The 407,214-nt window shown below is 38.6% G+C and overlaps 8 protein-coding genes across 17 annotated transcripts; 6 read left to right on the forward strand and 2 right to left on the reverse strand.

The window, feature by feature from the left end:
• Positions 1-16,481: 16,481 nt before the first annotated feature.
• On the forward strand, positions 16,482-283,804 carry DAAM (disheveled-associated activator of morphogenesis-like protein). Of its 6 annotated transcripts, none has more exons than XM_067781299.1 (13): positions 70,134-70,219; positions 87,048-87,217; positions 264,474-265,064; positions 277,051-277,596; positions 277,666-277,863; positions 277,921-278,142; positions 278,211-278,388; positions 278,458-279,141; positions 279,205-279,410; positions 279,474-279,610; positions 279,705-279,866; positions 279,932-280,095; positions 282,479-283,804. In XM_067781299.1, the coding sequence occupies exons 2-13, from the start codon at positions 87,170-87,172 to the stop codon at positions 283,342-283,344; spliced, it is 4,002 nt and encodes a 1,333-aa protein (XP_067637400.1). In that variant the 5' UTR covers positions 70,134-70,219; positions 87,048-87,169; the 3' UTR covers positions 283,345-283,804. The 6 variants fall into 6 exon arrangements, with proteins under 6 accessions (XP_067637404.1, XP_067637400.1, XP_067637401.1 ...); XM_067781300.1 differs by having other exon boundaries at positions 70,154-70,252; XM_067781298.1 differs by lacking the exon at positions 70,134-70,219 and adding an exon at positions 86,332-86,947 and having other exon boundaries at positions 87,117-87,217.
• Positions 283,805-289,507: 5,703 nt separating this feature from the next.
• On the forward strand, positions 289,508-291,341 carry DNaseII (deoxyribonuclease II). Its single transcript, XM_067778774.1, has 3 exons — positions 289,508-289,805; positions 290,065-290,778; positions 290,845-291,341. The coding sequence occupies exons 1-3, from the start codon at positions 289,693-289,695 to the stop codon at positions 291,188-291,190; spliced, it is 1,173 nt and encodes a 390-aa protein (XP_067634875.1). The 5' UTR covers positions 289,508-289,692; the 3' UTR covers positions 291,191-291,341.
• A 1,791-nt stretch (positions 291,342-293,132) lies between these two features.
• LOC137247842 (ESF1 homolog) lies at positions 293,133-295,736 on the reverse strand. The gene is made up of 2 exons (XM_067778775.1): positions 294,753-295,736; positions 293,133-294,697 (listed from the first exon to the last, which is right to left on the reverse strand). Exons 1-2 carry the CDS (start codon positions 295,653-295,655, stop codon positions 293,213-293,215), a joined length of 2,388 nt encoding a protein of 795 aa, XP_067634876.1. The 5' UTR covers positions 295,656-295,736; the 3' UTR covers positions 293,133-293,212.
• Positions 295,737-299,369: 3,633 nt separating this feature from the next.
• On the forward strand, positions 299,370-340,188 carry MTPAP (mitochondrial poly(A) polymerase). The gene is made up of 4 exons (XM_067781304.1): positions 299,370-299,610; positions 299,666-300,524; positions 338,945-339,404; positions 339,465-340,188. The coding sequence occupies exons 1-4, from the start codon at positions 299,496-299,498 to the stop codon at positions 339,861-339,863; spliced, it is 1,833 nt and encodes a 610-aa protein (XP_067637405.1). The 5' UTR covers positions 299,370-299,495; the 3' UTR covers positions 339,864-340,188.
• On the reverse strand, positions 311,655-333,699 carry Tsp2A (tetraspanin 2A). 5 transcript variants are annotated; one of them, XM_067781309.1, is made up of 2 exons: positions 333,568-333,699; positions 311,655-312,776 (listed from the first exon to the last, which is right to left on the reverse strand). In XM_067781309.1, the coding sequence occupies exon 2, from the start codon at positions 312,712-312,714 to the stop codon at positions 311,986-311,988; it is 729 nt and encodes a 242-aa protein (XP_067637410.1). In that variant the 5' UTR covers positions 312,715-312,776; positions 333,568-333,699; the 3' UTR covers positions 311,655-311,985. The 5 variants fall into 5 exon arrangements, with proteins under 5 accessions (XP_067637410.1, XP_067637413.1, XP_067637411.1 ...); XM_067781312.1 differs by having other exon boundaries at positions 333,627-333,647; XM_067781310.1 differs by lacking the exon at positions 333,568-333,699 and adding an exon at positions 319,537-319,614.
• A 13,457-nt stretch (positions 340,189-353,645) lies between the features above and the next one.
• LOC137249629 (uncharacterized) lies at positions 353,646-355,350 on the forward strand. The gene is made up of 4 exons (XM_067781307.1): positions 353,646-353,781; positions 353,858-353,959; positions 354,033-354,191; positions 354,505-355,350. Exons 1-4 carry the CDS (start codon positions 353,716-353,718, stop codon positions 354,934-354,936), a joined length of 759 nt encoding a protein of 252 aa, XP_067637408.1. The 5' UTR covers positions 353,646-353,715; the 3' UTR covers positions 354,937-355,350.
• Positions 355,351-358,834: 3,484 nt separating this feature from the next.
• Positions 358,835-377,373, forward strand: LOC137249628 (leucine-rich repeat neuronal protein 3-like). The gene is made up of 7 exons (XM_067781305.1): positions 358,835-358,853; positions 358,917-359,064; positions 361,015-361,557; positions 375,839-376,026; positions 376,263-376,357; positions 376,416-376,528; positions 376,820-377,373. The coding sequence occupies exons 2-7, from the start codon at positions 358,924-358,926 to the stop codon at positions 377,267-377,269; spliced, it is 1,530 nt and encodes a 509-aa protein (XP_067637406.1). The 5' UTR covers positions 358,835-358,853; positions 358,917-358,923; the 3' UTR covers positions 377,270-377,373.
• A 7,825-nt stretch (positions 377,374-385,198) lies between these two features.
• On the forward strand, positions 385,199-398,487 carry LOC137249631 (phospholipase A2 inhibitor-like). Its single transcript, XM_067781313.1, has 8 exons — positions 385,199-385,329; positions 388,875-389,037; positions 389,361-389,903; positions 393,004-393,191; positions 393,472-393,566; positions 393,625-393,737; positions 397,953-398,217; positions 398,302-398,487. Coding segments are annotated over exons 1-8 (1,467 nt in total). The 5' UTR covers positions 385,199-385,327; the 3' UTR covers positions 398,400-398,487.
• The last annotated feature ends 8,727 nt before the right edge of the window (positions 398,488-407,214 follow it).

Genomic DNA, 407,214 nt, shown 5'->3' on the forward strand with positions numbered 1-407,214 from the left:
TCGGTACATTCCGTGACATGAGTGCTGAAGGTTGATACCTTTTCAGCTACAGGGCCGCTTAATATCCATCCGAATATTGTGTGTTTGGCAAGTAATGTTCCACTCACATTTCGTAGGAGCCCTTCGGTGAGGATTTGCGGGGTGATATCGCTGAAGATTACCACATCGATTTTCGATGGTATCGAATACTGTGGATCGGCTAACGGTAAATGGGACAGTTCTTCGAGATCGATGCTTGAAACTCTGACTGTGGGCAAGAACTTCGTTAGTTTCGGCAAAATTATTGCTTGTGCGTCTATCATTTGGGTTAAGTCTGCCGAACAGAATGTTATTTGGCAGACTTTATTAGCATTCTTCACAACCGTTCCACCCATTCCAGATATCTGGTGGAGAGACTCTTTTGTAGGTAGACCAAGAAGCTTTTGTATACGGGATGATACAAAAATTTTTTGTGAACCTTGGTCTATTAGGGCACGAATTTTATGAAATTCGCCAGCATAGTATATTGATACTACTGCTGTTGGTAGTAGGGTGGTTCCATGATTACTCGAGAAGAGTGTAGAAACCGGGTTTTTGTTTTGAGACTGCTGGGAGGAGGTGGCTCTTGCGGCGGCTTTCGATGTTGAGGGTCGCTCGTCGTCCGTTCTCCTAGGGGTGCCGGCTTGGGCATTTTGAGCTTTGGGGTTTGGTTGTGATTGTTGGGGTTTGGGCTGCAAATGCAGTAGTGAATGATGACGTTTTTGGCAATAAACGCACGTGAAACTACTTTTAAATTCGTTCTTGGGGTGTGACGTAGACAAACAGTTTTCGCAATAACTATTTTCTCTCACAAATTTGATTCGGTCTGATACCGATAAATTTCTAAACCTAACGCAAGATTTGACTGCGTGGTATTGGTTGCATAATCTACACGAAGCCGTTTTATTGAACTCGGGTGTGATATGCATGGGTTTTATTATTATTGGGTTGGGTAGAGTTTTGATTCACCGTTTGTGGTGTAAAACTCGAAAATTGTGGTTTCGCCTTGCCTGGTCTATAGGTACTTATTCTCTCTACTACCTCGTATCTGCTGGTCAAAAATTTATTGATATCATCCCAAAGTGAGAGTTCTTTTCGGGAGCTGAGGGATTGTTCCCATAGTGAAAGTCTTTCACTTGGCAGCTTGGATGAGCAGAGGTAAACGAGGGTTGGGTCCCAGTCCGTTGTTGGGATTCCTTGGGTGTTAAGGGTTGACATGCAGTTGTTGATTGTTGTCTGCATCTTCTGTATTTGTTCTCCGTTTTCTGCGATTATTGTGGGTAGGTTGAACAGCGTCTTCAATTGGTTGTCGACGAGTATCCTTTTGTTCTCGTACCTAGATCTGAGCCCTTCCCAGGCAAGCTCGAAATTATCATCGCTCAGTGGGTATTGCTTTACAATAAGTCCTGCTTGACTTTTCGTTTTCAGGCGTAGGTGGTATAATTTTTGAGCGGGTGATAATTTAGGGTGGTTTTTATAGACTGCCGTGAACATATCTCTGAAAGATGGCCAGTCTTCGTATCCACCATGGAAGACTTCGGTGTCACATGCTGGTACTTTCAAATAACAACCATTTGAGTTTGAGTCATTTATTGGGTGGGCGGGTATTTGTTGTTGAATGGTGCTAGCAGTGTTGAAAGTTTATAAGGCTTCCATAATTTCAGATTTGCATGTTTGAAAAGTTTCCATGCATTTAGCGAATTTTTGCTCAACCGAGCCGCTAACATCTGTGTAATTATCTGAGAAACTTACTTCCCGATGGGACGCTAGCACCTTTGCCATATTTTATCAAGGTCTTCTAATTTGACTTTACTCTTGACATACACTCTTGGGAGGGTGACCATCTTGAGCAGTAAACCTCTAATTGGTTACCGTCATATACGAATTCCTGCAGGCATTGGTCTGCAGTGGTCAATTTATGGGTTTCGTTGGTTTTTGGCATTATAATTTAATGTAATTTACTAAGAAATGGGAGCTTTTATTAAGCTGTGAAAATCGAAAAAAGTTTTGTCAAAAGGGCAAAAAAAAAAAAATTTTGAAACCAGCCTAATGTACGCTTGGTTTTTAATTATACATATGTACTTGTCTCAGCGCTTCTGAGCACAAGTAATATGGGTATATATTACGTATGTATGTATTTACATATATGGGTAAAATATATTTGCCGGTAAACTGTGGTGTACCAACAATACCTTTTGTTGCCGTGCCAATGCACTTGATCTATTGTTAACAAAGTAAAATGTATGCAAATATGTGATCGATGATCTTCTTTGTTGCTTCCTTCTATTATGTAGTTACATATGGTCATGCAATTACTTTGTTGAGGGTGGGTTTTTGGCTTATGCAAAAAGATATACAAGTGCGTGTGGGTATTATGGGTGCATATAATTGTAGGTTTGTATGCAAAATTAATCTTGGGTGCACCGGTAAAATAAACTATAGGAAAAGTGACAAAAATTTGGCAAAGTTTGTTGCTATGGGTTTTTTGTAAAATATATTTTATGTAATTTATGTATATATGGGTAAATTGGGCAGCGGTGAATTTCACGCTGGAAAAATATATATATAGCTCGTGGATGATTGCCGAACTAAGTGGGTATATACATATATTACATATATACGTATATACTTTTATAATGAAGTATTTAGCGCAACGAACTTTTTGGGTATATAGAACCGGGCAATGGGTTTCCCGTTGGTACGGGAATGTAAATTTATTTATTTAAAAAATTATATGGGTTTTGGAGGGACTGTACCTTTTGGTATCAGTGGGTAGGCAAATGAAATATTTTGCCCTTTAGGCTTTGTAATGTTGGTATATTACCAGGGTCCAAATCTTTAGATCGGAGGGTCTAAAATTGAGGGATTTTTAAAATTTCGGGTCCGTACTTATGACGGAGGGAATATATATATGGATATATAATGGGTACCGAGAATTCTTACTCAGGCATTTTTTCTATGTGACCTGTGTGTTACTTGTGGGTTTTTTGTGTTGTCCTTTAGCCTCTGTTGTATTGTGTTGTTCCTCCTGTTTTGATGCTTTCCTTGTTGTGTTGTAATGTTGATGTTGTATATGTATTTGTGTATATTTCTGGGTTTTTTTGTTTTTTATTAAACACTTTTATTTTAATTATTATTTTTTTCTTTTTATAAATTAAATATTTTTCACAAAATTTTTATGTATAATTTTCACTGTATAAATATTTAGCACAATTTTTATTTTCCTTTTCTTCCTTCCCTTTTTTTTCGTATTTCAAATTTTGTGTTTGATTTGTATGTAAAATTTTTTTAATTTTTGATTTCTCAATTTATAATAATTTTTTTTTCACACCTTAATGTTCTGTTTTTTTTTTTTTTTTTTGTACACCTAAATGTATATACATATGTTTAAATACATCTGCTTTAACACTTTGTTGTTTGTTTGTTTTTATTGAATTTAGCACTTTTTTAGTTTTTTATGTCCGTGCCGAAACGCGTTTTTATGTAAAATTGTTTTTTATATTTGTTTGTTTTTTTTTTTTTATTCTTTTATCTTTTTCTTTTTTGGTCGCTGGCCTTTTTAACAACAAAGGACCATGTATAATTTTCGCTAGCACTCTTCAATAAAAAAGCGGAACGCGCTAGTTTTAAGTTTTGATTATTAGTGTATTATTGTACTCCGTTTTTTTTGAATTCACAACTCACAAATTTCAAGATGTAAAATAAAAAAAGTAAATTTAAATAAACAACTGCGCGACGGCGGGCGGGAGAAAATACGGCTAGCGATTGCGGTTCGGACGTTGCGTTTGTGCGGGTAGTTTATGGTAAACTAAAAAAATTGAGAGTGAGCGCGGTGGTGGTTGGCAAGCCACAGCTGAGCTGCACTGCCTGCGCTTGGCCGCACTGGCCGGGTGTTGCCAGACGGAGGGGGCGGACTTAGTCCGAAAACTCGATCATGTCTTCAACACTCTTTTAGCTGCCCCAGTGGCTGTTGTTGTTGCTGTAACCGCAAAAAACACTTACCTAATTAGTTATTTGGCGCTTAACCATCTAAACGGTGATGGTCGTCCAACAAGGCTTCTACGCTCTGCCAACTGGCGCCAATTGGTCACACAAAGGGAGTTTAAATCGTTTTCCACCTGGTCCTTCCAGTGAAGTGGTGGCCGCCTTTTGCTCTGCTTCAATAGGCGGGTACCGATAAAAATACTTTCTTAGCCGGAGCGTCATCTTTCATTCGCATAACATGACCTAGCCAGCGTAGCCGCTGCGTTTAAATTCGCCGGATTATGTTTATGTATGCGTAAAGTTCGTAATGCTCAATATTAAATCGGCTTCGGTACTCGCCATAGCCAATGCGTAGAGGTCCATATATCTTTCGAAGAACTTTTCTCTCGAACACGCCCAGAGCCACTTTATCTGATGTTGTCATGGTCCATGCTTCTGTACCATATAGTAGAGCATGATTTTCGTTTGGCGAGAGAGGAATTTACTCTTCAATTGCCTACCTAGTCCAAAGTAACATTTATTGGCAAGAGTGATTTTCCGCTGAATTTCAGAGCTGATATTGTTGTTAGTATTAATGCTGGTTCGTAAATAAACGAAGTATTTTACTATTCCAAAATTATTGCTGTCAACAATAGCGTGGTTTTCAAGGCGCATATGCGCTGACTCTTTGCTCGATGACAGCAGGTACTTCGTTTTGTCCTCCTTCACCACCAAACTCATCTTTACCGCTTCTTTTTTTATGTCGCGGGTGGTCAGGCTGATGTTACCATTACCATCAGCATATGTCAGTAATGGAATGTGTGCAGTTCTTATTCGGTTATGAATCTGGTACAATCTGATACTAGCACCTAGGGCTATCACGGCGGCTGGCTCGGGAATGATATTTTTTGATTCTTCGCACCTTTGAATTTGTGGATTTCAGTCGCCTTCTACGACAGGCATTCCTACTGCAATAATACTATATATTTAGTAACCCGTTCGGTCGAGACCCTATCAGACTGGATTATCTGTACTTGTTGATTTTTTTAGCAGAAAGAGGCAATAAGCATGAAAATATAACCTTATCTTGTCTTAGAGCGTGGGTCACCAAAAATTGGAAGTGATTGCCCTTTCAATATTACGATATTTTAATATGGAACTGAAACCATTTGGCAACCTGCAGAAATTCGATGTGTTAAACAGAGGTAAGAAAACCCGTTGCGTGTGTGTAAGGTGTTTATGTAAGCGTCATTGATAAGCGCCTTTCAGCATTTTAAAGCTTGTTGATTACGCACAGTCAATTGTGGAAGTGGTTCCTACTCGGGCGCTACCTCTCAGGAGGATTTTGTAAGACTCTACCTCATGCAGCCAATCTTGAGTAAAGACTTAGACTTCTCAAAGGCTCACGTTGCAGTCAACGAAGTATTTGTGAGTACAAAAAATAAATAAATAAAAGCGACAATCTCCGAAGAGATTTTAGGCCGAGCTTCTCTTCCAATTTCCGTCGTGCTCGTTTTTTATTTTTTCCTACAAATTGGCTGGACGGGACCTACTTGGATGTTGCTTTGCCCGGGGTGTGAACCCAGAGCATTCGGTGTGGTAGGCGGAGCACACTACCATCACACCACGGTGGCCGCCATTTGTGAGTATACCAAATCAAAAAGTCAACCAAAAGTTCAAGGAAGATTAACGCTTCAAAAATATTGGAACAAAGAGACATGAATGTTAGAGGCGTTGGTTCCCAATGCGGAAAATTGAAATGATGGTTGGTGTTACGTCGGGGCAATTACATGCCAGTATATAAGTAAATTGCATATGTAGGGGTTGATTCGGAATAAGTAAAAGTTTAACCTATTTTAGTATGCTGACCTAAATTGTGCTTGAATGACGTGCATTCTTCTACTTCCTGCTTCTCTCAGCAGGGGTACGTCCATTGCCTCCGTACCTACGAAGCCATCCCACCATTGAAATAAGCTGGTTATAATCTATAACAGCAACCATCGGTTGTTTGGAAATCGATCAACCGATTCGTCATCTGCGCTAATCCGTCGATTCTTCATATACGACTCGCCGGATATCGATCCCATCAACCACCGGTTGCTTGGGAACAAATCCACCGATTCCTCGTCGCCGCCACCAATCGCTTATCGAACCATCTAAACCCCTCTATTAGTCGATAGGACACTAGTCCGCTGAAAAACCCAGGCACCATTAACTGATTACACCAGTAGCAGCCGTAATGTGTCCATCAAACAATATACCGTTCACCCGTTTTCTGCCGCCTGTCCACCAATTAAACTGGCAGGCGGCTGCTGTCCTGCGATCTTACAACGTTTACAACTAGATATAATTCTCCGCCACGGTGTGTGTGTGTGTGTATGCCTGAGCCAAATACCATCAACAAAATTACGTGTATTGATTTAGAATGGAAGTAGGTGCCTGCTTAACTCTGGATTGGCTGACTGATACCCCAGCCTTCGGCGAAAGCCACCTTACATCAGATGAGGCTGAGGTCCTGTTCATGCCTTTTTGGTTCACACGGTTGAATTCTTGTATTCCAAATTTCTTCATAGTTCTTGCGGAGATGTGTGATATCCCTGGCAGGAACTGGTTCCAGGTTTCTTAAAACTGAAAATAAACTTGAACTCTACCCAGCAGTGTTAATGGTAGTTATTTGTGGAAATGGCTTCCTTTTTGGGCGTCTCAGGCAGTGTTGATGCTGGTCGTTATTTTGTTTATCTGCGGCCACCATGGTGTGGTGGTAGCGTGCCCCCCCTGCCACACCGAGGATCCTGAGTTCACACGCCGGGCAAAGCAACATTAAAATTTTAGAAACAAATTTTTTCAATTAGAAGAAAATGTTTCTAAGCCGTGTCGCCCACAGCAGTGTTTGGCAAGCAATAATTTCGGCCTAAAATCGCTTCGTAGGTTATTCGCACCTTACGTCTGCATTCCTGCTCGGGTGCCGCCTTGAGGTTAATGGTGGTTGTGATCTACGTAAAATCACTCTCGGAAAAGGATTCCTGCTCGGCCGTCATTTGTAAGGTGGATTTTGTTGAAAGTGCAATAGGGATTCATTAATCGTAGTTTAAGTGCTTAGTCCTCTTAAAGACTTTTTAAGTAGAAGTCAACCAAATACTGTTTCTGTGTAGTGTTGATGCCAGAAGTTATTTTTCTATAATCACTGCGTCCCTGCTCTTGCGGTGCGGTTATGTTAATGCTAGTTGTTAGTTTGTTGGGAAATGAGCTCCTGCTCCGACATTACTTGCTATGTGTATTTTGGTGAAAGCTGAAACACCGCTTAATTTATCTTAGTTCAAGTACTTGGTCCTCTTGAAGACACTTCATAAGTTGAAGTATACCTATTATCTTGTTCCGTAATGCAGATAACCCTTTATCTTACTCACCCTATACAAAAGTTTTTACAAGGTTGCCATAATATCGACATGATTCGGTTCATGTATTTGAATTAGCTTCAATTTTTCATTTTTGTTTTTAGATCAGAATATCGGTTATCAAAAATGAAACCAATTGAAATGGTTCTGCTTCGGTCTCAATCTCCTTGCTTGGTCAAAAGCTACTTTCATGTGACCAAACTATATATACTAAAAGTACTTGGTATAGAAATAAAAATGTTATCTTTATTACTAATTGCTATGATGCGACATAGTTTAGTGCAGAGGGTACGGGGACGTAGCATGAGACGTCACGTTGTCACTACACCCGCTGGCTGTCACCTTTTCTCACCACACTTATTCTTCCCCTTGCTAATTTTGCATTTAAATAGCATAAAAATACATATTCGTTGCATAGCAAATTTGAAGAAAGTTTGTAACAACAACAACAACAAGCCATTTCACCCACCAAACATTTCTCAATCTGCCCAAACAATCAGCAGCAACAAAGTTGAATGACTCAACGCTCGTTTTTAGTAATAGACACCAAACTCAAATGCTTAATATTGTTAGTACCTTCACGCTTTAAATGCAGCGCTTGTCGGCTGTTTAGATAAAGTGAAACAACAACAAAATCGGAAATCACATCATTAAGTTGCTACATCAATTGTTGGCATAACTTTTCAAACATTTGCTTATAAGAACTGCTCATGTTGTTGTATGGTGCATCTTTTCACCTCTAAAAGAAGTAGACTTTCTACCAATCAAATGCTCATCAAATACTCACACCGTAATGCGTTTCATCGCTTACCTTACTTTACCCATCATTTTGATAATTTCTCTGTGTCATCAATGACTGAATGCATTGCTTTCGTTTTCTTCCTCTTCTATTTTTTCTGTTGCTAGCTCTACTTCTTTAGTGTTGACCTCGACCGTTAGCTGCATAATGATTACATTGTATGTGTCTTTTGGTATTTCTTATTGTTGTTGTTGACATTTATATGCCTTGTCCATTGTTAGTGTGGGGCGTGTATTGAGTTTGGTATATAAGCATTTCAGATTTCACACTCATACATTCGTGCATTCGTATAATTCTCATTAATAGACCTTTTCATCGGACACTGACAGTGATTGATAGCTGCAAAATATTTTTTGCACTTTTCTACATTTTGTTTTACACTTTCAGTCGAGCTATGCGGGTATTGCGTTCATTTTTATACTCAGTTGAGCAGAGCTCACAGAGTATATTAAGTTTGATTGGATAACGGTTGGTTGTACATATATAAAGGAATCGAGATAGATATAAACTTCCATATATCAAAATAATCAGGATCAAAAAAAAATTTGATTGAGCCATGTCCGTCCGTCAGTCCGTCCGTCCGCCCGTTAACACGATAACTTTAGTAAATTTTGAGGTATCTTGATGAAATTTGGTATGTCGGTTCCTGAGCACTCATCTCAGATCGGTATTTAAAATGAACGATATCGGACTATAACCACGCCCACTTTTTCGATATCGAAAATTTCGAAAAACCGAAAAAGTGCGAAAATTCATTACAAAAGACAGATAAAGCGACGAAACTTGGTAGATGAGTTGAACTTATGACGCAGAATAGAAAATTAGTAAAATTTTGGACAATGGGCGTGGCACCGCCCACTTTTAAAAGAAGGTAATTTAAAATTTTGCAAGCTGTAATTTGGCAGTCGTTGAAGATATCATGATGAAATTTCGCAGGAACGTTACTCCTATTACCATATGTACGCTTAATAAAAATTAGCAAAATCGGAGAAGGACCACGCCCACTTTAAAAAAAAATTTTTTTAAGTAAAATTTTAACAAAAAATTTAATATCTTTACAGTATATAAGTAAATTATGTCAACATTAAACTCCAATAATGATATGGTGCAACAAAATACAAAAATAAAAGAAAATTTCAAAATGGGAGTGGCTCCGCCCTTTTTCATTTAATTTGTCTAGGATACTTTTAACGCCATAAGTCGAACTAAAATTAACCAATCCTTTTGAAATTTGGTAGGGGCATAGATTTTATGACGTTAACTGTTTTCTGTGAAAATGGGCGAAATCGGTTGATGCCACACAGTCATCAGTCTGTCCTTCCGCATGGCCGTTAACACGATAACTTGAGCAAAAATCGACATAGCTTTAATGAACTTAGTTCACGTGCTTACTTGAACTCATTTTATCTTGGTATGAAAAATGAACGAAATCCGACTATGACCACGCCCACTTTTTTGATATCGAAAATTACGAAAAATGAAAAAAATGCCATAATTCTATAAAAAATACGAAAAAAGGGATGAAACATGGTAAGGTAATTGGATTGTTTTATTGACGCGAAATATAACTTTAGAAAAAACTTTATAAAATAGTTGTGACACCTACCATATTAAGTAGAAGAAAATGAAAAAGTTCTGCAGGGCGAAATAAAAAACCCTTAAAATCTTGGCAGGTATTACATATATAAATAAATTAGCGGTATCCAACAGATGATGTTCTGGGTCACCCTGGTCCACATTTTGGTCGATATCTGGAAAACGCCTTCACGTATACAACCACCGCCACTCCCTTTTAAAACTCTCATTAATACATATCGTACAAACTCATTCTAGAGTCACCCCTGGTCCACCTTTATGGCGATATCTCGAAAAGGCGTTCACCTATAGAACTAAGCACCACGCCCTTTTAAAATACTCATTAACACCTTTCATTTGATACCCATATTGTACAAACATATTCTAAAGTCACCCCTGGTCCACCTTTATGGCGATATCTCGAAACCGCGTCCACCTATGGAACTAAGGATTACTCCCTTTTAAAATACTCATTAACACCTTTCATTTGATACCCATATCGTACAAACGCATTCTAGAGTCATCCCTGGTCCACGTTATGGCGATATCTCGAAAATACGACCACCTGTACAACAACCACCACTCCCTTTTAAAACCCTCATTAATACCTTTAATTTGATACCCATATCGTACAAACGCATTCTAGAGTCATCCCTGGTCCACCTTTATGGCGATATTTCGAAACGGCGTCCACCTATAGAATTAAAGCCCACTCCCTTTTAAAATACTCATTAACACCATTCGTTTGATGCCCATATTGTACAAACAATTTCTAGGGTCACCCCTGCTCCACCTTTGTGGCGATATCTCGAAACGGCGTCCATCTATGGAACTAAGGATTACTCCCTTTTAAAATACTCATTAATACCTTTCATTTGATACACATGTCATACAAACACATTCCAGGGGTTTCCTCGGTTCATTTTCCTACATGGTTATTTTCCCTTATGTTGTCACCATAGCTCTCAACTGAGTATGTAATGTTCGGTTACACCCGAACTTAACCTTCCTTACTTGTTATTGTTATAAATCCGCTTCTCTCTTCTTTGTATGTGTTTATACTTAGCATAAAGAAGCCTCGGTGATTGTGGGTAATACCGCTGTACAAGGAACCCTGGGGGATTCTAACTTCATCTTTTTTGTCTTACTCGATGTATTAAAAAATATTTCATAACCTTCCGTCTCTCCCTAAGCATACCACTCTATCTCTCCTTTTGCCTCTCCCTTACATTCTACACTCCCTTCATCTCCCTTAGCCAGCGTTGACAGATTGACGAAGCCGTCGTCATTTTGACGATTTTCAACTAGAATGACGCTTGAACGGTTTTGTAATGAAAAATTACGATTTAAGCCTGCTTTCTATGTAAGATTTATTTTAAATATTCAAACACCACGAAATATATCCAATAATGTTGATTGTAGATAGGCACTACAGTAATAAATATTGAAGTGATCAACTTAGTTCGTGAAAACGGAGTTGTGATGATATCATTGCCTCCGCATTCCACTCATAAAATGCAACCGCTAGACAGAGCATTCATGAGCCCATTCAAGACTTATTACAGTAACGAACTAAACCGTTTTATGAGAGAAAAGTTACTAAATTCGATTTAGTTGGTCTCTTTCCCCAAGCGTATTATAAGGTTCAGACTGGCCAGGTTGCAGTTAACGGTTTCAGATGTACTGGTATATACCCATTCGATCGAAATATTTTTACTGATGCAGACTATATTGCTGAAAATGATATTTATGAGCACGTAACTGCCGAAAACTCTGAAGTTTCCGAGCAAAATAATGCAACTTCGGAGACTGGACGTACTCTTACTTCACCGACATCTTATACAAATCGAGTGACTTCTCCAGAACCTGTGGCATTAACCAGTAAAGGAGTCGTTTCACCATGGCAGATTAGCATTGCCAAAGAATAGAAAGCCAGTTGCTACCGGAAGAGGAAGAAAGTCAAAAGCGACAGTTTTAACAAAATCACCATATAAGAATCAGTTGGAAGAATGCATTCGGAGGATCCGGGAAAAAGTGAAGCCAAAAATTAAAAAAGAAAAGGAACCTTTAAAAATGTGAAGAATTAAGCGTCGTCTACGCAGAATTGAACCAAGAGGATTTTATTGAAATGCCTCCAGACGGAGCAATTTGCTCCTTTTGCGAAAAGTTATGGAAGAACGAAAGAAATATATCGGAATGGAGTGTTTGTTTACAGTGCGATACGGTTTGGGCTCATAACATCTGCATTCCCAAAAAATATCCAATTTTTATTTACGAGACTTGCACAAATTGAAGTTTTTAAGCAATTTGATATTTCCAATAACTTGTTCGTTTTTAATATCAACGAGCTAAGGAGGCATTTTATTTTATCTTTTGAGAAGTTATTTATCTTTTATTAATAAAATTGGTAAATTTTAAAAGAAGTTATTTAATATTTTCTTTAGTAAAACTGATCTGGTTATTATTCGGGTTAGATGGTATATTATACCAAATTGGCCAACGTTTGCGCACCATGTTACCCGCCAATTTTTGGGCAATCTGCATTTCGGGCTCACCCGAATTTCGTCTTATAAATTGTAAACTGTTGGTGTTATACAACTTTTGATAAAGTACGCTATAGGTGATATTTCACAAAACAAAATGTGACGAAAAAGAGGTGAATTGGACTTTTGGTTAGGCCAAAATTACCCAAAACTAAACGCTATACCACAAATGCGGGAGCTCCTCTATTTTGAAGACATTTCTAAGGTTCCTCCAGAAGTTTTTTGGAAAACTACTTCTATTATCAAAAGAGCTGATAATTTATGTGAATTGGTTGCAGATCTAATGTGCTTGCCACACGCTTCAGCAAATGTAGAACGAATTCTTTATGAAATGAATTTAAACAAAACGAAAATCCGAAACCGTCTGGAATCTGATAAATTAAAAGGAATATTGCTAGCGCAAGATTATTTTAAATTTAATAACTTTTCCTGTCATAATATTGAACCGCAAATAAATATGCTAAAAAATGAACGTGAAAATTTGTAGCTAAGAAACTAAAATGAAATAGGAGGTTCGATTCGAGCTCAAAGAAAAACAATGATAATAATTGTTAAGATGACTGAAAACAAGTACCTTTTGTATGTAATACGAAATTTACCTTTTATTTATTTACAAAATAAAACGAAATGAATTGAAAATGATTTTATATGTTGTATGTGGCAACAAAAAATAACAATCAAAGACAATTTTCAGAAAAGCGCTTTTAATGTTAATATTGTTGAATGAAATCCGGCGATCTCATTTTGGTTTCCGGCGAATACAATCGTACGTCCCCTGGAAATAACCCAACTTCGTCCTAACTCAACTTTGGTTGTTGCCATAGATATGACGACTTTTGACGATTTTTTGGCCGGCGTCTGGCAACGCTGCCCTTAGAATACCTTTCTGCTCCCTCTTATCCCGCTTTCCCTATCTCTCTCGCCTTTACCAATTTTTCTCTCTAAGGCCATCCCGTCCTTCTACCTCTCTGTCCGATCTGGATGCCTTAGCCTCTTTTTCCCTTTCCGCTCTGGGAACAAAAGTGTACCAAACATTTATAGTAACAATAATAACAACTTTTAGCTGTATACCTCGGTTGTGACCTGTGCCGAGCTTCTCTTCCAATTTCAGTCGTCTTTCTCTTATATTTCCTACAAATTAGTAGGACATTGGCAGCACATTTAATGCAAAAACCGACCGCAATGTAGATGAAAGTCCTGACATAAACACACTCGAATGTTTGTCAAACTGCTTCCGAGGTGCGATCCCATTTGTGATTTTCCTTTCCGTCCGTCTCCTGTTCATATCGGTTTTTCTTTTCTTTTCCGTTTTCTTTCTTCTCCATTTGCTTTCCCCCGTCCCCTCTCCTTTCCTGAACTTTCCGTGATATCAGTGAATTAATATAGTTGGTGGACGTGACTTATCGTCTTTGGTGAATTTATCGTTTCGTGAATGCGCTCGCAACTTCTCAACCCATAGCAGGAAAAAATGCATTGTGTAGATTAATGTTTTTGACAGTATTTTGCAGATAATTTTGAAACAATTTTGAGAAGACATCAGAGCTTAGCTACGGATTATTTTGGAGAAAATTTAGAGGCTACTTCAGGACTATTTCGTGAATATCTACCCATTATCTCGAGATCATTCACGTTATAATTTTACTGTTTCCTCGGGATCGTTCCGAGACTTTCTTGTGATTATTTATTCTATACGGGATCATCTCTCCCCAAATATGATAAAATTTGCGTCGTGCTCACTTTTAATTTTTCCTACAAATTGGCCGGACGGGGCCTACTTGCTTTATGACGACTCCGAACGGCATCTGCGAGGCAGATTAGTTTTCACTGAGAGCTTTTCATGGCAGAAATACACTCGGAGTGCTTGCCAAACATTGCCGAGGGACGACTCCGCTTGGAAAAATTGTCTTCTAATTGAAAAACCTTATTTCTAAAATTTTGATGTTGCTTTGCCCGGGGTGTGAACCCAGAGCATTCGGTGTGCTAGGCGGAGCACGCTACCATCGCACCACGGTGGCTGCCATGTTTGAAAATTTCGGCCTTAAACAACAGCACAAAATTTAGATATTTAATTTAACCAAATTTTGTGTTTGATTTTTGTTGCGCTAACGGAGCCGCGGTAAAAGCGGATATACATATAGATTGCTCTTTAATGTACATAATATTATGTCTTAACAAAACTAAGCTACTTAGAAATTGCTTGCTTAGTGATGCTGATGTCAATTATAAACACTAAAGCACTATCATTATTACATGAGACAGGCTAGGCTGGGTTGAAGTGGCAGTGCGAGAGCACACTTAGACAAGAGACATTAGACCTCTTTTCAGGGCCGCCGAGAGAAAATCCGGGCACGGGGGCAAAAAAATACGGGCCCCCAAACTAAAGTGAACCAAATATCAACATCAAAATTACCATATTTTACATATTTATATGCATACATGTATATCGCTGTATAAGAATTTGCATCATCTCAATTTCTGCTGCAACAGAAAACGAATTCAACTTTATGCTACAAAGCGGACGCCAAAAACCAACAACACCTTATGCGGGGTGCAGACACGTTAAGAGATTTATAAAATTTTTTGAAAATTAAATTGATTAAAAGTGTGGTTTGTTTACTTTCTGTAAGCAAAAAGTTTGGATAGCATTTTGAGATTCCCGGGCCTCTCCAAAGCCCGGGCCCGGGGGTAATAACCTCCCAAGCCCCCCCCCCCCCTCTCGTCGGGCCTGCCTCTATTCCCTACATTCTTCGAGCCACTTTGAGGACCTGACAAGGCTACCTAGTCGTCATGCTCCACAACCTGGAGCAGATTATCTAGAAATGGAGCTCCCAGAAATTGCTGCCGTGTGTCACTTGCAGATGAGGTGAATCACCGTATTCTCCTTTTTATCCTCCTTGCAACTCCGGCAGCAACGACGACATTTCTGCATTCCTCCCTCTAAGGCAGTGTCCACTTAGTACTCCTAAAAATATGAACTTTTTTTTACCCATACAGTATGTTAATATGACACGATCTTCTTGGATCCTTTTTATGCCAGATTTCCCTCGATGTCCGATACCCCGGTATTTCTAGCCGTCTTTCGACGGTTTGACGGTGGATGTGCTCTCTTGGTATAAGCATGCATGTTGTAGACCTAAGCGTTCTTGGGCAGTAAAAATCTGCATGGTCGTATCCTGCCTAGAGGAGTCGTCTGCAATTCAGTTTCTATCGATGTCCCCGTGGTTCGGGACCCATGTGAAGTGTACACGATTTTGTTGAGTCATCTATTGAAGATATTTGCGACAGTTTAGTGTTAGTTCACTGAACGAGTGAGAGCCAAGAGATTTGTTACAAGCCTGGCTATCACCCAAAATTGACATTGCGTTGCCGATATTGTGCGTCCCTGTCCTAACTGCAGCTTTTATGATGGCTGATTCATCTGCCTGAAGGGCACTACAGTGCTCGGGTAGTCTCAAGAAGAGTTGGCGATCTGGAACCCTTGAGTAGAATCATTTCTACCGCTTAGCTTAGAACTGTCGGTGTATATAAAAATGCTGCCGTCAAGAGCAAACCGACTCCGCCGAATGATCTCTACTGGGCATGTTTACCATGCTATTGCCTTGAAGGTTTCATGTGGTCATACTGAATCTTTCCCGAGATGTTCGGGCTTGTACCTTATTGGTGCTTGTTACTGGAACGTACCGGTTCTGCATACGGCAAAGGACCATCAACATCGGTAACACTCCCCAAAGTCTTCGGGGAGTGTGTTTATCGCTACAACAACAAAAACATGGTCAATTTAGATTACATTTCACAGATCATCATCACTGACCTGAGTCTGAACTTCTATAGTTGCTAAAAAACGTAAATGATTCGATTTGTGTGGCTAAAATTTTGCTGACTTCAACAGCTTTCATATTTGATGAATCGATTTAGTTACCTTTAGGAGAATAGATGGCTATTAGAAGCTACCCATTCATGTCATACGTTAAGTTATATAATAACTCTGTGCACTTACAATTGTTTAATAAATAAATTTTTTATTAAAATTATTCTTAATTGAAATCTTATTTTATTTTATCTTTCAGAAATTTATAAAACGGCAACGCGAAAATAGAGAACTGTGTGAATAAACAAAATTTTACTTAACCGAAAGAAGTTGGTATAAAAAGCTCAATATTTTAGTTTTAGGAAAAAATTAAGGCCAAAGAACTGCACTGATTATATATATTATTAAAAAACAAAATCGTACAATTAAAAAAAAAAAAAACAAATTGAGTGGTGCATTAACATTTACTTATTTGATTTACTACGAAGAACAGCGCAGCAAAGAGCAAAACAAGCAGAAATTACCTAAAACTACAAACAAACAGGTGGGTGATAATCCTCTTTAAAGCATTTTTAGCTAATATTTATGTGTAATATTCGAAAAATTAATACGCTTTTTGATTAATGGTATAAGCTGACTCATTACGAGCAGAGTAATTTGCTGTCTTTAACATTTGTTATGGATTAATAATAAATCTTAAACCATTTCCGTTTTGTTAATGAATTGATATGCATTTGAATATATTTCACGTTGGAGTTATATATACTGACAATTACATGTGTATTTAGATATAAATATTTCTATAAGTGTGGGAAGTTTTATGATTTTAATTAGTAAACTGTATTTAAATCAGGGACCAATTTTAAAAGGCTTATATTAGCTTCACATGTATGTATGATTGTTTGTAACTCTCTAGACTAGGCGCGCAAAGGAGAGCTACACCCATCTAGCGGCAATCATTGAAGTTAAATAACTCGGTACAAAACGAGTTGTGCTTAATAGCGGTGACACGAGCCTCTTTACTAAGGTGCTATTAACATCAAATATCGAAGGTGATTGTAGATACCAAAATGGCATCCCGTGGACATCCATAACATTTGTTCTTGCCTATCATGCATTCTTTTACTTTTTCGGACTTTGTTTATTGCCTTTTTGTTGCTATTTCTTCATTCACCATTTAGGTACATACTAATTCTATATGCTTTTTAATCCTAATTGTGTAGAATATTTTTAGGCGCCCTCTTAAGTAAAGCTTGGATTTTTGTAATAATGCTTTTATTAGCAGTACTTCCGCTGTTCACTATTTTATCAATATTATCATCTGTATTTAATTAGCGAGACATGCTCATATTGCTTTATAGAATTGTAAATTACTAAGGTATTAAACGCGCCTAAAAATATTCCACACAGTTAGGATTAAAAAGCATATAGAGTAAGTATGTACCTAAATGGTGATTAATATGATAGCAACAAAAAGGTAATAGAGACCAATTGCAAAGCGAGCAGTGGCGCAATCATATGGCTGAGTGGTTAAAGGCATCTGCCTTTACACTGGTATGAATGTTGGAGATTTCGAGTTCAATACTCAGCTCCCCAAAAGCTAGCTGATGAAGAAGTGAAATTCAGAAACATGTCCTAGTAACCATCGCCCTTTGTAAACTTTGCAATTTTTCTCAAATATCAATAACAACAAGTAAGGAAGGCTAAGTTCGGGTGTAACCGAACATGACATACTCAGTTGAGAGCTATGGAGACAAAATAAGGAAAATCAATCTGGGGTAACCCTGGAATGTGGTTGTATAACATGTGTATCAAATGGAAGGTATTAAAGAGTATTTTAAGAGAGAATAGGCCATAGTTCTATGGATGAACGCCATTTAGGGATATCGCCATAAAGGTAGACCAGGGCTGACTCTAGAATTTGTTTGTACGATATGGGTATCAAATGAAAGGTGTTACTGAGCATTTTAAGAGGGAGTGGGCCTTAGGTCTATCGGTGGACGCCTTTTCGAGATGTCCCCATTAAGGTGGACCAGGGGTGATTCTATAATGTGTTTGTACGATATGGGTATCAAATGAAAGCTGTTAATGAGTATTTTGAAAAGGAGTGATCCTTAGTTCCATAGGTGGACGCCGTTTCGAGATATCGCCATAAAGGTGGACCAGGGGTGTCTCTAGAATGTGTTTGTACGATATGGGAATCAAATGAAAGGTGTTACTGAACATTTTAAGAGGGAGTGGGCATTAGGTCTATAGGTGGACGCCTTTTCGAGATATCGCCATTAGGGTGGGCCAGGGGTGACTCTAGAATGTTTGTACGGTATGGGTATCAAACGAAAGGTGTTACTGAGCATTTTAAGAGGGAGTGGGCATGAGGTCTATAGGTGGACGCCTTTTCGAGATATCGTCATTAGGGTGGGCCAGGGGTTACTCTAGAATGTGTTTGTACGATATGTGCATCAAACGAAAGGTGTTACTGAGCATTTTAAGAGGGAGTGGGCATTAGGTCTATAGGTGGACGCCCTTTCGAGATATCGCCATTAGGGTGGGCCAGGGGTGACTCTAGAATGTTTGTACGATATGGGTATCAAACGAAAGGTGTTACTGAGCATTTTAAGAGGGAGTGGGCATTAGGTCTATAGGTGGACGCCTTTTCGAGATATCGCCATTAGGGTGGGCCAGGGGTGTCTCTAGAATGTGTTTGTACGATATGGGTATCAAATGAAAGGTGGTAAGGAGTATTTTAAAAGGGAGTAATCCTTAGTTCTATAGGTGGACGCCTTTTCGAGATATCGCCATAAAGGTGGACCAAGGGTGACTCTAGAATGTTTGTACGATATGGGTATCAAACGAAAGGTGTTGCTGAGCATTTTCAGAGGGAGTGGGCATTAGGTCTATAGGTGGACGCCTTTTCGAGATATCGCCATTAGGGTGGGCCAGGGTGACTCTAGAATGTGTTTGTACGATATGGGTATCAAATGAAAGGTGGTAATGAGTATTTTAAAAGGGAGTAATCCTTAGTTCTATAGGTGGACGCCTTTTCGAGATATCGCCATAAAGCTGGACCAAGGGTGACTCTAGAATGTTTGTACGGTATGGGTATCAAACGAAAGGTGTTACTGAGCATTTTAAGAGGGAGTGGGCATTAGGTCTATAGGTGGACGCCTTTTCGAGATATCGCCATTAGGGTGGGCCAGGGTAACTCTAGAATGTGTTTGTACGATATGGGTATCAAATGAAAGGTGGTAATGAGTATTTCAAAAGGGAGTAATCCTTAGTTCTATAGGTGGACGCCTTTTCGAGATATCGCCATTAGGGTGGGCCAGGTGTGACTCTAGAATGTTTGTACGATATGGGTATCAAACGAAAGGTGTTACTGAGCATTTTAAGAGGGAGTGGGCATTAGGTCTATAGGTGGACGCCTTTTCGAGATATTGCCATTAGGGTGGGCCAGGGGTGACTCTAGAATGTTTGTACGATATGGGTATCAAACGAAAGGTGTTACTGAGCATTTTAAGAGGGAGTGGACATTAGGTCTATAGGTGGACGCCTTTTCGAGATATCGCCATTAGGGTGGGCCAGGGGTTACTCTAGAATGTTTGTACGATATGGGTATCAAACGAAAGGTGTTACTGAGCATTTTAAGAGAGAGGGGGCATTAGTTCTATAGGTGGACGCCTTTTCGAGATATCGCCATTAGGGTGGGACAGGGTGACTCTAGAATGTGTTTGTACGATATGGATATCAAATTAAAGGTATTAATGAGGGTTTTAAAAGCGAGTGGCCCTTAGATGTATATGTGAAGGCGTTCTCGTGATATCCACCAAAATGTGGACCAGGTGATCCAGAAAATCATCTGTCGGGTACTGCTAATTTATTTATATATGCAATACCACTAACAGTATTCCTGCCAAGATTCCAAGGGCTGTTGATTTCGCCTTGTAGAACTTTTTCATTTTCTTCTACTTAATATGGTAGGTGTCACACCCATTTTACAAAGATTTTTCCAAAGTTATATTTTGCGTCAACAAACCAATCCAGTTACCATGTTTCATCCCTTTTTTCGTATTTGGTATAGAATTATGGCATTTTTTTCATTTTTCGTAATTTTCGATATCGATAAAGTGGGCGTGGTTATGGTCAGATTTCGCCCATTTTTAATACCAAGAAAAAGTGAGCTCAGGTAAGTACGTGGGCTAAGTTTAGTAAAGATATATCGGATTTTGCTCAAGTTATTGTGTTAATGGCCGAGCGGAAGGACAGACGGTGGACTGTGTATAAAAACTGGGCGTGGCTTCCACAGATTTCGCCCATTTTCACAGAGAACAGTTACCGTCATAGAATCTATGCTCCTACCAAATTTGAGAAGGATTGGTAAATTTTTGTTCGACTTATGGCAATAAAAGTATTCTAGACAAACTAAATGAAAATGGGCGGATTTTTGAAATTTCCTTTTCGCCCATTTTGAAATTTTCTTTTATTTTTGTATTTTGTTGCATCATATCATTACTGGAGTTGAATTTTGACTTAATTTACTTATATACAGTAAAGATATTAAATTTTTTGTTAAAATTTGAATTTAAAAAAATTTTTTTTTAAAAAGTGGGCGTGTTCTTAATCCAATTTTGCTAATTTTTATTTAGCACATATAGAGTAATAGTAGTAACGTTCCTGCCAAATTTCATCATGATATCTTCAACGACTGCCAAATTACAGCTTGCAAAACTTTTAAATTACCTTCTTGTAAAAGTGGGCGGGGCCACGCCCATTGTCCAAAATCTTACTAATTTTCTATTCTGCGTCATAACGTCAACCCATCTACCAAGTTTCGTCGCTTTATCTGTCTTTTGTAATGAGTTATCGCACTTTTTCGGTTTTTCGAAATTTTCGATATCGAAAAAGTGGGCGTGGTTATAGTCCGATATCGTTCATTTTAAATAGCGATCTGAGATGAGTGCTCAGGAACCTGCATACCAAATTTCATCAAGATACCTCAAAATTTACTCAAGTTATCGTGTTAACGGACGGACGGACGGACGGACGGACATGGATCAATCAAATTTTTTTTCGATCCTGATTATTTTGATATATGGAAGTCTATATCTATCTCGATTCCTTTATATATGTACAACCAACCGTTATCCAATCAAACTTAATATACTCTGTGAGCTCTGCTCAACTGAGTATAAAAACAATTGTGTAAAGCAAATTGAGCATGTCTCGCTAATTAAATACAGAAAAATCCACAAATGAAAGTAAAATCCGGACTTTTATTTTTAAGAACAGAATAAAAGTCCGTCCCTATAACTATGAAACGACTCATCCAAATGAAACGAGTTTTTACCAATAGATTTGTCTAAAAGTCTAGACTTGAAACCTATTCGGCCATTTGAAAGTTTTTTTAGTAATACCACAAATGTGGTATAGAAAAGCTTAAACCAACTCTCATTGTACTATACTTATACTTTTACTTTTTATTTGTTTTTTCGCCATAAAATTTGAGATTGCCTTGAAATTTGATACACCGATTTCAGTTAAAACAAAATGGATTCTATAAGATAAAAACATCGTCTTATTTGGATGAGCTGTTTCAAAGTTATGTGGCCGGGCTTTTATTCTGTCCTTAAAAATAAAAGTCCGGATCTAACTTTTATTTTCGCACTTTTGAAATAAAGATCCATATATTGATACTTTCTTTCGGACTAAAAAATTTAAAGTCCGAAAATAATTTTCTCTGAAAGACTTTAATAACAAAAGGAATAACAGTTCGGGTACTTGATTTAAATAATAATTATAAACACAAAATAAATTAGTAGTAGTTATATATCTTTTGAACAATCCTCTAATGGGAATTATATGATTAATATAATTTTTTTTGGGTGTTTAATTATTTTTCTTCTAATCCTAATCCATAGCTATTTAATACAAGAATATTATATTGTTACGAATATTAGCAACACTAAGGGGTACTGTCATCTCTAAGCCGAGGCTAAGAGTAACTTGTATGCACATCCATAAATCAATCATTATGTATCTACATAAACGAATCAATCATTATGTCTACACATATGTACGTACAAGCAGCGGAGAAGAGATGCACAAACACATGCAGATATCTTATCTGAGATGCTCCCAAAAGTATGCAATTGTAATAGTGGAAGTGTCGCTCACAAATACACGCGCATATGAGAAGCTATACACGTGCATCTGTAGTTATAATTACGTGGCAGTAACTAAGTAAATTCTGGAAGCGCCTAGAAGATGCAACGAGGAAATCACAGAGTATAAAAGCAGCAACAGTAGAAGCGCGAGAGTCAGTTTGGTTTAAGCAAGCTGTCAGTTGCGAAGTATAAGTGTTGAATTACTTACTTACTTACTTAATTGGCGCTTAACCGTCTAAACGGTTATGGCCGTCCAACAAGGCGCGCCAGTCGCTCCTTCGCTCCGCCAACCGGCGCAAATTGGTCACACCAAGGGAGTTTAAATCGTTTTCCACTTGGTCCTTCCAACGCAGTGGGGCCGCCCTCTACCTCTGCTTCCATAGGCGGGTTCCGATATAAACACTTTCTTGGCCGGAGCATCATCTTTCATTCGCATAACATGGCCTAGCCAGCGCAGCCGCTGCGTTTTAATTCGCTGGACTATGTTGATGTCTGCGTATAGCTCGTATAGCTCATCATTAAATCTTCTTCGGTACTCGCCATCGCCAACGCGTAGAGGTCCATAAATCTTTCGAAGAAATTTTCTCTCGAACACTCCCAAAGCCGCTTCATCTGCTGTTGTCATGGTCCATGCTTCTGCCCCATATAGCAGGACGGGTACGATAAGTGACTTGTAGAGTATGATTTCCGTTCGCCGAGAGAGGACTTTACTTTTCAATTGCCTACCTAGTCCAAAGTAGCATTTATTGGCAAGATTGATTCTTCGCTGGATTTCAGTGCTGATGTTGTTGCTAGTGTTGATGCTGGTTCTCAAATAAACGAAGTCTCTTACTATTTCAAAATTATGGCTGCCAACAGTAGCGTGGTTGCCAAGGCGCATATGCGCTGACTCTTTGCTCGATGACAGCAGGTACTTCGTTTTGTCCTCATTCACCATCAAACCCATCTTTACCGCTTCTTTTTCCAGTTTGGAGTAAGCAGAACTAACAGCGCGGGTATTTAGGCCGATGATATCAATGTCATCAGCATATGCCATTAATTGCACGCTTTTATAGTATATTGTTCCAGTGCGGTTAAGTTCTGCAGCTAGTATAATTTTCTCCAGCATCAAATTAAAGAAATCGCACGATAGGGGGTCACCATGTCTGAAACCTCGTTTAGTTTCGAACGGCTCGGAGAGGTCCTTCCCAATTCTGACTGAGCTGATGGTGTTGCTCAACGTCATTTTGCAGAGCCGTATAAGTTTTGCGGGGAAACCAAATTCAGACATAGCGGCATATAGGCAGCTCCTTTTCGTGCTGTCGAAGGCGGCTTTAAAGTCGACGAAGAGATGATGTGTGTCGATTCTCTTTTCACGATTTTTTTCAAAGATTTGGCGCATTGTGAAAATCTGGTCGATGGTAGATTTACCAGGTATGAAGCCGCACTGATAAGGTCCAATCAGCCGGTTCACGGTGGGCTTCAATCTTTCGCACAATACACTTGAGAGGACCTTATATGCGATATTAAGAAGGCTGATTCCACGATAGTTGGTGGATTTTGCAGTATCCCCCTTCTTATGGACTGGGCAAAGAACACTTAGATTCCAACCGTCGGGCATGCTTTCGTCCGCCCATATTTTGCTAAGAAGCTGCTGCATGCGCCTTACCAACTCCTCCCCGCCGAACTTGAATAGCTCAATCTGGTTATTGCTATTCTAACTTCGTCATAATCGGGCGGGGGGACATATGTTCCATCATCATCGATTGCGGGATCGGGTTCTTTATCTCTGCGCGGTGAATTGCTGCCTCCATTTAGGAGAGCAGAGAAGTGTTCCCTCCATAATCTAAGCACTCTCTGGACATCAGTTACAAGGTCGCCGTTTTCATTCCTACAGGAGTTTGAATAGTTGTTGAATAGTGGAGTTATTTATTAAACAGTTTAGTGAATCGAACGTTAGTAGAAGGTTGCAAATAAGAGGATTTGCAGTAAATTATTACAATATTATTTTCATTAAAAACGAGTATATAAACAAGCATCCGCGTTTTTTAATATCTCGGACAATCTTGCAAGTATAGCACTTACTGGGGGATGTGGTATGCGAATTACTCCAGTCGTAGCAGTCATATAGAGAAATAAGAAAACAAAATAGCAAGTCTAATAGGAACTTAAACAAGTAAGGGGCAACTGTCTGCGGCTGTGCCGAAGTGATCATACCTTTCTTGCATAGAGCTGAACAATGATGTATTAAAAAATTCATAAAATCTGATATAAATTATATATACGACCGATCTTAACATTTTTTTTTTTCGGATAGCAATGTATGCTATATATTTAAACATCCGGTGAAATTACAAGCTTCTAGTTATTAAAACCGGCCACCGTGGTGTGATGGTAGCGTGCTCCGCCTGCCACACCGTATGCCCTGGGTTCACACCCCGGGCAAAGCAACATCAAAATTTTAGAAATAAGGTTTTTCAATTAGAAGAAAATTTTTCTAAGCGGGGTCGCCCCTCGGCAGTGTTTGGCAAGCGCTCCGGGTGTATTTCTGCCATGAAAAGCTCTCAGTGAAAACTCATCTGCCTTGCAGATGCCGTTCGGAGTCGGCATAAAACATGTAGGTCCCGTCCGGCCAATTTGTAGGGAAAAGCAAGAGGAGCACGACGCAAATTGGAAGAGAAGCTCGGCCTTAGATCTCTTCGGAGGTTATCGCGCCTTACATTTTTTTTTTTTTTAGTTATTAAAATGAGGAATAAATGACAAAAGCCCTCCTTTCAAAAAATAGAGTTGTATTTTCGATATATGCTATAGTGGTCCGTTCGGGGCGGTTCGCAAGGTGATCAGTTGAACACCAAAATATACCAGCTCACTAAATTTCATCAAGATATCTCAAAAATTTAAAAAAGACAGACGACAGATGGACAGACGGACGGACGGACAGACGCGCATAACTTAATCAACTTAGCTGTTCATCCTGATCATTCAGTATACTTGTTGGTGGGTTCATCTCTTCACTTTTAAGGCCTTGCAATTTTGAGATTCGTGAAAAAAATATACCAAATCAATTTCATGAAAGGTATAAAAATTACCACTTTCTAAGAGTGACGGGTGAGATACGACATCGCCTATGTAAGTGGATGATTTCCTTTCCACTTTTAGACAAATTAGTCAAATCTTTTCAAAATTGTCTGCACCATATTGCAAATAAATTAGCTTCCAATTTGAATAAAGTGGCTTACTTATTTCACAAAGTAAAAACAGAAGCTCATTTTATCGTGTGACGGGTGAGAAAAGTTGCATTGGAAGCACATACTATGTGAAGAGACTTCAACTGCCTGCTTAACTGTATACACATAGTTTATTTCTGATAAATTAATTAAAATATGATCATTTAAATACAGTTGTTTTATGCGGGGTGTCAATTATGACGGAATTACCCTTATAATGCTTTATTCCCAACGTCCGGAATCGTTGCAGTGAAAAAAGCAGCAAGGTTGGAGAGCAAGAGTTATCATTGCCGTATGCGACTTATGGTCATTGTTTGATTCTCCTCAAAAAAAGTCTTATTATCGTTTGGAATTTCCTAGCAACACATTAGCCGTGTTTTTTTAACAGTCGTATACGTTTACGTTTGCGCGTGAAAAAAAAACGCTTATCCTCGCTTAGGTAATGCTTAGTAGACCCATCTAGCGGCAGTGGCTAAACAACTAGCTACAGCACAGAGTGTACCGAAAAGCGGAGACACAACCCTCTGTGGTATGTCTGTGTATAACATATAGCTGAATCAGTTGCGATGAATTATGGATACACACCATTTTTAGAGGCGAAACATAGAATTAGTGTTGAGGTGAAACATAGACATATATTTCAGTTACATCTGAGTATAACGCGTATTAAAAATTAGTAGTACTAATTTTATGCGCAGCAATTTCAGAGGCGTATTTAAAGTTTGACGCTTAGCAATCCATATAAAGTTTAAGCGTAAACTTATATGCGTGCAAAAATGCGGCTATTATCGCGAAATGCGCCGAACTGTTGTCTTCGTTTGGGTGGTATATGTCTGTTTAATCCTCGAGAAGCATCATATGTCTCACAGTGTCGAAGGTCTTCAAGCTAAACCTCACTAATATTCATATTTTTATGAAATTTGTATCTTCTAAAATCAAATAGATCTTTGGGTTATCAGTACTTCGATAAAAGGTTTTATTTAAGGACGAAAAAAGATAAAGTCTTTAGCTATGGAGGAATAAAACAAAATTCGGATCATTTGACACTAGATTAGAAGCAAACACAACAAAACGATCCCTATGCCCTTAATAAACAACTACTCAGCAATTAAACCAGCAGCAACCATCCTTCTAGCTCAGACGCTGAACGTCTTCAAGCAAAAAAAATAAAAAAATTGTAATTACCGTGCTTTTTTACATGTATATACATCTACATTTGCGGTTAAAAAATGTTTTGAGACCCATCTAGCGGCAGTTATTGAAGACTTGTGGCAGTGGTTAAATAACTAGCTACAAAGTGTGTTGTGCTTAATAGCGGAGACGCGCACCTCTGTTGTTTAAAGTGTATAACCTATAACCTTAATCGGTTGCGATGAATCGTTTACGCACACTTATCAGTCATAGAATTGGAGAATAGTGTAGACATAAAATGGAGAGACACATTGCAGTTGTAACTGAGTATAATGCATATTGAAATTTAACGGTACTAAGTTTCTGCGTAACAATTTCATAAGTGTTGATAAAGTTACACACTTAGCAGCCCATATAAAGTTTAGGTGTATATGTATATAAAAGTAAAAAATATACACAGCTGCTATGTAAAAGAGCTTATGTAATGTCTTTGAGATCCTTTATGTTTGAAAGTTCTGTAAAGTAATAGTTTGATCATCTCTTCTCTAGATAAACTCTTCGGAATATTATTACCGAGTTAACCCTGGTTATTCTGATTAAACACTTAACTATCGCATTCAGTATGCGGGAGTGCATGATGCGTACTAGCTCTTTACAAGCTCTTTTAATATTTTACGACCTGCTTTTGGTTTCCTTAAGGCATTCGAACTATTTTTAGGTCGAGCAAATATTTTCTATACAAAAAAGTGTATACTTTGATTAAGGCATAAAATGCCTGCTTCAGCAGTTTTATTTCCTTTTGTTTGCTTGTTTTGAATGAATTCGTTGTGCTAGTTAGCAATTCCACTTTGTTGAGAGATATTCCCTTAGAAAACGTGATCAACACTATTTGAGTGATAAAAATAATACTTTGATCTTCAAAAGCTGGTGAGATGCTGGTTTGTAGCAAATACTTAGAAACGCGCATACGTTTTTAGTCATTTTGAGATCTTTAGTAAAAGGAAAGAACAAAAGAGGTAAATCAATTGAAATTAATACATTGTCGCCGCAAGTGGCAAACAACAACGAAACTGAGTAAGAAACATTTGCTTGTTTTTATAAATTTTATTTTTTATTTTTTATTTTTTATTTTATTTTATATTTTACTACTTTTACAATAAGTTGCTTTTTTGTTTAGCCGCAAATCTTTGTGGAGAGTTCTTAAGTCATTTACCTTTGAGGTAGTCCGCAAACTTACAGAATACATTGAACCCCATTAAAGTGCATCTTTGTGAGCAAATAACAGAAAAAACAGGGTAAATATCTTTTAGATTCCAGTTGAGCAGCTCTAATTGAAACGTCAAATACGCTGTCCTGAACAATAAAGGATAGGATTCCCGGCACTTGTTGGCAAAGTTAGGAAAATAAACTTTCCTTATAACAGACTAATACTACTAGCATTAAGATTTTTCACTGCTGACGTTTCTTTTTAATGCTGTCTGCCCAGCTTTTTGTTCACCCCCTTGATGATCCAACTAGTACTACATGCCATGCAATTAGGAACATAAACATCTTAATTGAGTCAAATTTAAATTTTCCTTTCTATCGATTCAGGTGAAAAAACCTAAGCTATTGTAACGAATTTTGAGTCATTTCGATTATTTTGCAACTTCTGCTAACGTTTGAATCGCTAAACTGTAGAATAAATAACTCCAAGACTCAGTATTGCAAAATGGTCTTTATTTAGACTACTTTGGGAGTAGTACTTCACAATAACAATTATACTTCACTACGAGCGTGTTTAAATCAAACTAAATACTGATTCCTCAGACTGCGCTGCTTTTATACTCTAGGTTACCTCGTTTGCCCATTTATTATGAGGTCTAGACCCTTCACGAACATGGCTTCTAGAACAGTTGCATCTCATGCTTGGTTATTTAGTTATATACATGTATATCTGTAGTTTATGCTTTTCTTCTAGCCATATGCGTGTGTATGTGGAGTAAGAACTTTTGCTCTTAGCTGCCGGCTACATATGTGACCCGGTCTATGAAAAGGTGGCTTATGACTCAAAAGAAAAAGCTATTAACAGCTGTTTCTCGCCATTTCTTTTTTGAGTCATAAGCCACATTTTCATAGACCGGGTCACATATATTATGTGAAATAATCTCTCTGCTACAAGCTGCTGGTTATGTATATGGAATATTCTTCGTTGCCTTGTACATAAGTGTGACTGCTTTCTTTAATGTGTACATGTACATAAGTGTGGCTGCTTGCTGTTTTCGTGTTGTGATTATTTGCTAACAGCATAGTGATGCCAATATTCGCTACGCTATATTATTAGAGTTTATCATAGGTGGTTGCGAATTACGAGCACATGCGAAGGCGAATGAAGGCAATGGCAGAAAAATATTCAATGCTTAACTTGTTTGAACTCTAACTTTGGTCAGAAAAAGTCTTCTCACTTTTTCCGTTGTCCATGCTAGGAAGCACAATGGTGGAGGTGCTTTCACGGCACAATTAAATCGGAAATTGACTCGACCCGAATTTTAACTTCCAAACTTCAAAGGTACGAGGACTCAGGTATTGTCCTCAGTATACTCTTGTCGTTTTTCTAGCCGTAAAACACACTCCCCGAAATGATTTGGGAGTGCTGCATTCTAACTGCGGGAATATTATAATCCACTTAAGCTGAAAAGGTATCAGTATTCTCAGGTAGTTCCATTTTGAAATTGAAAAGATGGTTGGCGTCGGGTGGAGGCACATTACATATCGGATGCAGTTTTTTGTATTGAACACTCTCTCCCCCCACTCTAGATTCTGGACTTCTACGCTTGTTCGGCTTTTCATTTCTCTCCGTTGTGGAAAGTATTTCACCATCTTTATGCAAATCATGTTCAGTGGTCATAAGGACACTTCTTTTGATATTTCCGTATGCGTTGTGTCTTCTGCGGTGGCCGCATCTAGATTAAACTTGTACCTCTTCCCTCTTGCAATGCCTAGGAAAGCGATTATTAATTTTCACTGCATTAAGGATAGTCCGCGAAGGTTTTGTGGAATTTTATGGATGATGATGGTGCAGATATTTTCATTTACTTTATTAGTCTATGATTTCATTAATCTTACAGACTATATTGACATTCAAAAATTTTAAATGCTAATAAATTTATTTTATACATAATAAGAGTAAAGTTTAGAGCTAAAAGACGCTCTTGGGAGTACGAGGTTAAGCTCAAGGCTAAAAAAGATCCTGTTGTATTAATTGAGGGTCCTATAGATAGGATCAAAATTATGATAATTAGCTCCGAATACTTCCACATGAAACGGATATTGGGCACGAAGGATCCTGCCCGGGAAATTGAAGCCAATTTGAGGCAACTCAACCACATATAAGATCATTCACAAACAGCAGAGACTGTATAGAATATCTGGCCGCAAGCGACTTCATGTTTATGAGGGCACAGCGGGCGCGGTAAGAAGGTAATGGTTCTAAAAAATTAAGCGGTTGGAGTGCGAATCGATGAAACATTTCTGTATTCTTTCCAGTCTTTGAGAATGAGAGGAATAAATTGGGTTCCAAATTATGGAAGCATATTCCAGATTTGAGGGAACTAGGTAGGTAGGTTGAACTGGCCGGTCCATGAGGACCTCACATAGGCTGATTGAGTCCGTAGTGTTACCAGAAGTTTGTTATAATGACCAAACTGATAAACCCCATCAAAAACCAGGACCTATGTTATAAAATAACTCCGTCCTCTTGGCAAACACTAGAAGCTTCCTAGGGCTTAAACCACTTGCTGCTTCTAGATCTGACAGCTTTATCACTCCTAATAGCTGGAGTCTTAGCCTGGCAAGTACAGGGCATGAGCACAGAACGTGCTCGATCGTTTCCTCCTCCAACCCGCACTTCCTACATCTGCTATCACTGACGAATCCTAATTTAAAGGCATGTGACGCCAGAAGGCAGTGTCCAGTCAGAATACCCGTCATGAGTCTACAGTCCTCTCTTTTTAATGATAGAAGCAACTGTGTTAGTCTAAGGTTGTAAGACCTACACATAATCTTCGACACTTTACAGCCCCGCGCTTGAACCAACGCCATTCCCGCTTGGTCGATCATGTGCACCTCTCGTATTCGCTTAATCTCGCCCAATCTAATTGGGACATCTACGGAGCAAGCTTCAAGGGATGCGCCCTTTTTAGCTAGTTCGTCTGCTTTTTCATTCCCATCTATTCCCATATGCCCTGGGACCCAATATAGATGTATGCTTCTCCCTGTCCCGATTCTCTCCAAAGACTGTTTACACTCTAACACGCATTTAGATGCTGTGCTATGCGAGATTATTGCCTTAATTGCTGCTTGACTGTCAATATAAAAGTTAACACGGTTGCAGCTTAAGCTATTCTCTTCCAGGGTTTCTACTGCTTTGGTTACGGCTAATATTTCCGCTTGAAAAACGTTACAGAAATCCGGCAGCCTGTGGGATCTGCTTATTTCCGGATCAGCGCAGTATACCGCAGACCCTACTCCTTCCCCTACTTTGGAACCATCGGTGTACACATGTATCGCCTCGTCCGCCATTTGCGCACCCTTGCGCCAACCGTCCACCTCTATTGTGGCCTTAAGATCTCCCTCGAAGCGCAGATAGGGAATCATGTAGTCTGTTCGTCTTGTGATTGATGACGCTATACTACTATGGCCATATGGTCGGCGCTCAAGCTGCCCCGAAGCACCGAGCCTGGTTGCGGTCGTTAACGCTTTGTTCTTTGCTACCAGGTCTACAGGTGGGATGTGCAGAATGGCATACAGTGCAGCCGTCGGGGTTGTTTTCAGGGCTCCCGTAATGCTAAGCATCGATAGTCTGCATACCCCCTCTAATTTTTTGAGGTATGTTGTTTTTGGTGTGGCTTTCCACCAAACATGAACTCCATAGTACAGAATAGGGCTTACAATCGCTGTAAAAACCCAATGAGAAAGAGAGGGCGATAGGCCCCACGTACACCCCAGCATTCTTTTACATGCATAGAGTGCCGTATAGGCCTTCTTGACCCTCTCTTCCACGTTGAGCTTCCATGACAGCTTACTGTCTAGGATGATTCTTAGATATTTTGTGCAAGGTTTCTCCTGTAAGGTCACCCCTCCTAACTTGGGCCCGGCCCAATTTGGGACCTTGTACCTCTTTGTAAACAAGACCGTATCCGTCTTCTCCGCATTGACTTTCAACCCGACATTAGATGCCCAGGTATGAATATCCCGAAGCGCCCGATCCATCAAAGAACTAATCGTTGGAAGGCACTTTCCACTTATGACAATTGCAACGTCATCTGCGTAAGCCGTTAGTTTTACGGGTTCCTCATCGAATTGCCTGAGCAGTTGGTTGATGACCAGCGTCCACAGCAGAGGTGATAGCACCCCTCCCTGCGGCGTGCCCCTGTCAACTGATTTTGTGGCCTCGTACAATCCCCATTGTGATGTAATCTTTCTGCAATTTAACATGCAGCCGATCCATCTGATTAAGGCAGGATGTACTTTAATGTAATTAAGACCATAATTGCCCATTTTGCAACATTATTGAAAGCCCCGGCAATGTCCAAGAAGGCTCCTAGAGCATACTCCTTATATTCCAGGGATTTCTCTATGCTTATTACCACCCTATGGAATGCGGTGTCTACCGACTTGCCTTTGGTGTACGCATGCTGTGTTGTGGAGAGCAGCTTTTCATCCACGTTGGACTTTATGTACACATCTATCAGCCTCTCAAAGGTTTTGAGTAGAAATGATGTTAAGCTTGTGGGTCTACAGTCTTTGGGATACACGTGACTGATCTTCCCCGCCTTTGGTAGAAAGGCTACACGAGCAGTTCTCCAAGAGTGCGGTACATTATTCAGTCTTATGCACCCATCGAATATTATTTTAAGCCATTCCACGACCGCCCTACTTGAGACTTATAGCATGGCCGGGAATATACCATCTGGGCCCGGCGATTTAAACTTAGAAAACGTCTTCACTGCCCGCTCGATCTTGGTATCGGTCACCAAGCCCGGCACTGCTAGCTCCGTAATCGAAGTGTGAGTGATGTATCGAGAAGCACCTCAAGGGATTCCTCACTATTACGTGACCATTCCCCGTTCTCTTTCTTTATTAGTCCCTGGACTATGTTTCCCTTTGCTAGGACTTTTTTCAACCGTGCTGTTTCCCTGGAGCACTCTATGTCCGTACAGAAACTTTTCCATGGGTTTCTCTTCGCCCTGGTAATTTCACGCTTGTAGATCCTCAGTAGATCCCTGTACTCGTCCCGACATGCTTCGCTTTCCGCGGTCTTTGCGAGCTTAAACATTTCTTTTACCTGTCTTCTTAGAAGACTCAGCTCATTGCTCCACCATGGCGGCTTTGCTTTTCCTCTGAATCTTCTTAGAGGGCAAGCTTTGTTATACGCAGTCATAAGCGTCCTTGTTAGGAATTCATTCGACTCCTCCAGTTCCTCTACATTAGCAACCTCTTTGGGTTGTCCCAGTTTTGTTTCTACATGTTTCTGGAATTTAGTCCAGTTCACTGACCTAGGGTCTCTAAAGGCTCCTCCCTTCTCTACCCTCTTTAGGGGGATGCTGAAGCTGATATACGCATGGTCGGAGAAGGATGGTCTATCAAGAACCATCCAATCATATCTTGATATATCATGCTCGGAGCTCAATGTTATATCCAGAACATTGCTGGATGTTGGACCAATGTATGTAGGGACATTTCCCCTGTTGGCTATCTGCAAATTGGTTTGCAGGATGTAACAAAACAGAGATTCGCCTCTCTCGTTCATATCTGCTCCTCCCCACGCATTGTGGTGCGCATTTGCATCTGCGCCTATGTCCAACCGCCCTTTGCGCCCTTCCTTCTGTACTAGCCTTTTGCACTCCATCGGTGGAACCTCCGCAGCATGGGCCATATAGCAGGATGCCAGTATAAATGCCTGCTTATTCTTTTGCTCAACGGCTACCGCTACGAGATCCTCAGTGGTGTAATTAGGCAGCATATATGAATGCACCTGTTTCCTTACCATTACTACAGCTCGCACCCGTCCTTCCATTTGCGCGTAGTAAACGCCAAACCCGCGCGAGTTACATATATGTACATGTCTATACTTGTGTTATGTTTACTTTGAACAGAATCATACTTATAATTATAATTAGTTATATATGTCTACCTAAGATTTTCATGTTTAAACAAAAATGTAAAAAAGTATTTTTTAAAAAATATATCATATAATTGATATTCAGACAACTCATACAAAATATATAAAATTTGAATTTTTACAAGAAATCCTGAAGGATAATTAAAATTATTAGAACCTATAACTTATTTAAATTAATAAGTTGTTTGGCGCAGTCGGACTCGAACGTTTGTTTTACATTCATATACTGAATCAGCATATAAAAGTACCTGAAGGAGCTGAAGACATACATATATGCATGCAAAAAATCGGCAGAACGAATTTGATAAAAATCGGAGGAATTTAAACATGGAAGATTTAGAAGCCTTAGCCCAAAGGATCGCGGAGTTAGAAGGTACAATTAATCAGCCAGCAGTAATTGTACAACAACAGCAACATTTGCTACAGCAGCAGCAAAACCAACATCAAATTTTACAGCAACAACATATGCAAGTGACTGATAGCTTCAACATGCAACCAAAAGATTTAATAGAACAGTTTAGACGGTTAAAACCATTGGATGAAAATCACAATCCAATTGCTTTCATCAAATCTGTAGATGCCACTTTTAATTTATCAAAACATAACTTACAAATACAAGAATATGGACTTCAAATTATAACAAATGAAAAGATAATCGGAAATATAGCGAAACTCATTGGAGAACTAGATGGCTTAAGTTGGGAAGAAATTAAAAGAAATATTATGAAGCAATTTCAACCTAAGAAAACTTATGCAGACATTTTTAATTATTGCAGGTCTGTATTGGTAAACGATTTAGAAGAGCTATTTAAAATCTTTGAAAAAGCCAAATTTGAAATTAATGAATTATATTTATTTGATGAAACAAAGCCTAGTTTGAATAGGCCTGAAAATGTAGATAGAGATTTAGTTCACATTTTGTTAGAGAAAATTGATGGTTTAGTACGAATTCATATTGATCAAAGTGATTCACTGAATAGTATTATTGTTAAATATAGTAGATTAAAATTATTAAATGATAAAAGAGCAATTGACTTTAAACATAAGAAAAGCCATACAAAATCATATCAAAATAACAGTTTACAAAACAAAAACAATAAAATAGTAGAGTCTTATAAAAATTTGGAATGTGAACAAATGATAAATTTATTGCCTAATTCGAAGCCATCTTCTCAAAATATTTATCCATATAAAAACTTTCATTATAATCCGTCACAACATACTAAGAAAAATTATACTAAACAATTTAGCAATGGTAATCATTCAAACCAAACACGTTTTTCACATATGGATGTAGATAATAATCACAACCATCAGAGGATGGAAATAGATAACTTACAAGAATGTATTAGTGGTGAAGAAGTAAATTTTTTAACACAGCCTCAAAATTTAAACTACCCATAGTTATTATTTCAATAGGTAAAGAAAAAATTAGGTGCCTAATTGACACAGGTTCAGATACCAGTATTATAAAACCCAATATTTTACTTGGAAATTATATAACTGAATTAATACATCCACCGTTAAAGTTTAAAACTTTGAATGGTTTTATAGAAGTTGTTGAAAAAATTGTTACTCCAATTCCAAGCGAATTTAATTCAACTGGTACTCTTTCATGGAAAGTAATAAATTTCTGTAATGAAAATTATGATGCTATTATAGGTCAAAATTTTCTCCGAGCATTTAGAGCTAAAGTTGACATGGAAGATAAAAGTCTTAACATTTTTGGTAATAAACTTTTTTTCATTCAAAATTTGTTTCCTTTTGCATATGACAATATATGTAACCTTGATGGTATTAACATTAATAATGACAACATTTTTGATCGGATTAATTTAAGTAATTTAAATGCTGAAGAAACTATCCTTCTTAAAAATTTGCTACGTGAGTTTGTTGATATTTTTTATAAAGAAGGCGATGCACTAACTGCAACAAAAAATATTTTTCATGAAATTATGACGAGCGGAGATGCACCATTATACTCCAAAATGTATCGATATCCTCAAATACATGAGGAAGAAATTAATAGACAAATAACGGAAATGTTGCAACAAAATATTATTCAACCAAGCAATTCTCCATATAATAGTCCTCTTTGGATTGTTCCAAAAAAATTAGATAATTCTGGAAAGAAAAAATGGAGAATTGTCATTGACTATAGGCTACTTAACAAATACACAATCGATGATAAATATCCGATTCCTAATCTGAATAGCATATTAGATAAGTTGGGTAGAGCTCAGTATTTTACTACTTTAGATTTGGCTAAAGGATTTCATCAAATTGAAGTGAAAGAAGAAGATAGGAAAAAAACAGCGTTTTCAACTCCTAGTGGGCATTACGAATTTATTAGAATGCCGTTTGGACTGAAAAATGCCCCTTCAACCTTTCAAAGATTAATGAACTCCTTTTCCCGCGAATATATTAATAAAATATGCGTAATATATATGGACGACATTCTAATTTTTAGTACATCATTAAAGGAACATATACAAAATTTAAAAACAATTTTCACTACTTTACGAAAAGCTAACTTAAAAATTCAAGTTGATAAATGTGATTTTTTAAGAAAAGAAACTCAATTTCTTGGACATATACTTACTCCTAAAGGTGTAAAGCCGAATCCAGAAAAAATAAAAATTATTCAAAATCTAAAACTTCCAAAAACTTCTAAGCAAATTAAATCTTTTCTCGGAGTAACTGGGTATTATAGGAAGTTTATACGGGATTATGCGAAAATAGCCGGACCAATGTTATACTATTTAAAAAAAGGTAGAAAAGTTAATCAAAACGATCCAAATTTTATTGCTTCATTTCATAAAATGAAAGATATAATAACCAATGCTCCCATATTAAGGTTTCCAAATTTTAGCAAACGATTTAAAATTGTAACAGATGCTAGTAATTTTGCTATTGGCGCTGCCCTTATCCAAGATGGACATCCAATAGCATATGCTACAAGAACGCTTAATAATCATGAGATAAATTATGCTACAATAGAAAAGGAATTGCTTGCCGTAGTTTGGGCTGTAAAATATTTTCGTCCATACATTTATGGTCGTGAATTTGATTTACTCTCTGATCATCAACCACTAAAGTGGATCCAAAAAAAATTTACTGGCAAAGATTTAAATCCTAGATTACAAAGGTGGTTAGTGGAGTTAGGAGAATATGATGCTAAAATTGAATATATAAAAGGTAGTGAAAATAAGCTTGCAGACTTTTTAAGTCGTGTGAATAGCAATACTAATAAAATAAATATAGGCTCAATTCATGAATTTGATCAAGTAAGTGTCAATGATTCTTTGGAGGTTCAAACAATACACTCTCAGGAGGAAGAATTTAATGATAATTTTACAATTTTAGACACTGTTGTAAATCGATTCAAAACACAAATTATTTTACAGAGGAATAAGCAAACAGAAGTTGAGAATGTTTTTGGAAATAAGAGAGTTTTTGTTGATAAAAATGATATTAAGAAGAGAAACATTATAGACATTGTTAGAAGAAATATTTCAAAAGGCAAGGTAGGCATTTATTCGGAACTTCCTGATAATGAATTTAATAAAATGCAAAATCAATTGAAAGAATATTTTACCACTGATGCACTAAAATTTTTTAAATGCTCGTATTTTGCTAAAGACATAGAAAGTGAAGATGAACTCAATAAACAAATTTCGCTATTACACAAATTTGAAACCGGTCATGTTGGTATAATACCAACTTATGAAGGAATAAAACATAGAATTTATAATCCACGATTGAAAATTTATATACATAGAACAATTAATAATTGTGCAATTTGTACCTCAGGAAAATATGATCGCAATCCAATTAAAAATAAATTTAAATTTACTGAAACACCTTCTAATATCAATGAAATTGTACATGTTGATACATATGTTAATTCAAAGCATTCTTTTATAATTTTTATAGACAAGTTTTCCAAACATGCGGTTGCATTTTATTTATCTGATAGAAACAGCCAAACAATCGTAGATAAATTAAGAGAATATTTATCGATAAAGGGACAAGTAAAGAAATTTGTTTTTGACAATGAGCTCAATTCCTCAAATGTTAAAGAATTTTTAAAATCAGAAAATATAGAATTTCATTTTTCAAAACCCCATAGTCATACAGGGAATTCAGATGTAGAAAGACTCAATAACACTATAACTGAGAAAATAAGAGTCTTAAATTTGGAACAAAGACTACCAATAACAGCACAAATGAGTAAAGCAATTCAAATGTATAATAATACTTTTCATAGTACCATAAAATGTACTCCATTTGAGGTACAAAATCACAGAGTGAATTATGGTTTGATAAGAAATTGCAGTCAAAAAGCAAAAGATAGGTATATTAAACACAGAAACCAAAATAGGGAGGATTATATAGAAAATCGAGAAGAGGGTTTTGTTAAAAATTATAAAAGCCTCAGACATAAAGAAGAACCAAAATTTATAAAGAAAAGGCTACATAACGTTCACACCATTAACATAAAAAGACCATTGAAATATTGTGAAAATTAATTACTTGTTATTTTGTACTGTTATTTTGAAATTTTTATCGAAAGTAACTAATCGATTATCACATAACATGAAATAAAATATGATCGCGAAATTCTTTCAATTTGTTTTAATATTGTTTCTCATATACCTATATTTAACTTTAATTTATATAAAATGTTATTAAATTGTTAAAACCCTATAATTTTTGAATTCAGGAGTATTCAAAATACTATGAGTGGAGGAGTTACATATATGTACATGTCTATACTTGTGTTATGTTTACTTTGAACAGAATCATACTTATAATTATAATTAGTTATATATGTCTACCTAAGATTTTCATGTTTAAACAAAAATGTAAAAAAGTATTTTTTAAAAAATACATCATATAATTGATATTCAGACAACTCATACAAAATATATAAAATTTGAATTTTTACAAGAAATCCTGAAGGATAATTAAAATTATTAGAACCTATAACTTATTTAAATTAATAAGTTGTTTCGCGCGCTAAGTCCAGAAACCTTTCCTCCCGATGAGAGCCACGGCTCCTGGATCAGCGCCACGTCAAACCAACCCTCCTCAAGGGTTAGGAGGAGTTCGCTCCACGCCACTTTACTGTGTTGGAGGTTTATCTGTAGGACTTGCAGCACCATTGGGCTGTTTGTCCCCCTCCAGCACCTTCCTCTTAACGTCGTCGTCCTCCACTTGCCCTTTTGGTTTAGAGTATTCGAGGCCCCGTTTAGCCTCTCGTGACTGTTGTGCCGGGTGTTCCTCTGTGCGAGTCACAGCACCATTTAGCGGTTGGTCCTCTTCTAGCACGTTCGTGGTGACGCCGGGGACCTCCACCTGTCTTTTTTTCCTTAGGCTTTTGAGGTCCTTTTCGACTTCGCCCACCTCTAGCGTGTTATGGTTTTTATCCTCTGGACTTCTTTTCCTGAGTCGCATGTAAATTTTGCCAGTGCCAAAGGACATTTTGCCAAGCTGCGTGTACAAAATATCCTCCGCCTGCTTGTTCATTTGGAAGATGTAGAACTGACCATCCTCGGTAGGCCGAGATACAGTAAGTACCTTCCAATCCTGTGTCGGTATGTTCGGATTCTGATTCTGCAGAAGTCGCAGTGTATCCCCCGACTTCATCACGCATGGTATCCATACCTTAACTTTTGGTACCGTGGGGATTTGCGCTTTATCCACCACCTCAAACCGCGCGTTCGTGCCTTGCTTTTGGAGGTTTGGAACCACTTCCTCCAGCCACCGCAAGCTCGCGATGTTGTCGCACACTATCATCTTCACACCACTATACCATCCCCCCGAATCAAAGGTTGGAAGGGGCTTACTTGGTTGTTCCCGCATCATCTTAAACATTAAGCTAATAAGCTCCCTTTCCACAGATCTCCACCTTTCAGTAGTCATTTGTCCGAGAGGACTGCTACGATCAACCAGCGCCACAGTCAGTGACTGCTTTGCCACATCACTCATCTTCTCGGGAAAAGCAGGAGTCTTAGTGTTATCTCCCTTTGGCACCTCCGAGAAAGCCGGAGTCTTAGCGTTAACTCCCTTTAGCGCTTACGATAAAGCCGGAGTCTTAGCGTTATCTCCCTTTGGCCTATCTCCTACTTCCGTAATTGGAACTTCCCTCTGACTCGCAGCTTTCGAGGTAGTTGCTACCTCTCTATTGGAGCCCATCTGTCTTACAGCTTTGGGCCTACTTGTCTTGTCTATGCGACTGTCCTGCCTCGCGGCTCTAGGACTGGGTCCTTTCTGCCTCTTGAAAGCAGGCTTGTCGCCTTCCGCCGAACGTTGCCTCTTCATTCTGCTATTCGACGCTTCTTCCTCCTCATACCGGTTGCAGAACCGATGGTTTCTCGTAGCAAACCTTTTGAACTACCTTAGACCTGCTTCTACCTCTTCATGGGTCCATTCCAAGCGCTCGATCTCCACTTCTGTTGGGTCGACCACTGCTCCCAAGCATTGTACAATTCTTAGTGCTGCACGGTACTGCGAGAGAGCTCTTTTACTTCCTCTGCTCCGTACCCTTCTCCACTCTTCTACTCCGTTTTCATTTGTGTGCTTCTCCAACACGGAGTTACTTGAATCAGCACTACTCCCGCTCCCCGAGTCCGACGCATTGCTTAATTCGTATTTGTCGTCCTTGGATTGCGACTCCTCTTACATCGTCCTCCTCTTTACATCGTCCTTATTACAATCAGGTAATGAGTCGTTCATCTTGTTCGTACGACCACCTGCCCGACAAGGCGGGCTCAGCGGTCCGGTATTATATACGGGGAAAGAATCGTCCGCCACAGCAGCGCCCCTTACTGTGGTAAGGCCATTAATACTTCCCGAGGTGGCCCGGTATCGGGAAGGCTCCGTTCGAATACAGCCGAATTTATCCCCTGGCTGCAAATCGTCCAATAGGCACGGTCCGCATAACACCCTGGATTAGGGGGTTGGCAGTTCTTGGTCACCGACATCCCGCCGCCCTCCTATGAGGCGAAACGGCGTAGATGTCAGTCCTAAACAGCTCCGCCTCATAGTCGGGCGCTATGGAGTTCGGCTAAGCCCTCACACCAACGACAAGGTGCCTACCCTAGTGAGGGAAAGGGAACTAAGTATTATATAAAATTTTTCTGGTGTATGGTAAATCGGGTACGTTTCGAAAAATACGAGACTGTGAAGGACTTCGCCAACTTGGAAACCAGCATAAACAGAAAAAACAATATCAGCTTAGAAATCCAATTAAGAATAACTGTTGCGTACAAGTGTTTGAGAGAAAAGTTCTACGGAATATTTATAGTTCTGTCCGTGATGTCATCGGCGAGTTTCGAAGAAGATATAACAATAACCTGTATAAATAAGCTTGAGGCAAATACGAAGATAGTGCAGCGAAAAAAAAATCCAAGGGCAATGCGAGTGCAGCAAAGAAAGTCAGTCGTCGGCTAACGCGAAACAGAGTTAGCTGGCATGTTTTGTTACGAAACGGCCAAGTGCGCTAATTTGGAGTTTAAGCGCGTAACCATGGTGGAAACGCTTACCACGTCACACCCTCCAGGTCATGCTTTGGTGATGAACTTGTGGTCGCAAAGGGATGGCTGCTAAATAAGAAGATTTGAACATCGCTCGTTAGCATCTCAAAGGCTGCTATCAATTGCGTCTCGAAGCACTTCGTTACACAGTACAGGCTCTTGCACTAATTGTACACGACTGCTGATAGAAAGAAATAAACACCTCATATTGAAAATGTTGGGTGATAATTATTTGGCCACTTTGTATAAAGGTGTTCTCAAAACATTATCTTCACCAAATTTTTACTTTTTATACTCAGCTGAGCAGAACTCACAGAGTATATTAATTTTTTTCGCATAACGGTACCCCGTTACGGCATAAACTAATCGAGATAGATATAGACTTCTATATATCAAAATGATCTGGGCGAAAAAAGAAATTAATTTAGCAATGTCCGTCCGTCCGTTCGTAAACACGATAACTTGAGTAAATTTTGAGGTATATTAATCAAATTTGGTTTGTAAGTTTCTGGGCACTTATCTCAGATCGCTATTTAAAATGAACGAAATCGGACTATAACCACGCCCACTTTTTCGATATCGAAAATTTCGAGAAACAGAAAAAGTGCGATAATTCATTACCAAAGACGGATAAAGCAATGAAACTTGGTAGGTGGGTTGACCTTATGACGCAAAATAGAAAATTAGTAAAATTTTGGACAATGGGCGTGGCACCGCCCACTTTTAAAAAAAGGTAATTTAAAAGTTTTGCAAGTTGTAATTTGGCAGTCGTTGAAGATATCATGATATAATTTGGTAGGCGCGTTACTCCTATTACTATATGTGTGCTAAATAAAAATTAGCGAAATCGGATGATGAACACGCCCACTTTTAAAAAAAAATTTTTTTAAAGTCAAATTTTAACAAAAAATTTTATATTTTTATATATTGGTTTCCGATCGGTTTGATTGATTTTCATATATTTTTGTTAAGCTTTTCCGATCTATTCTGAACTAGTGCAAATAAAACAATTTATTTCACCTTACAGCTCGACGTTTCGCCAAATTTCCTTGGCTTCTTCTGGAGCAATTCTGTATTTATTAACAATAAAAACACAAAAACAACAACATTAATTTGAAATTATCACAATTACACATATTAACATTTAACATTGATTTATAAGTTTTCAAATTTTCACTTACATTTGAATTACGGCATTAAATTAAAGAAATAAAACATAATTACAAGAAAAAAGATTTAAAAATATGGAAGATTAAAAATATAAAATAAAAAATAAAACGATACCATCTACTGTGGTACACTTGGCATACTAAAAGTAAAATGTTATAAACATAATATGTAAGTGGCAGCGATACCATCTGTGTCCTCTTTCTTATTCATAGTCTTTTCCCTATTTTGCAAAATTCGTAGGCTTTCCAAGGTGTATCGTTTTTTCTCTCTAGCTTCTTTGTCTATTATTTTCGTGTTTTCGAAGTCAGCGACGTGGTTGTGTGTTATTACGTGTTGTGAGAGAGCTGTATTTTGTTTTTCTTTCCTAATATCAGCTTCATGTTCAGCTAATCGTGTACCCAAAGCGCGCTTAGTTGTTCCTATATAAACTTTGTTGCATTTTTCTTCGTTATTCCCTTTGCATTCTATTTTGTAAACCACATTGCTTTGTTGTTCTCTGTTTATAGGGGTTTTTGTTTTTGTAAAGCATCTTGATAATGTATGGTTGGATTTGTAAGCTATTTTGATGTTCTGTTGTTTAATTACATCTTGTGTTAAATTTTCTGTTAGCCTGGGAATATGAGTGACACTGTGATATTGTTTCGTTTCATTGTTTGTTGTTGTTGCTAGTGATTGGTTTTGTTGAATTTGATTTAATTTTTGTTCTATAAGGTCAGATATAAGGTAGTCAGGATAATTATTTCTTTTAAGCGTCATTTGTATTTTCTTTATGTTGTCGTCATGAAATTGCTGATGGCTTATAGTCAAGATTTTGTGTATGAGGTTTTTGGCGGTGTTAATTTTATATTTTCGTGGTTGTGATGAAAAAAAGTTTATTAGGCGCCCAGACGCTGTTGGCTTAGAGTACCAGTCTAATATTAAGTTATTGTTTGTTTTATGTATGCGGGCATCTAGAAAAGGTATGCTGTTGTTTTTTTTCATTTCCATCTTGAATTGTAGTCTGTTATGGTATTGGTTCAGCGTTTTAAGTATGATATTTGCATCATCTCTTTGGATAATGGCAAATATGTCGTCCACATACTTTACAATGAACTTAATGCCTTTCTGCTGCTTTTTGAGCTCCGAGTATGTGCTATTTAAAAGATCATCCATTATTATATCCGTGATCGTGGAGGAAAGGGGGTTACCCATCGGCATTCCAAAAGACTGACTGTATATATTATTGTTGCATATAAAATAATTGTTGTCCTTTAAGCAAAACTCTAAAATACTTTGAAATTTATTCCTCGGTATGTTGGTATTGTTTTGAATCGTGTCCCATTTTTTCATGATTATTTTTATAGCTAGGTTCGTCGGTATGTTGGTAAAGAGGGAGATAACATCAAAGGATACCAAAACATCTTCATGGCTAATGATCGTATCTTTCAATCTCTCTTTTAATTCAAATACATTTTTGATATTGTACTCCTCTGAAATTAAAGTTTTTAAGATTTTTCCTACATGCTTGGATAAGTTGTAGCATGGGACATTAATGGAGGACGCTATAGGACGCAAGGGAAAATCGGGTTTATGTATTTTCGGTAGCCCGTACAGTCTTGGAGCGGTTGCCGTTGAGCTGGATAATTGTTGCTTCTCTCTTTGTGTTATGTATTTTCCTTTATAAAGCTCATCAACAATATTGTTGTTTTTCCTTTGTAATGTATTTGTTGGATCGACTCGAATAACTTTGTATGTGTTCTTGTCGCCTAGTACTTCGTCAATCTTTTGAGTGTAATCTGTCTTATATAAAACGACTGTTTTGTAACCTTTGTCCGCATCAGTTACAATTATATCTTCTTCGTGTGACTTTAAAAAGGATTTAGTTTTGTTGTAGGCTTCTATAATAAATTTTTCGGCGGAATTGTGTTTTATGTGCCTCTTAAATTGTTGAATTTTGTAGCTTAGTTTGTTTCTGGCTACTTCTTTGTCATTTTCGTTCTCCATTCCTTGAATTATTTGTTCAACCTCTGCTATTAAATGTATTGGTGAAAAGTTCTTTCGTGTTGTTGGTAGTGTAAATTTTTTGCCAAGTGAGAGAAGCCACATTACCTCTTCGGGAAAGTCAATATTCGTTTTGTTGACGAACCATTCGTTGTTTGTTTCGATGTTGAGTCGACGTATTTGTTCGTGTTTTAGCCTTTCTGTTTTGGACTTAATAGTTTTCCCTTTCTCTCTTCCTATCTTTTGACTTAAGAAATTCTGTTCACTGATGAATAATAATGGATGATCTTTTAAATAGCACATACTCAAAGCTCAAAAAGCAGCAGAAAGGCATTAAGTTCATTGTAAAGTATGTGGACGACATATTTGCCATTATCCAAAGAAATGATGCAAATATCATACTTAAAACGCTGAACCAATACCATAACAGACTACAATTCAAGATGGAAAAAACAACAGCATACCTTTTCTAGATGCCCGCATACATAAAACAAACAATAACTTAATATTAGACTGGTACTCTAAGCCAACAGCGTCTGGGCGCCTAATAAACTTTTTTTCATCACAACCATGAAAATATAAAATTAACACCGCCAAAAACCTCATACACAAAATCTTGACTATAAGCCATCAGCAATTTCATGACGACAACATAAAGAAAATACAAATGACGCTTAAAAGAAATAATTATCCTGACTACCTTATATCTGACCTTATAGAACAAAAATTAAATCAAATTCAACAAAACCAATCACTAGCAACAACAACAAACAATGAAACGAAACAATATCACAGTATCACTCATATTCCCAGGCTAACAGAAAATTTAACACAAGATGTAATTAAACAACAGAACATCAAAATAGCTTACAAATCCAACCATACATTATCAAGATGCTTTACAAAAACAAAAACCCCTATAAACAGAGAACAACAAAGCAATGTGGTTTACAAAATAGAATGCAAAGGGAATAACGAAGAAAAATGCAACAAAGTTTATATAGGAACAACTAAGCGCGCTTTGGGTACACGATTAGCTGAACATGAAGCTGATATTAGGAAACAAAAACAAAATACAGCTCTCTCACAACACGTAATAACACACAGCCACGTCGCTGACTTCGAAAACACGAAAATAATAGACAAAGAAGCTAGAGAGAAAAAACGATACACCTTGGAAAGCCTACGAATTTTGCAAAATAGGGAAAAGACTATGAATAAGAAAGAGGATACAGATGGTATCGCTGCCACTTACATATTTTGTTTATAACATTTTACTTTTAGTATGACAAGTGTACCACAGTAGATGGTATCGTTTTATTTTTTATCTTATATTTTTAATCTTCCATATTTTTTAATCTTTTTTCTTGTAATTATGTTTTATTTCTTTAATTTAATGCCGTAATTCAAATGTAAGTGAAAATTTGAAAACTTATAAATCAATGTTAAATGTTAATATGTGTAATTGTGATAATTTCAAATTAGTGTTGTTGTTTTTGTGTTTTTATTGTTAATAAATACAGAATTGCTCCAGAAGAAGCCAAGAAAATTTGGCGAAACGTCGAGCTGTAAGGTGAAATAAATTGTTTTATTTGCACTAGTTCAGAATAGATCGGAAAAGCTTAACAAAAATATATGAAAAAATTTTATATTTTTACAGTATAGAAGTAAATTATGTCAACATTCGACTCCAGTAATGATATGGTGCAACAAAATACAAAGATAAAAGAAAATTTCAAAATGGGCGTAACTCCGCCCTTTTTCATTTAATTCGTCTAGAATACTTTTAATGCCATATGTCACTGATGCTCCTTGCAAGTAAAAAATATATGTTTACTAGTTTTAAAATGAACATTTAATTTATAAGTCTTGAACGTGTTACACTTTGTTGGCGTCCAGTATTTAACTGAACTTATAAGTTACAAAGAAAAGTTAACAACGAATAAATTGAACGAGTGAAATAGAAGAACATAAAGAAATATGATAAATATTCAGCAATACGAAATACAAGAAATAAAGAAATAAGGCAAATATTCAGCAATACGCAGGGTTGCGTTTGTTAATACGATAATGGAGCAGTTACATTCCACCCCTCCGTGAATCCATGGGGATTCACAGTGCTAAAGCGGCTAGCTTATAGGTCGGTCTTCGCAGGATACTGTGGCTTGTTCGCACCGTGGCGCTCCTCACCTGACCATCTTTTGCGGTAATGACTTCGGTTATGCGGCCTGTTTGCCACTGACTTCTTGGGAGCTGTAAGTAACACACCAAAACCAACTGGCCTACCTCCAATGGTCGAACTTCTTCACGCCATTTTTGCCGAAGGAGCAATTGGGGCAAATATTCGGATATCCACCGTTTCCAGAAACGGTTCTTTAAGTTTTGTGCTATACGCCACTGTTTACGTAAATAGACATTCTCCTCACTGGGAGCTGGGGTCTGTGTCGAATTCAGGCCACCTAATAAAAAATGATTTGGTGTCAATTGTTCAGGGTTGTCGGGCGTCACTGGGATGTCTGTCAACGGACAACTGTTTATTATATTTTCAGCTTCGACAAGCACGCTTCGCAATGTCTCGACTCGTGGTGCTTCGTCTTTGAGAACTCTTTGTAATATGCGCTTAACACATTGCACCAGACGCTCCCAGCATCCACCAGCGGCAGGATGACCTGGGCAGTTGAAAACCCATTCAATTCTATTTTTAGCGGCCTCCTGTTGTATTGCGTCGAAATCAAAGATTTGCTGATCCTTTTCCAGTACCCTTTGGGCCCCAATAAAGTTGGTGCCGTTGTCGCTTCTCAAACGAATGGGCACGCCCCTACGGTTAACAAAGTTTCTCATACATATAATGAAGGCATCGGTTGATAAGTCCTCAGCGATTTCTATATGGACAGCTCGTATTGTCAGGCAAGTAAATAGCGCTACCCAGCGTTTTTCGCGACGTCGGCCGGTGGCGACAAGGAATGGCCCACAATAATCTACACCCGCATATGTAAATGGGCGTACATAGGGCGTAAGGCGGTCCGGTGGCAATTGACCCATCCGCGGCACAATAGGTTTAGCGCTACTTTTAATACACACAGGACAGTTTCTTTTAACAGTTTTCAATAGATGACGGGACCGGGGTATCCAGAAGTGCTGTCTCATTTCGTTGATTATAAGTTGATCGTTATGATGATGCCGTTTTGTATGGTAGTAGTCCATTACTAAATTCGAGAGGGCGTGACCATTCGGCAGTATAATGGGGTGCCGAGCTGAGTATGGAAGACAGTAAGCTGCATCGATTCTGCCGTTCACCCGTAGGATACCCTTTTCATCGAGCTTCGGGGTAAGCTGGTATAGTGCGCTAGACTTCGGCACAGATTGGTTATTTTGTAGAGCGTAGATCTCTTTATAAAAAACTTCATGTTGGACCTGTTGGCACAGGTAGATTTCGGCCTCAGTCAGTTCCTCTGTTGTAAGTTCTCCGCGTCTGCTCTGTTTAGCCTTTACATTATCAACAAAATGTTTAACCCAGGCAATAACTCTCAACAGTCTCAAATATGACGAAAACTTGCTAATTTCCACAATGTGCTTTACCTTGTTGGCTGTGACCAGCAAACATTTGTGCGTTTCTTCTTTGATGCAGTGCTCGGAATGCATGTGCAAGGGTTCCTCCGGCCACATGTCTTCGCTGACATGTAGGAACTCGGGACCTTTTACCCACGGTGAATTTGATTGGAGTATGGGTGGCGACTTTATTTTTGTTGCGGCATCGGCTACGTTTATTGCCGATGGTATCCACCGCCACTGTGAGGGTGCGGTGTTGTTTAGTATCTCTGCAATACGATTGGCGACAAACTGTTTGAAATTTCGCGTGGTAGAACGAATCCATAGTAATACGGTTTTAGAGTCACTCCAAAACGTTATACTGTCCATTTTTCGCTCAAGACATTCTTCTATGGAACTCTTTAAACGGCTACCCATCACAGCGGCTTGCAGTTCTAATCATGGAACGGATATTTCTCGTTTGGGGGCGCACCGCGATTTTCCAGACAAAAATGCGACGCCGATACTGTCATCTTGCTTGATTCTTAAATATGCCACTACAGCATAAGCTGTGTCGCTTGCATCTACGAAGATGTGTAACTGTATTTCGCCTGCCGTTGAGTAGCGGGGTGAGAGGCATCTGGGCACCGCGAACTGTCCACGTTCTGAAAAGATGACCACCATATTGCCCACTGCTTGTTAAGCTCCGCTGGTAAAGGATCGTCCCATTCAATGCTTTGTTTCCAAGTAGCTTGGATAATTATCTTGACGGTAATGGTAACGTTAGCCAGAATGCCAAACGGATCATAGATAGACATAGCGATGACAAGTAGTTCTCGTTTGGTTGGACCACGTACACAATTGATAACGTCTCGACATATTTTGTAGAACCTAAAATGAAATTCCAAAACATCGTTATTGCTGTTCCAATACATACCAAGAATTTTGTCGGTCTGTGATTGGTCCATATTGACGACATTTGATTTGGCTATGGTGTGTCCATTTAACTGTTGTTGCAGTTGCTTGTAGAGTTCAGTGATGCATTTTCCACAACAGCAGCTGCATCAAATACGATGCGCATCTTATTCGGCTTGTTGGGGTTTATTACACCGAAATGAGGTAAATACCAAGTCGTAGATGTATGGTGCTGTGCTTCACGCATTGTTAACAGGTGTGCATATCCCTTATCGATATACTTTGTTATTTCTGCTTTGTAGGTGGCGGCATAGCTGGTATCCTTCATCATTTTGTTTTCGACACTTATTAATCTTCGCTTGGCCATATCATAGCTGAGGGGCAGTTGGATATGGTCCTCGCGCCAAAGCAATCCTATCTCATAACGATTCCCAAGATATCTGGTGGTTTCTTCTAGAATGCGCCTGGAACGCCTGATTTCATTTGACTCCAAAGTCGCGTTTAAATGCTTGACACCAAAGTTTTCGACACTGAAATAGTCCGCGACAAGCTGATGTAATTGATTTTCTCTGACAGACTGGCGCACATGGAGCACCTTGGCTGTACTCACTGATCCTACTGGTCCGTACACCAGCCAACCCAATTTGGTGGCCACTGCGATAGGCTGGTCCGGTGCGGCGTCAATCGTATCATTAGGTGTACATAGAAAGCTGTTATCAAGACCTATCAACAATGACGGCTGCGCGTTTTCATAATCTGCTACACATGAATGTACCAAATGTTCATGCGCATCTTTGCGAAACGACTGCGTCGGCAGATCGAGGTGTTTTACTGTTCGTACATTCTTAAGATGATACGATGCTGAATCTAAACCACGAATTTTTAGATTGACCATGCGTGACTTCTCGGTAGTTTGTTTTTCGTTGTACCACTGTAATGTGAGTGGTGCGATGCATCCTCGAACACCTAAGACGTTGGCAATATTTTCCTCCAAAAGTGTGACTGATGACCCTTCATCCATCACTGCGTAGATTTTAACACTTGCCTTCGGTCCATTAACAATGACTGGAAGGACTTTGAATAGGCATGCAGTGTTCTTATTTATTGACGTATTTAAAATATGTGCGTTTTCTTGTGGTGTGGAAACATTCGATTTAGCTGCAGCCGGTACTGACTCTGCATTATGGAGCAGCTCGTTGTGCATACTTAGACAAGAATCAATGCCACATACCCTTTTAAATTGGCAGTTACTTACATTATGGCCAGCTGTGAGGCAAGAAAAACAAAGGGAGCGTTGTTTAACGAACTCCCATCTTTTAAATACCGACAATGTTTTAAATTCACCACAATTTTCTAGCTGATGCTCTTGATTGCATTTAACACAGGTCGTTATGGCTTTGGACTCACCTGATTCGGAAGTGTACAACATTCGACGTGATGTGCTAGGGCCAGAATTTGACTGACGGGACGTAGACTGGTGTGACGTCCTTTGTTTTGTTAGCGATCCATGCTGGCGCCACGACGTTGTGCTAACCGGAGGCTGAAGGGCTGTATAAATTGACGGCATCAGACTAACAACTTTCGCCAATTCACTTAACCAATCAGAAAAAACTTGAAGATTAGGATGTGATATATTCAGGATGTGACGACTCCACTCGAACTGCTTCGAGGGTGGCATCTTAAGGACGAGTAACTCCAATAGCATAGGTCTCATTAAATGATGATGGCCATTGGAAGACTTTTAAAACGCCACTATATTGCGTACCTTATTTGAAAAGTCAACTATTTGTTCAATATTTCTTTCATTTATAACTGGGCACTGTTATATCTTTTGCATCTGTACACGTAACAGTAACTCAGGAAGTCCGAAATTAAATTCCAGCTCATCTAAAACACGTGACACCTCGTCTGGAAAAATTAGCAGTGACGAAACCTTTTGCTTGGCATTTCCACTCAGCGCTTTCTGCAATCGTATCAAATTTTGCTTGTTATTGTAGCCGAACTCTCTGGTGGTGTCAATGTAACTCGCTTTAAATAATGGCCAGTCTTCCGGATCACCACTGAAAGTAGGCAGGGGATAGAGTTTAGCAGCTGCATTTTCCACGTATGTCATCGTTCCTCGATATTGCTCAGCTCCTGGCTGATACATCTGTGGTTGTGCGGCCTGCAAGGTAGGCAGCGATGGTAAATATTGGCTCGGTGGCGGTGTGTTCCCAAGGTTCACAGGAACATTAGGCATGGATCCTAGATATGGCAATGGTTGGTTATAGGCAACTTGTGTTACTGGTGAAACACCGGCGACGGTTGTGGCGATAGGAGAGGGAGAAATAATTAGCGAATTTGCTGTGCCTAAAGTTGTTTGGTATGGCATATATTCTGATGATTGTTTGGTAGTCGTTGCGGAGTACTTGCAATGCGGAATGGTAGATACGCTGGTTGAATAAACAACGGTGGTAGAGTTCAGCGCTAAATTGTTTAAAACATTTGCGGATGATGTAAATGTTATGGCCGATGAACCAGCTGGAAGATTAGCTGCGGCGGCATTATCTCTTTCCATTTGCAATCGCTCGTTGTCACGACGTAGTTCGCTAACTGACTCCTGCAGGGAATTTATGGTGGCTAACAACGCTGTCAATTCTTGTTGTGAAATTTGTGCTGATGCGTTTTCTCCGGTGGTATTATTCATTTCAACCATTGTTCTGTTTAAATTCTCGTCTTCCTCCGAATTTTCTGCCGAATTTCCATCGGTATTTTAATTTTCTTTTGATTTGTTTCTTGTCATCATTTACACGAAATTTTATGACGCAAAATGAACTTCTTTGTTGCAATTGTTTGTTCAAATGAAAATAAACTGGCGAGTATTCGATGGGGCAAATGTTGACGGTTGATTTGATTTTCAGCAACAAATGTTGACGAGTTATGTATCTATTGCAACCAACTACAACAAAGAGACTTATTTTCTGTTATGCTACAATATGAAATGGCGACGGTTGCTATGTTGACTGCGACGTTTTGAATTAAGGCAGCCTGGGTGCTGCGAAGTGACGACAAATATTTAGAACGCTGACTGCGTGTGCGAATTTGGGCAATATTTCAATTTATTGTCACAATGGACAAGTTAATTTGGACGCAAAGTGTAAACTTATGTCACTGATGCTACTGGCAAGTAAAAAATATATGTTTACTAGTTTTAAAATGAACATTTAATTTATAAGTCTTGAACGTGTTACACTTTGTTGGCGTCCAGTATTTAACTGAACTTATAAGTTACAAAGAAAAGTTAACAACGAATAAATTGAACGAGTGAAATAGAAGAACATAAAGAAATATGATAAATATTCAGCAATACGAAATACAAGAAATAAAGAAATAAGGCAAATATTCAGCAATACGCAGGGTTGCGTTTGTTAATACGATAATGGAGCAGTTACACCATAAGTCGAACAAAAATTTACCAATCCTTGTCAAATTTGGTAGGGACATAGATTCCATGACGATAACTGTTTTCTGTGAAAATGGGCGAAATCGGTTGAAGCCACTCCCAGTTTTTATACACAATCGACCGTCTGTCTTTTCGCTCGGCCGTTAACACGATAACTTGAGCAAAAATCTATATATCTTTACTAAACTTAGTTCACGTACTTATCTGAACTCACTTTATCTTGGTATTAAAAATAGACGAAATCCGACTATGACCACGCCCACTTTTTCGATATCGAAAATTTCGAAAAATTATTTCGCATGAAGCAAAATATAACTTTAGAAAAAAACTTTGTAAAATGGGTGTAACACCTGCCATATTAAGTAGAAGAAAATGAAGAAGTTCTGCAGGGCGAAATCAAAAGCCCTCGGAATCATGGCAGGAATACTGTTCGTGGTATTACATATATAAATAAATTAGCGGTACCCGACAGATGATATTCTGGGTCACCCTGGTCCACATTTTGGTCGATATCTCGAAAACGCCTTCACATATACAACTAAGGGCCACTCCGTTTTAAAACCCTCACTAATGCCTTTAAATTGATACCCATATCGTACAAAGACATTCCAGCGTTACCCTGGGTTCATTTTCTTACATGGTGATTTTCCCTTATTTTGTCTCCAAATCTCTCAGCTACACTCGAACTTAGCCTTCCTTACTTGTTTTTCATACTTTTTTTTACATTCCCTAACAACTGCTTTCATAGTAAATGTAAGGGACACATAAAAGCTGGGTAATAAAATGTGCCAAATTTGGCTTAGTGCGCTTAATAAAAGCAACAACAACAAATGCACGACTCAAAGTGAGTAATTAACAACGCTAATATGCTTTTGGAGAATTGCACTTGCTTTTAAGTATTTCCTTTTGTTTTTATTTTCACTTACGAGTTTTTTTTCCAGTTTTTATTAGTACTTATAAAATAGCGTTTTGTTGCTATTGTTGTTGTTGCTGCTTTGGCTTAGTTATCAGCCAAACAAATTTCAGCACTTTTCTATTTGAATTTGAATTTTACATTGTTTTTTTTGATCATCGCTTTGTTGCGGCTTGTCTTTTTAGGTCGCACGAAAATCGATTCGCTGCTGGAGCAAAAGAATTCCAAGAGCTTGCCGCACATTTCAATTTACCCAAACATTATTTTTTTTTTTTCACATTTATTGCAAGTAAAATGAAAATTTAAAATTTTGGTTCCTGTCGGTTGATCTGATTAAGCGGTTGATTAGTATTTTGTGGAATTCGTTTTAACATTCATATTTACATAGAAAAAAATGTATAGTATTTGTGTTTGAACATTTGAGAAGTACATTTTCTTCATCACGTTAAATTACCAATACAACCAAACCGCCACACCGGCAGTATGCAGCGACACACCTTTGCCTTTGCCTGTGTTGGACTTAATATCTCTCATTGACTAAACAAACAATTTTCACGTCAATAGACTTTTCCAGTTACACTTACTTAGTCAAGTCCGCCATACAGACCAATTATTCAACCATGCCACTTTTATGTATGTTTCTGACTCGCAACCATCTTTAATTAAACCCTCAAACCCACTTTTCTATTAGCCGCAAGTTTAAGTTGGTTACTCGCTGCAGCGTCTTCCAAGCGGAAGTTGCTGCGGTTAAGAATGCGGTGGATGAAATTCTATCCAGTGCTACTACGGTCAGGGAATTTAGCATCTACTCTGATAGACAAGCGCCTATCAAGACCTTGCGATTCAACTAGTGTGCGATCGAGGGTGATCTAAGAAGGCCTGACTACGCTTGCGATTGCATCGAATTATGTTATGATTGAGTTTATCTGGGTTCCGGATCATAGCCAAATCACGCGCAACTGTTAAACGGATCTATTAGCCCACATGGGTATAATTAAACCGTATAAGGATGACTGTGGGGATTTCGAGATTACGCTGCCTACCTGTCGTCTACTACTGCATAAATTGGCCTCGAGTCAACTCAGCAAACGTTGAGCGGACACTACCTCTTGCAAGGTAGCAAGGTCCTTCTGGCCGAAAATGGATGGCAGAAGGTCTGCGGAAACGATCGGGTTCACTGAGACTCAGCTATCAATGATCATTGAGGTTATGACAGGGCACTATCTAATCACAAACCATGCGGTACGTCTCAATATACTGGAAACTCCATCCTTTTGCAGTTATATGGAAGATGATGATTTGTCACTTTATGATTGATCTCCCAGCTTTTCCCAAAACTGGGTAAAAGTATTTCGGTCTCGACTCACTTGGATCTCCGGAGAATTTATTCAAGTTTGAGATAAGTCTCACCAGAAATTATATCGTTGCTACGCGACGATTCTCTAAGTACATCCATAGCCATGTCACCGTTATTTTATGCGTTATCACAACGGACCTTCATGCTGTCCGAGTGAGCTTCCCTACAAGTGCAGCTACCACTCACCTAACCTAACCTGTCTATGAATAGGCTCGGCAGAATGAGTTGTAATGCAGCACTGGTTAATCTCTTTCACAACTCCATCTCATACTCCGTCTCCCTCTCTGCCCCGCTCTCTCCTTCTGACTCTCCCTCCTCCTCACACTCCCCTCATCATTCTCCTCTGCCTTTCTCTATATATCTCCATATCACTTTTCGTCCCCCTCTCAATCCCTCTATTCTCTTTTCTATTTATCTTCCTCTATCCCCCTTTTTCTATTACACTGTCTCTCTATCTCTCTTGCTTTATCTTTCTCTATATCTCTGTCTCTCTCTTCCCATCTTCATCTCTCTCTCTCTCCTTCTTCCTCTCTTTCTCATCCCCTAACTGTTGTTGTTGTTGTTGTAGCGAAGGCCCTGGGGAGTGTTATCGACGTTGATGGTCCTTTTTCGGATGTAGACCCGGTACGTTCCGGTAACAAGCACCATTAAGGCGCCAGCCCGACCATCTTGGGAACTATTTAGTATGACCACATGCAACTTTCAAGGTCATACCGTCCTCCCACCCCCTAGATCCATGAGAAACTTGGAGTCGCAATGCTGTTAAAGTAAGAGCATTCGCTACGAGTAAGTGAGGTTGACAATTGGGTTGGAGAAGCTATATTTTGCGCTGGCAACACCTTGAAAGGGTTGCGCTGCACAACCCCTTAAATCAATTTGGTATTTTAGTCGTCTCTTACGACAGGCATACCTGCCGCGGGTATATTCTAAGCCCCCTAACCCGCTGGGGGTAACACCCCCTATCTTCTCCTCCGGTTCCCTTTTCCATTTACTTCTATTCTCACCGCCTCACTCCCCTTCTGCCTCCCTCCCGCTTTTCAACCTCGATCTACCTCTTTTTCCCCTCGCTTTCTTTCAACCTTTCTCTACCTTTCATATTACACGTATCTAGGCCTAGCACTGGGACTGTCTGATAGGATTAAGTATATAAAGTAAATGATTTGCAGATAACTTTCACTAAAGTCAAAGTAGAGGAAAGAGCTGGTAAAGCTTCGGTTGCCCTTTTCACCTGCCAGAGTAATGGCAGAGGTAGGGAAGGGCCTTGGCAAGTGCTTGCCAAAGCGGCACCAACTAAGTATAGCCCCTCCATTAGACTTGAAATTATCGCTTCCCGTTCATGACATGCTCATTTTTAACATACCCTAAGTTGTCAACGCAACGCCTCCTCTTTCCACGTCACTGGAAAAATGTAAAACTAAATTTTGGTAAGAATATTTCATTTCATAGCACGCCTATCTTGATACCGTATGAAGAGCACAGTATCACTTGATATCTATGATTTTAATCGGTGTGTGTGATAAATCATGCACTGATATGATCTCATTTACTTTTCCATCACTTTATGACATCATATGATGTCAATGGAAATTGATTCCAATATGATGTGATGTGCTATGAAATAGTCTGATGCTAAGTTATCTGCTGTGATGTGTTTTAGTTTCATATGATTTCGTCTATATAATGTGCAGTGATACGATAAGGTATGCCATTGTAATGATTATATAAGAAAACTTAATGGAATTTGATTAGACTGCATTTGAAAATACATCACTTGATCACATGCATGCGATCATTTGACATTAATAGTATTCAAATTGCATCTCTTGGTGGCATTACGCGATGCGGAATCAACTGATGCTAATTTTAGTTGGATGATGTCATATAAACACAAAATTTGTTCACAAAAAAAAAAAAAAACGGAACGTGTAGGACTTCAACTCTAACTAAGTAAAGGAGTAATGCTTGAAGTTCGATTACATACGAACCAGAACGTAGTATCCTAACGGTCACAATATCACGTATATACAAATATTAAAACTATCACACTTAAAAGTCACTTGTTTAATTACTTCGATTTTCTTTGAAGCCACCAGCATCGCTTGGTTAAAACCCCAACAAAAATAAATATTTTATTAGTTTTACATATATATACAAACAAATATCTGTTTAAGTATAGACTAATAAAGTTTTTTACGACTTTCTTAAGAGCTTTCAATGGTAAATTTAGATTAATTTGATGTGCCCTTTGCTATTAGCGCGGTTCTTGTGAAGGACCTACAGAAAGCGTTTAACTTTAGTAATAAGCACTTTTATTACTTTTATTACGATAATTTAAATTTGTTTAATTTTTATGTGGTTGTAAACACGTTAATTTCATGCATTAAGCGATATAAGATGTATTGTATGAAAGGATGATCCTCGTAGGGCTAGGTGTATAGACTTTATACATAAATTATATTGATATTAAACATGCCGCGAGTGGTGCTAAACAGAATAAGTGGCTGAGCTGTGATTCTTTAACAGCAAAAGATTGTACCCTCCTCTCTTCAGATGAATTGTGGTTTTAATCGAGAACCCCACCACAGAACAGTACTCGTAGCGCTAGACGCATGAAAAGCTTTTGATACAGTAAATCACGGCACTTCACTGCAAAACTTAGCAGTGTACACTCTTCCTTCTATCCTCAGTAGATGGACTGCAAATTGTCTAGACCGCAGGTATCGGCGCAATTTAGGAACGTAACATCTAAACCCAGAGGAATTAAACAAGTGATTGCTGGTTTGCTGGTCCCCAATCGTCATGTCAATTATATTGGGGATACGCTTCTTCGTAAGTCTGATGATCCCCCATTTTTACTATTGCCATCTGAAGATCGTGATAAGCTATACTTATTTTTTAGTACTGCGTATAAAATGGTTTAGTTTAAACTGTGCCAGCTCGCAGCACCGCGCTGTTATGACGGTAAAAGCAATATCTGGCATGTTCATTCGAAGAAGACTGTCGTAAGTAACATTCCGGAGATCGGGGCTACTCCGTCGGATATCTTCACTTTTGTTTGGCCTGGGTGCTTGGGTACGTTACATGCTGGTCTCTCTAGTAGTCCCTCAGAATATCTAATAGTTATTGAGGTACCCTGAAATGACGTTCGAATGTCTGAAATATGTCGTCCTACCTGGTTGAGTTGAAATCATTCTTGAGCACCAGCATGACCAGCAGGACTGCCGGTTATGTTCGATGGCAAGCAGTCTCGGCTTTCTCGGCTGCGTTTATCACTTCTGCAATGACGTATATTTTGGTGTTACCTCTTTAGAAGCCATATTATCGGTGAGATAGCCCTCCACCATCCTTTATTGCTCTTGTAAGGCATTGCTGTAGAAGGCTCTCCATTATTTTTAACTGCAGTGTTTTGCATACATAGTTGGCGGAAAGATGATAGGGAATTATAGTCTCTTTTGTGCTTCAGAATAAGCACTAGCCGTGCTGTCTTCAATCTGATGGGGAAACTTATTCCTTAGAGATATGGGATGAACATGTGCAAAAAACGTTCTGAGCAGATATTTGCAGCTAACTCATCTGACTCCAACGGTATTCCGTTGGGTGCTGGGATTTTTCTAAGTTCCCTGCTGTGCAGGGTAATTTTCAGCTCTTCTTCTTGAGGTGTTTTTCATTGACGTGTCCATCCTCTCTGGGTGGTTTTGTAGGAAGGAGAACGTCCACAATGTGTTTCGCGTTTCCCTCATCCATCATCTGGTTCGTTGGATGAAATTTTTTAAATTATTATGCAATATCCTCTCCCCTAAGGATTTTGATCCATTTTCTCGCAAAGCGCTTTAACATCATCTAGGTTTGCTTTGCTTGATGGTAACGCCGAGAATTTTCTTCTCTTTTTTCTACGCATCCGACTTTTCGAGAACCTCAGACCTGCCACGCGTGCGATTTGCTAGCCTTCGCATCCTCCGCGGCGTATTTTCAGCAGCTTTGCGTTTTCGATGCCCTTTCAATACACTTGCTTCTTTCCATTCCATGTTCCTCTCCGTGGTATAGAAACATCGAAAGCGTGACGCAGACATCGCATTGTATATTCAACTATCTCATCCGCCGCGTTGGTAGTGTTGATTATCAATCGATCATCCTCCAGTAATGATGAGTTAAACACGACAGCGTTGACCTTGTATACATCCCCTGTCAATGTTTTGCCTGACCCGTTCGATATTTGCCTCTGACCGGGATGGTTATAAAGAAAAATGGTGTAAGTGTGATCACTGCCAGTGAAGTCCTCAATGACTCGCCATTCAGCAGCGGTTGGCAGCAGGCTTTTTTGAAACTTAGATTTAATCCGCGATCGAGATCCCAAAGCCCGGCCGTTACCTTCTTCTTCTATTAGCATTATTTGCTTATATAATTAGCAAAATGTATTACTTTTTTAAACTTATTTTACATGTCGTAACAAACTTACATCTATTTAGTGATGCACCTTTGTCATGAACACCGATAGCTTGTCATTTTACTTATTTAAGGGTCAAATCTGTGGCAAATATTTGATATTTAAACAAAGACACTAACAAATACATACAAGTACTACTCAAATCAAGTAAAGCTTGATGCTTATAAGCAGTGATTTTCTATTATGTTTAGCTAAACTTTTATAATAAATAGCACTTAGTAAGGTGTGCGTGCTGTCAACATATTTTTGTTGGTATTTTTGGGAGCGCCTTAACAACCAAGTTCGACGCTTAAGTCTTTTGTATTATTTTAAAGCATTTGTTTTGGGGTGTAGAAATTATTGTAAATTTTAGCTCGTTCAGTTACCAAAAGTAAGCGTAAACGTTAAATTTAGTTAAAAGGTAATAAGTAAAACTAAAAAACAAAACTGACAACAACAACCATTTTTTCTTGCAAGTCATATGTAAAATTTGATTCGTAACAACAACAAATCATACGTGTAAGTACAACATTACAATAGCAGCTGAAATAAATAATCAGAGCATAAAACAAAAACAAATGAAACGTTAACAATCAAGCAGCGTTATACACCAGCAACAACAAACACAGCAAAAGCACTGCTGTTTTGAAGAAATCAAATTTGGCCTATGAGCAAGCAATGAATTTGCATAAAATGTATAGCAGTAGCTGTGGTGAGATTTTTATCAGTAATTTGACTAATGTATACTTTTAATTTTTTTTTTTTTTTGTCAATGTTAATTGCATTTTCAGGCCACTGACAAGCACTTAGTGCATTTTCCTATGAATAATTCCTCAAGGTTGTAGACTTTATTATACCCAGCTGTAGTTTTGCACATACTTTGATTGGATAACGGTTGGTAGACTTCCATATATAAAATATATTTTGATTAGTCCATGTCCGTTCGTCCGACTGTCCGTCTGTCCGCCCGTTAACACGATAACTTAAGCAAATATTGAGATATCATCCAAATTCGGTAGTTTTGCACATACTTTGATTGGATAACAGTTGGTAGACTTCCATATATAAAATATATATATATATATATATATATATATATGTCCGTTCGTCCGACTGTCCGTCTGTCCGCCCGTTAACACGATAACTTAAGCAAATATTGAGATATCATCCAAATTCGGTATATTGGACGCAGAATACATTGGTATTGGCTTATTTGGACCCAGAATAGATTTGTATTGAAAATGAGCGAAATGGTACGATAACCACGCCCACTTTTCTATATCGAAGGTTTAGAAAAATGGAAAAAATTAGATAATTTAAAAACGAATACCGCTTAGCTAATGAAATTTGGTAGGTACATTATTTTTATAACGAAAAACATAAATTTCAACAAATTTTGGAATTGGGCGTGGCACCACCCACATTTAGAAGTTGGAAATTTAACAAGCCGTAAATCAAGAGTTGTTAAAGATATTACATTGAAATTAAGCAGCGACACTATCCTTGTCAAATTTTATAGACTGAGTGAAATAATAAAAATTGGTTAAAAGCCACGCCAACTTTTTCTAAAGGTCTAACCTTAACAAAGTTTGCAATAACTCTATGGTATTTAACTACATTTTACTGATATTCTACGTCAGTAGTGGTATCGTTGATGACTGCATTGAAATCCTTATTGACCTGGGAGCCAAAAACAAGATTTTGGACATGAAGGTAATGAACATGCATATTACCTAGCAAAGTAGGGTGCCACAGCAGCATTCTATGGTCCAGAGCCCTTTTGTGGACTCACAAATGCACTCACCAGGGAAACCATAAGTAACTGGGAAACAAAACAGTTAAGACGTCACTGGCTTGATTTTCCATTGCCAAGAAAGCCAAACTGGTCATACTTCCGGCAACGAAAGTATCAGCCAAACTCATTAATCTAAGCAGGGAGGGCCTACGAACTCTCACTGGGTACTATACGGGACAATGTGGTTTATGATATCAACTCTGTAAGTTAAATCTATCCGATACTCAAATTTGTCATTTCTGTGAGCTGGCGGATGGAACGCCGGTTCACACAATGAGCAGCTCAGGCGATTCAGGTGGTGTGACACTTAATCCCTACGTGATATGGAGTAAAAAGCCTGAAGAGGTACTTAGATACATCAAAAGCCTCTACATAGAAAATTAGGCTTAAAGGTCATGCACAATTGATCTGCACAAAAATCGCAGTGCTTCCAGGCCTAATAATAACAGTCGTTGAGCTAAGAACAAAAATTAAACAAATTTTGAAAACAGACGTCACACGCCCTTTGTTTTACTCCTTCCAGAATAATTTTAATACCATAAATTGAACACAAATCTCCCAATCCAAACGAAATTCGGCAATAAGCATTTTTTTATAGCTATAACTGATAAACTGCATATTTACCCGTTCAAGTTCATTAGTGCTAGTAACTGTATTCTTTTTGCTCCCTTTGGAATCAGAATAAGTTCAGAATAGAACCATATATATATTTTGGCGAATATTAGCATCACTATGATGTTAGTAAATAATCACAACAAAAAAAGCAAGCAGCCACACCTTTGTACAAGGCAACAAGGAATATTCCACACACAGCAGCTCGAATCGAAGAGATTATTTCACTTACACATAAGATAAGAGCGAAGAAGAAGGAGACACAATCGCGTTATCATCAACTGAGAGCAGAAGTTGTTGCTCACACATACACACGCATATAGCTAAATAACCAGGTATGAGACACACCGCTTCCCAAGGCAGTCGGTTCTATGTACCGGAGCGACTCGGGATTTTTCCCGACCACGGACTGTCATTTCAGTGTAACCCCATTTAATTTGTTGCGTCCCTCCCACGAATTGTCATCCTCCCAGCAGCTCCTTGCAGCAGGACTGCTCCATATTCTCTTGCTCCGGGAAGGTATCGAATCCAATCCGGGTCCGTCTCCTGACCCCGGTCCTGAGAAATGGTTTTGCTGCATCTGCCGGAAAAGGATATTTTTAGGACGGTCATACTCTGTTCAGTGTGTCTCGTGTAAGGGATGGTTGCATCGGAAAGGTTGTTCTGGGCTTGATCCCAAAACCCGACGTCCACGTAACTTTTATAAATCTTTTGTGGCTCCTTGCTGTTCACGCCCAAGGGCGTCCCGTAGTCTACGTCTAAGCGCCCCCACTACCTTCCAGCAGCCCCGCTGCTCAGCAAGCCACAACAAGTACCCGCTGCTGCTCGCGCCCCACGGCGCCAACAACTCAAACAGCTGCTACCACTCATAACTACAATCTTCGTAGTAGAGTCGGAAGCAATGCTGAGCTACAGCCCCTGCCCCCGTCTTCTCCCCCCCCCCCCCCCTCTTTTCCAGCAGCAATCGTGTAGGTCAGGGAAACAGACTCTTAGTCCCTACCTCCGTTTGCACCGTTTGCCAGCACAGAATATATATGTTTGCGACATCCGCCCAATGCAGCCCCTACCTTGGGTGGTGCCACTTTCCTAGATGTTCTGGTCTCCGCGACGGCAACCCCCCGACGGGTTTCATCGCGCCATGTTGCCAGGTCGCAAACCCAAATCATCCGGGTACCCCAATGCTTGTCCAAGGACGCCCAGTCCCAGGGCCACAACAGCAATTGCGTCCTGGCCTTCCTCAACCCAGGCGTAGTCACCCGTCACTTACCCCCAGAGTGGCGACGTCTCCCCCCATGCACTTTAGAATTCTGCAGTTAAACTCTAATGGACTAACTGGGAAGATTACGGAGATATTCAATTTCATGAAGCTGCACAACATCCGCATTGCTGCGATTCAAGAGACTAAACCCACAGCACGATCTGCATTGCAGACCTTCTCTGGGCATAATGTCCACAGAAAAGATCGCGAGAGCGGAAATGGAGGCGGCCTCGCGTTTATAATATACCACTCTGTGCAATATCACATATTTGATCCTGATCTATGGCATTCAAATTTGCGGGCGGACAGTAGGGGTGAGATGTTGGCGGATCAAATAGAAGAAACGACGTGCTGCACAATAAACGGAGACGCCCCCACACGTATGATAGTAAGCTGTCACAGTTCGCCAGATATCTCAATCGTGAGCGCAGAACTCGTAAACTGCGTCAACTGGCAGCCGATGGTATCATTGGCATCCGACCACTTGCCTATACTTGTTTCGCTCGAGCGTACCGCCGACTTCATCGTCACCGAAAAACGCACTTTCATAAACTTTAAAAAAGGAAAGTGGGAAGAATATAAATCTTTTACAGACAACCTCTTTGCTGCCCTCCCTATCCCGACTGATGCCCCCCAAGGGGAGCGTGCCTTCCGCAAGGTCATTGAATCCGCCTCGGCACGTTACATCCCGCCGGGAGAATTCCCGAAATCCGGCCCCAGTTCCCGGCGGAGGCCGCAAACTTAGCGAGAGAACGTGACCTTATAAGGCAGCTTGATCCAGACGACCCCCAAATAAGGGATATAAACCAACGCATCAGATTGCTTGTGGATGAACACAAGCAGGCAAAATGCGAGAAGCACCTAAGAGGTTGTAACCTCTCTACCGGTGTGGGTAAACTTTGGTCCACCGTAAAGTCCCTATCGAATGCGACTGAGCACAAAGATAAAGTTTCCATCGCCTTTGGCGACAAAGTGCTGTCGGATGCGAAAAAAATGCGCGAGCGCTTTCTGCCGACAATATATAATGCATTCTATGGTCGACAAAGATAGACGGAGGGCCAACAGACACGCACATAAACACAAATTCAGCGCGTCACCAATCACCATCACCGCTAAAGAGGTTGAGGAAGCCATTGGTCGCGCTAAACCATCCAAAGCAGTGGGCCCAGACGGCACAGCCATGTCGATGCTTAAAAGCCTAGGGAAAGAGGGTTTCAAATATTTAGCGCAGGTCTTCAACCTGTCTCTTTCCACCTTTGTCATACCCGAGAAATGGAAAATGGCCAAGGTGGTCCCGCTACTAAAACCTGGTAAACCAGCTAACATAGGAGAGTCGTATCGTCCGATATCTCTCCTATCGCCAGTAGCAAAGACGCTCGAAGCCATTTTGCTCCCTTATTTCCAAGCAAATTTGCAGCTAGCCTCCCATCAGCATGGCTTCAGAAAACTCCATAGCACTACCTCCGCGCTAAATGCCATTGGCACCCAGATAAATTGCGGTTTAAATCAAAACCCCCACCATAGAACAGTACTCGTAGCACTAGACCTATCAAAAGCTTTTGATACGGTCAACCATGGCTCGTTACTGCAAGACCTGGAAGGGTCTACCCTTCCCCCATATCTTAAAAGGTGGACCGCAAATTATCTGGGTGGTCGGCAGGCATCGGTGCTATTTAGAAACGAAACATCAAAGCCAAGGAGAATTAAACAAGGGGTGCCACAGGGTGGTATCCTATCCCCACTTTTGTTTAATTTCTACATATCTAGGCTACCTTCACCACCGGAAGGAGTCACAATCGTTTCCTACGCCGATGACTGCACAGTAATGGCCACAGGCCCATGCCCACAGATCGATGAGCTATGCAATAAAATAAACGGCTACCTCCCTGATCTCTCCAGTTTTTTCGCCTCGCGAAACCTGGCATTATAACCGACTAAATCTTCCGCGACCTTATTTATAACATGGACGTCCCAAATGTCGACCATTTTGAACATCCACGTCGATGGCTCTACGCTACCGACTGTCCTACACCCCAAAATCTTGGATGTGACGTTTGATCAGGATCTACATTTTGGTGAGCACGCAGCCGCAATTGTTCCGAGAATTCAGATCCGTAACAAAATCCTCTAATCCCTTGCTGGCAGTACCTGGGGAAAAGATAAAGAAACGCTCATGACTACATACAAAGCAATTAGCCAGCCGATTACGTGCTACGCGTCACCCATATGGTCGCCAAGCCTAAAAATTACCCACTGGAAGAAGCTACAGGCCTGCCAAAATACTGCTCTCAGAATTGCCACGGGCTGTCTTCTTATGTCCCCAGAACACCATCTGCATAATGAGGCGAGAATACTCCCCATCAGGGAAAGAAACGAGATGCTGACCAAACAGTTCCTGTTGAATACCCAGAAACCTGGGCATCCCAACAGACATCTGATTGACGAGCCAGCACCGCCTAGGGGCTTAAGGAGTCATCTCCGTAAGCATTTTGAGGAAATACGGCACCTGAGAACCCAGCCGTATGAAGCGAAAAAACAGAAGCAGGTCCTTGGTGAACTCCACAAACAGGCGTCGGACCTTTATGCCGGGAATTGCCCGGTGAATCCAGTACTCAAAGTAAAGTATCCAAAACTTGCGGAAGAGGAACGCATACTCCCCAGGGAAACGCGTGTCACTCTGGCTCAACTTCGTTCTGGATACTGTAACAGGTTAAACTCTTACCTATCCAGAATCAACCCCGACATACAAAATGTATGCCCCACTTGCAATGTGTCCCCACATGACACCAACCATCTCTTTAATTGTAATGTGGAACCAACGCCTCTAACACCCTTTTCCCTATGGTCCACCTCTGTTGAAACAGCAAGTTTCCTTGGACTCCCGTTAGAGGATATTGATGACAGTTTGTGATGTTGTTGTTGTTGTTGTTGTTGTAGCGATTAGGTTACTCCCCGAAGGCTTTGGGGAGTGTTATCGATGTGATGGTCCTTTGTCGGATACAGATCCGATACGCTCCGGTAACACAGCACCATTAAGGTGCTGGCCCGACCATCTCGGGAACGATTTATATGGCCACATTGAACCTTCAGGCCATCCCTCCCTCCCCACCCCCAAGTTCCATGAGGAGCTTGGGGTCGCCAGAGCCTCGTCTGTTAGTGAAACGGGAATCGCCGCTCGAAGGTGAGGTTGACAATTGGGTTGGAGAAGCTATATATTGCGCTACACAACCCCTTGAATCCCGACAGTTTGTGATCGGTCGCGTCTGTTAGGTGGGGCGAAGCACTGCTACAACAACAACAACAGACGCAACTGTTCCAGAAGGCATGTTCGTGAAATGTCTAGACCGTAGAAGATATATACGAACGAGGCAACAGAGAGTATGAAAGTAGCGCATGCTGAGGAATAACGAATCAGTTTGATTTAAACGCGCTATTAGTGAAGTGTATTTGTGATTGTCAAGTACTACTCCCAAAGTAATCTAAATGTGGGCCATTTTGCAACACTGTATATTGGAGTTATTTATTCGGCAGTTCAGCGATTCGAACGTTAGCACAACAACAATAGCATTTTAAGTGCGTAGCTGGGTATATAATATTCGGTTTCACCCGAACTTAGACTTTCTTACTTGTTTTTTATTTAAAATTTTTTTATTTTAATTTTTACGCAATTTGGTTATTCCCAAAACAAATGAACTTTACTCAATTTTAAATTTTGCAAATATGTGATATGATGTATTGCTATGAAAAAAATTACAATGACCCCTGTTTTGAAATGAAAAGGACGGCATATTAACAAATACCTAGCACAAGGTAGCAAAGATATTGAAAAGTCCTCACTTCGTTATAACTCTGCCTTACCAATTATAGTGAGTAAATGGTGGATCATTTGTGTAGTAATATAGAAGTTTTAGAAAAGTGGACAGTGGCACGCCCTCCCCTGTTGTAAAAATGTTTCGTTTTTGAGTCGCTGTCATTCCAAAACTAGGCCAACAAAATGTGGTACCTTGATAACTTAGATTGAGGTATAATAAATTGTGAATAAGTGAGTAGTTTCACACCGCCCTCCCCCCTCATTCTTCCTTCAGAGACAATTTCGAGCCTGTCCCAAAATTTTTTAAGGATTATTTCGGAACCAAATAAGGTAGGTTTCGTCGAAGGCTGCGGAAGCATTCAGTTAATCAAGATGGACAGCGTCCAACTGCGGGTGTAATCAGAGGACAGGCGGCAGAATACTTAAGCGGTGTTTCGGTTGATAGTAAATGGATTTGCAGTGGATTAGTGTCCTACCGACCCGTAGAGGGGGTTACAAAGGTTGAGCATTGATGTCATGGGGTACGATGACCTCACCCGAAAAAGCGGTGGATCCGAGGAGTCGTGTATGATGCATCGGTAGATTTGTGGCAACCGGTGGTTAGGTGAAATCGATACCCGGCGAGTCGTTTATGACGAATTGGTGGATTGGTGGGTGTCGGTGGAAATGATTGGCAGGTGGGCGATGCACACAGCAAGCGGGGGTTAGTGAAATCGATGTCACGGGAGTCGCAGCTGACGAATCGGTGGATTAGTGTATTGATTTTCGAGCAATCGAATGTTGGTAAAGTCAAAGTCCGCAAAGTGCACGGCTAATTACTGATGTGATGGTAGCGTGCTTCGCCTACCACACCGAAGATCCTGGGTACGCGCCCCGAGCAAATCAACATCCAAATTTTAGAAACAAGTTTTTTCAATTAAAATAAAATGTTTCTAAGCATTGTGGCACCTGGGCAGTGTTTTGCAAGCACCCCAGTGTATTTCTGCGATGAAAAGCTGTCCGTGAAACTTATCTGCCTTGAAGATGCCATTCGCAGTCGGCATAAAACATGTAGGTCCCGTCGCCCCAGTTTGTAGGAAAAATTAAAAAGGAGAACGATGCAAATCGGAAAAGAAGCTCAGCAACTTCATGCCAAATCTCCCGACACACAAAAATTTGTAGGCAACCAAAGTCATGTTCGAATCAAAATTTGCGCTTTCGATGGCCCTATCAAATCTAATTTTTTTCTACATAAATATAAAGAACTAAATAATTAATATAGAGCGGCAAACGACTCACACAATAAAGAATTAAAATTGAAACACCTTATAGTCATTTATATATACACGACTATAAGGTGTTTCAATTTTAATTCTTTATAAATATAAAGAAGTCGAAATAAACATTTTGAGAAGTATGCGCACTCGCCATGTATGCCAAGGAATCATATCGCAACCGATTCGTTATTGTCACAAAACAAGTTTAGAATTGCTTTTAGTAAATTAAAGTATCACCGGATCGTTTTGATATATTTTTCGAAATTATCTCAAGACCTTTAGTTCCAGCAATTCCTGTGTTTCGGCAGACAGGCGAAGTGATTATAAAAACACAAATCTCATCCCTAACCATGCAAAGAAACAGGAACAAATTGAACACCCCTCAGTCTCGCCAATCAACCCATCGTGATTTATACTTGCATTTGGTATATTTGGGGATAATTGTTGAGTGTTTGCAAAGCGCAATCGGGCCCACCTTTTCATCTAAAAAAAAGTTATCCCCTTCGACCTTCGAGCCTAAAAGCAAACATCCAGACATCACAACATTCAAGTATTCAAACTTTCACTTAATTAATCAAACTTTGGAAAGATTTTCATCTAAACAAAGTATGCAGTTTTCGGGACCATTCGAGACTAGTGTTCGACTATCTTTGGATCAATTTAAGACTTACTTTGGACTTTTTGGGTAATTTACTGGCTATACCAGATCAAAATGTAAATATTTCGGAAATTCCTTGCAAAATTATAATTAGCCCAAAACTGCAGTTTAAGCTTTAGAAAAAATAATTTATTGCCTTATTGATTAAGCAGATGATAGTGCTTACAAATAAAAGAAAAAAGACAAATTTTTTGAATAAAAATACATAAGTTAAAAATAAAGTGCGCAAATTATATTCATAAAATAAATTCTTGTTTGCAGTGCATATACCTAACATTCAGTATAAGTGAATAAAACCAATTTGCTTTGTTCAAATCAAGTACATCTACCAGCTGTTAACAGTGGTGGCTAAACTGAGGCGACACAATAAATCAGTTAGCAAAACACCGAAAAACAAATGCTCTCAATAACTACTTCATGCAATCATAAGCAGTTACCAACAGATAAAAAAAAAATAGTATAAACGAAAGACTTAGGCGAGCAACTCGATTTTACCCAATAAACATCAAAGTAATTGCTAATGCAGCAAATGCAGAGCTAAAAGTTGTCTTTAGTGCTGTTGAAAAAATCAAATCTAAACTTAATATTCTCTCTCTATTACGCTCTGTCTACAATCGCATTTCAAGCGCTTCTCTCTCTCTCTCTCTGCCTTCTTTGTACAAATAATCAAAACATAAAATACACTAAATAGCTGTAGTTTATGCGGCATGGTAAAACACCTGTCTTTGCATAATTTGCTATTTGTTTTGTCACTTCGTTTCAATGCTCAACAAACCTCCCACTTCTTGCTTTTCGCATCATTTCTACGGCTGCCGCCAACAACTCGTCACACTCACGACTTGCGGTGACTTTGTTCGTAAGACTTCTTCAAGTTTATTACGTGAAGTTGCACTTCTTGTTGTTGCAGTGCATATACCTAACATTCAGTATAAGTGAATAAAACCAATTTGCTTTGTTCAAATCAAGTACATCTACCAGCTGTTAACAGTGGTGGCTAAACTGAGGCGACACAATAAATCAGTTAGCAAAACACCGAAAAACAAATGCTCTCAATAACTACTTCATGCAATCATAAGCAGTTACCAACAGATAAAAAAAAAATAGTATAAACGAAAGACTTAGGCGAGCAACTCGATTTTACCCAATAAACATCAAAGTAATTGCTAATGCAGCAAATGCAGAGCTAAAAGTTGTCTTTAGTGCTGTTGAAAAAATCAAATCTAAACTTAATATTCTCTCTCTATTACGCTCTGTCTACAATCGCATTTCAAGCGCTTCTCTCTCTCTCTCTCTGCCTTCTTTGTACAAATAATCAAAACATAAAATACACTAAATAGCTGTAGTTTATGCGGCATGGTAAAACACCTGTCTTTGCATAATTTGCTATTTGTTTTGTCACTTCGTTTCAATGCTCAACAAACCTCCCACTTCTTGCTTTTCGCATCATTTCTACGGCTGCCGCCAACAACTCGTCACACTCACGACTTGCGGTGACTTTGTTCGTAAGACTTCTTCAAGTTTATTACGTGAAGTTGCACTTCTTGTTGTTGCTGCATTTGTTTTTTTTTTCTTGTGATTGTTTCGCTTGTGTGCTTTTGCTGTCTTTTAAAGCTTGCACTTTTGCTTTTGAACTTTTATTTACATTATTATTATTATTGCCTTTGCTATCTCTTGGCCAAGTTAAAGCCATCGCTGGCCACTTCAAACGATTTGCAGACGTTAAGTAAGCCGGACACTTTTTTATGTTACGCGGTCGGTTAAGTTGATTTCGTTGCGTGTAAAATAAACGCGATTTTAAAGTGAGAATACAAGATTTGTGCAATTATATACTTGTGTGTATATTGAAAAAAAAAAACTAACGCTGAGTTTTATATAAGTTTGGAAAAGGCAATTTTTTGGTGTTGTTTAAATTTCCATTTTTAAGTAACTTTTAAAGTTTTTTTTTGAAAATAATGAAAAATATTTACAATTAAAACCAAATTGTGAAGTTTTTTTAATCATAAATAAAAATAAATATATAACAAAAATGGTGCATAGCCAAAGAAACATAAGTGACAGTTAAAAAATATCGAAAACAAGAAAGTAACCAACATCTAAAATTTGAGAAAACATTTTAGATCTTGAAAGATTTTATCTGTGAAAGCGATCAGAAACGTATAAAGCATTCTTAAATTTTAAAGAAAAAAAAAAGAATTTTCAATAAAATATTTTAAAAAAGGAACTTTTTTTTAAATTAGCCTGAAATACCTTCAATAAATTCGGTCCTTTTTGTAAAATCTTTCGAAAAAAACAACTTTGAATGAAATCTTCAAAATAAAATAAAATTGAAAAAAATATTTATTCAAAATGCCAATTAGTCAATACTTGTTTGGTTGAATATTCAAAGATTAATCATAATTATAACAACAACAAAAATGATAAAGCTTAGAGATATAAATACACAAAGAGTATAGAAATCATTTAATCGATTTTGTGAAAAAAGTAGTCTTTAATGAAATTAAAAACTAAAATAAAAACTTATACAGTGAATCATATATTGCAATTAATCAAAACTTTTTAACGTAAATAATGAAGAGTTAATCATAATCGTTACACATAAGTGATCAATTTCCCGTTAAATCTCAATTTGATTAATCGATTTGTTATTCGATTATTCAGTATACTGAGTAATCTGACTAAATTTAATCGTATATAAATAAAACTCTAAATAACTCTGAATGCATTCGCGAAAGAAATAAACAACTTATACAATTAAAATAATTTTTATTTTACTTAGCTATCAATGACCTGATTTATCAATATTTCGGATTAAATAAAAATGTGTGTTCACCAAATACTTAAAATTTGTTTTTAAGCTCTTTATGAAGAGTTTCATTTTTCAACAGCACTAAAATAAAATTGAAAAGAATATTTATTCAAAATGCCGATTAGTCAACACTAGTTGGGTTGAATAATCAAAGATTAATGATAATAATCAAAGATTAATAATAATTATAAAAAAAAAAACAAAAATGTTTAATTTCGCGATTGCTCACTACAATTAATCAAATAAATTACATACACGAATCCTTAGAGATCTAAATACACAAAGTGTATAGAACTCAAATAATCGATTTTGTGAAAAATGTAATCTTTAATAAATTTACAATACTAAAATAAATACTTAAACAATTAATAGTATGTTTCAATTAATCAAAACTGTTTAACTTAGATAATGATGGATTGACCATAATCGTTACACTTATGTGATCAATTTTCCATTAATTTTCAATTTGATTAAACGATTTGTAATTCGCTTATTCAGTATACTGAGTAATCTGACTAATAAGGGGCTAAATTTAATCGTTTATAAATAAAACTCTAAGTAACTTTGAATGTATTCTCGAAAGAAGAGAAACACTTAATACAATTAAAATAATATTTATTTGACTCAGTTATCAATGACTTGATTTATCAATATTTCGGACTAAATTAGATTTGTGTACATCAAATACTCAAAATTTGTTTTAAGCTCTTTATGAAAAAGTACATCTTTTAAAACCGTCGCCCAATATTTGCTTACAATGGATTTTCCCAAAAAGATGGGCTCAGGTCCTTGTCCACCCTCTACTTAAATTAAGATGCCAGGCAGAGACTTTTGTACAACGAAAATTTACATATGACAATCAATTAGTTGGAGTATGACGGGATTCAATCGCGGCTAAGTTTTTAAGTTATTTTTACTAGCCCGAAACTTAGAGCACAAATGCGAACATTGTGATGCTACCCACCCACACACTGCTTACTGTTTCAGCTATGCATCAAATCACTTCAAAGTTTAAGATTCTTTCGCAGGATCAATGAGAGATTAGTAATCTAGAGTTGCTAACCATCTTTTGCTGGGAAGCGGGTATTGACATGACATATGCTGAAAACGTTTCTCCTTCTCAATACATCAGCAGCGGAGACTGTTTATATATGAACTGATGTCTGCTGTCGGCGTAAATGTGTATCACACAATGTGCAGGAACAACCTTTATTAGTTACATAATCACTGACTTATGGGGGGTCAAAAGAAAAAGTACAGCGGCAAAACAGCCTCGGAAGTTTCGCACGTGGGAAATATCTGAACAAAGAATATTTGGCTTGCTTTTAGTGTTCACATCCGCTTGAAGCTTACGAGTTCCCGAAGGCCCTGGGGAGTGTTATCGATATTGAAGGTCCTTTGCTGGATGCAGATCCGGTACGTTCCGGTAACAAGCGCAATTAAAGTACTAGCCCTACCATCTCTGGAAGGATTTGGTAAAACCACATGAAACCTTCTATGCCATAACGCCCTCCCACCTAGATCCATGAGGAACTTGGGATCGGCAGAGCCTCGGGTGTTAAAGAAAGGATTCGCCAAGTTGGTGAGGTTGACAATTGGGTTGAAGAGACTATATACTACGCGGGAAATCCTCTCAAAGGGTTGCGCTATACAATCCCTTGAATTAATTTGGTATTTTAGTCGCCTCTTACGACATGCCTACCTGCCGCGGGTATATTCTGAGCCCCCTAACCAGCTGGGGTTAAAATTGTTATCCTCATGTTGCACTCTTAAACATTACGTATTGCAGGGTAGCAAGATCTTTCTGGCCGAAAGTGGATGGCAGGAGGTCTGCTGAAATAATTGGGTTCACTAAGGCTCACCTATCAATGGTCATTGGGATTTTGACAGGGCACTGTCCCATAGGTATCCATGCGGTACGTCTCAGTATATTGAAAACTCCATCCTGCTGCAGCTGTATGGAGGATAGCTAGAAATTTTTCGGTCGAGGTGCATTTGGCAGTCGTTAGCCATATCTTGCACCCTTCGACCGATAGTTCGACGCGACAAACATATTTGGTTGTATTTGTGAATATGTTCTTTCGACAAAGTGTCAACTGCTTCCAAAATACAAGATTTTATAAAGTCCCCATCTGAAAAGGGATGATTACCCATAATCATTTTTTGGATAATAGCATAGCTTACACGAGTTGCTCCAAATCCATCAACAGCAATCTATTGAAAATAAAATGTAGCAAGCAATGTAGTAACAAATTTCCAAATCACGTAATTGGACGCGTTTCCGATGCGCAATAGTTGGGCAAGCCGTTGACTCAGCTGGAAGGTCAGTTGAGTGACAAAACTTTGGAGTTCAGCTAACTGATGACAAATGATCACCAATTTGACGTAAAGCTCCAACTATTTTTTAAAATGCACTACAGTCCGCTTCCGTGATCACTTATCAGCTGAGTCAACCTTTGCGCTTCGAAACGCGTTCACTAATGACCGCACCTCTTGAGCACTGTTTTCTTCATCAGAAGTTAGTTGCTGAAATAATTCTAATCGTGCTTCGTCTGAATACTTATCACATTCACTATGAAATTTTTGATAATGCCTTCTAATATTAAAAACTTTGCAAACTACATGCTTCTTGCAAAGTAGACATTGAGATTCACCACCACTATGTTGACACATATATTTTATAGTCCAATCCTTATTAAAACTGCCTGACTTTCTTCTTAAAGAACTTACACTTATTTCACATTCCAAAGACATTTTCAAAATACAATAAAGCGAATAAACTACGAAACATGTACTTAATAAAAATTTGATGCACGAATTACAGTTTTTGAACACCGTTATAATATATATAAGCATCATCAACAACACGGCTCATCTTGCTTAATACATATTTAACATTTACCAAGCTATGCGGAAAATAGAGCTGCCACCGCTTTTATTATGTTCAAATATTAAGCGTTTTAGGACAAACTAGCCTTTACCGGCGGCTTCGCTCGCACTAAAGGCCACAAATATGTAATGTCGCTTTTGTGATTCACAACTCGAACTGAATTTTTAGTTGTAATTTTAAAAGTTCCTTTATGATTCAAATCATAAACAAAGCAAGTGTTAAAATTGGAAAAATGGTCGCCGTAAATTAAATACACATGCAACACATGCTCCAACAATTTTTATGTATGTGAGCTGAAGAAATTTGAAAATTCCTCCATAATTTGAAATTTATAAATGAAAGCAGTTATGTTTATAATAAAACTGGTAAAATTAGTCGTTGTTTATGCGATTGGTACCTTTTTTATTTGTAAACTGATACATTTCTTTCTAGGCTCACGGCAACACTGCCAACAAATCTGAAAAGGGTTTCGTTTTCCCACGATTGTATAAGAAACGTGCATTAGTACGTTTTTCTACTACTACTTCCTCTAATGCTAATACTTTAAAAATACTTTTTAAGTACTTTTATGGATACATTGCAAAATGAATCGGCTTGCATATAATTAAATGTTTGTGAAGGCGAAATGAATGTCAATAATGCGCTGTTTAACATAAAGTCGACTTCAGTCTATGGTTATTCCGTTTTTCGTATTTCTTGCCAAAAAATGTATGTTTTTGTTTTCGTACTATTGCAACACAGTTTGGGAGTTGGTTTTCGAGGTTGAGAGAGAATATTTTCATTTCAGTTTTTTAGTGTTTCCGCAACTTTCTTGCGATGAATATCGTTTGAGGCGAAGCGTGCGATATTTCCAATGTATTTTGTTACTCCCCTAACATCCCAAACACACAAACGTCTCACCTAGCACTCGCTGGCACTGAAACTGATTTAGGAGCCGAAAATAGGCCCATCCCTGGTTTAGGCCATTTATTGTTCTTGTCGAAAATTGGTCGGATATGGTCGAAAGTGGTATCGACAGATGCGCATCACTGCCAGTTATAAGCAACTAATTGCGAAATTTAACTCTTTCTAACTGTTAAAAAGTTATTTAAACAAGTAAGGAAGGTTAAGTTCGGGTGTAACCGAACATTACATACTCAGTTGAGAGCTATGGTGACAACATAAGGGAAAATAACCATGTAGGAAAATGAACCGAGGGAAACCCTGGAATGTGTTTGTATGACATGTGTATCAAATGAAATTCATTAAAGAGTATGTTATGAGGGAGTGGGCCATAGTTCTATAGGTGGACGTCATTTAGGGATATAGCCATAAAGGTGGATCAGGGTTGACTCTAGAATGCGTTTGTACGATATGGGTATCAAATGAAAGGTATTAATGAGTATTTTAAAAGGGCGTGGACCTAAGTTCTATAGATGGACGCCTTTTCGAGATATCGCCGTAAAGATGGACCAGGGGTGACTCTAGAATGCGTTTGTACGATATGGGTATCAAATGAAAGGTGTTAATGAGCATTTTAAAAGGGAGTAATCCTTAGTTCCATAGGTGGACGCCGTTTCGAGATATCGCCATAAAGGTGGACCAGGGGTGACCCTAGAATTTGTTTGCACAATATGGGCATCAAACGAAAGGTGTTAATGAGTATTTTAAAAGGGAGCGGGCCTTAGTTCTATAGGTGGACGCCGTTTCGAGATATCGCCATAAAGGTGGGCCAGGGGTGACTCTAGAATTCGTTTGTGCAATATGGGTATCAAACGAAAGGAGTTAATGAGTATTTTAAGAGGGAGTGGGCCTTAGTTCTATAGGTGGACGCATTTTCAAGGTATCGCAATAAAGGTGGACCAGGGGTGACTCTAGACTTTGTTTGTACGATATGGGTATCAAATGAAAGGTGTTAATGAGTATTTTTAAAAGGGAGTGGGCCTTCGTTTTATAGGTGTTCGCCTTTTCGAGATATCGCCATAAAGGTGGACCAGGGGTGACTTTAGAATTTGTTTGTATGATATGGGTATCAAATGAAAGGTGCTAATGATTATTTTAAAAGGGCGTGGGGCTTAGTTCTATAGGTGAACCCCTTTTCGAGATATCGCCATAAAGGTGGACCAGAGGTGACTCTAGAATTCGTTTGTGCAATATGGGTATCAAACGAAAGGAGTTAATGAGTATTTTAAGAGGGAGTGGGCCTTAGTTCTATAGGTGGACGCCTTTTCGACATATCGCCATAAAGATGGACCAGGTGTGACTCTAGAATGCGTTTGTACGATATGGGTATCAAATGAAAGGTGTTAATGAGTATTTTGAAAGGGAGTAATCCTTAGTTCCATAGGTGGACGCCGTTTCGAGATATCGCCATAAAGGTGGGCCAGGGGTAACTCTAGAATTCGTTTGTGCAATATGGGTATCAAACGAAAGGAGTTAATGAGTATTTTAAGAGGGAGTGGGCCTTAGTTCTATAGGTGGACGCATTTTCAAGGTATCGCAATAAAGGTGGACCAGGGGTGACTCTAGACTTTGTTTGTACGATATGGGTATCAAATTAAAGGTATTAATGAGAGTTTTAAAAGGGAGTGGTGTGAAGGCGTTTTCCAGAAATCGACCAAAATGTGGACCAGGGTGACCCAGAACATCATCTGTTGGATACCGCTAATTTATTTATATATGTAATACCTGCCAAGATTTTAAGGGTTTTTTATTTCGCCCTGCAGAACTTTTTCATTTTCTTCTACTTAATATGGTAGGTGTTACAACCATTTTATAAAGTTTTTTCTAAAGTTATATTTCGCGTCAATAAAACAATCCAATTACCTTACAATATTTCATCCCTTTTTTCGTATTTGGTATAGAATTATGGCATTTTTTTCATTTTTCGTAATTTTCGATATCGAAAAAGTGGGCGTGGTCATAGTCGGATTTTGTTCATTTTTCATACCAAGATAAAGTGAGTTCAGATAAGTACGTGAACTGAGTTTAGTAAAGATATATCGATTTTTGCTCAAGTTATCGTGTTAACGGCCATGCGGAAGGACAGACGGAAGACTGTGTATAAAAACTGGGCGTGACATCAACCGATTTCGCCCATTTTCATAGAAAACAGTTAACGCCATAAAATCTATGCCCCTACCAAATTTGAAAAGGATTGGTTAATTTTTGTTCGACTTATGGCGTTAAAAGTATCCTAGACAAATTAAATGAAAAAGGGCGGATCCACGCCCATTTTTAAATTTTCTTTTATTTTTGTATTTTGTTGCACCATATCATTACTGGAGTTGAATCTTGACATAATTTACTTATATACTGTAAAGATATTAAATTTTTTGTTAAAATTTTACTTTAAAAAAAAAAATTTTTTTTAAAGTGGGCGTGGTCCTTCTCCGATTTTGCTAATTTTTATTAAGCGTACATATAGTAATAAGAGTAACGTTTCTGCCAAATTTCATCATGATATCTTCAACGACTGCCAAATTACAGCTTGCAAAAGTTTTAAATTACCTTCTTTTAAAAGTGGGCGGTGCCACGCCCATTGTCCAAAATTTTAATAATTTTCTATTTTGCGTCATAAGTTCAACTCATCTACCAAGTTTCGTCGCTTTATCGGTCTTTTGTAATAAATTATCTCACTTTTTCGGTTTTTCGAAATTTTCGATATCGAAAAAGTGGGCGTGGTTATAGTCCGATATCGTTCATTTTAAATAGCGATCTGAGATGAGTGCTCAGGAACCTACATACCAAATTTCATCAAGATACCTCAAAATTTACTCAAGTTATCGTGTTAACGGACGGACGGACGGACGGACGGACGGACATGGCTCAATCAAATTTTTTTTCGATCCTGATTATTTTGATATATTGAAGTATATACCTATCTCTATTCCTTTATATATGTACAACCAACCGTTATCCAATCAAACTTAATATACTCCGTGAGCTCTGCTCAACTGAGTATAAAAAACAAGCCTTTTCGATGTCAGCTTAACACGGACTTTGCATCGCCCGATTTACCAAGTTATTAAAACAAAACACTAAAAGTTATATAATAAATTTATATGCTCACTTTGCATATTTTTTTTGTCAAAAAATTAATAATGAACAATGAATTCAAATAAAATGACCCACGCCGAACATGTTTTCAAATTGTCCTCAAATTGTTAAAAAAAGCAAAATACCCAAAAAAGTTGCCGATTTAAAAAAAATGAGGTGGAATCACCAAATCACTTTATGCTTGATTGCCCAGCTTTTGCCAGAACTAGGCGAAAGTATTTCGGTCGCGACTCACTTGGATCTCCCGAGGAGCTATCCAAGGTTGAGATCGGGAACATTCGGAACTTTATCGTTGCTGCCCAGCGATTCTATAAGTAGAGTAGTTAAATCTACGTCACCGTTATTTTAGTTTATTATATGTGGTATCACAACGGACCTTCATATTGCCCAAGTGAGCTTCCCCTATCAGGGAAGCTACCACCCAACCTAACCTAACCTGCACTATTAAATTCTATCTTTGGAACAAGACCAGCTAGCGTTCTACAACATAGCCAAATTTGTAGGTAATTGTAGCAATTTTCCCATTCAAAGGAAAATATTATGCGTAAGGAACACATAAAGTTACGGCACAGTAGAGAAGAACGAACCGGGTTACAATATTTTCCGAAAAGGAAACGCCGTAAGATAGAAGCTACATTCTCACTTGTAAACTTTCTCATTTCAGTTAACTGTTTTTCTCGTATAAATTTACAATTTAAATATTTTTAGATTTTAATTTTGAGTACTGTTAAGCCTTTGACTTAAAAAGGCTGTTTTTTTTGCTAGCTCTCTTGATTTCCAATTTTTTACAATTTTTTTTTTTTACCTTTTTTTCTCTTACACTCTTTTCTTATTTTCATTTATATGAACCGGTGTTGCACTTTCCCACTTTCCAACTATCGTCTGCGCATCGATAATCGCCAATAACAACAACAATTAAGCTAAAAAGTCAAACACTGAGTGGCAAGCTTAGCTTTGCGCTGAATGCTTAAGCGTTGAAATCGCATATCAAATGCTGACCGTTGCGTATTACCATATTACATAGCAAAGCTCAAATAAAAATAAGAAACAGCAAGAAAAAACTCGAAACATTTAAAGAAACAAATTTCCCTACATAAAGCTCAATGACAGTTCGGCGACCGTCTAATGTGCGTAGCAACGACGCTGATGGAGTTGGATGTTGGCGCCACATACCAGATATTTCATTCATGGTTTTTTTGTTTGTTTCTTTTCTTCTACTCGTTGCTGCGCAATTTAACACAATTTATCATGTTATTTTTCCCATCAAGATTTATCAGTTCAATTGAATCTCGTTGAAAGACATAAACGTAACAAACATGTGAAATTCATGCGTTAAAATTATTTCCGAGAAGGTGGAGCATTGCATAAATAACAATTTGTACGTGCTTTGGAGCTAAAATGGAACAAATAAACATTTTTTTTGAATATTAATTTAAGAGAAATTTAACATTGATATCAAAAACTAAAACCAAACTTTTATATATAACAAATGAGAAAATTTTTTAAATTTTAGAAAAAAGTTAAAGTATAATTTCATTAATATTTTAAAAGCGCTAAAATTTAAAGAAATTGCTCAAAAATTTACATAATTTAAAAAATAAGTATTTTCAAATAAAACCAACTAACAGAAACCCTATATCAAGAGCAAAAAAAAAAAATATTTAAAATATGAATCAAAAATATGTAATTTTTGAAAATTAAAATTTAATTAAACACTTTAATAAAGGAAAGTTTGAAAAATATGCAACGATTATTTGAAATATTCAAGATTTATTACTTTGCTGATTATAAAATATTTAATTTTTTTTGAGGATATTATTTGAAATTTTTTTAAAGAATTTTTTTTTTTTTAATTTAATAATTTGGGAAAAAATTTAAACAACGTGACATCAATACGGACAAGGCCACAGCTGTTTCGATTATACAATGTAAATCTCTTCAAAGCCTTTTCTCCCGGGAGTGGGATTTGAACCCGCACTCCTACGATGGTTGAAGTGTTACAAACGTATTCAGCCACGTCATGCCTTAGTTGTTGTAAGCCTTATCCCAATTGCCTTCTTTGCATATTTTCTTTATTCATAGTCCATACTTCGTATGACATAATATGTTTAAGTTATGTGTTGGTAAGGCGGTTTGAGAGAAACTTGGTGTTGTTGTTTTAGTTATATTTATAGAACTACATCGAACTAACACCAATGTTGTCTATTTGTACGAGTTTTTAAGCGGGGATTACCCTCTAACCATCGTAGGACCATCATCGTAGGAGTGCGGGTTCATATCCCACTCCCGGGAGAAAAGGCTTTGAAGAGATTGACAAGGTATAATCGAAAAAGCTGTCGCCTTGTCCGTCCTGATGTCACGTTTTTTAAATTTTGAATATTTTTATTTTTAGTTAAACTTTATAAAAAGAAATCAAAGAGCAGCAAACAATATAAGCGAAATGCGGGTATACTTTTCGATCAGAAAAATATCTAAAAAAACAATTTTTTTCTTTAATAGAATAAAATTGTTTAAATTTTCTTTAAAGTTTTTCAAAGAATAAAATTTCTGTTATATGCATTAAACAAAAGGAATTTTTAAAAATAAAAATTATAATTAAATTTTTATTTTTTGATCGCGGGTTCGAATCGAGCTCAAGGCCTAACAATAAATTTTTATCATTATTATTGTTATGATAAATTTTTTCTTAATTGAAAAAATTTTTAAATTAGAATAGAAGAAAGAAAAAATTTAAACAACTACCAAAGCTCGTTGTATAGATCCATTTCGGGAACTGCTAAATTCCTTCATCGGCAACGTTTAGGCTCCGCTGCTATAACCATTCAGCCACCACAGCGGTTTTTTGTTTGTCTTCATTAATCCTACTTCTATTCTGGTTCGTGCCAATTGATATTCACAACACTGCGACATCTGTTGCAGAATGGCTGTGAAAATTGGACTTGTTTGTTGGCAATGCTGCCATAGTGTCATATTTTATTGACACTTTTTTCCCCGTGCTCTGGGATGTATTAACAATTTTTGTTGTTATATCGGCCTACTGATTTTAAGATCGCGGGTTCGAATCGGGCTCAAGGCCTAACAATAATTTTTTATCATTATTATTGTTATGATAAATTTTTTCTTAATTGAAAAAATTTTTAAATTAGAATAGAAGAAAGAAAAAATTTAAACAACTGCCAAAGCTCGTTGTATAGATCCATTTCGGGAACTGCTAAATTCCTTCATCGGCAACGTTTAGGCTCCACTGCTATAACCATTCAGCCACCACAGCGGTTTTTTGTTTGTCTTCATTAATCCTACTTCTATTCTGGTTCGTGCCAATTGATATTCACAACACTGCGACATCTGTTGCAGAATGGCTGTGAAAATTGGACTTGTTTGTTGGCAATGCTGCCATAGTATCATATTTTATTGACACTTTTTTCCCCGTGCTATGGGATGTATTAACAATTTTTGTTGTTATATCGGCCTACTGATTTTAAGATCGCGGGTTCGAATCGAGCTCAAGGCCTAACAATAATTTTTTATCATTATTATTGTTATGATAAATTTTTTCTTAATTGAAAAATTTTTTAAATTAGAATAGAAGAAAGAAAACATTTAAACAACTGCCAAAGCTCGTTGTATAGATCCATTTCGGGAACTGCTAAATTCCTTCATCGGCAACGTTTAGGCTCCGCTGCTATAACCATTCAGCCACCACAGCGGTTTTTTGTTTGTCTTCATTAATCCTACTTCTATTCTGGTTCGTGCCAATTGATATTCACAACACTGCGACATCTGTTGCAGAATGGCTGTGAAAATTGGGCTTGTTTGTTGGCAATGCTGCCGTAGTGTCATATTTAGCAGTTCCCGAAATGTATCTATACAACGAGCTTTGGCAGTTGTTTAAATTTTTTCTTTCTTCTATTCTAATTTAAAAATTTTTTCAATTAAGAAAAAATTTATCATAACAATAATAATGATAAAAAATTATTATTAGGCCTTGAGCTCGATTCGAACCCGCGATCTTAAAATCAGTAGGCCGATATAACAACAAAAATTGTTAATACATCCCAGAGCACGGGGAAAAAAGTGTCAATAAAATATGACACTATGGCAGCATTGCCAACAAACAAGTCCAATTTTCACAGCCATTCTGCAACAGATGTCGCAGTGTTGTGAATATCAATTGGCACGAACCAGAATAGAAGTAGGATTAATGAAGACAAACAAAAAACCGCTGTGGTGGCTGAATGGTTATAGCAGCGGAGCCTAAACGTTGCCGATGAAGGAATTTAGCAGTTCCCGAAATGGATCTATACAACGAGCTTTGGCAGTTGTTTAAATTTTTTCTTTCTTCTATTCTAATTTAAAATTTTTTTCAATTAAGAAAAAATTTATCATAACAATAATAATGATAAAAAATTATTGTTAGGCCTTGAGCTCGATTCGAACCCGCGATCTTAAAATCAGTGGGCCGATATAACAACAAAAATTGTTTTTATTTTTTGTTTTTTAAATTTATAAATAAAGGAAAAATATGCAACAATTATTTCAAAAAAACATTACATAGATTGCGCTTTGTTACTTTGCTGATTATAAAACATTTTTTATAATTTTTTTTTTTACTTAAAAAACTTCTCATATATGCATCAAAAATATGTAATTTTAAAAAATTTCAATTCAAAATATTGGTATGATTGTATATTAGAAAAAATTATACAAAACAAACCAATTACGAAAAAAAAATTTTTCGTTGGGGTTTAAAAAATGTTTTACTTATTATTTAATTTTTTTTTATAAAAAAATTTCTAATATTTGCGTCAAAAAGTATATAATTTTTTAAAATTAAAATTTGAATTCAAAATAATTTTTTTTTTAACTTGTAAACAAAAAAAATTTTAAGAACATGCAATAAGTATTTGAAAAAATTAATAAGATTTTGCTTTGTTACTTTGCAAACTATAAAATATTAAGTTTTTTTTTTGCTTAAGATGATATTATATGTTTTTTTCCTTATATAAAATATTTTTTCTAATTTTTAAAATTTTTTAGTAATAGAATGTCTGATGTATGCATTAAAACTGTATTATTTTTAAAAAGGAAAATTTCAATAGTTAAGTTTTCTTATTTTTAAAAATATGCACTGATTTAAAAAAAAAAACAACAAAATTTTGCTTTGTAACTTTACTGGCTGTAAAAAATATGAACAGTTTATAAATTATAAATTTGAGTGTATTACGTTGAAATTTTTCACTCTTTTCATTGAAATTTTACACTCTTTTGATTAAAAATAACATATAACAATCAAAATAAAATAAAATACAATAAAATAAAATTTTGAATTTTTAATAACATAGAAAAGCATAAAACATTGGTTTTGTGAATTATTAAAAAATATTAAGAAAACCACAAATATTTTTTACCCTTCTATTCTAATTTATTTTTTTTCCAATTAAGAAAAAAGATATCATAAAATAGTAATGTCGAAAAATTATTGCTGGGGCCTTGAGCTCGATTCTCCATTTGTTATAAATAAACAAAAGTATCAGCAGAAAATACATTTGAACTTGATAAAAAAGTTTACATCAAATTTTTTTTAAAATAATGTGCAAATAAAAAGATGATTAAAAAATTTTAAGGACCACCTTTTTGTAAATGGACAAAAAAATAGAAGGCAATTTTTCCTTTAATACAGACATAGTCTTGTTGAATTCTGACTAAAAACTTTAACAATAGCTCTTATAAAAGAATTTTGGGATTTAAAACTACAAAGGTGCAGCGCAATCTTTCAATTTAAGGCAAACCATGTATTTGGGATTAACTAATTGATTATTTAAAATTTAAACACGCACTCTACCTTTATAATTTTAAATCCCAAAATTCTTTTATAAGAGCTATTGTTAAAGTTTTTAGTCAAAATTCAACAAGACTATGTCTGTATTAAAGGAAAAATTGCCTTCTATTTTTTGGTCCATTTATAGAAAGGTAGTCCTTAACATTTTTTTATCATCTTTTTATTTTAAATTTTTTAGTACTGCCTACAAAAAGGCAATTGCAACTTTGATTACTAATTTAAGTAATTCCTAAGTGAAAATTCTTGTCGTTATTTATTTGTTCAAAATAGCAATATTTAAGAGAATTAGTGGAATTTTCGCTGACAACACTGGCGAAAACAACAGAATTCCACATCGCATCATAACAAGAGAATTCCACCTCGTTTGTCAGCTACTTAATTTGAACAGCTGAAAATCGTGGTGAAATTCGCATACGCCTTAAAGTATGCAAGGACGTGCATTGAGTTGGGCCTTCAACGAGGTGGAATTCTACAACGCCTGCAACACTCAGGAGGCTAGCCATGAAGGTATGGCCTAATCTTCTAAACACTTCGACTTGTGCGTTACGTACTTCAAATTTTTTGATCAAACATTACGCTGTCACCGAGCTTTAAACTATGTTTCAGGTTTCAAGTCTCTAGATATCCAGGAAGTTAGTTAAAAATCGATCGCACGATTCCCAATTTAAAACTAGCTTTCTCCATATCTCGATCCATGCGCCAGCTAGCGGAAGTTTTTTGATAAAATATTGCATTGTCACCAGGTTCTGACTTACGGCTCAAGTTTCATATCTCTAGCTCACCGGCAAGTTACTCAACATGAAAGGGACTTAATATAATAAAGGTAATAAAATAATTAAATTTTTTTAAGCTTACCTTAAGTGATAAGGAAATACTAAAAGGTAATAAATAAGCAGTTGAAATATATAGATTTAAAATTCAAATTAGAAGCAGATATTTAAAAAACTAAAAACTTTCCTAAAATTAAAAACAAAAAATTCGTTGGAAATTTAATTTTGAATATCCATAATTTAATATAATGACGGAAATCAACAACAAAGGAAATAAAAAATAATAATTTTAAAAAATAAAAAAACCAAATAAAATTTCGAAAATTTTAGTACTGATTTTTGGTATTGTAACGAATTTACTTGCAAATCCTCTTATTTGCCCTTCTGCTAAGTTCGAATCACTAAACTGTTGAATAAATAACTCCAATATTGAATAATGGAAAAATAGCCTTTATTAAAGTACTTCACATTAACACTTATACTTTGCAACGAATAGCTTGCTTAATAACCAAACTGATTGATAGCTCAAATGAAAACTGACTTTCAAAATAATACTGCTATGGCTCGCTAGATAGCGTCTTAATCGAAACTGCTTGATAGCTCAAATCAAACTGAATTCCAGCGCCTCTACATTTGCTGCCTTTTATACTCTCTGATTTCAACGTTCACATCTTCTAGGCGCTTCCATTTCCAGAATCTACTAGATGTCATCAGCTCTCAAACTTCTCAGCTGTAACTACAATTGCACGATTTTATAGCTTCTCTCGTTGCATACTTGCAGGAGTATCTCAGATATATGCATGTGTTTGTGCATTGATTCTCCGCTGCTCGTATACGTACATAGTACATATGTGTAGACGCAATTATGGTTTTGTTTATGTAGATACATAATGATTGATCTATGGATGTGCATGATACCATTGTTTAGCATCGGCTTAGAGATAGCAGCACCCCTTAGTTTTGCTAATATTCGTAACAGTATGAATATGGATAGCCAAAAAAGAAAACAAATAAGTAAGAAATGTGCAACAACAACAACGTTTAAGCATCGAAATAAAAAATTTTAAACATTTATTCTTGCAATTTTTTCGATCAGTTCAAATTAAGATTTATATGAATTATTTCAGGCTTGGCTGATCCTAATAATAATTCATATAAATTTTAAATATTTATTTTCTAAAAAAAAACTTGTAAAGTTATATAAATAAAAACTCAACTGCCATTAAAGAAAAAAATATTAACTAAAATTAAAAAGAAACAACAAAACTCTGTAAATCTATAAATTAACAGGAACTAAAAAATATTAAATTTAATATTTAAGAAATAAAGAAAAACCAAAATAAAAAGAACAGAAGTCTTAACTACAGTATGTACAAGTAACCTAAAAAATTAAAAAAAAAAATGTAGCTTAAAAGTAAAATTTATTTTATGAAACAAACACAAAAATAAAAATATAAAAATAGATATCATGGAAGTAAAACAATAAATTTAAATATTATGTTAATATTTATTACTTTTGTTTTTTTGTAATTTTAAATTTTTTAAAAAGAGTAAAACCTTTTAAAAAAAATTTAAACAAAAAAATCGATACACGTTACAAAATGCAAACAAAATTTACCAAAACTTTTAAAAATTGCATCTTATAAAATTGAACAAACAAAAATTAAAATGAACTTGAAGACTAACAAAAACAAAATACTTTTCAACCAATTAACTTAACAAAACACTCAACAAGTCTACGTAAATAACAGCTCATCAATCAACACTACAACAACAAAATGAATAATTTAAATAAAACTTGCTGCACAATATATCTATTTAAATATAAATAAACAAAACCCACAAAGGTGTATAAGAAAGGTCTAAAGTGTATTGCTACAAATAAATAAAACTTCACGGGCTCATTTCGCACGACCTCTGAACTGACCAACTCAAAAGTGATTCAGGCGCAAGTGGCCCGTAAAATTAATTCAACGTAACGAGTCTGTACAATGCATTGTTGTTGTTTGATTTATTTCGCGAGCATTAACTGATTTAAGTTGCGTGATTCCGATTTTTTTTAATTTTTTTGGACTTCGGTTGAACCAAAAAAGCAAACAAATAAAAATAGAAACTTTCAAAATTGTGTTACAAAAACAATTTTTTTTTAAATTCAACACAAATTAACGTTGATTTAGAAAAAAAAGTTATATAAAAATATCTGTTTATGTTAATTTTTTTTTTCGTAAATTTTTACTTTTCGTCTACATTTTTTTGTGTGTTTTCGGCATGAATTTGTCTTCAGTACAATTTTTTTGAGAATTTTTGGACACGTTTTTTTGAATGACTTTCAGACATCAGTCGATATAGATAGAGACCACAAAATCTACAAAAGCGACGCAAGCGAAAATTTTGCTCACATGAAAAATGTGTTCCAAAAATCAAATGAGCGTTCTCATGGAGAAATTGAATACGGTAAGTGAGAGAGATTTTAATTTTGTTACTTTGTGTGTGTTATGTTACATTGTGTTAAAATATTTTTTGGTTATTCATGTTAATTAGGGTCTGTTATGTTACATAAAGCAATGTGTCGTGATTTTATACTTTATGTTATGCTATGCTATGTTATGCTATTGCTATTATATGTTACGCTATGTTATATAATGTTATACCATGTTGTGTTATGTCGTGATATGCCGTTTAATGCTACGATTTGTTATAAAATACTTTTTTATGTCAAGTCGTGGTTAATGTACTTCAATATTCAATGACTTTCGATTATGTTTTATTATATTATGGTATGTTACGCAACGTTAAGCTATGTTGAAGGGCCAAATGCCATGTTATGCTGTGTTTTGTTAAGTAAGAAACGATCATTTTTAAATGTATGTGCATATGTATACTAAGTGGCAATTTCAAAGTGAACTTAAAGTTGAAAGGGAGCAAAGTTTGTCTTCGGAGTCAGGAGTTTTAGCAGTCGCAGTATACTCCTTTTATTTCCTTTCTGATATTAATTAAGTGGCATTAAGGTACAACATTTGAACAGATATCTTTAGAACTATTTCCGGCTATTTCAGAAGTACTCAAGCAAAGGGACTTCAAGTATCCTCTGGAAACTTTATTATAAAAAGTGATGGTCTGGTAAAACTCCTTCCATAACTTTAGAGAAATATTATTCGCAGGAATATTAATGGCAATCCAGAAAACTTCTCATTGCCAGCTTGAATAGGACATGACAAGCGCGCTAACCTCAAATCTGATGATTGTGGCCTTTTGTTCCTGCATGTAATGGGGCTTAGAATATACCCGCAGTAGCGAAACACATCATTATAGGCTCTGAATTAGGAACCCTACCAAATTAACAGGCGACAGTGTAAGAGATCGCGATCTAAAAGTGCCCACACTCTTTCAGCGGAAGATACCGATGCCCGGCTGGTTTATCTACTCGTGTTGTTATGTAGAAAACATCATGGGCAGGACACTGCTGAAGGACCATAAGCCCTTGTGACGTCTGCTACATTTGCAATATGGCAGAGGCATAATTAGGCTGCCAGGTGCTGGATTTGTAACGTTTATTTGTGCATACACAACAGAATATAATGTGGGCGACAAGAAAAACGAAGGATGCCTGCTCCGTCATGCTTGATGATTTTAACGCCAAGATGGACAAGGCCGAGATCTATGGTCGCACAGTCGAAAAATTCAGCCTCTACGATGTCACCCACCAACAAGCTGACGCTAATTGACTTCGGCTGGCTTCGTAAATGCATATTGCAAAGCATAAGCTGCGATTTATTGCGCAACCTTTGCAAAGCAAAAATGTTTTGTATCACTGCTTTCCATCACAAATGCATGAAAAAATGTATCATGCACAAAAATGACAACCGATGCGCATGAAAAAGAGTTGCCATGCAAAAACGAACACATCATCAATAAACAAAGCTGTGTTGAAAATGAGCATTATGCTTTATCATACTGCATTGTAATATGCATTTAAGAAATCAGCCTTCGTCTCGTCCAGAAATCAGGTCATCTGCAGTACCAGTTTCCAGCATAAAAAGAAACATCAAGGTACTGGAGTCTCGTATGGTCGAAGAACAGGAAACCAAATTGATCACCCCGTGATCAATGGATGGAATCGCTCCAACATTCTGTGCCTCCACGAGGTCCAGATATCTACTCTGGCCAATAATTTTTTGCTATCTAAATAGCCGAGTAGTGGGAGCAAATTTCTCTCCCGCTACATATTACCGCTGCTCACACCATTGGTTTCCAACGAGCCCGCAAAACATCTGGTACGATGAGGAATGCATTCGGGCATAATCATGGTGCGAAGAAGGAAGGAAGAACCCTTAACCGAGAGGAAAACCGTGAGGCAGATTGACATCAGAACGCGGAGTTTCAAATGCTGGCTGAAAGATTAAGGAAGTTTTTATGACCGGCAGAAATGATAGTAGCGACCTGGTAACTGTCCGACAGATTGTGATTGTGCAGGAGTTGTATAGGGAGCACTTCTCCTCATTGCTCTCTATCAATAAAAAAAGGCGAATGTCAGACCCTTCTTCATCTTCCTGTAGCGGTAAGGAGACTCACAGAAGTTTTTGGGGTGATGTATCGATGTTAGTAGTACTTTTCCGGGTATTGATCCGGTAAGATCCCGAAAATGGCACCGTTCGAGTACTAGCGCGATGCGAAAATCGTATCAACGATCTCATATGACCACGTTGGAACTTCTAGGTCATAAAACCTTTCCTTCCGCTAGAACCTCGCCTGTTTCGTAAACGGGATTCACCGAATCGCTTACGATGGGAAACACGTTCCAGAATTCGACTGGACGAGTGTAATATAGTAGGACGAGCATAGGCCCTCAAAGTGGAATTAAGGCATGCTCTTCCCAATGCACAAGACTAGAAATCACGCAAATCGCCCTATTTGCATTGGAATCAGCCTGCTTGATATCGCATGAAAGCTTCTGTCTAATATAATATGTGAAGATATGAAAGACTTGTCGTTCGCCTGATTGGGCGATATCAGTACACCTTTGAGACCGCATGTATCGATTACGCATCATATTCACACAACAGACCAAATCCTGAAGAAGTGGAGAACAAATACGCACCATCAATTTTCGACTTCAAACCAGTTGTGGCAGCGCGTTCTCTACTCACATCTTGGCAGCCACGTCACTGTTAAAAGAATATCCACATATTCGATTTTGTGGCGCCCGACACTGTGCGTGCGTTTAATTGATAAAAATAAAATTATTACTGCAGCAAAGACATGCCATTCGGATGAATTAAGATGATCCAGCACTGAAAGTGTTAAATACCGAAGGGCTTCAGTGAGGAAGGTAGCATAAGAAACCCCTCTTCCCTCCTCTGGCCTTGCTAAGATCATATAGAGGGCGAGTGGTGTTTTAAACTCTAGAATAATAGCGCAAACAGAGATTTTGTGGTTAAGGGCTACTTCAGATAATTGAACTTGAGAGAAAAGTTCTTCGAAAGATTTTCGGCGATGCCGACTACCAAAGAAGATGAGCTGTACGAGCTTTACGCAGACATCAACATAGTCCATCGCCGCGTTGGCTAGCCCATTCTATGCGAATAAAAGACGACGCTCCAGCTAAGAAAGCATTTTATGGTAACCCAATAATGGAGGCAGAGAAAGTGGGCGGCGCCTATTCCGCTGGTAAGACCAGGTAGAAAACGAGTTTAACTCCGTTCGTGTGACTAAATTTGCGCCAGTTGGTAGAGCGAAGAAGCCATCGTCGGGCCTCGTTGAACGGCCGTATGCGTTTAAATGCTTAAGCGCCAATTAAGTAAGTAAGTAAGCCTGTCCATATCTCTATCTTGTGCCTTTAAATCTGACCTGTACCGTTTTGTAGGTCAATCCACAAAGATCAAGCTTACCACCTCAAGTGTAAACTGCTTTTCAACATATATGCCTCCTCTAAATCGAGTGATCTTAAATAAGTTTTGACTCTACAAACTGCTTCAGTTAGTCAGTGCTCAATATCGCACACTCTCTCTTTAACCAAAAACTGTAAAAATGTAAGATATTGAAGGAAATGCTTTGCATGAACGAAGCAGCATGCACCGGAAATTAACAAACACATAAAATCAGAGGGCCTTCTGACGCTTTTTCCATTACCCAATTCAAAACAATTTAAATCACATAAAAATGTCTATGGCATTAACACCAACAACAACCACCGAATTTCACTCTTTCCTCTTGTCACGGCGATTTAAATACAAAAACCTTGGTGCGCATGCGCTCTTTGGTGTCATTGCGTGTCTTCTTTTAGTGCTGTTTGTACCACACAAAATTGCAACAACCAAAATTATTAAAACGCATTAATACCATTTCACTTTCATTTTATAAATCTTAATAAAAACAAACACACATACTTAAATATGTCTTTATGTATTAGGTGGTTGTTGTGCCATTAAAGTCTAATTAGTGAAATACCAATTTTTAGTAAAGCTTGGTTAGCAAACAATAAAAACCAACAAAAATGCATAAATTATAATTTGAGAATTGAGATAATTTAAAAATTAAATAAATTAGCAACTAAATATCAACATGCAACAAAACATGCATATGTTAGTATGTATCTATGCACATGGTTAGGTTAGGTTATGGTGGCCGCCGGTATGAGCACCAGTGCACTTGGGCCCAAAAAGGTCCCATTTTGATACCACGTGGATCTCCCCCCTACTCAAAACACGTCGATTGAGCAAATGTCAGGAAATTCTTAGGTTTCAACTTAGCCAGATCACAAAGATCGTCAAAGAAGGGAGATTCTAGAGATTTCTTCCTCTTGCGCCAAAACGCGCGAAAATCGCACAGAAAATGCTTGACTGTTTCCTATCTCCTGCAGTAATCATTATAGGGAGCACCCAGCCGTTTTTTCATGCTTCCCGATTGCTATTTGGCCGGTTATACGTCCAAAACACCAGACATATATCCCCCCTTCCAAGAACAAGGAGACTTCTTATGTGTCTCGTGTCACTTTCAGACAACACGAGCTTAGTGTGGTAGCAGGATTCGAGATTGCTCCATCTCATACCTGCATCCCTTAACATTATCCCTTTCAAAGTGAGCTTACAGATAGCGAGCGGCATGCTCAATCCCTTGCAGGACGACGAAAACGTAACGGATGCGCCCCTCTTGCATGTTCGTTAGCCATCGCATTGCCTGGTATATCCGAGTGTCCATGCACCCATACCAGACTGAGGGAAGCTTGCGCAGCGATCTCGTTTAGAAATTTGCGGCACTTCTCTACTGTCCTGGCCTTACATGTGGCCGATCCAAGCACTTTTAGTGCAGTCTGACTGTCAGAATGAATACAGATTTGATTATAGCCGTGAATAACATTTCTCAGGTGATCAACGGCCTCATTTACAGCAACCACCTCCGCCTGAAAGACGCTGCAATGATGGGGTAGGCTAAAGGATAGATTCCACCCTATTTGAGTTGCAAAGACCCCGCTGCCCACCTTTTTATCCAGTTTGGAGCCGTCAGTATATATCTGCCACCTATCGCTCAGGTCCGGCGGCTCCTTCAACCAATAATCCTTATCCGGGATAACAACCTCGTACTCCATATCGAAAATTAAAATCGGAGCGCAATAGTCCGACGAAGGTGAATCCAGATTCTTAAGGATGGCTGCATGTCCATCCACATTGTTTCTCCAGCCGGATAACTCTCGCAGCCGTAGAGCAAAAAAGGCCGCATATTGCTTGGCCATTAAATCTATTGGGAACACATTATACAAATAGTATCCAGCGGCTCCGCAAGGGTGGTGCGCAGGGCATCCTCCACGCAGACTAGAGCACTCCTTTGTACCTTCTGAAATACCCGTAGGTTTGATTTAGTATCTAAGCTCATCCACCAGACCAATACCCCGTATAAGAAGATGGGTCTAACCACTGCAGTGCAGAGGCACAGGATAATATTCGGTGATAGCCCCTCTCTTCGCGCAACAGCTCCCCTACAGCTGTACAGTGCCACCGTTGCTTTTTTCGCACCCTCCAGGATAGTTTCATATCCAAAATTACTCCAAGGTATTTGGCAGAGTCCCTCAGTGTAAGGGTCGTATCTGCTAGCACCGGAAGCTGCAACGCAGGTATCTTATATTTCCTAGTGAACAGAACTAGTTCAGTTTTGGCTGAATTGACCGATAGATCTTTACTCCTGGTCCAGTCCTACACCAGTCTCAGCTTAGTTTGCATTTGATCGCATAGTGTCTGCGGAAATTTCTCGCTAACTAACAGCGCAAGGCCATCTGCATATGCGATTACTTTGGTGCATCAGTCCATCTTAAGAAGAACCAAGAGCTCATTAAGTGTGGCAACCCATAGAAGTGAAAAAAGCACCCCACCCTGCGGGGTGCCTCTCCGTATGTGTTTGACCACCGTTGAACCAACCAAGTCGGTATGAACCTTCTCAGCAATAACTACTGAACAAGTTTCACAGTGAAACTTTCACTAGCCCCGAATCGGCCCCAAGCCGATTAGTTCATCAGTTATCGCAGAGGGCGTAACGTTGTTGAAAGCTCCCTCAATGTCGAGAAAACATATAAGTGTGAAGTCCTTGTACGCCAAAGGATTTCTCGATCTGGGAGACAACTGCATGCAAGGCCGTTACCGTGGACTACCTTTTCATATATGCATGCTGGGATGTCGATAACTTTCTCTCCAAGGACTCCCTTTGTGCAGAAATCCTTAATCTCTCCAGTGTCTTCAGCTGAAAGGATGTCAGACAAATCGATATGTTTTTAGTATAAAGGTAACCCTTGAATTGTTCCAGTCCCGTGGAATATGGGCAAGGGCCCAATTCTTTTGAAGATGTTATACAACCACAAAGAACTCAGCTCGATTGAGAGCAAAGAGAATTTGAATCGTTTTCCACCTGGTCTTTCCAGCGGAGTGTATCCTGGCCTCTTTCTGTGCTTCCTTAAGCGGTCTCCGATAAAAATACTTTCATAGCCGGACTCTCAGCATTCATTCGCATAACATCTCCTAGCCAACGAAACTGCTGCGTTTTAATTGGCTTGTCCATGTTGGTTTCTGCATAAAGATCGTATAGCTCATCCTTAAATCTTCTTCCTTACTCGCAGGCAAGAATTCTCGCTGGATCTTCGCTGGATTTCTAGACGCACGTCAAATAAACGCAGTCCTTTCCTATTTCGAAATTACGACTGCCGACAGTGACGTGGTTGCCAGGGCACAAATGCGCTGACTTGAAGACAGCAGGTACATCGTTTTGTCCCCATTCACCTTCAAACTGATCTTTTCCGAAACTTTTTCGAGTTTGGAATAGGCAGAACTTACGGCGCGGTTATTAAGACGGATAACTTCAAGGTCGTTCCAGAGCTCTGCAGCTAGTATAATATTCTACACCATTAAATGGCCAAACTCGCACAACAGGGCGTCGCCCTGTCTAAAACCTCATTTAGTTTCGAAAGGCGCGGAGAGGCCCTACTCAATTCTGACTAAACTGGTGGTGTTGCTCAAACGTCCTTTTGTTCAGTCGACAAAGTGGCTCATAGGAAGTTCCACCTCGTACTGTCGAAGGCGCCTTTAAAATCGACGAAGAGTGCGGTGGGTGTGTGCCGATATTTTTCCTACCGGCTTTTCCCAACATATGGCGCATAGTGAAAATCAAGTCGATGGTTGACTACCGGGTCTGTAGACGCACTTACAGAGTCCAATTAGCCGATTCACAGTGGGCTTCCGTGGTCGCTGGAAACCAAATATTTTCCTCGTCGGCAGTACAAAGTGCTTTAAAAATATACTTCCACTGCTTCTGCATTTAATCGGATGGACTTTTGCTCTCAGAAATTATTGTCCACTTGCAGAATCATTAGCAGTCTGTTGCAATAGCAGCCTTTCGACGTCTAACTTTCCTTGTGTTTTTTGTTCCTCGCATTTAGCCACGCAGAGATGGCGCATATTTTGTCTGTAACGAGATTTTCATCTGAGTAGATACGTACATCTTAAGCACTGAAGGTATTCCGTCCATCTTATCACAGCGTGGTCGATCTGGTTAATGTATTTCGGTCAGATAACTGCAATGTAGCTTGATGTATATATTTATGATTGCACTAGCGAAGTCGATCAGCCTTAGTCCATTAGGGCAGGTCTCGTCGTGGAGGTTTAACTTTCCGACCGTGGCACCAAGTCACCTTCTTTGCCTACCCCGGCATAGGAGTCGCTTTGCGACTTTTATATCATGGCGGGGCAGCACTCTTATGTGCCTTCCATGCGCTCTTAGAATGCGCTCTTACACAATTTTGATTTTATGCGGATAGCGGAGAGACGTTCGTCCACATGCTTGATAGTACTTGGCAACGAGGTCTCCCTCCCACCTGTTTAACCTGTTACAGTATCTTGATCGAAGTTGAGCTAGCGTTGCGCATTCCATAGAGAGAATACGTTTCTTTTCTGCTAGTTTTGGGTTTTTTCTTTAAGTACTGGATTCCCCGGGCAGTTCCTGGAAAAGAGGTCCAATGCCTGTTTGTTGATATCACTGAACACCTGCTTGTGCTTTACCTGATTTGTAGTCATCCAAGGCCGTGATATTTTTTTATACTCAGTTGAGCAGAGCTCACAGAGTATATTAAGTTTGATTGGATAACGGTTGGTTGTACATATGTAAAGGAATCGAGATAGATATAGACTTCCATATATCAAAATAATCATCTCAGATCGCTATTTAAAATGAACGATATCGAAAATTTCTAAAAACCGAAAAAGTGCGATAATTCATTACAAAAGACCGATACAGCGACGAAACTTGGTAGATGAGTTGAACTTATGACGCAGAATAGAAAATTAGTAAAATTTTGTACAATGGGCGTGGCACCGCCCACTTTTAAAAGAAGGTAATTTAAAACTTTTGCAAGCTGTAATTTGGCAGTCGTTGAAGATATCATGATGAAATTTGGCAGAAACGTTACTCTTATTACTATATGTACGCTTAATAAAAATTAGCAAAATCGGAGAAGGACCACGCCCACTTTTAAAAAAAAATTTTTTTAAAGTTAAATTTTAACAAAAAATTTAATATCTTTACAGTATATAAGTAAATTATGTCAACATTCAACTCCAGTTATGATATGGTGCAAAAAAATACAAAAATAAAAGAAAATTTCAAAATGGGCGTGGCTCCTCCCTTTTTCATTTAATTTGTCTAAGATACTTTTAACGCCATAAGTCGAACAAAAATTAACCAATCCTTTTGAAATTTGTTTTCTGTGAAAATGGGCGAAATCGGTTGATGCCACGGCCAGTTTTTATACACAGTCGTCCGTATGTCCTTCCGCATGGCCGTTAACACGATAACTTGAGCAAAAATCGACATATCTTTAATGAACTTAGTTCACGTGCTTACTTGAACGCACTTTATCTTAGTATGAAAAATGAACGAAATCCGACTATGACCACGCCCACTTTTTCGATATCGAAAATTACGAAAAATGAAAAAAATGCCATAATTCTATACCAAATACGAAAAAAGGGATTAAACATGGTAAGGTAATTGGATTGTTTTATTGACGCGAAATATAACTTTAGAAAAAACTTTATAAAATGGTTGTGACACCTACCATATTAAGTAGATGAAAATGAAAAAGTTCTGCAGGGCGAAATAAAAAACACTTAAAATCTTGGCAGGTATTACATATATAAATAAATTAGCGGTATCCAGCAGATGATGTTCTGGTCAACCTGGTCCACATTTTGGTCGATATCTGGAAAACGCCTTCACCTATACAACGACCACCACTCCCTTTTAAAACCCTCATTAATACCTTTAATTTGATACCCATATCGTACAAACACATTCTAGAGTCACCCCTGGTCCACCTTTATGGCGATATTTCGAAACGGCATCCACCTATAGAACTAAGGCCCACTCCCTTTTAAAATACTCATTAACACCATTCGTTTGATGCCCATATTGTACAAACAAATTCTAGGGTCGCCCCTGGTCCACCTTTGTGGCGATATCTCGAAACGGCGTCCACCTATGGAACTAAGGATTACTCCCTTTTAAAATACTCATTAACACCTTTCATTTGATACCCATATCGTACAAACGCATTCTAGAGTCACCCCTGGTCCACCTTTATGGCGATATCTCGAAAAGGCGACCACCTATACAACAACCACCACTCCCTTTTAAAACCCTCATTAATACCTTTAATTTGATACCCATATCGTACAAACGCTTTCTAGAGTCAACCCTGAACCACCTTTATGGCTATATCCCTAAATGGCGTCCACCTATAGAACTATGGCCCACTCCCTCATAAAATACTTTTTAATACCTTTCATTTGATACACATGTCATACAAGCACATTCCAGGGTTTCCCTCTGTTCATTTTCCTACATGGTTATTTTCCCTTATGCTGTCACCATAGCTCTCAACTGAGTATGTAATGTTCGGTTACACCCGAACTTAACCTTCCTTACTTGTTTTTTATAATTTTTAAGAAAATTATTCCTGTCACCAAGGAAAAAACTAGTTTTAATTTTTAAGGAATAGGGAAGGATACCCATGGCGAAATATCCCATACCCTTTTCCTTATTTGAATGCCTATTTTCCTCGATTTTAGGAAATGTACATACCACATTTTTGTGTTTATTAGCAGCCATTCGACGCGCTCATAAAATTAATAAAATCTCTTAAAAAAAATTAAAATTATTTTCACTTCCAAAATAATGACCATAAAATTTGACTCGCCCATATTTTCACTTTGTTGCAAATTTCTAATACAAAAAATTAAGTTTCCATTAAACAGCAACATTTCGAGAGACTAATATTTTTGATTGGTTGTTGATTTTTTGTTTTTCTTTCTTTCCTCCGCATTCACGCATTATCATTTATGTTGTTTATAGAAAGTAAACGGTATAATTGTTGCGTGCACCTGCTTTGTATTTATTATTTGTCCATGATATAAATTTTGTATGGGAAATGAGTACGTGCTTGCCATATTTTAGAAAAACATAAAAAAGAAACTGCGTAAATTAGCAATAATTTGAAATTCAATTCTTGCTTTCAAGCGAAAATAAAAACTTTAAAATCAATGTTGTGATTTGCCACTGAGAGGTGTTTAAATCTACGGGACGAAGAAAAATAAAAATAAAAATAAAGAAGCAAATAAGAAACAAATTTTGGTTTAGTGGGTTAAGAATGCTATGAATACTAATTTCTATGCTTAACTTAATACCCGTCACTCGTACCGATGATGGAAAGTGTTTACATATTGTACCGAATTTTGGGAAATATCCTAATTATTTTGCAGCTTGTGTTAACGTTCGAATCTCTCAACTGTCGAATATTCAGTATAACAAAACTTTCTTAATTTAGCTCACTTTGAGAGTAGTACTTCAAAATTACAATTATCGCGCACTTCACTAAAGCGTGTAAAATCAAACTGATTAATTATCGTTTGCAACGCGCTGATTTTATACTCTCAGTTAGCCTCGTTCACCCATTTCTCCCAAGGTCTAGACTTTTCACGAACATGCCTTCTGAAACAGTTGTATCTAATAATTGCTTATTTAACTATATGCGTGTGTATGTATGAGTAACAACTTCTGCTCTTATGCTGATGATAACGTGATGTGTGATTGTTGCTCTTTCTTCTTCTCTCTTATCTGCTGACTACATAAGTCTATGTGAAATAATCACTCTGCTTCAAACTGCTGGTTATGTGTGTTTGTGGCTGCTTGCTTTAATGTGTACATGTACATAATTGTGGCTGCTTGCTTTAATGATGTTATGGATTTATTTAGTAGTAGTATAGTGATGCATAGAACTGCTAATACTCGCCACATTATTTAAAGTGCGCCAAATAGTGATTGGGGTGTTAGAGGCGTTGGTCCCACATTACAAATAAAGAGATGGTTGGTGTCATGTGGGACACATTGCAAGCGGGGCATACATTTTGTATATCGGGGTTGATTCTGGATAGGTAAGAGTTTAACCTGTTACAGTATCCACAACAAAGTTGAGCTAGAGTGACTCGCGTTTCCCTGGGGAGTATGCGTTCCTCTTCCGCAAGTTTTGGGTACTGTGCTTTGAGTAATGGATTCACCGGGCAATTCCCGGCATAAAGGTCCGACGCCTCTTTGTGGAGTTCACCAAGGACCTGCTTGTGTTTTTTTTCTTCATACGGCTGAGTTCTCAGGTGCCGTATTTCCTCAAAATGCTTGCGGAGATGGCTCCTTAACGCTTTCCAAGGGCGTCGGTTCCATATACCTGAGCGACTCGGGATTTTTCCCGACCAAGGACTGCCATTTCAGTGTGTGGATCCTTATTCTAACGTTATGATACCTGAAATGAGCTTACCTGCTTGCTTCATTGAGGTTTGGACGTTTAAGGGGAATGTAGGAATTAATAAAATGAGCATGGTCACAAAATTATCCCAAAAATAATGCCGATATTGTCTCGAAACTAACCCATAGTGGTTTTGAAATGTCACCAAACACAGTGCCCCGAAGTAGTGCAGACACAGCCCTAAACGTTGCCCAAATAGCCACAAAATGATCTTAAAATAGTACTGAAATAACCACAAAAACAAACTGTAAACTATTCCGAATCTGTCTCGAAATTGTCCCGATAACAGTACCGAAATTATTCGGGGATAGTCCCAAAGTAGCACCGAAATATCCCGAAGTCTTCGCAAAATTAATCTCGAAACGATGCAGAGACAGTCCCAAAATAACTCCGAAATAATCTAAAGTATACCCGAAAACCGGCCGCCGAGGTGTAATGCTAGCGAGCTCCGCCTACCACACCGAAGATCTTGGGTTTAGTTCCCGGGAAAAGCAACATCAAAAATTTAGAAACAACGTTTTTCCGATTAGAAAGTGATTTGGCAAACACTCCAGCGTATTTCTGCCAAGAAAATCTTCTCAGCGAAAACCCATCATGCCATTCAGAGTTGACGTAAAACATGTAGGACACACATTTTGTAGGAAAAATTAAAGGAGCAGACCGCAAATTGGAAGAGAAGATCGGCCTAAAATCTCTGCGAAAGTTATCGCACCTTGTACTTATATTTTATTTTAGAGCCGAAAAAGATCTTGGAACAGTGCGGAATTAATCAAGGATTGATTCCAAACTGATCCCCTAGCGGTCCGATGATGACATGGAGAAAGTTACAAAAAAGTTCCGAAGTTATCCCAAAATTATTTGTGAAAGGGTCGCGAAAAATCACAAAATAATCCGGATAAAGTCCCAAAAACAATCCCAAAATGTTCCAATGATTGCTCCGCATTGATCCCGAAAAACGAAAAATGTATCCCAATAAAACTTTTGAATTAGTACATAAATTACTCCAGGCTTTTTCCGAAATAGTCCCGTGTTTGTCCCAAAAAAAAAACGAAAAATCAAAATAACCGGGAAATGATCTATCGTCCGAAAATCACCGTGATCTGAAACTGAAACCAAACCCGGTGTTGTGTCACTACGGTTTTGAAATGATGTGGTTATATTCACAAAATAGTCCCCAATTAGCTCTCAGATGGTTGTTGTAGTTGTTGTTGTTGTATTAACGATAAAGGCACCGAAGGTTTTGGGAAGTGTTTTCGATGTTGATGATCCTTTGCTGGATACATATCCGGTACACTCCGGTAACGAAGCACCATAAAGGTACTAGCCCCACATCCCTCAGATGGTCACAAAATGATTCGAAGATACTCTGAAAAAGGTTCCAAAATAATTTCGAATATAATTACAATTTTATCCAGAGCTAAATTGATAAATTAGTCTGCAAATAATACAAAATAACTCTAAAAACAATTGATTTCCAAATACACCCGAAGTAATCCCAAAAACAATACCGAAGTAGTGCTATTGTAGTCCCCCAAATATATTCATAAAACGACCCGGAGATGGTCCCAAAATAAATCCAAATTAGTCTTAATTGATCCCGAAAAAAGTTTCTGACTTGTCCTTAAGTTATTCGGAGATAGCCCGAAACTATACCGTAAATATTTCAATTGGACCTCTATGTGATCCCAAAAGACTTCCTCCGCGAAGTGTTGTCCCTCCTGCAAAGAGTTCCAGTAAGAGTGCTACGTGATCGTTTACCTAAATAAAGCTGCAGTGAAGCTCAGTGAGAGGGTCGTCTTCCTACTTACTTATCCAAAAATCTGTAATCCTATATCTACATATATATATTGTAAGGACTTTACTGCAAATCCTCTTATTTGCAACCTTCTGCTAAGTTCGAATCACTAAACTGTTGAATAAAATAACTCCATTTTTCAATAATGCAAAATGGCCCCTATTAAAGTTCTTCACAATAACACTACTATTGCTCGACAGATGGAATGCTTAAATCAAACTGATTGTCGCGCCTCTACTGTTGCCGCCTTTTATACTCTGGGATCTCCTCGTTGCATCTTCTAGGCGCTTCCAGAATTTACTTAGTTCCTGCTATATAATTTAAACCTACAGATGTACGTGTATAGCTCTCATATGCGCGCGTATTTGTGAGCGACACTTCCACAATTATAATTACATACTTTTGGGGGCATATCAGATAAGATATCTGCATGTGTTTGTGCGTTGCTTCTCCGCTGCGTGTAGGTAAATATGTGTAGACATAATGATTGAATTATTGATGTGCATACAAGTCACTGCTTAGCATCGGCTTAGAGATGATAGTATCCCTTAGTGCTGCTAATATTCGTTACAATGTATATGAGTCAAATATCATTTGTTCCCCAAAAGGGAAACAAAATTTACAAAACTGATCAGGCCTCAGATGAACTTAGTAGATCTTTCTAGGCTAGTGGCTACAAATAATCTAAGCTTTACCGAAATCCGTGTAGTCGTTCTGATGTGATTAAGCCTTAAACATGTTTAGAGAAGTGTTAAAAAATGTATACGTATTCTTCTTGGACTAAATCAATTAGTCGCGCTGATCCTCTTCTCAATGAAAATTCCAACAAGATCGTTTCTCTTAAAGCAGCCAATACAGTGTTGTATGAACTATTTAGTTTTCTAGTTACTCGTTTGAGGCATGCAGTTTTGCAGTTCGTTTCATATATACCAGCTTTTAAAATATTTTCATCCAATTTTAAAAATGTCATGTACCCAACCTCAAAAGTGGGGTCGTTATAAAGATTCCATTCCTTTCAGGGTTCCTGTACACTTTAAAGCTCCATAGCATAAGTACAAGTAAAAGACCTCTCGAGAGGAAAAACTAAAGAAAATTTGCTCGTCACATCTTTCTTTATGTATGATTCAAGCCATAGTCGGAGTTGAGAAAAGTTGTAATGACTCTCAATGTATTCCATGCGGTAGATTTGCAGTTATACCGGTGAGGCGCATGGTGTGTATCACACAGAAAGTGTAATCATGATTTACATGAGCCTTGCGGAGATATGAATATAGTGTTGCGAATTAAACAAACTTATTTCTTTATTTGGGAACAGAAATGTGGCTCACTGATTTGGGAGAGACTGGTGAAATAAGCTCAGATCTCTCTTGGTGATTGCAAAAGAAAAAAAATGTCTAAGAATTTGAGCGCCAATTAATGATGGTGGTCTTACAAACAACAGAAAAAGCAAGCAGCTACACTTATGTACAAGGCTACGAAGAATATTCCACACACATAACCAGCAGTTCGAAGCGAAGAGACTATTTCACGTACACGTATGTATGTAGTCAAAAGATAGGAGCGAAGAAGAAGGAGAAACAATCAAACATCACGCTATCACCAGCTAAGAGTAGAGGTTGTTACTCACACACACACGCGCATATAGCTAAATAACCAAGTATGAGATACAACTGTTCCAGAAGGCATGCTCGTGAAAAGTTCAGACTTTAGGAGAAATATGCGAACGAGGCAACAGAGAGTATAAAAGCAGCGCAAGTAGAGGAATAATGAATAAGTTTGATTTGAATACGCTAGTAGTGAAGTATAATTGTAATTGTAAAGTACTACTCCCAAAGTAGGCCATTTTGGAATACTGAATATTGGAGTTATTTATTCGGCAGTTCAGTGAACGTTAACAGATCGTGTATAATTATCAGGAATTCTCAGAATTCGTTACAATAGTTCACCATCGTATGGGGTTAGTGTTAACCCTTGAAATTACAGCCCTTGGTCGGGAAAAATCTCGAGTCGCTCCGATTCATAGAACCGGCTGCCTTGGGAAGCGTCGCTATGTCCGGCTTATTCGTCGCTTAACTACTTTTGATGTTTACGCGTAGATCTCCATAAATCTTCGGAAGAAGTTTGCCCTTTCACAATCATCTGCGCACAGGCTTCTTACAATTGGCAGGTCGAATTTTATTTGTCACTTTCCGTTTTTACGATTGAAGATGCCCGTACAAATCATTAACATGCCAACCTAATATAAACGCACGCAAGTCTTACTTACTTACTTACTTACTTAGTTGGCGCTTAACCGTCTAAACGGTTATGGCCGTCCAACAAGGCGCGCCAGTCGCTCCTTCGCTCCGCCAACCGGCGCCAATTGGTCACATCAAGGGAGTTTAAATCGTTTTCCACCTGGCCCTTCCAACGGAGTGGGGGCCGCCCTCTACCTCTGCTTCCATAGGCGGGTTCCGATAGAAACACTTCCTTGGCCGGAGCATCATCTTTCATTCGCATAACATGGCCTAGCCAGCGCAGCCGCTGCGTTTTAATTCGCTGGACTATGTTGATGTCTGCGTATAGCTCGTACAGCTCATCATTAAATCTTCTACGGTACTCGCCATCGCCAACGCGTAGAGGTCCATAAATCTTTCGAAGAACTTTTCTCTCGAACACTCCCAAAGCCGCTTCATCTGCTGGTGTCATGGTCCATGCTTCTGCTCCATATAGCAGGACGGGTACGATAAGTGACTTGTAGAGTATGATTTTACTTCGCCGAGATAGGACTTTACTTTTCAATTGCCTACCTAGTCCAAAGTAGCATTTATTGCCAAAATTGATTATTCGCTGGATTTCAGTGCTGATGTTGTTGCTAGTGTTGATGCTGGTTCCCAAATAAACGAAGTCTCTTACTATTTCAAAATTATGGCTGCCAACAGTAGCGTGGTTGCCAAGGGGCGTATGCGCTGACTCTTTGCTCGATTACAGCAGGTACTTCGTTTTGTCCTCATTCACCATCAAACCCATCTTTACCGCTTCTTTTTCCAGTTTGGAGTAAGCAGAACTAACAGCGGGGGTGTTTAGGCCGATGATATCAATGTCATCAGCATATGCCAGTAATTGCACGCTTTTATAGTATATTGTTCCAGTGCGGTTAAGTTCTGCAGCTAGTATAATTTTCTCCAGGATCAAATTAAAGAAATCGCACGATAGGATGTCACCCTGTCTGAAACCTCGTTTAGTTTCGAACGGCTCGGAGAGGCCCTTCCCAATTCTGACTGAGCTGATGGTGTTGCTCAACGTCATTTAACACAACCGTATAAGTTTTGCGGGGAAACCAAATTCAGACATAGCGGCATATAGGCAGCTGCTTTTCGTGCTGTCGAAGGCGGCTTTAAAGTCGACGAAGAGGTGATGTGTGCCGATTCTCTTTTCACGGTTTTTTTTTTTAATATTTGGCGCATTGTGAAAATCTGGTCGATGGTAGATTTACCAGGTCTGAAGTCGCACTAATAAGGTCCAATCAGCCGGTTCACAGTGGGTTTCAATCTTTCGCACAATACACTTGAAAGGATCTTATATGCGATATTAAGAAGGATGATTCCACGATAGTTGGTGCATTTTGCAGTATCCCCCTTCTTGTGGACTGGGCAAAGAACAGTTATATTCTAACCGTCGGGCATGCACCCGTCCGCCCATATTTTGCTAAGAAGCTGCTGCATGCACCTTACCGACTCCTCGCCAACGTACTTGAATAGCTCCGCAGGCAATCCATCAGCGCCCACGGCCTTGTTGTTTTTCAATCTGGTTATTGCTATTCTAACTTCGTCATAATCGGGCGGGGGACATATATTCCATCATCATCGATTGCAGGATCGGGTTCTTCATCTCTGCGCGGTGAATTGCTGCCTCCATTTGGGAAAGCAGAGAAGTGTTCCCTCCATAATCTAAGCACCCCTGGACACCAGTTATAAGGTCGCCGTTTTCGTTCCTACAGGAGTTTGCCTCGGTCCTAAAACCTTCCGTCTGTCGCTGTGTTTTTTGGTAAAATTTTCGGGCGTTTTTCCTGGTGGCCAGCAGCTCAAGCTCCTTGCACTCATGCCTTTCTGCTGCTGCTTTTTTCTTCCTGAAAAGGCGTCTCGCTTCCCTTTTCAACTCACGATAGCGTTCACACACTCCTCTTGTCGCGCTCGCTTTTAACGACCTCTCTGAAGTTGGCAAGACAACTTTTACGTGGAAAAAAATTACCTATTGAGAAAATTACCGTGAATTTGCCGTAATTTAGCCGTGAAACAAAAAAATTTGCCGTGGCCATATTTTAGAAAATACAGGGTGGCACGCTAACTTCACGTGAAGTTAGCGTGCCACCCTCAGAAAACCACCTTAGAGGCCAGCTAGGAAGATAATTCTTGCACACGAATTTGCCGTAAATTTGCCGTAGATAAGTGGCATATATAATTTCGAAAAAAAAAAATTTTACTTTTTTTTATGGTGCACCGCCAACTTCACGTGAAGTTAGCGTGCCACTTTTCGAAAACCACCTTAGACACCAGTTAGGAAAATAATTCTTGCACGTGAATTTGCCGTAAATTTGCCGTGAATTATCCGTGAAACAAAAAAATTTGCCGCGGCCATGTTTTAGAAAATACAGGGTGGCACGCTAACTTCACGTGAAGTTGGCGGTGCACCATAAAAAAAATTTGAAATTTTTTTTTTCGAATTTATGAAATATGCCATTTATCTACGGCAAATTTACGGCAAATTTGTGTGCAGGAATTATTTTCCTAGCTGGCCACTAAGATGGTTTTCTGAGGGTGGCACGCTAACTTCACGTGAAGTTGGCGGTGCACTATAAAAAAAATTTGAAATTTCTTTTTTCGAATTTATAAAATATGCCACTTATCTACGGCAAATTTACGGCAAATTCGTGTGCAAGAATTATTTTCCTAGCTGGCCTCTAAGGTGGTTTTCTGAGGGTGGCACGCTAACTTCACGTGAAGTTGGCGTGCCACCCTGTATTTTCTAAAACATGGCCGCGGCAAATTTTTTTGTTTCACCGATAATTCACGGCAAATTTACGGCAAATTCACGTGCAAGAATTATTTTCCTAACTGGTGTCTAAGGTGGTTTTCGAAAAGTGGCACGCTAACTTCACGTGAAGTTGGCGGTGCACCATAAAAAAAAGTTAAATTTTTTTTTTTCGAAATTATATAATATGCCACTTATCTACGGCAAATTTACGGCAAATTCGTGTGCAAGAATTATCTTCCTAGCTGGCCTCTAAGGTGGTTTTCTGAGGGTGTCACGCTAACTTCACGTGAAGTTGGCGTGCCACCCTGTATTTTCTAAAATATGGCCACGGCAAATTTTTTTGTTTCACGGCTAAATTACGGCAAATTCACGGCAATTTTCCCAATAGGTAATTTTTTTACACGTAAAAGTTGTCTTGCCAACTTCAGAGAGGTCTTTTAACGTAGCCCTGTAGGCAGCGTCTTTTTTTCGGTTGCAACGCGACATTCTTTATCGTACCAGTTGTTTTTTCGTGGCCGCCGGTAACCAATTTTTTCCTCGGCGGCAGTACGAAGTGCTTTGGATATATGCTTCCAATGCTACTGTATTCCTTCAGGATGAGTTGTGTTCTCAGATAGCAGGTGTGAGAATCGAGTTGCGAAATCATTGGCAGTCTGTTGTGATTGAAGCTTTTCGACGTCTAGCTTTCCTTGTTTTTTTTGTTCCTTGGTTTTAGCCGCGCTGAGGCGGGTGCGTATTTTGGCTGCAACGATATAATGGTCCGAGTCGATGTTAGGTCCTCGGATCGTGCGCACATCTAAAACACTGGAGGCGTGTCGTCCGTCTATCACAACGTGATCGATCTGATTGCGAGCATTTCGATCAGGAGACAGCCATGTAGCACGCAAGTCATTTTCTCTCAAAAGTGTCTCATGCACATACAACTTGTATGAGAGCAACCCAAATTGAATTTTCTGCGTGAAAACCTAACTCGATTTCCAATTTTTGTTCTGGCTGACATTTAGATTTGACGTTTGCACACATGCTTTACATTGTTGCAATGCATGCTTATTTGGGTTAGGGCAAAAAACGCCGGTTATTTGCGTGCGCTAAAAAACGCAGTGCGGCTTTATTAGGTTGGCATGTAAGCCTGGCAATTTGCGATCTGTGTTCGGAGAGTTGATTCCACTTGCTCGTTTCTCGGCATCATACCCCTGTGCGCCTAAAGTAGGACATCACTACTATGAGTTGAAGAGTTTTTTTGTCCAAATTCTCTTTGGTAGGCCTCATTATAAGTTCAAATTTCTTATGAAACCAAATTACATAAAATGTGAGTGCAGGAAACTTTGTCTACAATCATAAACTTCTTAATTAATCCACACTTAGCAAAGTAAGTGTACACTAAACAAATTGCGCCAATTTTAAATGAGGAAAACGTCAAATCAACAAGCGCTTACAACTTGGCCTAGTGCTCGAGTTACGCGAACCTGTCAGCGTGCCACAAAGTCATGCAAACACTAAGCAAAATATTTAATGCACATATAAGAAATTACACAAAAATTTTGTTAAAAAAAATTTTGCTAAAGTTACAACTAAAACTCAAAAGCAAAATATGCAAATTTTGTGGCAAGTAATTTACCGGCAGCAACAATAACAGTAACAAGAGTTTCAACGCATAAAAGTTTTGAGTCGACAGCCTTTGAATTCAAAATATTTTCACGCTACATTGAACATATGTCAAAAAAGCTTAACACAAGTTACATGCTTACAAATATTTACATATGCAAACATATAGAGAAACAAAATTTAAAACACGAAAGCACGGAGAAAAGCAAGTAGATATTAATTTGTTTGTTGTTGTTGCTGCTTTAATTTTTGTGGGCTTACATGAGACGCAAATTATTTCCTCTTCCTGCTTTAGTAGCGACGGCAATGTGAATACGTACTAGCGGCAAGAAATCCGGTTCTGCAAAAGCAGCAGTAGTAGAAATAACAACAACAACAATACAAATAACAACAACACTACAGCTATAAATGCTATTAATATCGCATTGTGCTGCCGCTAATCATTATTGAATATGAACCGCAAGTGCTTTAGCTTTAATGCGTAATAACATCAACAATAACAACATACAGCATTTGTGGTATGCAGCGCTTCAATACCCCAAACTCACTAGATTTGTCTTTCATATCATTCAAAAAAAAAAAAAATATATATATATTTTTCTCATTACAAAATTTTTATTTATTTAAAATTATTTTTTTCTTCGTTGTCAGCGTTAACTTTATTACCACCATCTCGTTGAATTTCCCGCTTAAGCAAGTTATCATTTATGCTTGATGGCATGCCTTTCATTTGAAAATGATTGCATAATTAAAAATCTGCCAGCTTAACGTGCGCGGGGATTTACATTTGCTTGATTATTTTTCTCATTTTTAGAATGTCGGTTTTGTGCATGGAAATTCTTTCGTTAATCTCGCTTGTTATCTGTTGTTATCTGCAATTACGGTTATAATAATTTTTGCTCTTATCTTATGCTTCTTGTAATAGCTATGCAGCATTTTTTCCTGTTGTAAAGTGATATTCGACCTGAAGTACATACAAATCGAGTTCGTTGCTAAAGTCTTTTGTTGTTACTCAACAACATCGGTATTAGCGGCATTCTGTTTGCATAAACGAAAAGCTGAAGTTATTTGTGATTGAGATTATAATAAACTAAATAATAAAACAGTATTTTAGAAAGATTTAGCTAATGAAAATTAATAATAATATTATTATTATTATCCATTGATGCGCTGTGACCTTTATTTATATCTATTTTGGTTAATATTCCAGCCTCTGACTGCATGTGGGAGACTTTAAGATGTTTAAGACATCTTAAGGCTTTTTACAACATATCACGGGGGATTATGGGTGATGCCAGCTACATGGGAGAGTATCTGCCTTGCCAGTGCGAACCGTTCGCAGATAATGTGATCTTTCATCCTCCAGCTCACGAAAGCGACAGATTTGTGTATCGAATAGATTAAACTGACTATGGTGATATCGTAGACTACAGGGTCTCGTTTGGTATCCATGAGAGCTCATATGTACTGTTTGCTTAGATTAATGAATTTGGCATAAACTCTCGTTGCTTTTGATGCACATAATATGTGTCTTTGTAAGTCCACATAAGGGCTCTTGACCATAGAATGCGGCTACTACACACTGCTTAACTAGGTTCATTAATTTCATGTCGCTGATACCCAGAAACCTATCCTAAAAAGCCTTGTTTTTGGCTCCCAGATCATTTAGGACTCCATGGTATTACAGATATAAATAAATTAGCGGTGCCCGACAGATGATGTTCTGGGTCACCCTGGTCCACGTTTTGGTCGATATCTCGAAAACGCCTTCACATATATACACTACCACCACTCCCTTTTAACACCCTCAATAATACCTTTCATTTGATACCCATATCTTACAAACAAATTCACCACTGGTCCACCTTTATGGCGATATCTCGAAAAGTCGCCCATCTCTAGAACTGAGCCCACTCCCTTTTAAAATACTCATTAACACCTTTCGTTTGGTACCCTTATTGTACAAAGGCATTCTAGAGTCACCCTTGGCCCACCTTTATGGCGATATTTCGAAAAGGCGTCCATCTATAGAACTAAGGCCCACTCCCTTTTAAAATACTCATTAACACCCTTCATTTAATACCCATATCGTACAAAATGCGGTCGCACCCGTGGAATACACCGAGAGGGGACGTGGAAACGAAGCGAGCTACATACGCAAACACAAAGCTGACATTTGCTGAAACGGTATCACATGCATTGACTCAGGAAACGGCCTCACTATTGAGTAAATCAGAATACAAAGCTCATCGTGTGGAAGTGGAAAGACCAGATTGGGTAGACACAATTTTGAAAGCACTGAAGGGATCACAGCAGAAAAATGCCGGAGCTATTAAATGTTTCAAGTGCGGCAACCCAGATCATTTGCACGACATTGCAGCACCGGAGTCAATAGCTCCAACAATGTGGGTGGCCGTAAACGCAGAGCTGAAGGAGATGAGCAAATCTCCAAGTCCACTCAATCGTTAAACTAAAGCGAGTCAGCAGCAAGGGGCGACAGCTAGCTCCCTCAATTGAATGCCCCATAATCTCTATCTCACAAATTGGAAGAAGGTCAAACAATCTTACTGTAGGAGGACATGTGGATGGAAAGGAACGTTTACTAACTGTAGATACGGGTGCATCCCATTCCATTATTCGAGCAGATTTAGTCAACAAGAAGATAAGACCATTGCATGGAGCAAGATTGCGTACAGCCACTGGAGAAGACAGCACGGTTCTAGGAGAAGTATCATGTGAAGTCGCAATCGGGAACGTCACGGTAGTACACAATTTTATAGTGGCAGAGATTGTTGATGAAATCATAATTGGAGTGGACTTCTTAATCGACCAGGGCATCAAGATCGACATGCAAAGCAAGATGATGCGATATAAGAACATGGATGTACCACTTAATTTCGGCTACAAGAGAGGCTACAGCAGTAAACGAGTGCTGGTGGAAGAGAGTCAGCAAATATGATGGAGACAAACAAATTGTGGGTTGTCGAAGCAGCAAATAGATCACCATTGAATATACTTGTAGGAAAAACCCTGGCTATGACAAAACAAGATGAACATATTCCGGTAAGAGTACTCAATGAGTTCAAGTCACCACTCAAACTGACTAAAGGAGCTATTTTGGGAAGATGCCAAGAGGCTGAAGTAGTTATTAACTGTGAACAGCTCCAGGAACACGTTTCATCTAGTAATACTGATCTTTCAAATTACATCACGGCATGGACGCAAGGGCTAAAGGATGCCTATCAGAGTAAGGCAAAACAACTGCTCCTAAAGTACGCGAACATATTTGACCAGGATGGTTCCAAACCAGGCCGCACCAATGTTGTGAAACATCAAATTGACACTGGAGATGCGAGGCCGATCCGTCAAGCTCCACGTAGTGTTCCACTGGCGAGGCGGGAAGTTGTGAGTCAAATCATACAAGAAATGAGCGACAGCGGCGTCATCGAACCATCAGCTAGTCCATGGAGCTCACCGGTAGTACTTGTAAAGAAGAAGGATGGAAAAATGAGGTTTTGCGTGGACTACCGGAAGTTAAATGCCGTAACGTCAGCCCTACCTTTATGGCGATATCCCTAAATGGAGTCCACCCATAGAACTATGGCCTCTCCCCTCTTAAAATACTCTTTAATACCTTCCATTTGATACACATGTCATACAGACACATTCCAGGGTTACCCTAGGTTCATTTTCCTACATGGTGATTTTCCCTTCTTTTGTCTCCATAGCTCTCAGCTGAGTATGTAATGTTCGGTTACACCCGAACTTAGCCTTCCTTACTTGTTTGTAAATATTTTCCTGATAAAGGATATGCGCATTTACAACAGACGTCATTAAAAGCTTGAAGGAAACTTTACGCCACCATTTTGATGATTTTTTTTTTTTATACTCAGTTGAGCAGAGCTCACAGAGTATATTAAGTTTGATTGGATAACGGTTGGTTGTACATATATAAAGGAATCGAGATAGATATAGACTTCCATATATCAAAATAATCAGGATCGAAAAAAAATTTGATTGAGCCATGTCCGTCCGTCCGTCCGTCCGTCCGTCCATTAACACGATAACTTGAGTAAATTTTGAGGTATCTTGATGAAATTTGGTATGTAGGTTCCTGAGCGCTCATCTCAGATCGCTGTTTAAAATGAACGATATCGGACTATAACCACGCCCACTTTTTCGATATCGAAAATTTCGAAAAACCGAAAAAGTGCGATAATTCATTACAAAAGACCGATAAAGCGACGAAGCTTGGTAGATGAGTTGAACTTATGACGCAAAATAGAAAATTAGTAAAATTTGGGACAATGGGCGTGGCACCGCCCACTTTTAAAAGAAGGTAATTTAAAACTTTTGCGAGCTGTAATTTGGCAGTCGTTGAAGATATCATGATGAAATTTGGCAGGAACGTTACTCTTATTACTATATGTACACTTAATAAAAATTAGCAAAATCGGAGAAGGACCACGCCCACTTTTAAAAAAATTTTTTTTTTAAAGTAAAATTTTAACAAAAAATTTAATATCTTTACAGTATATAAGTAAATTATGTCAAGATTCAACTCCAGTAATGATATGGTGCAACCAAATACAAAAATAAAAGAAAATTTAAAAATGGGTGTGGCTCCGCCCTTTTTCATTTAATTTGTCTAGGATACTTTTAACGCCATAAGTCGAACAAAAATTAACCAATCCTTTTGGTAGGGGCATAGATTTTATGGCGTTAACTGTTTTCTGTGAAAATGGGCGAAATCGGTTGATGTCACGCCCAGTTTTTATACACAGTCGTCCGTCTGTCCTTCCGCATGGCCGTTAACACGATAACTTGAGCAAAAATCAATATATCTTTACTAAACTCAGTTCACGTACTTATCTGAACTCACTTTATTTTGGTATGAAAAATGAACGAAATCCGACTATGACCACGCCCACTTTTTCGATATCGAAAATTACGAAAAATGAAAAAAATGCCATAATTCTATACCAGATACGAAAAAAGGGATGAAATATTGTAAGGTAATTGGATTGTTTTATTGACGCGAAATATAACTTTAGAAAAAACTTTATAAAATGGTTGTGACACCTACCATATTAAGTAGAAGAAAATGAAAAAGTTCTGCAAGGCGAAATAAAAAACCCTTAAAATCTTGGCAGGTATTACATATATAAATAAATTAGCGGTATCCAACAGATGATGTTCTGGGTCACCCTGGTCCACATTTTGGTCGACATCTGGAAAACGCCTTCACATATACAACTACCACCACTCCCTTTTAAAACTCTAATTAATACCTTCAATTTGATACCCATATCGTACAAACTCCTTCTAGAGTCACCCCTGGTCTACCTTTATGGCGATATTTCGAAAAGGCGAACACCTATAAAACGAAGGCCCACTCCCTTTTAAAAATACTCATTAACACCTTTCATTTGATACCCATATCGTACAAACAAAGTCTAGAGTCACCCCTGGTCCAGAAAGGCCCACTCCCTCTTAAAATACTCATTAACTCCTTTCGTTTGATGCCCCTATTGTGCAAACAAATTCTAGGGTCACCCCTGGTCCACCTTTATGGCGATATCTCGAAACGGCGTCCACCTATGGAACTAAGGATTACTCCCTTTTAAAATGCTCATTAACACCTTTCATTTGATACCCATATCGTACAAACGCATTCTAGAGTCACCCCTGGTCCATCTTTACGGCGATATCTCGAAAAGGCGTCCATCTATAGAACTTAGGTCCACGCCCTTTTAAAATACTCATTAATACCTTTCATTTGATACCCATATCGTACAAACGCATTCTAGAGTCAACCCTGATCCACCTTTATGGATATATCCCTAAATGGCGTCCACCTATAGAACTATGGCCCACTCCCTCATAAAATACTCTTTAATGCCTTTCATTTGATACACATGTCATACAAACACATTCCAGGGTTTCCCTCGGTTCATTTTCCTACATGGTTATTTTCCCTTATGTTGTCACCATAGCTCTCAACTGAGTATGTAATGTTCGGTTACGCCCGAACTTAACCTTCCTTACTTGTTATCCTAAGTCTTAACTTTTTGGTCAGATATTTCCACTCCACCCATGCTCTGATTATAGGAAGCTAAGGCTTCAGGACAGTTGATGGATATTCTGGATTTATATTTTTGCGTTCGTAAAACGGTGAGTGTTGTAGGCTTATGATAGATAGTCATGACAATAACTTCTCGTGAGTCTTGCCATTATACCTGCTTCACTAATACGAAATATAGATTTGCCTTTCTCCAAAGGGTCAGTGATTACAGGCAAGTTTTTCCGGTTCTGGATATATGTCCCGAAGTAAGCAAATTGTAATGTTTTCGACAGATCGTATGAGGTGAAAAATCTGTCAAAAACCAGAACCGTGAATAGATTCCGCACAGTTTCGCACAATTTGGTAACGACTCTCAACCCAAAGTTCCAGATTGGGCTGGGTTGTTTCCTCTAACAGCGCAAATGTTAAAATCGTAAGTGTAACCACTTTTAGAGTCACATCTTTGCCAATACCATGTTTAATAGGCTTCAGCAGAAGACACTGCTTTAGTGAAGATCGTCCCTTGAATTTAGCGATCGATTCATCAATGCTCTGATGTGTACTATCGCTCTGGGCTCTTATTAAAGTACACTTCAAGCAATTGAAAATTTCCTCTATATAATACAGTTTAGATGTCGTTTCCGGTTGCTTACGAAAATTTTAATATAGTTTTGACATTAAATTTTGATAGCAATTTCCTGCAATCGCTTTTTTTATATACTCGTTACCCATGGACTCGTTTTGAGATCAGTAATCAGAAATCTCTGGAAGTTTATTATAGCCCATGATAAGCGAAATTCCTAACAAAATCTTAATATCTTATGCATCAGTTGGGTGTATATTACGGTCTCCTTTTGCTTCTATGAGGGCCAACCATTCAATTGTACATTGAACAATAAAAATAAACAAGGATTCAGGAAATATATATTTAAATACTTTGAGCTCAGTAGAATTTCTTGAAATTCAAACTAATATAATGGGTTTAATCTCTTCAGTAATGGAAAATAATACTGCTGGTAGATTGGAACGCTCATTGGACGGCATTGACGAACAATGAATATTGCCTTCATCTGGGTTAGAACCTTGTATACTGGAATTCTCATTCGAGGGCATTGAGCATCATCTGAGTTTTCGTCAGGGTTGCTCGATATTTGATGTTTGATTCTTCAACGAAATCTGGAGCACTAAAATCGCCAAGCTCAGTGTCGCTGGTATTTAGCAAAGCAACAACTTCATCTTTCGTCAAAATACCACCATTCCTTTTTCTACAATTTTAAAAAGCACTCAAATTAATAAAAGTTCTTTGTAACATAATTGTACGCCAAATGGATAATATGTCCCCTAAACCATGTAACCAATGTATCCTAAACCATACCAATAGGATATATCATAAAAAAACACACTTAGAAGAACATATTTGTAACACATTGTTGCTTACTCACTTGAATCTTATTTAGGACACTTATATGCTTTCACAAAAGAAATTTCAGGTCTTTACTACACCTAGCTTATTGACCTAGTATATCGACTCACTTTTCAGTAGCAGGTGCACATTCTACAATACTCGATGTCAAAAAATAACTGCAAAAATGTAAGGACTCAATATACAAAACTAAAACAGCTGGTTATGACAAGAAAATACTAATAAGGACCATCCAATATAAAAGTATCTTATCAAATATCAACAAAAATCAGCTGTTCTATCAATCAACTAAAACTTACAGCTTGCGCTGTCATCTAGCGCATGATAGCAACTGCCAGCAATACAGTGCAATTATTCACAATAGTGCCACAGTACAAAGAGATTTCTTTGTGTGCTCACAATTGTTTATTTTTAACAAATTATTTTAACAAAATATAGGTAAATAAAAGCTCTACGACCCAAATTGCCTAAAGCTCGCTAATAGCCTGAATCTCCATCTTTACAACCAAAACTTTATTTATAGATATGGATTCCAAACAAGAGCGAAAAAGGGGCCTGTACATAAAAACCAGCAATTAGAAATAATATATATTGTGACGAATATTAACATCACTAGTTAATACTTACATCCCTAAGGTTATTAAATAAAGGCACAACAACATTAAAGCAAGCTACATAAACACATTAATTAGCACTTACACATGTACATACAAGGTAGCAGAGATATACTCACCATCAACCGAAGTAGTACTCACATATACACACGCATATGGCTATGCGAGAGACTATAAACTACAAATATACATGTACATATATGGCTGGTAACCAGGCAAGAAGTTCGCGAAGTTACCAGACCTTAGGAGAAATGGGTGAACAAGGCAACAGAGTATAAAAATAGCCAAAGCTGAGTATACAGTAATCAGTTTGATTTAAGCACGCTATCAGTTGCGAAGTGAAGTTTACCTGCGAAGTACCTCAAAGTAGTCTAATAAAGACCATTTTGTAATACATAATATGGGAGTGTTTTATTCAACAGTTTAGCGATACGAACGTGAGCAGAAGATTAATAAGCGGAATTTCAGAAAATTCGTTACAACATGATGGGATGTACCCTTATTCAAATATAGTGCAAATTGAATTTTAGTAGATTTTTAAAATTTTAATGGAATGCATGATCCCCATAGTAGTCAAAGGTTAAAGGTACAATTAAGCTTATACTATACACTATTTTATGTTTAATTAAAAAAAGCTCTAGTTTGTGTCAATAATTTAATATTTTTTTTTCTTCTTCTTCTATTTTTAGGTATGTGAATACTTTTAAATACTAATATACATTTTGTGAAAAGCGTAAGTACACTTATAATATACTCGAAACTAATAAAAATGTGATAATCAAACTTAAAAGGCCATGATCTGAATCAACTTGGCTTCATCTGATGAAAGCTCAATATTGAGGCGCTCTGGTCATGAGGCTCCTATACAAAATATCTACCTAAAGTAGAAAGAATCCTGGTATAAGGAAAGTATAAAAGATGCATTTGGAACTTGGCCTATTCTTTATAAAACTTTTCTCAATGAATGCTATTTCAAACAATTAATCGGTTTTTTGGACAGTCGAGTGCTCGCTTCAGCAGGCATCTCTTTGTGGTTGAACAATACCGACACAAATCGGTTACCTCTTTAGTCAGTGAGAATTATTTTACAGCATTTTTTTACAACAATTCATGCCTGTTGCATTTACTAAACTTAAGAGGGCTGCAAATAGTAAAAAAAATAACAATACAAATACTCTTCTATGTCCTAAGTACATTTTATTGTATTGTAAGCAAACGAGTTCGTGTCTTCAGTCTTCCGTTTAGTTTTGCGTTTCCTCTTCTTTCTGCTGGTCAAACAACAATTTTATTTGCCATTTATAGCGCGCATGGCATTTTAACGGTATTTGACATAAGAATGCCTACATAGTAGTCACATATCACTACCATTCATTTCTAACGTTTCCGCAAAAGCGGCAAAGTACAATAAAATACAAAATGCATTGATTCAACAACATACAAAGTTAAAAAAACCAGAATGCAATAAAGCACAAAAGCACGCTGACCAACACATTTGTAAACACAACAAAAAATGCATATAAAACAAATGTATTTGGCAGCGTGTGACTTCATTGCACGAATGCGCTTTAACCTACATTTTCTATATTTTTCTAGCCGGCACGAGAGCGCAGTGAATCTGATAGCTTGTAGCCAAATAAGTGGGCGTTTGGAATAAAAAAATTGAAAATAAAAAAGTATGCTTTTGCTTGTTGTATGGTAATGAATCAAGTAAGCGTAGTACGAATATGGTTAGGAAAGAATAACAATTCACGGAGAGAAATTCTAATTGAAGTTGAGGTCATATCCGTCAAGGTGGTTTGCACCCATTAGAACGATTTTTTTGCTAACCATTTTTCAATTTCAAGAACAAACCGCATAAGCGACAATGAAGGTGGCACAAAAAACTATGTTATAAGGTGAGATTGAAGGTGGCATCCATTCAATCCAGGTTCAAGTGAGGACCCCAGGGACCAGCACTGAACAAAAAAACTCGATATTCATGTTTCATATGGAATATACACACATAGAAACGCGTCGCTGTAATGGGAATGCAGCTGCTTTCCGCACAAAGATGGTGAAGAACATAAGAATTTGGTTCTCTGGATCACTTAGGATGCACGTGGGGCCTATCACCCAAACTCGCTCATTAAGTATTTACGGCAATTGCCAAATACATACATTACTATGGGGATTCTTATTTGGTGGATAGCTGCATAGAAAATATGAACACCAAAAAACTTGAGGGGGTATTCAGTTTATCAGTGACTAGCATAACACGGGAGACCTAATAGCTATACCGACAGTAGCTTTCCATGGTATTCTACACATGCCGCCTGCAGACCTAATGGCCAAAAATATTGCGTTAGCAACTGCAACAAGGCTTAAGGTCTCGGCTAAGCCGAAGTACAGGCCATATGATAATAGCAGTATAGTGCCATCTAATGTCGTTCTAACGAAACATATGTTCCCATGCATGAGCTTCGAAAGAGATCTTGGAGCCACTATTGAGACGTAGTGTTGGTGATAATGTGCAGAAATGGCAGAACATGCTATACATTTGTATATCTATAGTTCTAAATTAACGAGTCGCGTCTGCTGTTTTCTGTGTCGACCCAGAAAAATCCTACAAGCTGCGAGATTACTGTAGCGTCGGAAATTACAGCTTTGAAGAAATCAGCAGATATTCTGGAGGAAGCGTGCTTAAGCTGGCAGTCGCGGAAATATATATATTGATAGTCAGGCGGCGTTTAAGGCAATAATATCACACACTACTTCATCAAGAAGTGTGATAGAATGCAAAGAAGCATTGGACAAACTTCACTCAGGCTGGAACATATATACATATGTACTGGGTTCCTGATCATAAAGATATTGATGGTAACAAAAACACCGTTGAGTTGGCAAAAGAGTGTGCAGCACACGCTGAATCGACAGTAAACGTTCCAATACGTTTGGAAGAAGATAAAACAAAACAGAAGCTGCATATGATCCATCAGGCAGTAAAAGCGTGGACAGAAGCGCGGGGCTACACAATTTCAAAGATCATGTACAAGTCCTACGATATAAGACTCACAAAGTGGCTCGTATCTATGAAGAGAGAAGCCTTAAGGCTCACGATGAGCATACTAACTGAACGCCTCTGTTACATGCTCATAGGTTATGCCTTGTCAGTAACAGCAGATGTAGGAAGTGCCAACTCGAGACAGCAAATAAGCCAGGTGATACAACACTTCTAATATTAGTCAAGAAGATAGAGTTATTCTATAACATAAGTCCTCGCACCTGATTGGGGCTCTTAAGTTTGATCGTCAAAGGAATTCTGGTAACATTTCGAACACGTTCAATCTATGCGAGGTCTTTGTTGACAAGCCAGTTCAATCTAATCTAACCTATACTTTAACATTGTCTAGAAAAATACGAAGTAGATCTGAAAGGCATTAAGCTTGAGATGTGCTAAAAGATGCAAACACTATGGAAGTGTTTATCTACTGTCCTAAATCTTGTTCTACCGAAGCCTTACAGCATCTTTGTTGGAAAAAGGTATAAAAACTTTACTTACGTAACACTCACATAACAGTTGCAAACGTTAACATACATTTCGTTGCACTGGTCAAACGAGCCAGAACACAATCACCAGCCAGCCAGCATCATCAGCCAAGTCAAGCAATCAAGCGAAACAATTGGCGCTAAATTCACTAGAGGACAACAAACCGGTAACAAGAAATAGCGCCAAATAAGCTAAGAAGCAACATTGTCATTTGATTACGCACACGTACACACACATATATATACATAGGCATGCAAACTTATATTGGCGTATTACATAGCAAATGACTTGTTTGCATTCTTTGACCAAGTTCCGCAACAGACTGCCACACCGCACTACACGCTTCTTGTTCTTCTTATGCTACTGCTTCTTCTTCTTTTGCGTCATCAACAACTTTTTCAACATAGTGTTTATTTTGTAGCTTAAATGAGGTTATATAAGCGGGTGCAACATTTGTTGTTGCAACTTGTTGCAGTTTATAATATTTTGGTGCAATGCTTTGTTCGAACTGGTTCTGTATGAGCTGTGAAATTTTGCTGAAAACGTAATACCAAAAATAAAAAAATTAAATAAAATGCAAAAATTATTTAGAATTTCATTACGTAAAGTGTGTCTTGTAACTGTCAGTCTTGTCTTACGCAAGCATGCTCATTTGCAATTTTTAACAAATTTTATGAGCTGTGTTGAGCCTTTGACCCGCTTTATCTATTTATCAATTAAGGTAATTACGAAATAAATTTATTTGATTACATTTTGTTGTGCATTATTATTTGGATTGCCTTCAAATTAATTTCCGCCATCAACATTAAAGTAGCACACTTGTTTCGGTTCTTTAATCTGTGATTTGTCGCAGCTGTCGGTTGTTTCTTTCCAAATTTTTTGTTGCTGCCTTCGGCCTTATGCAGATTTATTGCATTTGGCATTCAAAGTTAGCAATTAGTTGTTTTTGTGTTTCTTTTGTTAACTTTACTTCAGCAATCAGTGGTAATTTGATGCGTAAATTTTAATTTTTTTTAATGCAGCGGCGTAATGGCATTGCTGTATGTAATCGCATACTGATTTGATTAAGCAAGTTTGTTGCCTAAGTCTTTTGTTATATGAAAGATCACGGTTGTGTTGGGTAGAACTGGCCGCTCAGTTAAGACCTCATATTGCCGTGAATGTGCCCCTAGTGTTACCAGAATTTGTTTGAGAACCAAACGGAAGAACCCCAATCAAATGCCAGAATTTATATTACAGAATAACTCTGTCCTCTTGGCATATACGAGAAGTTTTTAGGCCCTAGCTTAATTGCTGCCTTGGAATCTGGCAACTCTGGCCTCTTTAATAGCATGAGCTTGCAAGCGCGGCATGCGAACACTGCACGTGCTTAACCGTTTCTTCCGGCAGCTCGCAGTTCCTACATTTGCTGTTACTGAGGAGGCCCAACTTATAAGCATGTGGCGCCAGAAGGCAGTGTCCACATGATCTTAGATTCCTGCTTTATGAATAATATGCAACTCCTGTCTCCTTTGATTTACACCAAACGTATTTGGACGTCTATCGTTGATTCAGTGAGTGTTGCACCTTATTTTTCCAACTCATTAATCTTTTCGTTACCTTCTATCTCCTAATGACCGGGTATCCAGTATAGATGTATGGTATGGCCTGTGCGAAGTTTTTGCAATGCTTCTTTGCATTCCATGATAATTCCTGATGAAGTACTGTGTGATAATATTGCTTTTATCGCCGACTGCCTATCAATTTATATATTGTCGCTCCTGCAGCTTAAGCGCGCTTCCTCCAGAATTTGTGCTGTTTCTTCGGCTATCATTTTCGCCTAAAAGTTAGTGCAGTAATATGGCAGCCTACTTACTTCTGGATCGACACAGTAAGCAGCAGACCCGACCACTTCCGTTTGGAAGTATTGTTTTGAAGAAGAATTTAGCCAACTTCTTTAAGTAAAAGAATACATTATTTTTATTCACATTAGCTGATCAGCGTTGGAAATTAAGTTATTTGGTAAATTTTTTTCCATATGGAACTCATTTCCAGGATCAATAGTTCAGCAAATAAAATTTTCGGCTATATAAAACCAGACCAATAAGTTGAGGCAAAACAGAAAAAAAAAACAGCTCTCTGATTCAACGGTGTTCCGAAAGGCACTTCCTTAAATCGGCTACCACTTCCCACATAAAAGAGAACAACGAACTTGTGTTGGATACTCAGAAACCTTGATTGAAGCGGCCCCACTTCCCAGGGGCTTAAGGAGTCATCTTCGGTAATACTATATAAAAATCTGACGCTCAAGAACTGAGCTGCTTGATCCTGATGAGCATAAAGACGCCTTCGGTCGCATCCATGATGAGTCGCCGCAGGTTTATGCTGAAAATTGTTAACTGTTGTGACCCCATTTTAAATGTCAATTACCAAAAACTCCCAGTTGCGGAAAGTAGCCCCACATGAAGATGCGCGTAACTCTTGCGCGACTTCGATATTGATACTGCAATATGTTAAATTCTTACATTTCCAGAATCAACCCCAATATACCCAATTACTTTGTGGAACCAGTGCCTCTTACAACCATATCTCTGTTAAAACTTCAAGTTTCCTTGGACTCCCATAAGAGGATATTGATGACAATTTGTGAGTGATAACTTCTATTGGATGGGGCGAAGCACTGTTACAACAACACCAAAAACAAGAGCTACCACCTTGTGACATACTATGACCAACTATGACCTGTCACATCGTCCTTCAGATTAATGCAGTACTTTCCAAGTGAACGCCGGCCACAGTGGAGACCGCTCCGCCTACCACACCGAAGATTCTTGGTTTCATTCAGGGCCATAGCAAAATAAAAAAATTAGAAACAAGTTTTTTCCTAAAGTCTTTCAAAGCTGGGTCGCCCCCTCGGCAGTGATTTGGTTAACACTCCGAAAGTATTTCTCATCTGATGCCGTTTGGAGTAGGAATGGAACACGTAGGTTCCGTTCATCCAGTTTGTAGGAAAATTTAAAAGAAGTAACACAAATTGTTTGGGAAACTCGGCTTAGATCTTCTCGAATGCTATTTACACCTGTGAAATGCGATAACATGCCTTCAAAATTTTAAGAAAATACACATAAATTTGAGGATGAAGTAAACCTGAATGCATATGTGATATGAAATGCAGGTTTGTATGTACATATATAAAACGCACAAGCAATCCAAAGAGCCCTTTATATACCCAGCTGTGTTTTTACACAGGTTATTATAACTTTGATTAGATAAGGTTTGGTTGTACAGGTATAAAGGAATCGAGATAGATATAGACTTCCGTATATAAAAATCATCAATATCGAAAAAAAATTTGATTAAGCCATGTCCGTCCATCCGCCCGTCTGTCCGTCCGTTAACACGATAACTTGAGCAAATATTGAGATATTCACCAAGTTCGATATACGTGCTTATCTGGACCCAGGATAGATTGGTATTGAAAATAAGCGCAATCTTACGATAACCACGCCCACTTTTTCGATATCGAAAATTTAGAAATATGGAAAAAATGGGATAATTCAAAAACCAAACCCACTAATCTAATGAAATTTGGATTGTTTTATGACGCAAAACATATATTCCAAAAAAATTTGGAATATGGGCGTGGCACCACTTACATTTAGAAGAAAAAAAATTTGAAAGTTTAACAAGCCATAAATCAAAAACCCTTAAAGATATTAAATTGAAATTTGACAGAGCCACTGTCTTTGCCAAATTATATATACTCAGTGCAAGCGAGGAAAAACGGTTAAAGACCACGCCCACTTTTCCTAAAGGTCTCTACTTAACAAAGTTTACAATAACTCCATGGTATTTAACTACATTTGACTGATATTCTGCCACAGTCGTGATACGGCTGAGCTAAGAACAAAACTTAAACAAATTTTGAAAATATCGTGACACGCCTTACCCAACGGCCTGAGAGCATCCACCTGGGCATATAATGCTCAATTTCGCCCGAACTTAAGCTTCCTTACTTGTTATGTTCAATGTGTTATCGACTACAATTTCAAGCCACTAATGGGTGGCATTCTTCATCACACCATTTCAGGTTTTTTTTTGTCATTGCATTTTACTAATTTGTTTTTGCTTTTAAATCACAGTGCGTGATCAAATTGTATGCAGAGCGTTAAAATTTCAATTAGAAATGGCGTTAGAGTGATTAAGTTTTACATTTTTAGTATAATTAATCTTACTAATAACAAATAACTCGCGGCGTCCAATTTAAGTTGCAATGGAATTTCCATTTATCGTTCACACAAAAAATTAAAATTTTTCTCATAACTTAAATATTACAAATTAATATTTTGTTGTACTTAAAAGTATGACACAACATTTTTATGTTAATCAATTAGTTGAAATGCATTTTTGGGGTTTTCAACTTTTAGTTTTTTTTTTTTTAGTTTTGAAGCAAAATAAATGCTTTGAAGCATATTTCGCAATGTTAAAATGTATAAAATCGTTAATAATTTACATAACAATGCGAAAGTACGCGTTTGGTGAAGTGTTGTGAAATAGTTAGTAATATATTAATCAATAAAAATTTCGTTTGAAAATATTTGAATGGTATATGTAAAATGTTTGCCCTTAAGCTTGGCATTAATTAGTGCCTCTACTAATGGAAATATGAGCTTATTTATTTGAAGCTTTTACTGAATAGTTATAACATACAAGTTTGGAACTTAAAAATTATGAACAAAAAAATATTATTTGAAGCAACCGAAAAAAAAAACTCCATCAGTTAAGAGTACAAAGTAGCTCACATTTCGTCTATACTCTAAGGAACGCTCTCTCTTGAGTGCCTGTAACAATACGCAAGCACAATCAAAGCACCATGTGTACCAGTGGCCGGCACGCCATAGCTCAATTGAGCCAGACTTGCCTTCAGCGTTGACAGATTGATGACGACGATTTTCAATTATAATGACGCTTGGACGATTTTTTAATGAAACATGACGATTTAATCCTGAGATTTATTTTAAATATTCAAACACCAAGAAATTAAATATATTTAAAATTGAGGTACAAGCTTTATTGAACTTGTATACTAGACTGGGTCGATGTATTGACCGATATCGCGCCATCGATCTTTCGATAGGATTTGGGCTCAGGAAAAAAAGTTCCACTACGCATACCCAAAAAAAATCATTTTCGAGCCTGCGAAATTTCATTTTTTTTTTTTTTTACTTTTTTCGACATTGATTTTTAAGGTTGTTTTCTTGACCTACTAAAAAAATTCATTTGATTGTAAAATTTTCATGCATACCCTGTCCGACCCAAATATGTCCGCTAAAAACCATATCGGTTAACTTTCGTCCATACAAATTGACCCACCGTAATGTGTATCTTATACTAACTTTTAGCTTTTGCTGCAGACGGAGCCAAGAATATGATCGGCTCGAAGCACTCAGTCGCGCATTCAGAAATTCCTAACTTAATTACTTCTTAAATGTATATGTCATTCTTTGGAACTTTGCTTTTCGTATGCCTGCTTAAAGCTACCCCAGCAGTGTAGAAGCATTTGTGCGCAATGTGTATAATTGGGTTTCCAATAGTTCTAAGAGAAGCACCTGCTCAATTTGAAAATAGAATTGCGCTATTGGAATTGCAGCCAAAAAAGATCCTACATCCATGTCAAACTCGCTGGCTATCCTTAGAGGCAGTAGTGTACAGAGTATTAGAACTTTATGTTAATGTTGACAAAATAGACAGTGCAAAAACCATTCTACATAACTTGGATGATATGAATGAAATTTATCTCTCCATCCTGAAGGGTAGCCTTCAAAATATTAATAAAGTTAATAAAATTTTCCAGAGTGAGTGGCTTCAAGTGCATAATATTTATTCAGAAATAAAAACACTTTATTTAAGTATATTGTATAACTTTGTAAAATCGGAATGTATTACATTAGACAACATAGAAACTATTGATTATAAAAACATTTCGAATATATTGCAAAGTGATCAGATTCATATAGGAGTTTATGCGATGGATAAGCTTATCGCCTCTAACATTTCCGAGCACGAAGAAGTCAAATTTAAACAAGATTGTATTATTTTTTATATTGAATTGTGTGATCAAATGAGAAAGCGATTTGATTTTAATAATGTTGTTCTACAAAACTTAAGTTTCGGGGATCCCAAAGAAAATAAAAAAAAAAAAAAACTTAATTCTTTGCATATGGTCTTGCAAGATTTTTCTCACACAATCGATCAGAAAATTGTGCAGGATATTTATAGCGATTATAGGGAATTAAAGTTTTTAGAATTTAAGTCATATTTTGAAGATATTTCTAAGGTTCCTCCAGAAGTTTTTTGGAAAACCATTTCTACTATCAAAAGAGCTGACTCTACACACTCTTCCTATAATTTATGTGCATTCGTTGCAGATCTAATGTGCTTGTCACACTCATCAGCGAATGTAGAACGAATTTTTTCTAAAATAAATTTAAACAAAACAAAAATCCGAAACCGTCTGGAAACTGATACATTAAAAGGAAGCCCAAGATTATTTCAAATTGAATAACTTTTCCTGTCATAATATTGAACCACACATAAATATGCTAAAAAAATGAACGTGAAAATGTATAACTAAGAAACTAAAATGACATGCGAGGTTCGATTCGAGCTCAAAGAAAAAAAGAAAAATAATTGTTAAAATGACCGAAAACAAGTACCTTTTGTATGTAATACAAAATTTACCTTTTAAGACGATTTTGTTATTTATAAAATAAAATGAAATTAATTAAAAACGATTGTATATGTTGTATCTGGCAACACAAAATGACAATCAAAGACAATTTTCAGAAAAGAGCTTTTAAAGTTAACATTGTTGAATGAAATCCACCGATTACATTTTGGTTTCCGGCGAATACAATCGTACGCCCCCTGGTAATAACCCAACTTCCTTTTAACTCAAGTTTGGTTGTTATTGGTTGTTGCCATAGATATGACGATTTTTGACGATTTTTTGGGTAGCGTCTGACCATTTGGGAAAAATATATATGGCAACGCTGCTTGCCTCACACATATTCTTACTCTCGATCGTCAGTCGTTACCCAATATGCACAAGTACAACTTTTTTCCAACCTTTGAGAAATATGTAGTTCTCAAATGGAAATCCAACTTTTACAGCAATTGGAGATCAAATCGTTTTTCCAAAGTTTGTTTTCAAATTGAGTGCTCTTGGAGGTCAATTTGAGGTATTACTTAAAATTTTTTCAGATGGTAACGCGTTAATTCATTTATGTGTGTGACAACGCTGGCGATCATCTGTCAAAAGATTAGGTAGCAGTGATAGCAGTGAAACTGAAAAAGTTAATTAATTGATATATTTCGGGGAAGTATCCAATTTTAATATTGTAGGTATTTAATTAATTTAATATACATATGTGCAACTATTAAAAAGCATAGAAGCAAGGAAATTAAAAGTGAGGTAAGGCAGGTGGTGGCTTTGCTGTCGGAGTGCTCGCCAACAATTGGAAGTTTGCCAATGGAGCCTTCCACGTCAACTGCTGCATACAATCCTCCTTTGGAAAACTTTTCGAGTGAAGAAACTTCCTCGAAAAGCGATTCAGAAGAGATTGCTGATGATTTGCCCAACCTAAATATTGAGTTAGCTAGTTGGGCAGTAGAAGTCAATATTACAAATGCAGCTGCCAATAGCCTTTTAAATATATTGGGTAAGCGCATATGTGAGCTTCCAAAAGATGTGAGAACTTTGAAATTTATAAACTATTTTATTTATATATTCTCTCTACTGTATACTTCGTACTCTCTTTTTTCTGTCGGTTGTTGAACTCCAAACTATAGTTTGTGGGAATTCCTTACGCTTCATAAAAATGGTGTGGCGAAAAGTGATGAGCGATGAAGCTGCCAAGCACTTCACTTGGAAGGGCACGTGCAATAAGAAAGCTTTAAGAGTGCTCAGTGCATTATTACATGTCCATTATTATTTTAATTTATAATTGAAATCTTTTTATTTCTGAGGCTTACAATCAAAAATTTGCCCCCTCTCCCGATGAGAACTATGAAAGGACTAATATGTTCTTCTTTCATCAAGCCAACAATCGCCTGGTGAAAAAATGCAATACAGCAAGAAAGAGAATACTACTGAAGTTAAATAAAAATAAGATATTGATTTATTGCATTAATTTAATGATTCTAAAATAATCATTAAAAATTTGAACTAATTGTAATTCATTAATTAGATTCTTACAAAATTTTAAAATTTCTTTGCGCCAAAGCTGTGATATTTTTGTTCGTGCTCAAAGCACCGAGAAAAATAGAAAAATGTGAAAAAAGTGGAGATCTACCGAAGAAATTCTGAGATAACTGAGGTTATCTACGCGAAAAACGGATTTCCTCCACTTTTGAGATCTTGTACAGGGTACAACAATTTTTGGTGATTTCTCTCTCTGCTTTGAGCACGAAAAAAAATATCTCAGCGTTGGTGCAAAGAATTTTTAAAATTTTGTAAGAATCTAATTAATTAATTACAATTACTTTAAATTTTTAAATACTTTTAATTTATTTTTAAATATGTAAAATGAATTACTATCTATTTTAATGTATGTTTATTCTATTAAACTGAAACCAAATTTATGTACAACGCTGTTATTTTTATTCAATTGGGATGGAAAATTTAATTCTAGAAGAGTTTTCTGTTTCACTTGAATCTAATTGGAGATTGATGTTGGAGTTCAAATTTATATCAAAGAATTCCTCAAGTGGAGAACTGAAATTATTTACGTATAAAAAATGTGCCGTATTGTTTGAGAATGGGTTGGTTCTCCAATGGAGGTACAATGGATATTAAACATTGGAATGTGGAAAACGAGTTGGATTTCCATTTGACCTCAAAGCAATTTCCAACAAAAATGTTTATTGGGTAGCGAGACAGCAACGAATAAACACTGCGTACGCCTGTCGCACAAATGTTAAGATTCCCTGTGAGAAATTTGAGGATGCGGAGCCGCAAAGGCAAGATGACCTCCTCATATGTATGTACCTCAACTTCCATACATATTTTGGTTTTTGCCCTTTTGGATATGTTATATTTAATAACTTTCCCATGTATTGCATGGTTGATTATTTTTTTATTTTTTTAATAAAGGTGTAACAATCTTACTCTGAACTCCTTTATTTTCTGAGCCAAGAATTTGAATTTATGCACTGGAAAAAATTTCTTTAGAATGTTTAAACTAACTTAGTGAAGAAGTAAAAAATTTGTCATTAATGTATCTTGTAATGTATTTTTTTAAGTCAGCCACATATTTTTTAAACATTTTGTATTTCCCTGGTTGCGAAAAATATATGTACATGTTTTTGCGATATTCGCCGTATTGAACCGCTTTGGCTAACCAAATTTCGAGTGCATTTGCATGTAAAAATATTGGTTACCCTTCAAAGCGAGTGAAACTTTATGAATTGAGGGACTTGGGAATATTTTCAAATATTTCTGAATCAAAAATGAAATTTTCCACAATTTTTGGTATAACTGTTGTTAATAGATGCACATTGCATTTTAACTTTAATTTCCTACTAGGATGCTCGTGCTGTAGCTCTCACTAATACACTTACACTTGCATTTTTTCCGACCACTGGTATGTACTCACAAAAGCATATCACATATGTATATGTAGCATTATGAGGGTGTGATTGGCCAAACTGAGGTATGCACAGTCAATCAAGATTCGAGTGAAGTTCACACAATCCCGACCTAAATAAATATATAGAACAATTATGTATTGATTTTGAATACACACATAACCCCAGTGGCTAGAAAGAGATAGGGTAGGAGAGCGGCTTGTCTTAAGTAATGTCAGCGAGCAAGTTACGTTTTAAGGATGGTGACGGTTCTCTACGGACAGAGATAGGGTACTAGCCAATGATGGCTTTCATCAGAAGGTGATGGCGTTAATATTGGTAATGCACGGTTAAAAATTTTAGTTTATTTTCTAAACCTAGCAAAGTTTGCTGGTGATTTTATGCTTTTTCATACAACTTTTAAAGCACTACCTAGTTTAAAGCAATTTTTAAGAAATTTTGATTTTAATTTTACTTCTGACTTTTGAAAAATATAATTTTCGATGAAAAGTTTAAAATTAAAACCAAACAAGTTTTGAATACCATATCCCGCTTTTAAACATTCTTTGTCTCTATTATAAACTATTAGAACATAAAACTAATTTTTTTATATATTTGGGTTTAAATTTAAGCCCAGGAGTTTGAAGAATGTACTGAAATTTAAACCAAACTTTATTATTAATATTATAAATACCATATGAGCTCCTTTCATTTTAAAATTTCTAACGTCTGCATTTAAAACTAAAATAAGTTTAATAATATATGTATACCAAACAGTTTAAGATTTCAACCAAAATTTTCAACCCTGTGAACACGCTCCAAAAGAGGGTATTAACGACGTTGGCTCTCACCAAAGAGTCATGACACTGGTTTTAGTAACGTTGGCACTCGGAGAGTTACCTCCCATTAGAGAGTGATTACGATGGTTTTAGTAATGGTTACGTTCGGAGAGAATATTAACCAAGTTGGCTCTCACTCGAAGCTGATTATGGTGGCATTAGAAATGGTGGTCAACATCAGAGAAAATACAGCGGTAGTGGTCTAGACTGAGGGCTAGGCTATCCAAAGATCGAGGAAGACGAAAAGCTGTCGTTAGCAAAATGAACTACTGGCAATCCATACAAGACCAACTTCATGTAGCTCGATGGTTCCATACGGGTAGTAGGAGGACCGGTCTTAAGCCAATAGCAAAGTGGTAAACAGCCCCCCTTACCTGTGCGAAAAGCTCGCGCTTTCGTCTCCTCCAAAGACACCGGTTGACCGAAAACAACGTTGGTAAACAACCACCGCCCATTTAAGAGAGCTGTAAAATCAATACATTGGCTCTAGCAATCTACCAGGTTAGTAGGAGAGTCCGCCCCGTCACAGGCATTGAGATGTATTCTCCTCTCACCTCAAAAGGATGACATAAGATCAACGATCATAACAATAATTGACCTTATGATTATCAGCCCGTGGGTTGGGGGGCTTAGAATATACCCGCGGTAGGTATGCCTGTCGTAAGAGGTGACATCGGGGAGTGTCCTTATCCCTACAATTACAACAACAAGAACCACCTTTTGACCAATACAAATGGTCACAATGTCAAATTTTATATAGTTGCACATTAATATTATTGCCATTCTACTTTTATGAAATGGTCATAAAGTCAACTTATATTTTTCAAGTGATGATTAGGTAAATTATGTTATGCTACGCACCTCCTTGTATTGAAATTCTAACAACTCATAAATTTACGGTACCTTTGAAATTGACGTTGTGACCATTGGAAGTGGACATAAAATCACTTGATATTATGGTCGTTGACCTTATGTCACCCATGCGATTTATTGCTGCAGCTGGAGAAAATTTGGATTAAAAATTGACGTTCGCTAATAACAGCTTAGAATCTTAAGTGTTCTTAGCTTTATTCTCCTTATTACGATTCTATCACAGCATTAAATTTTAATTTAGTCATACGATCAGGAATCGTTCATCTCTTTTTGCGCACAATAAGTTTTATTTTACTTTTGCTCATAGCAAAACTTGTGACTCTTGCCAAATAGGGTAAGTTGGAGAAGTTTTCCTAATCGTGAGATCGCTTAGATGCCCCGCAAATAAACTTCTGATAGCTGATTACTATCAATAACATAGCAGAACCCGTATGGGGTCTTGCGATCCATTATTGAAAACATGTTTTTATATCCAAATAGCTCTTAAATGGTGAATCGGATTAGAACATATTTGTATTAGGAATAGTACGCACACATAAGATCGACAATTTATAATAGATTAAGCTCTTACCAATCCAGTATCATCCCCGATATACATAGCGTAAGTCCTGCTTGCTATGTGTTCCCACACAGCACCAACCATCTTTTAAATTGCAAAGAGGAACCAACGCCTCTAACACCCCTCTCAATCTGGGCAAGTTGCCTTGAACTTTCGTTAGAAGATAGTAATTACACTTTGTGAGTGGTCTCACCCAATGGATGGGGCGAAGAATAGCTACAACAACAAAAACAACAGTTTCGTCTTAACCGTTTGAGTGAAAATAGTTTTCGATACAGGCCGAGTACTTCCCTTTTGGAAAACTCAATAATTCATAAATTTTTGAACATAGTTTAAACTATCAATTTCCAGTTTTTTTTTCTCGAAAACTCTTAACAAAAGCAACTAAATCAAATAAAGTACAAACAAAGCGGATGTGGAGTATAATGATTCACTGACCACGAAAAGCCCACATAAATTGCAATTAGTAATTACCAATTATTATGAACTCAGCGAACTACACAATTCACTACTTCACTCAAAACGACTTGACTGCGTTGATATTTACGCGTATTCAATACCACGTAATGCAAGCAATAGAAAACTCTTCAACGCGCAGTTCACCTCAACTAATAAAGCAACAACATTCAATGCAAAACGTACATTATTGTTGTTGCGTTGAGTGTGCGAAGCCAGATTCGAAGCTTGTTTAAGTTGGATGGTCTGCTAAGCGGCTTAGAATCTTTACTTAAAGTAGCACCGCAGGAAAAAAATTCAGCCACCACACCCTGCTCTTTTCAACTCGCATTAGCCGCAGCGGAAACGGGGGTCTCCATGGCTATGTTTAGCTTTGAAATCTTCTTAAGCCGCAGCCGCAGAGTGAATTTGTAGCAACTAATTGGCGGTTACGTGAATTTTAACAGTTCTAAGCTGACGTTGCTAACGTTGAAATGTTTCATACAAATGGAAGATAAAAGCGCGTTAATTACTATTTATTTTCACTTTAAGTTATGTGGAAAGGCAGCAATTTGTCCGTTTTGGTTAAGTCATGGCAGGCTTCCTGGTTAAAATCTTCATTCAATTAAAAGTACTTATTAATATTTTAGTGAAAAGAAAAAAAATTCAATATAATACAAAAAAATCATAAATTAACCTTAAATTAACTTTATTATGTACATGAGTAGGAAAGAGTCGTGATGTTGGATGTGTAAACGAACATGACTCGTCTCGTCTGTCATCGCACACTTGCATTTAAATAGTGAAACTCATACGAACCATATGATCCTTGTACCCTTCTAGGTGTATAGTTCACTTTTTCTTTACATTCTTACATTACCTATTGACTTGACTTGACTGAACTTGACTTGGCTTGGCTAGGTTTGCTTTAACTGGATTTCACTCGACTTGATATGACTTGTCTTGACTTGACCTGATTTCACTTGATTTGACTTAACTAGCTTAGACTTGATTTGACTTGACTAGATTTGACTTGACTTGGCTGGATATGTTTTGATTTGACTCGACTTGACTTGCCATGACTTGACTTAACTAGATTTGACTTTACTTGATTTGACTTAAATTGATTTTACTTGCTTCAACTTGACTTGATTTGACTAGACTTGACTTCACTTGAATCGTCTTGGCTAGATTGATTTGACTTGACTTGGCTGGACTTATTTTGATTTGACTCGACTTGACTTGACATAACTTGACTTAACTAGATTTGTCTTTATTTGATTTGACTTAATTTGATTTTACTTGCTTTAAGTTGACTTGATTTGACTAGAATAGACTTCACTTGAATGGACTTGGCTAGATTTGACTTGAATTGATTTTACTTGACTAGATTTAACTTGACTTGACTTGATTTGACTTGACTTGACATGACTTGACTTAACTAAATTTGATTTGACTTGACTAGATTTGAATTTATTTGATTTGACTCGACTTGATTCGATTTGACTTGATTAGATTTGATTTGATTTGACTTGACGTGACTTGATTTGACTTTTTAAATTTTTTATTTTTTTTTAGTTTCGTGGAAAGAGGAAATACTTTATGCATAGACCGGGATGTATTAATCCTCCCTTGTGTTGATCGCGTCCCATATGTCGCATTGGCAGGTCATGTTATTGATAGCATTGCCCGGGCACAGGTTGCCTCTTATGCCATTCTTCGCCGTTTGGTGAAGAAGTACAGACAGTTCGGGGTCTCAATTTTTACCAATTTTGTAGATATATTTGCGATGTAACTGTCCGGTTAGAAGATGAGTTGGAAAAAATTCGAACTCTGAGTGTGGTCGCTTCAACTATGGGTTCAAATAAGGAACTAGTTCCCTGGTTCTCTCTCCTGCCCAGCTGTTTTTCCACTATTTTTGTCGATATATAATCGATTCTTTTCGCGCTTGTATAGCAACAGCAGCTCTACTCGCTTTCGATCTGCTTTCGTATATTGTCAGGACAGCTTCTGCCAAGTACGTGAGGTAAGGCGACGCTATTCGCAGTGCCCATCTGCGTTGGATCGGGGTGAGGGCCACTTGGTGCTCTCAGTACTTCGTTGCGTGCGCCCAGATTTATGCACCGTATAAAAGTGTAGAATCTCACCAGCTTAAACAGTTTTGCTTGCCAGTAATCCATTCAAATACGCTATTCTATGGGCAGCCCTTTTGCAAGCTCCTCGTGAGTTTTCCGAAAAGGTGAGCTTCCATCTAGCTTCTCCTTCAGATATTTCGTTGAATTTGTTGTTTCTTTTTGCTGGGCCCCAACCGCCATATAAATGATAAGTGCGATACGCTGCTCTGGCCAGCTGAAGACCATAATCAACCATCCATCTATTTACACAGCACATGACCTGGTTTAGTTTTAGCTGTGCCAGACAGTGATGCCATCGAATTGAGAAAAGAAAACCCACGAAATTGGATTCATTTACCTATTTTTCCCCTTATTCTAGTGAGAACACCCTCACTTTTACCCACCAAGATAAATGATCCCTATTATATATGGATATGTAAAAAAATAATTGAAATAAAAATGGAAAATTTAGTGAATAGGCAAATATTTATTTATTTGTAACTTAGAACAAATTTTTTCACATAAACTGAGATTTTTTGTATTTGGGTTTATAAAGTTGTACATGTTTTTTCGTTACCTCAAAATTTATACAATTGATATTTCTTGAAACAAAAGAAGTTCTTATCTTTACTATGATGTTTAATGTTAACGGTCCCAACCTATTTCTTTATTTACATTTAACATCTGTAGTAATAGAAAATTCCCTCTCTGTATCGGCATTTGAATGAGGCAAACCTAATACAATATTAATGATTTTTTTTAAGTTTGGAAATTCATATTTATTGTTACAATTTCTATATTCCAAAATTTCATGCCACACCCAATCAATTGGAAGATTTCTCAAGTAATCATTTTTTGTTTCATCACTGAATAATACTGCAATGTTTTTATACTCAAGACAGGCCGAATCGGCAGAATCAAGTTTGAGTTTTTTTAGAACAGAAGATATTTTAGTATTCAAACTTTTTTTAACATCAAAAAATCAAAACTTTCAATAAAGGTTTTACCATTTTTTAATAGCTGTGTCCGCGCCTAGTACCGAATCCTAGGCTACTCCGCCTGATATCTTCGCCATTTTTTGACCGTTGGTGGTTTCGTACGTTAGCTGCGGACCTCTAAAATGGTCCTTCGGAATTACTTACCTGACATGAATTGACTTATGTTGCCGCATCATCTTGAGCTATTTAGCAGCAGCACAAAATAGGTTCATTAGTTCTCATTGTAGCTTCTGTCACTAGAGATCTGTGACTCCGATTATTTAAAAACGCAATTGCGGACGTTACACAGAGGTTATCGGTACGATATTCTGTGATCTTTAGGTCGCTGTGACATAATCAACAGTACAAATTTTAGGTTGAAGGATCCCACCTCGCGCACGTACATGTACTTCAATAACTTTCGAATATAAGCGGGCGCTCTTGTAATTCTACTAAAGTTTCTGTATATTACACCATCAACTGACACGTCATTTTCTAGACGCCGCATATTGTGCTTCCAGATATTTCCCAGCGTTAGGCGCCATTGTTGCTCCGTACGTAAGTTTTTGAAAATACAAACTTTAGGCGTTTCAAAAAATATTTAGCCCATGGATCACGAGGAAATAGAATATAATAAAATAACAAGTAAGGAAGGCTAAGTTCGGGTGTAACCGAACATTACAAACTCAGTTGAGAGCTGTGGAGACAAAGTAAGGGAAAATCACCATGTTGTAAAAAGAACCTAGGGTAACCCTGGAATGTGTTTGTATGACATGGGTATCAAATGGAAGATATTAAAGAGTATTTTAAAAGGGAGTGGACCTAAGCTCTATAGGTGGACGCCTTTTCGAGATATAGCCATAAAGGTGGACCAGGGGTGACTCTAGAATTTATTTTGTACGATATGGGTATCAAATGAAAGGTATTAATGAGTATTTTAAAAGGGCGTGGGCCTAAGTTCTTAAGATGGACACCTTTTCGAGATATCGCCATAAAGATGGACCAGGGGTGACTCTAGAATTTGTTTGTACGATATGGGTATCAAGTGAAAGGTGTTAATGAGTATTTTAAAAGGGAGTGGGCCTTAGTTCTATAGGTGGATGCCTTTTCGAGATATCGCCATAAACGTGGACCAGGGGTGACTCTAGAATGTGTTTGTCTGATATGGGTATCAAATTAAAGGTATTAATGAGGGTTTTAAAAGGGAGTAGCCCTTAGTTGTATATGTGAAGGCGTTTTCGAGATATCGACCAAAATTTGGATCAGGGTGATCCAGAACATCATCTGTCGGGTACCGCTAATTTATTTATATATGTAATACCACGACCAGTATTCCTTCCAAGATTCCAAGGGCTTTTGATATAATTTACTTATATACTGTAAAGATATTAACTTTTCTTTTAAAATTTGAATTAAAAAAAAATTTTTTTTAAAAAGTGGGCGTGGTCGTTCTCCGATAATTTTTATTAAGAAGACATATAGTAATAAGAGTAACGTTCCTGCCGAATTTCATCATGATATCTTCAACAACTGCCAAATTACAGCTTGCAAAACTTCTAAATTACCTTCATTTAAAAGTGGGCGGTGCCACGCCCATTGTCCAAAATTTTACTAGTTTTCTATTCTGCGTCATAAGGTCAACTCACCTACCAAGTTTCATCGCATAATCCGTATTTGGTAATGAATTATCGCACTTTTTCGATTTTTCGAAATTTTCGATATCGAAAAAGTGCGCGTGGTTATTGTCCGATATCGTTCATTTTAAACAGCGATCTGAGATGAGTGCCCAGGAACCTACATACCAAATTCCATCAAGATACCTCAAAATTTACTCAAGTTATCGTGTTAATGGACAGACGGACGGACGGACATGGCTCAATCGAATTTTTTTTCGATATTGATGATTTTGATATATGGAAGTCTATATCTATTTCGATTCCTTTATACCTGTACAACCAACCGTTATCCAATCAAAGTTAATATACTTTGTGAGCTCTGCTCAACTGAGTATAAAATTAGGAAAGGCGCGATATACCTCCGAAGAAAGTTAAGGCCGAGCTTCTCTATCTCCTTTTAAATTTCCCAAAATATGTGCTTTACGCCGACTTCAAAAGGCATCTGCAATCAGATGGGTTTTCACTGACAAGCTTTTTATAAATTTACATTTTTGATGATGTTTTGCCCGGGAGTGGACCTCGAGATCCTCGGTGTGGTAAGCGGAGCACGCTACCACCACACTACGGCGGCTGCCACTTGAATATATATATAAATAAAAAGTGGTAAATTAGCCGCTGGCACCCACGTAAACCTCCATCAGTCATGATCTTAGCCGGCTGCCATTTTAATTGACAATTTTAAAGCAATTTACTATTTTTTATAAATTATGCTTTTGCTCATAAAATTGCCTTTTAAGACAAGTTTGCATAGCAATTTCCGTTTTTTTCTTTCTTTTTTTTGATGTTCCATTACTCATTTACGTGTTTTTTTTTTTCAAGGGTGTTGCTTCCGCTTATTTGTTGCAAACAACGCAACTTGTACAAACAGTTTAATAACTTTTCCATAAAGTGTGGTTAAAATCTGCATGATTATGCCGGAAGAGAGCACAAGTATGAATATTGGCAAATGTAATATCCCATATTTGTGTGAGGTGCCAGAACCGGGTGCCCGATAATATGTGTTCCTAGGGATGAAGCTAATACGAATGCTGTAGTGCTCTCTGTAACTTAGTCTATATCCCATATCTGAAGACTAATTACAGCCGAGGTAGCTGTTACCCTCCCAACAATGGCCAGAACCTGGCTATTACAATCAGAGACATTCGGTGTACACTTTTCACTCCAGTCATGCAGCCAGCGCGCGTCCCTAGCCTCAATTGTTTGCCAATGTCTCAGCAGCAACCGTTCAAGGCGATCGAGGCCTTATTAGTTACGTTCTCCGTATTGTATCTATGAGAGCCTGCTATAAAGTATAATGCCAAGGTACTTAACTCTATCAGACAGTATCAGCGAATCTTCGCCCATTAAGGGTGATCAGTACATAGTAATCTCGTACCTCCCAATAAATAGGTACAGTATAGCTTTTTTAGGCAATTACAGCTAATCTTCGGAGTACAAACGAATTAGCTACCATACCCAGGTATCTCTAAAAAAGGTCCCGCAGGGTGTCCGGTAATCTCCCCCTGACTTTCGAAGTATTGGAGTAGTTCTTTCACGACCTAGTTTGTATGCGCGAAACCTTTTTAACAGGGACGAGAATAGGCTAATCGATATAAAATTCGTGGAAGAGATGTCAGAGGCCTAGACATTCAGAATGAAATTGACTTTGAACAGGACTTGGGAGCATAAGCTGACTTCAAGCAGTTGGCGTAGATAGCAGGCAGCCAGTTGCAAGTAATCCCCAAAAATCTGTGCAGCTTCGAAGGAACTATGCCGTCAGCTCATCGAGACTTATAAAAAAGTTGCTAGCCCATACAATTTAATATTCTCTTCAAGGAGATGAATAGCTTTTTGGCCAAAAAACGCCGACGGTGAGGGCACGAACTCTTGTTAAGTCAGGACATTGACATATCGAGCCTTTGCAGCTTCGCTCAGACAGAATCAACAGCCATAAAAGATCTTGCTCGATGGCTACTATCTCATTCAATCAAATCTCTTTAAGGCAGGTTGCAATAGATAGCAGGCTGCCGCTAAACGTACTAGCGGATCTGTGTACCACAATATGGATGTGGATCCCGGATCACATTGATTTATCTAGAAACTATTCTGCTGATGAGCTTGCGAGGAAAGTCACTGAATAGGCCGAGCTAGTTCTGTTAAAGCACATCTTCCCCCTCTTGCCACGTTAATACACGTTGTAAAGTCTATACAGAGAAAAAGAATTTCAGATAGATACTACGGGATGTATCCACAAAACTGGCCGCGCATTAATGAGAACCGAACTAGGTTCTTTATCATGTCAATTGTCTATTCCTAGGTCCATTAATCGTGATATTAACGGGATACTGCCTGATATGAGTACTCGGCGAACGCATGGGGAAACCAACGAATGACTGCTGAAAAAGCTGTAGAGATGAGGAGGAGATAGAAATTGTTAAATATTTCCTCTGTAACTAACCGACCGACTCTAGCCAGAACATGCATGAGATATTTGAACCGAACTTAATCGACCTTTTAGCGAAACTTGAATCAGATGAAATTGAAGACAACATGAGCTACATTAGATTTACGAATTAGTTAAACTTTTTACATATATAAAGGAGGGCATCAGCTCATCCAGTGATACTACAATCAGCCACCTGGCCTTACTGTACTCCACTGCCTTCCGGCCAACATAACCCAACCTAACCTAACCTTAAGCATGTAAATTCTGAGTGGGTTGTATACAGAAATGTTTGATACTATAAAGGAGTCTTCTACTGTCACTCTATTTTCGTATGAATAGCTCAAGTCATTGGTATATCAAAATGTTCTTTACTTACAACACTACTATGGTGGCAGAGCTTCACAATTGAAATTATTCGCGTACTTCACTTACACCGTTTTTTATCAAACTGATCCCCTCAAACACGGAGGGATATGTGAAAAATTTTAGACTCAGAAAAATTATCATATTCTTCTTATGACTCCGATATGATGAAAAATTTGAGCCTAATTCAAGGGATATTCAGCAAAGACATCAACCTCAGAACAGATATTCATAATTTATTTTGGAAAAACTCCGTCCGCGGCTGATATGTCGAGCCATCGTATGCCTTCGATTATCACTATCGGCATGCCACACCTTTTAGGCATTCCATTCCAAATTTACTCCCCAACAAGGCTTCTCAATATGCTACCCCACATGCGTCAAAAATCCGTCCTGAACGTTTCTATCCTAATCCCTTCTATAATGCATACAAATTATCCGAAACGAGTGATACTAGAAGCAAATCATGATCGGTTTATGAGCGTAAATAAAAAAGAGTCTAAACAGACTTCTAATTCAGAAGGTTGATCCTTCTCCTATTCATACTCTGATCGTACTCCTATTTAGGCAGGAAATAAGGCTCATATCGGTAAAACCACTTATTTCGGGCTCTTAAACGAGTCCATAATGATTGTAAACACTCCGCCTAAGGCATCTTTTATAAACCCTTTTTGACTCCGAATGTTTGCTGGGATTAACCATCACTGCGCCGCTTTTATACTATCAGTTGCTTCGTATGCCTATATCTCCCAGGCTCTAAACTTTTGGCGTATAGTCTTCTCCTTAGTTGGTTATTTACTTCTCTTATCTGGATGCATCTCATATTCGCTGTGCTCCTTGTTGCGGTGTACATATGTATGTGTATTAGGTTGGATGTGCTCTTTGTTGCAGTGTGTAATATCGTCTGCGCTCTTTGTTGAGCTGTACATGTGTGTGTAATGTCGTATTCTCTCTTAATTGATGTGTTTATGTGTGCGTAGCTTTTTCTTATCTCATCTGCCTACATTGTGTTGTGACGGTGCAGCATTTATTTACTACCGTCATAGTAACCTCTGGAAACTGCTAATGCTCACAACAATATATACGCATGATTAGAGGGGAGATTGCGTTTTACACTATAAAGCTCAAAGCATAGATCCTTTCTTTTCGGTGGTGTAGTTCTGTTTTCTTTGGTTACTAATATTTGCAGAACTTTTTTTTAATTCCTTTCTTTCCACAATACATGTGTAAGTAAATTTCAATGATCAGTAATGAATAAAAGATTTTATTACAACATTCGAAACGAATGCAGAGTAAATAAACTTCATAATTTATTGGCAGCACACGTTAATATGGATATTTCAAAATTTTTGTTAATTTTTTTTACATTTCTTGTTTTTGTTTTGTGTTCATATCAAATTGTAACTCATTTCAGCTAAAAAAATCGAATTGCATTAGCTCCGTGGTGCAGAGCACTGGCAGAGCTTCGAAAGCAAACGAAACTTTTTGTGTAGTAGTATGTGTTTACATGGATAATTTTTGAGCACAGAATTCACGCATGAAATGTTCACAGCTTGAAGTACAAGCTAAAACTGATTGACTGCTTGATTTATTGAATATCTGTCGGTGCGCTCTACAAAGCTCTTGAGTGCACCACTGCACTAGCTCCATGCTAATTGGTCGCGCCGATTGATGTGCTGCAATGATACGATTTCACTGCGATTTTGTCTACAGCATGAAGTCAAGGTTGACTGCTTATAAACCCGTTAAATTTTTGGGTATTTAATTGTTTGAAACTTTATATGTGTTTGAATATTTTATTGCACAATTGCAACTCGTACAGAATAGCAAGAAATGTAATATTTTAGAGTGATAAGTATGAGCGTTAGCATATCATACATGGATGTTGATACGATTTCACTTGCTTGTCATGAGTTTTTTTTTTTTTTTTTTTTGTAATTTCATGACTCCTCGCAGACATTTTGTAATTTGTAAATGAAGAACTGGTTCTATAAGTTACATGTGATTGGATTTGTCACAAGCGTAGCGATTGCAATATTGACATTTTCATTTGTAATAAGAACTTGTTTACAGAATATTTAATTAGTATATGGGTTTGGTAGGATTATGTCATGCATTGAGTTCTTATGGTTGATTTATGTATTGATTTAAATGTTTCCACGAATATTTCCTTAATCACAGTTAGTCACATGCCGAACGTTACAAAGTATTTTTTTAAATTTAAGCACTGTTTTTTTAAGTATTGCAAAACTATCTCTAAGTTTCCACTTCGCATCCTATGAAATTATTTAGCTGAAGAAAAACTTATTTCAGACTCATTTTTAAATGTTTGCCATGTTGGAAACAAGGCCGAGTATTCAGGGCTCTTATAGCGCATGCACTTTTTGCTGTAACCAGCTTTACAAATCCTTTGTTAATAATTTTTCGGCAAGGCTGGTTAGGTAAGGTTGAACTGGCCGTTCAATGAGGGCCTCAAAGAGACTGCAAGCAAACTTTTGATGCATAGTGTTACCAGAAGTTTGCTTAACGACTAAACTGAAAAGCTCCAACAGAAACAAGGTCCTATGAAACTTGCTACTTCTGGGTTTGATAGCAGTCTCACACCTAATAGATGGAGTCTTAGCTTGAGAAGCACAGGGCACGAGTACAACCCACACTTCCTACATCTGCCTACATTGGCAAGGTCTAATTTAAAAGCATTTAATACCAAATGACAGTGTCTAATCAGACTACCCATCATGAGCTCACAGTCCCCTATTTTCAATGATAAGAGCTCCGGCATTATTTAAAAAGATTCCGAAGGCGTATTGCTTATATTCCAAGGCTTTCTAAATGTCTATGCAGTGCCGTGTCTACCGACTTGTCTTTGATGTACGCATATTGTGTTTTTCAGAACAGGATTTCATCCATGTTGCACTTTATAGACGCATTTAACATCCTCTCCAATGTTTTGAATAGAAATTATGTTAAGCTAATGGGTATGTAGTATTTGGGATACATATGACGAATGTGCCTAGCCTTTCGTAGGAAAACAGCACTATCTTCTTTTTAGACTGGGTAAGAGCCAAATTATTTTGGAACGATTTTTTTATCAACCCTTGTCAATTTTGTTTTGCATACAGCCCGCCCTGCTCGGGCGCCATATGAAGTGTTTACTTTTATGTAGAATTGTTAGTTGCAAACACAAAAAATCATTTGGCTCCTACAGTGTTGCTGCTTGCTGGTGCTTTCCACAATCGATTGTAGAAGCGTGTACCTGCTCGGGCGCCACATGCAATACTTATTTTTTATACAGAATTTTGAACACAAAATGCACTCGCTACTCGACATATTCTGTATACCGAGTGGAAATTTTATAATCTCTTAACTTATTTTGTATATTTAATAAAAATGACGGCATTCACCTGCACACAATTTTAGATCCTGATAATTTGCTAGAATTGGACATTCGCAGAGAAAACTACTGGTAATGTTTTTGTATGGCTTTCACCCAACGCTAAATGAAATATCGCTACTGAAAAGTAAAATATTTATGCGATTAAGTGAAAGCCTTGAAGTTGTAAGAGTTAAGTTTGGAGCTTACGGTTTATCGAATTTGTGCGAGAAGTAATTCCTCGCAAGATTCTCGCACTCAATTTAATCGCTGCATTGCAGTGTTTTATAGCGCTCTTGCGCTCGCGAAGTTCTCACTTCCTTTTCAGAAGAAATCTTAAGCTCTACTTAGGTTTGGTTATTAAAGGTTAAATTGCCAAGTAGTCAATCCACTGTCACAACAGGTATGTAACCTGCAAAGAACAATTTCCAATACTTTAGTTGACGTTGAGGGAAAGAATCCGAACATTTAACCACGTTGCAATATTTCTATTACGATCGGCCAATACTTGCCTTATTCAGTGCAGAATCTAGCATCAATTAGGAGTAACTCTGAATAAATTCTAGATCTAACTCACAAAATTGCAATTAATTATAACTAACATTTTCACGCCACTTCAGTTTAATTAATCTTTTATTAACGAGTATTAAATCCATTTTATTTTTTGCAATTCTTTGGTGGATATTATATTGCTCTGAAATATCTGAAGTATGTAATAAAATATGTTTACATACATACATATCCACACGGCCATAAAAAAAAAGAACAAAAAAACTTGAATTCATTAACGAATTCCATTGAGTTATAAAAACAAATATTTGTCGCTGACTGCTTACGAAGTCTGAGAAAAAAAACGTGTTTGGAAAAAAGTGAACGGGTAATAAAACTGCTTAACAAAAACAATAAGTAGGGATTTTTTATGTGAACAAGTTAAATAATTTATTGGATACCATTAAAAAATGCGGATAATGTGAGCCGCTCTTAATGGGTAATGAAAAAAAACCAGGATTACAAATTGAACGACACTTGCTATTTAAAGAATTGTCCATACTTAATGACTGTAAGCTTTTTTCACTTTAACCCTTTCGATCCGAAGAGCCTCTGAGGTGAACAGAACTTGTTAAATGTGTACAATCGTAACAATGGGCAAAGTAAAAGCATTTTCTCACATCAAGGTGAAATTCGGGTAAAAAGGGCCGGTAGATGGGGCTGCGACGCATACGTCCCGTCAGTATTTTTGTATGGCACTTATTTGAGCTGTTTAGTATTTTATGATCGCTTACCTGAAATATAATTGCATTTGGTTTTTATAAGAAAATTAACTTTATTTCAATTTCAATGAATAATTTCGGTAATGAATAAAAGAAAAATTAATAGAGAATCAATACAGTATAAAAAGGGGGTTTTTATTTATGATAAGGTGCGAAGCAATCCTTGCAGAGAGGAATTTCGCATACTTCGCATATCATCTTGGTTCTCCTCTTCGTATTTTGTACCGCACAGCCTGTGCAACACCTTCGCTAAAGAATTGGAATTGTTAGGTAACCTGCGGCTAGCTTCCTTTTACTCCCAGACATGGCACATCAACGAACAGCTGCTCTCTCCTTCCCTTCAGCTATCATATTTTACGCCAGAACTAACATGAATTCTATGAGTGGGTTTTGTCTCCATCCAAGTTGAGAACTGATTACCCAACAATTGCCAACTGACATCATGAATAATCGGTAAAAGATTTGTTTTGACGAATAGTGTCTCACAGATGGCAAATGATTATATGATATAATAATTATGCAACCAATTACGATTTTTTCCTATATAGGTAAGCTTTATATTTTTGTTCCTTGCTTTGGAGTTTCGCAGAATCTCAAAGTTATCCCTACTTCCGTCTGAAAAATCGACATCCTCACTAGATGACTCCAACATATTAGCAATTTCATCTTAATCAAGCTAAGCCCATTTTAGTCACTTAATTTCCAGGTTAGGAATCCTCAAACATATACCGGTGCATATAGTTCCCGTTCGGATGGAAAGAGTTAAAAGAGCAGGCTCTTTGAGCACATAAATCAGTTACAACATGGTTAGGTAAACTAATAACTAACATCGACAAAAAACTACGAATCTACTATTTCACCTCTTTATTCGGACAAACTGTACGGCAGGAGCTTTTTCGAATGCGTAATCGCGTCCTCCGCGGTGTGATGGTAGCGTGCTCCACCTACCACTCCGAAGATCCTGGGTTCACGACCGGGCAAAGCAACATCAAAATTTTAGAAACAAGTTTTTTCAATTAGAAGAATATTTTTCTAAGCGGGATCGCCCCTCGGCAGTATTTGGCAAGCACTCCGAGTGTATTTCTACCATGAAAAGCTCTCAGTGAAAACTCATCTGCCTTGCAGTTGCCGTTCGTAGTCGGCATAAAACATGTAGGAAAAATTAAAAAAGAGCACGACGCAAATTGGAAGAGAAGTTCGGCCTTAAATCTCTTCGAAGGTTATAGCGCCTTTCATTTATTTTTTATTTATAATCGTCAAAAAAAAAACCTCGTAATAAGTATGTTGAACTATGATGACGCCCATAAGTAAACTCACTGCGGATTTTTGTAGTTTAGTAAACGAAGCTCTGAAAATTCTTTTCAAAACATGGCTATAACAACCAAAGAAATCACAATCTACCGGTTTATTCACAGCAAGCTCGTTGCCCTATGTGTGTATTCTACGATTTTTCTCAGGAACCAGTGGTAGTGGTGCGGAATTGTTGGACTCGTTCTCATTTATTGTGGAACCCATTATTTCACTTCTTTCACTAAATAGTGGCAATGAGACGCGCTTTTAAAGCCAGCGAGTTTCGGCAGCACTACACGTTATCCGATTTCATCAGGTTCGATTTTAATGCCTTCAAGAGAGCCAGGCCATCAACGAAGATCATTGTATTGGTCGTTGAGACTGTGCTATCCCCAAGAAGTCAAGCTTTTCTCTTTATTAGAAAAACATCCACCTAGAAAATATTCCATAAACTAGGAAGTGAACTTTACTTTAACTTTGACCGACCATTATATACTCAACTGTAAGTTTGTGGCGAACAATTCATTTAGCTAAAGTTTTTTGAACCAAGTATTGTCAAAATTTAGGGTGATTATTAAGCGCTTTGGTCCATTTTTACAAGACATATTTTCCGGTATAAGAAAGATGCATGTACTGACTGTTTTGCATGATACGTTGTCAATCTTATCAATTTCTGCGCACAGTACTGGTATTCGACTCTCCTGCACTAGCATTCGTTTACTGGCATATCCATGTTCTTTTGTTAAATAACCCTGCATTGCATGTTGATCTTGATGCCCTAGTCTATTAAGAAGTCTACTCCAACAAGTAAGGAAGGTTAAGTTCGGGTGTAACCGAACATTACATACTCAGTTGAGAGCTATGGTGACAACATAAGGGAAAAAAACCATGTAGGAAAATGAACCGAGGGAAACCCTGGAATGTGTTTGTATGACATGCGTATCAAAGTGCGAGCGTCAAGCTTTGAAGTTGTGTTTTGATTTTCTACTGTGCCTTATTTTGTCTTAAATCAATAAATTTGTTTGTTTAAATAATTATTGTGCTAAAAATAAGTGTAAACACATTGTGTACTGCATTGGCAATTTTAAAGTTCTGCTTTTCTTTACTAAAATAAATTGTATCTTAAAAATAATTAATAAAGTGTGTATATCCATACATACATACATATTTGCCGAGTCACTTTGCATATTTGTTGTTGCATTTGATTGGCATTTATATATTTTCAGTTTTCAATTGTTATTTGCTCGTGCACATTTACTTCATTTTCTTTTCACTGCCACAGCTGTTTGCATTGTGTGTTGTTAAGCGTCAGTTAATAGCGATCTTAAACAGCTCATACAGTGATCTTCGAACTGCTCAAACAGTGATTCTCTTACTGTGATCTCCAAACTATTTTCACTGCCTCCGTCTGTTTAATCAATTTTACTTTAACTTATAATGTCTTGCAATTTTGTTAACTGCCAATTGAAAGGTGATACCGAGCGTTTCGTGTCGTGCTGGCTTTGTGATGAGCTTGCTCATATGAAGTGCGCTAGTTTAACAGCAAGGGTGTGTGATGCGATCAACGATAACAAGGGTGTGCGTTGGTCGTGCTTGAAATGCAGATCCACGGAAGTGGATCTTTTTAAGTTTTTCAAACATACCCGAAACGCATTCTCCGAAATCGGTAAGGAACTTTCTACATTAGGGGATAAATTCAAGTATTATGAAAACTTGTTTAAAACTTTCAAATGTATTACCGATTCAGCTGCTAATGCTAACTGCGACAGTCGTGACAGCAAACGAAAACGAACTGATGTCTCGGCTGGCGTATTGACCCTAGACCCCGTTCAAAACATCCAGAACCCAATCGTTCCTACACCTAGCACGATAGAATTAATAAACTTAGCATCTCCAAGTCCTCTTACAGTAGAGCCTTCAACATCAAAGGCACCTCCAACAAAACTAGCAGCTAGAAAAAATACTGAACCTGCAAACCGTTCTCGGGCGACTGAGCCTGGAACTAGGAAGTTGGTTGTAGTCCCTCCTAAAAAATCGATATTCGTGTCAAGATTCGAGAGGGATACTACTGAGGAGGATCTGAAATCGTATATCTTCTCAAAAAGGAAAACCCATGACGTAACAATTCGGAAATTTAATTTTAGTTATGAAAGAAACGTATCTTCCTTTAGATTAGATGTACCTATTGACCATTTTGACACTATCTTGAGTAACGATTTTTGGCCCTCTGGGGCACTTGTGCGGGAATTTGAATATAGGCGGAATAAGAGTGTTCCAAACTTAGCAAAGATCCCTGTTAATAACACTGAGTCAAAAAACTGAACGAAAAATCTGCTTTAGATATACTTTACCAAAATGTTAGAGGCTTAAACACCAAGTTAACAGAACTGTTTTTAAAATCATTTAACTCAATCTACGATATAATTGCTTTAACCGAAACCTGGCTGAAACCTGATGTTTTTAACTCAGAGATCCTCTGTAATGACTACCAGATATATCGAAATAACCGCCTGAACAGGGTTGGGGGTGGGGTTCTGCTTGCTGTACACTCTTCAATACCATCTGAAGAGATTTGCGTAACCGCCACCGATACAACTGAGTTCTTGTGCATACGCACACAACTAGCAAATATCCACATTTATTTGGCCATCTGTTATATCCCGCCATCTTCTGAACTGTCCGTTTATATGCATCACATTTCCTTGCTAAGAACTGTTAATTCGATGCTAAAGCCTTCCGATTCCATTATTGTCTTGGGTGACTTCAATATGCCACACATATCATGGTGCATCTCTGACTTTAATATCGTACCAGTTTCGTCAAAGTCTTCCAACAATGAATTTCTAGACGGAATGTCTGAGCTGTGCCTTCAACAAATCAACATCCAATCGAATAAATTCGGAAGAGTGTTAGATTTAGCCTTTGTGGATGATGAATTTATGAACCTGAAGATGCTTACCACCCTTCCCTCAAAATAGTTTACGAAGTTGTAAAGTATGCTTGTAACAGCGGAAATAAACGATACAACTCCAGTTGTCGCTTCGACTTTGCGAAGGCCAATTTTAAAAAATTAAATCGTGATCTATCTCGAATAGTGTGGCCAATATTTAATGCTGATGTGGAGCAAAGCGTTTCTCACTTTTACAATACCATTTACTGTCTTTTTGAAGTTGTTCAAAAAGACGGGTTTACATAACCATTACTTACAGTACTCGATTCTACGCTGCAAGTATTTTCAATTGAACAAAAAGTGTTACAAAGCTTATCTTTGTAAAATGAAAAGAAATATAACTTGCAACCCGAAGGCATTTTACGGATTCGTAAACTATAAACGCAGGGTGAAAGGGTTTCCATCATCCATGAAATTCCAAGATAATATTTCCAGCGATGATCAAGAGATCGCCGACTTCTTTGCGGAATTTTTCAAATCAAATTACTCTATTGAGACCAACGTTTCACCGAATGAATACCCATACCATATTGATTCATGTTATTCAATCAGAGCTCCATTTATATCTTCAGAAGATGTATTATCTTATTTAAAAACTTTAAAAGTATCATATTCATACGGCCCCGACAGGATCCCGACACACTTTCTTAAAAAATGTGCTGCAAACATCTATCAGCCGCTAACAGATTTATTTAATTTATCTTTAATTTATGGCGTTTTCCCAACAATATGGAAGGAATCTTTTCTTATTCCGCTTCATAAAAATGGAAGCAGGTCTTCAATAGAAAACTACCGGGGCATAGCAAAGTTATCCGCTATCCCAAAGTTATTTGAGGCTATTGTTACCTACCACCTAACATTCTCTATTTCCCCCATAATTGCAAGCTCGTAGCATGGGTTCTGTAAGGGCCAATCACCTATCACCAATTTACTAGAATTTACCACCCACGTTTCTAATGGATTTAGAAAAGGCCTTCACACTGATGTAATTTACACCGATTTCAGTAAAGCTTTCGACAAAGTATCACACCCATTACTTATTCATAAGCTCAGTCAACTCGGTTTTCAACCCCGTCTTATATGTTGGATTTCTTCGTATCTTGGTTATCGTACGCAAAAAGTAATCTTTAAAAATACACTTTCTGGGGTCATCAATGTTTCTTCTGGTGTTCCTCAGGGCAGCCATCTTGGTCCGATTCTGTTCTTGTTGTTCATAAACGATATATCTGGTACAATTAAATACTCAAAAATCTTGATGTACGCAGACGATGTAAAACTTTTCAATTCATGTGCCTCGGTTGAGGAACATTCCTTGCTTCAAATGGATTTAAATCACTTGGTTACCTGGTGCAATGTAAATTATATGCCGCTCAATCACAAAAAATGTAAATTCATGTGTTTTTCTCGGAGAGTTTCGCCACCAGCTTCATATACAATTAACAACTATAGTCTAGAAACTGTAAATAATTTTATTGACTTGGGAGTCATGATGGATTCCAAACTTAGTTTCAATCTTCATATTAATGCTACAGTGAATAAAGGCAAAGGTGTTTTTGCATTTGTTAAACGGTGGTCAAAAGAATTTAACGACCCTTACATAACCAAAGCACTTTTTACAACATTAGTTAGGCCAATATTAGAATACGGCTCGATAATTTGGAATCCGCGTTATCAAGTCCATGCAGACAGTCTCGAATCAATACAAAAACAATTTTTACTATTTGCCTTAAGAAATTTCCAATGGGACTCTTTAACTAATCTTCCACCTTATACTAATCAATTAAAGCTTATCAATCTTCCAACTCTTGCTAGTCGAAGGGAAATGCTTGGTGTAAAATTTATGACAAAACTTTTAAATGGATCAATTTCGAGCCCATTCCTTTTGAATGAAGTGAACTTTTGCGTTCCCTCTCGGACATCGAGACACTTCAAACCTCTTCTGCTGAAACAATGTAGAACGAATTTCGAACAAAATAAACCTTTTCGGCGTTTATGCCAAGATTATAACTCTCACTCAAACACATTTGATAGCTCGGACTCCCTTTTTTCTATAAAAAAGATTGTTCTCACCTCTCTAAATTAATGTATAATACGTTTGCTTCTGTTCTCTTTAAGTATTACGCTTGGCTGATGAAATTTCTTCTGTAGCTGAGCAGTCTCAGATCGTGACGCTTGACAAACCGCTGCCCATCAAAGACTCGGCAAAATAAAAAAAAAAAAAACAAAAAGTTATTATATATATATATATAAATCGATCGCGTGAACAGGATTAGCCTGGTTTCATTGGGCCACTTGAGGGCAGCGTGCTGCCACAACGTCCAAAAAAAAAAAAAAAAAAAAAAAAAAAATGAAAGGCATTAAAGAGTATTTTATGAGGGAGTGGGCCATAGTTCTATAGGTGGACGCCATTTAGGGATATAGCCATAAAGGTGGATCAGGGTTGACTCTAGAATGCGTTTGTACGATATGGGTATCAAATGAAAGGTGTTAATGATTATTTTAAAAGGGCGTTATCCTTAGTTCCATAGGTGGACGCCTTTTCGAGATATCGCCATAAAGGTGGACCAGGGGTGACCCTAGAATTTGTTTGTACAATATGGGCATCAAACGAATGGTGTTAATGAGTATTTTAAAAGGCAGTGGGCCTTAGTTCTATAGGTGGATGCCGTTTCGAAATATCGCCATAAAAGTGGACCAGGGGTGACTCCAGAATGCGTTTGTACGATATGGGTATCAAATGAAAGGTGTTAATGAGTATTTTAAAAGGGAGTAATCCTTAGTTCCATAGGTGGACGCCGTTTCGAGATATCGCCATAAAGGTGGGCCAGGGGTGACCCTAGAATTTGTTTGTACAATATGGGCATCAAAAGAATGGTGTTAATGAGTATTTTAAAAGGCAGTGGGCCTTAGTTCTATAAGTGGATGCCGTTTCGAAATATCGCCATAAAAGTGGACCAGGGGTGACTCTAGAATGTGTTTGTATGATATGGGTATCAAATTAAAGGTATTAATGAGGGTTTTAAAAGGGAGTGGTGGTTGTTGTATAGGTGGACGCCTTTTCGAGTTATCGCCATAAAGGTGGACCAGGGGTGACCCTAGAATTTGTTTGTACAATATGGGCATCAAAAGAATGGTGTTAATGAGCATTTTAAAAGGCAGTGGGCCTTAGTTCTATAGGTGGATGCCGTTTCGAAATATCGCCATAAAAGTGGACCAGGGGTGACTCTAGAATGTGTTTGTACGATATGGGTATCAAATTAAAGGTATTAATGAGGGTTTTAAAAGGGAGTGGTGGTTGTTGTATAGGTGGACGCCTTTTCGAGTTATCGCCATAAAGGTGGACCAGGGGTGACCCTAGAATTTGTTTGTACAATATGGGCATCAAAAGAATGGTGTTAATGAGTATTTTAAAAGGCAGTGGGCCTTAGTTCTATAGGTGGATGCCGTTTCGAAATATCGCCATAAAAGTGGACCAGGGGTGACTCTAGAATGTGTTTGTACAATATGGGCATCAAAAGAATGGTGTTAATGAGTATTTTAAAAGGCAGTGGGCCTTAGTTCTATAGGTGGATGCCGTTTCGAAATATCGCCATAAAAGTGGACCAGGGGTGACTCTAGAATGTGTTTGTACGATATGGGTATCAAATTAAAGGTATTAATGAGGGTTTTAAAAGGGAGTGGTGGTTGTTGTATAGGTGGACGCCTTTTCGAGTTATCGCCATAAAGGTGGACCAGGGGTGACCCTAGAATTTGTTTGTACAATATGGGCATCAAAAGAATGGTGTTAATGAGCATTTTAAAAGGCAGTGGGCCTTAGTTCTATAGGTGGATGCCGTTTCGAAATATCGCCATAAAAGTGGACCAGGGGTGACTCTAGAATGTGTTTGTACGATATGGGTATCAAATTAAAGGTATTAATGAGGGTTTTAAAAGGGAGTGGTGGTTGTTGTATAGGTGGACGCCTTTTCGAGTTATCGCCATAAAGGTGGACCAGGGGTGACCCTAGAATTTGTTTGTACAATATGGGCATCAAAAGAATGGTGTTAATGAGTATTTTAAAAGGCAGTGGGCCTTAGTTCTATAGGTGGATGCCGTTTCGAAATATCGCCATAAAAGTGGACCAGGGGTGACTCTAGAATGTGTTTGTACGATATGGGTATCAAATTAAAGGTATTAATGAGGGTTTTAAAAGGGAGTGGTGGTTGTTGTATAGGTGGACGCCTTTTCGAGTTATCGCCATAAAGGTGGACCAGGGGTGACCCTAGAATTTGTTTGTACAATATGGGCATCAAAAGAATGGTGTTAATGAGTATTTTAAAAGGGAGTGGACCCTAGTTTTATAGGTGGACGCCGTTTCGAAATATCGCCACAAAGGTGGACCAGGGGTGACTCTAGAATGTGTTTGTACGATATGGGTATCAAATTAAAGGTATTAATGAGGGTTTTAAAAGGGAGTGGTGGTTGTTGTATAGGTGGTCGCATTTTCGAGATATCGCCATAAAGGTGGACCAGGGGTGACCCTAGAATTTTTTTGTACAATATGGGTATCAAAAGAAAGGTGTTAATGAGTATTTTAAAAGGGAGTAATCCTTAGTTCCATAGGTGGACGCCGTTTCGAGATATCGCCATAAAGGTGGAGCAGGGGTGACTCTAGAATTTGTTTGTACAATATGGGTAACAAAAGAAAGGAGTTAATGAGTATTTTAAAAGGGAGTGGGCCTTAGTTCTATAGGTGGACGCCGTTTCGAAATATCGCCACAAAGGTGGACCAGGGGTGACTCTAGAATGTGTTTGTACGATATGGGTATCAAATTAAAGGTATTAATGAGGGTTTTAAAAGGGAGTGGTGGTTGTTGTATAGGTGGTCGCATTTTCGAGATATCGCCATAAAGGTGGACCAGGGGTGACCCTAGAATTTTTTTGTACAATATGGGTATCAAAAGAAAGGTGTTAATGAGTTTTTTTAAAAGGGATTAATCCTTAGTTCCATAGGTGGACGCCGTTTCGAGATATCGCCATAAAGGTGGGCCAGGGGTGACTCTAGAATTCGTTTGTGCAATATGGGTATCAAACGAAAGGAGTTAATGAGTATTTTAAAAGGGAGTGGTGGTTGTTGTATAGGTGGTCGCATTTTCGAGATATCGCCATAAAGGTGGACCAGGGGTGACCCTAGAATTTTTTTGTACAATATGGGTATCAAAAGAAAGGTGTTAATGAGTTTTTTAAAAGGGATTAATCCTTAGTTCCATAGGTGGACGCCGTTTCGAGATATCGCCATAAAGGTGGGCCAGGAGTGACTCTAGAATTCGTTTGTGCAATATGGGTATCAAATGAAAGGTGTTAATGAGTATTTTTAAAAGGGGGTGGGCCTTCGTTCTATAGGTATTCGCCTTTTCGAGATATCGCCATAAAGGTGGACCAGGGGTGACTTTAGAATATGTTTGTACGATATGGGTATCAAATGAATAGTGTTAATGAGTATTTTAAAAGGGCGTGAGGCTTAGTTCTATAGGTGGACGCCTTTTCGAGATATCGCCATAAAGGTGGACCAGGGGTGACTCCAGAATGAGTTTGTACGATATGGGTATCAAATTAAAGGCATTAATGAGAGTTTTAAAAGGGAGTGGTGGTAGTTGTATATGTGAAGGCGTTTTCCAGATATCGACCAAAATGTGGACCAGGGTGACCCAGAACATTATCTGTTGGATACCGCTAATTTATTTATATATGTAATACCTGCCAAGATTTTAAGGGTTTTTTATTTCGCCCTGCAGAACTTTTTCATTTTCTTCTACATAATATGGTAGGTGTCACAACTATTTTATAAAGTTTTTTCTAAAGTTATATTTCGCGTCAATAAAACAATCCAATTACTTTACCATGTTTCACCCCTTTTTTCGTATTTGGTATAGAATTATGGCATTTTTTTCATTTTTCGTAATTTTCGATATCGAAAAAGTGGGCGTGGTCATAGTCGGATTTCGTTCATTTTTCATACCAAGATAAAGTGAGTTCAAGTAAGCACGTGAACTAAGTTCATTAAAGATATGTCGATTTTTGCTCAAGTTATCGTGTTAACGGCCATGCGGAAGGACAGACTGATGACTGTGTATAAAAACTGGCCGTGGCATCAACCGATTTCGCCCATTTTCACACAGTTAACGTCATAAAATCTATGCCCCTACCAAATTTCAAAAGGATTGGTTAATTTTTGTTCGACTTATGGCGTTAAAAGTATCCTAGACAAATTAAATGAAAAAGGGCGGAGCCACGCCCATTTTGAAATTTTCTTTTATTTTTGTATTTTGTTACACCACATCATTACTGGAGTTGAATGTTGACATAATTTACTTATATACTGTAAAGATATTAAATTTTTTGTTAAAATTTTACTTTAAAAACATTTTTTTTTAAAGAGGGCGTGGTCCTTCTCCGATTTTGCTAATTTTTATTAAGCGTACATATAGTAATAGGAGTAACGTTCCTGCCAAATTTCATCATGATATCTTCAACGACTGCCAAATTACAGCTTGCAAAAGTTTTAAATTACCTTCATTTAAAAGTGGGCGGTGCCACACCCATTGTCCAAAATTTTACTAATTTTCTATTCTGCGTCATAAGTTTAACTCATCTACCAAGTTTCGTCGCTTTATCTGTCTTTTGTAATGAATTATCGCACTTTTTCGGTTTTTCGAAATTTTCGATATCGAAAAAGTGGGCGTGGTTATAGTCCGATATCGTTCATTTTAAATAGCGATCTGAGATGAGTGCCCAGGAACCTACATACGAAATTCCATCAAGATACCTCAAAATTTACTCAAGTTATCGTGTTAACGGACAGACGGACGGACGGGCATGGCTCAATCGAATTTTTTTCGATATTGATGATTTTGATATATGGAAGTCTATATCTATCTCGATTCCTTTATATATGTACAACCAACCGTTATCCAATCAAACTTAATATACTCTGTGAGCTCTGCTCAACTGAGTATAAAAATGTCTTCATCAACAACAATCTCTGCAACTTTACATATCACTTCTTTTAGGCCATACTGCTGCTAAAAAAAACAGGAATCGCCGCGTGTAGGTGAGGCTGACAATCGTGTTGGGGAAGCCATAAATTGCGCTGGCATCCCTTGAAAGGGGTGCTCTATGCAACGACAGGCATACCTTCAGCGGATATATTCTAAGCCTTGCTTAGGCTTGTTATTTCACAGTCAAAGGATTTTTTTGGTTTCTTGTCGGAATGTAATCGACGGGTTACAGATTAGTCATCGACTTTATGTTGAAGCTTTATCGATATCTGTTTCATAACAAACCGAGAAAAACTGGTAGAACTCCAATAACAAATCGATAGTTTTTCCATAAAAATCCGATAGCCCTTCCATTAAGGATCGAAAATTTTTTGATAGCGCATCGATAAGAAATCGATGTCTTTTTTGGAACAAATCCAAACTTGTGCGATTACAAATCGATAATTTTGCGGTTGTGATTCTAAGACGCCGATAACAAAAACACGTAACACGTCGATGACTTTTTGATAGATAATCGACGACTTATATATACCTAATCGATAACTTTTAAAAACAAAAAATCTGTAAGATATTGACGAATCGCCGAATAAAAATTTGTAAAACTGCGATAACTAACCGACAAGTTTTCGATAACAAATTGATAACATATTGACAAATTTTCGATAAATAATTGACAGCTTATTGATAGTAAGCCGATAACAAATCAATATCAATTCGATAATCTTTGCTATTCATGGGAAGTTTATAACACTTCAATAGCAAATCGATAATTCCATACAGCACGTCGATAACACACCAATAACAAACCGATAACTCGTCGATAAGAAATAAGTAAAAAGCCCATAATATCCCGTTGATAACAAACCGTGGCTCATTAAAAACGAAACATTAAAGCGTTGATAACAATTGAATAACACATTTTTACTTTTCTACTAACTTCAAGAAGATATTCTACTTAGCAAATCGATAACTTAACGCGTCTGAAATCGAACGCAATGCGTAACTCATGCAAACTAACTTCCCTGTAGGGAAATTCTCTAGTTAAAAACTGAGGCGCTTCTAGTATAGGCCTAAGCTAGGAGGGTAAACCTGAACGAGAAACCTTTTACAAAATATTTAGGAATCCTTCTAGACAGTATGTTGTCGTGGAAGCTGAACGTGGAGGAGAGAGAAGAAGGCCTCGACGGCAGTTTATGCATGTAAAAAATGCTGGGATGTACTTAGGATTTATCGCCCCCTATCTCTCATAGGATATTTACAGCGTTTGTAAAGCCAATCATATACGACAGAGTCCTTGTTTGGTGGACAGAGTTACGAGAACGGAGTTATTTTTTAACAGAGGTTCTGGGTTGTTGTGGTTGTTGTAGCGATTAGGTTACTCCCCGAAGGCTTTGGGGAGTGTTATCGTTGTGATGGTCCTTTGTCGGATACAGATCCCATACGCTCCGGTAACACAGCACCATTAAGGTGCTGGCCCGACCATCTCGGGAACGATTTATATGGCCACATTAAACCTTCAGGCCATCCATCCATCCCCACCCCCAAGTTCCATGAGGAGCTTGGGGTCGCCAGAGCCTCGTCTGTTAGTGAAACGGGATTCGCCGCTCGAAGGTGAGGTTGACAATTGGGTTGGAGAAGCTATATATTGCGCTGCACAACCCCTTGAATCCCAGAGGTTCTGGGTCTTTCAGTTTGGTTGTTAAATAAACTACTGGAAACACTACGGACTCATTAAGTATATTTGAGGTACTCACCGAATTCAACCGGGCAGCTCAATCTAACCTAACCTATTGGCTTCCATTTAGTGTTTGTTTATGTTATTCTATTGAATTGTTCCTGAGCTTCAATTATTTTTGTAAAGAAAATTCATAATGCATATATACAGACAGCTGTTTAGACAAGTGTATCTGAAGATATGATTAAGATGTACAAAAACAACAATAAGTTAAAGAAAATAAAATGAATCAACAGACATAAAGTAATCGGTAAGTCAGAGGTATCTCAGCACACAAAACAAAAGTACAACAACAAATATACTTAAAAGCATATTTCCCATCTAAATATGAGAGTAAAATTGTTTTTGTTATTAGGTAATGAACTTCGAAGCAAGATAGATATGGACAAATGTATCTGTGTATGTGTGTGCATGTAGGCAAACAGCAGCGTTTGACGAAAACAGCTGATAAAAATGTTTGACTTTATTTAAATTGAAAAAAAGAACAGATTTTGTACGAATATCAAAGTTTAGTAGAAATATTTGCAAGGGTGTGTGTGTCTTTTAGTGTGCATCTGGAATGCATTGTTTTTTTTTCCTCATTTAGTGTTTATATATGAAGCAGTATATTAGCGCTAGCTTATTTGAGTTAGTGAAAAAACTTTCTGCTGCTGCTTTAGAAAAAGCAGTTAAGATGCAAACGCGCATTTGAGTGGTTTATTTAAAAATTAAAAAAAAGGTGCTTGACCATTACTCTTTCATACATAGTTTTTGGTTTAAAAAATCTTTTATGAGTTAAGTGTAGGATTTTCAAAGCGCTTAAAACAAAATGATACAGTGATTGAGGTAAATTCGGAGATTGCATTTAACGGTTAACCAGAAAAAGTAATTCGGTTTATCACGAATGACAACCGATATTCAAAAACTAAAAAAGGTTTTCTTAGTGAGGTAGGTTTTTTCGAGTTTTTTCGGTCGTTCTCAGTGATTAATTTTAATTTTCGAATGTTTTCTCACTATCAGTGATTTATCGCTTAAGGTCTTTTAAAAGTGTTATTTTGTTTTGCGACCAAAATAGGTGTCGGTAATGGTATATCTCTCGTCTGCTCTGTTAGAATTTAACATAATGTAAATTCAGCATAAGAGTCTGCAAATAATTGTTATTCCTCAAAATTTATATCAGCAAAACTATACTACGTCCCGATCATATATTTTTCAGCTCATGCGGAGAGTATATCCCGGACCAATTTTAGATAATTTCTGGACTGTTCGCGAGTAATTTTGGGATCATTACGAGACTTTTTTGTAGTAATGTTGGGATCCTTCTGGAATGATTTTGATTTCGCTTCGGTATAGTTTAAGATACTATTTCGATATCAATAATGTGATATGTCAGGGAAAATTTCGTTATTATTTGCACGATTAGTTGGGAATCATTGCGGGACTATTTTGAGATTTTTATGGAATCAACTTGTGATCATTATGGAGCCATTTTTAAACAATTTTGAGACTACTACGTACCGATCATATAGTTGTCAGGTCATGCTAGGCTGTTCGGAGTTAATTTTGGGACCATTCCGAGATTTCGCGGTGGTAATATTGGGATGATTTTAGTACTTTTTGGGAATAATTTACAGGGTTCGGAAAAATTCATTTATGAGTACGAAAAACTATCGGTTGTTATTCTTATCGGATTATCGAGGAGTTAACGGCTTGTTATCAATAAAAATTGTTCTCGAGTAGTTGTCGGTATATTATCGGTGAAGTGGCGACTGCTATCGATTTGTTACGAATTCCACTCTGAATCGATATATTTTCTATAAAAAATCAATATTTTTTCGTCAAGAAATCTATTTTTTTTTTCGTTAAAAAATCGATAACTTTTCGATAACAAATCAATTTGGCGTGTAGTTAATCGATAACTTTTCAATATTTTTAGGGTAACTAAACGACATATTTTCGATAACTTTTTGATAGCAAATGGATCAAAATTCAAAAACTTTCGCGATAACAAATCGATATTTTTTCGATGATAAACCCATAAAAGAATAAACAAAATAGTGGAAATTTTTTCTCAAAAAAATTCATAACTATTCGCTAACAAGCAGGTAACTCATCGATAACAAATTCGATAAATAGCTGACTCGTCTTTTACTTGCTCATAAGCAGTCGATAACAATCCGATAACTCATCGTTCTTATTATTCTCTTTCCATTAATTTCGTACTATATCACAGGCATGTTATTCTTTACAGCAATACTGCAGGCAAACATATCTAATATATAAAATTCTTCTGTCACGGTTTTAGAGGCTGAACTCCTCCGAAACGGCTGAACCGATTCTCATGAAATTTTGTGAGCATATTGGGTAGGTCTGAGAATCGGCCAACGTCTACCTTTTTTTCGCTAAAGATCAAAACGTGGACCCGGGTACCCCTAGAATGTGTTTATACAATATGGATATCAAATGAAAGCTGTTGATGAGTGCTATAGTACAGGATACTTTTCATACAACCGGGAGGCTAGGGTCTCGAGATATAGCCCAAAACGTGGACCCGGGTACCCCTAGAATGTGTTTATACAATATGGATATCAAATGAAAGCTGTTGATGAGTGCTATAGTACAGGCTAATTTTCATACAACTGCGAGGCTAGGGTCTCGAGATATAGCCCAAAACGTGGACCCGGGTACCCCTAGAATGTGCTTATACAATATGGATATCAAATGAAAGCTGTTGATGAGTGCTATAGTACAGGATAATTTTTATACCCCTGGGTGACTAGGGTCTGGAGATATAAGCCAAACGTGGGCCCGTGAACGCCTAGACAATGTTTTTACATTGTGGGTATCAAATTGAAGCTGTTGATGTATGCTTTAGTACGGGGTAGTATTCATACCTATTGGTGACTAGGGTCTCGAGATATAGGCCAAAACGTGGATCAGGGTAACACCTGGATGTGTTTTTACATTATGGGTATCAAATTGAAGCTGTTGATGTGCGCTTTAGTACAGAGTAAGTTTTATGCCGCTGGGAGGCTAGGGTCTCGAAATGTAGGCCAAAACGTGGACCCGGATACACCTAGAATGTGTTTTTACATTATGGGTATCAAATTGAAGCTGTTGATATATGCTTTAGTACAGAGTAAGTTTTACGCCGCTGGGTGACTACGGTCTCGAGATATAGGCCAAAACATGGACCCGGATACACCTATAATGTGTTTTTATATTATGGATATCAAATTGAAGCTGTTGATGTGTGCTATAATACAGAGTAATTTCTACACTACTGTGTGAGTAGGGTCTCGGGATATAGCCCAAAACATGGACCCCGATACCCCTAGAATATGTGTGTGTTATGGATATCAAATGAAAGCTGTTGCTGAGAGCTCTAAATTTCATTGTGATATTCGATTTAGTCGCATCAACCTGGCAAAACTGATAAATATGCATGCGAAGCCGAAATAAAGACAAGAATTAATAATACCCACATACCTATTTACATACGTCCTATTCAATTTGCCTGGAATTTCATATATAAATTTGCCTATATTAGTATTTACGATGCTTTTTTCCGGGAAGTATACCACAGACGGACTGGGACTAGGATTAGGACTAGGACTGGGACTGAGACTCGGAGTGGGACTGGGGCTGACACTCGGAATGGGACTGGAACAAAATATATACCACCCGCTGGGACTGGTAATAAGAGATGAAGAAGAAGGAGAAAAACTTGAGAGAAGAGAAAAGAGAGAAGGAGACTGAGAAAGAGATAGAATGAGACGAAGATGGAGGTGAAGCGAAAAACCGCGGAGGGAGGAGTGAATAAAAAGGTTAGGAAAAAGTTTAGAGGGGTAGGGCAGAGTTAGACGGAAAAAGCTTATTAAAATGTATGCAGACAGGCCCAATTTCGGGCAGAACAACGTCTGCCGGGTCTGCTAGTACATATGTACATCTTAACGCAATGAGATTTACATATTTTCGGCAATCGGTTTTACTCGTTCACTGACCATTCCTGAAAATATCAATTCGGTAACAGTTATTTGCGATCTCTCAAAAAATGAATATGTGAAACGAAAAATGTTATTCAAAATATTCATTTGTTATAAAAACAATCAAAGTCATAAACTATGGCCTAAATTTGTCTAGGCTGCCTGCAAAAGTCTGCGGAAATTATTTTAATCGATAGTTTAAACTTTTCAATCATTATTTTCTTTAAAATTAATTATTTTGTTCTTGATCTTGATATGAAAATCCACTGCTTATAGACTTGGATAACGGCGAACCACAAACATGCTCACAGTGTGATATAGACTGCATGTAGAGCTAAAAATCTATTAGTTTGAACAGATAATTACCTTCCCTAATTAATTGTTTTTAGTGCGAATGGGAAAAAAGTCAGCATTTTGTTGGTGTTATAAAAGTGTTTTACCTCATCCAATAGGTGCGATCACTCATCATTGTCCTCTAACGGGAGTCAACGGAAAATTGCAGTTGCAAAAGTGTTGGACCAAAAAGTTATGGGTGTTAGAGGTGTTAGTTGCAAATTGCAATTGCAAAGATGGTTGGTGTCATGTGGGGACACGTTACAAGCATGATATGCATTGAATATTTTGGGGTTGATGTTGGGTGTTTAACCCATTACAATATCTAGATTGAAACTGCGCCAGAGTGACACGCATCCTCCTGGTGAGATAGCGTTATTGATTCGTTATCGAGAATATATCGATTTATAATCGGAATTTTATGAAATTTTTCATCAACGTAATATCGATTTTAAACGAAAACTTGTCGACTTATTATCGGAATGTTACCAATTTTTTATCAACGCGCGATTTTTTATAAAATGTTCGGGTATTTTCGGAAAGGCTATGGATATCTTTACGAAAAATTATCGATTTACTATGCGCATGTTATTTTTGTTAACAGCGTGTTATTAATTTGTCATCGAAAAATTACCGACTTATTTTTTAAAAGTTATCGCTTTGTTAAAGAAAATTAATCGATTTACTAACGAAAAATAATTGAGTATTTAGCGAGAATCTATCGAAATGTCATTAAAAAGTTAACGATTTGTTTTCGAAAAGTTATCGATTTGTTAGCGGAGTATTTCTAATTTGTGATTATGATTATGCTATTTTGTTATCGAAAAAATATCGATTTTTACTGAAAAGTTGTTGAAAAGTTACCGGCATGTAGCGGATTTGTTATCAACAACTAATCGGTTTGTTATGAAACAAATCAGAACAAAGTAATAGCTCAACGATAACTTCGCTTTCGTTAATAAGCGGATGATAAAACAATAACTTTTTGGTACCTTTTTCGAAAAGGCTCTAAACTTGTTACATAAGCGACAAACATCATAACATTAGTTGATCCATTGAGAGTCCTAAAGTCAGCATATATGGAAGGTATGCCGATATTCAAAAGAAGAGGTTTCAAAAAGTCCACCGGTAATGGTTATAGTTCAAGATCTGTACGTTATTTAAGTCTCTTATATTGCAAGGAAGATTCCCCGCGGTGGACTCTGTAAGCGCGAGGCGCTTTGCAATCTTAGCTATGATACCGTTGAGTGTCGTTCGTACAAACTTTCCTGGAAAGCAAGCTTGCTGACAATTGTAGAGCAGCTTTGTATGGAGTTTATATCTTATATGTATATCTTTTAGCTCCTTCAAATTTTCTAGAAGTAAGGAAATGGGGTTATCTAACTGAAGTTTTTATCTCCTTGTGTAGAAGGCATGCAATCAAGCTATGTAAATCGAAGTTATCAGGAATCTCAGTTTGTCAAGTGTGTTTCCAGATGATGTCATGCAAATCATATTGAATCGTTGGCTAACTGCGATGAAAGTCAGATACAATGGAGTGTCAGAACTTCTAACATTTCGATTTGCCACTTCCTTTGCAATTTTTTTCTAAAAAAGCCAAGTACAAAATGGAATGCTTAGAATCTCTTCACTGCACATGATCAACTTCATGCACGGACCTTAAGCAAAAATACTTATTCTATATATTCTCAATTTTTCTTGAACAAAATGTATCATCTGGCAAACAAAATTGTCACATAGCTTAAGGTTGCTTAATGGCCATCAGACAGAGAGAAAATACGCAAAATATTTTTGTATGCAAATATGACAATCAAACGGTAAAAAACAAACAGTGGAGAAAGCAGATAATAATAGATAATGAAGCTTATCTAGAAATCTGTGAGCGTGCTAACACAGATTGAACTTTCTTGCAAAGTCGCAGGTGAGCAAAGCAAAAGAAATTCGTTTTAAGAGAGAGATATAAATTTAGAAATTAGAACACAAATTAGTAAAATAAAGATGATGCATATATGTATTGAGAAAAAAGCGCTAGTGCCTAGTACTCATGAATATCAATCAGCGGTGGAAATTAAACCACAATAGAGGTTAATCTTCCAGAAAAAAATTATTTCGAGAATTGCTATGAGAACTTCGTCGACATCTGATCGGTAAAAGCAGATAGCGAATTATTATCGTCGCTTTATCGATTTGTTAACGGCTTGTTGTCGCCGAGTCATCGGCTTCTTATCAACATGCTATCGACATTTTACAGATGCGTCATCGCTTTTATATAGCAGTTATAACATAACAAACCAATAAGTAATCGAATACATATCGATAACAAGCCGATAACATATTTTCCATAAAAATCTATAACTTTTTGATGATAGAACGATAAGTTTTCGATAATTTATTGATATTTTTTCAATAAAAAATAATTTACTTTTTGATATTTCGATAACCTTTCAACTTGTTTATAAAATAAATTAAACTTTTCAATCACAAATAAATAAATTTTTAATAAACTATCGATAATTTTTCGATAATTAATCGATAATTTTCAAGAATATATCTATAACTTCGAAAATAGTCGGAAAATTTATAATAAGAAATAGGTAACTTTTCGATAGCAAGTTTATAACTCCTTGATAAATAATCTATAATTTTTTGATGATAGATCGACACATTTTCGATAATTTATCGGTACTTTTTCGATACAAAATAATCAACTTTTTGATAATATTTCGATAACTTTTCGATTGTAAGTCTGTAACTTTTTTATAAAATAAATATAACTTGTCGATCACAAATCCACAAATTTTAATAAAATATCGATAATTTTTCGATAAATAATCGATAATTTTCAAGAATATATCAATAACTTTGTGAAAATAATCAATAAATTTATAATAAGAAATCGGTAACTTTTCGATAACAAATTTATAAATTTTTAATAGCAAATAGATAATTTCTTGATAGCGTATCGATATCTTTTCGATAAATATTGGACATTTTTTCTATAACGAATCTATAACTCGTTGATAAAAAATCGATAACTCATGTTGTTGTTGGTGTTGAAGCGAAAAAAACACTTTCGTGGATATAGATCCGGTACGTTTTGGTAACAAGCACCATTAACATACAAGCCTGACCATCTCGAGAACGATTTAATATGACCACATTGAAACTTCTATGCTATCTCGCCCCCTACCCGCTACTATTACGAGGAGCTTGGGTTCATCAGAGCCTTGGCTGATAAAGAAACAGGATTCGAAACGGGTAGGTGTGGTTGACAATTGAGTTGGAGAAACTATAAATTGTGCTGACAACCCCTTGAACGAGTTGCGCTACACAACCCCTTAAATAATCTAGGTATTTTAGTCGCCTCTTACGACAGGCATGCCTGCCGTGGTTATATTCTGAGCCCCCTAGCCCGCTGGGGGCATAACTCAGCGTCAGCCTTTGTTATCAATAGCTAATTTCTGGTTATCTACTTAGTTAGCGCTTAACCGTTTTAACGGATTTGGTAGAAGTCCATAAATCTTTTGAAGAACTTTTCGCTCTTAATGCAAAATTATTATTAAGTAAAAAGGCCCTGTCTAGTGACCTTGACAGTCCAACATATGCTTGAAATGTAGTTTAAAATGATGCATTTATAACTTGACTTAATTACTTTTAACATGGGAATTTAGTATGAACTTGCAGCCTTAACCTCTGCTTAGCTAACCTACTTTCTACTTTTCCGATTTTATACCCAAAATCAATGTTTAGCAAATTCAGGGTGAATAAATTTTATTTTTTTGTATATTCATATTTGTATATATGTATGTGCTTGTTTATTTACTCGCCAGTATGTGTGATTGCTTAAATTCAATAATCTAAAATATTTTCAAAGTCAAGTCCAAGACTTTCCAAATTCAATTTATATAATTTCGAAACACAAATTATATTGTATCAACTCTGTACTTATGCCACTCATACGAACTTTATCACCAACACGTACAAATATGCATTTACACACATACACATGCATAAGCATCTATTACTGCAGCTAATTTTCTGCTTAAATATTTCCACAAAAAATTTTATTTGATGGAAATTTTTCCACCACATAATTTTATGAATATTTTCCATAACTACAATAAATTACCATGGCTAAGTGAAAGCACTTAACCCTTAACTGACCAAAATTGCACGTAGGTTACATACCTAGGTGCGACAACGTGTTGACGTACGAGAGTGAATGGATAAAAACGGCAACAGCTTTTTTATTCAACAACCTTTTATACTCAGCTGGGCAAAACCTACTGAGTATATTAACTTTGTTGACATAAGGGAAGATTATACCGGCATATGCTTATTGAGATATATATAGACTTCCAAGTATCACAAGAATCACACCCAAGATCCTACATTCACGCCCCAGGCAAAGCAGCATCAAAATTTTAGAACCAAGTTTTTTCAATTAGAAGAAAGTTTTTCTAAACGTGGTCGCCTCTTGGCAGTGATTTGGCAAGCACGCCGAGTGTATTTCTGCCATGAAAAGCTTCTCAGTGAAAACTCATCTGCCTTGCAAATGCCGTTCGGTCTCGGCATGAAACACGTAGGTCCCATCACCGCTAATTTTACAGAAAAATTAAAAGGAGCACGACGCAAATTGGAAGAGTAATTCAGCCTAAAATCTCTTAGGAAGTTATCACACCTTACATTTACATATTTTTCTTTTTTTTTAATTTTTCAAAAGAAGCATGGCACCGCCCACTCGGAACAAAATCAATTTTTTAAACATTATTCATCGTAAATCAAATCCGGTTTAAGTTGTAATCACAAAACTCAATAAATTGACTAACCTTGTCATGAGAAATGAATCTGAAAAAATTTACGAAGTCGGTGAAGTGCCACGCGCACTTGTATGTAAAAGATCTTTAAAGAGATCTTAGTCATATGCACTTAAACTTTGTATGGACTAATAAGTGTGTAATTTTATCTACACTTATGAAATAAGTACTCCTAAATTTCAGCATCCATTATACTGAGTTGCAACGGAAATGTGTCTCTCCATTGTATCTCTACAATATTCTCCACTTCTATGACAAAAAAATGTGTGTGTCCACGATTCATCGCAAACAATTCAGCTTAGTTTATACACTTTGAACAACTGAGGTGCGTGTCTCCACCATTAAGCACAGCCCGGTTTGTTGCGTGTTACTTAAACACTGCAACGAGTCTTTCATAATTTCCGCTAGATGGGTCTCCTAAACATTATCTAAGTGATGATAAGCGTTTTTTACTCACAAATGTAGATGTATAAACATGTAAAAAACACGGTTATCTTTGTCTTAAACAAACTTGTAGCTAGTTGTAAATGAGAAAGCGTCATTTGGAAATAAGATTTGTAAATTGTAAATGAGATTAGTCAATTGTAAATTAGAAAACGTCAAATGTAATTGCCAAAGCGTTACACTGAGCTGACAATAGTCAATTATAAATGCGAAATCATCACTTCGATATGAGAATGGCCACATGTAAATGAGAAAAAGGTAAATGAGATTTCGAAAGCGTCAATTGAGATTGAGAATAGTGGGTTGTAAATGAGAATATTTAGTTATAAATGCGAAAGAGTCTCTCATAATAAGAATAGTCAGTTATAAATGGGAAAGCTTAATTTGAAAATTAGAAATGTAAAAAAAGTTATATTACTTCATATAATATATATTTTGGAGTACTTTGCTGTATGTTGTCAACGCCGCATCCAAAATAATTACTGAATAAAACGAATTTCGCATTTTCAATTGACAATTTTTATTCTTGTTATTGTTGTTGTAGCAGTGCTTCGCCCCATTCAATAGGTGTGACCGATCACAAATTGTCATTAATATCCTCTAACGGGAGTCCAAGGAAATTTGCTGTTTCAACAGGGGTGGACCATAATGAGGGGGGTGTTAGAGGCGTTGGTTCCACATTAAAATTAAAGGGATGGTTGGTGTCATGGGGGGACACATTGCAAGCGGGGCATACATTTTGTATGTCGCTTCCCAAGGCAGTTGGTTCTATGTACCGGAGCGACTCCGGATTTTTTCCGACCAAAGAAAGGTCATTCCAGTGTAACCCCATTTAATTTGTTGCATCCCTCCCACAAATTGAAGAAGTACTTCGCACTACTGAATAAAAAGCAAGGCGAAGTCCAAGGCATTTCAATATGTAGAGCAGTCTGCCTAGAAATACCAAAGCTGAATGAAAAATCAAACTTTCGTTGGATTAAGCTGTTTACGAAATACTTGGAGTGTCAGTATCAGAACATCCAACGAAACGAAGTCTGCTTAAGTGATTGATGTATCATTGTACTCCATCGAATTTTCAAAGAGTTTAGGGGAGTTGTAGAATAAGGTAAACCTCCTTAGCTCTCGGCTCTCTTCTCATTCTTCCTTCTGTCACGCGTTAAGTTGGTTCGCTTAAAAACTACCGTATTCTTTCTCTTTTCTGTGCAATTCTTCAAGTTGCCGAAGTCTTATATTCACCTTATATATTTTGGCCAATATTAGCATCACTATGATGTTAGTAAATAATCACAACAACAAATTAAAATACGCAGCCACACTTACGTATAAGGCAACGAAGAATATTCCACACACATAACCAGCAGCTTGAAGCAAAGAGATTATTTCACATACACATATGTAGTCATCAGCTAAGAGCAGAAGTTGTTACTCACACATACACACGCATATAGCTAAATAACTAAGTATGAGATACAACTGTTCCAGAAAGCATGTTCGTGAAATGGGAGAAATATGCGGACGAGGCAAAAGAGAGTATAAAAGAAGCGCAAACAGGGGAATAACTAATCAGTTTGATTAACACGCTGGTAGTGAAGTATAATTGTAATTGTGAAGTACTACTCCCAAAGTAGTCTTAATAAAAACCATTTTGCAATACTGAATATAGGAGTTATTTACTCGACAGTTCAGCAATTCGAACGTTAGCAGAGGTGAACTGCCAAAAAATCGTAACAATATTTTATTCGCCTTTTTCGAAGTTGATGGTACCTCTTCAGGGATTGCTTCCTTTCGAACTATCTTTCTCGTTTTTTGCAGGTCTGTAAGTCACCACATTTCCCAAAAACTCAAAAATTACTTATCAAACTTTCCTCGTGCCCTGAAATAATCTATGGATATGAATAGTCGGTACATATACACATGTAAATAGTAATTTTCTGCATCAAAATTTGCCACTGACCAATCACTCTCCAGTCAACTGCAAAAAAAATCAAAAAATTTAAATACACCTCCAATTTGACGGTACACGAAAATTTTTGCTTTGCGGTTTCTTTTCAATTAAAACACACACACATGCATATATGTACATGCATGTGAGTGTCCAAAAAAAATTTGCTTGAGGCGCTATTTTATGTGCATTAGTGGTATGTGATATGTCAGAAGACGCGGGATCTACGGTACTGATTTGGATATAGCACGGTATCTGGAAGCTTCTTAAAGCCTGGTGCTGAGACGAGGCAAAATAACTTTCCGCATGCTCCATATTATAATTAGAAATTAGAAAGTTATCCAACATACTTCATTAGAAGTGAGAATTTATTTACGAAGCGATCTTTAAACATCGGTTGAAGTCAAGATACATTTTTTCATTGCATCGAAATTAGATTAGGTCAGATTGGGTTTGAGTGGTAGACATTCATCCATGTCATCGAACCACATTTAGCTCGACTGAAATATTACGATTCTGATGTCATTTACTTTCCAATAGCATAGCCACGCATATCCGTTCTACTTATTGCTCTAATACATTTAAAGCCACACGCTTCTTTTTTCGAGACCGTATACGATTGTTGTTCACAAGAGCACTTTACGTTATCTACTCAGTCTAGTGTTAGAATTTTAGACATCCTAGACTTACATATGCTCGCTGGCTCCCAAAAATGCAAAGTATTATAGGGTATAGTTATGATGGTGGAGCGGTATCAGCTGTGCGGCTTTATTCAGTCCCGGATTTTACAGTCTCGCTCATGAAATCTGGAAATATTTGGGTTCGAAAGAAACACATATACTCTCGGCGGGGCCACTACGATGTGTTTGGATTGAGTGCTACTTGAGGTTTGCACGTCTGTTCATAAGGAGGTGTGGCTGCCAACGAGCGTCTGATCCGATGAAGGGTCAGTCTATCCTATCCGATGAAGGGTCAGTCTGTGCTAATCACTATGCAAGTGATTTCTTCTGCCTAATTCAAATTTGCTTATCCAATGAGGCTCAAACAAAGCCCGTGTCATCTCGTGTTGAAGCGCTGATATCTGGTAGAGCCACATCCTTTCTGTATGGATCGTTCGGAGCACGATTCCGGAAATGCCTCTATGTCCTTTATTAGCATTGTTATGCAGGGCATGTGAAGCTCATTCAGCTCTTGTCTTCATTGGTTAATCTATTTGGGAATAGGTCGACTTTTTCTGAGTAGATCGCACGTTGGGCCGTCTGGAACATGATGAATCAGACGTCTTATGTGAATAATAGGCATCTTATTGTGATATGAATATTTCTCCATTGGTTGAGTTACCTAATACTGGAGCAGAGGTTGATCTCTTTGGAGTATACGCTGAATAGTGGCGTACATCAAACTTTCAATTTTTATTGTAAATAACAATAGACATCGATCTTAGTTTTTTGGCATTGTCCTATGCATTCCTCCCTGAAAGATATGTTAGCGATTTCATAATCATTTTTGGATATGAATTCAATACTCTAGGGTCCTAAATATTTGGGTATGAATCCGATAATCATGGGAAAGAATTGATTTGTCTATATACAAAATCGTTTTTCTGCTCTCATTCCAGATAAAAAGTACGCCGTATATGTAGTAGTGTATACAGCTAACCCAGCTGGGGATGTCTAGTATATTAAGGAACCACGCGTGAACTATCATTGGGCACTACCTTTTTATACTCCAATAACCATGGATAGATGAACTTAGTAAACCGTAAAGCCTGATTTTCTTAAGCGCGTTGGTGGCTTTAATACGAAGGACCCGCCGAAGCGTTTCTGTTGTCTTATGGTGCTGTCACAGCGAAGCAACGTGACCGAAGCTTTTTTGCAAATCCGACTTAATAGCTCCAATGATCATTGTAAAAGGCGCAGAATCAGCGTCATCGGATCTAAATATCACAATACCCTGCAAAAATCGTTGGATCATGTGGTCCACTGGAGTACTTACCATTCTACTCCACTGTAATGCAGCAATGGACGTACTCATGTTTCTACACCAACATATTGTAAGCCGATCATTGCTCGTTTTTAACGATTGTAATCACTACACGATGTTTATTGAACTGTGGGTACTCCATGGATTACTCTGATGTAATGAGTAGCTGGAGTATATGGTCCAGTCCTAAGACATCGCAATGTTAATTTGACCATATTTTTTGTATGAATTGTGGTTAATTTGGAGCACTCGGTTGGTCCATAGCGAGTACTCCATACATGCATGCATGGAGTACTCGCGATTTTTGCAGGGTATGGACACAATAACGGGATCGGTGTTATATAAAAAAAATGCGCTATTTTAAAATTTTCACTTTCGTTTTCAACTTTTATTGCCGCTGAGGCTGGAATGATGTTGTCACAGACACCGCTCGAGTCACAGTCAACAAAAAGGTGAATAAGTGAGCCACGAAGCTAGCCTGCGAGACAGCCATTCAGCGAGCCAGCCACAACAAATCACCCAATGCTGATCGGCACTGACAAGCCAAGCATGCGCGCTACAACAGAGGCTGACAATGATGATGAAGACTCGTTTGGTGGCCGGGCGGTCACTTCGTTGATCTGTACGCTGATTGCTGTTGTTGCGGTGTTTTGTTGTTGTTTGTTTTTTTTTTTTTTTTTTTTTTTTTGAAACTGTATACATTTCATTTTCGTTTTCATTTACAACGAAAGTGAAATTATAAATTTGTTATTGGTTGAAGAAATGAATTTAAATAAATTAACGTAAGTTAATCACTAAAATATGCAAATATGCATTTAAGTTGCTCTGGTGCGCCAGCTGAGCGTCGATCGCGCGCTTAACTGATGTTGTCGGTATGTCGCTTTCAATTTATTTAATCAATTTTATTTGTTTTTTTGTATATCGGTTTATCAATGTTTATTTATTTATTTGTTTATGTGCGTGTATCACTTACAAGCTTTCTTGTATAAGCCTCACACATACATTCATACCAACATATTAATGCGACTAAAGCGGCTTGCGAGAATCCGCTTTGGGCGTAATCAGCTGAATTTGGCATTTGGCTTTGTATATATGTGTGTGTGTGAATTCATTCAACGCACGCATAAATGTCGAAATCACTGATTTTCTATGTTTTTTTCTAATTTTTATGATTATTGGTAATTTATTGATAATTGTGTGACCGTTAAATTTTCCATAGATAAGTCAGAGGTAGCGATGTGTAGTTTCTCTCCCTCACTAATGAAAATAGTTAACGAAATACAGTAATTTAATAAAATGCGGCATTCTGGTGAATCCATAAATAGCTAATGTAAATTTTATATCGTAAATTTTTTTTCGAATCCAATTCAAGCGATTTTGGTTGCACTTCCTCTGCTTAAAGAGAAATTCAATGCATTGAGAATGGCGATATTAACCGGTATCGTATAAGATATCGATAACATTAGCTTGAAGGAAAGATACAGATATATTGACATGAAATCTGAGGCAAAGAGATAGCAGTGCTAGTATAGCGCTTTGGACTGATAGGTAATTGAACTTGTCCTAATACAAGAAACGGAATCATGGACGATATCGGAAGATGAGTTGGCTCTTGGAGTACTCGAGAGAAAAGTGCACTGGAAGATTAAAGGTCCTGTCAGTGATACCGAGCGCCTGTAGCGAAGAAGGTATAATGATGACCTGTATGAGTTTTGCGGCGAAGAAAGTATTTCAGTCGACACCGCAAGATGTTGTTGGTAAGAGGAAGAGGGATACCCCAACTAAGTTGCGAGAGGCAGGTCGAAGAAGACTTGACCGCCCTTGGTGTTCGCAATTGGCGTCAGTTATCGCGAAGCAGGGAGCCGAAATCGCTTAGGCAATTAAACGTCAATTAATTACGATGATGCTAGTACACCACGGAAGATTGAACAGAAGGGTTCGCATAGGCGCGAAAATTGTAGAACTGAAAGACAATGAAAAGTGGCGTACAAGCGATTGAGGACTACTACTCCGAAGATCTTTGACTCGACTCTGACTCGAGACACATCTTATCTTTGGGAGACTGAAAGTCGGTACCATGAACCTATCGACATGTACGTCAAATATTTGCATCATCTGTTCCATCCACGACGTAAAAAGAGTGGCAATCGATATGGTCAGTGCTAGTGCCAGGTCGCATGAGGTGCATAAACTAGAAAAACTGGGGACACTGCTGTTTATTAAATGGTTTTATTTAGCTTGACTTCACAGGCTGGCTGGTTGGCTGGCTGGCACGAATATTCTAATTGAAATTTAAGTAACTTCCCGATAAGCTACAAGCTTGAAATTTGAAATATAGTTCAGAACCCGATGACAATGCAATAATAAGAAAACAAAAACACCGCTACGTGGCGCAAGGATCGAGATATTCAAAAAAATCGTATTTGTGGTCCGATTTAGTTCATATTTGGAACAAATATTACATATAGTGGCGGCCACCGTGGTGTGATGGAAGCGTGCTCCGCCTACCACACCGTATGCCCTGGGTTCAAACCTCAGGCAAAGCAACATCAAAATTTTATAAATAAGGTTTTTCAAGGTTCGGAGTCGGCATAAAACATGTAGTTCCCCTCCGGCCAATTTGTAGGGAAAATCAAGAGGAGCACGGCGCAAATTGGAAGAGAAGCTCGGCCTTAGATCTCTTCGGAGGTTATCGCGCCTTACATTTATTTTAATTTTATTACATACAGTCCGGTTGAAGTGCCATCAAAATATTTTGGAGTTCGAGGAGGGACAAGCATACGTGGCGCAGACTCGTGTAAAATCTTTGGAAGGTTTATGTATTGAGGCTTTAGATTCTAACAAATTGTCAGGAAAGAGTCCGTGTAATAATGAATCACTAAATGAAATAGGTAGGTAGGTAGGTAGGTGAAATGGCTGCGACCCTGGTCACCCAAGTAGCTATTTAAAGCCGTTTTGATGCCACGTAACTCGTCTAAAAGCCTACGGAATGTTACGGTCAATGTATTACAACCAGCCAGAGTTGTTGATAAAATTAAGAATATTCGGGATTACTATCACAGGTATCCCTCTGAGGCCTTCTAGAAACGGGGTTCCAAGGAAGCTTAGCCGGGTTCTAGCTAGAGCCGGGCATTTACACATAAAGTGTTCTACTATCTCCTTAGCATTTGGATCTTTGCAGCTTCTGCAGTAGTCGTTATACGGAATGCCCATCTTTTCCGCATGCGTACCTACTAGCCAATGACCGATGCAGACTGCTATCAGTTTGCGTGTGTTAGCTCTGGATTTTTTCAGAAGACTTCTCGTCCTCTTTCCATCATAGTTTGGCCAAATGGATTTTCATATTGCACAGGTGATGATGTTATTCCACTTTGTTTGTGCTTTCTTCAAGTAGAAGCTTTGGATATTCCCCTTGGCTACTGCTAAGGGTATGCCTACTTCGACACTGGTTATTTCCTCGTTCATCTCCGACGAGTCCCTGCGTGCTAGCTCGTCGGCCTTCTCGTTACCCTCTATCCCCCTATAACCCGGGACCCAGGTAACGCGTAGTTCTAGATTGGTGGATAACTGGGATATGAATCGCTTACAAGCCCACGCTAATTTTCAGTTAATGTGTGGCGAGGAAAGCGCTTTTATCGCTGCTTGGCTATCCGACAGGATGCAAACTTTACCAGCTACATTCAAGCCCTCCAGTGATTTGCAGGCTTGCCAAACCGCGAGGATTTCTGCTTGAAACACACTGCAGTGCGATGGGAGTCTGAATGATGTAGATAAATCTAGGGACTCAGAGAAGACTCCGGCCCCCACTCCCGATTCCATCTTGGAGCCATCAGTGTATATTTGGATGTCGTCGACCCTTATGCCCGGGTTTCTCTTCCACTCGTTCTTGCTTGGAATGGCGGTATTACAACCGTACTCAAACTTCAGTTTGCGAGGGTAGTAATCTGTCTCGGTACTACATGTACCATCCGGAAGTTTCTTTATGATACTACTGTGCCCTTGCTGAGTATCCTTCCAACACCCAGACTCCCTGAGTCTCAGTGCGGTTTGTGACGATGTACAAAGTATATGCAAGTCGATTGGAAGCAGGTGCAAAATGGGGTCTAAAGCAGCTGTGGGGCAAGTGCGTCCGGCCCCTATTGCACAAACACACGCAGTGCGCTGGACTTTTTGCAGTCTGGTGAGATTGTAGCTCTTACTTAGAGCTTCCCACCAGACTATGGAACCATAAGTAAGCACCGGTCGCACCACCGCCTCATACATCCAAATTACCATGCTTAGCTCGAGTCCCCATTTCTTACCAAACATTGATTTGCAGGCACAGAAGGCGATGCAGGCCTTCCGTACCCGCTCTTCGATGCATACTTTCCAATTGAACTTGCAATCAATTGTTAGTCCCAGATACTTGGTACTCGATGACAGGGTTAGTTGCTGGCCGTTTAATAATGGTAGTCTGAAGGCAGGTGGCTTGTACTTCCTCGTGAAGAGAAGCAGGTCCGTCTTTTCGGGATTTAACCTAAGGCCACATCCCTGTGCCCACCTGCTGAGTTTAGCCAAGGCCCTTTCCATGATTTCTCTCATTACGGAGGGGAAAGGACCAGAGACCAAGATCGCCACGTCGTCGGCATATGCCACGATCTTAACCCCCCTGCGTTAAGTTTTCCTAGGATTTCATTTATGGTGATCAACCAAAGCAGAGGTGAAAGTACCCCACCCTGTGGTGTGCCTCTGCATACCTGCTTGCCAATACTAGCTCCGCCTAGCTCTGCTGTTATTTCGCGGTTGCGAAGCAGGGTTGAAATCCAAAGCCGTAATGGTTCTTCAACCCCTGCCCTACCGAGGGCAGCCTAAATCGCTTCAGCTCTTATATTGTTAAACGCGCCTTCCACATCAACAAACGCAGCCAGAGTTAACTGCTTGTGATGAAGGGACTTTTCCACCGTTCGAACTACCTCATGTAGCGCGGTTTCTGTGGATTTCCCTCTCAGGTACGCGTGCTGTGCCGTGAAAAGTGGAGCCTCGCCTAGAAGCTCCCGTATATGTATATCTAGTAGCTTTTCGAACGTTTTCAGAACAAAGGACGTGAGACTTATTGGCCGAAAGTCTTTGGCTACTTCATTCCCCGTCTGCCGGCCTTAGGGATGAAAACCACCCTTGTTTTCGTCCACGAGACCGGAATGCGGTTGAGACGAATGCATGTCTCGAAGATCTCCATTAGTTCCTTAACCAAAGATTTCTGAGCCTTCTGCAGCATAATAGGTAGAATACCATCCACGCCCGGTGATTTATGTGGAGAGAAGCTATCTATTGCCCAGGCAATTTTCTTCTCCGCTAAAAGGTTGTTTATGAGGCCAACAGGTACTTCCTGATGTGCCGTCTTTGTATCCCGTACTCCCTCCCCCGATCCATCCGGGAAGTGAGCATCTACAAGGATGTTTAGAGTCTCAGCCGCCGATCCTGCCCATGTTCCATCGGCGCGCTTGACAAATGTCTTGTTTGAATGACTCTTGGAAAAAATCTTTCCCAGCCTGGCTAAGTCCTTCGTGGACTCAATCGACTCGCAGTGTTCTCGCCAGGAGCTTGATTTTGCTGTCCATATGGCTTTCTTATACTCCCTCGGAGCCGTCCTGTACTCCTGGAAATCGTTCTTGAAGTGACAGTCGTTGAAGACCCTCCTCAGCTTTGACCTCAGGTCGCTGAGATTTTTGTCCCACCACGGTGCGAAGGTCTTTTTGCTCCTCGAAATTGGACAGGCAACTTTAAAGGCCACCTGAAAACTTTTCTCCAAAGACCGAACTCGGTTCTCAAGACTGTCTGCAGATTGTATAGGCGTCCTACTTCTATGGAGCCTATCGCTGACTATCTTGTCAAATAGGCTACAGGACGTCCGTTTAGGGTTTCTGTGCGGCTGACTTATTTCTTTTTCCCAGTCTATGTTGAAAAGGAGCAACCGGTGATCCGACAGGGAAAGTTTTTTCGACACCTCCCAGTTTCTTACCGTAAGCTCCCGGGAGTCAGACGTTAGTGTTATATCAAGGACTTCCTCCCACCCTGGGTAGTTTGCCGTACTCGGAAAACTAAAGGTGGGAGAGCTGACCTTGTTACATACGTAAAGGTTGTTAGCGAATATAGATTCAAACAGAGACTTACCCCGTTCGTTTATCTCGCTGCTCAAACCGCGTGCCTTGCGTTGGCGTCCCATCACGACCGTCTCCTTCTTGGTTATTTGTGCTATCATTTGCACGACCTTCTCAGGAGGAGCGGGTCGATCGTGGGCCATATAAGCCGAGGCGACCGTCATGTTTCTGCGCTTCTTGATCCGACCTTGACCACAACAACGTCGTAACTACTGAAATTAGGTAAAAAGAAAGCATTAATAGTATTCCTAACTAGGATACAAGCCCTCGGTTTACCTTCTCCATGTGTGTAAAAGAGGTTATAGTTTCGGGTCTTTAGGCCCTTAACCTGTGACCGCCAGACCCATGGTTCCTGCGCTAGGCAGACATCAATCTCCTGCTCCCTGAGGAGGACCAGCAGGTTATCCGAGGCGACTTTTGAGTGCTGCAGGTTAATTTGAGCCACCCTGATCATTGGGTTAAGACTCGCCTGCTTGCCTTCCGAGGATTGACGACTCATCCTCATCCCGCTCCGCCAGGTTGAGCTCCCCCAGGAGTTTGTTGGCGTCGTCCGAAGATCGTCTTTAGAGAGCGTTCCCAAAACGCTCCCTTTCTCCCCCTCCTTTTTATTATCTTTATTTGCTTTGGGCATACAGTTCCCACGAGTTTGCATAGAATATTTAGTCAGCCCCCGGCAGAGCCAGCATACCGGGGGTAGGCCACTTATACAGCCGACTTTGCCCGGGCATCGGAGGTGACCGTTTGCGATCAGCCTTTCAGTATACACCCGCTGACCACACAGCCATCGGCACGGGTACCTCAACACCTTGGCTTGGGTGTTGTTGGTGCGGCAATCATCACATCTCCTGCAGCGACAAGTGATGCGTTCTTCTGAACACGCCATCGACGCTGTATGAACTAAATAGAATGAGCAATAATAGGCAATTAAATAAAGACTAAAAACTTGAAAATAAAATAATTAAAAAAATGTTCTAAGTTAAGCGGTTTTATTGAAAACAATACTTACATGAAGTAATAATAATACTAAAAGCTAGAAAATACTTAGGTAGGTCCTAGGTACTAGTCATCACACTCCTCATCAATCCAGGGCATTGATCAAACAATTAAATATAAGCGTTGGACGCGTCAAATTTCTATTGATAGTCATAAGTAAGACCAACTGAACCTTAATCAGGTTATGCTACGCCTCACATTTGTAGAAATTTCAATCGACCAATGCTTTTATTTAATTGTCTGATCAACACCCTGGATTGATGAGGAGTGAAATTATTTTATTTACGGTTGCAGAAAAACATTTACACTAACAACAAAAACTAGCCATTCAATGTCAAGGAATGCGATAAACCAAATCTCGCTCGAAACTCCAATGAAATCGAAAGTGAAAGAGATGTAGAAAAGTAAAATCAGCTAAAACAAACAAACATAAAAAAAAAACACAAACAACCGAAAATTTAAATAAAACACAAAATCACCCAAAACATACAATTTCGCTTTCATCGATGCCTATCGCCCGCCATCAAGCGTTCATGAGAGAAGGCGCAAAAAAGCTTGAGCAGTGCGCTTGCAAACAAAATTCAAGATGAAATGCCAAAAGGTGAAATAGCAAGCAGCAAAAAAGTCACAACTACAACACTACAACAGTAAACCCAAAAAAAAACCACAAAACCAATTGTGGCGTAGCACAACAAAAAATGAGCAGCAACAAATTAAGTTTAAACATATGTAAACAAAAATGGAGACATGCTGTTAGTTTATTTTTTGTTGTTGCTATAATCTACGTAGCTGTCAAGTAGTTTGTCGTAGTCGCAGGTGCCCATTGCCACTTAGCGGCGCAGGCGATGGACGACTTTGCTTATATTGTTTTTACTGCGCTTGAACTTGTTGTTATGTTATGTTTGTTGCTGCTTTGTTCAACGCTGTTGTTGTTGGCCACATCAATTTATTTGCTTTCGCCGCTTTTGTAGCGCAAATAAAACACCTTAACACTTTCACAGTCAAACCGAATGTCCTCGCGCAAATATTCCTGCAGCAGTTTGACATGCCAAAATTTTTTTAATTTTTTGTGCACCCAATATGCAATTTTAATTCGACCTTTCTTTGCTGTTTTTGTTATTTTCTTGTTGCTTTTCGCTTGAAAATAGTCTGCGCATTTTTTTTTTTTGTTTTTTTTTGCGCATGCGCGCCTTTTCTCTACAATTAACCAATTTGACATCACACCAAATGCAGCTGCCTGCCACCGTTAAGTTTAGTGAACGATACATTCTTAACAGTTTTAAAAAGTGTCTGCTAAATTTTTTCGTTATTGGTGCGATAATTTACTGGTGCTTTTATTGAAGGCTTAAACTAACAAGCTCTGTGAAATGGTTGGGCAAATACTAAAATGTGCCAATTAAGAGTTTGCTGTTAAATTATTACGGTTATTTAAGGAATTGAGGTCTGCTATGGTTGAACTGGCCGATCAATAGAGACCTCGCATAGACAGATTCTGTCCATAATTTTACTAACTTGTTTGACGACCAAACGGAAAAACTCCAATTCGTTCTCTAGGTAAATAGTAGAAGTAATCTAGGACCTCGAAATTTGGCAACTCTGCTGCCAGTAGTAGTAGTAGATACAGAACATGCTCAAACGTTTCTTTGTGCATCCCACACTTTCTGCATCTACTGTTACTGACACGGAGCATGTAACTCCTGAACGCAGTGTCCAGCTAGTATGCCCATCGTGAGCTTTAAGTTCTCCTGCTTAAAGATATAAGCAAGTTTGTGAATCTAACGTCGTAAGATTTGCACATGATATTAGATATTTTGCAGCCCCGCGCCTTTCCTGCTTGATGGATCATATACAACTTCTGTCTTCTTTTTGATTTCCCCCAAACGGATTAGGACGTCTGCCGTATATTAATCAAGTGTTGTCGCCTTCTTTGTCAACTCACCGTCCTTTTGCATTGATGACCGCGAACCCAGTATAGCTGTTTGGTCCTGCCTGAGCGAAGTCTTTTCAATGCTTCTTTGCACTCTACACGTCCTGATGAAGTACTTTATAAAATATTGCCTTAATCGCCGCCTGACTATCTGTTATTACTATGTGTACTTTGGGGCGACTGCAGTTTAAACAGACAGTGATCTGGCAGCCTGTATGATCTTTTTTATTTCTGCATTGACAAAGTAGACAGCAGAACCGACCCTTGCGCCAATCCTTCGACTCTATTGTGATCCAAAGATGTCTCCTGTTCAGGCATGGGACCATATATTCCGTTTGTCCGATATTAAACGCCGCTTAATTGCTATGGCCATAAGGCTTTCACGAAAGCTGCCCCGAAACTCTAAGCCTTTCTGCAGTTGTGTACGTTTTATTTTTGGCCATTAAGTCAAAAGGCGGAATTTGAAGTATGGCGATAGGCCCCAGGTGCATCCTAGCATCTTCTTTCGGAGGCCTTCTTCAATCTCTCTTCCCCCGTGGCGTTTCTACGACTAATAAACATCTAGTGTGATTACTAGATATTTTTTGCTGAATTTTTCTTGTAGAATCATTCCTCCAAGCTAAGACTTAGTTCAATTAGGGACTTTATACTTCCTCGTAAATAGTACAAGATCTCTTTTTCCGCGATGGTGGTTAACCCGAGTCCAGATGCACACATCCCGAAGCTCCTGATCCATCAGAGAGCTGATTGTTCACAGACGTCCACTTATGCTGACTGAAACGTTATCGTCTAAACCGTGAAATTTACTCGTTCGGTTTTGCCTCACCAAACTCCTCCTTGTTATATGACCATTCTCCGTCGTCCTCTTTTATCAGTCCGTGGAGCGTATTTCCCATAGATAGGACTTTCCTCAGACTCACTTTTTTGCTGGAGCATTCTTGGTGTCCTCTTCGACCTGCTGATATCACGTTTATAAACTTTCAACAGATCCCTATATTCGTATCGGCACTCATCGCTTTCTAAAGAGAACACTCAACTGTTTAAGCGCGGACAAACACAATTTAAAGTTCAAGAGCTCTAAGTGCATGAGCCTATTTTATAAATTTTGAGAACTCCATCGTTTTGGAGACACACAAACTCAACGATATATACACTTCTATATGGGCTGCTACTGGCAAGAGTTGAACAGAGTTTAAAGTTAAGTTGGACAACATTTTTTTAAACGAGGTCGTACCGCTGCGGTGGCTTGGCCAAAACTAAGAATTTTGCTAATAAAATTTCAAATGCCTTGCAATAACTTAAATGTGAAGTTCAGTCAAATCTCATCAGATGTTCCTATCATTATTGTAGAAAAAACCTCAAGGCCTTATCAAGCCAATGCTTAGCGATGTCGACGCCAATTTTCGAAGTACTTTATGAGAACTTCTATTAATTTGTCATACCATTGGGATCTAACCAATACAGGCTACATATCTGGCTCGGGCGCCATGGTGGGTGACATGGTATAGAGGGTGAGGTTAGTTAGGTTGAACTGGACGGTGTGTGAGTACTTTTCAAAAGTTCTAAACGTACTCGCCCCTTATAAGTGTAACCCTAGCCTTCTGTGTATATTTCTGCTATAAAAATTAATTCAACCAAAAAGTTAATTTGCCGATCGGAGTCGTCATAAAATATCGACCAGCGCATAGTAAAAATTAAGAAGCTGCAGAAGGTGGCATTTAAAACGAACCTGAGCGCTTTTCACTGCCTCAAGCTTTCCGATATTGCCTTCGAAGACTCTTGCTTTTCAAAATTAGAAGCTGTAGTGAAATTAAATTTAAAAAATACTAGCCGTGTTTTTTTTTTTTTGTACATGTATATACATATCCATTTGAGGGTAAAATAAACTTAGATAGTGTTTAGGAGACCCATTTAGCGGAAATTATTGATAACTTGCTGCAGTGCTTTAATAACTCGCTACTGCAAAACGGTTTGTGATTAATAGCGGAGACACGCAAATCTACTGGTCATAGTGTATAAGCTATAGCTGAATCGTAGAAGTGGAGAATAGTCTAAACATAAAATGGAGAGATACATTTTAATTGCAAGTGAGTACAATGCATACTGTAGCAGTACTAATTATTTGCGCAATAATTTCTTAAGTGTATATAAGGTTATGGACTTAGCAGTCTATATAAAGTTTATGTGCATATGTATATACATGTAAAAAACAGATATTAAATCACAATAGACAAGAATAATCAAGAGCACAGCTTCAGTTATTTAGAGAAGACTCCGTTTAACCTAATATGATCTTAGAACAAAACTCTTTCTAGATAGTACAGCTTGCAGTTTCTCAAATTTTGTTCGAGAAAAAAGTTCTCGCGAGTATTTGTTTCTCATCAGATGCTGGAGCCCCAAAACGCTCGTAAGGCTCGCTGGCTTTTCGACGTTTAATTTAATCGCTGCGTTGGCAGAACACAATTTAGAATTTCGAGAAGAAATCGTATGCTCTACTTCATAGCAATTCAACCAGAAATTAAACTTCACTGAAAATATGCAAGCTTTCCTTAGTAAAAAATTATGTACTAATAAAAAAGGAAAATCAGCCAGACTGAGTCTAAACAGAAAACAAAAAAAAAATATTTGGTTATTGACACTTCTTTTGGCGGTCGAAATACGACACTATTGACTAAATGACTTGGGGTGCCGGCTGCGAGCGTGGCAGAGTGGGCAGGTGTGAAGGTGAATTTTGATGGTGAATGATGTCAATGGTAAATAATATCTTTATTTATTTGTTTATATGTGAACAAGTGAAAGAAAATATATGAATGAATATAAGTACGTAGGCGCTGTATACTTAGTACTGTATATATGTATGTACACCAACAACATACGTCTGTATATACTTAAGTCTGAGTGCCAACAAGTGCAGTTATTTGATATACATGAGACAAATAATTATTTATAGATAGGTACACAACTTGCATGCTTAGCCTTAAAGGTAACGCGGTTCGGTGATGTATTTTTGCAACTTATGTAGCGGAGGGATTCACAGAAGTTCGATAACTTCTTTGTTAAAAATATGAACTTTCTTCATTCTAAGGTATACAGCTTTTCTAAGATAGTCCAAGATTTATACTTTTTTCTTTGTTGCCCTTTTTTCTTGCTTTTACAAAAAAAAAGAATGCTCCTAAAATGCTATGCGAAGAAATATGCGCTTTTCAGGAGGCAAATCCGCCAAACTGTACAGAGAGTTACCCAATCGAAGGATACTTGGCTTTGTTCAAACGCAAAGTTTAGGTAAACAATTTTAGCCAAGAACTCTAAACATTTTTTGGAAAAGTGATGTTCAGGAGTTTTCAAAGCCTTAGATAATAGTACAGTCCTTAATAGAGGAGGTGCATTAATTGTCCGCGAAATTTCTACTGGGACGAATATTGGCATCACTATGCTGTTAGTTAATAATCACAACAACAAAAACAGCAAGCAGCCGCAATTATTTACATGTACACACTAAAGCAAGCAGTCACACGTATGTCCAAGGCAACGAAGAATATTCCACACATATCACCAGCAGCTCGAAGTGAAGAGATATCTCACATGCACACATGTAGTCATCAGCTTAGAGCAGAAGTTGTTACTCAACATACATACGCATATAGCTAAATAACCAAGTATGCGATAGAATTATTCCATGTTTGTTAAAAGTCTAGACCATAGGAGAAATATGCGAACCGTGCAACAGAGAGTATAAAAGCAGCGCAGTTTGATTTAAACACGCTACTAGTGAAGTATAATTGTGAAGTACTACTCTCAAAGTAGTCTAAATAAAGACCATTTTGCAATACTGAATATTGGAGTTATTTATTGGATAGTTCAGCGATTCGAACGTTAGCAGAAAGTGTATAACTATCGGAAATTTCCCAAAATTCATTACAACACATATAAACTAAAGAACAAGTTCGCAAACCGTCGCGTGAAGAATTTTGTAATTTTTTGAAGGTCAACTAAAACATCCTGTCAGCAATCCCATGCGTTCTCTGCAGTACCATCCTGTTTATGAGAGCGTGTAGCTAGCCACATTTTCCGAAATTAATGGCATAGTGAGAGCATTTATCACGCTGCTTCCAGTCGTGTGACAGAATATAGGATAACAAGTTTTATCTTGATTCAAATACATAGAAATCATCTGACATTTGTAAAGCGATGGTCCAAATAAAGAAGCGACCCCTACGTTACTACTCTTATTATTACATTAGTAAGGCCGACATTATCATATTTCAACGAGTTTGAGGAATTCCTGATTATTTCGCACCTTCTGTTGTAGGTCGCATCTCTGAACTATCGAATAAATAACTCAAATATTCAGTATAGGAAAATGTTCTTTATTGACAACACTACTTTGTTGGTAGTACTTCATAACTAATTTAATCGCGAATTTCAATTATAACGTGCTAGATCGAACTAAATCATTATTCCTCAGATTGCGCTGCTTTTATGCTCACAATTGCCTCGTTCGTTTTTTTCTACAGAGGTCTAGACTTTTCGCGAACAGCCTTCTCGAACAATTTATTTATTTCTTCTTTATGTATCTGGTATTCACATTTGTGTTATAGTTACATGCTTTAGTATGTGTGAGCAATAACTTCTGCTTTAGGTGATCACTAAATGATGTATGATTGTTTCTCTTTCTTCTTCGCTCTTAGCTGCTGACAATGTTTGCGTGTGTGAAATAATCTCGTCGCTCTTAGCTTCGCTGCTTGCATGTATGTGTGGCTGCTTGCTTTGATGTTTACATCAGTGGTCGGCAAAAATTTAAATGTAAGAGGTGGAGAGTGAGGGCCTGAGCATCCCAGCAGGAAATAAAAGCTAAAATGGCAACGTGCATATATTAAAAACACTTTTTGAAAATTTTATTTTTGATTCAGATATAGTTTGAAATTTTCCCAAGTCCCTTAATTCATCAAATTCTAGTCGAAGCGTGACCGATATTTTTACATGTAAATGCACATCAAACTTGGCTTGACTAAGTGGCTGGACACCGCAAATAGCGCAAAAATAGTGGCTATCACTCGCTTAAAACATCATATCTTCGAAACTCATATCTCCGCAGCCCGAGAAGTGCAAAATGTTTAAAAAATGTTAATGTGGCTGACTTAAAAATATTATTTTTTATTTAATTTTTTGACTATTTTGCTAAGCAACTTTAAACATTCTATAGTAATTTTTTGCACAGCAGAAATTCAACGTGCTCAGAAAAAAATGAGGCCAGAATGAAACTGCTACACATTTTGTTATATTAATTTAAAAAAACTCATACTGGTTATCTATAACAAATCTAAAAAGGTAACAATCCACCCTCAATATGCTTAGACCATGAGTTAATTACGGAAAGGCCGTCTTAACAGTTGCGTTTCCCCAACATAATATTTATTTATTTATTTATTTATTTAAAAGAAAAACAATTATGAATAATTGTTCCACTTACAAACTAAAGCGCTGGCTGCCAGGGCCTTCGGCTAACTTTTTAAGTTAACAGGTTACTAAATATTAAGTTTTTATAGTATAAGATACTGGTTAAGCTTATATTTATAGGGATATATATACCCATATACACATACATATGTATATGGGTATGTATAAACTACAAAAGAAACTAAAGCTGGCGTTGCTGCAATTTGTAATTTCACAGCCATGTTTAGACAATGCATGATGGCGGATGGCTTGCTGTAAGTGCATTGCTGGGCAGACATTACTTCTTTGAGTAAGAGCTCGTTTTTACAATAGAATAATTTTGGTATGAGCATCATAGTACTACGAGCAACTCTCTTGGGTATTTCTGGCATGCCCGCTTCCGATAAAATTGCCTTTGTTGGAGATGTGGGGAAGGCACGAAGACTCCTTTTAACTGCCATGTTGTAAGGTGCTTCTAGAAGCCGTATGTGGCTTTTCGCACAGTGACCGTAAATTGCTAGGCCGTAATCGATTTTTGACAATAATAATGCTTTTACGACATTTAAAAGTGTGTTAGGATGAGATAGACAATGCTTAGAAGATAAAAATTTAATTATATTCAATCTGTTGCTTAAGCTTAACTTTACATATTTACAGTGTTCTTTATAGGTGAGCGTTTTATCGAAAATTAAGCCAAGTATTTTTAGTGTGTTAGAATGTGGGATTTGGATGTTAGAAAAGGAAAGGGTGGGAAATGAACATTTATGTTTTTTACAGATGTGGAACGTTGAGCATTTGTTAGTTGAAATATTGGCACCAGAAATTTCAGACCATTTTTTTATTTCGTTCAGGATTTGCAGGAAAAGGTTTTGGACTTTGTTCATATTTTTAATTTTTGTAAATATAAGGACATCGTCAGCGTAAACAAAATGTTGGACAAGAGGATGAGAATTTATTATATCGCTGATTTTGGTAAAGGCTAAAGTAAAAAGGGTCACCGATAGCGGGGATCCTTGAGGAATCCCATTATGTAAATTGACTATTTGGGAGTTGTGTCCATTTACGCAGACTGTAAATTTTCGGTTACATAGAAAAGATTTTACTATGTTGAACATTTTGGTGCCAATTTTCCATCGTTTTAGTTCGCTAAGTACGATGTGAACCCCAATCCTATCAAATGCTTTTTCAAAGTCTAGACTTAAGACAGAAACATGGTTGCGTGTTGCTATCGCAGTTGAAGAGAAGTGTTCGAAAAAAAGAAGGGGATCCATAATTCCTAGTCCTTTTTGAAAGCCAAATTGGTGAGGCGAAAGAAGTTTATTGGTTTTGGCGTACCACATAAGACGGACCGCAATCATCTTTTCTAGTATTTTGGACATACAAGGCAGGAGAGATATGGGTCGATAGTTGCTAATGTGGGTATTGGGTTAGGTGGGTTTGGGAACGGCGATGATTGTGGCCACCTTCCACTGTTGGGGATATATTCCGGTGTTAAAGATTTTGTTGTATAGGTTTAGGAGTCTGGTTTTTAAGGTGATGGAAATATTTTTTAAGATAGGGTAGGATATTCTATCCGCGCCGGGGGTTTTTCCTTTCAAGGTGGATATTGTAAAGTCTAGTTCGTTTAGTGTGAGGTCAGCTTCAATTAGATAGGCTGAAGGTGTGGGTGACGTGTTTATATATTTTTCGGTGATGATTGCGTTCCTTGAATTGATGAAACTTGTATGGAAATTGGAGTTATTGGAGTAAGCAGACCAAGTATCAGCAAACTTTTGGGATATGTCTTGAGGGGAATAGAGAGGGCCTTCTTCAGTATGTATGTGGGAAATAGAAGTCCGTTGGTTTGATCCTGTAAGTGTCTTTATATCTGACCAAATCTTCATAGGGTTAGAAGATGGATTTATGTTAGAAGTAATAAGCTCTAGTGACTGTCTCTTGGCAGACTTCAGTTCTTTCCTGAAAGTTGCGTTGGCCTTTTTATATTCAATGGGATTAAAGTCATTTCTGTTATGTTTGAAGTTAGACCATGAAGCCTTCTTTTTATTCCTAAGGATTGTGAGAAGATTTGACCAGTAGGGCAATTTTGCTGAAAATTTACGAGTATTGGTTTGGGGTATTGATGAGTGGGCTGCAGAGCGAATAATAGACTTTATTGCTGAGGCTTCAGCATTTATATTCGGGTGGGGAGGTTTATTATTGGACAGCGAAGTGGCGAGGGAGGAAAAGGTAGGCCAGTCTGCCTTTTCCGTTAAGAATTTAGCTCTGGGTTTGATATGATATAGTTTGGGGAGTGTGAGGGTGGTGATGATTGGGAAATGGTCGCTATTGTGAAGATCATCTATTGTACAGGAGGAAAACTTGGCGGCTATTGAAGCAGAAGCTAGGACAACATCAGGATGAGTAAAGGTGCCATGGGTAGAAAAATGGGTTGGAGCACCGTCGTTAAGAACGATGAGGTCATTTGAAAGTACTAGGTCTTCAATTTGTTCCCCTCTTTTATTTGTGGTAGGGGAGCCCCACAGGGGACTCCATGCGTTAAAGTCGCCCATTAGAACCACTTGGGTGGAAAATCTTTGCAATATATGCGAAATATCGCTAGTAATGAATGGTTGGTGGGGTGGGATGTAGCAGTTTATTATAGTTATGGTGAAGCCAATGTCTACTTCGACTGCTATGCACGAGATATTGGAAACTATTGGAATATGTTTGTGATTAATTGATTTCTTTACGAATACAGCCACTCCTTGCTTACAAGAAGTGTTTTGGGCGCTGTTGTGAAAGTAACTGTGGTATTTATTTGGGGCATATGCTGTTTTATTAAAGGGAATATGCGTTTCTTGCAGAGATATAATCTCAGGGAAATTTTCATTAATTAAAATATTTAAGTCTGGGTAGTTATTTATTAGTCCGTTAATATTCCATTGGAGAACTTTCATCATATTTGCTCTGTCATGTCAGAGTCTAAGGATAGGGAAGGGATAAGGGATTGGTTTATGGAAGTGAGAAGGGAGGGGTTTGGGGAGGTGGTAAGAGAGGGAGTAGTGAGGTGTGAGAGAAAGGAGGAAATCATTGCATGCGCTGCCGAGTCATCGACTGATGCCATTGTTGCTGTACTTGTTACATTTGGTGTTGTGTTATTTTTTTTGTTTGTTTCATTTTCTTTTGTGTCGTCATTTGTTTTTTGAACGTTGTTGTTTTTTTGAATAGTTTGTTCGTTGGGAGAATGTTGATCAATTTTATTGTTTTCTTGAGTATTGCTTGAATTGTTTTTTGTTATATTAGCGAATGTAGTGGAAGCTACATTGAAAGTGGGGGGAATTTGTGACCTGTGAATTCTGACTGCTTCGCTCACAGAGCATTTGTTGTCTGTTTTTATGGTTATTATTTGTTTCATTTGTACAAATTTTGGGCATGATTTGCTAGAAGCTGGGTGATCACCAGAGCAGTTGGCGCATTGAGAGCGGGTACATGCTGTCGGATTGTGCGCAATTATCGCAAGTAGGAGTTTTTTTGCATCGCTTGATTGTGTGACCAAGAAGCTGGCAATTTTTGCATCTCATTGGATTTGCGTAGTATGGCCTTACCTTGGTAGTATACCAAGAGACTTCAATCTTCTCAGGTAAATGGTACATATCGAAAGTGAGTAGCACTACGCCACTGGGAACTTGTTTGTTATTGACGTTCTTAGTAAATTTATAAATTGACACTACACCCTGTTCTCTCAAATTATCAACAATTTCATTGTCTGGTACTTCGTTAAGGCATGGGGCGAAAATTGTGCCTTTTGAATTGTTAAGGTTATTATGTAATTCGATCTTAACTTCACAAATTCCAAATAGCTTTTTTGTTGTTAAGAACTTTTGGGCGATTTGTTCGTCTTTTACAAATAAAAGAAGATTACCATCTCTGAGTTCAGAAATATTGAGGATTTCAGAACTTACGCCTTTTAGGGCTTTATGCACGGCGAAGCATGAATATTTATTTAATGGCTTATCTGAATTCACTGCACTTACCACCAAATACTTCGGGTTTTGTTGTTTTTTCTTGGGTTGTAAGGGTGGATAAGAATCAATGTCATTTAGACATAGAGGTTGGGGGTTTTGTATTTTTTTCGCTTAGATTTGGGGCTTGAGGATAACAGAGCGAACCTGTTATCCCCAAGAGGGGGTCCCAGCTGGGACATTGCTTTCAAAGTTTAAAGTTTTAATTTGTATGCACTTGCTTGCACCTGCTTAATTGAAGGAAGTTCTTTCGCACGTTTTTTAGTTAACCTATAAACGAAGAAGGTGTAAAGGAGAGTACAAGAAAATTCACTGAGCGCACTTTAGACACAACCGTTCACGATGAATATCAGTCGATGACTGCCCCAACATAATATATCTCACAGGGATTCTTAACATTTGTGCGACAGCCGTGCGTAGTGTTTATTCATTGCTGTCTCGCTAACGACTGGACGATGGAGAGTCAGAACATGTGTGAAGCAAGTCTGGCTCAATTGAGCTATGATGCGCCGATCACTAGTTTACATATACATATGTGTGGTTACTTACTTTGTTGTTGTTGTGCATTTATTTACTTGCAGCATAGTGATGTATATAACTACTAATAAGCGCCACAATATTGTTCAATAATTTGAATTCTAGTTACCAGGTGCATATTAATCGGCTTAAATCAATTGAAGACAATTCCAACTTGTCTCCTTAAGAGGTTTTCAATTCCTTACATATAATCTGACACCTTATACTAATCGCCTGATACTTATTACACGTCCACACTTGCTAGTAATTGAGAAATGCTTGGAATAAATTTTCGATCAGATTACTAAATGGTCGGTCTCTAGCTAATTCCCGCGAAGCGAAGTAAACTTTCACATTTGAATTTAATGAGCCAGTACGCTGTTAAAGATGGTTTTCCAGGGACTCAAAAGATCTCAAAAGATACAGCCTGGATTCAAAGACGCTGCGTCGATTCTGGGCACATCGATTTGACAGCTTGCAGTCTATCAAAATCAAATCGACGTTACTTCTAATCGGGAAGGTGATCGCCTTATATATCGTGGAATTTATGTTTATTTTCGAGTTATCTGCAGCGACCAGGTGGTTGGAAAAGAAGTCACTTGGTAAGACATAGATTCCTCTCAGAAAAAAATAAGCAAACCAATTGAGTTGATCATACCACCAGCAGTGTAAGATCAATATTCTGATGGTTCAGAGTGACAGATATGGCAGAAATTATTAGATATGGTAATGACAGCCCTGGAAAATGTGCAACTAGTCTAGAATGAATTCGGGTTGAGTGTCAAAGGAGTATGCGACCATAGCCAGTTCTGATCTATTTATATGGGTTGGAGTGGTCCCTTCTGATTGAGCATGTCCTATGGAGAGACCAATTGTAACTGTTTATGCCTGAATGGGTAGTGTCGGACTAGCCTCTTTATACACCTACGGGTACTGTCGGACAGATCTTTTCTGTACTGTTCGAAACTTCCTCTTTGTACCTTTTTGGGTACTGTTCGACACGCCCTCTTTTTACCCCCACGGGTACTGTGGAACAGATCTTTTCTGTACTGTTCGACACTTCCTCTTTGTACCCCTATGGTAAGTGTCCTATAGGCCCCTTTTGAATCCATCCGGATAGTGTCGGACATATTCTTTTCGTGCCCCTACAGACAGAGTCACACAAGTCTATTTTGTTCACACATGGGTACTGTCGGTCAAGTCCTCTTTCTACCCGTACGGAATTTCTTCATCATCATCATCATCTTCCTCAACTCCTATTGGGTGCAGTTCTTGTTATATTATTCCACGTGTATTCTGCGCCAAGTTTTCGCAGGTGCACCAAGTTGTCGGCTTCCTTGTGGATTCCATCGTAGTGCTTGTCTGGCTATATTTACTGGATGTCTTCTGAGAGTGTGACCAATCCACGACCACTTACGCTTGGTTATTTCTGTGGCAGCCTTAGGTTGATTTGTTCTAGACCATAAGTCGTCATTTGAGATTCTTTCCGGCCATCTAATTTTCAGGATTTGGCGCAGACATTTATTAACAAAAACGGAATTTCTTACGGATTTTGTAATTTTTTAAATTTTAATACAATATTCTTAAGTTTTTTTTCGTACTGGTGTTGTAGAATAATAACAAAATAATTTAAAAAAAAATGTTTAAGTTAAAAGGTTTTATTGAAAACATTACTTACATGAAGTAATAAAAATACTAAAAGCTAGAAAATAAAAGCGTTTAGCGCGTGCAATTTCTAAAAATGTGAGGCGCAGCATAACCTGTTTAAGTTTCAGTTTGTCTTACTTATGACTATCAATAGAAATTTGACGCGTCCAACGCTTTTAATTATCTGATGAACACCCTAGATTGATGAGGAGTGTGATGACTAGTACCTTTGCCCTACCTAATTATTTTCTAGCTTTTAGCATTTTTATTACTTCATGTAAATATTGTTTTCAATAAAACCGTTTAACTTAAAATTTTTTTTTATTATTTTTTTTTTTCAAATTTTAATCTTCATTTAGTTCATTTAGTGACTCATCATTACAAGGACTCTTTCCTGAAAATTTGTTACAATCTAAGTCCTCAATACATAATCCTTGCAAAGACTTTACTCGACTCTGCGCCACGTATGCTTTTCCCTCCTCCAACTCCAAAATATTTTGATGTCACTTCTACCGGACTGTATTGTAACGAATCCAGTGCAATTCCGCTTATTTGCAACCTTCTACTAACGTTCGAATCACTAAACTGTTGAATAAATAACTCCACTATTCAATAATGCATCCTTTATTAAAGTACTTCACAATAACACATCTATTGCTCAACAGATAACGTGCTTAAATCAAACTGAATCGTCGTGCCTCAGCTGGTGCTGCTTTCACACTTTTTGGTTTCCTCGTTGACATATTTCTAAGCCTTTCTATTTCTAGAATTTGCTACTTGTTTACCAGCTATAACATAACTACAGATGCACGTTATAGCTTCTCATATGCGCGTGTATATATGAGTGATACTCCCACAGATGATTGCCTACTTTTGGGAGTATCTCAGATATATGCAGGTGTTTGTGCTCTTCGCTGCTTGTATGGACATATGCATAGACATAATGATTGACTTGTTGATGTGCATACAAGTCACTACTTAGTATTGGCTTAGAGATGATAATATCCCTTAGCGTTGCTTATATTCGTCACAGTATGTAATATTTGTTCCAAATATGAGCCAAATCGGACATCATAGGTCGCTTTCTATACATGTATGTATTATGTGTTCCAAATATGGACCAAATCAGACCACAAATACGAAAATTTTGAATATCTCGATCCTTGCTCCACCTAGCGGCGATTTTTTCACAGGCCGTTTTCTATTCATGTGTGTAATATGTGTTCCAACTATGAGCCAAATCGAACCACAAATACGATTTTTTTAATATCTCGATCTTTGCGCCACCTTGCGGCGATTTTTTTTAATGTCGATTTCTATTCATGTGTGTAATATGTGTTACAAATATGAGCCTAATCGGACCACAAATACGAAGTTTTGAAATATTTCGATCCATGCACCACCTATCGGAGTTTTTTTTTCATATTATTGCATTGTCATCGGGTTCTGAACTATATTTCAAGTTTCAAGCTTGTAGCTTATCGGGAAGTTACTTAAATTTTAATTACAAAATTCGTTCACAACGACCGTGCAGCCGACCTGTCAAGTCAAGCTAAATAAAACCAATTAAAAACAGAACACGATAATGGACCATATGTACCTAGTATTTTAGGTTTGGTATGGAGCTCCGAATTTTTATACTCAGCGTGCTTTGCACACAGAGTATATTAACTTTGATTGGATAACGGTTGGTTGTACAGGTAAAGGAATCGAGATATATATAGACTTCCATATATCAAAATCATCAGTATCGAAAAAAAATTTGATTGAGCCATGTCCGTCCGTCCGTCCGTCTGTCCGTCAATACGATAACTTGAGTAAATTTTGAGGTATCTTTATGAAATTTGGTATACAGGTTCCTGGGCACTCATCTCATATCGCTATTTAAAATGAACGATATCGGACTATAACCACTCCCACTTTTTTGATATCGAGAATTCAAAAACCGAAAAAGTGCGAAAATTCATTACCAAAGACGGATAAAGCGATGAAACTTGGTAGGTGGGTTGACCTTATGACGCAGAATAGAAAACTAGAAAAATTTTGGACAATGGGCGTGGCACCGCCAACTTTTAAAAGAAGGTAATTTAAAAGTTTTGAAAGCTGTAATTTGGCAGTCGTTGAAGATATCATGATGAAATTTGGCAGGAACGTTACTCCTATAAATAAAAATTAGCAAAATCGGATGAAGAACACGCCCACTTTAAAAAAAAAAATTTTTTTTTAAGTCAAATGTTAACAAAAAATTTTATATCTTTACAGTATATAAGTAGGTTATGTCAACATTCAACTCCAGTAATGATATGGTGCAACAAAATACAAAAAAAAAAGGAAATTCCAAAATGGGCGTGGCTCCACCCTTTTTCATTTAATTTGTCTAGGATACTTTTAATGCCATAAGTCGAACAAAAATTAACCAATCCTTGTGAAATTTGGCAGGGGCTTAAACTCTAAGACGATAACTGTTCTCCGTGAAAAAGGGCGAAATCGGTTGAAACCACGCCCAGTTTTTATACACAGTCGACCGTCTGTCCTTCCGCTCGGCCGTTAACACGATAACTTGAGCAAAAATCGATATATCTTTACTAAACTCAGTTCACGTACTTATCTGAACTCACTTTTTATTGGTATAAAAAATCCGAATATGACCACGCCCACTTCTTCGATATCGAAAATTACGAAAAATTAAAAAAATGCCATAATTCTATACCAAATACGAAAAAAGGGATGAAACATGGTAATTGGATTGGTTTATTGACGTAAAATATAACTTTAGAAAAAAACTTTGTAAAATGGGTGTAACACCTACCATATTAAGTAGAAGAAAATGAAAAATTTCTGCAGGGCGAAATCAAAAGCCCTTGGAATCTTGGTAGGAATACTGTTTGTGGTTTTACATATATAAATAAATTAGCGGTACCCGACAGATGATGTTCTGGTTCACCCTGGTCCACATTTTGGTCGATATCTCGAAAACGCCTTCACATATACAACTAAGGGCCACTTCCTTTTAAAACCCTCATTAATACCTTTAATTTGATACCCATATCGCACAAACACATTATATAGTCACCCCTGGTCCACCTTTAGGGGGATATCTCAAAAAAGCGTCAACCTATAGAACTAATACCCACTTTCTTTTACAATACTCATTAACACCTTTCATTTGAGTGCCATATCCTACAGACACATTCCAGAGTCACCCCACCTTTATGCCGATATCACGAAAAGGCGTCCACCTATAGAACTAAGGCAGAGTGCCTTTTAAGATACTCACTAACACCTTTCATTTGATACCCATATCGTACAAACGCATTCTAGAGCAAGCCCTTGTCCACCTTTATGCGGATATCCCGAAATAATGTCCACCTATACTCTCCCTTTTAAAATACTCCGTAATACCTTCCATTTGCTACCCATGTTATACAAATACATTCCAGGGTTATCCTAGGTTCATTTTCCTACATGGTGATTTTCCCTTATTTTGTATCCAAAGCTCTCAGCTGAGTATGTAATGTTCGGTTACACCCGAACTTAGCCTTCTTTACTTGTTCTTAATCATTTTATTTTATTCATTTCGTTGCTTTTTATTGTTTTTTTTTTTTGCAATTGGCTACGTAAATTTCAAACTGCCTGATGCCAAATATACCCAAAAGGGACTATAGGGGATCAGTTATACCCCATTGTGCTCAAAAGAGTTCAATCGCAGACCGCTCTCTTTATGGATATATCGCACGATTTTTTTCAGGGAACATAATCGAACTTTTTTCATAACCCCTTTATGTAAGTATGTATATAAGATAAACTTACAAAATTTCTGAAAACATTCGCACCGGCAACTGTAGGAAAATTAAAACCACAATTTTACTTGGCTTAAGACATTTGAAACCGCCAAAACCGCAACAAAAATATAGAAATATATGAACATATGTAATATATTTTCATTAATTTTTTTGCATCATATAGGCATATAAATTGGATAGCTATTTAAAAAATGTCTATGTCTCAATATTCATACTTTTTTAACTTTCGCACATTAGCGTTGACATAAAATATGAGATCGCTTGCGTTCGACTCAAAACAATGCGGAACAAATTCAATAGACATATAAACATACATACATACATTCATATGCTCCACAACAAAGCTTTACTTATGTGTATATGTAATCATTAATGCTTTTGCTGCAAAAATCCAACAAATTATTAGACGCTGTAACGAGCGTTAGTCGCGCTTAACTCACCGGCTATTAGGCAACGCGCGCGCATTTTTGCATTGTCTGAGCTTTGTTGTGCAGAAATTAGTTTTAATTTTTTTTATTGGACAAAGTGCTATATAAGGCAGCAAACTATTTTGCTATATACATATATAAGTATAAAATTATATAAATGTGCATAAAGTGTTTGTTGGCATGTCAAATTGCTGCAGCATAAATGATTGAAATTAGTCGCCATTCTTTGTCTATTTTTGTCTCATTTTTACAATTTTGATTTTATTTTTTTTCATTAACATTCAAAAATATTTTAACTTCGTGGTGGCTGTTAAATGTTGGCACATTAGCGCAGCACCACGACACTGTGTCACCTTTTGTGGCTTGCATTTGCCTTTGCTGGCACCTTTAACCTGCATTCTATAAACGGTGATATGCGCCATGGCGTATGAGTAACTTTGCTTTGGATATTTTGCTTTTAGTGTGTCACACATTCACTCTGCTCGTATCATAGTAGTAGTGTTGCTATGTTAGTGTGTTATAAATATATTTAAATGCACAATCAAGTGCACTGACATATTTACTTTGTAATTATAAAAATTTATGTGCAAAATGTTTAAAAAGTTCTTTATAGCTGCTGCTTGAATATTTTTATCTATTTTATACTGCGCTGCAACTGGTATTTTTTATAGTTTACTGTGTGATTAAAAATGGTAAGTGGTGGTTTGCTAAAGCCATTTTATTTATTTTTTTTTTCTGTTATTTAGAAGCATTTATTATGCAATTTAAAAATCGATTTGCATACAAAATCTTTAGTAAAGGAAAAAATGTATTTTAAACAAAGCAACTTATATGGCGCCTATTTTTTTGCTGGTGAATATTTGTAACGACATTTTCAATGCTACACTGAAAGAAAAATACTGGTAAAATCAACGGAAATACGGGGTAATTCAACCGAAATTTCTGTCAATTTTTATCCATCGCAACAAGATGTTGAATCAACTGCGGACAAATCGTTGATTCGTAATTGACCGTTTTAGTAGTCAAATGAACAAAAAAAGTTGTTGCGACAGCTTTGTACGAAAGTACCTATGTTGCGGCATTTGCAAGGCAGATGAGTTTTCATTGAGATCTTTTCATGGCAGAAATACACTAGGAGTGCTTACCGAACAGTGCCGAGGGGCGACCCCGCTTAGAAAATTTTCTTCTAATTTAAAAACCTTATTTCTAAAATTTTTATGTTGCTTTGCCCAGGGTCTTCAGTGTGGTAGGCGGAGCACGCTACCGTCACACCACGGCGGCTGCCATATACATACGTAAATATGTGCATACATATAGTACACAGCATACATAAGTACAAAGTAGAGAACGCAGTGAGCGTAAAATTCTTTTTGAAATTTGCTCATGTATTGACTGTTGATCGCCGTTGAAATGACAAGTGAGATCAGATGTGTTAACAAGAAAATAAGTTAGATTGATTTACAGAATTTTGTTAACTTAAGAACGACAATTTATCTTCTGTTGAAATGACTAAACTAATTTGTTCGCTTGACAAAGAACTCGGTCGAATTAACCATAATTCGATCAATTTCACCGAATCTCCGTTAAGTCAAGAACAACAGAACCGATTTGTTGGTTTTACTAGCACCATCTCTTTCAGTGTAGAAAAGAATGGAAGAATAACGCTAAAACATGCTTTGCATGCAAAACTCTTCGTTTTTCTTGCGATTCCGATATTTACGAAATCTTATTTGCAAATACCGAGATTATGGGAGTAGCACTACGATTTATTTACTAGCGCCAAAGATGATCAATTCTTCGCTTCCCCCCAACAGTTTTTTTTTTCTACACAAAGGATACCCTCCCCTTTAATTTGTTGCCACATTCCGGTTACGGTCGGAACACTTTCTGCATTGCAGTTTTTTATCCATTAAGATAGCATATCCGTTGGAAGGATTTGCTTCCACTACTTAAGTACCTCGAGTGCTCCAAAGCCCATCCATTTTTTCGAAACCATCCAGCATTCCGAGGCCCACATCAGGACAATAAGGTGAAACCCTTAAGCGTCCTTTTCTCCTCGAGTGAAGACTTTACCTCTCAACTGCGAATTCCTTCAGAGTTCTGATTTTATACTTGTCATCAGATAAATTGGTATAAAGATTTCTTATTCGTCAAAGTACTTTTCCTTGTTATTCTTCACCCAAATACAAATTTTCTTTGCCTTAATAGATCAGTTAGAGAATAAGTCGGAGAAGATAAAACTTACGCCCTTTTGATGATTTCAAAACATTAGCAATTGCTTTCTAAAATAAGCAAAGACGGGATTGAAGCAAACTTGGCGTCTTCCTTTTCGCGGGTTTATGAGCTGGGGTCCTATTACATACATCCACAGTGATGTTGCATAATGAGTGAGAAATATACTTACACAGTTCGGTTACATAAATCTGTCGAAGATTGCTCTCTGTGAATTAGCTAATGTGGGAGCCGAGTAAAGTTGGAGAGAGGTCTCATGAGCAGATTCTCCACGGAAACTTTTCATTGTGGCATGTTCGTATCTTAATTGCCAAAATTTCCATTTTTCAAGTCTTTATTCCGACATTATATCTTTTTAGTTTCATATTTTTTGTTCGTGAGACAGCCAAAAAGCATGATGTATCTTTGTATGATGATACCTCGTACATATATTGCCATATGACTAGCGGAGAAGGCATAACGCTTTGGGAGATGTTACTTCGTAGAATCTGACTTTAACAACTGTAGGTTCAAATACAAAAAAGCTTGGAGTGTTCGAGACAAAAGTTCCCCGCAATATTTATGGTTCTGTAAGATGACTCTATCCAGATATGAAGATAGTCCAACTAGTAAAAGCCTAAGGGCTTCGCTGGCTTGGACATAATATGCGAATGGATGACACTACCCCAAAGAAATTATTTTTATCGACATCTGCTTTGGAAGTAGAGGTGTCCCCAAGGCCTTCAGGTATGTCCTTAGCGCTACAACAACGACAACGACAACAACAACAGGTGCTCACCTTAGTGCTAGGTCGTCAAGCATGGTTTCGAAAACACTGCGGATTCAGGCAGTGAAAAAGCTTAGAATGTTTTCGAGGCAGGAGATGCGTAAGATGTGACAAAGTAAGTGGCTCTAACTGCAATCAGGCTTGAAAGATAAGATGCTAGTACAGCTTACACGATTAACATACGGCAAAGGACTGAATTCATATCCGTAGTACTCGGCTAATTTTTCAGTGAGTATTGGTATTTGGTTGTAATATTAACAACAAATGGTGTGTTTTTTCTAGCTTATCATGAAAAGCATCTTTCCACATGTCGCCGACCTCATCTGTTGGCGCGGAGGCGTAGATGTATTTTATGATGAAGAATATAGCCATGGTGAACGGCAGTACTTGGCAATGAATTTTATTTCTGTGAAATCAATCGTCCCACATTTCCTTCTTCCTGTAATCTGTGTTATTTGTGGAAAGTCTCGTTTTTCCCTCTGCCATACCTCCTTCATAGCGCTTCTGTGCTTTTGTGAGGGCTCTGACACTTCAAATATATGTCCTTAATTATAGTCAAAGAAAGGCCACTGCAGTTTTTGAGTAAACGATCTCAAGCCTAGCACGCTATTTGGTTATAGGATGAGGAAATTTATATGACAATCCATGTTGAGCAGATGCAGAAAACCCTCCTTCAGTCGGCTATGGTTGTCTGTTTAAGAAAGCTGTTAAATAATACCTTTTAGCCGTTTCGTGCAAAACGTAACTGTATTCACTTGAGAAAATTCATTTAACCAATATATTTAAGGGAATAATTCGAAATATAGCATGTCGCATGTCGTAAATACTCAGCCTCATATTACGAAATGTAATATTCTACTTTAAAAATTTTATTTTTATTCTCATCTAATAACTTTATATTTGTTGAATTAAATGTTCACCAACACTGATTTAAAAGCAACAGGTGCAGCTCACAAGCCCTTTCGGCAAATCTGACACAAAATCAGTGGTTTTTTTTGCGAATATCATTGGTTTGATTTTCATTTATTCAATACCATTATTTTGTGTTTTTTTACTTATCTGTTTGTTTTATCATTTAATAACATCAAGCGCAGAATAATAAGAAGACCTCAATCCTTTTCCAATTGTTTTCCAAATAAAATCATTTTCTTAAGCACGCCTTATTTTTTTTTTTGTTTTCATTTAAGCGTGTGAATTGAAACAAAAACTTCCTGAGTGACTCAAGTCGAAGTTGCAATACTCAAGAAAATTTGTTGATATGCAGACATGATTGCTTATGGTATGGGGGAATCTTAAATGTAAGCGTATGTTGTAATATGCAATCGGAAGCGTAAGTGTAATCTTTTTAAGTCGTATACAATATGGGTTTGGGGGATATAGTTGCATAGCAAGTCAATGAAGGCGTGGTGTGGAATATTGGTATATTGTACGGAGTGGGACTATAGAACATGGAAGCGTAGGGGTAGTGTGTAGTACTGGTATCCCGAATGGAGTAAAACAAAATATATGAGTAAGTGTTATTAGTACGCCGTAGCATAATGTGGGAACAATATACGCGGTAGAGTAAATATGAACAAAATCAGACAGCAAATCAAAAAAAGGAATAGCAGTGAAAGGAAAATGGAAAGGAAAAAATAGGAAAAATACGGAAAAAAGAGCGGGAAAAGAAAGGAAAGGTTTGTAACAGATGTTTTATCAACGTGGTATAAACGTGTGATCGATTTGTTATCGAAATGTTATGAATATGCTTTCGATTACTAAGGCAACTAATGTGTTATAGATTTTTTATCGACGACTTAATCGTCCTTTATCGAAAAAATGCCGATTTCTTTTTGAAAAGTTATCGATTTCTTATCGAAAACCTGTCAATCTGTTATAGAATAGTTATCGAAAAAAACACTGATGTTTTATCGAAAATTTATCGATTTTTCAATTTATTTTGATATCGATTTGTCATCAAAAAAATACCGACTTCTTATCCAGAATTTATCGATTTGTTATCGAAAACCTGCGAATATGTATATCGAAAAAACACCGATGTGTTATCGAAATGTTAGAAATATGGTTTCGATAACTAAGGTAACTAATAAGTTATATATTTTTTATCGACGACTTATTCGTTTTTTATCGAAAAAATTCCGATTTCTTTTTGAAAATTTACCGATTGGTTATCGAAACCCTGTTAGTCTGTTATCGAAAAAACACCAAAGTGTTATCGAAATTTTATCGATTTTTTTTCGTCATTATAGATTTATTATTAAAAATGTGTCGATAATTTCCAAGAAGTTATCGATTAGCTATCAAAAAATTATCGTTATTAAAAAAATACCGAAATCTTATAGAAAATTCATCAATTTGGTATCGAAAACCTGTCAATTACTAAGGTTATAGGTTTTGTATCGACGACTTATTCGGTGGTTATCGAAAAAATACCATCTAAAGTTATCGATTTTCTTATGAAAACCTGTCAACATGTTATCGAAATGTTATCGATTTGTTATCGAAAAAACATCAATGTGTTATCGAAAATTTATCGATTTTTTTATCCTTATCGATTTATTATTGAAAATGTTTCGATAATTTGTCGAGAAGTTATCGATTTGCTACCCAGATGTTATCTTTATCAAAAAGACACCGACTTATCGAAAATTCATCCATTTGTTATCGAAAACCTGTCAATCTGTTATCCAAAATATCGATTTGTTACCGAGAGAACACCAATATGGTATCGAAAATTAATCGATTTATTATGGAAAATGTATCTATAATTTATCGAAACGTTATCGATACGTTATTAAAATTTATCGATAGTTTATCAAAAAAATACCGATTTCTTATCGAAAATGTATCGATTTGTCATCGTAAACTACCAATTTGTTCTAGAAAGGATCGACTTATTATCGAAAACAACGATATGTTATTGAAAATGTTTCGATTTATTCCAAATTGTATCATTTTATTATTGAAACGGTATCGAGAATTTATCGAAAATTTATCGATATATTATCGATTTTTTTATCGAAGGAACACCGATATGTTGTCGACAATTTATCAACTTTTTCAAAACAAAAATATATTGATTTTCTATCGAAAATTATTGAATTGTTCTCAAAAGTTTATCGATTTGTTATCGTAGTTTAATCAATTTCTTATCAGCGTGCTATCGATTTATAAGCCACGACTCGTCGGTTTGCTTTATATAGATACCGATAAAGTTATAATATGAAATGGTTGATGATAACTAACCGATAATTCGAAAAATATATATATATGCATCGAATTCAAGAGTTATTGGTACTCATGCCTTTTTCTTCAAAGCAAATCAAATCAAACTAAACGAAATATTAAAAATAAAACATTCAACCAGATATATTTAGCATACAGCAAATTAAGCATGTGAATTGGGTTGTTATTTGTTTTTTTTTTTTTTTTTGCTCCACTAATAATACATTTTCCCAATGTTCTAAGCGCTGTCAATTTGCACAACAATGAACGTTTAAGTAGGCGTGCGCAAACGGTTTGCCGATTTTCGCAAATGAAGACACTTATTTGAATGTCAACTAAGTAAATGAGTTCAAAATGCAAAGAAGTAATTTCAAATAAATCTACAATTTATGAATAACAAAAATAACTATAATTTTTATGAGCTAAGTAGCTTGAAATAATTATAGCGCAGACAAGCACGAAATTTAAGATTTTAATTTTTCAAAAGGGGAGTGGTAGCACAAAATTATAAAAAGTTTGAGTCTTATATACCTTTAGCATAACAACAACAACAAAAAAAATAATAATTGGCTTTTAATGAAAAGAATTTGCAAACTTCTATTTTAGTTACACAACGGTCCATATGACGTCATCTTCTAATTAGCTCCTTTGTGGGAACTCTTTTGAATAATAAAATTGAATTATTTGTGGTTATTTATAGCCAGCAGTCTTTTATTGTTCTTTTAAGCAAAAGTATTTTTATGTATTTTTTCTTTAATTATTATAATTAATCTATAATCTAATTAATTTTACTCTTTTTCATTGCAGGTAAGCAAAATCAGCGGCTAAGTTAACACTCAATGCAGCAATGATTCATTTAATGGTATGAAAATTATTATTATTTTTTTTTTATCATTGTAAACTTACTGGAAGCTTAAATTTATATTCTTGATTACTATTTCAAAAGACTTAAGAAACAAACCCATAAAAAGCTATGTGAAAAGTAAAAAAAAGTAAAAAGTATTGTGACGAGTATTAGTAGGGGGACTCATGTAACCGTATAAATGCCTTATAAAGTGTGTAAACGTATAAATTTATCTAGTTTACGCACGAGCTGTCAAATTTTGTATGAAAAATCATTTACACAATTTGTATAAATTTACGCGCACATTTCATTGTGTAAACGCGGTAAACTCAAAGGAATGCAACCTTGCAGACATTACAGACGTCATTTTCATCAAAAATATCCAACATCAGCAAGTAAAGGCGTTTTAGTTTTGATTTTTCACTTAATCTTGGTATTTTTTAATTTGTATAACAATCAAAAAAATTTTTTTGGAAATTATACAGCTGAAAAACAATCAAGTTTATCAAGAGTATTACTAGGTGCGTTCATATAACCGCGTGTGTAAATGGATATAATTTTACACCTTATAAGTTTATATGCTATCATGAGTCCCCCTAGTGACACTAAGTGATACTCACATCACTAGTCTGATGCTAAGTAAATGAAGTCACAACAACAATAAAGCAGACAGTCACTTGTATCTACATAAACGAATCAATCATTATGTCTACACATATGTAGGTACACGAAGCGGATAAGCAACGCACAACCACATGCATATATCTGAGATACTCTCGAAAGTATGCAATGAGAGAAGCTATAAAATCGTGCATCTTTAGTTACAGCTGAGTAATTTTATAGCTGATAACTAATTAGTAAATTCTGTAAATAGAAGCCCCTAGAAATATGTCAACGAGGAAACCGCACAGCATAAAAGCAGCGTCAGTGGAGGCACGACAATCAGTTTGATTTAAGACGCTATCTGGCGAGCAATAGTAGTGTTATTCTGAAGTACTTTAATAAAGGCCATTTTGCATTATTGAATATTGGAGTCATTTATTCAACAGTTTAGCGATAAGAACGTTAGTAGAAGGTTGCAAATAAGAAGAATTACAGTAAATTCGCTACAGTATTATTTCATTCAATTGAGACACTGTTGAAGTAGAAGAAATTTTATCAAAACATATGGATTTTAAAAAAAATAGGAATAACACTAAATTACGAATTGTACTAGGCTTAAACTAGCTAGCCACCCCTCATACAGGAGAAACCTCGTACAAAATATCTAAGAAACATTCTAGACAGTAAGTTGTCGTGGCATCCAACGTGGAGGACAGAGTAGAGAAGGCCTCGACGGCACTAGATGCATGTAAACGAATGCTGCGGTGTACATGTAGTCTATCGCCCTCCCTCTCTCTCATTGGACATTTATAGCGATTATGAAATATATATGATTGGTGGGCGGCGACACAAAAAAGAATGTACCTCATAAAATTAGAAGGGATATGCAGGCTATCAATTCGTAGTTTTACGCTGGCTCTGAAAACAAACGAGATGGCTGCACTGTTTGCCATTGTGGACATTTTGCCTGTAGACCTGGTGGCGAAAAACATAGCATTAACAAGACCCAATGCCTCGGGCAGCTTGAGCGCATAAAATACTGCCATAGTAGTAAAGCGTCATCAAATATTGGACGCACAGACTACCTAGTTACCTAGCTGCGCTTCGATGGATCTCTTAGAGTCGCGATAGAGGCGGAGCGTCAGCGAAGAAGCGTTCAAATGACAGATGAGTTGATAAATAGGGTCTGCGCAGTTCCAGAAATAAACAGATCCTACAAGCTGCCAGATCGTCGTAGTGTTTTTCCAGCGGATGTGGTAGCCATGACTGAAGCAGTGGAAACATTGGAGAGAAATAGCTTAAACTGCAGCCGCGTAATTTTTACATTGACAGCTAAGCAGCAATTAAGACTTTAATCTCTCATAGCAAAACATCTAAAAGGTTACACTCTAAAGCAATACACATCGATAAAGGAAGAAATGTACATTTTAATTGGGTCACTGTACATATGGAGATAGATGGACGGGTCTGAAAAGTGTCGCAGATCATGTGCAGCTCTTACAATTGAAAAAGGAGACTGTATGCTTATTAGACTGGGTCAATTTATTAACCGATATCGCGAAATTAATTTTTCGCTGGATTTGGGCTCAGGAAAAAAAGTTCCACTACGCATACCCAAAAAATAATTTTCGAGCCTGCAAAAAAAATGACGAAAGGGTAAATTTTTCGATCGAAACACTCCTCAAACCCAAAAATATTTGTTTCAAAAAACTGTTATCGGCAACGTTTTTACAACATTTTTTTGAAGAAAAAAAATACTTTTTGGGTTTTGGGGAGTGTTTTGGTTGAAAAATTTACCCTTTCGTCATTTTTTTTGCAGGCTCGAAAATTATTTTTTGGGTATGCGTAGTGGAACTTTTTTTGCTGAGCCTAAATCCTATCGAAAAATCGATGGCGCGATATCGGTTAACTTTCACCCATACAAATGGGCACAGGTTAATGCTCATGATCATAGCAGTAGCCTTAATTTACTGTCGCCGTTAACTGTTAATTCCGAAATAGAATATTATCCCAGCAAACTGCAGTTTGAAGGCGGTATTAACACTATCATTCCAAGTAGGAATGTTAGGAAGAAGGGCACGGTTCCAGCTAATAACCGTATCAATGACTACGAAATGGACTCAGATGTGGGGGCTGGAATGTTCTTGCATTACCAATATCATCGTATCGAGAACTTTTTCATGAAGTCAAGCCACTTCCTAGATATGCAAGTCTTCAAACCTTTATAAAACATCAAATCGTATGAAAACATTATATTTTCAAGAAAAAATACTGGCAAAAGCCCGACTTAAAACTTTTTATATATATTTGGGTTTCATTTTTCCCTTATATTTATTTATGAGTTCGTTTTCACAAAAAATCAACCTGCCATAATAAAAATACAATCTAAAATCTCAATCACCTTAGACAAATAATAAAATACCAAAAACCACAAAATGTATTGCACTCCGAATAAAAAAATTTTCCAAAGCTTTATTAAAGGGGCTTGTTTTTTTTCCAAACTCTCAATAAAACTCAAACCACTTCCAGCTAATCCAAAAACCTAATGCACGTTTTATTTATAAAAATAATTTTAACAATAAAAAACGTTATAAAAATAACTGAGCGAATGCTAACGAATTTGCAATCAAATTAAATTTATTATTCTTAAATTAAAACACTACAAAAGACTTACGGTGAAGTATAAAACTAGTAAATAACAACAAAATTATAAACATACAGCAGTAAATCAGTAAATCAGCAAAGTCAGCAAACAAGTGCTTTTAATGGATTGTGCCTTTGAAGAGATTGCAAGTTTTTGCTTTGTAGAAATGCGATAAAAGAAGTAAGGACGGGACTGTCTTCGAAGACTTCATACCATTCATGAAAGGAGCTGAGCTGCAATCTTATCCCATTCGTTGTAATATCCGAATGATCGGCTGTACAAGATATGTTATAAAAAGTGATAAAATGTACTATAAATAAAAAATAGATCTGTACTTTGTGTGAGGATACAAAGTTTCACGTTTCTTGTTATTTTAACAACGACGCATTCGTAAATTGTTGATGAAATTTGAAGCTTCTGACCGTTAAAATAGGGCAGAAATAACAAAGACCTCCTTATCCTAACAATCTGTTGTATGGTATATATGCTATATATACGTCCGATATCTATGACTTTTTGTCACAACAATAAATGCTATATACGTAAGCATTTGGTGAAATTTGAAGCTTCTAGCTGTTAAAATGGTGTAGGAACTGCGAAAAGTTTCTTATCTGGACAATCGGTTGTATGGGATATATGCTATATATATGACAGATCTCCATGATTTTTTCATTCAACCATATTTGATATATACCAAAGCATTTAGTGAAATTTGAAGCTTCTGTCAATATTGTGTAGAAATTGCGAAAGGTTTTTTGTCTGAGCAATCGGTTTTTTGGGATATATGCTATATATACGCCAGATCTCTATGACTTTTTGTCACAACAATAAATGCTATATACGTAAGCATTTGGAGAAATTTTAAGCTTTTGACTAATTAATAAAATGAGGGAAATATTATAAAAAAACCTCTTTTCCGAAAAATCGGTTGTATGGGGGATATGTGCTATAGTGGTACGCTTCGGTTGATTCCGACAAATGTCTAATCCGACATCAAAATATACCCACTGACAAAATTTCATCAAGATATCTCAAAAAGTGAAAGGCTAATTTGCATCCAAACAGACAGACGGATAGACGGATGGACGGACGGACAGACGGACATGGCTAAATCAACTCAGATCGCCATCCCGATCAATTCGGTATACTTATTGGTGGGTCTATCTCTTCTCCTCTAATGACTTCCAATTTTGGGGTTCGTGATAAACTTTATATATCATTAATTTTCATGAAAGGTATAAAAAATGAAAGTTGCAGCGTTAAGCGCAAATAGTTTAAGGAATTTGACATTTTATCAAATTGGCGCTTGAGGGTACGCTTACATATTCTGTATTACTCCATACTGTATGACAATATCACACACTGTGACTGCACTTACATGGACACGGCAAATGTCGACCATATTGGACATGCATGGCGATGGCATTATGCTACCGACTGTCTTACACCCAAAAATATTGGCTGTGACTTTCGATCAGGATATTCATTTTGGCGAGCCAGCAACCGCAATTATACCTAAAATCCCGTACCTGAGCCGTAACAAAATCCTCAAATATCTTGCCGGCAGCACTTGCGGTAAAGACAAAGAAGCGCTCATTACCACTTACAAAGCAATTGGCCGGCCGATTGCCCCGATATGGTCGCCAAGCCTAAAGGTCACTGGAAGAAAATACAGGCCTGCCAAATCACGGCTCTCAGAACCGCTACGAGCTTTCTTCTTATGTCCCCAGAACACCACCTACAAAATGAGGTGAGAGTATTCCCCATTAGGGAATGAAATGAAATGCTGAACAAACAGTTTCTGTTGAATACCCAGAAACCTGGGCATCCCAACAGACATCTGATTGATGAGGCTACACCTCCCAGGGGCTTAAGAGGTAATCTCCGTAAGCATTATGAGGATATATAGCACCTGTGAACACAGCCGTATGAAACCAAAAAGCGCAAGCAGGTCCTCAGTGATATCCACAAACAGGCGTCGGTCCTCTATGCTAGGAATTGCCCGACGAATCCAGTTCTTAAAGCAAAATACCCCGTCACTCTAGCTCAACTTCTATCTGGGTACTCTGTAACAGGTTAAACTCTTACCTATCCAGAATCAACTCGGAAATACAAAATGTATGTCCTACTTGCAATATGTCCCCACATGACACCAACCATCTCTTCAATTGCAATGGTCCACCCCTGTTGAAACTGCAAGTGTCCTTGGATTCCAGATCGCGCCTATTGGATGGGGCGAAGCACTCACTGCTACAACAACAACTGCACTTACATTCCGCATATGTATATCCCTGCCTATAGCATACCACTTACGTGTCCGCTTACAACTCACTTACACGTACGTGCTGCACTCACACAACTCGGCATATACACATACCAGTATCAGCACCGCTTCAACGCTTTCGCAAAATTTTGGCATACTTTTTAAATTCAAGAACAAAAAATTGCCAAGTGAATTTGTTTGTCGGTCATTTGTAAATCGCCTTAATTTGATTCATATGCCTTTTAACCGACCTCGATAAACATAATATTTCCATTCGCGCTTGTGCGTGTTTTACTAACATAGTTTTGTTTTTTTGTTGAAGGCAAGAATTATTAAGTAGCCACTGCACATAAAACACGCTTTTGAAATTGTTGCGCTCGCCAACTAATCAGTTCAATTTCCACTGCTTTGGCTTAGTTTTTTATACTCAGCGTGCTTTGCACACAGAGTATATTAACTTTGATTGGATAACGGATGGTTGTACAGGTATAAAGGAATCGAGATAGATATAAAATTCCATATATCAAATCATCAGTATCGAAAAAAATTTGATTGAGCCATGTCGGTCCGTTAACACGATAACTTGAGAAAATTTTGAAGTATCTTTATGAAATTTGGTATGTAGGTTCCTGGGAACTCATCCCAGATGGCTATTTAAAATGAACGATATCGAACTATAACCACGCCCACTTTTTCGATATCGAAAATTTCGAAAAACCGTAAAAGTGCGAGAATTCATTACCAAAGACGGATAAAGCGAAGAAACTTTTTAGGCGAGTTGAACTTGTGACGTAGAATAGAAAATTAGTAAAATTTTGGACAGTGGGCGTGGCACCGCCCACTTTTAAAAGGAGGTAATTTAAAAGTTTTGCAAGCTGTAATTTGGCAGTCGTTGAAGATGTCATGATGCAATTTGGCAGTAACGTTACTCCTATTACTATGTGTATGCTTAGTTAAAATTAGCAAAATCGGAGAACGAACACGCCCTATTTAAAAAAAAAATTTTAAGTCAAATTTTAACAAAAAATGTAATATCTTTACAGTATATAAGTAAATTATGTCAACATTCAACACCAGTAATGATATGGTGCAACAAAATACAAAAATAAAAGGAAATTTCAAAATGGGTGTGCCTCCGTCCTTTTTGATTAAATTTGTCTAAGATACTTTTAATGCCATAAGTCGAACAAAAATTTACCAATCCTTGTGAAATTTGGTAGGGGCATAGATTCTGTGACGATAACTGTTTTCTGTGAAAATGGGCCAAATCGGTTGAAGCCCGCCCAAGTTTTATACACAGTCGACCGTCTGTCCTTCCGCTCGGCCGTTAACACGATAACTTGAGCAAAAATCGATATATCTTTACTAAACTTAGTTCACGTACTTATCTGAACTCACTTTGTATTTAAAATGGCCGAAATCCGACTACGACCACGCCCACTTTTTAGATATCGAAAATAACGAAAAATAAAATGAAAAAATGCCATAATTCTATAAAAAAGGGATGAAACATGGTAATTGAATTGGTTTAAATAAAAAAAAAAGAATAAATGTAAGGCACGATAACCTCCGAAGAGATCTAAGGCCGAGCTTCTCTTCCAATTTGCGTCGTGCTCCTCTTGATTTTCCCTACAAATTGGCCGGACGGGACCTACATGTTTTATGCCGACTCCGAAGGGCATCTGCAAGGCAGATGAGTTTTCACTGAGAGCTTTTCATGGCAGAAATACACCCGGAGCGCTTGCCAAACACTGCTGAGGGGCGACCCCGCTTAGAAAAATTTTCTTCTAATTGAAAAACCTTATTTCTAAAATTTTGATGTTGCTTTGCCCGGGGTGTGAACCCAGGGCATACGGTGTAGCAGGCGGAGCACGCTACCATCAAACCACGGTGGCCGACATTGGATTGGTTTATTGACGCAAAATATAACTTTAGAAAAAAACGTTGTAAAATGGGTGTGACATCTACAATATTAAGTAGAAGAAAATGAAAAAGTTCTGCAGGGCGAAATCAAAAGCGCTTGGTATCTTGCCGGGAATGCTTTTCGTGGTATTACATATATAAATAAATTAGTGGTACCCGACAGATGATGTTCTGGGTCACCCTGGTCCACATTTTGGTCGATATCTCGAAAACGCCTTCACATATATAACTACCACCACTCCCTTTTAAAACCCTCATTAATACCTTTAGTTTCATACCCATATTGTACAAACAAATTCTAGAGTCGCCACTGGTCCACCTCTATGGCGATATCTCGAGAATGCGTCCACCTATAGAACCAAGGCCCACTCCCTTCTAAAATACTCATTAACACCTTTCATTTGATAGCCATATCGTACAACCAAATTCTAGAGTCAGCCCTGGTCCACCTTTATGGCGATATCCCTAAGTGGCGTCCACCTATAGAACTATGGCCCACTCCCTCTTAAAATACTCTTTAATACCTTCCATTTGATACACATGTCATACAAACACATTTCAGGGTTACCCTAGGTTCATTTTCCATCATGGTGATTTTCCCTTATTTTGTCTCCATAGCTCTCAGCTGAGTTTGTAATGTTCGGTTACACCCGAACTTAGCCTTCCTTACTTGTTTTTATTTGCCTTCTTTGCACTCTTTTTCCTTTCAGCAATTTTGTGTGCCATATTTGTGTTTGTATGGCATTGTATGTATGTATGTAAACTCATATACGCACATCGTCAACACACTCAATACTTGGATTTTTCATTTAACTATTTTAATTGAAAGTAATTCAATGTCTTCCACTTGACTTAAGGCTAAAATGTAAATGAAAGCAAAACGAGCTCTAATGAAAATGTTGTACGAGTATTTTAAAACAGGCCAGACGTGATTTTCTGGCATGCACTGAAGGCCCATATGTGGTTTCAGCATGTGTGTGTGACTCTTGGCTTTTATTTATTTTCTTCATTTTTGTAGTTGTACGCAAGTGACCAGTTCTAGCTTTTGGCATAATTTGCTGCTTCATTTATTTTTTTAGTTTTCTATTTCATATTTGTGTTAATGTTTTTCACCTGCTTAAGCGGCCATCGCAAATGCTTATTTCAATTTGCTACAAGCAAGGTCAGTTGTCAATCTGTTTTCGTTTCTTTTATTTTTATATTCTAATTTATTACCCTGCTTTGTGGAAGCCTTAAAAATTCACTGATGTAATGTCTTGCTATATAAAGTTATGTCTTCAGCAATGCCAACTTTAAGTCAATAAACTTATTAATTATTGGCGTAAGGCGATAGGAGTGAACATTGTCAGATATCTTGGTAACTGAGGAAAAAGAGAAAAATTTATTGAACTTTAGACTTACAACCAAGCTGAACTCCAGACGAAAGCGAAAGCTAATTGCCGCCGATAAGAAGCAGAGCAAAAAGCCTAGCAACAAAGCTCACCACTTTCAAGCGCAAGTGCATTGGGCTTTGTAGTGGGAGTCTTCGCTGTTTGTTACAGCAGCGAATAACCTATATGTCCCAGCAGCTCTACTGCTGGGCTACATTCCAAACATGTGGGCAAAGGTTAAAGCAGTATTCATAACAAAGCCAGAAAAACCCGAGCAACTGCTTTTTCAATTGTTTCCACTAGGGAATGCCCTGAAGGGGGTGTACTCTCTTCTCTCTTGTGTACCACAGTCATAGATGACCTCCTCCAGTTACTGAAATCTTCTGGATTTGACACGGAGGGGTACGCAGATGACTAAGTAATCTGCATCTTTAGGCTAAGCTTCAAGAAATTGATACCAACAGGATGCTCTCCCACTATTTTTCAGCCAGAAAGCCATGCAATTGAAGTTTACGGTAGATAATGTCTATGAAGACGCTTATCCTCAAGAAGTATTCTCATTAAGTCAGACAGCCCAACAACCTTGCGTGCCTTGTGGTTTTACACAATTACTTCTAAGCTAGTGGATCTGGGAGCCACGAACACGGCTTTTCTGGGCATCAGGGACATGAAGGTAAGGAACCGACAGATTACCTAGCCATACAGAGTGCTATGGCAGCATTTTATGGTCCAGAGCTCTTCTGTGGACTCACAAAGGCACACTATGAGAACAATAAGTAGCTGGGAAACAAAGCTGTTCAGACAACACTGGATTAAATGCACAGTGCTAAGACAGGCCAAATGTTTATACACCCAGCAACGAGAGTACAAGCCAAACTCATTAATCTAAGCAGACAGGATCTACAAACTCTCACTGGTTACTATACAGGAAACTGTAGTCTACGATATCTCCTTAGTAAGTCAAATATATCTGATACTTTTATGAGCAGGAGGATAAAACGATTACTTACGAGATATTGTGGCTACATTAATCTAATTCGGCAATAGGTGAACTGCAGTCTTCCGCAAAGTGTGCTGGATATAATCTTGCGAACGTTATGAAGCATTGAAGTTATTTGCAGGATCGCCTTTCTTGCGGATTGAACAGATCATGCTTGAGTTCAAATCATGAGGCATACACTTATTCGCTCTCATGATACAGAAATTTATTCCCCTATTTTCTGGCGTTTTATTTCCAAGCCAATCTTTTGTAGTCGAAGTCAGCTAGGATCTGCGTATCGGATTTGTCATCCTCCTAGTAAGCTAGTGATAAATAGAAGTGCTCCCGCAATAAGTGAGAGATGACATTTACCTAGGTTGCCAGTGACCAATATCATTCCGTGCTGAAATTTTTCTCTGTGGTGAAAATTTTTATCATCCACCGGGTGTTTGTGTGAAGATTTTCGTGCATTTTTCCTAGAATCTAGCATCTCTAGTACTTTGCATTCAGGCCTTTTAGCCTTACATTTCTTTATTTTATCTAAGCACTTAACACATGAAACAATTAATGACTTACGAAATATTCACGGCCTTATCAACTTTGATTGTACGCAAATTTATTGGTATAGCATAGTGACACCTACTATGATACGGCATTGCAAATATGCAATGACATTGGTTTTGCTGCCAATATTGTTTACTTATTTGTATGCGCGTGATTACCAACTTCCAATAATCAACTTCCAGTAGGCCAACAGCTCCAAGCCGGCAAACATTTTAAAATTGCCAATTGCATTAGCCATGAGCTTTTGCACGCATTTTGCGTTTGGTCATTAACATTCATATAATACTGATGGATTTTTTCCTTGGAACAAAAATTATAGTAGAAGTAAGTATGTGTAAGCGTATTAGGGTGGAACATATTTAAAAAAAACAAAGTGTGGGGTTTGCGCTTTTCATTGTTTTGTTGTCGCGTTGGTACTTTAAAGGTTGAAAACAATACCTACCAGAAAATTCCATGAAGGTCGAGCAAGCCTGCCTTTTGACTTGCAGCCCATAACTAGCCTATGCCCGTGTTTCATTCAGCACTAAGAAAATACAGCATCGAATTATTGCGATATTCCGTGATATGATGGAAAGATATACTGGATTTCTTAAAAAGATGGGGATTAATACTCCCCTGAAATACCTTTTTACGAAATTATCGTTAAATGATTGTAGTTGTTTCGAAAACAATTTCAAAATGATGCCCGAATAGCTTTGAACGCATTCTTGAAACGGTCCGAAATAGTTCGGAAATACCCTTAAAAGCCATCGTAAAACTATATGAAAACAATGCCGAAATAGTTACGCAATGGTTTTGGCGATATTATTACAAGGCAAGTTGAGAAGCTGATCGCAAATAGTCCCGCATTCAACCCGGCCCCAAAATGGTTTTTGGAAATCTTGAAGTGACCCTGAAAAGTTCCCTAAAATAATTCCAAAATGGTATCTAAATTTACCCAATGCAATTCAGATATAGTCGCAAAAAAATTCCTAAAACAATCCCAAAACTGTCGTTAAATTATCCTGAAGTTATCTACAGATAGACCTGAAATGAGTCCAGTCACATTCCCAACTAACTGAAATTCTCCCGAATAATTCGAAAATGGCCTCAATGTGATTCTCCAAGCGATCCGAAAATGATTCCGAAGTGGTACAAAAATTATCCCAAATAATCTCGTTGTGCGCCAAAAATAGCCCCGACAAGACCCGGGAAAGCCGTAAAATGATCTGGAAATAGCCGGAAAATTATTCAGAAATGGTCCCGGAATGATTCGAAAATTTTCGGGTAAGTAACCAGAAAACTGACTTCCAGAGGGAGAGAGGATGCCACCGTTCGACTTTCCATTATTGCTAGACCTGGATCTCTATGGTCCTTACACTAAACATAATTTTTCAAATAGAGAACAGAGTTATGACGATTAATAAAAGTGGTTCGGGGGCTAACACTCTCCCTTTCTTATAAAATATTGAGTCTACGTATGAAAGTTTTTAAAAGCAGAAGCCGACGCCACTGCCCATCTTTCTAAAATAGCTTAGAAATCTATCTACATGTCCCAGAAACCAAATATAATTGGTCTTGGACAAGTTCACGAAGAGTCATAGCAATTTTATGAGTTTGTTCCAGATCCTTCCACACTAACGCCCTTCTATAAAAAAGGGGCACAGGACCCCTTTTCCAAGTCATTAGTTTAGCCGCTCTGACGTGATTGAATCACAAAGACCTAATTGGACAGGACAAACTTCATTGTATTTCATAATTCTGCCTAAAAATGAGTCTCCCATGCAACTTCTTCAAAATTTGTCTTTGATTCAACTACTTCGTTCTAATGTAGATCATTGTGATTTGCATATAATCAAGTAATCAGTAATGGTAAATCATTTGACTGATGCAAATGCTTAGCGCGATTGAAAGATTCTAAATAGCTTCACAGCTTGTTAAAAGCCAACCATTGAATGAAATTACTAGGAAATCAGCGGTGAAAATATGTAACGGTATTTATAAATAATAAATCACCTTTGACAACCATCGCGAAGTACTTTCTGCTACATCTTCATTTCAGGGCTGCAGAGCTGGTAACCTAATCTGAGGTTGCGTCTCTCCATTTCAAGGCCAGTGTCTGGTTATGATGCAATTACGTAAACCCCAAAATAATAATGCACCCCCTGTCCTACCCACGCGAAGGTTCTTGCAAGTCACTAAGAAAGTAAGACCAAAATCTTCAAACCGTTGATGAGCAACATTTCCTTGCTTACATTTTTTATTGCTTAAAAATATATCGAAACAGGTACCACATTCCCTTCTTGAGCCAAAAAATCTTTAAGCTATTGAGGCCAATAAAGACCGATCAGCATGGATTTTGTTAAAAACCATACGTCTCTATACTCCAGTGTCAAAGTCACAGAATCGTAGTATTTGGCCTACCCAAAGTTCTCGTCAAGCTCAAAAGTGTCGTGTTTTTCAATGCTTTGACGAACCACGCTTAACTCTGGGATAAAATATTTGATACGTGGCGATACGTATGCTTCTTAGAAGCTCAGCAGTAAAGCATGAAGTGTACCGTCTACACACCAATCACTATTGAGAGGGAGCATTAGTGAAGCCGCGAAGATTCGCTGAGCGCACGGCATATACAACTGTCCAGAGAAACGACTGTAGGAGCACCGTATTGTAAGGAATTTTGCGGTATGCCTGATTATTATGCACCTTTTGCTAACGTTCGTCTCTCCAAACTGTCGAATAAACAACTTCAATATTCAGTATGGCAAAATGTTGTTTATTTACACTACTTTAGCATTATACTCTCATTTAGCCTTGTTCACATATTTCTCCTAAGTTCTAGGCTTTTCACGAACATGCCTTCTAGAACAGTTATATCTCATACTTGGTTATTTAGCTATATACATGTATCTCTGTAGTTTATGTTCTAGCTATATGCATGTGTGTGTGTGTGAGTAACAGCTTCTGCTCTTAGCTGATGATAACGTGATGGTTGATTGTTTCTCTTTCTGTGTGTACGTGAAATAATCTCTTCGCTTCAAGCTGCTGGTTATGTGCGTGAAATATTATTCGTTGCCTTCTATATATGTATGTGTATGCTTACTGTTGTGGTGGTGACTTCAAATTATCCTCGACAATAATAAAATACATCAAGATACTTGCTAGTTCGATATTTTCTTTGTTATGAAGTATACAGATTTCGACCCAACTGGTCACCATATCGAAATAAATAACGTCATTCAGGATAGCCTGGAACTTCCCACTTACAAGGACTGCAAACCTCTAATACTAGTCTATCAAGACACTACCAACGTTTATAGTAGACTGTAGTTGTAAAGTAAATCTTTTTTAGCATTTTTAAATACAGGTTAATAAAAGAAAACGGAAGGCTTCCAAACTCTGCGCATTCAGCTTCCGTGGCAGCTTTTAAGTTTGGTTCATATCTCAAGTTGAGTACTCACCATGTCGTGGTATGTACATTTATGCATACCGGCCCTCACGGTACTCAGAAACTTCCTTCTAAAAAGGTTTCCAATTCGTCAGCTCCTTCCCACTGTAACAATTCTACCACTCAGCCAATTGTGCATAAATACAACTGAAGCCGATTCCTAATGCTAGGACTGTTTAAGGCACCTTAGATTTAAAGAATGCCTCTCAGAACGAGATTAGTGGCAAATTCTTGAAGCATCTTTTATTGCATTCTACCTGGTACCTAGTTGGTGTTTTTAATGTTTGGTCGTCAAACAAATTCTGACAACACTATGGACACATTCAGTTTATATGTGATCTTTGTTTACCGGCCAGTTAAATCTAACTGTTATGGAACCGTCAGTTGGATGACCCTATTAAGGATTTGTGAGGGACGCTTGTATCGTCATCACGTAACTGCGGCGTGTGCACTGGCTCCTAAACGCAGTCGCGCGATCAAGCGAATTCCTCCCAAAACTAACACTCTAACACAATAAACTACACTATTTGCACACTGATGGAAATCTACTATCTATGAGCCTATGGGTGCCTAACTGAAAACCGCGTCTTCCTACCACCTTACTTGCAGCTCGTCCGTATAGGGTTTACGGCTGCTCCTAACCCACCCTACCATGGCATCGTTGGTGTTAAAGATGCCCCGTTAAACCACCTACACCTCCATCAGAATCAGGCCAAAATGTTTAACTTTAAACAATCATAATCACAATTTTATTCAAATTAAAATATATCTTCAATCCATTGTAAGAGCATTAAGTTTTTAATATACATTTGTTATCTTACCAAGATAATATCTGAAATTTTGAACTCAGTTTGAAAAAAATTAACGTAATACATTAATCTATACATTTAACAACACCTTGCTCTCTACGGTTGCCTTCTCGCTAGTGAACAGCAGCACGATGGTCATTATTGTTATTACTTCTTTGACATGTATGTTGTTGATATTTTTAATTTGTTTTACGCATTTAGAATTATTATTAGGTTATCAAAAAAAACTAGTTTTATTCGACCACAAATAAGTAATGCCGCAAAAAAAATTATTTAAGTTGTCCTAATGTTTGGATTGACACTGTACTTAGGGAGTTAAAGAGCCAGAGAGATCATAAGCGAAAATAAAAGAAACAAAATGCAAGATTAGAGCAGACAAATGCGATTATGAATGAAACTCGCTTACCATAAGATCTCTCTGGAAAAGCTACAGAGGAATTGAAAAGAATCTTGATGACATGTTGAGTTAAGCTAGGGTTGTTATCATGCGGTTCTAAACCACATGATTACAACAATAATTTACGAAATAATTATGTTTGTATAACTAAGTGTTTTATAGCTATACTAAAATGAATAATATTCTTTTCTTTTACTTCAGTTTTCTTGTTCTTACAAATGTAATTATGTATGTATGAATGTATGTATGTGATTTCTACATTTTAGTTTTGGTTTTAATTAATTTTTTTAAGACATCTATATATATATATGAACGAATCTACATATATGTATATTGAAATGGTTTCTTCTAAGAGAAAAAAGTATATATTTTAATATAAAAAATATTTAAATTAACATTTAGAAAATTTAGAGTTCAGTTCTTTTCCTTAGAAATTATGCATATATGTTGATAAATTAGTTTAGCTCTCTATATAAGAAAACTGGTAATTTGCAATGAAAAAAAGGTCCTGATAGCTAGTGTCAATATTTCAAAATTTTAAGGCTTTGAACAGATATACTAGATTTCCTGGTATATTTTGCACCTTTCCCCGTCGGAAAGGTGGTCATAAATACGTACGTATGTATATGAATATACTAATAAGATATTAGATATAGGTTTTCTTTTTCCTTAATTGATGCACCAGCGTTTTGATGTAACTAGATTGGTTGGGATGCTTCGATTATGTCGACGTGGAAGATATGGCATATTTTCGATCAAGGATATGCATAAATTAGTGCACTCGTGGCAATTTCTTTTAGAGGAGCCAAAAATCCACTTAGGAAATCCTCAAGACAATCTAGGAAAAATTACTCATTTAATTCACTTCACTCTAATCGCACACTTTACTTTAAATTAAGGGTTAGAAAAGGGGAAAACTTACCAATTGAAAAAATGTGATGTACTTGATAGGCTGATTTATTCATAAGCAGCTTTATCACTTAAATACTGCCGAACCGAACCAATTAAAATTATTAATCATACTCTTTTCTAGGTATTTTAATTTTTTTTTCACTATCAGACTTTACATTTATGAGACGGTTCAAAGAAAAACTTACGATTGAAGATTTGTGAAGAAGTGTTCAGCTCGCCGGTTCCGTAGGAAAATAAAGAGCATTTTCCCGCGGAATAGTTAAAGGCTTAGAAAACAGCTGCAGAATGTATCGGTACAAAATATCGCAAATCATATGTTCAAAAAAATGAACTTTACAATATTTTAAGTTGTGTTTAATAAGCACTAAATTCGCTAGGGGCTTTATTTATGGTATTCATTCAACCATATGAATTTCTTGAGGGGGGGGGGGGGGGGGGGGGGGGGGGGGGAAGTTATTGCAAGCAATAAATAGCAAGATATTTGCAGTTTTAAATAACCATTTTTTTTTTTTTTTTTTTCAAATGAGTAAGAGCTCGTAAGCATAACCATGGATTCATGATTGTGGAGGTATCCTAAAAAGAAAGTTTAAGGCAAAGTGTCAACAAGAAGAAGAAATTGATATATAATATGTATAATAGCAGGAAGATTTGAAATGGACCTCTTGCAACCCTGTACCCACGGTACATAACCTTACCTATCTTGAAGCGCTCACTCCCTCTCCCTCACTCTCTTCCATTACTAGTCTTGTTGGCATAACAATATTTCAAGTGGTACTTGTCTTTTGGGCTCTCCTCGAGACCGCTTAGAATAATATTACCTCATATTATCCCTTTCAATATTATACTTCTTTCCTTCAAATCGGCGTTATTTGGCATGTAATGGACGGATTCAGCATTCCGTACCAGTAGAAATTTGCATATTTGGTCACTTCTGAAAACTTTAATTTTAAACTATAACACGACTGTGATTTATTAGATCCTTTTCTTAACTTGGTCTCCCAAACTGGCAGGATTCGGTTATCATTCAGGCGCGATTCTTGTACGAAGAGGTATGACGTTTTTAAGTTTTAAGATCTGAAATTGCTCCAAGTCACGCCGATACTATTACCGGATCCGGTTTGTATCAGAACATCGCAAATTTCATGAATATTTTGTGGAATGAAGGGTCTCTAGGCATTCAACGTGCCGATAAAGTTATATTTCGAGCCCATTGCTTTTAGCTCTTACTTACTTGTTAGCTTGAATACATCCACGTGCTATTTATTAGCATAACAAAACCACATTATAAAAACTCTTTCCAGTTACTCTTTTGTTTCACAAATACCGCTGTAAGAACGCATATCACCCTCAGCAGGCAAATTCCTATAAGTGCTATTACAAATAACCTTTGTGTGTATCAAATTTTGTATGCGACACCTTTGTAATAATTATGAGTACAAGTGCTCACTGCCTTTGTCTGTTGATTTTTGCGCAGAGTGGGCTTAGCCGACATAGATCAAATTTCCGCAAGTCTGAATAGGTGGCTGGCTGCCATTCACTCGTTATATTAAGTGACATTTTGTCGATTTGTAGTTTGACTGTTTGTCATTATGACAGATTATTCATTATTTCCCTGTTTGTGTGGTGCTTTACTTAAGTAAGTATACATGTATTTACGTATGTGTGCATGTACTTGCATGCTTATGTTCACTTACTTCAAAGCTTTCGTGACATTTTTTTCGACATTTCTCTCATTCAAAACCGACGCATAACATTCATTGGAAATAAATTAAAACTTATGTTGTATGGTCAAGAAGCACGCGAAAATCTCGTGTAATACAGTGGCGGAGTGATGGGGGGGGGGGGGGGCATCTTGTCCCGGGCGCTACTCGCAGGGGTCGCAAAATGGTCCAAAAAGCAGAACTTCCTGGATAATTTTTATTTTTATTAGTAAAAGATTCACTAAAAATATTTTGCCCCGGGCGCAAGAAAACTTCAATACGCCACTGTTGTAATACATAACGAAATATAACATAATTCAGTAAAACAGTGCATATAAAGGCAGAACATTGTCAGTTACTTACTTACTTAACTGGCACTTAACCGTTTAAACGGTTATGGCCATCCAACAAGGTGAGCTAATAGCTACAGCGTTGGGCTAATTGGCGCCAACTAGTAACACCAACAGGATTTAAATTGTTTTTCACCTGGTCCTTAGAGCTGTCTTCCTTTGTTTCGTTCCTGGCCAGATCATCATCTATATGCATAAGCTCGTACAGCTCATTATTAAATCTTATGCGGTACTCGCCATCACCGACGCGTATAGACCCACAAATCTGTCGAAGAAATTTACTCTCGTACACTTCCAGAGTCATCGCATCATACGTTGTCATGGTCCATGCTTCTGCACCATATAGAACCGCAACGATAAATGACTAGTGGAGCATAATCTTCGCATGCCGAGAGAAGACTTTACTTTTCAATTGCCTACCTGGTTCAAAGTAGCATTTATTGGCAACAATTATTCTTTACTGTATTAAAGACTGATGTTGTTGTTTGTTTTAGTGCTGATTCGCAAATAAAAGAAGTATTTTCCCATTTCGAAATAATGGCACCCCCATCCTAACTAATGGCATGATTTCCAAGGCATGGATACGCTAACTCTTTGCTTCATGACAGCAAGTACTTCATTTTGTCCCCATTCACCATCATACTCATCGTTTTCGCTTCTTTTTCCAGTTTGAGTTATGCAGAACTTACGACGAAGGTATTCATGATGATGTCAATGTCATAGACATAGCGCAATATAGGCAGCTCCTTTTCGTGCCGTCGAAGGTGGCTTTAAATCGACGGAAATGCGATGTGTATCAACGGCGAAAGTGTGATTCGCGCATAGTGAAATTCTGTCGATGGTAGATTTACCATGTCTGAAGCCACATTCATAAGGTACACGGTGGCCTCAAATCTTTCGCACAATACGCTTGACAGCACATTATATGCGATACTAAGAAAGCTGAGTTCGCGATAGTTGGCGCAGCTGCAGGAACTCCCTTCTTCTAGATTTGGCAAAGAACAGTTAGATTCAATAGTCTGGGATACACTCGTCCGAACATATTTTTCAAAGAAGCTGATGCATACGCCTTACCAACTCCTCACCGCCGTATTTGAATAGCGTGGCTTTGTTGTTTTTTAATCAGATTATTGCTATTCTGGCTTCGTCATACACCACATTAATTCCATTATCACCGATTATGGGCTCAGGCTCATTACCCCTGGGCCGGAAGGCAGAAAAGAGTACCCTTCATAATCTTGTTACTCTCTGGAAATTGGTTGCAAGGTCGCCTTTTTTTGCTAAATTATATGGTAAATTTTTCAGGCTTCATTCCTGGTGGCTAGCGGCTTAAACTCCTCGTTCTCGAGTCTTTCTGTCTCAGCTTTTTGTTTTCTCTAAGGCATAGCGCTTTTCTCTTCAACTTGCGATAGCGTTCAGATACTCCTCTTATTGCGTAGCCAAGATTAAAATAACGTCTCGGTAACTCAAGCTGAAGCATTTGGAATCGCAATGGCGAAGTCTTTGCAGATTTACTCCGAAAGAGTTCTCTTGAGCCAGAGGCTCTAACTTTTTTTGGCCATAGAGTCTGTTGTTAGTCGGTCTGTGGTGGATTATCTTATTAGGAGGGAAAATTGCAATGGACCCACCCTGCGAACACAAAATTACTTGGCTACGTCAAGTAGTGCTTACAAGAAAAGGCAAATTACTTGTAAATTTTACTTGGTTACCATTATGAAAAAGCTAAGTAAATGACAATGCCACTTACACACCTCCGTTCCTTAAAGAGGATTCTATGCTTCATAAGTGTCTGCGCTATACAAGTGTTCAATGTGGAGAAATGCTGAAAAAGCCCACGAGCATCAAACCGAAATAACATCAGAATACGTAGCCAGCTTTACCACAATAAGAAGAGGGTGCAAGGGGGGACAAGATGTCACAAGGTGGAACTTCTTTCCAGTTATTAAAGGGTCTTCTTTACTCTTCTCACGCCTTCATTTCAACATTATCGATGTAAGTACCGATATAAGAATGCCACAGTCATAAACTGCCCGCTTTCATGGCAACGTCACTTAATTCCCAGCGATTTTGAGTATCTACGTCCAATAGACGAGAAAGTGACTGTTATAAAAATTTTAAAACTTTTCATAGTCCTTTTTTCATTTTCGTAACCGCCATTCTCAACTTATTCTGAGATAAACTGTACGTTGTTCTATTAGATACTCCGTTTTGCAATCGCGCATGCGCAACTCGAATACAACAACAGCTAAATGGCATTGAACACGATATGGAATGGAATGTTATGTTAAAGAAATATGTACATAACTAAAATTTATAAAAGAATACAAATTCCACAACTAACACCAAAAGAACAAACTACCCAGAAGGCAAATGAATTCCGCAAAAGATTTACCGTCGCGGTGCTTGGGAAAATAAAAGAAACTCGAAATAATAATTTCGAAAAAATTATGCGCACATGCCATGTCATTTTTCTTCTTTTTTGTACTTTAAAATATTTTCAACAAGAAATAAATAACAACAACAATAAAAAATAAAACAAAAAAATTAAATAGCTCGGTAAGCGTTTGAAATAAATTGACACACTTTGACACTTATGGCTGATGTCTTAAGGCTGACGTTTGGCGGTGGCAAATGCCGAAAGTGATTTGTAATGATTTGTTGCCAATTTAAGTGACTTTTTTCCTTTTGTGAAATTTTTTTTTTAACCGTAGACATTTGTCAAAAGTACGCATTCATCTTAGAGTTTTTGTACTCACTTTTTCAAAATTTCGAAAACCGGGTACTTGTTTGAACGAGGGTACTTTTTCAGCACCAGTTACTTTTGTATAACCAGACAGTTTTTCAAAACGGATAATGGATAACGGAAATTTTTGAGAACCGTTTATCCTTTTAGAACCGGGTTATTTTTGAACCGGGTAGATACTTTCTGAAGGTGGTACATTTTTAGAGCAGGATACTTCTTCAGAAGCAATTAATTTTTAAAAACGGGTAGTTTTTTAGAACCGTGTGCTTTTCAGAAACTGGTACTTTCCCAGAACCGGGGTAGTTTTTTAGAACCAGGTGCTTTTCAGAAACTGGTACTTTCCCAGAACCGGATACATTTTTAGAACGAGGTACGTTTTTGAACCGGTTGCTTTTGTTAAAAGTGTTGAAATACATACAACTTAAATTTCTAAAACCGTGTATCTACTTGTTTGAACTATGGTACTTTGCCAGCACCGGTTACTTTTGCAGAATCAGATAGTTTTTAGATCCGTATAATTTTTAGGAACAAAGTACTTTTTGAAAACTGGGTACTTTTTGAGAACCGGATACTTTTTTGAGCCGGGTATTTTCTGAAGGTGGTACTTTTTTAGAGCAGGATACTTTTTCAGAAGCAATTAATTTTTAAAAACGGGTGCTTTTCAGAAACTGGTACTTCCCCAGAACCGGGTACATTTTTAGAACGAGGTACGTTTTTGAACCGATTTCTTTTTTAGAACCTAGTACTTATTTAGTGCCGGATACATTTTGAAGCTGGTAATTTTTCAAAACCGGGTACGATTTGAGGCTGGTAATTTCTCAGAACCGTGGACTTTTTTGAAACCAGTCGTTTTTTATAGCCCGGTACGTTTTTGAATTGGGTGCTTTTAAGAATCGGGTATTGCATAAGTGTCGAACACTTTTATGACACGGGTGCTTTATAAAATCCGAGTACTTTTTGAGAACTAGATATCTTTTCTTGCTATCACTCTCCGCAAAAGTAGTAAGACTACGTCACATAGGGGGACGAGGTTCTAAAATCCAAAACTCCGTCGAACAATTCGTGGGCGGAGGGAAAGTGCATCAAATAAGAACAACCTTAGCTCCTGGTGCTCACGCATTCTCCGCCGCAAGCAGAGATGAGGAAAATGTATAATGGCGTCACAAGGATAACGAAACGGACTACATCTGAGCTGGACCACTGAGAGATTAATAGCAAATGGCTTTAGATCCATCGTCCACCCAAGGTGGGGTGTGATCCGGAATATAACGGCACCCTCGTCCTCGTAGCTAGCTAGCAGTAGTAGGTAAATACATCCTAGAAACTCCACTACTATGGACTTTTCAAGCGCTTTCTGGGTTCATTGCTAAGCCTCCATAGACTCCCAGTTACCTAGTATATGCTGACCTGAAAGCGGTGTTGCGCTCTTGCACGAGTAAGTGGGCCAGTCCGGAGGAGTGGGCGAAGATGTCCTCAAAAACTATCGCTATTCGAATCTACATATGTATATACGCTGTAAATTAAGTCAGTATAGAAAATCCATATCGTAGAATCAATTGTTCGATGCAAATCAGGATCAGTTTCGGAACCGCAACATCCCTAGTGTGCATGTGCATGGCTTTCGACTTACGTACGAGTACATACTTAATAATATCTTTTTTCGTCATGTATGTCACTCGATTACTCAAAAATGGGGGTGTTGGGGGTTCTTAAAGCTGAATACTAATAACTGTATATATGTACATATGTATATATTGGTGACACTACAACATCGTGTGGCATTCAAGTCGGCATTGCGACGAGCAATCAAATAAAAGTGAAACCAATCGTTAACAACCAAAAAAAAAAAACAACAAAAAGTGGTCGACAAGTTGTCTGCTTGGCGTGACTGGATTTCTGTTATTGTGTGCATGCAAGCACGCAAGTATCTATGCATGTGCAAATGGCAGTGCATAACTGCATATATTTATTCATGGTTGTGGGTGCGTGAGTAGATGCAGTTTGATTTGCCCTTTAAGGAAAACCGCAACAACGATAATATGACTGCATTTTAGCTGGCATACCTGATTGTCTTCATATGTGCGGGTGACTGAGTAGAAGTTGTGGTAGAAGTTAGCGGTAAAACGTGAATTCCATATAGCAACAAGCGTGAACAGTGCGCATGTGGCGCAAGTTATGGTGCAGTTATGCTTAACACAGTAAGTTGTTGAAGAACAAGTTTTTCCGCATGCCACACGCCAGCACATGCAACAAATGACAAAAGAAAAAAAAACTTGGTGATCAAACGTCAGGTAGTGACAAAAGAAAACCGAAGCACATTAACGTACAGTAAGTCAATAAAAAATAAGAAAAGGCATTAAGAAAGACCAAGTGCGGATGCATACGAGTAATATATACCCAGTAGCGAGCTTATGCAGCCAGCGTCAAAAGATGAACTTGTCTTTTATACTAAACGATACAACATACCACCGTTAACCTGACCACAACCAAATGGCATGCGCCTAAGCTTGACAGATAAGTCGAACTCCTAAACGCAGTTTTGGACAATGAGCTGTACCAGAAGTACAACGTCATACATATACTGTGGCGAATATTAACATCACTATGCTGTTAGTAAATAATCACAACAACAAAAATAGCAAGCAGCCACACTTATGTACAAGGCAACGAAGAATATTCCATACACATTGCCAGCAGCTTGAAGCAGACAGATTATGCAGCCGGCAGCTAAAAGCAGAAGTTGTTACTCACACATACACACGAATATGGCTACAAGAAAAGCATAAGCTACAAATATACATGTATATAGCCAAATAACCAAGCATGAGATACAACTGTTCTAGAAGACATGTGCATGAAACGTCTAGACCTAATGAGAAATATGCGAACGAGGTAACATAGAGTATAAACGCAGCGCAAGCTGAGAAATAACTAATCAGTTTAATTTAGACACAGTATTAGTTGTGAAGTGAAGTATAATTGTGAAGTACTACTCCCAAAGTAGTCTAAATAAATACCATTTTGCAATACTGTATATTGGAGTGATTTATTTAACAGTTCACCAATTCGACGTTAGCAGAAGGTGCATAATTATCAAAAAATACGTTACAATACGTATAAAGTGCCATTGGCATAAAGTCAGTACCCATCACCAATATATCAGATTTATAGCGCGAGTACACGTCCCATTCTGCTGTATGAGATAGTCGTTTAGTGGACAGCCTTGAGCATGGCGTCAACCCTAAACTTGTAGGGCAAAGCACACAGATCTGGTATAATCAGAGCATCACTTATGCTCTAAGAACAATGCCACCGTCTTTCTTGACATCCTACCACTGGATCTGGGTGGCTATAGAGCAGCCGTAATTTCGGTCCCGCGTTTGAGAATGTTGTCCAATTGGAACGGTTGTACCCTAGGACACTCTAGCATACTAAACAAATTCAGTTTCCTTCTTCCTAGCACAGATAGCGATGCGGCCACAACTGTTGCAAAAAAGAAACTTTATGGTATACAATCCCAGTATGTATAATTGGTCGTAATCGGCTAGGTGCCTGGCTGTTAACGGCGTCATTTCCATAAACACTGACGGTTGTAAGCTAAATGGAAGAGGTGGAGTTTATTCAAGGTACCTAGACCTGAAACTCTCCTTCATACTACTAGATCATTGTAGCCTCTTCCAGGCAGAAGTATCGTCCATCGTGGAAGCCGCAGTTAGGATAGGAACAAACAATATCGGCAATGAAATCTTTATTTTCAGTTACAGTCAGGCTGCCATCAAATCCCTTGACTTTTACACGTTAAATTTTGAACCAGACTCAACTGTCGCCGAACCCTTCAAGAGATGGCACAACAGAACCGTCTACAACTCACATGGGTCCCGGGGAACAGAGACATCAAGGGAAACTGCATCGCAGATGAACTCGCTAAGCAGGGCATGGTCAGACAGATACTTTCTGACTAAGTACGCTTAGATATGCCTCTTTTCACATGCAAGCTTATGCTAAAAGAGCATATCCACCGTCAAAAAAATTCCTTGAGATACTGATTTTAGGGGCCATTGCATCACGTAGTTGCAATACGGGATTTCCTTAGGGGGGAGTTCCTCGTGGGGTAGAAATCTGTACATAACCGCAACAATAAGTCATCTTTAAGCTTTTCCTTCTCTTCGCCTTTGTTTCATTCCTCTCTTCTTCCATTTTTTTTTTTCAATACTTTTTAAACTTTCTTAATAACCAATGTTTTGATGGGGGCTCTTCCTGTTCAAGTACTTTCCCTTATTTCAGTGACTTTCCAATATCAACCATCATTAGCCCGTATAAGTGCATTCACATCGCGTCTACCACACTTGAAATTACTTAAAAAAAACTAATAAACGCTATTCATTGTTGTTGGTGACTAAGTACGCTTAGATATGCCTCTTTTCACATGCAAGCTTATGCTAAAAGAGCATATCCACCGTCAAGCCGACGAAAGATCGCTACAAACACGAGGATATTGGATATCGAAGGAAACCTAGCCAAAACGGGATTCTAAAAGATTTCGTCACGTTCACATACTAAGTAGGGATATAATTTCCCAACTTTTAGGAATATAAACTGTACACCGCCTTACAGTTAGGCCTGCAGAAAGGTTAAGAACGTCCTATCGTTGTTGCTGCAGGAGTTGTAAAGAGTATGAAGAGAGGGTAACTGCGATAACCATCATCTGCAATTATTCGTCGCTGAGAGGAAGCGCTTTCTGGGAACTCCATTTCTGGATAATCTGCGCCTAATCGTGGATTAAGGCATTAACGACTGTGTAGCCTTTATCGGGTTCTCAAGATGGTTTGAAGAGGATATATAATGCTGTTTTTTCGTGGTATCGCTACAGGAATGATGTCCCTGATATCAAGCAGCTACTTTAATCTGTCCTAAGCAGCCAGTAGTTCGACATGAGCTACGCGGACAGGCATCTAATAACCAATAGCCTGAGCTTTTCAGGGGGGATAATAAGATTGATTGGGAATATGATATCCTGACTATAATACTTGTTATAACGAGCTACACAAGAAAATAGCAATGACTAAAAAATATTCAACATATGCAGACTCCAACAAAACAAACACAAAAAACAAAAAAACAAGAGATAGCAACAAGTCTGTACAAATCATGGTAATAAGTATGGCTAAAATGTTGCTAGTCACGCTTTATAGATGAACGAGGGCAGGTATTCGGCAAAAAAAACTGAAAATTGAGGTGCATAGCGCAGCAGGTGTGGAGTATGCAACTACAACAACCACAACAACAAACAAGTAAGGAAGGCTAAGTTCTATAGTTCCATAGTTCTATTGGTGGACGCCATTTCGGGATATCGCCATAAAGGTTGACCAGGGGTGACTCTAGAATATGTGTTGTACGATATGGGTATCAAATGAAAGGTGTTAATGAGTATTTTAAAAGGGAGTGGGCCTTAGTGCTATAGGTGGACGCCTTTTCGAGATATCGCCATAAAGGTGGACCAGGGGTGACTCTAGAATGTGTGTTGTACGATATGGGTATCGAATGAAAGGTGTTAATGAGTATGTTAAAAGGGAGTGGACCTTAGTTCTATAGGTGGACGCCCTTTCGAGATATCGCCATAAAGGTGGACCAGGGGTGACTCTAGAATGTGTGTTGTACGATATGGGTATCAAATGAAAGGTGTTAATGAGTATTTTAAAAGGGAGTGGGCCTTAGTTCTATAGGTGGACGCCCTTTCGAGATATCGCCATAAAGGTGGACCAGGGGTGACTCTAGAATGTGTGTTGTACGATATGGGTATCAAATGAAAGGTGTTAATGAGTATTTTAAAAGGGAGTGGGCCTTAGTGCTATAGGTGGACGCCTTTTCGAGATATCGCCATAAAGGTGGACCAGGGGTGACTCTAGAATGTGTTTTTACGATATGTGTATCAAATGAAAGGTGTTAATGAGTATTTTAAAAGGGAGTGGGCCTTAGTGCTATAGGTGGACGCCTTTTCGAGATATCGCCATAAAGGTGGACCAGGGGTGACTTTAGAATGTGTGTTGTACGATATGGGTATCGAATGAAAGGTGTTAATGAGTATTTTAAAAGGGAGTGGGCCTTAGTTCTATAGGTGGACGCCCTTTCGAGATATCGCCATAAAGGTGGACCAGGGGTGACTCTAGAATGTGTGTTGCACGACATGGGTATCAAATGAAAGGTGTTAATGAGTATGTTAAAAGGGAGTGGACCTTAGTTCTATAGGTGGACGCCCTTTCGAGATATCGCCATAAAGGTGGACGAGGGGTGACCCTAGAATGTGTGTTGTACGATATGCGTATCAAATGAAAGGTGTTAATGAGTATTTTAAAAGGGAGTGGGCCTTAGTTCTATAGGTGGACGCCCTTTCGAGATATCGCCATAAAGGTGGACCAGGGGTGACTCTAGAATGTGTGTTGTACGATATGGGTATCAAATGAAAGGTGTTAATGAGTATTTTAAAAGGGAGTGGGCCTTAGTGCTATAGGTGGACGCCTTTTCGAGATATCGCCATAAAGGTGGACCAGGGGTGACTCTAGAATGTGTTTTAACGATATGTGTATCAAATTAAAGGTATTAATGAGGGTTTTAAAAAGTGGCCCTCAGTTGTATATGTGAAGGCGTGGACCAGGGTGACCCAGAACATCATCTGTCGGGTACCGCGAATTTATTTATATATGTAATACCACGAACAGTATTCCTGCCAAAATTCCAAGGGCTTTTGATTTCGCACAGCAGAACTTTTTAATTTTCTTCTACTCAATATGGTAGGTGTCACACCCATTTTACCAAGTTTTTTTCTAAAGTTATATTTTGCGTCAACAAACCAATCCAATTACAATGTTTCATTCCTTTTTTCGTATTTGGTATAGAATTATGGCAATTTTTTTTAAATTTTTCGTAATTTTCGATATCGAAAAAGTGGGCGTGGTCATAGTCGGATTTCGGCTATTTCTTATACCAAGATAAGGTGAGTTCAGATTTTTGCTCAAGTTATCGTGTTAACGGCCAAGCGGAAGGACAGACGGACGACTGTGTATAAAAACTGGGCGTGGCTTCAACCGATTTCACCATTTTCACAGAAAACAGTTAACGTCATCAAATCTATGCCCCTACCAAATTTTACAAGGGTTGGTAAATTTTTGTTCGACTTATGGCATTAAAAGTATTCTAGACGAATTAAATGAAAAAGGGCGAGCCACGCCCATTTTGAAATTTTCTTTTATTTTTGTATTTTGTTGCACCACATCATTACTGGATTTGAATGTTGGCATAATTTATTTATATACTGTAAATATATTACATTTTTTGTTAAAATTTGACTTAAATTTTTTTTTTTTTAAAGAGGGCGTGGTCGTTCTCCGATTTTGCTAATTTTAACTAAGCATACACATAGTAATAGGAGTACGTTACTGCCAAATTGCATCATGATATCTTCAACGACTGCCAAATTACAGCTTGCAAAACTTTGAAATTACCTTCTTTTAAAAGTGGGCGGTTCCACGCCCATTGCCCAAAATTTTACTAATTTTCTATTCTGCGTCATAAGGTCAACCCACCTACCAAGTTTCATCGCTTTATCGTCTTTGGCAATGAATTATCGCACTTCTTGGATTTTTCGAAATTTTCGATATAGAAAAGTGGGCGTGGTTAAGGTCCGGTTTCATTCATCTTAAACAGCGATCTCAGATGAGTGCCCAGGAACCTACATACCAAATTTTATCAAAATACCTCAAAATTTAGTCAAGTTATCATGTTTACGGACGGACGGACGGACGGACGGACATGGGTAAATGAATTTCTTTTTTCGCCCAGATCATTTTGATATATAGAAGTCTATATCTATCTCGATTAGTTTATGCCGTTACGGATTACCGTTATGCGAACAAAGTTAATATACTCTGTGAGCTCTGCTCAGCTGAGTATAAAAAAGTGCAACAACTCTCTAATGAAAAGTGAGTTTAAGCGCATCTTTGCCTAGTTTTCGCAATATCTAAATGGTTACTTGCCGTTATTATAAAAATAACAAAAACGGCAACAACAAAATCATCATCAACAACAATAAAAACGATGTTAATTTGTTGCAACCTCACATATCTTTCGCTTTCGTCAGTTTCCGTTCTGCCAGCCAGCGCCAGCAAAAGTGACACATTTGCATTAACGCACACGTCACTAACTGTAAAAATGCAACTGTCAACTTTGACAGCATAATAACAGAGCGTTGCGTCACCTATGCAGCCAATATGTTTGATTTTAAACGTGACAACAACAAAAATAAATAAATATTTTAGCACCTAACAATGTGGGAAATTATTTTCAATGTAACAACAACAAAGTCGCAAGTTTCAGTGAAATTTTTCATGAACAAAAACAAAGATCTTGAACTACAATTTTAAGGCATGCAAATTTCTTTTTCTCTGTCGGCATACTTTGCTTCAAATGTCACTTCAATTTGCTTTACCGATATTTGGCAACTGCATGCTTAAATTTTAATGGCAGATGAAAAGAGATGACATCTTTGCTTTGCGAAAATAAAATTAGCAAAGCTTAGTCGCAACAGAGATAGGCTTAGGAAGCGGTAGATGTTTTAGCCTAACTTTCTCTTAGTCTTAGTCTTACAGTCGACCCCGAACCCAAATTCTTGTAACATAAGAAACAGAGATAGGCTTAGGATGCGGTAGATGTTTTAGCCTAACTTTCTCCTAGTCTTAGTCTTACAGTCGACCTCATACCCAAATTCTTGTAACATAAGAAACGGAGATAGGCTTAGGAAGCGGTAGATGTTTTAGCCTAACTTGCTCTTAGTCTTAGTCTTACAGTCGACCCCGAACCCAAATTCTTGCCACATAAGATTTAATTTATTGAGTGAGACAAAGTTTTTGTGCATAGGTAAGTTAACTAATTTGGTTGTTGTTTTTGTATCGGCTCATAGCGATAAAGATACTTCCCGAAAATGGACATATGGTTTCATTAGTGTTTGCCTTTTTGAGTCAACAGAAAGGCTTTAGACTATGAAATACCGCCGTAGCACACTGATTAGCTATGCAGTGTGTGAACTCATTACCTTCATGTCCCTGCTGCCCGGAACCCATCCTGACAAAACATTGTTTTTCGCTCGCAAGTCATTTGGGACTCCAATGCATTCATCCACTAGCTTAGAAGTAATTGTGGAGGCACGTAAGGGTGCCCGGCTGTCTGACATAATGAGGATACTCCTCGAGGATCTTCATAGATATACCGCAAACTACTTACTTACTTTCTAAATTGGCGCTTAACCGTTTAAACTGTTATGGCCGTCCAACAAGGTGCACCAGTCGCTTCTTTGCTCTGTCAACTAGCGCCAATTGCTCACACCAAGGGAATTTAAATCGTTTTCCTCTGGGTCTATTCAGCGGAGTGAACCGCCCTCTTCTTCTGCTTGAACTGATAAATCTTCATTTCATAGATTTCGGCCTGAAAAATGGTAGCGTAGCATTCCATTGTTGTCGATTTCTTGGCGCCCGATAGATGCCTGTAGCCGTTTTTCCTCCTTAAATTTTGATTCATACGTAAACAAATTTGGATTTCCTGTTATCCAAAGAGTTCTGTCCACAACATACACCTCAAAATTCCTTGAGATACTGAGTTTAAGGGCCATTGCATCACGTAGTTGCAATAAGGGATTTCCTTAGGGGCGAGTAACTCGAGGGGTAGAAATCTGTACATAACCGCAACAATAAGTCATCTTTAAGCTTTTCCTTCTCTTCGGCTTTGTTTCGTCCCTCCCTTCTTCCAATTTTTTTTAATACTTTTTAAACTTTCTTAATAACCAATGTTTTGATGGGGGCTCTTCCTGTTCAAGTACTTTCCCTTATTTCAGTGACTTTCCAATATCAACCATCATTAGCCCGTATAAGTACATTCACATCGCGTCCACCACACTTGAAATTACTTAAAAAAAAAACTAATAAACGTTATTCATTGTTGTATGTGTAATTTCTTATTAATGACTTGAAGTTATTTTTTGTAATAATTTTCATTGAATATTTGCTGACCAACAATGCTGGTACCAGTGATGAGCAATACATATCAATTAGATAGCATTGCAAAAGCTTCCAAATCACCCAGAAGGCATTAAAATGGAAAAAAAATGGGGAAAAGTGACTTTCACTACAAAAAAGTTCAAGACAAATGTTTTTGTACTCATTACTAATAAAAAATCTTTTAAAAAAAATATACAATTTCTTTGTGGTCATTGTGCAAAAACGTGCAAATAGTTGTAGATAACCACTTGTCATATGTTATATTTATGTATGACGATAGTTTACCCTCATATCTTTCGTTTATGCTTACTCAAAGTGTAGAGTTCGTGCAAAGTGTATTGGTCATGCTCTGTTGCCTATTGCAACCACTCAGTGTAACCATATCTTTATTTCGTTAAGTTGTTGAAATATACAGATGCTTCTTTTTTACTTTTACTTAAAAAAACTATTGATGATTAATGATATGTCAAATGTTTTTTAGATGACATTCACTTTTTGCACCCGATCGTAATAGCCTTTTTATACTCAGAGTGCTTTGCACACAGAGTATATTAACTTTGATTGGGTAACGGTTGGTTGTACAGGTATAAAGGAATCGAGATAGATATAGACATCCATATATTAAAATCATCAGTATCGAAAAAAAAAAATTGATTAGACCATGTCCGCCCGTGCGTCCGTTCGTCTGTCTGTCCGTTAACGAGATATCTTCACCAAATTTGGTACGCGAGCCTATCTTGAGCCAGCATAGATTGGTACTGAAAATGAGCGAAATCGAATGACAATCACGCCCACTTTTTATATATATAACATTTTGGAAAACACAAAAATCTGATTATTTAGTAAATAATACACCCAGAATGTTGAAATTTGACGTGTGGACTGATATTGACTCTTGATAAAATCAATTTTACAAATATTATTAATCATAAATCAAAAATCGTTCAACCTATCGTAACAAAATTCAGCAGAGAGGTTTCCTTTACTATAAGGAATGCTTTGAAGAAAAATTAACGAAATCGGTTGAGGATCACGCCCACTTTTATATAAAAGATTTTTAAAAGGGTCGTGGACGAAAATAATAAGCTATATCTTAGCGAAAAAGAGCTTTGTATCAATATAATTTTACTTTCTAAGTTGAATTATAACATTAAATGGGAAAACACTAAAATATTTGAAAATGGGTGTGGCACCGCCCCTTTTATGACTAAGCAATTTTCTATGTTTCGGGAGCCATAACTCGAAGAAAAATTAACGGATCGTAATAAAATTTGGTACACAAATTTTCCCTATAGCAGGAAATATTTCTAGATAAAATGGACGAGATCGGTTAAGGACCACGGCAACTTAGATATAAACTTAGTTTAATAGGGTCGTAGACTAGATTAATAAGCTATAACTTAACACAAAATAGTTTTGAATCAATGATATTTCACTTATCAAGCTTTATTGTAAGAGAAATGGGGAGACATTTTTTTAAACGGGCGGTGCCACGTGTTATGTACAAAAGTAATTTATCTGAAATGAAATGTACAATTGACGCTCACGCTGAGTATATAATGTTCGGTTACACCCGAACTTAGACACCTTTGATTGTTATTGAATACAATTTACATCAGAATGTTGAACTTCAATATAATTTTAAGTAAAGTTAAGAGTTTGGAGCGATTCCAAATGATTACAGGGTTTTCGTTTTTAGATTTTCTAGGTTTTTCCGCAGATAGTATTTAATAAAAGGTTTTTTAAGATTTTGGAGACTTTAAAAAAATTTTGGAGACTTTGAGGACTGTGTTATTTTTTTATAGAGTGGTTGTTTTATTAATTTTGCAAAATAACAGTGGTTTAATATGCTTTACACGAGCAGAACACCATTTTAGACTTTTGATACCGCCACAAATTTCAGAAAAATATCTATCCAAATGCCCTCTGAGTTTAACCAATTTTTTACCAATAAAACTTAAGTTTTTATGTTACATATATTTAAAACACATAACTTGAAGAGCTTTTCAAATAACAGCAAAAAAACGTAGGAAATAGTTTTTGGAGACTTTATATGACATTAACTTTTTGCACCCGATCGTGATGATCATTACTTTGGCTAGGAATTTGAATTGAATACACTTTACTTCAAAAGTTTGAACTTCATAAAGTCTCTTACAGTTAAAAGTTTAGTGTAGAGTTTGGAGGGACTTCAAATGATTATAGAATTTTCGTTTTTGGATTTTCTAGGTTGTTAGGCCGATAGTATTTTGTAAAAAATTCTTTTAGATTTTGGAGACTTTCAAATTTTTTTTTTAGACTTGGTAAAGTTTTTTTTTATTTTGATGAGGCGTTGTTATTTTAATAATTTTTTTCTAGTATACTTTAGAAAATTTTTTCGAATTTGCATTCCATGCAATATGTGCACCATTGTGCAAGACAAAGCGGCTCCCCCTAATGTGAGTTTGATTGAACTACAGCTCACAAAATTTTAAAAATCTTTGCAATGATTAGCATTACGAAATTCAAAAAAGCACACTTTCTATTACGCCATTAATGTGAATTTTAGTGATCAATTTTTACTGTGTACCATTAAAAGGCGTCCAACGTTAAGCTAATCGAACGCTCGCACTAAAAATTCCAAAAAGCGCAAAAACTGCTTATGCCCATATAACAAACCAATGGGTACTACACCGTAAGAAATGATGCCAGTAAAATCAACAAATCAGGTTTGTTATTCTTGAATTAACAGGCATTCAGTTAAGTTGGTCGCATTACGGTTAATTCAACCGAGTTTTTTGTATAAAACAATATAAACCTGTCTCGCTAATTAGGTTCGGTTAGGTTGAAGTGGCCGGGCCACGAGAACCTCACATAGACTGAATGAATCCGTAGTATTACAGAAGTTTATTTTATCGACCAAACTATAAAACCCTATCAAAACCCAGGACCTATGTTATAAAATATCTCCGTCCTCTTGGCAAATACTAGAAGCTTTCTAGGACTTCAGCCACTTGCTGCTTCTAGATCTGACAGCCGTAACACTCCTAATAGCGGGTGTCTTACCCTGGCAAGCGCAGGGCACGAGCACAAAAAGTGTTCCATCGTTTTCTCCTCCAACCCGCACTCTCTATATCTGCTATCACTGACCGGCCATGCCTAATTTAAAGGCATGTGACGCCAGAAGGCAGTGTCCAGTCAGAATACCCATCAAGATTCTACAGTCCTCTCTTTTTAATGATAGAAGCAACTTTTTTAGACTAAGGTTGTAAGTCCTACACATAATCTTCGACACTTTACAGCCCCGCGCTTGAACTCAAGCCTTTCCCGCTTATCTTAGTGGTCCTATTAAATCGTTCTCAAAATCGTCGGGCTTGTACCATTATGATGCTTCTTACCAGAACATACCGGATCTACATATATCCGTCAAAGGGATATTAGCAGCGATAACAATCCCCAAAACTTGCGCTGTTTAACCCTCTTCCTCTCTTATTTTTTCTCTCTCTATATTTTCTAGTTAACTTAATCGGATTCTTCAATTTCCCTTTTGCTTTTATTCACTCTCGATCTTCCTCTTGTTGTCTTTACTTTTACGACTTCCCTACAACTTCCACTACTTTTTCTTCCCATTTCCTCTCTTTTCTCTTCCCTTTTCTTTCATGTCATAAAAAAAAAACCAAGGGTGCAAAGCAAGAATGCAATTTCGGTCTACACGGACGGTTCCAAAATGGAGTGCAGTGCATGAGCTGGTGTCTTCTGCAAATATCATAAGGTGTTGGTTGCTCTCTACCCGTCTATCCAATTTTATTAGTATCTTCCAAGTGGAAGTTCTGGCCATAAGGACGGCGAGTGCGCTTTTGCGGAGGACTCGGTGGGAGGTCGCAAGGTGTGCATTAACTCAGATACCCAAGCAGCGCGAATGGTGCTTAACTCCCCCGTCACTTCGTCAAAGGCCGTCAGCAGCTGCAAGAGGTCGCTACAGGCCGCAGAAAACTTTGAAAAAATAACCGTCATATGGGCACCTAGTCACAGAAAGATCGAGGGCAACGAGAAAGCAGACAAACTTGCAAGGGCAGCGGCACTGCTGGAGGCTGCGGAGGCAATCGAGATGCATCGTCCACTTACATCAATTAAAAGAAACATACATAGCAGATTCAAGGAGCTAGCTGTTTCCAGCTGGTACTCCTCGGCCAACTGCAGAATAATGAAGCAAAACTGGCCAAATTACGGCAGAAAGAGAACAAAAGACCTTCTATATATTTCAAGAAAGCAAATCTTTATGATCACTGCCGTAATAGTGGGACGCTGGCCGCATGGCCGGCATGCTGAAAGAATGGGAATCTTTTTTAACAGCATTTGCAGGAAGAAGGCAGCAAAGAAACAGTCGCGTACTACTTGTGTGAATGCCCAGCTTTAGCAAACATTACGTTTCTAACTATGGACAGTTATATACTGCCGGAACTTGAGGAAGTAGCTGATGTTTCTGTAAAAGATATCAGCAGGTTCATCGTCCGCTTCAAATGGTTCGAACGGAGTACCGACTAGCCGTACCAAATCAGCAGCGGGGCTGTAAAGTGTCGAAGATTATGGGTAGGTCTTACAACCTTAGACTAACAAAGTACCTTCTATCATTAAAAAGAGAGGACTATAGACTCATGACGGGTTTTCTGACTGGGCACTGCCTTCTGGCGTCACATGCCTTTAAATTAGGCTTGGTCAGTGATAGCAGATGTAGGAAGTGCGGGTTGGAGGAGGAAACGATAGAGCACGTTCTGTGCTCGTGCTATAATGTAAAAAGGTTGCGGCTTCGCTAGCCAACCCATACATTTCACCTAGGTTAGGTTACCTGCTTCTTCGCCCCGTTTTACCATGTGGCGTCACCTTGCTGTTCTTATATTTTCCATTATCTTGGAGGGCGCCGCCTCCATATCGACGCCATGTTCACGTTTATATTATTGACGTGGCGGTCTTCTCCGCCAGAAACTCATGGATTTAAAGAAAGGAAAAACTTTTAGATTTTAACAATACTTTATTTAAATGACCAATTCTAAAAGCGTCCAATTCACTGAGTAGCCGAAATTATATTGATGGCGGTGAAACATGAAAATGCCGATGTCACTCTTGGCACTCGTCATTTTCATGTTTCACCCCACATATATCTTATTCTCTCTTACATACTATATTACAATGGATCATGCCATAATGTGTTGTGTTGTATTCATTTTATGTGTAACATTCACAATCAAATATTATTGTGAGCAACAATGTTGAGATGTTGCCAGATGATTATTAAAAAGTTAAATTGGGGGATTTTATCCTTACATCACCTTTTTTGGGGAAAAGAAGAATTGACAAAGTGATCAATTTTGTCACATTCTTCTTTGGCCATAACTTATAAAAATTGTTGCGAACAAACGAATATATTTATATTAGGGTGTACCTCCCCTTTTTAATTCGTTGGTTCGGAACCATTTTTATTACTGATTACTACAAATGAATGAATTTGATTTTAATTTATTAAATTATGTTGTTTGTTCTTCTTTTTGTTGTGGATATTTACATTTTAATATATTTTAAATTTGTTAAAGTTTTACATTTTTAATCTTTGCTGCTTTTGAAATATGTTTTTTTTTTTTCTGTTTTTTTTTTTTTTTTGTTTGAACTTAAGAAATACGAACAATTTTCATGAAATAGGTTTTTTTTTGAATATACAAAATGTGTGTTATTTTACTTTTTTTGTATTAACAATTTTTAAGCCTTCGTGGCTGCTTAAATTCTAGTAAGAAAATTTTGGATTTGTTTTTTTTTCAAATTTAAAGTAAAAATATTGAAGTAATGTTAGTTTACTTTACTTAGGCGATTTTTATGTACCACTTTTTCTTTGTTTTTGACTTCATCGAAAATAGTTACGTTGGGTTCGTTAATTTTGGTTATGATGAACGGACCTTGATAAATATTTTCGTGTTTATGATGTGGTTCTTTTTGTAAAAGCACTCTATCTCCAATTTTTACAATTGAAGGTCGTGCCGTTTTATCGTACAAATTTTTACTTTGTAATTTATTTTTATTAATTAGATTTTGTGCCATTTTGTGCGTTTTCTGCATCCTAAACTTAACTTCTTTGGCATAGTTTTCGACGTTATAGATCGGGTCAATTTTTTCTTTTGTCATTTCATTAGGCAAAGTTGCCTTTTTTCCAAAAACTAACTCGTAAGGCGAAAATTGATTGTCGAAAACTGTGCTACTCGTAGTGTTGTGTAGGAAGGTAAAATATTTTAAATAAACATCCCAATCAGAAAAATTGTCTTTTAGATATGCACGTAAGTATTCATTAAAAACTCTATGATTACGTTCAATCGTGCCAACAGTTTCATGATGGTATGCAGTTGAAAAATTATGTTGGATATTTAAAAGTTTAGTTAATTCTTCAAATAATTCGTTTTTAAATTCAGTACCTAAATCTGATTTTATGGCATTCATTGTGCCGTAAGTTAAAATGAATCCTTCAAAAATAGCTGAAGCGATTGTTTTTGCCGATTTGTCTGGTACAGCGACTGTTACCAGATATTTAGTCATGTCGCAAATCATGGTAAGTGCGAACTTGTTACCATATTTGGACTCAGGTAGGGGTCCTATTGTGTCAATTACTAGTATATCAAATGGTTTACAAGGAGTTGGTGTTAAAACAAGTTTTTCTTTTGTTTTAGGTTTAACCTTGTTTAACAGACAATCCTTACAATTTTTGATATATTTCGATATATCGCGAGTCATGTTCTTCCAATAAAATTTTGTTCGCAATTTTGCGTAAAGTCTTTCCATTCCGCAATGTCCACCGGAAATGGGATCATTATGGTAAATTTTCATAAGTTTTAATTTTGTATCTTCGTCTGTTACTGTCTCCACTGGATCTGTCAGTATAATCTCTAATGATTTTAAAATTTTATTTCCAACATTTTTGAAATTCGTAATTGTATAATGTTCGAACATAATATCGTTTTTAGGCCATTCAATCTGATTAATTTTGCGTTTGCCGGCTTCTGATTCAAGCCTCGAAAGTAATTTCTCTAAAGTCATTATTTCGTTAACAAGCTCAAAACTAAGTAACTCGAGTTTCTTATGTTTAATATGCGCAAAAATTCTTAAATTTGTTGTTTTATTATTTTTATCGTACGTAATTGCAGATCTTATTCGTGGGACTTTTTTCGAAAAATTAAATGAAAATTTGTCGTAGACATGTAAAGTAAGTTGTTTTTCGTCGTTTTTGTCTGTTTTCCTATGTAAATTTTTGTCGTTTGCCTTTTTTGTCATGGCTCTTGTCTGTACTGCCAAAATTTGTTTATTAGCTTCTTTAATCTCATCGATTGTTATACGCGATAGTGCATCAGCACAAACGTTTGATTTACCTTTTATATATACAATAGTAAAGTTATATTCAGATAGTTCCAGTCTTATTCTTGAAAGTTTTGAAGATGGGTCTTTCATGTTGAATAAGTATACTAGCGGTCTATGATCTGATTTTACAATGAAATGGGTACCATACACATATGGTCGAAATTGCTTGATTGCAAAGTAAATAGCTAAAAGCTCTAATTCTATAATAGGTTTTTTCTGTTCTGCTTTATTAAATGCTTTAGAAGCGAAACAAATTGGTAAATCACTACCTTGCTGTTCTTGACTTAAAATAGCGCCACATCCAGTTGTGGAAGCATCAACTGTAATAATGAATTGTTTAGTAAAATCTGGATATTGAAGTAATTTTGGTGAAAGTAACGCTGCTTTCAAAGATAAAAATGCTCTTTCGCACTCTACATCCCATACAAATTCAACTCTTTTCCTGCTTAATCGGTTCAGAGGCGCTGCCAGAGACGCAAAGTTAGGTATAAACCGTCTGTAATAATTTGCAAACGCGACGAATCGTCGTACCGCGTCTTTGTCAGTCGGTTTTGTATATTTTTTAATTGCGTTTATCTTAGAGTCGTCTGGCAACAAACCTTTGGCTGAGCATTTATGACCTAAAAATGTAACTTCTGGTCGTAAAAAGTTGCATTTATTTGGGTTAAGTTTGAGATTGAAAGATCTACAAGTATTGAAAACTTTTGAAAGATTTTTAATGTGGTGTGCTTCGCTACACCCTATGACGATAATATCGTCGACGTATAAGAATGCGACATTGGGTGGTATACCCGAAAAAGCTATGGTCATCATTCGCGAAAATGAGTTTGGTGCTATATTTAAGCCGAATGGAAGCACTTTCCATCTAAATGCGCCACGATCAGTGCTGAATGACGTAATGTCACGAGAGTCAGGATGCAAGGGGATTTGATGAAATCCTGAAAAAAGATCTAATGTGGAAAAATATTTTGCTCTACCGAGATTGTCTAAAATATCGTCAACTCTAGCTAGTGGAAATTTATCAGCAATGAGTTTTTTGTTTACTGCGCGAAAATCTACGCACATACGATATGCTTTTTGACCATTTGTATCTTTCTTTGGGACTACAATCAAAGGACTATTGTAATTCGAATAACTAGGTTCAATCAAATCGTTGTCTAATAATTTATTTACTTGGCGATTTATTTCTTCGCGTTGAGAATATGGCAATCTATAGTTTTTAACATATACCGGATCGTTGTCTGTCAATCTTAGTTTTTGCTCGTAAAAGTTATTTAAAGTCATTTTGTCCGTGTCGAGAGCGAAAATGTCGGCATAATCTATGCAAAGGTCAATTAGTTTACTATGAGCATGTTGAGGTATTTGATTTTTTAAAATCGAAGTTAGTTTTTTCGTACGTTTGTCTTCTGTTTCTGTCTTGTTAATTGTATAAACATTGTAGTTTGAAAGTTTTTCTGTCTGAATACTTTTTCTTTTGACACACTTTATATCATCCGTTGTATTTATAACTTTGATAATTGGGTTACTGGAATTAACAATGCACCTAGCTGTGAAAACACCTTTTTCGATTTCCTGCGAGTCCACGAAAAGTGGCTCGGGTGAATTTCCTAAATCAAAAAGTCTGAATATTTCGCATCTTGGTGGAATGATACAACTGTCGCTTTCTGTTCCGTGTAGGATTGGTATCGCGACTTTTTCATTACCTACCCAAAAGGAAATACTATTTCTTTCATAATTAATAATGCATTTGTTAATTTTCAGAAAATCTTTACCCAGTATGCCGTCGGATGGAATATTAAAATCTTCATTTACTACGTGTAAAGTATGTTTAATGGAAAAGTTTGAAAAATTTAAATTTGCGGTAATTTTACCTAAAGTAGAAACTGAATTAGAAGTGACTCCGGTAATGTTAATAATGTCGTTCGTATTTAAGGGAATATTTCTGTCTAGACATGATATTTTTATTAAGGAAATGTCGGCTTGAGTGTCTACTAGGAAAGAACAAAATTTTTGTGACTCGTTTAGTTGTAATTCTATAAAATCAGAGTAATTTAAATTTAAACAATAGATGGCTATTGGTGAGGGAAGTTCGCTTACTCGCTTAATTCGTCCTCCCTCAGTGTTCGCTCCTGAGGGGCACTGGCGTTTAAAGCGCGAACGTTTGCGTTTCGACCTCTACCATTGGCTGATCTCGAATTGTTGTTCCTATTGCTACTATTGTTTGGATTAGGGTTGGTATTTGGACGCGCATTATTATTGTGATTATTTTGATATCTATTTCCGTGATAATTCCTGTATCTTTGATTATTATTACCATTATAATTACTGTTGTGTGAAAATGAACTGTTATTATTTCTATAACCAGTATAGCCGCGGTTTGGGTAAAAACTTCGATAACTACCACGTGAATTTCTAAATGTACTGTTACCACGTGATCGAAAAGCTAAAACCTGACGCTCAGTTACTTCGTTGTTTTGTTCTACAATTAATTTTGCTACTACGTCTTTCGGATCAGTAAATGTCGTTGAGGCTAAAATGGTTTTTACTAAATTGGATTTTGCATTTAGACGACACACGTTAACAGTTTGTTCGACTGCCATTTCATGAGCTTTCGTTTGAGTGATCCCTTCAATAATAAGAGACCGCTCAAGTGAGTCAGCTAAATCTTCAACTTTTTTGGCAAAATCTGTATAATTATTACCGCTAACGTGCAACGCTGCAATTCTCCCTGCTACAACTTTCGAGTTGTCTGGTTTGATCCTATTACGTAGAGCTGTTTTAATTTCGTTGACTGAAGCTACTTGTGTTGGTATTGCTTCACGAGCTTTACCCTCTAATTTTGATTTCAAGAACGCTATAAAAGTATTGGTTAAATCTGCAGTAGCGAATTGTTCGAGTAATTCAATTTTGTCTATAAAAGAATCAAGTGCTAGTGGATCACCACTGTAGTTTTCTCTAATAGAATTAGCACATGTGTTAATAAAAATTCTCTTTTCCTCTGGAGTTGCCATGATTTGATCGTTAAGATCTGGAGCTGAATTAGCAGAAGATGAGGCCACGTTTGTACTAATTGGATCGTTAAGATATGGGTTTTCGTTAGAAGAAGGATTAACTAAGTTTGCACTATTTGGGTCGTTAGGATTTTGTTTTAAAGTAGAAGAAGTTAAAATTTCACTATTTGAATCGTTAAGATTTGGAGCTAAATTAGAAGTTGAATTTTTAATGGAAGAATTTTCGAAGCCTGGAAAATCTGTTGATAAAGAAAATCTATTTTCCTGGTTTGTGACTTTTTCGGTCGAAGATGAGGCTAAACTTTCGTAGCTTGAGCCTGATTTGTCTGAATCGGATTCTGAATCTGAAGTTTTTTTCACTTGTCTACCACTTCTAAGGTTGTACATATGAAATTACTAAAGCACTTGCTTGAATGTTGAATTTATATTCGAAGTTAAATCGTTGAGGAAAAAGAGCGAAGAGAAAAAAAAAATTGAGGGAATATTTAACAATTTAGTAGAGGAATTAATTGAAACTGCAGTGAATTTTTATGAAAGATCTATGAAAGTAATTGATATTAAAATGGCTCAAAATTATGTATATGAATAGGTAAAAATCTTAAAATGTACTCACGGACGCACCGCTTTATTCAAAAATATCTCAATTTGGTTTTTCTCGGAACCACCGCGTGTAATAAAAAAAATTTGGTTTTTAACGGAACCACCGCATGCACCGAAAAATTGATTGGTTTTTCCGAAAACCACTTATGTATTGTCAAAAAAAATCCAAAATTTATATTTAATGAGAAGTTAATTTAGTTGGAATACGGAGATATTTAATATGAAATTTTAATTTTTAATATACATACATATATAATTTTAAAGAAAAGTACCCGTAGGCAAAAGAATGTTTAATACATATATGTATACTTATTTTTGTCACTGCGGCTGCTGCGCTGGCCGACCTGAATCGCTGCTGGTGTTGTTGCTGCTGGTGTTGTCTTCGATGTATGTGTCTTCGATGTTGTTGTTTTATGCTTAAAGTTGGTGGTGGAGAATTTTGAGTGCCGTTAATTTCGCCGTTATGCGTGGCGTGGTGCGAGTGCCGTTATGAGAATTTATGGAATTTTATAAAATTTTCGTTAGATTTTATTTATTAAATTGTATTTTAGTTTTGTTGAATTTGATTATTAGAATTGTCCTTGTGGTTTATTGGACTCAATGTAGGGAATTTGTATTGTCGTTTGTAAGTTTAATATGTAAAATTGAATCGTAGCATTGTTTGAATTTGTATTAGAAGAGTATATTTTAGGTTTGTTAAATTTTATTTTAAGGAATTATATCGTAGTTTTGTAGATTTTAGATAGAAAATTATGTAGGAAATTATATCGTACTTTAGTAGAATTTTATTTTAGAAAATTGTGTATTGAGGTTTTATTGAATTTTAGTTTGGAAATTGCACGGTAGTTTATTAAAAATGTATTTGGAAAATTATGTGTTGAAAATTAGTTGAATTTCATTTAGAAAAATATGTCGTAGATTAGTGAAATTTTATTTTAGAAAATTTTAGGTTGAATTTTAATTAGAAAATTGTGTTGTAGTTTATTGAAAATTTATTTAGAAGAAATTTGGTTAAATTTGTTTAGAAAATTAAGCCGTAGGTTAGAATTTTAATTAGCAATTTAAGTATTGAAATTTATTAGAAAATTGAATTTTTAATTTTGCACGTTTATCGCACCACACACACACTTTTGCCTTCTGTCCACTTGAAAAAAATTCTCACTCACCACTTACTAGACGTCCGGCTCGTTCCGATGTTAAAATAAAATGGACGAGGCTCCAGCCTCACGGTCGCCATATAATGTAAAAAGGTTGCGGCTTCGCTAGCCAACCCATACATTTCACCTAGGTTAGGTTACCTGCTTCTTCGCCCCGTTTTACCATGTGGCGTCACCTTGCTGTTCTTATATTTTCCATTATCTTGGAGGGCGCCGCCTCCATATCGACGCCATGTTCACGTTTATATTATTGACGTGGCGGTCTTCTCCGCCAGAAACTCATGGATTTAAAGAAAGGAAAAACTTTTAGATTTTAACAATACTTTATTTAAATGACCAATTCTAAAAGCGTCCAATTCACTGAGTAGCCGAAATTATATTGATGGCGGTGAAACATGAAAATGCCGATGTCACTCTTGGCACTCGTCATTTTCATGTTTCACCCCACATATATCTTATTCTCTCTTACATACTATATTACAATGGATCATGCCATAATGTGTTGTGTTGTATTCATTTTATGTGTAACATTCACAATCAAATATTATTGTGAGCAACAATGTTGAGATGTTGCCAGATGATTATTAAAAAGTTAAATTGGGGGATTTTATCCTTACAGTGCCCTGCGCTTGCCAGGCTAAGAATCCAGCTATTAGGAGTGATTCAGCTGTCAGATCTAGAAGCAGCAAGTGGCTTAAGTCCTAGGAATCTTCTAGTATTTGTCAAAAGGACGGATTTATTTTATACCATAGGTCCTGGTTTTTGATAGGGGTTTTCAGTTTGGTCGTTAACACAAACTTTGGTAACACTACGGACTCATTCAGTTTATGTGAGATCCTCATGGACCGGCCAGTTTAACCTAACCTTCTGTCTGGTTTTATTGCGTCATGCTAGGTATTTTATGTCCTTTGTTTTGACAATTTATGCGAAGTTGATTCCACAAGCCTTTGCAATGGATACAAGTTTACAGAAATATCCGTTGAAGCTTTTTGCTTTCAGTGTAATAGTTTACTAATGCCAATGCTATGTTAGGAAAAAATAAATCATATTTTTTACCTCTTTAACTTAAAAACATAAAACTTTTGTTACTTAAAACCAAACACAATTTTGGGCCGCAAAAAATTTGCAAGTGAGTTGCGGTGGCGCAAATTTTTGGCAAAAGAAAATAATAAAAAATTATTTAATTAAAATATGTACGCTAATTGGCCGATGGCAACGTTTACTGATGACGACAGTGGCACGAGCCCAGCTGGTAGCCAAACCATAGACCAGCAGCCGGTGCGAATTAGTTCAGAAATAACTCAATTGTGGGTAGAGTGGGTAAAGAGCGCGAGAGAGCGGCAGCGATAAGCTTTGTAAATGTTGCAATATTTTTTGTTTTCAGTTAATTTAACTACATTTTTTAAAGCTGCTTAACGCCACTGCTTTTGTGAACTAAACAAAAGAGATACCTTAAAGCAAGATTAGCCAGCTGTAAGCGCTGAAGTAATGGGCTCGCAAGTGGCGGCAGTTATGCTTAAGTGGTTAGTATTTTTATCATCTTTTTTTTGCTGAGTAGTTTTTATGGAATTGGTATTAATTTTGTTGATTGGTATTAATATAGACTTGTGAAAAAAATAATAAAATTAAGACTGGTGCATTAAAATTTTATTAATAGTTACCACAAAAGATAAACCAGAGTTTTTTAAGTTTTTTTTTTTCAAAACTGGAGATGTTTTGTCAGAAAAATATATTATAACGAATTTGGGAAATTCCTGCTTATTTTGCACTTTCTGTTAATGTTCGAATCGCTGAACTGTCGAATAAATACTTAACTTCAATATTCAGTATTGCAAAATGGTCTTTATTTAGACAACTTTGGTGGTAGTACTTCACAATTATACTTCACTAATAGCGTGGTGAGATCAAACTGATTACTGATTGCTCAGCGAACATGTCTTCTGGAACAATTGTATCTCATTTGGTTATTTAGCTATATCCGTGTGTATGTGTGAGTAACAACTTCTGCTGTTAGCTAATGATAATGTGATGTGCTTTTGCTGCTGGTTATGTGTATGTGTGGCTGCTTGATTTAATGTTTACATAAACATAAGTGTGACTGTTTGCTTTAATGATTACATGTACATACGTGCGACTGCTTGCTTTATTGTTATTGTGCATTTATTTAGTAGCAGCTTAGTGATGTTTAAAAGTGCTAATATTCGCCAAAATATACATATTTTTGAATTTTAAATCATTCGTCAACTCTGGATGAAGAGATTTATCTGCGAAGCGATGAAGGCCGAACTTCTCTTCCAATTCGCTTCATGCTCTCTTTGATTTTCCATAAAAATCGGCGTGACGGGTTATACATGTTTTTTACCACCTTTGAACGGCATCTGCAAGGCAGACGAACTTTCAATGCGCAGCTTTCCATGACAGAAAGACGCTCGGACCCCGCTTAGTAAAATTTGTTTCTTATTGGGAAAACTTGAACCCAGGACTTTCTCTGAGCTAGGCTTCCATCACACCACGGCGGCCGTAGAGCTGCAGATTAAAAAAACATGGCAAAACTGGCAGACGTTTTTATACTCAGTTGAGCAGAGCTCACAGATGAAGCTTGGTAGGTGGGTTGACCTTATGACGCAAAATAGAAAATTAGTAAAATTTTGGACAATGGGCGGGGCACCGCTTACTTTTAAAAGAAGGTAATTTAAAAGTTTTGCAAGCTGTAATTTGGCAGTCATTAAAGATATCATGATGAAATTTGGCAGGAACGTTACTACTATTACTATATATATGCTAAACAAAAATTAGAAAAATCGGATGAAGAACATGCTCACTTTTAAAAAAAAATTTTTTTTTTAATCAAATTTTAACAAAAACTTTAATATCTTCACTGTATATAAGTAAATTATGTCAACATCCTACTCCAGTAACGATATGCTGCAACAAAATACAAAGATAAAAGAATATTTCAAAATGGGCGTGGCTCCGCCTTTTTCATTTAGTTTGTCTAGAATACTTTTAATGCCATAAGTCGAACAAAAATTTACCAATAGGGGCATAGATTCTATGACGGTAACTGTTTTCTGTGAAAATGGGCGAAATCGGTTAAAGCCACGCCCAGTTTTTATACACAGTCGACCGTCTGTCCTTCCTCTCGGCCGTTAACACGATAACTTGAACAACAACCGATATATCTTTACTAAACTTAGTCCACGTACTTACCTGAACTCACCTTATGTTGGTACAAGAAATGGCCGAAATCGGACTATAACCACGCCCACTTTTTCGAAATCGAAAATTACGAAAAATGCAAAAATGCCATAATTCTATACCAAATAAGAAAAAAGAGATGAAACATGGTAATTGGATTGGTTTATTGACGCAAAATAGAACTTTAGAGAAACTTTGTAAAATGGGTGTGACACCTACCGTATTAAGAAGAAGAAAATGAAAAAGTTCTGCAGGGCGAAATCAAACCTCCTTGGAATCTTGGCAGGAATACTGTTCGTGGTATTACATATATAAATAAATTAGCGGTACCCGACAGATGATGTTCTGGGTCACCCTGGTCCACATTTTGGTCGATATCTCGAAAACGCCTTCACATATACAACTAAGGGCCACTTTTTAAAACCCTCATTAATACCTTTAATTTGATACACATATCGTACAAACACATTCTAGAGTCACCCCTGGGCCGCCTTTATGGCGATATCTCGAAAAGGCGACCACCTATAGACCTAAGGCCCACTCCCTTTTAAAATACTCTTTAATACCTTCCATTTGATACCAATCTCATACAAACTCATACCAGGGTTACCCTAGGTTCATTTTCCTACATGGTGATTTTCCCTTATTTTGTCTCCAAAGCTCTCAGCTGAGTATGTAATGTTCGGTTACACCCGAACTTAGCCTGCCTTACTTGTTTTGTCCTAACTTTAGTTTAACTGCATAAATTTTAAGAAGTTTTTACCTCATACCCCGCGCTCCCCCTCCCCTCTCTCTCTTCCTTTTTCGTAACCCTTTTATTCTCTCCTCACTCAGGATCCCTTTCTTCATCTCCATCTATTCCCTCATTTCTATTCGCTCGATCTATCTTTATCTCTCCATCTTCGTCTCACTCTTTCTCAGTCTCTTTCTCCTTATTTTCTCTTATCTCTAGTTCTTCTTATTTTTCTCCATCCCTTATTCGAAATCCCCGTTCCAGTCCGAGCACAAGTCCCAGTCCCATTTCTAGTCCGAGTCCCAGTGCCAGTCTCAGTCCCAGGCCCATTCCCAGACCCAGTCTCCTTCCTAATCACAGTCTTAGTCCCAGTCCCAGACTCAGTCAGAGTCCCAATCCCAATCCTAAACTCAGTCCCAATCTCAGTCGGTCCCTGGTCTACTTCACGGAAAAAAATTCTAACAACTTCTCACGTTGGGATGGGTTTCCGGGCATCAAAGACAAGAAGATAATTAATAGGCAGATTTCCTAGATAAGTTCCTATTGAAACATGTTTCCATATATGTCACTCCTTATACCTCAGAGACGAGTTTGGACCTTAATGAAGTTAGAGACTCTCATTAAAAAAAAAAAACACCTTAAAATTCCTTATATGTAAATAGCGAACGCATCCAAATATTTTTATTTACTTTACTAATTCAAATCTTATGACAGATATTTTCAATCATGTTGTAATTACGTACTTTACTGTCATGCTGTTACTAAAAGCTCTTGTAATGTATTTTCTTGCACTTAATTGACTTTTCAACACCGGAGTGCTCATAAATGGGTATGCCAAGCAACTTTCGATTTCAAAAACTTGGCGCGAATAAAGCACAAATTAAAATAAGAGCCAACACCTACATAACCTTATTAAGCAGGAAAATTAATTAACTTAGTGTATTAAAAATGGGAATAACGATAATGGGCGTAAACGAGAAAATTAAGATGTACGAGGGGATTGCAATAGACGTCAGTCCGTTAGTATGCTGCCTATAAAATAGTTTTATCATTCCTTTGTCAGTTGTCAATTTGCATAGTTTTAAAATTACTAATGCCCACAGAAAAAGGTGCTAATACTGTGAGGCATGTGATAATTCCTCGCTTACTCACTATGGGTTCTATCAACCTGATCTTTATGCCTTACCGTTACTGCGCCTTTTATAGTCAGGCTGCGGTTGAGTTTCCACGCCTAGAAGCCTCTACGTTGCTTCCGAATATTCAGTCGTATTTTTATGAAATATTATTTACCTCATAGTTGTTGTCGCCACTGCTATCCATTTCCTTCTTGCACACACATTTTCGTGCACCTATCGTTATCTATATGATCTCGTTAGTTGAGGGGCTTTGAGTTGTTAAGTGGTGTGAAATAATCCATAAAATTTGTCGCATTGCACTCCATCTTAGGTCCGGTTTTCAGTAGTTTGTTAAGCTAAGCTTAAACTAAGTTTGCTTAGACTCTAGTCAAATTTAAACTCTAGTTAAACTGCTCAGCAGTTTTACAGTCTCAGTTTAAGGCCTCCTTTGGGGTAGGCTTTTTGTACGGCAACATTGGTTTTTTATTATCTAGATAATTCGCAGATACGACAACAGCTGGAATTTGTTTACTCAACAAACATTTAAGAGGTGTTTCTCCAGCGAAATATATATCTAGTTCCGGAGGTGATATCCAACATCAATATCTAGTTATTCTTAAACCAGATACTTCTCAAGTTGAAATCCAACTTCATTGATTGGAGCACTGTCCAACCTTTGAGAAATCTTGTAAAATTTCTAGTTCTCGAGTTGATCTCCAACCTCATTAGCATTTCTAAGTTATTAGCCAACCTTCGAGAGATTTTAAGAAATGTACAGTTCTCAAATGAATAATCAAGACGTTTTTCCAGTTGATTTCCTACATTGGATATCGAGCCGAGGTGAAGTTTAAAAAAATCTAAAAGGTGGTACCACGAAAGCCAACAGCTATTTATTGTGAGAGATAAACTCCTGATTGATAGCAGTAATTTATTTATTTATTTATTTATTTATTTATTTATTTATTTATTTATTGGAATCTTACATTTGAGTCAAATTAGAGAACCACACTTGAATACAAGTTAGGAACATTTTTTTCAACTTAAGGAAGAGCATTCTTTGCTCTATGAAATATTCAATTTTCAAGATCAGCCGCTGTTGCGAATCAGATTTTGAGATTTTAGAAATATACTATAATATTCGAGATCGGTCGCTTAAATTTCAGCTAAAGTAGACTGAAAAACGGCAGAATAAGTTTATGCGTAGTTTAACTGAGAAACTGAGTTGTTTGTACTTGTACTGAAAAACCGGGCCTTAGTCTGTTGGGTAGTCCCGATTAGACACATTGCCCAATCTGGATGCTGATAGCCACTCAATGGTTGACAGGCGAATCATTTCTTCTCTCATACATAATGAATTTTTCTAATCTTGCCTTTAAGTTGTGTTCCTTGCTAGGAATATAAACTCCTTCATATAACAAATATTTGACTCTCTCATAACATATGGAACCATTGACGCCTGATTGTGAGAAACTTGTCTTTTTGAGGGATATTTCACGATAAAATTGGACATTTTTTTGTCTTCCATATAAAAACGAGATTTTCATGCGATTTTTTTATCTAAGATTTAGGGATTTTTGTTTAATTTCTGTGGGTAATTTTACAAAGTTTATCTGGCTTCACTCTCGGGAGCTCATGTTTGGTCTAAAACAGTTAACACCTAAAAGTCCTCTATGATGTTGGCCATCTTAGATAAATATAACCAGATATTAACCTTAAACTGATTGAAAGTAACTACTAAATCTGAGCGATTTTTTTTTTTTTTTGCGGGGAGGCTGAAAAATGCCGAATGCAGCAACCGTGTGTCCGTCCGTAGACTAAACAACAGCCACGTTCTGGAACCGTCGCCCACCCCGGCACCACTTTCGCATTACTTCAGGGTGGCGTTCCATATTTCTCATTTTTTAAGAGCCTACTGTTGTCCCTGCGTCCAGGTTCCCGCTATTTACTCTGAGTGTCCATTTAATCGCCACTGCTTCGCATGCGCATTTCTCTGCGCTCCCTCTCAGCATCCATCAGGCGTGTCATTACTATAAATGCCATTTTGCTCACTGCAGTCCAGCACTCTTTCCTGTTGCACATATGTGATACTAAATTTCTCGTGGTAGGTTCCTCCCCAAAGACTCCATGCAAGGTGAGTTTTTCTTCGTGGAAACGGGGGCAGTAGAACATGACGTGTTCTGCGTTTTCTAACTCTGTGGTACACATTGGGCAATGAGGATCTTCCTCTATCCTACGCTTCCATAAATACTCTTTGAAACCGCCATGTCCACTCATTATGTGCGTGAGATGGTAGTTCAGTTCGCCGTGCTTCCGCTCATTCCATTGAGCTACGTTCCAAACTAGTGTGAAAGTCCAACGCCCTTTACTCGAGGCCTCCCACCGTTCTTGCCACTTAGCTATTGTTTGTGTCCTTGCTCTTCTCTTGTCTTCTTCAGATGGTCGCTCGATATTAGTGTTATACAGATCGGCCATTTCGCTTGCCAGTAAGTCCACTGGGATTTTCCGGGTTAGAACCAGGATCGCGTCGTCGGACACCGTCAGATAAGCACTTGCTATTCTTAAAGAAGCAAGTCAGTACGCTGCTAATATATATTTTTGATGGGTCTGTTTAGATCCATACCACACTGGTGCTGCGTATAGTATTATTGAACTGGTTACTATGGACAATAGCTAACGTGTAGCTTCGCTCGGAGCACCAATTTTAGGCATTATTCGCATAAGTGATCCATTAACTTTGGTAATTTTCTCCCCCACCGCTCTGAAGTGCTCTTTGAAAGTGACTTAATAGAGTCAACGTGCACTCCTAAGTATTTTAAGGAATCCTTTGAGGTGATTTGATGATCCCCGACAGTTAAGACTAACTCGTTCGCCGACCGTTTGGAGCTTACTAATACCACTTCCGTCTTTTGGCTAGCCAACTCCAGTCCTGTATTGGTCAGCCATTCCTTTATTCTTTCTACGACATCATTACATAATGCTTGAAGCAGGTCCAGTTTCTTGGCCACTACTACCACTGCAATATCATCAGCATATCCCACAATTTGCGTGTTTTCTGGTAGATCAATCTTTAGCACCCCGTCATACATTACATTCCAAAGCGTTGGACCGAGAACAGATCCCTGTGGGACGCCTCCTGTGATTTTGTACTCTTTTGCTCTTTGATCCGTGTCAAAAAGAAGTACTCTGTCTTTAAGATAGCTACCTATAATTCTGCGTAAGTAAGCTGGAGTGCCGAAGCTTTGCAGCGCTGCCATTATCTGCATCCAGTTCGCAGTGTTAAACGCATTCTTGATGTCCAACATAATCAGTGCACAGAACTTCCTTTTATTTTGGCCTCCAGAGATAGCTTCTCTAGCTATATTGATGACTGTTTGTATTGCATCTACGGTGGATCTTGATTTGCGAAATCCATATTGACTATTCGATAAGCCACCTGGTCTTTCTAAAGTCAGCTGTAGGCGCTCACTAATTATGCGCTAGAAAAACTTCCCTAGGGAATCCAGCATACAAAGTGGCCTATATGAGGATGGTTGGTCCGGCTGTTTACCACGTTTCAGCAATAGGACAAGTCTTTGTCATTTCCACGGGCGAGGGAACACGCCTTCTTGCATACAGGCATTAAAAAGATCAGTAAATAATGTAGCCCTAGTTGTAATCGCGGCTTTAAGGGCTATGCTTGGTACTTCATCGGGTTGTTGTTGTTGTCGGGTCCTGGGGATTTGTTATCAGCAACTCTTTTTGCAGCGTCCAGCACCTCTTGCTCTGTAATTTTCGGAATTTCCGTACTTCTGAGATCCTCGCTTGGATAAGTCCAGAGATCTTGCGCCGGGAAAAGTGTTTCAACAATAATATTCATCAGTATCGGGCACGTAGGTTGCTGTGATATCTGTCCTTTAACTTTGGCCATCACAGTTCTGTAGGCTGATCCCCAAGGATCTAGATCGACACTATCCAGCAGTTCCCTAAAGCATAACTTCTCTGAAGTGCTCTTTGAAAGTGACTTAGAGTCAACGTGCACTCCTAAGTATTTTAAGGAATCCTTTGAGGTGATTTGATGATCCCCGACAGTTAAGACTAACTCGTTCGCCGACCGTTTGGAGCTTACTAATACCACTTCCGTCTTTTGGCTAGCCAACTCCAGTCCTGTATTGGTCACCCATTCCTTTATTCTTGCTACGGCATCATTACATAATGCTTGAAGCAGGTCCAGTTTCTTGGCCACTACTACCACTGCAATATCATCAGCATATCCCACAATTTGCATGTTTTCTGGTAGATCAATCTTTAGCACCCCGTCATACATTACATTCCAAAGCGTTGGACCGAGAACAGATCCCTGTGGGACGCCTCCTGTGATTTTGTACTCTTTTGCTCCTTGATCCGTGTCAAAAAGAAGTACTCTGTCTTTAAGATAGCTACCTATAATTCTGCGTAAGTAAGCTGGAGTGCCGAAGCTTTGCAGCGCTGCCATTATCTGCATCCAGTTCGCAGTGTTAAACGCATTCTTGATGTCCAACATAATCAGTGCACAGAACTTCCTTTTATTTTGGCCTCCAGAGATAGCTTCTCTAGCTATATTGACGACTGTTTGTATTGCATCTACGGTGGATCTTGATTTGCGAAATCCATATTGACTATTCGATAAGCCACCTGGTCTTTCTAAAGTCAGCTGTAGGCGCTCACTAATTATGCGCTAGAAAAACTTCCCTAGGGAATCCAGCTTACAATGTGGCCTATATGAGGATGGTTGGTCCGGCTGTTTACCACGTTTCAGCAATAGGACAAGTCTTTGTCATTTCCACGGGCGAGGGAACACGCCTTCTTGCATACAGGCATTAAAAAGATCAGTAAATAATGTAGCCCTAGTTGTAATCGCGGCTTTAAGGGCTATGCTTGGTACTTCGTCGGGTTGTTGTTGTTGTCGGGTCCTGGGGATTTGTTATCAGCAACTCTTTTTGCAGCGTCCAGCACCTCTTGCTCTGTAATTTTCGGAATTTCCGTACTTCTGAGATCTTCGCTTGGATAAGTCCAGAGATCTTGCGCCGGGAAAAGTGTTTCAACAATAATATTCATCAGTATCGGGCACGTAGGTTGCTGTGATATCTGTCCTTTAACTTTGGCCATCACAGTTCTGTAGGCTGATCCCCAAGGATCTAGGTCGACACTATCCAGCAGTTCCCTAAAGCATAACTTCTTGCTCTTTTTTATGGCATTTTAAGTGCCCTTTCTTTGTCCGTCATAGGTGCTGTGTAGCTCTGCATATCGTGGTGATGAGCGTGCCCTCTGCGCTATTCTTCGTGCTTTGTGGCATTTTCTACGCTCTTCCGCAATTTCGTCATTCCACCAATATACCGGAGTGCGCTGTGCTTTTCCGCGACTTCTGGGCATGGCAGCATCACATGCCATACATAGCAACTAAGTGATTTGAACCGACTGGTCTTCCGCATGCGATTCTCGTACTATGGCGTCCTTCCAGATAATGTCAAATATTTGTGGGTCGAAAAGGTGCTGTTTCCATTTCCTACTTTGTCGATGTCTTGCTGCTACCGTTCGTGGAGTTTCGAGCAGCTCTACGCTAATAGCTTTATGGTCGCTGTGTGTGTAAACGTTGCTTATGGACCATTTTGCTCGTCTTGCTATTTCGCTGCTAGCGAAGGTGAGATCTATAATGGATCGTCTGGTACCTGTATCGACGGTATATATCCCTGGTTCATTTAGGAGTTCTAGCCTCAAAGAAGTAAGGCTTTCTTGGAGAACTCTCCCTCTTTCGTTGGTTCGTCTACTTCCCCACACAGATGACCATGCATTGAAGTCTCCACACACTGAAAGCGGGTGTTTACCTCGTGCTTCAATGGTGATCCCGTATATCTTCGAACTCGGCGATGGTCATGCTCGGAGGGGCATAGCAACTGAAGACGTATATACCGTTGATTTTTGCCCACGTGAATCCTGCTACCGTTGGCGTCATAATTTCCTGTGGGAGAAATTTACCTGGTGCCCAAATTGAGGCTTTCCCTGCTGAATCTGAGAGCCAACCCTACTCCTGGCGATTTTTGTATTGTTCAGAGAGTACCACTATGTCATATCCTCCTTCATAGACTGTTTGGGATAATAGCTCTTGGGCTGCCTCGCAATGGTTTAAATTGAGCTGCAATACCCTCATGAGACAGTCATTTTGCTGCCCTCTCGTTGTGGGCATTTAAAACTGCCTGCTGAATGTTGTCCCCCACATAGCACGCATTTCGGTGCATTTTCGCAACTTGCAGCCTTCTGAGCGCTGCGAGTCCCTTCGTACTCATCTCTCTTCAATTTGGTAGTTGCTTCACCGCAGCTCTGTAATAAGAGTTTTCAGTGGCCAACCCTGTGCCGTGAAGAGCTCTCACTTCCTTTGCCAATGCATACACGTTAATTTGTTGGTGTAATTTAAGCCAGACACGCATAGTTTAACAACACGACGGAGAGTTGTAACTAGGAATGATGGGAAGCTGAACGGTAGATGACTATGTAGACGGTTCGAAGTAAAAGTAAAAACAGTAAAGACTGTCTATGAAGGCAAAGCTGCTAGTAGAATCGGCTAACGGTGTCTGATGGTAAAAATGATCTGAGAAATAAGTGAGCCTTGAAGGTGTGACTGAAGCTAAAACAGACCGTTGAAACGAGTTAACGGTGAACCGGTGAGCATTTGGTAAGTTTTCATAGCGACCAGTGAAGCTAGGTAACTGTTAGGTGGTTAGTGCTTAAAGGTGGGCCGGTGAATGGTGGACCGATAGTACGGCGGGTTATCGGTACCAAAGTTGGCCGTAGATGTAAAACGGCGAAATTTGTGAACCTGTGGCCGGCGGAAGGTTGATGATTAACCGTAGATGGTGGAGTATCAGACTTGACAAGGCAAAATGAAATGGTTGATTGGTGCCAAATTGGTGCCGCGGGAATATGATATGTTACTAGTATCACAAAAAGCAAAGAACGATCTTAAAAAGTAAATGCTAAATTAATTTATTAATCTGGCCCACATGTAAGGCAGAATCAAACGCGACAGTGTGTTGGAGACGAGTGTTGCTTTTTTAGGATTCTTTTCCCTTATCCTACAAAAAACCCCACCATATATTGAAACCGTCACAGCGTTTGTTCTCGTCTCCAACACACTGGTGCCTCCGCTTCGCTTCGCACAATATTTGTGATACAGACCTCTGTTATCAAAACCTGTCCTTTAACCCTTTGCTAAGTTTAAATCGGTATTCTTAAATATTAGTCATGATAAAACGTTTGAGAAGTTAACGTACTCAAGATTGGCAATCGCCGAACAAAATGCATAGCGTTCACTTGAATTGTGCTTGTATCTTGCATTTTCTTGCTGATTGCGTGTAGTGGTAACAACTTAAGTTATAAATACTCCCGCTGAAACCACTAGGGGTGTAAATACTTCTTATGGTTCTCAAACAGGAGCCTAATCTCATTGTATACGAGAAAAGGTAATAACCTTCAAGTTCTGGAGACCTATGTTCTAAAGCAGCTTTGCGAGTCCCAAGTGCTTTAAGCCACATAGGCCATTTTGTCCTCCTAACCCGCTCTGTATTAAACTGACTTTCACTTGGGAATGTCAAACTACATATATTTAAGTTTTCTGTAATGGATTTGGGTCCAGTATGTGACTATTTTGCTCTCAGACAATAACGGTTATATCAATTGGAAGAGTTTTTTTACATATTTCATTAGAGACAATGTGTGGACAGCTGACACGTCCATAACGTGCCTTGTAAATCACCTGTTTTTTTTCATTACGTAACATAAAACTACATATCAATCCACTTAAATTTCAACAAGTGGAGGACAATTTATATGCCATTCAAATGTCTACATATGCATGTAATGTATGTCATATCTTTCTACTCTGTAATAATTTTTATCGTTTGCTTATACTTGAACTTTAATTTGCATACTCATATATCAAGTATAGCCATTACAATCGCGCATTACTTACATACATTTATGTATGCATTCATATTAATGCACAATTCCAACAATTTATCAACTTTTCTATTTTATTACCACCAGCAACACCTTCAATGTGAAATAAAACACTCAAACAAATACTATAAGAGCGCGCAAACTAGCAGTAACTTTTTTAGCCAAGACCCGGGAGCCAGCAACTAGTTTTGGTGGCCAATAGTATCGAAACCAGAGATCGCAAATGACAGTTCTCGAAACCGATATTTTCAATTAAAACATTTATTTAATGAACGCTCTTTAAAAAGCTGTGAAATTCCAGCACTGCTGGTTTCGGTTTCTCCCGGAGTAAGACCGTTTAGCAAACAAAGTAAAGGGATTGGTCAGTGAACCAAGAACAACCGATCAATGGAAAAATTTTAAACACGTTCTCTCAAGACGTACAGATCGTAACGAATTTTAAGAATTCCTGATTATCCTGCGCCTTCTGTAGTTCGAATCGCTGATCTTTCGAATAAATAACTCAAATACTCAGTATAGCAAAATGTTCTTTATTCACAACACTATTGTGGTAGTAGTAGTTTACAATTACAACACTCGCGTACTTCATTAATAGCCTATTAAAATCAAATTGATTCATGATTCCTCAGCTTGTGCTGCTTTTATACTCTCTGTTGCCTCGTTCGCCTATTTATCTTAGGGTCTAGAGATTTCACAAACAACCTTCTCGAACAATCTCTTATGTATTTTTCATTGCTGTACTTATATTCACTTTTTTCTTCTTATTTTGTTGTGCTGATCTTCCGACAGGGTGGACAAATGATGTATATTGTGCTTTTCAAAATACGGCTTAAGGCACGACGATATTCGACTTTACGTCGTTTGCCTCTCACAATAAACGCAAGAAAACTTCAATTTTTTTTGTGTTCATCGATGAAAAATCGATAAATGTAAAGCGCGATAACCTCCGAAGAGATTTGAGGCACGATTTCTTATCCAGTTTGGGACGTTGTCCTTTTTTAATTTTCTCTACAAATTGGAGAGAAGGGACCTACTTGTTTTACTCCTACGTGTTGACTCCGAATAGCATATGCAAGGCAGATGAGTTTTCACTGAGAAGATTTTAATGGGAGAAATACACTTAGAGTACCTGATAAACACTGCCGAGTTCGTGAACAAACCCATGACAAATCTAGCTTTTTTTCAATAATAAACATATAACTTTTCGATAAAAAACCGATAACAAGTCGACAATTCACCGATAACTCTTCCATGTTATAACTTTTCGTGTTCATGAATTACTTTTTCCGAACTCAGCCAAATGATTCCAAAAGAGTCCCAATTGATAGAATGGAACACAATAGCAATTAGTCCCGAAACGTTTCCAAAGACATTTCCAAAATCGCCTCGAAATAGTACCTGAAAAAAATTTTAAGAATCCAAAATAGTCCCCAAATGGTCTCAAAATTACGAGAAAAAACTCTCAAAATGATCTCCAAATTATACCCGAACAACACAAAAATGAGCGAAAGTAGGTCCTAGAAATAGTCCACGCATTACCCAAAAAATATACAACCGCGACGTAGTATAGTGTTTCTGGTTTAAATTTTGTGTAATAACAATTATTTGCAGACCCTTAAAATAACCATAATGAACCGAATTGCTTCTTCGGTTAACCATTAAATGCAATCTGTGATTAACGCTAATCAGCTAATTGGTTGTCATTCTGATTTTAAGTACGACGGACACCGCTTATTGGCTGACTGGGCTCCCGGACACTCTCCACAAATAAAAAAAATATATTTATTTATGATTTACCACAATACTATAAATAAGTTTATTCTTCTATTCACTTATTATGACTTGCTTAGCTATATAAATCCATTTAATTTGTTCTATTATTCTTACTATATTTATGTACAATTGTTTAGATGCATTTGTTGCATTTTTTCTTAAATTCCCATATGCTTTGACACATTGACATTCAACTCGCTGATAAAAAACGAAGAATAAAAACTGGTCACAGAGATTTTCCATACCAAGTTTTGCTGCGAGCCACACCAAACTCGCGTGGAGTTGAAGGTAAAGCCATATAAATAATAATATAAATATAGTTAAAAAACTCAAAAAAACGGCAAATATGGTGACGTTTTAGTATCTACAATCCACTTTGATATTTGATGTTGGTAGCACCGTAGCACAAAGGTTCCTGTCTCCGCTATTAAGCACAACTCGTTTTGTAGCGAGTTATTTAAACACTTCAATAATTGCCGCTAGATGGGTATAACTTTCCTTTGCACGCCTAGCCTAGAGAATTACAAACAGGCGTACATACAAGTGAAGCTAATATAATAGAGGTACAACCAAAAAAAATATATAAAATCCGTAAGAAATTTAGGGTAGAAAGAGGACTTGGCCAAAAGTACCCATAGGCGAATAAAAGAGACTTGTGTGACTCTGGCTGTAGGGGCACGAAGAGAATATGTCCGATACTACCCGTATGGATACAAAAAGGGTCTGTCGAACACTGTCGTGTGTCGAACGTTACAGAAAAAATCTGTCCTACGTAAAAAGAGGGTGTGTCGAACAGTACCCGAAGGGGTACAAAAAGGAAGTGTCGAACATTACAAAAAGGATCTGTCCGACAATACCCGTCGGGCTATAAAAAGGACCAGTCCGACACTTCCCGTTCAGGCATGAACAGGTACAATTGGTCCCTCCGTAGGGCATGCTCAAACAAAAGGGACCACTCCAACCCATATAGAAAGATCAGAACTGGCTATAGTCGCATACTCCTTTGTGACTCAGCCCGGATTCATCCTAGACTAGTCGTATTTTTTGCAGGGAAGCGTGCTTAAACAGCAAATTCTTAAAGCACTTTTTGGTGAATTCGATTGTTGAACAATTAGAAAAGAAGTTGTTGTTAGATAGCGAGCAATAATGAAGCCCTACCAGCAATTTCAGTGTAACCAACAAAAAAATTTTTCAGGAGAAGGTGTTTAAAGTGCCACTTAACAGTTCCAAGGGGCATAGTTCCAAAAAAAATAGAGGCAAAATAGGATAAGCCTTTGAAATGTAAGCACACAAGTGTTTTAGCAGGATTGGGAATATATTCCATATCGACAAACTAGTTGGCAAAGTTGGAAGAGTGAGGAGACGTGTGCCTTTCTGAAGACGTTTCCCTTTCTGCAGTCAAAAAGATACTAAATGGAAGAAAATGAGAAAATAGGAAAACGGAAGAGGAGGTCAGAAAAGGACGGGGAGAAAATAAAGTGAATAGCAAAGAAAGGGGAAGCAAAGCGTGGGATATAAGAAGAAGACATTTAATAGAAGCGGCAAGAGTAACGTTAAGAGTAAAACTACTAAGAATAGGAAGAGACAGGTGGAGGCAGATCAGCAGAGAGGAGATTTGATTACTTTTCAATTATCAGTCAGTGACTACTTCGCCACATCACATATCCTCCAGACGGAGTCTCAGTGTTACCTCACCTTGGCCCTTCCGGTGAAGCTGGATTCTAAGCGCTACCTCCCTTTGGCTTATTTCTACATTCGTGGTTGGCAAATTACCGCTCTTCACATCCTCTCTCTGACTTGCAGCTTTCGAGGTTGCCGCCACCTCCCTTTTGGGATCCGTCTGTCCTACAGCTTTGGACCCACTTGGCAGGCTTGCCCCGCAAATTTTAGACTGGGACCTTTCTTCACCTTGCCTCTTCATTCTGCCGCTCGAACCTTCTTCCCCCTTGTACCGATTGCAATGCCGAGGGTTCATCGCAGCAAAACCTTTGGACTACCTCGAGTTATGTTGGATCGGCTACCGCCAAACTCTTAACTCTGCAAAGTACCTCGAGAGAGCTGTCATACTCCATCTGCTCCGTACTCTTCTCCACTCTACTTCTCTTTTAGGATTCACCTTCCGTTCCATCACAGAGCTCGTTGACTATCCACTACTTTCGCTTCCCGAGTTCGACGCTTTTGTCTTTCATCGCTTACGACTTCGTTCTCCCTTTATTTTTCTACTAATTACCGTTATAACTTGAAATGCTCAACTTGGTCGTACGATCACCTGTCCCACAGGGAGAGCTCAGTAGTCTTATATTAAAATTAGGGGAAGAAACCCGTCCGACACAAAAGCGCCCCTTACTGTGGTAAAGCCATCGTTACTTCCCGAGGCGGCCTGGCATCGTCTTGGTTAGAATACAGCCGCATATATCGCCTGGCTGCAAATCATCAAATAGGCACGGTCCGCAAATGAAAAGGGAAGAGGTTGGTAATTTATTCAATTTAATGGTTAATAGGTGTATGGCAGTCGTCAAAATGTGTCACTCGATTGATTTGGTGCTTTTTTGTATTTAAACTTTGAAATATATACATATACATATACTCTGCATCGAAAAAAATTTAATTCCTTTCTAACATAACCAAAAACCTCTGAGAAAGCATTACATTTTGTCAAATAAAACAGGCAATTTGTGTGTTTGTTCGCTGTGAACCAAACTTTCAAAATCGCGTTCAGCAAGGCCATGTCACCAAATCACACACATGCATGTTAAATTAGATCAAATGACCAGCATTTGCTAGCATACCTATCACTCTATGTGATATCATTTACTACAGTTATATATATGTATTTCGGGTATTAGATATGAGATAAATCCTTTTAAGTTGTTGAGTCGCCATAAGAAATTTTAGCTTTGACCCCTGTGCAACAACCCTTAACCGTGTCCAAGTGGGACCAAAATTTGTATGTGATAATTTTGGCTTTGGTGTTATCGTTTGTAGGGGTGAGAGTGGAAAAAGCAACTGCTGAGTAGAATATCACCTTATCTCAGCTGCCAGTGCGAAAACGCACCATCTGAGAATATTTTTCAACAACGCCTTATTTCGGAATTTGAATGTCGTTTTTGAAACGACATCCGAGATAGGGTGATGTTTCACTCAGAAGTCGAAAGCGTGTAAAGATTTTTGATAAAGCGTAATACTGTTTTCACACAGACGGCTTATTGAATAATAAAGGCAGTTTTCTACATTAAGACGCTTATTGAGCTCAATCTTCCCTACAAAATTCGAATCTATAATTATTTCATTAGTAGATAATCGAATGCCTAATGAAGTCAAAAGCACAATGCAACTCTGTTGGCCGCGTTCAATTTCTTAGTTTTTGGTGTGTTCAGTGCTTAAAAATGTCATTTGTCAAAGTAAATGTCATTGTCTGCATGGCGGAACGATACAAGGTGGCCGCATCGAACAGCTGATTATAACCTTTTTTTATTTGATTTGATACATCAACTTCCGGCGCAGTACGATTTTGACATTTGTCCATCGACATTTGACATTTGATCCTTCATACTAATCGAGCAGTCACTTCTGTGTGAAAGCAAGAAATTTACGATTTCATTAGAAGGTGAAATGAGATCATTAAGTTTCTGTGTGAAAACAGTATAACACCTTTTTATAATCAGTGTGCTTTGCACACTGAGTATATTCACTTTCATTGGGTAGCGGTTGGTTGTACAGGTAAAAAGGAATCGAGATAGATATTCCATATTTCGAAGTCATTAGTATCGATTATCGATTTGATAGAGCCATGTCCGTCCGTCCGTCTGTCCATCCGTCAACACGATATATTGAGCAAATATTGAGATATCTTCACCAAATTCGATATACGGGCTTATCTAGACCCATAATGAGCGATATCGGACGATAACCACACCCACTTTTTCGATATCGAAAATTTAGAACAATGGAAAAAATTAGATATTTCAAAAAAAATACCGCTAAGCTAATGAAATTCGGTAGGTGGATTGGTGGATTGAATCAATATAGATACAGACTTCCATATGTCAAAATCATCAGTTTCGAAAAAAAATTGATTAATCCAATCTCGTCCGTCCGTCCGACCGTCCGTTTTTCCGTCCGTAACACGATAACTTGAGCAAATATTGAGATATCTTCACCAAATTCGATATATGGGCTTATCTGGACCCAGAATAGATTGGTATGAAAATTAGCGAAATCGGACGATAACCACGCCCGCTTTTTCGATATCTAAAATTTAGAAAAATGGAAAAAATTTGATAATTCAAAAACGAATACCGCCAACCTCATGAAATTCGGTAGGTGGATTGGTTTTATAACGCAAAACATAAACTCCAAATAATTTTGGAATATAGGCGTGGCACCACCCACATTTAGAAGAAGAAAATTTTGAAGTTCAACAAGCCGTTAAAGATATTGCATTGAAATTTGGCAGAGACCTAAAGCTCTAACCTTAACAAAGTTTGCAACTCTCTAGTTATGTATTTAACTACATCTGACTAATATTCCAACAACAGCGTATCAAGTGCACAGCTGGGTATGTAATGTTCGGTTACACTCGAACTTAGACTTCCTTACTTTTTATTAGTTTTTCAAAATAAACTTTTGGCAAATACTTTAAGAAGCAGTCCTAATTTATTCTAAATTTTTTAAATAATTTTTTGAATTAATTCATACATTTTTCTCATCCTCTTCAATTTTACAGACACTTCAGTCGTGTCCCATCGGCTGTGTTAACGAGCCGGACACGCTCAGTGCCAACAACCACAGCCTACAAACGACGCCGGATAACACGCTACAAAAAGCGGCACAACAACGCAACAACGAATTGTACCACAATCACAATAAAAACAACACCAACAACAAAAACAGTAACAACAACAATCATCTCAGCAACAGTCATCTAACGATTAGTGCAACGAGTGACACATCATCAGCGTCCTTCCAGCAACGTTTCGATTTCAATCGTTTAAAGGCGCGCCTACCAGAATTGAATTGCTTGCATAGTTTGCAACGTTATTGGCATCAACAACAACAACAACAAGAAGAAACACAAAATAGCACTGGCACATTTACAGCGACACAACGAGATGAAGTTAATGATGGCGGTGGCGGTTCATATTACACAACCAATATTTTAGGCTGCACCATAAGTTATCCATTTGGCGTAAAAGAGCATAATAAGACGGAGGCAGACGGTAATAAAGAGACGCCACTACAAAAGTTCTATCGTCATCAGCAACAAAAGAAAATGCCAGCATTTCGGGGTAAACGCGGCTGGTGTGGGTGCTTTCAGGTAAGTTTGTGCTGCAAATAAATGTTCAATGTCTGAGACCAACTGAAGCGTTCGGTACGTTTAAACGACTCAATGAATTTAGAGCGACAGGCGCATCTCTAAGGAATGTTCAACGAAGCGTATACGCAATTGTGTTGTTGTAATTGCACCGCAATTGTGCGCGCGCTAGTTGCTTTAAGTTTTTGTTGCGATTGCTAAGACAGTGAGCAATTTTTTCGTTGCAGCTTGTTTTAGGGGTGAGGGGTTTGCCAAAATTATTCAAGTGTAACGAAAGTTATTTTTGTTATTTTAATTTGCTCAAGTTGTTGCCATATTCACCGGTTTAGCACTTAATACCAATTAAACGATTAACCAGCGCGGGGCGAGATTGAAAATATTTCGCAAATGACTGCAACAAATTAGAGCGTGAAAATATGCAATTACATTGTTGTTGCAATTAATATAACAACTGTGCGGCAATAATTTTAGAATGTTAATGTTAACCACCACATTGATCCGGTCTATAGATAACAAGTTCTCATTCAGAATCCCAGAGAGGCACGTATGGGATAACGCCACTAATCTAGACCCAGAGTGCATGGCCATCTTCACGGATGCCTCCAAGCTCAATCGTATTCATAGGATCTTTCTCTTTCCCTAAGTATAGGGCTGCCAAGCCACTGTAGCGGCTTCCAAGCGGAATTAACTGCAATAATGGAGGCCGCCCACTGCTATCTAAGGATCAATCAGTAAAAGCCCTCCGAGGCAAGAACACTTCATTGAAATTAGCAATATAATGCAGACATACCCTAAACGAAGTTGCATCGCAGTGCGAGACAACTGTTGTGTGCGTCCCAGGTCACAGCGGTGTGCCCGGGAACTGTGCTGCCGATGAACTAGCGAGGAGGGCTACTGAACAGACAGAGCTAAGACAGCTGAAGGACATTGTTCCCCCTCTTCCTGCGTGCAAATACTGGCTCACATCATTTTTCACCAAGAAGGCCAATTCCAAATGGGCGCTGGAACCCACTTGCGAGATGTCCAAGCGGACCTGGCCTCGCATAATTGAAATCGAACTAGGTTCCTCATTAACCTCAACCGTCTCTCCTTAGGTCCACTGTTCGGGATAATAACGGGCCACTGCCTGATGGGAATACGCGGCGAACGCATGTGAATTCCAAACGATGATTTTTGTCGAAGCTGCAGGGATCAAGAGGAGATAGAAAGCGTCGAGCACTTCCTCTGTAGATGCCCTGCTCTGGTCAGTATACGTATAGAATGTCTGAATAAGTATTTCATCGACTGTTTAGCAGAACTTGGCTCTGCGGAAATCGAAAATATTCTACGCTACATACATCAGAAGGACAAATTGGTTCAAGTTCTTACATATCTAAAGGAGGAAGGGCTATAGCCCGCATAGTGGTATCACAATGGAGCAGCCAGCCTAAGTGTGTCCCTCACATTGCTGGAGGCAGCAACTTTACCCTATCCCAATGTTAACCACTTTGTCACAGTGTCAATAACTTAAAAATACCTCCATTTCAACAAATGTCCAACTTAAGTGTGGACATTGCCATCTTTTCATATTCTCTGAACATCTTTAAGAAAAGAATCTAATTTTAGAAGGCGAGTCTGGGTTGCGCCACTGAATACGAGTAACTGGGTAGGTATCCTTTAGTTTACAGCCAGACCCCTTGTGTTAAAGTAGTATGTTGCCATACCATACGGTAGGACCTACGCTCAAGTCCTGGGAGAAGTAACATCGAAATACTTTTCGCCCTTGAGAACACTAGCCTAGCTGTGGTCTTTTATACTAATGTTTAAACAGAAAATCAACGAACACGCTCTTTCAATCGCCACCGAGTATCACCAAGATTAGTGAGATGTAACTGGATAGCTGATCTACTGATATGATATCTCTGACTACAGTACAAAAATTTATTATGATTCACCCTAGGGGGCAATGTTAACTTTATAAACCTTTTGGAGACCAGACACGTATTGTGGTTAAATCGACCCATATGCTGGAAAGATAAAAAATCGTTCCACCCGCAACGTGGTTTGTGTTCATATCCCGCAAAGGACTATTCTCCTATCCCCTCACCTTGTCGGGGCTTGTTTTAATTTTCCAACAAAACAATAATAACAACAAAACAGCATACATGATGCTAAAACAAACTGTAACAGAATCAGCTATCTACCATAAGTTTTTAGCCTGGATATGTTCATCTTTGTCATTCCCGAAATGCGGCTACCCTCCTCTCCTACGGAAAGCTGATAGGCCAGCTTGTTTGAGACCATTCTGCTTCCTCACTTCTCTTCGAACTTCCGGCTAACAAATCATCAGCAATGTTTCCGGGAAAAAAACATTCCTATAAATTTTGAGGTAAAACCAAGTCCCTTTCCCTCAACACGACCGTCCTTGCTACAGTCGATCAGTTAAAATACGGGGGCTCATTCAACCACTTAGCATTCCTCTAAAACCTCAAGGAAACTCTGGACCCATATTACGTTTCAGTGAAATGGTTTTCAGTAAATAATCGTAAAACGTAATAAGGGCCCTGATATCTCCGAGTATAAAGGGAGGAGCCCATTGAAGAACTTGTAATGTTTCAGCGGTTCATCAAATTCAGGCATAAACTTTTCCAGACGAATGCTATAATCAGGGCAAATATCATCTCATGAGCTGCTACCACCTAACAATTATATTAAACTTAAATTCGATTTCCTAAAAAGGTTAGACAAATTAATCGTTGTGGCAATTATACCTTAATAATGATTCTGGACCAGCCCCTGTCGGGAATTCTTTTGATATCTAAGCTAACATAGGGGCGGTGTGGATTCTTCTGACACCTAATCTGAACTGGAGAGTTGGGACTGGAATTGTTGTATCAATGGTATATTTGATATAAATTATAGGACCACCCTTCCTACAAAGTGTATTGCATGTATGAAGAGTTCCTTCAAAGACTAAGCATCTCACTCTTTACGAACGGACGGATCCAGATTGGCATGTGTAGTGGGAAACTCAAAACTTAACTAGCGTGTATCAAGAACAACTCTTCGCTATCCAGGTGACATGCAAGGCACTACTAGATACAAAAAGTATTGGGCAAGTGGCTCCTCATTCTTTCGGGTATGCTACGATAACATCAAGTATGGTTGCATAGTGAGATTCAAGGGGTTGAGGAGCTCAATACAAATCTTTATAGCTTCAAAGCTTCCGCTACCCAATTGTCAACCTCATCTACGCGCGGGGAATCCTGTTACAAATATGAATGTATCATGCACATGTTTATCAGACGAGGCTCTGGGAACCCCAAGTTCCTCATGTAACTAGGGGGTGGGAACCGGAATGGCCTAGAAGGTTTATTGTGGTCATATAAATCGTTCCTAAGATGGTGGGGCTGGTACTTTAATGGTGCTTTGTTACCGGAACGTACCGGATCTATATATCGAGCAAAGGACCATCAACATCGATAACACTCCCCAAACCTTCGGGGAGTGTCTTTGTCGTTAATACAACAACAGCATGGTTGCATAGTGTCTGAACATCGTAACAAACAGAAAGTCGAGATGATCCCTCAGTTAGTATGGGGTTGGAACGATTTCTCATGTGGCAGCTGCAAGTGGCGCACTTTTCCACTATAATGAAGTTTCATGAAAAATCCCTTTTCGAGAGCATTCCGGCACTCAAGGATATTAGAACCGCTTCCACTAGGGCTTTTAAGCTTTCGCCAATCTTACAACATTTTCATTACTTAAATCAAGAGCTATGGTATCAAAACGGCGCTATAAAACTTTCGCTATTCTTCTTACAAATTTATCATTACTTAAATCACGAGCTGCGGTATCAAAACGGCGCTATAGCGGTATTTGGAGGCTAAGTGGTGGGTCGCACCGAGCAAGCAACTAGCCAACAAAAGCTGTACACGAAGTAAAGCGTCCGATGTACTTGGAGTTAATCAATTTACTAAGATTGAATCGCATGCTATCTCGGCGAGTTTCCGAAGAGATAAAGAATATTCCTGCTCAATAGAGGTAGCATTTTGATCCTGAAATAAGATATCTGCAATCACCACGCAAATTCAGTAAGGTTTATCAGTCTAAGGGTTTGTACTGCAATTTAGCTGCTGCCATAGTGGATTGTAGGAATATGGGCTCTGCAGGATCACACCTTACGAGTAATCAAAACATACTAAAAAGATGAAGAACTCAAAGCCACTCACAGTCTGCTTTATCGAGGGTGTCCTTGCCCGTCCTGAAACTTCAGTCCAAAAAATTCCCGATTTTTTATTTTATTAATTTTTTAGCTATGTCTCCTCACTTTACTTCTTACTGGAAGATAAAAAAAATGTGCGGACGAAAAGCCACTTCCCTTTCCAAAAAAAACTGCCAACTACGGAATAGCGAACTAACGAACCTGCAGGGGGTATTCTGTAACTACTCACAACTCTTGCAGCGGAATCGCATTTTTTGACATTTCTAGCCACATAAACTTGCCGTTATCGCTTGTAAGCTATTCACCTAAAATGGCAAACATTTTCAAACCAAAGTGTCGTTATATATAAGTTCTAAGTCCTATTCCACACAAAAGTATACGTCGATAGGCAGTTTCGACGTTTCGGAATTCGTTCCGCTGATCCGTTATATACCTAATTTTCAACAACTAATATTAGTTCAATATTTAAAAATAAAAAAAAATAAAAATAAATGTAAGGCGCGATAACCTCCGAAGAGATCTACGGCCGAGCTTCTCTTCCAATTTGCGTCGTGCTCCTCTTGATTTTTCCCTACAAATTGGGCGGACGTGACCTACATGTTTTATGCCGACTCCGAACGGCATCTGCAAGGCAGATGAGTTTTCACTGAGAGCTTTTCATGGCAGAAATACAATCGGAGCGTTTGCCAGACACTGCCGAGGGGCGTCCCCGCTTAGAAAAATTTTCTTCTAATTGAAAAATCTTATTTCTAAAATTTTGATGTTTTGCCCGGGAGTTGAACCCAGGGCATACGGTGTGATAGGCGGAGCACGCTACCATCACACCACGGTGGCCGCCGTTGGGAAAGTGACAACAAGCTTAGCTACTATTACAACAACAGCGCATAGCAATGACAGCTCCCAGTAACATTAGGGGGACTCATGTAACCGTATAAATGCCTTATAAAGTGTGTAAACGTATAAATTTATCTAGTTTACGCACGAGCTGTCAAATTTTGTATGAAAAATCATTTACACAATCTGTATAAATTTACGCGCACATTTCATTGTGTAAACGCGGTAAACTCAAAGGAATGCAACCTTGCAGACATTACAGAGGGCATTTTCATCAAAAATCTCCAACATCAGCAAGTAAAGGCGTTTTAGTTTTGATTTTTCACTTAATCTTGGTATTTTTTAATTTGTATAACAATCAAAAAAATTTTTTTGGAAATAATACAGCGGAAAAGCAATCAATTTTATCAAGAGTATTACTAGGTGCGTTCATATAACCGCGTGTGTAAATGGATATAATTTTACACCTTATAAGTTTATATGCTATCATGAGTCCCCCTATTGATAGTTAGTCGGCTACTTTGTTTTACATAATTTATGTAGTGGCAACTGTTGCAGATAAAAATTTTCCGCAAATTACGAATGCATTCATATATTGTCTACAAAGCGGATTACAAAAGCATTCGCGACTAATCGCCAGCTGTTGTTATACTCAGTTGAGCAGAGCTCACAGAGTATATTAACTTTGATTGGATAACGGTTGGTTGTACAGGTATAAAGGAATCGAGATAGATATAGACTTCCATATATCAAAATTATCAGGATTGAAAAAACATTTGATTGAGCCATGTCCGTCCGTCCGTCCGTCCGTCCGTCTGTCCGTTAACACGATAACTTGAGTAAATTTTGAGGTATCTTGATGAAATTTGGTATGTAGGTACCTGGGCACTCATCTCAGATCGCTATTTAAAATGAACGATATCGGACAATAACCACGTCCACTTTTTCGATATCGAAAATTTCGAAAAATCGAAAAAGTGCGATAATTCATTACCAAATACGGATTAAGCGATGAAACTTGGTAGATGAATTGAACTTATGACGCAGAACTGAAAACTAGGAAAATTTTGGACAATGGGCGTGGCACCGCCCACTTTTAAAAGAAGGTATTTTAGAAGTTTTGCAAGCTGTAATTTGGCAGTCGTTGAAGATATCATGATGAAATTTGGCAGGAACGTTACTTATATTACTATATTTCTGCTTAATAAAAATTAGCAAAATCGGAGAACGACCACGCCCACTTTTTAAAAAAAATTTTTTTTTAATTCAAATTTTAACAGAAAAGTTAATATCTTTACAGTATATAAGTAAATTATGTCAACATTCAACTCCAGTAATGATATGGTGCAACAAAATACAAAAATAAAAGAAAATTTCAAAATGGGCGTGGCTCCGCCCTTTTTCATTTAATTTGTCTAGGATACTTTTAATGCCATAAGTCGAACAAACATTTACCAATCCTTGTGAAATTTGGTAGAGGCTTAGATTCTAGGACCGTAACTGTTTTCTGTGAAAAAGGGCGAAATCGGTTGAAGCCACGCAGTTTTTATACACACTCGACCGTCTGCCCTTCCGCTCGGCCGTTAACACGATAACTTGAGCAAAAATCGATATATCTTTACTAAACTCATTTCACGTACTTATCTGAACTCACTTTGTATTGGTGTAAAAAATGGCCGGAATCCGACTAAGACCACGTCCACTTTTTCGATATCGAAAATTACGAAAAATGAATAAAATGCCATAATTATACACCAAATACGAAAAAAGGGATGAAACATGGTAATTGTATTGGTCTATTGACGCAAAATATAACTTTAGAAAAAAACTTGGTAAAATGAGTGTGACACCTACCATATTAAGTAGAAGAAAATGAAAAAGTGTTGCAGTGCGAAATCAAAAGCCCTTGGAATCTTGGAAGGAATACTGTATTACATATATAAATAAATTAGCGGTACCCGACAGATGATGTTCTGGATCACCCTGGTCCCCATTTTGGTCGATATCTCGAAAACGCCTTCACATATACAACTATGGGCCACTCCCTTTTAAAACCCTCATTAACACCTTTCTTTTGATACCCATATCGTACAAACACATTCTAGAGTCACTCCTGGTCCACGTTTATGGCGATATCTCGAAAAGGAATCCACCTATAGAACTAAGGCCCACTCCCTTTTAAAATACTCATTAACACCTTTCATTTGATACCCATATCGTACAAACAAATTCTAGAGTCACCCCTGGTCCTCCTTTATGGCGGTACCTCGAAAAGGCGTCCACCTATAGAACTAAGGCCTACGCCCTTTTAAAATACTCATTAACGCCTTTCATTTGATGCCCATATTGTACAAACGCATTCTAGAGTCACCCCTGGTCCACGTTTATGGCGATATCCCGAAGAGGCGTCCACCTATAGATCTAAGGCCCACACCCTTTTAAAATACTCATTAACACCTTTGATACCCATATTGTACAAGCGCATTCTAGAGTCACCCCTGGTCCACGTTTATGGCGATATCCCGAAAAGGCGTCCACCCATAGAACTAAGGCCCACTCCCTTTTAAAACACTTATTAACACATTCCGTTTGATACCCATATTGTACAAACGCATTCTAGATTCAACCCTGGTCCACTTTTATAACGATATTCCGAAAAGGCGTCCACCTATAGAACTAAGGCCCACTCCCTTTGAAAATACTCATTAACGCCTTTCATTTGATACCCATATAGTACAAACAAATTGTAGAGACACCCCTGGTCCACCTTTATGGCGATATCTCGAAAAGGCGTCCACATATAGAACTAAGGCCAACGCCCTCTTAAAATACTCATTAACACCTTTCATTTGATACTCATATCGTACAAACAAATTCTAGAGTCACCCCTGGTCCACCTTTATGGCGATATCCCTAAATGGCGTCCATCTATAGAACTATGGCCTACTTCCATTTGATACACATGTCATACAAACACATTCCAGGGTTACCCTAGGTTCTTTTTACAACATCGTGATTTTCCCTTACTTTGTCTCCACAGCTCTCAACTGAGTATGTAATGTTCGGTTACACCCGAACTTAGCCTTCCTTACTTGTTTTTGATTTAATTTGTGTACTTGCAGTAAAAGTCTCCATATTTATTATGTTTTTGTGACTTTCTAAGGTGTTGGCATATTTGGTCTTATTTGATTTATGTACATATATTTGCAGTGTTTTTTCTTTTTTTATTATATGGTTAGTAGATTTGATCATGTCTCCAAAACGAGCAAAATACATAACTAATATTTTATGAACCTTTTGAATTTATTATCATTATTTTTATTATGCACTGCGACCTTCGTGCAAATCTATTGTGCATGACCTTTCAGCCTAATTTTGTATGTGGAGGCTTTTGATGTATCTAAGTACCTCTTCAGGCTTTAGACTCCATATCACATAGGGATTGAGAGTCACACCACCTAGATGGGAGAGTCTCTGCCTTGCCAGAGCGACGCATTCACAGAGAATGTGAACCGGCGTTTCATCCTCCAGCCTTTTGAATACGTTAAATACGTGTATTTTTAATAACTTTTCGGTGTAGAGTTTTTTTTTTGAGACTTGCGATTATTGGGGTACGTACAATTTAGTTCGCAAGGGTTAAGCAAATCCCTTTTTGTCAAGCACCAAAACTAGACTAGACTAACATTCAACGGATGACTACTGCGAAATACATAATTAATATTCTATCACCTTTGAACTGATTAAATACATTTATTTTTTAAACCTTACACTTGGAGACTTTTTTGACAGCTTAAATTTATTGGTATTGGGTAAACCCAGCTCCAAGACTTTCTAGACTATCGTATCACTTAAAACAACTTTATTTCAGGCCTTGTTGAGTTTGGAGACTTCCTGAAAACCTAACGTTTATTACCAAGTTTTGAAGCAATCGTAACGAATTGTAAATTCTGTTTACTCTGCACCTTCTGTTATTGCTCGAATCGCTGAACTGCCGAATAAGTAACTCAAATATTTAGTACAGCAAAATGTTCTTTATTCACAAGACTATTGTGATAGTAGTACTTCACAATTACAATACTCGATTACTTCATTAATAGCGTGTTAAAATCAAATTGATTCATGATTCCTCAGCTTGCGCTACTTTTATACTCCCTGTTGCCTCTTTCGCCTATTTCGTCTATGTACTAGACTTTTCACGAACAGCGTTCTCAAACATTCTCCTATATATTTCTCCTTTCTGTACTCATATTATTCTTGTTATATGCGTATCAAATATACACGCACTAGTAATAACTTTAGCACTTTTAGATGTTCCTTACATGTATGTGTAATAGCGTTTGATCTCTTACGCACTCTCACTGTTGCCGTCAATGCATATGTGTGTATATGGCTGAGTAATATGCGTCGTTTGTTGCGGTGTACATGTTTGTGTGCCTGTTTTCTCTTTCTTCGTTGCACTTAGTTCTGCTGTTTACACAGAAATCACACACAGAAGATTGTGCATTGCGCATGTAAACAAAAGGTCAGCTGTTTTTTATGGGCAATTCATACGTAATTTGCCTTTAGCTCTTGTTTTTTTCTCTATTTCTTTCATTCGCTGAAGGAGTCAACTGTGACGTAGATGCGCAGGACGAAGCAATTTTGAACTCGTGAATGCGCAATCTGGGTTGGTGATTAGTGCTGTTTACATGCATGCGTGGTTGATTACTTCGCTGATGTTGTGTATTTATTTAGTAGCAGCATAGTGACTTATCGAAGCTGCTAATATCCGCCACACTTATTAATATTAATAAAATTTGGCGAAGTTTCAGTCAGTACTAACAGCACTTAGTACTAACGCCGTTCCAAAGAACTTCTCCACATTTTCGAAAAACTGACTTTATTTTAATTATTTAAACTATATTTCAGTTTTATAAACGTCATAGAAAAAAGATGACTGAAGAATTAAAAAAAAAAATCCCGGTCAGCGAGGAGCCTGTCTGGCACTTTAATGCCAATATTCGCCAATCAAAATATCACTAATTTTTTAAACTGGAAAGTTTTAGAAACTTTTATATCAAGACTAAACTTGTTGTCTCCAATTACATTTTTTCATTGTTATTTGAAATTCTATAGCAACAAACTTTCAAAATTGTTCAAACTTGATGCAATTTTTGCACATGTGTAGATTTGTAGACATAAAGCAAAAAAAATTGTTTAGACTTTCTTTGGTGTTCCTGCTATCAAAAATGAATGTGCGCTTAAAATCTAAGTTTTTGAAAGTGGAGAGTTTGAAGACTTTTTAAGAATTGGTTTTTACTTCTTTATCTGTCTAGAGCAATATTTTTTAATGTTATTGTAATCATTACATTGCAAAACTACTAAAAACTTCAAATTATGTGCAGTTTTCAAAAGGCAACCCTAGTTGTACATTTGCGGACTTCTAGAATATAGTGAGACAGGTTTTTCGACATTTTTATATACTGTTCCTAACAGCCTCAAAAAAACTCGATTGAAAGTCAACTTTCGATTGCCAAGCAATTTTCGCAAGTGGGAAGTTTGGAGACTTTTTAAAATATTGTATTTTATGACAAAATTTTGGCAGTAAAATAGTTTCAATAAGCTTTTAGACAATACTAATGATTCATATGTGAGGCAATTTTCAGAAAATATTAATTTTTTAATATGTGTAGACTTTCATTATGTACTGCAAGAGGTTTTATGCTGCTGTTAAACTGCATCATAATTTCAACACCATCCCAAAAAAAAACAAAACACGCTTGGAAATGGCTAAGTTTTTAAAAGTTAAAATTTTAGAGACTTTTTGAAAAATGAAATTTTACTACAAAATGTGTACTTCCCATATTTGAAACTTTAATTAAAATATTTTATTGTTATTATACTCATCATGTTATTGTTACTATTCCAAAAATCATCTTTGGAGACTTTTTAATAACTTGCTTATTAATGTGAAAATTAGGCATATAATATATCTTTTATTTATATTTTAAACATAATAGTACAAACAATTATAAATAGACACAGAAAACCAAACTACACTAAGAGTAAGAGAATTAAAACAAAAAAATATTATTGTAAGTGTAAATTTGGAGACTTTCAATAACATGTTTCAAACGATAAGGCTTAAAAGATTATAAATGTGGGTACTTTATTTAATGTGACCTTTTTTCATTTAAGCTTACCAAAATAGGGTGGGCTATAATCCTTTTCTTAGCGGAGTGTTTTAAGCCTTTTTGGAGACTTTGTTTATCAACTTATTTTGATTGACACTATTAATTATTAATGGGTGTCTACTTTTTCATACAGATAATTACATGGTTTTAAATTTGGAGACTTTTTTAAAACACGTTTATAAACAATTTTATACTCATTTAGTAAAAAATCAAGGAAAACTCACTCGAATTTGGCGATATAGGTTAAAAAAATTTAAATTTCAAATAGTTGGTTTTTATCCTGAATATGCTTTGAAAATGTTGAACTATTACTATTATAATGATGTTACGTGTAATTAGAGTTTTTAAATTTTTTTTTTTAATTTGCAGACTTTTTTTATTTTATAGGAAAAGTAAGCTTCAAGCTTAAAATAGAAACAAATACTAGCAGATAAAATTTAAAAATTCGAGTTTTCAAAAGTTAAAATTAAGTTTAAATTATTTCTACATACACAACGCTGCAATTAAAAGCTGCTGGGGAGACTTCTGCTTTGCCATTTGGAGCATTTGTAGACTTCATTAATGTAAATTTTCTTTAAGATTGCAGAACTCTTAAAAGTGTTAACTCTATTTATTTAATATTGCTAGCTTGTGAATATCTTTCAATAGTTAAGACAGTACGCAAGTGAGTACAAAGCATAGTCACAGCACCGAACGCTTGTTAAACCGACCCCATAGGGTTTTCTTTTTTGGTCAAGCACTCTTATAAAAAAAAACTCTCAATCTCCTCTTTAAACAGGATGACGAACCACCCGAAATTTGTGTGGTCGAAGGCGCCTTTACTCTACAAACACTCACACCCACACAACCAATGCCACCCGTGGATGAATTGGATGCTAAGTTTGCTGAGCTCGTCGAAGAGCTCGATCTTACAGCGCCCAATAAGGAAGCCATGCTCAATTTACCACCACAAAAGAAATGGCAAATATATTGTTCGCGCAAGCAGCCCATAGATACGACGGATGGAAGTTCGGCCGCGATCACACAACCACCTACCGCCGATTATTATATTGATCAGCTAAAGGCCTTAATACGTTATGTCAGCGTGTCATATGACGATAGCAACATATCTGAATATTGTATGCGCAATGAAGGTCACATACTCTTCTTGGATGCGCTGAAAACGGCTTTACGAACATCGACGCATAGTTTTGTATTGCGCTTTGTAGATCTCGATGGGTTGCCATGTTTACTCAATCTGCTCAAATGGATGCATCCTGATGTGGTTAATAGCGATCTACACACAAGGATTATCGGTTGCATTAAAGCGTTGATGAATAATTCGGTAAGTGTGCATAAATAGGAGGAGGTGAGTGGTGTGAGTTGATGCCTAATAATAATATTCTTTTCTTAGACGGGACGCGCCAATGTGCTTGCGCATCCTACATCTATCGACACGATCGCACGTTCACTAGCGGCAGATAATGTGAAAACAAAGATTGCAGCGTTGGAGATATTAGGCGCTGTCTGCCTGGTGCCCGGTGGTCATCGTAAGGTACTGCAAGCTATGCTTAACTTTCAGGAATACGCAACGGAGCGCGTGAGGTTTCAGGTGAGTTTTTGAGCGTTTACTTCCGCCAATTGTGACAATAACTTTAAACTATCCTAGACTATCGTCAATGATCTGGATCGCCGACTAGACTCCTATAATGATAATATCAATCTACAAACCGCCATTATGTCCTTCATCAATGCAGTACTCAACTACGGACCGGGACAGGAGAGCCTCGAGTTTCGTCTACATCTGCGCTATGAGTTTCTTATGCTCGGTCTACAGCAAGTTATCGAAAAACTGCGTAAACATGAAAACGAAACGCTTGACAGGCATTTGGTAAGTACCAGCTGCGTAAGCTTATCACATCCAAACTATGTTTCTTATCGAATTCCATTTCTATGCAGGACTTTTTTGAAATGATGCGCGCTGAGGACGAAAAAGAGCTGGCACGCAAGTTCAATCGCGAGCATGTAGATACACAGAGCGCCAATGATATGTTTGATTTGCTGCGACGTAAATTGAGTCACTCGCCTGCCTTCACGCATTTGCTGTCACTTTTGGAGCATATGCTCTTGTTGCCATGTAAGTAACTCACAGTTCGTAACTCAAACACTTTCACTTACTTATTGACTTACATCAACTCCTGCGCAGATACGGGACCACACACACAGCATTGGCTCATGTTTGATCGCGTTGTACAACAGATTGTTCTCCAAACCGAAGGACGCCCTCGTAGCGATATCGATCCCGATGCTCCAAATAAAGAAAAGTTGCCATCTTCAAGCGTGCGTGATCCCGACGTAGCGCCACTACAAATTAACGTTGCCGAAATAGTGCAATTGCTGGTGAAAGAAGAAGAATTGAAGCAAGCGCGCACACGCGCCGATGAGCTGGAACGTGAGAATTTCGAAGTACAGTCGCGTCTTGCTAAAAAGGAACAGGAGTTAGATCAGCGTCAGCAAGAAAAAGAAGATTTGGAAACAAGTTTGGCGCGCATGCGTGAACGTTTGGAAAAGGAGTCCGCAAATCATTTGCACGCCGTACAACGTGCGCAAATGGCTGAAATGAGGGGTGAGGATTTGCAACATCGCTTGCTAACCGAACAACAAGAGCGTTCGCGTCTCGAACGTCTAGTCACCGAGGGTAGCATACCAGATGACCAGAAGGTAGCTGGTTTAACTGGTTGTAATGGTGCTACATCACCTGCACCACCACCAGCGCCATCTATGAAGATGGTGCCACCACCACCGCCGCCAATGTTATCAACAATACCGCCGCCACCACCACCGTGTCCCGGTGGTGCTCCGCCGCCACAAGCCATGTGCTCAACAATGGGTGCGTAGCTTCGTTGTTTATTTAGGTTTTTTTAGAACTAACCGAACGTATCTTACTTTACAGCGCCACCACCACCAAAAGCCGAGTTGCCAAAAAAGAATGTGCCACAACCTTCAAATCCTCTAAAGAGCTTCAATTGGTCCAAATTGCCCGATGCCAAGGTGCAAGGTACCGTCTGGAGTGAATTGGATGAGTCTAAATGGTATAATAATATGGAGCTCGAAGCGATAGATAAACTTTTCTCAGCTTATCAAAAGAACGGTGTAACGGTAAGTGAATGCAGGGAAATCTTAGAAAGCTCTAAGAAAAACTTTTATTATTTCCATTCTTAGAACGACGGCTCTGTTGAGGATCTACGCGTAATGGGCAAGCAGCGCACAAAAATACTCTCAGTCATCGATGGACGACGTGCACAAAATTGTACTATACTTTTAAGTAAATTAAAGATGACGGACGAAGAGATCTCCAAGTAAGTATACAGAGCTCAACTAGTTTCGTCAAAACTGTTTCATGGTACATTTTTTCTGATTTAAATATTTTCTTTTCTCTTTCTTCTTTCTCAGAGCCATTTTATCCATGGACAGCAACGAGCAGTTGGCTCTTGACATGGTCGAACAGCTACTTAAGTTTACACCTTCAGCAGAGGAACGTGCTCTCCTAGATGAGCATAGCGAAGATATTGAGTCTTTAGCACGCGCGGATCGCTTTTTATATGAAATTTCAAAGTAAGGGCTGAAATATTTTCTTTGTCTAACCCTGGTCATTATTACAACTTTGTTCTGTTTTTCAGAATCCCGCATTATGAACAACGTCTAAAGAGTCTACACTACAAGAAACGTTTCATGATCACTGTAAACGATCTGGTACCGCGCATACGCAGTGTGATGGAGGCATCACGTGAGGTCGCGCGTTCAAGGCGACTACGTAAAATACTTGAATTGGTGCTGGCCTTGGGTGAGTCAGTCTTTGCCTTTTTTTAATTTTCTCTGTGAAACGAATATTACGTTTTCAGTCTGACCTAGTCTCAATATATTCCTTTAGTACGATGTAAATGCAATGGCCCTCAGTTGTTTAGTTGTGCTCTCTCCTACTGCTAAAGGTTATATACTCCAATTTCAATTCAGTCGGCGTGCATGGGAAATAATTTATTAGTTCCAACCTTTTATGTCCTTGTTTTTTGATGTTTGTTTTGCGAAAAACATGATCTTAGTACCTTTATGACGGACAGAGACATAATAGCCCGTGAAGTAGGAGCATGCATCTTTCCAACACTTCTAGCCGCGCATACTGGACTGAGCTAATGCTTTTCATTCCTATTTCATCCGCTATTCAGGAGGTATCGGTAATAGTGTCACCATCTTCTGGGAGAGCCAGACGTCACTTCAGACTAGCTAGTCAGCAACGATAATATAATCTGATTCGTTAGTTTAGATAATGGGCCATGATCCAGGCGTGTCGTTATAACGTTTCTCTAATTTGTGTGCCGGGGCATCGTAAAAGACAGGTTCACTAGATGACTAATGACCTCGAGTGCCGTGGTCCTGCTCTTCCGCTCCGCATCATCATGAAGTGCCGATGCTCTCAAAACTGGCTTAACGAGGCTAACAAGTGGTAGAAGCAGCTGCGGTCGTAGTTAAAAGGTATTTCTTGGAACATCAATTTTCGTAGCCCTCTCAGAGCTTAAGGACATCTTTGAGGTAGGGAGCCTCTCAAATACTTGAACTCTACGATGTGGAAAGAGTGTGTGGGGATGCCCACCTCGGCTTTTAAACATTCGTCATTATATTAGAAAAGTAAGAATCAATCTGCAGCCCAAGTCTTCGAAACATCGATCCTACGCTCAGCCCTTAATTAAACATATTTCTAGAACTACCTTGCCGTCGGGCAAAAGCATCCATCCCATTACGTCAGTCCTTTACTCTTTCGCATTGTTCAGAATCTTGGGCTGTATCGAAGAAGATGGAAAACCCCTTTAAATATTGTAGAGAGAAGCTCCCCCTATAGGGTTTGATCTATCCCGGCTTATATCTACGGAAGCAAATAAAGAACCGACACGGAATGACGAGGCTCTTACCGAGTTTATGAGAACAGATTGATAATGATTTAGCCTCCCTTGGTGTTTCCAATTCATTTTATTTGTAGTTTAGAAGGAATGACTTGCGTACTGTATAACTGAAAAGGATAATAATAACTCTTCATCGAGAGAAAAAAACCTGCGCTAAATAAAACTAGAGACGACAATTCCTTTCAGCGATGTTATTCGTTGTTGTTGTTGTTGTTGTAGAGATAAGGACACTCTCCGAAGGTTTTGGGAAGTGTTATCGATGTTGATGGTCCTTTGCCGGATGCACGATCCGGGACGTTCCGGTAACAAGCACCATAAAGGTACTAGCCCGACCAACTCGGGAACGATTTGGAGTGGCCACGTGAAACTTTCTAGGCCATTCCGCCCTACCACCCTCCAGATCCATGATGAAATTGGGGTCGCCAGAGCCTCGGCTGCTAAAGAAGCAGGATTCGCCACGGGTAGGTGAGTTTGACAATTGGGTTGGAGAAGCTATAAATTGGTCTGGCAATCCCTTGAAAGGGTTGCGCTACACAACCCCTTGAATCAATTTGGCATTTTAGTCGCCTCTTACGACAGACATACATTCCGCGGGTATATTCTAAGCCCCTTAACCCGCTGGTGTTTGCGATGATATTTCGTTGGACTTAGTGTGATTTATGGAATATTCGCAGTCAAAAGATGATCCGGCTTAAGCCCAACGAATCAACACAGCATAGGTTAGGTAAAGGTTGAGCTGGCCGGTCCATGAGAACCTCACATAGACTGAATGAGCCCGTAGTGTTACCAGAAATTTGTTTTAACGACCAAACTGAAAAACCCTATCAAACACCAGGACCTATGTTATAAAATAATGCCGTCCTCCTGGCAAATACTAGAAGCTTCCTAGGACTTAAGCCAGTTGCTGCTTCTAGATCTGACAGCTGTATCACTCCTATTAGCTGGAGTCTTAGCCTGGCAAGCGCAAGGCACGAGCACATAACGTTCTCGATACACAGCATAAGTTGATCGGCGAAGTGATGATCTCCAGACTGTTTCTACCCAGCCGTTAAATGCAAGTCACTGTTGGTCAGGTGCCTGATGGTGGTTATGGAAATTTACGTTAGTCATCTTCCCATATCTCCAAAGACCGGTGACACGATATCAAGACTGTCCCCAAGAACTATTGTATAAGTCAACTTTCCGTCTAGGCTTTCTCAGATCTCCGTAGTTTTTTCAAGTTTTAACTGCTTTTAATTTGTAACTTGTTTCTTACCCTATCTCTCCTTTCAGGCAATTACATGAACCGTGGTGCGCGCGGCAATGCCTCAGGTTTCCGTTTATCCTCACTGAATCGACTTGTTGACACTAAATCCAGCGCTGCCAAAGGTACTACACTCCTCCACTATCTGGTACAAGTTATCGACAAGAAATTCAAAGATTTGCTCAAACTCGAAGATGACATACCACATGTGCGCGAGGCATCCAAAGTATCACTAGCCGAAATGGACAAAGATATACAAATGCTGCGCACTGGACTCGCTGATGTAGCGCGTGAAATTGAATTCCATCGCTCAGCTGGTCCAGCGCAACCGGGTGATCACTTCCTACCCGTTATGCGCGAATTCCATGCGCAGGCGTCAGTACGTTTCGCCGAGTTGGAAGATAAATTCCAGGATATGAAAACACGTTTTGATCGCGCGGTGCGTCTATTCGGCGAAGATGGTTCTGTGCTACAACCTGATGAGTTCTTTGGTATATTTGATACCTTCCTAACAGCATTTGCAGAAGCGCGTCAGGATAATGAAAATTTGCGTAAACGTCAAGAAGAAGATGAAAAGCGTGCCAAACAGGAGGCGGAACTAAAGAAACGTACCATCGAACGCAAGAATAAGGAGGGTTTAATGTCATCGGTGGCGCGCAATTTGGGACTCACGTCATCAGCGAATGGTGGTCGTGATTCGCCGGCTAGAGGTGATAATAATAAGGGCGAGTTTGATGATTTAATATCGGCATTGCGTACCGGAGATGTTTTTGGCGAGGATATGGCAAAGTTTAAGCGTTCACGTAAAACGCGCGCTAGCAATGGCAGCATGTCACCACCGCGTCACGGCTTACATCGTGAAGAGAGTCGCGAGCGTACGGTGCGACGACAGTGAGCAAACTAAGATAAACTGGAAGGAAAGAAACTGAGATGTTTTGTATTCTTATAAAAGCACTTTCTTACTGGGATGGTATTGGATGTGTAGTGCTGAAGTAGACGAAAGCAGCATTCTGCATAGAAATTAGTTATTATTGATGTATTGATAAATAAAATTTATAGGCACGAAATAAATATATTTAAATTTAGTGGGCGTGGCTTTCATTGTTCTAAGTATGCCCACTTCTTTTTTGTAGCTCCGTTGTAAGCTAACTGCGCACGCGATATATATATGTAGCAATGGTTTTATTATTATTATTACTATTACTTATCTTTTAAATATAATTATTATTATTAATATTAACATTACTATTGTAATTGCTATTTAAAACTTAAAAATAAGTTTGTAAAAATTTGAATTGAATAATGCTCGTATAATTGCTCTGAAATAAATATTAACGAAATACAAAAGAAAAAAATTTGTTAATCACCCTGTACTGTTTTGCGAATGGTAGAAGCAGTGGACCAGTGGCATAGTGAGGATGTAAGGGGGGCTACTCACAGGTCCGCAAAGAAGGACTTCCTGGATAATTTTTATTATAACTGATTTCTGGATATAATTGATTTCTGTAAAGAAATTTCTATACTAAAAATGCGTGTATACAGGAATCTGAAACACAGTGGAGCGCCAGAATACAAGCGGTTAGCGTTATCTTCAATGGGCTAGAGAATGTAGTAGAACACTTAGAACAATTAGCAGAGGACACTAACACCAGAAGTAACACCAGCAGCGAAGCTACAGTTCTGTGGAAAAATATACTAAATTTTAGTTTCATAACATTAGTTCATTTCTGGTATGAAATCTTAAGAGGATTGATCGTGTGCAGCTCAGATTAACAGATCCGAAGATGAATTTTAGAGAAGCGTATCATGATATTAAATCATTAGCGACTGAACTATCCGAAATTCGAGACACTCTCTGTGAAGAAGCAATAGAAAAAGCGATGTCTCTTTGTGAAAAATGCAGGGACGGATAATAATTATTTGTTTTTTTTTCGGACTCGAAAAAGTTCTGGTCAAAAAATTGTCCTAGGTGAAAATGTTTGAGTTCCCAGGTATCCCTATATATCATGTCGAATCATGCATCCTTTTTATTTTTCGAACTTTTTCCATAAAAGTCCACATATAAAAGTAATATCTGTATTTTTATTTTTTTTTTGTCCGATGGAACTAGTTAAAATCGAACTTTTTCCATAAAAGTCCACATATGTATAAAAGTTAAATCCGGACTTTTATTTTTTAAGGCCAAAATAAAAGTCCTGCTTGATAACAAAGAAACGGCTTATCCGAATTAAACATTTTTTTTTTAACTAATTCTATCGGACTCAAAAAATAAAAGTCCGAAAATAATTTTTATCTTTATCCAAATATATTTAAAGTCCAAAATTAATAGTTATGCAAGGAATTATATTATAAAAGGAATAACAGTTTCACCCCTGGAAAAATGGGATATTGATATAGCAAAACGTGTAAAAAGGCGCCGCAAAATGCCCGGAGAATCGGCTAGAGATGTTGCTCTTTCCGCAGAATGTGAAGTTTCTCGCGTTATGAAAAGTATTCTCGATCGTCTCCAACAAGATCAACTAAATGACCATAATTTTAGATTTGGATTTCTCTTAGGCGTTGGAAATTTGCTAAAGAAGGATAATAATGACTTAGAAAGAAATTGAAAGAACTTGAGTGAATTTTATAGTACAGATTTCGATGGAACAGAATTTTGTATCGAAATATGTGAGTGCAGTAGAAAAGAAATTGAACCTAAAACACCGTTAGGATTACTTACTTTTATAATCGCATATGGAGAAGATATTTTTCCAAACTTGCAAGTGGCACTTCAAATACTCTTGACTATCTCAGTATCAATTACTAGCGGCGAACGTTCATTAAGCAAATTAAAACCAAATTGCATTTTTATCTGGGCGCAAGAAAACCTCACTACGCCACTGGAGTGGACACTGCTGTTGTGTAAGCAATGCATCGCGCCACTCACTAATTGTCATCAAAGTCCTCTAACGGGTGTCTGAGGAACAAAAAGCATTTTCAACAGACACTCAAGAGTCCTATCGATTTCGGAACAACAACTGCTACAATGAGAAATGTCGCACCGTCAAGGTAAATGAAGCAAGCAAGTCAAATTGCCTGCAGGCGCAGCGGCGGATGCTGGGGTATTTTAACATGAACGAAGAGGACTAAGACAATCCATGAATATAGAAAAAAAGAAACTGTTCGCTGAAATAAGTAAAAAATTACATCAGCAGGTTCGGCACTTAACAAACGAGCTAGCATTCCTGAAAGAATAATAATTGTGACGGCAGTAAAAACGCCTGTTAATATAATCAAGTTCAGGCGCTGCAACAAGCACAGCCCTCCGTCTTCGCCATACACGAGATCCATACCTTAATTCTTGGTATCACCTTTGCCTTTGTAGGGTCGGATCTAGTTTCTGTAGCCGTTCTAGGGTTGTATGATCACTACAACAAATCGGTTTGACTCCGCTGTATTATCGCACCGAGTCGAAAAAGTGAACCGTCCTCGCCATCATTGTGAGCATGCCACTTACCAACTTCCTCTTTGTGGATCTTAACCTCTCGAAGGATTTCTGCCGTAGTTATTTCTGAGAGTTTTTCCCTTTTTTTCCTCTGAGCAAGCCAAAATTTCCATGCTACCTCCTACTGGTTTCGCAAGGACTTACTCAAGCATGTGCCCACGACTTATTCCTCTCTTAAACTTATCTCTCCCGTGAGCTCCGCCTCTTTACCCCTTCTCTTCTTCCTCGAACCTGTTTCAGTAACGGCGGTTACTCGCCGCTTCATGGGTCCTGGTAATATGATCGCTCTCCCAATATATTAGGTGGACCACAGCGTACCAGAGCTCGGCAATCCTTTATGCTGCCTCGTACTGCAATAGGACTCTTTTCGTCTCGCTACTGCGTTCTGTTCCTCGCTCGCTATCTTTATTTGGACCGCATAGGGTTAATTGATAATCCCTTGTCATCGCCTCCTGTTCCGACTCTTGGCTTATAGGATTCTCAAAGTTCGCAGTATCCTTTACGGAATTCAAGTTGCTGGTGCCTACCCGATGAGGCCAATATTGGGTCTAAGGTAAAAATGAGGAAAAATATCTGTCCACCGTAACGTCATCGCATGCTGCCGTAAAGCCGAAGAAAAGATCCGTTCGATAACAGCCGAATATACGCCCGGGCAAAGCAACATCGAAAATGTAGAAAAAAATGTTTTCAATTAAAAGGAGCACGACGCAAATTGGAAGAGAAGCTCGGCCTAAAAAATCTCTCCGGAGGTTAATCGCGCCAAGTATTTATTTTATACCCCCCTTAAATTACACGTTGGATTCGGGAGTGAATGGACTCGTCTTGTTGCTAAATGGGGAGGCTGATGATGAACACTATACCTCAATCGTCGGCCGTTCTCTAAAAAGTACTCCGCTCAATCCGTATCCTTGCGACTTTAGACCTGGAGTGCTGCAGAAGTCCCGTGATAAGAGAAAATTGCGAGAAATAGGTGGAGGATAGCTCTAAATCGCTAACAAAGCATGACTGCATTGCTTTGTTACGCGACGACCAGCCTTTGCAATGAAACGGTAGTTAATGATGATGAGCGAAAAGGAAGGGGATGAACAGAAAAATCTAGGCCCCTTAGGGTGACACGATGAATCGTTTGCAGAATGAAATGGTATATTGAGAGTTGGTTTTCGATAGCTTGCTTGAATGTGCATACTTCCTTAGCTGTTCATAGGTAAGCACATTGGCTACGGCAGGATAATGTTCCGAGTCGATACCCAGTACCCTGAACTTAGACATGCTGTGATCGATTAGATTTCGTATGTGTATGTATGATGGTCACATAGCTTGATTGATTTTTTATAATCGTACTGCAGGGACGAAGATATCCTTCTTGCACACCCTAGCGCCAAAGTCATTGTGAAGGATTATAATATAGTGACGGCAACAGAGCTAAGTACTACGTTTGGAATTTAAGGCAGTGATTCCGTACTAATGAGGGCGCATTCATTGGGGCCTCCTGAAACAGCTGATGTAGCATTGCACCTACATTATGAATTCCATGCATCACTTTCGGCTAGAGTCGCACTTTGACTCACAACTCTACTGAGTATTTATGCTAGCATCCAGGCTCCAACATGAACGTACGCTTAATGAGTAGCCACAGTTGCAAAGCTTATGTATAATGTGAACAGCCTATTTATGTAGGTGCAAGTGGTCTACTTCGCTGATTAGTTAATTAGTCTCATCGTAATTTATTTCATATAGTTATCAAGCGCTCGAAGTAAGCTGCAAGCTATGTTATCACTGTAAGTAATGTCTTCCAATCGGAAAACTGCGTGATTACAATGCTGTCGATGGGATGCTATCCAGTAATGTTAAAATTTGACATTTATTCGGATAGTCAATTGGTCATCTGAGCTCAATAATGGTGTAGTCTATGGCGGTCTAAAATTGCAAAAGCCTGGTCGCGATTGCTCCTAATAAATAAATACCGAAACCGGGAAATAGCCAAATCACGGTTCCCAATAAATATAAAACGAAATACGAGGGCTGTACCACCTTCGAAGTTCTTTCGGGTGCGGTTACCTGCAGTTTACTCTTGAGCAGAGACCTACCTACTAGTCAGTTGAAAAGTGCTTTCTTTCGCAGAGCAGCGTTATTTTTTGGTCATTTATTCCCCGATGTACGGGATGGTACTGGAAGGGTCCATGCTGTATGATTAAACATAATGGAAAACCTTCCATGTAGCAGATTTAGAGAGGTTGAGAAGGTCAAACCAGCAAGTCATTTCATGCTGAACTATACGGATTTTGCTAGAACAAATCTAAAGTACTTATGTTTTCGGCTTTCTCGGATCTCCGAACTATTCAACCAAAGTCAAGTGCAGTCCTGTCTGAAATGCATATATTGTTGCAACGAAGCGATCTTCTAAGTAGTTAAAGCCACTGACCTTTATATTGTCTTAACCGAACCTACGGCAAATTCTACCAGCTTTTCTGTGAAACACTACGTCTTTTGTATTCCAAATACATTCGTCTCTAGGATTCAACTTCATCAAACTAATCTCAGAGGCATAATTTTGGAGTCGGATCGGTCTATAATATTGAATCTATGTATCTTATTGTTGTATCTTATTGTAACTAAAACTTTGTTAGTGTCACACGAGTTCTACTATCCGAAAAATTATGATGGACATTGTTTTCTCTATTTGTAATGTGCATCTATGAACTGACTTCAAGTTTGATAAGTCAATATCAATGAAATGACGTCTGGGATCCTTTCACTACAATCGGACGCAAAAACAAACAGCATTCTAGTTGATAAGTACATATGCACTTACACATGTGGATATCTTAATCTGAAACTCGCGATGCTAAAGCATGTAAATATGTATGTCGATATCATATTCTAGCGATGTACCGAAGGTTCGCTATCGATGCCCAAATGTTGAAAGATCCCATTGATTTAGACGTCTAAATCAGATTTCGGGCCTGACTGTTTGTAATCCATGTGGGGGGTGGGAGCGGTATAGCCTAGAAGGTTTCAGTGGTCATATTAATCGTTACCGAGTTGGTCGGGCTAGTACCTTAATGGTGCTTTGTTACCGGAACGTACCGGATCTATAATCGGCAAAGGAACATGAACATCAATAACACTCCCCAAATGTTCGGTGAGTGTCTTTATCGTTAATACAACAACAACTGTTTGTAATTGGAGGTATAACGGTCGATCAGTAGAGAAGGTCTTGGTATCCCTTTTATTCTACTTCGGCTTCCGATTACAGTTCTGATCTCGATAAAGCATGCTTAAAAAATCCGAATCCGGTAACGAAAGTCGATCAGTAGAGTAGATCTTGGCAACCCTTTTATTCTACTTCGGCTTCCGGTTGCAGTTCTGATCTCGATAAAGCATGCTTAAAAATCCGAATCCGGTTTCGGTTTCGAGGCATTCACTTCCGTTACATCTCTATTATATTCTTTGACACTGCAATACCAATATGACTAACTCACATCGATCACTATGAGCTCACAGATTCTTACAATAATGGACAAGCGATAGTACCTATATATATATTAGTCATTATTGTTGTTGCTTTGTTTGCGATCACTTGTTTTGATTACTTCATACAAGGGGACTAAAGCTATTTTAATTCATTTAGTTTAGTCCCAGACGGAGCGTGGCTGTGAGCGCTTATGCGAAAGAGGAAGTTAATTTTTCGTACAAAACTAATAGAAGGCAAAACTGTTCACAAAAATTAGTATCTAGTATCTTTAAGGAGGCCATAAAATGAACTTGAAAGTGCTGCTGCTACTTTCCGTGCTCGTCACGAGCTGTTGCGGTGCTAAGAGAGCCGAACCAAAAGTATTTTGTAAAGATGAAAAAGGAGAAAAAGTGGACTGGTAAGTACGAGCAATGCTAGATATAAGTAAACCAAAAAGGGCGGGGGATTACAACAACAAATGCGCAAACGAAATCAGCTCCTCGTACTTCAAGAGACTCTTTTTCAGAATTACTGCAGCGCGTCCTCTGAAATAGCGTTCTGTTGTGGATATGGAATTTTTGGAATAAGTAATCTGTTTCCGATCCACCAGTTATTGTGTTTTTCGTTTATTTTAAGTCTCAATAATTTATCTTTCCATTTTCGTACCCTCAAAATAGGTTCTACATGTACAAGCTGCCACGAAATCACGCACGAAACGGTGCCAAACGCAATGGCAACGGCTTTAATTATCTCTACATCACCAGTCGTAACTATGACGCCTGGCAATTGTCAACACACGAAGTTACCTCGCTCGAGTCCATGCCTGGCAAACTACTACAACCACTTTTCGACGACGAGCGCATACTAATACTTGCCTACAATGATCAGAAACCTAACAGCAACTCGACCACCATGAAAGCACACGCCAAGGGTTTATTAGCCACCGACGGCGAAACAGCTATTTGGTTAGTGCATTCCGTACCAAAATATCCGGAAATACCACAATACAAATACCCTGCCACTGGAGCGCGTTATGGACAAAGCTTTCTCTGTATGTCTTTGCAAGGTAGCGAAGTGGATAAGGTTGCCACACAATTGCGTTTAATGGTGCCGCTCGTCTATTACACGCGCACGCCGGAAGCTGTACTCGCGCGTTTTCCCATACTACAGTTGGTGGTGCAGGGCAAGTGGAAAAAGGAAGCGCCCTATCAAAATGGACTGAAATTGCAAACACTTGATGGCGAGAAATTCAAATCTTTTGCAAAGAGTGGAAAGGCTGTAACGGAATTGTATGAAGATATTATAGCGCCAGCTTTGGATGTTAATCTGTTAGTGGAGACTTGGCGTAATGGTGGCGGTAATTTGGCATCGAATTGCACGCGTAGTGACAAGTGAGTTGCAGACTTGCTCTTTTAAATGTTTCTCAAAAAATTCTTATCTCCCTCTCTTTCTCACAGAGTTTTCAATATACAAGAAATCAAAGAGCAAGAACTACAAATTTCATTCCACACCAATTCGGATCATTCCAAGTGGGCTGTTTCGCAAGCAAGTGGTTTCAAACTTTGGCGCTGGCGCATTGGTGGCGCAGATTGGATTTGTGTTGGTGACATCAATCGTCAGAAAGAACAGTTGTTGCGTGGTGGTGGCAGTGTTTGCCTGAAAAATAGCAAAATTGCAAAACTCTACAGAGATATGATACAAAGTTATGAGCCATGCCCAAGAAATGGTAATAAGGCACAACTCGTAAATGGAACTCAAGAGGAAAGAGAGCAAAACTTGGCTGCAATCGAAGACGAAATTTGAGCATTGAATCATCCCATACAAAATTGGTTAAGTAGAACTAAGTTGACGATCCAGAATCGGCTCAGTATTTTTTATTATTTGTAAGCTTAATGTCTTTGTAAGTTCGAATTTAATGAAGAATAAAATAGCAATAAGAGTACCCCGATCTGAACTACGAGCACTTTGTTAGATTACATTAGGATAGGTGGGTTTGCCACCCTCTTTGGAGCAAACAATTCACTAGCGACTTATCTCAAAATTTAATTCAGAACAATCTTTATCAACATAAAGAGGTCTCCCGAGAGTTGGGTATAAGGACGGAACGTCCCATACTTACACACGAATAACAAAATATAGCTGAATGAAATCATCAAAGATTATTCCATTTCCACCTTTTACAAACGCTCTTATGCGGGGACGGTATTCAAGAGGTGACAGTTCTACCTTAATATACGTAAGAGTCGTTTCTTTCCCTGAAGGTGGAAGGGGGTGTTGCAGATGTAAACAGTGCCTTGTTGGATATTACTCCTGTGCGCGCCGGTAGTACACTCTCCTGGGACTCCCTCGGGAACAATTTAGTTTAGCAAACCTTCGAGTTTATGGATTCAAGTCGCATCTTACGAAAGGTATGGCTACCGCGGGTATACTCTAATTTCTTCAAACCACTGGTGGTTATATCTCGGTATATTTTATCGAAGCGATGCGGATGTTTTGCCCGTTCATGAAGTCTCCGTGATCTTCCAGTTAGTCTATAACAGTTTACGAGTACAATTTTGAGGTGTAAAGTTGGGAAGGAGGTTGCTTTGGGGAATTAGGGGTGGATGAACGCACCTTGATAGTATAAGGCATGGTCCCGTGTTGTTGTTGTTGTTGTAGCGATAAGGTTGCTCCCCGAAGGCTTTGGGGAGTGTTATCGATGTGATGGTCCTTTGCCGGATACAGATCCGGTACGCTCCGGTACCACAGCACCATTAAGGTACTAGCCCGACCATCTCGGGAACGATTTATGTGGCCACATTAAACCTTCAGGCCATCCCCTCCCTCCCCACCCCAAGTTCCATGAGGAGCTTGGGGTCGCCAGAGCCTCGTCTGTTAGTGAAACAGGATTCGCCGCGGATAGGTGAGGTTGACAATTGGGTTTGGAGAAGCTATATATTGCGCTGGCAACCTGAAGGGTTGCGCTACACACCCCTTGAATCTGGTATTTTAGTCGCCTCTTACGACAGGCATACCTACCGCGGGTATATTCTGACCCCCTTACCCGCTGGGGGACATGGTCCCGTGTGCTCTCGAGAGATCGATCCCGAAGTACTTACATTCATTCTATACTGGTGTACGGTCTACATGGCATGAGGACCCAAGAGCTAATGCTATTGTGCCACAAGAAAAGCCGGGGACTACAGATCTGCATTGCTTCTATCCATAGAAAAACGCTGCTATTGATGTCGTAGCCGTGGACCGCAGGAAGCATGAACAGCGAAGACCAAACACTTTTTCAAGATAGAAATTATAATCCTAGGTTGCGAAACAACTCGAATCTCTGCGGTATGTAGTTGGAAGTGCGCTTTTTCTCAAGCCACTCTGAGCCGCTAAGCTTTTATCTTCTTCTCGCTCTAGAGTCTGAATGCGTATGTGAAGAAAGGCTCCCAAATCAGATGTCTTTGTCATGATCCTTAGCCTACTTTTGGAAGGATTTATATCAACTTTTGTAGGGTTTGGCATTGTACCATCAGAGCAATCTCCTCACCTGGCAAAATTATTTCTGGTTGGCATCTGTCTTATAGTATTGGTTTCCGTTGTTAAGGCTACAAATCCTTTCGAGATTTTCGGCAAGGCTCTGTTTGGTTAAACTTGTGATCTGAAACCCAGTCTAATAAGATATTGCTTGAAAAAACTTGGGATTCACGGGTTGTGCTGCACAACAATTTCAATGTTTTCAAATGTGTTGTAAGACCTAGTAATATTTTTCAATCTTTAATAACTTTCATATAATATACAAATTCATAAAAACTTTTATATTCTAGTTAGAGTCTAGCATAAAATTTACTTCTGCTGCTTCAATTGAATTTTACGTTTTAAACTATTAACCAGTAACTTATTCTCTAATTGTTTTTTCGGTCGTTTGGCTTCAACTTCATGTACTGCATCATTATCACCTCCTTTTACAATCCCATTACCATGACGTCGCTTGAGCTTCTCTTGTATCAACAATTCCATTGCTTTAGTTTTCTTGAAATGCGAATCTGTGGGGTCAATATTGAATTTTGCCGATGTGAAAACAGCCTGAAAACGTGCATCATTTATATTTAGTTGGAAATTATCTTCCACTGCTTTGGATTCATTGGCAATGGCTGATTTTGATTTCTTCAATTGTTTGCGTCTTTTACGTTTCGATTTCGTTTCTTGTTCCGATTTTAGAATTTTTTCCAAACTAAAATGTTGCTTGCCTTGCTCTTCAGCGTCATCATCGTCTAGGAGAAGTTGCAACTCTTTTGCTTGCCTTTCTTCTTCTTCTGTTGCTTGTTGCCTATCCAATGCATTTTCTTGCTTTTTCATGTTTTCACGCTTTTTCGCTTTGGGATCAACGAATTCACCAGTTGCAAATTCTTCTGCAAAATAGGGATCATTCATATCGATGCCATCGGGAATGCTATCAGAGTCATTGTTCGCATCCGGATCCAAACCGTTTACTTGCATTTTCTTTTTCTTGCGCTCTTCCTTACGTTGCTTATTTTTTTCATTACGTTTTTTCAATACCTTCTCAATGGGTGTCAATTGCTGCTCCTTTTTTTGCCATTCGGGATCTGTTTCCTGCGCAACTTTGTCCTTATTTTGCTCTATATGCCAAGTTAGTTCCATTTCAAATTTTTTATTCTTCTTTTGTTTTTCTTTTTCGTTAATTTCCGCTAATAACGCTTTGTACTTGTTTATAACATCATCTTTTTTACGTTTAGGCTTTTCGTTGTTAGGCTCTACGCCACCGTTTGCTTCTTCTTTACTATCAAGCTCTTTGCCCATTGCATTTTCACTTTGATCCTCTTCATCTTCCTCCTCTTCCTCACTACTGTATGCCACGATTTTACGCAAGTCCCTATCACTGACTTCATCTAACTTTCCACTTGCCAATTTCTCACCCAATTCTTGTCTTTCTATCGCGGTTTCATCCCATGTCAGATCAACCTTGGCCTGCTGTAATGCTGTTGTTGTAAATTGGCGTGGCTGATAGCTATTGGTATCTGGTAAATCTGTACACACATCGGTAGCTTCATCATCATCGAAACTTGTGCCGTTTGGTATGACACGTAAATCAACACGCGTCGCTGAACTTTCATACTCAATGCCATCGCATTCCTTGTAAATCTTGTCCGCTGTTGCCACGCTGTCAAATACGGCTACGGCATAGTAGTAACGCAGTCGATTTAACTGGTACTGACGCAGCTTTTCCATGTGATATTCATCGCCTTCTTCCGCATCACTATCCTGCTCTTGTACGAGTTCTTCATCTGAATCACTCTCTGCATCTGAGCGCTGGAAATATAATAATCGATCAATTACTAAAAGAAAATTTCATTTTTAGTTCTACCTTTTTGCTACTCAGTTCTTTCCGTAGCCCGATTAACTCAGTTGGACCATGTACATCTTCTTCCCGCATGCGCTCTTTTCCAAATTCTGAGGGATAAATTGTTACGCTTAGCACGCTACCACCCGGCGGCAGAAACGAACTAAATAACACCATTAAATCCACTGCACGTATACGATCCCAGTCCATATTACATACCGCCAATCGGTTTGTAGACTCTTTTGTAGTTTCCGCCTCTTGATCTAACTCACCCCAAACGTGATCAATATTTGCCACAAGGTCTTCTTCTTCTTCACTCGACTCCTCATCTGAAGATGAGTCGGTGACCAGTCTTCCCTCACCACGCGCATAATCGATATTTGGATTCAACAAACGCTCGCGCAATGTTTTTGGAACTTCTTCACCGTCGCTTTCAAATTCATCATTTTCACCTGCTTCTTGTTCGTTGGGCGTACTCTCACCAGAGTCATCTGCATTATCGCGACTAATTGCTTTTTCCTCCTTCCGTTTTTCCAACTCTTCTTGCATTACATCATCATCTACCTCAGCTGATGGTTGTTTCACTTTGTCCCCTTCTTCATCCGTTTCAGAATCAGATGTATTGATCTCATAGTATTTACGCAAATCCTCTGCATTACTTTTATTAACACGTCGTCCATATTTGTCCACCGTGTACTTCACTTTGAATTTATCATCCGTAAACATGGACTGGAAACGTTTGTCGATTTTAACTTTCCGTTGCACCTTTGGTATGCCACGGAAGCGTGGATCGCTGACCAAATGTTGGAAACGTTCATCTTGCCAAATACTGGAATTGCTCGGTGCCTCAGTGCGAATGGTAGGTTTTCCATGTGCACTCTTAGGTTTCTTCACTTTTTCACCTTTTTGTGGTTTGTCTCTGGCCATTTTTTGTAAATTTGCTAAAATCACAACGAAGTAAAATGAAAACAATTGCAGCTGTCAATTATTTGGCACGTGCAATAACCGCAGGGATGCACGTATTGAAGCTTAGAATTCGAGGTGACAACCTGTCCATTATAACAGCTGTTTCTTTTATACATAGTTGCGCTGGGAAATAACGTGAACAGAAATTTCCGAAATGAGACCGGGCTACTCCAACACGAAAAAGCTAAAACAGCGATCGACTAGTAATACGCGCCCAAAAAATTGTGTCAAACGACGGGTATTAGCCTCAGCAGCAATAACTCGAAGGCGGAAAATAAAAATTTGGTAAAAGTCTAGAACAGGTGTCGGCTGCGGATAGGAGGCTTAGAATATTCATACGGTAGGTATGCCTGTCGTAAGAGGAAACTAAAATACCAAATTGATTCAAGGGGTTGCCAGCGCAACATATAGATTCTCCAACCCAATTATCAACCTCACCTACTCGTGGCGAATCATGTTTCATTAACAGCCGAGGCTCTGACGACCCCAAGTTCCTCTTGAAACTAGGGGTGGGGAGGGCGGAATGGCCCAGAAGGTGTAATATGGCCATATAAAATTCCTTAATGGTGCTGTGTTACCGGAACGTACCGGATCTATATCCGTCAAAAGACCATCAACATCGTTAAAGGGTCAATTAAACTTCCTTAACCCTAACGGCATAGTCGTAACCATACCCATATCCATAACCATCTCCAATGTGATCGATTAATGGTGCCTTAACCTAAAAATCGTGAAAATTTTATAAAAATGAAGAAAACGCAAAATATTACAAATATATACCACAAAATATAATTCTCTTAGTCAAAACGTATCCAAAACAATAAATAAAATCTACAAAAAGTTGCTAAATTCACCAACTGAAATATCTTCAGGTTATGGATATGGCGAGAAACCAAGAACAAATTAAGGGCGAATTAATGGTGACTTATAACCATAAAGCCATAACCAGAAAAAACAGCTGATCGAACCTACCGTATGGAAATCAATGTAATCGATTAATGGTGCCATACCATAACGCTAACTCGATTACATTGATTTCCATAAGATAGATGTGATCAACTGTTTTATATGGTTATGGCTTTATGGTTATAAGTCACCATTAATTCACCCTTTAGTTGGCTATGTATGGTTTTGGCGTTAGCGTTATGGTATGTCACCATTAAGAGCCAATTAAACTCCCTTAACCCAAACACCATAGTCGTAACCATACCCATATCCATAATCATCTCGAATGTGATCGAAACGTGAAAATTTGATAAAAATGAAGAAAACGCAAAAAATTACAAACATATTCCACAAAAAATAAGTCTGTTAGTCATAACGTATCCAAAATAATGAATAAAATCTACAAAAAGTTATTAAATTCACCAACTCAAATATTTTTAGGTTATGGATATGGCGAGAAACAAAAAACCAATTGGTTGGCTGTGGCATGGGTGTGGCGTTAGCGTTCTGGTATCGCACCATTAATGTTGTTGTTGTTGTTGTAGCGATAAGGTTGCTCCTCGAAGGCTTTGGGGAGTGTTATCGATGTAATGGCATTTTGCCGGATACAGATCCGGTACGCTCCGCTACCACAGCACCATTAAGGTGCTAGCCCGAGGAGCTTGGGGTCGCCAGAGCCTCGTCTGTTAGTGAAACAGGATTCGCCGCGGATAGGTGAGGCTGACAATTGGGTTTGGAGAAGCTATATATTGCGCTGGCAACCTGAAGGGTTGCGCTACACAGCCCCTTGAATCTGGTATTTTAGTCGCCTCTTACGACAGGCATAACTACCGCGGGAATATTCTGACCCCCTAACCCACTGGGGTACCAATAATCAATTAGATTGATTTCCATAAGGTAGGTTCGATCAGCTGTTTTATCTGGATATGGTTTCATGGTTATAAGTCACCATTAATTGGCCCTTAACACTTCCCAAATCGTCCGTGGAGTGTCTTTGTCGTTAATACAACAACAACAACTGCAGTTTTAGAATTTTACCCGAGCCAATGGTCCTTATGACAGGACCTTACCGGATCTATTGATCCACAATCAAAAAATGATGTTCCTCTGTTTTTTGTTGTTAAACTCCATTTTGGTTCCCGAAGTTATATATCCGACTACTTTAGTAGAATACTACAACCCTAAAGCTGGAGACATTGGTGCTTTATCGGTAACCGTATTGGTAACCTTTTAACAGCTGACTCGACCAACCTTATGAGAATCAGTGCAATCGATTGTTGGTGCCGCTAAGGTCGTAGCCGTATCGTAGCCAACCAATTGGGTTTTGGTTTACCGTCGTAACGATAAACAGCTGATTACGTTAGGGATACGGATACAGCGATACGACATACGGCACCAATGACTCCAGCTTTATGCGGTAGTTATGTGGCAGTTACTCACGAACGTACGTACCAAAAACGTGTCAGCTGACACGACCTATCTTATGAGTGTACAATGTAAACGAAAACTCACCGACGTGCAACGCCCGTACGTACGTAGCCCGGAACGTAGAAATCAAAACAATTTTGATTTTTTCCGTAAGAACGTGTCAGCTGATCGCTCTCTCACTAGACAGAGTTGCCTAGTAAACTTTTGTGCGCTAATTTTTGACCGTTTGCAATTTTATGCAAAAACACCTAATTAAAGTTTGAAAAATAGTGAAAATAATTCGAAATAATTACGTAAAAGTGCTGATTATAAATATGTAATCTATTTGTACTTATTTAATATGTATTACGGCCTTTTACAATATCAAAAATTAAATTGGAAAAAGTTGATGTTTCCATAAGCATACATGCAAAATGGTCAATGGCAACAGTGCGACGTTTGTCGTACGAAGCACGTTTGACCGAACTCTTAAGGCCGTAGGAATCAATGTGTGCGTCTGTGTACATGTACATAACATATTTGTGTGTGTATTGTTTACAGATAAGCACTGTTGCCGTGGTGTGATGGTAGCGTGCTCCGCCTACCACACCGTATGCCCTGGGTTCACACCCCGGGCAAAGCAACATCAAAATTTTAGAAATAAGGTTTTTCAATTAGAAGAAAATTTTTCTAACGGGGTCGCCCCTCGGCAGTGTTTGGCAAGCGCTCCGGGTGTATTTCTGCCATGAAAAGCTCTCAGTGAAAACTCATCTGCCTTGCAGATGCCGTTCGGAGTCGGCATAAAACATGTAGGTCCCGTCCGGCCAATTTGTAGGGAAAAGCAAGAGGAGCACGACGCAAATTGGAAGAGAAGCTCGGCCTTAGATCTCTTCGGAGGTTATCGCGCCTTACATTTATTTATTTATTAAGCACTGTTGCCATTGACCATTTTGCATGCATGTTTATGGAAACATCAACTTTTTCCAATTTAATTTTTGATGTTGTAAAAGGCTGGAATTAATATTAATTATATATAAAGAGATTACATATTTCTAATCTGCACTTTTACATAATTATTTCGAATTATTTTCACAATTTTTCAAACTTTGATTAGGTGTTTTTGTATAAGACTGCAAACGGTCAAAAATTAGCGCACAAAAGTTTACTGGGCAACTCTGTCTAGTGAGAAAGCGATCAGCTGACATGTTCTTACGGAAAAAATCAAAATTGTTTTGATTTCTACGTTCCGGGCTACGTACGTACGGGCGTTGCACGTCGGTGAGTTTTCGTTTACATTGCACACTCATAAGATAGGTCGTATCAGCTGACACGTTTTTTCTACGTACGTTCGTGAGTAACCACGGCTTTAGTTTTGTGATATATCTCTTTAAACTATTGAAAATTACTAATAAAATAAAAACTTTTTAATTAAAAACGATAAAAGAACCAATGATATACGCAATTATGCATTGTTTGTTAAGATACAATGCGAGGCAGCTACCAGCTTGGCGCAAACATCTAAAGAGAACATGCACGTCCAGACGAACTGCCACAAATGAGAAGGGTAGGTAATTGCTGGAGCAATTGCAAATTTAAAATATTAAAACCGTAATTTATAGAAAAACTCACCTTTAATGACATGATGCAACAACGCCAACAACAGGCCACAAGCAGTATTGTAGTTCAAGTGCAATCTGAAAAATCGTTCCCTGAATTGTATAACTATTGCGCTAGCTATGGTCAAATATTGAGTGCACATCATTATCGCGTACAACATGAGGATGATCAACATTACATACTACTAGAATTCGCTAGCACACAAGAAGCAACTGCTGCAATTTCTGCTTCAGTTTATAATGATGAATTATCCGGTGTGCCAGCGCATTCACCATTCCTTTGGTTTAAGGCAACAAGTAGTAAGCGTGCATTGAAAGCAGCTGCCCAAGCGACAACAGGCTTACTAAATATAACTGATGGAACTGAAAAGCTAGATAATTTTGTTTTGAATGATCTTCTATGTGCAGCACCAACTTTAGATGAACAAATTTTAGTATTACACCAACGTACACAATTAAATGATTTAGGTGTACGTTTGCGTTTCTTAGCTGCATTGCAAGTGCAACAGGCGGTGTCGGGTATGTTTCCATATGCAAATGCGCATCCATTTGGCTCATCAGTAAACGGATTTGGCAAAATGGGTTGCGATTTGGATTTAATATTGCGCTTCGATCGGGAAGTAGTGGGGGACGTAAATTTGAAAAAGCGTGCTAATGAAGGACGCTTAGTTTTTCACGCGAAGGAGAATTTAACAAATGGCCGTTCACAAACTCAGCGTCAAATGGAAATTATTGGTGATATGCTGCACCTTTTCCTGCCCGGTGTAAGTCATGTACGTCGTATATTGCAAGCACGTGTGCCAATTATCAAATATCATCATGAGCATATGAGTTTGGAGGTGGATCTCTCCATGAGCAATCTGTGAGTATCATATATACGCTGCAAAACTTGTATTTAACGATAGGGTATTAAGCTACTTTAATCCTTAATTAGTATGAAGAAGATGCAATTTTCTAAGCGGGAGTGCTAGTGTTTGTGAATATTGACTAAATTATTACATTGCTCTTTTTTCATAGTAGTGTAGTAAAAAAGTACCGGTTAAATTGCTGCGCTTTGACATGGCAGTAGTGAATTGTATTTCGAATCGTTTACTTATCCATTTATCGACCGTGTATGGTTGACAGCAATTAGATCGTTTTTCCATGTTATATATGCACCACCAGCTCCTTTCGAGATGTGCTTTTTCTGTTGAGATGCCTAAAATGCCGCGTGTGACGCCTGCACATTTTATATGGCGGGATAAAGGATATAATCCCAATTCGTGAGAGAGGGGCAGTCGTAAATGCTAGAATGTATTATGTTGTTGTTGTTGTAGCGATAAGGACACTCGACGAAGACCTTGGGGGAGTGTTATCGTTGTTGTTGGTCCTTTGTCGTATGCAGATCCGGTACCACGCCAGACCATCTCGGGAACGATTTGTTATGACCACATACGACCTTCTCTGGATCTCTCCGCGTTGGCGTGGCGAGTACCGAAGAAGATTTAATGATGAGCTGTACGAGCTGTACGCAGATATCCGCATAGTCCAGCGAATTAAAACGCAGCGGCTGCGCTGGTTAGGCCATGTTATGCGAATGAAAGAAGGTCGAGAGTGTTTCTATCGGAACCCGCCTATGGAAGCAGAGGTTGTTGTTGTTGTTGTAGCAGCGATAAGGTTGCTCCCCGAAGGCTTTGGGGAGTGTTATAGATGTGATGGTCCTTTGACGGATACAGATCCGGTACGCTCCGATACCACAGCACCATTAAGGTGCTAGCCCGACCATCTCGGGAACGATTTATGTGGCCACATTAAACCTTCAGGCCATCCCCTCCCTCCCCACCCCCAAGTTCCATGAGGGGCTTCCCAAATGGGAGTAGCACCTAAGAGGTTGTAACCTCTCTGCCGGTGTGGGTAAACTTTGGTCCACCGTAAAGTCCCTATCGGATCCGTCTAAGCCTTCGGCGATAAAGTGCTGTCGGATTCGAAAAAATGCGCGAGCGCTTTCTGCCGCCAATATGTAATGCATTCTACGGTCAACAAAGATAGACGGAGGGCCAACAGACACGCACATAAACATAAATTCAGCGCGTCACCAATTACCATCACCGCCAGAGATGTTGAAGATGCCATTGGTCACGCCAAACCATCCAAAGCAGTGGGCCCAGACCGCATAGCCATGCCGATGCTTAAAAGCCTAGGAAAAGAGGGTTTCAAATACTTAGCACATGACTTCAACCTGTCTCTTTCCACCTTTGTCATACCCGAAAAATGGAAATTGGCCAAGGTGGTCCCGCTACTAAAGCCTGGGAAACCAGCTAACATAGGGGAGTCGTATCGTCCGATATATATACTATCGCCAGTAGCAAAGACGCTTGAAGCCATTTTGCTCCCCTACTTACAAGCAAATTTGCAGCTAGCCTGTCATCAGCATGGCTTCAAAAAACTCCATTGCACCACCAACGCGCTAAATGCCCTCAGCACCCAGATAAATTGCGGTTTAAATCAAAACCCCCACCATAGAACAGTACTCGTAGCGCTAGACCTTTCAAAAGCTTTTGATACGGTCAACCATGGCACGTTACTGCAAGACCTGGAAGGGTCTACCCTTCCCCCATGTCTTAAAAGGTGGACCGCAAATTATCTGGGTGGTCGGCAGGCATCGGTGCAATTTAGAAACGAAACATCAAAACCAAGAAGAATTAAACAAGGGGTGCCACAGGGTGGTGTCCTATCCCCACTTTTGTTTAATTTCTACATATCTAAGCTACCTTCACCACCAGAAGGAGTCACTATCGTTTCATACGCCGATGACTGCACAATAATGGCCACAGGCCCAGGCCCACAGTTCGATGAGCTCTGCAGCAGAATAAACGGCTACTTCCCTGATCTCTCCAGTTTTTTCGCCTCGCGAAACCTGGCATTACCATCGACTAAATCTTCCGCGACCTTATTTACAACATGGACGTCCCAAATGTCGACCATTTTGAACATCCACGTCGATGGCACTACGCTACCGACTGTCCTACACCCCAAAATCTTGGGTGTGACGTTTGATCAGGATCTACATTTTGGTGAGCACGCAGCCGCAATTGTTCCGAAAATCCAGAGCCGTAATAAAATCCTCAAATTCCTTGCTGGCAGTACCTGGGGAAAAGATAAAGAAACGCTCATTACTACATACAAAGCAATTGGCCAACCGTTTACGTGCTACGCGTCACCCATATGGTCGCCAAGCCTAACCATTACCCACGGGAAGAAGCTACAGGCCTGCCAAAATACTGCTCTCAGAATCGCCACGGGCTGTCTTCTTATGTCCCCAGAACACCATCTACATAATGAGGCGAGAATACTCCCCATCAGGAGAGAAATGAGATCGCTTCCCAAGGCAGTCGGTTCTATGTACCGGAGCGACTCGGGATTTTTCCCGACCAAGGACTGTCATTTCAGTGTGACCCCAATTAATTTGTTTCGTCCCTCCCACAAATTGTCATCCTCCCAGCAGCTCCTTGCAGCAGGACTGCTCCATACTCTCTTACTCCGGGAAGGCATCGAATCCAATCCGGGCCCGTCTCCTGACCCCGGTCCTGAGAAATGGTTTTGCTACATCTGCCGGAAAAGAATCTTTTTAGGACGGTCATACTCTGTTCAGTGTGTCTCGTGCAAGGGATGGTTGCATCGGACAGGTTGTTCTGGGCTTGATCCCAAAACCCGACGTCCACGTATCTTTTATAAATCTTTTGTGGCTCCTTGCTGTTCACGCCCAAGGGCGTCCCGTAGTCTACGCCTAAGCCCCCCCCCACTACCTTCCAGCAGCCCCGCTGCTCAGCAAGCCACAACAAGTACCCGCTGCTGCTCGCGCCCCGCGGCGCCAACAACTCAAACAGCTGCTACCACTCATAACTACTATCTCCGTAGTTGAGTCGGTAGCAATGCTGAGCATCAGCCCCTTCCCCCGTCTTCCCCCCCCCCCCCCCCCCCCCACCCCTTTTTTTTTCCGGCAGCAATCGTGTAGGTCAGGGAAACAGACTCTTAGTCCCTAACCCTGTTTGCACCGTTCGCCAGCACAGAATATATATGTTTGCGACATCCGCCCGATGCAGCCCCTGCCTTGGGCGGTGCCACTTTCCTAGATGTTCTGGTCTCCGCGACGGCAACCCCGCGACGGGTTTCATTGCGCCATGTTGCCAGATCGCAAACCTCAATCTACCTGGTACCCCAATCCCTGCCCAAGGACGCCCAGTCCCAGGGCCACAACAGCAGTTGCGTCCTGGCCTTCCTCAACCCAGGCGTAGTCACCCGTCACTTACTCCCAGAGTGGCGACGTCTCCCCCTATGCACTTCAGAATTCTGCAGTTAAACTGTAATGGACTAACTGGGAAGATCACGGAGATATTCGATTTTATGAAGCGGCACAACATCCGCATTGCTGCGATTCAAGAGACTAAACTCACAGCAAGATCTGCACTGCAAACCTGTTCTGAGTATAATGTCCACAGAAAAGATCGCATGAGCGGAAATGGAGGCGGCCTCGCGTTTATCATACACCACTCTGTGCAATATCATATATTTGATCCTGGCATCGACCGCAGGGACAATGTCTTAGAACGTCAATGCCTATCTGTCCGGTCAGGAGATGCAAACCTAGAAATCATCAACATCTACATCCCTCCTGCCACCTGTTGCCCCAGTGGATACTGCCCTAATATTAGCGCCTTACTCACTGGCAATAATCGCATTATCTTAGGCGACTTTAATGCCCATCACGATCTATGGCATTCAAACATGCGGGCGGACAGTAGGGGTGAGATGTTGGCGGATCAAATATAAGAAACGACGTTCTGCACAATAAACGGACACGCCCCCACACGTATGGTAGGAAGCTGTCACAGTTCGCCGGATATCTCAATCGTGAGCGCAGAAATCGTAAACTGCGTCAACTGGCAGCCGATGGTAACATTGGCATCCGACCACCTGCCTATACTTATTTCGTTCGAGCGTACCGCCGACTTCATCGTTACAGAAAAACGCACTTTCATAAACTTTAAAAAAGGAAAGTGGGACGAATACAAATCTTTTACAGACAACCTCTTTTCTGCCCTACCAATCCCGACTGATGCCCGCCAAGGGGAGCGTGCTTTCCGCAACGTCATTGAATCCGCCTCGGCACGTTTCATTCCCGCCGGGAGAATTCCCGAAATTCGGCCCCACTTCCCGGCGGAGGCCGCAAATTTAGCGAGAGAACGTGACCTTATAAGACAGCTCGACCCAGGCGACCCCCAAATAAGGGATATAAACTAACGCATCAGATTGCTTGTGGATGAACACAAGCGGGCGAAATGGGAGGAGCACCTAAGAGGTTGTAACCTCTCTGCCGGTGTGGGTAAACTTTGGTCCACCGTAAAGTCCCTATCGGATCCGTCTAAGCACAATGACAAAGTTTCCATCGCCTTCGGCGATAAAGTGCTGTCGGATTCGAAAAAATGCGCGAGCGCTTTCTGCCGCCAATATGTAATGCATTCTACGGTCAACAAAGATAGACGGAGGGCCAATAGACACGTACATAAACATAAATTCAGCGCGTCACCAATTACCATCACCGCCAGAGAGGTTGAAGATGCCATTGGTCACGCCAAACCATCCAAAGCAGTGGGCCCAGACGGCATAGCCATGCCGATGCTTAAAAGCCTAGGGAAAGAGGGTTTCAAATACTTAGCACATGTCTTCAACCTGCCTCTTTCCACCTTTGTCATACCCGAAAAATGGAAAATGGCCAAGGTGGTCCCGCTACTAAAGCCTGGGAAACCAGCTAACATAGGAGAGTCATATCGTCCGATATCTCTACTATCGCCAGTAGCAAAGACGCTTGAAGCCATTTTGCTCCTCTACTTCCAAGCAAATTTGCAGCTAGCCTGTCATCAGCATGGCTTCAGAAAACTCCATTGCACCACCACCGCGCTAAATGCCCTCAGCACCCAGATAAATTGCGGTTTAAATCAAAACCCGCACCATAGAACAGTACTCGTAGCGCTAGACCTTTCAAAAGCTTTTGATACGGTCAACCATGGCACGTTACTGCAAGACCTGGAAGGGTCTACCCTTCCCCCATGTCTTAAAAGGTGGACCGCAAATTATCTGGGAGGTCGGCAGGCATCGGTGCAATTTAGAAACGAAACATCAAAACCAAGAAGAATTAAACAAGGGGTGCCACAGGGTGGTGTCCTATCCCCACTTTTGTTTAATTTCTACATATCTAAGCTACCTTCACCACCAGAAGGAGTCACTATCGTTTCATACGCCGATGACAGCACAATAATGGCCACAGGCCCAGGCCCACAGATCGATGAGCTCTGTAGCAAAATAAACGGCTACTTCCCTGATCTCTCCAGTTTTTTCGCCTCGCGAAACCTGGCTTTATCATCGACTAAATCTTCCGCGACCTTATTTACAACATGGACGTCCCAAATGTCGACCATTTTGAACATCCACGTCGATGGCACTACGCTACCGACTGTCCTACACCCCAAAATCTTGGGTGTGACGTTTGATCAGGATCTACATTTTGGTGAGCACGCAGCCGCAATTGTTCCGAAAATCCAGAGCCGTAATAAAATCCTCAAATTCCTTGCTGGCAGTACCTGGGGAAAAGATAAAGAAACGCTCATTACTACATACAAAGCAATTGGCCAACCGTTTACGTGCTACGCGTCACCCATATGGTCGCCAAGCCTGAAAATTATCCACGGGAAGAAGCTACAGGCCTGCCAAAATACTGCTCTCAGAATCGCCACGGGCTGTCTTCTTATGTCCCCAGAACACCATCTACATAATGAGGCGAGAATACTCCCCATCAGGAGAGAAATGAGATCGCTTCCCAAGGCAGTCGGTTCTATGTACCGGAGCGACTCGGGATTTTTCCCGACCAAGGACTGTCATTTCAGTGTGATCCCATTTAATTTGTTTCGTCCCTCCCACAAATTGTCATCCTTCCAGCAGCTCCTTGCAGCAGGACTGCTCCATACTCTCTTACTCCGGGAAGGCATCGAATCCAATCCGGGTCCGTCTCCTGACCCCAGTCCTGAGAAATGGTTTTGCTGCATCTGCCGGAAAATAATCTTTTTAGGACGGTCATACTCTGTTCAGTGTGTCTCGTGCAAGGGATGGTTGCATTGGACAGGTTGTTCTGGGCTTGATCCCAAAACCCGACGTCCACGTAACTTTTATAAATCTTTTGTGGCTCCTTGCTGTTCACGCCCAAGGGCGTCCCGTAGTCTACGCCTAAGCGCCCCCCCCCCCCCCCCCCCCCACTACCTTCCAGCAGCCCCGCTGCTCAGCAAGCCACAACAGTACCCGCTGCTGCTCGCGCCCCACGGCGCCAACAACTCAAACAGCTGATACCACTCATAACTACTACCTTCGTAGTAGAGTTGGTAGCAATGCTGAGCATCAGCCCCTGCCCTCGTCTTCTCCCTCCCTCTTTTCCGGCAGCAATCGTGCAGGTCAGGGAAACATACTCTTAGTCCCTACCTCCGTTTGCACCGTCTGCCAGCACAGAATATATAGGTTTGCGACATCCGCCCAATGCAGCTCCTGCCTTGGGTTGTGCCACTTTCCGAGATGTTCTGGTCTCCGCGACGGCAACCCCCCGACGGGTTTCATCGCGCCACGTTGCCAGGTCGCAAACCCAAATCATCCGGGTACCCCAATGCTTGCCCAAGGACGCCCAGTCCCAGTGCCACAACAGCAATTGCGTCCTGGCCTTCCACAACCCAGGCGTAGTCACCCGTCACTTACCCCCAGAGTGGCGGCGTCTCCCCTTATGCACGTCAGAATTCTGCAGTTAAACTGTAATGGACTAACTGGGAAGATTACGGAGATAGTCGATTTCATGAAGCGGCGCAACATCCGCATTGCTGCGATTCAAGAGACTAAACTCACAGCAAGATCTGCATTACAGACCTGCTCTGGGTATAATGTCCGCAGGAAAGACCGCGAGAGCGGAAATGGAGGTGGCCTCGCGTTTATCATACACCACTCTGTGCAATATTATATATTTGATCCTGGCATCGACCGCAGGGAGAATGTCTTAGAACGTCAAGGCCTATCTGTCCGGTCAGGCGATGCAAACCTAGAAATCATCAACATCTACATCCCCCCTGCCACCTGTTGCCCCAGTGGATACCGCCCTAATATCAGGGCCTTACTCACTGGCAACAATCGCATTATCTTAGGCGATTTCAATGTCCATCATGATCTATGGCATTCAAACTTGCGGGCGGACAGTAGGGGTGAGATGTTGGCGGATCAAATAGAAGAAACGACGTTCTGCACAATAAACGGAGACGCCCCCACACGTATCAACATCTACATCCCCCCTGCCACCTGTTGCCCCAGTGGATACCGCCCTAATATCAGGGCCTTACTCACTGGCAACAATCGCATTATCTTAGGCGATTTCAATGTCCATCATGATCTATGGCATTCAAACTTGCGGGCGGACAGTAGGGGTGAGATGTTGGCGGATCAAATAGAAGAAACGACGTTCTGCACAATAAACGGAGACGCCCCCACACGTATGGTAGGAAGCTGTCACAGCTCGCTAGATATCTCAATCGTGAGCGCAGAACTCGTAAACTGCGTCAACTGGCAGCCGATGGTAGCATTGGCATCCGACCACCTGCCCATACTTATTTCGCTCGAGCGTACCGCCGACTTCATCTTTACTGAAAAACGCACTTTCATAAACTTCAAAAAAGGAAAGTGGGAAGAATATAAATCCTTTACAGACAACCGCTTTGCTGCCCTCCCTATCCCGACTGATGCCCGCCAAGGGGAGCGTGCCTTCCGTAAGGTCATTGAATCCGCCTCGGCACGTTTCATTCCCGCCGGGAGAATTCCCGAAATCCGGCCCCACTTCCCGGATGCGAAAAAATGTGCGAGCGCTTTCTGCCGCCAATATGTAATGCATTCTACGGTCAACAAAGATAGACGGAGAGCCAATAGACACGCACATAAACACAAATTCAGCGCGTCACCAATCACCATCACCGCTAAAGAGGTTGAGGACGCCATTGGTCGTGCTAAACCATCCAAAGCAGTGGGCCCAGACGGCATAGCCATGCCGATGCTTAAAAGCCTAGGGAAAGTGGCACTTTGATGAAATACGGCACCTGAGAACCCAGCTGTATGAAGCAAAAAAACACAAGCAAGTCCTTGGTGAACCCACAAACAGGCGTCGGGCCTTTATGCCGGGAATTGCCCGGTGAATCCAGTACTAAAGGAAAAGTACCCAAAACTTGTGGAAGAGGAACGCATACTCCCCGGGGAAATGCGTGTCACTCTTGCTTAACTTCGTTCTGGATACTGTAACAGGTTAAACTCTTACCTATCCAGAATCAACCCCGACATACAAAATGTATGCCCCGCTTGCAATGTGTCCCCACATGACACCAACCATCTCTTTAATTGTAATGTGAAACCAACGCCTCTAACACCCCTTTCATTATGGTCCACCCCTGTTGAAACAGCAAGTTTCCTTGGACTCCTGTTAGAGGATATTGATGACAATTTGTGATCGGTCGCGGCTGTTAGGTGGGGCGAAGCACTGCTACAACAACAACCGAGCCTCGTCTGTTAGTGAAACAGGATTCGCCGCGGATAGGTGAGGTTGACAATTGGGTTTGGAGAAGCTATATATTGCGCTGGCAACCTGAAGGGTTGCGCTACACAGCCCCTTGAATCTGGTATTTTAGTCGCCTCTTACGACAGGCATACCTACCGCGGGTATATTCTGACCTCCTAACCCGCTGGGGTGGAAGCAGAGGTAGAGGGCGGCCCCCACTATGTTGGAAGGAGCAAGTGGAAAACGATTTAAACTCCCTTCGTGTGACCAATTGGCGCCGGTTGGGATTAAAAATTGGCGAAGCAGCGACCGGCGCGCCTTGTTGGACGGCCATAACCGTTTAGACGGTTAAGCGCCAATTAAGTAAGTAGTACATGCGACCTTCTAGGCCAACACGCCCTCCCACTCCCTAGATCCATGAGGAGGAGGGTCGCCAGAGCCTCAGCTGTTAACGAAACAGGATTCGCCACGGATAGGTGAGGTTGACAATTGGGTTTGAAGAAGCAATATATTGCGCTGGCAACCTGAAAGGGTTGCGGTACACAACCCCTTGAATCTATTTGGTATTTTAGTCGCCTCTTACGACAGGCATACCTACCACGGGTATATTCTAACCCTGGGGCAGAATGTATTATCTTTTTAAAAACATGTATTTTGATACAGCTTTATGTGGTTGTACCGATCTTACCCGGTTAAGCTAGCAAGCTTACCCTACTCTAGACCCTATACAACTAAAGAAACGCCGGTAATGCCTTGTCTAATTAATACCGTAAAACTGATTACAGACTGAATTAAATTCGGTGTGATTTCAGTTGGTTTTATTCGACTCGGTTATAATTTAATTTGATTTCACTTGAATCACTGGGTCTTATATGGTTTGTTAGATTTTATGAGACTTCATTTCATCTGATTGAAGTGATATGACTTGATTCGATTTGCATAGATATTTGCTTTAACATGATTTGATGGGATTGGAATTGGCTTCATTTATTTGACTGGACTTTAATTATTTTCATTTGATATAATTTGTTATGATTTTACTTGTTTGAAGTTGATTGGATTTTATTAGCGTAATCTATTTTATTTGACATTATTTGACTTGATATGAGTATGTACGATTTTGTTTTATTGGAGAAGAATTGATGTTCATGTTTCCTTTTGTGTACTGAGATTTCATGTGATATCCATGTGATATGATGTGCTGGGATCTGATTTTATGTGCCATGTTGTGACATTTGTTGAGATGCTGCACAAACAGTTGCTGTTGTTGTTGTTGTAGTGTTATCGATGTGATGGTCCTTTTCCGGATACAGATCCTGTACGTTCCGGTAACACAGCACCATTAAGGTGCTAGCCCGAACATCTCGGGAACGATTTATATGGCCACAATAAACCTTCAGGCCATCCCTCCCTCCCCACCCCCAAGTTCCATGAGGAGCTTGGGGTCGCCAGAGCCTCGTATGTTAGTGAAACAGGATTCGCCAGGGATGGTTGAGGTTGACAATTGGGTTTGGAGAAGCTATACATTGCGCTGGCAACCTGAAAGGGTTGCGCTACACAGCCCCTTGAATCTGATATTTTAGTCGCCTCTTTCGACAGGCATACCCACCGCGGGTATATTCTGATCCCCTAACCCGCTGGGGACAAACAGTTGCTATTGAATACCAGGGCACCCAGAATAAATCTCATTAAAGAGGGGGCCTCCCAGGTACTTAAGCAGTCATCCCCGTAAGCACTATGAATAAATCAGCTGTGTGATCTTGATGAGCATAAAGAGACCCAGTCTGATAAGTCGCCACAGACATATCCTGATAACTGCCCTATGAACCCCGTTCTTTATCCCAAACACCCGAAACTCGCAGTTGAGGAAAATAGTCTCCCCAGGAAGGCGCTCATCACTGTGGCACAACTTCCACCAGGATACTGTAATAGGTTAAACTCTTTCTTATCCAGAATCATGACACCAACCATCTTGTCAATTGGAATGTGAAACCAACGCTTCTAACATCCATATCTCTTTGGTTCAACCCTATTGAAACTGCAAGTTTCCTTGGACTGCGTTAGGATATTGGTGACAATTTGAGAGTGATCGCACCTATTAGATGGGGTGCGGCACTGGTACTATAACGACAATTGGTGTAATCTTGTACTGTGATGCTGTGTTGTTTTATTAACAGTTATGCAATTTGGCAAGCTCTTTCAGGATGTGATGTGAAGCAGAATGGCGTAATTTGTATATGTGATGTGATGTAAGAGTAGTGTTGAGTTTGATATCTTATGATCTGTTGTTGTGTGATATATTGGTATGGATATAAGTATCGTATGAATGCTATATGTTGCGATATGATGTGTTCTGTTGGTGTAAGGTGATATAATAATGATTGGGGTTAATTCGTTTCTCAGCTGCACCAAATTATTACTATTATATTTTTCATCTTTATTTAAACTATTTGTGCGCTTAGATGTATGCACATTTTTAAATGTCACTTTTCGTTACAACAAAGTAAGAAATGTAATGGATAACTGTAAAAATGAAATATGTATGAAAAATAGGTATGTATGCATGTAAAAAGTTCATTCGGCGGTATAATTGTTATGAAAAAATGTATTATTTAAAATTGTCGATTTCCAGACAGAATACAATTTCCATCCACAAAATAGCAAAGCGTCCATATTCGACTCCAACATTCTTCGTTCTTCCACCTTCCCGTTCTCATACTTCTCAATGTCTATAAGTACGCGCTTCATCTTCCTCCTTCTTCACAGCTTGCACTAATACTATACTCAATACGCCAGCAACCACATGCAACATAGCCAATACAAAAGCCACTGTCACAATCCAATTTATCTTTGCCTGAAAGAACCAAGTCAACTCGTCGACACAACCATTGAAGAAACAATTTCCGCTAACTGTGTCGCGACATGAATTTGGCAATGGTTGATGCATATTCCAATAATCCCATGGCCCTGTAGCGCCACAACAACCAATATTACTCTGTATCATATTAAGTACATACGCTGAGCTGGAATATTCTGAAGTGCTCACGAAGTTTGTTAATGATGTATACAAGAGCGGCTGTAGATTAGAATGCATTGTGCTATAAGCAAGTAATAAAGCTGCACCCGCAATACCAGTAACGAAACCAAATATTTGTGTGCCCAAAAAGACTAGCAGCGCGAGTGTATTCTCCATTAATGCGCTAAGACAGCCCAAAAATGAAACAGCCATCATTATTATACTTGAACCAATAAGTATATATACGCCTATGTAAAATGATTGTGCTTGTAATATGTTTAACCAATTGCTGAAACCTTGTTCGGCGCGCAGCCAAACGGTTACGCCGAATAGGCCGGTCGAAAACATCCACGACACTATGCTGATGCAAAAGAGTGTGTACTTAATGCAGCCAATTTGTTTTTCTAACTCGTTCTCCTCACGCCCTAAACCCATTTTTAGGCGGTTTTGTTTTTTGTGATGTTAGTAAGTTTGTTACCAGAGGCGGTTTTGAGTAACTGTAAATAAAAAGAGAGAGCTTTGGTTATATTAAATTCATAGTAGGTGCGAAAAGTCTTTGGAATATACGTATTTTTTTTAAATACAAATTCGTAATGAAGAATTAACAAAGACATGTTTTTTAACACTAAATGTGTTTTAATAGATCTGATTATTATTGAAGTATTAGATTCCAGCTTCGTTTGATTCTGTGATTTAATGCGACGTTTCATATGATGTGACTTTATTTCCAATCTGCTGATATGACTTGTTTTGACATGATGTGATATAATTTCTCTTAATGTGATATGATTGCATTTGATTTGATTTTTCTTTAAGCCCTCGAGTGGAGTTATTTCCGTTTGATTCTGTGATTTACTGCAATGTTTAACTTAATGTGACTTTATTTCCAATCAGTTGATGTGATTTGTTTTGACATGATGTGATATAATTTCTTCTAAGGAGTTTTAGACAATCAAGTAAATTAGGTTTGGTTTTATTTGTTTCAGTGCAGGTTTTCCAGTGTGGTCAGGAAAACTATCGCAGTTCCGAAATAAGGGATTACTGGGCTACTGTTGCCAAAATGAATTACGAATGCGCCGTGTAGATGAACAAATTCGCGAATTTCTTCACATATTACATTGGAGCTTGAATTACTACATAATCTTTGACAATATTTTCAATATTTAATGGTGTCAAAGTAATATCCGCGAAAGTATTTCATCTAATATGAGTTTTTTTAATTTGATTTCGTCTGATTTTGTCAGTCAGGTTCCAGTAGAGAACATTTCTTGAGCTCGAATTGAGAATCTGTTCCGGGTTTTCAATTGAAGTAACTTTAGTGTTATTGAAAAGTTTCGATACGTTTACCGTAAAAATCTAAAAGCGACTTAAGGTGATATGGTAAGCTCTGTTTCGAACTATTTCATTCGATTAATTTTTATATGATTTACACGTCACCATTCGTCTAAACCAGCGGTGCGTTAACAAATTCATCATCATCATCAATTGGCGCTTAACCGCATAAGCGATGTTTGTCGTTTCGTAACAAGCCACGTCAGCTATCCATGTTTCGCGATAACTGACGCCAATTGGGAGCACAAAAGGAGTTAAGTCTTCCTCCACCTTCCTCTGCCAACTCAGTGGAGGTTCCCTCTTCCTCTGATTCCAAACTACGGTGTCGACTTAAATACTTTCTTGGCCGCAGCGTCTTCGTCCATTCGCATAACATGACCTAGCCAGCGTTTGTGTTTATATTCGCTGCTTTATCGTCATATCTGGTTAAAGCTCATATAGCTCGTTATTATACCTCATTCGATACTCGCCGACGGCATCACGAACAGGACCATACATCTTCCGAAGAACTTTTATTTCGAACACTCCAAAAGCTATCTCATCTTTTCTCGACACCGCCTATGATACCGAGCCATACAGGTATGAAGAGCAACTTGTAGAGAGTACTTTACTTTTCAATTGACTACTCAGTCCAAAGTAGCACTTGTTGGCAAGAGTTATTCTCCGTTTGATTTCTAAGCTGACACTGTTTTTGCAGGTAATAAAAATAAAAAAATGGTAATGCCGGTTTCCAAATAGATGAAATTCTTCACAGGGCGAATTCGCCGATTCTTTCTGGTACGACAAAAAGTACTTATCTTGTCCTCATTTATTACAAGACCCACTTTGCTTGTCCTTTATCTAATCCATAGAAGCAGTTGTCATGAGTATCGATTCCCTTATCGTGAGTCTTCTCCTGAATCTGGCGCATCGTAAAGATCTGGTCGGTCGTAGACTTACCACATTTTCTGATAAGATCTAACCAGTTCGTTGACTATGGGCTTCAGTTTTTGGCGCAGTGCTCTAGATACTCGTTAACAAATTCACATTTGATAATACATCGCTTTCTTAGCTAACTTCAGTGTCATCAAGAACACACAATAAACTAATGCGTGGAGATGAGGAGAGAGGGGACCTCACAATGCTGCTTGCCGGCATATCAATTGAGAAGCATCAAAAATGTAAGGCGCTATAACATCCGAAGATAATTTAGGCCGAGCTTCTCTTCCAATTTATGTCGTGCTCCTTTTTAATTTTTCCTACAAATTGGCGGGACGGGACCTACTTGTCTTAGCCGACTCCGAACGGCATCTGCAAGGCAGATGAGTTTTCACTGAGAGCTTTTCATGGCAGAAATACACTCGGAGTGCTTGCCAAACACTGCCGAGGGGCGACGCTTAGAAAAGTTTTCTTCTAATTGAAAAACTTGTTTCTAAAATTTTGATGCTGCTTTGCCCGGGGCGTTCGGTGTTGTAGGCGCAGCACGCTACCATAAGACAACGGTGGCCGCCTATGAAATGGGACTGCGTTGGTTTAGCTAAAAGTAACCTAAATAAATTTTCAAAACATATTCAAACTTTTGCCGTAAGATTCGTTATAATCATTATTGGATTATTGCAGGGCGGTAGCCAAAACTTTTTAATACAAATACATGTAATCCACACGTAGATGCGTCTAAAAAAATAATACAAAGCGTATTTATACAAGGTGATGGCAAAGCGAATTCAACCAAATTCGCCGAACAGCAGAATGTCAAATCAAAGGAAAATTGCTATTAATTTCGACTAACTGACTGCTCCAATGCGTTGCATGGAAAATATCAATAGATAAGGCCCGGGTTTTCAGTACAAGTTCAACTCAGTTTGTCAGCTAAACTACGCTTAAACTTACTCTGCAGTTTTTCATTCTTCTTTAGCTGAAGTTTAAGCTGAGCTAAGCGGCCGATCTCGCAGGGTTGAACTGTAGCTAAACTAACAGTTATTTACGTTCGTTTGCAATGGCGTTGAGTATACCCCAAAGCATTTGGCTTGAGTACCATTTGAGTACATGTTGATAACGAGCATATTTCTAAAATCTCAAAAGTTGTTTCGAAACAACTTGAAAATCATAGCGTTCTCACCAAAAAATTGAATATTTGATAAAGCAAGAAATGCTCTTCCTTAAGTTGGAAAAAGTTCCCAACTTGTACTCAAGTGTGGTTCTGTAACATGATACAAAAAATGGAGGTAGTTCCATTTAGTGTGACGTTAGCCACTTGACTTTTGCGGGGACAATGAGAATTTCTCCAAAAACAAGCTACCAGATTGAAAAATGTTACGAATTTTTCTAACTTTGGTGGAATTCATATTAACGAATACGACTAAATTACTTTCAGTTATTTTAAATAAAAAAAAAAAATGAGCCCCATGCCTTGGAAATACATATTTTAATACGAAATATCAGCCTAGAAAAGAAGGTTTTTAATAGGTTTTTCGAGCTCCCGAAAATTGTTTTGGTGGAAGAAACATGGATCGAAGTATGCAAAGAAAGGGAATATAGCCTTCTTAAGTGTCCGTACGTTTGCTCAGAACATTTTGGCAAAACATACACGTTTGTCAATTGCTTGCTCAAAGGAGGCCCTTATAAAGCGACACCGCAATTTCTTGATAAATTGGCTACAAGTCCTCATTTTTTATTTTTTGTATAATTCCAGCGTTACGCTTTAGGAGGGAATTGTTAAACCATTTTTTAGGGAGAGCATTACCCCGTAGATCTGCAGGTTAGCCAGTTATGAGAGTGTTTTTGCCCGTTGTACCAGGGGCCACCTTGGGGCAGCCCCTTAGCTTTGACATAGATGTGCAGACTTTGGAGGTACACTTTTTTCAACATGCCTTGAGAAATATCCACTATAGGGGCATGATAATAGGGCCATGCTAGAACAACAGGATTTTTCGTGTATTTTTTTCTGTCTAGGGGTAAAGCTGCCATAAAGATATGAGTCATTAACCAATGTATGAGACATTATCCACTATTTTTCAATAAAATTGCATGTTTTACTGTATTCTCAATCGATATGCATGCACATATGTAAATCGTGCTAAAGCATATTATTATTGTCTCAGATGATCATTGCGTTTTAACCCTAAAGGAAATTTTCATCTCGAAAAACCACAATTTCGCCTTAAACAGTAACGGCACGGCAACGCTTCTGGCAAAAAAAAAACATTATGAAACTTCAAAAATCACCAAATACGTCAAAAAATTTTAAGTGGAACTACCTTCTTTTTTGTATCATGGTTCTCTAATTGGACTCAAATGTAAGATACCAATACTACAGTATTTTCACGAAAATAAAATAAAAAATGTATAATATTTTGTTTTAATATGGTATGCTTCGTTACTGCTAGCAAACAGGTGTTTATTTCTCACAGTAAACAGCTGCTGGATTTGGTGGCACCGAGGTGGTGATGATGATGATTTTTTTTTTCAACTCCACCTCAACTCGATATCCAATGTAGGATATCAATTGGAGAAATGTGTTGGATACTCATTTGAGAATTGTACATTTCTCAAAGTCTCTCAAAGTTTGTTGAATAATTTGACAATGACGTTGGATATCAATTTGAGAGCTATCAGGTTTAAGAAAAACTTGAGAATGATGTTGGGTATCAACTCCAGAACTAGATACATATTTTTCTAAGGCTGGAGAAATATTTTTTCCAGGTTTGTTGAGTAAACAAAGTCCGACTGTTTCCATATATGTAAATTATCTAGATAATAAAAAAAAACAATATTGCCGTACAAAAAAGCTTACCGCAAAGGTGGCCTTAAACTGTGACTGAAAAACTGATCTGTAGTTTAAATTTGACTAGAGTTTAAGTAAACTTAGTTTAAGCTTAGCTTAACCAACTACTGAAAAATCGGGCCTTAGAAGAGAAGAAACCAGCTGATGGGATAACCTTGTACGGAATACGCCTTGTTGCAATCTTATTTTTCCACCTTCAGTAGTTGCATTGAAGGATTTCGAAACTTATGTAACCACCCTTGTAAACGTCACAATAATTATCTTTTGTGATAGTTAAACCAATTATTTTTTTGTAGATAAAATAGCAGCAATAAATAAATGATGACTAATTCTTAGATAACTATAGTTAGCAAATTGTTTTAAGGAATTTAAAAATTCCGATTTGTTCAACTCCAAAAAGATATGATATAAGTATGTTTGTGTCTGAAAACGAAGAAAATTCAGTGCTAAATTTTTCGATTTAGACAGCTCACATTTCGCCTATGTGCTATGCTTTAATCAAATTTGATATTGTAAACAATGCAAACAACCCAAATCTTCAAATTATACATAAATACGACACTCTTGTGGTTTGCCCAATTTTTTTTGATGAATATTTTGCACTCACTTTGCACTTTCATAGACTTTGCTTTTACACGAATTTCATGTTAATGTTCAATTCGCTTGCTCAATTTCACTTCATCATAGAAACTTTAACAATTCTTAGCATATTTTATACAATATTTATAATTGACGTTATCTATGTTTGTTTAGCAAATACATATCGTAATCAGCTCTCATTGCCATTGATGATTAACTATTTTGGTGTTGCAACAACAGGTGCCTTTGTACATTAATGTGCGCGTGAGGTCATCAAAAGGGTTTTATTTATTTTGAGTGAGCAATCTTTTTTTAATTTTACGTAGTCATAAACTGATATAATAAATTTTCACGGACACATGAGCTTACAGTACTGAATTCGACACAAGCGACATCTACTTTCCTCAATTAATCGAATGAGATGAAGAGATCCACATATCAGTGAATAAGTTGCACATGAGTCGCGTATCTAAAATAAGGTTACTGTGAGCCATTTAACATAATTTGGGTCGCATAATCATTAAAAATTTTAGGTCATCAAGCTATGTATGATTTTACAAGGTGTGATATGATGTCACTTGATTTAATTTCTTTTGATTTGACTTGCTTTGATTTTAACGGATTTGAAATGATGAGCTCAGGGGCCCGTTTCATAATATAAAATTCAAGTCTTGTAGCTCAATCTCGCCGTGATATGGTGGGTAGTGTTTCTCCTCCCTCTCTCCTCCTTATCCGCATTTGGCTGCAAATCCCGCCAATTTCTATGAAAAAATAAAAGCTGAGTTTTAAACTCGTCATAGTAATACTCACGCACAAGCTATAAAACTATTGTGAGAGTTCAAGTCTAGAAATCAGAGCTCGATTGGAGTCTAGAGATCAGAGCTCGGTTGGACATTGAGGTTAGCAGATTGAGGGTTATTTCTAGGGTATGAGGCTTCGCCGCGCAACCAAATCAAAAGTTGGAATACGGCAACAGAAAAAAAATTGATCTTTTATTTAAACATAGATCTGTAGCAATACAACACAAGTATTCTACACAAGTGCTTTCCATCCCACGCAATATTAGATATTTAGTATTTTGTTAATTTATAATTGTTATTATATATTTTTTTGTTTCTTTCACACACAAATTTGATTTGCTTTTGAAGTATTATGCCATTCTGTGCATTATCTTATAAAATTTATTTGCGCTGTTGTAATGTTTGCGTTATAAATTTAGATAAAACGTGAACAATGCTAGCTTCAAACTTTTTTGTTAAAGTGCATTTTTCGTTTTTCTAAATTTCCAAAGAAATTATTGAAAAAATAAAAATGTTTAATGTTTTATTTTGCAAAACTTCAGATGCAACCAAAAAAATCACCTTTGAGTTAGTCGATATCTTCCACAAATTGTTTTTCCTTTACAATAGTTCAAGAAACTAATTCTTGTCGTTATTTCAGTTTAAAATTATTTTTTTGCTTTTCGTAAGTAAATCAGTAAAATTTAAACCCGTATCTGGTCAAAATTCACTGTTCGTATGTCGTTGTCGTTCTTTCAAAATTCTCTAAAGAAAATCTGATGCAGCCGTTTTGTATAAACATACCTCGAATTCACAGCAATCCAATACTAGTATGTCGCCGAAAAAAAGCCAACAAAACAAATCGAACAAAAATTGCGTTCACTCTTACCAAAGCTTAGATATACTGATAAGATAAGCCAGCTACATACGGCTAATGATAAGATATAGCACTGAAACAATATAGGAAACGGTAATGGTAAATGCACGTTGGTGCGAACAGGTGGAATATATGTATTTGTAAATATCTTTTGAAGTAGGACACTTGTTCCCGTTATTTTGGTTATCGCAATTTTTGTAATCTTAGCGTAGGCTTTACTATAATACAATTGCACAGTTGAATCAGTTGTGTATGTGTGTGTGTGATATAGCTACAAAAATTTGTCTTCGGGCTTGTAACTTTTGGCTTTTGTCGTTTGTTTTGAATTTTTTACCGATGTTTTTTGTTATCTTGTAAAATTTTGTGAAACACATGCGCATCGCTTTTAACGCGCATTCTTTATGTTTTAGTTTCTAGTTGTGATTCATCGCGTTATTCTTTGTAATTTGGTATGATGAGTGCTTAATGGTTGGACACACTCTGCTTGAAGTTAATGTGTTGGAAATGTAGATGTCCAGTGGGTGTTTCAATTGATTTGATTTAATACCATATGATATAGACTTGATTTGGTTGGATGCGTTATGATATTTATATTTCCTTTTATTTAAACTGATTTTAATTAATATTATTATATGATATGCTGTGACTTACTCTAATATGATTTTGTTTTCTTTGATTTGAAAAGACTTCAGTTGATCTGATTTCATTTATTATGATGTGATATGATGTAACTTCACTAATTTTCGTCTGATATGACTTGTCTTGATTTGAACTAATTTGAATAGATATCATTTGATTTCACTTCATGTGTTGCTTTTAAATTTCATTTAAATTCTGTTGATGTGGATTCTTAAGATAGATGGTCTTATTCTTTTTTATGTGGTATGATGTGTTTTGTTTTAATTGGACGCCATTTGATTAAAACTCATTGTGACTTAGCTAGGTCTGATTTGACCTAATATAATACGGTATACGATAATTTCATGCAATTCGATTTTTATATTTGCTTGTATTTTAACTGGTTTTAATTGATAGCATTATATGATATGCTATGATTTACTGCGACATGATTTGATTTTATTCGACGTGATACATGAGTCTTCAGCTGATCTGATTTCATTTAATATGATGTGATATGCAGTCACGTGACTGATTTTCGCCTCATGTGGCTTGTTTTGATTTGAACTTTTTTGAATAGATATCATTTGATATGACTTAATGTGATGCTATTTGATTTCATTCGAATTCTCTTGATATGAATTTTTAGGGGATATGATGTGGTTGATTTTTATGTGTTACGGTGTGATTTGTTTTGATTTGAAGCCATTCGATTACAATTCATTTGATATAACTTTGCTTGATCTGATTTAGTTTGATACGATATGATTAAGTCTTGATGTGATTTGGTTTTATTTTCTTTTTTATTTTAACTGGCTCCAGATGATATCATTATATAATATGTCTTGCTTTGATATGACTTGACTTGGTTCGATTTGATGTGATTTCATTTAGTATGTTGTTGTTGTTGTAGCGATAACGACACTCCTCGAAGGCCTTGGGAAGTGTTATAGATGTTGAAGGTCCTTTGCCGGATGCAGATCCGGTACCAAGCCCGACCATCTCGGGAATGATTTGTTATGACCACATGCGACCTTCTTGGCCATACCGCCCTCCCACCCCCTAGATCCATGAAGAGTTCGGGGTCGCCAGAGCCTCGGCTGTTAATGAAACAGGATTCACCACGGATGGGTGAGGTTGACAATTGGGTTTGGAGAAGCAATATATTGCGCTGGCAACCTGAAAGGGTTGCGCTACACAACCCCTGGAATGTTGTTGTTGTTGTTGTTGTAGCGATTAGGTTACTCCCCGAAGGCTTTGGGGAGTGTTATCGATGTGATGGTCCTTTGTCGGATACAGATCCGATACGCTCCGGTAACACAGCACCATTAAGGTGCTGGCCCGACCATCTCGGGAACGATTTATATGGCCACATTGAACCTTCAGGCCATCCCTCCCTCCCCATCCCCAAGTTCCATGAGGAGCGCTTGCCAAACACTGCCGAGGGGCGACCCCGCTTAGAAAAAATTTCTTCTAATTAAAAAACATTATTTCTAAAATTTTGATGTTGCTTTGCCCGGGGTGCGAACCCAGGGCATACGGTGTGGTAGACGGAGCACGCTACCATCACACCACGGTGGGAATTTCATTTAGTATCATTTTATTCAATATCACGTTTATAATGTCAATTGACTAATTTTCGTCCGATTTGACTTGTTTTGACTCGAAGTGATTTGAATTTATATCATCTGATTTGATCTGATTTGATATCACTTTAATTTATGACACTTGATTTGGTGCCATGTGATTTGGGGTGATATAAAAAAATAAATGTAAGGCGCGATAACCTGCGAAGAGATCTATGGGCGAGCTTCTCTTCCAAATTGCGTCGTGCTCCTCTTGATTTTCCCTACAAATTGGCCGGACGGGACCTACATGTTTTATGCCGACTCCGAACGGCATCTGCAAAGTAGATACGTTTTCACTTAGAGCTTTTCATGGCAGAAATACACTAGGGGCGCTTGCCAGACACTGCCGAGGGGCGACCCCGCTTAGAAAAATTTCCTTCTAATTGAAAAACCTTATTTCTAAAATTTTGATGTCGCTTTGCCCGGGGTGTGAACCCAGGGCATACGGTGTGGTGGGCGAAGCACGCTACCATCACACCACGGCGCGGTGGGGTGATATGATCTTATTTAATTGCATCTCAGGTGACCTAAATGGATGATTGGAACTGATCTATTGCGTGTGACTTTATTTTTATTTTGCATATATTTTTTTTTTTTTTTTTTTTTTGTTTTACGAGGAGGAAGCATCGAAAGCCTCATAGTCAGTGTGGGACTTTAACCGCACTAAACCTCCTACCGTCTGAGTACCATTTACCCCCCGGTACTACCGTCAAGTATTCCGTCGGGAGGTAGGTTGAGCACTAAGCTCTACGTCTGTCGGGGCCACGTTGCTGTACTTAGATAGTGCCGCGGTATGGTTAACGCTGGGACTGACACGCCCTGCTTACTACCTGAATGTGCTTGACGCATACCACTTCTACGAATATTTGCAAGCCTACCTTAACCACTGTGCATATAGTGCTTGTGGCATGCTTGTGCGTTCGACTACTTGTATTGTAGGGTTTTGTTTTTTACATATGTATATATGTGTAAATAAATTATATATGTATAAATAGAAATTTTTTTTTTTTTTTTTTTTTTGAATTTTGTTTTTTTTTCCACAATACGTAACGGGGCTTTCCTCGTACTTCCACCGGTTGGAGAGGTCTTCTCTCCAATCCGAGTATAAACTCTGATTGCATGTGTGACGTTTACCCTCATATTCGTTGTTTCTACGGTTGGAGAGGCCTTGTCTCCGTAGGTTTGTTGTTGCGTGTATGTTGACTGCTTTTGGTCGCACGGTTGAAGAGGCGGTGTCTCCAATCCGTGCTTTATTCCTTCACCTGGGGCAGTATTCGAACGGTTGAAGAGGCCTTGTCTCCAATCCGTCGCCTGGTTTGCTATTACATTTACCTACATATATTACGGTGTCACGCCTATTAAAATGCATCCCTACAAGTTCAACACTGACAACACGACTCTACCGGCGTCACTAGTAAACGAATATCTCCGAAGAGCGGTCATACGAGTACGAGCAGTGCGGTTTCATATAAAATATCATATATTAATTCATAACTCTGTAATCACAAATACCTTTGCTATAAAATGATTACTAATTATATCTACTAATTTTAACTAACATTTGAACGCTTTTATTAGTAAACGAACATCCTGATACGTAAGTAATATATCGTGTATATACATGTGTGTCGACATTCGGTATATATACGACAGTTCAGAAGTAAGATTGAACTACGCCTACGAACAGTGCGAAAATTTGTGAAGTTATTAATTTAAAATATTAATGAAATGTATAACTGCAACAAGCGTTATCAAAACTAAATAACCAAACGGGTTTAATTGTGAAAACGCGTGAAATAGAAAGTTTCAGTGTCAAACGTTTTAACACGAAACATAACCACACATTTTGTGAGACATTGATGTGAGACATCAATTGTCGCATCTCTTTGTATTTTCGTTTTATGGTTGGTTTGTGTTTCATTATACGCATTCGCTAACGTTTCAAAAACCGTGTCTATATCTATCTCGTACTCGCACGCGTGTCATTACTAATCGCTCGTACATTTGTGTTGTCGTGTATACAAATAACATCGAATAAAGCAATCAAAACAAAATGTCGAAAATAAATATCACTTTAAAAGAATTGCGAAAAAAATGCAAGGACGCTGGTTTGCCAACTTCTGGCACGAAAAACCAACTCCTGCAACGTTTAAATATAAATGAAGAAAATAATCTTAGCGAATATGAAAGTGAAGCGGACGAAGTCACTATGGTAGAACGTATATCTGCGCTCGAGAAAACTATTGAGCGCCTAGTAAATAAACAAACAACAACAAATGTAAATGCGCGAGTGAATTCGCGTACGCAAAATTTCGAGCCGACAATATCGTCATCACCCGTTACACCCGTGTATACGTGTAATACAAATATGCAACCAACAACAACAACAACGTATGTAAGTGGCAATTTCATGCCGCAGTGGCAGAGGGCAGAGATACCAACTGCACCTTTTCAACAAATTCCAATTGGAAGCAATGTTTTTCATGCAAATAGTGTTCCAATCCCATTGTATTCCGAATATTCTTCTTATAAGATCAAAGATATTGTTGAGCTATTACCTGATTATAACCCAACAAGCGAAACATCTTTAAATTCAATACAATTCGTTAAACGTGTTGAAATGCTGAAAAATGCCTATAATTGGCAAGAAAGTGCCATAATTTTTGCTGTGCAACAAAAAATGCGTGGTGCCGCAAAATTATGGATCGATTCACTACAGTGCGCGTTTGTAAATTGGCCACAGTTTGTAAACAAATTCTTAACAGATTTTCCGTGTACGATTAATGAAGCGGATTCGCATATAAAACTCTCGCGAACAAAACGTCACCAAAACGAATCGCCGGTTGAATACTTTTATAAAATGTTAGCACTCGGAAATAAAGGTGGGTTAACAGAATCTAGTATTGCGCGACACATTATAAATGGTGTAAACGATAACGATCTTAAACGCAAAATATCGAACGAATATACGCGGTGTCAAGATTTGTTGAAGGACATAATGAGTTACAATGTTTATAACGACGTACAACAAAGTGCATATAAACCAAAAATAAGTTATTCCACAACAAAATCGCAACCAGTAGTTGTGAAAGAATGCGTTAATTCGTCTAACAATAAACAAATCCCGCGTGCAACAAATAATCTAAAGTGCTATAATTGTGCTAAATTCGGTCACTTAGCTATTAATTGTACAGAGCCACAGAAAAAACAAAGGTGTTCAAAGTGTCAACGCACGACACATAGAAGTGAACAGTGTCCGGTCCAAAAGAAAGATATCGTAAACACAATAGAAGCTCCGGTTGTTTATAAAAATGTTAAAAAAAATAACGACGATATCGTGAAGAATATAAGCGTAAATGGTCATGCCACAAATGGTTTCGTCGACCCAGGTAGTACCCGTACGCTAGTACGAAAAACATTTGCTAACCGTATAGGAACACTCAAAAACGTAATAACAGTGCTACGAGGTTTTGGTGGTGGAGAATACATTTCCACTTGCGTAATGAATGTGTTGTTAAAGATTGATGATCACGCATTTGAAGCAAATCTAGTGGTTATTAGTGACGAGCTAATTTCGGAAAACGTTCTCCTCGGGAAGGATGTACTGTGCGGTTCGAGTACGCGTTTAATAATTGAAAACGATGAATGTCGTATCGAGCAAGTTCGTAACATAACTAGTCCACACGGGTTAAATGAAAAAGAGAATCAACAACTCGAAAACGTACTAAACGAGTACAGAGGAGTGTTTGCAAGTAATATCGAAAATATTGGAAAATGCGGGGTTTCAAAAATGAAAATTGTTCTAAAGAATGATACGCCGATTCAGTTAAAACCATATCGAGTTCCGTTTGCTAAACGTCCGATAATATCGCAAATAATTTCGGAGTTGTTAGAAAATAATATAATTCGTCCGAGCGAATCTTCGTTTTCGTCTCCAGTTGTTTTAGTGGAGAAAAAGAACAAAGAGCATAGACTCTGCATAGATTACCGTTGCCTTAACAAAAACACAGTGAAACAACCATTCCCCATGCCGAACATGGAGGAACAGTTTGCGCAACTCGCGGGTAACCGGTATTTTAGTACTCTCGACCTCCGTATGGGCTATCATCAGATAGAAATCGATGAGCCGTCAAAACAATATACCGCGTTCGTAACGTCAGATGGACACTTCGAGTTTAACCGTATGCCTTTCGGTCTCGTAAACGCGCCGGCGACTTTCCAGTCTATAATGAATAAAATCGCGGCTAAAATGAATTCGGGCGAAGTTGTAATTTATTTAGACGACATCGTAATACCAAGTAAAACTATATGTGAAGGACTGCTACGTTTAGAGCGGTTCCTAAAACTTTTAAAAGAAGCAGGACTTACACTACGCCCTGATAAGTGTAAGTTCCTGGCAACAGAGATTGAGTACCTTGGACACGGCATTAACGAGAACGGCATTACACCGGGACTACATAAGGTCAACGCCATAAAGAATTTTCAACGGCCTACCAATGTAACGGAGGTAAGAAGATTTTTAGGTCTCACGGGTTTCTTTCGAAAATTCGTAAAGGACTATTCAATTTTATCGAAACCACTCTGCATTTTACTAACTAAAAATAATCAGGAAAAATTTACTTGGGGTTCTGAGCAACAGCATGCTTTCGAAACATTAATTTCCCTACTAACGAATGAACCAATCCTTGTGTTATATGACTACAATGCCCAACATGAAGTACATACCGACGCAAGTAGTGTTGGGTTAGCAGGTCTACTTCTACAATCAACCGATGGGGGTGAATTGCGGCCCGTATTTTATTATAGTCGTCATTGCACCGATACCGAAACTCGATACCACAGCTACGAGCTCGAAGTTCTCGCTGTTGTGGAAACACTACAACGTTTTCGCATATACCTACTAGGAAAACCCTTTCGTCTTGTAACAGACTGCTCTGCAATCGCGCAAGTAAAGCAGAATAAAGAACTTAAGTCCAAAATAGCACGCTGGTGGCTAAAATTACTCGAGTACGATTTTGAATGCGTACATCGTCAAGGTAGTAGGTTACAACATGTTGATGCATTGAGCCGAATGCCTGACCAACCTGCTAGGGAGGTTGAGCCAGCTGGATTCGTATTGAACGTAAATATCGACACGAATGATTGGCTCCTTACGATGCAAATGCAGGACGAAAAACTACGACAACACATAAATAATTTAAATGGTACAGTAAAGTCATCGCAAACACAAGCACTAAAATCAGAATATCAACTCCGTAACAACCGTTTGTATAGAAAACAACCTGGTGGTGCAAAATTTGTTGTACCCAAAGGTGTACGCTGGCGCATTGTTCAATTATGCCATGATCAGACAGGTCATCCCGCTCTTGAAAAAACGCTCGAACGCATTCAACAGACGTACTGGTTTCCAAATATGAGAAGGTACGTAAAGAGCTATATAGCTGCTTGTATAAAATGCTGCTATCAAAGACAACGTACTGACAAAAGCGAAGGCAGCCTCTATATCGACGCTATTAAGCCAATTCCGTTCTATCGTATTCATATAGATCACCTAGGTCCCTTTATTCGCAGCAAGCGAGGAAATAGCTACGTAATTGCTATTTCTGATGCATTTAGAAAATTTCTTGTTGTAAAGCCCGCTCGCGATACTAAAATATTGCACGTTCTTAAGTCCCTTAACGAAATGTCATCGTATTTTGGTCTTCCATCGCACATCGTAACCGATAGAGGAACATCTTTTACTTCGAAAGCCTTTGAAGATTTTTGCAATGAAAATAACATTAAACACACAAAAACTGCTGTTCGCACACCTCGTGCAAATGGTCAGGTTGAGCGCGCGAACCAATGTATTCTAACATTTCTGCGAACTACCACCGAAAATCCGAAAGACTGGGATCTGCAATTGAGAGATCTCCAATGGTCAGTTAATTCGCGTAAAAATGCTACGACAGGTTTTAGTCCAAACGAACTTGTCTTCGATTTTAAACTTCGAGACGTCGTATCTAACGAATTACTTGCCGCCATACATAGTGATATCGACGAAGAGCCATCAAAGTTGACTGCTTTAGAAAAACGCAATCAAGCCGAAGTCAACATTGTCAACGAACGTGAGAAATGGAAGAAACGTTTCGATCAACGACATAAAAAGCCAAAAATATACACCGAAGAAGACCTAGTTGTAATAGAGAATGAACCACCTTCGACGGGTGAATCAAGAAAGCTTGAGCCTAAATACCGTGGGCCATACATAGTTCGAAAAGCCCTGGGAAATGATCACTATTTATTGGAAGACATCCCAGGTTACCAAATAACAAACAAGAAATTTTGCTCCGTTTACTCCTCCGATAAGATAAAACCTTGGTGTAGCAATAGCCCTGAACTTGAATCCGACGACGAAATCGAGGACGATTCAGGTCAGGAATAGCCGAGCTGTCACGCCTATTAAAATGCATCCCTACAAGTTCAACACTGACAACACGACTCTACCGGCGTCACTAGTAAACGAATATCTCCGAAGAGCGGTCATACGAGTACGAGCAGTGCGGTTTCATATAAAATATCATATATTAATTCATAACTCTGTAATCACAAATACCTTTGCTATAAAATGATTACTAATTATATCTACTAATTTTAACTAACATTTGAACGCTTTTATTAGTAAACGAACATCCTGATACGTAAGTAATATATCGTGTATATACATGTGTGTCGACATTCGGTATATATACGACAACGGTATTTTCTTATGTTATCATTCTCACGCCGCTAATTGTACGGAGGCCTTGCATTCAATACGTGCTCAGCTCGATCCCCTCCACCTTAGCAATTTGTTATCCACCCACACAACTCGACTGTTCAATGTTCGCTGCTGCGCCGTAGCCTTTCAAGACTTCGTAGACACTTCATTATTTCCGCTATTACATCGCACGCCGCTGACCATTTTACCTTGCTTTGTAGCATGCATCCAACAATTGTTTCAGGAGTGTAATCCCCTCCAAATATTCTGCACAGTTTGCATCTCGAGCTATAGAACCTAGGACACTCGAAAAATACATGGTAAACATCTTCTACTGTATCGCCGCCGCAGTGTTCGCATATGTTGTTAGGCTCGTGATTGAATCGGTGCAAATATTCCTTAAAGCATCCGTGACCACTCAGAAACTGTGTGAGGTAGAAATCCACCTCGCCGTGCTTTCTAGATATCCATATATTAATATCTGGGATACATCGGTGTGTCCAACGACCATTTGTTGAGGCATTCCACCTGAGCTGCCAGTTCTGCACGCTTCGCTCTCGTGCTCCGTTACTTGAGCTTTGATCCCGATAAATCGTCGCTGCTTCTTTTGCTAATATGTCTATAGGACACATTCCTGCGATGATTAGTGCTGCGTCGTCAGAGACAGTTTTAAAGGCGCTACAGACGCGTAGTGCACACAGGCGGTAAGTCGACTTTACCCCGCGGAAGTATGATTTATACTCCGTGGCCTGATGCCAAACAGGAGCCCCGTAAAGTATTTGGCTTTTTACAACGCCAGCCAGAAGTTGACGCCGTCGTTGCTTTGGTCCTCTTGCATTTATCATTATCCTAGATAATGCTGCTACGGTTTTTGCTACCTTTCCATTGGCATACTCTAAGTGGGATTTGAATGACAACCTCCTGTCTATCACAACCCCCAAGTATTTTATTGCAGGCAGCGTGTCGATGTCATGGCGGCCGATTCTTATAGTGACCTGCTCCACCCTTTTCCTACTTGATATGAGTACAGCCTCTGTTTTTTGTTCCGCCAGCTGCAGTCCATTTTTCGTAAGCCACGATTGAACCATCGCTATGCTTGTATTAGATTTGGCGCATATTTCGCCTAGGTGCTTGGCGGTGATTACCAATGCGATATCGTCCGCGAAGCCGATAATTTTCACCCCATTGGGTACCTTGAGTCGAAATACTCCGTCGTACATAATATTCCAAAGCAGTGGATCGAGCACGGAGCCTTGAGGAACACCGCCTGTGACGTGAAGCTTTTCTACTCCAGCAGCCGTTTCATATTCCAGCACTCTACCTTCAAAGTAGCTGCGTATGATCCTACGCAGGTAAAGGGATATGCCTATCTGCTCCAGCGTGTCTAGAATTTTTGCCCAATTGGCAGTGTTGAAGGCATTTTTTACATCTAAAGTAACGATGAGGCAATATTCCTTAGAGCCTTCGAGCCATCGGGTGCCACTTATGGCTTCTTGGGCCACTTCCTTCGCCATGTTCACAGCTTGGATGGTGGATCTTCCTTTCCTAAACCCAAACTGGTTATCGGAAATACCACCCACATCTTCAATTTCTTTTTCGAGTCGATTATAGAGGACTCGCTCAAGAACCTTACCGGCGGAGTCGAGCAGGTAAATGGGCCTGTAGCTAGATGGTTCCGCCGTATTTTTACCAAACTTTGGCAGCAGGACCAGCTTTTGTCGTTTCCATATTGTAGGAAATGTCCCCTCAGCCAAGCATGCATTAAATAGTTCCGCAAATGTTGGCGTGTTATAAGTGAGAGCTAGTTTGAGTGCTCTGTTTGGTACCCCGTCTGGGCCAGGAGACTTGCGGTCTTGCAGTCTATTCACCGCTTGAAGGACCTCGACGACGGTAACCTCGTCAAATGAGTATAGTACGGCGCCTGATGTGGGAGACACTAGCTCCCTTTGCGTGGGAAATAAAGTATCTACCACGTTTCTGAGAAAAGAGGGGCATGTTGGCATCGCCTCTCCTTTGTGTTTCAATTTCTTAAAAACCAATTTATAAGCTGTGCCCCAAGGGTCATTCTCGACGTCATCGCAAAGCTTGAGAAAGCATTCGCGCTTACTATCTTTTATTGCTCTCTTAAGTGCGAGTAGCGCTCTTTTGTAGGTAGCTCTGCACTCTAGAAATTCCGGTCTCCCTCTGGCTCGTTGATAGCGCCTCCTAGCCTGAATACACTCTCTCCTTAGGGAGTGTATGCGCTCGTTCCACCAAAATGTGGAACAATGTTGTTTGCGCTTGGTCTTTCTAGCCATTGACGCATCGCATGCTGCTCTAATATCCGCCATTAATTTATTCGCCATGTCGTTAGCACTTCCTCTATGTTCGACTGTTGTCAACATTAGTTTGAATATGTCGGGGTCGAAAGTATTGATATTCCAACCTCTGTTTTTTAGGGGTGGCTGTATAGTGGGCCGCCCTCCCCCCTCGAGGTTGATGTCCACCACAATCGCTGAGTGATCGCTTTGGGTATAGCAATCACTGATTTTCCACTCAGCCAACCTGTAGAGATTGGCGCTGACAAACGTTATGTCGATTACGGAGCCGAACCCATTTCTTAAGAAGGTGTTTTGCCCACCCACGTTAAGGAGCGCTACATCAAGGCATGCAAATGCTTCGAGCAGAGCCCTCCCTTTGGGAGATGTTCTCTGTGAGCCCCACTCTATAGCCCATGCATTAAAGTCTCCCGCGATGACGAAACGCTCCCGCAGCGTCGCATCCATGGCTATTTTCCCGACGATTTCTTCGAACGCGTCCAGCGGCGTACTAGGTGGTATATAGCAACTGTAAACGTAAATGCCATCAATCTTACCGCATACGAATCCTCGTTCCTTAAGTATTAATTCCGCATATAAGGGATTATGTCTGCAGGACCAAATAGCAGTCTTGCTCAATTCGTCTTGTATCCAATTCGCAGTCTTCGCTCTGTATGGCTCACTAAGAAGTGCTAAGTCAATCTTCAACTCCAAAACTGTTTGTGCCAGAAGGTCCTGGGCTGCTTCACAATGGTTAAGATTAAGTTGCAATAATCTCATAAAGGTCTTTGTTTCTGGACCGCTTCTTTATATACTGGGCACTTATAGCCACCAGTGTGATGGTCTGTGCAGCTGAGCCCTCTTCTAGCGCACAATAAGCACTTAAGCGCGTTAGTGCATGATTTCGCCGCGTGCCCTTGGCCCCCGCACTTAAAGCAAACGCCTTTGAGATTGGATTCGGTGCCGCAGTTTCTTGCTATGTGTCCGAACTCGAGACAGTTAAAGCATCGTTTCGGCTGAACTTTTGCTCGGACTCGACATATGACCCATCCGATTCGGACTTTACCACTTCTCGTAAGTTCCCGAACTAACTCGGTGGGTAAAGACATAGTCGCAGTCTGCGTACCGCCGTACGCTTTGCGCAAGGATCGCACACAAGACGGCTTAGCATTGAAACCTGCAAGCTGTGTGTTCAGAGCCTGGCAGACCTCTTCAACCGTCGTTACTTCGTCTATATCGCGTATTTCGCACAGAGACTCCTCCTTGAGGGACTTGACATCGGCTTTCCCTGAGAGAGCTTGTCCTACAGCTGCTTCAAGTTTTGCAGTGTCATTGTCCGATTGCCTACTGAGTTGGAAGAGGAGTTCTCCTTTAGCAGTCTTGCGGATCTTACGAACCATTGTGTTCATTTCTCTCAGTGACTCTTCATTTTTAACCGCTTTAAGGATATCCGCGTATGAGTAATCACCTGAGCTTTTGATCAGGATTGCGTCGGGGCGGGCTGGTTTCTGCTTCGGGCGCTTTTGCTTTTTAACCGTCGCCCAAGCTCCTCCTTTTTCTGCTTCTTTCACTGACTCTGTTACTTCCTTCGTTGGTGCGTTCACGACTTCTGAGGTCTTTTGCGCGTTCTTCTTCTTCTTTGGTCGCACCTGCGGCGATGGCGTACCCCCGGATGCGCACTCACGGCCACGTTTTGTAGACTTCTGTTGCACGCTTTGTGCCAGAGATGGGGTAGTCTGTGACTGCTTCACTTCCCTGCAAGAATTACTCGTCTTCTTGAGCGCATCCGTGGCTTGCTCGTAGGAGATCGCAATAGCCTTGACCAAATCCCGAAGGTTTTGGTTAATGGTGCGTTTTCCACTTCCTACAAACTCCTTCATCTCCTTAATGAGCTTTCCGAGGCACTGGAAAGCATTTTCGTCGTCTGATCCGCCCTCCGCCACTGGCTCTGATTCGCTCAGTCTCTGCGAAGAAGCACTAATGGGTGGAGCGGAACGTGGAGGCGACTGCGCAAGTCTTGACCTCCTGGCGAATGGGTTCATACTGCTGTCTTCGTTTATTTCAACAGGGACAATTGGTGGTGTTCTCATATTGCCCTTCTTCTTATTCTTTTCAGTTATATTATTATTATGTTATATTTGTACGTATTTTCCATTATATTTATGATTTTAATTTATTTAGTTATATTTTTGGTTATTTGTTTCTTTATTTATTTACTTATTTTTTTTTATTTTTTTTTAAGTATTATTTTATGGTAAATTTTGTTTTTTTTCCGCTTTATTTTACCGAATTTTAGTTGATTTTACTTTATTTTATTTTATTTTATTAATTTACTTTAATTTTTAGGTAATATTAGGTGTTTATCATATTATGGTATGTTATATATGCCTCATTTACCCTATAGCTAGAGGCTTTGTTTAATTTAAAAGAGCTTATTTGAAAAGCTCACTTGTGGTGAGAAGCTTTGCGAAGTCAAAAGCTTGCATCGATTTTGATGCAAGCTTCTACGCATATATCTTCGTCTCGCTTGTGGGGCGAAGGATTGGATACAAAGAGAAGAGAAGGCTCGCTAAACCCACCACACACAGCTGATTATGTGGGTCACAGTTTCGCGCTCTTTTCTTTGTGTTATATAGGAAAATATAAGATTTTTAAAATATAAATCGATTCGCTTACCAGCGCAGGTTTGGTCTTTTACCGGGCTGTATACAAAGATACAGCCTATACCAACTTACGTTGCACCGATGGAATTTTTTTCCTCGCGTGTTTACCACTTTTATTTGGGCTTTTTTGCCGAGCAAAATTTTCGCGTTCACTTCACTTGACACACATCTTATTTTGCATATATATAATTTAGTATATGTAATATGTATGATCTGATTTTACTGCACGTGATTTGATCTGATTTTAATTGATATAGCTTGACTTGATAAAATTTTATCTGATGTGACTTGGCGTCATTTTAGGCTGATGGTTTGTTTATTGATGTAATGTGATGTGACATGATATTTGTGATATGATGTGTTTTACTGTACCTGCTGTGATATGAGTGTGTCATTAATGTTTTTTGTATAATGTATAATGTATTTATTTATTACGGCTTTCCTAAGCCTAACTTAAATCTATTTTACATGTTTATAATTGTCTTCTGGACTATGCAATCTAGAATAGTTACATCTATGTTCTACCTTGGAGTACTATGGATGGGAGACTTCCAGATCATGCGAACAAAGTGTTGTGTTTGTGTAATATGTAGGCATTTTACGCATGTTAGTAAAGCGCGAAGGCAACATCTGCACGGCGATGCACTGAGTTAATCGAGTGATGCGTTTCAGTATGTGCTTCGGCAACCTTTTTTGTATGCGTACAAGAGCTTGGAAGTCTTGGCGCTACATAGCAGTTAGTTTCGCTGCACTTCTATCGATGCTATGGAAGCCCGCCTGTCCAGCACTAAATTGGTAGTGTTCTGCAATAATTGTACAATTTTTGTTTAAATTTATTGGAATGACATGATTTAATATCATTCGGTAGTTCATTATAGGATTTGAGACCTTTATAAACAGATTACATTTGTCTGCTTCAGTTTTATAAGCCGGCAGATTAAAATCATTTTTATTACGAGTATTTACAGAGTGCATATCTTTTACATATTTTATATTAGTCCTCAAATACGCAGGCAAAGTTCCTTCTATTATGTTTTTAATAAATTTTATGGTATAATAAAAAAGTTGCTGTCTAATGCTAAGCCAATTAAGAGACCATAGCATGTCTCTGATAGGTGTGTCATACCGTTTTTTGAGAATGAATCTCATAGCTCGGTTCTGTTGCTTTTGTAGCTTGTATATCTGACTATCTCGCAAGATGAAAAATATAGTCGAATTTTTTGTGACTGAATGGAAATGAAGTTAAGGGCTTTTGCTCTTCGTCTTAAGATGAGCTAAAAAATTACAAATCGCCTTTAAATATCTTTTATTTGATTTATTATACTTTTTATCGACTTTTGCACTTTCTAAGAGGTTGTATATAGAAGCTGAATATGATTGCTTAAAGGATGAATAATATAACCTTTTGCTGACAGCAGTGCTACGTTAAGCATAGAAGCAACTGTTTCGGTTTGTGGTTTGGTTCAATTTCGGTGAAAGAATTTGCCGAACATATGAATAAAACTAAAGATGCTGCTTTGCGAATTCACAATTCAAATAGCACTAGGACTTCATTATACTCAGTTGAGCAGAGCTCACAGAGTATATTAACTTTGATTGCATAACGGTTGGTTGTACAGGTATAAAGGAATCGAGATAGATATAGACTTCCATATATCAAAATCATCAGTATCGAAAAAAATTCGATTGAGCCATGTCCGTCCGTCCGTCTGTCCGTTAACACGATAACTTGAGTAAATTTTGAGGTATCTTGATGAAATTTGGTATGTAGGTTCCTGGGCACTCATCTCAGATCGCTATTTAAAATGAACGATATCGGACAATAACCACGCCCACTTTCGATATCGAAAATTTCGAAAAATCGAAAAAGTGCGATAATTCATTACCAAATACGCATTAAGCGATGTAACTTGGTAGGTGAGTTGAGCTTATGACGCAGAATAGAAAACTAGTAAAATTTTGGGCAACGGGCGTGGCGCCGCCCACTTTTAAATGAAGGTAATTTAGAAGTTTTGCAAGCTGTAATTTGACAGTCGTTGAAGATATCATGATGAAGTTTGGCAGGAACGTTACTCTTATTACTTTATGTCTGTTTAATAAAAATTAGCAAAATCGGAGAACGACCACGCCCAATTTTAAAAAAAAAATTTTTTAAATTCAAATTTTAAAAGAAAGTTATTATCTTTACAGCATATAAGTAAATTATGCCAAAATTCAACTCCAGTAATGATATGGTGCAACAAAATACAAAAATAAAAGAAAATTTCAAAATGGGCGTGGCTCCGCCCTTTTTCATTTAATTTGTCTAGGATGCTTTTAATGCCATAAGTCGAACAAAAATTAACCAATCATTGTGAAATTTGGTAGAGGCTTAGCTCCTAGGACGATAACTGTTTTCTGTGAAAAAGGGCGAAATCGGTTGAAGCCACGCCCAGTTTTTATACACAGTCGACCGTCTGTCCTTCCGCTCGGCCTTTAACACGATAACTTGAGCAAAAATCAACTAATCAATAAATAAAATGAGGTTCGATTATAGATCTGTAGACGATGATTTTATACCTTCTATTTAAATATTCGCATTTTTCCTACCGTATAATCCACGTGCTCGTTGAAATTCAGCTTATCATCTATTTTTATTCCCAAGTATTTTATGGTGCTGACTTTTTCAATTAGTTCGTTATTTATATTTAAGTTTTGTAGCTCACTGTTTTGAAAATTGCGTCTAGATATAACCATAAATTTCGTTTTATTGACATTCACTTTTAGTCTGTTTACGCATAACCAACCATATACACTGTTAAGATCTTCTTGCAGCTTAGCATATATTTCAGTAATATTGTTCTTACTTATCATCAGCAATGTATCATCAGCAAACAATTTTATTTCACAGTGCTTAATGGAGCTAGTTATATCATTAATATATATATTGAACAGTATGGGTGCCAGCACAGACCCTTGAGGTAGACCAACAGGTACCTCCCTTTTATCCGAAACGGACGTTCCAATCACTGTTCTTTGGTATCTGTTAATTAGGAAGTCTTGAAACCATTTTAGTTCTATACCAGAAACGCCAATGTAAGAAAGCTTTTTCAGCATTAAGTTTTGGTCGATCGTCTCGAATGCACGTTTTAAATCCAAAAACCCAGCTAATATGTGTTTTTTTCCTGCTTAAGTCTTCTTTCCAGTTAGCTACAACCAAATTCAAAGCACTTTCACAGGAATGTTTCTTCCGAAAACCAGATTGTTGAGGTATAATAATTACATTATCTTCTAAATATTTTTCCAGCTGATTTTTTTACCACTGTTTCCAAAAATCTTTTCATCACATTGTAACGTGTTAATAGGTCTTATCTCCTCAGCTTTGATGGTATTTTTCAGCCCAATTCTAAACGAAAATTCCGTGCGAGTTTTCTCCCTTCTCCCATTCCTCGTATTCTAAATAAAAATTCCTTGTGAGTTTTTTCACTTCTCCCTTTCCTCCTATTCTGAACAATGTTCGAAAAAGCGGAAACCGGTTATGGGAGAAAAGTAGGTATTATGAATGTGAGGGAGAGGGAGATTTCTCTGCCATTTCATAGGAGTTTTTTCACTTGTTAAATTAAAGGGAATGCATCAAAATAGTTAAAGGAAATTGGTTATTTTAAGAAAGAACACTTATTTGTACAAATTTGTGCTAAAAGATGTATTTATATTCTACCACAATATTCTCACTGTTAATACAACAACAACTACAACCACAATATTCTTTATTTTAAGTCGAAAAGTATATCATAAGCAAGGGTAGAGCTCTTGGTATACAAATTTGATGCAGCCATCCAGAAATTGCGCAAGGATTTTTTAATAAGGCTTAAATAGATTTTGGCATATGATGAAGGACGAATTCAACACAACTTGGCCGCCAGAAAATTGCTTTGCTGAATGAAAGCAGGCAACTCCGGCAGATTTGTGTTATGCGGCCGTCTTCTTCTTATTTTCCGCTGTTGATGTTGCTGTGGCACCAATTCATTACTCATTTCAGTGAATATCACATGAAATGCTATAAATACTGTACATTGTTTATATTTTATTTCTTAATTTCCAACAAATTTGCAACAATAATTAAACTTTTCAATTTTTTAAACAAAAGAAGAAATGTGCAACGAAATTTCAATTGACAAAACAGCTGACTTCGAAAATTCGAAATTCCTATTCCCCAACTATTGTTCTCCCTAGGAGAACAGAATTGGAGGAATTTTTCCGCGGGAATAAAAAAATCCGCGAGAACAAAATTCCGCGAGAATATTAGAATTGGTCTGTTTAACTTTTTCTAATGGCACAACTATAGAAGATTTCCATAAACTAGGAACGAGACCTTTATCTAAGCTCTCATTAACAAGTTGAGAATAGAAAAAACCTGTATACGTTATGGAGTCTTTAACGACTCCTTCCGACACAAGTTTCTTCCCTCCAATTTTATTTTTAAACTTACTTACTATATCAACTATTTCTGAAGTGGATACTTTCTGAAACCTAAAAACATTAGGGCCATTTTGCTGATCTATAGTACCTTCATTACTAAAAGAAGTAGGAATATTCATGCTAATCTCCAATATACTATCAATGAAATAGTTATTCAAAGACTGCGCTATTTCATTTTCCTCTGTGTAGAGTTGGTCGTTTATTTTAATTTTTTTAATACCATTGTTTTCTTTAGCCATGCTTATGGAATTTTCAAGTTTTTCCACATGACCTTACTATCACCAACACTATGGTTGATTTTGTTTTCCATGTACTTGGCTTTTTTTATCTTAATTAGCCGTTTATATTGGCGTTTCGCACTATAATATTCACTCCATTCTCCAGTGGATAGGCTGATCTTGTAAAGATTTAGCTTACGTTTATTTAAGTTAGCCAGCTCAAAATCATACCACTTGTTCATAAGTTTGACACTGACTTCTTTAGAGTATGTCAGGGTGCTCACTGCGCTTGATAGCGTATTATATAGGAATGTTGCCTTATTTTTGATACTCAGATTTTCAATGTCAGTGTAGTTAAGCTGTCGTAATTCATTAACAAGGCTGTCGCTTGTATAATTTTCCCAGGAAAGTATTGCTCTGTTCGTTCTCATCTGAAATAATTTATGTAATTTGATTTTGAATTTAATCGTTTCATGATCTGAAATCTGAAACTCTTCTACAGGGGTCGTTATTAAACTTTGATGTATGCACATATCACGCCTTGCTTATTCAAGTACTTAATATCACTTCATGATAACTATTAGTTATTTGTCTTATTTTATTTTGGGCTGCGATTAATGACTTTCAGTTAATATGATATTAATTGCTATTAAATCATTTGACTTTTATTGAAATTTTTAACAAATCTCTCTAAATTGGAATCTCCCTTTTCAGCACCGGTTATTACATGTCCGAATTGCTCTACATGTTCGGTGAGTTAGACGAACGCGTGCGCCCCTTGACCTTCTGTATTCGCCGCTGGGCACAAACTTGCGGTCTAACAAATCCTTCGCCTGGTCGTTGGATAACAAATTTCTCGCTCACCTGCCTAGTGATATTTTTCCTGCAGCAAGTAAAAAAACCCATACTGCCAACGATAAATGCGCTCATGAAATCCGCAGCTCCAGACGATATTCGCCTTACCGAAGATGGCATAAATTGCAGTTTTGGACGTGACTTTGAACGCATCGGCTTTAGCAGTGAAAACACCGTCAAATTAAGTGAACTATTGTTGGAGTTTTTTGAGTTTTATTCGCAATTTGATTTTCAAAATCGTGCAATATCATTAAATGATGGGCGACCGATTGCAAAACCTGATCATTCTGCATTGTATATTGTGAATCCGTTAGAACAAGTGAGTTATTAAAAGAAGTTGCAAATGAATTTCAATTATCACATTTCATATCTTTCAAAGGTGCTGAATGTTAGTAAAAACGTTAGCCTGGAGGAATGTGAGCGACTGCGCATTGAAGTGCGTAATGCTGCGTGGGTGTTAGAGTCAGAGGTGGAACATCCCTCACAAACGGAAAGCGAATATGGTAAAGCAGCGTGGGGGGTGCTCAATCTTTTCAAAACAAACGAAAGATCTATTGTACGACCGCATATGTTTTTCAAACCACGTATGGTTGAAGTTAGCGATTTATTTGAGAGACCCACGTCAGTTGAGCCTTCTCCATCTGCGGTGGAATTCAAAAATAGTATAACAAAACTTGAGGTCCAGAGTGTAAAAGCACAGGCACGTGGTGACTTTAAACAAATGCGCTTGAATGCAGCAGCGAAAGCGACAGCGACGAAAGCGCGTCATAGTAGATGAACGGCTGTGACTGAATGACTATATAATTTTATGTTTAAGTTATGCATAATTTGCATATTAAGCTAACCGCCGTCTCTTAACTATCAGCTTTGTAGATAAGTATGTATTGTAAAAAATGTTACCATACGAAAAACAGTAGTGTACAATTTTAACAGCGTTGGTTTATTTCTCTACATGCCTACATATTAATGTATAATAATATTTACTTGAAAATTAGCTAAATACAATTTGGGTAGTGTAAAAATGTATTGTTTTAAGGTACTTATAATTGTTAAGTATGTATTATGTTAGTTAAAAAGAAACACAAATAATAAAATAAGTTGAACTTTTTAAAGTAACTCATTTTAAATTTTATTTCAAAATATTGTTTTAAAATGGCATCACAACACTTTGAATCAGATAAGGCCACCCTGTCAAAAGCAACTAATATCACTTATCGGGTATTCCAGTGTGTCCTACTGAGCTGGAGTTGGAGTAGTCCCAGCGGGTTAGCGGGCTTACAATATACCCGCGGTATGTATGCCTGTCGTAAGAGGCGACTAAAATACCAGATTGATTCAAGGGGTTGCTAGCGCAATATATTGCTTCTCCAGCCCAATTGTCAACCTCACCTACCCGTGGCGAATCCTGTTTCATTAACAGACGAGGCTCTGGCGATCCCAAGCTCCTCATGGAACTAGGGCGTGGGGAGGGAGGGATGGCCTTGACGGTTTAATGCGGTCATATAAATCGTTCCCGAGATGGTCGGGCTAGTACCTTAATGGTGCTTTGTTACCGGAACATACACAAACAGCCCAATTCTAAACGAAAATTCCGTGCGAGTTTTTTCCCTTCTCCCATTCCTCGTATTCTAAATAAAAATTCCTTGTGAGTTTTTTCACTTCTCCCTTTCCTCGTATTCTGAACAATGTTCGAAAAAGCGGAAACCGGTTATGGGAGAAAAGTAGGTATTATGATTGTGAGGGAGAGGGAGATTTCTCTGCCATTTCATAGGAGTTTTTTCACTAGTTAAATTAAAGGGAATGCATCAAAATAAAGGAAATTGGTTCTTTTAAGAAATAACACTTATTTGTACAAATTTGTGCTAAAATATGTATTTACATTCTACCACAATACTCACTGTTAATACAACAACAACAACAACCACAATATTTATTTTAAGTCGAAAAGTATATCATAAGCAACGGAAGAGCTCTTCGTATATTTGATGCAGCCATCCAGAAATTACGCAAGGATTTTTAAGAAGACTTAAATAGACTGGCATATGATGAAAGACTAATTCAACTCGACTTGGCCGCCAGAAAATAGTTTTGGTGAATGAAAGTAGGCGACTCCGGCGGATTTGTGTTATCCCGCCGTCTTCTTCTTATGCTCCTCTGTTGATGTTGCTGTGTCACCAATTCATTACTCATTTCAGTGAATACCACATGAAATGCAATACTATGCATTGTTTATATTTTATTTCTTAATTTCAAACCAATTCGCAACAATAATTAAACTTTTCTATTTTTTAAACAAAATAAGAAATGCGCAACGAAATTTCAATTGACAAAACAGCTGACTTCGAAAATTCGAAATTCCTATTCCCCAATTATTCTTCTCCTTAGGAGAAACGAATTGGAGGAATTTTTCCGCGGGAATAAAAAATCCGCGAGAACAAAATTCCGCGAGAATATTTAGAATTGGTGTGATATTGTCATCCCCGGAGGAGCTCCTTGCAGCTGGACTGCTCCATACCCTCCTGCTCCGGGAAGGCATTGAACCTAACCTCGGTCCCAGGCTGTGGTTCTGCTGCATATGTCGGCAAAGGACTCAGACGGTAATACTCTTGCTGTCACGTGTAAAAGAGTGTTGCACCGTTCGGGCTGTGCTGGGTTATAACCCGTCTTCTAGCAGTGACGCTGCCCAGCGGGCCACATCAACTGTCCGCTGTTCCTCGCTCCAAATGGCGCCTCCACCTAACGCGGCCGTGCAACTCATCACAACGATCTACGTAGCATGGACAGTAGAAATGCCGAGCACCAGCTTTTACCCCCGTCCCTCCCATCCTTTTCCGACACACGCACTAGCGTAAGAAGGAGTCATCAACTCCTAGTCCCCCACACCGTGTGTTCCGTATGCACGTTTAGAATATTTACGATGGAGACATCGGTCTAATGCAGTTCATGCCTTGGCCGATGACACCTTCATAGATGCGCTGGGCTTGGAAACCGCAACCGTCCGACCAGTACATTCCTTGCACCGTGCTGCTAAAACACAAGTACGAAATCATCGGCACTAGGTACTCCAGCAGAAATCGGCAGCACACTCTACATAGCCTATATCCTTCAAGGCGCCTTTACCCATCTCTGACTCCAAGAGTGACGACTGTCCCCCCGATGCACTTCAGGGAATTTAACATATACTCTGATAGCAAAGCGGCTATCAAGGACTTGAGCTCAAATACAGTGCGATCGAGGGTGGTCTGAGAGTGCCTGACCTCGCTTGCGATTGCATCGAACTATTTTGCAATTAAGATTATATGGGTCCCGGGCCATAGTGATATCCCGGGTAACTGTCAAGCGGATCTCCTAGCTCACATCGGTACAACTTAACCGGATGAAGATGGCTGTAGGGATTTCGGCACTCCACTGACCACCTGTGGATTGCTCCTCCATAGCTGGGCCGCGAGTCAGCTCAGCAAACGTTGGGCGGACACCACCTCTTGCAGGGTAGCAAGATCTTTCTGGCCGAAAGTGGATAGCAGGACGTCTGCCGAAATAATTGGTTCACTAAGACTTACCTATCAATGGTCATTGGGGTTTTGACAGGGCGCTGTCCCATGGATATCCATGCGGTATGTCTCAATATACTGGAAACTCCATCCTGCTGCAGCTGTATGGAGGATAATGAGGTGAAATCACCAAATCACTTTATGCTTGATTGCCCAGCTTTTGACAGAACTAGGCGAAAGTACTTCGGTCGCGACCACTTGGATCTCCGGAGGATTTGTCCAAAGCTGAGATCGGTATCATTGGGAGCTTTATCGTTGCTAGTCAACGATTCTCTAAATAGCTATAGTGAGCTTCCATTGTTAGGGCGGCTACCACCTAACCTAACCTAACCTATACTTAGCTGAAGATGTTGATTATTTCAGCCCACCTAACTTCGAGCAGTATTTCAACTCTGGTTTTATGTCAGTATACAATCGATCATAATAGTTTGAAAACAAATATAACTTAAGAATTGGAGCCTGTGTACTTTTCTGTATCACCTAAATCATTAATCATACGGACATGGTGTTAATACCAGGCAGTCCATCTGTACAAATATGTATGTATATTAATAAAAAAATAAAAACATTTTCTTATGAAAAAGATTAGCAAAATATTTTGACAAACTATCGCTAATTGCATTGTCTTGAAACTGTTGTTTTGGTAGAGCAAAATGTGCTTCACGTGACCTTAAAGTTTTCTGAAACCATAACAAATGTATGAATAGCGCCCACAAGAGTTCTCTTGCTTTAAACCCCGTCACATAAGCAGTTGCGTTTAACTCTATCTTATGAATTATGAGTAGATTGCACGTATTTTTATGGAGAACGGTAGATTGAGCGACACTGGCGCCATCTGGCATGAAAAAGTAGCCAACTTGCAACTTTTGTTGCAAGCAAAGCATAAGAAGAAGAATTTGACATTTGGTTTGGCTGGCACATTTTGCAAGTGAAATTATTTTCCCACTCGTTGGTAACTTTTCTAACATTTTTCGCAAATAAAAACTGCGATATAACAAATTAATACGACACAAATTATGTAAGCAAGTATTTTTGTTTTATAGGGATATTCGCGAAATTTCGTTTGTGAATGGGCAAGGCGAAATAAACTTTAATTGCCACGTCTGAAGTTCTTTTATATTTAAAAACGCAACATCTTGTTTGATTGGGGCGATGCTACTGGAATGCATAAGCTTGTGTTAAACTCATCTATATGAAAAATTTCATTATGCCACGGCCTTTAAGTACTTAATACTTAACAATCAACAAATGAAGTCACAAACTGCAAAGAATTTACGCACTTATTTCGCGCATCTGTTTCTCGTGCTTAGCTGTTTTTTGAGCGATGCGAATTCCCGATTCCGCCTTTTTTTTAATAATAATAAACCCAACGGATAAATACCCTCCAAAGCCCAACCGACACGAGGGGCGCATCCGCATGACGCACGGATTTTGTTTTTGCAGAGTTGTTGATAGGCGGAGGTTTGTTAAGCGGTGAGATCTAAAACTGCTCAGCTACATAATAAAATATATCAGCTGAGTATTATACATAACAGTTGCAAATAATACATATACTACATTGTTAAATAAGTTAATATTTTATATAAAGATTTTTTTTTTTGTTACGAGTTAAGAAAGGATAGGACAGTTTTCCTTATAGTAAAAAGTGAATCTGTTATATCAAATGAGTTCGAATGAGAGTTAAACTCATAACACAAACACCGAAAAGGTTCATTTAATTCGTAATTAGTTCTGCATCAGAAATGGGCTAGAAATCAGTCCATTCAGTAGCTTAGCCATGAATAATACGCCTAGCATTTCTCTACGACTTGCGAGAGTTGGAAGATTGATAAGCTTTAACCGACTAGTATAAGTTATTTGGAATATATTTTTGCGCTGTATGAACGCTATGGAGACAGCGATTTACCGCACAGGGATGACGAACCCGATCCCACAATCGATGATGATGGAATAAATGGCCCCACCCGATTATGACGAAGTCAGAATAGCAATAACCAGATTGAAAAACAACAAGGCCGCGGGCGCTGATGATTGCCTGCGGAGCTATTCAAATACGGCGGCGAGGAGTTGGTAAGGCGCATGCATCAGCTTCTACGCAAAATATTGGCGGACGAGTGTTCTTTGCCCAGGCCACAAGAAGGAGGATACTGCAAACTGCACCAACTATCGCAGAATCAACCTTCTTAATATCGCATATAAAGTCCTGTCATGTGTATTGTGCAAACGATTGAAGCCCACCTTGAATCGGCTGATTGGACCTTATCAGTGCGGCTTCAGACCTGGTATATCTACCATCGAACAGATTTTCACAATGCGCCAAATCTTGGAAAAAACCCGCGAAAAAAGAATCGACACACATCACCTCTTCGTCGATTTTAAAGCCGCCTTCGACAGCACGAAAAGGAGCTACCTACATGCCGCTATGTCCGAATTTGGTTTCCCCGCAAAACTTATACGGCTGTACAAATGACGTTGAGCAATACCATCAGCTCAGTCAGAATTGGGATTTCTTTAATTTAACGATGGAGAAAATATAATAGCTGCAGAACTTAACCGCTCTGGAACAATATTCTATAAAAGCGTGCAATTACTGACATTGATATCAGCGGCCTAAACACCCGCGCCGTTAGTTCGGCTAACTCCAAACTGGAAAAAGAAACCGTAAGGATGGGTTTGATGGTGAATGAGGACAAAACGAAGTACCTGCTGTCATCGAGCAAGGAGTCACCGCATATGCGCCTTGGAAAGTACGCTACTGTTGGCAGCCATAATTTCGAAATAGTAAAAGACTTGTTTTATTTGGGAACCAGCATCAATACTAGCAACAACATCAGCTCTGAAATCGAGAAGTAGAATGTTCGCCTCGCGTTGATTTAGGACAAAAAGGTTTCCTCGACAATCTTCACAGTGAAATGAAACGACGTGCGAAGGTGTATATGGAAGTTTCAGAGAGATTTCCATTTCTCATCAACTTTTCTCTAAGTGATGGAGACCTCCACGAAGCTATAAATAACTTAGTTCGTTTTATTCTAGAGACATGGAAGAATTTTTCATTGAAATGAAACAATTCCAAAGTTACGTGAACTCCAGATACACTGATGCACAAAAAACTCATAGTCATTTGTATAAGATTCTAATGGAAGATCAATTAGCCGATATATTTCCTAACACAGAAATAGCTCTTCGGATTTTTTTAACATTAATGATCACAAATTGTTCTACCGAACGATCCTTCTCGAAATTAAAAAGAATCAAAGCTGCTGAAAGAGCTACAACGCGACAAGAGCGACTCGAGATGTTAGGTATACTTTGCTTTGAGTCAAAAACGAAAACAAATGTAGAAAACGACATGTTTAAAGTGTAGATAATAATTTTATTGATATTACATTGTGACAATAAAATTTTTATGAAAGATATAAGCTATATCATATATGTGTATGTATGTATGTTTAAATAAAGCCATCAAGAGTTTACTTCCTTTAGTTTATACCTAACAATCCGCAGTAAAAGTCACAAACTAGAATGAATTTACGCAATTATTTCACGCTCCTTTTTGCCTTGCTTAGCTGCCTTTTGTGCTATGCGAACTCGCCGTTTCGCATTGTTGGTGGCGAATTGTCGAATATAGAGGCTAGCCCATATATGGTATCAATATATTATAAAGAAAAATATCTATGCGCTGGTTCATTAGTTAGTGTGGAAAAAGTGATTACAGCTGCGCATTGCCTGAAAGACAAAACACCAAAATTACTTGTGGTTAAAGCTGGTGTGACCAATAGAGTACGCGAAACTGGACAATCTCGAACAGGGAAGAAGACATTTGTTCCACCTGATTTTGTAGCCAAAACATATATTATGGATATAGCTGCTATTAAAGTGAGTGAACCCTTCATCCCGGTCCTCAAGTAAGCATAATTCCAATTTGCAGCAGTGAATTAACACCAAACACACCAATGCGAGTTAGTGGATGGGGTTCAATAAAGGAATCCAGTAGTGATACTGTAGCAGAACTCCGAACTACTGTCCTGCCCATAATAGCGACGCCAGTTTGTGCGGATAAATATGAGACGGGAGGAAGAACTTTTGCAAAAACATTGATTTGTGTTGGACTTGTGGTGGAAGTGATGCATGTTATGGTGATTCTGGATCACCAGTCGTTGTGAGAGGAGAACTTTGTGCGGTGGTATCACTGGGGTGGGTTGTGGAAGATCCCAATTTCCAGGTGTATATACAGATGTAACTAATAAAAAAGTTCTAAAGTTTATAAAAAAAGTGATGGATTGTTAATGTGGACTGCTAAGTGGAATATCACCCCATCTTCACCACCTCACGCCAAAGCATATTGAATTTATGCCCAGGTAGGGCGTAATCGAAATGTCAACTGAGATAGGGTAATATTCCACTCAGCAATCGTAATGACAATATTCATTTTTGTATTATCTCGTAATAAATACTTATTTATGGTTACGATTTAATTTTTGGTGATGTGCAATAAATTTGTGACGCATACAAATGTCGGAGGTTGTGGGACAAAACGTTAATCTTAAAGTCTTGACTTGTACCCATATGTATGAATAGATCATGAGAACAAATGAAAATTGAAGAATAAGTACTTTAAAACCCTGACAAATTTACCATCATAAAATATACATATATTTCCTTTGTATGTGTGTTTGTGACTGAACTCCTCCTAAACGACCGATGGAATATTGATGACTTTGGTGTGTATGCTCAACGGGGTTTAAATATGCTTTACATAAACAACTTCGTCTGTTTTATTTCTTACCTGTCCGGTAAGTGAACCTGGGGCCGATCTATTCTAAATCAAAATAACTAATAGTGTGATTTGCTTGAAATTTTGTTAAGGGGTTCTTCTTTGATTAGCTGAATATTCGGATAACTTTTTTTCCGGGATATGAGCCCGGGGCAACCTTTTTCAAAATATCTTATTCATTTTTTGATTTATTTAAAATAAAGGCAGCGTTTCGAAAAAGGAAAATAAGAGAGAGGAGTGGGAATTAGAGGGAGAAGAAAGAAAACGTGAGTAGGAAGTGTTTTCAAAGGCGAAGAAGAAAAATAGGGGGAGGTTGGGAGATAATGTGAAAGTGGAAATATACAGAGGAGAGACGAGGAACAAACAAGGAGAGAGAGGCCAGCAGATATATTTTTTTTTGCAGACGCTTTAATATGACATATTCCTCTGTTTACTAGGAGGGTAGTAATATCACAAGACGGAAAATTATTGGGCATTAGTACGTATGCATACAAATTAATGTGATTTTAAAAATTACGTTACTTTCCTACGAAGTAGACATACGATATTTGGTAAAAAAATTTAATATATAAGAAAATAGTATTGTGAGAGAGTGGAAGAGGGGGTTGTAGTCAGAGCTGAGTAGTAATAACACTAAGTAGGTAGATGAAATGGCTGCGACCCTGGTCGCCCAAGTAAGTAATAACATTACTCGACAAAAAAAATCTCCAAAAATAAAATAGGCCTTTCCTAAAGTAAAATTTTCTCCTGATTCCGAATATGAAATTCCCATTTTTTCAGAACACTACTTCATATAGGTACGGCAAAAATTTGTATTTTTCATTTTTTCGTTTTAAACTGTTGAATTATACATTATACTAATTCCCATAAGCATTTCTTGCATCCACCTCCTTTCAGTATCTTCACTAGTTTGGCCACTATGCCAAAAAACGTTGAAAAATTTTTGATAAAAAAATGAAATTTTTTACAAAATTTCAGATTTAACCACTTTAAAATCGGAAAAATTCCATGGACGAAAAAAATCTAGCCCTTCTATGTTGTAGGTAATTTAACTACGAAAATTTTAAGCATACCAGTACAACAATCGGACGCGCCGTTGAGACTATAGCCCCGTTAACTTGCAAGCGTCTATCTTACAATTTTTTATAGAGACAATTTTTATTCAAACTACGTTTTTATTTTTTTATGACGTTTTATTATAGACATACATATGTTAAACTGTATTCAACTGAGTAATATGAGCATAAATCAGCAATTCAGTAAAAAACCACAACGACAACAACATTAAATACATACACATCTACATCTAAAAAAAAGTCAAATTGAGCGATTTTACCGTGGTGGTCAGTAGTGATGGACGTGGGTACTTTTAACTACCCGTTTATAATTTTTTGGGGTTGTCTCCCGTATTATTGTCCAGCAATAATCTCCCATCATTTCTTCATTCCAAAAACCTTGGTAACGCTTTTCAAAAATCATGAGGTCTTGGTGAAACCTTTCACCCTGTTCATCACTTTCAGCACCTAGGTTTGCGGAAAAATTATCCAAATGTGAATGCAAAAAATGCATTTTGAGGGACATGTTGCATTTCATAGCACTGTAGTTTTTCAACAAGGCTTTGGTCATCTCTCTATAGTTGGGATCTTTGTTGTTGCCAAGAAATCCACTAACGACTTGCTTAAAGCTGTCCCAAGCCGCTGCTTCTACTGATGATAAATGATTCGCAAAATTTTCGTCTTTCAGCAACTTTCTAATTTGCGGACCAACAAATATACCTTCTTTTAATTTGGCTTGGGTTATTTTAGGGAAAAATTTCTTTAGGCACTGGAAGGATGGCGCGTCCTTATTTAAAGATTTTACAAAATTTTTCATTAATCCCAATTTGATGTGAAGTGCTGGCAAAATAACTCGTTCGAGATTTACTAAAGGCGGGTTTGCGATATTGAAGGCACCTGGTTCGTACTCAGCTCTTGGTGGCCAGTTTTCCTGAATATAATGGGTTTCTCTAGCACGGCTGTCCGAAAGACAGAGAAAACAGCAATATTTAGTGAAACCTCCTTGAAGTCCGAGAATTATAGCTACAACCTGGGATGTATTTCATATACTATTTATTTTTTTAATTGTACCACCGAAACTGCTTATCTTTAAGTCCGCACAAATTTTCCAATTAAATTGTTCATATTGAATGAGCTCAAGTAAATTTGATATGCTTAAATAAGTTTCTTTAGTATTCTCAGAATGTGCCACTGGTATTGACGGTAACGAGTAATTATAATAAATTATAGAGTAATGGTGCTTTTAAACTATGCTTTGAACTGTCTATAAACAAGCGCCAATCATTCACTTTATTTTCTAATTTTAGTGCTTCAAATAAACCTTGAACATCATTGCAGTAGCAAATATTTTCACTTTTAAAACGAAAAAAATTAAAAATACAAATTTTTGCCGTACTTATATGAAGTAGTGTTCTGCAAGCTTGAGGCAGCTTGATCCAGGCGACCCCCAAATAAGGGATATAAACCAACGCATCAGATTGCTTGTGGATGAACACAAGCGGGCGAAATGGGAGGAGCACCTAAGAGGTTGTAACCTCTCTACCGGTGTGGGTAAACTTTGGTCCACCGTAAAGTCCCTATCGAATCCGACTAAGCACAAAGACAAAGTTTCCATCGCCTTTGGCGACAAAGTGCTGTCGGATGCGAAAAAATGCGCGAGCGCTTTCTGCCGACAATATATAATGCATTCTACGGTCGACAAAGTTAGACGGAGGGCCAACAGACACGCACATAAACACAAATTCAGCGCGTCACCAATCACCATCACCGCTAAAGAGGTTGAGGACGCCATTGGTCGCGCTTAACCATCCAAAGCAGTGGGCCCAGACGGCATAGCCATGCCGATGCTTAAAAGCCTAGGGAAAGAGGGTTTCAAATATTTAGCGTAGGTCTTCAGCCTGTCTCTTTCCACCTTTGTCATACCCGAGAAATGGAGAATGGCCAAGGTGGTCCCGCTACTAAAGCCTGGTAAACCAGCTAACATAGGAGAGTCGTATCGTCCGATATCTCTCCTATCGCCAGTAGCAAAGACGCTCGAAGCCATTTTGCTCCCTTATTTCCAAGCAAATTTGCAACTAGCCTCCCATCAGCATAGCTTCAGAAAACTCCATAGCACTACCTCCGCGCTAAATGCCATTAGCACCCAGATAAATTGCGGTTTAAATCAAAACCCCCACCATAGAACAGTACTCGTAGCGCTAGACCTATCAAAAGCTTTTGGCTCGTTACTGCAAGACCTGGAAGGGTCTACCCTTCCCCCATGTCTTAAAAGGTGGACCGCAAATTATCTGGGTGGTCGGCAGGCATCGGTGCTATTTAGAAACGAAACATCAAAGCCAAGGAGAATTAAACAAGGGGTGCCACAGGGTGGTGTCCTATCCCCACTTTTGTTTAATTTCTACATATCTAAGCTACCTTCACCACCGGAAGGAGTCACAATCGTTTCCTACGCCGATGACTGCACAGTAATGGCCACAGGCCCAGGCCCACAGATCGATGAGCTATGCAATAAAATAAACGGCTACCTCCCTGATCTCTCCAGTTTTTTCGCCTCGCGAAACCTGGCATTATCACCGACTAAATCTTCCGCGACCTTATTTACAACACGGACGTCCCAAATGTCGACCAGTTTGAGCATCCACGTCGATGGCTCTACGCTACCGACTGTCCTACACCCCAAAATCTTGGGTGTGACGTTTGATCAGGATCTACATTTTGGTGAGCACGCAGCCGCAATTGTTCCGAGAATTCAGAGCCGTAACAAAATCCTCAAATCCCTTGCTGGCAGTACCTGGGGAAAAGATAAAGAAACGCTCATGACTACATACAAAGCAATTAGCCAGCCGATTACGTGCTACGCGTCACCCATATGGTCGCCAAGCCTAAAAATTACCCACTGGAAGAAGCTACAGGCCTACCAAAATACTGCTCTCAGAATAGCCACGGGCTGTCTTCTTATGCCCCCAGAACACCATCTACATAATGAGGCGAGAATACTCCCCATCAGGGAAAGAAACGAGATGCTGACCAAACAGTTCCTGTTGAATACCCAGAAACCTGGGCATCCCAACAGACATCTGATTGACGAGCTAGCACCGCCTAGGGGCTTAAGGAGTCATCTCCGTAAGCATTTTGAGGAAATACGGCATCTGAGAACACAGCCGTATGAAGCGAAAAAACACAAGCAGGTCCTTGGTGAACTCCTCAAACAGGCGTCGGACCTTTATGCCGGGAATTGCCCGGTGAACCCAGTACTCAAAGTAAAGTATCCAAAACTTGCGGAAGAGGAACGCATACTCCCCAGGGAAACGCGTGTCACTCTGGCTCAATTTCATTCTGGATACTGTAACAGGTTAAACTCTTACCTATCCAGAATCAACCCCGACATACAAAATGTATGCCCCGCTTGCAATGTGTCCCCACATGACACCAACCATCTCTTTAATTGTAATGTGGAACCAACGCCTCTAACACCCCTTTCCCTATGGTCCACCCCTGTTGAAACAGCAAGTTTCCTTGGACTCCCGTTAGAGGATATTGATGACAGTTTGTGATCGGTCGCGTCTGTTAGGTGAGGCGAAGCACTGCTACAACAACAACAACAAGTGTTCTGCAAAAATGGGAATTTTCATATTTTCGCCGATATCTCGGAAACTTGATCTGCCACAGGAAAATGGAAGTTTTATTCGGAATCAGGAGAAAATTTCACTTTAGGAAAGCCCTATTTTATTCTTGGAGACTAAAGTTGATCAAAATTTGTTGAGTAGTGTAATTACTTTATCGTTCATTCGCTATTACAAGTACTTGGGGTAAGTAATCAATTCCTTTCCTCCACAGTGTTCTTTCGCATTCATTTCATCACTAGACCACTTACTGTCTCCTCACAATATATCAGGACGGTTTGGTTGTGCTGCTTAAAGTATTTCTTCCAGAATCAGGTAAATAAAATCGCACGAGGAGTAATCTTCTCCAAAACTTAGCTTGAACTCGGATGGCTCCGAAAAATTTCTTTCAAGTTAAGTTCTTAGACGGTGACCGAAATAAAAAAAGCTGTTAGAAAATTTTCGTCAATCCATCCGTCAGCTTATCCCGTTACCCCCATTTTGATTTTTAGTTTTACCAATCAGCTGATATCTTTTACACCGCCATGCTCTCAACCGGATAAAACTACTGGGCGTACAACTAGGACTAAAACGGCGTTAGTTTAAAAGAGAATTTCGAAGTATAGGGGTACGCGTCGCCAGTATGGTCGCCTGGTCTTAAAAACACATACTGGAAAATACTACAGGCCTGTCAACATGCTGCAATCAGAACTGCAACCAGATGTTTCTAAATGATCCCCGAACACCACTTACATAGTGAGGCCAAAGAGCACAACGAAATGCTGAACAGGCAGTTCTTGCTAAATTTTCAAAAACCTGGGCATCCCAGCAAACAACTACTTAATCTAGCACCGCCTCAGCGGGGTTTAAGGGAACATCGCCATAAGCGCTATGACGAGATCCGGCACCTGCCAACACAACCGTTTGATCCAGACAAGCATAAGCAGGTCCTAAGCCAAATCCACACAGAATCGGTAAACGCTTTTGCCAGGACGCGTCCGGTGAACCCCGTTATTAATATGCAATATCCCACCCTTGCAGAAGAAGAAATTATACTACCAAGAGCGACACGAGTCACAGTGTCCAACAGGTTAAACCCTTACTAGTCCAGAATGAACCTCGACATACGTAATGTATGTCCTGCATGCGATGTGTCCCCACGTACAATTGAAACTCATACTGAGTATATAATGTTGGGTTACACCCGAAAATACTCATTAACACCTTTCATTTGATACCCATATCGTGCAAAAAAATTCTAGAGTCAACGCTGATCCACCTTTATGGCGATATCCCTAAATGGCGTCCACCTATAGAACTATGGCCCACTCCCTCATAAAATACTCTTTAGTGTCTTTCATTTGATAGACATGTCATACAAACACATTCCAGGGTTTCCCTCGGTTCATTTTCCTACATAGTTATTTTCCCTTATGTTGTCACCATAGCTCTCAACTGAGTATGTAATGTTCGGTTACACCCGAACTTAACCTTCCTTACTTGTTATTCTTTTCTATTTTTAATTTTCTTTCTATCTTCGGTTTATTTAATATTTTTTTAATACTGTGGCAACTCTCATAGCCTTAATGAACAGTTAATTGCCATTGCAGTAAATAATTAAAGTTAAGCTGATTTTCGCGCAAATAAGATGTACAATTCTGAATATTTATTAAATTTCTTTTTATTTGCTGTGAGCTGCGCTCATTTTGTAAATGTAAATATATAAATTACAAAAATTTATAGCCAGGTTTCAAAAAGCTTTCGTAATAACAAAATTCTTTACATTTAAGTGCCGACCATTGCAACGCGCGCTAGAGCTAGAAGTAGCGGATGGCGATAGAGCCAACTATGTCATACATTTGCCGCTGGATATGGTGCAAAGGAAACGTCAGGTTTGTATAAAAATAGACATCTTGTAGGTACTGAATGGTTACTAATATAATTACATTGTTTGCCTGATTAAAGGTCGTGCAACCAACATGGCTAACTGATACAACTCTTCCGCTATTGCCCGGTGATGGCAAAGTAACTATAACAAAAGAGAATATGGCAGAAACTGCAGCGCTGCGTGATGAAATTCAAAAAGCAGTTGAAGAGGGACGCTATTATGTTGATATCGATCAGGTGAGTTGTAGTAAATGAAGTTGCGAAGTCTTATGTGATATAAGTGAGGTTAGGTAAGGTTATGTTAAATAAGCGGATTATATTGTAGCTTCAATCTAGCGCCTTTTTGATTAAAGCTAAGGCCACACTCAAGATAATGAGCGGAGCGTTATATAGAGACGCCGCGTAGTGCTGCTGCTGCTAAGTGTGAATTACTCCATAAGAATACATACACAAAATATTTTGCCGCGAAGTGCAGTACAGCTCAATGTGTTCTTAACTTAAGCGGCGCGTAAATTATTTAATTATTATTTAATTTGTTGCTCCTTTTCAGGATAATATGTCAAATGAAATGAATACTGTACCACCTACTGCTCAGCGTTCTGCAGCACAACAAACACGACAATTCGGCCCTTCATCATCGACATTCTGGAATCCTACTCAGTGGTCTATGGTATTTCAAGAGCAACAACCGCAACTATTCAACCCTTCAACCTGGAATCCATCCCAATGGTCCATGTCATTCCAACAACCACAACGAGGTGGCGCATCGCAATCATCTATATTCAATCCAGCTCAATGGGCAATGCCATTCCAACAACAACAACAGCAACAACTACAGTTCTTTGGACCTTCGCCTTTGAATCAAAATCAACAATGGTCAATGCAATTCGGATGGCCCGCAATGCGTTCACAGCAGCCAAATCCAATGAGGCGCATGTGGAATGACCTTATGCAGAATACGAGACGTATGTTTGATCCGTAAAAATAATTAAAATTAAATTAAGTAATTTCATGGATTTTTTTAACTGTAATGAAATTGATTTGGAAGCTAGAGAGTTGGAAGTTTATATAAAAAGTTCTTTATTTTTGTTGTTTATGTAATATTTAATATATATATTAATTTACTGTTAGTGTATTTATCTTTTTTTATATAATATATTAGATTTGTTTATTTGTATATATAGATTTAACAATCTTTACCTTTGTGCTGTACAGTATTATTATTTGTTAAAAACCTGCGTAACTGCAGTTAAGCCGATATCTGTATATATAATCCGAGTTTAGCTACGCGAGTTTTAAGAAAATTTGTTTCAATTTAATCATTTAAGGTTATGTATAAATATGTGTTATAAGTACGGAATAAAAAAATTTGATAAATAAAATAAAATTTAATAAAGTTTCTGGTTATCGTATGAAAAATGTAAGATTGAACTTTGAACCTTAAGTTAAGCCCACATTACTGTCGCTGCTAACAGAGTAGGTAAATTAAGTTGTACAGGCCGGTCAATAAAGACCTCACTTAGACTGAATATGTCCATAATGTTACCAGAATTTGTTTGACGACCAAACGGAAAACCCCCAATTCGGTACTAGCCGCATTTATTGGCAAGAGTGATGCTTCGCTGGATTTCAGAGCTGAAGTTGCTGTTCGTGTTCATGCTGGTTCTCAAATAAACGAAGTCTTTAACTACTTCGAAATTATGGCTGCGCTGACTCTTTGTCCGATGACAGCATATACTTGGTTTTGTTCTCATTCACCATCATAACCAGCGGTGGGCACCACTACATTTACACGGTTACAAAATTGAGAATGTGTTAGTAAACATGAGCGCGTGCGACACTTTCTCACTGTACGACCATCAAAATCAAACTAAAGCTGGAGACATTGGTGCTTTATCGGTAACCGTATCGGTAACCTTATAACAGCTGATTCGACCAACCTTATGAGAATCAATTCAATCGATTATTGGTGCCGCTAAGGTCGTAAGCGTATCGTAGCCAACCAATTGGGTTTTGGTTTACCGTCGTAACGATAAACAGCTGATTACGTTAGGGATACGGATACAGCGATACGACATACGGCACCAATGACTCCGGCTTAAAAGAGATGTCGTTGATTTTGACGAAGTAGCCATTGTGCTCTCGCTTATCGTATACATATATGGTCGCTTAGCAAGTGCTAAGCTCACGCCCACCACGGATCATAACGGATGTAGTCGACGATAATGGACCTGGTTTCTCTCACAAAGTGTCCTGATAACGAAAGGTAGTACGAGAGTTGCTTTTACCAAGACAATCATGGCATAATATTACCTCTCAATACCATTCTAAGGGATTTCAAGTAAATAGAGTTTGGATTTTTGCCAATACCCTCTACTCTACACCAGTAAAAAAATTGCAAAATGAGTACCAATTCGCCTGCTACAACAGTAATGTTCTTCAATTGCTGACATTGTTTTGATTTGTGTCTTTTAATTATTGAATACCCTTATTAGCTCACAGCGAATTGCTGCAAAATGAGTTGCATTTCATATTTCTTGGCAAATATAAAAGTAAAACAGTTAGTAAACTAGCAACAACAACACTTAAGTTTATACTTAACACAACAACAATTTTTATATGATACTGATAAGATTATACCGACTCTTTTATAAATGAACGAAGTAGTGATAAGATATTAATTTACTAATTTGGCCAACATTTACGAAAACATTTTCAGTTAGTGTTTAGACTCCGCTGATCTTAGTACGAATTGTAAGCAAAAATATTCATTAAATTTGGCAAAATTCTAATAAATTGTATATGCAAGAGCAAATTGTAAAACAAATTAAATAAATATAACCTGAGTGTACAACAAATTATTAAACGCGTAAAAGCTGATAGTGAATGATAAGGCCTTCTTTATCTATTGATTAGTACTTTGTAAATACGTGTAGGTACAAATTGGAGTGATAATCAGTTGAGTCACATATTTTTCAATTGTTGTTGAAAATAGATTTGTTGAAAAAGAAAAAAATTTAAATTAATTGATGAAGTACGCTTTCTGAAATTCGACACAGTTCAATTAAAGAGATGTAGAGCTTAATTTTCTACGCGCTATCGGTCCAAAAGACTGGAACTGAATTTAACCACCCACTTTAATTTTGAAAATGAATATACGCCATAATATTGAGGAAAGTTTTTTTTGCCCTATTTTTGAATTCCACACCTGTGCGGATATTCTACAATAAGTTAACGACAATCTTCGTATCTATATCGCAAATAGAAATAAATTTTGCGAGTGTGCTTTTCTGTACGATTCATCGACCGAATTTCATCACTATCCAAACCCCCGATAAAAGTCGCAAAGTTTGAATAAAATAAATAAATTCTTGGCGCGATTACCGAAGAGATTTAGATCGCGTTTGTCTTCAAATTTGTCTAGTGCTCCTTTTAATTTTCCCATTTTTCCAAAATGGTTGGGCAGGACCTGCATGGTTTAAGTCGACTCATTGATAAGCTTTTCATGGCAGAAATACACTCGGAGTGTTTACCAAATCACTGCCGAGGGCGACCCCGCTTAGAAAAGCTTTATTCTAAAATTTATAGTCCCTTTGCCCCGGAGTTGAGCCCAAGACCCTCGAGATCTACCATCGACCAGATTTTTATAATACGCCAAATCTTCGAAAAACCCGCGAAAACAGCGCTTACACATATCATCTCTTCGCCGATTTTAAAGCCGCCTTCGACAGCACGGAAAGGAGGTACCTATATGCCGCTATGTTTGTTTTCCCACAAAAATTATACGGCCATCAACTCCGTCAGAATTGGTAAGGACCTCTCCGAGTCGTGCGAAACTGAATGAGGTTTCAGACAGGGTGATTCCTTATCGTACGATTTCTTTAATTTGATGCTGGAGAAAATTATTCTAGCTGCAGAACTTAACCGCTGTGAAGCAATATACTACCCAATTACTGGCGTATACTGACGAGATTTATATCATCGGCCTGAAGCAGAATAGATGGATTTGATAGTGAATGAGGACCAAATGAAATACACGAGCTTTACGCAGACATGAACATAGTCCAGCGAACTAAAACGCAGCGGCTACGTTGGCTAGGCCATGTTATGCGAATGAAAGTTGATGCGCCGGCTAAGAAAGTATTTTTATCGGAATCCGCCTATGGATGCAAGGTACAGGGCGGCCTCCAAACGATTTAAGTACAATTGGTGCGGCCAATTGGCGCCAGTTAACTTGGATTGTCAAGAAGGCAACGTAAGGTTAGGTTACGTTGAACTGTCTGGTCTATGAGGACCTCACATAGACTGAATGAGTCCGTAGTGTTACCAGAAGTTTATTTAACGTCCAAACTGAAAAAAAAAATTTATCAAAACACAGGACCTTTGTTATAAAATTACTCCGTCTTCTTGGAAAATACTAGACGTTTTCTAGGACCTATGCCACTTGCTGCTTCTAGATTTGACATCTGTATCGTTCCTAAAAGCTGGGGTCTTCGCCTGGCAAGCGCAGGGCACGAGCCTTGCTTCATCGTTTCCTACTCCAACCCGCTCTTCCTAAATCTGTATCACTGATCAATCCTAAGGCATGTGACGCCAGAAGGCAGTGTCCAGTCAGAATACCCGTCATTAGTCTACATTCCTTTTTTTTATGATAGAAGCATCTTTGGAACGAAGGGAATCATAACTGATGAAATTTTGATATGAAAGTATATGGTTGAAATTGAGATGACCAAAACAAAGAACTGTGTCGACTAATCTTATTAATATATATAGTTACAAAACCGAAAGCTGTGTGTGAGATCGTCTTATGCTAGCTGCTGGTTCGCCCATCCAAAAAAAGTCAAACATGGGACATTGTTGAAATAAGTTTTGGTATAGAAGTTTTTCCAACCCAATTCTGTAATACGAATATCTACAAAGTCAGTCGTCGATATATATTTAAATAAAATTCCTATTTTACAGGTTCATCATGAAATATAACTTGCTTTGGGTACCACTATTTGCTGTGTTATGTTGCTCTCTAGCGACAGCAGAAGATGAATCCTCAGAAATGGCCAATAATGATGTGGTGAAGGCTGTGAATGCATTCAATGAAACACCAATATCTAAGGTTAGTATGAATTAAAATTAAAATTCCTCTGACCACTGTCGATGATCGACTTTAAACAGTTGCACCGACCCTTTTGATGAGTTAGCCAAGGGAGGGACGCAACAAATTAAATGACCGGTCGATTACATGCTACGCGTCCCCGATATGGTCGTCAAGCCTAAAGGTTACTCACTGGAAGAAAATACAGGCCTGCCAAAGTACTGCGCTCAGAACCGCTACGGGCTGTCTTCTTACCAACATTCATTCCAACAGACATCTGATTGATAAGGGTACACCGCCCAGGTGATTAAGGGGTCATCTCCGTAAACATTATGACGGAATACGGGACCTGAGAACACAGCCGTATGAAGGAAAAAAGCACAAGCAGGTCCTCCGTTATATCCACAAACAGACGTTGGATCTCTATGACAGGAATTGCCCCGCAAATCCTGTACTCAAAGAAAAATACCCAGAACTAGCAGAGGAGGAACGTACTCTCCCTAGGGAAACGCGCGTCACTCTAGCTCAACTTCGATCTGGGTATTGTAACAGTTTAACTCTTACCTATCCAGAATCAACCCCTACATACAAAATGTATGTCCATCTTGCAATGTGCCCCCACATGACACCAACGATCTCTTCAATTGTAATGAGGAACCAATGCCTCTAACACCCCTCTCATTATGGTCTATCCCTGTTGAAACAGCAAGTTTCCTTTAACTCCCGTAAGAGGGCATTGATGACAATTTGTGATTGGTCGCACCTATTGGATGGGGCAAAGCACTGCTACAACAGCAACAACATGAGTTAGCCAATAGCTGACGAAACGTATAAGTTACTAACTTAGTTAGTTGAGGACAAGCAAAAACTAAGAGACTTGCAAGCAATAAGACTCGCGGTTCAAGATATTAAACTCCCACTTTAATGAATTCAAAGGTGTCACTGAAATTAAATGTTGAGATGTTGTTCATAACCGGAATAAAACTTTTTACCTTAAGAAAAACAATTCAAAATGGAGATACTTAAATTTAAAGTACAAAGAAGCCCCTATCCATCTTCTTAAAAACAACTCCACTTACTATTTTAAGTTTGCTTTTCCAATCCACCTTTCTCTGTTGTTGTTGTTGTTGTAGCGATAAGGACACTCCCCAAGGGCCGTGGGGAGTGTTATCGATGTTGATGGTCCTTTGCCGGATGCAGATCCAGTACGTTCCGGTACCAAACCCGACCATCTCGGGAACGATTTGTTATGACCACATGCGACTTTCTTGGCCATCCCGCCCTCCAACCCCCTAGATCCATGAGGAGTTCGGGGTCGCCAGAGCCTCGGGTGTTAATAAAACAGGATTCGCCACGGATAGGTGAGGTTGACAATTGGGTTTGGAGAAGCTATATATTGCGCTGGCAACCTGAAAGGGTTGCGCTACACAACCGCTTGAATCATTAGTCGCCTCTTTCGACAGTCATACCTACTGCGGGTATATTCTGATCCCCTAACGATGAAATACTGCCTTGTCATGACACCCATCTTTTTCATGTAAGTGGGTATCTCAGTGTTTGGCTTCTGCAAGTAATTGGGAGACACTCCTTGATGCCTTTCGGTTTTTTTGTCACTTTTTCAGTAGCTTTCATCAACCTCAGTTTGTTATGACTTTCTCCCTCTATCTTGCATCTCTTGCATACATTCTCCATTGTCGCGACTGAAATCCTTTGCCTTACTTCTCTATCTAAATTTATTATCAAGAGATACGAAAGTCATCGTGCTGGTGCAGACATTTTTTACCGCCTCTGAGATCCGTTCGAGTACTTCGATTTACACAGATCTAGTAGAACTACGGAGTTGGGCTGAGCCGTCGCACCAGACGAAGTGCCTGCCATGGGGAAGGAAAAAGTTCCGTAACGATTTCTTTGTAGATGAGCAGCTATTGAGTAATTAATTATAAATCCACATAAATGTTTCAATATTTTCAGATAAATGTTATCAAGAGTGATTTATGCAAAAAATGTAGCTGTATAAGTAATCCAGATTACAGCCAGATCGACTGTAGCAATAAAAATATGAGTAAACCTTTTAGCGAGGAAGAATGGAAGATTTTGAAGAATGGTGATATTACCTTCGACACCATCAAGATGGAGCACAACCTTATTACGAACATAATAGCATTTCCCGCATATCCAGTTAAGAACGTCTATTTGGGTTTTAATCAAATTGCAAGCATTGAAAAGGGTGCATTCGCTAATCTTACGGAACTAACGAAATTGAATTTGGCTCACAATAAGTTGACAACAAAAGCTTTGGATCCCAATGTTTTCAAAGGTTTATACTCTGAGCATGATTTTTTGCCTTTAGGCAAAGTAATAGAATTGGATTTGGGACACAATGACATACACAGTTTGGATGCTGATCTCTTTGAGCATTTGCCAAAATTAGAAACTTTATTATTGTCCAGTAACACATTTCAAGTGATTGATCAAAATACGGTGACGGCTATTTCAGGTTTGTCGTTTTTGAAGGTAAGTTTGATCGATCAATTAAGATATAAGTATAAGCGGATTTAAGCAAGCTCTATCATAGAACCCATTTTTGAATCTTCTCTTACTGCCCTAAATAGTCTAAGCCCAAAACACTTAAAACCTTACCATGTGACAGCTTTCGTTTATTATAGGACAGCTAGCAGTCTCTCTTCCATGACATAGCCTGCGACAAGACCAAATAAATGGTACGATTCGTCCAAAAAACGAAAGCTAAAAAAACTGTTAGTGAATATCAGACGGAAGTATTTTGAGCTTGTGGGACGAGGAAAAATCAAACGTGCTACCATTAGCTGGGGTAGCGAACCGATGACCTATGGATTTCAAGTTGATTTTTGTGCTGTTAAAGCGTAACATAACGGTTGATCGTAACGGCATGAACGAATCGAGATAAGGAGTTTATTTATCCAGCCCGTCCGTCCGTCCGTCTGTCTCTGCACACGATAACTTGACTAAATATTGAGATATGTTGTTTGGTATATGGGTTCCTTGGAACTCTTCTCTCATCGCTATTTAAAATGAGCGAAATCGGATAATAATCACGCCCACTTTTTACATATATAACATTTGGTAAAACACAACAAACATGATTATTTAGTAAATAATACACCTAGAATGTTGGAATTTGATGTGCGGACTGATATTGAGACTCTTGATAAAAATTTGAAAAATTTTTGATAATGGGCGTCACTTGTAATAAAATCAAGTTTACAAATATTATTAATCATAAATCAAAAAACGTTCAAGCTATAATAACAAAATTCGGCAGAGGAATCCTTCGAAGAAAAATTAATAAAATCTGTTAAGAATCGCGCCCAATTTTATTTAAAATATTTTTAAAAGAGCTGTGGGCGAATAAAATAAGCTATACCTTTGCAAAAAAGAGCTTTATATCAATGATGTATCATTTCCCTAGTAGAATTATAACAAAAATAGGAACAAATTGAAATTTTTGAAAAGGGGCGTGGCACCGCCTCTTTTATGACCAAGCAATTTTCTATGTCTCGGGAGCCATAACTCGAAAAAAAAATTTGCATATAGTAATAAAATTGGGAATACATATTTTCCTTATAGCAGGAAATATTTCTAGTAAAAATGGACGGGATCGGTTAAGGAACACGCCCACTTTTATATAAAAAATTTTCGAAAAATAAGCATACGAAGTTGTATTGGAAGAGGAAATCCGGAGACATTTTTTTTAATGGGCGGTGCCACGCCCCTATTCCGATCAAGCAATACACAACATTTCTAGAGCCTCAAAAAAAGTAAGTCTCTCGTAACAAAATTCGAGAAAGTCATTTATTTGAAGTGTACAATTCATACTCACACTGCGTATATACGGTTCGGTTACACCCGAACTTAGACACCCTTACTTTTTTTTTTTTATTGAACAGGCTGCCGTTAGAGTACCAATGGTGCTTTAATTATGGGTACATAATACCCACTGAATTCTACTTATCATAATTTGGAGTATGTTTTTGGGAAAATTTCCTCTTCTCTCAGTTTGGTATTATCGACTTCCTTAGAATAGAGTACCAGTTTTTCTTTGAGGATGAAAGAGGGCAAATGACTGAACTGGCGAGTATAGAAGGAAGGAACCTTTCGAGAGAGGACGCTGTTATGATTACTCCCCAAATATTCTAAATAGGATTTCAACCGCATAGCCAAGATCAATAAAGCTTGTGAGTACTTATTATCTATTTATTTAAGAATTCATGAGCTTAACACCAGCTTATAATAATTGAATATTCAAGATTTGCCAACCGTCTTCTGTTTCTTATCCCTGCGAAGTATTTAAAGGCTTCTATTTCCCCAGTTGCCAATAAAATTTTCCTAAGAACATAAATTCTTTATCACAGTCCGAATCGTAGCCATGCTAAGCTAGGGTAGGTTGAACTGGCTGGTCCGTGAGGACCGCACATAGACTGAATGAGTCGATAGTGTTACGGTAGGTTATTTATGAATCTTTTTCGGTTACGTGCTAAGGTAAGGGGAAAGTAAAAAGGTCTATAAATCATTGAGCCACTATTCGCACAAATACTTTAATGTTAATATTTTATCACGAAGGCAATGAAATAAGTATTTAAGCAGCAATATAGATGATGAACGATATAGATTGTCAGACCCAATACGATGGCTCAGCCAAACAAGGATATGAGTTTTGCCTTCTGCATTTTAAAGTTCAATCCATCTATTGATTCCTTAATTTTCTGGCTTACCCAACCGTAACAGTTGTTTAATTTGCTTAAGCCGAACGTTATTATGACCGGCGTACTGGACTCATATGCGACAAGGCCTATTACAGTAGAGAGGGCGATGCATAAAGCCAAGGGTAAGCGCTCAAAGGGCACCAGAAGACCTTTGTTCCAAAATCAATAGTTATCTCTCTAGTTTTTCAATTTTTTTTTTATTTAATTTTTTCTCTATCTTAGCCCACGGCAATCTGATTCCCATACACGACGGAAACTCTCATTAATGAAATGTGCTTCAACCGTGAACCGCACCACGATTTAGCTGTTTCCTTTGATATTCTTTTCTTCTACTTTGCACATATACAGTAGTTTTCTACGGAAGATTTACGGTCTTTTCTGTGATACCAACGACATGTAGCGTTGGAGGTTTAATAATAAGTAGTATGAGCTTTACGTAGATATGAACATAGTACAACGAATGAGAGCCCAAAGGCTTCGTTATCTAAGTAATGCTTCGGAAATGGTTAAAAAAGCTCCGATATACAAATTAATCCTATCGAAACTTGTATTTGCCATCAGAGGAAGAAGATTAAATATACTTAGTTTAGAGATACAAGTGGATAAAAACTTTGTTCCCCTTGCTACTATTATCGCGAAGCAGGGAAACACACGAAATCACGCGCAGAGCCTCAAAGTGTAGGGGAGAAAAGACAAAGAGATATCGCTAACAGAATACTAGTCAATCGGTACTTCAATTCAGGTATCGGCCGTATCAAAGAAAAGGCGTGGACCAATTTGTCAGAATACTTGCTGTCTTCTTATGTGGTCAGAACATCCCATTCATATGAGAATAAAGCGCAGGTGCATATATATCAAGGGTACAATCCTGCTGTTCTCAAATAGTGCGCGAAGTCCTTTACCAACTCTCGTCCATCGATATTTCTTTGAGTGCTGGTATGAAGCAACTGAGCCTTGTAGCTTACACGAGAGCTCTACTCTCTTAGAACACTTGTGAATACCCTCTTCTTTATACTATTACTGAGTGGTATTCGATAAGAGCAAATTACTATAGATAGAGAGCTGTTAAATATTGTCACGGATATTAGCATCACTAAATTATCCCATCACTAAGGCGATGCTAAGGCCATGCCAAGCAGTATTTACGTTAATAATTAAATTAAGTATACACATATATAGGGCAGCCCAGAGAGATGTCACACACAGATGCATTTACTTATATGCCTATGTGCGCGCGAGAGACTGTAAACTACAAACATTCACATCAATAATTCAATCTTTATGTATCTACATAAACGAATAAATAATTGCGTCTACACATATGTACGTATACGAGCAGCGGAGCGGCAATGCACAAACACATGCATATATCTTATCTGAGTTGTCACAAGAAAGAGCAATAATTTGTGCACGTAGTTGTGGCTGGCGATTTTGTAGCCGAAACAACTAGTAAGTTCTGGAAATCGAAGAGCCTAGAAGTATGCAGCGTAAACTATAAAAGCGGGGCAAGCGAGTAAGAAGTAATTCAGTTTGATTTGAGATTTGGATTAAGCGCTATCTAGCGAGCTATAGCAGTATTATTTTGAATAGTAGAGCTTCATTTGAGCTGTCAATCAGTTTGGTTATTAAGTAAGCTATTCGTTGCAAAGTACAAGTGTTATTGTGAAGTACTTGAATAAAGGCCATTTTGTATTATTACATATTGGAGTTATTTATTCAACAGTTTAGCGATACGAACTTAGCAGAGGGTTGCAAATAAGAGGATTTGTAGCAAATTCGTTACAATTGGTGTCAGAAGAGGAATTGTTGGATAAATTCTAGAGGACAACAAGGACATGGCAAAGTTCAGTGAATTGAGGATCCAGCAGCTGAAGAAGGAGTTGGAGAGCCGTGGATTGAATACAAGCGGCGTTAAACTTGAACTTCAGGCACGGCTACGAGAGGCAATGGAAGCAGAAGGAATTGATGTGGAAGAGTATGTCTTTCATCTTGATGGCGAGGAGACAACGAAAATTGAAGAGAAAAACGAAACATCGCAGACGGTTAGCAGCACAGACTTGAACATGATATTGGCTGCAATATCTGCACAAACATTGACAGTAGAATCAATGTCGTCGCAACTGGCATCTCAACTGGAAGCACAAGAGGCACGTATAACAGAAATGTCATCACAAATATCCACCAACATGTCATCACAACTGGAAGAACAGAAAACGTATATGTCATCACAGATGGAATCCCAGGAGACACGTATCTCAGAAATGTCGTCGCAAATGTCATCTCAACTGGAAGAACAGAAGACATATATGGCATCGCAACTGGAAGAACAGAAGACATATATGATATCTCAGTTGGCTCAGCAGTTGAAAGCGCAAGAGGATCGCATATCATCGCAGTTGGAGGGTTTTAGTGAACGACAAGATAACATGGAAGCTGAGATGGATGCTTGGAAAGATCGGATTCAGCAGTTACAATTAAATCGTCCAGCAGTTTCAGCGAGTAATCCAAAGGTAAAAACACCATCCTTTGACGGTTCTGTTCCTTTCCAGGTCTTTAAGCTACAGTTTGAGAAGACCGCAGCAGTGAACAACTGGAATGTGGAAGATAAAGTTGCCGCACTCTTCGTAGCATTGAAAGGACCAGCTGCCGAAATCTTACAGACTATTCCAGAGTACGAACGGAACAGTTATGACGCATTGATGGCTGCTGTAGAACGGCGATACGGAAGCGAACACAGGAAACAGATATTTCAAATAGAATTGCAAAACCGCTACCAAAAAGCTAACGAGACTTTGCAGGAGTTTGCTTCGGACATTGAAAGATTGGCTCATCTTGCAAATGCGGATGCACCCGTGGAATACACGGAAATAGTGAAGATTCAGAGCTTTATAAATGGCATACGGGACGTCGAAACGAAGCGAGCCACATACGCGAACCCAAAGCAAACATTTTCTGAAACGGTATCCTATGCATTGACTCAGGAAACGGCGTCATTATTGAGTAAACCAGCATACAAAGCTCATCGTGTGGAAGTAGAAAGGCCGGAGTGGGTAGATACAATTTTGGAAGCTCTGAAGGGATCACAACAGAAAAATGCCGGAGTTATGAAATGTTTCAAGTGCGGTAACCCAGGTCACATTGCACGTCATTGTAGTAGCAATTCCAATAGTTCCAACAATGTGGGTGGCCGTAAACGCAGAGCTGAAGGAGACGATCAAATCTCCAAATCCACTCAATCGTTAAACTAAAGCGAGTCAGCCGCAAGGGGCGACAGCTGGCTCCCTCAATTGAATGCCCCATAATCTCTATCTCGCAAATTGGAAGAAGGTCAAGCAATCTTACTGTCGGAGGACATGTGGATGGAAAAGAACGTTTACTAACTGTAGATACGGGTGCATCCCATTCCATTATTCGATCAGATTTAGTCAACAAGAAGATAAGACCATTGCTTGGAGCAAGATTACGTACAGCCACGGGAGAGGACACCCAGGTAATTGGAGAAGTAGAATGTGAAGTAGCAATTGGGAACGTCACGGTACTTCACAATTTTATAGTGGCAGGTATTGTTGATGAAATCATAATTGGAGTGGACTTCTTAATCAACCAAGGCATCAAGATCGATATGCAAAGCAAGACGATGCGATATAAGAACATGGATGTGCCACTTAATTTCGGCTACGATAGAGACTACAGCAGTAGACGAGTGCTGGTGGAAGAGAGTCAGCAAATACCACCAAAATCAGAAGCAGTCATCTGGGCAAAGGTAGATGGAGATTGTGGGACAAACAAATTGTGGGTTGTCGAAGCAGCAAATAAATCAGCACTGAAAATACTTGTAGGAAAAACCCTGGCTATGACAAAACAAGATGGACGTATTCCGGTAAGAGTACTCAATGAGTTCAAGTCACCATTCAATTTGACCAAAGGAGCTATTTTGGGAAGATGCCAAGAAGCGGAAGTAGTTATTAACTGTGAACAGCTCCTGGAATACGTTTCATCTAGTAATACTGATCTTTCAAATGATATCACGGCATGGACGCATGGGCTAGAGGAAGCCTATCAGAGTAAGGCAAAACAACTGCTCCTAAAGTACGCGAACATATTTGACCAGGATAATTCTAAACCAGGCCGCACCAACGTTGTGAAACACCAAATTGACACTGGAGATGCGAGGCCGATCCGTCAAGCTCCACGTAGTGTTCCACTGGCGAAGCGGGAAGTTGTGAGTCAAATCATTTAAGAAATGAGCGACAGCGGCGTCATCGAACCATCAGCTATTCCATGGAGCTCACCGGTAGTACTTGTAAAAAAGAAGGATGGAAAAATGAGGTTTTGCGTGGACTACCGGAAGTTGAATGACGTAACGAAAAAGGATAGCTACCCATTGCCAAGAATTGACGACACTCTGGACTCGCTATCTGGTACGAAATGGTTTTCCACGCTGGACTTGAAAAGCGGCTACTGGCAAGTGGAGGTGAAGGAGGAAGATAAAAAGAAAACAGCCTTCAGTGTCGGTGATGGTCTTTGGCAATTTACAGTGATGCCTTTTGGACTTTGTAATGCACCAGCTACTTTTGAGAGACTCATGGACCAGGTACTGAAAGGACTACATTGGAAAACATGCTTGGTGTACCTGGACGACATCATCGTATTGGGCAAGAACTTTGATGAACATCTTAAGAACTTGGAGGAAGTTTTCCAGAGAATAGCTGGCGCTGGTCTGAAGTTAAGTCCCAAAAAGTGTGCGCTGTTTAAAAAGGAAGTCAATTATTTGGGTCACAAGGTAACGACAGAGGGCATCTGCACTGCGAACGAAAAAATAGAGGCTGTAAAGGATTGGCCAAGACCACAGAACCTACATGAGTTGAGAAGTTTTCTTGGGCTGTGCACATATTACCGCCGATTTGTACCAAATTTTTCCAGCGTAGCCCATAGCCTGCATGAGCTTACAAGAAAAAACAAAGCTTTTGAATGGAAGAAGGAGCAAGAAGTGGCTTTCCAAACATTGAAGGAGCGTTTGTGCACTGCCCCAATGTTAGCATATCCGATTCCAGGAGCAACATTTATTCTAGATACAGATGCGAGTGGATATGCTATAGGAGGCGTTTTATCACAACTGGTCGATGGACAGGAGAAAGTAGTTGCATATTACAGCCGTTCGATTGGAAAACCAGAGAGGAACTACTGTGTTACGCGGAGAGAGCTGTTGGCATTAGTAGAGTGCATTAAACATTTTCACAAATACCTCTACGGCCAGCGATTCCGCGTTGAAATGGCTTCTGCAGTTCCGTAATCCGGAAGGACAATTGGCACGGTGGATCGAGCGACTACAAAGCTACGACTTTTCCATTGAGCATCGAAAAGGTAGTACCCATGGAAATGCTGATGCAATGTCACGAAGACCATGTAGTTTGGAATGCAAGCACTGTTCAAAAGCCGAGGCTAAAGAAGACATTATAGATGTCCGGCTAATGACTATAACATGTACAGATGAATGGGACAAATAACAACTAAGAAAGTGCCAGCTAGAAGATGCAGATCTGTCACGTGTTATACAAGGGCTCGAACGAAATGAAAGACCAAACAGAGAAGAGATGTCAGCAGAGAGTCCCATTGCGAAGTCATATTGGGCACAGTGGAATAGTTTAGAATTGATATCCGGTTGCCTTCATCGAGCATGGGAGAGTGAGGATGGTAGATACAAGAATAAACTGATAGTTGATCCCAGAAAGAGGATTCCTGATGTGCTCAGCGAGCTGCATAATGGTCCAAGCGGAGGTCATCTTGGAATCACGAAGACGCTCGAGAAGATTAAACAGAGATTCTATTGGGTTGGTTGCCGTCAGTGGGTCACTGAGTGGATTGCGAACTGCGAGGTTTGCAGCAGAGCGAAAGGGCCCAGAACACGAAGTCATGGCCAGATGAAGCAATATAACTCAGGTGCGCCATTTGAAAGGATCGCTATGGATGTCGCCGGTCCATTTCCTACTAGCAACGGCGGAAACAAATATGTACTGGTAGTTATGGATTATTTCAGCAAATGGCCAGAGGTATACCCAATCCCAAATCAAGAAGCGGAAACGGTAGCAGAAGTGTTTATAAACAATTGGGTTGCAAGGTATGGTGTACCAATGGAGTTACATTCTGACCAAGGCAGGAATTTCGAATCAGCTGTGTTCCAGGAAATGTGTAAGTCATTGGGCATTCGAAAAACACGGACAACTGCATTGCATCCTCAATCCGATGGTATGGTAGAACGATTCAATAGAACATTGGAGGAGCACTTAAGGAAAGTAGTGGACAAGTAACATAAAGAATGGGATACCCGCATACCATTATTCTTGATGGCTTACCGATCAGCAGTGCATGAGACAACGGGCCAAACCCCTGCAAAAGTAATTTTTGGCAATGACTTTAGACTGCCAGCTGATTTGAAGTTTGGGATAGATGCCAATGCGGAGAGAAATGTCAGGAAATCCACTAGTGATTTGGAAGAAGAGCTAAGAGAAATACATGATCTGATAAGGCAACGAACAAAGATTATGAGTGACAAGATGAAAGCCAGATATGATAAAGCAATTCATTCAGAAGGTTTTCAGGAAGGAGATTTGGTGCTGTTATACAACCCACAACGTAAAAAAGGTTTGTCCCCGAAATTGCAGTGTAATTGGGAAGGCCCATACAAAGTTGTAAAACGGATCAACGATGTAGTGTACCGCATACAAACCATCGGTAAACCACGAACCAAAATGAAGGTGGTCCATTTGGAAAGGCTATCAACGTTTAGATCGAGAGATTTGTCTGATCGGGACGATCAGACTTAGGTGGAGGGCAGTGTCACGGATATTAGCATCACTGTTGTTGTTGTTGTTGTAGCAATGCTCGCCCCACCTAATAGCCGCGACCGATCACAAATTGTCATCAATATCCTCTAACGGGAGTCCAAGGAAACTTGCCGTTTCAACAGGGGTGGACCATAAGGAAAGGGGTGTTAGAGGCGTTGGTTCCACATTACAATTAAAGAGATGGTTGGTGTCATGTGGGGACACATTGCAAGCAGGGCATACATTTTATATGTCGGGGTTGATTCTGGATAGGTAAGAGTTTAACCTGTTACAGTATCCAGAACGAAGTTGAGCAAGAGTGACACGCGTTTCCCTGGGGAGTATGCGTTCCTCTTCTGCGAGTTCTGGATATTTTTCTTCAAGTACTGGATTCACCGGGCAATTCCCGACATAAAGGTCCGACGCCTGTCTATGGAGTTCACCAAGGACCTGCTTGTGTTTTTCCGCTTCATACGGCTGGGTTCTCAGGTGCCGTATTTCCTCAAAATGCTTACGGAGATGACTCCTTAGGCCCCTAGGCGGTGCTGGTTCGTCAATCAGATGTCTGTTGGGATGCCCAGGTTTCTGGGTATTCAACAGAAACTGTTTGGTCAGCATCTCATTTCTCTCCCTGATGGGGAGTATTCTCGCCTCATTATGCAGATGGTGTTCTGGGGACATAAGAAGACAGCCCGTGGCGATTCTGAGAGCAGTATTTTGGCAGGCCTGTAGTTTCTTCCAGTGGGTGGTTTTTAGGCTTGGCGACCATATGGGTGACGCGTAGCACGTAATCGGCTGGCTAATTGCTTTGTATGTGGTCAAGAGCGTTTCTTTATCTTTTCCCTAGGTACTGCCAGCAAGGGATTTGAGGATTTTATTACGGCTCTGAATTCTTGGAACAATTGCGGTTGCGTGCGCACCAAAATGTAGATCCTGATCAAACGTCACACCCAAGATTTTGGGGTGTAGGACAGTCGGTAGCGTAGTGCCATCGACGTGGATGTTCAATATGGTCGACATTTGGGGCGTCCATGTTGTAAACAAGGTCGCGGAAGATTTAGTCGGTGACAATGCCAGGTTTCGCGAGGCGAAAAAACTGGAGAGATCAGGGAGATAGCCGTTTATTTTATTGCATAGCTCATCGATCTTTGGGCCTGGGCCTGTGGTCATTATTGTGCAGTCATCGGCGTAGGAAACGATTGTGACTCCTTCCGGTGGTGAAGGTAGCTTAGATATGTAGAAATTAAACAAAAGCGGGGATAGGACACCACCCTGTGGCACCCCTTGTTTAATTCTCCTTTGTTTTGATGTTTCGTTTCTGAATTGCACCGATGCCTGCCGACCACCCAGATAATTTGCGGTCCACCTTTTAAGACATGGGGGAAGGGTGGACCCTTCCAGGTCTTGCAGTAACGAGCCATGGTTGACCGTATCAAAAGCTTTTGACAGGTCTAACGCTACGAGTACTGTTCTATGGTGGGGATATTGATTCAAACCGCAATTTATCTGGGTGCTAATGACATTTAGCGCGGAGGTAGTGCTATGGAGTTTTCTGAAGCCATGCTGATGAGGGGCTAGCTGCAAATGTGCTTGGAAATAAGGGAGCAAAATGGCTTCAAGCGTCTTTGCCACTGGCGATAGGAGAGATATCGGACAATATGACTCACCTACGTTAGCTGGTTTCCCAGGCTTTAGTAGCGGGACCACCTTGGCCATTTTCCATTTCTCGGGTATGACAAAGGTGGAAAGAGACAGGTTGAAGACATGCGCTAAATATTTCAAACCCTCTTTCCCTAGGTTTTTAAGCATCGGCATGGCTATGCCGTCTGGGCCCACTGCTTTGGATGGTTTAGCGCGACCAATGGCGTCCTCAACCTCTCTAGCGTTGATGGTAATTGGTGACGCGCTGAGTTTGTGTTTATGTGCGTGTCTATTGGCTCTCCGTCTATCTTTGTCGACCGTAGGATGCATTATATATTGTCGGCAGAAAGCGCTCGCGCATTTTTTCGCATCCGACAGCACCTTATCGCCAAAGGCGATGGAAACTTTGTCTTTGTGCTTAGTCGGATTCGATAGGGACTTTACGGTGGACCAAAGTTTACCTACACCGGTAGAGAGGTTACAACCTCTTAGGTGCTCTTCCCATTTCGTCCGCTTGTGTTCGTCCACAAGCAATCTGATGCGTTGGTTTATATCCCTTATTTGGGGGTCGCCTGGATCAAGCTGTCTTATAAGGTCGCGTTCCCTCGCTAAGCTCGCGGCCTCCGCCGGGAAGTGGGGCCGGATTTCGGGAATTCTCCCGGCGGGAATGAAATGTGCCGAGGCGGATTCAATGACCTTACGGAAGGCACGCTCCCCTTGGCGGGCATCAGTCGGGATAGGGAGGGCAGCAAAGCTGCTGTCTGTTGCAGATTTATATTCTTCCCACTTTCCTTTTTTGAAGTTTATGAAAGTGCGTTTTTCGGTGACGATGAAGTCGGCGGTACGCTCGAACGAAATAAGTATGGGCAGGTGGTCGGATGCCAATGTTACCATCGGCTGCCAGTTGGCGCAGTTTACGAGTTCTGCGCTTACGATTGAGATATCTGGCGAGCTATGACAGCTTCCTACCATACGTGTGGGGGCGTCTCCGTTTATTGTGCAGAACGTCGTTTCGTCTATTTGATCCGCCAACATCTCACCCCTACTGTCCGCCCGCAAGTTTGAATGCCATAGGTCGTGATGAGCATTGAAATCGCCTAAGATAATGCGATTGTTGCCAGTGAGTAAGGCCTCGATATTAGGGCGGTATCCACTGGGGCATCAGGTGACAGGAGGGATGTAGATGTTGATGATTTCTAGATTTGCATCGCCTGACCGGACAGATAGGCCTTGACGTTCTAAGACATTGTCACTGCGGTCGATGCCGGGATCAAATATATGATATTGCACAGAGTGGTGTATGATAAACGCGAGGCCGCCTCCATTTCCGCTCTCGCGGTCTTTCCTGTGGACATTATAACCAGAGCAGGTCTGCAATGCAGATCTTGCTGTGAGTTTAGTCTCTTGAATCGCAGCAATGCGGATGTTGTGCCGCTTCATGAAATCGACTATCTCCGTAATCTTCCCAGTTAGTCCATTACAGTTGAACTGCAGAATTCTGAAGTGCATGAGGGGTGACGCCGCCACTCTAGGGGTAAGTGAGGGGTGACTACGCCTAGGTTGTGGAAGGCCAGGACGCAATTGCTGTTGTGGCCTTGGGACTGGGCGCCCTTGGGCAAGCATTGGGGTACCCGGATGATTTGGGTTTGCGACCTGGCAACATGGCGCGATGAAACCTGTCGAGGGGTTGCCGTCGCGGAGACCAGAACATCTAGGAAATTGGCACCACCCAAGGCAGGAGCTGCATTGAGCGGATGTCGCAAACCTATATATTCTGTGTTGGCAGACGGTGCAAACGGAGGCAGGGACTAAGAGTCTGTTTCCCTGACCTGCACGATTGCTGCCAGAAAAGAGGGGGGGAGAAGAAGACGGGGGCAGGGGCTGATGCTCAGCATTGCTACCAGCTCTACTACGAAGGTAGTAGTTATGAGTGGTATCAGCTGTTTGAGTTGTTGGCGCCGTGGGGCGCGAGCAGCAGCGGGTACTTGTTGTGGCTTGCTGAGCAGCGAAGCTACTGGATGGTAGTGGGGATACGCTTAGGCGTAGACTACGAGACGCCCTTGGGCGTGAGCAGCAAGGAACCACAAAAGATTTATAAAAGTTACGTGGACGTCGGGTTTTGGGATCAAGCCCAGAACAACCTGTCCGATGCAACCATCCCTTGCACGAGACACACTGAACAGAGTATGACCGTCCTAAAAAGATTCTTTTCTGGCAGATGCAGCAAAACCATTTCTCATGACCGGGGTCAGGAGACGGACCCGGATTTGGTTCGATACCTTCCCGGAGTAAGAGAATATGTAGCAGTCCTGCTGCAAGGAGCTGCTGGGAGGATGACAATTTGTGGGAGGGACGAAACAAATTAAATGGGGTCACACTGAAATGACAGTCCTTGGTCGGGAAAAATCCCGAGTCGCTCCGGTACATAGAACCGACTGCCTTGGGAAGCGGCACTAAATTATCCCATCACTAAGGCGATGCTAAGGCCATGCCAAGCAGTATTTACGTTGATAATTTAATCAAGTATACACATATATAGGGCAGCCCAGAGAGATGTCACACACAGATGCATTTACTTATATGCCTATGTGCGCGCGAGAGACTGTAAACTACAAACATTCACATCAATAATTCAATCTTTATGTATCTACATACACGAATAAATAATTGCATCTACACATATGTACGTACACGAGCAGCGGAGCGGCAAAGCACAAACACATGCATATATCTTATCTGAGTTGTCACAAGAGAGAGCAATAATTTGTGCACGTAGTTGTGGCTGGCGATTTTGTAGCCGAAACAACTAGTAAGTTCTGGAAATCGAAGAGCCTAGAAGTATGCAGCGTAAACTATAAAAGTGGGGCAAGCGAGTAAGAAGTAATTCAGTTTGATTTGAGATTTGGATTAAGCGCTATCTAGCGAGCTATAGCAGTATTATTTTGAATAGTAGAGCTTCATTTGAGCTGTCAATCAGTTTGGTTATTAAGTAAGCTATTCGCTGCAAAGTATAAGTGTTATTGTGAAGTACTTGAATAAAGGCCATTTTGTATTATTACATATTGGAGTTATTTATTCAACAGTTTAGCGATACGAACTTAGCAGAGGGTTGCAAATAAGAGGATTTCCAGCAAATTCGTTACAATATGTAAGGTTAGGTTGAAGTGACTGCCGAGGAGGCACATACAGACCACTGTTAGCGGGATCTTTGCGATACCACAGAAAAACACCATTACATTTCCCCTTCAGAGCATCTCGAAACCAAATTTGACAAGGGGTGACGGAAAATCGTTCCAATATACATCATTTCGAGAACCTGATAAAGGCTACTAAGTTCTTGATGTCGGTTCCAACGACCTGGCGTAAATTATCCAGAAAAAGAGCTTCCACGCAGTGATGTCTGGATAGAGTTTAAAGAATTTTTACTCCTTACTAAGACTACTAGCAAGAACTTGTTAGCATAACTATTAGAACTCAATTTCGCACTAGGTGTTTTTTGTTAGAGCGATATTTCTATATCTGTCATATATACATACATATTTGATCTCATTGTTTAAAAATGTTATTGCCATCTCTTTCAATTTCCAGACCTTAGACATGTCATTTATGGAACTGGAAGAATTACCTGATAATCTATTCCATGGCCCAAGAGATTTGGAGACAATCATTCTAACCGGTAATCTATTCGATGAGCTACCTGATGATTTGGATTTAGCAACTAATCTGCGTGAACTTGTACTTGATGAGAATCCGATCGCTGATTTAACAGGAGAGAAGTATGTTTACTGATGAATATTTTAAGGGTATTCACTAAATGTAAGAAAGCAAATAATAGAGATGAATTACTCAAATAAACTAGAGTGCATTTCTAGAAAGAGTTCAACAGATTTCTTAAACATCTTGATCTGTAAGAAATCTCAATTAATTCTAAACAAACGCTAACATGCGCTTTTTCGCAAATACCCTTACCGAATTTTTATGCTATGCTTTATAATGTTTAATTTATTTTCAGCATATTTCCAACATTGCCTAATTTGAGGTATTTGAGTATGTCCTATATGCCAGATCTGAGCATAATTGGAGCCGGCACTTTCGCGGAATTGCAAAGTGAATTTGTAAAAATTTATATTTGCTAATTTCTAAATTATATAAATTTTCTTTTTAGATCTAGAAACTTTGATCTTATCTAGCAATCCGAAATTGTCCAAAATTGACGAAAAAGCGTTTACAAAAAATACAAAAAATCCGGAAATTTACTCGTTTCCACCTTTGGAAAAGGTAAGTTAATTATGGTAACTAATGCTCGCCTTTTCAGTGCGTGTTTAAGCTTCAGTTAAAGTTGACTGAGTTTAACCCTGCCTATTTCTTATTCTTGCCCACTCCCAAACCCACTCCCATTTCCATTCCCACTCCCACTCCGACTACTATCCCCTCTTCCACTCTCACTCCCACTTTCATTCACATCCCATTTTCAACTCCAACTCCCATCGTACTCCCACATCGTGATCCCACGTCTCCCTCCCACACGAATTGAACATTTATTAAACCAATTTTCGTTTACTCTTTCAGCTCTACCTCCATAACAACAATCTAACTCAATTGGATCATGGTCTACTCGAACGTTGGGACAAAATAACGGTACTGGATTTACGTTACAATCCTTGGATATGCGACTGTAACAATCGTTGGTTGGTTGAAGTTTTAATGATTCAAATCAACAATACCAATCCACTTTTAACTGAAGACGTCAATTGTGATCAACCGAGTACGTGGCGTAATGTACCGCTAATTGAACTCAATACACCGGAAGCACGTCTAAAGTGCGGTAGAGACGGCAGTGACGCAGCATCTAGTCTATTTTTAATTGGCTTGCTTGTTGGTATGCTTCTGTGCATTCCAATCCTCTTAGGGTCCATTGCGCTCTGGCGTCGTGGTTGCTTCGGATTGAGTCGTGGTCAAGTGGAAGCTAACAGATCGTTATATAATCGTGCAAATTTTAACGACGATTTTCATATATAAGAAATATCATGAAAAATTATTTGTAATTTTTTTTTATAAAATGTATGAAGGTATTTAAACATAAATATTTCTAGTAAAAAAGGGAAGACCGAACATATAATAAGTCCAGCTAGTTGAACGGCGCCAAAAGTGTATGGAACACTATTTGATCAAGTTGATTGCGTGAGTCGCCTGAAAAAGATCTGTCGCTGTTTATACCCAAGTAACCCATACAGAGATTCTGATGAGATACAGCCCAAGCTTTGCGGCAAGCATTTTGAATTGTTATAAATCGAAAGTCTGCATCGTTGGAAGATTTCGAGTAAATCGATTTTTACCATTACTTAGCTTCAAAGGTTCAACAGTCTCCCATGTTCTCCATATAATATTCATGCCCCTTATCGCCTTCTTCTCCCCCTCTCTTTCTCTCTCTGTAGATTTCATTCCCCTCAGCGCTCATATATACATATTTCTAAAAGTTTCCTCAAGCCATTCACCATCTCCCTCTTATTTTCATCTTCCTTATCACCATCTTTATCTCCTTCTCCCTGCTATTATAATTTGTGAAATTTCAAAAAGTTTACTCACACTTTCCGCCCCTTTTTTCCAGCGCCGCTCAATCTTCCCTCCTCGTTTTTCTACCACTACCTGTGCTTCTTGTTCCTTTAACCTCTCTCTTCCTCTCTCGCTCTCTTTTTACTTCAGATCTTTTCTTCTTCATCTGTGTCTTCATCTCCACATCCATCAACACATTGAATATTACTTTCCATATCCATATCCATCTCTATCTCTGTCTCCACCTCCATTTTCCAGCTCTATTTCCCTTTCCATTTCCATCTACATCTCAATATCCCTCTTCCATCCATCTATTCCACTGGTTGTTTTGGTAGACGTTCTCATAATTGGCTGGCAGATTTGACTAAGTCAATACGTCTTAATCGATGAATTAAAGGTAGCGCTAGCTCAGTCATCTTAAATTGGTAATCTAAATCTTCTTCTTCTTCTTGTAATGATAAGGAGACTCCCCGAAGTATTAGCCCGACTATCACGGCAAAGATTTGACATGACCACGGTGTATCTCCTGGGTCATTCAACCCTCTCCATCCATGGAGAACTTGTGGTCTTCTGCTAAATAAACTGCGTTGGCCACAGGTAGGTGGCTTTGAATCTCATTCGTCGCTGCACCTTGTCTACCATCATCCTCTAGGTAAATAATTCCTTTTATACTTTGGTATTTGGAGACAGCCAAAAAGACACTAACTTGAAGAGAATGCACTTCTTTGATATATGAAAAGCCATAACTGAATTTTCCAGAAAAGATACCTTAAAGTAGTAGCATCGTACCGAGCTTGAGACGGGGTGATCACAGGTAGGGTACGCTATCGTTTTTTCGTTTTCATCATCCTATAGGAAGTTCTAAAAGAAACTCGAAGCCTTCCTGGTTATCATGTTCCCTATTTAGGAAGCAGATATATATCAAAAGAACATTTTCGACCCCATTCAGACTATATCTTTTATGCTGAACCATTTTCTGCCGACTGTTATTTCCACTTTTGAATTAAACCTAAATTGTGCTGCCAGACACGATCTATTTCTTTTATACCCCTAAAGCAGGCAGCAAGTTCGCAATGGCTCAAGACAGATATACCTGAAAGTATATTAAATGTCTAAGAAACCCACAAAGCTATATTCTTTAATGTTTAAGAAAGATTCCAAAGTGACCTAGGATATTTCAGTAAGCAAATTAATAATAATCCTTTCAAACACGAAATATTGAAGATGTAAAGGCTTTAGGCTGAAAAGTGACGTTTTAACTGACACCCTTCATGACCTACAAAAATGTAGCAAAGCGACACAAAAGTCCTAATAGTATCCCGTTCAAAATACGAACATTAATTTAAATAAAATAATTTAAAAAAATTTAAGTTAAACGGTTTTATTGAAAACAGTATTTACATGAAGTAATAATAATATTAAAAGCTAGAAAATAATTAGGTAGGTCCTAAGTACTAGTCATCACGCTCCCCATCAATCTAGGGCGTTGATCAGACAAACAAAAGCGTTGGGCGCGTGAAATTTCTAAAAATATGAACCGTAACATAACCTTATTAAGGCTCAGTTGGTCTTACTTATGACAATCAGTAGAAATTTGACGCGTCCAACGCTTTTATTTAATTGTCTGATCAACGCCTTAGATTGATGAGAAGTGTGATGACTAGTACCTAGGACCTACCTAATTATTTTCTAGCTTTTAGTATTATTATTACTTCATGTAAGTATTGTTTTCAATAAAACCGTTTAACTTAAAATTTTTTTTAAATTATTTTATTTTCAAGTTTTTAGTCTTTATTTAATTTCCTATTATTTCTCATTCTATTTAGTTCATTTAGTGACTCATTATTACAAGGACTCTTTACTGACAATTTGTTACAATCTAAGTCCTCAACACCTAATCCTTCCAAAGACTGCTCGACTCTGCTCCACGTATGCTTGTCCCTCCTCGAACTCCAAAATATGTTGATGTCACTTCTATCGGCCTGTATGTAATATTTGTTCCAAATATGAGCCAAATCGGACATCATAGGTCGCTTTCTATTCATGTGTGTATTATGTGTTCCAAATATGGACCAAATCGGACCACAAATACGATTTTTTGAAATATTTCGATCCATGCGCCAACTATCGGAGATTTTTTTATTATTGCATTGTCATCGGGTTCTCAACTATATTCCAAGTTTCAAGCTCGTAGCTGATGGGGAAGTTACTTAAATTTCAATTACAAAATTAGTGCCGGTCAGCCAGCCAGTCAGCCTGTCAAGTCAAGCTAAATAAAACCGTTAAAAAAAGCTTAAATGTTCGCCCTCGGTAAATATTCTTATATTACAGTAATGTATGTAGGTATTGCCCGGCTTTAGAGCTGTCGGGATTTTGCTTTGTGAGAAAATTGTGCTGTGTGCATACTTGTCGTTATTTTATTATATCTGCCTTTTGGCCTGTTGGGACTGCGGCTTCTCGCGATTCCGGAAAATTGTCTGAATTTTTGGGAAGCCACTCGCGAGTTATCTGTACGGAGAAGATGACGGACCCATACTGCCTCCGAAGACTACTCATACTAAAGATTTAGGAATTTCGAGAGAATCACCCTGAGTTTGAAAATGTCGGAAAAGCCTACAATGGCAGTAAAGAATTTGTCTCCCCATAAATACTTCTTCGTCCGCTTTTAAGTACAACAATAATACATATTGAAAACTAGCAGGCCCCGCAGAATTGTTCTGCCTTAACTTTATACTATCTGCATAACTTTTAAGACGTTTTTACCTCTTACTCCCCCTCTATACCCCTTTTCCTTAACCTTTAATTCTTTCCTCCACCATCTGACTTTCTCTTTCTCTGTGTCCCTTTCTGTCTCTCCATCTTTTCCCTCACTTATTTTCTCTCTAGCTCCCTCTCTTTCTCCCTCCCCCGCTCCGTCTTCCGCTATCACTATATCTTTGACTAACTGTATCTCACTCTCAGTCCCTTTTTCCTTCCCTCCTTTTACACTCAGAGAAAAACGCCGTTCTAAAATCCAGCACCACCGGACTCAATTCAAGCTTTTCATGTTCTTACTTTTTTGTTCTTGAAAAACGAACGACCTGTTCTCAAAACAACAACCTTGTTCTTGAACTGACAACCATTTTCTTGAAAAGAGAACGGCTGGTCTTAAAATATGAACAAATGTTCTATTAATGAGAACAATGGTCTTAAATTAAGAACAATGTTCTTAAATTAAGTTCAAGAAAAAAGAAACAGTATAATTCGTGTGCACTACAATGTTAAATACAACATTTGGCACAAGCTACCAAGCAGTTGTATTAGCCCAGCGGCTATGATGTTGCGGTTGCTATCGTGTGACGCGAGTTCGACCGCCGGCAAACTCTGAAATTTTTTAAAATAATTTTTTTATATTCTATTTTTTTAACTCTTATTTTTCGTTCAGCTCCATTCACATATGCACAGCTGATTCTCAAACTTGTTATGAAATGTTTTAAATATATATTCAGATTGCATCATCAAATAATAAAAATTTCTCGATAGGAGAAATATATGAAAAATGCATATTATGCATTTTTTTCCAACCTTTTTGGAATTTTAATAATAATTTGTTTTGTTATTAATATTTTTTATTAATGACAAATAAATTATTTATTAATAAAAAAAAAATAAATGATGGGTACCTACTTGAAAAAATTACCTTCCCCACTCCCCCAAAGATCAAGCGCAAACCGTTCTTGAACTAACACCGAAAAATGTTAAATCGACCACAAATTGTTCTCGAAGCGTGAGATCGCAAAATCTTAAATCAAGTCCAAGTAGTGCTTGAAATGAGCACAGAAGGTTCACACATCAATACCAAAGTGGTCATAAAATACGAACGGTGTGCTGGGAAAAACTGTTCTTAAAACAAGCCCATCGGTCACGATTTAAGAAAAAACGTACTTAACAGACTTTTGTCAACGAATGTTCTTAATTTTGAACTTGTTTCGTTCGTTTTAGAACGATTTTTTCTCTGAGTGTAGTTCTCTTTAGATATTCCTATTCCTTTCTATCCCTTATTCCCAATTTCCGCTTCAACCCCAGTCCCAAGCTGAAGAAAAATTAAAAGAAAGCATGGGGCGTGGTCCACCCTCCTTACCATTTAACCCTCAAACAGGCAAATCTCCAAAACTAAAAAAAAGTGCAAATATTTTTTTTAAGTTAAACTGTGGACCGTAAAGTAAGGTAGACACGATTTTCAAGTAAAAACTATTTTCATTTCTGCATTAAAAGGAAAAAAGGAAGGCTGCCTTAAGGCATCCTTGCCTGTTACGGTATATTTTAATAGAAAGGCACGGAAAGTAACGAATATAATTTTATTCAAAATTATATATGTATAATACAGAGTAAAAGCTTTTTTATATAATTTTATGGCATGGTATTCGGCAAAAAAATTTTTCGAACTCGAACAGCATGGGTTTATTTGGCATTTTTGGTGTCATATCTATCGTAACGAACGTCAACCGGATGCTTTGCTCTCTTGCCTAATTCCGATCTCTATCCCTTCTTTTACCTCTCCCTGTAAGCTACTAAACACCAGCTGCGATTTCTTCGCGAAATTGTTTTAATTGATAGCGGTTTTCTCCACTTGTACTACAGCTAGAATCGTTGACTTTTAGGAAAGCGTTCGACGGTATAAAATAAACGAGTTGGTTGCAGCCATATCAATCAGATGATAAAAAAGTCTGATCATTGAATTTCGTGCCTTAGCTCGAATAACCCCACCCATATGCTTATTATATTCCCTTACTATCTGGAACAGTCTACTTCGAGGTACTTTTTCTGTTTCCGATCGTAGCGTGCCACCTTTGACTCCTGAAGTGTGGGATTTGAACAGGTAAATGGTTCAGTTCCAACGTATGTTAACGCTAATCGTACACTCTTATTGTCCTTCCATTGGACTGTATTTATTTCAACGCTATTCGATGAAGCAAGAAACTCTACTGAAAATCCTTTTTTTTTACTTCGAGATCGGACGGTAATTTACAGTTAGGAATCTGGTTGACCCTAATTGTACCTAGACTAAAAATTCCACGTGCACTTAAATATACCAATAACGAAAGCGTTGTGTAAAACTTATCAAAATGATATGGTTTCTAAAATTTGGTATTGTTTGGGACAATCGAACAACAACATTGGCAGTGCTTCCTAAGTCCGGTGAGATGTTAAACTCGAAGGACCAAAACTTTCTGACACTAGTAACGGGGATCGCACTCTTTTCTGAGGCTTCAAGGATTCTGCTGAGGTTGATGGGACTACTGACTACGGTGAAGACGTGCTGATGAGCGACATGTCGAAACTTTGATCAACAAAATTCTTTGACCCGGTAGCATCCATTTCTCTAATACAATTAAAAATACATTCGGCGCCTTCGGGAGATATTTCATCTAGGCTAAAATCTGGATCATTGAGTTCATCATCACTGCATCACATTGTGGGGTCTATCTTCGCCTTTATCTACCGATTCCATTAGTTGAATGACTTCTTCTTCAGTAATATCGGAAAGCCTACACCTTTTCTCTCGGAGTATACGATCATTTGTTTCCATTTCTAGAAAGCACAGAAATAATACATACATACTTTCATATGCAAACACAAAAAATGATCATGACGAACAGCAATTATGAGAATGCAACTTTCGCCATAAACCGGCATAATTCCTCATATTTGTACTTTTTCAATTACACAGTCACTAGATATGTATATTTATCAACAGTTTATACTCGCCTAAACTTTCTATTAAATTTTCGTATCAAGCAAACAAGCACAAGTTCAATTATTTCTCAATTAAATGTTTTATCTTCACCACAGTAAATTGTAAACTCACTCGAATCGCGCTCTAAAATGAAAGTATGAGCATACCGAAACCGGAGAAAATAAAAAAGTGAGCATAACATAATAACTAAATTCCAAAGAAATAACATTAATGTATTTCGTAGCTATAATTGCAAAGGCCGCTAAAAATTTGAGTTTTTAACAAAGGAAGCCTTGCCCGTTTAAGGGTTAAGGGCATGAAAAATAAATTTTGACCGATTATCAGACCTACTCAATATGCTCACAAAATTTCATGAGAATCGGTCGAGTCCCTTCGAAAGAGTTCAACCACAAACCACAGATTGGCTTCGTTCTGACTTCTACCTACAAGCTAATGAATACCCCCATCCTCACGCTGCGTATTACCGTAAAGTTTACTGCATTGCATATTACCTGCAGTTATGAATGTTCGGTTAATAGACCCTCCCTCATCACAACAACAATTTTAATATGATACTGATAAGCATTTCGGAACTATTCAAGGTGGCAGCACGATGACAGCTGATTTCCACTTTTTTAATTTGATTTGATACATCAACTTCCGGCGCAGTACGATTTTGACATTAGTCCACCGATTCACAAAAACAAAGTACATGGAACTTTTATTTATGTTTGTAGGTATGTATGTCACCACGCTGATAAGATTTTACACACTTCAATAAAGAACGATGTGTTAAGATATAGCGTTGCCATTTTCAATTTTCTAACTTACGCAAAACCAAATTAAAATCATACAAATAAAAAATAAAAATGTAAGGCGCGATAACATCCGAAGAGATTTTAGGCCGAGCTAAACACCGCCGAGGGGCGACCTCGCTTAGAAAAATTTTCTTCTAATTGAAACACCTTATCTCTAAAATTTTGATGTTGCTTTGCCCGAGGTGTGAACCCAGGGCATTCGGTGTGGTAGGCGGAGTACGCTACCATCACACCAGGGTGGCCGCCAAAATCATACAAAATTACCTGAAATTCCCCAACACAGTTTTCAACTAATCCCTTAAGTTTAAAAAAACTTGCATGCCCCAAAATGAATGCCAAAACAATGTGAACTTCAATACCAGTCACCTTAAGCTGTTAATGAACTTGAAGCTAACTTTATTATTAAAAAATTTGAGCTCAAATTTTTTCGTAGATAACTATTGAAACGGAATCCTCCGAATTTTATTCATACATTCAAATTTACTGGCTTTTGTGGAATTGCCCACAAAACGGCAGCGCTGATAAGTCAATTATTCACCCAATTGGCCAATATTCGAAAGCTTTTTCAGTTAACTTTTAGACTCCGCTACACTCAGTACGTTTTGCAAGCATAATTAATAATTAATTGTTAAATTTCTGATGAATTACTTAAGAAAGAGATTAAAAACGAATTAAATACATACATAATTTTTAAAAGTGACGCTATAAGTAATTGTTGTTGTAATACTTAACGGCAGTAGATTTAAAAGAGCAGAAAGTATAAACAAAACACATCTTCTATATATACATAAATATCACGGATGATTAGCCGCGAAACGCTCTTTAAAGGGGCACTGGCGAATCGAAAGGGGAGACCAGGTGTTTGCGCCCCCCATTAGCGTGAATAACATCAAATTTTACTTTTATAAATTAAAAAAAAGTGCTATAATTCATTGTGAATCAAGTTATTGTTTCCCCTTACTGTATTTTGTGCGAATTACACTTACGACTATGTAATTTGTTATTGTAATTTTTTTTACAATATTGTAATGATGTAGGCTTTAAGATTCTCTCAGCGTACGTTATTTAAGATTTGATGGTTGGTGAAGGAAAAATTTTAGTGCATTAAAAGCTATATTGAGCTTACAATTAGGAAGGTTTTTAGATGTATAAGTTAGTTGGCTGATAGCCGTGCTGCCCGGCCGACTAGACCTGGCCAAAATAGTGCTATACGCGCCATTTTGATGCACTTTCTCCTGGAATCAGTTAGCTTTAATGTATCTATATTAAATAACTGTCCAATGAGCTTGTTTTTATCGAGCCATTTATGTAGCATTTTGATACCTTCCTTGCCAGGGCTGGACATTCGCAGAAGAAATGGGTGAATGTTTCCTTACAACCTTTTTGGTAGAAGCTCCTGCATATGTCGTTGAAGGGGATTTACATTATTTCTGCGTGTGGACCAAATAGCCAGTGTCCTGTAATTGTGGATGGCATCCTAAATATTTCATTCCTAGACAATTTCGTTTCCTGGTTGTAGTACGGCCAAATTTTTTTTGTGATTCTACTTGAGTCCATAGAGTACCAATTTTCTTGAGGTAGGTAAGAATGCCACTTTTTATTGCTGTAAGCATCGCTGTACCGGAACTGCCGTAGTGATGACTAATGATGCACTGGCCTTTGCCGGTTCATCCGCGTTTTCTTTACCGTCTATGTTGCTCTGACCTGGTTCCCAGTATTCTGTAATAGTGGCTGTCATCCTTAATATTTCTTTCCTAGACAGTTTTAGTAAGACGTCAGTTTTTTTTTTTTTTTTTTTTTTTTGTTATAACAGTTTGATTAGAGTAAAATCTGTTTGTGATCCTTCTCGAGTCCGTATAGTACCAATTTTTAGTAGTGGTTTCCTTGAGTTAGGTTAGAATGTGACTTTTTATTGCTGTAAGCGTCACTGTACCGGGACTGCCGTAGTGATGTCTAACGATGCACCGGCCTTTGCCAGTTCATCCGCTTTTTCACTTACTTTTATATTCCTCTGATTTGGTACCCATGTGAGTGTTATGTTCGCTGAGTCTGCTGCATTCCGCAACACCTTTTTACAGTTATCGATGGCCTTAAAAGACGTAAGAGGTGAATCCAACGTCATGAGCGCTGCTTGACTGTCTAAGAACTCCTACAGGAAGCAACAATCCTACTCTGTTCCTAGTAGCTTTGCTTGAAAGATACTAGTTGAGTTTAGAAGACGGATAGAGAATCCGACTTCTGGATGTTCGGGGAAGATGTGTAAGTAGTTGATACATACATCAAAAGTTTCGAAATTTTTGGACTTATATTTTATCATGAACGAATAAAATACTCCCGATGAACAAAATCTTGTCAGAATTCTGAAAGTCGAGAGTATAAAGTCCACCCTTAATAATCTGCTGGTCAGCTTGTTGGAAGTGGTAAAAATGTGCGCGCTCCCCTCGTAAACGATGTCTGGAATCGCCTTTGGCAAGCAGTGTCTCAAGTGTTTTTGTGCCTCAGATGATATTTGTTGGTGAAAAAAGTGGAGAGCACTCAGAGAGCAAAGAGTTTCAAACACTTTCAACTTGCACATTATAAATATGTGAAATCCCGTTGATCGGATCGAAAAGAAAGGTTTAAAAAAATTATAAGTGTAAACAACAATGCATGAAAAAACGAAAAAGAGTCGCTCCGTATCACGTTAAATTTTTACAGGAACTCTCTATCTAATTAACGGACTTCAGATGATTTGAAACAAAATATATCATGTGGCTTACAAATTTAGCAAGACGTTAACATATATGGATTTACCTGTATTGTGTTATCTAAGTTAGTAAGTAGTTGCCCTTAGGATTGTTACTAGCGTCTGTTTTTATTTTCCTAAGCACCTCAAGTCTTGTGTTCTTATTGCTTTAGCAAAAAATTACGAGCTTCATATGGGGCTTTCCATGCCAACTGAACCCATCCATGAATTGTTCTTCATTTTATAATTATCATTAGGCCTCAATGTACTGCGACCTTTATTTGGATGTATTGTGCTTGACTTTTCAGCCTATTACTGTATGTGTAGGCTTTTTATGTATTTAAGCACCTCTTCAGGCTTTTTATTCCATATCACGCAATGATTAATAGTCACGAGAGGGAGAGCGTATCTGCCTTGCCAGAGCGACACATTCGCAGAGAATGTGTACCGGCGTTTCATCCTCTACTTAGCTCAAAGAAGCGACAGATTTGTGCATCGTATAGATTGAACTTACTAAGGTGATATCGTAGACTACAGTGTCCCATATAGTACTCAGTGTGAGTTCGTAGATTTTCCAAGTTTAGATTAAGTTTAGCTGATACTCTCGTTGCTGGGAGTATGAACAATTTGGCCATCCCTTACCCTGGCCATTCAATCCGTGGTGTGTGCCTTTGTGAGTCAGCAGTAAGGCTCTGGACCATAGCCATGTTCGGCTAGGTAGTCTGCTTGTTCATTACCTTCAGGTCTCTGATGCCCTGATTCCCACCCATCCTAACAAAACCTTGTTTTTGGTTCCCATATTATTTAAAGCTCCAATGCATTTATTCACTAGATTAGAAGTAGCTGTGTAAGAGTGCAAGCCACATAAGCCTGCCTGGCTATCTGACATAATGAGGATACTATTCAAGGGGAAGCCTCTGCGTAGACATTCTCCACCGCAAACTTCTGTTGCATAGATTTCTGACTAAAAATAATAGGGTATCAGCGAGTTTTTATCCATCCGTGAACCAGAGTTCTGAGTCAGGGTTTATATATCGATTCCCTTCTTCCCAAAGAGTTCTGAACACCTCAAAGTTTCGTGAGGTTCTGATCGTAGAGCCCAAAACATACTGATCTAATTAGGGAAGATCGCTTTACCTTAGCTAACGCTTATCCGAAAATTATTAAGGAATGCATTCTCTTAAACTTAATTTTATACGAATTAAGTTTTGCTAGGGCATTTTTGAGAAATAAAAAAATCTGATATTGAGAAACGAACTCTGACATTGGATGGTCTTCAACCGAACTCTGAAATTGGGGAACATCTACTAGATAAAATTTCGTTCTTTATAATTAAAGGAAAGGCACCAGCTTCCTTCTCAAACTGAACAAATCTGCGTTGAGGGCACTGACGGGTGTCACACAGGTCATTGTGCTATCGCACCAATACTCCGACGGTGGCGAATACCAACAAACTCCCTCTGCAGAAGCTGTCAGGATGAGGAAGAACAGGCGTTCATCTACCACTTTCTCTGCCGATGTCCGGCGCTTCAAAGAAGAAGGCTGAGATTTCTGGGCTCACGCTTCTTCGACAGCCTGGAAGAGGTTGGGAAGATGGACGTCTTGCTTCTTCTTGGGTTCACTAGGGAAAGCAAGTGGTTCGTTGAGGATCACTAGGAAGTAATGGGGCTAAACAAATTTGCCGCCACCCTGTACTTACTGAGGGCACTCACAATGGACAAAAATGTCTCCGAGGGAAGTGTGGCTAACACTCATGCACGCCCTCTCAACCCAACTTAACCTTATAATTAAAATCTCTTTTATCTTTTACAGGCCCATTATGAATAAGAAACTGCTTTTGGTACCTCTTCTTGCTGTATTATGCTTCTCCCTAGCAAAAACTGTAGATGCAATCTCAGAAAAGACCGAATACGTAGTAGAGAAAGCTGTCAATACTTCCGCTGAAACAACTTCACCAACTACAACAATATCTAAGGTTTGTATGAATTGAAGTAATTACTTAACTATACCATTACTGTCGATTGCCGACTGAAAAGGTTAAGCATCTACTTCTCCGTGGGTCGGCTTTGAGCAGTGCCTTCGCCTTTTTTGATATCATAGACACTAGTCGACAAAATGAATTGTTAAGGGCAACCACAGAGGAACATCGCTCCGTTACAATATAGAGCAGCAACGAAACGAGATCTGAAAAATTATAAGTATCATAAACTCAGCGGCCCTGGTGCTATTCATAATGAACAATACTATTATGTTTTTAATAGTTATTGCAAGTCTACTTAAATATTTAAACATTTTCAGATAAATATACTTGCGAGTGATTTATGCAGAAAATGCAACTGTAAAAGTCTTCCAGGCCAAAGCCGGCTCGATTGCAGTGTCAAGCATAGAAGCAAACTTTTCAGCGATGAAGAATGGAAGATCCTCAAAAATGGCGATGCTACCTTTGACACCATCAAGCTCGGGCACAACAACATTAAAAGTATTCAACGATTTCCTGAATATCCAGTTAAAACTCTTTGTTTCAGATTCAATGACATTGCAAGCATTGAAAAAGGCGCATTCGCTAATCTTACCGCACTCACCAAATTGGATCTGGGCTATAATAAGTTGACAACGAAGACATTAGATCCCGATATTTTCAGGGGTTTATACTTCGAGCAAAATTTTTTGCCTCTAGACAAAATGAAGGAATTAGATTTAGGACACAATGACATACACAGTTTGGATGCTGATCTCTTTGAGTATTTGCCAAATTTAGAAACCTTGACATTGTCGGGTAACAAATTTCAAGTGATTGATCAAAATACGGCGACGGCTATTTCGGGTTTGCCTTTTTTAAAGGTAAGTTGGAAATAATACTAATTTAATTAATACTGTAACGAATTTTGGGAAATTCTGCTTATTTTGCACCTTCTGCTAAAGTTCGAATCTCTGAACTGTCAAATAAATAACTCCAATATTCAGTATTGCAAAATGGTTTTTATTTAGACTACTTTGAAAGTAGTACTTCACAATTACACTTCTCTAATAGCGTGTTTAAATCAAACTGATTACTGATTCCTCAGCTTGCTTTTATACTCTCGGTTACCTCGTTCGCCCAGTTCTTCTAAGTTCTAGACGTTTCACAAACATGCCTTCTAGAACAGTTGCATCTCATGCTTATATACATGTATATCTGTAGTTTATATTTTTCTTCTAGACATATGCGTGTGTATGTGTGAGTAACAACTTCTGCTCTTAGCTGCCGGCTACATATACATATGTATGTGAAATAATCTCTTCGCTTCGAGCTGCTGGTTATGAGTATGGAATATTCTTCGTTGCCTTGTACATAAGTGTGGCTGTTTGCTTTAATGTGTACATGTAACCTGGGTCGATTTGTATAGACGAAAGTTAACCGATATCGCGCCATCGATTTTTCTATAGGATTTGGGCTCAGGAAAAAAAAGTGCCACTACGCATACCCAAACAAATAATTTTTGAGCCTGCCAAAAAAAAGTGGCGAAAGGGTGAATTTTTCGACTAAAACACTCGCCAAAACCCAAAAAATATTTATTTTTTTAAAAAATCGTTGTATAAACAGTGTTTTGGTCGAAAAATTCACCCTTTCGCCATTTTTTTTTGAGCCCAAATCCTATCGAAAAATCGATGGCGCGATATCGGTTAATAAATCGACCCAGTCTAATGTACATAAGTGTGGCTGCTTCCTTTATTGTTGTTGTGCATTTATTTAGTAGCAGCATAGTGATGTTAATATTCGCCAAAACATTTTGAACTAGGAAACTTGCCAGACATTGTCTTGTCTGATGATTGAGTTGATTGGTTTCGAAAAAAATTTTTACTCCAGTCATCTCTTCCTTCCTCCACCTTGGCCACTTTCCCTCCCCGATATTATTCTTCAACCACCTTTCTTTGTCTCCCTCACCACGTCCTCTGTTTCTCATGCTGTATTTTCCTCTACTATTCCTCCCCCCAATGCATCTTCCTTCGCTCTTCATAATTTTCACTTCTCAATTCTAATCATTCCTCTGACTCTTCCTTTACCCTTTTCCCTTCTATTTCGATTTTTATTTCTCCTCCCTTACTCTTTTCATAATTTTATAACTCTGACTCTGCCTGTTTCTTTAGTTATCTCACCTTCTACTAACTCCTATTCCTTTTTCTACCTGTTCCGTCATTTTGACTCTCCTACTCCCTTAGGATCGTTTTCGGACTTAGCAAGCCCCAAAGAGGCTAGCAAACATTTTATTTATTTCGATTGCGGTTTCGAGTTCATCATCTTCCCTGTTTTTTTATTGCTCTCGGAGCGGTTTTGTTTTCATAGGAGTTTAGGCCGGGCCTGTAAGTCGCCGAAATTTTTGGTGAAACTGTTCGGTCATTATTCCTGGTGGCAAAGCACCTCGCGCTTTCGCCTTTCTGTCTATTTCTTCCTATGAAGGCGACGCGCTTCCCTTCCCCTCAGTTGCTTCACTGTTGACGTAGCCCTGTAGGCAGTGGCAGTAACCATTTCTTTTCTCGGTAGCGGTACGTAGTGATTTAGAAATAAGCTTCCACAGCTCTGCATTCCGTCGGGTTGACTTGTACCCTCAGAGAGTAGGTGTAAGAGTAGAGTTACGGAATCAATGGTAGCATGATGCGACTACAGCCTTCCGACGTCTAACTGGTGTTTTCCGTTTCTTTCTTTTAGCCGTGCAGAGGCGTATTTTGGCTGCGACATGATAGTGATCCGAGTCGTTTTGGATCCTCGAATCGTGCGTAAATCTAGAACACTGGAAGCATGCCGTCCGTCTATCACAACGTGGTCGATCTGGTTACATGTATTTTGATCGGGGTACATCCATGTAGCTTAATGTACATGTATATACCTAAACCTGGTGCTAGCTTTGACATGTTTCGAGCACCGGCGAAGTCGATCAGCCTCACTTCATTAGGTGAGGTTTCAATTCGGAGGCTTAACTTTCTGGCCGTGGGCCAAAAACACCTTATTTTCCCATCCTGGGATTAAAGACGCCAAAACGACTTTTATATCATGGTGAGGGCAGCGCTCATATGTTTGTTTTTGGCGTTTGTAGAATGCGTCCTTCAGCTCACCGTCCTTCTCCTGCATCTGTGCATAGGCGCAGCAGTTGAATGAGATATTAAACAATTTTGATTTTATGCGGATAGCGTCGAGACATTCGTGCACATGCGTGAAGGATATTACTTGGCGACGAAGTATATCTCCCACCACAAATCCAAAGTCGAAACTGTGCTGATTTGTATTGCCAGATTTTAATTGTCTTTTTTCCTTACTTCGTTCATCGCATTTCTTGGACGGCAATGATGTTGGCTTTTGCTTTCATGAGAGGACATCAACCTCCCGGACATCGGCACCAATCCCATTAAGGGAACGGCCATTCCAGGTGCATGCCTTAAATTTAAACGTTTGCCGAGTTCGTCATCAAAAAAATGCTTTCTCGTTATCCGAGGGTTTGTTAGGATAGTTATTGGAGTGTGATGGCGGGCTCCAAGCCAAGCGAATAACCCGCTCGTCGGGGATGAGGCATTAATGATATACGTTTATATAAAGCGAGCAGATTGATCCAAGACAGACGCCCTTTTGAAGCCGCACATTATGGTGATCAGACGCTACTGCTGAAGTCACTCAACTAGCCCTTAAACCGATTATGAGGGAGTTGTTTAGCAAGGTCCTCGCTTTCTCACATAAGCTCAACACCAAAAATATTTGGAAAAGTGAGCAGGCTTGCCCTTAGAGGCTAGTTGTTCTAGACCAATAATATTTGGTATTTGGACGACTCAAACGAAGAACTATTAATTTTTGGGAAAGTAGGCAGTGGCTTCTAAACCTGCCGGGGGAAGTTCATACTCCCCCTCTTAGAAATCATGCGATAAAAACTTTAATTTTAGTATTATTATGCTGCCTTCTATTTTTCATTTGAAGTCCCTCGTTATGTCACACATGCAACTGAGATCATTACCGGAATATCTATTTCATGGACTAAGAGATTTGGAGAGACTAATTCTATCCGGCAATCAATTCGATAAGCTACCTGACGGTTTGAGTTTAGCAACTAATCTATGGATGTTGGTACTCGACGCAAATCCAATCGTTAATTTAACGGGAAATAAGTATGTGAACGCGTTCGATATAATGTGATAATTAATTTATGGGTATTCACTAAGTGTGCTAAATAGAGTTGGTAAATTCGAAAAAGGTCTGATTAGCGTAAACAAGCAACAATGCGATTTCAACCTAGTTGCTGAGTATTTAGATCTTTTGAACACTGAGAAGCTTAAGTCAAAACTAAAATTGGTATCCCTGCGCGGTTGTCAGTCTAATTTCTCAATTTAGTGAATACCCTTATAGTGTTTGTATGCATTTCTCTTTTAACGTTGAATTTATTTTTAGCTTACTACCCAAACTACCTAATTTGACATATTTGAGTATATCTTATATGCCAGAGCTGCGCATAATTGGAGCCGGCGCTTTTGCGGAATTACAAAGTAAGTTCTCCAAAAACTTATTTTGGAATTTACGTAAGTTTTATAATTTTTGTTTTAGATTTAACGACGCTTATCATATCACGTAATCCAAAATTGTCTAAAATTGATGAAAAGGTATTTATAAAGAATACTGCAAGCCCAGAAGTTTCCTCGTTTCCACCGTTGGAAAAGGTAAGTTAATTTAGGAATCTGTCAACTATATTATAGACAACATAATTACAGGGATAAACCTTTGATAGGTCCGTGGCTATAAGGAGTTATGATAAAGGTGATGAGTTGTCCAAGAATGTTTGAAGAATGCCATTATAAGTCTTTTCATGGCATTGACAATACTGGAAGCTTGTTTATCGCTTCAATGCTCTAACGATGGGTTATTCCTGAGGGTCGTTGTCTCAAAATCCTCAGTATACTTTCAGTCTATGCGCCTTCATTGCCCGAATAGTTAAACCTTACCATTGGAGATAAGGAAATAGAAATTTGATTGAAAAGATCTGGTTCAATGGGGATGCTTCGTCTTATTCCTTCGCAAAACGTTTATTCAATACGGACATGAGAAATATTTATAGGCACGCAAGCGCAAAGTCCAACGAAATCCTCAATAAGGGTACGTACGTGGTGACTAGTCTTGTCCGGGATATTAAGGCGCACCGCATGAACTCTTTTTGGACAGTGTCCTTTTAATACTCCAAAGAAAATATATACAGATCTACTTTGGGAAAATCTAATAACTCCGCCAAAGGCACTTTAATAGTCAACAGCTGGTCAGAAAACCTTGTAACCCAGCAAGAGTTGGTGTTATCCTAACCCTTGCTGTGCTTAAATGTCCATAAGCTAATAGAGAGTGGTCGGCAGAGTTCCAAAGTATCTAGTGGCAACCACATTCAGTACGAAAATGCCACTCAGAAAATTTTTATCAAAAAATAGTATGAAGCAATAGTGAGAGTCCTCGAATTCACTGTGGCGGAGTTTATCTTTTTTATTCCTGACAGTTTGAGCGGCCGAAAGCATCCCAACCACTTCAATTCGGAGGAGTTTTTGTTCCTTATAAGTGCCCTCAGTGAGTGCCGGGTGCGGCACATTCGTCCAACCAAATCAACTCCTAGTATTCCCCAACGAATCACCTGACGAACTTAAGTAGAAGTAAAAGATCCACCTTCCCAACCTCTGTCACACTGTCGAAAACCCTGCGCCAAGAAATCTGAGACGTCTTCAGCAGAAAAGTGATGCATCGTCTCCTCTTTCTCCTCATCCCGAAAACTACTGCAGAAGGAGCTTATTGTTATGCCTCCCCGTCGGAGAATTGGTGCAACAGCGCAATAACTTGTGATGACACTCATAGTACTCTACCTGCAGAATTGCTTGGCTTGGGAAGGAAGCTAGTTCCTTTCCCAGGAAAACATAGCCGCCATGACCTTGAGACCTCGCACTTATCCCGGTTGCTCCACAGCAAGTCCATTGCGCTAAACACAAATTCCTCGGTATTCCTCAGGAAATAACCCAGCGATGGTCGTACGGATCTCTTCACCTCTCGAATGTCCATTTCTGATCTGAAAATTCATTTCCTTCAACATTGTACAGCCTCGGGACCCAGCAACGGAAGATATTTAGGTGCCTTATAGACGCCAGCTAGGCTCGACACCTCCGCGCGTTATCCGACTTTTTTACGTAAAAATACCTTTAAGGTGTCCTGGCTGTTGAAAAAGATTATTACATTGATGTCTGGGACCGTACTATACTGTAGCAGTCAGGCTGTTCTCTCCATGGCATAGACCTCCGTCTAAAAGACACTGCATGAGTCAGGAAGTCGAAGACGTTCGATTTACCTGCAGATCCTTTGAGTACACGCCAACTCCATTTTCCTTTCCCGTTTTCGGGCCTCTGTGCAGATTTTTGTACCCCTTCCATTGTCTAGTCTTTCCTCCCACTCCTACCTTGAATCGACTTCCACTACAGAGTTTGGGTTGCCTAAATTTCCGTCTGCTACCGAGCTCCTTCATCGCACTCCTCCCTTGAATCCGAATCCTTAATAACATTGACTTCCACTACAGTGTTCGGGTTGCCTAAATTTCCATCTGCCACCGAGCTCCTGCCAAAAAAATGCACCGTAACAAGCCGTTCGCAACGGGCAAACAAGTTTTTGAGTAGAAGTGTGAAACATATCGTATAAGTTCTAATAACATAACCTGACAACTCAACTTCCCATTTAACCGCATTGGTTTTATTAAAAGTTGTAAAGAGCTCTGATTAGAGACGTGCATCATAGAACATCCAGGACTTATAAAATAAAATAAAGTCGCAGTACTTTACAAATTTAGTCTAGCTATAACCAGAATCAGGAACCTCATACTAGATGAAATAAAACTCATCCGCTTCACACCGTCCATTATTAAAGTCACATATCTCTTGATCGCAGATATTGTCCTTTTAAGGCTTGGTCTTACTTCCCTACCTTCCAAAAATATAGGCCAATTGAGATTTTAGGTTAGGTTAGAGTGCTGGCCGAGGGCACACTTAGGCCAGAAAGCGCTGCCGTGCTCCGCTTAGTGCTGGGCAGTTGCAAATGAGGTGAACCACCGTTTCCTCCTCCTCATCCTCTTTACAACTCCTACAGCAACGACAATAAGACGCTCCTAACCTTTCTGCATGCCTACCTATGAGGCAATGACCCGTTAGTGCCCCCACAAGTGTGGAAATTGTATCCCTTCTTAGGTTGTACACGTGACGGGATCTTTTAGGATCCCATTTAGGCCAGGTTTCTTTCGATGTTCGACACCCCCGTGTTTGTAGCCATCTTTCGTCGGCTTGACGGTAGATGTGCTCTTTTTGCATTAGCTTGCATGTGGACAGGGGCATACCTAAGCGTTGTTGTCCAGGAAGAACCTGCCTGGTTGTACCCTGCTTAGCGAGTTCATCTGCAATGCAGTTTCCCTCGATATCCCTATGTCCAGGGGCCGATGTGAGGTGTACACGGTTCTGTTGAGCCATCTCTTGCAGAAATCGGCGACAGCTTAGTGCTAGTTCAGAATTGAACGAGTGGGAGCCCAGAGATTTTATGGCGGCTTGGCTGTCGCTGAAGATAAAAATTTCTTTGCCGACATTGTATGTCCCTATCCTAGCTGCGGCTTCCATTATGGCTGCAACTTCTGCCTGGAATACACTGCAGTGGTCGGGTAGTCTGAATGAGAGCTGGAGGTCAAAGTCCTTTGAGTATGCTCCACCTCCAACTCTACCGTTTAGCTTGGAGCCGTCCGTGTATATGGAAATGCTGTTGCTCATAGCAAGGCACTTATCCGACTCCGTCCAGTCTTCCCTGCTGGGTATGTTTATATTAAAGTTGTTTTCCGCAACTGTTGTGGTCGCACAGCGATCCGTGCTAGGAGGAAGAAAACTGTATTTGTTTAGTATACTTGAGTATCCTGTGGTATTGTTGTTCCAACACGACAACTCCCTTAGACGCAGGGCTGACTTTGCCGCTGATCGATGACCAGCTACATCCAATAGAAGGATGTCAAGAATGGCCTGAAGAGCTTCGCTAGGCGTTGTTCTTAGAGCCCCGCTTATGCTTATCATGCTGGATCTGTGGACTTTACCCAACAAGTTTAGGTTTGACGCCTTGCTCAAAGCTGGCCACCACACGACTACCCCATACAGCAGTATGGGTCTGATAATCGCGGTATAAATCCATCTGCATATGTTGGGGGTGAGTCCCCATTTTTTGCCAATGGCTCTTTTACACGTATATAATGCAAAGTACGTTTTCTTTTGTCGCTGAATAACGTTGTCCTTCCAGTTCAGCTTTTTTGTCTAAAACTACGCCTAGAAATTTGGCTTTATCTGCCAGGCTTAGGCGCACCCTATTTAGTTCTGGTAGGTTTAACGATGGTATTTTGTATCGTTTGGTATATAAGACAAGCTCTACTTTATCGGAATTGACGCTGAGTCCACATCGGGAAGCCCACAGGGAAACCTCTCGCAATGCTACCTGCATCAAGTCGTATAAAGTTTGAGGGAACTTGCCTCTGTAGACAATCGCTAGGTCATCAGCATATGCCACAACTTCACGCTCCCCCAACTAGTATCTCTTAATAGCGAGTTTACCGTTAGGTTCCATAGTAGAGGGGAAAGGACACCGCCCTGGGGCGTGCCCCTTGCGACAAATTGTGTTATATCAACCTTCCCCAGTGAGGAAAGGACTTTCCGTCCCCTGAACAGTTGATCAATCAGTCCCACTAGGGGTCTATTTACGTCCAGATCAGTTAAAGCATTGTTAACGGTGTCTGGACTTATATTGCTGAATGCTCCTTCAATGTCTAGGAAGGCCACAAGACAATAATCCTTTTCGAACAAGATTGAGATTTTACTTAATACATTGTTCTATTATTTCAGCTCTACCTCCAGCGCAACAATCTAACCCAATTGGGTCGAGGCTTATTCGATCGTTGGAACAAGTTGAAGGTGCTAGATTTGCGTCATAACTATTGGATATGCGACTGTAGAAATCGTTGGCTAATTGAAGATTTAATGGTTCAACTCAATTATACCAATTACCATATGAGTCAGGATGTCAAATGTGCTGAGCCGACTGTATGGAAGAATGTACCACTAGTTGAACTCAATACACAGGAAACACGTCTTAAGTGCGGTAGAGACGGTAATGACTCGGAATCCAGTATATTTTTAGTTGGCTTACTTGTTGTTATGTTCCTGTGTATATTAATTTTTATATCATCAATAGCGCTTTGGCGTCGGGGTTGCTTTGGCTTAAATCGAGTGAAAGCTAACAGATCGTTGTTATATAATCGTGCAAGTTTTAGCGACGGATTTAGTATATAAAAAATTTTGAAATCTTATTATTGTTTTATAATCGAATGAATATATCTAAATATCACTATATTTTAATAAAAAAAATTGACGAAAGGTACTGAAAAGCGACTCATATTTAAAAGGCACATAGTTTGAACATACGTGCAAAGAAGCTATTTGCTCCTGGCAGACCTTTATAGGTAAGTAATCTCAAGCAGTTTAAAACAGTTCTGAGATCTTACTGCCGCTCATATAGGTATGGGGCGAGGATTTGCATTAATGGTAGAAATGCTTGACCGACTGCTATCAAAGAGCTATCTCATTTTGAAAATGTTCTGATCTTCTTCACAAAGCTTTTGGGACATAATTTGCTCTGACCTTAAAATTCGTAAAACTTCTACCACTTCGATGATAGAACTTCTTGAGGGTGATTGATACAACTGTAGGGGTAACGGTAACGGTTGAGTAACAGTAGTAACTGCGTGGTTTTGACATCTTATTAACACCCTCCATATCAATGAACTTGTACAAGAACTTTAAGGTGATGATTCGCCAAAGAAGTGTATTCCGCATACTTAATACGTTGACTTAACAGCTTAGCTCTTGTACTTCCAGTATGCTTAATCTAGTCAATCCCACAGAGTCTTAACTGCAGAGAAAGAGTTTTTAATGGCTCTTAGTCGAAGATTTTCGAAGGACGCCTTTTGAAAATGTAGGGCCATTTTTTTACGGTTTTATAACTTGGGTAATAGAAACCCAATAACCGACCATAGGTAACCTTAGCCGACGTTTTCTTAAGCATTAAAGCTGGTATTATCCCGTGATACAAGCTCTGAGTGCATAGGCCTCGTGTCCGTCGGAGCTATCACGAGGAAAACGTGACTAGCGAAAACTATTGGACTAGGAATTTTTTCAGTAACACTACTCTACAAAGTTGCATCATCTTGGAACTATGAAGACGCCAGAGAAAATAAAGTATAGTCAGTTAGTAACAGCCAGCCGAGACGTATGTATCAAAGCCCTAAAACCAGAAGAAGATTGAGCTGTACTACAACTGCAAACCAGCTCGGGCATTCTCTACAAGTAAACCCGGGAACAAATAAAAACTGGAATCGCCAATATGTTCGCACCTTCTATAAGTTTAACTACTCAACTGCTTCTGACTTCCCGCCGTTGGACTATCCTTTCAGACTGTGCTCGCTTAAGTCAGCAGTAGTTTCGTATTTTCTTACTGCTGAAGTACTAAGACATGTGGCAAGCTTGAAAACTTCCCCGACCATCCCGACAACTTTTTGCGCTGTTACTCGTTGTATTGAGTAACGGCAGAAGGGCACAGCAAGCCGTAGTGGTGTGGTGGTAGCGTGATCCGCCTTTAACACTGAACGTTCTGGGTCCAAGTCCCGGCCGAAATAAAATCCATATCCAAAGTTTTTTATATATGTTTTTCAGCACTTCTTGGGGATGAAATTCACACTGTTTGATTTTTATATAGAACAACGCCACAAAGTGCGGTTTTGAAAACAATTTTTTTTGTGTCTATAATAAATGAATAATCAAATACTTACGCTTAACCCCTGAATAAACACTTACACTTTATATTAGTATATATATATTTTTTTATTTATTATTTGTTTCTTTATGTATGTAAGTAACTAATTCGAGGTTATTCGGCTTATACGGAATGTGTTAAGCAAAATGTTTTGAAAAATATTGTTTATATTATATATGTTAACTACATATATATTTATATATGTATATGTTTGTATGTGTAATTTTAATAAAAATTATTTGACTTGACGACTTGTATAACAAACTTTTTTACGGATGTATGCATTTTTATATACCCAGTAGTGCTAGCACTGGGGGTATAATTTGTAGCTATGATATTTATTCTTATTTTTTTTTGCTGCTGCACGATTTTTATATTTTTATTGGCTTTAAGTAAACTAAAAACTACAAATCTAATTTATAAATTTTTAAGCAAGCTTCTCTACAAAGTTTAACTTTTTTTCTTTTTTATTTCAAATAAATTACACATTTTTCACAAATTCTATGAAGATGTGTAAACATTTTTAATAGACAACAAAGTTAGTTTACATTTTCAAGTTTACAGAAGAATATATATATACTAATAAGGGACATACACAATATTAACAGAATTAAAAGGAAAATTTGTTTCGTTATATTTTTTTTTTTGTAAATCTTAATTTTTTTTAGTTAGGAGGGGTGACCTTACAGGAGAAACCTTGCACAAAATATTTAGGAATCATCTTAGACAGTAAGCTGTCATGGAAGCTCAACGTGGAGGAGAGGGTCAAGAAGGCCTCAACGGCACTCTATGCATGTAAAAGAATGCTGGGGTGTACGTGGGGCCTATCGCCCTCTCTTTCACATTGGGTTTTTACAGCGATTGTAAGCCCTATTCTATACTATGGAGTTCTTGTTTGGTGGAAAGCCACACAAAAAACAACATACCTCAAAAAATTAGAGGGGGTATGCAGACTATCGATGCTTAGCATTACGGGAGCCCTGAAAGCAACCCCGACGGCTGCACTGTATGCCATTTTGCACATCCCACCTGTAGACCTGGTAGCAAAGAACAAAGCGTTAATGACCGCAACCAGGCTCGGTGCTTCGGGGCAGCTTGAGCGCCGACCATATGGCCATAGTAGTATAGCGTCATCAATCACAAGACGAACAGACTACATGATTCCCTATCTGCGCTTCGAGGGAGATCTTAAGGCCACAATAGAGGTGGACGGTTGGCGCAAGGGTGCGCAAATGGCGGACGAGGCGATACATGTGTACACCGATGGTTCCAAAGTAGTGGAAGGAGTAGGGTCTGCGGTATACTGCGCTGATCCGGAAATAAGCAGATCCTACAGGCTGCCGGATTACTGTAGCGTTTTCCAAGCGGAAATATTAGCCGTAACCAAAAGCAGTAGAAACCCTGGAAGAGAATAGCTTAAGCTGCAACCGTGTTAACTTTTATATTGACAGTCAAGCAGCAATTAAGGCAATAATCTCGCATAGCACAGCATCTAAATGCGTGTTAGAGTGTAAGCAGTCTCTGGAGAGAATCGGGACAGGAAGAAGCATACATCTATATTGGGTCCCAGGGCATATGGGAATAGATGAGAATGAAAAAGTGGACGAACTAGCTAAAAAGGGCGCATCCATTGAAGCTTGCTCCGTAGATGTCCCAATTAGATTGGGCGATATTAAGCGAAGTCGAGAGGTGCACATGATCGACCAAGCGGGAAAGGCGTGGGTTCAAGCGCGGGGATGTAAAGTGTCGAAGATTATGTGTAGGTCTTACAACCTTAGACTAACACAGTTGCTCCTATCATTAAAAAGAGAGGACTGTAGACTCATGAAAGCAAAATTTTTTAATATATCATTCATCTGCGCCCATGCGCCGACAGAGGAGAAAGACGATGAGGTGAAAGACACTTTTTATGAACAATTAGAACGCACATACGAGCGCTGCCCCCGTCATGATATAAAAGTCGTGCTTGGCGACTTTAACGCCAGGGTGGGCAAAGAAAGTGTTTTTGGCCCTACAGTCGGAAAGTTCAGCCTACACAAAGAAACTTCTCCTAACGGACTGAGGCTGATTGACTTTGCCGGTGCTCGAAACATGGTCATATCAAGCACGAGGTTCATGCATAAAAAGATACATCAAGCTACATGGCTGTCTCCTGATCGAAATACTCGCAATCAGATCGATCACGTTGTGATAGACGGACGGCATGCCTCCAGGTGTTTTAGATGTGCGAACGATCCGAGGACCTAACATCGATTCGGACCATTATCTCGTTGCAGCCAAAATACGCACCCGCCTCAACGCGGCTAAAAACAAGGAACAAAAAAACACAAGGAAAGCTAGACGTCGAAAAGCTTCAATCACAAAAGACTGCCAATGATTTCGCAACTCGACTCTCACACCTGCTCTCTGAGGGCACAACTCATCCTGAAGGAATACAGGAGCAGTGGGAGCATATCTCCAAAGCACTTCATACTGCCGCCGAGGAAAAAATTGGTTACCGGCGGCCACGAAAAAACAACTGGTATGATGAAGAATGCCGCGTTGCAACCGAAAGAAAAGACGCTGCCTACAGGGCTACGTTAAAAGCGAGCGCGACAAGAGGAGTGTGTGAACGCTATCGTGAGTTGAAAAGGGAAGCGAGACGCCTTTTCAGGAAGAAAAAAGCAGAAGCAGAAAGCCGTGAGTGCGAGGAGCTTGAGCTGCTAGCCCCCAGGAATAACGCCCGAAAATTCTACCAAAAAATACGGCGACAGACGGAAGGTTTTAAGACCGGGGCAAACTCCTGTAGGAATGAAAACGGCGACCTTGTAACTGATGTCCAGAGAGTGCTTAGATTATGGAGGGAACACTTCCCTGCTCTCCTAAATGGAGGCAGCAATTCACCGCGCAGAGATGAAGAACCCGGTCCCGCAATCGATGATGATGGAATATATGTCCCCCGCCCAATTATGACGAAGTTAGAATAGCAATAACCAGATTGAAAAACAACAAGGCCGTGGGCGCTGATGGATTGCCTGCGGAGCTATTCAAGTTCTGCGGCGAGGAGTTGGTAAGGCGCATGCAGCAGCTTCTTAGCAAAATATGGGCGGACGAAAGCATGCCCGACGGTTGGAATCTAAGTGTTCTTTGCCCAGTCCACAAGAAGGGGGATAGTGCAAAATGCAACAACTATCGTGGAATCAGCCTTCTTAATATCGCATATAAGGTCCTTTCAAGTGTATTGTGCGAAAGATTGAAGCCCACCGTGAACCGGCTGATTGGACCTTATCAGTGCGGCTTCAGACCTGGTAAATCTACCATCGACCAGATTTTCACAATGCGCCAAATATTAAAAAAAAACCGTGAAAAGAGAATCGGCACACATCACCTCTTCGTCGACTTTAAAGCCGCCTTCGACAGCACGAAAAGGAGCTGCCTATATGCCGCTATGTCTGAATTTGGTTTCCCGGCAAAACTTATACGGCTGTGCAAAATGACGTTGAGCAACACCATCAGCTCAGTCAGAATTGGGAAGGACCTCTCCGAGCCGTTCGAAACTAAACGAGGTTTCAGACAGGGTGACCCCCTATCGTGCGATTTCTTTAATTTGATGCTGGAGAAAATTATACTAGCTGCAGAACTTAACCGCACTGGAACAATATACTATAAAAGCGTGCAATTACTGGCATATGCTGATGACATTGATATCATCGGCCTAAACACCCGCGCTGTTAGTTCTGCTTACTCCAAGCTGGAAAAAGAAGCGGTAAAGATGGGTTTGATGGTGAATGAGGACAAAACGAAGTACCTGCTGTCATCGAGCAAAGAGTCACCGCATATGCGCCTTGGCAACCACGCTACTGTTGGCAGCCATAATTTCGAAATAGTAAAAGACTTCGTTTATTTGGGAACCAGCATCAACACTAGCAACAACATCAGCACTGAAATCCAGCGAAGAATCAATCTTGCCAATAAATGCTACTTTGGACTAGGTAGGCAATTGAAAAGTAAAGTCCTCTCTCGGCGAACGAAAATCATACTCTACAAGTCACTTATCGTACCCGTCCTGCTATATGGGGCAGAAGCATGGACCATGACAACAGCAGATGAAGCGGCTTTGGGAGTGTTCGAGAGAAATGTTCTTCGAAAGATGTATGGACCTCTACGCGTTGGCGATGGCGAGTACCGAAGAAGATTTAATGATGAGCTGTACGAGCTATACGCAGACATCAACATAGTCCAGCGAAATAAAACGCAGCGGCTGCGCTGGCTAGGCCATGTTATGCGAATGGAAGATGATGCTCCGGCCAAGAAAGTGTTTCTATCGGAACCCGCCTATGGAAGCAGAGGTAGAGGGCGGCCCCCACTCCGTTGGAAGGACCAGGTGGAAAACGATTTAAACTCCCCTGGTGTGACCAATTGGCGGCGGTTGGCGGAGCGAAGGAGCGACTGGCGCGCCTTGTTGGACGGCCATAACCGTTTAGACGGTTAAGCGCCAATTAAGTAAGTAAGTAAGTAGACTCATGACGGGTATTCTGACTGGACACTGCCTGCTGGCGTCACATTCCTTTAAACTAGGCTTGGTCAGTGACAGCAGATGTAGGAAGTGCGGGTTAGAGGAGGAAACGATCGAGCACGTTCTGTGCTCGTGCCCTGCACTTGCCAGGCTAAGACTCCAGCTATTAGGAGTAATACAGCTGTCAGATCTAGAAGCAGCAAGTGGCTTAAGTTCTAGGAAGCTTCTAGTATTTGCCAAGAGGACGGAATTATTTTATAACTTATGTCCTGGTTTTTGATAGGGTTTTTCAGTTTGGTCGTTAAAACAAACTTCTGGTAACACTACGGACTCAATCAGTCTATGTGAGGTCCTCATGGACCGGCCAGTTCAACCTACCTACCTAATTTTTTTAATATTATCGCGTTTCAAACCTTACTCGATAACACGTTAGCCAGTTTCTGCTAGTTTTTTACGAACATAATTTTCATGCATGCAAGGCAACGAAGCAATGTATACACTGCTGTTTTGTTGAAAATAGAGGGAAAGAGATATAACAGCTTTTTATTTCTGATACACAAAGTGCTTACGAAAACAAAGCAATGAGTTGGGTTGGAATTTCAAGGGGTTGTGTAGTGCAACTCTTTCAAGGGATTGCCACGGTATTTATAGCTTCTCCAACCCAACGGTCAACATAATTATCCCAAGATGTTTGGGCTAATACCTTAATAATGATGGCCTCAAAGAGTGCTTTATAGCTACAAAAATTACAACAAAAGGATTAGTTTTAAGTCGATTTTTTTTCTCTTTTTAGGGTTTTGGTGGTTGTAACATATTTGTATATTATTTGGTTAGATTTATATGAAATATAATATATACAAAGGAAAAACAAAATTATTAAAATAAAATAAAATAATGTATAAATAGAACAAAATCAAATTAATTAATGTAAAATAAAATATGGACAAAATTGTTTAATTAAGTTAAATTATAAAGTACAATAAAAAGCTTAATAAAATTAAGTAAAATAAATTAAAATAAAATAAAAAAGTAAAGTAAAAAAATGTAAAACAAAAAAGTAAAATAAGACAAAATAAAATAATAGAACAGACAAGGAAAGGAAAAAGTAAAAAAATAAATAAAAAGTAATATAATACAATATTAATATATATTAAAATTTGAAATAATAAGATAAACGAAATTGAAGCAAAATAAAATAAAGTAAAATAAAACAAAGTTAGACTGAAAAAAATTTAATTAAATTAATTAAAAAAATTTTTAAATATAATGTTTAAATAACAAATTTAACTAAAATAAGATAAATTAAAATAGAATAAAATAAAATAAAATAAAATACAATAAGAAAAATAATATAAAATAATAAAAAAATAGAATAAAATAAAAATAAAAAATATAACGAAATAAAATAAAATAAAATTAAAAATGTAGTAAAATAAAATCAAATAAAAAAAAAATAAGAAAATAAAATGAAAAATAACAAAAAAAAAAATTAATATTATATAATATGATATAATAAAGAAATCTTAAATAAATTAAAAGAAAATAAAATAAAGTAAAATAAAATAAAATTAGATTGAAAAAAATTTAATTAATGTAAGTAAAAATTTTAAAAAATTTTATATAAAAATTATAGAATAAAATACAATGTTTAAATAAAAAAATTCAACTAAGATAAAAAGAAATGAAATCATAAAACAAAATAGAATAAAATAAAAAAGTAGTATAAAATAAGCTAAAAATATATAATATATAGCGAAATGAAATAAAAAATGGGTTGAAAGAAAATAAAATATAAAAAAATACAAAATAACAAAATAAATTGAAAAATAATAAAAAAATGTTTAAAGTAAAATAAAATAAGAGAGAATAAAATATAACATATAGTAAAGAAATCTTCAATATAATAAAATAAATCAAAATAAAATAAAACAAAATAAGATACAAAAAAAAATAAAAAATAAAATGAAAAAAATAAAAAAACAAATAAAGTAACGTAAAACAAAAAATTAAAAAATTAAGCATAAAATATAATAAAATAAAATAAAATAAAATAAAATAAGAGAAAATAAACTATATGATATAGTTAAGAATTAATAAAATAAAATAGTTTAAAATAAAAAAAACCAAATAAGATAAAAAAATAAATAAATGAAATAAAATAAAACAAAATAAAAACCTAAAATGAATTCTTAAATAAAATAAAATACATCAAAATAGATTTGTTTTTTGAAATGTTATCGATTCATCAACGAAAAGTTATCGACATATTATCAAAAAGTTAACGATTTGTTATAAAAAGTTACCGACTACTTTCGGAAATGTTATCGATATGTTACTAAAAGGATATTCATTTTGTAACGGATACATATAGATTTGTTATCGGCGTATTATCAATTTGTAATCGATATTGTTATCAAAAATGTATCGATATGATATTGAAAAAATTTCGATTTCTCAACGGAGTAATATAAAATTTGGATCGTAACGCTATCGATTTTTTAACGAGGACTCATCGGTTTGTTATGAAAGAGATAGCTCTATAGGTATTTAATATAAAATCAATAATACATTTGTAACCCTTCGCTAAAAAGCTGATAAGAAACCAATAAAGGGACGATGACAAGCTGATAACAAAAGTAAGCTGTTAAGAAAAGCTGAACGATAATAAATTGCTATCAATAACGATAATAAAACAATAGCCTGTCGGTATCGTTTATTACGACGAAGAACTTCTCAAAAAGGCCGAAACTATTTATTCTGTTACAGTTACCTTCTTTGAGCTCTTGTTGAAACCATTTGTT

This window comes from Eurosta solidaginis, chromosome 4 (assembly GCF_040869045.1).
Source record: "Eurosta solidaginis isolate ZX-2024a chromosome 4, ASM4086904v1, whole genome shotgun sequence".
In the NCBI taxonomy this organism is placed as follows: Eukaryota; Metazoa; Arthropoda; class Insecta; order Diptera; family Tephritidae; genus Eurosta; species Eurosta solidaginis.

What these genes read in the sequence shown, in the direction of transcription:
- MTPAP (XM_067781304.1), top strand. Translation starts at nt 299,496, where the DNA reads ATGATATACGCAATTATGCATTGTTTGTTAAGATACAATGCGAGGCAG. An exon ending in AACTGCCACAAATGAGAAGG is followed by an intron (nt 299,611 to 299,665) that starts GTAGGTAATTGC and finishes CGTAATTTATAG; the next exon opens with AAAAACTCACCTTTAATGAC. An exon ending in TTGTGAATCCGTTAGAACAA is followed by an intron (nt 339,405 to 339,464) that starts GTGAGTTATTAA and finishes TATCTTTCAAAG; the next exon opens with GTGCTGAATGTTAGTAAAAA.
- Tsp2A (XM_067781309.1), bottom strand. Translation starts at nt 312,714, where the DNA reads ATGGGTTTAGGGCGTGAGGAGAACGAGTTAGAAAAACAAATTGGCTGC.
- DAAM (XM_067781299.1), top strand. Translation starts at nt 87,170, where the DNA reads ATGTGTTCCAAAAATCAAATGAGCGTTCTCATGGAGAAATTGAATACG. An exon ending in ATCAAAAGAACGGTGTAACG is followed by an intron (nt 279,411 to 279,473) that starts GTAAGTGAATGC and finishes TTCCATTCTTAG; the next exon opens with AACGACGGCTCTGTTGAGGA. An exon ending in TTTTTATATGAAATTTCAAA is followed by an intron (nt 279,867 to 279,931) that starts GTAAGGGCTGAA and finishes TCTGTTTTTCAG; the next exon opens with AATCCCGCATTATGAACAAC.
- LOC137249628 (XM_067781305.1), top strand. Translation starts at nt 358,924, where the DNA reads ATGAAATATAACTTGCTTTGGGTACCACTATTTGCTGTGTTATGTTGC. An exon ending in ATGAAACACCAATATCTAAG is followed by an intron (nt 359,065 to 361,014) that starts GTTAGTATGAAT and finishes CAATATTTTCAG; the next exon opens with ATAAATGTTATCAAGAGTGA. An exon ending in CGTTTCCACCTTTGGAAAAG is followed by an intron (nt 376,529 to 376,819) that starts GTAAGTTAATTA and finishes TTACTCTTTCAG; the next exon opens with CTCTACCTCCATAACAACAA.
- DNaseII (XM_067778774.1), top strand. Translation starts at nt 289,693, where the DNA reads ATGAACTTGAAAGTGCTGCTGCTACTTTCCGTGCTCGTCACGAGCTGT. An exon ending in AAAGGAGAAAAAGTGGACTG is followed by an intron (nt 289,806 to 290,064) that starts GTAAGTACGAGC and finishes CCCTCAAAATAG; the next exon opens with GTTCTACATGTACAAGCTGC. An exon ending in AATTGCACGCGTAGTGACAA is followed by an intron (nt 290,779 to 290,844) that starts GTGAGTTGCAGA and finishes TCTTTCTCACAG; the next exon opens with AGTTTTCAATATACAAGAAA.
- LOC137247842 (XM_067778775.1), bottom strand. Translation starts at nt 295,655, where the DNA reads ATGGCCAGAGACAAACCACAAAAAGGTGAAAAAGTGAAGAAACCTAAG. An exon ending in AAGAACTGAGTAGCAAAAAG is followed by an intron (nt 294,698 to 294,752) that starts GTAGAACTAAAA and finishes TTATATTTCCAG; the next exon opens with CGCTCAGATGCAGAGAGTGA.
- LOC137249629 (XM_067781307.1), top strand. Translation starts at nt 353,716, where the DNA reads ATGTACAATTCTGAATATTTATTAAATTTCTTTTTATTTGCTGTGAGC. An exon ending in GCTGCGCTCATTTTGTAAAT is followed by an intron (nt 353,782 to 353,857) that starts GTAAATATATAA and finishes TTTACATTTAAG; the next exon opens with TGCCGACCATTGCAACGCGC. An exon ending in ATTATGTTGATATCGATCAG is followed by an intron (nt 354,192 to 354,504) that starts GTGAGTTGTAGT and finishes GCTCCTTTTCAG; the next exon opens with GATAATATGTCAAATGAAAT.
- LOC137249631 (XM_067781313.1), top strand. An exon ending in CAACTACAACAATATCTAAG is followed by an intron (nt 389,038 to 389,360) that starts GTTTGTATGAAT and finishes AAACATTTTCAG; the next exon opens with ATAAATATACTTGCGAGTGA. An exon ending in TCTTAAGTGCGGTAGAGACG is followed by an intron (nt 398,218 to 398,301) that starts GTAATGACTCGG and finishes TATCATCAATAG; the next exon opens with CGCTTTGGCGTCGGGGTTGC.